The 532,964-nt window shown below is 45.9% G+C and overlaps 4 protein-coding genes and 6 long non-coding RNA genes across 17 annotated transcripts in view; 7 read left to right on the top strand and 3 right to left on the bottom strand.

Moving 5' to 3' along the window:
* MAST1 (microtubule associated serine/threonine kinase 1) overlaps positions 1-73,080 on the bottom strand; it is a 101,927-nt gene extending 28,847 nt beyond the window's left edge. The window contains exons 1-11 of the mRNA XM_083592797.1: positions 72,954-73,080; positions 46,506-46,537; positions 23,200-23,288; positions 22,064-22,139; positions 12,893-12,971; positions 11,421-11,581; positions 9,489-9,564; positions 8,255-8,464; positions 7,800-7,901; positions 3,128-3,260; positions 355-422 (exon numbers count right to left, since the gene is read on the bottom strand). Of these exons, the coding sequence (XP_083448923.1) occupies positions 355-422; positions 3,128-3,260; positions 7,800-7,901; positions 8,255-8,464; positions 9,489-9,564; positions 11,421-11,581; positions 12,893-12,971; positions 22,064-22,139; positions 23,200-23,288; positions 46,506-46,537; positions 72,954-72,992 (1,065 nt within the window). The 5' untranslated portion in view covers positions 72,993-73,080. The remainder of the gene's footprint in view (positions 1-354; positions 423-3,127; positions 3,261-7,799; positions 7,902-8,254; positions 8,465-9,488; positions 9,565-11,420; positions 11,582-12,892; positions 12,972-22,063; positions 22,140-23,199; positions 23,289-46,505; positions 46,538-72,953) is intronic.
* Positions 73,081-96,551: 23,471 nt separating this feature from the next.
* On the top strand, positions 96,552-106,128 carry SPC24 (SPC24 component of NDC80 kinetochore complex). The gene is made up of 6 exons (XM_083594229.1): positions 96,552-96,843; positions 97,971-98,163; positions 103,216-103,360; positions 104,711-104,803; positions 105,725-105,801; positions 105,886-106,128. The coding sequence occupies exons 1-6, from the start codon at positions 96,637-96,639 to the stop codon at positions 105,990-105,992; spliced, it is 822 nt and encodes a 273-aa protein (XP_083450355.1). The 5' UTR covers positions 96,552-96,636; the 3' UTR covers positions 105,993-106,128.
* Positions 106,117-127,075, bottom strand: KEAP1 (kelch like ECH associated protein 1). Of its 2 annotated transcripts, none has more exons than XM_083593460.1 (6): positions 126,954-127,075; positions 116,645-117,299; positions 112,517-113,202; positions 109,423-109,628; positions 108,043-108,219; positions 106,117-107,294 (listed from the first exon to the last, which is right to left on the bottom strand). In XM_083593460.1, exons 2-6 carry the CDS (start codon positions 117,185-117,187, stop codon positions 107,131-107,133), a joined length of 1,776 nt encoding a protein of 591 aa, XP_083449586.1. In that variant the 5' UTR covers positions 117,188-117,299; positions 126,954-127,075; the 3' UTR covers positions 106,117-107,130. The 2 variants fall into 2 exon arrangements, with proteins under 2 accessions (XP_083449586.1, XP_083449585.1); XM_083593459.1 differs by lacking the exon at positions 126,954-127,075 and adding an exon at positions 119,852-120,521 and having other exon boundaries at positions 116,645-117,719.
* Positions 127,076-133,723: 6,648 nt separating this feature from the next.
* On the top strand, positions 133,724-138,085 carry LOC310753162. Its single transcript, XR_014543245.1, has 2 exons — positions 133,724-134,352; positions 134,384-138,085. It is a non-coding gene; the product is annotated as an uncharacterized lncRNA (long non-coding RNA).
* Positions 135,287-513,431, bottom strand: PDE4A (phosphodiesterase 4A). 7 transcript variants are annotated; one of them, XM_083593229.1, is made up of 17 exons: positions 513,182-513,431; positions 482,638-482,819; positions 440,411-440,643; positions 198,601-198,786; positions 197,668-197,704; positions 196,502-196,575; positions 195,316-195,365; positions 193,232-193,344; positions 164,983-165,076; positions 157,776-157,954; positions 154,006-154,104; positions 152,659-152,823; positions 150,675-150,774; positions 145,752-145,906; positions 143,259-143,381; positions 141,211-141,393; positions 135,287-139,260 (listed from the first exon to the last, which is right to left on the bottom strand). In XM_083593229.1, exons 2-17 carry the CDS (start codon positions 482,677-482,679, stop codon positions 138,886-138,888), a joined length of 2,208 nt encoding a protein of 735 aa, XP_083449355.1. In that variant the 5' UTR covers positions 482,680-482,819; positions 513,182-513,431; the 3' UTR covers positions 135,287-138,885. The 7 variants fall into 7 exon arrangements, with proteins under 7 accessions (XP_083449355.1, XP_083449359.1, XP_083449356.1 ...); XM_083593233.1 differs by lacking the exons at positions 440,411-440,643; positions 482,638-482,819; positions 513,182-513,431 and adding exons at positions 248,664-249,703; positions 252,039-252,151; XM_083593230.1 differs by lacking the exons at positions 440,411-440,643; positions 482,638-482,819; positions 513,182-513,431 and adding exons at positions 248,839-249,703; positions 252,039-252,151.
* LOC310753021 lies at positions 161,251-165,481 on the top strand. The gene is made up of 3 exons (XR_014543068.1): positions 161,251-161,650; positions 164,949-165,043; positions 165,143-165,481. It is a non-coding gene; the product is annotated as an uncharacterized lncRNA (long non-coding RNA).
* On the top strand, positions 252,207-270,754 carry LOC310753130. The gene is made up of 3 exons (XR_014543213.1): positions 252,207-252,336; positions 256,053-256,090; positions 270,535-270,754. It is a non-coding gene; the product is annotated as an uncharacterized lncRNA (long non-coding RNA).
* LOC310753176 lies at positions 348,401-349,848 on the top strand. The gene is made up of 2 exons (XR_014543258.1): positions 348,401-349,411; positions 349,553-349,848. It is a non-coding gene; the product is annotated as an uncharacterized lncRNA (long non-coding RNA).
* Positions 427,537-431,777, top strand: LOC310753095. Its single transcript, XR_014543177.1, has 2 exons — positions 427,537-429,011; positions 430,198-431,777. It is a non-coding gene; the product is annotated as an uncharacterized lncRNA (long non-coding RNA).
* Positions 513,432-522,767: 9,336 nt separating the features above from the next.
* On the top strand, positions 522,768-524,302 carry LOC310752384. Its single transcript, XR_014542930.1, has 2 exons — positions 522,768-523,303; positions 523,905-524,302. It is a non-coding gene; the product is annotated as an uncharacterized lncRNA (long non-coding RNA).
* The last annotated feature ends 8,662 nt before the right edge of the window (positions 524,303-532,964 follow it).

The raw sequence follows: 532,964 nt of genomic DNA, 5'->3' as shown, positions 1-532,964 counted from the left end.
GCCTGATTTCCAGCTGCTGCCAGTAGAGACCGAACGCCCAATGATAAATGGAGGGCTTTAGTTGCATGAACCAGATTTCCTTTAGTTTGTTTTCCTGCACAACAGCCCACCAAATGGGGTGGCGGCCTGGAGTCAAGTAGGTGCAGGAGCTTTGCTTTTACCTCTTTCCCCAGGATCAAGCATGTGATGTGGATGTAGTGGCAGAAACATTGAGCAGCGGTATGAAGAGAGAGAGAGAGAGCGACAGAGAGAGAGAGAGAGAGACAGAGACAGAGAGAGAGTTGTGTCTATGTGTGAAGAGTTGGGACAGACAGCACAGAGCTGGGGTGCGGCTGGTGCCCCCTGTGTACTGACCTCTGTGAATTCCTCTGTCTCAGGTGTGTTCGATCCTCCGCTATCATGCTCCTCCACATACAGCACATCTGACGAGAACAGGGTTTGGAAAGAGCCAAAGGGAGAGCCAAGGGAACAAGGCTTTAGCAACCCCATTGTCATTCATGAAAGCACAGAAAGGGCGAAACCTAGACATGTGCATACAGCCATGCATATATGCCAATGCACATGCCTTGTGGTACGTACACGGCGGCATGCTAACGCGTGGGGGTATGTGTGTGATGGAAAGATACACGTGTCAAGGCGACAAATCAGGTGACGGAAGCATGCGCTCGCTAAGACAAATCACGGGGGGTATTTGCTTGCATGCACCTTAGCACACACCTTGGGAACAGATACACAAACACCTGCGGGTATGCGGGTTCGCATATACTTACATTCACACTGGAATACAATGTTAGCTGTGCTACCCTGCTCACACAAATGCATGCCCATGCCCATTTAACACACACGGATACAGATAGTTTATGCAATCCCTCCATCATCTGGTGCCTTGGAGATCACTCGACTCTCCAATGTCAGCACGTGAACTTGGTTTGGCTTACCTGGGTGTCAGCACTTTGACACCACATAGACTCACCTTGAGCAACTACCAACCCTGTCCCTGGGTCAAACAATTGACAACAGGTCTGTACAACTTCCCCCCATGGGGATAAAGCAGCTTAAGGTAAAGGTAAAGGGACCCCTGACCATTAGGTCCAGTCGTGACCGACTCTGGGGTTGCGGCGCTCATCTCGCTTTATTGGCCGAGGGAGCCGGCGTACAGCTTCCGGCTCATGTGGCCAGCATGACTAAGCCGCTTCTGGCAAACCAAAGCAGCGCACGGAAACGCCATTTACCTTCCCGCTGGAGTGGTACCTATTTATCTACTTGCACTTTGACGTGCTTTCGAACTGCTAGGTTGGCAGGAACAGGGACCGAGAAACAGGAGCTCACCCCGTTGCGGGGATTCGAACCGCCAGCCTTCTGATTGGTTTAACCCACAGTGCCACCCACGTCCCTTAAGAAGAGCCAAATGTGACTGGGAAACCTGCCTGTGAGGAAAGCATTAAACATGCCCTTGGCCTGCACTGCTCGGACAGCCAGTGTGGTGTAATGGCTACAGTGTTATACTAGAACATGGGAGACCAGGGTTCAAATCTCCACTCAGCCATGAAGCTCACTAGGTGACCTGGGTCCAGTCCCAGTCCCTCAGCCTAACCTACCCCACAGAGTTGTTGTGAAGATAAAATGGAATGGGGTGGGGAGAAGTGAAGTGTGTATACCACCTTCAGCTCCCTGGAGAAGAGGAGGGATATAAATATAACAGACAGAAAGACAGGCAGATAGATTTGGAGTCCTGGAGACTATAGCAAAAGTGTTAGGTTGGGGGGGGTGTTTGTTGGAAGAAATTCCACATGTATATAATGACATTTTGCCCCTGAGTTTACACAGATAAACCAAGAAGCACACCCTGAATGACCATTGAAATCTGCCATATAAGATTAAGGCATCAAACGTTAGCTGGTTCAGCCCAATTTAAGATTTCAAAAGGTAAAGGACCCCTGGACAGTTAAGTCCACTCAAAGGTTACTATGGGGTGTGGCATTGATCTTGCTTTTCAGGCCTAGGGAGCCTGTGTTTATCCACAGACAGCTTTCCGGGTCATGTGGCCAGCAGGACTAAACCGCTTCTGGCTCAATGGAACACTGTGACGGAAGCCAGAGCGCACAGGAACGCCCTTTACCTTCCCGCTGCAGCCGTACCTATTTATCTACTTGCACTGGCCTGCTTTCGAACTGCTAGGTTGGCAGGAGCTGGGGCAAAGCGGGGGCTCACCCCGTCGCATGGATTCAAACTGCTGACCTTCTGATCAGCAAGCCCAAGAGACTCAGTGGTTCAGACCACCTTGAGACCAAAGCAAACTTTCTAACCTGACAACTTAATAAATAAGATACCAGGGTGGTGAACAGTATTTCAAAAAATGTTCATACAAAGACATCCTTTCAGTCATAATGTAGATTCACACATATGTGGTCTTTCCCCCCAGCTGTCATGTATCTGTGATACACGATCATATGAACAAATAAATGGCTGCTAATGTGTGTGTGAACTAGGTCCAGATTTACACAGCAAGGGTCAATACTTGGGATCTCTTAGTGGCAAAGGCTTCACTGATCTGTATTAATAAGGGAACCAGAGAATGTATCTTATCATCATCCGAAGTACCTTTCTATATCAGACTGAAGTCCATCTAGTCCTGTGTTCTCCACAAAAATCCCAGCAGTAAGCTAAGGAATTGTCCAATGGGACGCGGTCTATCCATGATGTATCCTTTCTTAGGGGATGCTCTGTCCCCAAGGAATCCTGGATGAGTTTCACCTCTTTGTTAAGATACAAGTACCACTGTACTGGAAATATGTCAAGGCTAGAAGCTGCCCTGACACCCACTCCCATCAGTGACATCACACCCTCGGTGTGTTTTTCTGTCCTGCTTAACAAGTAGATCACCCTAAACAATAAACCTGCACATGAAGAGGGGAAGGGAGACGGAACAGCCTGTGCCTCTTGGAACCCATGTAAAGCCAAACTCCACAGCTAACAGGACGGGTCACTTGCCACATAGCACAGAGGTTACAAGATGAGCATGCTAGCACATGCATGAAATCACATACACATATGTTCACAAAACACAGTAGGTACTGCGGCCCAGGTACATACGTGCTTTCCTGCAGGTGATTTTTTGTTGAATTACCTGGGAAGGGATCTCGGGTAAGTCCCAGCTGGCTGATGATGTAGCGAGGGATATCGGTCTTCACCAGGTGTCCCTCTTTGGCATGGTCCTCAGCAGCTTCCAATAAGTGGTAAAACTCCTCGGGATTAAACTCCTAGGGAACAGTAGAACAGCTCAGAGTTAGGCCCTGCTTTGGATTGGATCAGGCCTCTTCTCCTAAGACTGCGGGAAGCTAGCAACAATGAGCTGCCCTTGCTTTTTCACAAAAGGGAGAGTTGGCGTGGTGTCATGGTCAGAGCGCTGGGAATGGGATCAGAGTATCCTGGGCAAGCCTCAACCAGCCACTCCTTCTTTCTCTTTGCCTAACCTACCTTGCAGGGCAATTGTTAGAGTAGAATGGCACAGTCCCCAAGCACACTGTCCTGAGCTTCTTGAAGGAAAAGTGGAATAATAAGTTTGGTGGTTGGATCAAATGGGTTCTTTGGGGGTCCCCTTCAATCCTGTGACTTCATTCATAGGACCAAATTCTGTAGAAACAGGAAGACTGCTGAAATGGTCAAACTAGTTTCTTTACTGAGTATATAACCCTAGCTGCATCTGTTAAGTATCTACTTTGTCATATAAGCTAGGGCAATGAGTTGCCGCCAAATCTGCCTGGCTGGAGGGATGTCACCAAGGGGAAAGAGAACAAAGAGACTGGAGTTCTTTGTGCAAAAATATGAAGTTATGGTTTTGGCTACTCTGCCACAGAAACTTAATGGGGGAGCAGGATCTGTTGGAAGTGTTAATGCTATGAGTTTTCTATCTTTTGCACAGACTATTTGTCTACGGAAGCAAGATCATACAGCACAGAAGCACTATCTGTCTCCATCAAGGGAACCAAACCTAAAGTATGTGCTAGCACCCTTGAAACTTCTCACCACTCAGGGACTCAGGTGTACAAAACATTATTTGATCCACAAAAAGCATAGGATTTTACCATAGTAAGCAGGCTAAAGATTCTCTTTGGGTTACTTGTTTAGAAACCAAGGTCTGCAAAAATGGGGTGCTGTGGGCCATAGAAAAAGGCTGGTGCAACATGGATTGGCCAGAGGCTACAAGATGGTTAGGCTTATGCTAAATGATGAACTGGGGTCCTCCCATTTCATTTATTTTATTCTATGATATCAAATATACCAACTGTGATGCAGACTGATTTATGTAGCTGAGCCAGGGATTTCTGTGTTTCTGCTGTGGGGATCCTACAGTGAGTGAGTAAAGGAATTATGTGACTGAGGTTTCGATCTGAACCATTATACTAATGTGTGGTAATTTTGCAGTTTGCTTAATATGACAAAGTAATTGTCATATAGGTCTGTGACCAGGGTTGCAACCTCTTTGTGAATCAGAAATTCAACTAAGTTTTACTCAGAGTAGCTCTACTGGCATTCAGAGACCAAACTTGGCCATGTTCATTAATTTCCATGGGGCTACCTAGTTGATCACACCACCCAAATTTAAAAAAATAACGTAGGCTACAGACCTAGCTGCAGCAATTTAGGTTGCTTCTAAGGAATGAAACAAGCTGACCAGGCTATGAAAGAGTAATAAAAAGACTGATTCTGACTGCAGTGTGTTTGGTTTTGTGGAGTTGGAAAGGATGGGGAGAGACAAAGCAGTAGACAGGGAATTAGAGAGATGAGACTGGGGAGTTATTATAGAAAAATAGGAATTTGAAGTGTTCCAACTTAACCTTGATGAAAGCTTTATGTGTGGGTGTTTTTGCTTTCCTTGAACTCCCAGGTCCAAAGGAAACAGTATCAGGGGAACCAGTCCCAGTTCCTGTGCTAGAATAAATAAAGGAGGAACAAAATCATTTGCGCAACACTGTTTCCTTCAGATCTGGCTGACAGAAAGATTCTTCATCAGTCAGTCACAAGCCAACAGCCGGTAGAGAAAAACACTTGAAAAAGGAATAAGGAAATCAAACAGCTTCCCATCAGCCAGCTTTTGGCAAAAACAAACTGACAACTAAGTATATACATATATGATAAAAAGAGGCGTAATCAGTTGCTTTCCTCTCTACTGCTACTCTCCTCCTTTTCAAACAAGGGATGCCCACACAAGCACAGCAACTGATACTGCATTGGCTTGGCACATCCTCCTGCTCTTCAAACCACCTGGCAACTAGCAAGGCTGAGGAAGCGCATCCTGTGATTGGATGGTATGTTGCCAGGGAAACCGGCAGGTGGATGAAAGCTGATGCCCTGTGGATGGCAGAGAGCAGAGCCAGGATTAAGAGGCAGAAGGAGAAGCAACTGGTGCCAAGGCTCAAGGGTGCCCGGCTTAGTGCTAATACTTAAGTCGTGGTACGAAGGACTCAACACTTTTCCTGGACTATGGCTCCTCCCCACATACAGGACTGATGAACAGGCACCAGGATGAACTCCTACCACGTGGGAACAAAGCTGACAAAAGTAACACAAGCCAGGATGTCCTTCGTAGGCAGTATTAAGGGCTGGTCCAAGATGTGCTGGGGCAACACCAAATCCAAATTGCTGCCTCACCTCTAATTAGAATGAAGAATGACTTGCTGAAGTCTTCGGTTAAAGCCCTGTTTAAACAAATGAGCACTGGGCCATGCTCAGGAGAACTTTCTGGGAGATTGAGTACTTACACAAGATCTGTTTCCCTCCCAGTTTGCCACCCTTAATTTCTTGACCAACGTGGGTGCCCTAAAGATGCCTCTTTCACTTTCTGCCTCATAGAAACAGATACAGAGCAAGGATAGTGAACATGTGGCTCTCCAGCAGTGTTTGGACTCCAACTCCCACAATAGTTCAATAGATTCCTCCCCCTTCCCAATGATTTTCACTACCCATATGATCAAAGTCTTCTTTGGCTGTGTGTGCCCTTTTCCTTAACCCAGTGGTTTTCAACCAGTGTGCCGTGGCACCCTCGGGTGCCTTGAATGATGGTCAGGGGTGCTGCAGGCAACACTGGCCTCTGACCCCCCTTTCTTTCCCTCCCTTCTCAGATTGCCTCCCAAAGGCTTGCATAGCTGTTTATTGCAGCAGCCCTGGCTATAAGCTTTGGGAGGCACCTCTCTCTGAAGCAGGGGGCACAGCTCAGAGACCAGGGATGGCGGCAGCAGCTAGAGGACTCCCAAAGAGAGGGGAGAGGAGAGGAGGCTGAGGGAACCCTCCACAAGGGAGGGTGTTCGAAAAAGGGTGAGAGGCTGCCAGCTCTGCAGGCAAGGGGTGACAGAACTGGGCTCCTGAGCCCCACAGGGATGCCACAGAAAAAATGTAGTTAGTTAAGGGAGCCGTGAACTCAAAAAGGTTGAAAACCTCTGCCTTAACCTTTTGTGTGCAGTCTGATAGTTACTGAGTAATACCCTGTATTTACATCACGCTTTTTCATTTTGACTGCATAACTGGTATTGAAAATACCAGTGGACTGTGGCTCATTTTAAGCTCTGATAGTGCATGGTTAGGATGGAGACAAGAACCCTTGAATTCGCTTCCCAGCTCTGGAAGAGGAAGTAGCCCTGGGAGAAGAGGTGGTATCCATTTGTGGTCGCCCCCCCCCCCCGGCTAGCTAGCAATGCTTCTTTTGTATTATTTATGGCATATATTTAAAAACCGTTGTCCCATCTCCTAACCCTGTAAGGCCCTCTCAACCTAGGCTACAATGCAATTATTAAAAACCTGATATACAGGCAACAGGATGCATGGCAGCACTCTTAAAATACACGTCCTCCTAAAATATCATGTTTTGGAGAGTGCACCCTCTAGAGACAAAGGGAATTGGAAACTTCTGGGGTCCATTGGTGGGAATAGCCAACGGGCCTTGAACAAAGGGAGAAGATTTCAGTAGGCCTTGTGTTGAGTTAGAGCAGCTATGTTCATGCATCCCATTCATTTTAAGGAACTTTGTGCGCACATATGATTTTTATGTTCTTCCTAAAACATGTACATTGCCTTCTCATTTGCTGTGCATACCCCACACGTTGTCCCTCAGGGATGTCATATGTTGTACTTGTAAGAGTTCCTTCAAATGGACCATTAATTGCTACTGTGTGTAAAACATGCCTCTAAAGAAGTGTTGTGGGCTCTAGCTGGGTACAGTACTTTGTGTGTGTGATGTTAGAACCCACAACATAGCTCCTATCTGCCAGCCACTTCATTGTGAATTTATGTTTTGAATGTTCTGGTGGCTCCCTGCTACTCCTATCACACGACTCCTTTGCAGCAACATGCATTAGCAAATGAAAAAGGAGGATGGTGGGAGAACGGCAGAACGGCACTCTTCTCCCCATCCTCAGAGCAATGCTACCTGTCACAATCCCAGAGTCAATGACCAAAATACCAAAGAGGCAACAGGGCTAGTGGCTGAGGTGGTGGACTAGGTTCCTGGCTTTGAGCATGATACTGAGCCCACTGAACCTGAGGCTGGCGGACAGGAAGCTCCAGGGCTGGATCCCACAGAACCAGAGCCCATAAACCCACAGCCTTGACCCTCACAGGTGCCTTCCCCTTGACCTGAGAAGCTGAGCCCCTCACCAGTCCAGAGAGTGCAACAGGCAGGAGATCATGGAGTGATCTTGATGTGAACATGTGGGAAGATATCAAGTGGCAACAGAGACATACAGCTTTGACTTCTGCCAATTCCTAGGGAAGCAGACAGACACGTATACCCCTCAGTGCCTCACCAGGCATTCCAGCAGCCGGGCTGGTCGGGAGATGATAATGAGCAGCTTCTTCACAAGCTGAGTGACAAAGGTCACCTCCTCACTCTCAGAGCGCTCATAGGCCTGTAAGCAATGGAAGAAGGGGCTTGTTAGCGAAGGGTTTCGGTTGCAGCCATCTCCATCTCATGCCACTGTGCCCACAAGGAAACCTCCTCATGTTATTGCTATCACCCCACTCAGAGTCCCTTCTCTCACATGGCTTGTTTTGTCCATCATGGTTGCTTCCATCATAACTTGCTGCCACTCACACCTAAACCTAAATTTCTCCAGAAATTACTCCAATCCAACCCAGCTCCCTCTCTTTGACCACTGTTGCCTCTCCTGACTGTATCTTTTTTATTCACTGCCGTGCAAAACTGACTTCTTCTGCACATCTTGCTGTGCACTGCACATTTACTGAGAGGCCCCGTGCTCACATCTTTCAGAAGTTTCTCCATGTTTTCCTGCAGCTCATAGAAGTAGACAGTGGTGATGAGGCCTTCCTGGGACTTGGCCAAACAGTCTCGTGCCAGCTCAATGACTTGGTGGTGGATGAAACTGAGAGCTCCATCAGCCAAGGGCAGCACACTGTCTGGCTCATAGCTCTTGATGAAGTCTTTCAGCTTCTCTTCCATCTGCGCCGTGGCCTGTGGGGGTAAGAAATTGGAGCTCTTGTGTCAGGAAAAAAGAGTCTAGTAAATAACCCAGAATAGGCAGTGCTCCTTTCTCAAAGCTTGGAAAAGTATAAGGGAATCCTGATTCCCAGGCTCTCAATCAACTACAACCCAGTTCACAGCACTCTCTGTGCTCTCCCTGTAAAAAACCAAAAATTCTGGGTCACGAGAGCCTTTCCTTTTTATCACCTTCCTCTAAAAGAATCACTTGCTGCACCACAGTAAGACACGACGTCTAACAAGGCACATTCAACCTCAGGGGCTCTCTTTCTTTCTCGGTCTTATAAGGCATAAGGTATTTCTCTTCTCCATCATACCTATTTATGTAAATAACAATTACACACCCTAGTCAGGTATCATTATACCTGTTTGCTTCCATTTCTGGGCCCAGTTCTTATTCTCTCTCTCTCCATTACCCTTTCTAAGTGTGTTTGTTTGGAATGTGGGCTATTGCAATAATCACGAGAGAATGAGACAAAGTAAAGCAATGAGACACTGCTCTGGGCAGGAGTATTAAAGTTTTAAAATGTAAATTAAGGGCTGATCCACACTTTTCCTAGACACGATCCACGGTGTAAAACTCTGTGTCAAGGTGCCCCTTTTTCTGCTGTGAAATCCCACTCTTTAAAGCTCAATCGGAGCAAAAGGCAATCCGCAGAAAAACCGAATGGACATTTGCTCCAATTGAGCACTAAAGAGTGGGTTTTTGCAAAGAAAGCTCCAGGACAAAACACACACATACACACACACTTGGACTCAGAGCTTTTAAGCATGGAGCTGTGTCCAGAAAGAGTGGGACCAAAAAAAGCCCTAAATTTACATGCTAAGTGTCAATACAGGTAGATTGTCTGTCTTTTGTCAATGGAAAGTGGCTAAATGAAACAGATCCCTTTGCCTCTAGCAGCCATTTTCCAGGATTCCGGGCAAAATGGTCCCTGTAGGATGTTATTTGATGGAAATGAAATCTTTAGATTCTGCCTCCGACTATAACCCTTACCTTGGGGAATCGTTCCTTGTACACATGATTCATCATTACTATCTCATTGTCATAGGAGGATGGGGACCGGCCCGGGCTGCAAAGGAATAAGAATGCATCAGCTCCTGGTATCTTCTATTTCCCTGCACTCCCCATCATCCTGAATTCTATTTGGGCATTTCTCACTTTTCTTTATTACTACTTAATCTTTATTCTTTCGTTGCTAATGATGTGAAATATACTGTATGGAAGAAGTGGGGAGAAGGTAGATCGGGATCTATGGCAAATCTCTGGGTACTTTGCAGGAGACTTGGAAAGGGTTTTTTACACACACACACACAAGACTTCCCTCTCACTTTCTGAATAAGGCTGTTGAAATAAAGAAAACATGGTGGTAGCAAAATGGATTTTTGTGTGAAAAGACTGTGAGATCAGTTGTACTACTGAAAACAAACTCATGGGCTGAGTGTGTGCTCAGAGGCACCACATTCTCCATTTCTGTCTTGTGCACTCGGCTTCCAGCAGTTCCAGTAAAATAGAAAACAGATTCCAAGACCCCAGCCCCTGCGTACAGGAAAGATCAGTGTGGTGTTCAGTATTACCCATATTGCTTCCCATACAGTCAAACCTTGGATCCCAAACACCTCCATTTTGGAGCGTTTCGCCTCCCGAACGCCAAAAAACCGGAAGTAAATGCTCCAGTTTTCAAACATTTTTTGGAAGCTGAACATCCGACACAGCTTCCACTTGAGTGCTGGAAGCTCCTGCAACCAATCGGAAGCTGCACCTTGGTTGTCAAACATTTCGGAAGCCGAACGGGCTTCTGGAACGGATTACGTTCTACAACTGAGGTTTGACAGTATTTCCTATTGCTTTCCTTAACTAAAGGCAACACTTTCAGAATGGCACACAAACCTGCTTTGCGAGGTGTACAGGGAACCATTAGCAGGAGCTATTTAATCACAGTTCTCTCCAATTAATTGCTTCCCAGCAGGTAGGACAGTAGAAGAGCCTTTTGTATTCAACCTGTTTAACCTTTCCTCCTGGCCTGGATCATATCAATGTGAGAAAGTAAAAGCACAATCCTCTAATGTCTACTCTTAGAAGTTCAACAGGGCTTACTCTTAGGTAAATATATATAGGATTGCAGCCTAATGGCAGAATTCAAATAACTACTCCCATCAGTCTTTATCACATTTGAAATGCAACAAAAGTCATATTTGCTGAGTTGCTAAGCTGTTTTGGGCTTATTTTCTTAGATGTTTAATGTATCATTATACCTTGATACGTTGGTAGTCAAACGGCTTGGCTCCTGGACAAATCGGCTCCTGAATGCCACAAATCCGGAAGTAAGTGTTCCGGTTTGCAAACATTTTTCGGAAGCTGAACGTCCGATGTGGCTTCCTGTGACTTCCAATTGAGTGCAAGAAGCTCCTGCAGCCTTGGTTTTCGAACCATTTCAGGAGTCAAACGGACTCCCGGAACAGATTAAATCCAAGAACCAAGGTACGCTGTGTTTCTTTTTGTCTACGTAAACCTCATTCATTCTTTAAGATTACTGGAGGCCTTTCAGTTGTTGCTGGACTATGACCTCTGATCACTTGGCATCCTGGCTGGAGCTGATGTCCAGCAGTATCGGGAGAACCAGAGATTCTCCACAGATCATTGTGCAGATCATTGCACTAAAATGCTTCTTAGCAAATACACTACATTGTATTTGGGGTTTTTTTTTGGGGGGGAGCTTAGGATCTACCCATGCCAGCCAGCGTTGACCCTGAATCAAACTGGAACAATGGCCTTTTATCCCATTCTATAGACCTTCAATAATTCCATTGCAAGTCTCTCATTTGCTTATATTCCTACAAAAGTTTCTGAGTGAAGGATGAATGCGCAATGAACATACGAGGGACCCAAGGGAGTTGCTCTGCAGGGTGCCGGCTGCTCCATCCTTACCTGAGGCTCCGGGACCGGGGCCGCACCGCAGGTGACCTCCGCCCCCCGTCATCATCAGTAATGCTCTCACTGCTGCCGAAATGCTTGGAAAGGAAATGCAGCTCATCCATGGTGGGCTGATAAGGCAGCTGGTGAAGGCGCTCTTGGGAGGAGCAGGACGACTGCAAGGAAAAAACAGAATTGGCCCTCAGTTGATGCCAAGTGTCAGCTATTTGCAAATGTCTTCCCAAATCTGCCACGGAAATGTATCCAGGTCTGGGAAATGGCCCAGCTCCTATACGTGGGCTGCATAGCCTTCTAAAACATGCAACAGTTTTATTGCAGGAACCAAAATATAATCCAATCGCCAATGCAACATGAGAATTGTTAATGCAGAATGGTTTTCGTATGTCGGCCGGGCATTAACCCACAGCATGTGACTGAACACAGGAAGCTGCTTAAACCATCTGGCCACTGGCCCATTTAGCTCGGCATAGACTACACCGGCCTTCTCTCTCCTGTTTGCCTCAGCCAGCACAGCAGAGGTGATATTGGGGTGTGCAGTTGTAGTCCAAAACATAACGGAGGGCACCAAGTTGGCAGGAGGTTGCTCTATGGTTTCAGGCACGCATATTTTCTGAGTCCTACCTGGAAATGCCAGGAATGGGTTTTGTGACCTTTCGTATGGAAAGAAAGCATTCTACCACTGACCTACAGCCCTTCAGGTTGACCTGAAGCTAAGAATTCCAGATGTTATTACAGTGAACCACAGATACACACACAAGGGTGTTAAAGATTGCACTGAGTTATGTGACAACATTTGCAATGGGTATGCAGTCTGCACCCTCAACCTCTGCTGAGTGCTCACATTATGTAGACGCCTCTTCTCCTAAGGGTGCCCCAAGGCAACCCAGACTGACAACACTGACTCCCCTCCCCTACCTCTGGCCTGTATGCTAGGGTTGCCATATCTTGAAGGGGGGGGGAGACAGCCAGAGCTGCTGCCTGCCCGAGCCAGGGAAAGAGGCGCAAGCGTGCGCAGGGCAGCTGCACCCATGTGCCGCTCTCCCTGGTTCATGCTGACAGCGGCCGCGGCGTGCAGAGCCACCCATGCCCACGCCAAACCCCACCCCAATTTCAAAAAACCCAAACCCCAGACATTTCCTTTAGAATGTAAAAATCCCCCCACCCCCAGGATGGGCCTGTTTACCCCACAAAAGAGGATGTGTCTGGGATTTCCTGGACATGGCAACCCTACAGTGGACATGCAGAGCTCTCTTGGGTGGGGGGGTCAATAGCTGCAAACTGGGAGCCAGTTGGCCTACACGTAGTTTTAGCAATTTCTACCACCGTATTTATGATTTAGACTTGCATGGCTGGCCTGTCCTCAAACACCCCAGCAGAGTCTTTGGGCCACTGTCCAATAAACAGCTCCCATAACCAGTCAAATCTTGCCTCCCTCCCAGATCTTCTTAACGGCAGGAAGGTCTTACCGATACAGTGGAGCTGGGAGTGTTGGTTCCATATCCAGATGATGGCAAGGAAGCCAAGGACCAGCGCCGGCCATCTGCCCTGAAATGATCAAAATGAACAGGAACTTTAAGATAGTCCATAGTTTAAAGATTCAGGCAGAACCAGTTCTGATGGGTGGAAAAAGAAAAAACCCATATTGTCACAAAGTCCATGTTTCAACCACTTGTGCTTTCTTTGCTAGTATCTCCAGTAAACCAGCTGGCTGGAAGTAATTGCCTGTTCAGACTTTCAGGACACAAGAAGAAGAAGAGTTTGGATTTGATATCCCACTTTATCACTACCTGAAGGAGTCTCAAAGCAGTTAACATTCTCCTTTCCCTTCCTCCCCCACAACAAACACTCTGTGAGGTGAGTGGGGCTGAGAGACTTCAAAGAAGTGTGACCAGCCCAGGGCCACCCAGCAGCTGCATGTGGAGGAGCGGGGAAGCGAACCCGGTTCACCAGATTATGAGTCTACCACTCTTAACCACTACACCACACTGACTTTCGCACAAAGGTGCTGTCAGGGAATCAGGAGCAGGAGCAATGGGGAGAGAGGAATTGGAGAGCGAAGGGGAAGAATCGGAGGGCAGCGTAGGGGAGTATGACAGTGGCCCGAGAGATTCCATGAGCTTCTCCAGCGAATCAGAAGATTCCCAGAAGGGGGCGCCGATGGTCAGGGCAAGGGGGGTCCCAGGGGAGACGCACCAGAGACAAGGAGCCAGAGGGGAACCCCAAAACAGCAGTGGAGGATCGGGACCAGTTTCCCCACCAGAGCGTAGTGGGGGGGAAGAGTCACATGTGTCAGGGCCAGCATCTCCTCCAGAGAAGGAGTCAGGGCTGACCACGCCTCCGTCGGAGAGTGGAGGAACGGAAGGGAGGTCAGTTGCAGCTAGCCCCCCCGAAGGGGGAAGCAGTGACAGCAGCAGTGAAACGGTCAGGAGGAAAGCTGCTGGCTGGGCGCGCGCGCCAAGTTCAAATGTGCAGGCGCGCGGGACAGCAGGAGACCCGGATGGGGAACCAGCTCCTAAAGCCCGCCGGAGGGAGGGAGAAGGCTCAGGGGAATCCACATCAGAGGAGGCTAGAAAGGGCGAGACCCCGGCGGGCAGGCGGACCCAGAGGAGGAAAGAGCAGCGGAAAAGGTGGAGCAAGGCTAGAATCTTAAATTGGTGTCAAGGGGGAGGAGACTCAGACGGAGCATCAGCGGTCTAACGGTTGAGACGTAGAGCTGCGCGCTGCGGCTTTGGAAGTGAAACTGAACTTCAATAAAGACTTTTGTACTTAACAACGAAGCAGCGTTGGTCCTTTGTGAGCTGGGACCTAGGGTAGCTCTGACAGTTGCGTACAAAGCATATGAGTTTGAATGCTACACTATGCCTCTCATATCGAACTCTATCTTGACATATATGTCAAACCATTTAGGTACAGCCTAGAAAACCTCTCTCTATTACTGTAGACACAGATCCATTTGTGGGCTTTAATGAGGCTTCATAGAATTACCAGAAACTTTGCTAAGGGTAACTGACAATGCAGTGAATGGAGGATGGGGCTGGGAGCTCTATGGGCTTGAACACTATGATTCCCATCAACAGAATCCCTTATTCTTCGTCCCCCAGTATATGGTGTCCAAAAACATTCTGCAGGGATTGGCAACGTGGTGCCCTTCTGACATTTTGGCTCCAGCTCCTATCAGCTCCAGCCAGCATGGTCAAAAGTCAGGGATGATGGGAGTTGTAGTCCAACAACATCTGGAGGGCAACACAGTGCCTCCCCCTGCAGTATGTTGCTTCTGAATGCAGAGGTTCTATTTACCTCTCATGACTAATAGGTGCTGAAGGCAACAAGTCATTTGATGTTTTAAAGAGAAGTACTTCCGGTAAGTACTTCAGTCGAGAGGCCCAGACTCAGTCCATCACTAGTAGCTGGATCATCTTAGGATCTAGATCAGGGGTCAGCAAACTTTTTCAGGAGGGGGCCGGTCCACTGTCCCTCAGACCTTGTGGGGGGCCGGATGCACCCTCTCTAGAAAGCACCCCCTCCCCTGAAAGGCCCCCCCTCCCGCCGCTTCCTCCCGCTCAGCTCTTGGCCATCGCTTTGGTCCATCACTTCAGATTGGCTGTAGGAGCTTCCTGTGGCCAATCTGAAGTTGCACCAGCATCGCTGCCCTCCCAAAGGCGTCCGCAGCTTCAGATTGGCTGCAGGAGCTTCTTGCAGCCAAACCAAAGCCGTGCCAGTGTCATGGAACTCAGTCCCTGTGTGGTGAGGACCGAGCGGGCAGCAGGGTCCGAAAGGCTGGCGGGCCGGATTAACGAGCCCGGTGGGCCACATTTGGCCCCTGGGCCTTAGTTTGCCGACCCCTGATCTAGATTCTAGAGGATCCTTGGCCAGTCCCGCTGCCCCCACTGCCCCAAACGCAGCCTCTTTTAGGGGTTTATGCAGGGGATACCACTGGCAGCAGCTCTCACCTGCCTTTATCGTTGACAGGTGCAGTGAGGACCTCCACAGCAGTGAGGGCTCCTGCCAACAGAACCTGGCTGCATTTGAGTGGAGGGAAATCTCTGCCACTTCTTAACTTCCTCCAGCACAGCAGATTGGGGGTTAAGCTTGTTCTGTTATTTTGCCCAACCTGAGCCTACTGTCAATCAATGTTATTGGGGCACCCTCAAATTCTGTTATCCTCAGGGAGAAAAATGTCTCCTTTCCCATATTGTTGATGATTTTATACCCCTCTGCCCTTGCTCCCTGTCTTTTTACATTAAAAAGCTCCAAGTGATTTGGATTTTTCTCATGGGGAATGCGCTCTTGAAGCATTTTCACATGTTAAGACGTGTGCAGGGGCAAGCCCTCTGCCCCCTCCAAAACCTGCATAAGCTCAATTCAGGTGCAATGTAGGTTCACAGATGTACAGTTTGAGCCTGGACCAGGAAAAAAGAGACTTGATTGTGTGAACTAGCTGCTATATCAATGAAAGCTATAAACACACTGACAAGTGGTGTTTGGCTGTTGCAATTAATCTTCTGGATCCAATGACAATTGATTAGCCTGGCCTTGAATAATTAATCAAACTTTCATGTTTGAAGTGTTTGTTAAGTAATCTGGCCAGGCAGTAGTGTAATTTAGGGCTCATCCACAATTCTGCTCATTCCACACCTAGACAGCATGGATCTGAGCAGTTTCCCCCTTGCCCCACACCTTTCCCAGGGAAAACCTGCTCTTTTTTTTAATAAAATAATATTTATTAAAGATTTTTTAAAATTATAAAAAAGAAAAAACAGGAAAAAAGACAAAACAAAAAAATAAAAAGAAAAAATACATCCATCATTCTCAAGTTTTTAACTTTCGTTACCTTCTTTCTTTGACCTCCTCCTCCTCCCCTTTCTTGTATCCTGGTTAATAATTATCACAGCAAATCCTATCCATAATTCATAATATTTTGTCCTTACATTATCTTAATCTATTTTCATCTTGTCTTATAGCAAACCTTGAAACTTAAAACTTAAATCTCATTTTTACCGACCTCTCATAACCATAGGTAAAGGTAAAGGTACCCCTGCCCGTACGGGCCAGTCTTGACAGACTCTAGGGTTGTGCGCTCATCTCACTCTATAGGCTGGGAGCCAGCGCTGTCCGGAGACATTTCCGGGTCACGTGGCCAGTGTGACAAGCTGCATCTGGCGAGCCAGCGCAGCACACGGAACGCTGTTTACCTTTCCGCTAGTAAGCGGTCCCTATTTATCTACTTGCACCCAAGGGTGCTTTCGAACTGCTAGGTTGGCAGGCGCTGGGACCGAGTGACGGGAGCGCACCCCGCCGCGGGGATTCGAACCGCCGACCTTTCGATCGGCAAGTCCTAGGCGCTGAGGCTTTAACCCACAGCACCACCCGCGTCCATAACCATACCATTAACCTAATTCTTTAAACATTTTTACTAGAACCAAGTAGTTCCATTTCAACATTTTTCTAGCATTCATCAATTATTTTAAAGCAGTCCTAATGATAAAAGAAAAACAAGTAAAACAATCCAATCTTCATCCAGCGTCCCTTCCTCCTGGTTCCGGATTTTGTCAGTCCTTTTTGTCCCATTTATCTAGCGCATTAACCTGGTGTCCTTATATCCGAGGCCCTCAAGTCTCTTCCATGTCCCTTCCGCGGCTCTTCTTCATATTTTCCTTCCACTCGTAGGAACTCCAGCTTAGTAATATTTTTGACCCTTTTCAACAGATCAGCCCCATTTCCATAGTCCAGACTAAACTCCATGTGATATTTAAACACCTGTTTCAGATTCCCTCCAAAATTAAAAGCCCCCACAGCTCCAAACATCTGACGGCCCATTATCAGACTCAGAAAGTCCAAACATCCCGGCATGGGAGGGTCATTCCAACCCCCCATTTCCAAACCAAACCTAACTTTATCTTTCCAAGCCTGGTTTTCCCCCAATTCATTTATCAAATCCAAAGGCTCATGATCCTGCAGGGCCGTAGCTCCCTCCATTTCTGACACCCAGGATTCAGCAGTATCCTCTTCTCTCATCTGTGCTGTCATAGCACACTCCTGTTTTAGTTCCTGGGTAGGCTCCATGTAGTTTCCTACTGCCTGTTCAAAATTTCTGGTCGCATTAGTCATCAAGTCCGTCTTCTGGCTTAGCTGATCCAATAGGGCATTTATTTTACAGAAAGCACCCAACAGAGCTTCTGAAAACATTGTCCTGCAAGGTCACAAGTCCTTTCCCACGATTGTAATCTGTAACAGCTGCAAGCTCCTGAAGTTGGTTACAATTTCACAGTCTCCCTCTAGGGGGACAACTTGTTTATTCCTTCTTTTAAGAACAATAGCAACAAAGTTTCTTTTTTAAAATATTCAGTCAATATTTGTTCCTTTGAAATGCGAAAGGAAACAATGGAGTCACTATGTTACTTTTCGTTTAACTATCTGTCAGAAACATTTGTCTCTGGTCAATGAGCTTCAAACGTCAGTCCTGACACTCCGCTCCAGGATCAGGACGGTGGAAAGTTACTTTACTTTAAACTCACTTCTGCAGGTTTAGACAATCCAAAAAAAGGTCCCCCTTCTTCTCCTGCTACCGAAGGGGGGTTCCACGATTTTAAATGATGAAAGCCAGTCCTTTAAAGGTGAATTTCTATGCTCTAGTTACGTTATCTTTGCTTTATTCTGACTACAAAGAAACGGAAGGCTGACTTCCTGTTTAGACCTTCCCGTTTCAGTACCAAATTGAAATAAATTTTAAGTCCAATTCCTCTCTACTGGCCAATCCTTATTTGAAGTCCAATTGCTCGAGTTTTAAGTACTCACGGGTGATTCTTTAGATGCCAAATTGTCCCAGGAAAAAGGCAGCGCTCTCCAGCAACGGCTATGCGGCTCCGCTCCACGGAAAAAGCAGTAGACTCACAGCACCGCGCCACACCCCCCTCTTCGCTTCGGAGCCCGTTTATGGGTTCCTTTGCGGGTTGGGGGGGCGCTAAAGGTGCCCGGCGAGTCCCATGGTCACAGGCTTCATCCGCCTGTGATTTTTTAAAGGGTCCCCGCATCGCCGTAGCGGAAAAGACCCGTTTCGCGCGGAGCTGGTCCCTCCGGTTCAGAGGGAGTCCGCCATTGCCGATGGCGCCACCCCGGAAGTCCCGGAAAACCTGCTCTTTAGTGCTAAATCAGAGCAAACACCAATTCAGAGAAAACCTGAACTGCCATTTGCTCTGATGGAGCTATAAAGAATGGTTTCCCCCGGGGCAAAGCTGCAGGACAAGAGAAAGTTTGGATAACCATCACCAGTGGTTAGGGATGATGGGAGTTGTAGTTCAACCGCGCCTGGAGAGATGCTGTCACACAGCTTAACCTGCCTGGCAGGGTTACTGAGAGGATAAAATGCAGTGATGATCTTCCCAGAGAAGTGCCCTTGGCGGATTCCCCTGCAATTCTCAGAAGACTCAACAGAACTTTGCTTTCGGAGAAGGTTCAAGTCTCTTTGGATTCATGACTATTTTGGTGTTTAACTTTGTTTCTTTGCTAAACTATTTTGTAGAGTTCATGTTTCCAGTTATTATTACCTTAGACCATCTCATTCAACTAAGCAGTTGCACTAGTGGGAGCCAGTGCAACAAGTTCTGCTATCTCTTCTTTCCTCCCCTTCCCTCCATGGCCCCATCAGTTTGGGGACAGGGATTGAGAGAAATTTAAGTTTGATTTAAATACTCCCATCTTTGCTTCCGTATAATTAAAAATAATCATGCCCAACACAGCTCCCCTTTCAGCCTCTTTCTTTGGTGAGGTTTTTAAAAATACCTCTCTTGTTAATAAAGCCAGGTCCACAGAATGCCTTATATCAAGTTGTACCTGATGAAGGTAGAAAAAGTGATTCAGTAGTTATGTGTGATGGTGGCATAGCTTTCAGGGGTGTAAACCGGATTACTGAAAGTGGAGCACCTGGGTGAAATGGGGAATGCCACAAACCCTTTAAGGAATCGCAACCCCAAACCACAACAGCAGTTCAGGCGCAAGGGTTGATTCTAATTAGAGTCCTTGCATTAGAATTCTCCTCCCAGTTCTATTTTCCCTTCAGAGGTTCAGAAAGAAAGGAAAGCACAAGAGAAAATGTCCTTGTCAACATAGGGCAGATTCACACCATTCATTTAAAGCACATTCAACACACCTTTAAAACGTATGGCTTTGCCCAAGGAATCCTAGGGACTGTTGGGTGCAGGGAATTGTAGCTCTGTGAAGGCGAACTACAGTTCCCATGATTCTTTGGGGGAAGTCACAAGTTCTAAATGTGTGTTGAATGTGCTTTATATGTGTGCTGTGGACCTATGCTGCATCTCAGACTTTTTAATGCATGGAGGGGTCCACCTACAGATGTCCTATTTGTTTGCCCTGACCCAAGCTAGCTATAAAACTTCAGTGTTGGGTCTGGGTCTTCATCTGGGCATGACAACAGCTAGTCTTGACCTTGTTGACTCTCTGGTTGTTATCTGTTAGATTATGGCATCTTGTTGGAAAGGTACCTTACCTTCGATCCCAGCTACTGTGTGACTCTGTTTTGGACTGTCCCTTTCTGCATGGTGCCCTGATCCTTTGGCCAACAATTTCCAAAGCTTTCTGGCAAAGTTTCCCCCACCCCTCAGTCTTGCTTCTGGAACAGCTTTGACGATTTACTGGCCCTCAACCCTGTGCTTTCTGCAAATAGCCAACATCCTCCTCCTTTTATTAGGCAGCCTCAGTGGGTTTGTTAGGGCTGCCATACGTCCGGATTTTCCCGCATGTTACTGGGATTTCGAAGGTGGAATTGATGTTGGGGTGAATTTCCGAAAGGTAGCATTTTGTCCTGGATCTTAGGCAAGTCAATTAAAAAAAACCACACATACATTTTTTGGCGTTTTTGTAAAGAAAAGCTCAACAACTTTCGGATTTTCCTTAAAAAAACCCCACAACTCAACAATTTCAGTGGTTTCCTTAAAAAAAGCTCTTTCGGGGTGTCCTGGTTTGTTCCAGTCTATACACTGTGCTTGATTTCTCTCTCATTCTTTCTCTCTCTCTCTGACACGAGTGACTTTGCAAGTTCCATGGAATAAGGTATTTTCGAATCATACTCCTGTGATAAAACCGTACGTGTGTTTTAGTCCAGTGTGAAAATTCACAGAACAGAGATCTGTAAACAGCTCAAGGCGGATTTTACTCAGCACTTTGTTGATGGCAAGATGGAACTTCACAGTCTGTTCCCTTGCTTTTGGGGGTGGGGATGGGGGTGGGAGGCAGAAGCTGCATGGGCATGACTATAAAAAGAGCAGAGAGCAGATGGGGAGTGGGGAGCAGCAGCTGTAGAGTCTTCAACCGCCTCAAATGTTCCTGTATGCCACATTCTGGCAGCATGGCCTGGTAGATCAAACACGAGAATGATAGCCAGGAACCTGCAGTTCTCCTCCGAAGCCTTAGAGAGGGATAGGGACTTCTTGGGATGGGCTGGTGGGGAACTGGGAGATTGGGCAGGGGCTGAAGCAAGAAAAAAATATGAGGAATGGATATGAGTTGGTTCTCCTTGTGGACAGAGCAACTGGTTTCTACCCCAAGTGGGCTTCCTTTCACTCAGTAGTCTATGGGAACTTTGTCCAGGAGACTCTGCCTCTGCAGCCAGATGTGGGAAGATGGTGGGACTTCATCAAATAAGGACTGCAAGTGGAGAGGCAGGTCTCCCATGAGGCAAATCTCTAGGGGGGCTTGCTGTACCATCAGTAGCTATTAGCGGCATGGCAAGACTTATTTTTGTTTGTGTTTACTCCCCTACCCCCAAATTCACAACCCTTCATTTTGCCCATTGCAAAATTTGCTGGTAAACCTTAGTTCTTGACTATTTTCTGCGGTTGTTTTTTTAAGGTGTGGTTATATGTGTAGGTAAAAAAGTAATGGTAAAGGACCCCTGGACAGTTAAGTCCAGTCAAAGGCGACTATGGGGCGGCAGTGCTCATCTTGCTTTCAGGCTGAGGGACCCGGCATTTGTCCACATACCGTTTTCAGGGTCATGTGGCCAGCGGGACTAAACTGTTTCTGGTGCAACGGGACACTGTAACGGAAACCAAAGCGCATGGAAATGCTGTTTATCTTCCCGCTGCAGCAGTACCTATTTATCTACTTGCACTTTGATGTGCTTTCGAACTGCTAGGTTGGCAGGAGCTGGGACAGAGCAACAGGAGCTCACTCCGTCGCAGGGATTCGAACCGCTGACCTTCTGATCAGCAAGCCCAAGAGGCTCAGTGGTTTACACCACAGTGCCACCTGCATCCCTGGTTATATCTATATCTATATCTATATCTATATCTATATCTATATCTATAACTATCTGTGCTCATGCCAACCTTAAGTAAATGTTAATGTAGGGTGTGTACATAATAACTGAGGGGAGTGGGCACCACAAGGATACACGCAACTAGTGCAGATGCAAAACACTGGTTTAGGACTCTGAGGCAGAAAATTTAAATGACATCTGTGGACACTGTTGCACCCAGGTGCATACGTAAAAAGTGGACTACTCATTGTGCAACACCCCTGTATGGACACAGCAGTGGTCAGTGAAGGAGTCCGGGTTTGCAGTGGTGATTCCCAAAAGCCATTGGACATCAGAGCCCCAAAGAATGAGGGACTGCTCTTACCTGCGGGAGGAAGCGAAGGAAAAGTGGGCTGGTGTATTGGGGGAAAAGTTCCGAGGGCTGTCCAGAGGGCTGCTACCTGTGGGCAGGGCAGGAAAAGAAGACACAAAAGGGAAATCAACACATTGCCTCGTGAGACTGCCAGAGGATCAAATCGAATTCTTAATCCTGTCTCACTCAAGGAGCCAGCATATTCATATTCATATTCATATTCAGAGCCTGCCATAATGAGAAAGGTTGCCATAGTGACTCCAGCCACAAGCCATGGGAGGTGATGCAGAGGAATATGAAAACAGAAGACAGAAAGAGGCCAAGAAATAGAATGCTGGATGGGTGAATAAACAAATAAGACAGGTGACTGACAGACAATGGGGGATTAATGATCAAGTGTCAAATGGCTGGGTAGATAGTCAGAGGAAAAGATTTTAAGTCAGACAGATGGACAGACAATGGCAGGGATAGTTAGTAAGATGGACAGACGAGAAGGTGCTGCTATATATGTGGCCAGAATAATAGACAGATGGCCTGGGATGCATGGAAAGATGAGCAAAGAAATCAGTGGGAAAATTACAGTTCAGATGCAAAGGCTGACTAGAAGTTGGATGAACCCACAAAGACAACATTGGTTCTAAATCAAAGTAATATGATTGCTTTGGAGTCAAGGTAATACTTATTGCTAAACGTATGGCAAGGCTGACAGGATGGAAACTGGGTGAGGTGGACATGGATTTTAGACGAAAATTCTCTCAATATTTCTGTAGGCATCCTGGCATGTTATGACAAACAGGTATAACACAAGACTATGTCCATCTAATCCTATCCAGCTGTAGCAATGCAAAGGAACCCCACATTTTAAAAAAACAAAACGAGGGTAGATTAAAAAATGAAGGACTTTACTGTGTCCTCAGAAGGAACCAAGGGCAACTTATTAGTCCTGGGTATGAGCAATTACTACTCGACTCCAAGGTGTGCTTTGTCAAAGCCAGTCTAGCTGGCCTTGTTTGAAGGCCACTGCCTGAGCAGGGGCAGCAAGACAAGGGGCCATACTCTGTTTGTGACCCACCGTGTAGTGTTGGATAAGGCACACCCAGGGTGGAACTCCTGAAAGAAGGATATGGCAGGTCAAGGGCTTAACTCACCAATATGACCTGGGAGTGGAGAGTGAGGCCGCGGCAGCGTCGGCGATGTACTTGTCAGGATCAGGCTCTTTCTGTTACTGGTTCGGCAACTGTACAAAGGGGAGGAAAGAAGGAGAGGGAAAGAAGACAGGCCTAGATCAGGGTGTGTGTGGATGAAAGATGCCAGACCAGGCTGCAGCACATGTCACTATGTGGTTTGCCTTGAAAGGCTGCAGTTAGAAAGCTTGGCCAATCAATTCTCTTTTCAGCTTGGTTGGCTACTCCAAAATGGTAGCAGGTTACCTTCTGTAGTCCTTTCCCAAAGAAGAGCTGGCCAGTAGCCAGGAAACCCCATTTCCCACTTAACCATTGGCCCACCTTGTGCCATGGAACTCCCCTATTACTGGGTCAAACCGCTGGTCTTCCTGGTCCAGTACTGCCTGTTGAGACTGGCAGCATCTCTCCCAAGATCTCAAGCAGACTGAGATCCATTTAGCTGAAGTCGCTCAGGCCAATGACAGAGGCATTCTGCATACAACTGTTATCTCTAATAAACAACTGAGCTACAGATCCCTTATGAGAAGGTGTGAAAAGCAGGAGTATTGGTTCAGTGTGGGAAAAGTGTCTACCTAGAGGCAACAGAACTCCACGACAAATGTGGGTGGGCTTATCTAGAGTGTGATCCAAAAGCAGAACTACCAAACTGAGCTCTTTTGCTACAAGACCTGCCTCCCAACTGAGGCCTTACTGTGCCTGCGTTCTCCGTCTTTCTCATAAACGTATACAAGCTTTAACTCAATATTGAAATTCAGAAATCCTGGATCCACTCTTGCTTGCTATGATCACATAATACTCAGCTCTTTTTTCCGGCGTACAGCTTCCGGGTCATGTGGCCAGCAAGACTAAGCCGCTTCTGGCGAACCAGAGCAGCGCACGGAAACGCCGTTTACCTTCCCCCCAGAGCAGTACCTATTTATCTACTTGCACTTTGACGTGCTTTCGAACTGCTAGGTTGGCAGGAGAAGGGACCAAGCAACGGGAGCTCACCCCGTTGCGGGGATTCGAACCGCCAACCTTCTGATCGGCAAGTCCTAGGCTCTGTGGTTTAACCCACAACACCACCCACGTCCCTAGAGGGCATTGGTGGTGTTAATTAACTGCTATTTGCATGGAACTACGAGTCATACTTAATAGAAGGGTGGAGCCAGATTTTTCCTAATCAACAATTAAGTAGCATTTCTAGGTGTGATTTACAGCCTTCTTTCTCCCCCAAGCCTTAACATTCTCACAAAGGGTTCATTGGCAGGGTATCCACACCTTTCCATGTTTATTAAGCCATAACTAGTCCTCAGATAAGTGAGGTGAACTCAGTGATGAGCTGAGGTAAGGCAAGTCATTCCACAACCTAAGCAGTTCAAGAAAAGAAACTCTGCCATAACGTTTAGGCATTATAAAGTAAATTGGAGTAGCCCCAACACCGTTCAGATGTGTGCCTTGACAAGGCTGTGTTGAAATGCCATGCAGCTCCCAGGTGCAGCTGGCTGGCTGTTAACCTTATTTTGCCAGCTAGTCTTCAGTGCTGTACAAACACTATGGTATAGGTTACTAACTGCACAGGGCTGGATGTTTGCCCAGGTTTATATCGCTGTCAGTTTCTCAGGCTGCACAGTAGCTTATGGGCTGCCAACAATGGCTTGCGTGTTGTGCAGTGCCCCTTCAGTCCATTGCATGCTAAGGCTCAGGGTTGCAACTGAACAAGTTTGAATTAGCAATCATCTGAGCCAGAAGAAATGCACCTCCAAGGCTCTTATCTTCTTGAAACATTCATACGGAAAGCCCAACATGCACAACTGAAAGAGAGCCAAGTGTCCCAACCCTCCATCACAAAAGCTATAGAAAGTTCCCAAGGTGGGCTCTGGAGAGACGCAAAACTCACATAGGATAAACAGCACTTCTAAACAAGAGTTAACTTTGATGGCGTGTCGTTCATTGTGTGCCAACAGGATACTAAAGTACGTACCACCATATACACGCTAGAGTGATCCATCATCCTAACGCCTCTCTGACACTCAGTTCTCAAAGAGGATACACAAACAAAAGAGTTGTGCGGCCTTTTAAAGACTAACACACTTATGCGGCACAAACATGTTAATTGAAGAAGGGATGAGCCTGTTCAGAGTATTCTGGAGGAGGAGAGCAAGGTCAGGGGAATTCACACCATACAGTGGCGTCACAAGAGGAGTCGGGGGGTGGTGTGCCCCAGGTGCCATGTCTGGGGGGTGACAAGAAGGCACCCCGCCATCCCTGGGCACAGCAGTGTGAGCAGCCATTGTGCTGCCACAGCCGCATGTGGAGGATCCTCCATTCGCAGCTGCAGCCGCGAGCAGAGGATCCTGCCACCGTCCGTACGCCGTCCGGGCGGCGCCGGCGGCAAACCGCTACGTACAATGCATGTGCAGTGTCACACGCATGCGCCGTATGTAGAAACACTGCACATGCGCCCTATGTAGCAACGCCGCACATATGCCATATGTAGCGACACCACGCATGCGTCGTATGTAGCAGCGCAACGCACGCGCAGCCTGCAGTTTGCCCCTCCGCGGGTGTTGGTTAGCCTTCGTTCACCCCTGACATTATATACCCCCATTCAGTGCTTTCCTTCTAGAAAAATAGGTGCTCGTTCTCACCATGATGTTGTTACAGTAAGTGCCACACTTTTGGATTGGAAATAAGTGGTATTAGCAACAAAGTTAATAAGAATATGCAAAAATGAATTGATAATGGATGAAAATATTGAGTTATAAAATGTTAAGTTATAGAGATAAGATAAATGAAAGAGGGTAAGGATTTGCTGATTTGATTATTTAAACGGGAATACAAGAAGGGGAGGTGTGAGGAAGTCAAAGAAACAAGCAAATGAGTTTTAAGTTATGAAAAAGAATTGTTTTTATTTTTTTTTTATTTTTTCTGTGTGTTTATCCTTATCTTTTTGTTTCCTTTATTATGTGTTTTTGTATACTTGTTTTTGTAAAATTTTAATAAATATTTCTTAAAAAAAAAAAGAAAAGGAGCAAGACGCCAGGAAAAAAAAAATACAGTAAGTGCCACACTTTTTAGCAACAACAAAAAGAGGTGCGGGTACTGCATACCTTTGAGTACCCCCTGAGAAAAGCACTAAAAAGTATAAAAACTCTGTTCTGCTTCATTCTGGAGGCCTATCTACCTCTCCTTTACTGTCAAGCATTCTGCTACTAGGGGAATAAGAATAATTAAAGGATGGCAAGCAAGGGCTTAGACCATCTGAAATAGCAAGTGAGATGCAAATTTCTCAGGCCAGAATAGTACCCCATGAGTCCGGTAAGTCTGAGCAAGTAGGGACATTATCAGTGGGGGGAGTCAAACTGCACAATCCATCCTAATCACCCCAGTTTTGATATAAAAATAAGAACTAAAGCCAGAACGTTGCAAACCAATGTTTATGAAAGGATCCTGACACATTCTGAGACTCAGGTTTTCCACTGGGGAATAAATTTCATTAAAAAAGATCAATCTTTCATCTGAGCAAGCAAATGTAGCAGGACCTTTTCATAAATATTGGACCTCACCTTTGTAGACCCCCTCTACAAATCCCCCCCAAAAAACTATTTGCAAAAATACAACACTTTTGCCAGTTGATGATGGTAAAAAGAATTTAGAAGGAATGCATACAGTGGAGGATGGAATTGGTGTGCAAAAGAAAAAGGGAATTCAGCTAAATGATGCCAAGAGAACGGGTACAGTGCATAACCCTCTTCTCTTTCAAGACCTATGGGAAAGAGGTCCACAGAAATATCTTCTGACACTTAATTCATATTTTTCTTACAACCATGAAACCTAGAGACATCCCTTTTATTTACGAAGTGAGATTTTTACAATCTGATTTCAAAACCAAACCAAACCCATGCACTTTTTAAAAAGTTTCTAGCCCTCATGACCGTGAAGTTACATGTGAAATAGTGCAAGCCTCACCTGATGAATAATAAACATCAGAGGGCTAACCTAATAATATTTCAGTTGATCAGCGAATGGGGCTTTTAATGTCTTGTCTTGCTTTCCGCATCCCTGATTAACAGGTGTAGAGTTATGCAAATTAATCAAATATAAGCAATGTTGCTTAATTTTCATATTCTTATTACAATTAATTTTTTTATTACATCCCTACCTTTCTGGGAGCAGAATTTGCATAACCCTGGCACAGAATTGTGTGTGTGTGCTTTGAAAAGGCATGGGGTGTTCACAACCCTGACCAGTTCATGTGTGGCAACTATAAACTCACTTTGCGCAGTTCTGTGGCCAAGCAACATTTCCACATCTTGAATTTTAACATCTTGAATTACATACCGTTCTATCTGATTCCCTCATTTGAGGCCCACCTACAACCCAAGCCAGGCCTGTCTCATTCATACACATCCTAGCATATGCTCCTCCATACCAGACCCAATCTGGTACAGTCACTGTCTTTAGGGCTGAGGCCTTTTCCAGGTGCCCCCTGACTGGGTTGACAAGAAGAGCCTTGTCACTTCTGATTATTATTGAAAGGACTGAGTCACCATCAGGGCTCTATAGATTTTGTCTTGACTTTCTAGCCAGCCATGGTTTCCACCAATCTCTCCAGCATGCACAGAGGGCGTGGGGAAGAGGCAGAGATTCTCTTAGCTACTGTTAATTTTTAATCTTTTCCTTTCATTTTTGGAATGTGTTTGTAACACCTACTAACTTCATTAGGGCCCTCATATTTACAGGACCGCCTCTCCTGGTATGCCCCGCAGAGGACGTTAAGGTCCACGAATAACCATAGTTTAGAGGTCCCGGGCCCTAAGGAAGTCAGACTACCCTCCACCAGGGCCAGGGCCTTTTCAGTGATGGCTCCAACCTGGTGGAATGCTCTGTCCCATGAGACTAGGGCCCTGCAGGATTTAACCTCCTTCTGTTGGGCCTGTAAGACAAAGCTATTCCGCCTGGCCTTTAATTTGAATTCAGCCTGATCTTTTATTTCCCTTTTCTTCCCTCCCTCTCCCCTTTTACGAAGATTACCCACTCTGAGACCCCACAGCTAATTCTCCCCTGGCCTCCTCGCTGGCCCAAGTAGGACTAATTCAGCTAGCTAGCCCTGGTGACTATCCAATGCTTATTAGATGGATTTTATTGTTATTCATGTTTTTATACTGTATTTTATGCTGCTTCTACAATTAAGTGTTTTGGATTTGTTGTTAGCCGCCCTGAGCCCGGTTTTCTGAACCAGGAAGGGCGGGGTATAAATAAAAAATTATTATAATTTATTATTTATTGTTATACTTTTTGTAAAGCACTCAGAGGTGTTTGGGTCTCTTGCTTTTCTTTTTCTTCACAATCAAGGGGTATATAAATTTTGTTTAAGTAGATCAAATCTGATCCATAAAAAGTGTTTTTTAAAAATGCATTCTTTCCCAACTTTTCTCCAGAAACGCTCCTCATAGGCAGTTTCCTTTCCTGCCTACCTTATGAAACCCTCCTTTGACCCCCTACCACACACCTCACTTTATTGAGCTGTTTTGGGTTTTTTTTTAAAAAAATAAAAGAATAATAATACCTGACCCCCTTTTTCCTCCTCCTCCTTCCCCCCTCCCTCCCCTTTTAATATCTTGTTTTTTAAATCTCTGTGGCATGGTTGATGGCATTTAGCTCCTGCATTTGATTGTGATTTCAGCTTTTCTGCTCCAGTATTGCACTTGTGTGTATCTGTGTGTCAGCCTTGTTTGTTCCTTGTATGCTTTTACGCTGGTTGGATTTTTAAGCTTGTTGTGGATTTTGAATGTACCATTGTATAATTGCTGTGTTTCATTTATCTGTATCAGGCCTAGATAATTTATTTTAGGGGGCACCATATAAATGGCAAACGATAAATAATTAAATATATAATATACACATAGCCCCCTCTCCCCGGGCAGAAAAGAGAGTAGGTCGCGCTGACATGACTCCTAACTGTGAGGCTCTGTTTACGGCTGGGACACACATACATGAATCATTGTTTGAGTTCTGTCACTCCATGACTCACAACTGTTTCCATTGAAACAAGGAGCATTGTGTGTGAGGCGATATGAAAGGCTCACCTTAGGTGTTTTGCTCATTCACAAAACACACGTCACAATCAGGTAACAAGCCTAAACCGAGAAGCCCTAAGTGAGGCTGTGCAAAAGGGAAAGAGGTCTCTAGGCTGGGCCCTCAAGACTCGGCTAGGACTCCTGATGCAGCAGAGAGCTTTCTGCAAGCAGCCCTGAGGACAACCTAGTACAACCAGGGCACAGGACTAAGCTGGCGATGGTTCCCTGTCCAGCTCACATTTGTGCGGTGACTCCTGAGCAGGGCATCTGTCTGTCTCGAGAGACAATGGAGTGCACCATCAGGGGTGAAGTCAAACAACCAGAGCAGGCTTCCTCAAACTCGGCCCTCCAGATGCTTTGAGACTACAACTCCCATCATCCCTGACCACTGGTCCTGCTAGCTAGGCATCATGGGAGTTGTAGGCCAAAAACATCCGGAGGGCCGAGTTTGAGGAAGCCTGCACTAGAGAATCACAGCACCTGCTGTGGCTGCAGAGACTGGTAACTTGTAACTGCTTCCTCCTGTGTTGCTTTTGCTGCGTTAACAGCACTGAAGTAACCTCTCCGGGGTGCAAGCTTAGGCAGTGTGTACAGAGGTCCTGGGCTGCCCAGATGACAAGAATCCCCTCTCGGCCTCACTGATATGATCCAAAGGAAAGCAAAGCAATATGTTTGGCACCAGCTTTGCTGCAGGAGCTGCTTGAAGGAGGCGTACAGGGCGCCATCCAACCACCTTAGGGACTCCACTCTGGATTTCTGTAGGGTTTACTCCGAAGCCTTTTCTTCTTCAAAAGATATCCCACAAGGCAGCAGAGGCATAGGCTCAGAGTTTTCCTTCTCCTAGAAGAGCTACCTTCTCAGGTTGATGAGCTCTGCCTGCCCCTCGCTTCCCTCAACAGCACATGCAGAAGCCATCTTATTGACCATTGGACGCACTACTGGTCTCATCCTCTCCTGTCTTTGCATGCAGGGGAAGTCCCTAACTCATCGAGGGTTTGAGACCCATTGGCAACTGGCTTAGCTGGCCAGTCGAAGATGTTCCCGGGATGTGACCACTGTCACATGCTGACAGGTAGAAGCCACAGGTGAGAGCTGAGTGCAGGGTGAGGACCAAAGGTGGACAAACAACCCAAAAGGAGGGCAATGTGTCCCCCACCAGAGATACTACCCCTCCCATAACACTCCATACACCCTAGTTCAATAGCAATAGAAATAACATTCCTACCTTTTGCATTAATCCATCCAGAATCAGTATCATTCCTCAGCTGAAAGCTCACAATTGCCAACACAAATGAAAATCTCTATTACACTTCAAGCATACTGTTACAGTGGTACCTCGCAAGACGAATGCCTCGTAAGACGAAAAACTCGCTAGACGAAAGAGTTTTTCGTTTTTTGAGGTGCTTCGCAAGACAAATTTCCCTATGGGCTTCCTTCACAAGACGAAAACGTCTTGCAAGTTTGTTTCCTTTTTCGTAAAACCGTTAATACCCAGGGTGCATTGCTTGAAGAGGTGCAGTTGCGACTTGACTTCGAGGAGCAACTCATAGCACGCGGTGTGGTAGCCTTTTTTGAGGTTTTTGAAGACTTTGGTGATTTTTGAAGCTTTTCCAAAACTTCTTTTGCAGCCATTTGGTAAGTTAAACTTTTAAAACTTTTTTGGGGGTTTTTGGATTTTGGGTTGGGGTGTTTGGAATTCAAGAACTTGGTGTTGGGGAGGGGTTTGCAAGAATCTGGAAGCTTGTGTGTTTTTTTTCTGCACTTTTATGATTTTTTGTGACCATTGGGCCACTCTGCTGTTTTTTTTTTAAAAAATTCTGGGTTTGAATTTCTGTGTGGTGGGTGGCTGGGGGAACAGTTGAGGAGGGGTTTGCAAGAATCTGGAAGCTTGTGTGGTTTTTTTCTGCATTTTTATGATTTTCTGTGACCATTGGGCCACTCTGCTGTTTTTTTAAAAAAAATTCTGGATTTGAATTTCTGTGTGGTGGGTGGCTGGGGGAACAGTTGGGGAGGGGTTTGCAAGAGTTGGGGAGGGGCTGGGGGAACAGTTGGGGAGGGGTTTGCAACAGTTGGGGAGGGGTTTGCAATTTCTGTGTGGTGGGTGGCTGGGGGAATAGTTGAGGTTTTTGAAGACTTTGGTGATTTTTGAAGCTTTTCCAAAACTTCTTTTGCAGCCATTTGGTAAGTTAAACTTTTAAAACTTTTTTGGGGGTTTTTGGATTTTGGGTTGGGGTGTTTGGAATTCAAGGACTTGGTTCTGGGTTTGAATTTCTGTGTGGTGGGTGGCTGGGTGCTTTTGAATTTTTTGGATGTGAAGCACTGATTTTTTTGGGGGGGGGGGGTTGCGAAGGTAGGAGCTGTGCTGCCATGGGACCCAAGAAGACTGCTGCTGCAGAGGCCGGCGAGAGGAAGAAGGATAGGGTTACGCTGGAAATGAAGAAGGAGATCATCCGGAAGCACGACGGTGGAATGCGTGTGACAGACCTCGCCAGGGAGTACAGGAGGAATCCATCGACCATCGGGAGCATCCTGAAGATGAGGGAGAAGATCCTTGCGACCGATGCAGCCAAGGGAGTCACCAGGATCGTGAAGAACCGCCCAGCTGTTCTGGAGGAGGTGGAGAAGTTGCTGCTCATCTGGTTAGAAGAGAAGCAGCGTGCAGGGGACACAGTGACTGAGGCCGTCATTTGTGAGAAGGCCAAGGCCTTGCATGCAGACCTCGTCCGGGAACAGCCAGGAACCTCAGGTGAGCCAGAAGTCTTCAAGGCAAGCAGAGGCTGGTTTGACCGGTTCAAGACAAGATCTGGAATCCACAGCATGGTCAGGCATGGAGAGGCTGCCAGTTCTGATGTTCCTGCGGCTGAAGACTTTGCAGCGGAGTTCCTGGAGGTTGTGAAGACGGAGGGCTACGTTGCACAGCAGGTCTTCAACTGCGACAAGACCGGGCTGTTTTGGAAGAGGATGCCCAAAAGGACTTTCATCACACAGGAGGAGGCCAAGTTGCCTGGCCACAAGCCCATGAAGGACCGTCTGACCCTGCTCTTCTGTGCCAACGCAAGCGGCGACCTGAAGATCAAGCCCCTGCTGGTGTACCACTCGGAGAACCCACGGGCCTTCAAGAAACACAAGGTCGACAAGGAGCAGCTGAGTGTCATGTGGCGATCCAACAGTAAGGCTTGGGTCACACGTGTGCTGTTTGTGGACTGGGTCAATCTTGCTTTTGGCCCTGCTGTCAAACAGTACCTGCTGGACAACGACCTGCCGCTGAAGGCTTTGCTTCTGATGGACAATGCTCCTGCTCATCCTAAAGGCCTTGAGGAGGACTTGTTGGAGGAGTTCAGCTTCATCAGCATCATGTTCCTGCCGCCTAACACCACGCCACTGCTCCAGCCGATGGATCAGCAGGTCATCGCCAATTTCAAAAAACTCTACACCAAGGAGCTTTTCAGGCGATGCTTCGAGGTGACTGACTGCACCACCATCACCCTGCGGGAATTCTGGAAGGACCACTTCGACATCGTCACCTGCTTGAAGATGATCACCACGGCCTGGAACGGGATCAGCCAGAGAAATTTGAATTGCACTTGGCGCAGCCTGTGGCCGGAGTGTGTGGCACCAAGTGACTCTGATGCACCAGAGTCAACAGTGGTGCAGGACATTGTTGCCTTGGGGAGGACCATGGGCCTGGAGGTCACAGAGGAGGACGTCAGCGAGCTGGTGGAGGAGCACGACCACGAGCTGACCACCCAGGAGCTGGTTGAACTGCAGGCAGAGGCTGCGCAGGAGCAGACCTCGCTGGAAGAGGAGGAAGCAACTGAGGAACGGCTGTCCTCCAAAGAACTGAGGGACATTTGCCTGAAGTGGAAGGATGTGCAGGCTTTTGCACAGCGGCACCACCCTGACAAGGACCTGGCACATGATCTTGTGAACACTTTTGATACGAGGGTCATGTCGCCTTTCAGGGAGGTGCTGAAAAGGCGGATGAAGCAGCAGACCATGGACAGGTTCTTCAGCAAGAAGCAAAGAGTGGAAGAGGAACCTTCTTCGAGTTGTCCCCCAGAGTCTTAGAAAATGTACTGTACACTTTGTTGATTTTTAAATGTTTTTCTGTCATGTTTAGAAACTTAATTTATTGTTCCTTCAGTTTTTGAAATGCTCTTTACAGTATGTGTAAAGAGCACTTAATAAACTCTTGTTGTACCAAATTTGGCTTTGTTTGGACTTTTTTTGACCATAGGAACGCATTAATTGAATTTCAATGCATTCCTATGGGATTTCGTGCTTCGCAAGACGAAAAATTCGCTAGATGAAAAAACTCGCAGAACGAATTAATTTCGTCGTGCGAGGCACCACTGTATGGTTTTTTTGGGGGGGAGGAAGTAGGCTATATGCGATATCCTTCTGATCCCTGGATTGAGCAAATATTAAGATAGGCTAGCTTCTTGTGTTGAGGTGATAGCCTGGGTAATGGGTCATTAAAGGAAGCAAATGAAAGAGGCTCTGTGTGAGACTGCAAATGGGTGGGGCCGCCCCCCCAGTTTGCGGTTAGTTAAAAGGACAAAGCCAGTGTTCAGAGCTGAGTTGCAGGGATGTGGACCAGAAGCAAAGCAGCAAGCAGAGAGAGACAGCCGTGCCGGATGTTGATGCTGCGAACCCCTCCATTGTAGGCTCAGGTAGTAAAGGTAAAGGTACCCCTGACCGTTAGGTCCAGTCGTGGACGACTCTCATCTCACTCTATAGGCTGAGGGAGCCGGCGTACAGCTTCCAGGTCATGTGGCCAGCATGAATAAGCCACTTCTGGCGAACCAGAGCAGTGCACAGAAATGCCGTTTAACTTCCCACCAGAGTGGTACCTATTTATCTACTTGCACTTTGACGTGCTTTCAAACTGCTAGGTGGACAGGAGCTCACTATGGGAGCTCACCCCGTCGCAGGGATTCGAACCGCCGACCTCCTGATCGGCAAGCCCTAGGCTCTGTGGTTTAGACCACAGCGCCACCCGCGACCCTATAGGCTCAGGTAGTACATGTGTAAATAAGCCATTTATCATAAAGACACCATAGTCTCTGCTGTGCCTCTTTCCAAAAGGAAACATGAACGCTGGGTAAACACCTGGAACATCTGGAATCTCACACCACTTGGGTTTCCCCAGCCACTCTGGACAGCTTCTCATTCCTGAAGCAGCCAACCTGGGGCTACTTTTACAAGCCTTACCCGTATTTAAAGGATCATATCTGCCTACATGAGCCTATGCAGGTTTTGAGCTTTTCATACCACACCCTGTTCTCTGGTCTCCTGTGGACCCGAACTAGTTTGGCAGGGCCTTTTCTGCACCAATGCAATGGAACACAGGCAAACCTCGCACCCAGGCCTCTCTAAGCATGCTTTGATAACATTTGCATTTAAGAAGGCCTTTATGATTAGCTTTAATCTGGATGTGCTGGCATTCAATTAAGTTTTACTTAGAGCAGGCCTATTGAAATTAATGGATCTAACTTAGTCATGTTCATTAATCTCAGTGCGCCTACTTTGAGTAAAATTTTGAGCATGAATTTTAAGAAGGCCTTTCAGCTGTGCTTTTAAATGTGATTTACCTGTGATACTTTATTGGTTTTACTGATTTATGTGAGGTTTTTCCTGCTTTTGAATTTTGTAAGCTGGTCTCGTAAGATGTTACTCCAGAAAGCAGTGCATATGTAAACAAATAAACAGCAGAACACCTAAGACAGAAGTGCAACAGAGCTGACAACTCCTCCTTTGGGGAAATCTTTCTCTTGCACATCTGGAACGGAAATTGTGAGATTGGGTAATGCTCTGGGTTTGCGACTCAGTTGCCAAAGACCAAACTACAACAGAGGTGGTACTTGACATCAGATCTCCACGATCCCAGTCCAACGCCACCTCATGAACTGCACAAGAACATTTCAGATGTGAAGGTTCATTTGCATGACAGCTTAGAACAAGAGTTACCACACAGAAAGGAGCAAAGCTCTCCCATATTAACAATGATATATAAGACAGTGATGGAGGACCTGTGGACATCCAGATGTCACTGACCTCCAACCCCATCAGCCTCAGCCTGCCTGGGTCAGGGGCAATGGAAGTTAAGAGTCCAGCAACTATCTGGAGGACCACAGGTCCCCCCCCCTTGAAATAAGCTTTTTAGCAAGGACTGGTGCGATGTTTAAGGTGAAAGATTTGACCCGCCTCCCAGAGGACTGTGGCAAGGAAGTGGAAAGAGCATAAAAGTCTATTCCTAATCCTAGAAGTCTTGAAAGCCATGTTAGATACAACAGGGGCAGCCATGTTTCTTTCTTCTTGTGTCACCCCATGCATGTACAAAGCGACTGCCGTTGGTGGGATCAGCTTCTGACATTAGAAGAGACAGACAAGGAAAGAGAGCGAAGCCCAACCGTTCCTTCCTAGCCTCCGTGCAAGCTGTGTTCGAAACTCCCATTGTTCTAGGCGCATTTTGCAACAGGGAATTTCATTAGCGCTAGCGATTTCTGAGCCCTGGGCGCACTCCTGCGCCCAAGATTTCGGATTAAAACTGCAGAGTGGAAGGAAAGGAGGACCCTTTTCTGCCTCCCCACTTCCAGCTACACTCTGAAGACTGGAGAAGAGACCCTCTTAAGAATATTAGTGGGGGTGGGCAGGGGAAGGATTAGACCATTTGAAAAATGAACATAATATTTTAGCTGCAGCTGATTCATTTTCAGTTTTGTATTCTTGTTATGAAAAAAAAGTGCCTAGACATTCCGTTGTTGCGCCCATTACCTAGGTTTAAGGTGCCATTTAGCTCCTAGGTTTCACAGCTCAGTTTCTAACACTGCCTGCAAGCCATCGCTCCATAGTCTGGGCTGAGGGGAAAGGGCCAGGGGAAATGAAGCACATTTAAGTTGAGGCTCAAAGGGCTCTTCTCTTCTCACCCAAGCATCCCTTTCCATGTTAGAAGACAAAACGCGTTTCAATTCCACAGCGTACAGGAACGAGGCAGACATATGAACAACAAACATGGCTACCCCTGGTCATGTCTAGGCTGTTCCTTAGTATGCACTCTCAGCTGCTCCCCTTTTCTCTACCCAAGGCAGCAGCAGATCTTTTCCAAAACCACATCTAGTATTTGGAAAGCATTTTCTGGAAATGCTTTGCAAAGACAAATCCTTAAAAAACAATAAAACACCCTGGGTGACCTTGAACCAGTCTATATCATCTATCTATCTATCTCTCAGTCTAACCCACATTTGCAGGGCTTTTTAAAGATAAAATGGGATTCTCCTTGTATATGCTGCCCAGAGCTCCTGAGACAAAGGGCAGGATAAAATGTGAGAAAGAAATATCTGTTTTACCTAATCCACAAGTATGGGATATAAGCTTATTCCTGATAGTTTGAAAATACATCTTTCCTATAGGTGGAGCAATAGGGCAGAGGACCTGTCACCATCTGCCTACTGTGAAGCTCAACAGACTCCCTTCTTTCATAGGGAATATTGTCCGAGTCTCCCGGGGATTCTGAGTTCTGGGAGAGAGCCCACTGCAAACTTGCAACACATCAAGGCATCTTCTAGCACTGCAATTTGGCGCAAGGAATTATAGTAAGCCACCTGGCTTCTGGTCTGAAGTTCCTACACCATTGTTCAACCACACAGAATGACAGAGTGACAGCACACACTCTGCTCTCTACGTCCTATGTAAACAAGTAAACACACACACACATCTGTGATTTCCCTGTATTTCTCTCTTTCCAACTCAGCTCTTTCACTGCAAACTCACTCTTCCAATTACTGATGTTCAAATGAACAGATGTAGACTGCACACATGCAGACTCAAACACCACAAACTGAGCTAGTCTTGTAGGAGAACCCACATCTGATAAGCTGAGACAGCAAGGAGGACTTAGCTTAACTGCCACAACCCCACCTGACTGACGCTGGACACGTCTTTAAGTCTCTCTGTTATATGCAGTTATAAAAGCATTGCCCTGCAGCTGAGCAGATCGCAAAGATAAATAACAGAGAAAGCAGTGGTGTATATTGAGGCATTATGGGAATGGAGGGCAATGGCAGGGAGAATTTAAGCAAAGGATGGGGGTGTTACTGCTATACATTCCGTACTCAACTGCTATGATGGATGGGTAAAGGGGGTGGGGAATTAATGTAATCTAGATCACTTTTCACACAATCGCTCCTAGGGCTAGAATGCATTTAAAATTCCTAGCTGCCAGAAGTGGCAGCTAGGCATGCAGGCACTTGAAAAATTTGCAGGCGTGAGCATCTTCGGGAAGAAGAACAGAATGCCAGAGCCCAGCCATAGATCCTTCCATTTATTCCCACTCACCCCCTTCCCACCTAACTTTCCTGCGGCAAATATATATAGACACCCACAACACCATCCTTCTGGAGTGCACTCAGACACGCCGATCTCTCGCCCTCTGCATCTTCCTTCCATCCACTAAGGCTCAGCCCCCTCCTATACATCTCCATTTGCTGGCTGCATCCGACAGTCCCCATCCCCATCCACCCACCCACATCCCCAGCCCCTCCATCTGCCCACCCAGCAGCCACAAGCTTGTCCAGGCTGAGTGACCCAGAAGAACCAAGGGGGCGGGATCCATGGAGCCAGAGGGAGACAGACAGCTAGAAAGACAGGCAGACCAACCATTTGTCATAGGCAGTTCTGCCAGTTCATATACAGCTCATGTCCTTGGCAGTTGCCATGGCATCCTAGTCTTTGTGAATCTTTCTTTCCCCTCCCCCAACTGCGCCACAACCCTGCCAGCCACTGCAACCCCCTCCCTCCCTCCCCAGGAGACACCTCCTTGGAGAGTCCTGGCTGCCTGGCCACAATGCGGGGGGGGGGGGGTGTTAGAGAGAAAGGAAGATGATAATACAAAAGCTCTTTTTTCCCCTTCTCCCTTGCAAACCAGCGAAGTGGGGGGGGGGAGTGGAGCAAGAGATACAGGAGACAGAAGAGAGAGGAAGAATGATAGGGGATGAAGGGATGGAGGAAGGAAGGATGGAGGAATGGGAGCAGAGGGGGACAGAATGCTGATGGGGAGGGGCTACGGAGAAGGGGGAGAAAAGATGGAGGGATGCAGACTAAATTAAGCTTCCTTTCTCTGTACCTTTTTGTACGGCGAAACATGCTGCTCTCAAGGAAATCGGGCATAGAGAAATTGGAGAGCGCTGTCCACAGGGACTCAGACATCATCCCCCAGGGGGGTCATGGTGGCGAGCCTGGGGGTGGTATATGCTGCAGAAGCACCTTCTGAGCCCCCACTGGAGCCAAGAGTGGAGGGGGGGAGGTCTGTGGTGAGCCTTCCCTTTTGAAGAAGAAAGGAGGACTGGAATGGAGGGGAAGACAGAGGGAGGGAGAGAATGCGGGGAAGGGCAGGGAGAGGAGGGGGAGGTGTGAGGGGGCGGCGCTGTATTAAGTGGCAGTGTGTGCATGAGCGCATGCTGCAAGTGCTGCTGATCTGCATATGGGTGTGGGTTGTGTGCACACATATTTGGCTGTGTGCAAATACCTGCCTATCGTAGGTGCTCTCACCATACGGGTGAACGATGTCTTGCACTGATGGACATATTTGTACACTTTGATGGTGTAAAAAGTATTTCTATTTCTTCTTCTTCTTCTTCTGCGATCACTCGTAGCCGAGTAAGATTGTCTTCCATAAAGTATATCTACTTACTAACTCTTCTGCAAATGGTGCCCACTGTCCCTGGCTGCATAAATGCCTAAGAGCATCCATAGGTACGCGGGCCTAGGATGAAGCTGATTTCACTAGCCATAAACAGCAGACTACATTAATGCCAAAATACGGGAAACTGTGAATGTGGCGTTTTTGCTCAAAACAAGCTGCTTTGCTCTGAAGAGTAGTAAGTATTCCCAGTACAACTTAGGGAAATATCTGGAAACATACATTAAGTCCATGCTCAGAAGTAGGACACCAGGTGGCCATGTTCATGCTGCATTATAGTGGCTAAAAAAAAGAGAGAGCTATGAATAATGACCCTGCAATCATCATCTGAAGCCCTTCTTTGTGTGCCTCCTACACAAGAACGGGCCTTTTCTGTGGTGGCTCCCCATTTGTGGCATGCTCTTCCCAGGGAGGCAAACCTGGCACCTTCACTCCATATCCTAAGGCACCAAGCAAATATATTTCTCTCTAACCAGGCCTTTGGGTGATTTTATATTCTACAACCTAATAAATGTCTTTGTGGGAGGGGGGTTATTAGTTTGGTTTTGTTTTTATTATGTATTTTGTGTTCTCATTTTTTAATTTTTATGTTGTGAACCACCCTATGATCTTTGGATGAAGGGTGGTATACAAATTTAACAAAGAATAAAAGAATAATAAGGAAGACCCTGTCTCTGGCATGAGCTCATTATGAGCAAATCTCTCTGGGCTTCAGGAGCCTCTACTCTGCAATAAGGGTCTTAACGATACTGACCCTAACCTTACAGGGTTATTGTACTTCTGAAGTGCTTTGAACCATCTAAAGCACTATGGAAATGTCAATTATAATAAGGGGAAATAGTCATACGACTCACCTAAAGCAGAACTGCAGTTCTCCCTGCCACTGCAACCTTCTAAATGCAGAATGAGCACTGACTGGCATGCAAAAACTGGAAAAATTAACCGTGGAAAGTAAGTCACCTGATTTGTTTGCCTGAGCAAGGAACACAATGAAGGGCATCAGCTTCCAGCCATAATGGTTGCTGCATAATGATGGCCAAGCTAGTTCATCTTTGTATCTGACTACACTGCCTGCTTCCACGCCAATTGGAGCAAAAGCTGATCAGGCAAGCTCCTTTTCAACCTGTTGGCTGGATTTTGTTTTGGGATTATTGTGTGACTTGCTTTATGCCAGTGGTTCCCAGGGGATCTGTGGCACATGTCAGTCAACTGTCTGGGACATCTTGTTTTTGGGGACCTTACTCTCGCAGGAGATCATGGTGTCCCAAAATGCACAAGATAATGCTGCCAAAAAACCACACATTTTGGGACGCTGTGCTCTTATGCGGGAATGCAGTTGGGAAGAATGTGCCGGGACATGTTGGAGGGTATGGTGGCACCATTCACATATCAAAAACTACCAGAGAGATATCAACATTTTCAAAAGCTTTTGGCTTTTGAAAAACAGGGGGTCTGCAGTACTTAGCTAATTGGGAACCACTGCTTTATGCAACTGTATGACTTGCATACAGTCAGTGGCGTAGCGTGGGGGTGCAGGGGGGGCGGGCCGCACCGGGCGCAACATCTGGGGTTAGGGCAAATCCATGGGTTAGGGGGCGCAAATCCACGGGTTAGGGGGCGCAAATCCACGGGTTTGGGGGCGCAAATTACTTGCCTTGCCCCGGGTGCTGACAACCCACGCTACGCCACTGCATACAGTTTAAAATAAAAATACTGTAAAAGAAAAGCAATCAGTAAGTTTAGGAGAGAAGAGCATGAAAATAAAAACAAGTCACTTTTTGGCATAGTAATAAAGTAGCTGTTGCAGACATTCAGGACTGAGGGGATGTGGTACAGTCCTCCACACAACGGTTGCATGAGTGTGTGGGCACTCTGTGCAGGAAAGAGCCCCCATGCCAAAACCTCCATAAAAATGGAAATTTTCCATGTTAGGATAAATACTGGACTTAATCTTTCCTCTCTTTAAGTTTTCAACATAGGGATTTTGATGGAGCAAGGATGCTCTCGAGCCAGCAATCCCTGAGGACACAGTATCATTGGCAGAAATTGCCACAGGCTCTCCACCACAAACACCGCAACACGTTCAAACACAGCACCTGGTAGCACTTTTTGAAGTAGGTGCTTTAGACATAAAGTCAGAACTAACCCTGTGAATCATGAAAATCTGCACTTCCTGGTTCCGATCCTTATTCAGTTTCCAGTAGTGTGCTCATATTCGAGCCCAATACCTCCAGGGGTGGAATATCTCCAGGTGGGGGGTGGGGGGGAAAAAGAAAATGAATCTATAGAAAAACCCTTCCTATCAGGTATATGTAGAAACACATGAATACTCATTTAAATGCAACAAATTATACACATGTGCAGCTTCAGTTGTGCTTCTTTAAGCACAACTATGTGACATACCATTAACGCTCTAATAAGTGTACACACACACAAACACACATGTAAAAGGTAGGATTCAGCTAAGTTGTTGCATGCATAGAATGTGCTCTGCTTGCACGATAGGACTTCCCCCTTCAGAGGCAGGTTTAGGGGAGTGCGTGGAACCACAACAGTCACCATAACTATGATGTACAGTGGTACCTTGGTTCCCAAACTTAATCTGTTCCTGAAGTCTGTTCCAAAACCAAAGCATTCTAAAACCAAGGCGTGCTTTCCCATAGAAAGTAATGCAAAATGGATTAATCCGTTCCAGACTTTTAAAAACAATCCCTAAAACAGCAATTTAACATGAATTTTACTATCTAATGAGACCATTGATAATCAATGTACTGTACTATAAAATAAGTAAGACAATATTGTAGATGATAAAAAAATTATTTTTTTTTCTTATGTGCACTGATATGCACTCATTGTTTGAATGGGGGCTTTTATCCATTTCTGCAGCCACACAATCAATCAATCAATCAATCAATCAATAGCTGAACTGGGTTCAAAAACGAAGTCACAAGCCACAGTCACAAAAACAAAGTCACAAGCCACAAGTCAGTCCCATAAAACGAAGAACAAGTTACAGTCAAAAAAACGAAAAAGCCACACAAACAAAAATGCCAAAAATAGCAAAAAATAAAAGCTCCAAATATCACCTCTGTGTTGCATGGGTGCTATAGCTGTCAACTTTTCCCTTTTCTTGCGAGGAATCCTATTCAGAATAAGGGAATTTCCCTTAAAAAAGGGAAACGTTGACAACTATGGTGGGTGCTCAGGATTCAACAGCCAACAGATTCAACAGGAAGCTTCTGATTAGCAGCTGGGGGCTCAATTTACAAACGGAACACATTCAACAGGAAGCGGAACATGTTCAGATTCCAAGGCAAAGTTCACAAACTGGAACAACAACTTTTGGGTTTGCAGCGTTATATTTCCAAGTTGTCCATAAACTAAGCTGTTCTAAAACCAAGGTGCCACTGTAGAATGGAAGGTGAGAGGCAGAGTCATTTTGGAGTCACATGTGGCACCGCTGGCGTTGGAGACCCCAAAGTCCGCCACTGCCCCTCCTCCCCTGTGCCCCCTGCATTCAGCTCTGGAGGGCTGAGGGAACTCTCAGAACAGGTTTAGGGGCTTCACGGGGGAGGGAGAAGCCCTGTTGCACGAGCTGACCTCATTCCCCATGCGCAAACCCCACTAAGTGCTATGTTGAATTCCACCCATCATCTCTTAGTAATTTAAATAGTCACACAGACACACGCCCAGCAATGAACGGAGATTTCCAAAAGTCATGGTCCTCAGCATAGACTTTGGCTTGACTTGAAGCCATCTTGCCATGTGTGGGCATTTTATGAGACACAGGAAGCAACTGCCACCTTTGTTTTAAAAAACATTGGTTTCTAGTCCTCATGGTTAGAGAAAAATACTTCAAAATGAATGCATATTATTATTATTACTTTGCTGCGTTCTCAGAAATGCAACTCCTCTCCTCTTGCTTTCCCTACACACACAGCCCATCTATCCCTAATATTCGTGCTCTTAAATCCTGCTGTGCTCAGCAGTTTCGTCTTTCTCGTCCGTGTCATGCTGGAAGTGCTTCAGGGAAATGAGCACTGGACTCGACACTGGAATCCAAGCAGAAACTGTAATGGAAAGTGATCATTCAGCGTATGTGAGGAGGGAAGCATCATTCTCTAGACCCCATTAGCCTTAGTCTGACCTAAGGCAAAGATGACATTCAAAGCTGGGACACAGTTCTGGGTCTAATAAGCACAAACTGATTTACGCAACATGAACACTGCCCAATAATATCCTGTGAGAGAATGGATTACAGTGCGAGACATGGAGATTCTGCCTGATGAAACTCAAGGCCAATGCATGGGCAATTGGCTAAAAGATGCTGATTCATCCTGGAAGTCCATATTTGTCTATGCTGATGATCTGGGGTCTTCCGTGCATGTAACATGCTTAAATGTGAAACTGATGTGTTCTGCTTTTCTTTAATATGACTAGACTATGTATCTCCAGTATACCTAAAGTGGCAGCTACTATGGTGTTGTAGTTTGGTTTTTATGTTGTTACTTGTTTTTGATTTTGTTAATGCTGGAAAAAATATTAAACATTTTTTTAGTTAAAAAAGCTTTGCTCTGGAGTATTATATAATAATGTCCTACACATTTGTGGGGACGTTACTTATCTCCTCCTCCTCTGATCATCCGTGCAAGAGAGGTGCCTCCAGAAAGCTGAGAGGACATTAAAGGTAGCAGAACATATTAGGGGAACTTACGATTTTCAATTTTTTTATTTATAGAGCCCACTTTAATACCCTTAGAACAGAACTTTCCAAACTGTGCATTGTGACACATTAGTACGTTGGCTGCAGTGTGTAGGTGTGTCGCACGAATGCTCCCCGTGCTCCTCCTGGGGCTGGAAAGGGTTAGTTTAACTTCCGGTTTGCTAGTAAAACTGAATTACTGTGTCACGAAATGATGTGAAACTGAATTGCTGTGTCGCGAAATGAGGCATGTCCAAAAAGTGTGTCACCAGTTTGAAAAGTTTGGAAGACCCGGAATCAGCGCGACGAACTGTTTCAAAAGGACTGGAGCAAATTTATATTATATATGAAAGAATATTGTAAACATCTGAAAACATTTGTAGCTTTGAGTTGAAATGTTTTGTAATGATAGTACAAGGAACTGATTTACATTGAATAAGGGGAAATATAAAAATAAGCAAGAAGGTAAAAAAGTGGTTACAGAAATGCTAAGAATAAAGTAAATATGTACGGAAGTCAGGGTGGGAGGAGGTCGATGCTCGGATAGAGCGATGTTTGAGCTTATTTATTTATGGATGGATATTGTGATTACAAAAAATTGAAAATGTAATAAAAATTATTTTTTAAAAAATATAAAAACATGAAAAGTTTGGAAAGCTCTGCCTTAGAAAATGAATAAAGAGAATACAGCTTGCTTGACTTAGTCTGTATCACTGCTTTGCCATACTTCAGGCAGCCAACAGTGACTTACTGCTACCAACAGCCATTACTTCAGTTCCCATCTTCATTTCAGACCTGTATGCACATACATACTCCCCAACATACTACACACCAATATGTGTTTGCTAAGTGTAAAAACACAAGGTCAAGAATTAATGTGGGTGCACAGAGATGAAGAGTCACCTGCACAGATACACCTTAGCCATACACACCATTCAAGGGGCATTTTGCTACTCAAATATAAGATCCATGGGAAGGTCCATCAGCAGGAACTGGCAGGAATCTAGTTTTCTGGGCAGATATTTCCTGGACCATTTATGTGAATTAGGAATTCCAGAAAAAATAATTCCCACATGTAATCCTCCTATACATTTCTCTATGGAGGCAAAATATTATGGCAACAATCTAAACAGTAAAATATGAAGCAAAAGAAACCAGACACACAGTCAGAGCTTATTTTGACATTTTATTCTGCAGCTGTTCCAACACCTAATGAGGCAAGTCATTTTTGAAACCAAACAGTGGCTTGCCTCTTCAGGGTAACAAATGCACTCCTCCTGACTATCTGCTTAGCCACATAAATAAAGGGGTATCTATTCCACAATTTCCACACCCCACCGTTTCCTTACTGCAGAATTAATTATGGCCTCAGTAAACTGATTTCTGCTTAAAATAGGATTGTAGAAATGTTGAGATTGCAGAGGACTATGAAGTACTGAATCATACACCTTGGGGAACTTTCCTGCCCAACTTTCAAATGCCGTGAGAACTCCAGGTACAAATATGCAGCTGCAAAGTCATGCAAGCTGAATATTCCATTTGAAAGACAACTCAGTTCTGTTTTGTGTATGTCAATATTTATGTGTGCAGAATGCTTTCATAGAACCAGCCAACGGGATAACCACGTATTCCAGTTCTATGTTATCACTTTGCAGACTACTACAAATACCCTAGCATCCTGGCATAAAGGTAAAGGTAAAGGGTCCAGTTGTGGCTGACTCTGGGGTTGCGATGCTCATCTCGCTTTATTGGCTGAGGGAGCTGGCATACAGCTTCTGGGTCAATGTGGCCAGCATGACTAAGCCGCTTCTGGTGAACCAGAGCAGCGCACAGAAATGCCTTTTACCTTCCCGCTGGAGCGGTACCTATTTATCTACTTGCACTTTGATGTGCTTTCGAACTGCTAGGTGGGCAGGAGCAGGGACAGAGCAACGGGAGCTCACCCCGTCACAGGGATTCGAGCCGCCGACCTTCTGATCGGCAAGCCCAAGAGGCTCTGTGGTTTAACCCACAGCGCCACCCACGTCCCTTAGCATCCTGGCATAGCAGTCAGTAATTCAGAGTCTCCTTGGACAAGCCTGCCCCTCCCTCGAGGGGTCCTTTCTTGCCCCACAGTTGCCAACCACGAGGCAACAAATCTCAGGCAACAAGATTTGTCAGCTGGTCACTCTGAAGGGCTGACGGTGGGAGCCTTTGCCTTCTAATCTCTTATTTTACTCATAGAGTGGATTTCTAGGAAAACTACCTGTTGGCCAGAACAAACATTGTCCACAATGCAGAATGAGTGTTCAAAATGGCCCAGTGGTGAGTTTATAATGTGAGGGTTATGGGCAGGCTAGGAGACAAAATAGCAAAAATTGCTAAACTTGGGAAGTAGCTTTGAAGAGCAGCTTAAAATATTACGACAGCCCCTGTGTGGAGGCTGCTGAAATTATCTTCCCTGTAGTGGTGCTCTGTTTGGTGGAAGCGAACACTTCAAAGCTCCATGCTGCGTGCATTGCTGGGACTGCGTACATTTCTCCTTCACCACCAAGGATATGCAATATGACAAGGCAATTCACATTATAAGGAGATGTTAAACAAAGCATCACCAGGCTGGAAACCTTCTCATTGGAGTAATGATATTTAAATCAGTCCACAAGGGGGGTAGTTAGTAATAATTAATAATAATAATAATAAATTACATATCCCATATAATACACACACACACAAGCAAAAAAAAAAGTGGCTACAAAGAAAAAGTTTTCCCCCCTCACATTGGCATTCTGCTATGTATCTATTATAAATACAGAAATCTTGTACTTACCTACTGCTTTTCCTGGGCAAAGGGAGGTCTTTCTGCAAATAATTAAAAAAATACATTAGCTACAGGTGTAAATTGAGGATAAGTAAAGGAAAGACTGGCCTTTTTTTCACATCCCACCCTCCATGAAGTAAAAATAATAGTAAGGACATTCATCCCTACTATTTATGTAACTCATTCTTCAGTACACATCATTTATATGGAATGTAGCTGTCCTGAGGGAAAGTGGAGCACAACAGGTAGCCAACAGTTCTTCATTCCCAATAAGCCATTGCATTCTCCTCAGAAAGTTTGATGAGGGAATGGGATACCCAGAGGTAACCTAGACGCTTCTACCATTTTCTCATGGTCGAAAAAATACTATTGGAGAGGTGGGGAAGACAGGGAGACTTGTGGTGGCAGATACTGCAGAGCACATAAATCTGTGGTAAGCCCCCACAGAAGGGCTTTGCAGAAGAGGTCAGTTAGGCCAAGAAGAACACATATTTGCCATGACTCCATGAAACACAAGAGGACAGGATGTATATGCTACATGCATAGAAACCAGCTTTCTGAAAAACTCAGCTTTCACATTAGGAAAGAGAGAGAACAACAATCTAGTTCATGGGTAGGCAAACTTAAGGCCCGGGGGCCGGATCCGGCCCAAACACCTTCTCAATCCGGCCCGCGGACGGTCCGGGAATCAGCGTGCTTTTACATGAGTAGAATACGTCCATTTATTTAAAATGCATCTCTGGGTTATTTGAGGGGCCTGCCTGGTGTTTTTACATGAGTAGAGTGTGTCCTTTTATTTAAAATGCATCTCTGGGTTATTTGTGGGGCATAGGAATTCGTTCATTATTTTTTCCCCAAAATATAGTCCAGCCCCCCACAAGAACAGTGGACCAGCCCCCTGCTGAAAAAGTCTGCTGACCCCTTAGTCCTTATATCTGTAATGACAATTGAAAGTGGGGTCACTGCATGCCTGCTAAAGACCCAAAGGAGTTGCCAACAGGATTTCCCAGTGGTCAGAGGCATCTATAGCTTCCTGCCCCTGACTAGCAAAACCAGAATAAATTATGCATAATAACAGTAATTGTCCAAAGTGCATCATAAATTATGTAAAACAAGGGAAATGGGGCAAATGTGCTCGATTTACAGCGTGTACCTAAATCACAAAGTTTTACCTTTTTTTGTTTGGACTGCCTGGCTGCATTGTTGCTCTTTTTTCATTTTAGCGCAGTGTAAATGTATCCCTGTTTATGAGGCAATCGGGTGATGGACAAAAGAAAGAGGGTCATACCAGAGACTGTCCTCACAAAAGGCTCAAAGGTGGAAATGACGAAAGAGGTAACAGGTCAGGTGAGCTAGGTGAGGGAACCAACGGGGTGCGGGGCTGGGCTGGCAGCATCAGAAATAAGAAAAGGGAATAAAGGAAGGATGGGCGAAGAAAATAAAGTATCAAGGCTACAACCATATGCCCACTCACTTGGAAGTGAGCACTATTGAACCCAGTGGGGCTTACTTCTGAGTAAGCATGTTTAGGATCACACTGAAAGACAAGCAGGCAGGCAGGCATTGAAGTTGCTTCCTGATATTAGGTTTCTTCAAGACAGGAAAGCACTTGATTCTCTCAATGTAACAGGTAGCATTAGATATATTTTCTGGTGAGTTATTTTGACAGACATATTGGATTTTCCAGATTGTCCAAGTGCCAGCAGAATTGCTAAATAGCATATTCATGCCAACCACTTTGCAGTACGGATTTCAATTTCTGCTTACCAACAGGGGACAATGTAAACAAAGTTATAGGTCCCTCTCTACCCAGTACCATTAAAATGTATTGTTGCATGCCAGCCTAATCTCTGAGTGGTGCAAGTTACAAGGAGTTCCAGAGACTCACCCAAGGTTTGTCTTTTCTTTTGGAAAGGAGGCACAGCAGAGACTGCAGTGTCTTTATGATATATGGTTTAGTTACACAAATATACAACCTGAACCTATGATGGAGGGATTCACAGCAACAGCACCTCAAAGGGGTCTTGATTCTTTCTGATACACAGGCATGACCATAAATGCTACCCCCACTTCATTCACAGTCACCAATGCATGTTCATGTGCCTTGATACATCTCCACAATGCTCTACATCACACACATCAAAAGAACCCCAAAGCCCCTCCTTAACCACTCAAATTCCCTCTCAATAAAGGGCTCGCACCCATAAGACATTAAAAAATTTAAAGGGACAACCTGCCCAAAGCTCCGCTGTCAAAGTTGTTGCACCACTAGCGACAGCTCAACACAACTAGCAGGCAATTCCGCTGTTCCTATGAATGGAACCCCCTCTGTGTCGATGGAGCAAGTCTCGTAGCAGGATATTGACACTTTCTATCAGAACCGGAAACAATTAATCAGACTTGTTTTCTAAGGAAAAATGTGCATCCAAATGAAACTATGTATAAAATGGTTTGTAAATACTTTGTCCTTTATAAGGGAGTTCTAGAATCACTCACACACTCATGCATTATGGGAAACCTTGTCTGCCATAATTCCCTAAGCAGGCAATAGCGTGTGCGGACGCTTATCAGAGGAAGCGTCCAGAAAGGTTTTCCTTACACAGTGGTTTCTGGTGGTAGTAATTGACAAAGTCCACTGCAATGTTCACCGAGACTGTCAGATTAATGAAGTGCATGGATCCTGTTGATTACGTGGATTGTCATTTGAATGTAACTTGTGATAACTGCTTAGAAAGTCCTGTATCCAGCCAGGCCTTTTTATTTTGGCTGCATCAAGTGCTGCTTATTATCTATAAAGCCCTAAAAGGCTTGAGATTAGGCTATTTAGAGGGCTGCCTCTTCCCCCATGAACCTGCCTGTCAACTGTGGTCATCTTCTGAGGTCTTGCTCTGCATTCTGCAAGTAAGGTATGTGCAATTAATGGAAATGTAAGACAGGGCCCTTTGGGTGGAAGCAGGTAAGGACATGTTTGTTCCACCAGGCTTTTAATACACCTTAATTTTATCTAGTTATGATTTTGTTCATCTGTTTTATTTTGGTTTTGAATACACCTTTTAATTGCATTGGTATTTTATTGCTGTGAAGCACTTTGGAGGCTCTTCTTAGAGCTAAGGCAGGATGGAAAAGTCCTATAAAGTCTAATTCTCAATTACCACCCTGCCCGTTCCATATCTTTTGCTAAAACCCAGACCATTTTTCCTCAGCCTGGTGCCTTCCAGATGTTGTTGGACTATAATTCCCATCATGACCAATGGTCAAAGAAGATGGGAATTGTAATCCAGTACTAGACTGGGGAAAGCTGACCTAGACTGATGCCCAAGCTATTTCCTGAATTGACTCCAACCTAACTTTCCCTTCAGTTATCTCTTTCATTTTAAGGGCTGGCTCACACATGCATGTTCATCACAATGACTGCAGCATCAGGTGGCACTTTGCAAATGAGTCACCATCACAGGTTTAACTCCGCAGAGAGAATGTCCTCCTCACCTCAGGCAAAGTGCTTTTTGAGGTCAGCTCACACATCCAAAGCCAGTCTTTGCCACGGGCGTCAGCAGCCCCACAAGAAGTTTTCCCACTGCCTTGCCGTATTTCCCCCCTACAATTCATCCCAAAGCAAGCTTGAGATCTGCCTCAAACAAATTCAACAGTGTGTGTATGTGATGCACTCGAAACACAATAGCCTCAGCTCCAGTGACGTGTGATATCCTTCTAAACCTGATGACCCAAGCAGCATTTCATGTTTAAACCAAGGCCTCATCTGCTACTTTTGCCGTGTAAACACACCAGGAGCTGGCTGCAGCAGTGCTGGCATGCTTATGTTACAGGGGTAACAGCTGAGGGCCCAAATGGCAAATGAAGCTGGTTGGGCAGAATAGAAAATCAATTTTAACCCACCCAGCATCAAGTTTAAATCAAGCTATGCACTAAACAAAATGGCAAATGCCACACATGTGACAGAACAAGGTGGCAAAACAGCAGGGGAATTCTGAGCAGGGTTTGGTGGCAGAAGTCCAGGGCTCCTATAATGCAGAATAAGCAGACGGACCCAGACGGGGCTGGCTTACCCATTTTTTTATTGATCTTTATTAGTTTCAATTAAAAAAAGAGAAGTCTATATATACAGCAATATTCAGTACCAAAGCTGGAACAAAGAAGAAAAAAGAAGATAAGGAAAAACAAGTACATAATTTTATACAATTCTTCTATATGAATATAATAACAAATTGTCCTTTATAGTGGTACCTCGGGTTACATACGCTTCAGGTTACATACGTTTCAGGTTACGGACTCCGCTAACCCAGAAATATTACCTCGGGTTAAGAACTTTGCTTCAGGATGAGAACAGAAATCGTACTCTGGCAGCGCAGCAGCAGCGGGAGGCCCATTAGCTAAAGTGGTGCTTCAGGTTAAGAACAGACCTCCAGAACAAATTAAGGACGTAACTAGAGGTACCACTGTATAGTTCATACAAATACAATTTCTTAGGTGGGGGGGGAGATTTCTATAAACTTTTAAAAGACTTCCAAAAAATTTTCGTTTGCTGTGTCTATTCTTTCCTTTATAATGAGCAGGGTTTACCACATTTTGAAATAAGTGAAGTACTGTAGTACACTTTACCATCCGAAGGCAGGAGGGGGCAGCAAAGGCCATTAAGTCCAGAGTCTAAAATTACCTAGCTGTGCCACTGTGGCTGAACCATTTTGCAATGGTAGGAGTGGACTCTCTTCACTTCTGCCTGTATGTGAGAAGGTGCCATTTGTGAATGGCAATCTGCCCCCTATAATTCCCTGTAAGGAAACAAATAGCACTCTCAGGGATGTTCTAAGCCCGGCCTGCCTCCCACATGCCATACCCTCCCACATTTCTCCGACGAAAATAGGGATGTCCTCTTCCATAATGATAATTTTTCTATTTATACTCCACATTTCTCACTGAGTTGCTCCAGCTACACTAGGCAACTTCCAACACATATAAAAACATAGCAGAACATGAAACATTAAAAAAACACTTTCCTATACAGGATTGCCTTCAGATGGCTCAGGGGTCGGATAACTCCAAACCCTCCAATATTTCTCCAATGAAAACAGGGACATCTTAAGGAAAAGTGGGACATTCAGGGATCAAATCAGAAACCGGGACAGCTTCTCTAAATCAGGGATGTCCCTGGAAAATAGGAACACTTGAAGGGTCTGATATGCTAGTTTACTACCTGCAAGGAACTCTGTGTGTGTGTGTGTGTGTGTGTTTTAACAACATGGACCATTAAAAAAACCCTGCAGTCTGAGGTAGTACATTCTAAAGGTAAAGGTAAAGGTACCCCTGCCCGTACGGGCCAGTCTTGCCAGACTCTAGGGTTGTGCGCTCATCTCACTCTATAGGCCGGGAGCCAGCGCTGTCCGGAGACACTTCCGGGTCACGTGGCCAGCGTGACAAGCTGCATCTGGCGAGCCAGCGCAGCACACGGAACGCCGTTTACCTTCCCGCTGGTAAGCGGTCCCTATTTATCTACTTGCACCCTGCGGTGCTTTCGAACTGCTAGGTTGGCAGGCGCTGGGACTGAACGACGGTAGTACATTCTACCACCACACAATTTCACCTTGTCATTCTGCTGCTTGTATAGACCTAGACTAGGCCTCAGACGCAAAATTATCAAATACTGAATAATCAGAGTGACCAGAAGTAAGGTAATGTCTAGGCACGTATGAATCAGCCTTAGGCCAGGTGGCAGAATGAATGGACAATATTATTCCATACTGAAGGCGGGGAAAACCATAGTTCAGTGTTCCCCTAGGCCAGGCTTCCTCAAACTCGGCCCTCCAGATGTTTTGAGACTACAATTCCCATCATCCCTGACCACTGGTCCTGCTAGCTAGGGATCATGGGAGTTGTAGGCCAAAAACATCTGGAGGGCCGAGTTTGAGGAAGCCTGGCCTAGGCAAACAATTAACTGCAAGTAGAAAGCCAGTGCAGCAGGTACAAACTCAGGCTAGGAATCTTTCTTCCTGTGATCCTACTCTTCTTCTTGCATAGATGTTATTCCAACACATCGTTTGTTGTTGTTTTTAAGGATGTGGTAAATTGTCTCTGGGCTCAGTGATTCCATGCTAACTTCCAACACATTTGCTTCCCCTTCCCAAGAGTCTTAGGTGTCTACAAGACTTTGCTGCAACAAACTAAGGTTATAGTGCGCATATAGCATTCAAAGCACATTATTTCCATCAAATAATTCTGGGTGCCATAGTTTACACCTCAGAGGGTTACATTTCATAGCAACCCTTAACAAACTATAATGTCCAGAAGTCTTTGAGGGGAAGAATATAACTTTACAGGGATAGTGTGTACAGCCTCCAACAAGGCTATGTCTCTGCATATGATTTGTCCCTTTGATGACAACAGCAGGCTGAGCTGAATGTGAAGCACATCCAAAATTCCTTTTTCTGGGAGGAGGCAAACAGAGCCTGGGGCAAGGGAATCCCCCTGTCCACCCTCATTTCAATGCGGGTTGTGCCAGAGATTGTCCCGGTGGACTGTGCCCCAGGTAAATGACCAAAGAGGACGTGTCATTTGGTGTATCTGCCCGAAGCGCCCATTTCCCCCTCAAATCAGCTCCATTCTGGGTGGGATATTCAGGGCCAATGCAAAATTTCGTTTTCATTTTTGTTTATTTGGAAACAAATGCCAGGTGGATTATGACCAGAATATTTATCTGCCATCCAAATTTCCAAGCAGAATACGCCAAGGTTAGGTGGGAGAGCGGGAGGTTCAGTGGGGAACAATAGCACAAGGGGCGGTCTTATTTTTCTAGAAAAAGAGGTGCCGGAACTCACCAGGAATGCCTCCCTTATTCTCTTATGATGGCAATTTCACCACCTGAGAGGTGGCAGAACAGAGTTCTGGCTGAATAAAAACCCTGACAAGGGGTTATGCTTCAACACCACATTACCGCACCAGTATGTTTCTTTCCACAGTTGCTCCAGGCAAAGAGATAGGTAAAGTCTAGAATGACAATTCTATTCTCTGGAGACAGAGCCTCCTGGTTCTTTTATATGCTGTTTTTCTCTCACACCCAGGGCTGAAGTGAGAGAAGCGATGGAAAACAATAAACGAGTGTAGCTATGATTTGACAGTCATAAGTCCATCCAGAAACAAGACCACAGCTAAGACAGAAATAATTAAAAGCGTGAAGTTTCATTTTAAAATACTTAAAATGATTTCCCTGCCAATGCCAATATACAACATTGTCCTCATAATGCTTTTTTTTGGGGGGGGAGGGAGGGGCACAGTGCTGTAGCTGAAAGAGAGTGGCTGACAAGAAGCCTGCAATACAGCCTACTATTAATATTTCACAGGGCTGCACCAAGATATTTTGCTGAGTGAGGAAGAGCAGCAAATGGTGCCCACCAGTCAGGTACAAGCTATTTTGCCACCTGACGTGGAAAATGCTACAAGTCTCTTTTCCTGGAAATTATATAGTTGTTGAGCTTTTGTTTAGGAAGACCCCCAAACTGCTGAGCTTTTTAAAGGAAAACCCTAGTTGTTCAGCTATTATTGTTATTTATTTTTTAACTGACTTGCCTAAGATCCGGGACAAAGCGCTGCCTTTCATAAATTCCCCCCGGACATCAATTCCATCTCTTAGCATCAATTCCAGCCATTGCTTGTTAACTTACCACAGTGATCATGTAACCACTTGGTAAGCTGGTCATGCATGCCAGCTTCCATGCCTCAACAGAAAGCTAGAGGAGGCTTCTCTTTTCTTGCAAGGTGTTGGGTTTTTGGTTTGTTTTTTTTTAAGTTCTGCTTGGCATGGAAACTGTTTATCATCGATACACACTACATAGATATAATTTCAGTATTCAGAAACACCAGTTCCTTATTCTCAGAGTCTAATGTGTCTATTAACCTCAGCATCTCAAAATACTGAAGGTGCAGTTCAAATTCCACTTGCCATTCTACTTAAATCAAGCTGGCTTCATTTGTTATCACTTGACCCATGGTTAGCCCCAGTAATGATCTTATCTGTCAAATCTTTACTAACTGCTGGTGTTAAATTCAAGGCAGCATTTCAGCAACAACTTGGAAGCATTCATTTAGGCACTAGATCCTGCAGCTACTTGCTGCATACATTTAATAATCTGGGGCAAGGGAAGTGAAGTGCTTATCTCCAATTATGGTACGTTAAAAGGTGCTCCTATCTATTTTGAGATCAAGAAGCAGACTATCAACAGCTGAACCCAGCCTCCCCCAAGCTGGTGCCTTCCAGATGTTTTAGACTCCTCCCCCCACTAGGCCCTGGCCAATGAGAGTTGCAGTCCAAAACATCTGGATGGCACAAGGATGGGAGAGGCTAGTATAACCTTAATACCCCACACAGTGTCTTCTATCCTTCTTTTGTAAAACCTTCCTCTATGTGTGTGTATCTTGGCATAATTTCATACATTTGTTCATTTTAAATCCATCACTATCTCCAAGCTCTCACAGCAGCAGCCAGCATTGAGGCCTCTACTCACGCAAACTACCTACCCAGGCCAAGCATGACAGTTCCCACATGCAGGCCTGCAGCATATACGGTTATATTTTGTAGTGACTTTTGGCATGTTGCTGAGAATACTCAGAAATATTCAGCACAGTCAACATGTGTTGAGCCCTGCTGATATCGCTGGTTTAACACGTGACTGTCTCAAAATGGGTGAGCTACAGGTTCTGAGAAACCAGAAAGAACTGCAGCTGCCACACTGGGCAAGACATATAGGTCATAATATTGAAATGGCTGCATGGGAGAAGCTGTGGAATGCAGATTTAAAATTTACAGCAGAAGGAAAACTACATGAAAATGATGTATAGATGGTATTTCTTTGGCAATCACTCGTAGCCGAGTAAGATTGTCTTCCATAAACATGGTTTTAACAGTGAGTCAGTAAGTGACTATGGGAGCCAATTCTGGATCCACACATCCTTCCACAGTAGGGACATTGGTTTCCAGGCGGGAGTTGATCACAGTGTGGATTTGCCAAGCGTTACTTCCTCTTAGCACATTTCTCCTTTTCGTCCTGAGTTTGAGCATCTTCAAAGCCCAGGACACCTTTGGTAAAGGCTGTTCTCCAACTGGAGTGCTCGCAGGCCAGTGTTTCCCAGTTGTCAGTGTTTATACTACATTTTTTAAGATTTGCCTTGAGAGAGTCTTTAAACCTCTTTTGTTGACCACCAGCATTACGCTTTCCAGTTTTAAGTTCGGAATAGAATACAGTGGTACCTCGGGATGCGAACGGGATCCATTCCGGAGGCCTGTTTGCATTCTGAAGTGAACGTAACAAGCAATGGCGCGTCTGTGGGTCGTATTTTGCTGCTTCCACACATACGCATGATGTCATTTTGAGCGTCTGCGCATGCGCGAGCGGCGAAACCCGGAAGTAACGCACTCCGTTACTTCTGGGTTGCCGCGGAGTGCAACTCGAACGCGCTCAACCTGAAGCACATTCAACCCGAGGTATGACTGTAGTTTCTTTGGAAGATGATCATCAGGCATCCGCACACAGTGGAGGAGCTTCATGCTCCAGCACCAGGGGGGTGGGCAGAGAGCAGGCTAGCGCATGTTCCGGGGCGGGGCACACCGCCCACAGGGGCGGGATGTGCATTCTGGGGGTGGGGTGCCCAGCGTGGGCAGGAGGCAGCCGCGATGGGACCCCACCGGGATCGCGTTGCCAGGGGCTGTGCACTCCCCCCACTCTCCTCTTCCTCTGCCAGTGTCCACACAACATGACCAGTCCAACAAAGTTGATGTTGAAGAATCATTGCTTCGACACTGGTGATCTTTGCTTCTTCCAGTACACTGATATTAGTTCGCTTGTCTTCCCAAATGATGTGTAACATTTTTCGGAGACACCGTTGATGGAATCTTTTGAGGAGTTGGAGATGGTGTCTATAAGTGCTCAATCTTTCACAAGAATATAGTAAGGTTGGTAGTACAATAGCTTTGTAAACAAGCATTTTGGTTTCCCTGTGAATGTCCCGGTCCTCAAACACTCTGCACTTCAATCGGGAGAAAGCCGCATTCGCAGAGTTCAGGCGATGCTGGATTTCGCCATCAATGTTGGCACTTGTGGAAAGATAACTGCCTAGGTAGGAGAAGTGATCAACATTTTCCAACGTTACACCATTGAGTTGGATTTGTGGCGCTGCAGAGGGGTTATTTTGTACTTGTTGGTGCAGCACTTTGGCTTTTGTGGGATGTTGAGTGATAGGCCAAGCTTTTCGTAAGCTTCTGCAAAGATATTTAGGATGGTTTGGAGATCATCCTCTGAGCATGCGCATACTACATTGTCATCAGCATACTGAAGCTCTATGACGGAAGTTACTGTAACATTACTCTTTGCTTTCAGCCTGCTCAGATTGAAGAGCTTTCCATCTGTTTGATATATGATTTCTACTCTGGCGGGGAGTTTCCCTTCAACAAAGTGTAGGATCATGGCAATGAAAATAATGAATAGAGTTGGAGCAATAACACAACCCTGTTTAATACCTGATCTCACTGTGAATGGTTCACTTTGAGAGCCATTGTTATTTGCGATTGTTGTTGTCATATTATCATGGAGGAGCCGAATGATGTTTACAAATTTATCTTGGCAGCCAATTTTCAGAAGGATAGTCCACAGGGTATTTAACCCCTAGTGGCTTAGCAAAAAGGTATAAATCAAAATCAAACACATGCTGGAAATGTAAAGAAAAAGAAGGTACTTTGTGGTGGTCTTGTAAGAGAGTAAAAGCTTTCTGGGAAATGATTTATAATGAATTGAAGAAAATGTTTAAGATAACCTTTAGCAAAAAAACCAGAGGGTTTTCTTCTAGGGATAGTAGGTACAGAGATACCAAAAGACCCCCCAAAATAAAATAAAAACTGTTTATGTATGCTACAACTGTTTTTTTGCCCAGAGGTGGAAAGAATATGCAGCACCAACCAACGAGGAGTGGCTGATTAAATTAATGGACTATGCCGAAAGGGCAAAACTAACAGGTGTCATAAGAAACCAAGAAGGAAAAAAATTCAATAAAGACTGGGGAAAATTTGTGGAATATCTGAAAAATTCTTGTATGCAAGTAAGTTCATTAGCAGGGTTAAAGTAAAACAAGCAGTTAAACATGTTATCCAGAGAAATTTAACCATAACTTAAAAATGGATTAATGTGGAAAATGCAATATAAAAAAACTAAAATAAAAAAGAAACCGCAAAAAGCGGGAGGAAAGTCAAATATGGATATGTATTGGAATTGTATGTGATCTGTGTATTTCTGATTTGTATGTCTGTAAATTTTGGAAAACTAGAAAAATAATAAAATAAAATCAAAATGAACTGCAGCTGCCATACTTTGCAAAACCAGTAACAAGAACCAGCCAATTTTGGATTTCTGACCCATAAAGTACATGATTGCTGTTCTCCCTTTGCCATTCATTCTGCCTCTTCCCTACAGCCTACCATGCTCAGAAAATGCATGTTCATTAGATGTGGGAGGCTAGAAGCATCCCACTCCAATAAGTGCAAAATTCTCAACAGCAGAATATGGGGGCAATACTTGAGAAGATGCAAGATATAGATCCCAGTACATAGAGCCAATAATAACATAAAGGTGGAAGAAGGAGATATAGTTTGACATGAATGTCTTCATAAAACACAGATTTCACAATGAATTCACATGCTAAAATTCAATTAAGCATTATTTTCTCCAGGGAAGGAAGATATCTTCAACCTATCTGGGTGACAAAGAGTAACATTACAAACATTCAGAGGGAAAATATTTAAGACACCTGCAAAATGGTGCTTGATGTATTTCTGGACAGCCAATGGCCAAGTATGTATACAGTGGTACCTTGGTTCTCGAACGGCTTAGTTGTCGAACAAATTGGGTCCCAAACGCCACAAACATGGAAGTGAGTGTTCCGGTGTTACGGAAATTACGGGGGGTAGGGACACGTCTTTAAAGTTGTTAAATGTTACAAATATTATGCATAAATGTATCCTTTCGACTTGACAGCTCAGGGAAGTTACCTAGCTTTAAAAATCATATAAAATCAACTCCTTTGCCAGTTTCCTTCATTCCACCGCCAATTTGCTTCATTGGCCAAGGACTTGGAAACCACTTGGTCCCCATCATAATCCCTCAAGCGGGAGGTCACATACTCACACGAAGGTACTCATAGGTGTCAATCGCTGGGCAAAGGCACTCCTCCGGACTTGCCCAGGGGGCAGACTATGCAAACCAAAGTTCTATTGTCCCTTTGTAGTAGGTGCTCAGAATGTACTTCCCAATACATATCCTGTATCCACCTGTTGCCCCAACACATTCCTCCTATGTTAATCAGGATTTAGCAATGATGTAGCAATGATGTAGTGATGATGCTTAATGAACTGTATGCTGGGATAAGATAGAAACTTTTAAAAGTCCTTGTCACCCCATCTTCGGGGTTCAAAATTCCTCTTTGAACCTGTTGGGCAATAAACTTTGGTCTACAGCTATTTGCTCCGGTTGGTGGCTAGACTCCTTCCTTTATTCCGCAGGGACCAGTGGGCTCTGCCCGATGAGCTGGGTGACTGAGCAGCCTCGCACCTAGATTTTTCCGTAACATCCGGTTTGCGAACATTTTTCAGAAGCTGAATGTCCGAAGCGGCTTTCGCAGCTTCCAGTTGAGTGCAGGAACCTCCTGCAGCCAATTGGAAGCCACACATTGGTTTTTGAATGGTTTCAGGAGTCGAACAGACTCCCGGAACGGATTAAGTTCGAGAACCAAGGTACCACTGTATTTTATTTATTAAATTTGTATCCTGCCCTTCTTCCCAAAGGAGCCCAAGGCACCAGGATGAGCAACCTTATACTCCTGAAGAGCCGGGCAAAAAATTCACTGTGAGGTCCCAAAGGGCCTAGAACTTCTACAATATTGTTGGGGTGCCAATAACTAATAAACACTATCCTCACTTCTCAAAATGTTCAGTACTTTGTTCATTTCCCCTTTATCTTACACTCTGGGTGAGTTTTGCAACCTGGGCAATGTGCCAACACCATTTGCACCATTCTGTTAAAGAGGCTACATTAGAAATGCACCATTTGCTGGGTACTTGAATTTTGGTATTTGATAGCAAGTTAAACTGGGATTCACCTATAGTGCTGCCTTATGTCCAGAATTTCCTTGACATAGTCGGGATTCAGCTGTCATAAACACCGTCCGGGCAGAAAATCACTTTTTGAAACAATGTCCGGGTAAATCCAGATGTATGGCAAATTTCCTTAAAAATAGCTCAAAATGTTTTTTTAAAAAGGAAAGGGAAAAAAACCTCAACAACTTCGGTCAGAATTAATAAAAGCTCAACAACCTTTGTGTTGGGATTTTCACTTTTTGAAATATGGCAACCCTACCTAACAAGGCACAAACAGCAAAATGTAAGCTATTGGTTTATGCACCAAAGCAGTGAAAGTGGAACTGTACAGAATGAATGCGGGTAATTTCAAGACCACTGTAGAGCACTGGCAAGGTTGGGGTTCTCTTAAACTATAGTTTATATAATATTAAGATAAAATACACTAGGCAAATACATAAATAAAACCTGACTAAGATAAGAAACTAAAACAACAATAAGAAGCAGGGCTTTGTAGATTAAAAAAAAAAACACCCTATGAAAATAAATAAAATTTATTTCTTTGACAGGTAAACTGGCCTGGCAAACTAAGGCAGAGAAATGAATAAAGCAGTTTTTGAGGAAGTAGCTAAGCAGGTCTCTGGAGGCAAACAAGATGAGTCTTGCAGTTCTTTAAAAATTAACAGATCAACAGTGGTATTAGCTTTCTCTGTTGGCTCTGTGTGTGTGTGTGTGTGTGTGTGTGTGTGTGTGTGTGTACAAACAAATCCAAATGACAAGAAATGGGATTCCACCAAAACATTAGGAAGAACTTTCTGGTGGTAAGAGCTGTTTGTCAGTGAAACAGACTCCCACAAGAGTTTCACTGGAGGTTTTTAAGCAGAGGTTGGATGGCCATCTGCCAAGGATGATTTGCAGGGGGTTGGACTAGATGACCCTCAGGGTCCCTTCCAGCTCTACAAGTGTATGATTCTATCATTTACGGAGGTAGAATTTGTGGGTCCAAAATGCCATCCACGTAAAGAGGCAGAAGCACATCCCTAACATTTCTATACAGAACGATTCTTCTTTTTTTTTTTTATAAAATTTTTATTGGTTTTTTAACACATAATAATAGACAATACAAAACAATACAAAAACAAACAAACATATAAACATGTATAATTTCTTCACATTTTTTCTTAAACCTTCTTTCATCGACTTCCTCATACCTCCCCTTTCTGCATCCCTGTTTTAAAGTTTTCTAGCAAGCCCCAATGTCAACTTATAACACTTTTCCCCCCTTTGAATCCTTTTTCTCATATCCAATTATTTGTCCCCGCAATTCTGTTTTACCTGACCCAAAACATTTTAGCATTCATTAACTTTGCAACAGTTCTTGAGATAAACTTTAAATTTCTTCCAATCTTCTTCCACCGTCTCTCTCCCTTGGTCACGGATTCTGCCAGTCATCTCCGCCAATCCCATGTAGTCAATCACCTTGGTCTGCCATTCTTCCAGTGTGGGTAGTTCTTGTGTCTTCCAGTACTTTGCTAGAAGTACTCTTGCTGCTGTTGTAGCATACATAAAAAACGTCCTATCTTTCCTTGATACCAATTGGCCCACCATGCCCAGGAGAAAGGCTTCTGGTTTCTTCACAAATGTGCATTTAAGCACCTTCTTCATTTCTATACAGAACGATTCTTCAATCAACAAGGGATTTGACACAATTTCTCTTGGCATTCTAAAAAAATTGCGAGGGTTTTTTGTTTTTATTTTTTTTAAAAAGCAGATTAGGAGGCATTTCCACCATGTGGGTACACACTTCATTGGAAACCTGTTTCAAAATCTGGTAACCGATGAATCACTGTCAAGCTCGGAGGAGGTGCGAAGTCAATTTCCACAGGTGCACCATCTTATATCACATGTTGTTTTAAAAATGACATTAATCATACATTGCCATTTTCAACAAGTTCTAGGTACTCTGGCAAACCCAAGTTCAACAAAATCATCATATCTGAATGATATGCATATGTGAGCCATTTCCTTTTAATCTTTCAAACACAAGAGTGGGTGGCCGACTGTCATTTTCTAAAAGCTACTTGTGTGTACGCATTTTTGAGAAACTGACAAGCAGCTAAATAAATGCCCTCGCACAGTTCAAATATGACATATCTATAGCATGGTAATCCTAATTAATTGGTTGGCATCCATCTGTCTCAGGAGACACTGGAAGAAGAGCGTGCCTTCAGGGATGAAGTCAACCAACTTGGGGAATCGCAGCACCTGCTGTGGCTGCACAGGCAGAAACAGGACCTCTTCAAAACCTAGTAAGTGACCAAGGAAAATGGATGCAGAAAGAGACAGGGCTCAGTTCCCCATAACAACATTGCCAGAGGGAACATAACAACATTGCCATTTCTTACAAAGATATATAACCACAAGATTGGGGGCGGGGTTAGCATAAGGAGCCCTTCAGCAAGTTAAGACAACACTCAGTCTTTGCAATATTTATTTTAGGGAACTACTCCCACATAGTCAGGCTCACTGCACCTGTCTTTCATTTTCTTTTTAACACAGCAACCTCTAAATGCATACAAATGAAACAAGTCTCAGATCCCAAACCATTCGTTCGCAAACCATGTGCCATTGTGCACCAATTGCGCCACTGAGGGAACTGCTTCGGGCTGTGAGAAAGAGCATTACGTAAGGCAGCTCTGGTGGTGAGCCCCACTCACCCACTCACCCAAGAGGCTGCCTGTTGTGTCTCGCCATGCTTTAGGGATATAATGGGAATGAATAATTTCACCATGCTGGGCCCACCTCTTCCTAATCAAGCTGCAGCTGGGAGCAGGTTATTCTGTTCTATCAAGTACAAATGGAATTATCTAGGCCAGGGCTGGCCCACCCAGAAAGCATGCTGAGGCAGCTGCCTCAGGGGGCAGGTCTACAGGGGCAGCAGATCCCAGTGTAGACCTTTATAGGCCAGCCTTTCTCTACCTGGTGCCCTCCAGCTATTATACTGAAGGGAGCTGCAGTCCAGAACAGCTGGAGGGCACCAGGTTGGAAGAGGCTGGACTCGTCACACAGGAAATCCCCTTACACCAGGTCAGACTATTGGTCCATCTAGCCAAGTGTTATTCCCACTCTGGCGAGCAGCAGCCGACATTCTTCCCATTAGTGTCATACCTCATGTTACATCCGCTTCATGTTACGTTCTTTCAGGTTACGTCCCATGGCAACCTGGAAGGGTTACTTCTGGGTTTCGCCGCATGTGCAGACGCGCAAAATGATGTCACACACATGCACAGAAGCGGCGAATTGCAACCCGAGCGTGCACAGATGCGCCACTGCGGGTTGCGTTCCTTTCATGTTGTGAACAGGCCTCTGGAACGGGTCCCGTTCATAACCAGAGGTACCACTGTACATCTATCTGATCATTTTAAGTGGAGGTGCCAGGGACTAAAACCTGGGCCTTTCTGCATCCAAAACATACGTCCAACCACTGTGCTTGCTGCCTTCCCCATTTGGTGCAGCAGAACTAGCTCACAGAGGCTGCCCCCTACCTCTCTGAAGGAGTGACTATGTTGGGCTTGCCCCACTCCAGCCAGGAGGTGTGTCCAGAACAGTGACTCATGCAGAAATATAGGGAGAAGCCTTCTTTGAAGGCAAGTCATTCTTATTCTCTCTTAAAGGAAACCCTTTCCCATTTACATTTAGAAGAATGCATAAGGAGCTGAGTGAGCAGGAGGGCCCCACAAGCACAGCACACGAGGACCCCAAACGCACCAGCAAGGGGCGCTTTCTAAGGAAGTCCCTCTCAGCAGTACAACACATGTTGTTTTAAGCTGTTGGGTCACCCATCTGCTAAGGAGCAATGAAAGAGAAAACCCTACCACCCCATCATGATCAGAACATTATCTGACTACCACAGCATCATGAAGAAGGGCAGTGGGGTGGAAAGCAGAGGGAGAAGGAGGAAGCACTGAAAACAAAGGCAGTCGTCAGGAGTGGGTGCCAGGAGCAGGTTAGTAATACTCACACAGCTTCAGTGAAGTTAACTTTTTATTCAAAGAAACTAGACAGCCCAGAAGGCCAGGCCTGCAGAGCGCAGCAACTCTTCCAGGTAGAACTTGCCCCTATGTGAGGACTAAAGGTCCTTGCCTTCTCATAGTTGCCTAAGCTTCCTCCTTCCCTGAGTCCTTCCCACGCAATCTGTGACTCTGTTGTATTACCTGTCTTTGCTCCACCCTCTTCATACCTCTTCTGGTTCTGGGAGACCAGGGGGGAGGGGAAGCCCCCCCAGACTTCTTCAGCAGCCTGCCTCATCTCTTCCTCTTAGCCCCTCTCCTCTACAGCCTCTGGTTCTGGGCTGCTCTCTGTCACAGCCTCTTCCTGCTCACTGAACCTTGTTGCCCCTTCAGTTTCTGACACCTCCTCCTCTGCCCCCTCTTTCCCCTCTGGCCACTCATCATCATCCAACCACCAATCCCCTGGGGTTTCATTGGGGGTTCCCCAGCTGGTGCCTCCCATCAACCCTCTGGATCCAGCCAGTTCATGAAAACAGTGACTAGCTAGGAGAAAAAGTCAGCAGTGACTCAGATATGGAGTAAGTGCCCCCTGCTAGGCAGGAAGAGGGGTGTTTATGTACCGAATGGTCTTTGAGAGAAGGCATGCTCACTGCCAGAGCCATGCTGAGGGACATCAGAGCAGCACAATCACTCTTGTGGTAAAAGCTGCACCTCTCACTGCTTTCACATGGCGATGCTCTCCGGAACCCAATTACACATGAGCGTTAGTAGCTTCTCTCTGCAGGCACCCTAATCTCACCCCACCTATAGCACACAAGGGAGGCTCTCTGAACACAGGGACACCACTGCTCCATTTCCGTGCTCCCTCTGCCAGTCCTAAACTACCCTCAGAACTGTGAACATGCAGAAGGTTACCTCTAAGATCAGTGAAAGAAAAGGCAGGCACACTTGAAATGTGTACGGTGGAACAGCAAGTGCAGGGTCTGAAGAACTGGGGATGCCGTTCTGTGGAGCTCAAAGCTCTTCTTAGCTACAGAGTTGTGGCAACATGATATGGCTAAAATTGGATGGAGTCAGGATTGGGGCATGTATATTTCATTAACCTCCCCCCCCTCCCCATCATAATGAAGACAGACCATACCTACTGTTTCAAACCAGAGGTGGGCAGCTGCAGGAGAAATATCTTTTTCAACAGTGGCCCAGTTATGAAATGCTTTCTCCAGAAGGGCCTGCCTGGCACAAACACTGTCATATTTTTGGTGCCAGGCTGGGACTCATATTTACTTCAATGCATTTGGCTGTGGAGATTTTCCTTTTCTGGAGGGGTGGGCTTTCTTGGGTTTGTTGTTTTAATGATGAGTGTTGTGTTGTGCAGCTGTTTTAGCTTTTAGCTATTTAGTATGACTGCCTTTAATGGTAAAGGTAAAGGACCCCTGACAATTAAGTCCAGTCGCGGACGACTCTGGGGTTGCGGCACTCATCTCGCGTTACTGGCCGAGGGAGCCAACGTTTGTCCGCAGACAGTTTTCTGGGTCATGTGGCCAGCATGACTAAGCTGCTTCTGGCAAAACCAAAGCAGTGCACAGAAACACCGTTTACCTTCCCGCTGGAGCAGTACCTATTTATCCACTTGCACTTTGACATGCTTTCAAACTGCTAGGTTGGCAGGAGCAGGGACTGAGCAACGGGAGCTCACCCCGTCGTGGGGATTCGAACCGCCGACCTTCCGATCGGCAAGCCCAAGAGGCTCAGTGGTTTACACTGCATGTATGACTGCCTTTACTTTATTTGAATTTTTACTGTATGCGTTCTGTATTATTTTTGCTGTATTAATAGAAGTTGCCTTGAGACCCTTGTGGTATAAAGCACTGTTGGCTTCCTTCTGTCTCAAGACAATGGAGTGCGCCTCCAGGGGTGAAGTCAAACCACTGTGTTAGGAAGCCAATGTGACCTTCCCGGGCACAAGTCTAGGCAGTATGTATGGAGGGTTCCCAAGAAGACAAGATGCCCCTCTCAGCCTCACTGATGTGGTCCAAAGGAAAGCAGAGCAATATGTTCAGCACCAGCTTGGCTGCAGCTGTTGCAGGAGGAGACATACAAGAGGCTACCCAACCATCTTAGGGACTCCACTCCGGATTTATATAAAGTTTACTCCTAAGTCTTTTTTTCTTCTGAAGGCAGCAAAGGTTTAGAACAGGGGTCAGCAAACTTTTTCAGCAGGGGGCTGGTCCACTGTCCCTCAGATCTTGTGGGGGGCCGGACTATATTTTTTTGGGGGAAATTATGAACAAATTCCTATGCCCCACAAATAACCCAGAGATGCATTTTAAATAAAAGGGCACAGTCTACTCATGTAAAAACATGCTGATTCCCGGACCATCCGTGGGCCAAATTTAGATGGCGATTGGGCCGGATCCGGTCCCTGGGCCTTAGTTTGCCTACCCATGATTTAGAATCAGAGTTTTCCTTCTCCTAGATGGGCTACCTGCATAGGCTGACGAGCCCCATCTGCCCCTCACTTCCCTCCACAGCAGGTGCAGAAACTGCCTTCTTGATCACTGCACCCACAGGCATCATGTGGGGGGGCCCAGGGGGCCCATGACCTTGGGTGCAGATTTTGGAAAGGGCGCAAGGGGGTGCAACCAGACACTCCCACAACACGCCCCCTCATTCGCCAAGCCACACGTGGGCTGGGCCTTCAGGGCTGGAGAAGCAGTGGCACTTCCTTCCCCTTGTGGCCAGTGAAGTGATGCCCGCACACCCCACCCCTGGGCAGGCCAAGAGGAAATGGGTGGGAGAACACTGCCGCCACCCACTAAGAAGAAGCAAGAGGCTCTTGCAACCTCCTCCTCCTTTGCAAAGGGGGACACCACAGGCTGTCGGGTGGGCACTCACACACCAGGTAGGCAGGGCATGAATGGCGCGTGACAGGGATTTCTGCATGGTGTGCTTGCTTTGCACACATACCCAAATTGTGCACCCAGGGCAATGGCCCCCCTAGCACCCCCACAATACGCCACTTTGATGCCACAGCCCTCAAGTCTGCCCTCGTCATGGGGTGCCTTCAAGCCTCTTTCTCCCTCCCCTCCCTCGCCACCAGCTCAGACTGCCACAGCTCGGTTAGAAGTGAGGGCTTGGGCTGGCGCGGGCACCCTCTGTGCCCCATCTCCCAGGCACACACACACGTGCACCCTGGGTGCCAAGAACCTGCACTACAGTGGTACCTCAGGTTAAGTACTTAATTCGTTCCAGAGGTCCGTTCTTAACCTGAAACTGTTCTTAACCTGAAGCACCACTTTAGCTAATGGGGCCTCCTGCTGCCGCTGCGCCGCCGCTGCACGATTTCTGTTCTCATCCTGGAGCAAAGTTCTTAACCCCAGGTAATATTTATGGGTTAGCAGAGTCTGTAACCTGAAGCGTATGTAACCTGAAGCGTATGTAACCCAAGGTACCACTGTATATGGTTTGTTGAACCAACTACAGTAGTACCCCGGGTTATGAACTTAATTCGTTCTGGAGGTCCGTTCTTAACCTGAAACTGTTCTTAACCTGAAGCACCACTTTAGCTAATGGGGCCTCATCCTGAAGCAAAGTTTTTAACACAAGGTACTATTTCTGGGTTAGCGGAGTCTGTAACCTGAAGCGTATGTAACCCGAGGTACCACTGTATTGGCCTCATCTGTTTAGTCTGCCTGAGCCCGTCTTCTCACGCTGGGGAAGTCCCTAACTTATCAAGGGTTTGAGACCCTTTGGCAACCTTCACCTGGCTTAGCCGGCCAGTTGAAGCCCTTTCCCAGGGTATGGCCACTGTCACATGCTGACAGCTCCTAGGAGCCACAGGTAAGGGCTGAGTGCAGGATGGGGACCAAAGGTGGACAAATTACCCAGGGAACACAATGCGTTCCCCACCAGAGGTACTACCTAACACTAAATAAATTACCTTAACACTAAATAAAAGAATAATAACAATCACCACAGGCCTTTCTCACCCAGTTCCCCACAGTGGCCAACCAGGCATGGAGAAGCATTGGCCTTTGGTCACTGGTCCGACTCTCCTACGAGTCAGTTTCGGGTGCTGCATTCTCCTTCTACATCCTTGTAGAGTGTCTTCCTGGAAGCGTGTCAGCTGTTGGCAACAGTCCCATAGGAGTCAGTCAGGGGTCTTTCTCCCACTCTGCTGCAACCCCCAGCCAGCCATGCTCCCAAATTTCCTCCTACCACAACACCAGATTTAGGGTGGTGCAGGCAGTTCCACTGCACAGGGTGCTGAGGTGAGGGGATCAAAAAATGAGAAGATCCAAAATGGAGAAGATCCATTTGGGGGGGTGCATCAAATTTTGGCATTACACAGGGTGCCATATTCCAAAACACTACTATAATCTGCCCCATCCATCGTGTGTGTGTGTGTGTGTGTGTCCCACCAACTGCGGACTTGGTCTGAAAGCAAAACGATAGTTTCTAGAGCAGAGAGGATGAGATACACGCTGCATTTGCAAGATATTAAAATCCCAGCCTACACTTACCTGTGTCAAATAGCCATCCTTGAAGGTGAGCCAATCAATGCAATGCTAGGGTGCTGTAGCTGTTACTCTCAAACTAGGACTGGGGGAGAGCTGGGTTCACATCCCCACTCAGCCATGGACCTTACTGGGTAGTCTTGGGAAGATCACTCCCTCTCCCTCTCCTAACTCAGAGGGCGATTGTGAGGGAAAAATAGGAAGAGCCACGACTACCACCTGGGCACCTTGGAAGATTGGCAAGATAAAAATGTTTTGCATGCATCAGCTTTGCATGTGCTCACCCCCACAACTTGAGTATTGTATTTGGACCATGGGCACCCTATCTGGCCTGGTCTGTCGCTCCAAGAGACTTAATGCAGCAAACCTAGCTATCAATAAGAAGTCCTGAGTTCAAATCTCACCTGTGCTATCAACACACTAGATGGCCTTCAGCAAGTCACACTAATATCATTTGTTTGTTTGTTTGTTTAGGAGAGGGCTGTTTAAAGCTAATAATATTGGGCCTACCTCAACCTCGTTATTGTAGGAGTTACTGTATACAAAGTGTCTAAAACGCTCCAACACTGACATATCACATTAAAATATTATGATAAAGGATTACTAGCTTTATAATTACTACATGAAAATGGTTGCAAGTCATGAAGACTGTTGCTAAATTCAAGTTACATTTAGAAGAATGTAAGGCATACTATTTATATCTGCAGCTCCACAAATAATATCGAAGCCACAGTATAATTAAGGCGTAGGGGTGATATTTTCTTTGTAGCATCGTGAAAACAGTAGGCAAAAAAACCCACGTCAGTCAATACACTTCATCCACATGTGATCAAATGGTACAGGAGTGCCTTTTCCCAGCTTCTGTCATTTCTGGACAGGAATAGCCTTATGCCTGTGACTCATGCACTGGCTACCTCAAAGTTGGATTGCTGCAATGTGCTCTATTGTGGGGCTGCCTTTGGGGCTGATCTGGAACCTGCAGTAGTGACAAATGTGATGTCTCGGCTACTCAATGGATTACATTATTGTACAGATATTATTACCCCACTCCTAAAGAGGCTGAATTGGCTGATCATTAGCTATCAGGCTAGGTTTAACTTCCTGGTTCTGGCTTATAAAGGTAAAGGTAAAGGACCCCTGACAGTTAAGTCCAGTTGCAAACGACTCTGGGGTTGTGGCGCTCATCTCGCTTTACTGGCCGAGAGAGCAGATGTTTGTCCACAGACAGTTTTGCCAGGTCATCTGGCCAGCATGACTAAGCCACTTCTGGTGAAACCAGAGCAGCGCATCGAAAAAAGCTGCTAGGTTGGCAAGAGCTGGGACCAAGCAACGGGAGCTCACCCTGTCGCAGGGATTCGAACCGCTGACCTTCCGATCGGTTTAGACCACAGCGCCACCCGTGTCCCTTTGGTTCTGGCTTACAAAGCTCCAAACAGCTTGGGACCAGATTGAAAAATTGACTCCTCCCATACTGCCCTGTCTGATCAGCTGTGGCCTCTTGGTTGTACAACATTGTGAAGAAGTGCATTTGTGGGTGATCAGGAATAGAGCCTTCTCTTGGTGGCTCTTGGTGGCATGTCCAGCTGGACACCAACACTGATGGTGTTTGGGTGCCTTCTGAAAACGCTTTTGTGACCCTAAGATCTTTGCTGCTGTCTAGTTCCAGAGGTAGTTTTGTGTTGATTTGCCCTGGATAACTGCTGTGTTTTATTTTTGAAGATTTTAACTGTTTAATGTTGTAACCTGTTTGATGAATCATTGTATTTTTCCTGCCGTGTAGCATATGAAAGGCAGTATACATACAAGACCAAAGTATTGTAAGGACCATTGGTAAAAGAAGGATGAGGAAATACTTAAACCTAACACCTAGACAAATAAATTAAACAATGGTTGGCTTACATGTGCAGAAACACAAACCATAGTCTGGATTTTGAACTCTGATTAGTGCAGAACATGGTTAGGCATGATGTCTGAAGAGATATAGCAAAAGATGTCTAGTGGACACCACTGAAAGATGGCATTTAGTTTCTAACAGTGCAAATTCCAGGACTGAGACTATCTGGAAACAACACTTTCAGACCCGGGAACCCTATGGCTTACTCCTGGGAATCTGTAGCTTTATGTCAGATGAAATTCTCTCTTCACATGGTCAGAAGCACTTTCATCACTTCTCACTTCATATGCTTCAGGACAGCCTGGGCATTGCATAAAGACACCGCAGATGGGCCTACATAAATTAATGAAACCCTACTCCAAGATTATATGAGTGATGGTGACTTTCTCTTCTCCATCAAGGAGACTGCAAAATGAGGTAGGGGAGGTTATGGATCACCGCATTATTAACTGAAAGTATTAATTGTCATCATCATAACTATTAGATTATCCACCCTTCACCGGAAACCCCCAGAATGGATTACAGCAAAATAAAATACAGAATAAAAACAATTGAAAACAAAATACAACCCCAAATAGAACTATGGAACTAGCTGTCCATATCCAGTCAACGTTTTGCTATTTCATATGTCTCTTAGCTTCCAATGTCTACCAATGTGAAATAAAGAGAAACAGATTTTCTCATTTATCACGTTTATATCCTCACTTTCCTCCAAGGAACCAAAGATCCATTTTATCCTCAAAAGAATCCTGTGAGTTGGATTACACCAATGATGGCTGGCCCAAGGTTACCCAGCTAAGAAAACATCTGATTTTGCCTGGGTCACCCCAGTCCCAGCACTCTAACTAGTACAGCAGCCTTTGCCAGCCTGGTGCCCTTCCAGATGTTTTGGATTACAACTCCCATCAGCCTTCAGCCAACATGCTGTGGTCCAAAACACCTGGAAAGCACAAAGTCGGAAAAGTCTGCACTACACTTTCTGCATCCTTCCAGGGACCCACTGCATATACAGCTCGGGAAATGGTAAATTTGGTTTCTTAGGAACAGATTGCTTACAAGAAATGATGGGCTTTGAAAAAGTTTTGTTTCCATTTTTAGAATGCCTCGCCTTCACTAAGCACGTGGTCCAGCCACGGGGACTTCTGCTGTTTCGCTTTCCCCTTCCACATGAGCTGAGTATCCCGTAGCTTTCTCTCTCTTGTATCCTTCCTTGCTGCCCGGGACAGTATGCAGATGAATGGACTATGCTACTCTCTGGGACCCTAGCATATGCATACATTCTCATGCCTCCATAATTCCAAACAATTTGTTTATATACCATAAACACCTTTCAAGCTCTGTGAAATAAGAGACCAAAGCTAAACAACTGTTAAAGCTAAGTATTTTTAAAACATATAACTAGAAGTGTCTGGACATGTGGAGAGGTTGTTTGTTACCTCCACAGCTCATACTGCCCGCAAGGAGCCAAGAGAACTGTCTATTGATTCAATTTCCAGGGGGGCTCACAAACAGATACCAGCCAGGCAGATCCTGCTTAGGCCCAGAGTCCATGGGACTCTGGGTGGGTGCCCCATTCTGTGTCTCTCATCATATCCATACTACTCCAGTTGTTAGATCTCATTCATGTCACAGTCCTAATTCTTCTGTGCACACAATGTGTGTTATCAGCACACATTGCTTCACAGAGCATTTGTGGAACTTCTGGAGCAGCCAAACAAAATCACTAATGTCAAAGGTGTGGTGGGTTGGCCTCCAGGGGCTTCCATTAAAAACCTTTAGCAACAGGATGTTTCCATTGCAGTCTTTTGCTGTTCAACATTTCCTAACAACCAAAGTGGGAAAGTGGGAATGAAATGTAGCAATGTAAAACACCTTGGCTTTGGAATGTGTTCACAGTCAAAAGCTCCCCCAGCACCCACTCCAACTCTTTCTCGCGGCTTTTTTTAATCCCCCGCCCCCTCACCCTTTTTAGTGTTTGTCAATTGCTCTATTCCATTTGGGTGCTGTCATGCTCAAGCTGTAGTTTACTCTACATATTAAGGTATATAAAATAATAATGTTTGTATAGCTGCCCTGATAATGTACTTAAAGCGTAGGGCAGAAATCTAAACAAGTTATTTAAGTAAATAAATGCAATAATTCTACCCCTTTTTATCCTTTTCTCCCTTGCCAGTGCCCTGTATTTAGAATGGAACTTCCTCGGGGCAGGGACTGCTGCTTGTCATTTTTCCATGCTGCCAAACACTACATAAACGGACTCTAGCCTGACCCCACTGGGAAATTCTTATATTCCTACGACTGAGGTACAGCCTCGGTCTCTTCAGTCTGGTTTTGCCCCAACGGATGGAGCAGGGAGAAAGGAGGCGGAAAAAGGAACCTTCTCCCAGATCTCATTTTCAGCAAAGCCAAATGATGATCCGCAAGCGCCGCTGATCTTTCCCTGGCGCTGCCCAGGGACTCGCGTGACCCCACAGCCCACCCGAGGCAGGCGGCCCTCGGCTTCCCCGCTGGTCTTCGGCCATTCCGTCCCCCTTCCCACTCCTCCCCCTGCGACACCAGAAGATTTGCTCGGGTCTGGCGTGCGGGGAGCGCGGCCACCTCCGGCGGCGCCCCCCTGGCACCAAAGGAAAGCGCCGCTCGGTTGGCACCGAGCACACCTGCGCCCTGCAGGAAGGAACAAGCCCGGACTGGGCTTCTGCCCGGAGGCTCCCCCGGGATGGAGGAGGAGAGAGCGGCGGCGGCTGCCGCCCTGTCTCTGCTGCCCGCCGGCCGGCCTGCCTGCCTCCCTGCGTCGGCGAAGAGGGCGCGCGGATTGCGCGCCGCATCCCCGGCACCGCGGCGGGCTTGGCCAGGGCGGCGCGGGCTTCGCTTTGGAGAGGAGGGAGAAGGGACCCGCCGCGCGCCCCGATTTACCTGGAGCCGCCTCCGGCGTATGATCCCGGAGTCGTCCATCGCTGGCCGGCCCGAAGAGCTCGCCCCATGGGCGCCGCGCGCCTAGTGCCAGCCGAGCAGAGCTAGCGCGCCTCCCGTGCCGCCTTCCAGGCCGCGGCTGCGCTGCGCTGGGCCGGCGCTCAGGGCGGGGCTGGCCAGGTGGGCTGCGCGGAGGGGGCGCCTCGCCCGCCCGCCCCCCGACTGCGGCACGGCCCCTCGCCTGGGACGCTTGGCCCGGGGCGCGCCGGGCGGATCCTCTCTCTGCGCCGGGGCAGCAACGCCGCGCCCCTGGGGCTCGCCGGCTGCATGCGCGCCCGAGGCTGGCGGAGCTGGAGCAGCGGCACCAGGAGGCGGCGAGGGCGGCGGCCGCCCCTCCCCGGCTCCCGCTCCTGCGCGCCGCGGGCGGGGCCGACGTGCGCTCCGGCTGCCACCAAGCCCGACCTGGCGGGGGCAGCGAGAGGATGCGGCGCCCCCTCGCCGGCCAAGTCCGGCCTCCTTAACCCTTTCCCCTCGGCCGCCTTGGCGATCACACGGCGCCGCGCCCGCTCCAGTGCTGAGGGTGGGGGCGCAGCTGCAGCGCGCCGGGCTTTGACGCACTCCCCCGCCCTCGGGCAAAAGACCCTCACTGAGAACTAGACTCTTGCCGTCTCACCTGCGAGGCAGCCCTTAAGAAAGAGCCACCCCACCCGCTATCTGCATTTCACGCGTCAGTGGCGCGTCTTGCCTCGGGCGCCAAAATGTCTTGGTCGGCCCGATAAGAGCCAACTCCTAGGGGCCGTGGGGGCTTCGACCCCCACAGTAACATATGTGAGGGGGCCGGACCCCCGCAGATTTGATGTCCATTCCCATTCAAATGCGATCAATTATGTGGGACAAAAAGATAAAAAAGGAAAAGGACCCCTGGATGGTTAATGGGGTGCAGTGCTCATCTCGCTTTCAGGCTGAGGGAGCCAGCCTTTGTCCGCAGACAGCTTTCCGGGTCATGTGGCCAGCATGACTAAATCACTTCTGGCGCAACAGAACACCCTGATGGAAACCAGAGTTCATGGAAACGCCCTTTACCTTCCCACCTCAGTGGTACCTATTTATCTACTTGCACTGGTGTGCATTCAAACTGCTGGTTGGCAGGAGCTGGGGCAGAGCAACAGGAGCTCATCTCATTGTGGGGATTCGAACCGCCAACCTTCCGATCAGCAAGCCCAAGAGGTTCAGTGGTTTAGACCACAGCAGCACCCGCTCCCTTACCTGCCCCCCATATCTTATTCAAGTTGGCCCACCTGGTCTACCCTGATTGAATATTATATAGAATCATGGAATTGTAATGTTGGAATTTACCCCAAGGGTTTTCTAGTCCGGCATCCATGACAGTTGACCATCCAACATCTGCTTTTAAACCTCCAAGGAAGGAGATTCTGCCACCTCCCAAGGGAGTCCGTTCCCCTGTCAAACAGCTCTTACTGTAAGAAGGTTCTTCCAGATGCTTAGTCAGAATCTCCTTCCTGGTAACTTGAAATGAAGATCTGCCTTTAAAAGGGTGGGGGAGTAATATCAGATTCTAGCACCCATAAGCCACACAGATAAAACATTCCAGTTGCCAGCTAAATCAAATCCAGCTCATCATCATCCAATGACAGTTGATAGTGTAGTAGTCTGACAAATGTGCTTTAGTAGGTTACACAGAAATATATTGCTCTTATAATATATTTTAAATTTACACAGGGCTGGCACAAGCAGAAAATCTGAAGTGGCTCACATTATCCCACGTGGGACACAATGCATTGGTAAATTCTCTTTACACAAGTTGCATTAAAATTGGTGGGAGCTGTGGAGGAGCTAATCCTTTGCAAAACTTCCCAGATGGTGTCTTGTGGGCCACTGCTGCCATAGGAGCATACGAAGCTGCCTTAATGCACATGGGTCCATGATGCAGCCTAGCATAGCCTCTTCCCTCCTGGCATTGGGTTTCCCATGGTCTCAGGACAGACAAGGCTCGTTGCTTCCGAAGTTAGCCCTCAACATCAGGGGGACACTGAAGTTGGCTCCTAGTTCCTTATTTGCACGAAAGTTCAAATGCAACACCATCAAGGAACTTTAAAAATGAACTAAGAGCTATGTGTTCCTGAACCCCAAACTAAACTTTGGTGCACCCCATATCTATATCTCCTTGACAAAGTCTCTGTTTCTTTGGAGATCAGTAATCAGTGCAGATTCCTTGGCGCCTGAAGCAACTACTTTGTTGCTTATGTCATTGAGTTGGTACAGGTGCTATTAGCAGCCACAGAACCCACACCATACACTACTCAGAAGTAACCCCCATTCCATTCAATAGGACTTACTTCAGGAAGGTTCACTGTGGTGGTCAAGGCTATGCTGTGTCAGTCTATAGGTGGTGGGGAGTTATGCTCCTCCATACAACTTTCCCCCTTCCTCTACATAGAAAACTAGGATGTCAATGAGATGGATTCTATCCCTGACATGCTAGTTTTCTATCTGCAGGGGATGAGGAGTGTTCCATTTTGCAAGTCCCCACTTACGCTCTGAAGTGGCGCAGCTCAGACACATTTACCACCTCAGTAAGAACTAGTCCTTTGTAAAGCAAGAGTTTCTCTGGGCACTAATGGCATTGGGATTAAGGGCAAGATCAATCATTGACCCTTTCACATATAGATCTCCCAACACTTTGCTTCTCTTTCTCTCTAGCTTCTCCCTCTCTCATCCCAAAGAGACATGTTATTATGTTATGGGTCATAGCATACAAGGGGAGGGGAGGAGAAATGGGATAATTTAGTCTGATGAGATAATGTGTCTGGGGAGAGTGACATTTAATAAAATGTTTTTTGGCTTTTTTCACAAGGCTCATCCATGTCCTGTCCCCCATCACAGTATCTTTGACATATGCTAAGAGCTTTGCTGTATTATTGATCAGTCTCTGGTTCCTAGTCCCAGGGGGAGTGGGGGCTGGGTGCGCCAAACTGCCAACACTCTTTCCTTATCTGTTAAGCAGCCCTAAAAGGGGTGTGAGTATTTGGTGATGGTGGCTGAGAGAAAAAGTATTGTTACACGCCACCCCAAATTCCACAAGTGGTGCAAGATTCCAGGCATTCCAGGAGCACTTTACCCAGGGACAGCAAGGCACCGCGGAGACTGTAGTGTTTTATGATATATGGTTTATTTACACATATACAGTGGTACCTCGGGTTAAGAACTGGCCCCCCGGCACCCCCACAATACGCCACTTTGGTGCCACAGCCCTCAGGTCTGCCCTCGTCATGGGGTGCCTTCAAGCCTCTTTCTCCCTCCCTCGCCACCAACTCAGACTGCCCCAGCTCGGATAGAAGTGAGGGCTTGGGCTGGCGCGGGCACCCTCCGTGCCCTATCTCCCAGGCACATACACACGTGCACCCTGGGTGCCAAGAACCTGCACTACAGTGGTACCTCAGGTTAAGTACTTAATTCGTTCCGGAGGTCCGTTCTTAACCTGAAACTGTTCTTAACCTGAAGCACCACTTTAGCTAATGGGGCCTCCTGCTGCCGCTGTGCCGCCGCTGCACGATTTCTGTTCTCATCTGGAGCAAAGTTCTTAACCCCAGGTAATATTTATGGGTTAGCAGAGTCTGTAACCTGAAGCGTATGTAACCCAAGGTACCATTGTATATAAAACCTGAGTCCAGATGCAGGGACTCAACACACTACACTCCAAGAAGGTCTCTTCTCCCATAGGCGCAGCAGGGTTGAAGCTCAGAGCAGAAAAATCAGCCATGCTCTCTGTCTCTTTGTTACAGCCTGTCTCAGTCAGTCAACATGGTGCTCTTCGACCCCCTTCTTGTTCCTTGTTGTTGTTGTTAGCCCAGTGAAACGATTCCCCTCCAACCCACATCATCCAAACTGAAACCCGAAACCCTTTTTGTCTCTGCCCACTAACACACAGCTGGAGGAGGGGCTTCACCCCCCTTGCTGTCCAGCACTGAATGTCCTGATGGATCAGCCATTATCAGGCGGTTACCTCATGAGGAAGCTGCCCTGTGTTATTTCCATTTTGAATCCCTGCTGGATCTGGGACGTCGGTGTTTACAGTTTTAACTTCCCAAACCTTGATTAAATTCTAACACTTACTAAATCTAGAAATTATGGGTGCCTTGCCCCCACAAACTCTGGCACCTCAAACTTATAACAGTATTATTTCATTCATCCCACAAATCCCTCCAAGGCTGCAATCTCTGCTTGATGTTTTCATGGTTTGGCAAAGGATGGGGTTGGAGACAACGTATTTATTTATTTCGTAAAATTTATATAGCACTTGATTGTAAAAACGAAACCTCAGAGGATGGAAGGGTTGGCTTTAAGGGCTAATCAATAAGAAGTGAACTAGGGCAAGGCGGAATTGTGATGAAGACCATGGCTGTGGTCCAAAGGATGACTTCAGAAGCTCCTAGGGGCTCAGGCATCTTCAGTGGGGTCTCTCGCTAGGGTTGCCAACTACCTAGAGGGAGGGGGTGGGAGGGTGGGTGGGAGCAGCCTGGCCTGCCGATGTCCCTTGCAGCAAAAGTTTGAAATGCAGAAATCGATATCTGGGGAAGCTTTTACATAGCATGGAGCTAAGCATTCTCTCTTGCTAATTGCTGCAGAACGAACTGCTGCCATGCAGGGCCTAAAAACAGGGCTTAAAAGTTGACAGCCGTTATGATACTGAGTCTGTAGAACTAGTCAAGTAGTTATTTGGATCCTGGCCAGAAAACAGGTGGAAATAGGAATCAAAAATATACAGTGACTGTGGGTGGGTAGGTGTGGCATGAATTGCCTTCCTGTTCTCTTGTGCACCATTTGTCTTGGGTCCTAAACCCTGTGCATCATGGTTACTATCTGCCCTGAATCCTTTAATGTAAGGTGCGCTATAAGATCTAATGAAATGGGTAGTAAACCCATACATTTCACAGGTATCATTGTGTGGTGTGCACTGTGGAGAAGTGAGGTCTTATGCCTAACCTGAGAGTGATGGAGCTGTTAGGTAAGGTAAGGTAAAGGACCCCTGGATGGTTAAGTCCAGTCAGAGGTGACTTTGGGGTGTACTGCTCATCTCGCTTTCAGACCGAGGGAGCCAGCGTTTGTCCGCAGACAGCTTTCTGGGTCATGTGGCCAGCATGACTAAACCGCTTCTGGCGCAACGGGACACCATGATGGAAACCAGAGTGCACGGAAATGTTGTTTACCTTCCTGATGAAGTGGTACCTATTTATCTACTTGCACTGGCATGCTTTCGAACACACAGGGCAAGCCAGAGGAGAATTTGCCAGGCATCCCATCTTGTAAACCACCCCTGTCCTGAATGGCACTTCAGCCAAAGCCCTGTGGGGAGAAAGGGGAGAAGCTCCTTTGGACAGGTCTCCCCAGTCAGGGATTCTTCGTGCCAATTCACACCACCATGTGCCTACTTGGTGGAATTGGCACTACTACAAGTGCCACATAATACCCATTCCACATTTGTAAGAGCTCAGTCATTTAGTGTGGCAGCATCTGCTCTCTTGCCTATTGAGATCAAATACCTTTACTGTACTCTGAACCTTCTCTACCTTCTAATAACACCTGTTAGAAACATTATTGTTTAGACAAGCCTACCCAGATGTTTACAGTGTTGAGGATCTGTTTTAGTATTTTTGTATTTTAACTTTTGTATTTAGAGTAGAATTGTAAATCTTTCTTGATTTGACTGTTTTATTTTTTGTAAACTACTTTGAAGGTTGGTTTGTTTTACAAATATGTATAAATTTTGTGAAACAAACAAACAAAAAACTAGTGTGCAGGATCCAATTTTTCAATCTTGGGTGACTTAAAAAACTTGTATTGTGTATGCTTTTTTCCAAGAGATGACAGACTAGCTGATACTGTTGGTGTCCATTGTATTTAAAATTATGTTTATTACATGTGGTTAATAAAATTATTTTAAAAAAACAAAACCCATGTATTGTGGCAGTGTGATAAACCAGGGACTGGAATCCTGGAGGTGTGTTCAAATAGCCACTTTGCTATATACATTACCTACCCAGGGAGACAAAGCAGAATCCACAAAAGTGAACCTACCCTTACTCTTTGAACAATTACTCCACAATTTTGGCTCTTGGAAAAGACACAGGAGAAAGGATAAGAGGTTACTCTGTTGTCTCTGTCTGCTCCACACATTGACCTAGTATTGCAGCACCTTCAGGAACAGTACTCTTCTATTAATAGTTTAAAATCAGATTAAATAAATACAAGCTAATGCAAGTGAGTACAGAGGACAATTTACCAAAAGGTTCTTGCATCTGATAGATACAAGACAGACAGACAGACAGACAGACAAGGCAGGGACCGCCTCTTCCATGAAAGGGGCCTTCTCATTGGTGGCTCCCTGTTTGAATAATGCACCACCCTAGGCACCAGGCAAGAACATTTTTATACATCCAGGCCTTTGCATCCTAATTTTCTGCTATCTTTTAGTGGGCTAGGCTTGAGTTGGATCTGCTCTTTTTTATATACTATTGGTGACCATTTTTGGTTGTTTTTATTGTGTTTTTAATGTTTGTTTTTGTAAGCTTATTTGAGTTCACCTTTCTGAAAAAAAAGCATTATTATCATTATTATTATCTAGTGAAGTCAGGGAGTGGTAGAGCTCTCACATCTTGGTTGTGAGCTTACCAACTGGTTGCCCTGTGGTGCATGATTATTAATGTGTGAATTGCCTTTCACATGTTTGAAGTCTATTTGAGTGGGTGTCAAATGGGTTTAGTAAAAAAAACCAACCAAAGGTAGGTTTCAAAACAATACAAATAAAAAAAAACTAGAATTTTTAAAAAACCAGCCCAAAGCCTTATCTTTCTTCAGCCAATTGATGGTTTAGAGATGATAATAATAAAAGCAAACAATAAGACTGCTCCTATAATCCAGGCCTCATGCACACAGCTGTCCATAACAAATTCACAATGAATGCAAATGTATATACATTATACATATCCAAGTATACTATGGAGGCATACTGGGGATGCGCTGTCACATATATGATGTGTTTGCATGAGGAGATGTTGGTGTTTCTGCTCTTCCAACATAAAGTGCTTGATAAGGAAAATTCTGGGTTGAGAGACTACTAAACAGCTCAGCTCATCAGGGTACAAGTCCCCAGCGGGTCCATGCAGTCAGTAAAAGAAGGAAATTCCAGCCAAGTAATTGGGAGCAAAACAGCAGGCTTAGATCCTTTATTGTTGCGCAATAGGTTCAAACAGCAGCGAGTGAACCTTGAGCATAGGGCGACATTGCCTTTTAAAACTTTCCCACCATATCCCAGAACACAGTTCGTACAGCATCATTGCTATAGCACTGAAACGTCAGAAAGGGGAGGGCTATACAAGATTAACATAGGCAAATTTGTCAGGGAAACGCCCAAGTATAAGATTAGCATAGTTAAGTACCCACCACAGAAGCACAATGGAACTTCCTTTGCATGTCTGGACCCCAAGGCAAGTCCAGTGATGAGATTTGGCTTCCCTTGGCCAACAATCAGCTCAGCAATTGTCACCCCTGTGTGTGTGTGTGTGTGTGTGTGTGTGTGTGTGTGTGTGTACATGTCCTCACACTTGAGGGATTATGGTGGGAGGTGGCAGGGAAAAGGGTCCTTTTTCCAAGGGCAAAATGGCGTTGGAATGGAGGAAATTGCCAAAGGAGTTGATTTTCTATGATTTATAAAGCTAGGTATCTTCCCTGAGCTGTCAAGTCGAAAGGATACATTCAGGTATAATATTTATAACATTTAACAACTTTAAAGATGTGCACCCCACCATGTGATTTTTGTAACATGCTACTCATCATTCAAAAAATCACAATTCATGCACAGAGTCTGGCACATCCTGAAACTATATAGTAAAATAATACCTCCCACTCATACAACATGTTTTGAGTCTTCAAAGCATGCAGTGGAGGCCAGTACAGTCATACCTCGGGTTGAAGTTGCCTCAGGTTGAGCATTTTCGGGTTGCGCTCTGGAACACATTATTTCCAGGTTTCGCTGCTTACACATGCGCAGACGCTCAAAATGACGTCACATGCATGCACAGAAGTGGCGAATTGCGACCCTCGCATGCGCAGACACGGGTTGCGTTCGCTTCAGGATGCGAACGGGGCTCCGGAACAGATCCCGTTCGTATCCAGAGGTACCACTGTATTATAATCCCTGTGTTGCAAATGGAGGGGTTGTTGTCCGTGTCCTGAGAAGGCCACCTATTGAGGTGAGATTTGCACCTGGAACAGCCTGACTCAGAGCTCACCCCCATGTCTACTATGCTAGAAATGATATCTTACATTCAGCTTCCTGCCTCCAGCAACACCTTCAAAATGAGAGAGTTCCGAGGCGGCAGCGGAAGGATGGACTGCTGCTTCTACGCCCAGCAGTTTTTCTGTGCCCCAGAAAAATCAAGACCCGCATGTCCCTAGCAAATGGAGTCAGAACAGCCCCAGCCATGTTTGCAAAATTAGCTTTGATGAAATATTCATGCAAGTGATATATTATTAAAGCCAGAAGAGCAGGCAGCGCAGTCTCCAGCATGGAAGAAAGTGCGCTTGGCCTATGACCCACCATTAAGCAACAGGGGAGGGAAGCAGACGAGGATGTAGCCAGCCTGCTACACTCAGAGCAGACGGCTGTGTATCATTCCTGGTTGATGGAGGCTGCAAAATCATTGCCGCAGCTGCTCCACTTTCCAGGGGCAGCTCTTGTTCAAAAGCCCGCAAGCACGTAGGTCAGACATTAATTTTTTAAGAAGGAAGAGTAAAAAATTGACTCCCTCTCCATTTTATTAAGAGGGCTGTTCAGATATGAAGATGTACAGTAAGCTCATGCGCCACAGTTCTGCAGGCATACGATACGATAATCTTTATTGTCATTGTCCCATACAGAACAACGAAATTGGAAGAAAAAAAATCTACATCAGACATTCAAAAATCAACAAGCCTGCTATCCCAGCCTGGTTAGCCTCCTAAAAACTCTGATACCCCATAATTAAATACAATATGCTCCCATAGAGACTACCTTACACTGCGTTTAAAACCAAAATCGCATTTGGATAGAAACTGTTTCTCAGGAATCCAAATTTATTTGGCAATAACCCCACTGCCTTAATCTGCAACCTTATGCACACATATTTAGAGTAAACCTGGTGGAACACAGGGGATAGGGCTGGATTAAGACCTTCAGAGGCCCTAAGCACTTACAATATTTGGGTGCCACCGTAAATATCTAATTCAAAATAGAAACAATAATAAACTATAAACAGAATAAAATTCTATTTTTTGAAATGAAACGAAACCTACAGTAAGATGGAAAATAATGTTTATTTTTGTATATTTCCACTTTCTTTATATTAGAATCTTTTTCTCCTACTTTTCCTAATTGCAAAGTCATTGATGAAATCCTCAAAGCTATTCTTACACAACACATCTGCTTCTATACTTGGTAGAGATAAGGCACCCAACCTGCCTTGTTGTATAGTTGTTGTGTTGGGATTTTTAATATACTTCAGCTGAGAGAATGAATGCTCGGCTGAGAAATTTGTGACCATTAGTGTTAAAAATCAGGAAATGGAAAATTTCTGTGGTGCCAACCTTCCCTAGATGCCCTAAGCATGTGCTTATTTTGCTTAATCTAGCCCTGACAGGGGAAGTTTGTTCTTGGGGGACAGCCTAGGGAGGACTGGATTGACCACTGCCCAGAAAATAAGTTCCGTTCTCCTGTGTCGTACTCCCTTTCCTAGCCAACGTCATTGTGTTTGGTTCAGCTGGAAGCCAGGGATTCCTGAGAAACAGTTTCTATCCAACATGTGTGCTGGATCCAAAGCCGTGACTCATGGAGAAGCAAGATCTGTTGGGGTGTTAATGCTGTGAGCCCCTCCACCCCTCCAGATCTTATGCTCAAGTTGTATATATGTGTAAATAAAACCATAAAGGCAGTGAGCAGTGAGAGAATTCAGGGGCTCCAGGGGCTTGCCCAGGTTTGGGTTCCTTTTTTTCCTCCAAATTTTTTTTTATTAGTTTTCCAAATTTATAGCAAACATATCCACAAACATAAAAAAAAATCAAAAAACAAACAAACGAACATGTATCCTAACTATAATATTTCCACTTTTGTTGTAATTGTTGGGTGACTTCTTCGAATCCCCCTGGCTGAGTTTTCATATAAGTCATTATAGCAGTATTTTCACATAAAATTTACGTGGTCCATTAACATCTTTCTTTCTTTTCATTTAGACTTTTATGGTTCGGGTTCCTTGGAATGAAGGTCTGCCCCATTCATATGTAAACAAGAGAAAAGGTGGGGCAAGGTCTAATTTTTAAACAAAAAAGGACGTGCTGCTGTGTTAAGCATAGCCCTTCTCCCTCTGCTGCCTCTCCTGGTTTTGCACCAGCGTTGTCCCCAGCCTGGATATCTGATATTGGAAAAACGAGCTTGGGCAGACAAACTGTGAGGGGGGTAGATCAGTTCCCCTTTTGCGCATGCACCTTTCGTTGGCAATAAGTATGCCACCTGCTGCCTTATACAAGAATGGGTGAATAAATGAACAAAGAATGCATCTGTCTCCATCACAAACACTTCGTCCCTTTGTAATGCTCACACGTTTCATATGAAACAGATCCTGTCTGGATAGCCTCACAGAACTGCAAATCATCTTCCGTAGTGGTACCAAGAAGATAGGTCTGATGCTGACACACATCAGTAAGTCATTATTTGAATTCCTTTCTGGAGGAAGATGGAGGCACCTTTTAAAAGCTTTGGATTCTAAGGGTACACACCAGGACTTGTAGTACTTTCTAATGCTCAGGCACGTGGTTTAAATTAGCATGCTGCAGATGTTTTTACATGTTCACTTTCAGACAGGTTCTAGTCTATCTCAGCATAAGCTGGTTGCCCCTGCTTTGGTCCCTCAAAGACAGCAGTCATTGCCCTTTAGTCGCTGACGTTCCATCTGCAGTGAAGCAAGTCAAAGACCAGGTCAGCATCAAAGGCAGGAGCCAAATATTTCTTTCTAAAATGCAACAAAGGCCTGGGTGACATCATTTCTAACCAATCCCAGATCTTCCTTCTCAGAGGCTCTGTGTATTACATTTCCGAAGCATAACATGTAAACCAATTTCCAGTTGAAACTCACACATGTAAGGTAGAAGCTACCTTGAAACTTTAGGCAGGTGGTTTAGCTAATGCTACTTGCGCAAAATAAAAACTCATCTGATGGAACACTGATTTGGGCAGAGGAGTTTACTGTTCTAAGGAGAAAAGGACAACATTCACATTTGACAGAGCCCACAGAAGAGTGTAAGTACTTCTGAATTTATTGTCTCCTGCAGTTGGTGCTTCCTGTGAGTAAATTAGAATACAGCTGCCATTTTGCTCTTAGTGTACAAAGACAATGAAATAATTTTTCAATTAGAGTATATACCTAGGATTTCTCTTCACATCACTGCCTGGATAAACCACGGGACAAATTGCATGTGACATTTTTCATGCCTTTACAGCAGCATGCTTCCTGGCCACTTTTATTTTGAAGGAAAAGCAGATGTGGGGACCTTACCGGAAAATGTGTTCCCAGTCCAGATCACAGCCCTGTGGCAGGATCCTGCTGAATATCATAGCCTGTATTTTGTCTCTGGTTCTTGCTGATAGCAAGGAGGTTATGTTCAGCAGGAAATTGCGGTGGAGCCCTATTTTGGATCTAGAACAAGTTCTGTAAATGACATTTTCCTCAAACTAAAAGTGGCACTTAGTCAATGCACAAACCCAGGATGGTTCATCAAATTATTGTCACTCTATTAATAAACAAAAAGATTCCATCATCTCAGCTCTAGTAGTAAACATATTTATGAACTCTTATGTTCAGAGAACATCTTCTGGTTAACTTTAATTTATTTGATTTCAGGTAACAAGAGCAATTAACAGAGCACATACCCAATACTTAACAATAACCAGCCCGGCAAGAGTTAAAATTACACCATACAGCCCTATATACCACAATGTGCAAACTGCAAATTGCCCCAGAACAACTTTCCAAAGCAAACTATATGATAATGATGGAAAACAATTGTTTTCCTTCTGTGAGCTACACACAATAAAACAGTACCATTGTTAATGAGATATACCTGGAGCTGTCCCCATATTTTTCCATGCTCTGACCTATCTCAATCAATGCTGCTGACCGTATTTATTTTATGTATAATTTTGTGTATTATTTATTAAATTTGTATTTGTCTATATCAATCCACTGAGTCATTGTCTATTAGTTAGCAACTGTTTTGGCGGTTGACACAAAAAAGACGACCAAAACTTCCTTGAGGTGTACAGTGGTACCTCGGGTTACAGATGCTTCAGGTTACGTGATTTCAGGTTGTGCACTGCGCCGATCCCAGAAGTACCAGAATGGGTTACTTCCGGGTTTCAGTGCTCGCGCATGCACAGACGCACCGAATCGCAACCTGTGCGTGCACAGACGTGGCGCTGCAGGTTGTGAACACTGTGGGTTGTGAACGTGCCTCTCGCACGGATCACATTCGCAACCCTAGGTTCCACTGCACAGCAGTCTTTTTGAAGACAGAAAACAGTGTCATAAGTAGGTTTGGTTGGAGGTGTCTGATCAGTAATTAAACCAATTTCATGAAAGACATGCCTCAAACACCTTAATCGCTACACGGAAAAATGTGCCTGGCTCTCCATGCCCACTCCAACACAGAAGGCTACAAGAACTTGCTATATATTCTGGATAACTCTGATAAGGTCCCTTGTCCCCCACAAGTCTGTTTTGTGTGCTTCATATCTGCTTGCAAGTACCAGGGACTACAAGCTAGAGGCTTAGTTAGCAAGCCGTACCCCAGTGGCTCACAGCCTCCCCTTTAAAGATACTGAAATTCGTTGGGGCTTATAGGCTATTCCCTTGATCACAACAGCACCAACTAAAGCAGCATAGAGACAGAGCAGCAGTGTGGAAGGTGTCTGGGGCCTCAAAGCACAGTGGCGTGGTTTCTATGTTACCGTGGTGCCGTCCTTCTCTAAGAGGAAGCACTCTAAGAGTAGGGAGTTTCTGGCTTGTTTTCTGAAAGCTACAGGGACACCATTGCACATGGCTACCACATAACCTCCCACATTTCTCCAATGAAAATAGGGATGCCCCTTACATAATGTAATTTTACTATTTATACCCCACACAACCTACTGGGTTACTCCAGCCACTTAAGGTAGCTTCCAACATATATAAAAATATGATAAAACATTGAACGTTTTTAAACTTCCCTATACAGGATTGGCTTTAAATGGCTCGGGGGTCGGATAACTTCATACCCTCTAACATTTCTCCAATGAAAATAGGAAGATCCTCGGGAAGTGATCGGGATGCGGGTGGCGCTGTGGGTTAAACCACAGAGCCTAGGACTTGCCGATCAGAAGGTCGGCAGTTCGAATCTCCGCAACGTGGTGAGCTCCCGTTGCTCGGTCCCTGCTCCTGCCCACCTAGCAGTTCGAAAGCATGTCAAAGTGCAAGTAGATAAATAGGTACCGCTCCAGCGGGAAGGTAAATGGCGTTTCCGTGCGCTGCTCTGGTTCGCATGACCCAGAAGCTGTACGCTGGCTCCCTCGGCCAATAAAGCGAGATGAGCGCCGCAACCCCAGAGTCAGCCACGACTGGACTTAATGGTCAGGGGTCCCTTTACCTTTACCTAAGGAAAAGTGGGACATTCCGGGATCAAATCAAATCAGAAACCAGGACAGCTTCTCTAAATCAAGAACGTCCCTGGAAAATAGGGAAACTTGGAGAGTCTGCTCCCAGCTCAATGGGGATAAAGCTAATACAAGGCGTTCTACCTACCTGCTGCATTGGCCACAGAATGAGCTTTCACTTGCCATGATTTGGTGCAGGAAGTGGGGGCTCGAGGGCCAAGGAAAGCTTCCAAAGAGGACAGGTGTGGCTTCTCCAAGTGCCAGAGATAAACTAAGATCACATTCACACCATACATTTGAAGCACTCTCATACTGCTTTTACAGTCATGGCTTCCTTCAGAGAATCCTGGGAACAGTAATTTGTTAAGTGTGCTGGGAATAGTAGCTCTGTGAAAGGACTCCTAACAACCTGGCATTCTTCAGCTATGGTTCCCAGGACTCTTTGCAGGCAGTCAAGACTGTTAGAGCACTTTAAATGTGTGGCAGGGACCCATGCATGATGTGCTGGTCCCATGGGTTACCCAAGAGGCGAGGTCCAAGTCCGGTCCGTGGTCAAGGTGCAACATGGAGGCAGTCTGTAGTAGCTGAAGCTGGGTGCAGGGCAGGGAGTCTGGTGAAGTCAGGAACAGGCTTGCAAGCAGGGAGCCAGGGCGGGTCAGGAGCTCTGGCAGAAAAGCAGGACAGGGTTTAGGCAGGAACTAGCAACCAACAATGTTGCTCCCACAACTTGGGACTGGGGCTGGCTGGCTTTTATCTCCCCCGAGGCATAGGGCGGCCCCGATCCTCTGGTGACTCGCCTCTCCTGGCCTGGAGGCGAGCACTCCTCCTGCGGGAACTAATTTCCCTCCACCTCTCTGCCCTGAGCCTCTGCAACTCAGGAGAGGCTGGAGGGTTACCGGACCCAGAGGCAACCTCAGCTTCCTCTGACGGGGCTGAGAGTGGAGCACCTGCAGGCAATGGGTCTTCCATCACCTCAGGAGCCAGAGCAGACTCAGCTGATGCCTGCACCTGAGGATCCAGCACAGGTGAGGACCCTTCAGGCTCATGCCTCAACCCCAACTCAGCTGGTTCTGGAAGCAGGGAATCCTTTGCAGGTTGGGATCCCTCAGGTTCAGCATCCGAGTCCGAATCCCAGGCCATCACACATGACCTAAACATGAGTCGTGGCCCGATGCCTGCTTGAGCCCAATATTGTACAGCTCTGAGCATTTTTGGCATGCTTCTGTCTCAAGAGACAATGGAGTGCGCCTCCAGGGGTGAAGTCAAACCGCTGTGTTAGCAGGCCAAAGTGACCTCCCTACTGCTCAAGCCTAGGCAGTGTGGAGGTCCTGGGATGCCCTGGAAAACAGGGACACATGGAAGGTCTGGTGTTCAAAGTGCTCAGGGTGGCCAAAGACTGAGCCAGGATGAATCTGGCTAAGAGCTTCTTTCAAGAGCCAAGCATTAGGGCCCTTCTGCTCCCTGCCACCCCTGCTCCCATCCTCCAACCACTGATCTACATATCTGAGGTGTGTGTTTATGAATTCTATTCAGAATGGTAGCTTGTGTGTGGCTGTAGGACTGACTGAAAATGCAGGGGAAGCAGGTGAGAACAGGGAGGCAGGCAAATTTAACAGGCCTAACACCTGCCTTGGGTCTCTTCAGGACTTGCCACACTTGTGTACAGAGACTTATTACCTCCCCCGCAGACGCAACAGTCTCCTGAGCTCCACAAGGCATCATTAAGTGAGTGTTGCAACACCAGAATCGTTGCTATGGAATCAAAAAAGCAACGCCAAAGCCTAAACTTTCTGCGGCCATCGCAGCATATTCCCCATACATCTCTTTAAGATTCAAGTATATGAGGCCTAGATATTGTGGAAATTTGAAACCATGGGTCTCTCACTGAAGAGTAGATTTGAGAACATGGGTCTTTCATTGCCAAGGAGACAAGGCTAGATGCGTATCTGTTTGCAGGCAGCCTCTCGTCCCCAGGGAAAATAAGAGTAATAGGCTTGCCAGGGAATCTGAGACCATAGATCTATTGTCACTGCAGAGTGTAAAGTTCCTTTTATATTTCATATACACTTCAGGCCCTCCAAGTGTCCCTATTTCCCCCCTCAGTGGCTCTTGAACCCTTGCATGAAGTCAAATAGGTACTTTCTTTGCAGGGTTTTTTTGGGGGGATGGAACTACAGTGGTACCTCTGGTTACGTCTTAATTCGTTCCGGAGGTCCGTTCTTAACCTTAAACTGTTCTTAACCTGAAGCACCACTTTAGTTAATGGGGCCTCCCGCTGCTGCTGTTGCGCCGCCGCCGCGCAATTTCTGTTCTCATCCTGAAGCAAAGTTCTTAATTCTTTGTGTCTTTATTGTTTGTGCCACAGGAGCTTGTGCTTGGCATCTGTCTGTCCCGAAAGACAATGGAGTGCACCTCCGGCATCGGGGATACATATGATGTAATCATTATGTGTGCTGTGTATGGGGCGGGTGAAGAAAGCAACTTGCAGGGCCTCCCCATCTCTGTAAGTGCATTGCTTCCTTCCTTGTCTATCTGATAGAATCATGGAAAGGATCCTGATGTCCAACCCCCTGCAGTGCAGGAATCTCAACTGAAGCATTCATGACAAATAATAATAATAATAATAATAATAATAATAATTATTATTATTTATTTATTTATTTATTTATTTATTTATTTATTTATACATACCCTGCCCTCCCTGGCCAGAGCCAGGCTCAGGGCAGCTAACACCAGTAAAATTACAATAAAAATATAATGGGGGGGGGAAGCCAACCAATTTAAAATACAGGTTAAAATACAATTTAAAATGCAGCCTCATTTTAAAAGTAGCCCATAGATCAAAACCATAAGGGGAGGGAAACAGAAGGGTCAGACTGAGTCCAAACCAAAGGCCAGGCGGAACAGCTCTGTCTTGCAGGCCCTGCAGAAAGATGTAAAGTCCCGCAGGGCCCTAGTCTCTTGTGACAGAGTGTTCCACCAAGTCAGGGCCAGTACTGAAAAGGCCCTGGCCCTAGTTGAGACCAGTCTAACCACCTTGAGACTTGGGACCTCAAAAGTGTTGTCATTTGTGGACCTTAAGGTCCTCTGCGGGGTATACCAGGAGAGGCGGTCCCGTAGGTACGAGGGTCAAAACCAGCACCTTAAACCTGAACTTGTACTCCACCAGGAGCCAGTGCAGTTGGTAAAGCACTGGATGAATGTGATCCCATGGCAAGGTCCCCATAAGGAGCCTTGCCGCGGCATTTTGCACACGCTGGAGTTTCTGGGTCAGCTTCAAGGGCAGCCCCGCGTAGAGCGAGTTACAATAATCAAGCCTGGAGGTGACCATTGCATGGATCACTGTGGCCAGATCAGGGCGAGAAAGGTAAGGGACCAACTTACTACAGCGAAGATGGAAAAATGCCACCAACCTCTGTCCTCCAAGGATGGAGAGGCCACCACCTTCCAAAGGGAGTCCGTTCCACTGTCAAAGAGCTCTTACTGTCAGAAAGTTGTTGCTGATGTTCAGTTGGAATCTCTTTTCTTATAACTTGAATCCATTGGTTCGAGTCCTACCCACCAGAGTTGCACCATGTAGGAGGAGGAAGATGATGATGATGATTAGTTGTATTTATATACCGCCCTACACCTGGAGGTCTCAGGGTGGTTCACAGAACAAAGATGTGGGGATTTGCCACGATGGTGGTTTGTGTGCAACAGGGGCTGGGCTGGGGGGTTGCCCCAAAGGAGGAGGGAAACATGGACATGGGTGTGAAGGTGGAAACGGGTGCAAAGTGGGTCTGCAGAAAAGGAGAGAGAAGTGCTTAAAAAATGGGATTGGGAAGGTGAAAAGTGAGCAAAGTAGTTGCATGGGGTTGAAAGAAGACGCTCAAGGAGGTTAATGTGGGGGGATGACCAGGAGTTGATGAGTGGAGCAAGTAAATACTCATAAAAGCCACAGGTTGCAATTGCTATCTGAGTAGAGGCATCCCTCTGAGTGGGGGAAAAAGAGGGATGCCTCTTTTAAGATTATGCCTGCTGTGACAAGTTTACATAATTAACATGGGCTGAGTCTCCAGGTGTTGTTGACTGACGCCTTTCACCCTTGAGCTCCTGCGCATGTTGGCTGAGACTGATGAGAAAGGGAGTCCAAGGACTTCAGGAGGATAGCTCAGTTGGCTAGAGCATGGTGCTGATAATGCCAAGGTTGCAGGTTCAATCCCTGTGTGGGACAACTGCGTGCTCCTGCATTGCAGGGGGTTGGGCTAGAGGATCCTCACAATTATACAATTCCAACTCTATGATTCTATGAAGGGACGCAGTTGGCGCTGTGGTCTAAACCTAAACTAAAAGTCTAGGGCTTGCCAATTGGAAGGTTGGCGGTTCGAATCCCTGCGACAGGGTGTGCTCCCGTTGCTTTGTCCCAGCTCCTGCCAACCTAGCAGTTCGAAAGCACGTCAAAGTGCAAGTAGATAAATAGGTACCGCTCTGGCGGGAAGGTAAACAGTGTTTCCGTGCGCTGCTCTGGTTCGCTAGAAGCGGCTTAGTCATGCTAGCCACATGACCCATAAAAACTCTCTGCGGAGAAACACCGGCTCCCTCAGCCAGTAAAGCGAGATGAGTGCCGCAACCCCAGAGTCGTTCGCGGCTTGACTTAACTGTCAGGGCTCCTTTACCTTTACCTTTTTTATGATTCTATGAGGGCCATATATTCCCCATTCCTGATCTAAAAATGGAGTTGGATTCAGACAGGTGTCATGGATCTACAGGTCTACTAAAATCATAAATAAGTCTGGATCCATCCCAAAGTATGCTTTCCCCCACTTTAAAGTTATTCGTGTGTCCCCCCCAATAATAGATTTATCCATCAATTAAAGGACTTATGATTATTTGACCACGATTTCCTTAATTGGGTGGCAGCCCTAGTGAAAAATAGATTTCTGTCAGATGTTAGTGTTATATTTTAAGGAGTAAACATAAGTGTGAATTTTCAGGGGAATGTGGCGCATTAATCTCCTTGGCAACCCTGCAGCCTCACTTTAAAAGTCCATATGTATCCCTGAGGCTCAGCAACCAGAAATATTTAAGAACAGGGGACTTGTGCCATCAGATTAAACGAGGAGGAGGAGGCAAAAGAACCATGGAGGCCACCTTGAGCTCCTTGAAGAAAAATGGGGGTGATATAAATGCAATAAACAACATAATAATCAGGGAAGTGGGAGCTATGGAAGTGGAGCACAGGAGTGGCTACAGTTACGTGCTCACAAAGGGCTTAGCACCCCCACAAAAAAACCATTTCAGCAGCCTTGACAAACAGAGCCAGAAGATGGCCAAGATCAATATATTGAATGGAAATTACAGAGGTGATAAGAGCAAGCCTAATGCAGGGCATTTAAGGAAATCAATTGGCATTGATGGGTCCAAGAAGCACAGCTAGCCCTAGCAAAGCTGCCTAGAGCAATTCTAGCCAGCAATATTGTCTCAGCATATATGCAGGGAATGAGCCAAATCTTTATGATGATATAGCATGCAGCTACAAGGTAAGCAGGCCCCTGTTGCACTGGGTGCTCTCGGTCCCTTAACTGTTTATGTAGGAGACGTGCAATCAATAGATACTAAGTATGTGGAAATGTTGTTGCCTGTGGCAGCAAGCTATCATGTGCTTTGTTTATATACGCTTAGAGTAGCGGTAGGCAGCCATTTTTTAACTTCCCTTGGCAAGTGGGCCGCAAATCAACTCTAAGGAGTAAAGAACTGTCCCTCTATCCCAGCCTTCCCAAAATGGATGCCCGCCATGTTTTCGACTGCAGCACCCTCTGCCTTCAGCCAGCAAAGCCATCCCGGCCAGGGCTGATGGGAATTATAGTCTAAAACTGCTGGAGGCCACCAAGCTGTTGAGGCCTGCCTCTATTCAATGGGGACTGTTTTATGCCCTGCCTTTTCGCAACAAATGCATTCAATGGGGCTCACAAAAACACGGAGCCAATGTGACAAAAGGAAATAAAATATAAACAGCAGCATTAAATTATACTTAAAAGACACTCAGATAAATAAAATGCTTGCTGAAAGGTGAGCAGCAGAGGGCCAAGTGAACTTCTCTTAAGCAGACTATTCCACACCTTGGGCACCACAACTGAGAAGGCTCTTTCTTATGGGCAGTTATGTCTCAAATCATGTGAGAACAGGTAGGGGGACTTCCACAGAGGAGCAGACTTCTCAGGTAATAAGGGAGGGGGCAATTCCAGAGATAGATTGGACATTTAGAGCTGTAACGATAAAAGCTAACACAGAAACAAATTTGCAGTGGGTGTAAAAAAACAAACAAAGGTAAAGGACCCCTGACAGTTAAGTCCAGTCGCAGACGACTCTGGGGTTGTGACGCTCATCTTGCTTTACAGGCCAAGGGAACCGGCGTTTGTCCACAGAGAATTTTTCCGGGTCATGTGGCCAGCATGACTAAACCGCTTCTGGTGAAACCAGAGCAGCACATGGAAACGCCGTTTACCTTCCCGGCGGAGCAGTACCTATTTATCTACTTGCATTTGACTTGCTTTCGAACTGCTATGTTGGCAGGAGCTGGGACCAAGCAACAGGAGTTCACCCTGTCATATGGATTCAACCTTCTGATTGGCAAGCCCAAGAGGCTTAGTGGTTTAGACCACAGCGCCACCCGCGTCCCCTTTTGCAGTGGGTGTAGCTGATACAAAATCCAGTAATATGCTCTGATCTCCTGGACCAGACAAAGGCTGCCTATGTTTTCATGAGAGATGCCTGATCTGATGTCCCCTTCCTGTTCCCTCTGCCATATATGTAAACCCCACACTGGCTAGAATGCACATTCAATGTGAACATGACTCCCTTCCACTTTCCATCTTGCACGAGCATCTTCAGTATCAATTGTGAAAATGCCCTGAGTTTATACATTGTGCCTGGGCTCGGTTTGATGAAAGCCAGACAGAGATATGCCCACTTGATTTGTTTCCAAAAACTCCTTTCTTGCAGAAGCAAACCCAACCCTGGGAGGCGATCCTTGCGCAGAGGAAGCGAGAGGGATGGAGAGCAAGGCTTTTCTCAGCAGCCCTTGGTCGCTGTCCATGGTAACTGAACTGCTTGGCTCTATCCCCCAAGGAGCTCTCCAGTGAGACTCCGGCTCTTCACTCACGTGCCTTTGCCTGCATCTCCCAGAAGCTGTGTGCACTGGAACATAGCTAGGCTTCTCCTGCTTCTACGTAAAGACATGTAAGGAGGGCGGGAAAGGATGCTTGCTGGGAATCTGCATGAAACCTAGCGTTAGCTGCCCAGCTCAGGGAAGATGTACACGTGCAAAAATAAGAGCACCTTGGTTTTCTTTGTATTTTCATTGTTTGGATTGCTGTTCCATAGTGATTTTTTTACTGAGAGGATTTTGTGGTGTACAAAATGCACTGTGGGTATGTCAGCTTCATGTGTGTGGAGAAAACTACAGGAGCTGGAATTTTTGCTAAGCCTATCTATTTTGAAAGTGTTGCCTAAAACTTAATATGCAGATGTCAGTCATACACAGATAGCAAACCAACAAACCTATCCAATGGTTTATTTCCATTTTCCTACTCCCCCAGCCCCAAATGAAATACAGTGGTACCTTGGTTTACGAACTTAATCCGTTCCAGAAGTCCATTCTTAAACCAAAGTGTTCTTATACCAAGGTGTGCTTTCCCATAGCCGTGGGGGCTCAATTTGCAAATAGAGCACACTCAACAGGAAGCAGAACATGTTCTGCTTCCAAGGCAAAGTTCACAAACCAAAACACCTAAATCCAGGTTTGCAGCATTCTTAATCCAAGTTGTTCATAAATGAAGCTGTTCTTAAACCAAGGAACCACTGTATGTGTATTTGGTTACCTCCTTTCATGGGCCTGTCAAGGTCATTCTTTCTCTCCATATGAATCCCCTTCTCCCCTTCTCACTACCTCTCTCTGCATGACTAGAAATTATTTCTCAACACCCCCCCCCACCAATCTTCTCTTATTCTCTCAGAATTTGAATCCCTAATTCCTACTCTAATTGTGGGTGATTTTGACATTCAGGTTAGAGTCCCCAGTTCCTCTTCTCTTGAATTCCTTCCCCATTTGCTAGACATATTCTTGGTTGACTGACCGAACCCAAAGAGTGCTCATGTTTGGTGCCTCATCATCCTGGAAATAAGAGACAAGGTGGGGTGCAGCAGGGTTCTGTCCTGGGCCTGGTGTTGTTCAACATGTTTATAAACAACTTGCATGAATGAATTGAAGGGCTGCTCATCAAATTTGCAGATGACACCAAACTGGAAGGGGTAGTTAACACCGCAGAAGACACAATTGGGACCTTAACAGGTTGGAGAACTGGACCCCAACTAATAAAATGAATGTCAATAGAGACAAATGTCAGGCTCTGCTCTTAGGCAGGAATATCCATCTTCACAAATATAAGATGGGGGACACTTGGCTTACCAGTAGCACATGTGAAAAGGATCTAGAGGTCTTAGTGGACCACAAGCTTCACATGAGTCAACAATGCCATGCAGCAGCAAAAAAAAAAAAAAAAAAAGCTATTATTCTAGGGTGCATCAACAGAGGTATAGTGTCCAGATCAAGGAAAGTCAGTACCGTTCTATTCTGCCTTGGTCAGACCAGACCTGGAATACTGTTTCTAGTTATATGCCCCACAATTTAAGAAGCATATTGACCATCTGGAATGTGTGCAGAGAAGGGCAACCAAGATGATCAAGGGTCTGGAAACCAAGCTATCTATCTATCTATCTATCTATCATCTATCTATCTATCATCTATCTATCTATCTATCTATCTATCTATCGCAATGGTTAAAGGAGCTGGGTATGTTTAGCCTGGGAAAGAGGAGACTGAGAGGAGAAGTGATAGCCATTTTCAGATATCTTAAGGGCTGTCAGATGGAAGATGAAGCAACCTCATTTTCTCCTGCTCTTAGGGGTAGGAATCAAGCCAATGGGTTCAAGTTACAAGAAAGGAGATTCTGAATCAGAAAGAACTGTCTGACAGGAAGGCCTGTTTGACAGTGGAACGGACTCCCTCGGAAAGTTGCGGGCTCTCCTTCCCTGGAAGTTTCTAAACGGAGGTTGGATTGCCATCTGTCAGGGGTGATGTAGCTGAGATCCCTGCATTGCAGGGGGTTGGACTAGATGACCCTCGGGGTCCCTTCCAACTCTAGAATTCCGTGATTGTATAATTCTATGAAATGTGTTAAAGTGCATGTAGGGGAGGGGTGCTGGACTGATTCTTTGTCTTCACAGGGCAGTCAGCTGCTCCTTGATCTGCTGGAGCGGCTTTTGACACTGAATCTTCAGGATAGGTTTTCATAGGCTCAGTCTTGCGCTGAGTTTTCTCTCTGGTGGTCTCCAGTAAAAAAGAAAAGAAAAAGAAGGATAAAATCTGCTCAGACTATTGCTGACCCATAATTGTTAAGCTATGCAAGCAAAACTGCGCGCCTTTGGAACCCTCTTCTCTATAAAGCTTTCGGTGCGGTCAGTTTGTGCAAATGCGGTTTACAAGAAAAGCGAGTCTCGCAGCTATTTTTTTTATATTAAATATTACGTTAAAAAAAATTAAAAATGTTCTGTATATGGAAAAGCAGCTTCGATCGCGGAACCGAGTCGGGGTAGAGCAGCGCCCCCTGGCGTCTCTTCGCGGCGAAGGCGTCGCCCGCGTGGAAGCTCGGCGCTATCGGGAGGGCGGGGCAGGAAAGGAGGACGAGGAGGAAAGGGGCGCATGCGCACGAGAGGAAAGGCGGGTGTGTGTATGTGCAAGCGGCAGGCAGAAAAACGTTCGGGCTTGGCAACGGTCGCGCGCGCATGCGCTTTGAGTAACGAAGCCGGCCGCTATTGAGGCGGGGGAAATCATAAAGTTAGGGAGGGAAAGTGTAGAGTGACACAACGACATGGACTTCCGGGGGAGGGAATCGAAAACGGCCATTGGCTATGATTCCTCTTTTGGGCGGAGTCCGCTGTATTTTCCCTATCATTAGGGTTTGGAGAGGAACGACGGAGCCGCGCGTGCGCGTGACGTCACTCCAGAAGCGGCCAGTGAGCGCTTCGCGAGTTTCGACGGCGCCCAATCAGGGCGGACTGTTCGCTGAGCGTTTCAGAGGCGCCGAGTTCGGAATCCGCGCGGGCGACGCCAGGAAGGCAAGCGAGGAGGGTCCTTCGCTTCTGAACCTCGCCGTTCGACGTGAGGCGTGTCCCCGTCCATGGGCGCAGCCAGGATTTACTTAGGGGGGGGGGCTAGGCCTAAAGTGTGGGGGGGCCGGGAGGGGGAACCAAGTTATCTGCCGTGCAGTTGGTCATTTAGTTAGGCATTTTTGTTTATTTACTTGTGCTTTTTTGGGGGGGGTAGCTACGCTCATGCCCCTGTCCGCCGGGCCTGCTCTGATTGCTCGAGGCTCAGCTCAGTCAAGGACGCCTTAGACCATGTGCAGAGTGCCGGCGACGAACCTGGGGTTTTGGTGGGGCAGGAAGGGAAAGGCCGGCGGGGGGGGGGCAATAGCCGGGCGCCCAGTGCCCCTCGAGCAGCCCCTTTGACGCTTCCTTCCGAGTATGGCGCCTTTCTTGCGCCAGGGAGGCAGCAAGAACTGACTGCTCCGAATACGGCATTGAACGGGCGGGTGGGGTGGGGTGGGGGGCAGGGCACACGGAGAAAAATATAGTTTTATTATTTGTCGAAACCCGCCCATCTGACTTGGTTGCCCAGAAAACTTCCCTACACAGGGCTGCCTTCATATGTCTTTCTAAAAGTTGTATATTTATCTTCTTGACATCTGATGGGAGGGCGTTCCATGGGGGGAAATCTGTGGTTGCAAGAAAACAGAAATATATTAATGAGAGGAAACAAAATCCCAGGGTGATGCATGCTCGGAAGCTTTTGTATGCTTCTGGTGGTAATCCATCTAATAATAATAATGATTTACAAGTGCACTTGGCTACATTGGTGTTGGGTAGCCAAATACTGTAAAAACTGGTAGAAAGCCTTTGTAGCAGATACGTCCTGAGGCTGAGACTTTTTAATAATAATAATGGGTTGGTCTTTTGTCTTTCCCTACTGGGAACAGTAGAAATGGTAAGGCACACTGCTGCTTCCACCCTGTTTTGCCCATATTGGATGACTCGTCCATAACTTGCTGCCACTTTTGGCATTTATGCAAAGGGACTTTGGGTGGGGGGGATCAAGCAGGAGATCACCCTTCCTCTGGAAATTGCTGGGAGATTGCATGCCTTAGAATCCCCCAAATGCTGACCCTCTTCCCCCTGCCCTTTAGCTTGGCATATTAATAGGTGCAATGGCTGCCCTCAGTGAAGAGTTACAACATCTAGACAGAAGGACCAAACAGCTGCTTGAAATGATGACAAGAGCCAATGGAGCAGAAATCCTGAAGGAGACTCTAGTGAAAGAGGAGCAGATGCTCAACAAGCTCTGGGATACTCAAAAGAGCACAGCCCAGCTGCTGAAAGGTACACCTTTCCCTCTAACTGCATGGCAGCAGTTATGATTATGTTACTGGGTGTGATATTATGTATCTCTTAATTTTGTTACAGGTGGCGACCATTTAAGAGGCTTTTTAGAGGGTGCTCCCCATTTATGTGATTTTATGCTTATGCACGTCGGGGCCTGGAACACCAGTATCTACCGTATTTTTCACCCTATAGGACGCACTTTTTCCCCTCCAAAAATGAAGGGGAAATCTGTGTGCGTCCTGTGGGGCGAATGCAGGCTTTCGCTGAAGCTTGGAGAGCGAGAGGGGTCGGTGCGCACGATCCCTCTCGCTCTCCAGGCTTCAGGAAGCTATCAGCAAGCCTGGGGAGCCCGCGGGAACTCCGCAGGGCTCCCTAGGCTGCGGATAGCAAGCAGCCTGCTGCCCGGTGTGCGGGGCGCGCTGAAGCCGCGGCTGGGGGGGGGATCAAAATTTTTTTCTTTATTTCCCCCCCAAAAAACTAGGTGCGTCCTATGGGCTGGTGCATCCTATAGGGCGAAAAATACGGTAAGTTGTATATAACAGATAGGGTGTTATTCAGATAAGTTTTACAGTGGTACCTCAGGTTAAGTACTTAATTTGTTCCAGAGCTCCGTACTTAACCTGAAACTGTTCTTAACCTGAAGCACCACTTTAGCTAATGGGGCCTCCTGCTGCTGCTGCGCTGCTGGAGCATGATTTCTGTTCTCATCCTAAAGCAAAGTTCTTAACCTGAAGCACTATTTCTGGGTTAGCAGAGTCTGTAACCTGAAGCGTATGTAACCTGAAGCATATGTAACCTGAGGTACTACTGTACTCTACAGTACACCCTTTGAAATTAATGAACATGACTAAGTTAGGCCCATTAATTTCAGTGGGTCTACCCTTAGCAAAACTTAGCTGAATACCAGCCCTCATGTATTGAAACCCTGTATAGACCAGGGTCTTTGCACTTGCTTGGGGTTGGATGAACATTATAGCACCACATGTTCCTAGTCCACTAGTGAAGTTTAACTATCAGGTGTTAGTCTGATCATTGCCTGCATAGGAACTCCATGGTTGGATTATATATCTTTTGGGTGACTTTCCATGCTCTGAAGTTCAGGGGGTGATGATCTAATCTCATACTGCTTTTCTTAATTAGTCCAAATAGTCCAAATAAAATGTTCCTGATGTTGATCCTTCATTTATTTTTTAGCACTCTGATTTAGTTTAGCAAGTGGGTTAGTGCATTGCAGTTCTCTGTGAATTCTTTATTTTCCTGTTGTAATCCAAAGTCCTCAGCAACTCACTTTCGGTTTCCCTTTTTTATACTATTCCATTGAAGATCGTTGCCAGAATCGTAATAAAAATTTCACACAGTCAATTTTGTGATTAAACCATAACGATGGCAATAACAAGATAGTCTTTCAATCCTGCTTGCATTTCAAACGCCAGTCTTTCGGGAAAGATTTGCTGAATTAAACAGCAAATATAACATATATCAAAAGAGGATAATGGAGGCTCACCTCCCCCAGCCTCTGAATTACCGGTAGTTTAGCAAGCGGGTTAGTACATTGTAGTTCTGTGTGAAATATTTTTAATTTTCTTCTCTTTATTTTCCTGTTTTAATCCAAAATCCTTAGCGAAGCTACTTTCGGTTTCTGCACACAAAGGTAAAACTCAATGTGTCACATCCAAGACAAAGGGAGATCTAGCCTTCCACCATTAGCGCCAGGCAGATATCCAAAATTCCCTTCTGTGATCTCATTCCGGCTGGTAACAAGCTGATGCCTCAGCGAAAACACTGTAACTCCCATCAAGAATTATTTTTATCATTCCATTGAGGATCGTTGTCAGAATCTTGTCAAAATTTCACACAGTCAATTTTGTAGTTAAACCATAACAATAACAACGATATTCTTTCAATCCCGCTTGCGTATTTCAAACAGTCAGTCTTTTGGGGGAGATTTGCCGAATAAAACAACAAATGCATAATATATCAAGAGAAAATAATGCAGGTTCATCTCCCCAAACATACCAATCCGATCACAATGAAAGCCCTTCTTCAGGTCGAAACCTTGGCACTCAGTGGTTGATTCAGTTAGCAGAATACTTTATTCCTCCTAGTTCAGAGCATGCCTGTTAATTAAGTCCAAATTTCATCTTAAGAACAGGTGCCCTCCGCTCATGGCAACAGCTTTGGAGAGTTGCCGAAACGCACAATGGATTGCACCCAGTGCCGCCGCCCCCCGCATTCCTTCAAGATGGAATGATCTGCGGGTGGAGCAGCCCCCCCTGGCCCTGGGGGTTTTTTTGGAGGATAATTACTCCCCTATTATCCTAAATTAGCCGCATGGAAAGGCTCTGTTCGAATGGGCACAGCCGTTCACCATGGTGGACAGACAGGCATTGAATATGTGGCTTTTTTGGTCCTGGTCCTGAATGGGGTAACTGTGCCCCTGAAGGACCAGGTGCGCAGCCTGGGAGTCATTTTGGACTCACAGCTGTCCATGGAGGCACAGGTCAAATCTGTGTCCAGGGCAGCTGTTTACCAGCTCCATCTGGTACGTAGGCTGAGACCCTATCTGCCTGCGGACTGTCTCGCCAGAGTGGTGCAAGCTCTGGTTATCTCCCGCTTGGACTACTGCAATGCACTCTACGTGGGGCTACCTTTGAAGGTGACTTGGAAACTACAACTAATCCAGAATGCGGCAGCTAGACTGGTGACTGGGGGCGGCCGCCGAGACCATATAACACCGGTCTTGAAAGACCTACATTGGCTCCCAGTACGTTTCCGAGCACAATTCAAAGTGTTGGTGCTGACCTTTAAAGCCGTAAACGGCCTCGGTCCAGTATACCTGAAGGAGCGTCTCCACCCCCATCATTCTGCCCGGACGCTGAGGTCCAGCGCCGAGGGCCTTCTGGCGGTTCCCTCATTGCGAGAAGCAAAGCTACAGGGAACCAGGCAGAGGGCCTTCTCGGTAGTGGCGCCTGCCCTGTGGAATGCCCTTCCAGCAGATGTCAAAGCGATAAACAACTACCTGACATTCAGAAGACATCTTAAGGCAGCCCTGTTCAGGGAAGTTTTTAACGTGTGATATTTTACTGTATTTTTGGTTTTTATGGAAGCCGCCCAGAGTGGCTGGGGAGGCCCAGCCAGATGGGCGGGGTATAAATAATAAATTATTATTATTGTTATTATTATTATTATTATTATTTGATTGTACTATAATTTGGAAGGTTTTAATGTGGTTTTTATTGGATTGTTAAAATGGAAAATATAGTAAATATTATATTTTTTTTAAAAAGGAACTCCGTGGTTGGAGATAGCTGAATTTTGTTGATTCACAAGTGCATCATGGGAAATGGGGAGAGGAGGGAAGAGAGAAGGGCTGTTTGGAATTTGGTGAAAGTGTGGAGCTATGTTCAAAACCTGAACTATTCTGAATCTATTTGCTAGATGGGTAGCTTCCTACCAGCTCTCTTTGGCACGTTGCAGTTTGGTTGCAGAGATGTACTTGTGAGGGGCCGGAGTGTGCGTGCAGTTCTCATCTAGACACTGATAGGGTTAACACGAATCTCATCCTTTTTCTCTCTCACTCTTGGGTGCTTTTTCTCTTAATGAAATTGGGGTTTATTATAAGGGAGACCTAATGTTGGTTTGGCATACTATCCAGTCAGTTCAAGTAGTTGTCACCAGCCTCATCTTCCCTTTAATTCTGTCTGTGTGCAAATCCTGCAGCTGAGAGATCAATTGGGTACCTGATTAACTTTATTTAGGGGCCAAGTCCTCCTATACTTCTGGGGGAAAAAATGGCTTGTTTTGCCTTAGAGTGGTAATTTTAAGGAGAAAGGTTTGAGGGGATGATAAGTAACATTATTCAGGGGAGCAAACTTTTATCTGACAGAATGCCTGGTTTTAGTAATTATTTTAGCTGTATAATGTACTTTGTTCTATGTAGCTTGCTTTTTGTAATGGCTTAGGCTACACAAATAAATAATATTCATAGCAAAATTAATATCTGCAGAATTTAGAAAGTTTTTCTCCACTGTACTCCTCCACCTCTCCCCTCTAAAAGAAATGAAGATTTTTTTTAGACACCTATACTAAAGGAGGATAGCAAATGTATGAAAAAGGAAGTATCAAAAGAGGAGATGAAGGAAGTAATTAAAAACTTGAAGGCAGGAAAATCTTTGGCCCTGATGGATTCTCCGCATCCTTTTGAACAAACAGTTCCACAGATGGCCACAATATTTTAGCTGGTAACTCGCTTCCCACAACTTGGAAACATTCAAGAATAGTAAAGGTAAAGGGACCCCTGACCGTTAGGTCCAGTCATGGCGCTCATCTCACTTTATTGGCCAAGGAAGCTGGCGTACAGCTTCCGGGTCATGTGGCCAGCATGACAAAGCCGCTTCTGGTGAACCAGAGCAGCACACGGAAATGCCATTTACCTTCCCACCGAAGCGGTACCTATTTATCTACTTGCACTTTGATGTGCTTTCGAACTGCTAGGTTGGCAGGAGCAGGGACAGAGCAACGGGAGCTCACCCTGTCACGGGGATTCGAACCGCCGACCTGATCGGCAAGTCCTAGGCTCTGTGGTTTAACCCACAGCGTAGTTATTCCCAAATCTCACCAACTGATCTTTTTGTTAAATCATAGAATTGTAGAGTTGGAAAGGATCCAGAGGGTCTTCTGTAAAAAAATATCCTCATGTTCATGGATTCTCAGTATGGCTGTGTTTGATTCCAGTGGGGCTTTGCCATTAGTAGTAATAATGTTTGTTTGCTGATAAACATTTATAGGCTGCATTTTGTTAAAAGGTAGCAAATATATGTGCAATTATATGTCTGTCTGTCTCACATACAATTTAATACAAAATCAAGTATCTGCAAAAGTAGTACATTTCTGACAGTAGAAATCTGTTAAAAGCAGCTGTCATAAAAGAACAGATGATCCCAAATGTTTTCTGGAAGAGGGTTGATTTGTACTGCTACCTAAATACCATCAGGAGAACTGAAGTGGGTGCTTTCATAAAGTTGGTATCCTATCCTTTCCTTGTGACAGATCTCATGACTGCAGAGGAGAAAGTGGCCCAAAAACTTTGCGACAGGGAACAGCAGCTGAATGCAAACCTCCAAAAGCTGCAGAAAATTGAAGATGAATTGCTCCAGGCAAATGAGAAGGCTGCTGAACTGAGGACCAACACCAAATATCCTTTCCCATTTGCATATGGTGCCAAATCGAAACATTCCTTGGTGGGAGGTCAATCCCTCAAACATTTCTCCCCTATAGAGCATGCTACAGATCAGCCAAGGTTTGGTAACTTTCCTAAGTGAAGGTGCATATCCCACCCTGGGTCAGCAAGGCAGGGTATGTCTACTCATGTTTAGCCACCTGAGTGGATTTAGCTTGATTTGTCTGGACTGGTATTCAGCTGTATTTTCAGTTGTTATGTCCTTGCTAATTTCTGGTGAGTTATTCACTGTCTCTCTCTCAGAATTGTTGATTTCAACAAGCAGGGATAACAGCTGTTGTTTTGACGAGGGCAAGACTTCACTTTACCTTTTCCCAACCCTTCTTATGGGAAGGGACACTGGTAAAGAACCTACTTTGAATATAGAAATTCTCAATCCCTGGTAGCCTCACAAAAAGGACCTTCAATACTGGGGCTTAGGAAGACTTGCCCATGAGATCTCAGGGAGACGCCGCTTCTCAAAGTAGACACCATTCGGCTTGATGAAGCAACTCTTATTTACTCAGGAGTCTCGCTTTTTGAAATCAGATTTCTTACGAGTGCATCTTAACTACCCTCAGCTTTCCCTTTCCTCTGTACATGCTTATATATTTTGGGATGAACAGAATCAAGTCAAGAGACACTTTGCTGAAGGCACCTCGGCCTTGGATTGGGAAACGTGAGGTGTTCCATATGTTACTGGACTCTAACTCCCATCATCCCCAGCCAGCACAACCAATGGTTAGGGTTGATGGGTGTTGTAGTCCAACAATATCTGAAGAACCATAGGTTTCCAATCACCGGTACAGTCATACCTCGGGTTACAGACGCTTCAGGTTGCATTTCTTCGGGTTACGGACCACCGAAACCCAGAAGTACCGGAACAGGTTACTTCCAGGTTTCGGCAGTCATGCATGCGCAGAAGCACTAAATTGCAATTTGCGCATGCACAGCAGCGCCAAATTGCAACATGCGCAGACGTGCTGCTGTGGGTTGCAAATGCATCCTGCACGGATCATGTTCGCAACCCGAGCGTTCACTGTAATCCTAATTTTTCCCACTTGTAAGTTGAGACGGAGGGAGACAGGCTTATCCAGCTCAGCTGTCCACCATGTGAAGACCCTTTTGCTTCATTGTATTGTGTTATATTTCTAGTCTGCTTTTTTGTACAGGCAGTCAAGTAGATCAGAAAGTTTCGTGGCACCTCGTTGCCCTTCTTCAGAGGACAAATAACTATTTCAGAGTAATTTGCCCTTGCTGAAACCAATAGCCCCTGTTGGGTTTGGGGAATGCATCATAGTTATTATTCCTTAACTCACATCATACCGTTTTAAGGAAAGAACTGGAGGCTTTGAAAGAAGAAATCAGGCAGAAAGAGAAGAATGCAGATAATGATGCCATTGTGTCCAAATCGGCTATGTAAGTAGAGACCTCCCTCTGCTCCTTTTATTTAAACCTAGTCTTGTGAATTGGTTAGGGAAAAGGTAGATTATTGTATCACTTACCCTTTATTAAATGTTTCTTAAAAGTTGCCCAAGCCAGTGACAAGAACCTCTGCTTCTTTTCCCACTGAGTTAGAGGCAGAATGCTGCTGGCTGCAGTTTCAAGAACATTTTTAAGTACAAGAAGATTCCTGCTTATATCCTGAGATGGAGTGATTGTGAGTGGTCTGTACAGAAGTGTTGGCCTAGCATCGTATCCCAGGTCCAGCTATAGATAGTGGCTCAATTCAGACATTTTGATCTCTAGTCTAATGCAACCATAGTTTATTGGACTGGGAATGAGGCATAATCCTGTGTCTATTCTCTTTGTCCCTTCGTGGCTTCTTCCTTGTCCAGTGACACTGAACTGGTTTAAGAGTTCCAAGTAAACTGGAACCCAGTTTTGTTACTTCTCCCTGAGGATTCTGGGTAATGAGCTCCGATAAAACTATCCACTTTTTAATGGCCAGTGGGTGCAATTGGGATATTTCCCCCTACCCACCCTTGAATAGCCAAGGGACTGAGCCATGAATCAAGAAGTCCTCACATTGCACTTATTTACTTCGCCAAACCTTTATTAGGCATTACAGCACACATTGTATCTTGGCCTCTGCCCCCTCCACTACTGGCAACTGAGGAGTAATTAGTGACTTACCTTACAGTGCTCTAAGGATGACAACCAGCTTGGGCTTATGAAGTGCTTTGAACAGTAGTATCGTGCATAAGTAGTATTGTGATCACACAGATAGGATTTTTATGTTCAGGGGGCTGTAGTATATATAATGGATCTCAGCCACAGGTGCCAGAGTAGGCAATGATCTGATCTGGGAAGCTTCATACGTTCAATTTTGTCTTACAGGTATATTGTGCACCTTTATTACCAGATCTGCCGCATCGACTGGGACTACTCCTGTGAGCCAACAATAGTCAAAGGAAGTATCCTTCCGCTGCAGGCAAATAGGGGTTCCTTGCAGGGAGGGGAGACATAATGTTTTCTTCCTTAACCCTTTTTGCCTTCAGTTCATTATGGGCCAGACATTGCTCAGCCTATCAATCTTGACAGCAGCCAACACTCCCGCAGCTTCATCTGCGACTACCTGTGGAACCTTGTGAGCACAGCCTGGTGAAGGAGATGACCCTTGACGTGAATGTACAGTGGCTGTACCTATTATAGGCGATCAGTGTTCCTTTCCCTGTTCTAATGTTTGTCAGAGCTGTAAATAGAGCGCAAGAAGAAATAAACTTTCGTACTAATCGCAAAAAGTTGCTTTATTTGTGTGAGAAGTGTAATTTAAAAACCAGTTCATTTCAAGCCAGTAAGTTTGATGGTAAAACCAAAACCAAAACCAATTGATGCAGGAAGCACCCTGGCCAAGCACTTCTCATGGGGTGGCAATAATGCAAAAGCAGCCAGGGCCCACCTGAAGTCTTTTTAAGTCCTGTTCTATGTTCACTTACCTTGCAGAACTATCAGCCACACAAGAGCAAACAGTCTGCCCAGTTTTCTTCCTTTTGCAGCATTCTGTCAAAATTTACCAGTTTGAATAGGCAGGGGGAACTTTAGAAAAATCCAGACTTGAATTTGATGTCAAACTGTCTGTTCAATAAACATTTCAAATAGGCAGGAATGCTCTATTTACAAGGTATTCCCAAGCGTTCCATGCAAAGGAGACCCCCACCCCCAATAATTAGACTATTCCTTGCCAGACATCTGGAAAGAAGGGCACTGTGAACATCAAGCTCTCTTCTGCAATTCTCATAGACAGGCAGGTTCCTTTTTTAGACGATTCCCAATACAGTCATACCTCATGTTACATTTGCTTCATGATACGTTTTTTCAGGTTGTGTCCTGGGGTGACCTGGAAGTACCGGAAAGGGTTACTTCTGGGTTTCGCCACTTGCACACAAGCGCCAAATTGCACCGCACACCTGCGCAGATACGGCACTTCAGGTTGCGGGCTTTTCATGTTGCGAACGGGCCTCCAGAACGGATCCCGTTCGCAACCAGAGGTACCACTGTACTAGAATGAGGCAGGGTCAATCGTAAATCGCCAGATACACTACCCTGATAAAAACTCAGAGCAGGGACAGTTCTTCAGAGTCACTGCCCCTCATAGGTAGTTCAAATTCAGTTTTGAAGTTTTGCTCATCCTTGGCACTTTTCCTTGGTCCTGGCAGAACAGAACTTAGCACTAGGCATGTCTTAATACTGAATCCTCTCCCATTTGTTTTCTTTCCTCCATTTGAAAGGAACTGTACTCTCTCTTAGCAATGGCAGTTCTCATCGCCCTGTTTGCGGCATGGCTCCATGGTGACGGCCACCCCCACCCCACTCCGGCCTGATGTCATGTGGGTCACCTCAGTCCAAGTATCGGTGGTGGGATCATAACATTCAACACTATCCAGGAAGGTGTGACCATCATAGCCACCTGCATGGGGAGAGAGCCAGCAATTAACACACACAAGAAAATCAAGCGACCATGTCCAACTAATCGCTCCCACCATGCCTGTGCATAGGTAAAAAAGTTAAAGGCCCCATGACAGTTAAGTCAAATATGACTATGGGGTTGTGGTGCTCATCTTGCTTTCAGGCCGAGGGAGCTGGCGTTTGTCCACAGACAGCTTTTCAGGTCATGTCACCAGCATGACTAAACCACTTCTGGCACAATGGGACACAGATGGAAGCCAGAGCGCACGGAAACACCGTTTACCTTCCCACCGCAGTGGTACCTATCTATCTGCTTGCACTGGCATGCTTTCAAATTGCTGGGTTGGCAGAAGCTGGGACAGAGCAACGGGAGCTCACCCCGTTGTGGGGATTTGAACTGCTAACCTTCCGATCGGCAAGCCCAAGAGGCTCAGTGGTTTAGAGCACAGCACCAGTAGACTTGTGTTAGCACAATAGCTGCGACACCCCTATATTGGCTTGGGAGAACCCTGGGAACAGCATAGGGGAGATGATTTCATCAGGCAAGCTGATGGAGCAATCTGTTTAGCCCCACACTGAATTCCTCTCAGTGTCTTTATCCACCATACATATGATCATATTCTCTTTTAAAAATATAGATATGCTAAGGGGGGTGGGGGCAAAAAAGAGCTATGCTAACCCTGCCCTCCGCAGCCATTTGTTCTTTTGCCACCTCCCTCCCAGCAGAGAGCTACCCTGGCCAAGCTTACCCAAGACGTAGATCTTGCCCTGGTGCACAGTGACCCCTAGCGCACTCCGGCGGTGGCTCATGGGTGCCGCAAAGGACCAGGTGCCCGCCTCCACATCGTAACGCTCCACGCTGTTGAGTTGTAGTGTGCCATCAAAGCCCCCCATGGCATAAATGCAGTTATTGAGTGCACAAACCCCTGTGGGAGGAAGCAGCCGTGTTAAGACAGACTAGCCTGACCCCGACTCATCCCACCGTATTCAGAGGCCCCACAGATATTTACGCAGTGTCTCGTTTCAAGCAGTACGTGTGAAGTCTTTTGGCTTACCTAATGAAGCATAAGGCATTGTTTCCCAGAGTAACCCCCCCCCCCAATTTTTGCATGACAATCAGCAATAAGGAGACTAAGACCTCGCTGACCTATCGCCAGTAGGAGACGGCTGCATTACTATTGCACAGGCCTCTGCACCAGGAGGGCCGGCCCATCAGCAAAACAAATGGGCCTGTGAGTGCCATGCGACTGACTCATCTGCGCTGCAGCTGCACTTCAGCCTCTAGCCTGGGGTGGGGCACCAGATGTTTTCAGACTACAAGGCCCATTGTCCTCAACCATTCACCGTGCTGGCTGGAATCTATGGGAGCTGGAGTCTGGCATCATCTGGCAGGCCACAGGTTTCTCCACCCGAGATTTAGGTTATCACTGGGAGCTGCTGCCAGGACCATATAACCTAAAGGACCTACATTGGCTCCCAGTACATTTCTGAGCACACAATTCAGAGTGTTGGTCCTGACCTTGAAAGCCCTAAATGGCCTCAGCCCTGTATACTGGATGGAGCGTCTCCACCTCCATCGCTCAGGTCAGAAACAGGTCCAGCGAGGGCCTTCTGGTGATCCCCTCGCTGTGAGGCTACAGGGAAGTAGGCACAGGGCCTTCTCCGTAATGGCACCCTCCCTGTGGAACTCCCTCCCATCAGATGTCAAGGAGATAAAGAACTAAACAACTTTTCAAAGACATCTGAAGGCAGCCCTGCAGAGGGAAGTTTTTGATGTTTGATTTTGTTTTTAATATTTTGTAGGGAGCTGCCCAGAGTGGCTGGGACAACTCAGTTAGATGGATGGCCTAATAATAGTAGTAGTTGTAGTAATAATAATAATAATAATAATAATAATACCACCATTACTACTAACACCATTGTCAATCTAGGATGCCCATTCAATATAAGAGCAGTTGGGAAATTCAGAGAGTAAAACCAAATCTGATCCCTCGACCCAGGCAGCACCCATGGCCAGATGAGAGCAAAAGGAGCGCACCTCCAATCTTGGCGCAACCAGCAGAGAAAAGACAGCCTTGGTGAAGGTTCTGGGATACAGGAACCCAATTCCTTTCCATCGCCCCACTTACCTGCTCCACTCCGGATGGTATTCATTGGGGCAATCATCTCCCACGTGTCCCGCTCAGGGTAATAGCACTCCACTGAACTGTGGCGGCAATTGCCATCGAAGCCCCCCACCGCGTACAAGAGACGGTTCAGCACAGCCACCCCGACACCAATGCGACGGGTGAGCATGGGCGCCACTAACTGCCACTCGTCCCGCTCTGGCTCGTACCTGGAGGAAGAGAGGGGAGGAGACGCCTCAGGGCATGTCGACAATGTGTGCGCATGAGCAAGGGGCTCAGGCTAGCACAGAGTTAAGCAACTGCAGGGAGGGGGGCACCAAATCTTGGCTCCTGTATCCAGAGGTGCTTGCGGGAGGGAGGGGCAGCTGCAAAAGACAGGACATGCTTGCAGTCCGTGTTGGGGCACGAGGTCTGGCCCCCCAGCACTTCCACAAAGCCATCACTCCATAAAACTAGCTGCTGGCCAGGAAAGGCTGCATTTCACACCTGTTCAGATTCAAATAAGCAGCTGCCACCACCACCTTGTTCCTAGGGCCTCCTCCAAAACGTCAGTCAAACAACAGCAGATGAGCAGAGCCCCTGTGTAGCCAAAAGGTCTCCCCAAAACTCAAGGGAAGATTGTTAACAGTCGGCACAGAACTAGATATCTGGCTTCCATCTGAAGAGAAGATCAAAACCCTTCTGGTTTCAAAGGAGCAAGGAAATAACTGAAAGGCAAATTTCTGTTCCTGGACAATTCACCAGAGGCCTCTCTGCTGACACCACCTGCTTTTTCAGGGGTGTCTGAACAGTATTAGTCTCTAGAAGCCTGCACTCCACACACCGCCACCCCTCCCTCTGGAAAGTTGCAAGGTCCTACTTTAAAAGTCATAGCCAAGGCTGGCTGTGTATCTGGCACCCATGCTCAAAACTTGGGTTTCAGAGCGAATTTTCTCTGTTTTTTCCTTTTTTTGAAAAAGCAAGGATCATTGGCCATGTGACCAACCTGGGTGAGGCAGGGTGTAGAAAGAGCGACAGGAAACAAGTGAATTTTGCTCCTGACTCAGAGGGGAACCACCTGCAGCCTGTTTACTGTCCTCTGACCTCCGTGCTGTCTGAAATAGGACAATCAAAATGGCCGCTATTTCCTCACTCTTGGGTATCTCATGCCGGTTCCCCAACACCTCAGATCGAGGGAAGCAGGTCTGCAGGTACCTTCTTCCAGGTCAGGGCAGAGTGTCAGGGCTTCCTTTGTGGTTCTTTCAGTTATCAGCAATTCTGAAGCCAAGCCACTTCCTGTCCCCGCCCTCAAAATAACCTTCCTGTTGACTTTTCTTCACTTGCAGGCACCTGGGAGAAAAAGGGCACCCAGGCAACCCTGTCCCTTTGCAATGAGGTCATCAGCTTTGAGTTGTGCATGCTGCCGGCACAGACAGCAGCCTCCTGAGAACCCACGGGCCCTTGCCACCCACCCAGTACCTGTGCAGGGGAGAGTCCCACAGGGTCATGCCAGATGGGCAGACGCCCCAGACTGGCGATGGGGGACCTTTGTACGTCCAGACACTGATGGACTGCAATCACCCTCATCCGTGACCCCTGGCCACTGCTGGCCAGGAGTTGGGAGTCCAGCAACGTATGAAGGACCACAGAGCTCCCCATCCCTCCCTAGACTCAGCCCCCTTTCCTGTCTGGGTCATATTCATGGGCGTAGCCAGGATTTTTGTTAGGGGGAGGCAGAACTTGGTTGGGGGACAGAGCCAGCGTGATTGGTCAGTTAAGCATTTCTCTTGTTTTACTTGATCTAGGGGGGAGAGCTGCCCTCCTCCGGCTGCGCCCATGGCTATATTTCCTTAAAGGAAAATCTGTAGGGAGCCACATGCCGGGGGTGTGTGGTGGGATCAAAACCAGGCGTAAGCAGGGCCTGCACAAAAGGTGGTGTCAGGGAACTGCCATCGGAGCCAGAGGCGGAGGGAAGGCTCCAGAGGGGTTCCGGAGAGCGTCCCGGGAGGGAGAGAAGCAGCCCATCTTCTGGGGAAGGAATTCAGCGTAGCACCAGTGGAGAAGGGGGGCAGATGGGGGAATCGGCGAGGTGGCTCCATGACTCCTCGCCGGAGACCAGCGGGGAGAGCACGGGTCCTCCGCTGCCCACACCCTCCCTGCGCAGAAGGCTTCCGCACAGGGAGAGTAGGCGGCGACTAGGCGTCAAAGAGCTTCTTTGCTGGAAGAAGTTCAAGAAACGCCCACTGACGGATTCTGCCAGCGATTGAGACAGCCACGGGTGAGTGGCTGTCCCAACAGAAAGGGTTCACCCAGGTAACCCAGCCAGGTGTGGCGTCGATTTACACACGAGCAACCCCTAGAACCATTACAGGTGGGTCCTTTCTTTTGAACATCACCTTCTCTTTCCCTCCCTCTCTCCACCAGGCTGCCCAAGGAGGGGCAGATCACTCTTGCTAGGGGTCTGAACTGACTGCCTTCCCATTCCTGCAATCTTCTCTCCCTTTCAGCTCCTCCCCATCCCTCCCAAGCGTATCTGTCCCTTTCCAAAAGTGCCGGGGGGAGAAGGTGCCCAATTTAAAAAGCACCAAAGGTAAAGCCACAGCGACAAAGGAAGAAGCAGGAACACACACAGCAAAGTACCGTATTTTTCGCTCTGTAAGACGCACCCGACCATAAGACGCACCTAGTCTTAGAGGAGGAGGACAAGAAAAAAAATTCTCTCCCTCTCTGCGCAGCGCCCCTTCAGTGAAGCGGGAGGAGAAACGGAGCCCCTTCCATTTCTCCTCCCGCTTTGCTGAAGGGGCGCTGCGCAGAGAGGGAAAGCTGTGCAGCGCCTCTCCAGTGAAGCAAAGCCAGGAGAGCAAGAGGGATTGGGGCGCACCGATCCCTCTTGCTCTCCTGGCTTCAGGGATAGCCGCCCGAAGCCTCCAGAGCGCAGCGGGAGCGCTCCCGCTGCGCTCCGGAGACTTCGTGTTGCTTTCGCTGAAGCCATGGAGCCTGCATTCACTCCATAAGACGCACACACATTCCCCCTTACATTTTAGGAGGGGAAAAGTGTGTCTTATAGAGCGAAAAATACGGTGCTCTTGCAGGGCCCTGTTTCTCATCCACCCCTTACCTCTCCACGCTGTTGTGATGGTTGCTCCCGAAAGAGCCGCCCACCGCGTAGATCATGCCATCAATCACCCCCACGCCAATCCGATTACGTGCCACGCTCATAGGAGTGCAAGGAGACCACTGGTTCGTCATGGGGTTATAGCAGTCAATGGCACTCGAGTCCATGTTGCCGTCGTGGGAGTTGTTCCTCCCGCCCACCGCGTAGAAGAGTCCGCTCACCACGCAGCTGGCCAGGCCGCTGCGGGGCACCTCCAGGTCAGCCAGTCGAATCCAGGAGCCGTCACAAGGGTTGTAGGCCTCCAGGTAACTGAGAGACCGGTGGTAGTAGCCACCCGCCGTGTAGATGAGCTGCCCCACTTTGGGCGCCCGGCAAGACACATCCTTGGTGGGCTTGTGCAGGGTGAGGTCCTGGAAGATCTTGGCCAGGTAGTCCTTGCAGCGCGAGTCCGACTTGAGGATCTCGCACTTCTGCAGCTGCATCTGGAGGAAGTGAGGGGTGAGCGAGTGGCAGCGCACGGCCTTGAGCAGCGCCTGGACGTAGAGCCGCCGGTTCTCGCAGTCATACTTCACCCAGTTGATGCAGGCGTGGAAGACTTCCGACTCACAGCGCACGTTCAGCTCGTCCCTGCTGATCAGCGTCACCAGCTGGCAATGCGAGAGGTTGAAGAATTCATCCTGCTTGGAAACCTGCAGTGGGGTGGGGAAGAGAGACCCAGGACATGACAGCAAAACTCTGCAGGAGACGTTTTGCAGATTCGCTAGAGCCCTTCAACACAAGACACTTTCCTTGACCGCTCTGCAAGGGGGAGCAAAGTGCCTTCTGGTGCTACGGTGAGACCACAATGAGTGGTGCAGGAGAAGACCAAGCTTAGAGCACCCTTCTCTCTCTCCTCTCCACCCCACCCTCCAGCCAAATAAAAGAGTCCTGGGGTGGGGTGGTGGGGTATGAGATTTCTGAGGCTCTCAGATGAGCAAGGGACTGCATGAGAGATTACCGTATTTTTTGCTCCATAAGACGCACTTTTTCCCTCCTAAAAAGTAAGGGGAAATATCTGTGCGCCTTATGGAGCAAATGCGTGGTCCCTGGAGCCGAATTGCCCAGGGGCGAAAAGCAGATAATGCTTTTTTTTTTTAAAGAAAGAGGGGAAGGGGTGTTGAAAGGAAGCTGCTGAGCAGCTGATCGGCTAGCGATCAGGAGGGAGATAAGGCTGCGGGTAAAGGAGGCTGCCGGGGGAGGTGAAGACAGCGAACTTACAAGGAGAGGAGACAGGAAGACTAAAGCAATGAGGAGAGAAATTAAAAGAAAAGGAGGAGCAAAAAACTGCTCCAGCTAAGGAAAAAACTCTAAGGCAAACAAAAGGGAAGGGGGTGTTGATCAGGAAGGAGATAAGGGATGCTAGCAATAAAGGAGGCTGCCTGGGAGGGGGGAGGTAAAAGCACATGGATCCTCAAGATTTTTGAATTGGGTCACCCCAAATTCATCATCGAATCACATAGCATGTCCATGACTATAGCCTGCACCAAAAAAAATCACACATCCACTGTTTTGTGGGGCCGTAATGGCGCAAAAACATGGATACAAAGCACAGATCCACATGGATTCTCAGGATTTTTGCACTGGGCTACCCCAAATTCCCCGTCAAATCACACATCATGTCTATGGCCACAGAATAAACCACAAAAATCACACATCCACTGTTTTGTTCAGAATATTTTTCTTGTTTTCCTCCTAGGTGCGTCTTATGGAGCGAAAAATATGGTATGTTACAAAGCTCCTTGGCTGCTGGCGGTGGTTTTATGGAACTAGCCTTTGTTCCAAGGCCTCTTGATATACTGGAGTTGCTAAAAGGACTGCAAGAGCATTCCTAGGAAGTGAAGGAGCAGATCCTACCATTACTGACCACTCTGCTGGGCCATCTGCCTAAGATAACTCTTGGAAGGCAATGGTGAAGCTGTTGCCGTCTTTGCTGTATCACTGCTTGAGCTGAGTCACCACGATGGCAATGGGCTCCTCAGCACATTTGCCAGCATCACTTACTGGGTTGGGTGGCTGCTCCCAAGCGCATCAGATGAATGCTGAGGAGTAAATTAGATTCAGCCTGCAAGGAGTAATACTCCCCCAACTTTTTTAATTTGGGGGCTTCAGCTTCCAAAACCAGGGACCAGGAGGACCAAAAGAAGAATCTGAAAAATGTACGGAGACTTTTAGCATATTTTCTTGGATTGTTTACATCTGAGAAACCAGCCCATCTCTGACATGGCTCTTCTTTTATTTGGATTTTAATCAAGTACTTCTTTCACCTTTCAGGTGTGAGAGAGATGGGAAGTTTCTTATATTTATCCCAGACATAAGAAACCAAGGACCCACATTTCCTGGGTGGCAGCTTAAGTCAGCAACAAAGATTTTGACTCCCCAGTCCTTGCGTCTGTTAGAAGGGTTACAAGTTGGGCTGTTGGAAGGTGGTTTCTATCAACTCAGGCCTCATAGTGGAAATGCATATGCTAGAAACAGTAGCATAAATGCTTACACCTTTCGGGTTATCCTAAGTACAGAGGTGTTCCATCTTCATCCCATCTACAAGACCAGTAGTACAGAAATGTTTCTGTACAGTCTTTATATTCTTTAAATGTTCTTAAATATTTAACATTTACTTCTTACTCAAAGAGAGCCTACCAAATTCTTACCCTCATGAGCTCTCCTGAGGCATTTGCCTGAACTTGTGAGAGTTAAGACTTATGCAGAGGGCCAGGAGCTCCTCTCAGACCTTTGTGTGTTGAGTCCAAAGGGGACCTCTAAGAACTTTCTGCTGAATATGTGCAGAAGTCTTGGCACAATGGGGAATCCTGATAAGGCAGGCTTCCAGATCCTGCAGAGGCTTCAAAATGCATTCACTGGAAGGCACATGGAAGCAGCCGCAAGACCTTCGTGCCCAACATGCAAAGGCCAGGAGGAGCCAGCATGTTGGGGGACCCCCACTGAGAGTGGAGCTTGACTGTGCTCCTAGGGAAAGAAGCACTAGGCTGCTTTGCGCCCAGAAGGTCCCTGGAATCTATGGGGAGAGACAGGAGAAGATCCTGTCTGAAACCCTGGAGAACTGTGGCCAGTCCATGCAGACAATGCTGAGCAAAATAAATGGATGGATGGAATCAGTACAAGGCATCTGTTGCTGTTCCTTTCCCCTCTATAAACTTTTTAAGCACTGCAGCTTTAGGCAAATCCTTGTAGAGCGTCAGTGTTCACAGAACTTCCCATAGGAGCCAATATCTTCTTGCAAAAAGAAGACAAATTTTAGAATCGGGGGAAGATCTACATATCTGGTTAAGAATAAAGGCTGTGTAAACAGCACTTGCATGTGGCAATGGCACCAGGTTCAGAAGCAATGGCGTTAGAAAGTCATTTAAGAAATGGCTTGCCTGCACACCCCAAGTTTTGGGGAGGGATAAGCTTGTTCCTGCCGCCACTAAGTGCTCTTAACCTACATAACTATTTCTCCTTACTTCCCTTTTCTGTTGAGCCAGGCTTTGGCCTCTCAGTTACGAGACCCTGTAGTCACAAACAAGAACATGTGCAGCCCCACATTTCCACACCAAGTTTGGAAAACGGGCAGAATCCAGGGGTGGCGACAGAAGTCAGCTTCTCACGAGTTTAAGGAGTCTGAGAAGGAGACTCCCTAGTGGCTGTAGAGCTGGAATATGACAGCGTGGAGGCACTGCTTGGTGAATTTCAAGGAGGTGGGGAGTGTTCCTCCATGAAGAGGAGTAGCAGACTACAGTGGTACCTTAGGTTAAGTACTTAATTTGTTCCGGAGGTCCGTTCTTAACCTGAGACTGTTCTTAACCTGAAGCACCACTTTAGCTAACGGGGCCTCCTGCTGTCGCCGGACTGCCAGAGCACAATTTCTGTTCTCATCCTGAAGCAAGGTTCTTAACCCAAGGTACTATTTCTGGGTTAGTGGTGTCTGTAAACTGAAGCATATGTAACCCAAGGTATCACTGTACATGACGAAAGGCAGCCCAATTCATATTCCTCCTGGAGCAGGAGCAGCAGCAGTTCTCTCGTGTGACCAGACATTCCCCCACACCCAGAGCATCCCACCCCATGCCCCCCCACCTTTGCATGGGCACTCACCTCCCCAAAATTCATGTAAATGTACTCCCGCGCCCGCTGGTGCAGCTCGGTACAGCCAATTTGCTCGGCGAAGTTGGCGATGCCAATGGCATTGCTGGGGTCCAGCTGCTGGGCCAGGAAGGTGCAGCAGGCTTTGACCACGCTGTCGATCTGGTACATGACGGCCCCGTTCATGACGTGCAGGACGCACTTCTCGCCCACCGAGATGGAGGCCGTGTAGGCAAACTCGATGAGCCTCTCCATCACTTTGGGGTGGACGCCCTCGATGGGCACAATCTCCATGCCCTGCTCCCGTAGTCCCATGGTGAACATGGCCTTGAAGACGGGGCTGGAGGAGGCCAGCACGACCTTGTGAGCCTGGAAGTCGGCCGGCGGCATGTTCTTGTACTTGACCCGCAAGGTGACGTCGCAGAGCTGCTGGCTCAAGCGCAGCTGATTCATGATGCTGAAGGCTTGCTTGGTGTGGTCCTCCAGCGTGTAGCTGAAGGTGTGGTTGCCATTGTGCGAGGGAGTCACCTCCGCCTTGCACTCTGGGGAGTACATCACAGTTGCAGCCGCACACTCATCGCACGAAGGAACAGAGGAAGAAGCAGCGGTGGCGCAAGCGGCCAGGCAGCTGTCTACAGGGCCCCTGCAAGCAGCCAGATCTCTGCACCTGCACAAAGGACAGAGAAGCCGAGAGGTCTGGTTAGGTGAGGTGTTGAGCCACGGGGAACATCTTCAGGTTTCCATCCACTTCTTCCTCAGCCCTTTTGGTTTCGGCAAAGGACAGTCCCAAGTATGAGGAAGCTTTTTCGTTTAGGAAAAATATAGTGAGTTAAAGAGAGAGTAGGATGATAGAGGAATTATGCATAGGGTGGCAAAAGTAGATAAAGAGTTTTTAGAATACTAAAACCCCCAAGAACACCCAATGCAGCTGAATAAAAGGAAAGGAAGCAATTCCTCCACACCTTCCTTTTACTTAATGTTTTAATGTGTTGCAAACCGCTTTGAGAATTTTTCTTTGAAATCTAAAGATGAAATCAAATCAAATGAATAATAATAAATCCACTCCAAAAAAAGGCACCTAGACATTCTGTTGTGGTGACCATAACCTAGATTTAAGGTGCCATTTGGCAATTAGCTTATATATCTGAGTTTCTAACACTGGATTTGAGCGATCGAAAAGCAGTTTCAAAACAAAGATCACAGGGCACAGGAGTATCTCTCACTCAGAGCTCCATATCCAAAGTCCTGCTTTGACAGAGGAGGACGTCCTATGCAGCTCTCATGCGATTCTCTCAGATTAGCAAGACATATGGACCCCCTTCCTTTCTCCAGGAGACCCATGCCAGAGGCTAACTGAGGACACCATTCTGAGTGTTTTTTCTCTGTTCCCTCATTCAGTGTTTAATCTCTTACAAATACTAATGTCATTACTACATGGATGAGAATGTGCTCGCGTTAAGAATTCGCTCAACGTTAAGGGTCCCTGAACAGCCAACTTCAAATTGTGAGTTACCCAGCAGTATAGATATAGCTTCCACACCAAGGCAAACTGTGCGCTGTGCTCCCCCCTGCCCCAAATCTTGTCATCTTCATCATCACTTCTTGCTACAGATATAGCTCCTCCCAGTTTCAAAGTGCTTTGCGCACAGCAAACTTACAACAGCCTTGTGAGGTGTGCCTTTCTTATTAGCTCAGGATTGCAGAGGGCCGGAGGAGGGGGCACAGAAACTAAGGCCAAGGGAGGGGGGTTTGGCTACAGCGCTCACATTCAGGTACCCTCAGGAATCTTCCATGGGTCCCTGTGCACCAGCAGGACTGGCTGCTGATGCTGGACCTGGGACCCCCATACAGGCGGCCAGGTGTGCAACAGACAACCAGTTCTATTATACGCTGTGCCCCCTGACCTCACACAGCTCTGGGGTGCTGTAGTGATATTGGGAAATCTTAGCAGGCTAAAACTTTGGCTAATGCAAGAGAAGAGCATTATGGGAGAGCCAAAGAAGCCATAGAATGCTGGGAAAGCATATCTAGGTCTAATCAGAGACTTTCTGTCTTTAAAAGTGTGAACTGGTCATCTCCTTCCTACAGGAAAGAGTTTTTCTAGCTGATTTGTGGTTCTTGACACCTTGCTGTCTGGGACTCAGATTCAGAGTGAGAGGGTTATCTGGCTAACTCAAAGAATTTGGTTTGTCTTTGAGAATGCTTTAATCTTCAAGGCCTTTTGATAAACAGGATTCAACTGTCAAGTCTCCTGACAAGCCTGAGTTATTGTTCCTCCATGTAATCATTGGCGAATTGTTAATTAATCTAAGGGACTGATTGGTTCCCAAGTTTTGAATCCACGTGGGTTCAAGAGGGATAAAAGCTTAGGAAACTAACTTGCAATTCGCAGACCCTTTGGCAGCCCACCTCGCCTGGCACACCACCTTGCCCTGCAGAGGGCCTGTCCTGATGCCCAGAGATGCAGAATCAGCCAAGAACTACTTTGAAACTATTATGCTTGCACTCCTGTTATTGTTGTGAGTATAGTCAGTCATATTAAACAATGTTTTTAATTTCTGTTTGGGATTTGTAAAAGATGTGCCAACTTTTATGTTCTGCATAACCTTTCTTTTTAATAAATTTGGAAAAAGGATTTTTTTCCTGCCTTTGCCTTTTGTGCCTTTCTGCCGGGGAAGCTGAACTAGTGCCTACTCCACTTAGTCGCCTACCAGAGCCTATTGGATTTTTGTCTGTGTCACTAAAGTGGCATAGAGTGGGGCAGTCCGGTAATAATAATAATAATAATAATAATAATAATAATAATAATAATAATAATAATAATTATTATTATTATTATTATTATTATTATTTATACCCCGCCCATCTGGCTGAGTTTCCCCAGCCACTCTGGGCGGCTCCCAATCGAGTCTTAAAAACAATACAGCATTAAATATTAAAAACTTCCCTAAACAGGGCTGCCTTCAGATGTCTTTTAAAGATAGGATAGCTGCTTATTTCCTTCACATCTGAAGGGAGGGTGTTCCACAGGGCGGGTGCCACTACTGAGAAGGCTCTCCGTCTGGTTCCCTGTAACCTCACCTCTCGCAATGAGGGAACCGCCAGAAGGCCCTCAGAGCTGGACCTCAGTGTCCGGGCTGAACGATGAAAAGTAAAGACTGGTAAAGGTAAAGGTAAAGACTGAAGAGTAATCTTTCTCCTTGGGTTACTTTTGGGGACTGTCCTGGAAACAGTGAGGTGGTGGCAGCAAACTACTGTTCTGTTTTATGTTTTGAAAAAGCTTTCACGTGCCTGTCTCTCTTCCTGCCGGGTCCTGCCGGATTTGGAGGACGTGTTGGAGAGGTGCAGAGCGCGCACCAATGCTACAGGTGCTGTCAGGAGTTAAGAAATTGAGATGCATCCATCCACCTCTTCCCCCCTCCAAACTGACTGATTCATTCATTTTTCCTGTGGGAAATTAACAGGGCGGGCAACTTGCAGTCCTGCTGCTCCCACTAGATGACGTCACCAGCAGGGCAAGCCCAACGGCAGGCGGGTGCTGCTGGATCTGGCCCCAAATGGCTCACCCAAGGTAGAGGAGTGAGATAACAGGAAGCCAGATTTCTGTCCCATATCTCGCTTTGAAAGAAACAAGCCCCCCTCTCATTGCCCAGGCCTGGTTATTTGTGGGGATTTTCTCCCTGCACATTCTGCAACCTCTGTAGGAAGGAGCCCACATACTCCATTGCCCCATGTGATTAGGAGCAGAATAGAAGGGCTTGGCATCGGTGCTGAAACACCTCAGAAGGGACGGATTTCCTACAAGAGAAAAGCAGCTCACTGGTGGAGGAAATTGTGCAAACCGTGTGTAACCCCCTCCCTGCTTCCTTAGCAGAGACAGCGCTGCGTGCAAAATAGATATGCACCAAGTGGCGATATGCTCCATTCGTGGCTGGCAACCAATTCTTCATATCTGTGGGGGAAGCAGTATTTTCTCCCTCTGCGAGTTCCCTCAAGCAAAACCAGAGGATCCACACTTCCATTAGGCATGCGTCCTCTTTCGTCCGGGACGCAGGTGGCACTGTGGGTTAAACCACAGAGCCTAGGATTTGCTGATCAGAAGGTCAGCAGTTCGAATCCCCGCAATGGGGTGAGCTCCCGCTGCTCAGTCCCTGCTCCTAACAACCTAGCAGTTCGAAAGCACGTCAAAGTGCAAGTAGATAAATAGGTACCGCTCCGGCGGGAAGGTAAACGGCGTTTCCGTGCGCTGCTCTGGTTCGCCAGAAGCGGCTTAGTCATACTGGCCACATGACCCGGAAGCTGTCTGCAGACAAACGCCAGCTCCCTCGGCCTATAGAGCTAGATGAGCGCGCAACCCCAAAGTCGGCCACGACTAATGGTCAGGGGTCCCTTTACCTTTACCTTTTTTGTCCCACTGTTTCCCCTAAGAAAACCCGCTGTTTACCGATGAATGGAACAAACGTCAATTGGGTTTTATGCCCACTGATGTTTGTTCCGATTCAGCAGCTAAACCATGGGTTTTCTGGGGAAAGCGGTGGGACCAAAAAAAAAACAAAAAACCGTCTTGGGCCTGTGTCTAGAAATCAAGGGAAAGTGTGGATGAACCCCAGAGAACAAGCAAAAGCTTTCCTTTAACCTGCTGGCCCCTATGCCCTTGATATACTGTCTCCATAATGCCCCTCAGCTGACTGTTTACTAGCCTTTGCCCTGTCTCACCTCCCAGGAGAGAAGAGCCAAGAGTTGCTGTTCTCACCAAGAAATGAATGTGGGTGGGGAAAGAGGCAGTTCAGAAGGAAGGGGTCAATGTGTGTTTTCTCCAGACGCAAGGCTGATTCACTGGCAGGAAATCATTCCCTGAACTTCCCTCAGCCACCCACACCTCACTCCAGGTCAGGGTGGTTCAACATGTGGCCCTCAATTCCCTTTTTGACTGCCCTCAGCAACATCTGACCGCCCCCCTCTCCCCTGCCCTCACACTGCCTTCCCAAAGCCTGGCACCCTGCTTAACTGGCAGCGCAAGAGTGGGCGTCAAATTTTGGCCTCGCTTCTCACCTACCCCTCTGCAACAAGGCAGCGTGCAGCCTTTGGGTTCCCTGTCAAAGTACTCTTGTGGCCCACATGGTACAAAAAGTTGGGCCGCCCTTCTCCAGGTTATCAAGAGGCCCCTCTTAAGCTGGGAAGGCAAAGACCACGAGACCAGCATCACCCAGGCTGAGAGGATCAGAAGCACTCTCTGTCCCAACTTAAGCAAACAAAGGGTTGGCCACTTGGGGCATTTTGCAAAGGTGGTGCCTGCAAATCACTCAATCTCTGTGCTGCCCTTCTTGAAAGGAAAGGGCCTATGAAGGGCCCTATGGAGTCGCAACCTTATCTTCTGCTTCCTCCTCCATCCACTACAGAGTCGCTTGAAGCAAGGGATACAGAATGCCTCAGAAGAGGGCATGAAAAACAGAAACAAGTCAGAAGGGTGGGGCGGGAACGTGCAAAAGGATCTTACTAAGTGCCAGAAAATCCAGCAGAAAGTATGTTGGAGAATAACAAGGCGAGAAGTCCAGGACCGGAAGACACCACCAAAATCCCAAACCGTACTGGGAACTGTGGGAGGAGTTCCTCCACAAGTGGGGCAGGAGAACTCCTGGCTCCTAAGGCCCATGAAGCAACCAGACTAAGCTCTTGCTACATTCAATGTAAAACGAGAGCTGTGAAAAAATTCAAAGGCCGCTGAGAAATCTAAAGTTCATGTGACTCCAAAATCCAAATTTTAAAATTTCCAAAAATAAACACCTGGTTTTGAGAGGAATGCCAGCAACCAACATTTTGGTAGGGTTGCCATAACTGGAAGAGGGAAAAAGAAGATGGCCCAAGCTGCTGCCAGCCTGAGCCAGGGAAAGAGGCGCACGGGGCTGCCACCATGCCCACAAGCCTCTTTCCCCGGCTCAGGCTGGCAGTGGCCGTGGCATGCAGAGGAGTCTGATCCCGAGCTGCATGAGCCAAAAAGATACCCACCCCCTGGAAACCTGGACATTTCCTTTAAAATGTAAAAATCCACCTGGATGAGCATGTTGGCCCCCAAAACATTTAGGTCCTAAAAATATACCCTTCAAATGTCAAAAGGCAGAATAAAGAGATGTGACTTCAGTATCCTCTGGAAGCTGTAGTGGAGCTACCAGACACACCTCTGTGGGGAATTCCAGAATCTCGGGGAAGTCACAGAGAATGGGGTTACTGGGCTGTTCTTGCTTTTATTTTTGTTATGTATTTTGTGTTTTTTATATTGTGATTTTGTGTTGTGAACTGCCCTGAGATCTGCAGGTATGCATACAGTTGTATACAGTGGTACCTCTGGTTATGTACTTAACCTGAAAACGTTCTTAACCTGAGGTACCACTTTAGCTAATGGGGCCTTCTGCTGCCGCCGTGCCGCCAGTGTGCGATTTTGGTTCTCATCCTGAGGTAAAGTTCTTAACCTGAGGTACTACTTCCGGGTTGGCAGAGTCTGTAACCAGAAGTGTTTGTAGGCCAAGGTGTTTGTATCCCAAGGTACCACTGTATAAATGATGATGATAATGATAATAATAATAGGAGGTCCTCTCCTGGGCCAGCAGCAACTGCAAACTTCCGAGGGCAGAGGAACTACCAAGAGGGACCCCTCTGCTGATATATATAAATAACATGAAACATTAGAAACAACAAATAATGGGCATTGGTCAAAATCCTCTGCTGACCTGAAGATCCAAGAGGGTCTGCAGGGAAGATCCTGGACTGTTTAAGGCATTAAACACCAACACAAGCACCGTGGATTGGGCCCAGAAGCAAATTGTCAACCTATGCAACTTTTTAAAAACAGGAGTTACAGTGGTACCTCGGGATGCAAACGGGATCCGTTCCGGAGTCCCGTTCGCATCCTGAAGCGAACGTAACAAGTGACGGCACGTCTGCACATGCGCTGGTCGCGTTTTGCCACTTCCGCGCATGCACGTGACGTCATTTTGAGCATCTGCGCATGCGGCGAAACCCGGAAGTAACATGCTCCGTTACTTCTGGGTTGCCGCGGAGCGCAACTCGAACATGCTCAACCCGAAGCACATATGTGATCTAACTGGAGCCCCCACCAATAACCAGACTGCTGCATTTTGGACTGACTGAAGTTTCCAAGTCATCTGAATCCAGTCTAGAGTAGATTCAAGTAATTCGCTTTCTCCTGAAGCTGAACTGCCACCACATTCTCAACCACCTTGCTCAAAAAGGGGGGTAATTGCCACTGGGCGATAGTTGTTTTAACCCTTCTGGGTCAAGGGGGGTCTGCTTAAGAAGGGGGTACACCAGCACTTCCTTTCTCTCTAGTGAAGCATCAACCACTCCCAGCCAACCCCCTGCAGCTAGTTTTAAGAAGCCAAGATGACCAAGGGTCAAGGCTGCTATAATCTAAACTGATCAAGTATAGATGAACACAGTGCTCTAGACACCTCCATGGGACTTGGCATCCAAGTCTGTCTGAAACTAAGCAATATTGTCCTTAAAGTGTATTGCAAGTTGTTACAGCAAACCTCTGAAGGTGTCAGAGGTACACTCTCTCGGCCAGGTGACAAAAGCCCATTCACCACTCAGGAAAGCTCTGCCAGAAAACTACCTGCGGGCACATCTCTCGCATCTTTTCAGCCCATCAAATGTGCTTGGAGGGCTCTAAGAAACTGCAGACTATCAAGGACTCTCAGCATCAGAGGTACAGACATCACACTGGGCAAGGAAGAGCAGCAGCTACGTAGAAGTAGGGACTCAAATGTTCTCCCAGCCTTACTCTCATTCTGATGGCTTTTGATTCTAGTAAAAGTAATGTCAGAGGGGTACTAACTTTTGCAGGCTTATTCACGAAGACACATCACAGCTTCAAACTTTGATTCAGTAATTAAGCAACTAAAGCTTTACTTACTCAGGGCTAGTTTGAATACAGTAAGGCTATGAGTTAAGACCACCTTTTTATGTTTGTTTCTCCTTCGAGGTTCTAACGTATTACCTTGATGAAAGAAGAAAATGGAAGTGTGACAGGTGTTCTTTGCTCTGCGAAAGGAGTGGTTTCTCTTGTTTATTCAGTAAAACAACAGTGCCCTCGGTATTTCACAAATGCAACAGTATGGAGGGCTTTGCCTATAAGCAAGTGAGAGACCCAAGGTTTCAGAGCTTTTGCTATTAGGAAGGAATGAAAGATGCTCCTATCACAGAGGCCTGAAAAGTCAGGAACTAAGCTGGGCAACTTGGAAGACCGTGGATACCAGTATCTCCCAATGGGGTCTTGCGTGTTCATTTATTTAGGATTTTACTCTCAGGGGTGGGGAACAATTCAAAGTGTTGGTGCTGACCTTTAAACCCCTAAATGGCCTCGGCCCAGTATACCTGAAGGAGCATCTCCACCCCAGTCGTTCACTGAAGTCCAGCTCTGAGGGTCTTCTGGCAGTTCCCTCACTGCGAGAAGCCAAGGCAGAGGGCATTCTCGGTGGTGGCGCCCACCCTGTGGAATGCCCTCCCACCAGATGTCAAGGAAATAAGCAACTATCCGACTTTTAGAAGACATCTGAAGGCAGCCCTGTTTAGGGAAGTTTTTAATGTTTGATGTTTTATTGTATTTTTTATATTTTGTTGGAAGCCGCCCAGAGTGGCTGGGGAAACCCAGCCAGATGGGTGGGGTATAAATAATAAAAATTAAAATAAAAATAAAAATATGTGTGGGGAAACAGCCTATAAGTGATTTAAGTAACTATCTTTAACTTTAAGTCAAGTAAAAGGCAGGTACAGTGGTACCCCGGGTTAAGAACTTAATTCGTTCTGGAGGTCCATTCTTAACCTGAAACTGTTCTTAACCTGAAGCACCACTTTAGCTAATGGGGCCTCCCGCTGCCGCATGATTTCTGTTCTCATCCTGAAGCGAAGTTCTTAACCCGAGGTACTATTTCTGGGTTAGCGGAGTCTGTAACCTGAAGCATCTGTAACCCGAGGTACCACCGTACAGTCATACCTCATGTTATGTTTGCTTCATGATACGTTTTTTCAGGTTGCGTCCCGCGGCGACCCGGAAGTACCGGAAAGGGTTACTTCCAGGTTTCGCCACTCGTGCATGCGCATAAGGCCAATTTGCGCCATGCACCTGCGCAGATACGGCGCTTCAGGTTGCGGGCTTTTCATGTTGCGAACGGGCCTCCGGAACGGATCCCGTTCACAACCAGAGGTACCACTGAACTTAGTTTACAAAAAAGTCTTATAAAATCCATTGACCACTTTTTCCTTTCAAGCCTCAGTGGGCAGCAAGTGTTGGGGGGGGCACTGCACGTAGGTGCAGGTTAGGAAGAGGGGGGTTTGTGTGCTGGCAAAGGCCTACCACCATCCTTCTGCCAGGGAACTGCAGCCCAGTTCTATGTACAAATCCAGCAGTTTCTTCCACATGCCACAAGCCTACTCGAGAGGAAAAACTTAGGCTCGAGTGCCCAGATTTCCCCAATTAATTTCTGAGACACACAAGGGGAGCCTATGCCCCTCCTCCCTGCCGGCCATGCTGTCTGGGGAGATGGAGTCTGTCGACAACATCTGGCGCTGACCCCTTACAACCTGAGGCGCGTATGCCCTGGATGCACCTCCAGGATCCTGCACCCCGAGCAAGATCTCTTGATGACATCACCAGGGATCCCGGGCCACGCCCATCGCACGAAACACCCTTCAAAATACTGCCATTTCAGGTGGCCCGCTTGAAATCGCTTCCGCAGCCAGTTGTGCCCGACAAGCCCGTCCTAACTTTCTCCCTTCCCTTCGCCGCCCCGCCCCTCCTCTTACAACCCCACGGTCCAAAGAGGCGCCTCCCCATAGCCAGCCACCCTCTCCAGCTCGCCTACCTGCCCCATAACAAAGGCACAAAACTCTGGCTGGGATGCATCTTCCCACCAGGTGCAAAGAGCTAAAACAAAACCACCTCTCAATTCGACAAAGGCGGAGCCCCCTCCCGCGCTTTCCTCCTCGGGGGCCTGGGAGCCCCCACCCCATATGCGCCCCCCCCCAGGCTCGCCGCTCACTTTCAGCTGATCAGGAGGATGACTCTGGTTGGTGGAAGTTAAGGATAGGGGCCTTCGTGAGCGGAGAGCAGGCGGAAGGCCTCCCCCGCCAGGACACAGCTATGGGGAACCCGCGGCTCGGGCCTGAGCCCAGCACCACCGGCGGCAGCAGCAGCAGCCGCCTGGCGGGCCCACGCAGGTCGGGGACGGGAAAGAAGAGTCGGAAGCAACAGGCCGCCCTCTGTGCATGTGCAGAAAGCGGCGCGGGGAGCGCGGCCACCACTCACCCGCCCGCGGCTGCCCTCCTCGCCGCCGCCGCCTCCCTCGCCGTCCGCCGCCGCCCGCGCGGGCGCTCCGCTCGCCCTCCATAGCGCACGCTGCCGCCACTGCCGCCGCCGCCGCCGCGGGAGGGAAGCAGGAGCGCGGAGCGGAGGGAGGAGGAGGAGGAGGAGGAGGAGCGCGGGGCTGTAAGTCAGCATGACTAAGCAAGAGAGGGAAGCGGCCGCCCCGCTTCACAATAAGAGTCCCCCTCCGGCCCGAGCCGCGCAGCTCGCCCGGGCGCGCCTGGATTGGCCGAGGGAGGCGCGGGGAGGGCGCAGGGAGGGCGGAGAATCGGGCCTGGGCAGAGGAGGGAGGGAGGGGACACTGGGAGGGGGGGGGAGGACACAGCAGCTGCTCCATAACTGCCAACTTTTCCCCTTTCTTGCGAGGAATCCTATTCGGAATAAGGGATTTTCCCTTAAAGAAAGGGGAACGTTGACAGATATGAGCTGCTCCCCACGCGCAGCCCTGAAAACATGCGCAAAAGTAGCAACACGTTCCGTTGTCGTCCGGAGGTCTTGCTCCCGGGAAATAGGCGTAGGATCGCAGCCTTCGGTGCAAGCAGCCTTCGACGCGCTCTGCCTTTGCTCCGAGCCGCGAGGTGTCATCCGGCGCGTGTCTTACTTTCCCTTTCTCTCCCCTGCTGCTCCGGATGGACCCCCCCCCCGCGCGCAAGCGGAACAGCTTTGGATAAGCGCCTTTGCAAATTTTATGTGCATTGCCCACGGGCGTAGCCAGGGTTTATGTTAGGACTTTTGCTAGTGCGGGCAGAACAGAGCTATCTGCGACTCAGTTGGTCCGTCAGTTAAGTATTTTTATTTATTTACTTGATTTAGGGGGGCGACTGCCCCCTGCATCTCCCTGGCCAGAGCCGTAGCTAGGTGATCATGCGCCCTCTAGCTACTGACAAATTAGCTCTTCTTTCCGCCTCTCCTCCAACCCCCCCATTCAATTCACCCTCTATTTAAAACCTTATCTTATGAGGCAATAATCAATATTTTTATTTATAGATATATTTATGGACATATTTTTCAGGGGGTTTTGCGCCCCTCCCCTCAATTGTACCCCTGGCGGGGCCCCACCTCACCACCCCATGGCTACAACGCTGCTCCTGGCTATTACTTTATTAAATTTTATTCAAGTTGGCACCCCTGCTTGCAGCATATGGGCAGGACTGACCTAAAGAGCACTGCAGGAGGTCACCCCCTCTCCTTTTGCTCCCCATGCCCAAATCATCTCGGAGGGTATACAGCAGGCAGGGGGAGGGGAGCGGAGTCGTTCCACCTGACAAGCACTGATGGGACATTAGATTTGGATTGATAACACATTGTGCATGCTGTTAGACAACAAAGGTCTCTGGACAGCTTACGATAATGAAAATGGTAGTCCCAACTATAAGCAATAAAATATCCTCATAACAGCAACGAATAATCTTGCAGAAGCACCAAGAAGTAAATAGGCTTTAAATTTTAAAAGAAAGTTTTTCACAAGGCCTGAGGAGATAAAAAGTTCTTTACCTGGGGTGGAGAGACATCAGAGAAGGCACCAGGTGAGCCTCTGTGGGGATGCCATTCCAGAAATTAGGAGGGCCCATAAAGATCCATTGCCTCAAGAGTCAGGGTTTTTTGCCACCTTAACAGGGCTTGAAAGCAACAGGTCTGTTATTTTCATGGTTTCAATCAATAGAGGCAGAAGCAATCTGTGATTTGATGGTGGTTTGAGGAGTGGAGGTGTCACTTTAAAAATTGTGCAGTTTCAAGAGCATCCTTACTTGGTTTGACACGCAAGTGGGTGTGCATTCACCTTTTCTCCTGACACCCCATTCACTCCCCCTCTCTTCCTCTTGAGCCGACTCTCTCTTTCCCGCCTTCCCCCAGATGGCCCATTTTCCTCCCTGCCCCTCTCAGTGTCCTGGGTTGCTCCCCTTCTTACTCTCAGTTGCTTCATTTTTTGCTCAGGTGCCAATCTGAGCCTTAAAAAGCACATCGAGCTGGAAAAGGAAGTGGGAAAGAGTGCTGCTCTTCCCACTTCCTCCTTCACCTCTATATGCTTTTCAGGAGGGGGAGCGGGAGAGAGAGAGTCGCCCATGTGCAGCAGGGAAGGGCTGACGGCCAGACCACAGAGGTACCAGGACAAGTTCTTCAAGCTGCCATGTGCCCACTTGCACCACAAAGGTGACCCCAGATTTCTGGAGTCAAAACTGGAACATTATGACTTCACCTGTGCACACCTCCTGATGCCAGGCACCCACACACCCAAGAGGAGTTAACCAAAATGTGGCCTTTCCCCCTTCCCTGCTCATTGCAGTGGTACCTCGGGTTAAGAACTTAATTCGTTCTGGAGGTCTGTTCTTAACCTGAAACTGTTCTTAACCTGAGGTACCACTTTAGCTAATGGGGCCTCCCACTGCTGCCGTGCCACCGCCGCACGATTTCTGTTCTCATCCTGAAGCAAAGTTCTTAATCTGAGGTACTATTTCTGGGTTAGCGGAGTCTGTAACCTGAAGCATCTGTAACCCAAGGTACCACTGTACACATCTTTGTTCATTTGGGACATTTCTTAGCTTGCTCTGCAGCCAAAGGGTCTCTTGGAGTAGCTAACAAAAGATTTAAAAGCAACAGGACTTCAATAAAACTGGTACAATTAAGAAGATGAAGTTAAATGAGTAATTCTCAGCATATTCACTCAGAATCAAGTTTCACTGTGTGCCATTAGGCTTCTAGGAAGGTGGGCAGCCTAAAAATCTGCACCTCTTTTTTTAAAAAAGGGGGGACTATTTAAACTTGGCGCCAAAAATAAATCAAATTCAGCAGTGGGCAAGCATCATTCCATAGCTGGGGTGTCACAGCTAAAAATGCCCTCCAAGTGACAATAGTTGGATCAAGCACTATCCTCAAATCACAAACCTGACCCTTCAGAGAGCAACACTGCTCTAACTACCTAGGTAGACAAATCTGCCTGCCGACAGCACTTCCATCTTATAGGGATTGGGCTTCTGTTTGTTGGCCCTCAGGCAACCTGTTACTGTCCCCACTGGTCCAGCACATTATCCAGATTAGCCAGGATTTGATGAAAAGGAGAAGCAGAGCCCTGACGACACGTTACCCCAAATACACAGATGGCCTAACTCAGTGGTTTCATGTAAATCTTAAAATAGCATGAGGGACAAAGCAGTCCTGCAGAGTGTATCAAAAACCTCTGAGAAGTCCAGAAGAAAAAGCATCTGAATCAGGTTAGACAGAGGCCTGGTAACCCTTGTCGCTGGAGTTGAAATGGAGTTGATATGATCAATTTTCTCATGTTCTAGCCCCGTCTTTCTCACACAAGGGCACATCAGGATTGCTTCAGTCAGCTAGAAGAAGAATTAAAATTGTGGTTCTTCATGAGACCCAAATCCTTTTATAGGGATGATACAGTAAGATGTTTGTCTGGCTGACTGAAGTCCTGGGGCAGGTTACAATGATAAAAATAGATGGTTATACATTAGGGAGAATGATTTACCAGGAACGTGGCACCGGAGAACAGAAACTGCCCGGTGTAATAATTACGAGATCATGTGCTACTGAGTCACAGAGAAGTCTTTGGTGTTCAGAGGAAAGAAGCAAGTCATCGGTGTTGCATTGCTCAGCTTCCCTTTGAAGAAGAAGAAGAAGAAGAGTTTGGATTTGATATCCCGCTTTATCACTACCCGAAGGAGTCTCAAAGCGGCTAACATTCCCTTCCTCCCCCACAACAAACACTCTGTGAGGTGAGTGGGGCTGAGAGACTTCAGAGAAGTGTGACTGGCCCAAGGTCACCCAGCAGCTGCATGTGGAGGAGTGGAGATGTGAACCTGGTTCACCAGATTACGAGTCTACCACTCTTAACCACTACATCACACTGGCTCTCCTTTGCCAAACCTCTGGCATCCTTCAGGACAAAGAAGTGAGAGTCCTCCACTGGCAAGGAAGGTTAAAGTCCTCTGCTCTGCTATATGGAAGTAGACCTGCCCAAAGCAAGGAGAGCATGTCTGTGTGCCTGGTGCAATATATGTGTCTCGTAAATGCCGCAGGGAGCATCAAATCTGGCAAATTAGTGGGCTGCTTGCCTGATCCTTATGTTTTTAATCATAAAAGCAGAGTCAGATTTGATTATCTAGGGTTGTATCTCACTATGTTCTTTTCAGAGCAACATAAATTAGTATTATTATTAATAATAATAATAATATTTATACCCCACCCATCTGGCTGGGTTTCCCCAGCCACTCTGGGCGGCTTACAGCACATAAAAAATTGCAAAACATTAGGCAAAAAAATTACCGATGCAGGGTTGCCTTCAGATGTCTTCTAAAACTCAGTTGTTTATTTCATTTACTTCTGATGGGAGAAGTGCCATGGGGTGTGTGTGTGTGTTGTGAACACTTTCAAAGCATACAGAGCACTTTGTGAAGAGGACCAAAAAGGCTTTATGTCCCAGGGCAGTGCTCTTAAGTTAGCTGAAGGAGTTGCGTGTGATACTGCTTACTCAGTGCAGTATGTGGCTGGTTTGATGGAAGTGTCCCTGAGAGAAAGAAACACAGAAATTGTAAGGTGTGCAAGTAATTAATGTGATTACTCTAAATAAGGGACAGTTCATATAACACCGGTCCTGAAAGTCCTACGTTGGCTCCCAGTACGTTTCCGAGCACAATTCAAAGTGTTGGTGCTGACCTTTAAAGCCCTAAACACCTCAGTCCAGTATACCTGAAGAGGCATCTCCACCCCCCATTGTTCAGCTCAGACACTGAGGTCCAATGCCGAGGGCCTTCTGGTGGTCCCCTTGCTGTGAGAAGTGAGGTTACAGGGAATAAGGCACTTCTTGGTAGTGGCACCCGCCCTGTGGAACGCCCTCCCATCAGATGTCAAGGAAATAAACAACTATCTGACTTTTAGAAGACATCTGAAGGCAGCCCTGCTTACAGAAGTTTTTAATGTTTGAAGTTTTATTCTGTTTTTAATGTTCTGTTGAAAGCCGCCCAGAGTGGCTGGGGAAACCCAGCCAGATGGGCAGGGTATAAATAATAAATTATTATTATTATTGATTCAGGTAGGTAGCCATATTGGTCTGACGCAGTCAAAATAAATTAAAAAAACATTTTAGCACCTTGGAGACCAACTAAGTTTGTTCTGGGTATAAGCTTTCCTGTGCATGCCTAGTTCTTTGTCTCTAAGGTCTCTAAGGTGCTACTGGACAATTTGTTTGTTTGTTGTTGTTGTTAGAGGAGTGATAGTTTGGCCAGTTTTCAGTGAATGTTTATAGTATGTGTAGGGCCTAGGAGGCATTTACACTGCAATTTATTAAACCGAGTTTTCACATTTATCTGAGAACGATTGTGTTACATCAGTTGGCTGTCTACGTTGCATTGAATGACTGAGGTTGCAAACTTATACCACTGGGCTCAGCGGAAATTTCTCCCAGGTAAACATACATAGAAAATATACATGCAGTTCAATCTGTCGTCCCAAGGCAGGCTCTTAGGACTCACTTTCACTCCCTTCCCTCTGGATTAACAGGAGAATCATTTGCATATCAACTGGGGCGGGGTAAGACCCCTTTACTAAAACGGGGGCTTACTCCCAGGCAAGTGAGTATAGCACTGCGGCAAATTTCCCACAATCCAGAATGCAGTGTTCTGCAAACACGAATGCTCTGCCTCCTGAATATGTTCTCTTGTTTTGGTTGTATGGCTGTATTAAATCCTTTAACACATTATCTTGGGTGATCTGTTTGATTGCTGTTTTATGCTAATTCTGTAAACTGTCCAACAGAGGGCAGGCTAGAGGCACAGACTGACTTCATGCCACTGTGTTCTAAAAGTGTGGAAGCGGCTGCATCCGTTTTCTACACACACCATGTATCATTTTATAATCTTGTATCGTGGCCCCACAGCTGACTCCCCTGGCCCTCTCTAGACTGAAACTTCCCAGTGCTAACCCCCCTTGTTGGGGAATATGCTTCAATCTCCTGAGCTGTAAAACTGTTTGAATATTGTATTTTTATATTGTTGCAACTGGGACTGACTGATGAAGAGCGAGTCAGAAATCAAACATATAAATAAAAAAAATACATCTTGGTTGATTTATATCAAGCCAATTATGACAGTGACACAGCTCTGAGGCAGCTATTTTCAATCCCTTACCAAACACTTAAGTTCATTCTGCCCCGATTCAACATTTTTGTTGAGTTACTTTACTGTAATAAATCGTATAAAACTGCAGGGTTCCTCTATAAACACGCTGCCTGAATGGCCCCAGAATCTGTTTGGGGCCCTGGAGATCAGAGGATGGGAGTGTTCATCCTTTCCTCCTCTAAACCTGGATCATTTCCCTGATCCAACCCACCTCATCCACTGCTATTTGTCCAGGCAGAGAGATCAGTTCTGGCCATCTATCATTTGAATGCTTTTGTTGAAATTCCTGCATCGCAGAGGGGTGGGCTGGATGACCCTCAGGGTCCCTTCCAACTCAACGGTTCTATGATTCCATGATTCACAGGACAACCGTTTAACATCCACCCCTCTCCTTTCATAAGCTGGAAGGTTGAGGGTGATTACAAATCTGCTAGTGATTCTAGGAGCCACGAGAAACTTCGTTGTTTTTGTTACAATGCAACCGTCTAAAAACAATTAGTCAGAAAGCAGCAAATAAAAGGGTCTTATTTAAAATGTTACAATTACAAAGACACTCCAGGAGGATGACAGGAGGAGCGTAACCCACTCAGCCTTCAGGAACCATGGCTGTTCAATAGCCCCATTGTTGCAGGAAGCATCCAGAAGATGGCAGCAGGCAGGTAAGACATTGCCCCTTTTCTGGAAAGAGATTTTACCTTATCTCTTCCTTGGTAGCCTCCAGAACAAATCACGGCAATGCACCACAGAGTGATGTTTTCGAAGACTCTGCAGAAACTGAATGTCTGCAGCTCACCACCTAATGGCACACAACTGTCCTGATTTGCAGCAGCACCACCAGTTGCCAATTAGCATCCAGACCCAATTCAAGATGCTGAACCATGAAGACCTTGCATTGCCCAAGACTGCCTCTCTTATTTCAAGAAGTGGCACTTAGCCTTTGCAGCGTGCTTTCACTCTGTGAAGGACAGTCATGTTACGGGTAGCTGAACCTGATATTACTATTGGTCCATGGCTGTGTGGCAACCTTCTGTTCTCTTTTCCTGCTGAAGGGGGCAAAAAGCCCATCTTTCTAAAGGCCTTTGACTGCTGGTTTTGTTAATTGCTGATTTCCTGCATGTTCTATTAATTGCAACAATTTTTTTTAAATGTTTTATATAGTTCTATTTTTGTTTTTACAATGTAGCTGTGTGTGTCTTGAGTGTCAAAATGTCTTGAGTGTCTTGAGTGTCAAAATAGATCATACTGTAGTGGCTTGTAATCACGATAGCCCGAGAGTGCCATGTTCAAGACAGACACAAAAAGGGGACAATTTTGTGAGAAGAGGGAAAACCCCACGGGACGAGGCACAGCATTAAAGTCAGAAGTCCCTGGAGCTGCGCCGAGTGTGTCGATATTGCAATCCAAGAGCCTTTGAAGATGGCACCACGTCTCGCCTGGGAAGAGTTGGCATTCCTTGGGATTGAATTAAAATAGTGCCTGCGGGGCTCCTTGGCTCCTGTCCAGGGCTAGCCCAAGACACTTTGCTGCCCAAGGCAAAGCAACAGATCCCTCCCATTATCCCCTGTCCCCACATCTCCAGGGCCACAGCATCCACAGCAATAGAACATTAGAGTTTGCTGCCCTCTTAAAGGTAAAGGGACCCCTGACCATTAGGTCCAGTCGTGGCCGACTCTGGGGTTGCAGCACTCATCTCGCTTTCTTGGCCGAGGGAGCCGGTGTACAACTTCCGGGTCATGTGGCCAGCATGACTAAGCCGCTTCTGGAGAACCAGAGCAGCGCACAGAAATGCCGTTTACCTTCCCGCCGCAGTGGTACCTATTTATCTACTTGCACTTCGTGCTTTCGAACTGCTAGGTTGGCAGGAGCTGGGACCGAGCAACGGGAGCTCACCCCGTCGCGGGGATTCGAACCGCCGACCTTCTGATCGGCAAGCCCTAGGCTCTGTGGTTTAACCCACAGCACCACCCGCATCCTTGCTGCCCTCTTACGACCCCCAAAATGAGATGCCTATAGCAGCTGCCTTAGACTGCTCAATGGTAGGCTGGACCTGGCTTTCTTCCCCTCTCCTTTTGGCCTCCGGGGGATTGAAAAAACACTCACACCTCTTGCAGCCTTGCAGAGAAGGCAGGTCAAGGTCACAGGCACAAAGACTCCCTTTCTCCTGGTTTATTGTGAGCTCGGCTGCTGAACGGTTTTGGTAACATTCGAGAGAGAACATTGCAACAGCTGATTAACGACACTGCAAGGAAAAATGACAATTCTACAATTTCCAATGTGTCTATATTACACCATAAATACACAGACAGGAGAAACGGGCAGGGTCAGGGCCTGCGTCCCAGAGCTCTCGAGGAGAGGCTGCAGCTGGAGAGTCTCTCAGAGACCTCATTGCTCTCCACAAATGCACTCCCAGCACAGGTCCTATGGCAGGAGTTTGGGGAGAGAAACCGAGGCAGGGCCGGGAGGGAAAGGAAAGGGGGGGTATTGTTTGTAAGGTTCTTTTACTCTTTTTAGAATAATTTACAATCTGCTTATTCACAACTATGTACAGTCCAAACCCGACCCAACAAACTCATGGAACAGAACTGCATACAAAAATAAAAGCTATACACAAATCAGAAAGAAAGAATTCCTCTCTCTTTCCCTTTTTGTTTTTTCTTCAGTTGAGGCTTCAAGAAAGAAAAGTGAAAAAATACAAAGAAAATGGCTACAGTACTGTGTTCAGAAATGGCCATGTTCTCCTTGGGTAGGGAAGGAGATGCCCTACACTGGCTTTCGAGCAGAGACCAGGGGCTGAAGCGGCTGGCAGGTGTTCTAGGGGCTGGCTGGCTGCCGTGCAAGAGCTAGCCCATCTCTCCACCCCAGTTGTCCCCCTGCCCACTACCGTGCTTGGGTTGGAACAGTTCTGGAAGGCTCCTTGCCGCCTGCCTGAACCTATGTACTAGGAGAACTGGCCAAACAGAAGTCAATGCAAAGTGGGTGGGATGGAGACTTTGCAAAAGAGGAGACATGGCTTTGGTTCGAAAGCTCAGCGTGGTGATGGGAATGGGACCTCACTTGTTATTGCTTCACCACTTTACATGGAGGGGAGAGATTAGGGTAGGCACATGCCAGCCCTGAATGGCCACGTAAGTCAGGCTAAAGGGGATCCCAGTCCTGGCCTCACCTCAAGTGGGAGAGGTGCTGGCTCAGGTCCACTCACTCAAGTCTCACATTGTCGAAAGGCCAATCCGCTCACAATTCACTTGTGCTGCCGCTCTCCCACTTTCCTCTCCCCCCGCCTCCAAAAAGAGGGGTTGGGTCCTCTAGACAGTGGGGGGGGAGTGACCCCCCAGAATCCAGCCAGCCAAGGACTAGGCTACAGCTTCCCCAAGTGGGCAGAGGCACAAGAAAAGAGGATCCAGGATGTCTGTTTCCTATGGTTCTTTGGACTGGATTCCCTAGCACTGCTTGTCCATGCAAATATCTGATGTCCCCAGAGCTAAGGAGAACGTCCATCCAGGGGTAGGGCAAGGCATTTTGTGGATGGAGAAAAGTTCACCCTCTTCATACCAGGACAATGATGCAGGATACTAGCAAATTATACTCCGCTGGCTGGTTAAGGCAAAGAATAAAAGCAGCCAAAAAGATCTCCTTTTGATATTCCACAGAGCAGATTCTTTTCTTTTCTCTCATGGTGATTTCTGGTGAAAGGGTGAGGCAGCAGGTCCTGCTTCTCTAGGAGAACTGTCAGGAGGCAGCTGGGGCTCCTTGTTCTGTGCCCAATAAGGGAGCGGGGGAAGAGATCGTCAGGAGAGCAGCATTTGGCATGGAGATCTGTGTAGCAAGATCAGCCCCGTGGAGGGAAAGAAAAGCACATTTCAGACCCCCTTTCTCTGGCTGCCTCTGTATTTCACTTCAAGGCAAGTGACCTTAAAGTAAGAAGCCTGCATACTGCTTAGACTCCTCTTTTGGCTGGATTTTCTGTCGATCTGATTGAGCTCTGAGAGATGGAGCTTCTCTGGAACCAGACCCAGGGTCTGAAAAAAGCTATTGGCTTATGTCACAGCAGTGTGAGAACGGTGTGGGGTTTCTGGGCACATGTAAACACATAATTTTCCTAGTGGTCTGAGGTGGATCCTCACCTCTGGAACCAAGAGTGTTAGAGCCTCTAGCCTTTGAACTTAATAAAGCCCGCCCCCCCCACCCCAGCATACAAACTTCACAAGTCAATCTATGTGATCCAGCCACATTACACTGCATTGCACAGAAATAAAGATTTGGGTTTCATTCATACAGACTGCTTGTATCAAGCCTCCTGTGAGAAAAGTATGTGCCTAGAGGCACATGCAAATTGTTTGTTTGTTTGTGGTCAGTACACTTGCATTTCCTAGTTGACAAACCTGTAAACAGGAAGAAGGGTACTGCAGTTTAGAGATTCATCAACTAACAAATCACAGGTTTTCAGACATAAAGATGGTGGTAACCTGCAAATTAGTCCTTAAATAATACTCACTGAAAAACATAAGTCTCTCCTCTTATTATTGGGTTAGGAAGGATGCAAACCAACCCCCCTCTCTCCATCCCATCCCCATTACTGGGAGAGGAATACTCACCCCTGAGGTCCCCTATGGAGCTGTCTGGGCAAGTTGGCCAGTTACAACCATTCAACCCTGGCCATATTGCCTTTTCTTTCTTTTTTTGTGCAAAATGATAAACGGAGGAAGACTTGGCTATTTGGAAACTCAGATAAAACGTTTTGCTTATTTGATTTCTTGTTCCCTTTTGTTTTCTTTAAAAGCAATGTCTTCTCCCATTTGCTTCTGAGAGAATGTTATGGCGTCACAGGCAAAAAAAAAAAAAAAAGGAACTCCCCACCTGCAAACCATTATTATTATTATTAATTTTTTTAAAAAAGTGCATCGGAAAGAAAGAAAGAAAGAAAGAAAGAAAGAAAGAAAGAAAGGAAGGAAGGAGGCAAAGTCCTTTCTTCTTACCAGTCCGATCAAATCAAAATAAACTCACAAAAATAAATTAGCAGTAGCTTAAAAAAATAAGTTACAAAAATCAAAGTTATTAGAACTCTCCCCCCCCCAAAAAAAATCCCCAATGTTTTGAACACCCTGTTTTCCAGCTAGGAGGGTTATGCTGCGATGGGCAAAGGAATAAAGGCACCAAACGACTCAGGAGGGCATGTCTGAAGCAAGGGAGCCAGATGAACAGAAGGGGCATGTGTGAAAATTATTACTGGTTTTTGGCATTGAAGCCCTGCAGCGTCTCTGCTTTGTTTTACTACAAATGGCTTAAAATACTATTATTATTATTATTATTATTATTATTATTATTATTATTCCTCCTGCTTGGCCTTTGCCACCACTTCATACATGCTTTTCATCACCATTGCCCTCCTTCTGTTCCTGATGGCACCAGTCTTTTTTTTTTTTTTTAAGCAGCAAAGGAAAATAATAAAAACCCACTCAGCAACAACGGAGAAGAAAGAAAGAAAAAGAAAGCAAAATTAAAGGTAAGATTAATTCTGGAGTGCTTGGGCCGCTCACTGAAGCAGCAGGGCTACTGCCCCTTGCTTGGGCCAACCTGGTTCTACAGTTGCTGTGTATATTTCCCTTTTTTTCTTGTTGATTTTCTTTTTATAAAAAATACAATAAAAATAAAAAATGAGTTTTTTCGTTGTTGTTTTTTTATCCCTGCCCCTCCCTCATGAAAACTTTCGTGTGTGTGTGTTTTTTGCTTTTTCAATTGTCCCTTCCCCAAAGTCATGATGTGCCGGGAGACATGTCGTTCACTGTGTCGTCCGTTAGTCTGTCCTGCCCTTCCTGGGACTCATGTTGCTGCTCCTCTGTGGCTGTGTAGTAGCTATTGTCCTCGTCGCCGGGGCTGCTGTGGTCCTTTTCAGACTGCTCTGAGTCCTCCCCCTCTTCCTCCAGAGTCAGCTCAAACTGGAACTTCTCTAGGCAGGCTTCATCGTCCTTCTCCGTGTCGTCCGGAGGGGGAGAGGGGCTCTGGGGGATCATGCTGTGGTACCAGTCCCTGTTGTCCTCGAGGGTGTCCAAAATGTCTTGTGCATCTGGGTGCACCAGGTCCGCCCACGTCTCCCACAGCGGGTGCACGATGTAGTCAATGAAGCCCACCTGAAACACAACCGAGGGGCAGGGAAAGAAGAGGGTTGGTAACAGAACAGTGAGCGGTATTGCTGTTATGTACTGAGTGGAATAGGATCCAAAATGCAGCAGTCTGATTGGTCCTAGAACAATAGGATTCAGAATGCAGCAGTCTGATTGGTCCTAGAACAACAGGATTCAGAATGCAGCAGTCTGATTAGTCCTAGAACAATAGGACCCAGAATGCAGCAGTCTGATTGGTCCACAGGAGCCACCCAATCCAGCTCCAGGTGGAAGTGAATCCGCAACCTGATTGGCCTACAGGAGAATCCTAGAATTAGCCAATCACGTGGGGCCCATTGTGTAAATAATGTATATAAAGCAGATATTTTGGGGGAACTCCCATTCTTCCTCCTTAACACTATGAGCTGAATAAAGAGCATGAAATCCACTTTCGACTCTGAGTATATTTCAGTTGCCAACTGCAGTCCCTTAAAGGACACCCATGAACTCATCCTGTGCTTCTTCAGGCCACAGAAAAAAGACCTGGATGCTTTTGTACCAGGTACATTGTGGGAAGGTGTGTGGTTGAGGGGTGGCTATTTTGGTGCTAGAATAATGCAGCGATAGGGCAGGGAACGTTTAACTTCTCTTAGCCCAGAGTCATCGCCCAGAACAGTGGAGGAATGGCCTGGAGAGCACCCAGACGGGTGAGCTCCTAGCCACTCCAAGCCACAGTGGACAGGCATGATTTTTGCACCCCTGGGCCTGTGCCCTTGATGGGGGACAGCCTGGCTAACTCATAGGTATGTCCTTGCACCCTCATCTCTGGGTTTTGAGCATAAGCCGTAGCTTTGTCCTTTCAAGATTCTCCTAAGTCATGAGGACTAGAAAAATAGTATTCTGCCGAAATTCTCAGAGGCTTTCTGTAAGACAACATGTTCCATTCCCTGTACCCGCTATTCCTGTTAGTGCTAAAACGAGTGTGGAAGTTAGCTAAACTGTAACTAACAACCCCCCTTTCCCTAACAGCTGTCCTCTCTAGCACTGAAAGGGTGAGGTACATTAAAGTGTTTCTAAAAGGCAATAGCACAGTCGGTTCAACAAACAGTGGGACAGTGCTATAGAGGAGTGTGGGGCTTGTTATAGCTGGCTAGGTTCTCTCTTACAAATATTTTAAAAGACTACAATCCACACTCCCACCAAAATGGTACAGCAGGGAGCTCTCTGTTAGCAAAATAAAGCATTCTTTAACAGTGGTGCAGACATGGGTGTGATGGCACAGTTTTTAGTCCAGAGGAGCACACAGTCATAAATGACCTGGTAACTGTGGGAAGAAGAGCACATTCCCAGTTCCCACAAGGAGGGAGCCAGGCAGAGGGGCTCCAGGTTCAATCCATGATATTCCCAGTCAAAAAGGGCGCCCAGGCAGCTAAGGGGGCATGAGCCAGTCTAATAGAGGAGGCCACACCGCATAAAGCAGCTTCTTTTTGCTTAAAACAGCAGTTTCTTACAGGGAAGAGGCAAGTTTCTGGCAATGGATCCTCTGTACCAACTCATGGCTGCCAATTCCTTGCACAAAAAAACACTTGCCTGTAAAAGACTCAGCTATGTATGCTGGAAGCCATAAGCTGCTGGCTCACAGCCACAGGAAAAAAGCTCGCTTGCATCCCAGTGCCAGATTCCTGCTTTCCTCCAATGGACATGGCAGCCCCTCCTTTCTCCTGTAATGGATCTAGGGTTTCCTTTCTCCTTCTGGGCTGGCTATGTTTACTCCCTACTTCCTCCCTGCCCCCAACTTTTGGTGAAGTTGTATTTTTGCTGAAACTCTGGGATGGGAGCACGATGATGCTCCAAAGATAAAGTGGGTTTTGACAGCAGCCATCCCATGTCTGGATTTTCCTAGCCTTGGTAGTAGCAGGAGGGGAAAGGGATCCCTCTCGCTCCCCTGGAACATTATCCCACTTGGCCATCACGCACCTGCGATTTCTCCACGGAGGCCGTGTGCTTGTCGCACATGGGGCTGATCTCCATGCCCCGCTCCCGCTCTTTGTCCCCCTGCCGGAAGAACTCTTCCATGATCCGGTCTGTCCATTGCCGATAGAGCTCCAGCGGCTTCGTGGGGTTGCTCAAATCCGCACAGTGAACCATGTTCCGCAGGACCTGGTTGGGATCAGGAAGCGCAAGGACAGTCAGAGAGAGGCAAGAATGCGGAAGCAGCTGCTTCCTGATTAATAATAATAATAATAATAATAATAATAATAATAATAATATTTTATTTATATCCCGCCCTCCCCAGCCGAAGCCGGGCTCAGAGCAGCTAACAACAATAAACACAGCTTTCTAAAATCAATTCATTCTAAAATCAGTTCAAAATCAAATCTATAGTATATTGTATTTTAAAATGGGTTTTCAGAGTTTTTGAATGTTTTATGTAAATTTTCAAATTTCATTTTCTATTGACAATGACAATAAAGATATTGTATATATCGTATATAATGGCAACCATTGCGCTAGAGTTCTGTGAGGATTACCAAAGGAGGGGGTCAGACTGTGCCTTGGCCAAAGGCCTGGTGGAACAGCTCTGTCTTGCAGGCCCTGCGGAAAGATGTCAAGTCCCGCAGGGCCCTAGTCTCTTGTGACAGAGCGTTGCACCAGATCGGGGCCACAGCCGAAAAAGCCCTGGCTCTGGTTGAGGCCAGCCTAACCTCCCTGTGGCCCAGGACCTCCAAGATGTTTTTGTTTGAAGACCGTAAGGTCCTCCGTGGGACATACCAGGAGAGGCGGTCCCGTAGGTACGAGGGTCCTAGGCAGCTGAGCGCCAAACCCTTGGGAAGCAAAACAGTGAGTTGTGTGTCTGCCTGTGTGCAGAGGGAGAAAAGACCTAGATGGAATTAGCCCCCCTCTGCTCTCAGAGCCTAAGGAGGTTGGTGGGTGGGAAACCTAGGAAAAGGACTGTGCAAATGAAGCAAAGGCTCTGGCTGTCCGACCCATGTGGCGAATTTCCTGCACCACCACAGTAGTAAGGCCCTCTTGGCCTGCTACTTGGCGTGGGCAACACCAGCGCAGAGGGCCCAAAGGAGGGTCTGCAGCTTATTCAGTTGTCAGGAGACAAAAGGAGCCAATGGGCTTTCTAAGGTCTGGGGAATGGGCAGTGAACGCCATCATTGTCGTCACTACTGCCAGGAAGATACAGGGAGTCACAGATTCTCCAGTCACCCGAAAGGAGGGGCTCCAGCCCCAGGGACACAATTATGCATGTGTTTGTATGCCCAGGCTGTTTTTCCCTGCAGGATCTTTAAGGCACATAAAAGGTAAAGGACCCCTGGGTGGTTAAGTCCAGTCAAAGGCGACTATGGGGTTGCGGCGCACGTCTCGCTTTCAGGCCAAGGGAGCTGGTGTTTGTCCACAGACAGCTTTCCAGGTCATGTGGCCAGCATGACTAAACCCCTTCTGGTGCATCGAAACACCGTGACAGAAACCATAGTGCACGGAAACACCGTTTACCTTCCCGCCGCAGCAGTACCTATTGATCTACTTGCGCTGACATGCTTTCTAACTTAAAGGAGCAGCAGCTGAACCACAGGACCTTTTCCCAGTCTTAACTGTGTTTTCAGTGTGTGTGTTTTTTAAAATTTTAATATTGTATATATTGTGTGTTTATATTTTCTTTTTTTGGAGGCTTCCTTGAAAGGCTGTTGTTAGGCAGCAGGCCAACAATTTAAACAATGTCATCCGTCCACCTCCCCGCCCAAGCCTCAGATGCTGGACTGGCTCAGCAGCTTGAGCAACACATCTGAGAGCAAGCTGCTGCCAGACGACCCTTGCAGCTGCTTCCCAGCTTCCTTGTTGCCACTTTATCTGAATGGCAGTTCTGGGACCAGCTGCACTTTGCCTCCCCAGCCTGCCACTGGGGTGGGGACTGACCTCCTTCCTGCTTGTCCTGGGAGGGCTGTGCCTCTGGACAAGAGGACCTGACCATCCTTTCCCAATCTGTAGCATGCAGGACTTCATCCAGCCTTGCCCACCTGTATTCTGTCAGTGTAGTTGTCCAGCAGAAGCACCCCTGAGCTGGTCACTTTCTTGGTCTCCACCATCGTCTTGAGGTCGGCCAAGAGGCTCATATGTTTGGACATGTCGGTAGCCAGGACCTGCAGAAGTATAAGCCATAATTTTTGATAATGGAAGGGGATCACTCTGCGTTTCAACTTTCATGGGCTCCATGCCTTCGTTCGTGCTCCATCCTTCCTCTCAGGGAATTTAGGCTCCTGTGCAGACAGACAGCAACCCAATGTAGTTTTCTTTCATCTGGCTCAGAGGTTTTCAACCTTTTTGAGTCCACGGCTCCCTTGACCAACTACATTCTTTCTGTGGCACCCCTGTGAGGCTCAGGAGCCCAGTTATGTCACCCTTTGCCTGCAGAGCTGGCAGCCTCTCACCCTTTTTCGAACACCCTCCATTGTGGAGGGTTCCCTCAGCCTCCTCTCCCCTCTCCTTGGGAGTCCTCAGGGCAGCCACTGCTGCTGCCCCTGGTCTCTGAGCTGCGCCCCCTGCCCCAAAGAGAGGTGCCTCCTCACACTGCCCCACAGGGGTCTAGGACTTCCCAACAGCAAGAGCTGAAGGACAGGCTGGCTGGACTCCTTCACCTGCTGGCTGCTTATTCTGAGGCCACCTCATCTCCTGGCAACCAGCACCCCCTGGCCAGCCCCAGAGGCACCATTCACCTGGGGAGCTTGTAGCCAGGGCTGCTGCAACAAACAGCCATGCAAACCTTTGGGAGGCAGAGACTCGAGAGGGCATCAGAGGAGGAATGGAAGGAAAGAGGGACAGAGGCCAGTGTTGTCCACAGCACCCCTGACCATCATTCAAGGCATGCCAGGGTGCCACAACACACTGGTTGAAAACCACTGGCCTAGCCCCTCCATGAAGCCTAGTACTTGTGGGACTGCCACTCTCTAGGGGGGCTTCCACAGTCCTCTCCTTAGTGCTCTTGAGGTTGTTCTACCATATCTGTTCTGAGGAGAGACAGGCTGAAGAAACACCAGGGCTGTCAGCTGATGAAACCATTTTTAGATTACTTAATCAGGGACCTTTTAACTGATTATTTTAATCAACTAAATTTACATGAGTTTGAACATTATCATAATGCCAATGAGCTAATCTCTCGCCTCTCCCCACCTTCAGGATTTTCTCTGAAACAACAGAAGCAACCTTAAAGCTCCTCCTAAACCAGGCTGGGGCTGCGGGGTTCTGCATATCCTGGCATTTGAGCAAATCTTGCAAAAAGTCTGCTTCGTCTGTCGTCACCCACCCGGAATAGTTGGCAAGAAAATGACACTTGCAAGCAACGCATCTTAGTCCACTTGGCTCTATCTCAAATATTATACAGAGCCAGTGTGCCTGTTTGGGGCTCATGGGAGACGGGACCAGGATGTTGGGCCTGCAGGGCATCAACACAGCAGTCAGCTGCCAAGGATGCCTGGCTTGAGAGCTCTGATAACACCATCCCTCCAACCCACAAACCGCTGACTGGCCAAGCCTTTTCCAACTGTGGTTGTCGCGCCCAGAGCAGTCTACAAAGTGGATGGCTGATCTAGAAAAAGGAAGGATGGATGAGGAGGGAAGGGGAACCCCCAGAGAGAGGGGACTTTGTTCTGCCTGGCAAGCTGCAATGCTTGGGCTAATGGGACATGTGCTGTCATCAACACGGAATTCCACCCACCCTATTTTTACTGCCAGGGAGCGGAGGCTGTTTGCTGGTTTTTCTGCCTCAGCCTTGGACGCTGCATATCTGAACTTTGGGCGTTGGTGCCATTTGGGGATGTGCCTTAGGCAGTGATGTGCCTTGTGCTACCGTGGTCAATATGTCAGAGTCACGGTATGCCACTGTTTCAAATTATACAGTCCTGCTTTTGGGGAACCAGAGCAGAGGGGACCAACACAGAAGCCAGCGAGACGGGAGGCAGTTTCTGCACTAAGACAGAGGATCAGCCTTGCCACCCACTCCTCAAATCCCAGGTCATATTTTCCTGCTTGAGGTGCAACTACAATTTCCTCCTGTGTTGGTCTTTGCATACAACTGCTGCCATGACATGTGTACAATGGGCAGCAAAGGAATGACAGGAGACAAATCAAAATTATTCTGCTCATTAGAAGGTCCACCAGCTTGGTACTTCAGACAGAAAGCCTGACAGGGATGATGTTCCTTCCTTGTGGGGTGTCATTGTGAGAAATATAACTCTGCTTGAAATGTTGCTGGTGTATCAATGTGCCCCGTGCATCAATGTGCCCCACCTCACCCTACAGATAATCCCTCAAGACTAATGCGCAGGGGGTGGCAGAAAGCCTCGTTCTTCCCCTGTCTTCCTTTGTACCATTTCTCTGCTTTTAAACAACTGAATTTCCCAAGGCAAAAAATGAGGAATGGAACCTCGAACTGGGAGACCAAGCCCAGGGATGGAGTAAGGGAAATGCAGGCTTGTTCTTGGAAGCAGTCAATGGCTCTCCTTTCTGAGGCTCACCATGTCGATGACCATCTTCCGCAAAGTCTGTCGCTGCCTCTTGCTCAGGTTCTGGAAAATGTCACAGTTCTCTTCCTGCAGCAGCTTGAAACCCACCGCCAGGTGATGGTTCTCCAGGACTGACTCGTCGTTGTACATCAGCGCCAGCTCCGAATCTGCCAAGAAGGATCACGTTAGTCGGTGTCATGGAGAACAGGAACATATATTTCATTTTAGTTGCTGACATCAGCATATGACTTGCAGGATAAAAAACAAATGAAATAATCAAACAATCTGAAATTGCTCGGAGCAGCAGAAAGGAATTATGAAACAAAACGCAGCAATAAACCACAACACTCTTCAAAACCAAGGTTTGTTGAATACATATAGTCTGGGAGGCATGTGGCTCTCTAGGGGTGAGGGGGCGAGTTCCACAACCTAGGCACCACAGCTCTGTCTGGTGTCACTAACAACTGTACTGCCACCACAAACAAGGCCTCTGCTGACTAAATCAACAGGCAGCTGGATTTGTAAATTCAATCCCTGAGGTCCCGGAACACGTTACTTCCGGGTTTCTCTGCTCGCGCATGCGCTCAAAATGACATCACACATATGCGCGGAAGCTGTGAAACGCGACCCATGCAGTCGCGCATTACGTTTGCTTCAGGATGCGAACGGGGCTCCAGTACGGATCCCGTTTGCATCCAGAGGTACCACTGTATATGCTATTTCAGAACAAAGAGGCCACTTAAGTCCTACAGAAGCAAAACATCTACAGAAGGAGGAAGAGCAGAACAACAACCCGCAAGAATATTCTGCCCTCGAATAACCCAAAGTACAGGAAGGCAGCACTTTTTAGATATGCACATCCCTGTAATTTTACAGCAGCTCCTTGCCCCCTATCCACAATGGATTTGAAGAGCAACTTATTTTCTGATGTTTGGAAACTACTGTCAAGGACCTTGTGATGCTCCCAGAAGTCCCTCATAAGCACCTGTCCCCAGGAAGTCCTGCAGCTACTCTGCCAAGCCCAGACTTTCCTTAAAATACCTGCCGCCACCTGTTATAGAAAACAGTAAGACTTTCTCTTTATATCATTACACAAGTATTTATTTTTATGTTGCAAAATTATAAACCGCTTCACAGGCTGAGGTTATCGAAGTAGCGCACAATGAGGTAAAGACCATTTCTACAAACTCTAAAAACAACAAAACCATTCCTAGAGATGTACAATTAATATTTCATAAATGATGGGGTCACTCTTCAGGAAAAGCCTTCTCAAACATGACAAAACAAAATTATCTACGCTAGACACGTGGGGTGAGATATATTTACCTGATAATCCATCCAGACAGGAACACAGACAGTTAAACGTGAACATATATTTGATTAAAGAGCAAAACAATCAGAACAAATAGTCCTTCTATACTGAAGTCTTACAGGTCTAGTTTTTTGATCTAACGCACCTGCCTATCTTTCCACAACAGCTATCTGAATTCCTTTAAATATATACTTTATTATCTCCCTCACCTCATTTCTTCCTCACAGCCACATTCTCCACCCTTCTGGTGTAATCCATTTTAAGTCAACCCACTGTCCTGTTTCACTCCCCTGCTGTCAGTCATTCCTCTACAAGCTCTTCTATCACAAACCCACCCCTAGCAACTTCTATTTGGGATAAGTACCGTATTTTTCACTCTATAACACGCACCCGACCATAACACGCACGTAGTTTTTAGAGGAGGAAAATCCGTAGGCATGCCACCCGTAGGCATTCCCTCCATAGCACGCACAGACATTTCCCCTTACTTTTTAGGAGGAAAAAAGTGAGTGTTATGGGGCAAAAAATACGGTAAGTCTTCTTCCTTCCTTCAGCTCAGGGATAGTAGACCTTGGGCCCTCTAGACCAGGCATCCCCAACCTGCGGCCCTCCAGATGTTTTGGCCTACAACACCCATGATCCCTAGCTAACAGGACCAGTGGTCAGGGATGATGGGAATTGTAGTCCAAAAACATCTGGAGGGCTGAAGGTTGGGGATGCCTGCTCTAGACATTGCTGAATTATCAGTCCCAGCAAGCAAGGCCAACAGCCTTGTGGGAGTTGTCATTCAGCAATATCTCGATGGTGGACCAAAGGTTCCTCACCCCTGATTTAGCTTGCCAGTGCTGAAAAGAGGCTCACAGTGAAACCAACATTTATTTATTTCTATATGGCATTTAGGGCAGGATTCACTTAACCAGCCCCATCCGTGGAAACCCCTGGAGAGGTACAGGGAGAGGAGAGCAGGGGTGGAAGGAAATAATTTCATCTGCTAAGCAGCAATGCATGTAAAAGCAGAATGATTGGAAGAGTGTGGAACTCAACCCCCCCCCCACAAAAAATTATCTGCTTAATAAAAAGTATCTACCTGGATTCCATTTAGCATGTTTACACTAATGAAGTTACATAATCCTCTTAAGTATGATAAAGATCTGCTTTTGTTCGGTATTAAGTTGTCTACTGCACCAGTTAAGGCCCCCTGACAATTTGGGGAATGTCTGGAGCATGGACAAAAATCTGGGACAGTGGGATTATGAAAGGCTTTTGGTGGCAAAATAAGGCAAGGCCCCAGTTTTATACCTATGACAATCCCTGTTTACTTCTTTCTGGTGGTGATCGCTATCAGGGAGTTCCACTTGCATGAGGCTACGGAGGGAAGGCAGTAAGTTTGAACTGGAAATTTGTTTACTATCAGTATTGAAAGAGATGAGCTAATTCCTCTTTAGAGTATCACCCTCCCTGGCTCCATGGCTGTGATTGAGTGGGAGAAATTGCTTCAGTCCCCAGGGCATCTTCCATATCTGATTTGCCTGGCTAGCTTTTGGAAACCCTGACATCTTTCCCCCTTTGCATCTATTCTAGTTTTCTATCATGTGTTTTGAGAAGGCTGCACCATATGAAGGCCACCGGGCAATTCAGCTGGACTAATTCCCTCCCCTCCTGAGCAGGGCTGGGAAAGGAGGGCGAGTGGCAGCCTGGAGAAGAAGGGCAACGCTGAAAATTACCGTATTTTTTGCTCTATAAGACTCACTTTTTCCCTCCTAAAAAGTAAGGGGAAATGTGTGTGCGTCTTATGGAGCGAATGCAGGCTGCGCAGCTATCCCAGAAGCCAGAACAGCAACAGGGATTGCTGATTTCACTGCGCAGCGATCCCTCTTGCTGTTCTGGCTTCTGAGATTCAGAATATTTTTTTTCTTGTTTTCCTCCTCCAAAAACTAGGTGCGTCCTGTGGTCTGGTGCGTCTTATAGAGCGAAAAATACGCTGCCTTATACAGAATCAGGGCCACGAGTCCATCTCTCTCAGCACCATCCACACTGGTTGAGGCTTTCAGTGTTTCCAGTGAGAGCCCATCCCTGCCCTGCCTGGGAATTCTGTGGATCGGGGCTACGGCCTTTCACAAGTGACTGCTCTCCCTCCCCCTCTGAAAGTTTAGCAGTGGGACTCCCAGAAGGAGGACATGAATGTGTAAATTGTGCACACACAGAAGCATACCTGAGAGGGCCTCACCTGTCCATCTTTGAGGGCTCTATGCCAGGTTCCCTCATTTCAGGAAGCAAGCAGTGGTGGTTGTTTTAAAACCATACAAAACAGACACTAGCTGCAAAAGCCCATCAGAACAAACACACCTTCACTGCCATGTGATGCTCAGGATGTATTCCTGACCCCCACAGAGCCAATTCCAGGGACCTTGTGCAGGACTTCCACTGATGGGGCTTCTTAGGTGCATCTCGAACACTCGTTGCCCTAATTTCACGAGGCAGCCTCTCTATGGATCTGCCTTTACTCCCCTCCTGAAAATTTGCAAATTTTCTTGGGTTTTGAGGAAGGGGTGTTTGCGACATTTTAAATCTAGAATAAAAATCGGCACAGCACCTTGGGCAAGTTTGCAAGCATGTGTGCAGGTGTCAGGTCTGAACTGGGCCTCCCTGTTGGGAAGATGGGGTGCTGTTGCTGCTGCCAGCCTCACTTTCTCCCCCAATCCGTTTCTTGTTCTCTCGCAAAGCATCAGAGTCCCCCCCCTCCCGTGCCTAATTTTACTTTGCCGGCACACGTCCTCTCAGGTTACCTAGACAACAGGGACACCCTCTCCCACCCGTTGGCTGATTCAAATGATTGGAGAAAGGACTGTGCTTGCGGCAGCACAAAGTAAGGTGGAGGAGGAGCTGGCGACTCGAAGGAAAGCGCATGTTCGTATATTAGCTGAGTGGAGACAGGCTGCATTATCCCACCATCTGGGTACAGTGAAGAGTGGAAACACTCTCAAGTGTCACATGCAGAGATCACAAGATGGTTACAGCCTGCATTGAGTAGCACACCCTACCCAAAGCACTGCAAGTTCCAGAGCTGACCTTAGCAAGGTGTGTCTGGATATGGCCCTATGGTATTCGTATGAACACCTTTGCACAAGAATGCAAGTTTGCAAGTATTTCTCTGAGCGAGGTGAAAATAACTAAACCAGAAGCAGACAGGGTTTGTGTGTCAAAACTGTCTGCTGCTGAATCCATATGGAGAAAAACAATGAAGCACGTGACAGAAAAACAGTACTTCTGTCAGGATTCAACCTCAATCTGTTAGCCACCATCCATCCTTCAACTACCTCCAGACACTCACACAGGACCTTCACTGACTTCACTGGTTCTGATTTGAAAGAGAGGTAGAGCTGGGTATCATCCGCATACATAAGTCTCTCTTTTCTTGCAACAACCCTATAGCAACCTTGTCAAAAGAAAAGCAGTTCAGCCGGAGGCATGATAAGGTGACATTACAAGGTGCAGGCAAAAGAGGCACATTCAAATCCTTTTCCTCCTCCATATATGACACACATGTGTACCCCTCCTCCTCTCCCCGGCCACTCATGTCCCCCCTGACACCCCTTTGCCCCCCATCTCCCTGTGCTACTCACTGGTATTGATCAAGAACTGGTTGGAGACACCAGGGTGGTCCACATCATGGATGGCAGCAGCAAATATTGCAGCCAGGATCTCAAGGTCAGTGAAGACAGCCTGCAAAGGACAGAGGGAAAAGCTGCTACAGGTATGGTGTTTCTGTCCTGCTTTGCTAACAAGGAGAGATGCATCGTTATGAAAGGGGCCCACTGCTAGCAGAGAGTGAGGCTAGATCCCAGAACCCAAAGATTTGTGTGTTGCCACCATGTGAGGTAACCCACTGAAGCTTACAGGCCAGAGCATTTCCTGGGCAGTAGTAAGGACATATCAGGCCCCCATTGCACATGCAACTCTAATGGGATGCCTACCTCCTCTCCCCATTCTACCTGGGGAAAAGACCCTGGCATCCAAAAATTCCTCATATCCCAGGCTGGCCCGCCATTGCGGTAGACTGGTACAGAGCAGAGGTAGCTAACCTTTGGTGATACAAATCTTGCTGAACTACAAATCCCATCAACCCTGACTATCGACAGTGCCGACTGGGGCTGATGGGAGATGGAATCCAACAACATCTGGAAAGCCATAGAGGTTTTAACTCATGGGTTAAATCATGGTTTCGGATGTTGAAATATATTCAGAGTCGCAAAGTGATTTCATGCTCTTTATTCAGCTCATAGTGGTGAGGAGGAATGAATGAAAGTCCCCTCAAAGTATCTGCTGTATATACATTATTTACACAATGGGCTGCCCATGATTGGCTAATTCCGGAATTCTACTGTAAGCCAATCAGGTTGTGGATTCACTTCTATCTGGAGCATGATTGGGTGGTTCCTGCCAACCAATCATACTGCTGCATTGTTCTAGGACCAATCAGACTGCTGCATTCTGAATCCTATTGTTCTAGGACCAATCAGACTGCTGCAGTTTGGATCCTATTCAACTCAGTACATAACAGATGTAAAAACAGAAATAACAACAACAACATCAATATCAATGGGGCTAATTTTTCTAGCCTCTCAAAAGGAAGCATTGCCTATTGCTTATTATCATCCTTACCATTTCTATTTCTATGGTGTTTTGCAACACACATGAGGTTGTAAGAATTGCCTGGCTAGATCAGAGCAGAGGTCCATCTGGGAAGCCCATAACAGGGACATGATTGGGAGAGTGTACCACCCCCTGTTACAGCCCCCCCAGGACCAGGAATCAGTGGTGCACTATACTGACTCTTCTGGGTGTTTAAACACTGTGCCCTCCGTAATGTTCCACAGCGACAAGAATTAGACAGGCAGCAGGTTTGGAAACATACTGTAATCTCTTGCATTTGCAAATAGTCTTGCAATACTTATTGGAGCTCTGTGGCCAATAATCTGTCTTGTCTGCTCCAAATCAATATGCGAATGTCTGCTGCCCTCCTTCCATTTGCAGCTCCTGGCCACGTGCAAGTTTCCTCTCTGCTTCCTTTCTGCCCTAGTTTTCCTTTCCGATTCCTGGCTCTTGCCTTCTCCTCTCCCTCTCATTCTGCTGCAGCTTGCTTCTCCCACACCCCCAGACTTAGGCCCCTACTTCAATTTATCCATCCTCTTCTAGGATCTTCTGCCAGTATCTAAAATCAGAGCAGTTCAGCCAATGGCAGCCAGAGCCTCTCCAGGCCACAGAGATCCACCCTGAGGCTGGCAGGAGTGGAGACAATCATCCAATGGATTCACCACTTAATACATTGGAATCCAGATGTTTTGAATCCTCGTAGCCCTGTGAAACATTAGGCTGGGAAATAGTGACTTGTTTAAAGGGTATTTGGGCCTAAGCACAGATTCCTCAAAGGCCAAGTCTGCCAAGTCCAAGTGAAGCACTACAGTCTCTGTGCTTATGACACAATCCTCGGCTGCAGGCACCCAGTGAGCAATCTCCCCCACCCCCAAATAGGCAGGCAGGTGGACTGCCCAACCACCGCACAAACACACTCACACAATTCACCGGCTATGGAAGACAAACCCTTACATCCAAGGCAGGTGTAGACAGAAGAACGTGAGTGGACTGCGTGACGTCAGCAGCATGGAGGCTGTTGTGATAAGCCACGTCGGCGTGATAGTGGTCTTCTAGCGTCATGATGTAGGTGACTAATGTGTCCACGGGGATCTTGAAAGTTTTCAGCAAGTCTCTTTCCTGGGTGGGGTGGAATAAGAGGAGTGAAGCGTTTGCTGGGAAAGTCAGGCATCAGCCCCCACCTAAAAAAGGTTGCTCAAATGAGTGCCGTTATCTTTCTCTTTCCCGTAGTGGAAAAGATAAAAGCGAGGGACAGAAACTTGTGGAACCTTGAGCAGCCATTACAATACACCAAGAGAGGATGAGCGAAAGGCTTCTGCCCATGCACCGAGCCAGAGATCTCTCTTCCGTCTGCCAGAGCCCCCTCCCAGATATCACCATTCAACACAGATTAAAGAATATTAGGTACTCTGCAGAAAGAAAGAAAAAGGAGAAAAGGGGACCTCCCTCTGACTGACAATCTCATGGGAACATTAATCAGACATAGATCTGCCTTTTCTCATCTTAGACAGTCTATTTGATCCAGTCCCACGGGGGGGGGGGGGCCCTAGCCTAGGACCCATTGGATCACGAGTTGGCACTGCTACCATCAAGTTGTGGCAACGGGCTCCAATCCTGGCCTCTTTGCTGTGCCAGCTGCCCGCTTCTGCCCTGGCCAGAGCAAGCGGTTGGGCTGTGGATCAAGCCCCACTGCTGCTGGCCAGATGTAGGATTGTAGGCTAGCGATCTTATTTATTGTTGCAAAAGCATTTGTGGGATGGAGCTACTCTGTCAATGCAACGGACCCAGGTAGGCTCAAGTCCATAGAAGTTTATAGTAAATGTATTTACTAATGTTTGATGGCGCCACCAGGAGCACCAACCTGCAACTCAACCAGATCTCTCCTTAAATGTCCCCTCTGAGGACAGGGAGAGGACTTGGAAGTGTCATCTACCAGGAGACAAAACAATTTGACTCAGAAACAGCCATGTCTCAAACAAGCTGCAAAAAGGGCACCTCGGTGCTCAGGGAGATGAAATCATGAAACACAAGAACTCTCCCAAAATTGACACACTCCCTGCAAAAAGTGCTCACCCCTTCAATTTTTGTGGAATCCTCCTTGTTTTTTTTGACTTGCTTCTTGTATACAACTCCATATGTATTGAAGGGATACAGAATAATGAATCCAAAACTGACCTAGAAAGGCACATCTCAAGCTTCAGCTCCATATACAAGTCTTTGTATATCGAGGCAATATTGCAGCCCAAGCCAGTAGGAGGGTGTGAGCATGGGACGAGGACACGGCAGTGCGAGCACACGTACCTGGAATATTGTATACATGATGCAGCTGAGCGACCGATTGTTGGTGTACTCGGCAACCCGGAAGATGTTAAGGCCCCACTTGTTTAGGTGTTCCAGTTCCTGTAAGACCGTAGTGGGAGGAAAGTTGGTACTCTTTTGCCACAATGGGTTTCAAGGGGGAAGGAGGTCACCAGAGCAGAGATGTGGAACAAGTGAAGAGAGCAAACCCCACGGTGTGTTCTCCCTGGCAGTCCAGCTGAAGCCTGAGCCGCCATTCCACACCGGGGACATCACCAAAGGCAGGACTGAAAAACCATGTCACCAAGGAGACAGTTGCCCTTGCAACTGCTCCAGAACACCCAACATGGCTCCAATCTAAGAGGCCATTTAGGGGCCTGGAAGCCAGGGGGTCCTGCCCAACCTACCCAACCTGGTGCCCTCCAGGCATTGCTCAACTGCAACACCCATTCATCCCAGACACCGGCCAGGATGGCTGGGGCTCCAAAACATCTGGAGCTCACTAGGGTGGGAAGCCTGGTTTAGCTCATCTGTTTTGAGTACAGTCACCAGTAACACTAAAATTTAGAGACACAGAAGCAGCAAGGTTTTGCCAATAAGGTTTTTTTTTTTTTAAATTACCGCATGCAGCTGGCTTAGAAATCAAACCTGTGAGCAGCTGAGCTTCTTCTAAAGCTTCATAGCTCACAATAATTTAAAAATGGAACCAAAAATTCATAGGTTCAATATGATCCTTTCTTCTCATTCTGTCAATTTGAAGACAGCTCCTTAGTACTCCATGATTATGTATGCTGTGATTATGCAAATTATGCAAACTACTTAAACAGGAATTTTCTGCTAAGGCAGTGGTTTGCAAATCCCTCCCTGCTGTGTGGACCACCTGAATGTTGCTGAGGGCCTTAGCTGACCCATTGATACTTTTTCTGCCTGTTGCAGTAATTGCAATGCACTTGAGCTAGATGCCGAATGATTTTAAGTTCCATTTTAATCACTTCTTTTATTGCTTACATTGTACTTTATCGTATGAAAATCTGAATCCCATAAAATTCACATTGTAATACAATAAAATACAATATAAAATAAAATAAAAGAAGTAATAAAAATATAATTTTAAATCAAGATGAATATTTAGTGCAGGCATGCTGCAGACCACTTGGATGAAGCTCACCGACCAGAGTCTGAGAACCACCTGCACCAAGAGAAACATTTCCTCTTTTTACATTTCAGTAAATATTCCCTGCTGCTATAAAAGGACATTATTGGATCACTTCCTTCGGCCAACAGCACTGTATTTGTGTTAAGGGTGTTGTAGAGCTGCACACTCTGGAGCTTGACTTTTAAAGATGCCAAATCCAACTTTTTGTCTTGGTTACTGATAGGGTGTGGCTACTGGTTTAACACCACCCTTCCAAAAAGCGAACACTTATTTGCAAATATAGCAGATGCGCTGAGTTGCCCCCAAGAATGGTGTGTGTGTGTGACGTGGCCAGGCCGACTTGTCCGCCAGCCAGCCAGCCAGCCACCAGCCAGCCACCTTACGTTCATGAAAGTGACACACCAGGGTGAAGACACTTCGCCCTGGTGTGTCCTTTTGAGGATCGCTGTGGAATTTGGGGGGCAGCCCCCTCCTTGAAAATATTGGCAGACCTCACCGCCCCCTGATGGTGCCCCTGAAATATAGGCATGGTGATTTCAGAAACAGTGGCTTCTGTTGCCTTTGCCATATTGAGATAGCACTAAGAGTATTTTGATACCATGGGGTAGATTGTAATTTGTACAACCCTGTTTTAACTTTTTAAGTGCATAAAGAGTGTTTTCTGTGGTGCTCTCCATATTTTGTGAGACTGCAACTCCTATCATCCCTGATCTTTGGCTATGCTGGCTTCTGTGGCATCTGGGAGTCCAACCACACTGCCTATCCCTTTGAAGGTTTATGACTACACTTATATTTGTACTTACTGCTTCTGACTGTACTGTTATGGCCTCCAGCCAAGACAAAATAATAAACCTGAATTAGTCCATGAGACGTGCCTAAGCACTGGGTGCACACCGCCACACAATGAGGTGGCCATCCTAGTGTAAGTTAAGGACATATTTGGTGGAACTGTCCTAAGATTGTGAATTCCTGGCAACAGGTATTGACTGAGTCTGGACATGACATTCCCGGCTTCCAAGCGCTGAGGCTGCCTGCTTCCGCCTTGTGCCCTTTCCTTGTGCTGCAGCTTCAGCAGTTCAACCCAGGTCATTTTAAACCACTGTTACTCATTACATCAAAAACAGACCACACCTCCCAGTTTTGGATGTAGCAGGCAACTGAGGTTGAAGAGACCGAGATTGAAAGAAGGAAACCAGCACATGAATGGGAAGCGGCGAGTGAAATGCTTGCAACTGGCTTTATGAATTATGGCTGATTTAGCCAAGAATGTTACTTCCAAGCAGGTCCTTTACATCATTTATAAAGGTAAAGAGCTGCGTCGTCTTGGGCTGATGAAATAGAAAGCAAGTCCCAGCTGACACCAACTGGCTAGGAATGTGCAAACTCATTGGTGGTAAACCTCTCTGGTCAAGTGTGCCACAAGTCAAGCCCAAAGTATGAGGAAATACGAGGCCTCGATAGAAAGTGCTGCACATGCAGATCTGCGTGCTTTGATGACCCTGTCCTTTTTGCCTCTAGCCCAGGGATCGACAAGGTTTACCTCGCCTGGGCCGGTTCACTCCAGCGGAGATCCCTCTGTGGGCCGGATTGCACATGCGCCCATGATTTCTGGCATCTGTGCAGATGTGATTTCCAGCGTCTGCATCTCCGCAGACGTGATTTCCGGCGCCATGGAAGCAAGTCCCCGCACTGCGCCGGTTTAGCGCAGCGCGGGGACTCGCCTAGCGGGCAGCTCGGTTTGGGGGCGGTTTGGGGGCCAGTTAAACAACCCCCATGGGGTGCTTGTGGCCCATGGGCCTTAGGTTGCTGACCTCTGCTCTAGCCCATTGAGCCTGGGAGTAAGATGCAGGACAGTGCTGGAGAGGCAAGGAAGAATACAGGCCTGACTCTGCATTACCCACTCTTGTCCAGGCATATTGCAACCACTCACTTCCGGCACCTGTTCTGCCGTGACCATCTATTGTCTAGTTGCTAAGCTGCCACTAAACTGGCTGTTTGGGGGGGGGAGGGAATGGAGCACTCAAAAACTGGGCAGTAGATTATCAAGGGGGGTAGTTGGAATGTCACGTCCATTAACAAATTAACTACGTACAGTAGGCATGCAGGTGATGGAGCAATATTGGCTCAAAGACAAAGCAATTAGTTTTATTCTGGGTCAATGGAGAGAGCTCTCATGTCTTCTCTATACTACAAAAGGCAAGAAAGTACTGTTGCCATATGCCTGGAATTTCCCAGACATATCTGGCATACTGCAGCCGGAAGCAGTGCTCGGGAGGAAATCACTAAAAATGTCCGGGAAAATGTGGACGTATGGCAACCCATGTCGGCAGTGTTGGTTTTGGCGATTTCCCTTAAAAACAGTTCAATAACTTCTTCTTTGCTAATTTGCCAAAAAACGCTCAACAACTTTGCCAAAAACAAAGCTCTGGATTTTCACTGTTTGAAATATGGCAGCCCTAGTACTGTTGGTTCTGGAACCAGAACAGAGCAAAACTGGATTCAAAGAAAGTCCTGCCAGAGTCTGTGATCTGTGACCCAGAATCCCCTTCAAAGCTAGATATACCCTTTGACTTTCCACACTAGCCGATTCCCAGCTTCCTGCCGCCACAAATCTCACCTTACTGAGCGGCTCTTCCTGGTCAGTTTTGACCCCAAAGCGGGGAATACTGGAATTCGTCAGGCTGGAACTGTGCATGAGTTTCTTGACTCCGCTGATCTGGCACATGGGTTGCTGCTTCTTCTTCTTCTCCCGCTCTTTCTGTGTTGGGGATGGAATCTCCACATCGTTCTGCTTGTCTGAGGATGAAAAAAGACTGCATCTGAGAGAGAGAAAGAGGACAAGGGCAAAAGACTGAAGGTGCCACTGTTTGACCTGCTCAAGAATCTCTCTGGGCAAATGTGCACCAAGGGGTTACATGACGTGGGCGCAGTTCTGCTCCATCTCTCCAAAACAACAACAGTGCCTACATCAGGCAGAGATTCATCGCTAGCTCACATATTCCAGCCTGAGCTCCTGGAGGCAAAAAGGCTAGTAGTCCCAGTCTCCAGTGCCCTGCACAGAAGCTAGGATAGTTCAAGAAAGGATGGGTGGTCTATGGATGCTGGGTTAAAGACTGTACATGGGCAATAATTTCTCAAGGGACTTGGGAGGAGGTATTGTAGAGCCTTCAGTTACAGAATCATAGAATTGTAGAGTTGGAAGGGACCCTGGCAATCATCTAGTCCAACTGCTTGCAGTGCAGGAATCTCAACTGAAGTGTCCATGGCAGATACTTAAAAACCTCCATGGAAGGAGAGTCAATCACCTTCCAAGGAAGATTCTTCCACTGCTGAACAACTCTTACTGTCAGAAAGATCTTCCTGAGTTTTAATTGGAATTTCCTTTCTTGTACCTTGAAGCCATTGTGGTGCACACAGTTAGTCCTGCCCCACCGTGGTCTCCAGTCATACCAATTTAGCAGCTTTTTCAGGGCTTTGAGTTGTGCTCAGGAAAAGCATAAACAATTCCCAAGAAGTGTAACCAGTGGTGCTGCAATAAAAGTGTGCATGCTTTGGATAGTATCAATGTCGGAAGCAGCATGGAAACTATTTTTATGAGAGTGTTTAAAACAACTATTGGCATTATGAAGGTGCTGAACTTAAGGAGAACATTGTGGTTCAGGCAAATCCTGTTCACCAATTATAGCACCCCCAAGGTGTGTGTGCGGGCAATGCCATTGGAGGTCCATGCAGCCTCCGTAGTGAAGACTGCCTGTGCCTGGCTTTGACTGGTTTGCCAGCAACAGCAGTTCCTGAACCGTGCTCCGATTATTTCATGGTTGGATTATTGCACAGTGCCCCATGAAAAGCTTCCCTCAAAGATGGTTTGGAAACTGCAGCTGGTTCAGAACGCTGCTGCAAGGTGGGATCATATTATACTGATCCTGAGAGCACTTTAATTTGCTGCCGGTGTGCTACCTAGTGCAATTCAAGTTGTTGGTATAAATGCACAAAACCCTGAATAGGTTAGAACTCAAGTGCTTGAAGGAACGCCTTCCCCCTTACCAACCAACCAGTACTGTAAGATCTGTAGGCCATGACAGAGCAGGGCTTTCTCAGTGGTGGCACCCTGCCTATGGGAGTCTTTCCCTGTACGGATCTGGTGGTCCACCACACTATTTAAATTCAGGCAACAGCTATTTATTTATGCTGTCCATCATGGAAGTGACCCTTCTGTCCATCATGGAAGATACAGCTGCATCACTAGTTGCTATATGGCATTGATCACTATACTGTGTTGTAGATTATGGTTTTAACTTTGCTTTTAATGCTGTACTTTGTGGAATCTGATAAGCCCCCTGGGCTCCATGTGAGGAAGGGCAGAATGCAATAAACAGGTAATGCTGATGTCCCCTCTTTCCCTCGCTCCTGAAGGCAGCTCAGGGACTGGGGAGAAAGGGGAGGGCAATGTATTTCCAGTGCTCTTCTACACCCCCTGCAACAGGCAGGGCAATGGTCAGAAGCTGGCCTGCTTTTCCAGACCTGACCTAGCCTCCTGTACTCTCAAACTGACCATGGACTTCAGGCCCCCATGAGGCGGGGTGAAATGCAAACCCAGGAGCTGGCTTCAGGAAGCATCTATTTCCCACCACGAATGCAGGTTCCTGACAAACTTCACAGAAAGGTGATTTGGGGCAGCCGGAGGCCATGGTTAGATTGAGGGTGTAATGAGCAGGGAGGAACAGGTTTGGAAGACCTGGCCTCATCCTGCCACCTGCTCTGCTCAAGGCAATGGAACCCAGGACAGATTGGAGAGGAGTTGCAGTGGGCAGGGAGGGTTGCGAAAGGGGCGGCGCCACTGGATGCCCACTTGTCAAAAATGACTAAATTAGTGAAAGATAAGCAGCACAACTCTCCACTCTAGCCTCACCCATACAAAAATGTGTCACCACACATTGATTCAATTCTCCAAATGCTCCCTATCCATCTCTCTCTCTGTAGCAAATCTAGCCTATTTTAAAAAAAAATAATAAAAATAATTTTTAATAATACCCTGCCCTCCCCAGCCAGAGCCGGGCTCAGGGCGGCTAACACCAAATCACAGTAAAAAACATGATAGGGGGGAAAGGAAAAAAACCCACCAATTTAAAATACAGGTTAAAATGCAATTTAAAATGCAGCCTCATTTTAAAAGTAGCCAAGACCATAAGGGGAGGGAAACATAAGGGTCAGACTGAGTCCAAACCAAAGGCCAGGCGGAACAGCTCTGTCTTGCAGGCTCTGCGGAAAGATATCAAGTCCTGCAGGGCCCTAGTCTCTTGTGACAGAGCGTTCCACCAAGTCGGGGTCAGTACTGAAAAGGCCCTGGCCCTAGTTGAGACCAATCTAACCACCTTGCGGCCTGGGACCTCCAAAAATGTTATCATTTGTGGACCTTAAGGTCCTCCGCAGGGCATACCAGGAGAGGCGGTCCTGTAGGTACGTGGGTCCTAGGCCGCAAGGCAGTAACTCCCCATCCAACCCGCCCCCAACCCCCCAATTCCATCCATTCCTTTAAATCTATTACCTGTGGACGAGGTATCATGCAATTGCATTCAGCCAGGACTAGAGGGCTCCACTGATCTTTTCAGGAAATGTGCACACTGGAGCTTCACGGGACAGGGGCAAAGATGTAGTGATTCAGGGGCTGTAGGCTAGAGGCCTCTAAGAAGGTTGCGGGGCAGTTTTGTGGAGAGACTCACCCTCAGGAGTGCAGGGCCTCGTTCCCCCACCTTCTTCAAGGACCGTCTCCAGGGGCAAGAAGTCACGGGTGGGGGGCACCCACTGGGAGAAGAGAGGAGGTGGTGGGGACAGCCTGCCCAGGGGTAGGTGGCGAGCTGTGGGTGAGCCCAGCGGGGGCAGGAAGTGGGGAGGGCGCAAGGTGAGGGGGAAGTGAGAGCGGGTCACATCATGGCAGGGCAGAGCTATGCCCCAATTATACCTGCGGGAGAAGCAGCGGCAGGGGGGCCTCATGGTCGAGTGGGGAGGGGGGCAAGAGGCCCTGGGGCAAGCAGTGCACAAGCCATCGCTGCATTCTAGAGTCGGTTGCTAAGAAGCAGGATTGTGACGCCTCAGAGCACCCAGCCAACCAGCAGGCAGTGGGGCTTTCTCGCGAGGGCAAAGCAGAACCCTTTGTGGAGCCACCTCCGTTGCTCTCCAGGGCCCTTCTTCATCCCAAACACTTCCAAAAGATGCAGAGTTCCCAGATCCCCTCAAGCTCAGTTGAGCACAAAATCAGAAGTGGCTTTTTACCAAGACTGGCAGAATGTGAGGACATCCCTCACGGAAAGAGAGACAGTGGCCCAGAACCTCCCATAGCTGATTTGCTAATGGAGCCACCTTTTATGCAGACAGGGCAAGAGGCCAGATTCAACTCCATCTTCCACATCAGGACAGCTTCCTGGGTGACCAAGAGCACCCTGGGATTTGCTTGTGAGCTGGACATAATAGACTCCATGGGCTGCCTCCAGTATGGTGAGTGATCCTTGACTTGCTTGAATGGTACAATCAGCTCAGGAACAGAAGAGGTTCCTCTCTTTTCCTCACCCCAACTACAGTCATACCTCAGGTTAAATATGCTTCAGGTTGAGCGTTTTCAGGTTACGCTCCATGGCGACCCGGAAGTAACGGAGTGTGTTACTTCCGGGTTTTGCTGCTTGCACATGACAGACACTGCAAATCGCGACCTGCACACACACAGACGCGGGTTACGTTCGCTTCAGGATGTGAAGGGGGCTCCGAAATGGATCTCGTTTGCATCCAGAGGTACCACTGTAGTAGATCCCTCTCCCAACTCTGAGCCAGGAAGAACTCAGAAGTCCTGGCTATTTCCTACAACATAATCCCATGCCTGTTTCCACATAGCCAAGCATGGGATCCAAATATCCCAGCGGTTCCCAGACGCAGTCCTATTTTGTTCTGCTAGACGCAACTTCCTCTGCCAATATCGGAAACCACCCAGGTTTTCTCCTGCTCTGTAGGGTAGGACTCGAACCAATGGCTTCAAGTTGCAAGAAAGGAGATTCCGACTAAACATCAGGAAGAACTTTCTGACGGTAAGAGCTGTTCAGCAGTGGAACAAACTCCCTCGAGTGGTGGTGGGCACTGCTTCCTTGAAGGTTTTTAAGCAGAGCTGGATGGCCATCTGTTACAGATGCTTTAGCTGATATTCCTGCACTGCATGGGGTTGAACTAGATGATCCTTGGTGTCCCTTCCAACTCTATGATTCTGTGATTCTCCTTGCAGCAGCTCTATGCCAGCAAAAATAGTCTGGGCTCTGGGCCAACCAGCTAAATACCAATAGCCTAGATTTGATCTCTCTTTCTTTGATCTCCCTCACCTTTTGCACCTCAGCAGCCTTTACTGCCCCACCACCTGACCTGGGCAGGACATGCTGCAGTTGCTTATGCGGAGGAAGAGAGAGTGTGAATTCTGGCCCCAACACAACTTGCCGTTGGCCTCAGCCCTCAGCCTAAGTTCCGGCTCCCTCACAAGGCTCCCATTGAAGGGGCCGTTTGCATCAACATTTGCTTAAGGCTGGGTATTTGCATCTGCTGACGTCAATGGAGGCCTGGCTTCTTGGGAACTCAGTTAATGGAGGCACCCGGGAGTTTGCCTTGAATGTCCTCAGCTACTGACTGCCTTTTTCTGGCTCAGGGGAGCGTGTGGGTCTGTCGAAGAGAGATACAGGGAGGAATCTCCAACTCAGCAAGTGCCCGAATGACCACATATACTTGAATGCGTTGTCTAGACACTGTTTTTCTTATGTCAACAGTGTACACACCACAGAATGTGAGGTGCGCAGCATGGATTTGTGTCCATGACAGTGTCTGGAGGGGGAAGTGTTTACAAATCATCGTATGTGTGCCTGAAGTGTCTGAAATGCCTCACGGTCCAATCCTATGCTCCTTATCCACGGTGTTTTAATCAGAGTAAATGGTTTAGGCTCCAATCCTACACTCGCTTGCCAGTGAGTTAAGTCCCACTGAACCCAAAGGGCCTTACTTCTGAGTGGAAATATCTAAACTTCCACTGTTAATTTGCAACTGGAAAGAGCGCAGCATTAGCTTGTCCAGCCTCACGTGGCATGGCCCAGCCCTCAAACGCAAGAATCTGGATCCTGTGGCAAAGAATTTGGATCCTGTGCAAAAGAGGAGGCACAGCCCCCAAGGGTCCTGGTTCCAGCTCTTGCACCCAGAGTTGTCCAAATGGACATGTAACCTTGGCGTAAGGTGGGGTTATGCACTGCCTACAGAACGCTAAGCTTACTAGCAAAGGTCAGCCACACCTAACCGTGAAACAAAAAAACACTGAAGCAAAACATTTAAACAAGATAATGCAAAAGAAACAAACACAAATGGGATGGAAGTGATATTGAATAGGGAGGGGAAAAAGAGGTGCGCCAAAGTTTCACTCTCACATATTTAAGGTGAGAAGGGGTCTTTTGGAGATCCTGCAATTTCCAGCAGTACTTTTCTCAAGGTGGTGAACATGGTTCTCCTCCTCCCCATTTCATTCTCACAACTATCCTGTGAGGTAGGTTAGGCTAAGTGATGGTGACTGGCCCAAGGTCACCCAGCGGGCTTCATGCCTGCGCGGGGATTCGAACCCTGCTCTCCCAGGTCCTAGTCTGACACTCTTAACACTCCAACCACTACGCCACACTGGCTCTGAGCTGCTGAACTGTAACTCAGGACAGCATAGTAGTAAGTCTCTTGGAGGCAAATTTGAACGTGGATGTCCTCTGGCCCCTTTACATTACTTTCAACTGTGTGTGTGCTTGAATACGCAATTCCAGCCACATTCTCACCGTAGTCTTGGGGAACTATGTGAAAATGGAACTAAAAGTATCTTCATCCCACCCCCTATCCATTCAGTGCCTCACCGATCATCAAAAAGGGGGCGCTTGGGGGGTTATGTATGTGAACAGACAGTGGACCCTTGGGTTACGTTACCTTCGGGTAATGTAACTTTTGGGTTGCAAATGTGGCAAACCCGGAAGTACACTTCCTGGTTTCGCCGCGTGCGCATGTGCGGAAGCACTCCTCACACTTTGCGCATGTGCAGAAGCGCTCTATCACGCTGTTTGTGTGTGCAGAAGCGGCGCCTCTAGATGCGGACTTTTCGGGGTACAGATGGACCCCCGGAACGAATTAAGTTCATATCCGGAGGGTCCGCTGCATTCATAAAACTTCACCTCTGCATTTGAGCTCAACTCTAAGGAAAATAACATAATATTAAGAGATATCCCTGAAGAGATGCCTGACAAATTTTGGGTTAGTTCATTGTTAGACTCCGACAGGTAATATGAGAGCCATTTTTAGATTACAGCTAAGCTATGCAGACAGACCTAAATACATTTTAATCAGAGCCTATGACAATGGACTGGAGAGATTAAAAATCCTTCAGGCTTTATGGCAAAGCTCTGAACTTTCCATTTCAGATTCAATTCCTCTTTTATCAGAAACCTTAAAGAAATGTACAACTTTAATGTTTGCCATGGGATTTTAGATTTAAATTAATTATTTTTCCATGCAGGCCAGACAATATATGTTTATATCTCAGAACAATCCCCCGCATGTCATGCACACACTTTTTAAACAGTTTAAAGAACTCTAATAATCCTGAGAGCCAAATTGTGTAATGGTGATGTATGAGCAACGAGGAAAGTTGATGCTAGTTATTATTATTATTTGCCTATCCTGTGCTGCAAAAGAAAATTATGCTAGGTATTAATATATTATTATTATTATTAGGGTTTTTTCCTTTCAGGGCCTCAACAGTCAAAAGGCACCTTTACACTCACCTAAGAAGGTGTTGGAAATATATTCAGAGACCTGGTTTCCAGAGCGGCTCATTTCAGAGAGGTGGGTTAGTTCACGGTTCAGCATTCTTTTGAACTGTCAGACAGAGGGGGAAAGAGAGAAGAGGAAGGAGTTAACATGGGTTTTCTGTCACATACACAGGTATGAACAGGTCATGCAATTGTGTGTCACTGTATACGACTTACAGGACAGTCTGAATTTGAACATGTATGCATACACAGGCACTGAGAAAGAGAACAACAACTAAAGAAGACGTTATTGGATCAGAACAAAGGGCCCATCTAGGTCAACATTTGGTTGTCACAGAGGCCAACAAGATTCACATGGGAAGTCCAGAAGCAAGACATGAATGCAATTGCCTCTGACTCTGGAGGCAAACATCATGGCCAGATGATGGCAGCCACATGGTCCCTGAATACCTGTGAGCCACTACTTGTGAGTAAATACGTGAGAGAATAAACATGTGTGCCACATCTTGAATCATGTGTGTTCTTCTAGTCCAGGGGTGGGTAACCTGTGGTCCAGTTGCTGTTAGGGCGCCAGTTCCCAACATTTCTGGCCATCCTGGGTGGGGCTGATGGGAGATGGAGTCCACCAACATCGGGGGGGGGGGTGGGTGGGTGTATGTTAATAATAGGTTCCTCACCACAGTGCAATGGATTTCAAACTGTCTTCCTAGGGATCACAGCATTTCTAAGGGGGCTTCCTACTGAGAAAACTGCAAATAAGCTTGTTTTCCACTTCCAATCATCTCCTGCTCACTGATCATGCTAGACTTCAGCTAGGCTCAACTGGCCTGGCCAGTTCTCTTGTCTGAATAGGGTGTGTGCACCCAATAACATGAACTGGAACCCTTTGTAACACATGTGGGGATTCACTGGCAGAAAAACCAACATTAGGGTAAGAAGCTTGACAACTGACACTCTTAGTAACGCACATTACCATTGCCCATGCATATATTTTTGTGTGAGTACACAAGCATGCATTCAGACTTTTCCCGTGTGTGGAGATGCTATTGTGTGGATATGGAGGTACAGTGTCTCAGCTGCACAAGAACGCTTGTGCAAGCATGTGATGCATTGATACACAGTCATGGGAACTCACAGACTTTTATTAATAATGTTGCAAAAGTTGGGCGCCACTCCCAATCTCTGCCAAGCCATGGCAAAATTCCAAGGAGGTTCCAGGGTCTGTGCTTGTTTGAGATGCAAGACACAGCAGAGGCTGTCATAGCCTTAAGATATATGGTTTATTCACATATATATACTTTTAATCTGCGTGGAGTTCAGGAACTCAGCTACATTAGTAAAGAAACAGTGATTTGAATGCGCTATAAATATGTAACACCAGATGGCACCAGAGAACAGGAAATTTTAAAACACAGTTTTCCATAGAGATTTTTTCCCTTTCGTTATAGTGATCTAATTTTTGACTTATTTATAGCGGGGGGTTTTCCTGTGTCTAGATCCACCCCAGATCTTACAGCATGGCCATTTCAAGAGGGGCTTGTTCCCCACAGCAGTACAGCAGCTGATTCCAGGGCATTTCTCTCTACTTGCCTTCATCCAGCCAGCCCGTCCAAGATATTCTGGCCTTTTTCCCAGCTATTGTGCCAAAGGCTCCAGACTCTTCCTGTGACATCATGCCCAGTTACCCTGGCAACCTTCCGAATCCCCAGTCTCTGTTCACACCTCTTCTCTTGCCTTGCCAGTGGCCCTGCATTGTTTCTTAAAGGCCCTAGCTTGGCCATGTTGTTCTGCATAGGCTAGTTCAGGAATTCCTCCACAACTTGTATTTTCCCTTCATATCCCAAATAATCAAAATCCTACCATTTATTAATTTCTACTATTCACTGTTACCTCATATCTGTAACAATACAAGACAAATACAATAAAAATACAAAGGACCTGCCATACCTATGGACCCATGTTGCTTTAGCCCAAATGCAACCCAGAGAATGGAAAATCGACTTGCAAATGTGTGCGGACTCTCAAAACAGCTCAGGTTCAAGAGTGAAACCCCAATCTATTGTGGCACAGGGACATCATTTACACAGAGAGGACAGGGAGGTCATCTCATCCACCGACCCATCCACGCCACACCCACCAGCTGGCATTTCAACCCATATGCAATCATTGCACATGAATAATTCTTTAGGGTCATCCGCATGTTTGACCAGCCTCATAAACTGAGTAGCTGTAAGGGAAATGGCTCCTGATATTGAGAATGCACACCAAAAGCACAAATTCCCTAGTTTCAATAAAATAAATTCAATTGTTTTTAATCCATGCTGTTAACAGCTGTCTCTTTATTATGATATTTTTTAAAAAACAACAACAACCCAACATCAAATGTTCTAAAAATACAGGTTTTCCGTGTGATCTCATTGGGACAGGCGGTGGCGGGGGATTCTAAGCTGGTCCATGGTCTAGTTCAGGGGTCAGCAAACTTTTTCAGCAGGGGGCTGGTCCACTGTCCTTCAGACCTTGTGGGGGGCTGGACTATATTGGGGGGGGAATGAACGAATTCCTATGCCCCATAAATAACCCAGAGATGCATTTTAAATAAAAGGACACATTCTACTAATGTAAAAACACGCTGATTCCCAGACCGTCCGAGGGCCAGATTTAGAAGGCAATTGGGCCAGATCCAGCCCCCGGGCCTTAGTTTGCCTACCCATGGTTTAGATCAGTGGTGGGGAACCTGTGGCCAGTCCAGCAACATCTGGAAGGCCTCAAGTTCTCCACATTTGGTCCAGATGGATACACCAAATGTCAGATGATGTGGTAGCAGGTTTTCATAACTAACATTGAAAAAAAGTGTGGTGAGCTCATTGAACATCAAAATCTTTGAAGTGTTGTTGTTGTTTTTGGTGGGGGGGTGGGGGGCAGACAGACACATTGTCTGGTAATCCTGCATCAGACCTACTTCATTTCATCTTACCATTTCTACAGCCTTGGTACCCCTTGGTAGTCTGAAGCTTAATCCCTTCCTGCAACCAGCACTACAAAACTCAGCACCAAGGATTTGGGGCAAAGGGACTGGCTTTCCCAGTTCGGTGCCTGACATTGCTGTCATTTCAAAACCCACTTTGTCCTTGAAAAAGCTCCCGGATGCTGCTCCCTGGCAGAAGGGTTGAGGTGACTCATCAGCTCATCAGCCAAGACATGGGTAATGCTACAGACCGCCCAGCTGCAGCAGCCTCAGGAAGAAACCAAAGGGAAAAACCACCTTCCAGGAGGACTTCCACAGTGCTGCTTCAGCTGTTCTTGATTAGGGGTCAGGATGCTATTATGTGGAAGTGCAATCCAAGGCCTGCACTTCTCTGATACAGGACAAAAAAACAAACCCCTTCTTCCTTTGCTTGGACTCACCCAGGCATGCAAAAGCTCTGCAGACAGATGCTCTTGCGCTGTCCCTGCCAATCCCCCAAACAGGGCTTTTTTTCAGCTGCAAATCACCAGAACTCAGTTCCGGCACCTCTCATGATCAGAGAACAAGGGAGGCATTGATGGTGAGTTCTGGCACCTCTTTTTCTAGAAAAACAGCACTGCCCACACATACCCAGTTAGAGCCTACATGGAAATTCTGTCCTTCATTGCTCTGTCTCTTATACCCTGCCCCTCTACCTGATTCAAACTTGCCCTTTCCTTGGTACAGGGTGCTTGAGAGGTCAACGTGCTTCTCTGTGGCTCCTGGGAAAAGGGCAGAATACAAACTCAGATAAATGATCCAAATCGCTGCTTCTTACTTGTGTGAAGATGCAGTACAGTAGATGCTCAGGTTGCGAACATGATCCATGCAGGAAGCACGTTCGCAATCCGCAGCGGTCACAACCCGCAGCGCTGTGTCTGCGCACACGCGGGTTGCGATTCAGCACTTCTGCGTATGTGCAAAGCACGATTTAGGGCTTCTGTGCATGCGCTAAAACCTGGAAGTAACCTGTCCCGGTACTTCCAGGTTCGGCGCAGTGCGCAACCCGAAATCACGCAACCCGAAGCGTCTGTAACCCGAGTTATGACTGTAGTGGCATGTTTGAGCATTGCCAACATGGCTCTTAAGGAGCAAGCCAAGAACATTGGGTTAGTGTATTTCAGGCACATCCAACTCCCAAGAGACTGTGATCTACTCACATTATAAAAATACTGGCTGTGATCTACCCATTGTTATTGACAAGCAAAGTTTTTTTTTGGGGGGGGAGGGGAGGAATCTACTGCAATCTACCACAGATGTCTAGTGATCTACCGGTAGATCACGATCTACCTGTTGGACATGCCTGGTGTATTTGATTCCTGAAGAGCACCTGCTTCAAGTTAGGCTGATCTCCCCAAAGCCCTGTGGCTGATAAGGACAACTTGCCTATGCAACTTGCCAAGCTAGCTTCCCAAGAGCAGTATGTGGTGGAAGGAGGTTGCGTGTGTGTGTGTGTCTGTGTGTGGGTGTGTTGATTTCCTGCCTTCTTCCAAAACACTTTTCACACCGCTAGTTGTCTGCTACCACAGCCAAGTAGAAAAATGAGTAGCTACCACCTAGATACGTCCTTAGCCTGAGAGTACCGAGAGTTAAACCAGCCAGGGACCATCACAAGTACAATCTTCTCCCTCCTCCCACATCTTTCTCAAGTGTTTAGCCAGACTTTCTCCCCTTGCATAAGAGAAGCTTGCCAGCAACAATACATCAAGTCTGGAGTGGAGTCAGCTGAATGTAGCTTCAACCAGATCCATGGGCGTAGCCAGGATATTTGTTGAGGGGGGTGGGGGAGTTGAGCTTTTGGGGGAAAATCGCCCCCCAAAGTTGTCAAGCTGTTTTTGAGAGATTGCCTCAAAAGTTGTTGAGCTTCTGTTGGGCAGGGTGGAGGTGGAGAACCTTAGTTTCTTAAGCATTATTAATGCTTTTTGAGGATTTGCCCCCCCCCCGACTACACCCATGACCAGACCCTGCCTTGAAGCAGGTACATAAAAGAGCTGCCAGTGTTTAGAACCAGAAAGTGTTCTGGGAGGCAGACGTCCTTGCCACAAGACCCAGCTGCAATCCAGCTTCTGCTCTTGGCCCGATTCCTCTGCTCAACTCCCTTTTATCATTTGCTAGCAAAGCACCTATCGTTACGACAGACAAGGCGGATGAGGGCAGAGGGGTTGATGTAGGTTTCTGCATGTTCTGTGCACAAGCACACGCTGAAACCTCTGTGGGAGCCCTGCGCACGAAGGCCATGTCACCCTACAGTGAGGTAGAAGGCAGATTTTGCTTTTGCACACAGCACTTGTCTCCCATAGGTGTGAACAGCGTTCATACACTTATATGAGAGAAAGAAGGGAATGAACTTTAGGAGTTGGAGTTAAATTACCTCTCCGAAACTGGAACTCTATTCACTACATTTCCTTACCCCCCCCCAAAAAAACCCACCCCTCTTCTATAAGTCATTAAGATTTCTTTCCGGGTATCCCATCAGGGCTGGGAGAGGCAGACTTGCCAGACTGCTCAGCACATGGAAGGCTGGACTAAACTTGAACTACAAAACATCAGTGTAAAGCCAGAAAGTAATTCCCGCCCCCCTCTTACATGCTCACTCCCACCAAATGAAGATATGAAGGTGATTGCATTAACTTGCTTTCACCCACACCACTTAAGGCACTTACAAGCCTCTTTCCTGAGCCTGGTGTGCTTGTGTAAAAGACAGAAATGCAGTTTTAAATATGTGAGTGTATTAAGCCTTTAAAAATCAATTGATGACCATCTGAGAAGGTGGATTAAAAACCCTCATTTTAGCCTGTGCATCACCTGTGAACAGAAGCGTTCCATCTGGAGGGTATTTTTAGTTCTCTGCTTGCGTGTCAACATTTAAAGCAGGAAAAGCATTAGCTTGCAAACAGTGGTAGTGAATTAACTGAAGCAAGGATAGATTCCCAAGTGATAATTAAAGTACTTTAAAATACGCGTGCCATTTTGGCTTTAGACTCCCTCGTGGTATGATTATTCTCCAGCATGAAACAAAGGTCAAAATTGCACCGCCATTGCCAAATGCCCACTGCTCTCAAAATCTATTAGGGCGCCGGCCATCATGACAACATGGGCATAGCCGGGGGGGGGGGGAGCGGCAGCTGCCCCCCGCAAATAAATCAATAAAAATACTTAACTAATGGAAGTTCTGCCCCCTAACCTGAAGTCTGCCCCTCCCCAACATAAATGCTGGCTACGCCCATGCATGACAATGTACCATATACAAAGTAGGACCCTCGTACCTATGGGACTGCCCCACGGAGGACCTTAAGGTCCATAAATAGCAACACCCTAGAGGTCCCGGGCCCTAAGGAAGTCAGATTAGCCTCAACCAGAGCCAGGGCCTTTTCAACACTGGCTCCGGCCTGGTGGAACGCTCTGTCTCATGAGACCAGGGCCCTGCGGGATCTGATTTCTTCCACAGGGCCTGTAAGACAGAGTTGTTCCACCTGGCCTTTGGCTTAGAATCAGTTTGATTCCCTCCCCCTCTTTCTTTTTTCCTTTCTCCTCCTGTGAAGAGGCTGCATTTTAATGTTTTAATGTTGTATTTTAATTCTTGTTTAAGTTGTATTTTAATCAACTTGTTTTATTATTGGTTGTTAGCCGCCCTAAGCCTGGTCTTGGCTGGGTAGGGCGGGGTATAAATAAAATATATTATTATTATTAGGGCAGGGGGCTTGGGGTGGGGAGTCCCAGATCTGCTGTGGATCCTCCAACCATGTCTTTTGCTGCCCAGCCTGAGGACCAACTAAATGTAGAGCCAGCATTTCCAAACTTTCACTCACTTAGCTCCACCCTTGTTTTGAAGCTGGGCATCACCTGTAAGAGTAGGCTTTCAGCTATTTCCTAGCCCGCCCTCCTTTCACACAGGGTCCCCTGTCTCTCTGGTACAACAACTATTATGGGTGGCTATAAATGACATTTCCTTAAGTACTTAATGCCCAAGACATGCCTCTCGCCACTGGGTTGTTTGTACTGTCCCAGTACAGAGGTTTTAAGGAGATATTTCTATTCCATAACGGTGGCCGTGTTCTCCCCTCCACACACACTGGACCAGGCACCCTAGAAAAATGGCATCCTGTTTCATGGAATAAAACCATGATAGGTTAAAAGGTAAAGGGACCCCTGACTATTAGGTCCAGTCGTGACCGACTCTGGGGTTGTGGCGCTCATCTCGCTTTACTGGCCGAGGGAGCTGGAGTACAGCTTCCGGGTCATGTGGCCAGCATGATTAAGCGGCTTCTGGCGAACCAGAGCAGCACACAGAAACGCCATTTACCTTCCCGCCAGAGCGGTCCCTATTTATCTACTTGCACTTTGATGTGCTTTCGAACTGCTAGGTTGGCAGGAGCAGGGACCGAGCAACGGGAGCTCACCCCATCACGGGGATTCGAACTGCCGACTTTCTGATCGGCAAGTCCTAGGCTCTGTGGTTTAACCCACAGCGCCACCCGCATACAACCATGATAGGTTATCGCTTGCTAAATTGTGGCCTAGTGCTTCCAAATAGCAGGTGATATAGTCAAATTATGCCTGGCCTGTATCATGTCAGATGAAAGGCAATGGAACAGCAAGAGATACATATGCAATAGATAAAATTCCCAGGAAACAGCAAATTAGCATGCCAGGAATCAGGATCCTAGCTCACCTTTCCCTCTGACTTGCTAATTTTATATGTGCAGGAATTTCCGCCCCCGTGGGGAACTTTTCTGTTGTGTGAAACGTCCACCTGCAGTCTAAAGTGGTATGGTCCACAGCACAGGTTTACCGGCTCAATTGCTCTTCATGAGAACTTGGGCCTGTGCTTCAGTCTCTTACCAGAGGCTGCTAATAGCTCAGTCCACCTTCAAGAATGAATGTTTGTGGCTGTGCTCAGAGACGGAAGTGGGGGCAGTGTTTGTGGGCAGTCCCAAGTTTTCACAAGATGGAGTTCTTCCATGTGTGAGAACTTACACCACAGTGTCAAGAAGCTCCTTCCCCACTTTTCTTGGCTGCAAGGTCGGCCTGACACATTTTAATCACCTAGGGGTGTCCCATTTTCCCTTGCCATGCTAGTGCATGCTGAGGCCCAGTTTCTCTGGCTTCTTCCATTCCAAGCCTACAAGCTCATTCTCTCTCCACCCCCTGCCCCAGGATCACGTGTCCCAAACACCTTCCTCAATTGCTTTGATTTCATCTTTTTCTCCCCTCAGCAAAGCTACCAAACTCTCCCCTCCTGCTTCCCATCACACATTTCCTCAAAGCTGCACATAGCGGAACCACAAAAGGGGGTGGGTGGGAAGAGAAGAGACATGAAAAGGGGAACAGAAGTGGCATCCTCGTCATCTCTGGCAGCCAATCCACTGCGCCTCAGAGCTATCTCCATAGCAACAAGAGTCTCCTTAGCAACTGCCCCCATTTTCAGACCAGAGGACCGGGTCTGTGGGAAATCCTCCAAACGCAAGACAAAGTGGAGGACAGAATCCCTTGGATTTAACCCATTATCTTTATATTATGTTAAACACATATGCCCCTACTGAACTTTGGGGGAAACAGTCTCTTCAGATGCCCAAAATTCAGGCAGGCCGCGGCAAATGCCCTCGCAATCTGAGACAGAGGAAGAAAAGCTTCCATTTCCCCTCTCTGCCCCCAAGCTGAAGGCTCTTTCCACCTAGGTAGGATTAACAACAACCTCTATTTTTCCTTCTGTGCTGCTCCCACATCTGCCTCATTCATATGCAGTCAGGCAGGTTTGTGGTATGGCGAGAAGGCCAGATGGCTGCTGTTGTGTCTCCCACCCAGTTCTGGGCACCACAGTTTAAGAAGGGCATTGACAAGCTGGAATGTGTGCAGAGAAAGGTGACCAAGATGATCAAGGGTCTGGAAGCCAAGCCTTCTGAGGAATGGTTGAAAGAGCCGGGGATGCTTAGCCTGGAAAAGGGGAGACTGAGACGATATATCTTCAAATATCTAAAGGGCTGTCATGTGGAGCTTGTTTCCTCCTGCTCTGGAGGATAGGATCTGAACCAATAGCTTCAAGTTACAAGAAAGGAGATTCCAACTAAACACCAGGAAGAACTTTCTGACAGTAAGGGCTGTTCAGCAGCCCAACAGACTCCTACGAGAGGTGGTGGACTCTCCTTCCTTGCAGGTTTCTAAGCAGAGGTTGGATAGCCACTTGTCATGTACGATCTAGTAGAGATTCCTGCATTGCAGGGGGTTGGAATGGTTCAAATCATCTGGCCCTTCCTTCCACCCCATTATTTGTTTTCCTAAGTGGGTTAGACCCCAGCAATACCATGACTGCACTTTCATAAATTGTGGGTTAACAACACACTGGGCTGTAGAGTTGCTCCAGGGCAGTGTGGGGAAATTTAAAATGGCAGGTTGTAGCTGAGCACCAAGGGGACTCAGATTAAGCGTTGGGGCCCCTGACTGGGTCCTGCATAAGGGGGTCAGTTGCTGACCCTGGGCCTGAACCTGGTAGTACAAATTTCTGAAGTATCTGAAGACTGGCCACGCTTGAATATACCAAGAGTACGAGACTTAGTTAGGCATGTGCATGAGGGTGAGAGGGGTGATATTATCCCACCCTACTTTTTTTGTGTAGAAATGACAACACTGGTTTTTAGAACTTGCTCAACTTAGAAGAGAGGCATGTGCAGGTCAAGGTAAATGAGAAACTCAACTGAAGCAGAAACATGACTCCTAGCTTTGAGGATACCACTGGTTTGGATGTGAAGTTTGTTTTGCTCCTAATCAACCATGATTTGTAGCTAAGGTTTGCTCCTGGCCTGCTGACAGTGGTTTGTTGAGAGTGAAAAAAACCATGATGTTTTGTGTTCAAACATAAACCAGGAATTATGGTTTTTCCTTTTATGGGCCAGTGGGGAGGAGACTCTCCAATCTGGTTTTTACCAAGAGTACACCTTTTACTGGGATGCAGGTGGCGCTGTGGGTTAAACCACAGAGCCTAGGACTTGCCGATCAGAAGGTTGGCAGTTCAAATCCCCACGACGGGGAGAGCTCCTGTTGCTCGGTCCCTGCTCCTGCCAACCTAGCAGTTCGAAAGCACATCAAAGTGCAAGTAGATAAATAGGTACCACTCCGGCGGGAAGGTAAGCGGCATTTCCGTGCGCTGCTCTGGTTCGCCAGAAGTGGCTTAGTTATGCTGGCCACATGACCCGGAAGCTGTACGCCGGCTCCCTCAGCCAATAAAGCAAGATGAGCCAGTGGCGTAGCGTGGGTTGTCAGCACCCGGGGCAAGGCAAGTAATTTGCGCCCCCTAACCCGTGGATTTGCACCCCCTAACCCGTGGATTTGCGCCCCCTAACCCTAACCCCCAGATGTTGCGCCCGGTGCGGCCAGCCCCCCCTGCACCCCCCACGCTACGCCACTGAGATGAGCACCACAACCCCAGAGTCAGCCACGACTGGACCTAATGGTCAGGGGTCCCTTTACCTTTACCTTTACATTGAAACCATGCTGTTGGAAATGGGCTGTTGACTGAAGCCTGAAAGCTTTCTGTCTTGATGAAGAAGGAAAGCAGCAACACTTCACAGATAAAGACAAAAAGTCAGTGAAATAAAGAATCACCTAGACAATCTGAATTATTTTAACTCAGCAGAGTTAAGACAGCATTTTATCCAAGGAATTCCAGAGGCAGAGGATTCTACACCCATTGAGGGTTGCAGACTGATCTCTGTTATAAGGAGCAACCTATGGGGAAGATCTCCTTTACAAGCCCCACTGAAATGAACAGGAAGAACTGCACAGTAATGCTCTTGCACACTTCCCATTCATGCCAATGCAAACATCCTGACAGATTGCGTCCCATATTAATTAGAGAAGGGAGTGTGGGTGGAGGTAACTAACAGCTGAGTTTTCTACCTCAGGCATCAAAACGAATTAGAAACTTAGTAGGCAAATCTCAGAAATAATAGCTGCCATACTTGAAAATTCATGGGAAACTTATCTGGCCCTTCAGGTTGGAAGAGAAGTACAACAACATGTATCTTTTAAAAGGGGGAAGAGAGAACAACTTTTGGAATTATGCACCTGCAAGCATCAATGCTGGGAAAGATATTACAATAAGTAAGTTCATAAACGTTTTTAAGAAAATGGGGTGTGAACAACCAGCTTACAACCTTTTCTTGTTGTTAAAGTACAGATCCTACACCGTCCTAACTTCCTGCTTTGAAAAATAAATGATTTAGCAGGCAAGGAACACCTGGCAGGTACATATTGGCGCAAGGCTTTGGAGGCCTTAGTCCTTCATGAGAGCCATGCATGGAAGTCTGGAAGATATGAACTAGAAGAAACTATCTTAAAATGAATATGCAAATTGCTGGAGAAATCACACATGGCTCAAGATCAGGTTGGAATGAGGCTTGATAGGAGTACAGCTATCAGTTCTGTAAATGACACAAATTTGTGGCGAAGGACAGTCTAGAGTGGGGATGGAGGACGTGTGGCCCTTCAGCTGTTGCTAGAATCCAGTTCCCATCAGTCCCAGACAGCACAGCCAAGGGTCAGGGCTTGGCTCCACTGCCGCAGCCTAGAGGATAAGTTAAAAATTGAAAGTTCTCAAAAACTGAAGAGCTGGGCACACAGACATGAAATGAAGCTTTTTCAAGGACAAATGCAAAGTGTTCCATATAGGTACGAAAAACAAAATGCACCATTGTAAGAGAGGAATCTGACTAGGAAGCAACGCTTCTGATAAGGTTGTAAGAGTCACATTTGATAACAAAATGAGTCAGCTGAGGCCAGTAAACCTTCATCAGAATCAAGTGGTCAGGCTTACAAACTACCAAGAGAGGGAGAAGCGCTCAGCATGGCTTTCTCATCAACATCTTTATTTTGTAGAAGTGTATTCAAAAACACAACCACTCACTCTGGCGCTGCCTGAAGTAATCTAGTCCAGAAAAAAACCTCTACAATTTGATGCTGCTGAAAGTATAAACCAAAGTGGAGTTTTGTGAAATACAAAGTGCCAATGCCCTCCTTATAGGCTCTGTTCATAACAGCACTATTTCCAAGACTAGGGAAGCTCTAATACTGGTATTTTCAATGCTGGTATGATTTTATTTGAAGGTCTCTGCTCCGGGCATGACTCAAGAAGGTTACTGATGAGCCGGAAAGGTAAGTCTTGCAAGAAAAGGCTGAAAGAACTAGGTATGAAAGAACTAGAGAAAATCAAATCAAATACAATTAAAATATTAGTAATTGTCTCCCAATACTAGAAAGGAAGGTTGGGGATTGATTCTGCATTCTTTTCTAGTAAGTCAATGAGGTTTACTTCTAAGTGAACAGGTTCAGGATTGTATTATTATTATGGCATTAAGCAGGCAATCTATTCAAATCCCACTCCTGCCACATTTAAGCTGTTTGGGGGAGGAAGGAAACCCCTGACTCAGAGGCAACAACCATTAAAAAGTAATTGGTGAGGGTGAAGTGTGGAATACATATGTGGGAGATGTACTGCTATTTCCAACATCCTTGTTTTTTAAAAAACTTGGGCACAAAAAATGGAAGTGCTCAGTCTATACAAAGGGATTTCCAAAGATGCTCAAACTGGCAAGCATCAACAGCCAAGTCTGGGAGAAGCTCTTTTCTTTTTCATCTCTGTGGGGATATCCCTGGAAGTCTTAAAGTCAAGTGGGAAAGCTGATTGCCTCTATGTATTGTGGGGGGACTGATCTAGAGTCTTCTCTTGAGCATTACTTTCCAATGCAATTCTCTTTTGCAGGTTGAGTACCACTTAAGACGGCAACATGTGCCTGAGAAGGGCAGTTATGTCATTAGTGACATCACCAGCACTATGCAGTATGAAAGATTTCATCAACGGTGTCTCCGGAAGATTTTATACATCACTTGGGAAGACAGGCGAACTAATGCCAGCATACTGGAAGAAGCAAAGATCACCAGTGTTGAAGCAATGATTCTTCAACATCAACTTTGTTGGACTGGTCATGTTGTGCGGATGCCGGATTATCGTCTTCCAAAGGAACTACTCTATTCCGAACTTAAAAATGGAAAGCGTTACGCTGGTGATCAACAAAAGAGGTTTAAAGACTGTCTCAAGGCAAATCTAAAAAAATGTAGTATAAGCACCACCAACTGAGAAACACTGGCCCGCGAGCGCTCCAGTTGATGAACAGTCTTCACAAAGGTGTCATGGACTTTGAAGACACTCAAACTCAGAACGCAAGGGAGAAATGTCCTAAGAGGAAGGCACACTTGGCAAATCCACACCGTGATCAACTCCCACCTGGAAACCTATGTCCCCACTGTGGAAGGACGTGTGGATCCAGAATTGGCCTCCACAGTCACTTACAGACTCATTGTTAAAACTGTGTTTATGGAAGACAATCTTACTCAGCTACGAGTGATAGCAAAAGAAGAAAGTATGCAGTATGTACCCCCTTCCCCTGCTGCTGCCCCTGATGCTTATGCAGCCACATCCTAGAGAACACTCCAAAACACAACAAAATCTGGAAAGATAATCTCAATTTCCCAATATACCACACTTTCCCAATATATTGCGGATCTAGGGATAGGCAAATTGCGGTTCCTCTGAAACAGAAGCTCTTCCTTAAGAGTCAATATCTGGGTCCCATGTACCAAATGGGCAAAGCTGTGCTTCTGCTGCCCTATAAAATGATCATTTAGAAAGCTTCTTAAGCAAAACACTATGGAATACAGCTTACTCATTGTCTTCTCTGGAGAAAAAAATGCTATGACTTATTAAGAGAGGAAAGGCATGTGTAGCCAATTTCTGAAATCACCCAACCTTGGAATGCCAGAAGTGTCCAGGGCAGCCTCCTTCAACCTGGTGCTTTTCCAGATGTTGCTGGACTAGAACTCCCATTATCCCTGACCACTGGTCATGCTGGCTAGTGGGAGTCCAACACATACCAGATTTGTGTAAGCTGGAGAGAAGATGGGCAGACTATTCTCTTTCTTTTTAACAAGATCCCCCAACTGAAGCCAAATATCTGCAAAGCGGTTCAGCGGGGCAAACGTAAAGTTAAGAATTAAAGAAGGGTAAAAGGATGCCTCTGAGCACATGCTCGTCCCAGGAATTTGCTTTTGTCTCAGTCTTCTCACACAAAAACCCACTCCAAGTGTTCTTCATTTCAGCAGCCAAAGAGAGAGGCTTATAGTTGTTGCTACTGTTGAACAGAAACCTTCACTGATTTACAAGTTACCCAGAGATCAAGTCACCTCTTGTCCATCCCTGGTGTAGAGCCCAGTATCTCAGAGTAGATCAGAGCAGGCTGAAATACCTGGCACATCTGGTTTGCATGGGTAGCAAGTGCCGAAGGTGCATTCCTGGCCCCAGCAATCAGAGAATAGCGTCCAGGTTAGGGACAGTCAGCCCAAGACATCTTGCTGCCCAAACAGCTATGCCAACACCATGACTTCCAAACGTTGCCCTCTGTCTCTTGGGAATATTTCAGAGTGCAACATCCTGTCCGAGGGCAAAGGGGTTGGATAAGGGGCACGCAACGTCCCAGTTCCATATAAACTACCCATAGTGGGCCATCTTGTAATCAGGGGTGCTGGGTATATGGGGCGCAAGGGGCTCCAGCCATCCAATATTTGGGGGCAGGTGTCTATGCCACCCCCAATATTGAGGGGGCCGCCAGGTGGGGGCTGGGAAGAGGGAGGGCAATCATTGCCTTCACGCGTCCCAGCTTCCGCCTGGCAGCCCAAGAACCCAGGAGCCGGGCAGCAGCTGGGGTGAGCAAGTGTAAAGAATGCCTTCCGCACATGTGTCGGGCGGTATCACATGACATGTCACGTGGCCGCACCCCCTCAGTGTGGAGGAGCAAGTCGGTGCCCCTACTTGCAGTTATTAATTTATTAAATAGCTCTCATGGGAGAGTGTTGTTTGTGAATAGAAGGCAAAGGAACACTAGTCCCCAAACATCGATGGTGTGTAAAGAGAGACGGGTGCCAACACCAACAAGCCTATATCACATCCCAAATCTCTGGCTTGGCAGATGAGGGAAAATGCTCTGCGCCAATCCAAGCCTTTGGCATGGTTCCTCTCTTACTACCGTTACTATCGCCCACCATCAGAACAGGTGGTGATCTGAGCTCAGTTTTAGCCTATCCTCTATCAAGCTGGCCCTGCAGTGGGAGCAGACAGCCTTAAATGAAGTGCGCATGTGTGTGCATGCAGGTACACACTCTCTCTCCAAGAGCCCAAACCACAGAGTGGTCGGTTGGCATCCACCTGTCTTAGGAGACCATGTAAGGGTAACGCCTCGGGATGAAGAGATACCAGGCCTGCTGTAGCTGCTGTCTCCCGCGTTGTTTTTGCTGCATTAGCAGCACTGAAGTGACCTCCCAGGGCGCAAGCCTGGGCAGTGTGTAGGAAGGTCCCAGGCTGCCCAGATAACAAGACTCTCAGCCTTACTGGTGTGGCCCAAAGGAAAGCAGAGCAATATGTTGGGCACCAGCTTAGCTGCAGGAGCTGCACACAAGGCACCATCCAACTGCCTTAGGGACTCCACTCCGGACTGGTGTAGGGTTTACTCCTTGGCCCCTTTTTCTCCCAAAGATGTCCCAGGAGACAGCAAGTATAGGTTTTTCCTCATGGTTTACTTCTGAAGCCTTTCTCACAAATGAGGATAGCCACAAGGCCATGGAGGTTTAGGATCAGAGTTTTCCTTCTCCTAGAAGACCTACTGAGGCTCCAATATTCTGGCCACTTCATGAGAAGAGAAGACTCCCTGGAAAAGACCCTGATGTTGGGAAAGATGGAGGGCACAAGGAGAAGGGGACGACAGAGGACGAGATGGGTGGACAGTGTTCTTGAAGCTACGAACATGAGTTTGACCAAACTGTGGGAGGCAGTGGAAGACAGGAGTGCCTGGCGTGCTCTGGTCCAAGGGGTCACGAAGAGTTGGACACGACCAAACGATAAGAAGACCTACCTTCCCAGGATGATGTGCCCCAACTGCCCCATCTGCCCCTCATTTCTCTCTTTGGCACATGCAGAAACCGCCTTCCTGACCATTAGACCCATTATGGGTCTCATCAGCTCAACGCACCGGAGCCTGTCTTTGCATGCAGGGGATAGACAAGTCCCTAACTCACCTAACTCACTGAGGGTTTAACACCCATGGCTATGGTCACCTGGTTTGGCTGGCCAGTTGAAGCCATTTCCTGGGGAAGGGCGCTGTCAGTTTCTAGGAGGCACAGCTGAGAGCTGAATACAGGGTGGGGACCAAGGGTGGACAAACTACTCCAGAAGGAGCATGATGTGTCCTCCACCAGAGATACTGCCGCTCCCCTAACACCCCACTGCATAGAGTGGGATGCTAGGAACTGGGAGTCAGGAGCAGTTAATTATGGTTATCAGATTTTTTTCAATGAATCCAGGAACACTTTTTTTTTTTTTTGAAGCAACAGGGAGTCAGTAGTGGGGATGGTGAGGCAAAAGACCCTGGGCCCAAGCACGCATGCATATTGTATAAAGGTGCAAAGCCCTTCTTTCGCACCCTGTGAAACATAAATGTGCGGAGATTTTTTAAAAACTGGGCAATGGCTGCCCACCCGCAGCTCCTGAGCCTCCCCCAATCTGTCAGAACAAAGGGGGAAGGGGGCAGGAGATCGGGGGAGGCTTGGGAGTCATGGGCGGGTGGGCGGGCGGCCGTTGCCCAGTTTTTAAAAAACTCTGCACATTTATGTTTCACAGGGTGCAAAATAAGGGCTTTGCACCTTGCCCGGCAGAGAAACCATGTGCCTTGCACCCCTCCTGGGCAATGGCCACCCGCCCGCAACTCCCGAGCCTCCCCCATCACTCAAAACAAAGGGGGAAGGGGGCAGGAGATCTGTACCACTGGACGTCCCGGGTTCCCCTTCGGCAGTCAGCAGCCAGGAGCCAGCCAGAGCCAACTGCGCTACCAGGCTGGCTCCGGGCTGCTGAGGCTGCTGCTGCTGCCACGTTTCCCGGGGACAGATTTGCAAACCTGGGGACATTCCAGGGATGTAATTTGTCCGGGGACAGATTTGCAAATCCGGGGACTGTCCCCAGGAACAGGGGACGTCTGGTAACCCTAAGTTAAGTCAGCTGGGCATCCAAAGTTTAGTTACAGTGGTACCTCTGGCTGCGAACGGGATCCGTTCCGGGGCCCCGTTTGCAACATGAGCAGAACGCAACCCACGTTTGCACATGCGCGGATCACGATTTGCCGCTTCTGCGCATGTGTGTGACGTCATTTTGAGCATCCGCGCATGCGTGAACTGCGAAACCCGGAAGTAACCCTTTCCGGTACTTCTGGGTCGCCACGGGACGCAACTTGAAAAGATTTAACCTGAAGCAAACGTAACAAGAGGTATGACTGTATTTGAAGGTTGTGTGCTGCCACACCAGAACACCGCAAGTCTTTAATTTTATAAGAAGCCAGCAACGGCTCAGCAGTTCCCCCTGAAACAATGCTATTCTTCTCTCCCCCCCCCCACATTCTGGTTATCATGCTGCAACTTGACTTGGGCCCTGAGTGACTAAACTGCAAAAACTAAGCAGTGCTCTGGTCAAGTTTTGACGGATCATTTGGAAAAACCTGCAGCATCTCCCTTTGTGAACACAGCAGTTCTATTTCTCCTTCTCTCATCACCACATATACAACCATCCCCTCCCCTTCCCTCTGAACCCCCCCCCCAAACTGAGGAACGTTGAAAAAAACAAAAAGGAAACAAGGCTGCATTCTGCAAAGACTTCCAAACCACATGGAATCCAATGAACATGCAGAAGGCATAAAATAACGGAGACACATAGCATACTGTATGCCTTTTCCACATGACTGCATGCCTTGACCCTCAGACAGGTATATACAGGGAGGTAGGAGCAGGGAGGGAAAACTCCCAGACAGAATAAGAGAGCACACAGCTTATTTTGGGTTCTGCAGTCTGGTGGTGGTCATAGCAAGCTAGGTCAAAATGTACAGTAGAAAAACACAGTCCACTGTGTTAGAGGAAGAGAGGGATCTGGGTTGGAGTAGGGATAAACCTTGGTGTACACACTACCTGCAGATCAGCAAGTAGAAGCAGACTTGAGAAGCCAATCTGATAAAAAGGAGTTGACACACACATAGAAGGGGACCTAGAGGTCAAAAGCAAACAGGAGTTCCAAGAGGTTATTGATAAGTATGTTGGCAGTGACACTTCTCCCTGTCCCCCTATTTCTGGGGTGGGAAGAGATTTTGCTATAAACCAAGGAACTAGCGTGGTATATTGTGTTGGCCTCCAACCTCATGGAGGTCAAATCCAGCGGCACCGCTGCAACTTTTCTGTTTTGGTATAAAGGGGCAGGGTTTCCAAAGAAAGGAGAGAAGGAAGGAAGGAGAAGAAGCAGTGGGAGAATTGAGAGAAAGACGGATATATACTGTTAAAAATTAAAAGCAAGTCCACGTCCCATATTACTACTTCATAGTAAAAGACAGGTACCAGCTATGGGATGCTGTAGACCAGAGGTGAAGTAGATGAAATGTTGAAAGAGCAGAGGATACTACAGGAGCTCACAACAAGCCGTAGCCGTTGGTGGGTGGGGGTCCTCACTTGACCCCCCCCCTCCACTGCCTGTGCCACTGCTGCTTAGAGGGTGGAAGTAGAGGGGGAGAAGCAAGGTGGCAATGGGGTCAGTGAGGGGCAAATGTGTCGGCAAAGCCAACCTGGTCTCCTGTTAGCGTGTCGCTACCAGAGGTCACCACCCACTCCCACGAGGAACTGGATGCATAGACCCTGTTCTGAAACAGGCAAGTGGCTTTTTGTGATAAAAGGGGCTCTTTTAAAGATTTTTAGACCTCTTCACTTAAACCTTGAAATTGGAAGCAGAAGGCTTGGCATGTAACCAGAAGTGTTGCTCTTAACAGAGTGCAGAATATAAAGAATTCAGGATTTCCAGCTCTGCTACAGACTCAGTGGCTAGAGCGTCTGCTTTGCATGTAGAAGATCTCAGGTTCTACCCTCGTCATCTCTGGATTGGGTTGGGAAAGATTCCCTATCTAAAATGCTGTTGCCCTAAAATGATGGAGCAATGGTCTGGTTTGAGTGTAAGTTGTGGTTGTGAGCTTGTGAAATGTTCCGAGAACTAGGGAGAGACGGACAGAACTATTTCTTTCAGTCTGTTGTTGAACGTTTCAGTTACCACAGAATGGCAGTGGGCACCTTCACACTTGCCGTCTTAAAAAACCACTGTTTTTAATTTCTTGTAAGAGCTGAGCACTGCTGAAACCAGGCCAGGCCACAAAACATGCCATGCTCTATTGGATTCTGACTTTGGTGTCAAAATCAGCACCAGATCTAAGGGGAGGTTTTGGTTTTCCTTCCTGAGAGTCTGAACCCCTAATCATTGTGACTCAAGAGGAGTGGGAGTCTTTGTTGGGGGGTGGGATATTCGCCCTTAGCAATTCATCTGAAGCAGACAAGAACTGATGCCCAATTAGGCAGGGATGGGGAACCTGTGGCCAGTAGCAGTGTTAGAAATTAGCCAGGCACATTTTGCGACTGTCACAGGTTCAATTGTGACCACATAGAAATCTCTGGTTGCCAGATTGGCAACTGACAACTCCATCCGACTGCCTCCTCCAGCTTTCTTAAGCAGGTAAGCAGAAGGGCATATTTATTGCATTTATATCCCACCTTTTTCTTCAAGGAGTACATAGTTCCCCCTCTTCTTCAATTAATCCCTACAATGACCCTGTGAGGGAGGTTAAGAGGCTGGGACTGGTCCATGGACACCCAGTGAGTTTCATGACTGAGTGGGGATTCGAACCCTGATCTCTCAGTTAATAGTCCGACACTCTAACCACTAGACCACACTGGCTTCCTAGAGTTCTGCTATGGGGCAGCTATATGAATTCAGTAGGTAAATAAATATGGGGAAATAAAAATGTCACTTAGAGAAGAATCTGAAATATTTTCTTTGAAGCTTGAATTTGTTTTATTCTGGATTGTTTTACTTAATGTTTGAATGTATTGTAAACCATTTTTGAGATTTTTTTCTTCGAAATATGAAGTGGTATAGAAATGAAATGAACAACAACAACAACAACAACAACAAATCCACTCCAAAAAAAGGCACCTAGACATTCTGTTGTGGTGACCGTAACCTAGGTTTAAGGTGCCATTTGGCAATTAGTTTATATACCTGAGTTCCTAACATTGGCCAGGAGTCAGTGACATTGTGGTCCAACAACACCAGGAGGGCTATGGGCTCTTTATCTGTGTATTGGGATCTGCCCACTCTTAACAACATGCCCTACCACACTGGCTTCATAGAACTGTAAAGTTGGAAGGGACCCTGAGGGTCATCTAGTCCAACTCCGTGCAACGCAAGGGTCTTTTTGCCTAACCCACAACTGTAAGATCAAGAGTCTCATGCTCTACCAACTGAGATATCCCAGCAGGCTTGTTTACATCAAAGCCCTGTTTGCTCTCCACTATCTTACCTCCTTTCTGCAGCAGCTGCCATGTAAAGACAGTGTGTCGAGAGCAAGGGAAATCAGGAATTAAAAAGGCCCCAGCGAGGGCCAGTGTTGGCTCCTGGGTTGTCTGGAGGGCTAGCATTCAAACTGAGGCTTAGCCATGGACTTGAGCAAGTCCCCCTTTTAGCTTCAGGGGCCCAATGGCCAACCAATAAGAAGTTGACCTACATCAGGTGACGTGTTACAAGGAGGAACAAAGGGGTGTCTTCTGCCATCACCCATAAAATGGTACACATGTGAAATGCAGTTTAGCAAACACTTCTACCCAAGTCTACACATGTGCACACGAATACAGACTTCTGGCATGGTGCATTCTCATGCAAACCCACCATCCCAGCAAGGCTTATAGTCACATCCCATGAAAGCACACAATTCCACTGGCAACCTTTGGTTCCCCTGAGGTACATGTGCAGGTACTCAAAGCCACATAGCCTCCTTCCTAGACTCAAACACCATTCTTAGGGTGACCTCTACAAAAGCACAATGACATTCAACCCCCAAAGACCAACAGCTTTCGTCACGTAAGTGGCTACCTCTCGGAACCTACGCACAAGTCCCTGTGCAAAGTGCACACACTCTATTTCCAAGGCACAAATGCAAGAAAAGACACTGTCTGAAATTCACATCCAGTGAAACTGAGTAAGTTAATCAAGCCAGGGGAAATGAACAGCTTCCATGCACACCAACATTCCTTGTGACCTCTACAAGCACACTTGACACGCAGTCCTGAAAATCCACAATTCTGCAGGGCAAGGCAGTATTTCTAAAAAGCTGCATAACCTGAAATAAACAAAACTGATACAGAGTCCCGTAAGCATCTGCAGTTCCACAGACCCACACACACACAAGGAGGCACCACCCAAAACCCCATGTTCCAGAAGCAGGGATGTTCTTCAGGTAGCTGACCATGCCCTGCTCCATTGAGCTGGTCCATGCGACACATATAGACACAGGGCAGGAGACACATGATGTCAGGTCTCTCTTCCAAGGCTGACAAAATCAGAGCATCAGAGTCTACCAAGGCTGCACATCTCTCTAGCCACGGGGAGAACGGACAGTGCAGAAGTAGCGACAGCCCTAATCTTGACATTGTAGGCAGGCAGGAAGGACACAGGCCTCCTCCAGTATCTCTTGGCAGACACAGTACTCCACGCTCCCGGGACTGGGCTGTTGCAAGCAGCACTCCCAACTAGTCATGCCCATTTCTGACCTTGTCAGGATGCACACTGCATTAGGACCCTTCCAGCATCCAGGCATTTCTCCTGCTACTCTTAGCAACATTATGCAGGCAACAAAGCTTTGGCTACCAGACGTCTCCCTTAAACCTGCCTCAGCAAGCCACCCCAGTTGCCCGTGTGGTGGTGGGGTATCAGATATTGTCCATCGCAAAGTTCTCTCCCCCACCCCACCCCCACAAAAACACATACTTCCCCCAATTTCATCCCTCCACACCCACCCACCCCAGGTATATCCAGATTACCTGGTCCCACCAGCCAACCAGCCATGGTTTCGCACAGGTCTCACAGAAAAAATCCACTAAGGGCATCTTCCGTTCTCCGCCAGTGGGCGGCAGAGGCTCTCTGGGTTACCCACCGACGTGGTCTTCCCTCTTTCCAGGTGAGCGGCCGATCTGTGGTGCCCCCTTTCCTTGGTGTTGGTAGGAAAGGAAGGGGTTAATCCCACAGAGCTGTTCCTTCCATGAGCGGGTTGGGGCCTGGCATGGCTCTTGCTGGCCAACCCGCCCTGCACAAGGACCCTCACATCTCTGCTGCTCCTCACTGATGCCCCCACAAGGGGACCGTGGACCGGGGAGATGGACAAGGCAGGCCAAAGCCTGAGAAAACCCCACCGTCTCTGGCTGTACTGCAGATGAGGAGGGAAATACCCACAGTGCAATGCTGCTGCTCCGGCTACGAGCAAAACACACAGCCCCTCTCTTCGGTGCACGGGAGGGAGAGGCAAAAAAAAAGTCCAGCCGCTGGTGAAGAAGAGAGAGGCTGAAGACGGCAGCAGGAGGAGTCACTGCAAAGAGGAACGGTCTCTTCCAGGTGGAGCCGGCTGGAGATTCCCAGCCACTTCTGGGTACCACATGGCAGCCACCCAGTTAACAAGGCAGGAGCTGCATTGGCAGGAGGCACGTCCTCAACATCTCCTCCCGGGTGCGAGGGCAGCGGTCACCACGGAGACGGTACCTCCTTGCACGGCTCAGCCTCAGCTGCACTCCCAGCTTGGCGTTTGTGTGCAAGTGTGTGCGCGCTCTTCTCTCACTGCAGCACTGGGTAGATGGGAAATGATGTCAGGTGGCAATGAGAGAGAGGCGGCGGCTGGGGGGGTGGGAGGGAGTGGAAGTGAAATGAGGGAAGAGGCGGGGAAGGGGGGAGGTGGTTACCGAAGGAGCACCTCAGAAAGAGCTGGCTAAACAAACCGGGCAAACGAGGGACCGGCAAGGGGGAAGGGAGAGGAAGCTCCGGAGCTCTGGGCCTCGAAGGAGAAAAGCTTCTGCGGCTCTAGCCTCCCCTCCTTTGCAGCAGCAACAGAGAACGCCTGGCGGGCTTGGCGGAAGACTTCACGGAAGGTGACCGGGTAACCCAGCTCTGCTGGTGGAGGAAACGAGGCAGAAAGGAACACACATGGACTCTAGGAGAGCTGCCTGGCTGCAGTTCCCAGACAGGGGCTGCAAACTGAACAGCAAGATGCTCCAGCTTGCAGTGGGATGGGCAGCAGGACTCTGCCCCCTCCCTGCCCAACTTCAGCAGGGGGCAAGGGGCCAGCCAGCTGCCGCCCGTGACCCACCGTTCTGCTTTTTCATCCTGATCCGTAGCCACCTCAGTCTGACATTCATGGCTCGCAGCAGTTTTATCTCAAGCTTTGAGAAAGGTGAGGGACTTAAGAAAACTGCCCTGGTGGGGATGGGAGGGGGGAGGAGGGAGGAGGGAGGGGAAACTAAGAGTACCGGGTCCAGTCGCAGCAACAGCCTGTTTTATCAGCTTCTCCACTCTGTCATGTTTGCATTCGCACAACCGTCTAGATCTATTCTGGTTAAGTGTGTCAAAACCTCCTGACAACCAGACTTCTAGCCTTCAATCGTCGCTGGCTTGGTTTTGCTTCCTATATATCTAGGCAGCTGTCCCGGCATTTTTGTGTGTTTGGGAGGGAAGAAATTGCCACGGTATCCCAAGTGCATGAAACACTGTCCCTCCCTTGCAAACACACCTGGGAAAGTGAAGCTGCTGCAGGACCAGGAGACTGCCTGAAGGGCTATTATGGGATAGAAGAAATACCTGCAGGGGCGAATGTGTTATTGCTCCCCGCTTGCACCCCCCCACCCCCAATACTAGCGGTGGGCATTCTAATTTTTCTGTTCATACACCTGAGCTATGTTTGAGTGCCTTTGCTTTCAGCGTTAGGCCTCCTGCTACCCACAACTCGAGGGCACCCTGCCCTTGGGGCTCCACGTTCCAGACGTGGCAACATAAAAAAACCACAGAGGCAGGACAAGAGGCCCTTCAGAGGGACGCTCTGCTCTTCCTTCTCGCTGCCGGAGCAGGACAATCTGAGCACAAGGATGGGAAGACCCCAACTCAGCCTACACAGAGCCGCTGCCATGCGCCACGAATACAAAACACGATTGCATACACCCACTGCCATACAGTGGGCAGAAGGTACACTTTAACTAGGAGCGGCAAACCTGCTCCCCTTTCAGAAAAGGCTGGTTGAAACATTACCCAGTCCTCAACACCCTCTTTGCTAGCTCTCTCCCTTGCTCTTTTCAGGGCAAAACAACCTCTTATAAGGTATCCAGAGCTTTAGGTGAGCAGGCTGTGACCCATTTTCAACATAAACCTACCAGCTAGAATAAATGCTGGTTCACTTAAGCACAGGCATGCATCTCCCTGCGGAATGAGGACGCGGAACCTACAGAGGTTTACTTCCTCTGTGGCCATTCCAAACATTTTTCCTGCCCCAAGCAATTGCACCGTGGTCTACACGAGGGGCACCTAGAATTCACTGCAATTTCACAAAAAGAATGCTGGGAAATAACTCTCAGATCAGGGGGGTTGTGAATTGGCACCGCCTGTGCAACACTCTGAGGGATTCTTGGAGCTCACACCTGAAACACTCCTCGCACAAGCTGCACTGAAACAAATGGGAGCTGTGATGGGGAACTTTCCAAAGAGTTGTTACCCGTGCCTAGATGGACATAAGGAGGAGCATTGCCTGAGCAAAGATGACACTTCAAATGTCAGGCTGGGATGATTACTTGCAAGTAATAATAATACTTCGTATTTATAGTGCATTTTTGAAATGTTCGAAGGTTTTGCCATGCATCGTCTCTCAGTTCTTGCAACAGTCATATTAAGTTAGGTTACCATTATTATCAACAAACTGGAGCCTTAGGCTGAGAAATAGTGGCTCACAGCGCGGTACCCTAACTTGCCATATTAAGCAGTAAGATTGCCAGAGTCCTCTTAATCAGAGAATCCTATAAGACAGGCCCGTCCAACTCCCAAGAGACTGCGATCTGCTCCCAGTGTACAAAAACTGGCCGTGATCTACCAATTGTCATTGAGGATTGACCAGAGTTGTTGAGCTTTTTGGAGGGAGATCAAAGTTTTTTGAACTTTTTGGGGGAGAGCAAAGTTGTTGTGCTTTTCTTAAGGGAGAATGACATGCTTCGCTCATCTCACATTCGGCAAATAACAAATGCACCCAGTGCTAAAGCCGATCAATATATTCCACATCGCAATGAGAAAACAGCAAACTCCAGCCACTAGACACGACGGAGGGACAGAGCGAGGAGGCGGAAAAAAATAATTCAGAAGTTATTCTAAGCCCACGATCGATAAGGATCCCATGATCTACCAGGATCACCAGGGGATCTACCTGTCAATGGCGGTCGACCAATTGAACATGTCTGCTATAAGATGAGCCCTGCTGGATCAAGCCAAATACCCATCTAGTCTAGCCTACAAACAGGACATGAGTGCACTGCCACTCTCTCGTTAAGAATACCTGAAGCTGCTGGATCTAGTTCAGCATCCTCTCTCACAGTAGCTGCCTAGATGCCTATCGGAAGCCTGCAGGCAGGACTTCCACTCTTCCCACTTGTGATAGCCAGCAACTGGTATTCAGAGTCAGCGGAGGGAGCTCCAGTCTGCAGTTCTGAGCATAGCTGTCAAGTGTCCCTTATTTGAAGGGACAGTCCCTTATTCCAGCACCATGTCCCGCTGCTGTCCCTTATTGATGGATGTCCCTTAAATGTCCCTTAAATGATGTCCCTTAAATTTCAAAGGAAGCAGCTCCTCTCCCTCCCTCCCTGCTGACCAGGGAGGAAGGAGGCTCCAACTGTGTTGCTTGGCTGTGTTGCTCACCCAATAAGAAGTCCAAGAACGACTGGGGGGTGGAGCTTGCATGCCTTGAGTGTGGCTAGTTAATGCAAGCTGAGGGGGTTTTTGAATGCTGGACGCCATTTTGTTGCACGTGCTGCTGCAAACTTTGCAGTGCAAAGCCAGGCCAGGGAGCCATCTTAAGTTGAGGCTGCATAGGCCTTGTGGTGCATGTGATTCAGATTCTATTCAGTTGAACCTCTGGTTACAAAGTTGGTTGGACAGTGTTCTCGAAGCTACCAGCATGAGTTTGACCAGACTGCAGGAGGACAGGAAGACTGGAGTGCCTGGAACAGGTGAGGCTGCAGGTCCCTTATTTTCAAGGCTGCTGGTCCCTTATTTTCAAATCTGTAAGTTGACAGCTATGGTTCTGAGACTGGAACTTTTCCTCCCAAGAAGATTCCAGCAGGCACCTTCTGTGTCAACCTATTTAACTTCTAACTTTAAAACAAAACAAAGCAGCAACAACAACACCACAAATGCTCCTCTAGCTCCTTCTCTTACGAAAGCAGCAACATTGCTGGAAAGCTGAAATTCTGTGTCAGGCAGCCAGCTGGAGACCCTCCTCCCTTAGTCTGGCCAGTGGCAACTCTTCAGAAGTCCATGCTGAAGCCTGCTGCACAATAGAGTAAACTGTGGACTCTTGGGCCAAACCAGACCTGACTCAAGTGATCTGCTACTAGGATCACATAAGGTTTTCATTTTGATAATTACTGCATGACTGCACACTTCAGTCCCAGGGCAACAGTCTGAAGGCACATGAGATCACCAACTTGAAGAACCTCAGCAGGCCTTGGTCCAGTCACTGCTTGGATGAAGGGCTCCATGAGGGAAGAAGGTATGTATGAATGAGACTGCTCTGAAGATGGGAAAGTGGTGATACAGGAGAGGGGTTTAACGCTAATCCCCAATGCTATAACACACACCCCACACACACATTAAGGAGCTAGCAGATCCAGTGGGGTTGCGGAGCGAAACACAGATATATGCTGTTCTTGTGTTCCCCATCTCTCACACCCCACATGCGTTCGGCATCCGGTTCGATCCTTTTCACAATTAATTCCCGATTGCAAGCACAAACTTCTTAAGACAGGAAGTGGCAAAGAGAAAGGGAGTGGGGCCTTGGGGAGAACAGACCTTTGGGAATATATAAAAGGCGCATGACATAGTGGATTTGCTGTAGCTAAACAGGTGGGTTTGGTCAATGCTTGGATGAGAGATTCCCTGGGAATTCTGTGTACATAATCCGGAGTTTCACAAAAGACAATACGAGATATAGATAAAAGGGAGAGTACACCAACTGCAGTGGAGATTCTCAGGCCAATTATCTCAAAACATAAAGCAAACACACAACTAAACACACACACACCAGACTATGAGCTCATTCATCTGGATTAATCCATTTGTATCTAGGAACGGCCACGTTTCTCCTGTAGGATGTATCCTGCAAAGCAGCAGCTGTCCATTTCTCAGCGAAGCAGCTCTCCACTTTGCATTTCCCTGCCCTGCAAGTCCCCTTAGCTCTCCCCCAAGTGAGAGTCTCCCGGCCATGAGACACTTCGCAACCCACTTTGATGTAGCACTTTGCAACAGTCTTTAAAACCACATCTGCCCTCACTCAGCGAAGACTCAAACAGCAGGAGCAGCATAATAGTTCTTGTGGCCCAGAAAACAAAGAACTAAGCCATGCACAAACAAGAGGCAGAAACCTTTTTGCATGTCAACAGTTGCTAATGTATGATTCCATCTCTCTCCATCCATAGCTATAGCTTTATCATTTGTACACTGCCCTGTACAGTACAGATATGAACATCTTAATAAATAAGACTGAAACGTATTGCATTGCAATTTAAGGACCAAGACAGGTAGGGGTATTTGTGTTTGTGTGTTTGCTATGTATGTCTGATTTGGCCTACAGAATACAATAATTCCAGTGTAATTTTTTTTTTAAAAAAAATATCTCATAGTCCTCAGAGAAATTTCTAGAGGGGGCTTTGCTGGGACGGACCTGCTCTTAATCTGCCCCCAGGCAGTATGAATTGTGCTCAACTAGATCAACTGCGGCTGCCAATTTGACCCAAGAGTTTTGCCCTTTTCGTTCCCAAATGCAATCCCATAAAGATGCAGGGCTGAGAGCATGCAGATCCTGGCCCCCATGCCAGCCAGGCCCCTAAAGCGTTGCAGCAACCAAAAGCAACAGGGAAAAAAGGCATCACTTGCACCACTATTGTGCAAGTGGGCATGGCTGACCGATGGAAACACAGAACAAGGGCACTCCACACTGTAGCAAAGGGAGGTGCTGGCACCATTCTGGAAACCAGGGTGACAGCCATAGAACAGGCCAAGCAAGCTCTGAGCCCTACCTTGTTGGATGCCATCTCACTAACAGAGCGATATGTCTGAATGGTCTCCAGCTGGTCAAGGCACCAGTCTAGCTCTTCCAAGGTCTCTTTGGCCATCTGCTGGTATGTTTCTTCTGCAAGAGAGGTGGGGTAAGAAAACAGCCAGTCAGGTTTAAGTGATGGAGAAGCATGAAGTTCACCCTTGGCCAGTTCTGTTCCTCTTGCCTCACCTGCAGACAGCTTAGGAAACACGTCGCCAAGGGATATCGAGGGCAGGCATAGGATATTGGGATATTCAAGGAAAGCAGCACAGTCCCAGAGAGGTTTTCTTCTTTCTTATTATATTCTTTTAAATAACTGAGGGGCCCAAAGGTCTGAAAACCTATGACCTGCCAGTCATCTATCGGAGCTCACCAGGGGCCTGATAGATTTCCTGTTTTCACTGCCTGCCTGGGACTGCAGAAAATGGGGCTGGGGTGGGGTTGTGAAGCACGAAGCAGGCAGCAGCAGTGGGTCACAACTGGCCTGGTTTAAAGAAAAGGGGACCTGTGGAACTCAAGTCGTGTGGCACTGCAGCCAAGTCTGGTTGTGATGGAAGAAAGAAGTGACAAAGGAACCATTTCAAGAAAACCACGCTTCCCATTCCACCCACTTCACCATGCTCCCAAAGAGATGTGAAGCTTAGCGGAAGTATAAGTATGCACAAGACCACCTAACTGATGTTATGAATGAGCTAATTTACCTAGAAACCAGGGCTGAAGGAAAGGGGGGAACAGGTAGATGAGCCACATACATACAAGGCAGGAACGTAAAGCTGGGCATATGGTTTTGGACATCTAGGAGGGAATCAAGCGAGGCTGTGAAGTTCAAGAGGCTGACTGCAGTTCCTTCTGCTACCGGGTAGCAGAAGTGGAACCTCCAGAAACTTGAGGGAAACACCCCAAATGCACAGTCAATTATAAATGAAACCCTGGATGGTGTTAAAAACCCATCTGATATTGGCCAAATGGTGGCACACAGATTGCAAGATGAATTTCTGGCCAAAAGCACAGAGAACCAGACAATTATCCTGATAACATTGATGGGGCAGCTGAGAGCAGGACTCACCTAAAGCCACCAACCAACAAGTTCATGGCCAAGCTAATGCAGTCTTGGCCATTAGATGCTACATTCGTTCTTTTGCAGTCAGCTTTTCTTGCCCTTCCAAGCTCTAAGTATCCTGCTGTTTAGCCCACACCACAGCTGGAGAAATTAGGGGGATAAGTGCTGGGGTAATGGGTTATTGTCGCTTTAGATAACATGGCTTTGCCAAGAATATGCTCTTTGATTTAGCAATGTAGGAGTGCTGGGGTCCTCTTACAGTTCAGAACCCAAGCAGCAATGTCAGGTGTTGCAACTTTTTATAGAGGAAGACAAGTCAGGCTGATCATTCCCTTTGGGGCCAAGGAGGAAGCTGATGCTCAAGAGGTCAGGGGTGACTGAGGGATTTGAAGCATCAGGAACAAGCACCTGAGGGTGGCAGCTTTTGCAGCCATGTGGGACGGGGCTGCTTTTCCTTTTCCTTTCAAGGGTTGCATTGCACTCAGGGAGATTCTGGCCAACCCAAGATATTCTGGCACTTGTGGCAGAAATTCCAAAGTGTTCCCTCCTTTCCAACTAATTAACACAGGACACAGGTACTTTGGGAGCTCTCCTGAACAAGCGCCACTGAGTTATGAGGAGCTGTGCTCCTGTGAATGTCAAAGCCATGCAGAGAAGATTCCTGGTGGGAAATGCTCCATGGCTCCCATCTGCACAGAGATAGATGCATGAGTTGGCCACCTCATTGTGCCTCATAGTAAAGGCCACATCTGCACAGAGTGGCTCCAATTACCTGTTTCCGCCCGGAGACAAAGCCCCCTTTACTGAATGTGGACCTTTGAGGGGCAATTTATATGATACATCGTGCACGCTGCAGATCTTGGAGAGGGAGCAGGAATCCACTGAACTTTTCATGGATCCCAAAACTTGATGCCAGGCCTATGATGCTGACTCTGTGTATGTTCCCTTGTTTGCTCCTCCAGAACCAGAACCCTCTTGGTACTAAACACTAGGCATCCCATTACCTGAGAGCGTGGCTCTGCAAACAGTTGGCTGGCTGCCCATGGGAGACCTCCTAAGGGGGACAGAAGAGAGAAAAGATAGATGATCAGGCTCAGGCACCACTCTTTCTGGCATGTGTCCCTCCACCCCACCCCCCTGGCTACTTGAGACGTCACCTCTGCAAGTTTGCAGGCAGCAAATGAACTTGGGAGATACTGTAGGACCCAAAATCCATTCCATCCCACTGAGATGGAAATGTGAGTGGTTTTAAGTGGGGATGTGAAGGGAGCAGCAACCTGATCTCAGTTGATCTCTGAGGGACAAGGCCTCCTACCTCTTTAGTATGCCTGCTAGGAGGAAGATACAGCTTAGCCTGCTGTACCAGGAGAATAACTGAAGAATCAATTGCCATAAAAGTGACTACAAATACATTGGTAACGCTGGTGTTCCCTTAGTAGCTGGGCAGATGGTTATGTGCTTAGTGTTATTGGTTTGCATGCACTGTGCATGTCTGAATGAGGCTGACTTTCATTCTTGCTTTACACTCTGTGACTCTGGACTTTGCCTCTGGCATTAATTAAACCCCTACAGTAGTTCTGGGAGGAAGGGAGGAGAGGCAGGCAAGGGAAAAGAAATACAGAGACTTATGTGGAATTACAGCATCTGCTCAGGCTCCAGCTCTTAAGGAACACAAGGGCATCAACTACAAGGGCTGGACTGGGGCACCAAGAAGGTATACCCCACCGCAAAATAAAAGTTGAATTCCTGGGGGTTCAGGCAATTCAGAGTTAAAAATTCCAGGAAAATCCAGAAGCTGATTTAACACCAAACCAGACTTGGTGGGAAGTAGTTCTCATCTCCTCCCAAACTTTGCTGTCCCAGCTCTTCCAGGGGAACACAGCCTCTGAACCTGGAGATTTCATTTAAAGTATTTTAACTTGCCCTTTATCAATGCATAATCTCAGTGCAGGGTACAGTCAGCTGTAATGTTTGGATGCAACACAGCGTTTCCCACTTTTTCTGTAGTCCCTCCACAAGGGGACTGAGCAAACCAGGCGCAGTCTTTGGAAGTAGGTTGGTGGTGGAAGAGAAAAGATCCAGCTGAGCACAGGAAGTGCCATCTGGCCTGGTGCACCAAACGAGAACTAAAATTGCAAACGAGTCACATTTAGGTGTTTCTTGAACACCCCAGAACTGGCACACACTTACTTGTTGGATGTTGGCGTAGGAACATTTGCCAGGATGGAGAAATTATTACGTACGCTCCTCAAGCTTGCCAGGACCTATAGGAAGCCAAAGGGCAGAGAACGTTAGGGCTATGAAGCTGCTCTGTGCAGCCAGCAGAAGACCCCAGAACAACGAGGAGGTGGAATGAACGACAAAACTGAGGCTGACTCTCACCAGGAAGTACCAGAGGTTAAAAATGTGGGCTGGTAGGGAAGTGCTTTCTGTACCCAAACAGAAAGGTGCATGTCTCCTCGTACCGAGAAGTGTGGCAAAAGGATTTCTTCAAATTATGAAGAACTCTTTTAAACTGTTTGCATCGCAGATAAGAAAATATGACAAGGAGCAAAGAAAACTTGGTCTTGCTGCTTTATTTCCTATTCATCATCTCCATAGGTGGACCAGAGAGAGATACAAAATTGAGAGAGTAGCATCTGCTACCCCAGCCCCAGTGTCTGGTTTGATTTGGTCTCTGTTGAAGAGATGAGGGCTTAAACATCTGCATGCAGCAGGTGGGGCACACAATATTAGGCTGCGTATTTGCAACTCAGTATTTTGGCATGTTTTAAAGCTTTCAGAAGTAGGTAAAATAAAATTTACATCCTGCCCCACTTACACCACGAAGTGTGGGAAAGAAAATATGTGCTAATCTCAGTGCCTTTTTTTCCTGGGGGTACTCAACGGTATGCAGTACCGGCATCCTTCCCCCACCAAATGTTTAAAGTGTGACACTTACTGTAAAAACTTCATGGTGAGTACCAGCACCTTTTTTTCTTAAAAAAGAAGCACTGCTAATCATTGTAACAATAAAGTATTGGATGTTCTTACACTTTAAGAAAAATAACAAAGCTCAATGAAATACAAAGTACGAATCGGCATGCAAGAATCTGAATTCACTGAATTCAGCTGAATGTTAAACAAACAAGAAAGAAAGGGGGGCGAAAAAGATATTGTTGAGCATCACCCCTCCCTGCTTTATTTTTGTTTTGTTTTTGCTTAACCTTCAGCCTGAAAAAATAAAGCTTCAAAGCTTAAGCTCCTTTTTGATTTGGGGAGCCTAAAGAAGGTACTGTGGCAGGAATTTCTCAAAGCACACAACTGTGACAAGCCGACTTTTCTCACCTAAGCACGCACAGGGACCTGGGACATACCTGGGCAAATGGTGTCACTATCAGGTCTTCAGTATGTCTGTGAAGGATAAAAAACAACACGAGTACAGATGACTTGTGGGGAAGGGATGACAGAGCACAGCAAAACTCAAACTCTACACTCCAAAACTCTCCCTGGCAGAAGGCTTAGGTAATGTATAGTAAATGAAATTTCAAGCCTGAGGGATCTTTTTGCTGAGTAGAGGAAGCCATGCACTTTTAATGAAGATGGAGCAAAAGGCTTATTAATGAGATTCCAATCTATATTCTGGACATTACTACCAGCCCATCACCATTTTAGAAAACTGGGTAGTTTAAAACTTGGCTGCTCTTCTTTCTTTTATCCTACCTGTCACAAATTCTGCACAGGCATGCAGATAGGATTTGGTTGCACTATCTTCAGCTCAGCAGTTAAGTCATTACCCTGGAGGTGAAGGACAGGAGAACCCTGCGCTGCAACAGGCAAATCTTCCATCTAACAAAGGGCCCTTTACTGTTCAACATGTCTGGGAGCTTTCAGGCCTTCTGCTGCAAAGGTACCCGCTTGCGCTCAGGCCTGTGACAACTTGGAACCTAGTCTTGTACAGGGTCAGGCTTCTGGGCTACCTAGATCAGCAAGACAAGGGACACCCCCAGGCCTGCCTGGAGACCCTGCTGCTAACTGTGCTGCTGCCACACAGGGTTACGAGCAGGAAGATAAGAAGCTGCCTTCGATCTATCCGTTCAGTACAGTCTACACTGACCGGCAGTGGCTCTCCAAGGTTTCCGATTAGGTAAACCCTACCAGAAGATGCCAAGAGACTGAGCCTGGGTCTGTCTGCATGCAAAGCACGGGCTCTGTCACTAAGCCACAACCCCTCTTCAGTTTGTCTCTTTAGGGTGAGAATATGCTTGCTCTTGGGCGCGCAGCCCTTCCAAGAACCGAGGAGAACTCACGCTTCACTGGCGATGGACGAGTTGCGTGACATGGTCTTTGGAGACATGTCATAGTCGCTGTCCGAGCGGTACAGGAAGGACTCACGCCTCTGGCTCTGCGGAAAGCTGGGGTGAAGCACCAGACCTGGGCTGGCCTGGGGATCCAGCGGGCTGCGCCCAGGTGACGGGCCATTCTCCACCTCGAAACTGCAGGAGGAGAAAAGGAAATATGTCAAGGAAGAACAGAAAATGGCCTGCTTGATACACAAATATGCAAAAGACACACAATCTCCCACAGCTGCCAAAGGGAGATCTCTGCTATTGTAAGGTGGAAAAAATTTCCAGACTTGTTTAGAATTTTTAATTAAATTTTCTGTTTTACAATTTTAAATACTCATTTTTACATCCTTAAAATACCAATGACTTCCCTTCTTCTATTTTCATGGTTCATTTTACATATCACAAATCCCTGCATATTTTACAGAAACTATACCATTCATTATTCCATTATTCCATCCATCATAACTTATTTACACTGTTGAATTTATCTTACTGCTGCCAGTGCTTTCAGCCGTACACATATATTCAATAAATGTTTTCCAATCTTCTCTAAACGTATGTTCTTCTTGCTCTCTTATTCTATATGCTAAGTCTGCAAGCTGCGCATATTCTGTCAACTTAAGTTGCCACTCTTCTTTGGCTGGGACCTCGCTCGTTTTCCATTTTTGGGCTATGGAATTTCCAGACTTGGCTGCGCCCAGATACTCTGCTCAGTCTTCCTTCTGTCCATAGAGCAAGATCAGCCTGAGCCTTTTGGGCAGTGGTGTCTGTTTCAAAGAACTGCCTCACCATGGAAGCCCACCAAGCAACTTCACAGCAAGGCTGCAAGTAGGGCTGGGTGATTCAGTGGGCATTTAAAGAGGAGTCTATCAAACTCTCACTTCTGAAACAAAATGTGAACCAAAACACAGCTACCCTTCGAAAGTCGCACTTATCCAAATTTTGCAATGCAACTCCAACAAAAGTGCAAAAATCAGGAGAAGTTCATACAAAAATGCTAAAGAATTTTAATGAGGTTTTTTTAAAAAAAATAATAGCAAATTTCTGCAGAAATGTGGAGAATTGAATTTAAGATTCGAAAAATGAGACTGACACGTCCTTCCATCTGTAGCTGCAAGACTATGCAACGCTCAGGATGGGCTGATGCATAGCATCTGACTGTTAACACTTTTAAGACTGGTTTCATTTGGACATGGCTGTTTTGCCATTTATATGGCAATTGTACACATTGTTTCATATCTATAAATATAAATGTTTCATTTGGACATGGCTGTTTTGCCATTTATATGGCAATTGTACAAATTGTTTCATATCTATAAATACGCTTTTTTTTATACCTTGTAAGCCACCTTGGGTAAATTCCACTGGAAGAGCAGTCCATGCCCAAATGCTATATGTAAGCAAGTCAGATACAAGCTTGACAGCCTTCTAGAGTACTGTGCAAGCCAAACTTGCAGTGAGTTCGCTACAAAGGTGAAAACAATTGCATTCCTCATTTCCCTCTCTGGGCAACTTTGTTCATGTAATGGAGTGACAGGGGTGTAGCCTGGATTTTTTTGGGGGGGGGACAGGACTTCTTTTGGGAGGGGGGAAGAACCTAACTATCTGTGATGCGATTTGTCAGTTAGTTAAGTATTTTTATTTATTTACTTGATGGGGGGGAATTGCCCCCCCCAGCTATACCCATGTGGAATGAGTAAGCAATTGACTGTCACAGACTGTGGCACAATGTCAGCCTAGTTTTAGATCCTTAGAATCTTTACTTACTTACTTACTTTTTAATAAAAATTAAAAAGCAAGCTGCTAGCCCTCAGTGGAAATATACTTTTCAAAGCAAGCAGGCCATTGCTTCTGAGTCACATATACAATGGCTTCCATTTCCCATATGGCCACCTCCTTCCCATGTCACCTCTATTTGCACTGTGCCTCTCTCACTATCACATAAAGCTTAGTTTTGCCCCAAACCTTACTCTGCGAAACCTCAAATACCGCGTTTGAAACAGAAGCCGAGCATGCCTCTACAAGAGTAAGACCTGCACCAGTTTTATTGACTCGCTTTCCTTGCTTTGAGGCTACTGAATTTTAGACTTCTCAGTAAAGGACTCTGAGTTCCTTGATGAAAAACTGGGCCTTTCAGCCAACACACAGCATAAACAAGTACAGCTTTGAGGGATTGTCTCTCTTCCTTCCTCATTTCTTAATCACTGCTTGTATCTCCCCCTAGTGGTCAGTATACCACTGTTTTCTACATGTACTTGAGCTATTAAATCTACTACAATTCAGTTTAGACCAGGGTTTCCCAAACTTGGGTCTCCAGCTGATTTTGGACTACAACTCCCATCATCCCCAGCTAGCAGGACCAGTGGTAAGGGATGATGGGAACTGTAGTCCAAAAACAGCTGGGTACCCAAGTTTGGGAAACTCTGGTTTGGACTGTCTCCCCTTAAGTGACTGGAGATGTTTGCATTAGCAAGTAACTGTGCAGAGGTTAAACAGTACCCTCATCCTGCCCAGTGCAAGAATCCCATGTGGCTTGAAAGCTGTTGTGGAATGACCATGGCAAAATGGAATGACCATGGCCAGGACACAATGCAAAAATGCCACCTGCAGCCACAGCGGGAACCTTTGGCCCTCCAGATGTTGCTGAGCCACAACTCCCATCATTCCTGATGTCTGGCCATGCTTGCTGGGGCTGATGGGAGTTGCAGTCCAGCAACATCTGGAGGGCCAAACAAGTTTGCTAATGCCTCCTGATCCCAACCTGTAGCCCTCTCAAAAACTAAGAACTTCCTCTCATCAATTCTGATCCACCAATTCCTTGATATCCAAGCTTTCCAAGGTCCTTCAATCACTGTTGCTCCTTCTGGCATACCATTACACAGGTCTATTGCCCTTCCTGCCCTCCCAGTCCGAGTTGGTCAACCCACCAACAGACATGAGGTACTGGCCTGGCTCACATGTCACACGAAACCAAACCATGGCTTAACTCAGCGCAGTGCAGCAGCAGAATGGCCAGAGAGGAAGGCACAAAACAACCATAACACACATAACGAACAAGTGCAAAATCATTGCCCAGTGGAGTTCCCCCTGCCAACTGTAGCACAGATAACTCACAGCCCAACTAACCTTCGGATGGATACATGGAGGCTGGGCAGAGCCATGATGTGGTGGTTACGCAGTTTATGGTGCATGCCATGTGGACGCAGGTCGCCCTCCCTGTTGCTGGGGAGGAGGAGGTCTGGGTTTCCTGCTGTCCCGACCCAGATACCTGCAGGAGTCAAGCAGCCTCTTTGCCTCGTCCCGCCCAGAGTCGTTTCAGAGGATGTTGGTGCAATCAAGTTGAGAAATGCAGCACAGAGTAGTAAGGGGCTGACTCACCACTCTGCAACCAAGACGGGGGCATGAGGAGGCAGGGCTGGCAGGGTCTCCCCCAGCACAACCAAAGAGAAGCTAGAAGTTCAAGAGAGTACAGAGCAGGTCCACCAGACCCTCCCAGAAGGAAAGGGGTTGGAGTTCCTCTTTATTGTGCTCCCAGCCTGTTTTGGTTTTGGTTAAAGATGAGAGAACAGCTCTTCCGGTACGCACGCACACACACACACACACACACACACACACACAGAGTGAGAGAGAGAGGTCTCTGCAACTGGATATCCATTACCGAGGCAAAGAAAATGTGAACTCCCCCTGAAATTCACTGCTTGCTTGACCGCAGTGCCTTATTTCAATACATGCAAATTCAGAAGGGTCCTAGGAAATGGAAGAAAACAAAGAAAGCCAAAAAAATCAAGAGCCCGGTCAGGCTGCAGCGGGTGGGGGAGGGTGTTTCAGATCCATCAAGGGGTAAGCTTACTTTCAAATAGTTCCTCCTTCTGCTATGGACAGTGCACAAGACAAATTTGATAGGTGCATGTCAGTAACAGAAGAACTCACATCCAAAGGAAAGGGAGAATGAACAGCAGCAACATGCCCAATCCTTGCGGGGTTTACCACTGCATTATTCTTACACGGTGAATCTATTCAGCTTGTTCATGGTCAGAATTCGCTGTCCCACATTTGAGACCGTGGCTCAGCCAATCTCAGCTTTGCCTATCTTTGATACAGATCTTTATTATGAGGATAAAAAAAGAAAAGGAGGCGCGCATTCTGCGCTGTGGTCACTGAAGGAAGGTAAGAACACAAGAATTATATCTTATGAATTGTCTTATGAACTTATTTAACAGGATGTTATAGCCAATGTTCATCTCTTATTGTTAACTCTTCTTTGCTTTTTTATTTTCTTTATCTTTTTCCTTTTATATTTTTGTGTTTAATTTTGCTGTAATTATTTGTAATGTATATGTAAGATGATATTTTGAATCAATAAAGACGAATTAAAAAATCTGGAGGGGGGGAAGAATTCGTTTGCTGCATATTGTATTGTCGCAACATTTTAATTTTTAAGCCACATTGTGAAGGTGGACCTTAAAAGGTGGGGTGGGGGAATAGCCCAAATATAATTATTATAATAAAAATAATAGCATATGGTACCAACATCTGAACATAGAATCGTTGGACTCCAAGTCCCATCAGCCCCAGCCACATGGCCAATGGTTTGGTATCATGAAATCTGTAGTACAGCAACATCTGGCAGGCCCCATGTTAGCTGCTCCAGTCTTAATACATCCCTCGGCATGGACATGCCATGCGGAAGTAAGCAAGCACGGCAAATGTGTGCATGCGTGAAGTGTTATTTCACAGGCAAGATCATGGCAGAATTAGACATGTGGTGTAAACCATTGAGCCTTGGGCTTACTGATCAGAAGGTCGGCGGTTCGAATCCCCGCAATGGGATGAGGTCCCGTTGTTCAGTCCCAGCTCCTGCCAACCTAACAATTCGAAATCATGTCAAAGTGCAAGTAGATAAATAGGTACCGCTTCGGTGGGAAAGTAAATGGTGTTTATGTGCGCTGCTCTGGTTTCGCCAGAAGCGGCTTAGTCATGCTGGCCACATGACCCAGAAAAACTGTCTGCGGACAAACGTCAGCTCCCTCAGCCAGTAAAGCGAGATGAGAGCCACAACCCCGGAGTTGTTCGCGACTGGACTTAACTGTCAGGGGTCCTTTACCTTTACCTTTTCGTATATAATGCATATTCAGTTGCATAGAGAGATCTTATTCAGATGTTGTTTTTCTTTTTGTACTGTGGATTGACTTCTGCGGTCGCTGTATAGTCGGGTCTCCTTTTAACTACTAGGACACCTGTACAGATGCAACAGAAATATGCAACAAGCCTGACAGTTGCCAAGTGTTTGTCTATAGTACCAAAGCACACTGACCATTAGGTCATCAGGTCTTTTTCACACACGTGGAGAGAGAGAGAGAATGGTGTAAGGGCAAACTTTGAACCCAGCCGCAGTACAAAAACAATCACAAAGCTCATCTGCTTTAAAGTGCTATGGAAAGAGCTCCCGGCTGCCTCTTCTGCTAGCAGGTCTGAGCAGCAGCTTCCTCCCCAGCTCACAGGGATATTTCGGTGCCTGTGGTCAGTGGGAAATCCAAAACAACAGGCAGAAGCTCCCAGAGCATTGTGTCCCATTAGTGACACCTGCCTGTCTTACTTTCATCATGGATAATGATTGGTAAATTCTGCTGTGATACCCTGTGGCTAAAACCATGAAACTGGCAGCCCCCAAGTTCAAAATAGGGGGGGACCCCTTCTACTTGTGACACTAACTCACAGACTCCTATAATTCACTACGCGGAATGAACAGGGCAGGACTTTGGGCAGAGGTCCCAGCGCCCAATCAGCAAAATGAGGAGAATTCCCAAACACGGCAAATCCAGGTTACTCTATGTTTGAGTAAGTAAAGTAGAATTACTATCTTTCACCCTCCCAAAATAAGACCATTAAGTCCAGAGTTTAAAGTCTCCTATCTGGACCACTGAATCCACTAACATTTACTCGGAGCAGAGCTTTATTAAAGACAAGCTTCCACATAATTCCCCCTGTTAATGTTCATGTCAGAAATAGGACAGAAAGGGTTAACTTTCTTCTGTGAGAACTGTGGGATAACCAGCCTCATATAACCAACATGCTTAAGTCTCATTAATGCATAAAGGAGTTAAGACCCAGGCTTAGCTCACCTTGGGACTAGGTAATCAAGACTTTGTCCCCCCACTGTCTACCACAGAAGTTCAAGCACTCTTAAGTTCTTCTATCAATAATTTTGGAACTTTCATCACTTTGTAACTAAGCCAAGTTATACTGCCCGTGCAACTTTTCTGACTAATGCATGGAAAAGCACATGACTCTGACCTTTGGAGAGTTTGTAAGTAAACCATTTTTAACTTACCAAATGTGTGGTCTTTTTCTATTCTAGAGGAAGAGGGAAACTTTGGAAGGAACTTAGTAGGGCATTTTTTAAAGGTCCAATAGGATATATTTCCATGCTTTACTTTGCTGCATATTTTGTAATTTTAAATCTCTGCTTGGGTTCTCTCACCAAAGAGTTCTTGTCCCAAACTTGAATCGTGGCACCCAGGGATCCCTATTCTGGCATATCCAGGCCATGTTTTCTAGCTGCTGGAATTTCTATCTTTCTGCTCAGTCCTCACTGCAACCTGCTAATTTCAATTTGCTTTTCCTTTGTAAAGTGTTTGCAGTATTCTCTACCTCTACCAAGGGCTTCCTATTTTGAGGACGATCAGCCAGGTTCAGTCCTTGGGAATTTTGCCAGCGTAATGCAAATTCACCATAAAACCCGCTGCTCTGGATCCCATGCAATATCTCAGAAGCTGCTAGGGAGACTGGAACCCAGATTATATGCACCCCAGTAACCTCTTCAGGCCTTTAGACAAAAATATTGTTGTGGGGATCTAAAGGTGTTCTGAACCAGGGGCTATGTATGCCAGTGGAAACCAGCAAATTCCTAAATATAAAATACTGGAAAAGACTGTAATGGATATGTGTGTGTCTTGACTTCTAAAAACAAAGGGTGCTTAAAAACGTAAGGAACATGCAGCTGTGGTGATATCAACTTGATGCTAAAGTCCTATTGGATTCACTTCTGACATATATTCATTGCTCCAACAAAAACCATGCTAAGAAATCATAGAAAGAACCACAAAACTAACCTAGAATCACAGCAGCTTTAAACATGTCCCTCAGTTCAATGCTTGGAATCAAATAGGCCTGGGTCATCATGTGCTCTCCTCCAGCTGAGCTTTTTCGGTGGAGTGGATCAGTTGTAAGCAGCTAGGCAGCCACTAGGAGGCCTCTATTCTCTTACAGAGAGAGCACCTCTGAAGGTTGATATGTTGGCTTCCTCAGGATTGCTATGCAACCCTAGAGAGGGAGGAACCCCCATGCCTTCCACATTGGGCAAAGGTATTGATTCAAGCTAACAGTCAACAATCCAAGCATAAAGCCTCCAATATAGTTTCCTTCAAATTCAAACAGTGGAGGGCAAGCACATTTCAAAGAACCAACTAGCGTTTCATGAAATTAATGAGTGGTTTAAAATTGAAAATGCCCCCCCCCCATCCATCTTAGTATAATCCACTGTGAGCATCTCTAGCATGCCCTGCCTCTGCTCAACGGAGGTGGGGCTGTGGGTGGCCGAGGTGACCTGCAAGACCAAAACACATTATGCAACAATCTGCATAAGCGGATTTGGGTCTCTCCCTGGGCTGAGAGATGATCAAGCCAAAGAAGGTGGAGTGTACACATTTAAAGCAATCGGCTGCAGGAGTGGGACACTAACGGGTGGAGTTCCCTGCTTCCCATTGCAGTCACGCTGATAAGAAATTTAACCCTCATTGCACAAACAAAGGAACCGAAGTGCAGGAAGAAGAGGTGCACAGATGTGAACTGAGCCTGGGGATTTTAGATTGTCTTCAAAGGGTAAGGAGTTCTAGGAATGCAGTCTGACGCTTTAAACGTCTGTCTGACTCATGGGCAGATAAGAGGTTCCTAATTGAAGCAAGCCTTTTGTACGACTTGCCTGGAAAAGGATCAAACTGTAGCTCGTGCTTTCCATTCATTCTGTTTGGATTTTCCTTGGAGAACGGAAGAGTTTTGCACAGAGTGTGACAAACTGGCACAGTGCAAGCAGAAGGGTGAGAAAGAATGTGTGCCTCATTCCAGTGATAGCTCCAGGGGTTGGGTTTTATTTTTGGCGGCGGGGGGGGGGGGGGGGAGCGTCTTGGGCAAGGTGCCCTCAGTAGAAACCCTCCCTACAGGGGCTCACCTCTTTCATGCTGCTGTTGCCAGTGCCCATTTCTCTCTTCCTTTGGACTAAGTTTGCACTGGTGCCCAGAGGAATGGGGCAACAGAAGCAGAGGCTGTTGCTCAGCCCCCCGGTGGAGTGGGCACCTTTGCAAGTGCCCAGCAATGGCAACCTCTGGTACTAGCCCAACTTCATTCCACCCAAGAACAGAACTGTTTTTGTGTTTTTTAAATTTAAATTAAAAATTCCACAGGTACTCTTATTTCAGGCCAATCTCCATTTAACTATAGAGCACTTTTCTTCTGTTTCGAACTGTTTGCTTTAACCTTTTGGCAGCAAATGGAGGAGACCCAACTTGGCTACTTCTGTACACACTGCGCAAGGGATTTCTGCAGAAACACACACACAGCTGTTGTGAGTATGTGCTTTTGTTGCCGACTTAAGTCAGAAATTCCTCTCGGAGAGTGCTAAGGCGCAGATGCCAAGAGCTGCCTACGTCATTCCCACAGGGGAGGAAATGGAAGCAGATAAGACTAAGGAGACACCATGTCAACGTAAGAGCAAAGAAGGTGATGGGGGCCTTATCAGTGCACAGACAGATGAGGGGAAAAGGGCAATAACTTACACTGGCAAGCAAGTGACACACCAATGACAACAGGTTATCAGGTAGATGATACTGAGGAAGCATTTTCTGACACTACACTGTACAGAAGTGTGAAAGGCACACATCACACCCAGGAGACATTGCATTTTTCTCTTCTGGTGCTGAGGACATGTGGGTTTCACACCTCAGCCACGGTCAACACTGACTTGGGAAAGAATTTTTTCATTCTTTTGTGTCTGAATTTTTTTTTTTAAAAAAAACTCTATTCACCTCCTGCCTTGATTACTGCAATGCACTCAATGTGGGCTACCCTTGACGATGATCTAGGGAAAGATGCTGCTACCAGATTGCCTGCTGCTTCAGTGTGATGACATGTAACACCTATTTTGCAGGATCTAAACTGGCTAAAGGTAAAGGTACCCCTGACCTTTAGGTCCAGTCGCGGATGACTCTGGGGTTGTGGCGCTCATCTCGCTTTATTGGTCGAGGGAGCCGGTGTACAGCTTCTGGGTCATGTGGCCAGCAAGACTAAGCCGCTTCTGGCAAACCAGAGCAGATCACACAAACACCGTTTACCTTCCCGCTGGAGCGGGACCTATTTATCTACTTGCACTTTGACGTGCTTTCGAACTGCTAGGTGGGCAGGAGCAGGGACTGAGCAACGGGAGCTCACCCTGTTGCAGGGATTCGAACCGCCAACCTTCTGATCGGCAAGCCCTAGGCTCAGTGGTTTAACCCACAGCGCCACCTGCGTCCCTTTCTAAACTATAGGTCTGTTAATAACAACCCCCTGAACAAGGTGCAAACTTGGTACTTGATGGACTGTCAGCCCCAACAGTCGGATTAGCTGAGGGGGCTCTTCTTTTTCCACCACTGGGAAATGTCACTTGATGCACATGGCGACACTGGACTGGAGAGGGCTTTCTCAAGTCATAGTTGTGCCAACTGTGGCACTCCTTCCCCCTGGAAACACTCATGTCAAAGACATCACTGATGGGCTTAATCAGATCACAATGTTTCTCCAATGCTCTGAGTGGCTTGATTCATTTTTCTTTGGGGTTTTAGGTCTCTCTGCACTACTGCTGCTATTTTGACCTATTTTTGATTTCATTGTTATTTTTGTGTTGGACACTACTCTGGGATCACATTGAGGTGAAAAGCAGTTTATAAATTTTATAAATCAAATAATCGGCAAACATTCTTAAATTTAAAATGATTGTTTGGACAAGCTTGCTTGGCAATCAGAGAAGGAGAAAAGGGGAATTGGGGAAGAGTGCTGTGCCCAGGTGAAAAATGTTAGGGATTAGGAAGAAAGTATCCGCTTGTGTTTTGCTTCAACATTCCCTACTTTCCCCAGTCTCTCATTTATGTTTCCAGCTGTTTACCCTCTTCCATATTTCAAGATCGTATTCTGCTGATAATAAACAACAGAAATGTGAATCCTGAAGAATGTCCACAGGGAACTGTATGTGTATGGTGTATGCTTCACTATCTTGTTCGCCTCTGTAGATAAACAGGGGCCTAGGACCCACGTACCTACGGGACCGCCTCTCCTGCTATGCCCTGCGGAGGACCTTAAGGTCCACAAATGACAACAAGTTGGAGGTCCCAGGTCACAAGGTGGTTAGATTGGTCTCAACTAGGGCCAGGGCCTTTTCAGTACTGGCCCCGACTTGGTGGAACGCTCTTTCCCAAGAGACTAGGGTCCTGCGGGACTTGACATCTTTCCGCAGGGTCTGCAAGACAGAGCTGTTCCGCCTGGCCTTCGGTTTGGACTCAGTCTGCCGCTTATATTTCCCTCCCCATATGGTCTTGATTTATTGGCTACTTTTAAAATGAGGCTGCATTTTAAATTGCATTTTAACCTGTATTTTATATCGGCCCCCCCCATTATGTTTTTACTGTGCTTTTATTGGTGTTAGCCGCCCTGAGCCCAGCTCTGGCCAGGGAGGGCGGGGTATAAATAAAATTTGTTGTTGTTGTTGTTAGAAATCAACAGTGCAGTCCTATGCATTTTTACTCTGGAGTAAATCATACTGTGTCCTATGGAAATTATTTCCAGCATGGATAAAACTGAAGCTGAAACCTGCAACTCAAACCACAGATTAATAAAGCATACATCCAAGCAGATGTGTTTTAGAGTTGGACTTTTAAAAAGTTACAGTACAGTACAGGAAAGAAAACCCCTTCCTTTGCCCTAACGTCTGATGATAAAAAATACTTCAGTTGTGTCCATGTGAGAGGGGAGGCCGTGGCTCATTGGCAGAGCCCATGCATAAGATCCCAGCTTCAACTCATGGCATCTCCAGGTAACAGAACCTCAGGTAGCAGAGTTGAAGGAAATCCCAAGACCCTGAGAGATCTGCGGGCCCTCAAAGTAAATGGGCTGGATGGACCAGTGGTTATCCTCGATGTAAGATGTGCTTCATATGTTCATGTGTGCTTGGGAGAAGGGAAGCCAGAGGCACTCCAGCTTAAGGTATAAAGAGTGCTTTGCAAGCAGAAGGATCCCCAGCTTCTCCACTTAACAGGATCTCAAGTAGGAAGACTAAGAAAGATCCTCTTAAGATCCTGAAGCTCTGTCATTTTGCAGACAGTACAGTGGTACTTTGGTTCTCAAACACCTTGGTACTCAAATAACTTGGAACCCAAACACTGCAAACCTGGAAGTAAGCGTTCTGGTTCGCAAACGTTTTTCAGAAGCTGAACGTGCTCTGTTTTGAGTGTTACGCTTGCGTTTTGAGCGTCACACTTCTGTTTTGTGTCACATTTTTGTTTTTGCAGCTTTTTTGTTTTGTTTTTGTGACTGTGTGGAACTCAGTTCAGCTCCTGATTGATTGATGTGTGACTGAAGTACATTCTTTATTGCTTTCATTTTATGGATCAATGGCCTTGCTAGATAGTAAAATTCATGTTAAATTGTTGTTTTAGGTTTTTTTTTTAAAAAAAGTCTGGAACGGATTAATCCATTTTGCATTACTTTCTATGGGAAAGCGCACCTTGGTTTTGGAACGCTTTGGTTTAGGAACGGACTTCCGGAACGGATTAAGTTTGAGAACCAAGGTACCACTGTAATGGCATATATGGGCCAACAGCTGGACTTGGTAGAGGAACTATTTAAATATTACCTTGGCCATGTGCAGGGTAGCATTTTAAAATGGCTTACCATGTATGCAGCCTCCAGCTTATGCTAGCAATGTGTGGTGTTTGCAGATGGAAGCTACCCATGTAATGTAGGGGCTGCAACCACAGCTGCAAGAATGCTATTTGCCAAAAAATGGGAGGAAGAAGAAGTTCTGATGAGAGAAGAATGGATATAGAAGTTAATGGGCTACAGGTCCAGCCCTGAGGGCATTCTGGCGGTTCCCTCACTGTGATAAGTGAGGTTACAAGGAGCCAGGCAGAGGGCCTTCTCGGTGGTGGCGCCTGCCCTGTGGAACGCCCTCCCATCAGATGTCAAGGAAATAAACAACTATCTGACTTTTAGAAGACATCTGAAGGCAATCCTGTTTAGGGAAGTTTTTAATATATACGGGATATATATGGGAATGGATATATAAAAGAATATGTTGCGATCATTTGGAGTATGCAGGAAGGTGAAAAGAAATGTAAAGAACCACAGAAAGGGAGGGAGGGATGTCGGAGTTTGGAATATTAAAATTATGATTGAATAATTGTTGTAATATATATAAATGAAAATTATATTAAAAAAATTAAATAAAACCACACATGTAACGTAGGGGCATTACACAATCCCCCGCATGCCCCTTCGGGATCACTGTGGGCTTTTTGTTGTTGCCTGTGTTATCGGCTAAATAGCATTCCCACTTGGTTTTATACGGTCATTATACTCAAGGGCAGCATCCTGGCGTCATCAGGCTGGTTTGCTTGGGATGCACACACCTTTATAAAAAAACCGCCGTGAGGCAGCTTGTGAGATGTTCCCCTAAGAAGTTTGTAGCCATGTGAGGATGTAGCGCAAGGATCGCAATGTTGCATCTGTGGGCACCCACATGACCCTATCCGCCTCCCAAAATTAGGATGCAGCAGCCAGCAGAATAGGTTGCTGCATGTGCTTGGCTGTGGCGTATGTGCAATGCCCACAACAGTTCCTCCAGTTTGCAAATATTCCCCACAGACCCCCCAAAATTGTCAGCAACCCCAGTATAGTGTATATATATTATTATGGAGGGCACATGCTGGAAACACTAAGCTGAGTGAAGCAGAGACTCATGCTGGCAAAATCTGCAGTTGCCTCTGTTTCCAATTAGTATTGGGTGTGGTTATTCCTTTGGAAGGTTTGTGGTGTGCAGAAGCTCTTTACCCAGAGAGTTCATTTAAGGCTAGGGCACCAAGTTGGACGTTACCTTGGTACAGCTGGCCAGGCAAGAAGGGTGGGTTTGGAGGAGCCTCCTTGTGATCAAGAAAAGGAGGGGGGACAGCTGGTGGAAACATATTCTCAAAGTGTCACAAACTCTCCTAAATCCAGTTTCCCCAACCTGGTCCCCTTCAGATGTTTTGGACTATAACTTCCATCAAGACAAGTCAGCACGGTCATAATGAACAGGGATGAAGGAAGGTACATTTCATAATCATCTGGAAAGCCTAAGGGAGAGCACCCACACATTCTTAATCTCTTCCGGTTGTTCAGAGACCAAGCTACAAATCAGTCAAGTTTCCATTTCAAATCTCTCCTCTGGCCTGAACTCACTAAGCATCCTTCTGCAAGCCCACTACACTCCAAACCTCAGGGCTCTCATCTGCTATATGGTGAAGAAGAAGAAGAAGAAGAACAAAAACAACAACAACTTTGTTAGCCTACTCATCATGCCTACCTTATAGGGTTATTGTAATGAGTCAACAGTGTGTTGCAGCAGCAAAAACAGCTAATGCTATTCTAGACTGCATTAACAGGAGCCCAGAGTCCAGATCAAAAGAAGTAATAGTACCACTGGGTCGGACCACTGGGAGTTCTGTGTCCAGTTCTGGCCGTTGCAATTTAAGAAAGATATTGACAAGCTGGAATGTGTACAGAGGAGGGCAACCAAGCTGATCAAGGGTCTGGAAACCAAGCCTTATGAGGAACTGTTGAAGGAGTAGAGTATGTTTAGCCTGGAAAAGAGGGGACTGAGAGGGGGTATGATAGCCATCAAATACTGTCACACAGAAGATGGAGCAAGCTTCTTTTTTCCTGCTCCAGAGGGTAGGACCTGAATCCATGACCAAGTTACAAGAAAAGTGATCTCAACTAAGCATCCTTTGTTGCAGGTTTTAAAGCAGAGTTTGGATGGCCATCTGTCATGGATGCTTTAGCTGAGATTCCTGCATTGCAGGGGGTTGGACTAGACGACCCTTGGGGTCCCTTCCAACTCTACAATTCTATGATTCTATGATTTACGACAATATAAGAGCACACAAAGTATTTTGGATATGCAGAAGTGTGATAGCAATGCTAAGCATTCTTTCATTTTACTCGCTGAGAATGTGGGCAACTCTCCTTGACTTTTCTGTTGCGGCTCAATGTGACAATATTTGCAGAATGCTTTGGAGCTGGAGCCACAAGTAGATGAATGTAGAGGCAGAGTAAACAGGTTCTCTGATGCCCTGCTTCTCCCTTAGAGAGCAATCAAGGAACCAAGTCCCTCCACTGTTGTGCCATTCCTGGCTCCCATGGGACCTCCCTTGTGATGCAAACTGGGTTCTGCTTTCTCACTCAGTCCAGAGATTCAGAATGTGCTAATGAGAGCTGGTAGTTCAGCAGGCAGCTCTCCTATGAAAATCAGACAGAAGAATAACAGCTTCCGTTATGAACAACTCCCTAGCATCGAAGCCACTGCAATTCAGAGAGAAAGTTACCTGTAGAGAACATAAAGGTAAAGGTAAAGGGACCCCTGACCATTAGGTCCAGTCGTGGCCGACTCTGGGGTTGCGGTGCTCATCTTGCTTTATTGGCTGAGGGAGCCGGTGTACAGCATGACTAAGCCGCTTCTGGCAAACCAGGGCAGCGCACGGAAACGCCGTTTACCTTCCCGCCGGAGTGGTACCTATTTATCTACTTGCACTTTGACGTGCTTTCGAACTGCTAGGTTGGCAGGAGCAGTGACCGAGCAATGGGAGCTCACCCCGTTGCAGGGATTTGAACCGCCAACCTTCTGATCGGCAAGCCCAAGAGGCTCAGTGGTTTAACCCCAATGCCACCTGTATCCCTTAGAGAACATCCCCAACAGCAAACCATCAATTATTATTATTATTTTTTTAATAATTTTTATTAACTGGCCAATCACATCAAATTAAATCACATCACATAAATTCCAAATTACAAAGCCAAATTTTTAAATTTTGTTGGGGGAACCCATACTTCAAGATCCAAAGGGGGATTCAGATCATCTTCTTATTACTGCGTTAATGTCCAAATCAGTCCCAATCAGTCCAAACAAAATTCATAATTCTATCCAGTCTTATCTTGGTGTTTCCACATCATATCTTGTTCATATAATTTCTATTTTTCCTTTACGATCTCTTCTGTTAGTCTCCTTAAGCCGATAAGCAAAATAATAATCCTGTGTGGATTTCCCGTTCCTCCACTAAGTCCAGATGGTTTCCATATATCTTCTTCGTAGATAGCAACGCTCTTTCCATCATAAATTTGGCATTTGTCGCTCTTAAGTCCCACCGAGAAGTTGATCCACAATATGTAAACAACTCTATTTCTCTCTTTCTCCTCCCAGACCCAAGAGCTCCAACAATGCCTCCCAAAATGGCGACGGCATTTTTAACTGTGTCATTCCAAAACTCTTAGCTTTCCAGCTTCATCTTGAAACATTGCTTTGGTTCGAAAGTTTATCTCCACACAGCCTTAAATCCACAGCTTAAGTCCTTAGTTTCTGACTCATTAGGGGAGGGGATTCTTGTTAAATCACATAAGAAAAAGGAAGGCAGGTTTTTTCCCCCCTCCCCCCTCAGTCATTTGTCATACCATATCTTGACGTATCTTCTCATATTTTATTCTTGTCTTGTTATCAGAGATCTCTTCTGTCAGCAGTCTTTACTCCCCTTTTTCCTTGAAGCATGTGTAATTTATCTCGTCCAAATTGTTTCTTTTGAAGATGCTTGCAACTAGCGGCGCGAATCAGGGACGGCGTCCAGGAGTGCCGGAATCCCACAGGAGGGCTTTGTGCCTAGTGCCCCCACCCCCACAAATTCGGGGGTGGTATAGGGCACAGCAGGCAAGGGCCGTCCCCCCCACAATCCTGGGGGGTTAAGGAGGCTAATTACCCCCATCATAGCCTCCAAATTACCTCGTGTGGGTCGGAGAGATGTTATTGTCAGCCATCTTCCGATGCGCCACCTATTGGCCCCCTAGCAAACCATCAATTAAGTCAGGTAAATGTATACAGACAAAGCAAAGGCAATATTCTGGCCTTTGAAGGCTTGGGTAGAATAATATGTTTCTTGCTGTCAGTGTGAATGAGTGTGCATTTAAGACTAGAATAATGCTTGTGTCAAGAATACGTGCCGATGCATGAGATGGGTCAATAGGTGCTGGATTTGTGGAACATATACTTGGCTGAACAGAAGCCCATATATCCAGGAGCATGGACAAAACTGGACACTTGTTGTTACATATGGCCCAGCCGGGTGCTCAAATGCCAGCTAATGAGCACTATGCAATGCATGTGCTGGACATCCTTTGCAACTAAACAATCTCTCACCAAGGGATGGCTAGAAAGCTACTCCCAAATGGACTGCAACCATACTCCTGGACAGATTTCTGCCCAGCTTCCAGTTTAAGACAGATTAACACCCCTGGGGTTAATTAAAGGGAAGAACAAACGTCCTGTTTTAAGAGACCTTGCAGGACTGGAGATGAGGCTGAGAGTGCTCCAAGTGGAGAACAGCCTTGACCAAAGGTGTCATGGACTTTGAAGAAGCCCGAACTCAGGACGAAAGGGAGAAACATGCTAAGAGGAAGGCACATTTGGCAAATCCTCAGCATGATCAACTCCCGCTCAGACACTAATGTCCCCACTGTGGAAGGACATGTGGATCCAGAACTGGCCTCCAAAGCCACTTACGGACTCACTGCTAAGACCGTGTTCATGGAAGACAATTTTACTCGGCCACAAGTGATCACCAAAGAAGCAGCAGCCCCAGGACAAATCTCCATTGAAACTGTGTGGCAAACAGGTCAGGAGACGGGTCTGTTCAAACTCAAATAAAGGACTCTAGAGTCAAAGGACTCTAGTGCAACCAAGTCACTGCAATGTAGAAAGGGGGAAAGTTCACACATAACAAGGAACTAATGCTGGAGCAAAACCACCCAAAGAGAGATAGAATATTGGCTCCTTTTCAGCCTTTGTGTTTGATCAGTAAGCTTGAAGCAATCCTGTCTGTTGAAAGAAGACAGGCTGAAAGAAAAACCCTAAGTGGAGCTGAAAGAAGAAAGAAATGAGATTCCTTGGTCAAAGGGCCCTACATTCTTCTCCCTGTGACCCAAAACAGACCATTGGTGTTTGCAAGACAAGTATCTTAGGGCTAATCCAAACTTCTTTTTCAAAGCACAGGTTGGGGCTTTAAAGCTCCATGTCAGAGGGCAGGGTGTGTGTGTGTGTGTGTGTGTTGTCCCAGCACTTTCCCCTAGAAAACATGCATTCTACTGCTGAATTGGAACAAATTGCAATTGGGTTTTCTGCAGATTGCTGTTTGCTCCAATCTAACAGTAAAATGTAGATTTTCCTGGGGAAAGTGCCAGGACACCCCCCCCAATATAACCCACAACTGCTAGGACATGGAGCTTTAAAGCCTGGAAAGTGTGGTGCAAAAGGAAGTCTGGATGAGCCCTTACAAGGTCTAACTTCCACAGCTAGCTTGCTATGGGTCAGCTGCAGCACCGGCCACCAGATAACAGGTCTCTATCTCATCATTAAGAATGGAGAAGTCAAGATGCTTCAGATTTTAAGCTGCAATGTGGAGGACAAGCTGCATACGTCCCCGCTGCCACTCACTTTCGAAAACTGTCTTATTCTGAGTTAAACTACCGTATTTTTCGCCCTATAGGACGCACTTTTTCCCCTCCAAAAATGAAGGGGAAATGTGTGTGCGTCCTATGGGGCGAATGCAGGCTTTCGCTGAAGCCTGGAGAGCGAGAGGGGTCGGTGGGCACCGACCCCTCTCGCTCTCCAGGCTTCGCGGACCTCTCCGCAAGCAGCGGGAGCGCTCCCGCTGCTTGCGGAGAGTTGCCTGCATGCCGAAGCCTGCGCGCGCTGAGCTCAGCGCGCCCAGGCTTCGCGGACCTCTCCGCAAGCAGCGGGAGCGCTCCCGCTGCTTGCGGAGAGTTGCTAGCATGCCAAAGCCTGCGCGTGCTGAGATCAGCGCGTCCAGGCTTCGCGGACCTCTCAGCAAGCAGCGGGAGCCAGCGCTGGGCTCCCACGGCTTGCAGAGAGCTGCCTGTTTGGGGGCTGGGGTCAGGGGAAGCTTGGGCCTCCCCCGCCCCAGCCCCACGCCTGGGGGAAAAATAATTCCCCCCCTTTATTTCCCCCCAAAAAACTAGGTGCGCCTTATGGGACGGTGCGTCCTATAGGGCGAAAAATACGGTACTTGTCTTCAACTGGGGGTCTAGTGGACCCATTACAGCTAGGCTAGTGTGGGGAAAACTCTGGCCTGGAAGCTGAATACCCACCCACCCGCCGGACCCTCTGTCCTTTGTGACTCTACCCAGGGAACACCTCTCACCTGCCCTGTTTCGCATTCTTCTTGAGTACTTTTGCCTGGCTGAATATGTCACTGAACTCCAATAATGCCGTTTGCTTGTCTAGCTGGAGGACAGTGTTGAGAGCATGCGTATAAACTAGCCTATCATGCAAAGATGAATTTTACCTTCACTGCTCTGTTGTCTAATTCAGGGATGGGCAACCTGTAGCACTCCGGGTATTGTTGGAGTCCACCTCCTATCAGCCCCAGTGCAAAAGTAAAAGTCTCTAACTTTGTTGCTTATGGAGACAGAAGGAAATGACATCCTATAGGTAGAATTCTCCCCAACTGCTCAGTGAGTTGCCTCCCACTTTCCAGTGTTCTGTCTGCTCAGTTTAATAACTTAAGGATGGAGATTGTAGCTGTTTCAACATAGCTGAGGCTGGCTTGAAAGATGAATTGCTGCTCATGGCAAGAATACTTATCACTGTGGTGTAGTGGTTAAGAGTCCTAGACTCGTAATCTGGTGAACCAGGTTCGTGTCTCCGCTCCTCCACACACAGCTGCTGAGTGACCTTGGGTCAGTCACACTTCTCTGAAGTCTCTCAGCCCCACTCACCTCACAGAGTGTTTGTTGTGGGGGAGGAAGGGAAACGAGAATGTTAGCCGCTTTGAGACTCCTTCGGGTAGTGATAAAGCGGGATATCAAATCCAAACTCTTCTACTTCTTCTTATCTGACTTTTGACACAGTAAACAGGCTTACTACTTGATCAGAGACAACAGTGGGACCACAGAGGCTGGTGCATGTTGACTACAAGAGGTGATACCTCTCTCACACTACGGTGGTACCTTGGGTTACACACGCTTCAAGTTACATACACTTCAGGTTACAGACGCCGCTAACCCAGAAATAGTACCTCGGGTTAAGAACTTTGCTTCAGGATGAGAACACAAATCGTGCTCCAGCGGCAGCAAAAGGCCCCATTAGCTAAAGTGGTGCTTCAGGTTAAGAACAGTTTCAGGTTAAGAACGGACCTCCAGAACGAATTAAGTACTTAACCCGAGGTACCACTGTACTTGCAACTCCCATAAAAGTTACTGCTTATCCTTTTGCTAACTCTAATTGTTCTTAGGTTTTGCACTGACTTACGATGTCTGTCCACACCGCACCACTTGCAATGTACCCTGAGGCCCGTCCATCACCAGATTTCTAGCTACAGGCCTGCCTGTTAATGGGATACCACAGGCAATTGAGCAGCCACAGCTGAGTGCGTCATAAGTACTCTTGGGCACAATCCAAGTGGGATCTTGGCTCCATCTCAGCTGGCTTGGATGTCAAGACCCACACTCTCGCCTACACCAGAGGTCAGGCAGGAGTCAGTGGGGGCAGCAACCCAAAAGCCTTTCCCCACATCTGCAGCAAGGCATCAAACAAGCCTTTCACACGCGCTCCAACCTAACAGGAATCCTAGGCAAGGTCTCTCTCAGTCTGCTCGGAGCAGAACATGGAGGAACAAACACCAGCAGAGATTACTTGGCTCTCAAGAGCATGATCCTGACCCAGCCGCTGGAGAAACTGAGAAGCCCTGAGGATTGGGATGCAGCAGTACCAAACCAGGTCGCTTCCCCAGAGCTTAAATATAGCCACTCTTCTCCGGTTTCCCATTTGACATTTCTGTCCTGGCAAGAGTGAGCCTGCAATGTAGTAATGACAGCTCCCCTCCACACTGGTTATGTGGCTGCCAAGAAAAGCTGCCAGTTAAGGAAAGGGACAAGAGACTCCAGCAACTTGATCCAGATTCAGAGGCATATTTCAGAAACTTTCTTTGGAGGAGACCCAATTCCATTACAGCTCCCTATGCAGAACAGTCTTGGGGAGAATCCAGTCCCACGCAGGAGTTCAATGGGACTTGTTCCCTACAGAATGTGAATCTGAGAACTGTGGCTTTATAGAATTTATTTTACCGTCACATGGGGGGCAATAATATGCTTCGCAATGCAAAAAGAAACCCAAGCCTTTGCGGGGGGGGGCGCGCGTTTAACAGCATGGAGGTTACAGGCAATCCTTTGCTGGAAAGAAAGACAGTCTTGGTTACAATGGGAGCACCCAGAATACCTCTCTCGAGACGAAGTTCTAGTGATTAGTCAACCTCTACACAGTGACCAATACAATACTGTTCTTTCCAAAGGACAAGGGGCATGGTCTCCCTGGAAGTTACTGGGCATAAGATGCACCAATGGGCTTATTGATGCATCCTATGTGCTCTGGCTCAGCTCGCATTCACTTCAATGGGCCTTGCACATGCAAACTTGCCAGCAGATTGTGCTCAAGAGCAAGATTGAGTTAATATCCCTCAGACTCTCATGTGATGCACACCTAGTGCAGTACCTTTTAAAGGATCTAAGGCCCACCGGTCAATTTAATCCGGCCCCTGTGGCAGTTGACTTCAACAACTTCAATCCGACCAAAGTGGTCGGCCCTCACTTTGTCAAATCTGGCCCTCTTTGAAAAAAGGACACCCCTGACCTATGGCATTACTTTTCTCTTGCTGCCTTGAAAAGTTCGTCATCATAAAGCCCTGCACTCCCTATCTCTACCTGAAAAATAGAAACTGACCACCACCAGATACTTGGAAGGTACACCTGCTTGCTGAGAATCTCCTTGTTACTGCTGCATCAAACAAAGTGAGTTCTTTAACATACCCGCAATATACTGATTAGCCTGTCAGATGCCGCAGAACACTTTCCATTGGAACATATTTCTACCATACAAATTGAAAGTGCACCAAATAATAATAAAATTAAGAAGAAGAAGAAGATTGGGACTTGCTGAGGTTGGGGGTTTGATTCCCCAAGCTTCTCCCATGACTCTAATAGCAGTCTGTGGTGTTGTGGTGGTGGCGATAGCAGCAGCAGCAGCACAGCAGCAATAATGAAGCCTACAGAGACCCCATCATCAGATACCATGCTAGGCAGGCACTGAGAGAGCCCAAAGCAGTCTAATAGGAGTCTCTAATAGTCAGCAAACCAGGACAGCCAATCATAGAGGCAAACTAGGCATCCACTTCAGGTATCAAAACGTCAAAGGTGTCCCCGTCCCAGGATATAATTATATTGCTGAAAGAGCCACTAACCGCACTCCTGAAAGAAAGAAGACAGAAGAAACTAGCAGGTTCTCCTGTAGGGTGACTCTCCCTGCATTCCAGAGGCACCCCTGAGAATCTTTGGATATCTATTGGCTCATGAAGATAGTTGCAAAGAGGAAGAATAAAAGAAGCGAGCCTCAGTTAAGCATCAAGATAAGAAAACAGTATCCTAGTGAGCCCTATGAGGAAAGCCACCGGAATTTCCCTTTTGCAGATGGGGAACTGAGGCTAGGAGATGACGACTTGACTAAGGCCACCCAGGGTGCCCAAGGTTGTGGTGGGGTTTGAATCCTGCTCTTTCATCCACTGGACCACAATTGGAACCTGCTGCTGCCACCGCCTTCCTGGCCGTTTAACTTTCAGCCTGTTCCGCAGAGCTGCAGACGCAGCTACAATAATTCTGATCCCTTCCTTTGCCCTCACATGACCCCTGAAACAAGGGCTGTTTTATCATGATGTTCTGTATCATGATGCAAAAGTTGCACCAGACACTTAATGCCAACGGTGACGCACTATCTGGAGTCCCAAACTAACTTTTACGCAAGGCAGCAGCACTGTCTGAAAAGGAGACCCGAAGGAAAAACAAGGCTCTTTGTACACACATTCCCAAAAGCCTCAAAGAGAGACAGGGAGGGGTCGTGCAGCGTCTGGGTGGCTGGAGAGGGGAGGGTGTAAGCCGGGCTGCTGCCCACTGGCCTGTGGCAGATGTGACTTGAATCTGCCTTATGTCAGCCACTGCCAGACAGACCTTCGCCTTTGCACTTGGCCTGGAGATTTCCTGCCTAGCATGCGTGCAGGAAAAGGGTGGCACCTCTCAGAGAAAGATCAAAACCAGAAGCAGACACAAGCGCAGACAGATGTGTCCGTCCCCAAATCCCTTCCTTCTAATGGGCACAAGGAAACTGATCGAGGCTCTTGCAGGGAGACACTTGGTAAGGATCCCAAAAGGGCTTCATTTCCAATGCATGTGGGTAGCAGCAAGATCTGCATGGGATGGCAGCTCCAAAACAGAGGGCACTACAATGAATGCAGCCCCTCTGACCATGGGCATAGCCAGGATTTTTGTTAGGGGGGCAGGACTTTCATTGTGGAGGCAGAACCAATGTGACTGGTCAGCTAGTTAAGCATTTCTATTGTTTTAGTTGATGTGGGGGCAGCTCCCCCCCCCCCCCCCGGCTATGCCCATGCCTCTGACCTGGCCAAAAAAGATACTCCTTTTATTTCATACACTTTGCTCCACACTTATCACACTGCGTTTCCAGGACGGCTATCCACATCATTGGAAATAATGTGCCACAAACAATACCGTCAACCCACAGATAAGGCACCCAGGGCAAGGAGTGCAACTCCTGAATCACACGAACAATGCAAGAGCGTCACGATCCGGAGAGGCGATATTGTCCAGAGCGTCAGAGAAGCTGATAGGTAGGTACCCTCGGGCCAATGTTGCAGAGCCTGCGGGGTTGCAACTGCCCTTGGGAATGTCCATGGGTGCCAGCCCAAAAGATGCGCCTCCGCCGTCCGCAGCAACGCCACAGTGGAGGCGAGTCACACCCCTCCAGGAAACTTTCCCTTTGCTACAGAGGTGCCAAGAAACAGCACGCGATCCCACGCGTGTGCTCAGGGGAGGTTGCCACTCCACGCTAAGCGGTCCCAACTCTTGGACACTTCTAGGATCCCCCACCCCGAGGGAGGGCCAGGAAATGTCCCCTGTCCCCGACTAGAGGATCCCGGGCTTGCCATCGCTCGGGAGCCGGAGCAAGTCTCTGGAGTGAGCGCCACTCGCGGGGAAAACTTTAGTCGCCCCCTCCCCGCGCTCGGGGCCAAGCCCCCGCCGAGCCGAGCCCGAGCAAGGCACCCACCTCACCGACTTGGGCAGCAGCCGGTGCCGCTTAATGTCCTCTTCGCTGAAGGAGAAATGCATGTCCGCCTCGGCGGCGCGCAGGCGACCCGGCGGCAGCGCGAGGAAGCGAGGCGCCCCGAAGGCCGGGGCCGGCATGAAAGATCCGGGGTGGGGGGAAGCGCGCACCGAGGAGGAAAAGCGCCCTCGAAGTCTCTCCCGAGTGGCCCGGAGTGTGCCGGGGAGGCCCGCCGCGCTCCGGATCTTCCCGCGAATCCGCACAAAGCGGAGCGGCTCCGGAGGGGCGGGGCGGGGCGGAGCTGGCGACTGCAAACCCCGGCGCCGGATTCTCCAAGGGCGGCGCGGGGCGGAGAGCGAGCCACGCGCAACCCGGGCAGTCCCGCGGACGCCACTCTCCTCGCCGGCGCCAGGCTCTGCGCGGATCCTCGGAGGGGAAGGGCCCTCGCCCCGGAGCTCCGCGCGCAAAAGCCCCCGGATTCAGTCTCCGGAATTTCCAGGTAGACCCCGCCCGCCCCCCGAGCACCCGTGGCCAACCGGGGTGGGGACCCCGCGAGCAGGCCCTCCGCACCAGAAGCCCCCCGTGGCTTCCAGCAACGGGTATTCGGAAGCATCGCTGCCTCCAGCTGCGGACGACGAGGAACGGCTCCGGGCTGAACCCCGGGGGAGCCACGGCCGGACAGGACGCACGCATTACGCATGGCAATGGTCAGCTGGAGGGAACCACTGGCTGACCTGTTGCAAGGCGGCCTTCCTCCTGCGTTCCTTCCTTCGGGCTCCTAGGTGGTCACCTCGCCAAGCACATCCAACTGCTAAGGTCAGGATTCAGATTGTCCTGACCTCCACCCCAGAATTTCCTTCTCAGGACTGAGCTGAGCTCTGGGGCATGTGAAGGAAAGTAAGTGTTACTGAGCATGTCCAGAGTGCTCCTTGCTCTGAGCAGTCACAAACAGCTTTCCACAATCCTACTCCCTGAGCTGGAATCAAAAAGTTTTCTGAATGCTTTCGCACAGTGTTGTCTCTTAACATCCGCTTGCTGCAAGACACAAATCACCTTCGGTACCCCTACAGCCTACTAGATCAGGGATCATCTAGTCCAACCCCCTGCAATGCAGGAATATGCGGCTGACCCACGCAGGGATCAAACCTGCAACCTTGGCATTATCAGCACCACTCTCTAGCCAACTGAGCTATCCAGGCATGTTGCAGCCAGCCCAAGGACCTCCCCTTCCAGGCCTTCTACAAGCCAGGGTTGGGAGCTGCTGACCCATCAGTTTGGCTTAGCTACATTTGCTGCAGTTAAGAATCAAAATCAAAATCCCAGAGCACACTGGATTGGTCCACTGGAATACCTACTGTCAACCAGGAAGGCTCATCCAGTATTCCTTTTGTGCTGTGTTTCTAGGCGCAAAGTCCAGGCTTTAAAGCCCTGTCTACGAGCAGTTTTGTTATTTGTTTTGGTCCCGGCGTTTTTCCCGGGAAAGCCCGCATTTTACCGGTGAATTTGTGCAAACAGCAGTTGGGTTTTCCATGCATTGCTGTTTGCTCCAATTCAATGGTAAAATGTGGGTTTTCCCAAGGGAAAAGGACCAGGTCAGATTTTAAAAAAAGCTCAGACAGGGAGCTTTAAAGTGCAGACTTGTGCCTGAAAAGCATTATGTGAAAAGAAGTCTGGATGAGCCCACAGTTCAAACACTCAAACATTTTACTGATGGTGAGCATTCATACCATTGTTCTCCATTAAATGTCATCAGCTGTCATACACCGCTGTATGCTTGTGAAACATGGACCACATATAACCATCATCTCTAACTCCTCAAAAGATTCCATCAATGGTGTCTCCGAAAAATTTTACACATCACTTGGGAAGACAGGCGAACTAATGCCAGCATACTGGAAGAAGCAAAGATCACCAGTGTGGAAGCAATGATTCTTCAACATCAACTTCATTGGACTGGTTATGTGCGGATGCCTGGTTATTGTCTTCCAAAGCAACTACTCTATTCCGAACTTAAAAATGGAAAGCATAATGCTGGTGGTCAACAAAAGACATTCAAAGACTCCCTCAAGGCAAATCTAAAAAAAAAAAAAAGTAATATAAACACCGACAACTGGGAAACACTGGCCTGCGAGTGCTCCAATTGGATAACAGCCTATACCAAAGGTGTCATGGGCTTTGAAGACACTCAAACTCAGGACGCAAGGGAGAAACGTGCTAAGAGGAAGGCACGCTTGGCAAATCCACACCGTGATCAACTCCCACCTGGAAACCTATGTCCCCACTGTGTAAGGACATGTGGATCCAGAATTGGCCTCCACAGTCACTTACAAACTCACTGTTAAAACTGTGTTCATGGAAGACAATCTTACGAGTGATCGCCAAAGAAGAAGACACCCTAAGGGAGTATTTCAAAGAAAGGCAAAGATTTGGATTTTACCTTGGATTTCCCCCTACAATGTCTGTGGGCACAGTGAGGATTAAGCATGTAATAAATGTTCTTGTCTCACTGAGAGCAAGGTGTGTCTAGTCCCACAATCTGTTCGCGGCAGTAGCCAGGCCTCTGTGCTCTGGCAAGGAGTGAGTGTTGGAAGGCACTGGCCAACCCCTCTTGTTCGTCCCCAGCATCTGGCATTCAAAGGTATACTGCCTCCAAATAACCTATGTTCTGTGGGCAACTCACAGAAAATTATCAATTTTTTTCAAAAATATATATATTAAAATACAGTTATCAGAACAGTAGAAAACAGCATAAAATGTTCTACCCCCACCTAGCAATGGAAGAAATAAACCAGTTAGTCAAAATGGGTATACAATAAAATAAAAATAATAGATTGAGATGCTCCGACTATTGGAAATGTAAGGAGGTTGAAGGTACATTCTTTCACCTTTGGTGGACATGCCCAAAGATTAAGGCTTTCTGGGAAATGATTTATAATGAAATGGAAAAAGGTATTTAAGTATACCTTCTTGAAAAAACCAGAGGCTTTTCTCTTGGGCATAGTCGGCCATTTGGTGTCAAAGAAGGACAGAACTTTTTTTATGTATGCTACAATGGCAGCAAGAATACTTATAGCAAAGCACTGGAAGACTCAAGATCTACCCACTCTGGAAGAATGGCAGATGAAGTTGATTGACTGTATGGGACTGGCAGAAATGACCGGCAGAATCCGCGACCAGGGAGAAGAGTTGGCAGAAGAAGATTGGAAGAAATTTAAGGACTATTTACAGAAATACTACAAAATTAATGAACTCTGAAAAGATGTTGGATTGAACTTTTGTGGTCTCTAGCTGTTATGATAAAGATAATAGGGATTAAAATTGTTTAAGTCATCAAATTTAAAAAGTTGAGTGGAAAATAAGGTGTTATTTTAATAAGGAATGTTAAGAGATTAGGATTTGCTGGATTAACAAGTTGAACTAGAAAACAAGAAGGGGAGGTATGAGGAAGTCAAAGAAACATGTTATTGAAAAATTGTTACTGAAATTGACTTGTTTTTAATATTTTTCTTTTTCTTTTTCTTTTTGTGTTTGTGTAAAATTGGAAAATCTAATAAATATTCATATAAAAAAAAGAGATGCTCCGACTATTAAAATGTGAGCTGCTTATGTTCCATTTCCTATCTTCGGAACAATGTTGTCATGCTGCTTCTTAGCCAGCAAGCTAAAATGACCTTTCAAATAAGCATATGGTCATTACCCATACATATAAAAACCAACAAAAAAACCCAGGGGTCATGGCATATCTGTAACTATTCCCTCTGATTTCTACACTTAATTCTTTCTACCACTTCAGAAAGGCACGAAAGATAAAGAAGCAAATAAGGAGAGAATATGAAGAAAGTGGTTGTGGGAATGAAAAAAAAGAGAAAAGGAAAGAATTAACTTGGTGCCCAAATCCAGATTCTCCAGTTTGGGTTTTCGTGGATGCTCCACCCATTTATTTACTAAAGGTAGAGAAGGCTAAGGGCTTTCCCATGTGAGGCTGTTAAAAATAGTATTGCCCCTTGCATGCCTACTGTACATAGAACTTCTTTAGGAAACATACACCAGACTCTTAGCACACACACGAGTATAAAGGCAAAAAGCTTCTTCATATATTGCCGGAACATAGATGTTACGACCCCAAGAGAGCCCACTAAGGATAGCTCTTGATTTTTGGTGGGAACCAAAGAGAAAAAGCAAAAAACTGCTGTTAGCCACGGGCAGGGGGAGCATCTCTGAATACCAGACGCTAGAAGCAAACAATAATGAGTGACAGCCTTTATATCCTGCTTCCCAGAGGCATCAGGGGGACTGACCGCCTGTGGGATGCAGCGCTTGCCATGCAACCTGTCTGATCCACATGGAAAGCCAATCTCATGTCATGGCACGGCTATGTTTCAGTTGCTACCATGAGTGTCTCTCCTTTCCTTCTCCTCCTGCGATGAGGCTACATTTTAATATTTTAATGTTTCAATTTTTTAATGTTGTATTTTAATTTTGTTTTTAAGTTGTAATCATTCAACTTGTTTTTATTATTGCTTGTAAGCCGCTCTGAGCCCGGCCTTGGCTGGGGAGGGCGGGGTATAAATAAAAATTATTATTTTTATTATATAATATATAAAAATATATTATTATTATTATTATTATTATTATTATTATTATTATTATTATTATAGAACAGGCAGCCTGAGAGCCTGGCCTTCCCGCTCTGCTGTTTGGCTTCTGGTGGTGGTGCTGAGAGAGAGGCAAGCAGGCAGGCTGGTTCTCTCGTTGTGGTTTGTGCTCACTCTCTAGCTTTCCTGGGCTGAATTGGCACCTGCGAGTTATGCTTCTCCACCAGCAGGAAGTGCCTTAGGCTTGGCTCGGCAGTTCTCGGAAGTCGCTGACAAGAGTGTGCGATTGATTAGCCTCCTGTGGCTTCAGTTTGTACGTTATGGTGTTGAAGCCATGTCTTCCAACCCAGTCCTGCTCTGCGCTATTGGGCTGCAGTAACTGAGAGAAGAAGGCACTCTGTGTATGTTGAGAGGCACTCCGGGTTTACCTAGGTCTGCCATATGCCTGGATTTTCCTGGGATTTCAAAGGCGGAATTGATGTGGGGTTGTTTTTTTTGGTGTTTTTGTAAAAATAAAGCTCAACTTTGGGGTTTGTCTAAAAAAAATATCTCAACAACTTTTGGGGTGTCCTAGCTTTTACTTTTTGAAATCCGGCAACTCTAGGTTTTTCACTGCCCATCACTGAAACTTGGCATAAAAGGAAATAAAATTTGAGGTCCAAGGTAGTTTGTCCAACTTATCTTGAGAAGCAGGAGATCTGAGGGTGGGGGCCACGAGAGTTTTAATAGCACAAGGATGGAAGACTGAAGAAACCCCAACTAAAGAATCATGGCAAGAAAAATTGATGGACTATGCAGAACTGGCAAAACTGACATACAAGCAACGGGACAAGGATAACTGTGACTTTAAAGATGAATGGGAACCCTTTACAAAGTATTTGAAGATGCAACAAACAAACTGGACTCCTTGGCTAGTGGTTTTGAATAAACATTCAAAAACTTTTTATTGATAATAATCAGCTAAATAGTTTGAGGATCTATACAACTGTGTAACATGCAGAAAACAGCATTTTTAGAGAAATCAAAGACTGGAACTGAGGGAAGTCGGGGGGGGTCTGTGGGGGGAGGGAGGAAAAATGGGGGGGAATAAGGATGATATGTTTCTGGATAATATGTTTTCTTTTAATTTTGAATAAAAAGTTATTTAAAAAAAAAGGCGATTTGAGGGTGGGGGCAGGGGAAAAACCATCCCAGAATGTGTTCACGGTGGACATATAATGAGCACCTGTGGGTTTCAAAGTTTATTGATTGGATCTCAAAATCAGGTAATAAGGGTGGTTGGGTTATTTCCTGGTTCTGAGAACAAAAGTGAAAAAGGAGGGAGCTTGGAGCCTCCCCCCTGTGCCAATTTCCTGGCTTTGCCACTGAGTCACTGTGAGCCTTGGAGAGTCACTTCCTTTCATTGTGCATCATAGTTTTTGCTTTAAAAGCAAACAAAACCCATCCCCTCGGTCTCCTTATCCCGCCCCCACCCAGGCTTCCTGTGCTGTTATAAATTATTCTCCACATCCCACAGCCCGTAGCCCCGGAGACAGAGAGAAAAAAGGAGGCGTAGAGGGAAAACACCAAGTTCCTTTCCCAAAACACTTCAAATCCCTCTGTTTACCAGGGTCTTTAACAAGACAGATAAGCGAGGACTGTAATTTCTCTAGAATTGCTCAGCCAACTGCTCAGAAGGAGAAGGAATCCTTTTCCTGGATCAGCATTGCCAGTGATGTGGTGTTGATGTGGTGTTTGGCCTTGGATGAACTAGGTTTAAAGACACACTACAAGTATCTGTGGGAAATGCTGGCATCATAGATAAGCTATATCAGAGATAAGCTATATCAGACAAACGACTCGCTTCGGGTTTTGACGTTTTCATCACAGTCTATGGCTACTTAAATGTGCTTGTGGGAGGAGGGTTATTGGTTCGTTTTATCATGTACTTGGTGTCCTCATTTTGTATTTTTCTGTTGTGAACAACTCTGGGATCTTCAGATGAAGGGCGGTATACAAGTTTTAAGAACAACAACAACAACACCCAGGGCAAAATGGGGCTAGGTCACAGCATATCATATAGTAAAGGTAAAGGTAAAGGGACCTCTGACCATTAGGTCCAGTCGTGAACGACTCTGGGGTTGCAGTGCTCATTTCACTTTATTGGCCAAGGGAGCCGGCGTACAGCTTCCGGGTCATGTGGCCAGCATGACTGAGCCGCTTCTGGCGAACCAGAGCAGCGCACGGAAATGCCGTTTACCTTCCCCCCCGGAGTGGTACCTATTGATCTACTTGCACTGCGTGCTTTCGAACTGCTAGGTTGGCAGGAGCTGGGACTGAGCAATGGGAGCTCACCCTGTCATGGGGATTCGAACTGCTGACCTTCTGATCGGCAAGTCCTAGGTTCTGTGGTTTAACCTACAGCGCCACCCACGTCCCATATCATATACTGTGTCTCATATACTGTGCTGTAAAAGCAGTGTATACTCTTGCCCATTTCCAGATTGTCTCTCAGCAGGCTTCTAAAAAGAAGCTCTTTCATCTCAGGGACAGTATAATACTGTATACAGTCTGCAAGATTATGACAGAAATGTAGAGGGGTGTGTAAATCTCCTCTAGAGGGTTGAGGAAACCCCCACAACAGGTTTGAAGGGAGGGGGCGCCGAAAGTCCCATTGTGCATGCAGACCTCGTACCTAGCACACCTTCCCCACCTAGTGCTTCCTTTAATTCTACCCTGTGTTTTCAGAGGTACACTGGGGGGGGATTAGGATAAAACTTTTTTAAAAGGTAATATGTGAATCCACCCTCTAATATTCAGATTACTGGGAAAGTCTCTGTCTCTGGGCCTCAAATGGTCTGGTATAAGGTTAAACTGTGAGAAAGCACTATAGCAATCCATGTTGAGCCCCTGGGGATATGGCAGGGAAGAAATCCAGCAACAAGGTCAAAGGGCGAGTCATTACGTTTCTTAAAAATAAATTACTGAAGAACGAAACAAAAGTCCCAAGGGTGCTTCAGAAAGATTTTACACAGAAAATCATGCAAATTTCAACGGATTTCCAGTTATGCTGGATTATCCTTGAGGATAGGAATATACACAAATTAGGGGATAGTTCTGGAGAGGAGCAGTTGAGCTGAGTGCTATTCATATTTTGCCTGCGCACACATAAACAATTCTGTCGTGTTATAGAAAAATTTTCACAGCTGAAAATAAGGACACTCCTGTATACTTGGAACAGCACAAGCAAACCCTTTCCTTCCTCCTGCCCCAAAGCTCTTTATTTACACCTGATGGGTATGGCATCTATTTCTTTACTGCATATAAGAAATGCCCCATGAAATGAATTCTCTAGGCATTATGCAAAGATGAAAAAGAATGAAAACAGAACAAAACCATATTACAGTAAAAACCCACATTGAGCTTAAGAGACAATAAAGCACAAAACCCAATGCAAAGTCAATGTAACAAAATATGACACACAACACAGGACTAAAATAGCCATGCATTTGCTAAATGAAAACCATCAACCATACGCAGAGACTGAAAACCAGAACTCAAAACGCCCAGGAGATCAGGAAAGTCTTAACTTGATGCTGAAAAGACAACAAAATGCCAATTCCAGGTGAGTTTCACTAGGTAGAATATTGCATAGCCAGGGGACCCTCCACCGAAAATGTCTGGGAAAAGCAGTGGGAGGCAGGCATAGTCCAAAGCCACACATGGCCCAGTAACACCAAACCCACCAATATAGCAGCACCTAGCGGGAAACGTGCTGGCAATGTTTTCAAATGTTCTACAGCCACCAGAAATGTGCTCTGTGTTCAAGATAAAAGCTGAGCTTCCAAGAAAGCCAATTTTTCAGCCAGACACGGCACAGGTCCCTGAGATATCCTGGCCCACCCTTGCATTTATACACTAGCCTGGTAGCCGTAAAACAAGTGAGCATACTGGTGGAAAAGGCAGGGCAGAGTGTTTCACCCCTCACCTGTACACAGAATAATAATAATAATAATAATAATAATAATAATAATAATAATAATTTTTTATTTATAACCCGCCCTTCTGGGTTCAGAAAACCAGGCTCAGGGCGGCTAACAACAAATTTAAAACACTTAATTGATGCAACAAAAACAGCATAAAATACAGCATAAAATAAAACGTGAATAACAATAAATTCAGAATTCAAAAATCAGTTTAGGGCTGTGTAAGTGTAAGTGGGCTGTTTTAAACACAGAAATGCCGTGGGCTGCTACGAAGAAGTACATAACTCTCCCTCCCTCCTCTGCCAGCCCCCAGAAGGTTAGGAAGCATTTCTGCAGGCCAGAGTAACTTTTGTGGGCCTCTTTAATAATAGTAATAAAAATTTATACCCCGCCCACCTGGCTTGGTTGCCCTGGGTTGTGGCTGCTGCTACTCTGTACAATGCTGCCTTAAGCAGAGCTGAAACTGGGTCATTATTTGTGCAGGGCAGAACCTGAATTGAACTTGCAGAGCCAGTGAGTGCCACAGCTTCAATGGGAGCCCCTACATTTGCAAAGCATTTCCTTCAGCCTCTTAACTGTCCGAATTCAGCTGCACAGTTGTGGGAAGGGGCATAAGATCCTTTCCCACAGACAGAAAGTTCATCCCAGTTGACTGGAACATGGGTGGGCTGCTGAGGGTGTATGTGTGTGTGTGTGAGAGAGAGAGTGAGTGAGTGAAGTCGCACCCTTCTTACTCTGACGACTGTTTGTGCTTTTACTCTGAGCCTGGACAGCATCCCCTCCAGGATACCCAGGCCATAGCTGTCAACTTTTCCCTTTTCTTGCGAGGAATCCTATTCGGAATAAGGGAATTTCCCTTTAAACAAGGGAAACGTTGACAGCTATGGCCCAGGCCTCTGGGCTAAATCTAGAGAACACACACACACACTCACTCCTTGCCTCTCCCTGCTGCCCTTTCCCCCAAAACACACCAGAGGGAGAGGCTCCCTGGCTTGGCGGGGAAACTTTGGGACGGATCTGGAAGTAGGCGATTTCCATGCTTGGCCCTCTTTTCAAACATCAATCATCATGGGCTGGAGGGCAGGACAGAAAGAAAACTCTCACCGTTACCACCTCAGTTTAGCAGGTGGTTTAAGCCAAAGAGATGGAAACCGTCACACAAATCTAAGCCTCTCACGTCATGAAACCCCAAATCCATCATATATGTATAATCTTCGCTCTTTATTTCTTGCTCCAAAAGCCCCCTCCCACTTTTTTAGCATGATAAGAGGGGTAGGCTGAGAACTGTTTTGCTGATTCTTTTCACTACTGTATTGCATTTTAGAATCTTTAGTTTATGGCTTTAATTGAGCTTTTAATCTGGTGTTTCAGATGTTCTTAGAAACCCTAGGCTCTGTATCAGGGTGCAAGAAAATAATCGCCCATCAGGGATGACAGTCTAAGGCAAATGTCTCCTTAAGAGCTATCATCATCCAGGAAGCTAATTTAAGCATTCACAGCCCAAATCTACAAGTTAAAAAGAAGAACATCAAGCAGCTGCAAGCTACATGCTTGTGGGATCTGCTTTGGGTTTTATTTTTACTGGAACCCCAAGACCCACCAAGTGGAGCCAGATCTGAAATGGTGGCTGAGAGGTGGAGACAAACACCTGCCACACACCATGAGTCACACAGCGGAACAAACTGCATATATAAATACTAGTCAACCTGCCAGTTACAGCTGATTCGGGATCCTTACAGAATTAATAGTTTTTTGCGGGCCTTTTTCCTGTTGCCATTATCCAGCGAGTGGCGGTCATAATCCCTCGATGATCTGTTACAAATCACCCAGTAATCTAATAGTAGGTTCCAATCTACCTTTTGCCCAAATCCGCAATATGGGACTTCACATGTAGTTCAACAAATTATATTGCAATGCCCTCTTGTGGACAGCTCTTGCTAATGTGCATTATTATTCCAGGACTGAAAAGCCATGTTAACTGTGTTCCCGAGAATCCTGGAGAAGTTGGAAGCTTACTGGGGTTCCTGAATGAGATCTGCAGCAGTGGGCAAACTTCCCAGGAAGACTGCTGGTCAACACTATCAATCACCGCCAGAAATGTGATTTAAATGGCAGTCTCTGTTCACACATGCAAATGAGACCTGGCCAAGCGTGAATCCTTTGCAACTTGCAGACGTGTTGACACCTCTCTCCAAGCACTCAAGACTCAAGCCAATGAGGAGAAGATTGAGGGTTTCACTACCTTCCACTTGTTGGGGAGTTCTGCAGTGTAGAGTCTTCTCTGCTCATTGAGGCTAACCCAAACCCTGGAAGATCAGGGCTCCAAATTGCACAGGGAGTCCTCATGAGCAGGGAAGTAGACATTCAGCCCTCTAACTCGTGGGGGACAATGAGACCCGTGATAAACGAAGCAGGTGGGGCTTGCATGCTCACCCCTGCAGTGTTGAATAGTGTAGGATCTGAATGCATTACAGGGGAAACAATCCGCTTATCACAGAAGAAACCAAATGCGCCCATGATGCACCTATGTAAAAATCTGTTTCATGTTTTACCGTGTTTATTGTTTTAAAATCTTTTCACTTGTTTTTTTTTTAATGTTTTAAATACATTTCTATTTTTTAAAAACACACAAAAAACTCCTATTCTTTTATCACAGATATATTTGCCACTGTTGGGAGGGAGGACGAGATATAAATAAAATAAAATATTGGCCTACAGCAGGGGTCAGCAAACTTTTTCAGCAGGGGGCCGGTCCACTGTCCCTTGTGGGGGGCCGGACTATATTTTGGGGGAAAAATAATGAATGAATTCCTATGCCCCACAAATAACCCAGAGATGCATTTTAAATAAAAGGACACATTCTACTCATGTAAAAACACGCTGATTCCTGGACCGTCCGTGGGCCGGATTGAGAAGGCGATTGGGCTGGATCCGGCCCCTGGGCCTTAGTCTGCCTACCCATGGCCTACAGATTTCATCCCCACACCTGATTTATTGAGGACCAATATCCTGGTTTGCTGAATACTTACATAAGACTGCATTCTTTTAAACATAAGGTAAAGGTAAAGGGACCCCTGACCATTAGGTCCAGTCGTGACCGACTCTGGGGTTGTGGCGCTCATCTCGCTTTACTGGCCGAGGGAGCCGGTGTACAGCTTCCGGGTCATGTGGCCAGCATGACTAAGCCGCTTCTGGTGAACCAGAGCAGCCACGGAAATGCCGTTTACCTTCCCGCCGGAGTGGTACCTATTTATCTACTTGCACTTTGACGTGCTTTCAAACTGCTAGGTGGGCAGGAGTAGTGACCGAGCAATGGAAGCTCACCCCATCGTGGGGATTCGAACCGCCGACCTTCTGATCGGCAAGTCCTAGGCTCTGTTTTTTTAAACCTACCCTGGGGGTAAGTGGCACTAAGCATACTAGGCTTTACTTTTGAGCAGACATGCACAGTAGGCTCTCTGATGATGTGTTATTCTTATTTCAGGAACTGTCAATACTAGTGGAATGGTAACCCCCTTCTTTGTTCCTTTTCTCTTCTCTCTCTCTCTCTCTCTCTCTCTCTCTCTCGTATCTTTGCTTTATCTTGGAAAACACAAGTAATAGACATGGCTCAAAGTGCAGAAATGTCAATAACTTTTAAGTTATTGGAAAATATAAAAATCAGAATTATATACCTAGTCCAACCTGTCTAGCCTATTATTTTGTATTGATAAAACATATTATTTGTACGCTACCTTTTTAAAAGGGACGTGGGTGGCGCCGTAGGTTAAACCACAGAGCCTAGGACTTGCCCCAGAGTCGGCCATGACTGGACCTAATGGTCAGGGGTCCCTTTACCTTTTTAAAACCTAGCATTTTGTTTAAAGACAACAACACGTTTTGTAAATGACACTGTAACAGAAAAACAATAAAATTTGAATAAAAATATATATTATTGGAATGGGAGATTTGAAGTGGAGAAGTGCTGGCAGGGGAAGGAGTTACACATTTTCTGGATTTTCTTCACTCTAAAATGTGCTCTCTGCAAAGTATGGTAGCTTTTCCTCTAGTAACAGTTTGGCCCATTCATGTCATCACACAAAGTACTGAAGCTACAAAAAAGGGGGACATTGCCACCTAGTGGGCATCAAGAGAAATTGATTGACATTGTATGAATCACTGTAGAGATTTGCACATCAGGTGTGCTGTAGGAAGACATTTGACCTTAATATTTCAGAAGTCTACAGAAAACTATTACTGCATCTGCCGAACCTTTGGGTACCCAAGCAGGAGCTGTTGCCTAACAAGGACACTCTGCCAGGAGGATGCACATGCAATATCCACAGATACTTTTGGAACGCCCTAACGGATTCCAGTTTGACGTCTTTCTGTCACCATCAGAATGATGGGAATGCTCTTGGCTTCAGTATCCCATGGTCCAGGAAAGATACTGTCCTCAGGCTGCCAGGAAAGGTCAAAAGACAACCAACCCTCTTGCAAATACCGTATTTTTCTGTGTATAAGACTAGGTTTCCCTACCTAAAAATAATGTCAAAAATTAGGGGGCAGCTTATACACGGGGGCGTCTTATAGATAGAAAAATACGGTAAGTCCTAGGAAAATTGGAGCTAGATGTTTCTTCCATCTTTCCCCCCAGACCCCCTGCACCTCCATCTTCCCAGTCTGCAAGGGGGAAATAATCCATCGTGCCTCCTGCCCCTCCTCAAGTAAATTCTGCAGCAAAGATTGCAGCCATAGATCTGTTTTTTAAAAGCAAAATCTGCCCATGTAAGGCAACAGGGGTTTTGAGGCTGGGATTCTGCCAGTGCAGTATTTTCCACTATGGCTGCTAGCCAAGGCAGGAAGCTTCTCAGCCAACTTGCTCCTGCGCTTCAGCACCACGGCTGCAGACGGCAGAGAGTGCAGGGAAGGAATTCAAGGGACCAACAGGATTCCAGACCTATACAGTTTCTTTAGCCTGAGCCACTGTTTTAACAGGCACAGACTGTGAGCCAAACTGGACGCGATGATGCTCTTGTTATTTGTGCAAATTCGCAGGTTTCTTTTCTTTTTGTAATTAGCAGTCTCCAGTTAGAAATGCCAAAGGGAGAAACCAACGAGGAAGTATGTGTGAGGTAATGGCAAAGAGATGTGGGGGAATAGAATTGGAAACACAACGCAAGGAACAGAACTGCAAACAGGCAAACTCTCAGGCAGGTTCATGCAGAGAACTAATGCTTGCTCCTCAGGTCAGGAGAAAGTTGTGGCCGGGGGCTTACCAAGGGGTGCTTTGTAATGGGGGGGGGGGTCACCTGAAACTTGGAGCTAGCCCAGACTGCAAGCACTGCATAAGGAACAGAGCCTCCAACTTTGAGTGGTTCTCTGCAGGTAGCAGTGCACCTGAGCCCTCTGTGCAGCTCCCCTTTATTTCACTTGGCTTGTTAAGGAGAAATTCCTTCTGGATTTGCACTGCTTCTTGGTGGTGGTGGGTTTTTAGTAACAAACTGGGTGCTGTTAAGGGTTCCCACTGTACATGTGCATGTGCCGAGTTTGCATCTATGGCCAGCAAAATAAAAAGAAAATAAAAGCCAACTTTCTAAGATCAATGCTACAATCCTATACATACTTACTTGGGAGTAGGCCCTATTGAACTCAGTGGGACTTACTTCTGAGTAAACATGCATAGGATCAGGCTGCAAAAGAAGGAAAACAATTTACAGAAACCTGTATTAAAAAAATTTACAACTACATACTGATCAAAAAATATTCCTCATTTTAGATGGAGAAGCTAATATTAGAAATCACTTTAAGAGGACTATTTATGTTGTGACTTAAGTTTAGTACACTACTACTGTTGTCAATTTTAGGAGTTTTTTTTTAAAAGACTGTTTACGGGACAAAAAGGCTTAGAGTGTTTGATACCAGTACAAACAAATTCAACAGCAGATTTCCATAGATGTCTATTCCAAAGTAAGTTCCGCTTTGTTAAATGGGGCTTACTACAAGTAAAGGGGATACAGGATTTTGTTTATACAGTGGTACCTCGGGCTAAGTACTTAATTCGTTCCGGAGATCCGTTCTTAACCTGAAACTGTTCTTAACCTGAAGTACCACTTTAGCTAATGGGGCATCCCACTGCTGCCACGCCGCCGGAGCACGATTTCTGTTCTCAGCATGAAGCAAAGTTCTTAACCCGAGGTACTATTTGTGGGTTAGCAGAGTCTGTAACCTGAGGTATATGTAACTTGAAGCTTATGTAACCAGAGGTACCACTGTATATGTATACTGTACATGTATGTATTGTTATATTTCCATACCCTCCAACATTTCTCCAATGAAAATACAGACATCCTATTCAATAATAATAATAATAATAATAATAATAATAATAATATTTATACGCTGCCCTACTGACTGAGTTGCCCCAGTCCCTCTGGGCAGCTTCCAACATACATAAAAACATAACACAACATTAAAAAACAGGGCTGCCTTCAGATGTCTTTTAAAGGTTGTATAGTTACTTATCCCCTTGGGTTGGGGGTCACAAAACTCCATACCCTCCAACATTTTTCCAATGAAAATACGGACGTCCTAAGGAAAAGCGGAACGTTCTGGGATCAAATCAGAAACCGGGACAGCTTCAGTAAATCCAGGACCGTCCATGAGAAATAGGGACACTTGGAGTGTCTGCATTTTTATCCCTCCTTTCCTGCAGGGAGGTCATACATAATTGTATCATCAACCTAACCCTGTTAGCATGGAAAACTATGACTGACCCAGTGGCACCCAGTGAACTTTATTGCTGATGTAGAATCCTGGTCTTTCAGGTCCCAGGCTAGCACTCTAACCACTGCATTATACTAGTGAAAAGGTAGGTATTTTGAATGCTGAAAGGAAATACACAATAGGAAAGGCCAGTAAAACACAATGATTGTTTAATGGCCAACCTTCAACACACTTCAGCTGTCTTCATCAGGGGAATTTACAGAGCAGGTGCGCGGACACACTCAGGGCTGGCTTCAGGTTGGCAGTCTTTTGGAGAGCCCTGGGAGAGTGGCCTCAAAAAACCTGGGCATTGTAGTTTACCCCTCACAGAGTTACAGCTCCCAGCAACCCTTAACCAGCTCTGGTGACCACAATTCTCTGAGCAGGGGCAGAATGTGCTTGAAACGCTGTCACAGCCCTGGTTAAAAACAAATCACTACTAGCAACTCACTGAGCTCCCATCAGGCTTGCCGACTGGGGTAGGAGATTGGGGGGCTGACGTTGTGTGTGATGTCATGATGCCATGACGTCACATCCGGGTGTCACGTGGTAGCTCAGTTTCCATTGCCAGCGGTGCCGGTGGCTCCTCCTGCCCCTGCCACAGGCCGGGGGCTGCTTCCCCTCCATGGTAGAAGGAGGAGGAGCCATGGAAGCTGCCCTTCCACATTGGCGCATGTGTCCTAACAGGCCTGCTGAGGAATTCAGGGGAATCAGAGAAAGTGCTGCTCCAGTGTACCCAATCCCAGGGGTCTGCACAAAGAGCACAGGGCTGCAGCCCAAGCAAACCCCTTGCCAGTCCATATAGATGACACAGTAGCCACCACAGGCCAGAGACTGGGCATGGCTGGCTCTTTACCAAGGGAAGAAGAGATGTGGGTGGTGCTGTGGTCTAAACTACAAGAGCCTAGGGTTTGCCGATCAGAAGGTCAGCGGTTTGAATCCCCATGATGGGGTGAGCTCCCATTGCTCGGTCCCAGCTCCTGCCCACCTAGCAGTTCGAAAGCACATCAAAGTGCAAGTAGATAAATAGGTACCACTCCGGCAGGAAGGTGTTTCCGTGCGCTGCTCTGGTTCGCAAGAAGCGGCTTAGTCATGCTGGCCACATGACCTGGAAGCTGCACACTGGCTCCCTCGGCCAGTAAAGCGAGATGAGCGCTGCAACCCCAGAGTCATTTGCGGCTGGACCTAACAGTCCCTTTACCTTTTTACCAGGGGAAGAACAACAAAGGCTGTTCTATCTTAGGCCACTGTCTCACACTTACACATTTGGTTGAAAAATGTAGACTATAGTCTTACTATATATAAATCTGTATTCTGCTGAATTGTAAATGCAACCTCTACACCACCAAGCTTCCCATTTTCTGCCTGGGTGTGTTGCATGAGAATTGCTTCTGTTTAAATCCACAGACTGCCAAAGGCCTTTGACGTGACTCCCAGATATTCCCAATATCTCCAAAACAGCAGCTGTGCGGCAGAATCAGTCCCAATGGTCCCTGTTCTCCTGCCCTGCTCTCTGTCATAGGAGCCAACTCCTAAGGGCCAAGGGGTCCCTTGGGGTCCCCCCCCCAATATTTTATTAACGTTAGCACCCCTGCTCTCTGTTTTTCCCTTGTGAGGAGAATGTGGCTTTTGAGTAAAAGCATTAGTATGCAGACATCCGAATCAGACTTGCCAGGCTTCAGACTCTTCCATGGGGTATCTAGAAGTTAAATCTCTGTCTGGACACACATGAAAGCCTACCATTTTTACATGCTGCAGCATAAGATTTATTTTGAATAGCAAAGTATGGCTTATAGAAGCGCAGGGATAGCACAACTGCACAAAAGTGACTTTGTTTTTATCTGCAAACTACTAGAACCAGTGTGGGGATAGGGACCTTCTCGTTTTCTTACCTGATCTTTAAAATCAGTAAGAGTACCCTTAAGCCTGCGTAAGCAGGAATAAAAAACTTAGTTCCTTCCTCATCTCATAGCACAGGCAAACATCTGACCTTCTGAAACGGCAGGAAACTCTCCCCCCCTCCCCCCGCTCCAAGGAGTTGAAGGCAGTTTAAAAAGAGTAGTCACTGTTTATGGTGTGTACACAAGCTGCACATCTTTTCGCCTTTAGCAAACAGGTTTAACTTGCTTTGTGCATTGTTTCTAAAGTCTGCAAAACCTTTTTCACTGAAGATGACAGCAAGGCAAAAGATATACGAGCGTACTTCAAAGTGCTGCTTCTTCCAAACTAAAGTTTTCCAAAGCTAAGTGTGTGAGCACCAGAAGCAGTATGCCAAAGCTCCATAGTGGGGACTAAATTGTGGATAAAGCACAAGGTAAAGCACGGGACATGAGTTGCACCTCAGTGCATTTTAGAAAGATATGTCTTAAAAAATCTGTTAAAAAAATAACCACCAGCCCCCCCCCCCAAAAATCCTAGTGATAAACATGAACACCTGCATTTATGGACTCTGCCTCACCCTCATTGCTCCAGCTGGGGAACCGCTATAAAGCCAGCTGGCCTTGGAGGTCATCGTCCCTTTGGGGGAAGCATTTCAAGGGTGGAATGAGGGTGTGGGGCCAGGCCCCTTATGGTAAGATTTTTGTTTTAACGGGGGTGGGTTTTTAAACTTGCATTGTTTTAAATTCAGGGTTGGTGTTGTTTTACTTGAAAAATATGCCTGGGAAGAGAGGAGCTGGGGGCGGGGATTGCAATACTTCAGGGCAGGGGGAGGTATGGTGTGGGAGCCGGGGCAGGCTGGGTAAGGGGCACACAGCACAGGCAGTTGGTGACTGTGCCATGTGCCAGCCCCTCCTCCAACCTGGGCAACGTGATTGTCCTATCAGCCAGCCCTCATATTTGTAGATGCTCAGACCTCCCTCTCATCCATTATCTGATTGCGGATGAGGAGGTCGATTCGGTTTGTATTGCCAAGACCTGGGTGGGTGAGCAGGGTGGAGTTGGTCTCACCTAGCTGTGTCCACCAGGGTGCTCACTGGGCAATCAGGACAGATTAGGGATTCTGCTGGTTTACCACTCACCTCGCTGCCCTGCCCTGCCCGAGTTGACAGAGATGGTTTCAGAGGCGGTGTTGAGGAATCCCAAGACTAATTTATACTGGTGAGTTAAAATGTCATAAATGTGTTATAATATGTGACACCAGGGGTGACACTCAAGGGGTGTCCAGAGCACTGTCTAGTCCTGTTGTGTTGGATGAGTTTCAGTTGGTAAGGCTCAAGGATGCGGGCAAGGTGTTTGAATCGGCCAGGGTGACTGCTTGAACCCTGGACCCTTTCCCTTTTTGGCTGATAAAAAACTAGCAGGGAGGGGACAGCTGGCTGGGCCTGGGAGGTGATTAATGCCTCTTTATGAGAGGGGGTGGTCCCTGCCTTCTTGAAGGAGGCAGTGGTAAAATCTCTCCTTAAGAAACCTTCACTGGATTCGGAAAACCTAACTACTGGCCAGTTGCTAATCTTCCCTTCTTGAGCAGGTGCTCATTGGCCAGATCCAGGTGTTCTTGGAGGAAACTGATATTCTAGCTCCATTTCCATCAGATTTAGACCCAGTTTTGGCACAGAAACTGCTCCAGTTGCTCTGTATGATGACCTTTGTCAGGAGAGAGAAAAGGGAAATATGTCCTTGTTAATTTTCCTGAACCTCTCAGTGGCTTTTGATACCATTGACCATTGCATCCTTCTGAAGAGGTTGTCTTGTGTTGGTAGTGGTTCTAGTCCTACTTGGATGGTTGTTCCCAGAGAGTGATGGTTGGGGAGTGCCTTTTGGCTCCAGGGATCCTTGAGTGTTGGGTTCCTCAGGTTTCAAGTTGATCCCCCCTGATGTTTAACATCTACATGAAACCACTGAGTTGGGTCATCCAGAGTTTTGGAGTACGTTGTCAGCAAAGTGTTGATGACACACAGCTCTGCTTCTCCTTCACATCTGCAGTGGATGTGCTGGACCGCTGTCTTGCCTTGGTAATGGACTGGATGAGAACCAGTGAACTGAAGTGCAATCCATATAAGACTGAGGCACTGTTAGTGGGTGGTTCCTTAGGCCGGATGGATGGGAGGTGGCCTGCTTGTGATGGAGTTCCACTGCCTCTGAAGGAGCGAATACGTAGCTAGGGGTTACACCTGGATCCTCTGCTGTCACTTAAGGCTCAGGTGGCTTTGGTGGCACAGAGTGCCTTCCATCGGCTTTGGCTGGTGACCTCGGTGCACCCCATCAGAACAGGGATAGCTGAATTTCTATTGTCTATGCTCTGGTAACCTCTAGGCCGGATTACTGAAATGCAATCTATACACAGGGCTGCCTCTGAAAACGGTTCATAAACTTCAGAATGTGCATACTGTGGCAGCCAAGTTGCCTACTGAGGCAAGATGGTTTGAACATATTACCCTGATCCTGACCCAACTGCACTGGCTGCCGATTAGCTTCCAGGCCCAATTCAAAGTGCTGGTTTTCACTTATGAAGCCTTAAATGGTTCTGGACCGCAGTACCTCAAGGTATAACCAACCTGGACCCTGCGATCATCATCAGAGGTCCTTCTTCATGTGCCTCCTCCATGAGAGGTTCAGAGGGTGACAACATGAGAGCGGATGTTTTCTGCAGTGGCTCCCAATTTGTGGAATGCTTTCCCCAGGAAAGTTCATTTGGTGCCTTCATTATACAGTGGTACCTTGGGTTAAGTACTTAATTCATTCCGGAGGTCCGTTCTTAACCTGAAACTGTTCTTAACCTGAAGCACCACTTTAGCTAATAGGGCCTGCTGCTGCCGCCACACCGCTGCCACACGATTTCTGTTCTCATCCTGAAGCAAGGTTCTTAACCAGAGGTAATAGTTCTGGGTTAGCGGAGTCTATAACCTGAAGCGTATGTAACCTGAGGTGCCACTGTATACCTTTAGAAGCCAGGCAAAAACATTTCTCTTCAACTAGGCCTTGGGCTGATTAATATTCTATAGTCTTTTTAATGTGCTTGTGGGTGGGGTGGGGATTATTGTTTTGTTTTGGTTCTATTTATTTGTGCTTTTATCCTGTATTTTTATCTTGTGATCTGCCCTGAGATCTTTGGATAAAGGGTGGTATATAAATTTAATAAATAATAATAATAATAAATAATACCCAGCTGTAGCCATCTTGGACCCCAAGGATAAGATAAAGAAAATTAGCCTGCGTTTTATAAATTAGACCAGTATCTTCTGGTTAAAGAACTTTTGAGCAGCACAGAAATTCTTGAAACATATCAGGTTTTTGGAAACAAACCCTGCGTCTTCTCCAGCAGCCCGATACACAGAAACTTAGCACATGAAGTTTCCCTGTCTCACTCGCTGCCTGCCTGCTTGGAGGCCACGTCACTTTAATCTTCATTCCAGGAAAAGCCCGGGGCTGCTGTTAAAGAGACCAGGCCTGGCTGGGCCGGAAATGAGCAGCAGCAGGAGGAAGAAGCAGCAGCCACCCTTCCGCTGATGCCTCTACTTTGGCCACAGCTTTCGGTTCCTTTTGCTTAGCCCTTTTGAACAAAACACGGCGCAGGCTCTGGGAACTATTTTTAGACCTGTGACGTTACAGAGAAAGAGCAGCTTTCCCCAACCAATTTGTCTCCTTGGGAAAAATACACAGAATAGCCTCTTCCATCTATCTCCCCTCCCGCCAACCCACCAAATCTGGCTCATGTACCTCGCTGCCCAGTCCTTCCTTTCAGAAATTTAAAAGGAAGGACTGGGTTCCATTCATTATACAGTGGTACCTTCGGGTTACGGACGCTTCAGGTTACAGACTCTGCTAAACCGGAAGTAGTACCTCGGGTTGAGAACTTTACCTCAGGATGAGAGCAGAAATGGCGCGGCAGTGGCGTGGCAGCAGCGGGAGGCCTCATTAGCTAAAGTGGTACCTCAGGTTAAGAACAGTTTCAGGTTAAGAACAGACTTCCAGAACGCATTAAGTTATTAACCTGAGGTACCACTGTACAGTGGGCCCTCCGGATACGAACTTAATTTGTTCTGGGGGTCTGTACATACCCCGAAAAGTCTGCATCTATAGGTGCTGCTTCTGCGCACATGCGTGGTGCGCAGAGCACTTCTGCGCATGCGACGAAACCCAGAAGTACACACTTCCGGGTTTGCCACGTTCGCAACCTGAAAGTTACGTTACCCGAAGGTAACGTAACCTGAGGGTCCACTGTATTTTGTTGCTTTGGGTTCTAGAGTAAGCTACACCAATCCAGCAGTGGGGGTGGGAAGGGAATTTGATTTGCTCTGGATTTTTAAGTGAACAGACCTAAACTCACCTCTCTCGGGCTAATAATACATGGGTTGGAATGCAATTAACCTTTGGGTTTTGCAGTTCTCCAAATTTATTGGCATGCAGTACTTGGATTCTTTTTAAAGTACAAGCTGAGATGAAACACTGTTTCAAGTATCTATCAAACTAATGTGGAAATGGAACAGAATAGACCAGATGTGAAACTGACACAAGCCAGACTGATCTGCCCATCCCTACACAAGGGTTGTCAAATCTTCTAAGGCTCAGGCTATGAGACTCAGAGGTGAATCTAGGTCCATATTGCAGATGGCATCCCATCTGGCAGGTCACAGGTAGAGCCTGGTGGATATGGGAGTTGAGCGAACAGAATAAACTCTAATTAAGCTGAGGAGAAAATGCTCTTCCGTACGGACTCTGGATTGTGGTCTCCCAGCATGAGATTTACTCTTTCTGGCAGCTGTATTAGCTCTCCTCTCTGCAGGAGACACCCAGATGTTCTGCCCCTTTCCAGCTCTTTCCACCAGTGACTCTCAAGGAGGAGACTGAACTCTTGAACCAGCGCCTGGGAAACAGTTTGGGGCTGGATTAGAGTGAAGGAGCTAAACTGTAATCCAGGCTTGATACAGTAGTACCTTGGTTCTCAAACGCCTTGGTTCTCAAACTCCAAAAACCTGGAAGTAAGTGTTCTGGTTTTCAAACTTTTTCAGAAGCTGAACATCCGATGCGGCTGTCGGCTATTGTTTCCGGGGCACCTGCACCAATCAGAAGCTGTGCCTTGGTTTTTGAACATTTTGGAAGTCAAATGGACTTCCGGAACTGTTTAAGTTTGGCGCTTTAGTTTTTGCTATTTATTTTGTGTTTTTGTTCTTGAGGCTTTTTCGATTAATTTGTTTTTGTGACTGTGTGAAACCCAGTTCAGCTACTGATTGATTGATTGTGTGACTGTAAAAATGGATAAAAGCTCCCCATCCAAACAATGACTCATCAGTGCGGGTAAGAAAAAAAGTTAATTTAATTTTTTTTCATCTACAATACTGCCTTATTTATTTTATAGTACAGTACATTGATTATTGCTTTCAATTTATGGATCAATGGTCTCATCAGATAGTAAAATTCATGTTAAATTGCTGCTTTAGGGGTTGTTTTTAAAAGTCTGGAACACATTAATTTGTTTTGGATTACTTTCTATGGGTTCTGGAACACTTTGGTTTTGGAATGGACTTCCAGAACGGATTAAGTTTGAGAACCAAGGTACCACTGTATAGGCAATGTCGATGGGTGTTTGCAAGTGGGTTTTGGACAGGACTGCACACCCCCTGAAGGAACAAGTTCGCAGTTGGGCAGCAGTGCTGGACTTGGTGCTTAAATGGCCAGGTGGAAGACCAGTGGCCAAGAGTACTTTTCAATGGCTGGCATTCTAGCTTATCTTGAAAGAGCAGACTTTGAATCCATCATCCATGTGCTAGGGACATTGAGACTGAACTACTCTACATAAAACTGCCTTTCGAAAAACACTTCAGGAACAGCAACAGATGCAAACTGATGCACTTACCATTATTATTATTAAAGATTTTCTTGATTTACAAAAGTGTGTGCAATGTCTCTCTCTCGTATTTTTTTCCCATGTAACACTTTTACAAATCAGTTTCATTTGTTGAGGCATTAGGAAGAAAAGGGGGGAAGAGGTGGAGGGGGGGAAGATGGGTGGGGTGGCGATGTTTCTATTTTACTTACATGGGGACAAATAGAAGAAGACGCCTTCACCCCGGTATGGCTCCCCTTTATCACATACACAGCTCAACAAGACAATGACAAAAATCCACCAACAGCATACAAATCAATATGGCTAACCTGAGCCAAAACACCCACCCACCCCACTCACACATGGAAACAAAGACCACCACAGCCAACCACAAATGAATAACCACACCCTGGGCCAACCCCAACCTCTCTCACCACCAAAGGAACACAAGTGAACAGCACAAGCAATGTTGACACCAAACCCTACATATAGTAAGTAAAATGCACTTAACTTTTGCCCCATGCTTTCTAGGCACAAGACTGCACTGTCCAGTTCTTTTCTTTTTACCCCACCGCTTTTCTCAGGGAAACCCAATCTATACTGCTGAACTGAAGCAAAGGACAAGTCGGGTTTTCTGTGGATTGCCATTTGCTCTGATTCAACAGTAAAGAGTGAGGTTTAGTGGGGAAAGCAGTGAAGGGGAAAAGAGTGCTTGGCCCCAGACTAGGAAAGCCCAGACCCGTGCCTAGATAAGGGAGCAAGGAAGGGTAAGTTTGGAGTGTGGAAGATGTTCAGATCATGTTACTTGCATAGGAGCCAACTCCTAGGGGTTGAGGGGCCTTTGCACCCCCAATAAAATATTTGGGGGTGCTGGACCCCCGCAAAGTTGATGGGCATTGCCATCCCAATGGTGTGTTTCTTGTGATCAATAATGTGGGGTGGGGTTTACCTGCCCCCCTCAATATTTTATTCAAGTTGGTAAAAAAAGGTAAATGTAAAGGACCCCTGGATGGTTATGTCCAGTCAAAGGTGACTATGGGGTGTGGCGCTCATCTCGTTTTCAGGCCGAAGGAGTCACCGTTTGTCCACAGACAGCTTTCCGGGTCATGTGGCCAGCAGGACTAAACCGCTTCTAGCGCAATGGAGCACCGTGACGGAAACCAGAGTGCACAGAAACGCTGTTTACCTTCCCGCCAGAGCGGTACCTATTTCTCTACTTGCACTGGTGTGCTTTTGAACTGCTAGGTTGGCAGGAGCTGGGACAGAGCAACAGGAGCTCACTCCGTCACACAGATTTGAACAGCCAATCTTCTGATTGGCAAGCCCAAGAGGCTCAGGGGTTTAGACCACAGAACCACCTTCACCCCCCGCTTATATGTATGTTGTATCAGTGGCAATGGCTGCCACTGCACTTGCAAATCTGATGGACATGACTGTCCACCTCACCCTTTTGAAGCCCAGGATCGGCAAGAAAGTTACAGATGAGAGAACAGAGAGCACTATAATTGTTAGCAAAGCTGGTTTTTCATTAGGAAAGGTGCTAAACTGGATCTTGCAGGACAAGCCACCGCAGACATGATGACCCAATGCTAGAAGTGGCAACCCTAGTCACCAGCCTATCATAAAAATATACTGTCAGTCAAATTGTACAACTTCAATCAATCAATCAATCAATCAATCAATAGGAAGCTGTCATTTGCTCCCTATTGACTCTTCTCCTTGTACCCAGGCCCCACCCTCCAAGAGTATGCTATATTAGGCTAGGATATCTTGCAAGGATAACATGCAAGTCTTCCTGGCCACAGAGAGAGAGAGAAATATCCCTGGCTTCACTGATATCTGGCTCTCCTTTGAAAGGAGCCCTCATGAACTTCAGCTCAAAACCATTTAGTGTGGCATTTGTCTCAAAGTGACCCTCCATGTGGTTCCAATGTCCTACACACAGGAATAGGGCTTTTTGAAGAAAGCAGTGCCTTGTGCAAAAATAAAACTGCTGTCTCTGTCCTGGGACGGGACTGGATTGGACTAAGCATGCACAGCCTTCTCTGTAAATCTCAATTTTCCTCCTATTTTAGAGAGTCTTTCAGGACTGAGAGTACATTCCACAAGTCTACCACATGACAGTACAAATGCAATATCTGGTATCCTGTGTGTAAGGTGGCATTTTTGAGAATCCTATTTCCGCTTTCATCTCCTGGAAAGAAAACATATCTCATTCCTGGAAATTCAAACAGGGCTGGGTTTACTGGAACCCTTGGCTGGTCAGGGAAGGGTGTTTCAGAAGCCTGAACAGGCTCCTGCTTCTCTGACACCACTGCATGTCTCTTCCCTACCCCAACTCCATTGGCCACCCATCCCTAATATCTAGGCACTTTCCTATTCCAGAGGCAGCAATTTTAAGCATTTTTCTCTTGGTGTTATGGACTGGTTGGACACAGAGCAAGGGTGGGAGAAACCAGCTGGGGAACGCCCGGGGAAAGAAGACACAGAGCCTGGGAAATGGGGTTGGGACAACGCTGAGTGGTTGGAGGGAGAAGACAGGGGAAAGGAGTGTCAGAAGCTGAAGAAGTAACAAGGCTTAGTGAGCGTGGGGAGTCTGTGGCAGAGAACAGTCCAGACTCGGAGGCTGAAGCTGAAGCAGGAGAGGAGGGATGGTAAGAGGCAGAGATGAGTCAGGCTGGTGTTTCCCTTCTGCTGTGATAAGCTCCCCTCCCCTCTGGTCTCCCAAAACCAGGAGAGGCATGAAGAAAGTGGAGGAGAAGTTACTTGACATAGACCCAGTCTCAGATTGTTCGGGGGGGGGGGACCCTGAAGAGGAGGGGACAGGCAGCTATGGGGAAGTGGGGACCTTCAGTCTCTGCAACTGCCTCAAGGGGGCAAGACCTGCTGGAGCAGAGTTGCTGCGCTCATTAGGCCTGACACTCCTGTGCAAATCCTTTTTTTGAGGGGGCTAATAAAGAGTTAAATCCAGCTTGCTCTGTGTGGTTTCCTGCTGTCATTTTGACTCTTTGCTGCAGGGCTAAAGGCAGAACTGGACTGCTAAGAGAGTGTGCAATCCAGGAATGAGAGGAGTCGCCTTGCTAAAGGAGGCTGGAGTGCACCTTACATTGGAGCAGCTCCCAAGCGCATCTCACTATAGCCCTCATGAAACAGCAAAACAGCTATAACACACAAACCCAGTGCTTTATTCCCCACAACACACACCTAATTAGATCATGTCACTCAGACCACAATGAGCCAAAAGAAGAGGCAACAGCACCCTCTCTCACAGCCTCCATGTTTACCTACCAAACATCTTTGTTGGCCCCCCCCAGACCACTGTATAACATTTAAAAAATCTAATTCCGCAAAAGCTAAAGTACCCTCTCACACTACCTAATAAAAGACATACAAACCCAGCAAAACTGTGCAATAGTTTTCCTATATATCATTCCAAGGCCAAAACCAACCTTTCAGAATGTGGGCTTCTTTAATCAGGCCTCAAGGATGCTGCTGTCGATCTTTTTGTGTGTTCTGGCCTCAGGTAGCCTCCTAAATTGCTTCCTGTGGATGTTGGAACACAGTCCCTAACCCCACACCCCACCCTGTCACCAGCAGCTCTGGGGGGTTAAAGCAAGTTCTTACCCCACTGTTTTCATTTTCCGACCAAAGTCGTACACGCTCCTGGTGACCTTCAGTTTCATGAGGTAGCTGGGCGAATGGGCAGCAAACAAGACCGGAGAGCTGGGTGCCCTGCTAAGGGTCACCTGTTTGGCTAAGGCCTGTGAGTCACTGGACTCACTGGGGAGGAAGGCCTCGTCATCGTCCGTGTTACTGGAGGTGTCTTCAGGAATGCTGGGCAGGTTGGAGGGTCTTTCGGAAGCCATGGCACAGCTCAGTCTTTGGCCAAGGCTTCTGCTGGTCTCGGGGACAGCTCTTCAGGCAGGCCAAAGGCAAGGGCTCCACAGGTGTGTCATAATGCATCCAGTCTGGAGGGAGATGCAATGGATGCACTGCTGGATCTTTAGGTACCCAGCTGAAGCATCAGCACTGGCATAACAGTGTGTCCCCACCTCCCTTGCTCCGCTTGGCTGTCCTGGAGGCAAGGGGAGAAGTCAGGCTGCTCCCCAATTCTTCCGAGAGCTGGAGTGAGTCGGAGGTGCAGTAGGAGGAAGCGGCATTTCTAGCCACTGCGATGCATCCAGAGGGCTCTTTGTTTTGTTTTAATGGGGGGGGGGGAGTTGGAAGAAGACGAGGAAGGAGAGTAAGCCGCTGTAAGACTTTCAAAGGAAAAGGGCTCTGGAGGTCACAGGTGCCAAGCACAGCGCGGAATTCCTTCTGCCCATAAAGTTCTCTTCTTTATCGTGCTCTCGATCCAGGCCGCCAGGAGCCAGCAATATCCTCCTTCCTGCTCAAGTCTCTACAAGCCAGATTTGTTCCGCCCGCATCCCTGGCTATCAGCAAAGCAGACCCACCATGTTCCTTCTCTTCCCAAGCGAGCAGAAGGTCCCTGAAAGCAGAAAGACCATCCACACTTGCACACACGAAAAGGCTGAACTGGCTTACAAGTGTCCCAGCGGCGGCAGCTGCCTTAGAAGAGTCATGGGCAGAGAGAGCCAGCTGTGTGGGTTTCGTGCCAGACTTCCCTTCTCTGCTGTGTTGCTTAATGCTAATCACAAATACTTATCTCAATCTCTCGGCCCTCCCAGCGCAATCAGGCAGTTGCAGGCAGCAACAGGCAGGGAGAAACACTTCAGAGCCCTGCAAGCTTGAATCCCCTCACCGGGGGTACCAAATAAACATGCAGCTTTGACCCAGAGCTGGCAGGAGTTTTATTTCTCCTTTTCAAATTAAAACAGCACATGGTTTTGTGGTCAAAGGCACCATGTGGGGGAAGGAGAAAAGTTTAGAACTCAGTTCCACTGCAGATACCATGTGAATAGAGGCGCGCAAGTCCTTTTCTGATATTGCAGTTATTTATTTCACGCATGTGACTCCTGGGATGAAAACTGTAACAGAGGAAGGAATTTTTATTTGCTGATGGACCCAACAGAGCTTTGTTGGCTTTCGGGATTCTTAACTTTTCTGCATCTCACTCACAAGCAAGGGCAAATCCTTCTGGCACCACCGTTTTCATCCCAGGAGTGACTGGAAGGAAGGTCCTTTTCCTTCACATAGACTGAGGCCAGAAGCCTTTTCACAGCTTGCAACGTCTTTGCGGGCACAGATTGTATCTCTGAGGCACCGCATTACTTGCCTCCATCCGCCAGGCTATCTCTCTGCTGGATCTTCACATTTTCAGCTTGATCACCCTAAGCTGAGAAAGCCACGTAAACTACTTCAGCCTTAGCCAGCTTATGACAAAGATAAAAAACGTCCTCAGCTTGGGGGCAAGTCGTTAGGGTTGCCAGATAGCAAGTCAAAAGATTAAAACACACACACACACTTTAGCATTTATATAGCCCTTTTAGAATGCTCAAAGCACTACATAGGCATCATTTCATAGCAAGCCTTGTAACAGACCTGTAAGGCAGGAGAGTTTGACGAGATGCATTCTATCCAGATGCAGATGCAGGTTGTGCTGCTCAGTACCAGTATTTGAGGAACAATAATGGGACAGGACTATTTTGCCTTCATATCCTATCATGGGCTTCCCAAAGGAAGGTTCCTTACTTATACCAAGCCCATCTCATTCAGTATTGTCAAGCTGACTAGCAGTTCTTAGCTTCCTGTTGTAGAGCTCCAAGTCTTGAAGCTAAGAGAGAGAGAGTGAGTGACTTCATGGTGCATTTGAACATGCATTTGAAATCAAGTGGGAAGAAATGCTATGGGGCGGGGGTGGAGGCGCAAAATGGAGTGGGAAAACAGTCAGTGGGAAGGGAGACCCCTTACTCCATTAGAAGAGCTGAGTCTTGAGTAGACAGACAAGGATAGGGCTTTTATTACCCCCAGTTCTAGTACCGGTAATTTGGTAAGGTTTTTTTCAATGCAGAAAAAAACCCCACCTTCGCCAAAAGTGCACTAGGTGGCTTTTTAAAAGGTAAAGGACCTCTGACAGTTAAGTCCAGTCGCAGGCGACTCTGGGGTTGCGGCGCTCATCTCACTTTATAGGCCAAGGGAGCCAACGTTTGTCTGCAGATAGTTTTTCCAGGTCATGTGGCCAGAATGACTAAGTTGCTTCTGGCACAATGGAACACCAAAACCAGAGCAGTGCACAGAAACGCCGTTTACCTTCCCGCTGGAACGGTACCTATTTATCTACTTGCACTTTGATGTGCTTTCGAACTGCTAGGTTGGCAGGAGCAGGGACCGAGCAATGGGAGCTCACCCTGTTGCGGGGTTTTGAACCGCCAACCTTCTGATCAGCAAGCCCAAGAGGCTCAGTGGTTTAGATCACAGCGCCACCCACGTCCTCGGTGGCTTTAAGGTAAGCCCATTTTTCTTAGCCTCAGTACCCACCTTCCCAGCTAACGAGAACGAGATAATAATACTGTCCTAACATACAGGTCTTTTGTTAAGGATAATGCTTACGCAAAGCATTTTGAGCACTCAACACTACATAAATGCTAAATGTTTCTGAAGTGTTTTCAGCACTAAGCACTATATAAACGCTAAACAACAACAACACAATTCTCCAGAAGTTAGGGGTTCAATTGGAATATGATTATAGATGCAATCCTGTGAAATACAGCACACACTTTCAAATTAGTGCTTTATGTGTGTGCTTAGGTCCCAGTGATGGAAATGAGACTTTGAGCGTTGACCACCAATTCCAGATTCTACTCATCTGAGCTCCTCCCTCCCCACGGCACAAGTTTTAAATAATCTCAGCGACAGTTTCTTACCTGATTGCTAAAATCCACCATCACTTGCAGTATGGAACATGTAATATTTATGCTAGGACATTGGACCGGCCCTCGCATTTCCTGCTCCAGCTGCACGCCTGCCTTGTGACATCACACTTTGCTATTGTGAGTCCATGGGGCTGTCACCCACATCTACAGAAGCAGCCAAGTTGGGAGGCAAGCAGCTCTTCAAACCACCTTGGTATCAGAAGCAGCTTGGGAATCGGGAGGCAGGAAGAGGGCTCAGTTGCATGTCCAGTAGATATATGCTAGGATAAAGCTCTCTCCTGCTCTTTAGGTTTGTATTTATATACAATTATGAGCAAATGCACACTGAAACTGGAAACTGGGTGACTGTCAGGTAAAATTACTGAAGGGGCAGCCAAGAGCAAACAACAACAGAAAAAACTCTACTGAGTTGTCTTGGCATTTCGAATTTACATGAAGGCTTTTAGTTGCATAGAAATATTCACCGGTGTACTTGTAAAAAGGGTTTTGTGCAGCAACAAACCCTTTTTTTCACCTCATACATCAAACAGTCGGTTAGCATTTTAGCAATTTGATAACTCTTGATTTGTGGGGGGGGGGAGACTAACCTAGCAACACGGGACGCAGGTGGCACTGTGGTCTAAACCACAGAGCCTAGGGCTTGCTGATCAGAAGGTCGGCGGTTCGAATCCCCGCGAACCTAGCAGTTCGAAAGCACGTCAAAGTGCAAGTAGATAAATAGGTACCGCTCCGGCGGGAAGGTAAACGGCGTTTCCGTGCGCTGCTCTGGTTTCACCAGAAGCAGCTTAGTCATGCTGGCCACATGACCCAGAAGCTGTCTGCGGACAAACACTGGCTCTCTCGGCCTGTAAGGCGAGATGAGTGCCGCAACCCCAGAGTCGTTCGCGACTGGACTTAACTGTTTGGGGTCCCTTTACCTTTACCTTTAACCTAACAACAACTGTGTACTTCTGGGCTGCAAAGCTTGCTTGATGCCCATGCCCTGGTCACATGCCTGAAGTACAACACTACAAAGATAATAAGGAAGTGACTGGGCCTATCTGCTCTCATTTTGCTTCTATAAAAAGTTTTTTAGAAATAATTTCTACTTTTTGTTCCTCCTGATGTCCCAAAACAAAATATTTATTTCTATACCGAGCTATTCAGAAAAAAAATGAATGAAAAACTCGCCTTGGTCTAGATTGGTAAACAACAAATGCAAAGTGAGTGAGGAATTTAATAGCAAACAAGGCCCATACAAGCCATAGTATGGGAGAGGGCAAGAAGCTCATAACTAGAATTTCTGTATTCACCTGCAGCCTGAGCTTGCTAATTGTTTTTACAGGGAAGGCTCCTGCGCCTTTAACTGCTGCTTGACAAGCAGAAATTCAGCAGGTGAGGCTTTAATCATCACTGCATCTGTATGTCCAAAATGTTTCATTTGCAAATTTTTTGGCTACATTTTAACAACTCTATCCAGGGGTTAGTAGGCTAATGTTTGGGAGACAGGACTCTTACTTTCGACGTGGCTATTGAGCAGAAAGTAAAAGCGCAGTGGAGCACACCGCGTTCAATTAAAGAAACAGAAAGAGAGATTTTCATACGCAATCAAAAAATATTTCAGCACAGCTGACAAAGTGCCATAGAATGTGACTTTGCGTTGAGACTGTGCTGCCACCTGCTGGAGCAAATAAATCACTACACCAACAGGCGCCTGCTGAAATTAAGAAAAGGCAGAGCCAAAAGTGATGTCTGAGCAACAGGCTCTGAAATTACACCCATTTCGTAAACAGTGGAAGAAATGTGTCAGCTTTGCCTTGACTGGTGCATTTTGACTGGTGAACCTGAATGCGTCCGGTTGAGCAGACGGGGATTGGTTCTCTCCTGATCTGACCAGCTCAGAGTAGTGGGCTCACAGGACGTGTGAGGGGATCCATGTGCGAGACAACCTACACATCTAACTGTACATGGAGCTCTCTGACGAATGCCTCGAGCGCAGTCTGAGGAGCTACCCAGAGGGATTTTTGCTCACGAGATTCTAAAAAGCTGTGCATTGTGGTGGGGGGAGATTGGAGACTGAAGAAAGGGAGGAGTGGGAAGGACACACAGGCTTGCTCTCCTAACCACTGAGATCCAAACAGGTCAGATCCCCAGTGAGGGAAAATCTTAACATGGAGGGTTTCCAGATGTTACAAGAAGCTAAGGTGGGGACAGAGTTTCTCACACCTGCCCTGGTAAACCAGCTGGGTGCCATATTGGGGGAGGGAAATTCAAAATCGGGGGGGGGAAAGTAATGAAATTTAAAAATCGAGAGCCAGTGTGGTGTAGTGGTTAAGAGCAGTAGTCTTGTAATCTGGGGAACCGGGTTCGTGTCTCCGCTCCTCCACATGCAGCTGCTGGGTGACCTTGGGCCAGTCACACTTCTTTGAAGTCTCTCAGCCCCACTTACCTCACAGAGTGTTTGTTGTGGGGAAGGAAGGGAAAGGAGAATGTTAGCCGCTTTGAGACTCCTTAAAGGGAGTGAAAGGCGGGATATCAAATCCAAACTCTTCTTCTTCTTCTAAACTGACTGTTTAATCAAGAGCCTCACCCAAACATATAGAGCAGTCTGAAACAGGGTATCCAAGTGCAAATGTAATCCCACGTGCCCTACCGGCAGCCCTTGTCACTGGTGCCCACTCCAGGGGCAAATTTTTGTTGTGGGTGCCCGGCCCCCAGCTCCACCACCTGCTGCTGCCACACACCACTGCCACCTGGCAGTTGCCCCCTGCCTCTGAGCACCACTGCCGCACGACCTTTGCCCCCTACCACCGCCTTACCCCTTGTGCTCAGGCAGAGGCTCAGACCCTGATCCAGACGCTGCGGCAGAGCTGGAGCATGGCACGACGCGGCACCCACGCATTGGGCACCCACAGTGTGGGGCCCAAGTGGGCACGACTGGCCGTTGTTGTGGGGGGAATTATGGCACCTGGGGTGGAATGGTTGTGAGGTAGGGGAGGAACACACCAGCTTCCCTAAACCAGTGTGCAGTTGCCTCTGGCCCACATACTTCCTTAAAAGAGGCAGGCAAAACACCTGAAACTGGTTCACAGTTTCTCTCTAGCTACACAGTTTGAGGATGCAGGCCTCCAGCTCTGTCACAGCCCTGGCAATGGGCTTGGCTGTTGGATATGTGCAGTTGTGTGGGTGAAGGCAGCCACTACTCCCCCCCCCACCTCCAGACTTCTCACTTTCCTCCTCTCCATACTGCCCTCAGTCTCTCTGTTTTCTGTACAGTCTTCAATTCCTCCAGAATCTCCTGAACCAAGAAGGGTGGTATTTCAGGCAGCCCACAGGGCACCACATCCCACAGGATTGCATGCACATAGAAGCCTCTCTCATGCTCCCCAAACGCATAGCCTGCCAAGGGGTGGGAGGCAGGCTGACAGATGTGACTCCTCTCCTCATTGTGCATGGTGTGCTTGTGTGAACACCCTTTTCTATGAGCCTGATCCAAGTCCTATCTCCTTAGGCAAGCCACTGTTTCCCAACCTCAGTCTGGAGACAGTACCACACTCTGCCTTGGTCAGACCACACTTGGAATCACCGAGTCCAGTCCTGGGCCCCACAATTTAAGAAGTGTATTTGCAAGCTGTGTGCAGAAGAGGGCAAGCAAGATGATCAAGGGTCTGTCTTATGAGAAACAGTTAAGGGGGCTGGGTATGTTTAGCCTGGAGAAGAGAATATTGAGAGGAGATATGACAGTCCTCTTCGAATATCTAAAGGGCACCCGCAGGTTAGGGCGCCAGGGACTCATTTTATCGTCTATCGTGAAATGTGGGGATTGCACTGCCAAATGTTGTAGGGTCCAATTTGCAGGTGTTTGGCACCCTTTTTGAGTGAATCAGACGTTGCGTATTTGGCGAAACCATGACCCCGCGGGTTAGTGCGCCTACAGTTTCAAACAACAAGCGTTAATTCCAGAAGTAAGCTCATCACTCCTGTCTGCATTGTCAACTCACAAACCTGAACTTTCATTTACTCCAGATGGTGAGGAACAGGGGTCCCTCAGGCATTGATCCTTGGTAGGTATAGCAAGTATTGTTTCATTTCTTTTTAATATATATTTCCTAATTTCAGCAGAACTCATCTCAGGGTGGGATACAACATCATTACAAATCCCAAAAACTCATCGATCACATTCAAACCACCACAAACCAGACTTCTGTTAACTGGAAGAACAACCATAATTTAAACTACATATACTTAAAAATAACTGATGTTTAACAGGCACAAAGCAGACCACTATTAGTCTAATTAATGCCTGGGCAAAATGAGAGGTTTTTAACTTGGTGCCAAAATGAAAGTCACGGTGAAGCGTACCAAGAGTGTCCCTTTTCTCATTTCTAAATACAGAAAAGTATGCACTGGAACAGCCTTTGACATCCTGGTACCAGCTGTGCTGGATGGAGCGAGTGGCAGCCCAAAACACATGGAGGGCACCAGATTGGCAGAGGTTGTGTTAGGAGGTGACTGTATTTATTTCCATGAAGAACTTGGGACCTGCATCAAGCTTTTGCTAAAGGCACAAATCAGACCAGGCTGTCTTTATGTGGTCAGTTGGCCTGCCACCGTCCACCACTTCGCTCCAGTATCTCCTGGAGCATCTCTCCTTTTTAACACTGAAAACTGGTATGTAATTCTTAATGAGCACTTAAGAGAGCAGGACTCCTCAAGTGATAATGGCTGTTTGAGGGCAAATAAAGATACAACTGCCCACATCACTATTATAACATGCTCCCAGGAGGTCCAGAAGTAATTCATCTGTCAAGGAAAGGGCTTTTAAAGGAGAGAAGAAATCAATGACCTAAGAGCCTTGTATGTAGTCAAATCATCTGTGACTAATCTTGTTCATTACGATTGTCTCTATGAGTTACTGTCATAGCAGGAAACTGCAGGGGGGTGGGCAGGGCGGGAGGAATGTGTAAAGGCTGGCTAATATCCAGCAATTTAATGTTCCTGGGAACTTGAAGCAAGTCTCAAAATAAGCAACCAGTAAGACCTGCAGACAGAAAATTTGTTGAATGCCCAGCAGTCTTTGGGGCTAGTGGGGTGTGGGTTGTGGTGATGGCAGCACTGTGATGCAAAATGGCAAACAACAATAGAGCTAGAGACAATCTTGTATATTTAAAAGTGATATATGTTATTAAATAACTCTTAACAAAACCACTTTTAATTTTAGTAAAAAATTAGTGCCAATGCACATCTGCCAAATTTGTGGGAGGAAAATACGAATCCCTGTGATCCACATGTGTGGGGTAAATAACAACCGCCCAAAAATGGCTGGGTGCCTCGATTCAAAACACACACTTCAGCAGGGGAGAGTCCCCAGTAGCAGAGTTTTAACTCACAAAGGTCAAGCAGCAGCATACTGTGGGAATGTTGGTTATTAAACCCTTTTCATATCCCCCTTGGTTGTGTATAGCACCCCTGTTTCTACCCCTCTTGCAATGAACAGACCACACACTGTTAAGTAAGTTTAAAACACTTTACTTACAAAAGTCCCAAAGGTCAGGTTCATGCATTTATCCAAGCAGCAGCAAGGAGAACCCAGGAAGAATACTCTTGGGTAGAAAATACAAAAAGATTGCTTCAAACACATGCTCTAAGCTTGGAGATCACTTAGGCACATCTTCCTTGGTCAGTTACATTGCACGAAGAAAGAGGGAACAGGAAGAGAAGGCTTTGCTTCCTCCCTCATCAGAAAAAAGGGGGCATGACCTGAGCCTAGGAATTTAACTCTATGGTCTTAACCCATTCATAAACTAACTAGTACTCATGCATAGTTATGTTTGACTGCAATTTCCCACAAAATCACCCTGATGCCTTTGGAAGCACTGACCAAAACATTTATTTCTTAGTGAACAACTGAGTAGCTATACCACCTGAAGATGTCCCTTATATCCCTATAAATGAAAGGGTTGGCCCATCACTGTTGAACTTCCTGGATGCTTATACCAGCTGCCTAGGACGCCAATGCCTCATTAAGCGTGGCTTGGAAGGTCAGGTCCTTCTTTGCGAAAAGGCGCTGTTGCAGTTCCTTGTCGCATAAGCCACACACAAACCAGCCATGGAGCATAGTCTCTAGATCAAGGAAACGGCAATGGCAAAAGCCACAATGAAAGCCGCCACTGATTTGGTTGGAGCTTGGTCCATTTGCTGGTGGGCTATTTCTGATGCTTGTAGTGGAAAGTGTTCTTGTAGTTTCTCCATTATGTCCTTGAATGAACCCCAGGTTGGTGACCTTACTGGCTGCGAGGTAGAACTCAAGCTTGGAAGCATGTAAGTCCCATTTTCCCAGGACCGCTCTGTCAAATTCATCAATGTGGCCCTGTGTGGCCATAATGTTCTGCTCCGAGCACACCTTGGCAGCGGCCAGAATTGAACCAAGGCAGTGGTCTCACCCTCAATAGTGGTTTCAGCTCCGTCTAGCCTACCCATCCTGATGTCCCACCTTCATTGCCAGTAAAGTGTACGTGGGTTTCTATGAGGCAAGACATTGTGATTACAGCAAGAGACTTTATTGAGCTAACAGAACAGAGCAGTCAAACAGGGCAAAGCAACTGCTTATATGTATTTCTGAAGGCCTGAGCCACTCCCACTCTCAACATGACTGGCCGTCTAAACCTCCAAGAGCTTAAGAGGCAATGCCAGTAGCCCAAACACTGGAAATAATACATGATTGGATATCATGTATTGAATCAGAACACAGGACTCAGAATCCTAGTCCAGACTCAAGTGCAGATGAACACAGACCATCGCATACATAACAGTTGGCTCTGCAAATCTGCTCTCACCTGAATACAAGTTGATGCTGAGGCATACAAGACACATCTGTTGTCTAGATTCTCTAGCTACTTACTGTATTTACTCAAATGTAATACGTACCTTTTTCGGCCAAATTACGTCGTGAAAATTAGGGTGCACATTAGATTTGATGGCGCATTTACATTCACCAGCAAATACTTTTTTTGGTTCAAGGTTTTGCAAACTGAGGTGTGCATTAGATTCAGTGTTGCATTAGATTCGCATATATACAGTAAGTTCTGACTTGATGGTTCTACCATCTTTAGTTCTGTTGACAAAGCTAAGTATGGAAGATGAGCAGTGTCTGAAAGCTGGGAAATCACTTGGAAGAAAACAGACAACCACCATGTTGAGAGAAGATAAAGCCAGGGCCAGCCCTACCACTAGGCAGAGTGAAGCAGCTGCCTCAGGTGGCAGATGCTGGGCAGGGGTGGTGCAGGAAGTGGCTATCTTTCCTCTGGAGGGCAATGTACCGTATTTTTCGCTCTATAAGACGCACCAGACCACAAGACGCACCTAGCTTTTGGAGGAGGAAAACAAGAAAAAAAATATTCTGAATCTCAGAAGCCAGAACAGCAAGAGGGATCGCTGCGCAGTGAAAGCAGCAATCCCTCTTGCTGTTCTGGCTTCTGGGATAGCTGTGCAGCCTGAATTCGCTCCATAAGACGCACACACATTTCCCCTTACTTTTTAGAAGGGAAAAAGTGAGTCTTATAGAGCAAAAAATACGGTATTTCCACCAGCATCAAAATATGATTATATTGCCTATCTATTCAACTTTTTAAAATGAAATGGGGGAGCTATCCTGTCCCTTCACCTCCATCAGCAAAATGTCTTGGGCTGATTCTGGAAACAACCACCAAACACTACCAGCAGGATAAAAATGATTATGACCTACTCAAATTCCTAGCTGCTGTGCTCACAAATGACACCCCCTCCCCTCCCTCTTGACTCCTCTCCTAGTATGAAACAATCTCTGCTTGCAATTTTGCAGTGAAGTGTTTGTTTCAACCTCTTTTGTAATCTACTGTCATGATATAACCTCTCCCCTTGGGTTTGGACTGTGTGCATTTTTCAGATTTCTGTTTTCCTTTGTGGTGCCTGACCATATCATGCACAGGGAGGGTCTTCTTTGAATCCACAACTCCCCCCCCCCCCCCCCGCGCGCAAAGTGCTACTAAAATAATTCTGCATGCTGCCAAAGTGTTTGGCCCCAAGACAGCACCTGAGATGAGGCAGAGGTAAACAAATGGAGATTACTTCAGCCAGGAACAAAGAAGGCCCCTGTCAAAATCCAGCAGAGGGATTTGATTTTGGGTGTTGCAACAAAGCGAGGGGAAGGTTTCCTGCCAAGCTAACAATGCACTGTACTCTGCAATTAATACTCTTGGCTCTCTCCAATTACCATCTTCACAGACGCTTATGAGAAACAGGTGTCTCCTTTGTTTCCCTTTATTCCGCCTTTCTGGCGACACAATTAGGAGCAGGCCTCCTGACAACGAGGGCAGAGTCCCCTTTGTTGAAACTCCTCAACAGTGGTGAAGGTGGCAGCCAGCACATGGACCCAAGAGTTGAGTCACTGCGCTCACAACAGCCTCAAAGTGCGTCACTGGAACAGAACAAAGCTGCCACCACTTAAGAACCACAGTTCTGGGGACAGAAGGGGAAGGGACTTGTCTAAGGGTGCTCTTTAAATCTGCTTCCAGAGACAGCTCTTGAGGACTCTATTCAACCACCCTTTCTGCATTGTGAACCCAGGCCCTGCTCTCCCCATGAACACTGAGGCCAATCAGTGCTTTTCACTCCACTCTAAACCTCAGTTCACCCTTCTTTTACTTCTAACCAGGGGCACTACTTCCTTTCCCTAGTGAGGCTCCTGTGCTGGTTAACAGTTAGAATAACAGCTGCTGCAGCAGCAGCTCAGATATAAGCCATGCCAGAAACTAGGGGTGGTCTGGGACCTGAAAGGAAACCCTTGCTAAAAAGTCTTATGTCAACCAGGAGGCAGTACTTCCTGACCACAGCTGTCAACTTTCCCCTTTTCTTGCGAGGAATCCTATTCAGAATAAGGGAATTTCCCTTTAAAAAAGGGAAAAGTTGACAGCTATGTTCCTGACTGCCTTACCCTGGAACCACTGGGGAAAGTGCTTTTAGTGATAATGCATGAAGATCTATCAATTGGGATCTCTTATTTCAGGGGTGAGGAACGCGGGTGGCGCTGTGGTCTAAACCACTGAGCCTCTTGGGCTTGCCGATCAGAAGGTCAGCGGTTCGAATCCCCGCAACGGGGTGAGCTCCCATTGCTCTGTCCCAGCTCCTGCCAACCTAGCAGTTCAAAAGCACGTCAGAGTGCAAGTAGATAAATAGGTACCACTCCGGTGGGAAGGTAAACGCCGTTTCCGTGCGCTGCTCTAGTTTGACAGAAGCGGCTGAGTCATGCTGGCCACATGACCTGTACGCCTGCTCCCTCGGCCAATAAAGCAAGATGAGTGCCGCAACCCCAGAGTTGTCCGCGACTGGACCTAAAGGTCAAGGGTACCTTTACCTTTACCTTTACCTATATCAGGGGTGAGCAGTTGCGACTGCTCCCATTTACCTCTCTTGCACTATTGGTTTACAGACATGAGCGCCTCAGTGGATTTCCCTCTCTCCACTCGCCAGCACAGAGCACAGCCAGAAAGGGACCACCACTCAGTGACTGAGGTGGTATGCCTAGCATTGCGAAAGGTCCCAGGTTTAATCTAAGCGTCTCCAGTTTAAGAAGATCTGGAAGCAGGATGATGAGGAAAGTCCTTTTTATGAGACTCTGGAGAGCCCCTGCCAGTTCTGAGACAGTCTAAGCTGGGGCAACGCAGCTTCCTATACAGTGGTACCTCAGGTTAAGTACTTACTTCGTTCTGGAGGTCCGTACTTAACCTGAAACTGTTCTTAACCTGAAGCACCACTTTAGCTAATGGGGCCTCCTGCTGCTGCAGCGCTGCCGGAGCACAATTTCTGTTCTCATCCTGAAGCAAAGTTCTTAACCTGAAGCAATATTTCTGGGTTAACAGAGTCTGTAACCTGAAGCGTATGTAACCTGAAGCGTATGTAACCCGAGGTACCACTGTATTGCTATGAAATCATTCAGCCATGCTGTGTTTCCAGCCCCAGAAATGTGACGGGGTCCCTGGACTGCCTCCTCCCTTTCAAGTAAATAAATAAAAATACTTAACTAACTGACTAATTGGGTCACAGATAACTCGGTTCTGCCCCCCCCACCTGACACCCCCTCCAAAAAAAAGATCCTGGCTATGCCCATGACAGGCTCATGTAAGAGATGCCACCATGTGTTGCTGATTTATGCACATATAGGCTTTAAGAATGCCACTGTCACAGACATTCCCACTGCCAGGCTATGGGCACTGAGCACAGGCTGAGCTGTTTTCCAGTTGAAGTTAACTGAGACTTGCCGTGAGGGGGGGAGTCCTACGTCTGAGCCCAGAGTGAGGTTTCAAAATGTACAAGATGGCTGTTTTTAATTCAGTCAAGAGCCCTGCAGTATTTATAAGCTGTATTTCAATCCTGAAGCACTTCTGGTATCATTCACAAATGGATGTACTCTATCTGAAGTAGCTCATTGATCCTCTGCATCCAATATTATCATCGTGGATTTGTATCCATTTGTAACTTGGCGAAGTGCAAGAGTCCAGTCCTATGCTTAGTCACTGGGAGCATGGAGACTTTTCGAGCGTGTGAAACCTTCACTTTGTGAAAGTTTTGGTAGCTGGGATGTGTCCTAAAGTGATTTTCAAGGCATAAATGGGAGCTCAGTCTAACAGTTAGTCAACACTAGGTCATGCTACCTCTTCATATTTCTTTAATAAATGCCAATAGAACAATTCTCTAGCCTTCCAGCTCCAACCAATTAAAAAAACAACAGAACTTCCCCTGCAGTGAGGCTCAGAGAACTCGAAAATCTTGCCTCTCCGCCCATCTTTCTCTAACCACTGCACAAGCTTTCCTTCCCATGTGGCTCATCATCCAAAGTGATTTAGGGACAAAGGAAGAACCTTGCATGACTTGTTTTGTGGTATCGTCTTCTCTTCCCTTCACAACCAAAGATGATAAGGCCCCCTCCATATCCCCAAATCTGCAGGACTTAAGACACTGAAATGTTTGTTCTAGTTATTTCAGTAACTTTGACTAACTTCTCTTAAAAGCTTCTCAACCCCGTTAGGATCCAAGAACGCAACGTTATCTTTGATCGATACGAGTGTAAGCAGTTGTACCAAATCTATTGATCAGTCAGACATATGAAAGGATATCCTGCCTTTTGGTCACAAGAATCCCCAAGGAGACAACAGAATAAAGCATATCTATGGGCTACTTTTAAAATGAGGCTGCATTTTAACCTGTATTTTAAATTGGGTTCCCCCCCCCCATTATGTTTTTACTGTAATTTTTCTGGTGTTAGCCGCCCTGAGCCAGGCTCTGGCTGGGGAGGATGGGGTATAAATAAAATTTATTATTATTATTATTATTATTATTATTATTATTATTATTATTATATGCAAAGCACACAAGAAAAGAAAATGCAGAGAAGCGGGGAGCTAGGAACCAGAGCTATTTTAAAGAAACCTTCTGTAACAGCAAGAAGAAAATGAATGGAACCCAAACACATGGTGAAGTGACAGCAACTATTCCTAAGGGCTGAGAGAAGGGGGATTAGTTGGGGCCCCCCACCCACTGCCACAACCTTTGGGAAATGCCCCTCCACTCTTTGGGGGAAAGAATTCTACATCAAGTTTGGAAACCATGGTTAATGACTCCCTAGAAGTAACAACATCTGCCAGTAGAGGGTACTCTTGTCTTCTATTCAACATCACAGTGAACACATAAGCTTCTGTTTCTGTCTCTCAGTCCAGGCAGCGGCTTCTTCCTTCCAATGTTATGATACAGGCCCCAAAGGTGCCCATTCAAATTACGAATCTTGAAGTGTCCTGTTTTCTTCTTGAAGGCCAGATAAAGCCACTGTGTAAAGGTACAGGTAAAGGTAAAGGTAAAGGTAAAAGTAAAGGTAAAGGGACCCCTGACCATTAGGTCCAGTTGTGGCCGACTCTGGGGTTGCAGTGCTCATCTCGCTTTATTGGCTGAAGGAGCCGGTGTACAGCTTCCGGGTCATGTGGCCAGCATGACTAAGCCACTTCTGGTGAACCAGAGCAGTGTACGGAAACGCCGTTTACCTTCCTGCCGGAGCGGTACCTATTTATCTACTTGCACTTTGACGTGCTTTGGAACTGCTAGGTTGGCAGGAGCAGGGACCGAGCAACGGGAGCTCACCCCATGGCGGGGATTCAAACCGCCGACCTTCTGATCAGCAAGTCGTAGGCTCTGTGGTTTAACCCACAGTGCCACCCTCGTCTACTGTGTAAATAACATCAAACCACTGAAGAGGTGGGGTGCTCTGAGAAGCTCATGTGTGGGGGGCGGGGGAAGCTGCTGGCACGTTCTACTGCCTGAGAACCTGCAGCTTCTTGCTTGTATTTTATTTTTTCCACTGCAAGGCTTCGAAACATCTGCTCAATTCCAAAAGAATGCACATTGTTTTCCAGCCACTAATCTAAGGGTAATAAGAAGCAGTTGAAAGGATTAACAAAGTGCCGATTAAATTAACTCTTCCCCCCGCCCCCACTGCTCCAACCCATGACTGGGCAGGGTTCCATGAAGTCCATGTGTTTTGTTTCAGCTGAGGCTCCTTGATGAGAAAGCACAAGCAAGGCAGCTTTGTCCCCCTGCAGAATCCTGACAATACAAAGCTGTTCAAGAGAAGGCGCAGAGTTCGCTGTTGTGCATGGCAGAATCATAGCCTTAGAAAGTTTCTCAGTAGTCAATTCCCAATGTCCTTTCTCAACGGCATATAAGAATGTATTCTTCTGGTTTCTTCTATCATGTCGATTAGATGGCACAATGGCAGAGGACCCGGCATTAGCAGACGGCCTCTCATATATTAAAGAAGCAATGGATGCTCTTCAAAAATGCTTTGCCCTGAATATGCTGATAAAGCGGGCATCAAGTCTGAAGATGCTACAAAACTGAGAGGAACACAACGGAGGAAAGGGATTCAAAATAAGAATGGTCCACAATCTGGGCTCCAGATAATGTAAACATTTTACACATTGCCGGAGGGAGGGAGTGTGGGAAAACCCTAATTTCACATGGACATTGATGGGGTCTGACTGGAAGTTTCCCCTATAGAAGTTAGTTCCATTAAGACAGTGGCTCCTAACCATTTTTTGACCATGCCCCACCTAAGCATCTCTAAAATCCTGATGCCCCTCCCGACATATAATTCTTATTATTCAAAAAGTGAACTATTCACGTGGAAGAAGCCTAAAAGGTCATTAACTTGGTCTAACTCATTCTCGAACTGCCCCCCTTAAATATCAAATGGCCCCCCTATGGGGCGGGTGCCCCACGTTGGGAACCACAACATTAAGATGAACAGGAGCTGTGTATGTAGTATTCTTGCACAGCTCTTATTCATTTCTCTGGGGATTGTCCAGGCCAGTATTTTGGTGGGTTGTGCCCCATGGGCCCAAAACATGCCTCCCTTACTCTGTGGCCCTGAATAAAAGCTAACACAAATGAGCCAGCTTCATGGGAAGGTTGCTTCTGCAGGAAAATCAGTTTCTATTATTCTTTGACAATTTGAAGGCTGTGCTTTGCTGCCAGAGCATCACTGATCTGAACTGAATGGCAAAGTCACCAACTGAAGAAGCTTAAATTGTGCATTCAGTCTCATAGGCCATCTACATAAAACCCCCCACTTAAGACCTTCACAAACTTGTGCAGCTTGAATTCTGCTTTTCAAGAGAAATAAATATTGCAGCTTGTTTTGTGAATAGGTTTTTTCTTTGTTTTCTTCTTTTTTTAGAAAAAGGGTCTCTCTCTGTTTCAGCACCAAACAAAATGCATGCATTTCTGTACAACAAACCAATTCATCCTCTTCTTATTTGTATCATGTCCATTGTGGCATTTGTAATCAGTTTTGCTCTTTAAAGAATTGGCCGCCTGGTGAGGGAGCTTATGTAATACAACAGCTTCCTCTCTGCCTATTCCGAAAACAGCTAGACTGATCAAAGATATCAACAGTGCTAAGAGCAGTCCCTGCTGGACTGGACCAAAGCCTTAGCTAGTTCAGTGACAACCATATGTCCCAGGAAGCTTACAAGCAAGACCTTAGCATCTGGCTATCCAGAGGTATCTTGCCTCTGTAGTAATGCAGCTTTCATTTAGGCTTCGTGGCTAATACCCGTTGATAGACCTAACCATCAGCAAATCTCACTAATCCTGTATAAAAGCTGTCAAGACAGCTTGTGGCAGCAAATTCTTTAAGTCAGGTGAAGTTGTGTTGCTGGGAACTGCCAACAGCCCCAGTCAGCCTGGCCAATGGCCAGCAGTTATGGGAGCTGTATTCCACAACGCCTGTAGGGGCAACGGTATCCCACCCCATTCCAATATAGTTCTGTTTTGGGAGAACGTAAGCATGATATACACTGCCCAGAGTAATGCTGACAATATCATGGGAGATGTGAGTCAAAAGAAGAGGCAGCAAACCAGCAGCTCCAGAACAGTGTGTCAGAACTGACATGGCACTCTGTTTCTGCTCATGCTAAAAATACAAGACACATGATCATACCAGCTCCCCAACCTCCCAGTGCTGCTAGTGGGCTATTCCAGTCCCCAAGTCACTGGGAGCCAGTCTCATAGGAACCAGACAGAGCCACGAACCAGGGAAGACTTGCTTCGTATCTCACCTCAATATAATGAACTCACTATGTGCTGTAAGCCGCCCAGAGTGGCTGGGGAAACCCATCCAGTTGGGCGGGGGTATAAATAATAATAATAATAATAATAATAATAATAATAATAATAATAATATAGAGCTAAGGCATGCTGCAGTTCTCAGACCCATATCTGCAACAGGGCTTTTATAAGCATTAAGTTTGTGGCCTGGATTCAGCTAAGTACAGTGGTATCTCGGGTTACATACGCTTCAGGTTACAGACTCCGCTAACCCAGAAATAGTGCTTCAGGTTAAGAACTTTGCTTCAGGATGAGAACAAAAATTGTGCTCCAGCGGCACGGCAGAATCAGGAGGCCCCATTAGCTAAAGTGGTGCTTCAAGGTTACAAACAGTTTCAGGTTAAGAACGGACCTCTGGAACGAATTAAGTACTTAACCTGAGGTACCACTGTAGTTTTGCAAGTGGCAGCCTGCACTAGGGCTTCTGCTAGTGCAACAAGCCTTTCCCTCTTTCTTTTCTCCCCCCAATTGGCCCAATGCCCCAGGTGGTGGTGGGGAGGGCTCCCAGAACAGTGCACAGGGTAAGAGCAGGGCAGATCACTCCATCAAAGAAATACAGAAAAGCTTGGGCTGACAGAGCAATCTGCTTAGCGCTACGTTGAATTCCTCCCTATGTCTGTATTTACTACTACTACTACTAAAACATTGTAGTATGGCATGCTCTTGTTCAGAGTTCCCATCAGCCAGGCAGGTTTCCTCCTCATCCCCCCACCCACCCTCAAGAAACCTTCATTCCTTTCCACTCATCTTCAGTCCCCTGCCCAGCACTGAGCTGTCAGTCAAATTTCTATGCCAACTGAGCATGCTCAGTCCTCAATGGGCTATTTGGGGGCTTCCCCTCCCTTAACGACCCCCTGTAAATATTTGTGCCTCTGTGTGTGTGTGTGTGTGTGTGTGTGTGTGTTTCTGTAAACTTTGAGGTTTCTCCAAGCCTGTGGATGATATACAGATGGTGACATTTTGGCTCCATAAGGATCCTACTGTAGGATTATTATATGGGATGGTAAAATTGTTATTAAACATTGAGCTATATGCATCTCATTCTGCTTAAGCACCACGTGCCTAATCCAGACATAAGGTGGGAGAGAGAATTCCTCCATGATTTCTGGGCGAGCATGTTTTTATATGCTGTGTTTTTCCAAGTAGCAACCCAAGCAGCCCAAGAGAGAAGCATCAGATAGAAGGCATTTTATGTCATGCTTCACTGGGTGATAAAGGCACTTTGCATTCCCAAATGATAATTCCAATGTGGATGGCTCCTGACCCGCAAATGCCATGCCTTGCTTGCACCTAGGAAGGCTGCCACTTGCTGTTGAATGGCAAAATGCTGTTACTTGACAGCCCGACCAGGAACTGCCCGATATCTCCGAGAGCCGATCAAAATCACATCAAACAATTTCAAGCACCTCTTAATATAGGGATGGAACTGGTAGTGACTGCCAGCTCAGTGAGTCACAGAATAATAGAATCACAGAATTGTAGAATTGGAAGGGACCCCAATGATCATCTATTCCAACCCCCTGCAGTGCAGGAATCCCAACTAAAGGCATCCATGGCAGATAACCATCCAACATCTGCTTAAAAACCTCCAAGGAAGGAACGTCTGCCACTCTGTTCCACTGTCAAACAGCTTTTACTGTCAGAAAGTTCTTCCTGATGTTGAGCTGGGATCTCCTTTCTTGCAAGTTGAAGTCATTGGTTTGGGTCCTACCCTCTAGAGCAGGAGAAAACAAGCTTGCTCCATCTTGCATGTGACAGTCCTTGAGATATCTGAAGATCTATATCTCCTTTGAGTCTCTTTTTCTCCAGGCTACACATACCCAACTCCCCCCTCCTCTGCACACATTCCCGCTTGTCAATGAGGACATCTTAAATAGTGGTGCCAAGAACTGGACACAGGACTTAGGTGTAGTCTGAGCAAGGCAGAATAGAGTGGGACTATTAACCTTTCTTGATCGGGACACTAGACTTACTTCAGTACTCAGAACACCTACAAGTCCCTCCCAAAAGTCCTTCACTCTGTCGCTCTCCCCTCATGCATCTTCTTCCCCTTCTGGGAAGCTGTTTTATAATAAATCATATTATTGGTCTGTCTAGCTAACAGATCTAGACAGGGCACTTTCTCAGTCCCACCTCAAAAGGCTGGTCACTGACCTTGGGACCATTTGCATGCATAGCATGGGCTCCAACACTGAACTAAGGCCCTTCCCAAAATTCATGCCCCATGTTTTGCTAAGACTCAAATCATTTTTCTTCCAGTTACTTGACAAAAAAAAGTAAACACAGCACTGAAAAGGCGTACCGGAAATGCTATCATTCTGAAGGCAAAGTCTCCAAGAAACACACACATTGTGCAACTGTGTACACTTTTCATAGCATACAAATTAAATAACAGAATTTTCCAAATGTACACCAGCTGCAGAACTTGATTCTAGGCCTGGCTCTTGCATAATCTGGGAATTTTTTTAAGTTAAAAAACAGGGTCGCTGGGTCTGTATGTGTGTGTCGGGGTAGGCCGTGCGGTGCCCTGTAGATTCTGTGGACTCCCAATTACCAGGGATGATGACACCTAGAGTCCAACAACATATGGAAGGCATCACATTGTGTATCCCACACAGTGTGGCACACAGGGATGTGGTAGTGCAGCTGCCCCCACAATAAACCCCATCCCTTCATACAGCTCTTATCTAGGTCCCATATTTCTTCTGCAGTTTGTTACAGCTGTGTCTATTATCCTACGTGGGTCTCAAACAAACAAGCAAAAAACAACCTAGTCTTTGAACCAGTGGCGTAGCGTGGGTTGTCAGAACCCGGGGCAAGGCAAGTAATTTGCACCCCTAACCCGTGGATTTGCGCCCCCTAACCCGTGGATTTGCGCCCCCTAACCCTAACCCCCAGATGTTGCGCCCGGTGCGGCCGGCCCCCCCTGCACCCCCCACGCTACGCCACTGCTTTGAACATTAATACTGCCACCATTGGTTTAAAAAAACAAAAACCCTCCGGTGACCACTAAGTGTCTCTTAGCACAATACAGGGTGTCTTTCCCATTAGCCTGAGGATGGGAAGCCCTTTTTGGCCTGAGGGCCACATTCCCTCTTAGTCAACCCGCCAAGGGCCACATATGCTTGTGGTGCTCAGGGCACAATCAAAAGTGCAGCCAACCAAAGTGGGCAGGGCCTCCATTTCGTGCACACCTAAGTATGGTAAATTACACAAATTCATGCACAACACACATGTACAAAGCACACCACACGAGGCTTTTTTAGGGAGACAGCATGTCTCGAAGCATATACAGAGCGTCTTCCCCCATGACAGGAAACATCTTTCTTTAAAAAACACACCAAACCCTCCCCCCAAATAGCCCTGTCTTATAACAACACCAGGTGCAGAACTGTTGCTTTTTTGGCTTTCCATCCTTCTGTGCTCTAGTGACTGACCAGGAGGAAGGAACTGTGGCCCTTTGTGACCACGATGCCAAGAGAGGTCAGTGCCCTTGGCAGCGGAAAACCCTCTTTCTGAGAACCAAGCATGCCGTCCCCTTGAGGTGGATGCGGCCTGACAGGTAAAGCCAGAGCTGCTGTTTGTCTTGTCACCACAAAGGTCATGCCATCGCCTTCCAAGGGTACATCTTGCTGCCATGATTTATTGAACAGGCCCTGCGGCTCTTGCTAAGCTCCCAGCAGTCAGCGGCTGACTCACTCTCTCCTCTCCCCTCCCCCTGCTCTTTCCCAGCCAGCTAAATTCCCACCGACTCACTTGGCAAAGAATGGTAGCTGATCCTAAAGCGCAGGGTCCTCCCTCCCTCTCCTTTTACCAGCAGGACCACTGCGAGGAATTCCTGGGTCTGGATAGCTGGGTTAGTGTCAAGAGGGCTTCGTGGATTCTGCACACAAGCGAGACAAAATCGTCCCAGCATTGAGCTGGCACTTGGACTCAGGAATTCTGGTGTGGCCCTTCAGCCTGCTCTACTTGGCCCCCGGGGTGCTCCCCAGGCCAGCAGCCCTCTTCAGGTTGTGCTTTGCATCTCCTGGAGTTCTTTTGCTCGGCTGGAACATGTCCTTGAAACGAAACTGCAATCAAGCCTCTTATTTTCTCGCAGCGGCTACAGAGTGTTGTGTGAAATGTGTGTGTTCCGGTGCTTGGTGTTGCCACTCATCTTCCTAGCCCCTGGGGCAGAGAAGACAAGCAGCATGGCCTCGTGGAATGCCCCACTCTCGCTAAGTTTCAGCAAGAGGTGGGGTGGAAGGGAGGAAGGAAGGGGCAGGAGGTGGCACAATGGGATGGGCCGCTCCTGCTAGTATGTGCAGCGCTGGAGAATATGGCAGAAATTGAGGCAGAGACTGAGAAATCCTAGGTCCTAATATACAGTACAGTAGTACCTCGGGTTAAGAACTTAATTCATTCCGGAGGTCCGTTCTTAACCTGAAACTGTTCTTAACCTGAAGCACCATAGCTAATGGGGCCTCCTGCTGCTGCCGTGCTGCTGCTGCGCGATTTCTGTTCTCATCCTGAAGCAAAGTTCTTAACCTGAGGTACTATTTCTGGGTTAGCGGAGTCTGTAACCTGAAGTGTCTGTAACCTGAGGCACCACTGTATTGCATAGGAGTGGGATCTAACACAGTGATGGGTAATCTCCGGTTCACCAAGTGTTTTGGGACTCCAGTTCCCATCGCCCCAGCCACTTCAACAACACCTGGAGGGCCACAGTCCCCCCCCCCAGCCACAAGGGCCAGGATGCATGTTTTGTGCCAGGAGGCTGATACCAGCCAGGAAGGGGAGAAACATCTCCATTGCCAAGGCAACCAATCCAACAGTCTGTCATGCTCTGAAGTACATCTGCATGTTGATGTACTGCCTCGTTTTCAGTGGGATGTGCATTTGGATGTAAATCCCAGTACAAGAGGGTATGTTGTCCCCTTGATTCGGTGACGGGAAGGTACCCTGTTCCTCTCTTGACTCTCCCTCTCCCCCAGACAGTATCAGACCAGGGAAACAACGGCTCTGATCTGGGATGGGAAAATGCACAAAAGAGAGCAGGGGGGAAGGAGGGGCTCTTGCTATTTTGACAAATGCTTTTGCATTTTCCTAACGCAACAACTGTCACAGAGAAAAGTGAATCTCACCAACGTCTGGAGCATTGCTAATGCTGGATTTTTTGTTGTTGCAGAACTGGTGATCATGAGGAGGAAGGGAAGGAATGGGCCAGAAGTCACCCATCTCCTTCCCTCAGCTAAGTTGCTCCCTGGCTGTGGCACAGGCTCACAACTCACAGAAACCCACAGGTTTGAGAGACAGTCCAAATAAACTACTTTGCATTATGCAAATGCCAACCTGCAGCTGTAGCTGGCAGCTAGGTGACAGGACAGAGCAGGGAAAGGCGTGGGCTGACAGGTTATTAATACAGCTCATCTGCCATCATGAATCACTGACAGGATGAGGGAGGCTGATCAAAGGAAGGGACCAACAATAGGTACTAACAACCACCATGGCTTATTTGTGGAACTACTTATAGAATTGCACTTTTTCTGGTTCCATTGGGCAGTTGCTGGCTTCATCAGAAGGGTGAAAAGTACAAGGTTAAGCATGATTAGAGGGCCACGCCATAACCGTACCACTTAACTGGTTTTTTACCAGTCTGACCTTTTGTTTATTAAAGGTAAAGGAAAAGGGACCCCTGACCATTGCGGCCCTCATCTCGCTTTATTGGCTGAGGGAGCCGGCATACAGCTTCTGGGTCATGTGGCCAGCATGACTAAGCTGCTTCTCGCGAACCAGAGCAGCGCACAGAAATGCCGTTTACCTTCTTGCCAGAGCGGTACCTATTTATCTACTTGAACTTTGACATGCTTTCGAACTGCTAGGTTGGAAGGAGCAGGGACCGAGCAACGAGAGCTCACCCCGTCGCGGGGATTCGAATTGCCGGCCCTACTGATCGGCAAGTCCTAGGCTCTGTGGTTTAACCTACAGCACCACCTGCGTCCCTTTTGTTTATTAGGTTGTTCTAAATGCCCAGCCCCAATGTAACAACAAATAAAGTGACCCCCCCAAAAAAACCCCCACCCCATACCCTTCCTTAGGGTGCTTTCCTGCAGGAAATCTCTTCTATTTCTCAGTGCTGTCATAGACAAAGGGCAGGATCCAACAAACCCAGTGTGCTAGCAGAAGACAGCCGAAGGGCTCCAGCTAGTGCAAGGGGCTTCCCCGCCTCCTCCCTCCGTGTCCTCCTCCCCAAAATCTGTCCTGGGGGGGGGGGTCAGGAGAACCTGTAGAACAGAGCATGGGGGGGGGGACGAGGACTGGCAAACAGAAATGCCTGCACCGAATTCCTCCTCTGCTATTCAGAGTAGACCTACTCTGCTCTGAACTGAACGTGACTAAGTTAGGGCCATTAATTTCAGTAGGTCTACTCTGTGTAAAATTTAGTTAACTAACACCCAAAGAAAAAGAGAGAGCAGAAATCCAATGCCAATCACTCTTCCTCAAAGGTCTGGATGAACAGATACGCTTTTAGCTGGTGATGAAATGATAGCTATGGGGGGGGGGGGGTCAAATGCCGCTCTGACAGGTGAAAACCCTGCCCTGCAACACCACCAGATGAGCCATAATAACCAATGATGGGTTGCAAGGTGGGCTCCCACTGCAGTTCCTCAGGCATAAGCCAGGCAGTATTGGAAAAGGCACCCTGTAAGTATCTAGATTCCAAGCTGTTCAAAGACCCCCCACCCTAATGCCTGTTGAAGTGCCTTGAAGTGCCTGTTACATTCAAATTCTAAACTGCAGTTAATCTTACGCATAGTTTGTAAACCATAGTTTCAAGTTGGCTTGTTTCCAGGAATCATAGCTAAGATGAACCTCAGTTGTTTCAGCTCATGGCAAACTGCAGTTGATATAAAATAGAAGCAGGGACTTCTGGCTGCAAGTACAAGAATCATGTTAGCCGCAAGAATAGCACAAAATTGGAAAACGGAGGCTATACGTAATATAAGTGACTGGCAGGTTAAACTGACAAATTATGCTGAACTCGCTAGAATAACGGGAAGAATAAGAGATTTCATGACAATTGGGTTAAATATTGGATGTATATTGGAACCAAATTATAAAAGACACTGGCAGGACTGGAATAACTCTAACAGTAACGGGTTATTATCTAGAAGAGATAAAATATGTGCCTACAGAGTTTATCTGATACTTACTAAAGGAGTGGAGGGAAGTCCAAGGCTCGGCAGAGCCTAAAACTGTACTTATGATTTATGGAGTGGATATATTATGTGTAATCTATATATTGGATTTTGTATACGTCTATATGTATATATGTATAATATCAATAAAAATTTAACATGCAAAAAAAAAAAATAGAAGCAGGGACTTCTGATCTCTTTGCAGCGAAGCTGGAGGAAGAAGGGGGAACATGAAAACTAAGGGGGAGGATGGGCTCGTTCTTGGAAAGCTCAACATAGGTTGCTCCATCCAAAACCTCCAATACTCTGTAAGATTACACACATGCAACCCAATTGCATCAAATCTCAAGAAACTGTGGATGTCTATCTGCCATGGATGATTCCTTCATTGCAGGGGGTTGGACGAGAAGACCCTTGAGGTCCCTTCTGATTACAATTATAGCATTGCAGTCCTAGTTTTTACAAAGCAGCATCTCCCTTTGCCAGTGAAGCTCCCCACTTTAGAGCTTTCCTCCCACCCTCTTGCAATCTTCCATAGCCCAAGTAACCTCTAGGGACAGAAACTCCTTACCTCAGACTTCTCATTCCTGGTGCATTCCAGATGTTTTGGACAGTAATTCCTAGCAGCCCAATGTTGACTGGGAGATAGCGAGTGCTGTCTTAACTGTTAGAATATTTTATATTATCTGCCCTGAGTTAGAAAAAGCTCTGTATCTAAATTAGTAAAACAGTGTTGATTTCATGCAGGTTATGGGCACAGGGCAATTTTTTGTGTGTACCCAAGTTATGCTCTAAAAATAGTCTCTTTCTGAATCAAGAAAACAGTAAACAGAAAGTGGTAAGAGCATTACATCCTCAACAAAAAAATATGATTATGATGACAAGGTTGCCTCAAATAATGAGGCTTGCTATTTAAATAGAGTCATTTTATTCTTTTAAAGTAACTTTGTAACCTTCAAGTTTTCAGGGGATGTGGGGAACGTATGACTGATCTGTGTGATCCTCGCCTGATTTCATTTAGGGACCATCCCTAAATATAAAGTGGAATGCCAAAATATTGGAGACCCAGAACAGAAAACAGATGCTCCTTTTCTACCTAAATAGCTCCTTTTCTACCTAAATAGAACACTGCTTCTTTAAGAAGGGGGTTGGACTAGATGACTCTTGGGTCCCTTCCAACTCTACAATTCTATGAACCACCACAACAGAAAGCCATGGGTTTCAGTTAAAGTGCTTAGGACAGGGACAATAGCTCAGTTTTATAGCTTCAAATTGTTTCCAGGTGTTGTAAGTGCACCAATAGAACCCTAAAGAACTGAGTGAAGAGCTGGACTGGGGAGTTCTGGATGTGAACCCCTGCTTAGTTCTGATGCTTTCTCTCCCCCGATTGCCTCTCTCTATATTTTTCAGCTCAAACTCCCTTGCAAGGTTGTTGTGACATTAAAGTGGGGCGCCTCCTGCTCTCAATGCTGTCTTCTATTCCCTGGAAGGAAGGGCTGGATAAAAGGGGGCGAGAGGGAGGGAGAGATCAATCATACAGGGCAGTCCTCTCCTGCTGGCTTTAAGTTGAACCCCCATCCCCTGTTTAAGCTGTGGGCTGCCATTCTGAACTGCTGCTGCTGCTTTTACCTGAGTGCTCACACAGTGCTCTGCACTTCAACAAACCAGCTCTCTACATGCCTGCAAATGGCTCCTTAAACCAACTGGCATATAGGGAACAGGTTAGAGGGATGCACTCTTGTGATTCAGTTAAGGCAGGCAGTTGCACGTGTGAGGGACGTCTACGAGGCACTTGCACGAACATCCCCGAGTGAACACCTTACAAGCCTCTGCAAGGAGGCTCACCTGTGTTTTTAGAAACCTGGGATGCTTTCAAATCAAACCATTTAGCAATTTCTCACTAAGTTTGTGGAGCAGAAGTTTTCCAGCAGCCTGAACGCTTTCTTGTCTTCCTCCTCGGTCTCTGGAGGTGATGGAGGTGCCAGGATCGCAGGCATTTCATTACAGTATATGGCTGCAAGGTGGGGGACTGCGTGGGCTGATTGGGCATGCACAGTGATTAAAAGCAGCCATCTCCCCAAGGCTCCATCTGTACCAGAAAATGTGGCTTTGTGCTGGTATATAAGAACAGGCAATCAATATGCTTTACTGATGCCTGAGTTGCTGAGAAAGATCTCAAGACCAGAGCTGTGCCCATAGATCACAGGGCCTGCAGGGACTTGAGTCGGTGTACTGAGTCCAGAGAAGCGGCTCTCAGGTCTCACTTTTTTGTGTGCTTTGCGTGGGAAGAGGTGAATTTGCAGCATTTGAAAACAGCTGATTGAATTGCTCCTTTAGTTTGTATGCTGTAAGGTGATCACTTTTTAAACAGTACAGTGGTACCTCGGTTTTCAAACAGCTTAGTTCACGAATAACTTGGAACCCGAACGCTGCAAAACTGGAAGCAGATGTTCCGGTTTTCGAACTTTTTTTCAGAAGCCAAACATGCTCGGTTTGTTTTTTTTAATGTATTTGTATTAAAGATTTTCTTGATTTATGTCTCCCTCATATTTTTCCCATGTGACTTTTTTTTTTTACAAATCAGTTTCATTTGTTGAGACATTAGGAAGAAAAGGGGGAAAGAGGTGGAGGGGGGGGAAAGATGAGTGGGGGTGGGGTCGGGTGGCAATGTTTCTATTTTACTTAACATATGTGGGGTTTTGTGTCAGTGTTGCATGTGCAGGTTCTCTGATGTTCACTTGTGTTCCTTTGGTGGTGAGAGAGGTTGGGGTTGGCCTAGGGTATGGCTGTTCATTTGTGGTTGGCTGTGGTGGTCTTTGATTTCATGTGTGAGTGGGGTGGGTGGGTGTTTTGGATCAGGTTAGCCATACTGATTTGTATGCTGTTGGTGGATTTTTGTCATTGTCTTGTTGGGCTGTGTATGTGATAAAGGGGAGCCATACTGGGGTGAAGGCGTCTTTTTCTATTTGTCCCCGTGTCAGTTTCAGTTTATTGGTTAATTTTTCTAGTAAGGCCGGTTCCCATACTATTTGGTACCATTGGTCCATGCTTACTCCTGACAGGTCTCTCCAGTGTCTGGTTATGGTGTTTCTGGTTGCTGAGAGTAGGTGGGTTATGAGTTCTTTGTGGTGTAAGTGGGCATTGTTGTCTTGGAAGATGTTTAGTAGAGCCAATTCTGGGGTGATTTCTAATACTTGCTTGGTTATTTTACATATTTCTCGTTTGGCTGTTGTCCAGAATAGTTGGATTTTGGAACACTCCTACCACATGTGGAGGTATGTGCCTGTGGAGGTGCACCCTCTCCAGCATTTTGGTGAGGTTCCTGGGCATATTAGCGCTAGTTTTCTTGGTGTTGGGTACCACCTGTAGGTGATTTTCAGAGTGAGTTCTTTTCTTTTTGTTGATATGGATTTAAGGGGGGGTTTAGACCACATTCTGATCCATTGAGTGGGGTTAATCTCATAGCCTATGTCTTCCTCCCATTGTTTTTTGATTGTATCTAGGGAGTTTGTGGGATTTTGGAGTAGTATTTTGTATATTGCGGATACCATCCCTTTATCGTGTCCCTTTGTTGTTAGGAGGAGGTTTTCAAAGGTTGTCAGGGGCCTAGTTGCTGCTGATTTTACTACTGGATTGTTTAAGAGGGCATGTAATTGGTGATGTATTAACCAGGACATTTGGGCAAACATGCTCTGTTTTGAGTCCCCCTGTGTTTCCTGTTGTGCTGCTAATTTGCGCCCCCCCCCCCATTGTAATTCAAGCCTTCCGTTTCCGATTGCAGTGTTCTGAGGTGATATTTGGAGCTTATATCTGGTGCTTTTGTTTTTGCTGTTTATTTTGTGTTTTTGTTTTGAGGCCTTTTCAGTTAATTTGTTTTTGTGACTGTGTGGATCCCATTTCAGCTACTGATTGATTGATTGACTGACTGACTGACTGACTGTGTGACTGTGAAAATGGATAAAAGCCCTGGAAAAGACCCTGATGTTGGGAAAGATGGAGGGCACAAGGAGAAGGGAACGACAGAGGACGAGATGGTGGGACAGTGTTCTTGAAGCTACCAGCATGAGTTTGACCAAACTGCGGGAGGCAGTGGAAGACAGGAGTGTCTGGCGTGCTCTGGTCCAGGGGGTCACGAAGAGTCGGACACGGCTAAACGACTAAACAACAACAACAACATGTACCGAAGCTATTAAATGTGCACACAAGAAAAACCAGGCATATCATTACGTGCCATACAATGCTTGTTATGGAGAGAAGAAATGTGCTTCCAAAACTAGAAACTAGATTGCGTTCCAGTTCTGATGCACTGACCTGGAAGCCCTGACACAAAACTGTTTGGGGGTGGGGGCGAGTGTGCATGCTCAGGTGCATTTTCCTTTTCCATCCCAAGATAAGGGCTGAAAACGAGGTTCAGATCTCAGCATTTTTTTTAGCTCCTAGCCAGATTTAAGCGCTATGTGTATCTCCTGCAGGTCAACAAAAATGACCTGTTATTTGCTCATTGCAATCTAAAAGAAAATAGAACTTGAAGAACCCATCAAAATGTATCCTCAGATCTTCTTGAGCCACACACGGTAGATATTTTCCAATGTGCAGAATGACAGCTGTCAAACTGGAAAGCTCACTTAAAAAGAGGGCTGGGATGAGTTAATAAGGACCTTCTTGGACAAAACAAGAAAAGCACCTGCTTGAGGCATTTGGGAGGCACTATTTTTAAACAAAGGATACTCCAAAATCTTTTTTAAAAAAGCTTATGGGAGGCAACAATTCACTCGGCACAGATCTTTGTCAGACTCCCCACTTGTAAGCAGAAGTAGAGTGATTATGAAGGAACTAGGTAAATAGCAAAAGGTGGATGGAGGCAAGGCTGTTTTCCATCAGCTGCTTCCTGACTCGTTTCTCCATCTCCCATGCATTAAAAAAGAAGAGGAGAAAATTGCTGCCTTGCAGAACTAATGAGCTATTAAACAGCATGAAACCTACAAGAGGTTGCCCATCCCAGCGCCAAGTGCCCTATTTGCTGGTGCAATGGATCCCTTCAGCCCATTACAGAGCTACAAACAGCATCCAAGAGGATGCTATTAAAATAGAAAGAATGATGCTGGGGAGTCTTTGAAGTAAATTATTAATACACCAAGCCTGAATTGGCCCCGTAAGACCATTGCCTGCAGTCTCTCTCCTAACAATGTGGTATTATGCAGGAGAGGGGCAGAGATTGGGCACCAAGGAGGTTCACTCACAGTTTAATCTTAACCAGAGTTGAGTACAATAATCTGTATACATATATATATATATATATATATATATATATATATATATATATATTCTGGCGTCCACATGGCGTCCACTCAGGCAAGTGGCGGTCCTCACTCCCCCCGCCCCCCCAAATTAAATTCAGATTATCCTAATCTAATAAGAGAAGACAATCCAATAAAAAGTCACATGTTGGGTGTGGCAGCCTCAGGCACATTGTGTGGACAGGTTTGTTGACATGCATGGCAATGTTTTTGTGAGTGCTGCCTAGGGCCCCACTTCCATTTGGCTTCCATTGACCAAAGCATCCTGCCCTTTGCTACCCATCATGGGATTAAAAAACATGTTATTAATTCTTTAAAAAAAGATTTGTCTTTGCAAGTACAGGAGGTGGGAAAGAAAGGAAAGAGCAGACTCTCATGAATGCAACTCCATTTTACAATTTTCCAGTTCTTCCACCCTTTCACCAGTACTTCCTTTGACCTGAGCCCTCTTGCTGGTTTGTGGGGCAGGGGAATACATTCTCCAGAGCCTTCTTCTCAATGCCAACAGGTGTTTCAACTGCCAGTGTTGTTGTTGTTAAAATTTATTAGTTGCTTTATCTTGCTCAAGGCCACCTGAAGCGACTTGCAACCAGTACTGCTCTGAGCATCACAGGCATTCTGGTGTAATGGGGTTAAAGGCTGTTGAGAGCAGAATCATCCCTCTGTTCATAGCTGGTATTTCTAAAATGCTATCTACATAAAGTAAGAGATGAGGTACTTCTCTTGTGAACTGTAGCCTGTAAAGTACATGACAGCACACACACCCTGCCTGTTTTGGCAGTCCCAGACAGGCAGCAAAAACAGATTTATCATGTTCCTGGTGAGTCGCAAATATAGCTGGTGGGCTGCATTTACCTTGGTGGATTACAAGGGACCACACGCTTTATTATTTATCTTGCACCATCAACAATTAATGTGCTTTGCAGAATAACAGCACAAGGGTCCCTTCTGCCTTTTCACATTTGAGCCCCCCAAATCATATTTTTTTTGTGTTGTTGTTCAGGGTTAGGTCAGCAAGTGCCAGAAAATGTTCCCAAGTTACTTCCCCACCTCCATAAATATAAGTATACATATTCAGAATGCATCTTACATGGAGAAACATTTGTGAAGCAGGCAGCCAGCACATGGATATGGCTACAGTGACTCCCCTGATCATACTAACATTTCTCAACACAACCACAGGCATGCAGCTTGGCTCTGCTCACGCATAAAGGAAATGGTGAGAAACAGACCTAAGAAATCAGGACAGCTGTTTCCAGGTCTCAACAGCACTTTAGCACAGAGCCCAAATGCCTGCAACACAGCAGCCATCTTGGGCCGAATCTTCACATCCACCTACCTCCGAATCCACCAGGGAGCATGAACCACAACTACCAGTTGGGATACATCACTAAGTCATGTGCCCCGTGGTTTGTTTTCCCATGGAGAGGTAAACAGGGAGTGCTTGCACTTCCTGTACAAGCTAATCTACTAAACTATGGTTTGTGGCCTCATGTTCCATGCAAGGGTAGCCAACTTGGTGTCCTCCAGATGTTGTTAGCATCCCTCTCCACTGGACAGGCTGGCTGGGGCTGAGAGACGTTGAAGTCAAACAACATCTGGAGGATACCACATGGGCTACTCCTGGTCAACAACGTAAACCAGGACAATATTCTGCCCTGCACTAAAGTTTAAGGGCTACAGCTTGAGGCAGCATCCAGAATCTCCCAAGAGGCCTTTGAAACTCTGTCCGTGAGGAATCACTTTGTTTTCCTTTTCTGTTACAGCTGAATGTAACATGCTCTTTAGACAAGAGCATCTCTTCATGCTCCATCGGTCCTCTTGAAAGAAATGTCAATAGAGCCAATAAGATACTGTTCTAGGCAAGAGAAGAGAATAAAAATAGCACACATGGAGAGGCGACCTAGGCCTACCTGTTTTGATAGGTATCAAACAATTATCAGAAGTTCAGTCAGCAAGAGCTCCAAACTAGCCAAATGAATTTGGTAAATCCTTCCCCACAACTTTCTGTGTTCCATATATATTTACGTTATCTCAAAAGAAAATTCAAGTATCATATCCAAACATTGTATGTTCCCCCCAGTCCCCATCATTTTGTTCTTATACTAGGGACTGGAAATGCTATGGTTTTCAATGAGTGAGAGATAGTCCATAGGCAGTCCTCTGTCACAAAGGGCACACCTAGTTTCTTGACTTGCCACGAAGCTATGAATACATGGGGGGGAAGTGCAGTTGCTGAAGAAAAGCACTTTTGTAATGGTCCGTGTTGCTGTGTGGAACCAGCTATGGAAATACAGTGGTACCTCGGGTTAAGAACTTAATTCGTTCCGGAGGTCCGCTCTTAACCTGAAACTGTTCTTAACCTGAGGTACCACTTTAGCTAATGGGGCCTCCTGCTGCCATCACACCGCTGGCGCGCAATTTCTGTTCTCATCCTGAAGCAAAGTTCTTAACCTGAGGTACTATTTCTGGGTTAGCAGAGTCTTTAACCTGAAGCGTCTTTAACCTGAAGCGTCTGTAACCCGAGGTACCACTGATGTCCATCCGCTTGCTCCAGCATCGGGCATATGCCTGAAGCTGTTTTTGCTGTAAATAAAAATATTTTACTTGCATTTGTTTTTTATGGCTGTTGCTGCTGAGGACAAAGGCTTGACTGTAAGTAAACTGTAAGTTTTAAACTTACTTTTCAGTCTGTAGCCTGCTTCCTCGAAAAATGGAGAAACAAAGGGGAAGATCAGCCTAACAGCTAATTCCTATGCCTTCAATTAAACAGTGTAAAATGGGATTAAAACTCTGCTCAGCCCTGTGCTTTTAAACACAAGCAGTAAGCTGATCCTTCTGTCTGTTAAGCCACACACTGGACCCTGTAAGGGGATGAAATAATAGTCCCTTGCCCTCACCTTGGGACAGCCCCTGCCACTCAGGCCTAGCCTACTTCACAGGGTTGTCATGGGGATGAAATGAGGAAGAAGAGGAAAGCCACAGAGAGCCACTTTTAGCTCCTTGGAGAAAGTGGTGGGATGTGAACATAATTAATAAATAAATAAAATGAGGCCTCCTAGCCCCAACAGTCTGTGGGTATGAAGTGTTAGAATTCCTGATCTATGATTGCAGTCATGGGATTTTTGTTTATCACATGATGGTATATGTTTTGACTTCACAGAGTGGGAAGTGACGGAGACAGGATGTTTGTGCTACTGTGTTCCATGAAGTGGGACTATTGTCCTTTGTTCTTTTCTCTCTCTTTGCTGTCTGATGCTAGAGAGAGGGGGGGGAGGGAGCCATGTTGCAGTGCTCTGTGTGTGTTTATATGTAAATAAAGTAGATTAGCTAAAATGCTGAGTTGCTGAGGTCTGTCACGCGCATGATGCGCAAACTTTGCAGATCCTTAAGTGTGCCGGTGTTTGTAGGCACCGGTCACTGTGATGTTCGGGCTGAAGAAAGCTTATGAAGCTCCCGAACGATCCAGCAGGAGGGAGGGAACATGCCAGTCGGGCATGTGTCTCTGCCAGGGTCCTACTCGAGTGCAGACTGAATTCCTGACGTGAAGGAAGCCTCTCTGAATATGCTGAGGGGAAGGACTGGTTTCTCCCCTCCACATCAGGGCAGTTTGCTGCTTGGGGGTGGCAGGGGACAAAAGGAGTACATCACATTTTCCAGAGTCTTCGTAGCACAGAGCTGCCAGTTTATCTATAGAGAACCTGTGGCCCACTGGGGTGTTAATGGACATCAACCCATCAGCAAGGAAAACAGTCAGGAGTGGATGAGAGTCATAGCCCAACAACAGCAGGAAGAGCAAAGGTTTTTCACTCCTGCTACAGAGGATGCTGAGGTCTTGGTAATTCTTCTCAGTGTGCAAACGTAGTTGTCTGCATCTCTCATGCTTCAGCTTCACCCCTGCTCTTAAAACAGGCTCTTAGAGGGACAGTGTTTGGTCAGGTGGTGCATCTACCACAGTCACAAAAACGTGGAGGCTTGATCCATGCCATCTGGTTTCTAAATTCTTCAGCACAGCACTGAGACATTCAAGTTGGCTTAGCCATCACACTATTGCATTAAGAGCCCTGGGGTGTGTGCGGGCTGGGGAGAACGTGTGTGGCACAGGAAGCGGGACGCTAAGCTTTAAATGCAGCCATCTGCCCGAATGAAAACAACAAAGCATCAAGCAGAGGAAGTGGAAAGATGGATTGGAGGCCTGGCTTGATTTAATCCATCAGCCAGAGTGGCTCTAACATTGGCCTGGGACTTATCCAAAGCGAATGGTGCACAATGGATTATTACAGAAATTAAGGGCACAAATTGCTCGGGTTGCTCACCACTGCAGCGCATTCAAATGAGGATAAAATCCTGGCTTTGAACACTTTCGCTTTGCTCCAAATGAACCAAGTCAGGGAGATCAACGCTTCGCAGTTTTGCAAAGTCCTTATTTGAGGAGCAGGGAGTAAGGTTAGTGGTCATGCCTTCAAAAATGCTTAAGAACGCCGCATGCCCACTTGTCAGGGCTTTGGGTACCACAAAAAATGCAATATATATGCGTCAAGGTTTTAACTGTACATATGATACTACAGATTATTATGGGTGCAACCTCGTTTTCTGGTACCTGTGGGTAAGTACCAATGACTTCAGGAAGACTTATGCATGAATAGCTAGAGAAAGGATTATAAACCACATTAATCACTGGTGCCGTTATCAGTACAGTGGTACCTTGGGTTACATACGCTTCAGGTTACAGACTCTGCTAACCCAGAAATAGTGCATCAGGTTAAGAACTTTGCTTCAGGATGAGAACAGAAATTGTGTTCTGGCGGCGCGGCAGCAGCAGGAGGCCCCATTAGCTAAAGTGGTGCTTCAGGTTAAGAACAGTTTCAGGTTAAGAACAGACCTCCGGAACGAATTAAGTACTTAACCCGAGGTACCACTGTATGTCAGGAAAGTCACACAAGCCAAATGAAAAGATTGCTCAATGTCCCCATCGTGGCAGAAAATACCAGGATTTTACCATGCGGCCTTGTGCGTGTGAAAAACATGGTCTTCCACTGAGCCATGGCTCCTTCCCATAACACATATAAAGCCCTCTGAACGACTTCATAGGCACAGTAGACATGCTTGCTATTTATCTACTCCAATTCTCCACCTAAAGGGGAATGTCATAGGACAAGCTGGAAAGACGCATCTGCCTGAGACACTGGAGAGCAGCTGCCAATCAAAATGGACAACATTTCTCTTTTTTGGAGCCAGCTGGGATATTCCTTTCATAGCCATAGAAGAGTTCCATGAGGCAGAGCAATATTGTTACAGACTGAGTATGTGTGTGTTAAGGCTGAGATGGACAATGGCTTGCTTAAGACAGGTGAGGAGTTCCTGGCTGAGCCAAAATCCGGCTGCTTTTTACTCTGGGCCTCTATGCTGCCCTTGCACTTTTACCCACTATTATGAATGGTGCTGCTGCCTTGATTCTGTAACTAAGCACTCTGGCATGGCATCAGAACATAGGAAGCTGCCTCATACCAAGCCAGGCCACTGGTCCACCAAGCTCAGTATTGTCTGCACTGAGAGGCAGTGGCTCTCTAGGGTTTCAAACAGGGGACACGCTGGAGATGGAACCCAAGACCTTCTGCATGGAAGGAAAGTGCTCCCTCCATTTATGGCGCAGGCTGTGATCTGGCTTCATCAATCAGGGCCAGCCCACCTGCGCAAGCCACCTTTTGAAGTTGGTAGAAAACGCAAATGAAGCAGGACAGGATCTGAGTGGTTTGCCCCTCAGGATGCCTTGAATTCTTTTACCAACAGTGGTGGGACACCACTCTCAAAACATACACTGCCATAGGAGAGCAGAGAGTTGTACCCCAGCACCCTCCATAACAAGGAGGGGGGAGGGGTACCGAGGCGCCAACTTCCATGGCACGTGGTACAGCTGCTCAAGGCAGCAAAATGCCTTTAGGGTGGATGGCCCCAAGGCTGATACATGGACAACTCGGCTGAGCCCAGCCCACAAAGTGCCTCCCATCCACATGCAAAGACCAGCACAAGTCCTTCTGCATCATTCAGACCCCTCCTCTATCCTGCTCCATGGTGCAGCCTGAATCCAGCTTGCTTCACCCAGCTCCATGGCAGGGCTGTGCTAGGGCCAATTGTTTGAATTTGAGCCTCTTCTGTTCCTTGAAAGTGTTATGGCTCTTTGTGTTATAGCTGGGAAATGTCAACTGAAGTCTACTTTCCGGACATTGCTTCTTGCTCCACCATGAGGGCTAGAGTCTTGTTTTATGCAACCAAGTACCACGGTTCCTGCAAAAAGAACCCTGCATGCAGCAAAATGAATGAGGGAGTGCTGCTAACATCTTGTTGAATGCAATAATATGTGCAGGTGGAATGTGCATTTAATTCCAGACACTAAAGCCTAATTTCCCCCCCAAGCTGATAAATCTACTTGAAGGCTGTACCACTTAAGCCTGCAGGTGAAAGTACATTTAATGGAATGCTCTTCCATACAAAAGCATTACCTGCCCATAGAAAATAGGTAAAAAAACCGCTGCTTACCTTCCCACCACAGCAGTACCTATTTATCTACTTGCACTGGCATGCTTTCGAACTGCTGGGTTGGCAGGAGCTGGGACAAAGCAACGGGAGCTCACCCCGTCACGGGGATTCGAACCACAGACCTTCTGATCGTCAAGTCCTAGGCTCTGTGGTTTAAACCATAGCGCCACCCACACCTGTGCCCCGCATGCCAAGGAAAAGGCTATGCTATAACCTTTCTCCTTGACATGCTAGTTTTCTATGTGGAGGGAAGCTTTGACTCTATGAAGGAGCATTAAATCAACTAAGCCTTCATCTGCAGTCTGAAGTGGCACAGCTCAAACACACATTTACCCACCATTGTGAGAACCATTCCCAGCCTTTTGTGCTGGGAAGAAGATGCAAACTCCAGGGACAAGAAAAATGGAGTGCTAAGCGTGATCAGAAACTGCTTCTGTGAACGTGAAGACTATCCTGCAACTTCTGAGTTCCCCCTCTCCTTCCCCATGAATTCATCATCATAGCTCCATAGCACCTTGGTTTAATTAAATATTAGGCAGGTGACCAGTGCAGAGATATTTTGTGGATGGTTTTATTTCTAATTCCTGTGATCTCCTTGGAGGAATATGGCAGACAAGAGATTTAAGCTTGCATTTGTGCCTGTCTGTGCAGGATCAAATCTTAAGTCCCAGAAGGAGCAGTCTGAGGCTCCTCGCTCTTGCAGACAGACCTGAGAAGTGCTAAGAGCAGCTCCTTAAACATCTTTCAATTGAATTACTTACAAGCACTCTTCATCACTTTACACATCTCCCTGGTTTGTGGGGAGCTCATAGTGGGATATATTTAATCTGCCACATTTGCAGGGGCATCAGCAATGTTGACTGCTTTATCAAGACACTTACTGTTAATAGTTAAACAGTGTTCTACTACAAACGTCACCCTTCAGAAGGTGAAAAGAGAGTTTTAGCAGGAGGCTGGGCTGGTAGCTAAGATGCATAAGAAGTCCCCAGAAGGGCTGAGAAGATGCAACATCTTAACCAGAGGGTGAGGATTCTCAACAGTTTATTGGGCCAGGAGAGGCATTGCTCCTATGCTATATCATAGGCTTTGGGCCTTTTGTTCTCCAGAGACATGAATCTTTTCCCAAACATTCAGGCACAGGATGTCCTATTCATTCTCATCCACCATAACCTTCCCTCAGCTGTTTCTGGAAAAGGACTCCAAGTCAAGGGAGAGTGCTTGGTGAGTAGAGGAGAAGGCGTGTGTGTGTGTGTGTGTGTGTGTGTGTGTGTGTGTGTGAGAGAGAGAGAGAGAGAGAGAGAGAGAGAGAGAGAGAGAGAGAAAAATGTCACCAAGAGGAGGGCATCCAGGTGAGGTAGGCTTGGAGGGAGAGCTGGATTTGGGAAATTTCTGAGCAGGGGTGCCATTTGGCCATTTTGGATGCAGAACCTTTGCCTATGATCTTTGAGAATTCTTAGAGAACAGATGAGGTCCCTGCAGACTCCATGTATCTTTTGGGACATAAAGCAGCCAGAGCAGCACATAGAAGCAGTGTCTTCAGCTCATTCTTCCACAGGTTCTTCCTCCCACTCCCTGAAGGGCTGGTCATGCGCATGCCTTTATTTATTCATATCCCACCTTTCCTCCAAGGAGCTTAAGATGTGGAAACACAGCTCTCCCCCTCTCTCCATTTTAATCCTCGCAACCAACCCTGTGAGGGAGGTTAGGCTGAGTGGCTGTGACTGGCCTAAGGCCACCCAGTGAGTTTCATGTCCCCAGAAGCAAGTGGGACAAGTGAAACAAAAGTGCACACCCCAGATGGCTGGCACCAAAAATGTATTTTATGTATTTATCAAACTTGTATCCAACACCAGCAGGCCAAGTGCCCTTAGCATGGAGTTTGTTAGTGCTTCTTTTGATTTTTCCATTTGGATTTCAGTGCTCTGGAAGCTTGCAACCTGCTTGCTTATGTTTACACAGCCTTAGGGTAGGGGCACCCTCCTTCGTGGCACCCTGGCAGGTATTGCCAGTGTCACCAGTATATCAGAGTCTGTTTCTCCTCGCTAGGACGGAATGAGGGAATTTCTGCCCTCCCTCTTAGGCACCGTGGAGTGCCTGTCTCTGCTTGTTTGTTTGGGGGGGCATGCTGTGAGACATCAGAGCATGTCCACATACATTTTTAATTCTGCTGCTTGAGCAGCACTGAGTTTTGCAAACAGCAGCAGAACAGGATATATGGGAAATGGCTCCTACCTAGGAGAGTGAGACCATCAGGACAGGAGAGGAGATGGGAGGGAGGGAGGGAGGGAGGGAGAGAGGGCGCCTGCAGTAGGATGCTGCATGGCAGCTGCATGTCATGAACACAGCAGCAAATTTAACTACTATTAATAAAATTTGAGTTCACTTTTCGAACTTGCTCCCAAGGCCTCTTCAAATAACATGTGTGGTTCACCTAAACCAAGTATTTGAAACAATGGGTCACCTTGCAGGCTCTTGCTGACCAATATGGTCACAACCTTGATCCCGACTATGCTTTTCTGGAGTTCTCAGCTAGCAATGCCAGTGTGGTATAGTGGTTAGAGGGTTGATTTGGGACTGAAGAGATACACACCCCTTCCCTGCTTTGACCCTGCTTTGCAGGTGACCTTGGACAAGTCCTTGTTTTTCAGCCTAGCCTACCACACAGGGTTGTTGTGAGTCGGGGAAGAACCATGTGTGCTACCTTGAGCTCCCTGGCGGAAAGGTGGGATATAAACGCAGTAGCAGCAGTAAAGCCATTTCCAAGGATTTCAGAAACCATGGTGCCATCAGGGCAAGCCTTTGGGCAGAAGTCCAAGGCCCCATTCAGCAGAATTAACCGCAGCAAGACTGGGTTAACCACATTTTCACAGAATCAGAGTTGGAAAGGACCCCAATGAAACCTCTCCAATGAAGGAGAGACTACCATTTTCTGACAGAATCCATTCCACTGTCAAACAACTCTTAATGTCAGAAAGTTATTCCTGATGTTGAGTCAGAACCTCCTTTCTTATCTACAGGTTCAGGTCCGACCCTCCAGAGCAAGAGAAAACAAGCTTGTTCCCTCTTCCCTCCCAGGATTGTATCCAGGTTGGGGGAGAACATGCCCACCCCACACTTTCCATGTGAGTGGATCAGACAAGTGAACAGGGCTGCCCCATCACATCTTGGTTGGCCACAAAGCAGACAGAACAGAAGGAAGGTAGCATATGTTTTCATATCTGTTCTGTCTGCCTTGTGGCCAACCTAGATGTGATGTGGCAGCCCTGTTCACTTGTCTGATCCACTCACATGGAAAGTGTGGGGTGGGCATGTTCAAAGTTTTACAACAAAGAGTGCCCATAGGTCAACGGAACTGAACCTCCTCTTCTCTTGCCTTAGCCACCTGTTCCGCAACAGACAGCTCATGGCCATAGGCACTTCTCTCCCAAACTGGATACAATGCTGGGAGTGAGCTGAGCTAAGGAGAAAAAATGAGGCATGGAATGGACTGTGGATCAAAGCCCATTATAAATCTATTTCAGATATGACAAGAGAAAGAGCCCTCAAAATTGCACATGGCTGGTATTTAACACCTAGGTGTCTAGCTTATACAAAACCCAACAGCTCTCCTATGTGTTGGAGAGAGTGTCCCATTATTGGGACATACAGACATATGTGGTGGGAGTGTTCAAAAATAGAAAAAATCTGGGAAAATGTCTTTGCAGATATATCTTTGATTACAAGGCAGACAGTACCTACGTCCCCAGGACTGGCATTGCTTAATTTGTACAGTCAGGACTCACCAAGAATTAGAAATAAAGATCTTACAACCCATTTATTGACCACAGCAAGAACGACCATAGCCAGAACATTGAAAACACTGCAGCTGTTGACCATGGATAAATGGTATGAAGTGGTCTGGCAGACAGCTTTGTTGGAAAAGCTAACATAGAAACTCTGGGTAGCAAGAGGCCAAAAGAAAAACAATAATTTCTACGCAGTCTGGGGTGATTTTATTGAACAATACACATCATGTATTGTTTTATTGATTTTAAGATTATGAGAATGTTTGAAATATATGCTGTGGCAAATAAATTATTTTTAAATGGGAAAAAAGCCTGAATTGCTGGAGCACTGCACTGTTGAAGGCTTCAGTTCTCATGGTCCTTGGGCAGTCAGATCCACCCCACCACCCACTGCTTTATACATGACAAGGGCAGGCTGATGAACAAACCAACATGGGCAGATTTGGCACATCTAGTTTGGCATGTTTTCAAACAACCGACCCACCCTGGATATTTCTCTCTGCACAGTTGCCCTGGCCAGGCTTTTTGCCTCCGTCATTCCAGAGTATCCGTTCCAGACAAACAATTTGTGCTGCCAATCCATTATTAATGGCGCCGTCTGGCAGCTCCTGACGGATGGCTTTAATACTTCAGTGAAGAGGGAGGATGTAGTAAGCACTGTGGGGAGCCACAGTTTAATAGTTGTGGCGACCCTTCATGAACTACAACTTGGACACAAATTTACAGAATGTTTTAACCTCAAACTAAGTGGGCATTGCCTACACCCACAGGGAGTGATGATGCTACATTTAGGGCCAGCCCAAGACATTTTGCTGCCAGAGGCAAAGGGCAAAGCAACTTAATTCTCATTCTTGCCACTTTAATTCACTATGATCCTATTTGACTTCCAAATGCAGGAAGTTCAGGAACTGGGACTTCTAATTTTCTGACCTTCCTTCACATAACCAACTATATCACACTCATTGTGGAGAAACATCTAGCAACCGTCCTGGATTCCACAAGCCCTTTCTCCAAACCAGAAACTGGAACTTAGCCACTCAAGACTCTGTGGGTTGTTTTTGCAGGACCATTATTGAAGCAACGAAGGGTCGCTGCCAAATTCTGAGGAAATCTGGAAGCAGGTTTGAGATTCTGGTTAGGGAGACTCCACCACAGAATGTTGATGGAGGTGTACTCACTGAATCTGTGAGACTCGATCCAGGGAATTTTCAGTTTCATTGTCCTGCATGGGACAATGACAATAAAGATATATCGTATCGGAATACCCTACCTGCCTTTCACCACACCTTTCCTTCACATTTATGTAATCCAGAGGAGGATGTTCTTGCCCCACTTGGTTGACCAAAGATTGGAGAGGACCATACAGGCTGCAGCAGTTAAAGAGGGTCTGGGGAGAGCCAGGAGAGAGTCAGGAATCTCAACTAGATTCATTAATGGATACATGATGGGTAGTTAATCAGGTGGGGACTGAAGTGAATAAATAGCACTGAGGTAGTTAGCCAAGTGAGGAAGGAAGTATACAAATGAGTCAGAAAGGTTAAGTTGGAAAGGGTCCAATTTCTGCATTCTGTCCCCCAATTCTCTGGGTTGCAGGAATCACATTGCAGGGGGCTGGACTGGATGGCCCTTGGGATCCCTTCCAACTCTACAGTTCTATAATTCTGGGAGCTGCATGAATTCTCTCCAAATCTCCTGGAAGCTTATGTCGTTATTAAAGAGGATTTTATCATGGGTTGCCAGCTGCAGAAGATCTTGCATAACTGTGCCCAGCATAATTTAGGATTTCCAGAGTTGGGATGATTATTCATCTTGCTGCTAACGTTACCTGATGAACCAATTTCCCCCCCTGTCCTGACAACTCCCATTTGACAGGTATGCCACTGGTTATAGAACTGATGCTTCCCAATTCCCAAGGAGTCGCTGTCCCAGACCAATTTGAGTCTGGTATGTACTGCTTTCCAAAACAACTCTATACAACTGGGCATTTCCACAGGAAGTTATCAGGTCTGCCCGTGGCTGCTCACATTGCCAGTGCTCATCTGTGGGCACAATGCCCACCCACTTAATGCATGCTGGTGTCCAATAGTCCAATAGGCTCAGTGCAATGCTTTCTGTTGGATGAACCTTAGCCTAACGTTACAGGTTTACAGGCTGGCTTAATGTTGCATTAGCACCATTTGCCACTGTGCTGGTGTTCGTTTGGTTTTAAGTTTGTTACCCTATTTGTTTCTGATAGGGTCTACACATTATTGTGTTGCATACTGAAAAATATAGGCGCTCAGTTAAGGTTTATGGAGAACAACACTACAGAGCATTCAGTTTCCATCAGATCTGTGGTGTCTGCTGCAGCACTTAGCACATCTGGTCTTAATTTTTCCACTAAGCTGCATTTCAGCTGCAGGAATTACCAAGTTGCTGCAAGGTCTAATTCTTCCTGGAGAGTGTCAAAGGTTTTTAATCTTGTTGTGTTAGGATCTGTGGGAGGTGCAAGATTCCCCAAAGGGCAGCAATTTGTTATTCAGCTCATTGTTTTTGTAGTATTTTGGGGAGACAGGTGCCTGTGGGACTTTCTGCTTCCAGTGCCAAAATAATGTTATAGGTTTGTGGGAAGACACCCCCCCAACAAAACCACCCCATAAATTAATAAATGGTAGGGTTTTGATCGCATTGAATATGAAGGGAAAATACAAGCTGCAGAGGAATTCCTGGGTTAGCCTATGCAGAACAACCTGGCCAAGCTAGGGCCATTAAGAAACAATACAGGGCCACTGAGAGCCAATGGCAAAAGGAAGAGAATTGTTCTCCCCATTGCCCTGAAGTGTGAAGAGAGATTTGGAAAGTTGCCACACAGGAAGAGCTTGAGGCCTTTGGCAGGAGGCTTGGAATAGCTAAGAAAAGGGCAGAAAGATCTTGGCTGGCTGAAGGCAGGCAGGGAGAGATGCCTTAGACTCCAGTGCTGCACTACCATGGGGAACAAGCCCTTCTTGAGATGTAGGATCTGGACTCCCTCCATCTAAATTCAAGTGCAAATATGTGAATTAATAATATTTCTTAGAGCTATAACAGTCTCTGCAGCGTCTTCAATTCTCCAAAGGAGCACAGACCCTGGTTGAGGGCCAAGACCCCTGGAATCCTGTGCATGGCTCGGCAGGGACTGGAATGGCCTGTAACAATAATTTGGCTGTGGTCAAGCTTGACTAACAGTTAAGTTGGGATTGTGTTGCTCCAGCAGCAACATAGATTGAGCTGGCCCATCAGTAGCCACGGTAGATACCACACTGAGAGGAGATGAGCAGATCAGAACCAAGAACCAGAATTCCTATGATTGGTGTTCTTATATTTAAATTTGCCAGGTATTCTGGGTTTTAATTTGACCCATAACTGTATATTACTACCAATGCAACTATCATGGCATCCCCATAAAACAAAACAACAAACACAGGAAACTGTAGTTTGTTGAGGCTCTAGTAGAATCAGTAGACACCCTTACAGCACTACAATTTCTAGGCTTCCCTGTTTAAATTCTTGATGTAGATGCACCTCAAGATTCATCTTCTTCCCCTATGTGTGTAGAACAGATTCTGTACTTACTCTGATCTTAGCTCCATTTAGGGCTGTTTTATACTTAAAAAACAACAACGCATGCCCACAACCCCCTTCCAATCATTTCACATCAGAAGCCACGCAGGAGGAATCTAACACGTTCCCAGAAAAACAGGTTGGTGCAGCAGGCTGGGTCTTTTGTTTGTTTACTTCTGCATATATTTATCCTGCATCCTCAAAAAGAAACAGATTGAAAAGAACAAAAATGATGAAGCTTATAACAACAGTGTGCGCTCTTTCTCTCTCACACGCACACGCATGCACACTGGGCACACTCATTAATGATTCCGCGCCAGCTCTGTCACCGATTTCAAAATTGCCTGGTAATCGCTCCTTCCAAACTCCTTCCAACCATCTGCTCTGAAGAGCTGCCAAGCACAAAGCAGCAGCAAAGGCAGTATGCGCTTCCTTTCTAGCTGCACACTTGGTACCCTGACACACACCCATTTTCTGGTGCACAGCTGAGGATTCTAGTTGAGGATTATTACTGAGAATAAGTGACACGTATGCACAAGGCAGACCACACCAAGAAAGGGCACTTGTTTTCAGGGTACAGCTAGATGATGGAATCAGATATGGGGACAGAAAACACTATTCAGTGGTACCTCGGGTTATGTACTTAATTCGTTCCGAAGGTCCGTTCTTAACCTGAAACTGTTCTTCACCCGAAACACCACTTTAGCTAATGGGGCCTCCTGCTGCCACCGCTGCAGGATTTCTGTTCTCATCCTGAAGCAAAGTTCTTAACCTGAAGCACTATTTATGGGTTAGTGGAGTCTGTAACCTGAAGCGTATGTAACCTGAAGCGTATGTAACCCAAGGTACCACTGTATGAGAACCTCAGGATTGCTGCCCAGCACTAGTTGTATGGGAGCAGCAGGAGCAATCAGCTAGGAATTACCTCCTGAGGGTACCAACAAGGACCTGGCACTAGCTTGGGAGTCTGAAACTACAGTCACGGTTTGGTGTGACAGCTACTTTCCCACCTGTCCTAGAACACCATCAGGTTGAACAGCAACCAGCATGGAAATCTGCACAGTCCTGATGTTGATTCTCTTTGTTTGGCATGCTGATTCAGCAGGCTGGTCATCTGCAGAGCTGTTCATCTTGGAAGCACATTTTAAAATGAATGCAGCAGATCCATGAGCACCAAAAGCTGTGCCAGTGGAAGCACTCACACATGCACACTGAAATCCCAAATACATAAGCAAGGGTAACTGCTGATGTCACATTTGCACAACTCTTCATACTAATCTACCAGGCATGCCTTTCTACCAACACCCAGCTTCTTCTCCTATGTAGGCTAACCAGCTGTCTTTTTAATTTACCAGTCAAACATCCCATCAACCTTCCCCTCCCTGGTTTTTCCTCCTCTCTGTCCCCCCTGCCCGCTGCAAGGCTGGGTTCCATAGTCTCTCTCTGTAAATACAAAATAAAAAAGTATGGTAAGAAACCTTCCCTTGTCTTTATACTTTCCTGGGCAACCAGCCGGGAGCTGCTGACAGCATCCTGACCCAGCAGTAGAACAATGAGCTCTATTCTCTTCCCATCACTTTTTTTAGGTTCCCCCCTGCCCCATTCCAGGTAAGTCACACAGAACAGGCACCAAAGTACTTTATGCAACTCTCTCTCCATCTGTAACTTCAAAAAGAGGAGTGAAGAAAGCTCTGTCATGTGCAGTTCTGCTTGTCCCGCTCCTCTCAACCTCATGCACTTTGAACCCTCACCAATGGTTTAACAGAGCATCGATCAGGGTTATACACACCACTCTGTCCCCTTCCCTCTCCACAGAACAAAGGAAAGGGTGCTTAGGAACTGGGTGAGCTTTTGGAGCACCAGTGTTCAAATGCTTGGGAGCAGAATCAAGGCAATCAGAGCCCACTTTGCTGAGTATGTGCCGTTTCCTTCTGGGTTAGTAAGGGAATACTAACTTATTTGTAAACAGATCCAGAAGGAACACAAACATCACCAGTTGTCTGTGATTTGGAGGAAACAAGCGGTGGAAGGGAAGCGGTCAAGCAGCCCTCTTCCCTCCCCACCAAAGTGTTCCCCCCTTTTTTTCTTTTTTAAAGCAGATATCACAATTAAAACACACACACTTGCAAATGTCTCCTTTCCAGCTACCTATCCATTCTGACATTTCGAGGCAGTTTTCCTTTTTATATACAAGAAAGCAAATAAAGTGCACAGAAAAAAGTGTTATTTGCTCCGTTCTCGCCGTGCATCAAGTGAATGAACTAAAGGCTAGCGGGGTGGGAAGAAATGTCATAAAGATGATAGCCCCTCATCAGACACACATTTGCCCTGATGTGCACTGTGCATTGCATCCCACTTTGCTCTCTGAGGCATCATCTTAACCTTTAAGTGGGATGCTATAAAAAGGCAACTGTCGGTCAGCAGTGAGGAAGAGGTGGGGGTCCTCTTGAAATGTCAGAGACTCTACACAATTTGCATAGAGGAGCCATTAGCCGGCTGTGTTGCAAACAAGCAACTATTCATGTCCAATGACCTTTACTGTCAAGAGGAAACAACTGCACTCCATCCTTGCCTCATTTTCAGCGCCAAGGAGTGGCTGGAAGTCCACTTGGACCTTTGGTGTTATATACTTCAAAAGAAGCAGTTCTATCGCCCCACTCTTCTCTGTCCTCCAGGCCTGCGGCATCTTCATATGCTGCAGGGCCTTATGGGAACATTTCGCACACAGCAGCTTAGAAGTGCAAACCTCTGGGTGTAAGGATAGGCAGAACTGTAGCTAAAAACATTTGTCAAAGTGCAGAAAGCTGCCTTATACCAAAACATAAGAGCCCTCCTGGACCAGACCAAAAAGCCCATCTTGTCCAGTGCTCACAGCGGCCAGTCAGATGCCCTGTCTGGAAAAGAAGTGTGACAGTGTTCTCTCTGCCCGTGATTCTCAGCAAATAATATTCAATGCCTCTGACACTGGAGGTAGGACATAGCTATCATGTCTAGGAGCTGGTTTATTTGCCTACAGCAGCCAACCCATAGTCCATAGTAGCCAGGCTATTTGCCTAACCAGGCCAACCTATTTTTGTCTATCCAGCCAAGTATGATCTACTCCGAATCTCCAGAGTCCAAGTCTTTTACATCACCACCCTGATTTCATGCATTAACTTCTCCATTAGCGCCAAGTCTTGATAACTCATATGTTCCACTATTACATCCTTCAGTCTTGTTCTCTTGTATCTGAGAGCCCTTAATGTTGTTCATTTGTCCCAGAGGTTCCTAAACTTATTTGGCCTACTGCCCCCTTTTCAGAAAATAATAATAACTGCTCAGCACCCCCTGGAAATCTACTAGGCCCCGGGATTAAAAACCCATGGGGTGGACCAGAGTGAAGCCTTCCGACTCAGTCTGATCCATCCCAGGGACCCACAGACTGCCTACAGCTGGCCACTTCCCAGGCCCAGGTGAAGCTGAAAAGGGTTCACCCAAACCCAGGAAAACCCCTCGCCTCCAGCACGGCAGCCAGATCCAGAGGAGGAATTGTCGCTGTTTCACAACAGCACCCGACCTGATGGTAAGTGTCATCGCACAACAGATGAAACATGTATGGACAGTTTTTTAAAAAATTCTTCTCTTCTCTTCTTTATGCTTCCAGCTCCCTCTTGTTTTTATTCAATGCCCCTCCAATTGCACCCAAGGCTACTACCGCCCCATGGATTGTTCCAGCGCCCCCAGGGGGCAGCATCACCCCCTTTGGGAAACAATTATTTACCCCATAACTCAACCTAAGGAATTCAGCATTTGTGGATTCTGGATTCAGAATGACATGCAGAAACTGTGTCAGATTATGCTTAATCTGTCAAATCACCTTTTTGTTTTGAGCAGAATTTGCCTAGTATTGCATTTTAGAGTTTCTCCATCCAGCAACCATATGTCTGCTCTATCTGTGATCCAGCCTAGAAGTATTTGCACTGCCAGACCAATGATACTGTTAACATAAAGCTGCAGAGCTCCTAGCTGCCCACATTGCTTTTTTAGAAACTTTCATGCTCCTCAAAATGTTTATGCTTTCATAAGGAACACAGAGTCCCTACCCAATGATGGAAGCTTTTGTTTAGATATTGCAAGCCTTGTTTTCTTGTTTCTCTCCAGAAAATCAGTCCAGATTTCTCTCCAGCTACACATAAACACTGTGTTCCCAAAATGGGGGTGGGGGAGGATTTCCAAGCTCAATAGAACTGTTGCTGGGCAAGTGAAAATGTCACTTATTAAAAGACCACAAAACATATTCGGCATACTTCAACTGTATGACCAGCCCTGGGGGAGATGTATGCCCCAAACAGCAGAGCATCTAATAGCACAAGATGTAAGAAAATCAGAGAAAATTGAAATTATTGCAAAGAACAACAACTAGCAGGGCCAAATCGGAACTTGAGAAAGAAAGGCTAAACATGAGTCTAATTCTTACTCAGGTGGCAAATGCAAAGCGCAGGTGGAGATTCACACACGTACAGCCAAACAAAAATCCCCCTGCATATTGAAAATATGTTTGGAAGAAGCCTACCTTTCTCTCAGACAACCTATATATATGGAAAATTGTTCCATCATCAAACTGCCACCCACACACACACCTCCTTGCAGTCTAAAGCGGCACAGTCTAGACACAGATTTACCACCTCAGTGAGAATACACTTGTTTTCCACACTGAGCCACAAGGGACATAGACTGGAGTTGATGCAATGTTCATTAAGAGACCCTTATTCAGAAGGGCAGGTGGGATTAGGAGAGTTCATGTGAGCCCAGCAAGACCATATAACTTGCCTAGATAAAATTCATTTCTCAGGATTTTCACGGAATTCTAAATCTTTAACTACAACTCACTGCTGCATTCAGTAACCAAAACAACAACAACCACAACCACAACAACAAATCCATCACCACCACCACCCCAGCAAAACATCCTGGCCTACCACAAATATTTTGCACAGCAGAACCAGAGGAAAATGTAAATTGCAACTCAGCAATTCTAATGTGAGCCATTCCAGGCTTTGGGAGAGCATAGGAGGTCACTGCAGTCACGAAATTAAAAGATGTCTGCTTCTTCGAAGAAAAGCAATGACAAACCTAGACAGCATCTTAAAAAGCAAAGACATCACCTTGCCAACAAAGGTCCGTATAGTTAAAGCTATGGTTTTCCCAGTAGTGATGTATGGAAGTGAGAGCCAGACCATAAAGAAGGCTGATCGCCAAAGAATTGATGCTTTTGAATTATGGTGCTGGAGGAGACTCTTGAGAGTCCCATGGACTGCAAGAAGATCAAACCTCTCCATTCTTAAGGAAATCAGCCCTGAGTGCTCCCTGGAAGGACAGATCCTGAAGCTGAGGCTCCAATACTTTGGCCACCTCATGAGAAGAGAAGACTCCCTGGAAAAAACCCTGATGTTGGGAAAGATGGAGGGCACAAGGAGAAGAGGGCGACAGAGGACGAGATGGTTGGACAGTGTTCTCGAAGCTATAAACATGAGTTTGACCAAACTGTGGGAGGCAGTGGAAGACAGGAGTGCCTGGCGTGCTCTGGTCCATGGGGTCACAAAGAGTCGGACACGACTAAATGACTAAACAACAACAACAACAACAACAACAACAGGAGATAGGAAAGGTGGTAATGGGGTTTATAGTTGTGGGAAGTTTTTATGCTGACTGTGGGCTGAGTAAGTCTTTTTTTTTTAGCGTAGTCATTTTTCCTCAGCTTGGCAAAAGATATGAAATTCTTGCTCCACGTTCCACTTTCAATGAGCACGAACCAGTTATAACGTAATGGACCATGAGAAGCAAGAAACAAAACCAGACAAAAAACAGTTCTTTTGAATTCAGCACGAAATGCTTCTAGGAATAGGATTATTTCACATCTCTTCACACACACACCCCCACACACAATGGGAGAGGGCTGTTCTGTCTGAATCTCCTTTGGGGTGGCTGCCCTTCAGGCTATTCTAGGGTTACCTGTGTGGCCGTATCAGGTGGGCAGGACACACGACGCAGCCCCACCACAAAGTATGATGCAGCAACTACAACTGCATGCACACTTTAGGTACCATTAAGGATGGTGGGGAGGTAGGCAGAAATCTGTACACATGGGGCACATGCTGTCGTTCATTTCAGAAAGGTTGCTAATTGGTGGGGCTTGACATTTGGATTTTCCACCTCAGCTACCCCAAAGTATTTGGGGCAGCCCTGCTGTCTCTACTGCTGATGTTACTGAGGTGTCTGAGATGGCTGTGGCTTCACAGTATTATCATATGCAAAGTTACAACACAGATGTTCAAGTAGTACATTGTTTTAATTGCAGTTTCATAACCGCAGCTGGAGCCAAGACAACACGTGCACTTAAATCATCACCATGTTTGATAACTTCAAATGAAAATGTACCAACACCGTTTTAAAAATGTAATTTGCATTTAGCAGCTACATATCACTATACAATATTGCAATATTTATCTAACAGGCTTTTCCACCAAAACCCAAATATTTACCACTCAAATTGCTCTTTGTACTTTGCAAAACATGCTAAATATTTTTGCACTTGTCTTCATAACAACTTAGTTAGAACAGTTGCTGCTGTTTCCATTTTACACATGGAAAACCGAGGCTGAGAGATAATCAACCAATGCCATCTAGCTTTTGGAACACACTGGCTCCACTGGCAATCTAGTCCATGCTACTGACATATCTGTACACTCCAACCACTGGGTCGCTGACACCAAACTTTGGGTACGGCCAAGCTGTCACTCTTATCATTGCCATTCCTTTATAATGAGGTGCCCAGGAAACTTGGGGTATACACAGGAGTATCCTACATGAGATAAAGATGGAAGATTTTAAGCACCATGATGGGTGACATAGTAAGAGACATCTATCCAGCATATTGTGAAGTCCACCAAAAAAGACATTTACAGCATGAGAGGAAGCAATCCATGCCTAAGCCACCTACAGGAATTCAGCCTTTGGAATTCACTCACAGATAGCTAGCAAAACGTTCCTTCCTGCACAGCTACACCCCCTGCACATCCATTTCAACCTAGGACACTTGCAAGGACTGCAGGAGGGCAGAATTCAGATGCATATTAAATTCACAACACACAAACACACAGTAAGCCACTGCTGCAAACAAAGCCTAAGATTTCAAGGAGTGCAAGTCTGTGTCCCTGCTCTGACAATTACCAAGCAAATAAGCTCTCTGTTATCTTTACAGTTGCAACTACCTGTAGGTGCACAAATACTGCACTTGTACACAATTAGCACGTCATCTTGCTCTGCTTTAGGTGGCAACATTAGGGGGAAATGGTGTGTGGGTGTGCATGCACAAGCATGGCTGGTGTTTCCTGACTGAGTCACATTAGGGCATCAATTACCCTGTGATGATAATTTCAGAGTTCTGCACCTCAAACAGCAATGCAAGAGCCTGCCCTTTAACTCCCTAGCCTCAAGCAGCTAGATAAGAGGCCATACCAATGTTGATCCAAAAGCACCACATGCTGCCAAGTCCAGCCAAGCCCACCCTGAGGCTGCAGACTCCATGAATGACCCCATCTCTGAGACCAGTCGTTCAAATCAGCCCATTGGTCAAGCCTCAATCCCACAGTGAGTGACTAGGGCACTGAATAAGCTTTCTCCACTGTGAACTTCAGCATGAGAACTTCAGCGGCACAGGAATGCACTGATTGGCAGGACAAGTTACCAAGGCTACCTAGATGCGTGGTGCATGGCAGGGTGGGAAACCTTTGCAGCCCAAGACCCACATTCCCTTGTGCGCAACCTTCCAGCACCTGCACACCAGTGGCTGATGCAGCAACGATGGCGTTGGCAGACATGCGCTTGCTCCGTCCTCCATCCAGTTCAGGGACACATAAGTAAAATAACTGGAGGGTGCAGAGCAGGAACACAGGGCATGTGGCCTAAGCAGAGTGTTGAGGGCCAGGCAGAGGTTTGGAGGGCCACATTTGGCCCTGAGGTTCTCCACTCCTGGCCAAGAACTACTGGAGATTTGCACGTGCTTTATCCAAGCCTCTCTAGGAATGGGTTTAGCATTAACGTATAACATTCTTAACCTGTTCAGTTTATTTTATTTCAAAGCCTCACTGTTCATCCTTCTTTCTTTTAGCTTAAAGTTTGGATGCCCACGGATTGGAATTTATAAAGATATGTCATCCATCAATACTCTCTCTTCCTGTATTTCCAGACCCTTAAGGTCGTTTTTACTGTTGTATCCTATGTTTCTCAAGCTCGGCAGACCTCCATTTTTATGAATGGGGTTATCTGAGGGTTTGCCTGCTGAAATAAATTTGTTTGATTTACACCCACTGCATGTCCCGTGAGCCATTCATAAAATAAAAATGCCTTATTTGGTAGGCTTCACAGTATGATTTCAACAAGGGGACTCCTCATCTCTCTCCACTCATTTTTCAGTACCTCAGGGTTTTGGATGTATGTTACCGTTCACTTTTAAATATGAAGGATTCTAATATTTGCTGCCAAGTTTTAAAACACTGTACTGGAACCTCTTGTGTCATCATTTTCACTGCTGCAAGCCTACTGGAGAGCAACTGATTCATCTTATTCCACCTCATTAAATTGCTTGAAGTACATTTTCATACTGGGCCATAATTAGCTGGAAATGATCTGTTGGGCTTTCTGGTTACCCACAGTCCCAAGTACTGAAAAGCAGGGCGGACTACAGGGACTCTTAACAGTTGTGAGAACTAGAAGTGTGTTTTGGGATTCACATTATTAACAGAGCAAATCTGATTTGTCAAAGTTTACTCAGAGCCCTGATAAAAAGATTGAAATTCCTGTTTTAAATCTCTCCTTGCTTCCTCAGGGGAGTCATCAACATACATACTCAACAGGTGAGATCAGAAGTGTATTTTAATATGCTTGATGCATTCATTTTTCCTAAATTTAGCTGCTAAAAACAAAGTTATTTATGTGAATAAAAGTGGGGAGAGGGGACAGCCCTGTTTAGTCCCAGCCAGGTCACATTTAAAAGGCCATATAAAGTTAATCTCCTGCCAACCTAGCAGTTCAAAAGCACGTCAGAGTGCAAGTAGATAAATAGGTACCGCTCCGGCGGGAAGGTAAACGGCGTTTCTGTGCGCTGCTCTGGTTCGCCAGAAGCGGCTTAGTCATGCTGGCCACATGACTCGGAAGCTGTACACCAGCTCCCTCAGCCAATAAAGCGAGATGAGCACCGCAACCCCAGAATCGGCCACAACTGGACCTAATGGTCAGGGGTCCCTTTACCTTTACCTATAATGTTAATCAGCCAAAGGTCTGGGGGAAGAGTAACGTTTTTACCTAAAGCTAAAAACTTCCTTACATAGCCTAAAGCTATGTAATGAAGGCGCCAGCCAAGAACAGGGCCAGATGATGATCTCAGGGTCCAGGTAGGTTCATATGGGAAGAGGTAGTCCTTGAGGAAATGTGGTCCCAAGTCATTTAAGGCTTTATCGGTCCAAACCAGCACTCTGAATTGGGCCCAGAAACTAAATGGAAGCCAGTGCACTCAGGCCAGGATCGGTGTAATTTGCTCAAACTGTCTTGACCTGGTCAATTACCTGGACACTAAATTGTTTATTTTCTGGAATGATGGCATATGTTATGAAATTAAACCATACCGGGACAAAGCCATCTTTCTCGATCTGTGCACATGTCAACTGCAGTTTATTTGTTAATCTCTCAAGCAGAGCTATTTCCCAAACTCTTCTGTACCAATTGTCTATCGTCATGCCAGAAAGGTCTTTCTAGAGTCTGGTTATGTTGCATCTTGTTGCTTGTAATAAATGGCTTATTAATTCTGTATTGTGTAAATCCAGATTGTTGTTTTGAAATGTATTTAATAAATTTAATTCTGGTTTGACTTCCCATTGTCGTTTTGTTATTTTATTAATTTCGTGGAACCACCTATGCACCGAGTAGAATTGTATAGATTTTGAATGTTATACTTGGGCCTTGTTCCCTCTGTGGATAAAACAAGTCTTTCAAATGTAGCTAGTGGCTTTGAGGCTGCCTTACTGGTCATCCAATAAAAACAACTGACACTAGATTCAGAGTAAACAAAAGAAAGTACTTCTTCGTGCATGTACATCATGCACAGTTATATGCTCCCATAAAATACTGTTAATGACCACTGGCTTAGATGCTTTTGGAGGCAGACAAATTCATGGAGAAGGGGTCAATAGAGTACAAATTTATGGCTTGAGTCATAACAGCTTATGTTCAAGCAGTAAACAACAAAATCACAGACTAAATTTCAATCAAAAAGGTACAGAATCAGGCTCACATCAACAGAACATCTTATTAATTTAGGAGGCTACCCAGAACATATTTATTCACAAACAATTATTCAGCTTTAAGAAGGGCCAGCCTGAGAGTAAAGGGCTGCCTTTTAAACAAACTTCGGGTGATTATTAACAAGCAAAAGATATTTGCGCATATTTGCGCAAATCAGACCAGGACTCTTGCCTTCAAAATAACGCAAGATGGAAGGAAAATAAATAATGAGATAAATCTCCAGTGTCATATTTGAAGTGCATAAGCTGTTTCTTTAAAAAAAACAAACTGCCATCTAAGGTTGCAAATGCATTAGCAATGATAGGTTCTGATCCGAAGGCACTCAGATATTAATTTTAAAAGCCAGTTGTTTGAGGGAAGAGGCATCAGGGAGAGTACTGATGCCTTCCACTGTCCTGTTTGTGAGCTTCCTAAAAACATCTGATTGGCCGCTATTGCAGACATCTTAAATGAGTCAGACCTTTAGTTTCATGCAGCAGAGTGGCACATGTTTTCAGCATTTAATACGAATGTTAGTCCAGCCCTACACCACAGAGGGAAATACAGTGCTCTAAATATGGTTTTGCTTCTATATTGCTTTATATTTTATGGTTGTAAGCTCTTTTAAAACATTTTTTTGAAATAGGCAGGATATAATTTTTTAAAATAATTAATAAACAAGTGAAGGCATCCGATTCTTACACTTTGTACCAGACAAGCCCTGCATGCTTCCTACTGTTTTGACGTGTGTGCATAATGAGATTCAGATAAGATCCACACTTAGAATAGGCTTTGGTTTCTGTCGGGATTGTGGCTGGAGAGGGAAGAGTTAAACCTTCACTTTCGAGATGAAAATTAGGAACTATGCATTTAGGATTATTAATAATTTTAAAACCCTATTGTGGCAGTTAGCCACACAATGAACTAGCCTGGCCTACTCTTTAGATCAGAGTGGTCCAACATGTGGCCAGGACAAAAGCAGCATGTGGGCGTTTTTTGGTGGCTCCATGCGGGACAGGCCCTAGTCTTCCTGCCTCTTCCCCATGCTTAGTGCTTTCCCAGGTTTGGAAAAGAGATAGGAAGTCTCTAGGATGCTGCCGGAGCCTTCACCTCTCCTACCCCCTTGGTTTAGTACCCAATGCAGGGGAATCTCTCTCTCTCTTCTCTCTCTCTCTCTCTCTCTCTCACACACACACACACACACACCAAGAAGGAAAGGGGACCTCAGACTTGTGACATGCTCAGATCTTCCCCTGGCAGGATTTCAGGGGTCAGATTCTACCTCACACACCCCAATCCTGGGTTCTCCCACATTTCCGTGCTGTGAATATATCTGTTAGTAACTCACCCTAATATTGTGTATTAAATTTGTTTAATAAATAAATGCACACAAACTAATTTGGTATGTCAAATAATATTAATTATATTGCAAACACTTTAATTGCTGGTAATAACATGTAACTTTAATTAAGTGTGTGGCCCATAAACGTGGCATCCTCAACCACACTGAACCATACAAACAAGTTGCATTACTGCAGACACTCCCAAAAGGTGATTTCAGGAGGCAAGCCAAGGCAGACTGCATGCAGATTTCATATACCATGAGAATGACATCTCCTAACCCCACCAATCGTGTAACTAAGCCCAGAAAATGCGCAAGTCTTTAGCAAAAGTATTTTCAGAGGGGCCCATTTTGTCCTAAGCCACTGGGTGCTATTTAGCTAACCATGATAAACAAAAAGCTGTTCCCCCGCCCCACCGCCCAGCCTGGCGCAGAATGAGTCATCCATTGCCATTTAAGTCTCTGAGAGTTTGCTATCTCTCCCCCCTCACTTTTCCTCAGGTTCGACTCCTCTGACAAATCTTTTTTTAGCAGCATCTCAGGCTCCCTGTGATCTAGTTAAAATTTGGCTTTAAACAGACTGGAGCTACATCTATTCTTTCATTCAAAATTTCATGCTTTCCGCGACTGGACCTAATGGTCAGGGGTGCCTTTACCTTTTTTTTTTTTTTTTACTAGTGCAGGCTGGTGTGCAGAAATTATATCCAGAGAACACTGCAGGTGTGGAAGGAGCCACCCTAGGAAAGTGACAACAGCCTATAGCTCTACATCTGATCAATGTTACAGGGATAGCAAGCGGTCGCATTAAGCTGACAAAGGGAAGACTGCATAATGGTGCAAATTCTCTCCTCTGAGAGACAGCAAGCAGCAGCTGACATTTCAGGGGTGCTTATGAGAATGAACCCTTCCATTTCAGAAATGCCTTTCATTTGAAGAAAAGCTCTACAGGTGGTGATCCTGTCGTTGCTTGAAGAGAAGCAAATGGCAGGATGAAGAAATGGATAAAAAACAAGGGTTGTACGGCAATGTTTCTTTCAGTTTTGAGGTTTCCAATTGTCTCCCTAACAATATATGCAATTTTCCACTTTTTTAAATAAAAAAAATGTTAATCACTGAATTGTTTCTTCTCTGTATATTGCTGCTTTGAAACTTTGCTTTCTCCCTTGAGTGAACATAGCCCATGGGTAGGCAACCTGAGGCCCGGGGGCCGGATGTGGCCCAATCGCCTTCTCCTTCCGGACCATCCAATCAGCGTGTTTTTACATGAGTAGAATGTGTCCTTTTATTTAAAATGCATCTCTGGGTTATTTGTGGGGCATAGGAATTTGTTCATTCCCTCCAAAAAATATAGTCCGCCCCCCCACAAGGTCTGAGGGACAGTGGACCGGCCCCCTGCTGAAAAAATTTGCTGACCCCTGACATAGCCAGTCAAGGATCACATAATGAACACAGTGAACATCACAATGCTACATAGCTAGGTTTGGACCCAACATTACTGAAAGCAAAATAGATAGATAGATAGATAGATAGATAGATAGATAGATAGATAGATAGACAGACAGACAGACAGACAGACAGACAGACAGACAGTTCAGAGTTGGGCAATGCTTTCTGGACTACTTACATGGGTATCCCTGCCAAGAAAACTCCATGGACAAAGACAACAGCGGAACGTCTTTAGGAGAAGAAAAGGCTCAGGGGTAAACCTGACACAAATTTGGAGTGGAGACCTTAGGCGGTTGGATGGCGCCTTGTACAAGTGAAACTTGGAAAATTAGAATATCGTGGAAAAGTTCATTTATTTCAGTAATTCAACTGAAAAGGTGAAACTAATATATGAGATAGACTCATGACATGCAAAGCGAGATATGTCAAGCCTTTATTTGTTATAATTGTGATGATCATGGCGTACAGCTGATGAAAACCCCAAATTAACAATCTCAGAAAATTAGCATATTAAATGAAATCAGCAAAACAAGGACTGCAAATAGAGCAATACTGGACCTCTGAGAAGTAGAAGCATGCATATGTACTCAGTACTTCGTTTGGGCCCCTTTTGCATCAATTACTGCCTCAATGCGGCGTGGCATGGATGCTATCAGAGTGTGGCGCTGCTGAGGTGTTATGGAAGACCAGGATGCTTCAATAGCAGCCTTCAGCTCTTCTGCATTGCTCAGTCTCATGTCTCTCATCTTTCTCTTGGCAATGCCCCATAGATTCTCTATGGGGTTCGGGTCAGGCGGGTTTGCTGGCCAATCAAGCACAGTAATCCCATGGGCATTGAACCAGGTTTTGGTACTTTTGGCAGTGTGGACAGGTGCCAAAGTCCTGCTGGAAAATGAAGTCAGCATCTTCATAAAGCTCATTTGCGGAAGGAAGCAGGAAGGGCTCCAAAATCTCCTGGTAGACGGCTGCGTTGACCCTGGACTTAATGAAGCACAGTGGACCAACATCAGCTGATGACATGGCTCCCCAAATCAACACAGACTGTGAAAACTTCACACTGCACTTCAAGCATCTGGCATTGTGTGCCTCCCCATTCTTCCTCCAGACTCTGGGTCCTTGGTTTCCAAATGAGATGCAAAAGCTGCTCTCATCAGAAAAGAGATTTGGGGAGCCATGTCATCAGCTATACGCCATGATCATCACAATTATAACAAATAAAGGCTTGACATATCTCGCTTTGCATGTCATGAGTCTATCTCATATCTTAGTTTCACCTTTTCAGTTGAATTACTGAAATAAATGAACTTTTCCACGATATTCTAATTTTCCGAGTTTTACCTGTATGCCTCCTTCTGGCAACTCCTGCAGCCAGGCTAGTGCCCAACATATTGCTCTGTTTTCCTTTGGGCCACATCAGTGAGGCTGAGAGGGGGTGGGTCTTGTCATCTGGGCAGCACAAGGCCACCATACACCCTGCCCAGTCTTGCGCCCCGGAGAGGTCCCTTCAGCGCTGTTAACACAGCAGTTTGACTTCATCCCTGGAGACGCACTCCGTTGTCTCTTGAAAAAGATGGATGCCAACAACGACAATAAAGTCCCAATCAGAATTGGAACACACACACACACACACACAAAATTAATTAATTAAGCAAAGAAAAGGCTGTAGCTGCGCATTACACATTTAGCATAGCATATAGTTATGACTAAGTCTGTAACTATACATATAGTCTATACACAATGTGAAGTAAAAAACTTCAAAGCAGAGGTTTTTTTGGGGGAAACAGGAGGGATTTGAGAATTTCATTCCAGTCCCGGAGTTTAGAGGGTTTTCCCTTTAACAGAGACACATATTCAGCATGGCTTTTCTCCCCAAGGCCTCCTGGCAGGGTGCAGCATTTGTGGGGCTTAACTATTGTTTCAAAATAAACAGCTGACAATTCTCAGTGGAAAGTTCCCAAAATGCTCTGAGTCAGCCAGCCAGCATGAGGGCCAGAATTGAGCTTATCGTGACAATGAGGCTTCTTTTATTCTGCATTTCCTTGAAGCACAGTTGAGCGAAGAAGGCATTACTTATGGAAGAAACGAGGCCTATGCAAGCTGCTCACCTAAATCAGGATATTGTACAAGGAAATCCTGTCACTATCCTTCTTTTACTCACTTCCTACTAACATCCTCTTAATAACATCCTTAGAAAATCAGGGTGGGCGGTTATTTCTCCTCTCATAATGCTAGAACTCAGGACCATTCAATGAAGCTGAATGTTGGAAGATTGAGGAGAAGCAAAAGGAAGTCCTCATTCTTTCACTCAGTGCATAGTTAAACTGATGGTCACCAACTTGAAGGCTTGAAAAAGGGCTTAGACAAATTCAGGAAGGATAACAGATGTCAGCGGCAAGATGCCTCTTAATAGCAGCTGCCTCCTGTTCAACAAATGGGGAGGAATAGCTGCAGTTGCACTCAGGTCCTGCTTGCGGGCTTGTCTCAGGAAATCTTTGCGGACCACCGTGAGAGTAAGATGCTGGACTATGATGGGCCTTTGGTTTGATCCAGCAGCGCATTCTTGTGGAAATGACTGATCAATATGCTGTGAAATTAATGAAGCAAAGAAAAGGCTGCAGCTGCGCATTACACATTTAGCATAGCATATAGTTATGACTAAATCTATAAATCTATAGACTACACATAGTCTATACACAATGTGAAGCAAAAACTTCAAAGCAGAGGTTTTTTTGGGGGAAACTATGGACTATGCTGTGAAATGAGGTGGTAGCATCCTGCAAACATTTATTTATATTATTCTATTATTTATTAAATTGGTATTTCATCCTTCATCCGAAGATCACAGGGTGGTTCACAACATAAAAAGGCAAAATGAGAACACAAAATGCACAATGAAACAAGCACAAACCAGTAACGCTGTGCCACAAACACACATTATTTATTAAATTTGAGTAGAATCAACAGTATCTCTTCAGACTCAAGTTGTGGAAGGATAACCATTTTTTAAACTCCTGGCTATTTATAAAGGCCAAATAAATCAGTAAAACAAACCTTCTGATAAGTTGAAATCTAGCAAAGAGTAGACTGCACTAGAACTCTCCCCCCCCATACATATTCGGTGTGCTTGTTTTATTATGTGATGTTTGTTTTTATGTGGAGAGCATTCCAAAAACTGCATCTTTCCTCTATAGGCTGCCTGAAGTGTCTGTGTCTGCTTTACCATCACTTCAGGATTCTGCCACATGTGTAGATCTGGCATGCATGACACCTTGCACTTAACTGCAGCTGCCAGGTTTGTCAAAAAAGCCCCTCCCTGCATGCTAAAGGCCAACCAGTTTGGCTGTTCTTGAGGGACGATTCCAACAGATTCCATACGAACAACGCTTATGTCCCTGTGGAGATGGCATCACCCTCCTGGCACGCACTCTTTACAAAGACCTGAGGAATGAGATTATCACCCCTCTTTCGTTGCCCATTCCGGGTCGCCCAACCACTGCCACAGTGTCTTTTCTCATGGCGGATCAGGAGGAGCAGACGACAGCAAGGGTTGTGAGGTTTTTAGCTGGGGCAATCAGAATAAGACCCACTGTTTGACTATTGATTCAGGACCCTAAACTGTGTTTTATTATAATCGACTTTTATTGTGTTTTGTGTACATCATAATGCTTTCTTTATTGCTATTGCCGATGGTAATGCAAATAGTTTCATTCTATAAATGTCAACCAGTTTGGATCAATGTCCCCAAAAATCCATCTTGATAAATAAGGATAACCATTCTTACTCAAAGTTTAAGCAAGTGTTGCTCTGGAGACAAGTATGTTTTCAAGATAGCATGTTTAAGTGGGGTTTTTTGTGTGTGCTGAAAATTAAATTCTTACAAGAAAATACAAAGCGATGGTAAAAGTGTTCAGCAGAATAGAGTGAATGCAATTCTTAAGAAAGTGTTTCTACAACTGGAAACCAACTGATTTGACATTTCCATATTATAGTAGACTTGTGGCAGTGAAGCCTCTGTTCAGAAATATTTCAGGAAATAAAAGGTGTCAGGACACTTGCAATTCACTTTCTATGAGGGAAAGGATGATTGCCAGCTGTGACTGTCAAGCCACATGGTTGCTTGAATTCCACAGAGTGCTCATGACATGGGATCACGTTAGAGGGAAGGCGTTCCCATCCTGCTGCAGGGGTGGAAAAGGTGGGAGCTTTGTTCTCCAAGTAGATAGGAAATTACTTCAGAGAGACCCCAAACTTATTTTGTGGAGCTGAAGTGTGCAAATATCAGTTCCTTATTCAGTCTGTTTCTGAACCTTTTTGTTGAATGAGAAATTGGGGTCTAGAAATCAACTTCAGTATCATTCTGAAGAAGGGAGGGAGGAAGCAGATTCCCACCTTCTACAGACAAGGAAATCCCACTTGCTGTTAGTCCTTCAACATGCTTATCCAGTTATTAAAACGAAAAAAGGAAGTGCCTTCATAGCCGAGGCTTGAGGAAGAAAACAGTTTGCGATTGATTTGAGGGCTAAAAAGGTTTTTCAGGCCGTGGGTGGTGGGGCTGTTGCCTTGGACTCCTGGTAATTTATCTTGAGGGAGGTCTGCAAGGCAAGCAGTCTCCCAGAACTGCGGCCGATTGATCAGGGTGATGGATGGCAAATGCACAGCTCTGCTCTGCTGAGAAATCAATCAAGTGCAAGGAAACTCCTTAAACTTACTCAAAGGCTTGTTCTTGCTCCTCCCACCTTCCTCCTCCTGTGACATTTATCATTAAGAATCTCCTGCGGCCACTGACAGGCAAGAAGCACATGGCTGCCATGTATACTTTTGCCGCGTGTGTATGTGACTATCCACATTTACATATCAAGGGTACAACTCAGATCAGAGGTGCAGTAAGCAAGGGATTACACCATGGGTAGGCAAACTAAGGCCCGGGGGCCAGATCTGGCCCAATCGCCTTCTCAATCTGGCCCGCGGACAGTCTGGGAATCCGCGTGTTTTTACATGAGTAGAATGTGTCCTTTTATTTAAAATGCATCTCTGGGTTATTTGTGCGGCATGGGAATTCCTCCTCCTCCTCCTTCCTCCTCCTCCTCCTCCCCCCCTCCTCCTCCTCTTCTTCTTCTTCTTCTTCTTCTTCTTTTCAAAATATAGTCCAGCCCCCCACAAGGTCTGAGGGACAGTGGACTGGCCCCCTGCCAAAAAAGTTTGCTGACCCCTGGATTACACACTTACACACACACATTGTGGTCCAATCCTATTTGCTCCCATTATTTGGAGCTTCTTCTTCTAAAAATCTTGCCTCTGCTGCTCCCACCAGTCAGAACTCATGGGAATTCACTTCAAAGGCAGGTGAAAAGCCTGCCATGCATACGGTTGCGGTATTTCGTAATTTCTGCCCGGATGCTGTTTACGAGGGCCAAATACTGGCTATGTCCGGGAAATTCCGGACGTGTGGCAACCCTAGGCAGAACCTGGATCCAAGCAGAAGGGATTTGTTGCTTGTTCTCCTAAAGTCAAGCTGCTGCTTCAGAGGATGCTAAAGCCCCTGCCACAAAAATCATTTTCTCACGACCTTTGGAGACTAACCTCTCCTTCTAAACTTGGTCTAACTCTGGCCCCCAATCTGGACCAACCATCTGTTCCTTGGCAGAGAAATTCAGAAAAGTGCTGAGTACAGTAATGTGCACAGATCAGTGGATAAGGGCTCGAAAACAGTACTGGCTTTAAAAGGAGGAGCAGGCAAGACATTTCTGACTCTATGCATGAGGAAACACCACTAGACAAAGCAAAGAGGCATCTCCCTTCCCATATCATGTCAGGAGTCACATTCAAGATGAAACATTGAGGAGGATCCCCACCTCAGGATGGTCTCAATCCTTGGAACTCTGCACTGTCTTTTCACACCCCAAGCAGGGCCAACCCAATATATTTTGGCACCAGAGGCAAAGCAAAAAATGTCACCCCATGGGAAGAAGGGATGAGTGAAGATCAACATCAGGAACAAGGGTGGGAGGAGACCAGCAGTGCCACTGTAGAGGTGGCATCAGGGAGCAGCTGCTGAGGAGGGCAGTAGCAGCAGAGGACAATTCACTCAATAGAGGCCAGATCTCCTACCACCTGAGGTCCTCACCTCTCTGTGCCTCAAGGGTGGGCTGGCCCCACCCCCAAGAGCAGCCAACCCAAAGTTTGAGAACCACCACTATCCTAGAGGCTGATATTCTGTTACTATGCAAAAATGAAAAATGATTTATTTAATTTGTATCCCACCTTTCTTGCACCATGCCTGCCAGGCCTTCTGAGCTTCAGCAAGGTGATAGTCTCATATGCCTTCACTAGGTAACCGGAGCTCAACTGTACCTTCAATGAATCCTGAAGCAAAGTTCTGCCTGCATTCAGATTTTCTGGGCACCACAATTTAAGAAGGGCATTGACGATTTGGGACGTGTTTGAACATCCAGAACAATTCCCCACACAGGCAAAAGTTTCTGCACAGCAACAAGCTATTTGGAAGTGACACAGTGCTGGCCTGGAATGTGCAAGTTTATTGGGTGGACTGGAGAGGGATGTTCAAGACATTCCTGCCTTGAAGCGGTATGCTAAGTGAGATGGGCCTTTTCTGTCTTACTATTTCCCTTCCCATCCACGGTCATTTTCCTCTCCTCTCCTCTGCTTTTCCTGTAAATTCCTTGTAATCAGAGGTTGTCTCAATATGATTCTATGCTGCAAAATTAGGTCTTTTTGAGTGCTGTCATAACCCGACTGCACTACTAGACAGTCAAAGCAGGTATGTCTTTGATAAATGGCTGAGTGGAAGACACTACAGACAACCGAACAGCCTTTTTGGAGGGTTAATTTGCTCTACTCTGTGTTGAGCGGTAAAGCTAAAAAGCAAAATGGATTTGATGATATACAATATAAATAGAAAGCCAGCACAATGCACAGCACAAATTGCCTGGGCAGGGCTGCACAGCAAATTGCTAACCTCTCCAGTGCTGCCCAGGCTGCAGCACAGACAGTAATTTTTCCCCGCTTTCCCGAGGCTTTATTACAGCTCACGCCTTTCAATGCTGCTTCCGTAGCATCTGCCCAAGTGGGGGAGGGGAAGCTGGATTTATAGGTCAGATTTTACATGTTAAACTAAGTTTTGTTTCTAAAGGGGGATCTTGTTATTTGCCCTCTCCATCGTTTCATACTGAGTGCCAAATAGCAGACTTTTGGCTGCTCTCCATGCAATTAATGCAACCTGTAGGTTGACTTGTAGTTTACTCTCAGTATCTCAGAACATAGCAAGGAATGCAGCATGGAAGCCTCATCAATGGGGCTCCTATTTACTATTTAGCGCCATCAGTGCACACAGTACAGGTCCTTGCCCCGAGGAACTTGCAATCTATAATCTGACACATGGGAAACAACAGCAAAGAAGTGAAGGCAGGACTGAACAAGGAAGGAATACAGTCGTATCTCGTGTTATGTTTGCTTCATGTTGCAGCTTTTCAGGTTACAAATGCCGCACATGCATGCACAGAAGCAATCTGCGCGTTTCATGCATGCGCAGAAGCAATCTGCGTGCTTCGCGCATGCGCAGAAGCGCTGTATTGCGCTTTGTGCATGCATGGCACTCTACTTCCCGACTTTTGGGGGTGCGAACGGCACCCCAAAATGGATCGCGTCCGTAAGTACAGGTACCACTGTATGCAATTGTTTTAATTATGCATACTCTGGCCTGGTTACAATTCAGTTACAGAAAGGCAGAGGAATTAGGGAGCAGAGTCAAAGGGTGAGACTTTGGTAACAACAAAGAAAGTTTGAAGGTTGAAACGGTACAAGGTCAGCAGTAATATATATATAGCGCACCAACCACAAGGTTGAAACCCCCTTGAGCGGAGCAGACCTGACATGAGAAAGAGGGCAAAAAAGGGGAGACACAGCAGAACTGGATTCCACGATACCTTCAGCAAGACTGAATGCCTGCCAATGCCCATCACAGCCAGAGCTCTTCCGATCTCCATCACAGATGGCAAAGTCGTGCATGAAGAAAATGCATAATCAATAAAGAGACCACAATGCATGTCTGGCTGTCACAATCAATCCATCATAGCTAGGGGGGAAAGGTACACTCCATCTGCAGCCCTCTGCAAAAGAATGGCAGAGCCTATGGCGAATCCTGCTCCCTCTTAGAGTTGAAGAGCTCCCACACATCTTTCTGCAACACTACTGCACTCAGGCACCCTTTATCGCTTAGGTCAGGGGTCAGCAAACTTTTTCAGCAGGGGGCAGGTCCACTGTCCCTCAGACCTTATGGGGGGCCGACTATATTTTGAAAAGAAAAAAAAGAATGAATTCCTATGCCCCACAAATAACCCACATTCTACTCATGTAAAAACACCAGGCAGGCCCCACAAATAACCCAGAGATGCATTTTAAATAAAAGCACACATTCTGCTCATGTAAAAACACCAGGCAGGCCCCACAAATAACCCAGAGATGCATTTTAAATAAAAGCACACATTCTGCTCATGTAAAAACACCAGGCAGACCCAATGTAAAAACTCATGTAAAAACAAGCTGATTCCTGGACCGTCCGTGGGCCAGATTTAGAAGGCAGTTGGGCAGGATCCAACCCCTGGGCCTTAGTTTGCCTATCCATGGCTTAGGTGAATGCTGCCAAATGCTGTTGGACTCCAATTCCCATCATACCCAGTCAACATGCCCAGTGCTCAAGGATGAAGGGAGCGAAGTCCATCGTCATCTGGAGAGCAACATGTTAGCAACACCTGGTTCAGGGGCCAACAAAGCAATACCATCACCGACTGCCCCATTCTCCTGTAAGATGCAATGATGCTCCCTCAAAGAATGCTCTGTCTGAACAAGTGTGGGATATGTTGGCTGCAATTACGTTTCAGACTATTCAATGAGTTAGGACGTCAGTTGATCTTTTCTTGTAAGTGATTGGCTTTTACTTGAGTAAATGAAATGCAACAGATTGCCTGACAGTTTCTGCCACATTATATGGGAACTATGCTGTGCAAGGATTCCATATGCTTTTAACAGGTTAATCCAGCAATGTGGTAGGTTATGTATTGTATTGTATTGTATTGTATTGTATTGTATTGTATTGTATTGTATTAAATTAAATTTGTATACTGCCCAACATCCATAGATCTCAGGGCAGTTCACAACATAAAATTACAGTATGAAACACAGAAAATATATAATAAAAATAGTAACAAAATGTATAACTGCTCACATGACATGGCTCACACACACCATTTGAATGTGAATTCCCTTCAACTTTAGGGGGGCCTGACCCCCTCAAATATTTTATGCCAGGTGGGGGGCAAAGGGACCTTGGCCCATAGGAACTGGCTGCTATGGTTTACTGAATCTTCAGTAACCAGGGAGTTGGAGGGGTGCATTTATTAACATTTGGAGAGAGCAAGCTGATGAGCTTTGTAGCAACCTGTTTTGAACACTGACCTGGTTTGGACAATCAAATTCTGGTTTAAGGTGCACCCAAGTTCCTTGGCTTGTTGCGAAGCTATTCACCACAGTTTCCCAGTTTGCGCATAAATGAGAAGCTACAATTAACTGTGTCTTCCTGGTTTGTTTTCCCTACCTGTGCCAAGGGAGGAACAGACACAGAGCTTGTGTGTATCTTGGCTAATTTAGCCAGGATTTGATCATCCAAATGATGAAATATTTCACTCCTTCTAACAGTCAACACCAGGTCTTATTAATTCCTTCAAAGACTTAAAGAACTAGGCCATCATTTTTAAAAAAGAAATGTGAAGACCATGTGCAGAATCTCTTTGCTAAGAAAAAAGGTGACATCCATATGTTGAAGGTCATGTGGCTAGATTTCTAGATGGGTTTGGAAAGCATTTAATATGGGAACTTAAGCGAAGTACACTTGAGTGACTGGGGGCAATCACACAAGGCACTGTATATTGGTGAACTCCCGTCCTTCAGAAGGCACTGGAGTGGGTTGCCTAACCTTAATGAAGAGAATATTATTTACTTGAGGGTCACACACAACTGTGGTGATTTCATGCTTGTCGTTTTATTAGTCTAGTTCAGTTGTTGCCAAGACACAGCTGAAGTCCACAGTGCATGCAAAAGGATTCACTGATTGAAAACTTGCAATGGCTGAACTTTCCTCAGCTTGAATCAGAGTTGGCTCAGTAATTATGATTTATCTCAGCAAATGTTTATTCAGCAGGCTGATAAAATTCACCCAAATACATACTCACCCATAAAAGGCTGCTTGGTCAGATGGCTTGATCATGCTTTTTCTTTTTTTAAGAGCTCGTGAAGAGAGATTCACCTAGGGCAGGCTTGGAGAATATGCCGCCTTCCAGATGCTGCTGAACTACAACTCCCAGCATCCCTGGCTATTGGCCACACAAGATGGGGCTGATGGGAGCCGGAGTCCAAGAATATGTAGAGGACCACAGACGACCACATAAATTATTATTATTAGAAAAATAACTACCAAACTTTTAGAAGACATCTGAAGGCAGCCCTGTTTAGGGAAGCTTTTAATGTTTAATAGGTTATTGTATTTTAGTGTTCTGTTGGATGCCGCCCGCCCAGAGTTGTTATTGTTGTTGTTGTTGTTGTTGTTGTTGTTGTTGTTGTTGTTGTTGTCGTCGTCATGTTTCCCACCCCTGATCTAAGATAAGACATTAATGTCAAAGAACTTGTGTGCATTTACCTACAAAGTAGCTGCTGAAATCTGACCTAACATGCTCAGAGGCTTGTTTAACATGCAGTTTTGCCGAAAAGTACAAATACAGCCAAGTGTTACAAGCTGGGTATATCCCTTTGCCAAACTAGGTAATTAGAAACTTCACTACTGAAAAACATTTTCTTTGGCTAGCGAGAAGCATTTTTGTGAGGGATGCAAACTTTCCTTCATGAGCTTTTTACAACCTTGTGTTTCAGACAATGCAGGCTGTGAGGAGCATTAGGAATGTGTGTGCAGTGGGCACCACCGAGGGATCTAATTACTGCTTGCTTCATCATCACAATAACTTTGTCAGAAAAGGTCAACTGATGTCAATATAAAGAAGGTTTTGAGCTAGCCCATCCAGCATACAATTGCCTCTTCATTAAATAACAGATAAAAACAGATAAACTTAGGCGGCTGCCGTATTTGCGGTAGCTGCTGCCAATTTAGGTATGACTTTGTATACAGATACTATCATTTGCCAAAGGGATTGTTCAGCCTCCTTTTTTATGTGTGGCTTGCTGAGATAGTGATCTCTGAATTGCTATACAGGCAACTCCCCTTTTGTGCAGGGGTTGCGTTCTGGGCATTTGTGCACATCAGCAGAGTGTGCATAAGCCAAGTTGGTCCACCCCATGCACCCTCTTCCAGGTCCAAAATGACCCATGCGTCAGTGGCCGCGCATCAACTGAACATGCACAAAGTGGTCATCACCTGCACATGGACTTCATTTTGTTTTCAGTGTTTGGGGGAGCGGGGTTGTTAGAGATACTAAAACAAGCAACACGCCACCATTGCATCCACAAAATCTAGCAGCTTAGCCCCCAGGCTGAGGAATTCTATATTGATATTTTTGAAACAGAAAACAACATATCCATACCAATATACACAGCTGCCCCTATGTTGCCTTATTCAGTGTTATTGTCTGCTCAGACTGATAGCAGCTATCACGTCTTTTCTAAGCCTCTGCTACCAACATGAGATCCTTTTATCTAGAGATACTTCTTCCCAGTTATTCAGTTTCTTGCAACTGATCGGGCTTCTTTTGTTTGCATATATTTTATTAACTTGTAATGCTATTATGCGAAATAAGATTTCTGCAATTTTGTAAATTTATTTTTAATTAAAGTTATATACTGTTATAGGGTGGCAATGTGATTTTGGTATACTTTTGTCATTTCTATAGGTTGTAAAAGGTAAAGGTAAAGGACCCCTGACAGTTAAATCCAGTTGCAAATGATTCTGGGGTTGCGGCGCTCATCTCGCTTTACAGGCCGAGGGAGCCGACGTTTGTCCGCAAACCGTTTTCCCGGGTCATGTGGCCAGCATGACTAAGCCGCTTCTGGCAAACCAGAGCAGCGCACAGAAACGCTGTTTACCTTCCCGCCGGAGCGGTACCTATTTATCTACTTGCACTTTGATGTGCTTTCGAACTGCTAGGTTGGCAGGAGCAGGGACCGAGCAATGGGAGCTCACCCCGTTGCGGGGATTTGAACCGCCGACCTTCCGATCGGCAAGCCCTAGGCTCAGTGGTTTAGACCACAGCGCCACCTGCGTCCCTCTATAGGTTGTAGGCCACCTTAAATACAGTAATGTGGTATATGAAAGGGTGGAATACAAACTAAAAATGAAATTACTGGGGTTGGGGCCTTCTGCACGCAGCTGCACACTCTTCTGCTAAGCTCCTGCTGCTCCCCAAATGGAAATTTCCTAGCCCTCATGGTTCCAGACAACTCTGCAACAGTAGACAGCACCACCTGCTGAGTCTTGACTGCCCCATAAGGCACATTCCAAGCTCAGAGTTAAAAACCAAGTTTTATTCTTTAAGCAAGGCAAAAAGTACCGTGTAAGTGGATAAATGTGTGCAGCGATTTAAAAACTGCTATTTTTAAGTAACTTGTTTGAAACATGAAGGGAGGCTATAAGCTGATGCAATATTTGATTTTCTGTCTGCCTACCTGCAACACAAACAGTGAAGATGGGCAGAAGCCAGACTCACAGCACAGGTGAGAAAGCCAGTGTGACTTATCATTAATTATCTTAATCAATCTTCACCCTTCACTGCCATCTACATAGGGCTGGAGCCAAAACTCTTGAGGTTGGCTCATAGAAACCTGATGCAGTCCAAAATGTGAAATAATTTTTCAACTTCCAACTGAGTGATATCTGACTACAGCCTGGGAAAGTCATCCATTAGTGCCTTCTATGCTAAGTTGACCCTGGAGGCTAATGAGGCCAAGAATCAATTAGCATAACTGAATAGATGCTATGCTGGAGGGTAATTTGTCTTCATTACAGAGCCACACAATAAGGTCTCCGAGGACCACCGCTGCAACAGGAAGGTGTGATCTACCCATCACCGATCAAACCAAATACCATAGCTGGAGCTTTCATAACCCCCCATGACACATCATACTCAGCAGTTTCCAAGCAACATGATACACCACCACTATCGGCTGTGAGCAAACTGAGGAGATATTCACAGGGTCAATGACAGGCGCAAGCCAGCAGTAAATCACACCAAGCAAGTTGGTGTTAACTCTTTATTAGCAAAAACAGGAGCTGCAGAGGAGTGGCAGGCCTAATGAGCACAGCAACTCGTCTCCTGCAGGTCTTGCCCTCGTGAAGCAGTTGTGGAGCCTGAAGGTCCCTGCTTCCCCACAGCTGCCTAAGGGTTTTCCCCAAGCAATTGGAGACTGTCCCTCTGTGTCGCCAATCTCTCCTCTGCCCTTTTCATACCACTTCTGGTTCTGGGAGACAAGGGAGCAAGGGAGCTTCCGGACTCATCTGTGTCTCTTGGCTTGACTCCTCTCCTGCTTCCACTTCTGCCCCAGCTCACTAAGCCCTCTTACCTCTTCAGATTCTGACATCTCCTGTTCCCAATCTTCTCCCTCTGACCACTCATCTTTGTCTCACTACTGATCCCCAGGCTCTGAGCCTTTTTCCCAGGTGGGAGGAGGGTTTCCCAGCTGGTTCCTCCCACCATTCTTCTGTGTCCAACCAGTCTGTGACAGGTAAGGAGGAAAAGAAAAATGCTTTACAGCATTGAAAGAAGCTCTCAGACAAGGTGGGGGAACCGGGAGCCCTCCAGATAAAGTTGTACCACTACAGATACCATCACCCCTGACCATTCGTCATGCTGATGGGAGTTGGAGTCCAACCAATATCTAGAGGACTACAGGCCCCCTTGCCCCAACCTAGAACATGTACAGTTCTCAACGGGGGGCTGCACAGGGGACAGGAAGAACAACCAACCACAGGTTTCTTTCTCTTTTATATTCTTTATTGAAAGATAAAAAGTACATAATTACAAGTGCACTGAGTAAGATAAGATGTGAAGAAGAAGAAGAAGAAGAAGAAGAAGAAGAAGAAGAAGAAGAAGAAGAAGAAGAAGAAGAAGAAATAGCACCCATGTAGAAAACAGAACCAAAAAAATGTTTTCAGGTTTTCTAAGAAACCGTAGTGATTTCTTTGAAAGAAAATAAAGTTCCTTGCATTCCTACTGGAGTTGGAATCAAAATCCAATCCATGTTCATTTTATTTAACATATGTATACCCAGGAGCATAGTGCACCCCCCAAGCACCGAGGGCGGGTGTGTGTGTGCCCCCCTCCGCGGGAACAGAGCACCCTCCACACCCTGTCCCAGCCCAGCATGCAAGAACCTGCCTGTCAGTGGCAGAGACTGGGCAAACACAGAGCGCTCCCTCCATGCTCACCCAGCCCCCACCGTTGATGGGCTCCCTTGATGCTCACACACCAGGCAGGGGGCACAGGGTGTTCTCTCTACTCCTCACCCTTGCCCAGTGCACAGGGCCGCCCATCAGCTGGTGGGTGGGAGCAGGGGAGGCGCCTGAAGGAGTCATGACCCCCCATTCTGCACCTGGGACCATGGACCCCTGGCCCCCCTACTACACCACAGTGTATACCTCTATTTTCTTCCACAAGCATCCAAGGCAGAAAATTAAATGCAACTTACAATACTGCAAAATACCGAAGACCCAATATCCCCCACCCATGAGAGCCTTTCTATAGATGTTTAGCTGCATGCTTAGAGGGAGAAGGGAGCCATTAACACTGATTAACGTTGGATTTTGCTCTGTATGGCCCCCAGTTGTTTAACGGATACATATGATGGCATGCACAGAGTAATGCGCCATTAGCCTAGGCCACTAGAGTTAAGTCACATGCCCTGCGGAAGGGAACAGCGGCAGCTTGTGGGTTGCTAGTAGTGACAGCTGATTCCAGAAACATCCATGCATGAATAATATGCTCTGTGTGGCTTTTTAGTACCCTTTTCCGTTTACACAAGTCACTGTGACCTAAAGGAAGGTTGATTTAGATGAAACTGTTGGAAGGGCTTAACTGCATTTGCTCCTGTTTATCTTTTGCCACCTGCATCACTGCCTTTCTCCCATCTCCCTTTTATCTCCCTCCTGGTTGAAATTTAGACTGTAAGCTTCTAGGGGCAGGTTTTTGTTGTGGATCGGGATGTAGCATGGGAGGGACTGTGGCGCTGAGCATGGATTTTTGAGGAAGCACGAAGCAGGCGCCCCCAGCAGGTGCTCCCAGGGCACCCTGGCCCAGCATTCCTCTCCAGAGCCAGCGTGGTGTAGTGGTTAAGAGCAGTGGACTCATAATCTGGTGAACTGGGTTCGCTTCCCCACTCCTCCATATGCAACTGCTGGGTGACCTTGGGGTAGTCACACTTCTTTGAAGTCTCTCAGCCTCACTCACCTCACAGAGTGTTTGTTGTGGGGGAGGAAGGGAAAGGAGATTGTTAGCCGCTTTGAGACTCCTTCGGGTAGTGATAAAGCGGGGTATCAAATCCAAACTCTTCTTCTTCTTCTCCTCCCAGGAAGAAGCAACGCTTATGGCGAGGAGTGCTGGGCCAGGCCACGCTGGGGGGTAGAGCAGCGCATGTGACACCTTATATATAGCGGTGTCTCTCTTTTGCTCTCCATTGTTGGGGACCTGTGTGTGTGTTCTCAACTGATTGATTGGGCTTGTTCATATGTAGCTCAGGTTGTAATTAGCAGCTGATGAGAGGGACGGAAGTTGTCTGCAGAGAGAACACTCAGAGCCTGCAGAAGAAAATCTATCTGGCCACCATGCAATCAATCAATCAATCAATCAATCATTAGAATCACCACTCTTTCTGACACACCCTTCAGTTTTGCAAGTTCCAAAAAAAAACAAAGAAAAGAAAGAAAAGAAAAGCTTCAGGATGCAGCACCTTCTCCTTCCGGCATTTTCAACACGCAGGGAGGAAAGCCGGGGGCTTGGGGGGAAATAACAGCGCCTTGCCTCCTCCTCAACCAGTATTTTTGGAATGCAGAGTGTGCATCATGCCGGCTGGCGTGGGATTTTCTAGTAAACGGGATATTATCCGGGCGTTTTTAAAACAAATGTGAATCACTTTTAAATGGAAGCAGGTGACTCATCCAAAACTTGGAAGAAAAAGGAGGAGAGAGGAAAAGAGGGGAGATTAACCAACTTTATCACTGCGCCAAAATTATCTCCTGTACATCCATCAAAAGCAGGGGGAGACAGTTAATCTTTACAGAGCTCCATATGTGGCAATGACTCCTTCAAATCTCTGCATGGTTACATCAGAATACAAGAAGGAGTGCAAGTTTTGTTAAATATGAGGGGAAATAATCAGACATGAAAATCTATCACAGCTAATGATTTTTTAATGTAACGTGGGCCACAGAAGAACTGATTATCCAAAGAAAAAATTACCAAGGGGGAGGGGAGGCAAATAGCAAAAAGAAGCAGAGGAGGGAGGGGCAGGACTGTGGAAAGACTCCTCCTTTTCCACCATCAACACCTTATATATGGTTTGGTGTGACCCGGTCCTTCATAACAGGGACTGCTGTTACCAAATTTCCATTTGCAAACCTTCTCCAACTGAGCTTCATTCCTGCACTACCTCTCCTCCAAAGAGCTCAAGTCGGTGTTGGTGTACATGGTCCTCAAATACCCAACATTTTATGCTCCCAACAACCCTGTGAGAAAGGGAGATACCAACTAGTGCACGGTTACTGAGTGAGCTTTGTGATTAAATGATGATTTGAACCCTGCTCACCCAGATCCTAGTCTGACTCTCGCAACTGCTGCATCACATTGACTCTGGCTTGCAAGCCAAGGGAGCGACAGCTTGCTCTCTATTTTAATTACCTGCTATATTTATATATCCCACCTTTCCCCAAAGAGCTCAAGGCAGTATAGATAGTCCCTGCCCATCCACTTTGTCTTCACCACAACCCTGTAATCTAAATTAGACTGAGAGATGGTGGCTGGCCCAAGGTCACCCATTGAGCTTTGTGGCTGAGAAGGGTTTGAACCCTAGACTCTTAGGTGCTCTCTAGGTTGGTACTGCAGTTTTCTGCACAGCAGGTGACACAAGGAGGTAGTAGGGCTTTATCTAGTCCCATGAAGAGAGGTATATAAATTTAATTAATTAATTAATTAATTAATTAATTAATTAATTAATTAATTAACAAACAACAGCAACAACTCTGGAGCCCAGCTCCTCAAACCTGAGCCATTTGTTACTTAGGTGCAGGCAGAGCTGCTTGCAAACTGGGCTCATCAACCCCCAACAAATACACATTTTAATTTGTTGGGGAGAGATCTATATTAAAAATAGTTCTTAAGAAATATCTTGAAATATTATGTTTCAAAATGAATTTTTAAAGAGATGAACAGAACACGATTAACTAAAACTTGTATCTGATGAAATATGAAAATGTACAAGAACATGAAAGCAGTGGCATGGATAGGGAATCAGTCTCTCAAATGTATAATCTTTTTGGAAATAAAAATATATACACTTTCAGTAATGATTCTGGCACATTTTATATATATATATATATATATATATATATAAACCAAGACATTAAGCTTTGGAACAATGTGTAATATAATGTTTACAAAGATGTCTGCACACGTGACGTGAAGACTGGCAACATCAACCCTGCCTGGTGGGAATCTCTTGCAGACGACCGCAGTGTCTGGAGACAGGCAGTCAACTTGTGTATCTATAGAGGAGAAATGATGCCTGGGAGGAACAAAGAGAGAAGAAACTCCCTGGTGCATCTGCAACAGCACAACTGGATGACTTTACCTGCCCCAGCTGCAACAAAACCTGTCCATCCCCTATCAGTCTCTACAGCCACAGCAGGCGCTGCAACCTGACAACACCTTGACCTCACCTGCAAAGATGCACTCCTCCATTGTCCCCCGAGGCAGTTCAAGTAATTGAACTGTTACGACAAATGTTAGAAACTGGATTTCATATTGTGTAAAAATGGTTCTGTGTATTCTCATCATGCCTTCAAGAAAGGCCTTTGGAGCTCAAAATACACTGGATTTCTGTGGATATTTAACAGTAGTGATTCCTTCTGGAACACTGCCTTGTGCACCACTGATCCTGAGCTCTGTTCTCATTGGGGCTTCAGACTTGTGGTACCTGTGTTTAGAATGCCTGCTCAAGAATGAAAGCGAGGGCTCACAAGGTGAAATTGCTCCTCCATAGCACATCAGGGAGGAAGGCTAGGCTCTGGCTCTCTCGCCAACATGCTAGTGGTTTTTGTGCAATAGACTTAGAAGCAAACATGGTGTCACATAAGGCTCCACCTGCAGTCGCATAACCCAGACACAGCCTTACCAACTCAGTGAGAACTAGGCAAGGCCTCCCTTCCCTGCTCCTGCTAGGGTTGGCATGCACCTGGGCTCACCGACCAGGTATAGTTTGGGCAAATGCTGTCCAACCTTCTCCATTATCCCTAGTTTACAACATGAGGCCAGTCGTCTATTTTTTTGGGGTGGGGTTATCTTACATGTCTGTCTGTGTTTGGACTCACAGCTGTCCATGGAGGTGCAGGTCAATTCTGTGTCCAGGGCAGCTGTCTACCAGCTCCATCTGGTACACCGGATGGGCAGGGTATAAATAATAAAATTTTTATTATTATTATTGTCTGTCTCAGACATATGCAAGGGTTGGTGAAAAACCTGCTGCTAGTTCCATACCAGTGGCAGCATTCCATTTTTTGATACTAATTCAGCACTATACAGGTTATCAGGTGTGCAGGGGAAAAAGACAACTTGGCCATGGAAAGATCACATGGGGGTCCTGGCCCATCTCCTTCTGGGGATCTGAGGGGTTCAAGAGACCCTACCCCTCCGAGGGCAGCACACTACGAGTCCTTTTTCTACGAGATTCTACGAGTCCTTTTTCAATTTACAAAGCAGCCAACATAGAAAGATGCATGTCTCTACATGTGGCAAGTCCATTTTGGAAGGGTCATGTTTTACAAATTACATAACATTGTGTCAGGGAACTGCCATCAGTGCCGGAGGGAGAGAGCAAGCTCCAGAGGGATTCCAGAGAGCGTCCCGGGATGGGGAGAGGCAGCTCATCTTCTGGGGAAGAGAATCAGCGTAGCACCAGTGGAGAAGGGGGGCAGATGGGGGAATCGGCGAGGCAGTCCCATGACTCCTTGCCGGGGACCAGCGGGGAGAGTAAGGGTCCTCCGCTGCCTACGCCCTCCTTGCGCAGAAGGCTTCCGCGCAGGGAGAGTAGGAGGAGACTAGGCGTCAAAGAGCTTCTTTGCTGGAAGAAGTTTAAGAAACGCCCACTGACGGATTCTACCAGCGATTGAGACAGCCACGGGTGAGTGGCTGTCAGGACAGAAAAGGTTCACTCAGGCAACCCAGCCAGGTGTTGGCACCGGCTTACGCACGAGCAACCCCTAGAACCATTACACATTGCTTTTTAAAAAATGCTTTGAATGAAGATGATTTGGGGGGCGGTGTTCGTGAAGAAAAGCTTACTTCTTATTGGTTGTGTACAATCTGTTCCATCAAGTTTCACTATCTAGGGAACAGCTGCTCCTCATTTCAGAGTCCAGGTTTGGAGGACATGGTTTCAGGGCTCAGAAGCAGCATCTCTGAGGACTGCCACAGTTTTAGATGTCTGGTTATTCATATATTTGCATGGATTACTTCTCCCTTTGCTAGGAGCACTGTAAACATGATTTTTGGTGGAGACAGAACTGTGTGTCCAGTTTTCCTTTTCTCAGCTTTCAGTTTCAGAAACAAAAGTTTTTTTGGGGGGCTAGGGTCAGGGCTGTTTGCCAGAGACAGCAAAGAGCAACAGCAAATATACTTTGAAGGCAACCAAATGAATGCCGTGGCAAAGGATGTACTTTGTAGGGAGAAGGTCTTGGGATTAAGCTCAGACAACTAAATAATAATAACAATAAAAGAATTTTATTTACCAGTATATCCTGCCCTCCCCAGCCGAAGCTGGGCTCAGAGCAGCTAACAACAGTAAGAGTAACACAGTTTACATAAAATCACAATCAATTAATTGAAATACATTCTAAAATCAATTCATTCTAAAGGCTTCCAGTCTTGGAGATCAGTAGGTAGGAGCGAAACTAGGCTTTATTTCACCCAGGTCAAAGACCCAATTTGGCACCCTCCACCCCCGTGCATTTGCGCATGTACACACACACACACACACACACACACACACACAGGTTGGGAGCCTCAATGGTGCCCCTCTGAAGCCTTCACCTGGGCAAATACCTAGCTATCTCCCCCATAGCAACAGCACTAACAAAGGTATATCTCTGTTGGGTCCAAAAGAAGCAGAGCCTCCTCTTTCTCAGAAGGCAATGGCACAACAGGAGCAGGGCTTAAGGAGGGGGTGGGGGACCTGTGGCCTTCCTGTTGTTGTTGTTGGACACCGACTCCTGGTCACTGGTCAGCGATGACAGGAGCTGGAGTCTATGGACATCAGGAGCAGCACAGGCTCCCTTCCCTGGAAAGGAGAACTATGTCCTGGAAGTGCCCTGCCAAAAGAGGACGGTATGGCTAGCAATCAGAGACCTGATTAATAGCTGCCAAACTGCTGCGGCAGAAAAAGGAAGAAGATTAGCTTGCGGGGAAACTAATAAATCTAATTATATTTCTGCCTGCTTAAAGTGTCTATTTATATAAGCTTCCACAGGAGGCAAGAAAGGGAGGGCAGCGAATGTGGGTGAAGTGGACGCCCTCTCAATCCAGGGAGAAACAGGAGGCCAGCCAAAACAATCTGCAAAATTTATACAGCTCACAGATTTTAACTTGGTACAAAATTTTGATTCTTTTATTCTCTCTCCTTAAGCATCAATTACACACAGTTCTGGGCATATGATGAGAGCGAAAAAGCACTTGAACTTTTTTAAATCGCAAAGGTTAACACTTGCCACTCCTTCGCTCCATCTGGGTGCAGTCTGGAGCTGGTGAGACATAGTGACTAGTTCTCATCTAAAATCTGAAGGCTCAAGATATATGCTCATGGTGACCTGGTTGTGTCACTCTTGGGCCACAAGCACAGCTTCGCCATTAGAAAGGTGTGCAAAACTGCAGTTCATGCTGATGACTCCCACAAGCTATTTCTCTACGAGTCCAGTTTGAACGGCCCTAAAACACTGGAGTCTGGATGAACCAACTCTATTCCAGTGCCTTACATAAAAACTGTCATAGTTCTGTTTACAGGGTAGAGGAAATGGCAGAGCACGTTTGCATGCAAAAGGTCCCAGGTTAAATCCCTAGCATCTCTAGGTAAAGCTAGAACAGACTCCTTTCTGAAACAATGGAGAGCTGCTACCTGTCAATGTAGAGGATATCAACTTAAATGCACCAGTGGTCTGACTGGTGACATAAGAGGCGGCTGCTGGGCCGATCTAGTGCAGCATCCTCTTCTCACTGTGGCCAACCAGATGTGCTTGTGGGAAACCCTTCAGCAGGACCCAAACACAAGAGACCTCTCCTCTCCTGCAATGGTATTCAGAAGCTGGTATTCAAAAGCGTTGCTGCCTCCAACTATGGAGGCAATATTCTTAGCACAGTATTTCCTAGCAGCTGCCTGCACATTTAAAATTGAATAGACCTCTTGCACTCACCTCCACAGCTAGAGAGATGCATGGCATGTTATGAACAATGAAATATGACTCCTCGGTGCATCAATTCTGTAGCCATCTTAGCTGTAAATAAGCCATGGGAAAATACCCAGCATCAAAGAGTCCGTATTCCAAAGATCACTGTCCTTTGGGCTGAAATGTACAGTGGTACCTTGGTTCTCGAACTTAATCCGTTCCAGAAACCAGTTCGACTTCCGGAACCGTTCGAAAACCACAGCGCAGTTTCCGATTTGCTGCAGGAGCTTCCTGCACTCAAGCGGAAGCCGTGTCGGGTGTTTGGCTTCCGAAAAACGTTCACAAACCGGAACACTTACTTCTGGGTTTGCGGCTTTCGGGAGCCGATTTGTTCGGCAACTAAGCCATTCGGGAACCTGGGTACCACTGTATATTGAAATCTCCACCCCTATTCTGTTGCTTCCCTTTGAACTCTCACTTCTCCTGAAAGATGCCCATTTGGAGACACTGTCAATGTTAACGAGGCTTCTAGAATGTAATTTCCTTTCCCTGACTCGGGCTCAGTATTTAATAAGTTCTTTATTACTTCAGATGTCAAATGATTAGAGATAGCACATCAGCCCCAAACAGGGCTGTCATGTCACACCACATGCAATAACCATTTCCTTCAATTAACAGGTAGGATCTTCCAAAAAATGATCAAATAATGGTTGCATGTTTGAGCAAATTTCCGTGGAACCAGGTTGCATTTACTCTTTGTCAGTTGCGCTTTCTAAAGCTCTTTAGATAAGTATTTGGACATGAAAATGTGGGTCCTCACCAACAACATTTAAATGCCCAAGCTAAATCAGTGTATTAGAATGCATCTGCTGTGATTTTAAAAATTGATTACCGTATTTTTTGCTCTATAAGACTCACTTTTTCCCTCCTAAAAAGTAAGGGGAAATGTGTGTGCGTCCTATGGAGCGAATGTAGGCTGCGCAGCTATCACAGAAGCTGGAACAGCAATAGGGATTGCTGCTTTCACTGCGCAGTGATCCCTCTTGCTGTTTTGGCTTCTGAAATTCAGAATTTTTTTTTTTTCTTGTTTTCCTCCTCCAAAAACTAGGTGCGTCTTGTGGTCTGGTGCGTCTTATAGAGCGAAAAATACGGTAACTTGGTGTTGCTAAATGCTTCTACGATAAACAGAGTTGCTAGGGAGCAAGTGCCATTAGGTGTAGTGGGACTTACTACCGAAGAAATCTGCAAAGAATCATTTCCCCTAGACTTGTGGAATGGACACACATTCCAACATTCACCACTGCTGGAACAGAGGCAGATTTAGGGCTGTGCACACAGGGTGCTGAGGGGTGCTAGGCTCAAAGCCCGGTAAGCAAGACGCTGAGCTTTGGCAAGGAGGCACAAGGCTCTGGCAAAATCCTAGTGTCCTCCCACCTCCTTCCCAAAGCCTAAGTTAGCACTTATCCAGTTTTGGGAGGGGAGGTGGTTAAGACCCTGCCAGAGCCCTCGTGCTTCCTTGCCAAAGCCAGGCGTCTCCTTACTCACGTTTAGGAACTAGTGCAAGGGCTGGCATGGGGAGTTGTGCCAAATTTTGACCTCACAAAGAGCACCCAAGTCCACTACTGGCTTGAAACATGGTCACTCTCAACACAAATTATCAACATTACTGGGGGCTTCTTTCTAGCAGCCACTTGGCTATGGAATCCCCTCCTGAAAGAAGTTAGTCTAGATCAGGCTTCCTCAACCTCAGCCCTCCAGATGTTTTGAGACTACAATTCCCATCATCCCTGACCACTGGTGCTGCTAGCTAGGGATCATGGGAGTTGTAGGCCAAAAACATCTGGAGGGCCGAGGTTCAGGAAGCCTGGTCTAGATCCATCCTTGATGGCTTTTTAGTCGAGAAGTAAAAAAGATATTGTTGTTTTGCCTGACTTTTAATTGTGTTTGATTAGAATACTAAAGTTTTGATTTCTCAGATTTCTTTGTGCTCTATCTCTGGTTTAAATCTTGTTCATAATGGTTTAAATTGTTCAAAGCCTGTCAGGTCTGTTCTGCTTCATGCTTTGAAGAGGAACATGGGAAACCTTCCTAATCCAGGCGGCTTGAGGAGGGAGCAGCAATTGGTTTTTATTATCTTGCTGTTGTAGCTGATCATCTATAATACCTTTATTGGTTTTTAAGCTGCTCTTGAGTATTCCTCATGTTTTATTTAGGTACATATTTAATTGCTGGTGCTGGGTTTTCTGAATCATTAGAATCGTCACTGCAAGCCACCTTGATGGCTTGAACGAACTATGCAGCATGAAATCTATTTCATATTAAATAGAAGACAGGTCAATAATATACTGGGTGGAGGGTGGAGGGAATCACATCAATTGCACTGTAAATATGTACAACAGATTTATGACTGAATAAGTTAGGGAAGGGAAAAGTGACCAAAGTGAAAGGAAATAAAGGCAGACAAAAGACTACACATTGTGGTAGCAAAGTAAGTAGTGATGACTTTCCTTACTCAAATATTGACAGGATGCATGAGGTGTCAGTTGTTGACTTATGAGAGGATCAGTTATACATTCACTAAACATCTGATAATAACTACCATAAAACAACACATGCGTGAATACTTCCCGTCTGCCTCAGTGAGACTACAGGGGGAACCATCTATCTTTAAAAATGAAAACCTGCCACCTCAAAGCTTCAAAGGTAACACATTAAAATGGGACAACAAAACAGCTTTCCTGTACTGAGGTGTTGGTGAAAATAAATAAACAAAGCATATAATTATTAAAGGCAATCCCTGTCTCCACAGAGAGGCATACAGATCACAGGCTGACGCATGTAGCTCTTGCAGATCCACGGGTTGTATACAATATTAGCCCTACTCAGAGTAGACCCTTTAATTAATGAGGTTCATCCATTTTAATGGGCCTACTCTGAGTAATGGCCACTGGTCCCATCACCTCCTGGAAAATAGAAGGGGACGAAATGGAGGCAGTGAGAGATTTTACTTTCTTGGGCTACATGATCACTGCAGATGGTGACAGCAGTCACGAAATTAAAAGACACCTGCTTCTTGGGAGAAAAGCAATGACAAACCTAGACAGCATCTTAAAAAGCAGAGACATCACCTTGCCAACAAAGGTCCGTATAGTTAAAGCTATGGTTTCCCCAGTAGTGATGTATGGACCACTGTGAGAGCTGGGCCATAAAGAAGGCTGATCACCAAAGAATTGATGCTTTTGCGTTATGGTGCTGGAGGAGACTCTTGAGAGTTCCATGGACTGCAAGAAGATCAAACCTATCCATTCTGAAGGAAATCAGCCCTGAGTGCTCACTGGAAGGACAGATCCTGAAGCTGAGGCTCCAATACTTTGGCCACCTCATGAGAAGAGAAGACTCCCTGGAAAAGACCCTGATGTTGGGAAAGATGGAGGGCACAAGGAGAAGGGGACAGCAGAGGACGAGATGCTTGGACAGTGTTCTTGAAGCTACTGACAAGAGTTTGACCAAACTGTGGGAGGCAGTGGAAGACAGGAGTGCCTGGCGTGCTCTGGTCCACGGGGTCACGAAGAGTCGGACACGACTAAACGACTAAACAACAATAACAACACTGAGTAAACGTAGTTGGGTACAACCCAGTATATTTCATTCTCTATTTAACTATAAATTTAGCTTGCTCTAATAAATCCAGTGAGAGGTGCCAGCATGCAAATTCATCATACTGCAAAATCACAACGTTTAGTCAAATATTTGCCAAGAAATGTGACTCCTCACCAGGACCACTTGGATGCTATTAAAATAATAATAATAATATTGAGGGTATCTGCCACGACCCCAGAGCACTCTAAATTACCAGTCACAACTGCAACCAGAGGTGTCTTGCTTTTTGCATCTTCAGCCTCAGTCAGAATGGCCAGTTGATCAGGCATGATGGGAGTTCCAGTCCAGCAACTTCTAGAGGGCCCACAGTTCCCCATGCCTGGTTTAACGCATGTTCATGTTCATGGTAGTATTCATTCCCTGACCATTGTAAAGCATACAATTACTCATTTGCTGCATAAGATCTAGTTAGTGTCTGTCCCCCCTCAAAGTTTCTCTTTGTTTGCAGTGATAATGCATTTTCTAAGCATTCAACACATCACATTTTGTAGCTAGGAAAAACTGTCTGATTGCTCAGCCATGGCTTTTGCCGTTTTGTGAGTGAGAGAGACACCCACGGAATGCGTGCCTGTGTGACACAAAGGGTGATGAGCAACATCGCCCTCTTCCTCTCCCTGCCCCCAGCCAATGCCATAGTTACTTTTTAACCATACCTACGCTGGATATTCACCAGTTTTGATTTTCAAAACTAGCCATTTACCGGTAGGTGGGAAGCGATTCACCTAACGCAACCAGGAATCGCATAGCAAATGGAATGACATCCATGCTTCATGAACAACCAGGTTTGGCTAAGCGGTGCCCTGGTTGTGGACAATTTAACAACACCTTGATTACATTTTCACAAAGAACAATCAAAAATAGCCAAAAAAAAAGGTGAGGGAGGTACTGCCTAGGACAGTATTTCTGAGCAATACAAATGTTGGGGGCCGGGGGTGGGGGGAGAAAAGAGATGCTGCCTGCATTATTCATTTTTTTAAGAAGACGCATAAAGACAGTTCTTCTTCAGGTATCCTCCCATCACCATGTTCCAATTTAGGCACCTTCCAATTTCAGTTGCAGTAACTTGTTTGTTAGCTATTTGATATTGTTGTTGTGAATCACCATGTTGTGAATCAGTGCTCCCAACCATATGGTCTCAGTGCCGCAGCACTTGCCTACATGAGGTTGAGAGTGCGGAACACCCAGGGCCAGATTTGGGTTTGATGAGGCCCTAAGCTACTGAAGGTAATGGGGCCCTTTATACGTCCAGCTGTCCTTGTCAACAACAAATTGTCACCTTTTTTGTGTTGAATATATGCTATATAGTAATTTATGGACCTAGGTAAAGGTAAAGGACCCCTGACAGTAAAGTCCAATCGCAAACGACTCTGGGGTTGCGGCACTCATCTCACTTTACTAGCAGAGGGAACCGGTGTTTGTCCGTAGACAGTTTTTCTGGGTCATGTGGCCAGCATGACTAAGCCGCTTCTGGTGAAACCAGAGGAGCGCACGGAAACACCGTTTACCTTCCTGCCGGAGCGGTACCTATTTATCTACTTGCACTTTGACGTGCTTTCAAACTGCTAGGTCGGCAGGAGCTGGGACAGAGCAACAGGAGCTCACTTCGTCGCAGGGATGCGAACTGCCGACCTTCCGATCGGCAAGCCCAAGGATCAGTGGTATAGACCACAGCGCCACTTGTGTCCCATTTATGGACCTAATAGGTATCTAAAGCCATATGCTGTATGTAGGTTTGATTTTATTTGTTTTTTTATCTTATATTTTGGAAATGTACATCCAGTTTTCTTTTTCTTTAAATTTTTTTGGGGCCCCCAAGAGAGTGGATCCCTAAGCTATAGCTTGTTTAGATTATACATAAATCCAGCACTGGGAACACCAACAAGTTAGCAATCTTGCCCTCCTAACATTTCTTATCTCTTTCTCTTCCGTTCTAAGGGCACAAACCACCACTTACCAATGATGGAGCATACATATCGCTGGATTCTTACAATTTTAGAATAACAGCAAACAGCAATATGGCTACACTGCGTAACTCCCACTCATCTGTCATTTGTAGGCTGCATTTCATTACGGCCATGCACAGACCCTTCGAACCCAATCCAATGTGTGGCCTTGATTTGCAAATCTAGGTCAGATCTGGTCTGGTCCAGACTGATCTGGACCCATTCTGACCTGTCCCAGATTGTGAACCGGACATAACACTTTGAAAATTACATTAATTTTTACTGCAATACCAAAATGCCCATAATTTTGTTATTTTACCTAAGGGCATGGAATTTGGATACATAGGAGCCCCTAAGGAGGGGACTGACCCTGCCAAATTTCAGATGGATAGCTCAAGGTGGTTTTGTGCTTGCCACAATTAAAATGTGTTTCTCCCCCCCCCTAAAAAAAAAAGGACTGGAAAAAAGAAAGAAAAAGACTGAGTTTGAAATTAGAAGACTATAGTTCATAAAGTCTGGGCATGTATTCACTAATAGTCTGTATAAAAGAGAGAGAGAGAGAGAGAATGCGCACACACGCAAGTCTCTAGGTTTGAGGGTAACTCAATTATTTAATCATAATTGCGGCAGCCCTTGAGTGCTGTTTTTCTATTGTGTTTGGGAATTTAATATATAATATGCCAGTGTGCTGTATGGTCAAGGTCTGGATGTCTGCCACATTGCAACATCTGCTATAAAAGCCATTCATAGCTGCAGTTCAGATGAGTCAGTATTCAAAAGACTTTGCATCTTGGAGAGGTGAGCCAGCACTGAACAGTCGCAGAGAACAACCTGTCCTATTCTCCACCACACAACACAGCAGGCATCTCACGAAATCCAGAACAAGGATCAGGGTCACAAAAACTCCATATTTTGGTGTAGTTAGAGGCAACAGCTTCATCCCCTGCCCCATCCTTTCCTACCTATCAGACATGATGTTAACTAGGAACATCAAGCTATTCCAAAATATCGTCTTCTGAGAAAATGTAATTTAAATTCCTGCTCACTCCACCCCACTGATATATCTCAGGATGTAACACTCATTTACAAGTCTGTTTCTTAGGCAAGGCATGGACCGGGAGGATTTTTTGACAAGCAAAAGCAAAATGGCCTGATGTGCAAATGTGTTATCACTGTCGTTATAATAAGCAAGGCTCAAAAAACTCCATCAATATTACAATGTCATATTATTCCTCCATTATGATTTTTGCATTCAGCCAGCAATCAATGGATCCACAGATATGCAGGAGAAACCATAACTTCTGATTTTGGCTTGTTATGTTTCGGCAGATATAATTGCAAAAGAATAAATGCTGGACTTATGGGTGCTAAAAGAAACCACCTTTGATGTGAAGAAAGCATTTACATATGCCAGAGTACTATTGGATAAACTTTTAAACCCCACTGAGCAGAATATAAATTTTGTGAAACAAAACAAAACAAAACAAAACAATAAGCCTGTAAGTGTTCCAGCAGCTGCAGTTCCTGCGATGATGGACAGATAGGTCTTATCACACCATTGAAAAGTGATTCCTCAAATCTAATATGATATGCTAAGTTTAATGTTGGTGTTATTACTTAGCATTATTGAAACAAAGTAATATGAAATTACGACTTAAGGTTTTGACTCTTGAATATTTGACAGTTATGCTTTATAGCTTTGAGGCTCTGGAACATTGGCTTGATATAAAATGTTGATGTGAGGTCTCTGAGAACTGGAGGTGATCAAGAGAAGTAATAAAGGTAAAGGTAAAGGTAAAGGGACCCCTGACCATTAGGTCCAGTCGTGACTGACTCTGGGGTTGCGGCGCTCATCTTGCTTTATTGGCCGAGGGAGCCGGCGTACAGCATGACTAAGCCGCTTCTGGCGAACCAGAGCAGCGCACGGAAACGCCGTTTACCTTCCCCCCGGAGCGGTACCTATTTATCTACTTGAACTTTGACATGCTTTCGAACTGCTAGGTGGGCAGGAGCAGGGACCGAGCAATGGGAGCTCACCCCATCACGGGGAATCCGAACCGCCGACCTTCTGATCAGCAAGTCCTAGGCTCTGTGGTTTAGTCCGCAGCGCCACCCGCATCCCAGAGAAGTAATAGTACCACTCTGTTCTGCCTTGGTCAGACCATGGTTGGAATAGTGTGCCCTATTCTGGGCACCACAATTTAAGGATATTGACAAGCTGGAACATATGTAGAGGAGGGCGACCAAGATGATCAAGGGTCTGGAAACTAAGCCTTATGAGGAACATTTGAAGGAGCTGGGCATGTTTAGCCTGGAAAAGGGGAGACTGAGAGGAGTTATGCTAGCTATCTTCAAATATCTAAAGGGCTTTATGCAAGCAGGGCTCACATACGAAAGTTTGGTTGTGTCTAGACTAACCTTGTGAAGAATATAGAGAACATAAAGATTTGATTGATTATGAAAGAATCTAAGGAAGGGAAATGATTGAAGAACAGATGTAAAAGCGAGCAAGACAACTAAGAGATGTGTGGTGAATGCGGTGGAAGTCTTTTATAATATTTTAACTAAGATTTATATATTGCAGTATTTGAAGCAAGAATTTGGTAATATTCCAGGTTATGAAAAGTATTTTTTTTCTTTTGTCTTTTGTCTTTATATCTTTTATTTTTCCTTTTTTATTAGTTTTCATTTTGGAAAATATGTATATAAGTGTGTTTACAGTGTTATGTATTGTTCTTTGTTTTTCTTTGTTTAATTTCTGTTTCTTGAAAAATTTAATAAAAATTAGGAAAAAAACCCAAAAACAAATATCTGAAAGGCTGTCACATGAAAGAGGGAGCAAGCTTGTTTTCTCCTGCTCTGGAGGGTATTTCAAGGATATTTCAACTTAACATCAGGAAGAACTTTCTGGCAATAAGAGCTGTTTGACAGTATAGCAGTCTCCCTCAGGAGGTGGTGGGCTCTCCCTTTCGTTCAGGTTTTTAAGCAGAGGTTGGATGGCCATCTGTTATGGATGCTTTAGTTGAGATTCCTGCATTGCTGGGGGTTGGACTAGATGGCCTTTGGAACCCCTTCCAACTCTAAAATTCTATGATTCTAAGTAACACCTTTCCTTACAAAGGGTAGCATACTTGTTTAGGAGGGAGCCTCCCACTCTCCACTTAAATCCTGATACAAAGGGTAGTTCAAAAGGTGATGTATTCAATTTTCAATTTCTTTTCCCTTTCAGAGCTTGTTATGAATATATAGGGTGACTGCCCTAGCAGGACTTACTACACAAGTGAGGTCAGGTTTTAAGCAATGGTCCTGCTGTAAGAAAAGAAAGAAAGCAGCATGCAGAGGTTAATCGCAAAGCTGAAGAGCAACTTGCTAGGAAGATTAGGAGAAACTGATCCTCCTGTAAAACAGTTTCAAAGAACACCAAATTTGTAATTAACAAAAAGAAAATACACGGAACACCACTTCTTATGAAACCTGCAGAGCAAATACTATTATATTTGTGAATAAATTAGTCTGATGCATCTTATCAATGTTCACAAGAACAATGGTGAGTATAAATAGATCCCATTTTTCTCTTTTACCCCATTATTAAGTAATACAACAATTGCCTTGGTTGATTAATGTAATTGCTTAAAAATGTACCTATGTAAACAAAGTGCAAAGTGTCGTTTCCTAGACACAGTGAATGCATGGAAATTAATGCCTTATACATAGAGGCTTCCTAGCTCCATGCCAGCACAATCTGGCGACATCATAAAAGCAAGCATTCTTTCACTGTCAGAAGTCAGTTTACTTTGTCATGAATCACAAAAGCAGCTTCAGCCTAACAGATTTCAAGGCATCTGGCTGCACTAGCCAAACTACTGTTGTCTGTAGCTACCAAATACTCATATCCTTCATTGCTTGTCTGATAAAAACAGTCAATCTTGTTGCAAATGACAGGAATGAATAGCTCTTCATTGTGAGATACGGACATTCACGGCACCAATGGGCCGCCTCTCTGCAGTCTTCTGCTCAAGCTCAGTATTGTCTCTGCTCCAATTGGCAGTGGCCTTCTGGGGTCTCGGTCAAAAGTGTTTCCCATCATGTTACCAGACGTGGGCATAGCCAAGGAGGGACAGGGGGCAGCTATCCCCCCCAATCAATACAAATCCATACAAATCTGAGGTTCTCCATCCCCTAACAAAAGCCTGCCCCCCCCAAACAAAAATCACGGCTATACCCATTTTACCAGATACTTCTAACTGGAATTGCCAGGGATCTGGAATTCCAGAGCCAGGGAACTGGAATTCTCCAGGCACATGTGTTCTACCTATTATTTATGCCCTTTTCCTGCTTTTGAAGGAGCTCCCATTTCATTAGCTAGCTGGTATCTGCTTGCTTTTCAAAGGCTGCTGGCCCAGGATGGCTAAACTGAATCAGCCAATTAAATAATTAGGTAACAAAGACTCAGAGTGTATTTTATATCTGTCTACAGTTCAGCCTACTTATGCAAACCTAGCTATCAAGGTGTGCTACTTTCCAAACTTCAAAACGCAGCATACAGGTTGCCCAGGCTGGGGGGGGGAAAAGCAAAACGAAATAAAGTCAACACCGGGTGTCAGTGAAGCACATCTGTTTGAGCTGTGCTAATGTGATGGCTAAGAGCACTAGAGGAAAAGCCTATGGTTCAAATCATACCACAGCCACAACCTCACTTGGGGATTTTAGGAAAGCCCCTGTCCTTGGCTTGGCCTCAGTGCACATCCAATTTGCAAGTGGAGGATAATAGTGTCCTACCTTAAAGGGTTGTTTTAAAGGTTACTGATATGGCTATTATGTGAAATTCTTTTAAAATATTTTATTCGCATTTTCCATAGAATACAAAACAAGATACGGTAACCTTGCAAACAGCAGTAGCAGCAGCAACAACAAAAGGGTCAGATCTCAGTTCTATTATGTTAAATACTTGAACTTCATTATAGAAATGTTATTGTTACAGATTTTGGACGTTTTCCAGGAGAGATTGCAATACCTGAGATAGCCATTTCTTTTGGTGCTTGAGATAGTTATCACCCCACTTTTTTGGACAAGGATGCATGAGGCATATTTGTAGGAAACAATAAATAGCTACACGGTTTGCCCTCAAGGAACCAATAAATGCAAAGATATTCACAGCGGTTGGCAGACAGGCCAAGGGAACTGTTCTTGAACTGCTTGGTGAATTTCAGTGGTTGACAAGGCTACCGCTAAGCTGCACATTAACTCCACAGTGATGCTTTGACCTGATAAAGATGCTGCTTTGCACTTCCATTATTCACTGCTAGTTCATTGCCAACAGTGAGTGCTCCGTATTATCTTCCAGTGTTCTGGAAGATCAAAATTAATTAAGCTTCACAGCCTGTTTCTGTGTAAGTGTTTGCGCTGGGGGAAGGGGAGAGACAAGAAGAGGTGTCCGTTCCTACATGGTAAAGCCCAAGTGTTGCACGGCAGGAAGTGTCTTTCATCCCCTAGGATCTCCTAGCACTTTACAAAACACAAAACTAATTAGCTATTGTTTGCTCAGCAGTTACATGGTGCAAATGTATGTGCCTGAAAGCTAAGTATACATTCATTAGCCTTCAAACACTGCAGAGCAAGAAAGCAAGAAGGAGCTGGAGCAAGGGAAAAGGACGCCTACCAGAGTCTACACTGGTATATGACAACAATAACAGAGAAAGAGAGAACACACGACAAAGTTGTTCAACTACGGCCTCTAAGATGTGCAGTAATAATAATGATTAAGGGTTGTATCCAACATAGCTCCAAGTTAGTCACTTAGCATATACGTGTTCCTCTGGCAAGATGTTTTGCACCAACAGAACGTTGTTGCACAAGTTAATGCATAAGCAGGTTGCTGGTAACTTTGCTACACAACCGCAGACCCTCCAAGTGTCCCTATTCTCCAGGGACAGTCCTGGATTTACAGAAGCTGTCCCAGTTTCTGATCCCGGAATGTTCTGCTTTTCCTCAGAACGTCCCTATATTCATCAGAGAAATGTTGGAGGGTTTGGAGTTATTTGATCCCTGGACCAAGGAGATAGGTAACTCTACAACCTTTAGAAGACATCTGAAGACAGCCCTGTACAGTGGTACCTCAGGTTAAGTACTTAATTCATTCCAGACGTCTGTACTTAACCTGAAACTGTTCTTAACCTGAAGCACCACTTTAGCTAATGGGGCCTCTTGCTGCTGCCGCGCCGCCGGAGCCCGATTTCTGTTCTTATCCTGAAGCAAAGTTCTTAACTGAAGCAGTATTTCTGGGTTAGCGGAGTGTGTAACCTGAAGCGTATGTAACCCGAGGTACCACTGTATAGGGAAGTGCTTTTTTATAATGTTTACTGCTTTATTATGTTCTTATATATGCTGGAAGGGACACGGGTGGCGCTGTGGGTTAAACCACAGAACCTAGGACTTACAGTTCAGAAGGTCGGCGGTTCGAATCCCCGCGACGGGGTGTGCTCCCGTTGCTCGGTCCCTGCTCCTGCCAACCTAGCAGTTCAAAAGCACGTCAAAGTGCAAATAGGTACCGCTCCGGCGGGAAGGTAAACGGCGTTTCCGTGCGCTGCTCTGGTTTGCCAGAAGCTACTTAGTCATGCTGGCCACATGACCCGGAAAAACTGTACGCCAGCCCCCTCAGCTAATAAAGCGAGATGAGCGCCGCAACCCCAGAGTCGGCCACGGCTGGACTAATGGCCAGCGATCCCTTTACCTTTACCTATATATGCTGGAAGCCACCCAGAGTGGCTGGGGCAACCCAGTCAAGATAGGTGGGGTATAAATAATAAAATTCTTATTCTTATTCTTATGGAATAGGGCATCCCCATTTTCATTGGAGAAATGTTGGAGGGTATGCAACCAATTGCACAATCTGTTGTGCAACATGTTTCTGAAAGCACAACTGCATAACCAGGGGAGATGCACTCTGCTTTGAAGAAAAGTTATCAAACCAACTCTGACCTTTAAAACTGTGACTTCTGCATAGGTTTCGTGGGACTCCATCTCCCCAGGCAGTCCACACAGCCCTGCTAGAATGCTCCTTCAGGGTATTCCTGTAGTGGCTGCAGATACTAAGACTGCTTTCCTGGTAAAAGTCATGATGCCTCCTTTTAAACTGGGCAACCGTCCTTCAGTGCTCTTGTGTCCCTGGAACTCACCCTTGAAAACTGACTGTGGGTTGCTGTGTTGTTGGGTTCCCCCCTCCGATTGTTTTGGTGGCAGTTATTTTAAATTATGTATTATGCTTACTTTTATTTAAAAAAAAGTTTTTTGTTTTTAAATACCCAGACAGAACTTTCAAAGATGCAGTGGGTTAAAAGTCTATTTCTCTACAAATTCAGTTTTAAATGTGGTATATTTTATGAAGTCCCATGTAACCACCAGAATGGTTACAGTACCCAAATTGTAAGGAATGGAATAAAACGAAACACTTTGTGTGCATTATCTTCTGGAAATCTGTACAACAACCTTCTAACGAAAACAATTAAAATAAATCCCCTACTGCAGGCGGGATCTGTAAAATAGCATCTTGCCTAAGGCCACCTAGAGAGCCCATGGAAGAAGACATGAGTCCATCCTAGGAAATTCCTGACCCATAACCATGAATAAAGTAAAGTGTCAGTGCTGGCTGAAGCATTTCAGCATTCAAGGCAGAAAATTCAAATTGTACCCACAGCAAGCAACAAGTGGCGTGATCCACTGGCATGAGTTCCTCTGTGCAAGTGTCATTTCCAAAGGGTAAAGCACAAGAGAACTTCCTGGCGGACCATGCTCCTAGGTCAGATATGGACACCCCCCATTCTGCTGCACCCTGAAGGGTACCCAGACAAATTAGAGGCCCCTGGCAGCAGCCGCAACCTTGTCTCACAGTAGGACAGCTTCTACAAAAGATGCAGGGAAGAGAGAAGCAGAGGACAATGAACAAGAACGCAGAGCTCTTGCTCAACACAGAAGGACTAAGAAACTCTCCTCTCTCAGCCTGGGTTTGATCCTTGCTATATTTAGATTTTACTCTGGAGGCTCAAAAGCTGCAGCTAAAGTCTGTGGGAGGCAAGGCTGGCAAAGCCTTACAAATGCTTCCTCTTTAATCTCCCAATGAATTGCCTGCACAATGACAGAAAGACTTCTTGTCATGTTTTTTTTTTTGCGGGGCAAAGGATTGGTGGCAATTCTTGGAACCAGTAAAGCATTACCCACTGTCTTGCTCATTTTAATTCTAAGAAGGCTGTGTCCTATTTTACAAATGGTACAAAAAGCTTTCCCTTCTCTGTGGGGAAAGGTGCTTGTTTTGAGCAGAGCTGGAGTTTAATTTGGGGCAGACATATGCCACCATTAGGCTGATGTAGTTGTCGCACTTCTGTCAATCCCTTCACCTTTGCAAACTTTATTTCCAACAAGCTGCTCAGCAATCAAGAACGATGTGTCACGTTGAATTCTTAAATGAGTGGTCCCTTGACGAACTGGGCCTATATAAAACAGCTGAGGTCTTCAAGATAGCCTCACCCATTCAGAGAAATCTGTTTTTCTTTGCATAGAAATCATAAATGCTTGCTTCGAATTATTCATTGCAGCAGTTGACACAAGAGAGAAGACCACACATGCCAAATTTAACTATATTAAAAGTTAAAATAAATATTTACCCTTGATTAAACCACTTTCTGTTATAATAATGGAAACCCATCCCACCAGCTAAGGATAGCGCTGCATCACCACCCCAGTGTTAGAAACTCAGATATAAACGCTAATCGTCAAATGGCACCTTAAGCCTGGAATGTCTAGGTGACATCCCGCCCCCCAGTTAGATTTATTATTTTTCATTTCATTTCTATATTGCTTTATATTTTAAAGAAAAGCAGTTTATAACACATTAAAACATAAAATAAAGCAATACAGAATCAAACAAATTCAAGCTTCAAGGAAAATATTTCAGATCCTTCTCTATGTGACATTTTGCTTTCCCCTTTGTTTGTTTATTTTTTATAGCTGTCCCATTGCAGAAGAACTCTAGGAAACCAGTGTGGTGTAGTGGTTAGAGTGTCGGGCTAGGTCCTCGGAGATCAAGATTTAAATCTCCACTCAGTCATGAAACTCACTGGGTGACCTTGGGCCAGGCACAGTCTCTTAACCCCCCTCACATGGTCATTGTAGGAATTAACTGAGGAGGGGAGTGAACCATGTACTCCTTGGAGGAAAAGGTGGGATAAAAATGCAGCAAATAAGTGCTTCAGCTTACCTTCTTAAGAAAGCTGGAGGGGGCAACTAGATGGAGATGTCAGTGGCCAACCTGGCATCCAAAGATCCCCATGTGGTCACAATTGGACCCACGCCAGTCACAAAATGCACCCGGGGAATTTCTAACACTGCACCACCCACAACAGTGAGAAAAAGTTAGCAGTTTGTAAGTCCTTTCTATGTTCAGGGCAGGTTTCCAATGTTTACTCATTATCACTGTCCAGATACTAATTCCACCAACATAGGCAAGCGTCTTTATCAATCCAAAGACTTCTTAAACATTTCAACAGATAAAGCACACAATTGTAAATGCATCACCTACATTATCATCTTAAAATTATTGATGGAACAAATGATTTATTATCTTCTACACAGCTTATACAAGACCAAAGGCCTTGGGCCCTAGGCTGAGATTGGAAAGTATAATTCTGAAACAAAACAAAAGCTATTGATGAAAGGGCAGCAATAAGAGCTGAGCTTTCAGCTTAATAAGACCCAGCATTTGAATTAACAACATCATTTGTCAACAAGAAATCTGAACACTAGAGGCTTTCTCACCATAGAAAAGACAGAGGAGGTTCAGATGAACCTCCCCTGATCTCACATATTATAGCTTAAAATAATAAATGAGAAGCAACATTCAGGTCTGCACAATTGTTCTGCAAAAGGCAGAGTAGAGAAGGAGATCCCTGGTGCTGCTTTAAGCACTATCATAATGGAGAGAATGATTACTGTAATTGTAACTCATGCAGTGAAGCCTACACTTCAGCTAATGAGGCACCAATGGATTCACAATGCAAGCCACCCAAAGTCTGCCCAGAGCTATGCAACAGCCTGGACGGCGCATCACTCACACATGCAGAGCAGTGTTAGAAACTCAGATATATTAGCTGGGCATCAAATGGCCCCTTAAACCAGGGTCACAGTCACCAAAACAACATGTCTAGTTGCCATTTGGGGGTTAGATGGCTCGAAACATGACTTTTTGGTTCCTGAAATTCATTTTGATTGTGCAGATAAAATACCATGGACAGAATTCTAAAGATCCAAGGATTCCCAGGCATGCACCTCCAGATGGTAGAGACATCAGTCACTATCCTGGCACCTGAGCTTCTTCACTTGGTTGCAAGTGGCCAAAAGCCAGGTGCAAAATGTGCCTAGTGATCTTTGAATGCTGATGCAGAATATGCAGGGTAGCGAAGTCAGCCAACAGAACATCTGACAACCTTTAGTATTGACCTTTAGGGAGACACAATGCTGACATCTGCAGAGAACCTTTAGGGAGACACAATGCTGACATCTGCAGAGAAGCATGAAATGAAAATAAGAGATTGCTACCTAACTAGTTACTTACCACCTGATCAGCAGTGGGACACTAATATTATCACACAGTTCAAAGGGAGGAGGTAAACACTCAGTAGTAGAGCCCCAGAAGGTCTGGGGTACAATCCCTAGAATCTTCTGGTAGGACTGGGGAAGACCTTTGGGGAGATGTTGCTTGTTGGTTGTTGCTTTGGGGAGATGCTGTTGTTCTGGCTGGGGCTAATGGGACTTGGAGTTCAATAGCAGCTGGCCAGCCACAGGTTCCCATCCCTGTATTAAAGGATAAAACAGTGCTTGCCTCTATCTAACAGATAGGATACAAAAGGAACAAGGAATAAGAAGGGAAGAGAAACCAAGCTCTGGAATAGCTGCTGCTCTGTTGGTCTATGGATGGAACCAGACAGGCCTCCCTCTTGTTGTTTAGTCGTGTCCGCCTCTTTGTGACCCCATGGACCAGAGCACGCCAGGCCCTCCTGTCTTCCACTGCCTCCCGCAGCTTGGTCAAACTCATACTGGTAGCTTCGAGAACACTATCCAACCATCTCGTCCTCTGTCGTCCCCTTCTCCTTGCGCCCTCCATCTTTCCCAACATCAGGGTCTTTTCCAGGGAGTCTTCTCTTCTCATGAGGTGGCCAAAGTATTGGAGCCTCAGCTTCAGGATCTGTCCTTCCAGTGAGCACTCAGGGCTGATTTCCTTAAGAATGGATAGGTATGATCTTCTTGCCGTCCATGGGACTCTCAAGAGTCTCCTCCAGCACCATAATTCAAAAGCATCCATTCTTTGGCGATCAGCCTTCTTTATGGTCCAGCTCTCACTTCCATACATCACTACTGGGAAAACCATAGCTTTAACTATACCATGTTGTTATTCCTGGGGTGTCGGGGTACAGCCTCCTTGTGCTCCTTGAGGCCCTGGCCAATGGCATAGGCCAGAGCTTGCTTCCCTTTGATCCTGCAGTTCTAGGGTAACTTTGTCCCCCAAAGGCTCAAACACAATCCAATCTCACAATCCTGTTACAAGCAGCATCTACCTATCTTCCCTGCAGCCAAGCAATCGTGAGCCACCATGATGATATCAGTTAATCAGCAGGCGCTGTTTATGTCTTGTTTATTTTCCTGCCAGTGTTATAAACGGGAAGCTGGAAGGGAGCCTTTATTTCGCTGTTAAAATAAACTAATCTTGGGGCTTCTTAACGTGTGCCTTTCGTCAAATCCTCCAATTAGAGAGTAATCAGGTATTTAATATGTATCAAGCTGCTTGGCGAGACATGATGCTGCCACAGTGGGGGTATGAAATTACAGGCAGAAATAATGCTACGAGTCTTCACCATTACAGCACAACAAGAGCATAAAACTGTACAACCTTTCAGCTCAAGAATGTTTGCATTGTCATCCACTGCCAAGACTGAACTGTACTGTGGTTGTTTTCTTAATGTTGGAAATGAGGACATCAGGAAGAACTTTCTGACGGTGAGAACCGTTCGATAGTGCAACGGACTCCATCGGGAACTGATGGACTCTCCTTCCTCGGAGGTTTTTAAGCAGCTTGGAAGGCCATCTGTCATGGATGCTTTAGCTGAGATTCCTGCATTGCAGGGGGCGGGACTATGAAACAATAAACTCTTGGGGTTCTTTCCAACTCTATGATTCTATGAATGCAACTAGAGATCTGCTCAAAGTGCCTGTCAAGTTTAACCAAAAGACAAAAATGATGCAGTTTTAGACAAAAGGAAGCAACTGACAGCACAGGTCTCCAAACCATCATAAAAATGGATTGCTGATACCCTCTTGAAGCCCTTGGGAGCCTATACTATTCCTAGAAACACATGCTGCCCAAACCTAAGGAAAAGCCAGATTTCCTGGCTCCCAACTGCCCTCACACTTCATGTACTAGGCCCCTCCTAGGACAATAACAGAAACTGGTTGAGATGCTCACTGAACATCTTCCATCAGCAACGGCAAAGCAAGGAATCTACAGCACTGAGTCCATGTTGATTCCGACACAGACTTATGCTAATCCATGACACAAGAATGAAAAGGCTCAGTTGCATATTGGGATACTTCTGATGAACCTAATCACTGCCAAAACCAACAAACAAACCCCAAAAAACCAAGATTAGTGATTCACAGACCAGGATTTCATTAACATTTTGCACAAGTTTTCAACCGGGAAGTCAAACGAAGACATGATAGGGGAGAAGAAGCATGCCTTGATAAATAAGCCCCTATACTGAATTCACTCACAAACTCATGCGCACCAGAGCTCATCTGGGCAGCAGCACCATCTCAAGGGCAGTGTTCGAAACTCCCATTGTTCTAGGCGCATTTTGCGACAGTGAAATTCATTAGCATGAGCAGTTTCTGAGCCCTGGGTGCAGTACTACGCCTAAGATTTCAGATTAAAACTGCAGAGTGGAAGGAAAGGAGGAACTTTTTCTGGCTCCCCATTTCTAGCCACTCTCTGAAGACTAGAGAAAAGACTCTCTTAAGAATATTGGGGGGTAGGTGGGCAGGGGAAGGACTAGACCATGTGAAAAATGAACATAATATTTTAGCTGCAGTTCATTCATTTTCAGCTGTGTATTCTTGTTATAAAAAAGCACATCTAGACTTTCCATTGTTACGCCAATAACATAGGTTTAAGGTGTCATTCAGCTCCTAGCTTTCCTATCTCAGTTTCTAACACGGCTCAAGGGTGAATCCTGAGTCCCAGGTGCAACCTTTGTTATGGCTATCAGGCATCAAGGAATCATAGAATTGCACAGTTGGAAGGGATCCTATAGGTCATCTAGTTCCACCCCTTGCAATGCAGGAATCTCAACTAGATCATACAAGACAGATGGCCATCTAACTTCTGCTTTAAAACCTGCAGGGAAGGAGAGTCCACCACCTCTCAGGGGTAGAAGCCAAGACAAACACCTCATCTCTGACCCCTGACTAGCCGGGCAAAGGGGACAGCAGGATGCTGAGAATAAATATAAACTGAGCTCCTTCTGCAGTTGTAGGGAGCATGCCTGCCCATTGATCTGGAAGCTGGCTGAGAAATCAATGTGCACTTTAAAAAAAAAAAGTGCAGGACTTAAACATTCTTCCAATTTTAGTCGGGGGTGGGGTCAGATATCAAAAGATGTAGGAAACACTGTAATTGTCATTTCTACCTCAAAAACCAGCACTGTGTGTCTCCATGCCTTCTCAAATACCCATCTTTCAGTTATGCTCAGCAATAGCACACATCCCTGGGTGAGCTTTCTCCTCCAGTCTAACTACAGTGGTACCTCAGGTTAAGAACTCAATTCGTTCCGGAGGTCCGTTCTTAACCTAAAACTGTTCTTAACCTGAAGCACCACTTTAGCTAATGGGGCCTCCTGCTGCTGCTGCGCCGCTGCCCGATTTCTGTTCTCATCCTGAAGCAAAGTTCTTAACCCGAGGTACTATTTCTGGGTTAGCGGAGTCTGTAACCTGAAGCGTATGTAACCTGAAGCGTATGTAACCCGAGGTACCACTGTTCACTAAGGTTACCAGACATCCCCATTTCCCGGGGACAGTCCCCAGATTTAAACATCAGTCCCCATACAAAATCCATTGAAGTTGAAAAGTGTCCCCGGATTCACTGAAAAAAATCTGGTAACCTTAAACTACACTTCCCATTCAGTTGTGTAAGTACTACTGATTTGACACAGTTGTGTAACTGGACCTTTTCACTTATAAAGGTAGAACCCTTGTTGGCACTCCGCAACATCAGAGCACCTTAGCCAGTAACTGGAGGCAGAGAAGGGGAGGTGATGGGAGGAAGAGGAGCTTGCAGGCAACAAGTTGGCAATTTTCAGTTTTGCATGCTCTACTCAAAGCTCAGGAGCATGACCGTCTTCCATTTAGCCCCATTCTGGCTGTTCTAAGCCCCACCTGGATCCCACCACCCCTCAATGTTAGAGTTTGAAACTTACAATATTTTTCTCTCGCGGAAAGGCTATTTCAGTCATTGCAAACCTTCATTCAACCCAGACAGAAAACTGTGAGAATCACATTCTTTTACTGCTAGCTTGGCCTGGATGACTCACTCACACTGCAACAGATCATCCCTAATAGACAGAGAAGCAAGGCTTGCTTATTATACCTGAATGCTACCCCGAAATAGGTTTTGACTTTGCCTCTTAAAAATTATGCATTTTCTCTTCCACTTGCTTATTGTTTCGCCAAAGGAACTGCCTATACTCAGCAGTTAAGAGTTAGATAGATTCAATTAAATGGATAAGAAATAAATCATACCCCTCAAAACCCAAAAAACCCATTCATTAACAAGAAGAATGCACACTAAAAATGCAGTTCCCTACAAAGATTGAATCCCCCCCTTTTCTTTCCTTTTTTGCTTCTTCTTCTTCTTCATCTTCTTTTTCTTCTTTGCTTGGGGCCTTTATTAAGGTCCAGGCACTGTATACTCATGGGGGTGGCAGATGGTTGATGGAAGACCCTGGGCGGGAGGCAGGGAATTGTCAGCCTCCCAGGGTAAGAGGCTGGGAGGAGAAAGGAAAGATCCCAAGTGAGATCTGGGAGGAGCTACTACCTCTTGTGGGAGGTAAGGTCTAAGACAGGGGTCCGCAACCTTTTTCAGCCATGGGCCGGTCCACCGTCCCTCAGACCATGCGGTGGGCTGGACTATATTGGGGGGGGGGGCAATGAACGAATTCCTATGCCCCACAAATAACCCAGAGATGCATTTTAAATAAAAGCACACATTCTACTCATGTAAAAAACATGCTGATTCCTGGGCCATCCTTGGGCTGGAATTAGAAGTCAATTGGGTCGGATCCGGGCCCCGGGCCTTAGTTTGCCTACCCATGACATAAATGATAGAATATGCTCCTCCACACAAAAAACATTCTCTGCACAATTCAAAACCTGCAAAATTAAGCTGTCAGGTTTCTCACTGGGGCAAGATGGTTTGAGCATATAATACCAATCCTGGCCCAATTGCACTGGATGCCAATTACAGTGGTGCCCCGCAAGACGAATGCCTCGCAAGACGGAAAACTCGCTAGACGAAAGGGTTTTCCGTTTTTTGAGCTGCTTCGCAAGACGAATTTCCCTATGGGCTTGCTTCACAAGACGAAAACGTCTTGCAAGTTTGTTTCCTTTTTCTTAACACCGTTAATACAGTTGCGACTTGACTTCGAGGAGCAACTCATAGAACGCAGTGTACATCGTAGCCTTTTTTGAGGTTTTTAAAGACTTTGGTGATTTTTGAAGCTTTTCCAAAACTTCTTTTGCAGCCATTTGGTAAGTTAAGCTTTTAAAACTTTTTTTGGGGGGGGTTGGATTTTGGGTTGGGGTGTTTGGAATTCAAGGACTTGGTGTTGGGGAGGGGTTTGCAAGAATCTGGAAGCTTGTGTGTTTTTTTTCTGCATTTTTATGATTTTTTGTGACCATTGGGGCACTCTGCTGTTTTTTAAAAAAATTCTGGGTTTGAATTTCTGTGTGCTGGGTGGCTGGGGGAACAGTTGGGGAGGGGTTTGCAAGAATCTGGAAGCTTGTTTTTTTCCCCTGCATTTTTATGATTTTCTGTGACCATTGGGCCACTCTGCTGTTTTTTAAAAAAAATTCTGGATTTGAATTTCTGTGTGCTGGGTGGCTGGGGGAACAGTTGGGGAGGGGTTTGCAAGAATCTGGAAGCTTGTGGGGTTTTTTTCTGCATTTTTATGATTTTCTATGACCATTGGGCCACTCTGCTGTTTTTTTAAAAAAAAATCTGGGTTTGAATTTTGAAATGCTCTTTACAGTATGTGTGACTTTAAAGAGCACTTAATAAACTCTTGTTGTACCAAATTTGGCTTTGTTTGGACTTTTTTCGACCATAGGAACGCATTAATTGATTTTCAATGCATTCCTATGGGATTTCGTGCTTGGCAAGACGAAAAATTCGCTAGACGAAAAAATTCGCGGAACGAATTAATTTCGTCTTGCGAGGCACCACTGTAGCTTCTGGGCCAAACTCAAAGGGCTGGTTCTGACTTATAAAGGCTTAAAAGCCTCAACACTGTAATACCTCAAGGACCACCTCTCTCTATACAAACCAACCCAAACCCCACAATTGCCCTTTCACAAGAGCATCTTCACCACATACCTTTAGGTGCCAGGCAAAAACATTCCTCTTCTCCCAGGCCTTTGGCTAATTAAACCACCTACGACATTTTAAACTGAAGGGGGGGTATTGTTTTGTTTGTTATTATGTTATGTATTTTTGTGTTTTATACTGTAAACTGCCCAGGAGGTATAGAAATTTAATAAACAATTATTATTATTTAAAAACTAGCATCTTTGCCCTGGACATACTGGTAGTTTTCTGTGTGAAAAGAATTATTCCTGAGTACTCCTCCCTAATCTAACCCCCCCACAACCCTCCTCCTTTCACATAGGGAATTTGCATGTTAACCTCACAATGGTGTTTGCAGACCATGTAGCTATTATTTAATATATTAAAATATTAAGCCACCCTATCTCAGAGGCTGAAAGCAGCTTACAAAAAGAGAACAAAACCCCAAGAGAAAAAGATCACACTATATTTCCATTGTGTTGCAGTTTGTTTTTGTGAAGAAACAAGGCAAGAATAATCCAGCGCTGGTCTTCCCTCTGCAACTCCTCCCCAAGCCCTCCAATCCTTACATCACAGCAGATGCTATTTGCATCCTAGTCTTCCCATATGGCATTTATGTCATAATAAACAAGACATTCTTCTCCTTTGCCCCTCTTCCATCTTTCCAATAAATAAAACCTCTCCCCTTTTCCATAGGACAGAACATCCAGCATTATTTAGCACCAACAGTGCATTAGGTGTTTACAAAATACCGTACACTGTGGGGTGTCAGAGTCCAAACAGATTTACAGATATGGCAATGGTTGAGGGCAGTGTTGAACAAAGAAAGGAGTTGTGCAACTGTGCATGAAGGGAGGTTATGGGTGGCAGAATACTAGGAGTGGTCCAGGAAAGGCTGTTATAAAGTTATGAAAAGAAAATGGGTTTTGGGAGGATTTCAATCAGAGGAGGGAGTGGGTTTAACAGTGAGTGAGCAAAAGTTCAGCCCAGGGGAGAGCATGGCAGAAAATACAAAGCCCCAAAGAGGAGGAAACAGGGGCCCAAGAACAAATGAGCCTGAACTGTGCAAATAAAAGAAATAAGGGAAGGGAGGGAGGTGCTGAAGAGTTACAGAAAATGCTTTTACAGAATTGAGTATGGAGCCCTCTTGTTGCCCAGACCCTACTTTCTGACAGCTACATTCCTTGCACAACTGGTCCTTGTGATAATAAATATTATTATTATTGTTGTTGTTGTTGTTGTTGTTGTTGTTACAAGAAAGGCTTCCAGAGAAAAAGCCCCAGATAGGTAGAGTAAGAGAAACTTGGGGCCAACTTCTACCTTGCCCTTTTGCAAGTCCCATGGCACTACTAGTTTTGCTCCACTCAGTCTTATCTCAACCTATCTGACCAGAAATCAGCAGTGGTGGCTCAGTCATACCATACTTAACAGTCCTCCACCTCCTCCTCTTCCTCCTTCTGAAAAGGAGCCAATATTCTATCTCTCTTTGGGTGGTTTTGCTCCAGCATTAGTTCCTTGTTATGTGTGAACTTTCCCCCTTTCTACATTGCAGTGACTTGGTTGCACTAGAGTCCTTTATTTGAGTTCCAACAGACCCCTCTCCTGACCTGTTTGCCACACAGTTTCAATGGAGATTTGTCCTGGGGCTGCTGCTTCTTTGGTGATCACTTGCGGCCGAGTAAGATTGTCTTCCATGAACATGGTCTTAGCGGTGAGTCCATAAGTGACTGTGGAGGCCAGTTCTGCATCCACACATCCTTCCACAGCGGGCACATGGGTTTCCGGGCGAGAGTTGATCATGGTCAGGGTTTGCCAAGCGTGCCTTCCTCTTAACACATTTCTCCCTTTCATCCTGAGTTTGAACCTTTAGATGTGAAGGAGACTCTTCATGCACCTGACCACGCCAGGCAATCAAGGCAATGGTGTGAGTGTATTTGTGTCCCGGTGTGGGTGGGGGGATGATGGGGGGCTGCAGGAGTAGCATCACTTTGGATGAAGAGCAAAATGCTGGACCCACAAGTCTCCTTCCATCATGCTCCCCCAGCCAAAACGTGAGTAACACATGAAGACGGCTACTGTGAAAAGGCTATTGTCATTGACCAGATTTGCAAGTGCTGCTGTTTGGTTTCTGTTTCCAGAATAAATACCAGGAGTTGCCAGAGCAAGAAACACTGTTTGTTCCAGAGAGGAAGCTGTTGCTGAAGGTGGGAAGAGAGGGGAGAGATGCTTATTTGAGTGCCTCAATGCTTCTGCTCGCCTGTAGGGGAGAAAAAGATTTATCATCTGATTTAGTAGATGTGAATGCCAAGCAGTTTACGCACGGGTACAAAGCATGTCCAAGTGTGCTATGGCAAAGAGCCTGGACACCTGCGAGAGTTTACATGATTGCGCTTGTGGATCCAAGGATACATTTTGTTTGCATGCACAAGGAAGGAAGTATGCAAATACGCCAAAGCATATGTGAGCGAGACAAGACTGCACAGGCAAATTTAGACACCTTCAGCAGAACCCAGAAGCCACAATTTCCCCATTCCCAGCATGTCATTAGGGGACAAGTAGCTCTGGACAGAGTTAAGCCTCTGATGTCTATAAAGTGCTGCAGCAACTGTTAATTTGAATGATGGAGACAGCGATAGAGATACAGGAACAGCACACTCTTCCTTCTCCCTATCTCTCTATTCCCCCACCCCCCAGGTTACAGATTAATTCAATTCCAGCCGGTGCTCTCAGAAGTTAGATAATTTCATGGTGGCTGTCACCACCCACAGATCAGATACAGTAAAGCAAAGCTGTTAAGTTAGAGAAGTGTTTCGGAAGTGTGATCAGAATGGGAAACCTGGAGTGTGTGAAGGGAAGCCTTCAGAAGTGGGAAAGAGAGAGGCAGCAAGAGCGAGAGGAATTAATTCACTGAACAATAACTCCCTGAGGAAGAAACTTCCAACTACCACACACCATGCTCAGAGCCAGGGATGGAGCCCAATATAGCGGGCAACCCAAGTGGGCTAATATCTGCTGCCTTTGGCTAGGAATGGCAGAGCAGGGCTTTGTGGGGTGTGGCCTGGAGCAGTGGCGGAGGAACGCTCTCCAGCACCCGGGGCGGCACAGCCCACACGGGCTGCGCATGTGCGGTATCCCATTTCAATCTAAGCCCTGATGTTCCATCTATAGTTTCTTTTAAAGTCGCCCTGTGTTGTGCACCTTCAAACAGCATTCTTATACATTCATTTTTCTCTCTCTGTTTTTCTGCATTCAAACTGTGAATGCAAGTGTATTGTGCCCGGGAACAATTCAAAGTGTTGGTGCTGACCTTTAAAGCCCTAAACGGCCTTGGTCCTGTATACATGAAGGAGCATCTCTACCCCAATCATTCTGCCCGGACACTAAGGTCCAGCGCTAAGGGCCTTCTGGCGGTTCCCTCGCTGCAAGAAGCCAAGTTACAGGGAATGAGGGCCTTCTCGGTAGTGGCACCCGCCTTGTGAAACGCCCTCCCACCAGATGTCAAAGAGAAAAACAACTACCAGACTTTTAGAAGACATCTGAAGGCAGCCCTGTTTAGGGAAGCTTGTAATGTTTGACGGACTATTGTATTTTAATATTTTGTTGGAAGCCGCACAGAGTGGCTGGAGAAACCCAGCCAGATGGGCGGGGTATAAATAATAAATTAGTAGTAGTAGTAGTAGTAGTAGTAGTAGTAGTAGTAGTAGTATTTTATTATTATAATTATTATTTTTATTGACACAGCTAACAACATTGGGGGGGTGTATATTCTACGCAAAATGGCCAATCAAGTCACATTATACTTATGATTCCCAATGTGGCACCATGGCAATCTCACACAGCTCCTTGGTGCATGCCCAGACCCTTTTTAAATGATTTTTTGAGGGTTTATCTTTTTAACCGAGGATGCTGCTGAAGTGACTGGAAAGTGGAACGCAGGCATCTTATGACACCTTGACTTTTCCCCAGAATGTCTCTGGATCCTACCTGGAGCCCATAGGGAAGGAAGAGGGGACAAACAAGCTAGAGGACACCAGCAACCCTCTCCTGTCCTGAACTTGTTTTAATGCTCCTGCCTTTGCTGCAGGGGCCCTGCCTGAGAACTGCTTACAGCTGGATCCTTGCAAGAAAGAGCACGTCCTCATGTGCCACGGCAGCAGCTGCAGCCCTGGCTTGCCTTGGTTCACCCTCATCCAGTCTATCACTGATTCATAACAGAGACAGCTTCCTTGGATTTAGATGGAAAGGAAAAATGGTTGGGAGTTCAGGAGTGCCTTGTGTGTTTGTATTTATCCTTCTCTCCACCCTCTGAATCTGCATTTTCATGGTTTAAGACTACACATGGTTGGCAAAAAATAGCTTAAACTCCACATTTTCAGCATTAACCCCCACCCTGTCTTTCTCTCCGCAGATCAGGAGCTATGAATGCTCCCTTGCTCCATTCCTATATATCAAGCCCACATGTCTATTCTTTCTGGAAGGTCAAGCATAACTTTCAAAGGTTCTAGGCTAGATGTTTTGATCTTATTAGGCAATGCACCTGCTCCAGCTCGATGTATTTTTATGTTTGAAAGAACAAAACTGTCCACGGGATATGAAAGTAATGGAGATCAAGCTTGATTTCCTTTTCTGTTTCAGTGAGCAGTTGTGCATGCAAGCAGCACCCTCCCAGCGCCACCATCAGTGTGAAACCATTAACTCCTTATGCAAGTCGCCTCCCAAGTCCTCTAATGGTGCAGTTTATCTTACCACTTTTTAAAACACCATAGCATTTGCAAGGTCACTTGTGTACCTGGACTTACCAACACTCCTGGGGAAGGGGAGAATATAGGTTTGTTCGCCTGTTTACACAGATTTGCTTCCCGTATGAAAGCTTAACATTGCTTGTTGCTTAGCATTAAGTTTCAGCACAACACAAAAGGTGGTCAGAGGGTGAGAGGACTGTGCTCTCCACTCCCAGTTGAAAGCAGGAAGGCCCCACACCAGTGCACATTTCTACTGTTCATTTGAGTGTTTCCATTGTACATTGTCATACCTTGACAGATCTGAATGCCAAAGCTAAGGAACATTTGGCCGCTGCTTGGTAAAGCCATGCACTTTCTGTACCTGCACATCTTTGGATATTTAAGGCAACACCCAGCCCCAAAGGGGGCTCTGCAAAGTCAGTGGCTCCCAAGCAGCAGGTAATGGCCCAAAAGTTACTCAAAGATGACTCATTTAAAGTAACAGATAGGTAGCCGTGTTGGTCTGCCATAGTCAAAACAAAAAAAAAAAATTTTTTTCCTTCCAGTAGCACCTTAAAGACCAACTAAGTTAGTTCTTGGTATGAGCTTTCGTGTGCATGCACACTTCTTCAGATACACTGAAACAGAAGTTGCCAGATCCTTCTATATAGTGAGAAGGTGGGGAGGGGTATTACTCAGAAGGGTGGTAGGAATGGGTGATTGGCAGATAGCTGTGATGAGCCTGTTGACGACTCTTAACGACTGCAATAGGCCTTACAGGAAAAAGCAAGGGGTGAGAAGGTGAAAAATGGCTTTGTCATGTATAATGAGATAAGAATCCAATGTCTTTGTTCAGACCAGGTCTCTCCATTGTTTTAAGTTTGGTAATGAGTTGCAATTCAGCAGCTTCTCTTTCCAGTCTATTTCTGAAATTCCTTTGTAGTAATACAGCTACTTTGAGATCTTGTATAGAATGTCCTGGGAGATTGAAGTGTTCTCCTACTGGTTTCTCTGTCTTGTGATTCTTGATGTCCGATTTATGTCCGTTTACTCTTTGGCGTAAGGTTTGGCCTGTTTGTCCAATATAGAGAGCTGAAGGACAGTGTTGGCATTTGATGGCATGTACAATGTTAGACGATGAGCAATTAAATAGTCCCGAGATGGTATGTGTGATGTTGTTGGGGCCAGTAATGGTGTTGTCCGGGTGTATGTGGCAGCAAAGTTGGCATCTGGGTTTATTGCAGGCTCTGGTGCCAGTGTCCGTGTTACGTCTGGTTGTAGTATTATTGTGGGTTAGGAGTTGTTTAAGATTGGGTGGCTGTCTGTAGGCAATGAAAGGTCTTCCTCCCAGAGCTTGAGAAAGAGAACTGTCATTGTCCAGGAGAGGTTGTAGATCTCTGATGATGCGTTGTACTGTTTTAACTTGGGAGCTGTATGTGATGACTAGAGGTGTTCTGTTATTTTCTTTTTTGGGTCTGTCTTGCAGCAAGTTCTCTCTGGGTATCTGTCTGGCTCTGTTGATCTGTTGTCTAACTTCATCTGCTGGGTATTTTAGTTCTAAAAAGGTTTGCTGTAGATCTCTTAGGTGAGAGTCTCTGTCTGTAGAATTGGAACAGATACGGCTGTAACGTAGTGCCTGGCTATATACAATGGACTGTTTGGTATGTTTGGGATGGTAGCTAGAGGCATGTAGATATGTTTGTCGGTCAGTTGGTTTACGGTATAAGGTGGTGTCTATGCGTCCATCCTGTATTTTTATAGTAGTGTCCAAAAAATGTATTTCTTGCATAGATTGATTCATTGTTAGGTTGATTGTGGGGTGAAAATCATTGAATTTCTGGTGGAAGGTGTCCAGGGTCTGTTGACCATGTGTCCAGATGATAAAAATATCGTCAATGTATCGCAGGTACAAGAGAGGTTTGAGTGGGTAGGAGTTTAGGAAACGTTGTTCTAAATCTGCCATGAAGATGTTGGCATACTGTGGGGCCATGCGGGTGCCCATTGCTGTGCTGCATTTAAAGTAGTCCTCAATTATGTTTTGTAATAATTTCATTAACAGAATAATGGGAAATCATTGTCACCAAAATGGCTACTCTGCATTATTGCTTATCTCCAAGGTTTTGCAAAATTGCCTTAAAATTACAATTTTTTAAGAACACGAAACAGTGTCTCTTGAGCTTTCATGCAAAGATTATGTTTTGCCACCACCACCCTTCTTGCTGCCTCATGTTCTTCAATCCTGTTGGCAACAACATTATTTATTTTTTTAGAAATGCCGCTGGGGAGGTAGAAGAAATAGGAGGAAGAGAAAAGAGCAGCTCTGGGCAGAGATTGTGTACAAAGAAGATAGGCAATGAAAACCTATGAACACACCAGTGGTTTCATTCAGCACTCAATATTCCCCTCATTGTTTTAGCCTCAGGTATCATATTATGAGCTGGAAACCTCATAGTGGTGCTCTAGACCAGCAACTTTATACCCTATGCCATCCCAAACCCACCTGAACACTACCAATTCCTCCCAAGACATCCCTTTGTTGCATTTCTTAAATCAGCCATAATGTCTTTTTTTTTAAAGTCTTCGGTTGCAAGTCAACTCATACATCTACTACTCCATGTTGAATCCAGCCCCAGGCTCCCTTCCACGTTCCTGACTCTTGTACAGTCCCTCAGTTGCAATACTGAAAATATCTACTGCGATCTTAGAACACTTCGTACCAAATGCTTACCTCAGTGTACCTGCTCATCATTGTTCTTGGACCCAGACCTCTCCAAGCTGAGGCCATCGCCTCCTCTTTTCCCCACAGCAGAAAAAAAGTAAGTTTTGCTTTCTCTGTCCTAATATTAGAACCTGGGAGCATCCAATGTGGAATATGGGAATATTCAGGATAGACAAAAGGAAGTCTAGGCAACACTCCCCCCACCCCACCAATGTCACCACTGTGGAAGGATGTGTGAATCCAGAATTGGCCTTCACAGTCACTTACGGACTCATTGTTAAAACTGTGTTGATGGAAGACAATCTTACTCGGCTACGAGTGATAGCCAAAGAAGAAGAACAAGAAGAGGGTAATTTGACGAAGGATGACCGTATAAATATTGATATCATGGTTTCATAAAAATATGGAATTCACTTCCTCATAATGTGGTGATGGCCACCAATCCCAATAGCTTGAAAAGGGGAGTAGACAAGTTCATGGAGGAAAAGGCCAACAAGGACTATAAGTCATGACAACTATGAAAGAAGTCTGAAACCAGAGGCACCATGCCTTTGAATACCAGCTGCTGGAGAATGTGGTTGCACTCCTGTCTTGCTTGTGGGCTCCCCATAGGCATCTGGTGTGGAAACAAGATACGGGATACTTTTCATCTGATGAAGCAGGGCTCTTCTCAGAGGAACATAAGAGCCCTACTGGATCAAGCCAAAGCCCCATCTAGGCCAGCATGCTGTTCTCATAGCGACCAGTCACATGCCTCTGCAGAGCCCACAAACAGCACTTGCTCCATATGCTATTCTATATAAAGGGCTTGGAACCATCCAAGTTGTAATAACCTGTGAAACTGGGGGGGGGGGGGTTGGGGGGGACATTAAAGCTGCATTGGAGAAGCCCTGTAAAGGCAAGGGAGGAACATGTCATGGTTGGACGCAGAAGAATGGCGGGAGGAACCAGATGGGGAACCCCCAAAGGAAGGCAGCTCAGAGCCTAGAGAGTCGTGGTGGGATGATGATGAGTGACCAGAGGGAGAACAGTGGGAAGAGGAAGTGTCAAAAGCTGAAGAGGTAGCAGGGTTTGGTGAGCTGGGAGAGTCTGTGGCAGAGAGAAGGCAAGAATCAGAGTCGGAAGCTGAAGCAAGGGAGGAGAGAGGCCAAGAGGCAGAGATTAGTCAGTCAGGCTGGTGAAGAGGCATGGGAAACTCCCCCTCCTGCTGCAACAAGCTCCCCTCCCTACTTGTCTCCAAGAACCAGAAGTGGCATAAAAAATGATGGAGAGGATGGCTGCAAGCCATCCAATTGCTTGGGAAAAGCCCTGGAGAGGAGGGGACTTAAGATGGCTGTGAGGTGGTGGGGACTTTCCGTCTCGGCAACTGATTTTCATGGAGTAAGACCACTGAGAATGAATTGCTCTGCTTATTAGGCCTGACGCTCAACCGAGTCTGTAGAGATTGTGTTTTTGCTAATAAAGAGTTAACTCTAGCTTTTTGATTACTGACCAGGACACTCCTGTGGCAGAGTGGAAAGGTTATCCTTATATTCCAAGATTTCACTCCCTTGTCAAGTGCTTGATTTCCCAGGATGATGACATATAATCCTGGAAAAGCAGTATTTAGATTACTACTATCTGCACCTTCCAGAAAGAGTTGGAGACATTTTTTGCTCCAACAGGCTTTCCCAGCTGGACAAATGGATCTTCACCACAAGTGTCCATTTGTTAGTTTTGTTTTAAATGTATTTGCTTTTATGTTTTTAACTGTTTTGAATGATTTTATGTGTAAATCACCTAAACTGCTGGTTTAGAAGGTGACTAATAAATAATAATAATCCCACACACTGAGGCTGAACCTACTTAAATTCACCTATTAAATGCTACTGCAATTTGCTCTCCCAGGAGAAAAAGCAGAGAGTTGCTCAGATGAAGCTTAATGGCTTGATACAGAACTCCAATAATACACTATTGGAATTCTATATCCAGGCTTAAATATAGGCTTAAAGTTACACAATGCTGAGATTAGATGATGATACAACTATTGATGTTCTGTGGTACATGTCCAACGTGATTAATTACTCAACCAGTGATTTACAATATGCACATCACATTGTGTTTACCCGTTTTGCTGTATGAAGGTGAGACTGAGACCTGAATTCTCTCTTTTGTCAAGCTTAGATCCTAGGATTACATGCTTATATACCAGAGACGGTAATACAGTGGTACCTTGGGTTAAGTACTTAATTCGTTCCGGAGGTCCGTTCTTAACCTGAAACTGTTCTTAACCTGAAGCACCACTTTAACTAATGGGGTCTCCTGCTGTTGCCGCGCCGCCGGAGCCCAATTTCTGTTCTTATCCTGAAGCAAAGTTCTTAACCTGAAGTACTATTTCTGGGTTAGCGGAGTCTGTAACCTGAAGCGTATGTAACCCGAAGCGTACGTAACTCGAGGTACCACGGTACGCAACACATTAGATAAGCAAAAAAATGTATTGTTAAAAAGAAACTAAGTGCATAACACAAAACACAAACTATAGCAAAATGTGTGTTGGTGGAGGCTAAAATATACGTCATGTCAATTTAGTCAAGTTATCTTAGGTGCTAAAACGAAGGGCAGAACTTTCTTGCCTTATGTCATATTTAGCCCCACATTCTGAGCAGGAGAAGCGTGAATTAATTGCAATCTCTGTCTCAAGAGTAGCACTGACAGCATCTGACAGCCAAGCAAGAGATTTGCTCAACGCATGTCTTTCATAAGGACGCCAAATGAAACATATGAGTGATTTGTGGCCCATTCATTTCTAGCGGGTCAAGCTCCACCACCCCCGGCTCAATTATCTGAATGATTCCAATGATTGTGAGGTCACGGAGCTTGATTTTTGCTAGTATACATTCAGTTACACATGTTGCTAGCTTTAACAATGGGAAGTATCTAAGGCATCTGAATATGCAATGTCTATGAAAAGGATATAGCTGTCAGAATCCACAGAACAAAGGAATGGCTTTGATGGCTCCGTTTTTCGTGGCATAAGCATGCAATCAGAGTCAGGCAGAATCACCGAGGTGTGTAGAACATCTTATCTTGGAGAACCTTTGAAGTCCCAGTGATCTGCATGCAACAGGCTAGGCTAAGACAAAGACCTCACTAGAACCTAATGCTAGACTCCCAACACAGAACTTTTGGGATGCGTCTAGTATGAAGGTTATAGAAAGAAGAGCAGTTTCCATTTCATTGTTGTTTTTCTAATGTAAGTTTCTCTTAATCTCACAATTCTAAAGGAAGTGTTGTATATTAAAACAGAATTATTATTATTATTATTATTAATAGTGTACTATCCTTCGTCCAAAGATCCCGGGGCAGTTCACAGAAAAATACAAAATAAGAACACAAAATAATAAAACAAAAAACAAACCAATAATCCCGCTCCCACAAACACATTCAAAAAGGCATAGAATGTTAAATCAGCCAAACACCTGGCTGAAATGTTTTTGCCTGCCGCCTAAAGGTATGTAACGAAGGCGCCAGGCGAAGCTCCCTGGGGAGAGCATCCCACAAACAGGGAGCCACTGCAGAAAAGGTCTGCTATCCTGTTTCCACCTCCAGACCTCTCCTGGGGGAGGCACACAAAGAAGGGCCTCAGATGAAGATCACAGGGCCCTGGTCGATTCACATTATTATTGAAATCAAAATAGTGACAAAAGTGTATCTTCTTCTTTTTGAAATGGTTCTACTAGTGCAGGTCCGCAGCAAAAGAGACAGCCTGGTTAGGTGTCTGGTTCACGAAAAATGCTAAGCCACAGTTGAGGGTCCCCAATATGGAGTCAGAAGCGTTCTTCCAAGCGAAGGAAAGAGGCCAGTATCTGGCCTTCCAGCTATCTGCTAGAAAACTCTTTGGAGAAGAAAAATACAAACGCTGTTGATGAACCGTTCATTTGGGGGAAGCAAGAGAGAGCCAGGGTGCACATTTTCCTGGAAATTTTGTTTTGAGGAAGTGTATAAGTGTTACCTGCCTTGAAATTGTTGGGTGCATTTTTGTTGTTGGCTGCTTGGGTATGGAGTGCTTTTGGTTGTATGTGTTTTCTGTTCGGTGGGGAACAGTGACTGCTATTTTGTGGGGGCATGTTTTATGCCGTGTGTGCAGTGCCTGTTTTGTTTTGTTTTTTTAATTGCCTGTGTTTTGAGGGGGGTGTTGCTTGTTTGTTTTGCTTGTGTCTGTGATGACACAGATATTTTGTGGCAACAATGACAATTTATTATTTTTCCAAATGTGTCCCTGGACCCCAAAAGGGAGGGAAACCCTTGTTTAAATCATGGTTTGCTCAACGAGCCATTGCAGTTAGCCACAGGTTGTCCCACAAACCAAACAAACTATGCCTTGCTTCTCCAAAGCTTATTTCATCTTTCAGCTACTCTCACCTCATGACTTTGGTGTTGGGTGGGGTGGCAAAACAAACAATGGGTAAGGAAGGGTGCTGGGTTGACATTTTAACACAAAGCTATTGTTAAAACACAGTAAGGAGAGACATTCAATTTTGCACCAAGGTGATATTTCCATCATGGCCAGCAGTTTGGCTTGAAGCCCCAACTCTTCCTCTGTGAGCTGTTCTGGAGTTTCTCCCAACCTCTTCCTCCACAAGCCAATTTCAGAGGGTGCACAGTGGGGGGGGGGCTGTTGCACAAGCACAAGTCGTTGCCAAGAGCTTCCACTAACAGGACTCATTAGATGAATCCAATGGCAACAAAGCTCAAGGTCATGGTTTGTTGGCAGGTAAAAAAACGCAGTTAAACCAGTAGACAGGGCTCAGACAAACCTAATGGTTTAATAAACAATGGCATAGCAGAATGTGCTGGTCTCTGTGATGCACAGATTTAGGAAGTTGCTACCACTTTTAAAGCCTGCATGAATCTTTAAGCAAACAACTGCTTTTGTAAGCAGATTGACCTTTTAAAAATGGTTCACAGCCTGTTTTTGCAAAGTCTCCATGGGGAAAAACCGTTCCTGGCAAGACTGAACTCCTTGCACCCATCAACAATCCCAGAACACCAGCCAGCTTCAGCCCTGGATTGGGAGTGCTGTGGGTTAAACCACAGAGCCTAGGGCTTGCCGATCAGAAGGTCGGCGGTTTGAATCCCCGCGACGGGGTGAGCTCCCGTTGTTTGGTCCCTGCTCCTGCCAACCTAGCAGTTCGAAAGCACATCAAAGTGCAAGTAGATAAATAGGTACCGCTCCGGCGGGAAGGTAAACGGCGTTTCCATGCACTGCTCTGGTTTGCCAGAAAGTGGCTTAGTCATGATGGCCACATGACCCGGAAGCTGTACGCCAGCTCCCTGGGCCAGTAAAGTGAGATGGGCGCCACAACCTCAGAGTCATCCACGACTGGACCTAATGGTCATGGGTCCTTTTACCTTTACCTGCAGACAACGGGGTGATGCTGCACATCTGTGAAATGGAAGCAGCCTCACAATCTTTCTATGGCCCCTGGCATTATTATTATGCATTATGTGTATTATATACCACCCTTCATCTGAAAATCAAAGGGTGGTTTACAACATAACACAGGTAATAAAAACACAAATACTTTACAAACAAAAAGAGGGAGAACAAGCAGAGGAAGAGAACAGCCAGAGACTAATCTGAGAGCAAGAATGGAGAACTTTCTGGGTTCACAATTAAGGTTTAGCTACTATGCTACACTATGAAAGTTCTCAAAAGTTTTGCCTCTGGGTGAAGTGAAGGGTGTAATTTTTGTAGAGCAGTGAGTTTGGTTTGGAAGCTTCCTCACCATATTCAGTACAGACAAGGTCCCTCCCTCTTTCTAGAGTATTGTGCCTAGCGGCGATGATCAGGAACACTGTTCTAAGACGCCCTACCAAAAGCCAGCTCTGGGTGGTACCAACTGGCTGCCACACACAACTTTGCCCAAACACCTCTCTAGATCCCTGGAGCTGATCTGCAACTTTTAAAAGAGCTACCTTAAAAAAAAAAAATAGTAATAGGTGAAGCATTAATGCATTAATAGCTAGCATGCATGCAACATTTTCAAAGGGGGTATGTCATCTAGAATACATGTATAGGGAGAAGCAAACATTCTTCATTGCTATGTATGTCTGCCATTCAAACAGTGAAAGTACAAAGGAGCCAAGCTTGCAATACGGATGCAGAGCCCACAGTGACCTCTCTCATGCTATTGAGTCTTCCACAACTCCCAAACCGTGCTCTCAGAGCTGTGTTACTGTTTGTTTGCCAGGTTGCTTGGTACTAAATTTGACATCAATACAAATTTTCATGGTTCAGGGCTGATGAAATGCATTCAGCCATTGATGTGAAATAGCACATGCCATCTCTCACCAAGTTTAAAAGAGAGAGAGAGAGAGAGAGAGAGAGAGAGAGAGAGAGAGAGAGAGAATGAATCAATTAATGGTGGCTTGAGATAAGTGGAATTCTCAAGGCAAAATATTTTTTCAAGTTCAAAGCACTAGAGGCACTTTCCTTTGTCATGCCACCCACTTCAGTACGCATACCGTAATTCCATTTCCATATCCACTTCTTCAACTTGCTTGGGATTTTATACTTATTTATATCATATCTGTCCTAGTCTCTCTTTGCTACGCTAAGTATTCTAAGATTATTTTTTTTAGCTTATGGAAGAAGTTTCATGCTTCACTTCTTTTAATCATTTGTGTTGCCCTTTTCTAAACATTTGCTTCTTCTTGTATTATTTTTAAGACTGGTGACCAGAAATCCAGATGTCACCCTAATGACACACCACTGACTGATATTATCTGGATGTCTATGGCTATTTTCTATCAAGCCGTGCACCTGATTATTTTACATTTCAGCAAATCATGGAGAAATTCACATTCCTTGCTACCTGTTTTCATTATCCAGCAACTTTAAATGCATATAGCTCTTTCTAAAAGTTGCACCCCAAAATTATAGTCTGAGAGCAAAGGGGAAAGTGAGCAGTTCATGCTAATAACTTTAGATGCTGGAAGCTGAGGTTTGGCAGAATCAGTCTATTATACTCCAAGCCTACTGAGCAACAGGGTCTAAAATAGATTCCTTCCCAAACTAATAATATGGCAAAACAGAATTCTAACAGCCACACAATTCTTCTGGGGAACCTGAACTTCCCATGGGAGATAGGACAGAACACTTCGTGCTCCTGAAAGAAATACACATTGCCCCCCAAAAGTTAATCTCCTTCTTCCCAAGAAGCAAAGATGTAACATATTCCGGATTTCATTTCACACGATGATTTTGCCACTGGAAATTGAAGATTAAATTAGTCAGGACGTAAAATTGCTTATACTGAATACTGGAAGGGGGAAAGAAAGCTAAAGCAGCAGGTGAGACAATCTGAAATGGCTTACACCTCTGGATGCGTTAATTAAATCCAGCCCAAGTCAATGAAAGAAATAATGAAAAGAACATGGAAACCTCTCCTTCGATTTATGATTTCAATCCATTACTGTAGATTCTCCTTCCCCAAGTCCAAGAGGACTGTTGCATCAGTAAGAACGAGTCTTCGTCTGTATCAGAAGAGGGCCACAGCAGATGCCACAAGGTGGAGCTGTCTTATAATTAGTCTTATTTATAATTGGTCTTATAATTGGCCCTTCAATTATTTTAAGACAAGGAAGGTGATTTTTTTAAAAAAAACAACCCATCTCTTGCTCACTCAGAATTTTCCACAATTAATAAGAGGTTTCCATATATGCTTTAACCAGCTTTAAACATTTGCTTCCAGCTTAAAACTAAAGCATTGTTGCTTGCCTTCTAGAAGCCTGAGGGAGTTTCTCTCTTCGCTGGCAAATAGCCACACACGATTCCCACAATGAGTTCTGTATCGTGGTCCCTCAAACCTTGCTCAATAGCCAGCTGCAGAGACGAGGCTAGGCACTTTGCTGAATATTTTTGAGGGGGAGGGATTCCTTCGAATCTTATCAAGATAGATATTCCTTCAACATGAACAACAGCAACACACTGGCAAAGAGTTTTCCCAGCGTCATGTTATAGGGGGGAAATGAGGTTTGGCTTTTACAGCCCAACTCCCCATCAAGGGACCCGGCATCTCATAAATCCATTATCGGTCGGTTAAGAATGAGTGGAAGCAGGAACCAGTTGAGGAAAGCAAGGGAGATCTTTATTTTCTGTTGCAACAGAGTTCACTGCCCCCCTTGCAAGGAGGTGAGGGGATACAGAACAAAGGTGTGAAACAACTTTTAAAGACATTAGAAATTGCCCCAAGCCTTAGTGAAAGACCACCTAAAAGCACATGGATGTAGCGGGGGTGGGGAGGAGTTGCCCCACCTAAATCAAGTAAATAAATAAAAATACTTAACTAACTGATCAATTGCACAGCAATTAACTCTGTTCTGCCCCCACCCCAAAATAAAGCTTCTCCCCACTTAAAATCAGCCCTGGTTATGCCCATGCAAAAGCATCATACAAGTGTTATAGAAAGAAGCAGTCTACAATGTAAATTTGAGACTATGGACTCAGTTAAAGGTAAAGGGACCCCTGACTGTTAGGTTCAGTAGCGGACAGCTCTGGGGACAACTCGCTTTATTGGCTGAGGGAGCTGGCGTACAGCTTCCGGGACATGTGGCCAGCATGACTAAGCCGCTTCTGGCGAACCGGAGCAGCACACGGAAACGCCGTTTACCTTCCCTCCGGAGTGGTACCTATTTATCTACTTGCACTTTGATGTGCTTTCGAACTGCAAGGTTGGCAGGAGCACGGACCGAGCAACAGGAGCTCACCCCGTTGCGGGGATTCAAACCGCCAACCTTCTGATCAACAAGCCCTAGGCTCTGTGGTTTAGACCAGAGCGCCACCCATGTCCCTCACGGACTCAGTTACACAGCTGCAAATAAAACATTTTAAATGTATTGTAAAGTGCAATACACAAATGTGACACTAGATGAGCTATGCCAAATTCAATGTATTTTTCAAAACATTTTTTTAAAAAGCATTTTCACAGAGTTTTTTTATGTTTGTATATTTCACTTATGACTTGTCTCCTGTCTGTATTCTTGCTGATTCCTGGCCAGTCTAAACCATTTTTTAGGAATGGTGAATACCTTGACTACAGAATCCATTGTCACTGAAATATACTCGGAGACCTGTAGTGATTTCATGCTCTTTATTGCAGCTTGTAAAACAGTGATTGATTTGCCCCCCAAAACTCAGGCTTTTATATACATTATTTACACGATGAGTCCCTTCTGATTGGCTGATTCTGCTTCCCTCCTGGAGCCTGATTGGTATTTTCCTGCAGGCCAATCAGTTGTTGCATTCTATGATCCTACCAGCCTAATAGGCTGATTAACTTCTTCCTGGAGCCTGAGTGGTCTTCTCCTGCAAGCCAATCAGTTGTTGCATTCTAGGATCCTATTTGCCTATTGTTCTAGGATCCAAGGTTAGTACATAACAGTCAAAGACCTGTTTCATTCATGCATATATATCCTCTCTTTTGACAAATCTACTTGGAAAGTTATCAAACCAGTTTCACAGAGGGGAGGCTAAGGAAGAATGTTCTCCTATGTGGCTGGAGGAGTCAAGGGTTCAGATGTGGCTGCTGCATGGCTCTCTGTACTATTTCAGGTACAGGTGGATTCATCGGGGAAACAGGGCTAAGTGAAAGCATCCACTGTAAATACAAATCTATATGCTTTTGTTACCATTTTAACTGAGTTATGTTGCACAGGCCATTTGCAGAAGGGCTCCTATTGCATTACCTGGTGTTACATGCAAGGGATTTGGTGTTTCGTGGACATGTGTGAATGCAGTTATCCCTGTGAATTTATACTGACAGGTCATTAATTTTTCCACAACCACCACTACCCTTTCCCTACAACAGTTAAGACCAATGAGCCATTTCTCTGTGTCCCACAGAGCAGAGACGGGCAGACTTCAGACTTGTGGGGTCCACTTTGTTTTTTATTAGACCCCCAAGGTCCACCCACCAGAGCCAGGTGTAAAATGGCATCTCAGGGAGTGGCGGAAGATAAAATTTTTTTAAAAAAAATAAAGCAACTAAAGGCAGAGCCAGTGACTTCCTGCGCCTCCAGACCCATATGCTAGTAATACCTGTATATACAAGGGGAATTAAGTTACGGCAGATCACTGATTGTAAAACCAGACAGGAGACTTGCACAAAGTCTGGGTCAAAGGCAGCCACTTAATACTCCTATTTTACAAGTGAGGAGTGCAGAGACCAAGGGAGAAACAATTAGCAAAAGGTCAGCTAAGCCAAAGATATTTTTTTTGGTCAGGTGCAGCTGCTATTGTGCAAGCATTGGAAGTCAGAGACCCCTGCAAATTTACAGCAAATCACCCAGAGAACTACCAGTAGGTCTACCTTCTGCTTGCCTTTACCATTAAATTGCCCCCAGAATCCTTAGCAGTGCAAAAAGGCTCCTTGGCAGAAGAAAGATTGCAAAATATCACTGCATATTTTAAAGAAGTGATTGCGACAAGCGAGTAAGTAGTTGGTTCACTTCATCCGGGGCGGGGGGGAATCACCGTCCGGTCTGTCTTCTTTCCCTGCACCCCCACTCATAGCCCACTCATGGAAGCAGAAGCAGAAAAGGCTACATTGCAGCGTCCATCACAACATTCCCACCCCACCTTTCACACCTTGTCTGGCTGTGCAGGGGAAAACAACCTGTTCATCTGCTTCCAGGCTGTTCCTGGCTATATAGATGTCAGTCTTGAAGAAACAGGACTTGCAGCTAAAAATAAAGGTAAGGCAAGAATGTCGTTCTTTCCCAGCCATTCTTCAAGGTTGAGAAGAACCCTCCAAAAATGACTGTTTCTGCGTCTAGCTCTTGAATCACACACACCCATTGCTCGGTATAGATTCGTCATGGCTACATAATAGCAGGAAGCTAATCGCCTTGGCATTTAGGAGAGCAGGAGGCTGTGCTGGGAGAGGTGCGTGGGCTCAGCATCGCAGCTAGCATTCCCCATACTCTCTCTTCTGAAAGTTACAAACACTGAGGGACTCCTAAATGCTTGGATGGTGGGGAAAAACCACACAGCCTTGCGCTGGTTGGGTTAAGGTCAGGTATGTCAAGGCTTTGCCTTAATCACTCAAAGGTCCCATCTGCACAACTGCATTTAAAGCAGCACCATCCCATTTTAGAAGAGTCATGGCTTCCCCCAAAGCATCTTGGGAACTGTAGTCTGTAAAGCATGCTGAGAATTATTCAGATATTCCAGTTCCCCTCACAATTCTCAGAATGGTTTTACCATCAATTGCTTTTCCCAGTGAGCTCCGGGAACCGAAGCTCTCTTAGGGGAATAAGGGTCTCTTAACAACTCTCAGCACCCTTAATAAACTACAGTTCCCAGGATGCTTTGGGGGAAGCCATTGTTAAAATGGTATTATACTGCTCTGGATCCATATTGCAGATGGGGCCTAAGGGTGTGGAGAAGGGGGATAGCCCTTATTGAAGCTCTGAATACTTGACTGTGGCTCAGGGCTAATAAAGATGCTCTGGTGCCCAAGGCAGAAAATCTGGACAAGGAATTCCCCATGCCCACCCACTGGCAGGTGCACACATCAACACACACAGGGGACAATCTGTTAAGTTGTGGGTGAACATATCAGACAACACAGCGATTCTTTAAACAGCTCTTGTTTATTCACAGGCCAGAACAGAACTGAACTAAAGGGTTCAGCCAGCCTGCTTATATAGAGCTCCACTAGAACGCAACAGTAACCATTTTCTGTAACTAGCCAATCACTGAATGTCACTTTCGATCCCTTATTTGCATATGTGGACCTGAACTATGTACAGTATCCCCCTGCTGGCCCACGGTGAGAACTTCAGTACATAACACAATCTTCTCCAGTATGTTGCATGCTCTTGTGTGGCTCCTGTTCATTTTTGTGGGGCTTCCACTGCAGAACCTCTGGGTGGACTCTCTGCCCCATTGTTCAGATATGCTTGCCTACCATTCGTTACACTTAACGGTACTCAGTCTGGCCCCAGAGATGCTTCCTCCCAGTGAGACACTTCTGTGTCAGTTGCAGCTGCAGTTGTGTAGATATGCATCCATAAGAACATAACAGAAGAATACAACTGGATCAGGCCAAAGGCCCACATAATCCAGGATCCTGTTCTCACAGTGGAGAATCAGATGCCCATGGAAAGCTCACAAGCAGGACAGAAGCGCCGCAGCCCTTCTGGTGTTCAGAAGCATGAAATGAACCAGCCTGAAACACTGTGCAGGAACAGCAGGATTAGAACAATGTCATAACCTCCAACATTTCTCCCATGAAATTAGGGATATCCTATTACACCACCACAACAACAACAACTCTGGACGGCTTCCAACATATATAAAATCGGTTTAATTTTTTACTTGTACTTTGTAACTTCTGAACAGTCCTCAGATCTTTTGATGAAGGGTGGTATATAAATTTAATAAATAAATAAAACTTCCTTAGACAGAGCTACCTTCAGATGGCTCAGGGGTCAGATAGCTCCATACCCTCCAACATTTCTCCCATGAAAATGGGGGTGTCCTAAGGAAAAGCAGGGCATTCCAGGATCAAATCAGAAACTGGGACGGTGTCTGTAAATCTGGGACTGGAAATCCCTAGAAAATAAGGACACTTGAAGGGTCTGCAAAAACCCAGGATGAATACTGACCAAGGCAGCAACACAGATCGTGCCAGCACTCCCACCTGCATCCAGGGCAGCGGTTTGATTGCCTGACTCATGAAAAGCCAGCTCATGCTGTAATGCCGGAATGGGGATCCTGGCATCCAACGTCTGGAGGGCTGCAGATTTCCCCGCAATTCGTTTTGTGCAGGTGAGTTGCCAATTGAAAACTGTAATCCTCAGGGGCTTATGCTACTGCTGGTCAGCATTTAAGGTAAGCCACATGACTTAGCTGGAAATAAGTACTCTAGATAAAGGAGGAGGGATATAAACCCACAACAGGATTGTAGGTACCTTCAACATCAAGGCTCCCACCAAGGCCATCAAATTAGGTTTCAGTTCTTCAGCTCTAAGCCCAATAAAGCACTGGAAAATATAACCAAGAACACCTTGCTTGGACTCCAGGCTGAGTTCTATAAATTAGAGCCTCTTTCCTATGTGTTACAGAAACTGTAAGGATAAAAGAACCCTAATAGATCACTTACGGTGGGCTTGTACTACGGCAGACACTTACTGGGCATTCATTTTTACCAGTACTGTATTAGTCAATCGTACAGCAACTTCACTCCTGAACCTCTGCTTGCTCTCCCATCTATCTTGAGAAAAGGGGTTAAGGCAGAGCTTTCCAAACTGTGCGTCGTGACACATTAGTGTGTCGTCTGCAGTGTGTAGGTCTGTTACATGAATGCTCTCTGCACTCCTCCTGGGACTGGAAAGGGGTTAGTTTAACCTCCGGTTTGTAGTAAAACTGAATTACTGTGTTGCGAAATGATGCATGTCTAAAAGGGTTAATAAGCCTCTGGTCCACAGATATCTGGTACTGAAGCAACTGGCAGCTGCTAGATTAGAAACTGCATGCCACTGGAGGGAATTTGGAATTTAGAATCACATAATCACAGGACTGTAGAATTGGAAGGGACCCTGTAGGTCATCTAGTCTAACCCCCTTGGCAAGGCAGGAATCTCAACTAAAGCATCCACAACAATGGTCATCCAACCTCTGCTTAAAAATCTCCAAAGAAGGAGAATCCACCACCTCCCAAGGGAGCCTGTTCTATGGTCAAACACCTCTTACCATCAGAAAGTTCTTCCTGATGTTTATTTATAATCTCCTTTCTTGTCACTTGAAGCCATTTGTATTTTTGTTATAAACAAGCGCACCTAGACATTTCGTTGTTGCGCCCATAACCTAGGTTTAAGGTGTCATTTAGCTCCTAGCTTTCATATCTCAGTTTTTAACACTGCTGGCCATTGGCTCTAAATGAGAAATTAACACAGAGTTGCCAGAAAGCAAGGGGAGGAATAAGCAAAGACAAGTTCTCCAAGACATGGCTTCAATTTATAAGGTATTTAATAACAAAGATAAAGCATTCTGAATTCCATCATCATATCTTTCACTTCAGCTTCACTCAGTAGGCCTAACTAGGCCTGCAATTTCGGAATACAATTTTTCTCACTATGGTGGTTTTGTGAAAAAATTCAATAGCAACTTATTTATTTTTCTAAAAAGAAAGAACATGTTGCTGAAACAGACCAAAGGCCATTCAGCTTGCCATGCCTTCTGTACGCCAGCAAGCAGGAGACAGCCAAACCCCTGCTGGAACAAATGAACCAGGGACAAATGACAAATTCTAAGTTATACAGCCAATTAATTCAGCTATATCAAATACCATAGAAGTCCATTTTTATTTTTCAGACGTCATCTCTCAGCTGCATTCCTGAAATACAGGAGTATATCTGTTTCAACCCAAAAATAAATGCAGGCATCTGGGCAACAAACCAATCCATCCTCTTATTTGTATCACGTCCTTCATTGTATTTGTAATCAATTTTGCTCTTTATACTGCTGAGAATTGGCCACTTGATGAGGAGTTATATGTAATTCAACAGCTTCCTTCCATATTCTGGCTATTCCGGAAAACAGAAAGCAAGTCTGAGCAAAAATATACAGAATGCAAAAACAGTTCTACTGGATTTTGACCCAAATCCCCAGCTAGTTTGGTGTTCTGCTCCCAAAAGTGGCCAACCAGATGTTCCTAGAAGTTCACAAGACCACAGCATCTGGACATTCAATGCATACTGTTTCTGTAGATGAGTTTTCAATTCAGCCTTCATGACTAACAGCTGCTGATAAGCCCAGCCATCCATAAATATTGTCAATTCAGAGGTGGAAAACCTTTCCACCCAAGGACCACATTCTCTTCTGGGCAAATGTCAGAGGGGCCACATGGTAGTTCTGAGTGGGGGCCAGAGGCAGAAGTGGGAGGGGCAATGAATGCAAATTGTACCTGCTGTACTCTTGGCTAATTTTGGCACATACCCTTCTCTAGCAGACATCCAAGAAAGCAACAGGCCCTACTAGACTTCAAGAACATATATTTCAGTTGGGGAGGGGCAGGCAGGTACATGCCAAGGGCAGGTCCAGTAGGAGATGTGGCTGGGAGGGGCCCAAGGGCCAGAAGGGAGGCTTGGAGTGCTGCGTTCGGGTCCATCCCATCCATTTTAAATGAGTGGCCCACACATATTTTTTTTAGTATTGAATTTTCTAACTTAACTGCCTACTTGAGTCAGAGATGGCAAGCATGACTTACAACAGGGGTCAGCAACCTTATTCAGCCATGGGCTGGTCCACTGTCCCTCAGACCTCGTGGGAGGCCAGACTATATTTTGGGAAAAAAATAAATGAATGAATTCCTATGCCCCACAAATAACCCAGAGATGCATTTTAAATAAAAGCACACATTCTACTCATGTAAAAACACCAGGCAGGCCCCACAAATAACCCAGAGATGCATTTTAAATAAAAGCACACATTCTATTCATGTAAAAACACGCTGATTCCCAGACCGTCCATGGGCTGGACTGAGAAGGTGATTGGGCCGCATCTGGCCCATGGGCCTTAGGTTGCCCACCCCTGACTTACAACTTCAACAGGAATTTTAATGTGTATATTTATTACATTCATATCCCACTTCCCACCACGGAGCTCTAGATGGCATACATGGTTCTCCCCTTCCCTGTGGTGGAGGTTAGGCAGTGGCTGGCCCAGGGTCACCCAGGGAGCTTCATGACTGAGTGGGGATTCGAACCCTGCTCTTCTGGCTCCTAGCCCAACTATACTGGCTCTCCCACTCACGCGCCACCTCAATATAGTACCCCATGGCTAGCTCTCTACTCCCTCACCTACAGCCCCTACCATAAAATTTAGAATAGCTTACCATGTAGATGTCTCTCTGAATCTGTAGTCAATGTGGGTAAGAAATGCTACTACATCAGACACCCCCCCCCCAAAAAAACGGGACCCCTTTTGTGCAATTTTGGAATACATACAGGCCAAGTGATTTAGTAAATATAGAAGTCTTGACAATTTGATGTAAAGATTGGAGTTGGTGGACTACAACAGGCTTTAATTATGGGTTTTGTATTTCCCATTTATTTATTTTACATCACATTTATAGGATTGTGTAGTATTATTTAAAACAAGTAAAAATGAAAAGGAAGAAGTGACCTAGACACAGATCCTGTAGCTTTAAAGACTTAACGCTACAGTGAAGTCAGTTACCTTTCCCAGCTCCTACTCCTCATATTAGAAAATTCTGCACGTCACATATCAGGGATGGGAAACTTAATTGCCAGCAAAGCATTTTGTGACCTTTGCAAGAAAAGCACCTAGAGAAGCACTAACACTATTAGTGAAAGAAAATGAGAAACGAGGCCAGAACTTGAAACAATTACCAAGGCTTTCCCTGGAACCAGGAAGCAAGGGCCAATTCATTCTTGGAATCTGACGATTAAAAAAACACCACCTCGTTCTCATTCTATAGCCCATTGTTCACCAAACCATCTATAAAAGGTCTGGGAGATGTGAAAGACTTCAACTTGCAGTGTTAACCTGCCAAAAGCCTGGAGGAGTTCTACAGAGCTACTGGGACAAATACAGCCTATATTCAATTTACAAAAAGAAAACCTTTCAGTTTGACATGTTGTATTAAGGGCTTTCCATGTTCACTCAGGCTCCAAAATACTAGGAAATTATAGCTGTTAAAAGACCACAACAACCGTAGAATATCAATATTGGCTAAATGATTCTTCTATATTTTTAGGACCTACCTTATTCTTACGACTATTTGTTTTTAAGCATTTTTAATGTTGTAACCTACCCTGAGACCTTATGGTGAAGGGTGGGTAACTAAATTAATAATAATAATAATAATAATAATAATAATAATAATAATAATAATACTATAGAAGGAGGAAGAGGAGCATGGACTTTAACAGGTAATTTTCCAGCATTTTGGTGTTTGAGCAAACATGAAAAGCACTCAAACATTCTTTTGTTTGTTTGTTTAATATGTTGTACAGTATTAACTGAATTTGATTACATTTTGAGAAGCCCATGCCCACAATCTCTCTCATCAGGCAAAGCAAGCTTGACATTAAAAATGATAAACTAATTGGACAAAAAAGAAGAAAAAGGGACCTCATTAATAAGATATCACACATCATTTAGAAGAGCAAGAATTCACATGCAACCTTACATATGCCTCTTAAATATATAATCTATTAAGCGAATTAAGGTTAGAAATAAAGGTCGCCCATCCTTTTCTCCTAACCACACTCTTGCCTCTTTATTGGAATTGCCAACTTTGGGCGGCTGCCACTGCTTTTTTGCCTGCGACAATTGGTTTGTTGGGTAGCATTAGCAGGAGATCATGTTGGTTTCCATGCCATCCAGTCATCCCAATTTATTTCTGCAGATTGTATGGTTGTTAAAGGCACAAGAGCAGGGGGTTCTCAAGTCAACTGACAAGACTTGCTGTTAAAAGTTGCAGTGAATAAAAAGGAAAATAATCAGATAAAGCGCAAACAGCCAATACAGTGGTACCTCAGGTTAAGAACGTAATTCATTCTGGAGGTCCGTTCTTAACCTGAAACTGTTCTTAACCTGAAGCACCACTTTAGCTAATGGGGCCTCCTGCTGCCGCTGCGCCGTGGCGGCGCGATTTCTGTTCTCATCCTGAAGCAAAGTTCTCAACCCGAGGTACTATTTCTGGGTTAGCGGAGTCTGTAACCTGAAGCGTCTGTAACCTGAGGTACCACTGTAGTTGCTCCCTCTAGCTCCCTTTCCCCCCCAAGGTTCTCCTGTGCCTTCAAATGTTGACCATCAGAAATCCAACCACTGTACACCTCAGAGTATTGTCCTTATGAGATGTTCACCATAGTGTTAACACTGAATTCTATCTACAACCTGGTCTCTGAACTGCGTTCTGAGAATCCCTGGAGTTCCTCAGAAGCTTAGTGGAGGTTTCCCAATGAGAAAGGCATCAATGACAGAGAAACTTCCCAGAAATACAGCCACAACACCTTTCCCACTGAATGTGTGTTTATCCACAAGGAGGTATTGTGAGGTGCTGTTGGTTTTTTTCCAATTTCCATGGGGTAAGGTCAACATTCTGTGTGACTACTACACCTGGAACACGTCACGTGAAGAAATGTTTCCATGATCAAATAGGATCAGTGAGATGGCCACAATGAGCCACACCTCAGATCCTTGGCATTTGCTATCCAACATCCCCTTCAGTCCCTTTTCAATTGATAGCAGTGGTCAATGATTTGGACTAAAACAAAAAGTTGCGAATTGGTATTTGTTTATTTATTAATTAAATTTGTATACCACCCTTCATCTGTAGATCTCGGGGGGTTCACGACGTAAAAATACAATGCAAAAACACAAAATACATAATAAAAACAAGAACAAAAAAGAACACACTAAAAAAACAACCCTGACCAAAAAAAAACCTTACCTACTGTCACAGGGTAATTGATTATCCAATGATGTAATTAGATCCACATAAATTAGTACATGATTAAATAACAGTTCTGAAGGAAAAGACATGCTTTATATCTACAGTATTTGTATTAAATAATTACTTCTCTATTTCCTGCTCTCAATGATACATTTAGGAATTTGTCAAGGATTAGAAATACAGATTTGGATTAACTCAAGAACTGACTCTGAAGTAACAAGAGTGCAGAATAAGGGTTAATCCAAAATCACTTGTGGTCACCTTGTGGACAGATTTCAACACATTTTCGACCATGATTTTGCCGATATCAAAAGGTCTTTCATGAAATGCCCTGAAGAGCAATTTTCCCATCTGTTGCAGTGGAACGTGCTACTCTTGTGCCCTTCCTAACTCCAGCAAGGTAAAGGTAAAGGACCCCTGGACGGTTAAGTCCAGTCAAAGACAACTATGGGCCATCTCACTTCAGGCCAAGGGAGCCTGCGTTTGTCCACAAACAGTTTTTCCGGGTCATATGGCCAGCATGACAAAGCCGCTTCTGGCAAAACCAGAGCAGCGCACGGAAATGCCGTTTACCTTCCCACCAGAGTGGTACCTATTTATCTACTTGCACTTTGACGTGCTTTCGAACTGCTAGGTTGGCAGGAGCTGGGACCGAACAACGGGAGCTCACCCCATCATTGGGATTCAAACCGCCGACCTTCCGATTGGCAAGCCCTAGGCTCAGTGGTTTAGACCACAGCGCCACCCGCGTCCCACATGTTGCTTAGCATGGTTTAAACCAGGTTTCCTCAACCTCGGCCCTCCAGATATTTGTGGCCTACAACTCCCATGATCCCTAGCTAGCAGGACCAGTGGTCAGGGATGATGGGAATTGTAGTCTCAAAACTTCAGGAGGGCCGAGGTTGAGGAAGCCTGCTGTATGATCGCAACATCTGAAGTGGGACCCACACCTTCCAACATTTTACAGATAACAGGGACGCTCTTGTCAAAGGCATCAGCAGCTGACAGGAAGCCACTGCATCTTGTTTTGCAAACACAGTGAATCCACACATTTATCAAAATGTACAAAAAGACACGTAGGACGTTGTTGATAATGGAGAGGTGACCCTGTCCAAGATTTCTCCACATGAATTGCGGAGCCTGTTGATTTGTCTCTCTGTGAGTCCTCATTTATGTCAGTTAAAGTGGAAAGTGTGGCTCGTGTAGGTGAAAGAATGAAGAGAGGGAAGTTAATTCCAGAAGTGTTGGAGAAAGACTCACGCCTTTATGATTTCCCTCCCTGTTTTCCCGCTGTGGGGGCAACTTTGTCCCAACCCTTGAGATACTGCAACATAAGGATGGGATCAAGGCATCTCCACATTCCTATGTGAAATTATGGGGGGAGGAGCAGATTGGGAGTCCATAATTAAGCAGCATTTCCTACACCCTGCTTATTTACTTATTACATTTATATCCCACCTTCAAGGTGGTAGGGTCGTTCCCCCCCCCCCCCCGCTCTACTTTATGGTCACAGCCACTCTGTGAGGGATGTTAGGCTGAGGGACTATTTAAACTGCCCCAAGGTGAACCTCCTGGATGAGTGTCTCCCAGGTCCTAGTCCATGGGTAGGCAAACTAAGGCCCAGGGGCCGGATCTGGCCCAATCACCTTCTGTGTGGATGGAAACCAGGGAATTCTTGCACTCATCCCCCATCCCATTCTGATGCTGGGATGCTGAAGTATGTCACGTTCCTGTACGGCCTTTCTTGGATTACTATGCATTAAGAGGGCATCATTATAAAACAGACTGTTAAAATGCCTAGGTAAGCCACAAAAACCTAAGATCTGGCTGGTTGATACCAGCAGCCACAGATGCATCAGGGAAAATATTTTTAAAAACACACATTTTGGTGGATAGAGGGAAATTAGGGAGAAATAAACCCACATTCTAGTCATGTAAACTCTGGATATTTACTAATTAGAAGCCCTAAAAAAGTCACATCCTCTAATCACCTTGGCAGACAAAGAGGTCACTGATCCTTTCTATCCTTTCCTCCTTTTGTTTTTGCTAAAATCACTTAATCCTCAAATGACAATCTGAACCAAACCAATTTATCTAGCAGAAGATGGACAACGTGGTGACTGGCACTCACAAATATTTTGGTTTTGTGGACAGGAGAAGAGTACCAGCAAAGAGACCATAGAGAATTCGAACAGCACACAAAACCCTGAACATGGCACCAGCTGATCTTTAGGATTCTGCCACAGGTAACTAGCAGTTTTTTCCACCTCATTGGGGCAAAATGCAGTTACCTCACAAGAGACAACTGGTCCTCGCAAAGTCAACAAACTTCCAGTTTATTGATAAATCATTACTTACGTAATGGCTAGGCAGCCAGCTAACACCAGCTGTTCCCCAACACTAAAGACTGGCAGTGGGTTATCCAATATAAACATGAAATGTACATGTCTTTTTAATTAGAGTTCACTGATTCAGTCTGGAGATAACTCATAACTGCAAGATGGGAATCCTTGCTGAATGACAGCAATCAATAAACCATTAAATTGACTCATTGAGTTAGGACCACAAGATTTTTCAAACCTGGAATGGCAACCATGATGGGTCAAGTCACCATGTAATGTGATTTGGGGTTGGGTGGCGGAATAGCATGTGAAATTTACCCCTTAAAAAGGAAAGTTTTCAGATTGCTGCCATTCACTAACACTATTCCTATTCAACATAGCTGAGACATTGATGAAGAGAACAAGAACCCGCCCAACACCATTAAAAGCCCACAAACTCCCACTGGGCCCTCAGTGTTCACATATGGCATAGTCTCAATTTCATGCAGTACAAGCGAGTTACAATTTTCCTACGATGGAGTTCAAATGTGTACATGGCAAGCATATGAGACATTCACACGCTGTTGGACAGTGCACCAGAAATTGTAATTCCAGAATTTCACCAAAGGTATTTCACTTCTTTTTTCACTGAACCACTTCCACTTTCTTAACTGAACCATTTGCACTTTCCAAAAGCCTACATCAATAATATGCAAAACCAAACAGCTCTGAGTACACAAACTCAGAGCAGTTAAGACATTTATTTCCAGGCGTACTAAGCTGCAACTCCCTATCTGTAGAGGATATCAGGAATCGTTCAAAAATACCAGCACATGTTTTCCCCCACAAGAGAATGAACGATCTGCAGGCACAGGGAGCTTTGGCGTCTCCGTCAACAGGATGGCTGTGTTTACCTCATTCAGTTCAGTTCCAGTGTTCTTCTCTGCCAGCGGACTTCAAGATTTTCCAGATAGCAGCCATGTCAGCCAGAAGCCAGCCCTCATGCTCAGCCAAGTATAGCTTACATGCCCCAAGTAGAATGTTCAAGGGTCAGCAACCCTGATCTACCACGCCAACCAGGCCATGACTCAGTTCACATGTCACGGTAAACCACAGTTAATGGCTTGCCACGAATGTCCCCCGGAAGGCTCTTTCACTCTTCCCTCCTAACACCACAATCTCTGGCTTCTTCTAACATCCAAACAGCAAGCCACAATCTGTAGCCTATGCATGTTTTTTGGCTTACTGATCAGTCTCGTAAAACCAGGGAATGTGACTTGTTACCTCTGTGCATGGGCAGAGGGAAGCCAAAAAACTCTCTTGACCACAATCAGAATAAACTACAGTTTACTGTGACATGCAGGTGGGGTCAGTGCAGTCTTGACCACAGTAGAATCAGGCTCAGAGTCATCCCAAGCACTGTTTTTACAGTGCAATGGCAGGAAAAATTACCTTAAACAAAAACAAGTAGACAGCAGGGGGTTGAGGAAGCTTTAAAATAAAACATTTCTTTTTATCTGTTTAGTTGTCTAGGTGTCCTACATTACGATGGAAGAAGGAATTATATTCATGAATCTTTGATTTCGCCCAACACTTATGTGTTTGAATTGCACCTCCCAGTTGCTCAGTACAGATAACTGCAAAGAGGCTGTATTACCCAAAACCAGATTTCCTCCTCTTTCCCTTGAAAAGCTAATTTAAGTTTTCATACCAACTGTTCCAGATGTCAACTTAACTGTATTACAAATGCAGTCACTGTTACACCAACTCTCATCTTGGAAGAAGCATTACTCAGGGTTGACCCCAGACATTTCTGCTCCTGAGGCAGTTAATAGAAGAGCACCCCACTAATTTATTACGGGGTGCAACTCACTGCCGAAGTCCCAGTGAAATCAACACAAGACCAGGCTCTTATGCAGCTCCTGTTAATCCCAGTCACATTTGTGCAGGCACCCTGGTGAATTCTGCCCCATGGGTCAGATCTTTCTACCACATTTTTACTACATTTCATGATGCCCAAGGTTTGCTGGGAGGCTCCTCCTCCTGAAGAGGAGCATCATGGCAAGGGGGAGACCATCCTGGCCCCATGGACAGGGGCTGCAGAAGCAAGGGGAAAGGGACTAACTGGGGTGGCTGTCTTGACCCATGGTTAGCTCTCTGGGTCCCACATCTGATGCAATAAAGTGGGCATGGCCATGTGAAAACAGGTTCAGGGCTGCTTTCCAAAGGCTTTCCCTCAAGCAAATCTACAATATTTTAAATCATAATATGTAATATATTATTCAGTTATTCAATTCAGGAAAACAAACGAAACAAATGGACTCACCTTTTGGCAACATGGACTCACAGAAGGGGAACCACAAGAGCCGTCAATCATTTAAGAACATTAAAAAAAGGAATTTTAAAAATTGAGGGGGGGGCTTTGGGAGGTCACATAAAACCTTTTGGGGAACATATATGGCCCATGGACTGTGGATTAGCCATCCCTATCCACTGAGTGGAAGAACCTACTGCTATTAAAGCAAGAACATGCCCAGGAAAGGAAAATTATGCCCCTATGATAGCTTACCACTTTTTTCTGGTCTTCAAGTAAAAGCCTCCCTCCTCTACCCTTTTCCTCCATTTCCCTTTTCTTGTCTTTTTTCTTTTTAGTTTTCTTTAAGCTGATGACAGAAACACCCCCCCCCCCCCCGATTGATTGAGTTTACTTATATGCTGCTTCCCACAATGAGCTATGGTCAAAGTGGCTTACAGCAAACATTCCAAAACCTAGAAATACAGAACAAAGAATTACAAATATACAAAATACAGAACTTGTCGGTAAATTTAAAAAATGACAAATATCAGCAAACACGGAATAAATTCAATAATTACCAGGGGGTGCGAACACCCACGATCTAGGCTGAAGTACATAATATACCTGAAGGAGCATCTCTACCCCCATCCTTCAGCCCAGACACACTGAGGTCTACCTCTGAGGACCTTCTGGTGGTTTCCTCATGGCAGAAAGCGAAGGTATAGGGAACCAGGCAGAGGGCCCTCTTGGTAGTGGCACCCTCCCTGTGGAACACCCTCCCTGCAGATGTCAAGGAAGTAAAGAACTATGCAACTTTTAGAAGGCATCTGAAGGCAGCCCTCTATCAGGAAGTTTTTAATTTTTGACTTTTTACTATGTTTTTATGTTTTGCTGGAAGCTGCCCAGAGTGGCTGGGCAAACACAGACAAATGGGTGGGATATAAATTAAAAAATTGTTGTTGTTGTTAAGCAGAACAAGAGTCAACTGAAAACATTCTGGTACTGGACTTGCTGGACTCCAAGGAGCCTAGCTTACATACAGTTAAGAGTAAATGACATACAGCTGGCATATAGACTAGATAATGTACAGAGGAGGCTAACAGTAGCAAGAGGCAAACACTGGGGAGGGCAGTCTTCTGGAAGTACCTATACCTGCTACAGGTATTATTGCTCTTCTTTGAGAGAGAATAATTGTCTGAAATGTTCGATTTCAGAATGGCAGAGCAGGATAGGCTCTTTTGGGCACAATCCATGGGGAAATTCTCTGGAAGTGAACTGAATCTGTAAAATAGCCTGGAGAATTATTCCCTGTGTGAATCAACCTGAGGGGGTCTATTTGGATTTTCCAACTCGAGACCACCAAAATTTATTCAGCCAGTGCCCTTATCATAGATATTTCATGTTGCAATCAAGTCACCTCTGCCAAGGCCCCTTCAAGCCACAAAGTGCAATATTAATGACTAGTCAATGGGGTAACTAATCCCATGTCCCCCCAAGCAAAATTGCAGGCTGTGCAAAGTCCTCAAAGTGTCATAGAGAATGCTGCACCACAGGCAATATCAGCTAGGCCTACAAGATAGCTGATATTCTTTCTTTCCCCATAGGCCAACTGTATTAAAATAGCCTTCACCCATGCATGAATCATACTTTACATAACAATGCAATAAAAAGCATTGAAAAAAATCTTTCAACTGATCCTCACCAGAACAACTGCAATGCATTCAAGTCTTTCAGGACCTGAGTTTTCAAATATGATTGCTGAGGGGTCCTTTACCACAATCCAGTTCAAACCAACCTGCAGCCATGAATTCACCAAGTGGCCTTAGGCAAGCCACGGTTGATGATTGGCCCCTCATCTGCAAATGTAGAGGACAACACTGGCCTACCTTACAAGGTTGTTGCAATTATTGGTGAGGTAATTACACAATTTTGAACGCTTCAAGTGTGCTATACAAATGCTGCCAACTGCCCTTCCCTTCAGTGCTAGAACATCTGATTTGTGGGCAAGAAGGTTCCAGTTTCCATTCTTAACATCTCTAAGTAGGTCTGGGAAAGTCTCCTGGCCTGATCCACCGGACAGCTGCTACCAGCCAATGTGGACAGTGCTAAGCTGATTGTCTGACTTCATCTCAGGCAGACTCCTCTGTTCCCCCATCATTTCCCTCATATATCTTTGGATTCCAAGGGTGCTAATTGTCCTGTGATCGTCCGGTCATTTAATATTTCCCTTGTGTGCCAGTTTAACTCTCCGTTAGGTTGCATGGCTTGGAAGACTCTATATTACGCCCCAACAGCTGGGTACATTTGCACATGCAACAACTTAAGGTTTTTGTTGTTTTTTAAAAGAAAATGAATTAGGACACCATGAACTAAAGTTGTGTTGTGTAATTCAATCAATTGCAGAAATCACTTTAAAATGCCACACAGTAAGAGGGATGGCAGTTTGAGGGACACAACCAGCATTTTAACACTCAGGGGTTGTTGTTGGGGATGCCTTTTACACAAAGCCTGTTACACATCTGTTTCAATCAGTGTGTCCCGTTAGCAATGTTCACAGCTCAAGCTGTTAAGGAGAAGATTGCCACAAAGTGCCCAATTTGGGAATTCTGTCCTCTGAACTTTTAATGTATGAAGAAAGGACAGATTGAACACCATTCAGGGGCATAATGCTCTTCCAAAATTGTCTTTAAGGTGTTGGAGGTAGTTAAGGTGGGGGGGGGGGAGAGACATTAATCATAGGAAGAATTATTAATAAAGGGGAACTGGAGGTAATGTTCTCATTCCCACATACCCTACTATGCTTTGATTTGCTGCTGAAATCTCAGATGAATTTTACTTGAAAAGAAACTTTTGAGGCTTTTTAATTTTCTTTTACTCTCTCACAGCCATACATTTTAAAATGCCAGTGCTGCTCTATTACAACTAATGACTATCTGTGGGCAGTAGATGTCTGCTCTCAGCCAGCCCAAAGGCAGCCTATTTCAAAAGAATTTTTATTTCATTGTTTAAAATATATTGGATTACAAGAGCAAGCTGTCTCTGTTCCCTCAGATAGACAAGGGAAGCAGTAGCAGAATTGGACAACTCTACAAGATGCTAGAAGGAGAAGGCCTGAAGAGATACCAAGATGAATTGAAATGAGGAGACAATAGGGAAATTGTGTTTTAAAATTTTAATATCTTCAAACTTGCAAGATGTCAGTTCTAAGCAACGGTGGCCCAAATGCTATATTGTTCTACCTGTATGTACACATGCCTTAAAAGAAATTAAATTTGCCCAAGCAACCTAAATTCAACATCAAAAAAGCTGAATTTTGTGGTCTGTGTGAAAATTTGAATGACTTTTTATTTTGTATAGTGTAATCTAGTTTTGCTAATCATGGAGAAGAGCAAAGAGCTGTACTTAAACTCATCTGCCTAACCACTAGAAAATACCATATATTCAGCTTATCACCTACATAGTTAATGTTTCAAGGCATCGCCAACATGCTTTTAAACATCAGTTTGCAACCACAAGGACTACAAACTGATATGTGAAATGTAAGATTCTGTGTACAATAATCACACTCTGAAATTCTTTGTCTCTCTTTCTTTCTTTCCTTCCTTCCTTCCTTCCTTCCTTCCTTCCTTCCTTCCTTCCTCCTTCCTTCCTTCCTTCCTTTCGCACTCCTGCAAGTTAGACTATTCCCAGCTTCTCTAGTTATCCAATAATGGGAAATGAACTGGGTAACTTTAAGGGGACACAATTATTCATATCCACCTACTGGTTAGAAGACCATATTTGGTCTTCAATGGTTCCTCTATGAGTATACTGTATAGACCAAGTCTCCACCTTTAGAATACAGTACCTGCCTCATGCCACAGTAGTTGGCTAACAGGCCAATATATATCCGTGCTGTGCACCAGCTGGACAACAACCCCACTGTCCTTAGCTTATAGAAAGCAAAAAGCTACATATGACTAGTATTATTAATCAGAGACCATAATTCCCTGCTCCAAAGAGCTTAAATAATTTTTCAGCCCTGATGCAAGACATATCCACAACTGTTTGCACCACCTACCCAAGCATATGACTGGCATGAGCTTTGTACATTTTGCTAACTTATAAGCAGAAGGCAGCTCTCTGCAATGTGTCAAGGATAAGGAGGCTGAAGGACACCCCCCTCCCCATAAGTCAACCAGAACTCATGTTTGGATGCGATCTCCTGTGGCCATATGGCAGTGCTCTTACTTCATCAGCTCCCTCCCTCATCTTCTTCCAATTCTTCTCTCAGCTACATCTAGACATATGTCAGTGTCTTGTGCCAGCTGGAGCTCCCATGTTGGAGCTGCCCATCAGACAAAAGTGGAAGGCAAGGAAGCTTCACAACAAGAATTAGCACACAGGGGTTATACAGGCAGCCACCTCCTTCAAAGAAAGGCAAAGGTGCTTTCACTGCACACTTAAAAAGCTACTGGTAATGGCTGATGGGGAAGGACTGGCTGGAAAGCCAAGCAGGAGGAGGTGAGGACTCACGCTCTGGAAAGAGGCTGTTAGCAAATTACATAGGATTCCTTCCACACAGAAAACACAACTGATACCACGACTGAAGTTATTCTAGAGAGTGTCATTGGCCAATGAGGCAAGACAACAGACTAGAAGGTAGACTGCAATCATGTTAACATTCAACATCAGAGGGAGTCTGCAAGAACAGCTAAGCAATCTGCCTAGTGAGAAAATCATGCAATCCCTTTAAAGGCATGCTCAGCAGCATCTCTCAGAAAGAGTTTAGGACGAGTGACTCCTGCTGCAGTGGATGGGGCTGGAACTGATGAGCCTTGAGGTCCCATTACAGTTCTTGCTAATGTTACACGAGAGTGGGCCTTTTCTGTGGTGGCTCCCCGTTTGTGGAATGCTCTCCCCAGGGAGACTCACCTGGCACCTTCATTACATATCTTTAGGCGCCAGGCAAAAACGTTCTTCACCCATTCCGTTGGTTGATTAAACAATCTATGGCCTTCTAAATGTGTGGGTGGTGCGGTTTGTTATTATGTTCCGTAATTTGTGTTTTTACACTGTAAACTACTCTGTGATCTTCGGATAAAGGGTGATACAGTGGTACCTCTGGTTACTAACTTAATTTGTTCTGGAGGTCTGTTCTTAACCTGAAACCGTTCTTAACCTGAGGTACCACTTTAGCTAATGGGGCTTCCTGCTGCCACATGCTTTCTGTTCTCATCCTGAGGTAAAGTTCTTAACCTGGGGTACTACTTCTGGGTTAGCGGAGTCTGTAACCTGAAGTGTTTGTAACCCGAGGTACCACCTGTATATAAATTTAATAATAATTACTAAGAGTGAGCTGTGCAGAGGGTATGGATGACGGAAACCAGCTAACACTGAGCAGTTGAAGAGATGTGGACCCCTTCTCCTTCATCATTGAGTAGCACTCATCAGAAAACCTGCAGACCTTGAAGGAACAGACTAAGTGGCAGCAGCAGCCCATCTACTAATAGCAGTTTTCTCCCACCCAAGCTTGTGGTGAGCTACCAGGGGGCACCAGATCCCAATATAGATGTTTATTCAACCATCTTGTCCCTGATGTACATTTTCACTCACCCTTTCTTCCCTGGTGGGGAAGGGGGCACCATTTTGTGGTACACCTCCGGTGTCAAAATATCTTGCGTGGCCTTGACAACAGACTCCAGTTCCATCAGCTTACAGCTAATATGAATCACGCCAAGACTAGCACAGAGTTCCTCAAGCCTTTCCACACAGTTCCACCCGCTGAAGAACTCTTTAAAATGTCTGCCACAGGAACTAACATTTCTCAGAGGGGTCCAAGGCATATTTTGAAGCACCCAAACTAGGCATAGCTCCCGGAGCCTAACCTATAGGGGATGACCAGTGGGCTTAACTGGTTTGGTTTAGGGTTGCTGACTTTTCAAACAGCTACAGCAACTTGAGGGCAGGCAATTAGCAGACAATCGTGTTCACCTCCCTGATGAGTAAAGCTTTGCAGACTGAGTTGTGTAGACGAACATTACAAAACAGTGAAATTTGTGAGAGTAAGCTATGCTTCTCCGCTCCTGATCCACAGCCCTAATTTCAGTAGAGCCTGACATTTAACTTACTGTGGAGTAAGACTTGCGTGAATTTGGAAGAGCTCACATTTTACCACAAAATAAATAAAGACAACTTGTTCCATCAGATTTCAATTTCCTGAGAGCCTTCTCTCCCCACCCTCCTGTTCAGCCTGTTACAAAATGTTAATTGGATTTTAAAGGAAGCCACACATTGTGGGAGAAGGGCAGTTGCTGAACCAAAGAGGCCACAGACAACAATAATAGCAAAAAGCACGATTCAACGCTTTCTCTTCTAAAAACAGGAAGTTCGGAGGAAGGGACTAGGAGGGTCACAGATTGGTGCCCATTTGAACTTCCCCTATCAAGCCCAAAACAAAAACCTTCCACTACGTTCGGAAAGCAAGGAACTCAGCTGCCCATATGTTTACTGACAATTGGTGATTGTGGGGTGATGCCTTCAATGTCCCCCATCATCCCTAGCTCTTCCTAAAGAAGGGGTAAGGAGCCAGTGGGGTTCTGCGGGTGTTGTGGCGGCTCCAGCCAGCCCAGCAACAACCAGAGGACGAAAAGTCCTTTTCCCCCACTGTTGTTCTCAAGAGTGAGGCTGTAGGGTTTGCTCTTTTCTGCACATTGAGCCTCTCCCTTTACATACCTCTCTTACGCACGATACATGAACCGGGCGTGGAATTATTATTATTATTAATCAAAATAAAGAACAGGGTTATTTGGAAATGCCGGTTTCATGCCACAGAAACCAGTACTTGACTTGTATGAGACAGAAGGGAGCTGCTACTAATTCTCTTGAAGACAAGACACTATGAGGCATTATTTTTATTCTCATGAACTGTATGGATGAGAGCAAGAAAGTAGCTAAGGCTGTTGAGATTGCCAAAGGATAAACACAATTTTATACCTGCCTAGAGTTCAGGCCGTGTGCCAACTGCACAAACACAAGAAGTTTCTCTGTACTGAGCCAGCCCATTCCTGCGTTTGGATCAGTATTACCTATACTGACAGGCAGCAGCCCCTCAGGGTTTCAGGCAGGGATCTTTCCCCAAATCTACCCGCAGGTGCTGGGGTCTGAAGCTGAGACCTTCACTGAGATAAAGCCCATCCTTACTGGCGCTCTGTGCTGGGCAGGTTATAACTTTAGAAGACACTACTAAAGCAGAGCTCAGGTGGAGTTCAGTTTGCACCCGGGGAAGCTGTTAAATAAGGAGCGCGCCTCTAGGCATGTGCAAAGGGCCTCCTACCCACTTCTCTAACGAGCAGCTATCGTTTGCCCAGATGCAAACTGCTCCAGGCGATGGGCAACGCTAAGCCCCACGGATGGGCAAGATTGTTGAAATCAAGCACAAGCCTCAGGGCAACCAAAAGATCTGCGGAGCGGGTCAAGGGGGCGACGCCGTCAAAGCACGAAGGGGGCAAGAACCCGGAGCTGCGTAGAAAGCAGCAATCGGATGCGTTTCCCTCCGGTTGCAACAGTCCCCGGTTCCCCGCGCCAGGCGGCACTTGCCCCGCCGACCCCCGGACGCGCCCCCCACGCCCCCCTTCGGAGCCTACCGCTTGCCGGCGTGGCCGCCTCCGCCGCCGCTGGTGCTGGTGGTCCCGTGGAAAGACGACGGCCAGGACATGCGGCATTTCTTCAGCCCCGGCCGGTCGCTGGTGTCCATGGCGTCCGCCCTCTCGATCTGCCGGTGCGGGTGCCTCTCCGTGTCCGAGTAGCCGCGGTGCTTGATCTTGATGGGGGTCCGGGGCTGCCGCCAAAGGTGCTGCGGGGGCTTGAGGGTGGCCTGACCCTCCCGCGGCACGGGCAGCGACAGCGACAGGCTCTTCTTCGAGCAGGGCGGCGGCGGCTCCATCCTGCTGCTCCTCGCCGGCTTCGGACGGAGCTGCCCAGGCACACGAGCGGGCGGGCGGGTCGCGGGGTGGCCGCGGCTGAGGAGTTTGCGCGCCCGGGTCTCGGTCTCCGGCCAGCAACCCCAGTCGCCGCCCCTCGAGCGGGGAAGCGTCTCACAAACTCCGCCAAGAAGCCGCCGCGGCCATCCCAAGCGAGGCTTAGCGCGGAGGCAGCCGCCCAGGGCCCTTCGCGCCGGCTCCGGACGCCCCCTCCATGCTCCGCGGCTGCCGGAGGAGACTGGCGGCGCCTGCTGCCCGAACACGCACCGAGCTCAGCCCGCGCCGGGAGCCGACGGAGCGTCCCCGCTGCGCGCGTCTGAGGCGCCGCCGCCGCCGCCGCCGAGCGCCTCCGGAGGGAAGGAGGGAGTGCGCCGCCGGCGGGGCTGCGGGGAGGGAGGAACCAGCGGAGGCGGAGGGGACGCGCCGAGGGTCGCCGCCTTCACGGCATCCCCCGCTTGGCGAGGCGGCGGCGGCGCCACGAGACGGGCGTGGGCGGGCGTCTCCTTAGGCTCCCGCGGTTCCCCGAGGAAGGCTCCGCCTGCGCGGCAGCCGGCTCGCGCGCGGACTAAGTCGAAGCACGGAGCCCGAGCGGCGGCGGCGGAAGAGCCCCGCCTGCGGCTGCCCGCGCCCAAGACGCGCCAGTCTTCGCTGCTTTCTCCCGTCCAATGTAGAGCCGGCTGCCTTTCTCCTTACAGGTCCATCCCCCTCGACGTGCTTGAACAAGAGTGCCTCTGAGCGTGTACAGAAAGCCTTTTCCGTCAGCAAAGGCCTAAGGACAGTTAGCCTTACCGCGTCAAATCGGTAGTGGCAGTGTCGGATTTACCTATAAGCTAAACAAGCCATAGCTTAGGGCCTCACCATAGCTGTCAACCTTTTCCTTTTTTTAAGGGAAATTCCCTTATTCCGAATAGGATTCCTCGCAAGAAAGGGGAAAAGTTGACAGCTATGGGCCCCACTCTGTTGGCCCCCCCCCCCCAAATTCACTATTAATATACTTCTTGTGTTTCACTTCTACAATGACTGATAAAATACATATTTTGTTATGTGCAAATGGCTTTAGATACCTATTAGGTCCATAAAGCATATATTCAACACAAAAAAAGCCACAATTTGTTGTTAACAAAGGACAGCTGGGGGGGGGGGGGAGCTGGGCACCACTTGGTCTTCCTCTTCCATTCTGCAACACACACACACCCAAAAGCGTAGCCACCAACAAAAGCCCGTTGGGACTGAAAGAGTTGGTTAACTAAGTGGAACCTCCATGTTCAGGAGTAGTATACCTTTGAATCTAGCATGCTTGGGACAAACAGTGGAGGAATACTGGTGCCCTCATGCTTAGGTATTATCATATATTGGGTGCTCCGCAGGCACCTGTTGGATCTAATCCCGAATTGTTGTCTCCATCAAGGCAATTAGGCCTCCCTTCCTTTTGGGTCCACATTTGACCTGGAGCTTCCTTCGCATGGCTGTCTCTCTGTCAGTCTTAACCCTCAGAAATGAGGGGTAAGGATTTCAACAGAACTCCCAGACCTCCTTCACCTCCAAGTCTCAGTGAGACGCAAAAAGATTTCCTGCTTTGGGGTAAAGCAGGCGGAGCATAAAGGTGTTCTCCTGCGTAGGGGGCGACAGAGGGTGAGAGGCCACCCTGGGAGAAGTAAATAACAAAACTCTTCCTAGCGTGAGGGGTGGCCCACAAAAAACATATTCTTTTAAAGTGTGGGGTGTGGGGGTAGCTCCCAACACATAGAAAAAGGGCATATGGAATAAAGGCCTTCTTGGTGGCTGCCCCCAAGATTCTGGAGCTCACTCCTTCCTTGCTGTCCTTCTTGCCCCAACAGGGTTTGGAACTGACTGCTTTTAAAACTTGACATGCTGTTTTTATTGTACTCATCTGTATGTTTTTTAATAGATATATAGTTTTGATCATATTAATGTTTAATTATTTTCCCCACCCATGTTTTCAGCTGTTCTTATTTTATCTGTAAGTCACCTTGAGTTTCTGTCAGGGAAAAATGCAGAGTATAAATAATAATAATAATAATAATAATAATAATAATAATAATAATAATAATAATGAGAAAGAAGGTAGGCTGAGCCATTTGCTCTATTTTTCTGTGTGTGTGGAGCTGTTGTTTCAAGTACAGGAATATTCAACTGACTCCCTTGTTACACATGTGCAGCAGTCCAGGAAAAACAAAAAGCTTTATCACTTGATTCTGTTGATGTTATGAAGTGGTCCTCAACACATGCAGGAATTAATTGATCTTAGCAGCCTATAAACCAGAGCAGGGCCTTCCCAAGACATTTTAGCATCTGAGGCAAAGCACAAAATGGCACACATACCCTCCCTGCCAGGGAGGAAGGGGTGAGTGAAGAAGTACCATCAGGAACAAGCAGGGAATAAATACTGACATTGGGATCTTCTGCCTCTCAGGATCCTGCCACCTGAGGTGGTCACCTGACCTTGCCTCATGGGTGGGCCCTGAACCAGGAGCATTTGGGTCCAAATGTGTCCTTCCAGCTTTTGTTGCTGTGACCCAGTTGCTGGGATTCAGTGCTGCTTTTGCTGTGCCACCTTCAGTGCTCTGGTGTGCAAGCAGAGAAAAGGTTCAGGGATACTGCCAAAATAGTACCAGTCTATAAGGCAGGGCAGCTGCGAGTGGCCAGAGACAGCCTTTGGCACAGAAGCTGCGTGGTGATCAAATAATGTCATTATTGAGCAATAAAGTGGCTATTAATAGCACGGTGGCATCGCCCCCTCCTTCCTTGTAAATAGTTTATATTGGCAGTGGTGATCCGTGTCTCTTGCAGGATCAGATAGGAGAAAAGGAAAGGTTAATGGCGACCTGTGTACACCAGCATAACTGGGGTGGCATTCTCCAGCCAGAGATATTTCAGTGGAAAATCCAAAATGGGAGCCCTCCTCTTCTTAGCATACTGGAAAGCTCTCCTTCACAACCCTCATTGAAACATATGAGAGCTATCTGTGAACAATATTGTGTTCCTTCTAAACCATGGGTAGACAAACTAAGGCCCGGAGGCCAGATGCAGCCCAATCGCCTTCTCAATCCAGCCCACGGACAGTCCAGGAGTCAGTATGTTTTTAAATGAGTAGAATGTGTCCTTTTATTTAAAATGCACCTCTGGGTTATTTGTGGGGCATAGGAATTTGTTCATTCCCCCCCCCCCAAAAAAAAAATATAGTCCGGCCTCCCACAAGGTCTGAGGGACAGTGGACCAGCCCCCTGCTGAAAAAGTTTGCTGACCCCTGTAATCTAAACTCTTTCCATGGTTCAGCTCGGTCAGTCTCCCACATAAGGATTGTCCTTCTTATTCATATCAGAATCTATCTAATCTAGCATTTGGTTTCCAACAATGGTCCAACAGACTTCTGCTGCAGGAAGCCCACAGAGTAGGAGAGCAAGAGTCCTCCCCGGTTGTTTGTCCTCAGCGCTTGGTGTTCAGAGGTACACTACTTCTGAACATGGAGGTTCCATTTAACTATAATTAATCCTCTTCCACTCTTGAAAATGAGTAAAATGGGCCACCTGCTTTGGGCCACCACAGCTACAGTAAGGCCACGTATGAGCTATCCTGGCTGCACATTTAATCCAAGCGAGAAACAGGGTATGGCCCTCCTGAATTCTGCAGGGGAGAGGTCAAATCCAGAGGTCTTGCCCTGTCTATTCCCATGAGACCAGGGCCCTACAGGATTTAACTTCCTTCCGCAGGGCCTGTAAGACAGAGCTATTCCACCTGGCTATCAATTTGAACTTCAGGCTAAGTTCAATTTGAACTTCTTTCCCCTTCCTTCCCTCCCCTTCCCCGTTTTATGAAGATTACCCACTCTGGGATCCCACAGCTAATTCTCGCTTGGCCTCGTTGCTGGCCCAAATAGGACTAATTTAGCCAACTAGCCCTGGTGATCATCTAATGTTTATTGGATGGATTTTCCCCCTAAATTGATTTCTGAATTCTTAATTTATTGTTATTCATGTTCTATACTGTATTTTCAGCTGTTTTTTGTTGCATCAATTAAGTGTTTTAAATTTGTTGTTAGCTGCCCTGAGCCCTGTTTTCTGAACCGGGAAGGGCGGGGTATAAATAAAAAATAATAATAATAATTATTATTATTATTATTATTATTAGTATTATTAGTATTATTAGTATTATTATTAGTATTAGTATTATTATTCCTTCATAGACTTGGGAGCAAATTATTCCTGCATTGCAGAGGTTTGGACTAGATGACCCTTGGTGTCCCTTCCAATGCTACAATTCTATGATACAGTCTCATCAAAACAGGTTTATTGCCCACTCTCCCAAGACAACTTCACTCCCAAGACAACTTCACATACACACATGGCTTCACTTTAAATCAATTTTTGCTCAAGAGGATCCCACGCAGGGAATCAAGCATTACATGGTAAGGTGACAGCAGAAATTGTTCCAGGATGTGATTTAGCTATTTCTGTCCCTCCAGATAAAAATAGACGTCTAGAGGATACTTTTGTTCAACATATTTCATGTGCCTTGAGAATCTACATGTTTAAAGCCTCCAGAATAAGAGGAAACAAGCTCAAAGTAGACTCAGAAGGAGGGATAAAGAAGAGGAAGAGAAGGAGACAGAAGAAGGATGTGGTTCACAAGTCCAAAACATTTCCCTGCATGAAGTGCTTGTAGGATGGGAGAGGTACAGAGCCTAAAGTGCTTCTGAGCTTGTGCGGAGTACTGCCCTCTCTTTCTTGCTTTCCTCAAGACCTGTTACCTTTGAAACTGGGAGTGGGGGCTTTAGGCCCTCTCCCCTACTCCCGTTGAGTAGTTAAGATGAAGTCACAATTGAGAGGGCATCTTCATCTCTTTTGAAGTCCATTTTGATACTGTCCATCTGCCTAGAAACTCCTTTCTTTTCTTTTTACACGCCTTGAATGTTTTGTGGTTTGGGGTGGACCCACCCCTAGATTGAATGATTTTTGTTGACAATGATGCATTTTAGGTTAATGGGCAAAAAAGGCCACAACTTTATTGGTTAAAGAATGTGAGTTGTATTGGCTTAGGCATTGGAAACCACACGACTATATCTGACTGCTGCCCGTCTGCAGGAGTCTTGGAAATGTTAACCACCAGTAGGGGGAGCCCTGCTGATGCACATCAACTAGGGACTCCCCCAGGGTCACCGCTAGGGGTCGTGCCATGGCCCTAGCCCCCTGTCTGGGGCTTCAGACAGAGAACCCCTCCTGAAGAACCTTAGCCCTCGTTTCTGCCCCTTCCTCAGCTACTTGCCCAATTCTCCAGTGCCAACCTCAGAGCCTTCTTGGATATTTCTCAGAACCCAGTGAAAAGCCAAATGGGGCTTCCTTCGTGCACCCAGAATGGCTCCCAGAGAGGGAGGTTGGAGACAGGAAAAGGCAGCCCACTTGGAACCTGGTGCCAGTTTCATACAGATGGACCATTGCTCCATTTACCTCCTGTGGCTAATAGGTGACGCTCCACATGCTGTCGGACTACAACACCCACCAGCTCTGGCAGCACAGCCAAAGGTCAGGGATGATGGGACTTGTAGTCCAGCCACATCTGGAGGGCACAGCACTGGCTACCCCGGTCTATGCTGACTAGCCAGTTGCTCTGCAGGGTTTCAGGTAGGGGGCTTCCCCCAGCCCTACATGAAGACACCAGGGACTGACCCTGGGACCTTTCGTATGCTATGAATGTACACAACAACATGGCCACAACTTTTGTTGTTGTTGTTGTTTAGTCATGTCTGACTCTTCGTGACCCCATGGACCACAGCACGCCAGGCACTCCTGTCTTCCACTGCCTCCTGCAGTTTGGTCAGACTCATGCTGGTAGCTTTGAGAACACTGTCCAACCATCTCGTCCTCTGTTGTCCCCTTCTCCTTGTGCCGTCCATCTTTCCCAACATCAGGGTCTTTTCCAGGGAGTCTTCTCTTCCCCTGAGGTGGCCAAAGTATTGGAGACTCAGCTTCTGGATCTGTCCTTCCAGTGAGCACTCAGGGCTGATTTCCTTCAGAATGGAGAGGTTTGATCTTCTTGCAGTCCAGGGGACTCTCAAGAGTCTCCTCCAGCACCATAATTCAAAAGCATCAATTCTTTGGCAATCAGCCTTCTTTATGGTCCAGCTCTCACTTCTTCAAAAGCCCCAAACACCCAGTAACTTCTGTCATTGATAGGCAGGTATTTCAGATGAGGGCAGCACACTGACGCACACAACCACACACACACACCCCTGACAAGTGTACTCTTCTGACTAGAGTTGCTTGCACTTTTCTTCATTCCTTCAGTGGAATATAACACGGGCTGCACCCTGAGTCATCTGGCTGCCTGTCCTGCGTAAGGGATGGCCAGCCTTACTAACAGGATCTGATGCCAGCATTTTGAATTTCTGAGCAAAAGAAAGGCAAACACCTCAAGGCTGAAACGAGATGCCACCGGTGTCTCGACTTTGCTAGTCAAAGGGTCTGAAGCTTCAGGCTGCAACCTGTTAATAAAAACGTATTTGCAAGGAAGCGGCGAGCAGCACGCAGGCTGCTTGCCAGCTACAGAAGCATCTGCACATTGACTGCTCTGCAGGAGCCTAATTTTAAACTGGGCGATTTCTTCTCAATGAAGCAAAACAGAATGCCCACCCTTTGATCATGTGCCTTGGCAAAGAGTTGCCAAATCCCATTCTGCTCAAAAGCAATTTTGCTTCCCATATGCTCCCCCTCGCAGTACTGTACGTATCTGCTGTCGTCAGAGAAGGTGCCTAGAGAGGGAAAGAAGCACTGGCAGCGGTGCTTGGAAACTCAGAGAAACCTACAGCCCATCCAGAAAACCATGTGCTGTACAAAGCCAGAAAGGCAGGGCGGGGGGGAAACCCTCAAGTCAATTGAGCAGGTGCAGTCAAAAGGGGCGGAGGCAGCCAGTTACAGACCTCTCTCTTCTCTGACTGCAGGTCATGTCTGAGAGTTTTAAGAACGTGCTTGATTCAGTTCAGGTTTTGCTCTCTCAGATTTTTACATGATCAAATTGTATTTGACTTCTTCATTATTTATGTATTTCCACTTTACTGTTTATATATTTGGAAATTTTTGGAGTGCTTTAAAAGTTGTCAGAAGGGACGCGGGTGGCGCTGTGGTCTAAACCACAGAGCTTAAGGCTTGCCGATCAGAAGGTCGGCGGTTCGAATCCCCGCAACAGGGTGAGCTCCCATTGCTCGGTCCCTGCTCCTGCCAACCTAGCAGTTCGAAAGCACGTCAAGTACAAGTAGATAAATAGGTACCGCTCCAGCAGTAAGGTAAACAGATTTCTGTGCACTGCTCTGGTTCACCAGAAGCGCCTTAGTCATGCTGGCCACATGACCCGGAAGCTGTCTGTGGACAAACGGCGGCTCCCTCTTCCAGTAAAGCGAGATGAGCACCGAAACCCCAGAGTCGTCCGCAACTGGACCTAATGGTCAGGGGTTCCTTTACCTTTAAAAGGTGTCAGAGGTCTGTGGCTAGTAAATCTGCTGATGACTGAAGCTCAGCGTATAGTTTGCTGAGGATTTTAAATCCCAAGCAAACAACTTTTTTCTTTTCTTTTTTTAAATAATATTATTGAAGTTTCAAAAAATTACAAAAATAAAAGAAAATAAAACAAAAAAATACAAAATACAGAAAACTAAAAACAATTAAAGACAGATCAATTTTTCCATGTCTTATCTTTCATTTGCTTGTTTCCTTGACCTCCTCACACCTCCCTTTTTTGTGTTCTAGTTCAGTTAGTTAATTCAGCAAATCCTTTCCATCTTTGTTTTTATCTTAATAATTTATCTTAATATATTGTAACTTTACATTCTCACCTGTTAACAATCCATTGTTACATACTCCTCTGTAACATTACTGCTAAAACCACATAACTTCATTCCAGCATCCTTCTAACATTCCTTAATTTTACAATGTTTCTGTAGATAGTCTTTAAATTTCTGCCAACCTTCTTCTACCGACTCTTCTCCCTGGTCTCGGATTCTGCCAGTCATTTCCGCCAGTTCCATGTAATCCATCACCTTCATCTGCCATTCTTCCTGGGTGGGTAAATCTTGTGTCTTCCAATACTTTGCGATGAGTATTCTTACTGCTGCTGTAGCATACATAAAGAAAATTCTATCCTTCTTTAACACCGATTGGCCGACCATGCCCAGGAGAAAGGCCTCTGGTTTCTTCAAAAAGGTATATTTAAATACCTTTTTCATTTCGTTATAGATCATCTCCCAGAAAGCCTTAATCCTTGGGCACGTCCACCAAAGGTGAAAGAATGTACCTTCAGTCTCTTTACATTTCCAGCATTTATTATCAGGCAAATGATATATTTTTGCAAGCTTGACTGGTGTGATGTACCACCTGTATATCATTTTCATAATATTCTCTCTTAAGGCATTACATGCCGTAAACTTCATACCTGTGGTCCATAACTGTTCCCAGTCAGCCAACATAATGTTGTGTCCAACATCTTGTGCCCATTTGATCATAGCAGATTTCACCGTTTCATCCTGAGTATTCCATTTCAGCAGCAGATTATACATCCTTGACAGGGTCTTAGTTTTGGGATCTAACAGTTCTGTTTCCAATTTTGATTTTTCCACCTTGGAAAAACCAAGCAAACAACTTTTCTCTTTCCCAATGCCAGCAGTCTTCCTTCATCTGATAATGCCATTTGTCACTTATTCACAATTTTTTATGGGGTGTACAGGACAAAGCTGATGCATTTCTACTTCCTGTTCAGTTCAATGGGCCTTATTCCCAAGTGACTGCATCTTGGACTACAGTATCAGCATGAAAGGGCTTTCACAGTAGGCATGTTGTTGTTTAGTCGTGTCCTACTCTTTGTGACCCCATGGACCAGAGCACGCCAGGCACTCCTGTCTTCCACTGCCTCCCACAGTTTGGTCAAACTCATGCTGGTAGCTTTGAGAACACTATCCAACCATCTCGTCCTCTGTCGTTCCCCTTCTCCTTGTGCCCTCCATCTTTCCCAACATCAGGGTCTTTTCCAGGGAGTCTTCTCTTCTCACAAGGTGGCCAAAGTATTGGAGCGTCATCTTCAGGATCTGTCCTTCCAGGGAGCACTCAGGGCTGATTTTCTTAAGAATGGATAGGTTTGATCTTCTTTCCGTCCATAGGACTCTCAAGAGTCTCCTCCAGCACCATAATTCAAAAGCATCAATTCTTTGGCGATCAGCCTTCTTTATGGTCCAGCTCTCACTTCCATGTATCACTACTGGGAAACCCATAGCTTTTACTATACGGACCTTTGTTGGCAAGGTGATTCTCTACTTTTTAAGATGCTGTAGGGCTAGGGAGGCATATGAATCATTAAAGGAGCCCCATGAGGAGACTGGTCATTGGTATTCCCACTGGAATGACTTAATCAAAGGATACGCCAAATATTCAGAACTAATTCCAGATTTGAACCCAGATCCAAATCCTACACTACAGTGGTACCTCGGGTTAAGAACTTAATTCGTTCTGGAGGTCCGTTCTTAACCTGAAACTGTTCTTAACCTGAAGCACCACTTTAGCTAATGGGGCCTCCCGCTGCTGCTGCCACTGCACAATTTCTGTTCTCATCCTGAAGCAAAGTTCTTAACCCGAGGTACTATTTCTGGGTTAGCAGAGTCTGTAACCTGAAGCATATGTAACCTGAAGCGTCTGCAATCCGAGGTACCACTGTAGATGGTCTTGCAAAGAAGGAAACGCTATCTAATGCTTAATGCAAGGTTCCCTGAACCCACCTGCCTGCTCACCAGCTGCAAGTATCTTTTCACCTTCTGACAAGGACCATATTGCCTGTCAGTAAAAGCCATTTTGGGGGATTGGGAGATAAGCCTTCTTTCTTTTCCTGTGTTCCCCATGGAGGAAAATATGGGTGGTTGATTTAACTCATTGCCTAAAACACTGAAAGTTCAAGGTGAATTCATTTGCAGAAATCGCTTAGAATTTTGCCTGAACATTTTGCCTCACATTTCCTTCCAGGAAGCCTAGAAACTTACTTTAAAAATATTTTTAAAGTAAGCTCAGACTCCAGGCCCCCCATTGGTTGTAGACCGGGTACAACAGTGTTTTCTGTAATCACTTCACAGTTCTGTTGGCAGTGACCACAAATAATGGCTAGTAAGTCAAGCCCAAAATTTTCAGTCTCTGCGCTTAATGTTTCACCATTTATACTGGAAACCTGTTACCCAAGAGACAGCTTTATATGGTAGTCTTACCCAGGACACTGTATATATTAGAAAAATAAAATTCTACATTACACTAAGGGGGGAAAATGGAACTCTGCAAACTGTATAAATTATACAAAGTTAAGTGAGCAGGTATTCTAATTTTCTCTTTGCACAATTCTAGATGTGCTAGGAGGAGGAACTCTGCAAGGTACTGTAGGCCAGCCTCCAAAGCTGGAGCTCTTGTTCAGCCTCCTCTTTAGCACTTCAGCTAGTAACACAATCACACTTCCACACACACATATTCCCTGCTTGAAACATGCTTTTAACAAAACAATGAAATTCAAGGTTATCAGAAACCTGAATCTTGCACCCCACACTTCTGCTACACCTGTGCAGAATGACAACACTTGCACACACAAACATCTGAAACTTGAAACTTCTTTAAAAGGTAAAGGTAAAGGGACCCCTGACAATTAAGTCCAGTCACAAACGACTCTGGGGTTGCAGCGCTCATCTCGCTTTACAGGCCGAGGGAGCCGGCGTTTGTCCACTTCTGCAGAGTTTTCCAGGTCATGTGGCCAGCATGACTAAGCCGCTTCTGGTGAAACCAGAGCAGCGCACGGAAACGCCGTTTACCTTCCCGCCGGAGTGGTATCTATTTATCTACTCACACTTTGACGTGCTTTTGAATGCTAGGTTGGCAGGAGCTGGGACCGAACAACGGGAGCTCACCCCATCGCAGGGATTCGAACCGCTGACCTTTTGATCGGCAAGCCCAAGCGGCACAGTGGTTTAACCCACAGCGCCACCCGCTAAACTTCTTTAGGTGGTCCCAATTTCCAAAAACTTTCCAGAGAGTTCCATTTCTCAGGTAATCACTGGCTTAAGTCTAAGGCATTGGGTACCTCACTGCCTCTTAACTTTTGTCTTCCATGGTAAAATACAACTCTTAGCTGTTAAGCAACACCAGAACCAATGGAATATGTCAACTGTCAATAGTCCCCATGAATTATTTTGATAAACAGGCAATGTAATGGAGAAGAGGTTAGAACAGAAAACAGCTGGAATAGATGCAGAGAAGCTTTAGGCAGGTGGCTTGAGCAGAGACTAAATAACTTTCCTGGAAAAAAAAGCAGAGGGAGGTCTCTTTGATGCATCACAGATGATGGAATAAATTTCAGCTGCTGAGGACCAAAGCCAAGTAAGAGTGGAAAGGCAGCACAAATAGCTCGAAAAATATGTTTTATTGTATTATTTTTTAAGGTGGGGATTAGTCATCGAGGCAACTCTCCAAAAGGAAAATGCACATTCACCAGCCTTTGACATATTCTGCAAACAGTGTGGAGTTGAATATCTGTTTTGAAGAACAGAATCTCTCTGTGTGAGGTGTGCCCGGCGCCAGCACCACTCCTCCTCCTAACAAAACACAGGGATTGACACTGGTATATACAAGATCCACTCAGAAAAGCACAGATTATAACTGAACAAAAACTAGGCTGTACATACAGACATCAGAAGAATAATAGAACTGGAGAATTTGTAGGGACCACCAGGGTCATCGAGTCCTGCAATGAAGGAATCTCAGCTAAAGCATCCACAACAGATGCTCATCCAACCTCTGCTTCAAAACCTCCAAGGAAGGAGAGTCCACTGCCTCTTGTGGGAGTCTGTTCCACTGCCAAACAGCTCTTACTCTCAGACAGTTCTTCCTGATATTTAGCTGGAATCTCTTATTGTAGCTTGAATCCATTGGTTCGGGTCTTATGCTCAGGAGCAAGAGAGAAAAAGCTTGCTCCATCCTCCATATGACAGCCTTTTAGATAGTTGGAGAGGATGACCATATCTCTTCTCAGCCTCCCTTTTCCAGGCTAAACATATCCAGCTCCTTCAACCTTTCCTAATAAGGCTTGGTTTCCACACCCTTGATCATCTTGGTTGCCCTCCTCTGCACACCTTCCAGCTTGTCAACATCCTTCTTAAATTGTGGTGCCCAGAACTGGACATGGTATTCCAGGTGTGGTTTGACCAAGGCAGAAAAGAGTGGGTACTATTACTTCCCTTGATCTGAACAGTATATAGTATGTAGGTGCAGGGCTGGTTCATTAATGAGAGATTTCAGGATGGAGATGGCAAAAATGAAAATCTACTTGGATTGCTTTTAAAAGGAAAGAGTCTGGCAGAACAGTGGTGTTATTACTTCCCTTGAAGTAATAGATTTCTAGAATAGCATTAGCTTTTTTTGCTGCTACATTGCACTGTTGACTCTCGTTAAGCTTGTTGTCCACTAAGACCCCAAGATCTTTTTCACATGTTCTACTAGTATGCCAGATGTCCCCCATCTTATATTTGTGCAGCTGGTTCTTCCTGAAGAAGTGCAGAACATTGCATTTGCTCCTATTGAAATTCATTTTGTTAATTTGGGCCCAGTTCTCCTATCTGTGAGGGTCATCTTGAATCTCAAATCTGTCTTCTGCAGCATTAGCTACTCCTCCCAGTTTGGAGTCATCTGTAAATTTGATCAGCATCCCCTCATTCCTTCATCCAAGTCATTTATAAAGACACTGAACAACAACGGGCACAGGACGAAACCCTGTAGCATCCCACTTGTCCCTTTTTCCAGGATGATGAAGAACTATTAATTAGCACTCTTTGGGCTCTGTCAGTCAACCAGCTACTAATCCTCCTAACAGTAACCTCATTTAGCCCAAATTTTGCCAGCATATCACAGGCATATCACGGGGGACTTTGTCCAAAGCCTTTTTGAAATCAAGATACACTAGTATGTCCGTAGCATTCCCCTGATCCACGAAGCTTGTAACTCCATCAAAAAAAAGAAATGAGATTTGTCTGACATGACTTGCTTTTGAAAAAAAAATCATACTGTGTAATCACAGCATATTTTCTAAGTGCTCACAGACCAGCTGTTGGATTATCTATTCTAGGACCTTTCCTGGTAACAAGCTCACTGGTCGGTAGTTGCCTAGGCCTCCTTTTTTCTCCTTTTTTAAGATGGGTTCTCCAGGCTGCAGGAATGTCACTTGTTCTCCAGGAATTTTCAAAGATTATAGTAATGGTAAAGGATCCCGGACAATTAAGTCCAGTCGAATTTGACTATGGGGTGTGGTGTTCATCTCCGCTTTCAGGCTGAGGGAGCTGGTGTTTGTCTGTAAACAGCTTTTCTGGAGTCATGTGGCCAGCATGACTAAACCGCTACTGGCACAATGGAACACCATGACGGAAGCCAGAGCGCACAGAAACACTGTTTACCTGGCACAATTGTACGTAGTGAGAAGGGGAAATAATTTGACTTGCTATAAGGGAGCTTCCTGTGTCCCCAGAAATAAGGAAAATGTTTTTTTTTCTGGATTCCCATTGGTTATAGATGGTGTATCACTGTACAGCCTGGGCAATGAGAGCCAGAAGATTTAAAAATTGGGTCATGGGCATGGGAGAAAACAAAGAACACTTCCTTATATAGGCCCAGGACTCCATTGAGATGGATATTCATTAATTTGTTAATCCTCTTTTTAGAAAGAGAACACCATCTTTCTAAAAGCGCAAGTACACAATGCACGGCTCTTAATATAGCACTGGCAGCCCTGACGCACACATGTCACAGCCCCAAGGCAGCTTGCTTATGCGCTCACTTCCCTCTCCAATCCTCGTCCAATCTGGGCTTCATGCATGGCCTCTAAGCCCAGTGGCAGGAGGGTTATCTGAAGCCACTTGTGCCATTTGGTACAGGTAACACAATCCTGGCAAAGCAAGGATCAGGGCAGAGAGGCCATACAGCTTCAGGCATAAATGCCATCAGTTTCAATATCTAGAAAAGAGGTAACTGCTGACTATATCCAATATTTGCACGGTCTAATAGAACTTCCCTGCTTATAAATGAGTTCCTCTGGCAGCTGCCATTCAGAAATCACCTCCCAGTGAATAAATAAATAACAGGACTTATAATAATAATAATAATAATAAATTTTATTTATATCCCGCCCTCCCCAGCCGAAGCTGGGCTCAGGGCGGCTAACAACAATAAAACAATACAAAAGTACAACACAAACAACGCTCTAAAATCATTCATTATAAAAATCATTAATTATAAAATTAATTAAGTTCAAGCCACTGGCCACTATTGGGCCAGAGCTCCGCGAAGATTGCCGAGGGAGGGAGTCAGGCTGTGCCCTGGCCAAAGGCCTGGCGGAACAGCTCTGTCTTGCAGGCCCTGCGGAAAGATGTCAAGTCCTGCAGGGCCCTAGTCTCTTGTGACAGAGTGTTCCACCAGGTCGGAGCCACAGCCGAAAAAGCCCTGGCTCTAGTTGAGGCCAGCCTAACTTCTCTGTGGCCTGGGACCTTCAAGATATTTTTATTTGAAGACCGTAAGTTTCTCTGTGGGGCATACCAGGAGAGGCGGTCCCGTAGTGTCTGTCAGGGAAGAGGGCAGGGATCCTGGAATGGATTTTGACGACTAGCTGCATTCCAGCAATGCTGAGCCCCAGCACCTGTTTTTCAGTGCCAGCCTTGAAAGAGGTGGAAATAATTGTGAGAACTCTCCAATTATGTGGTAAAATGCAGATTTTTTCAGGGAAAGCACCAGGACAAAAACCGCTCAGAAACAGAGCTTTAAAGCCCAGTCCTAAGCCTAGAAACATTGTACAAAAGGAAGTGTGGCTAAGCCATTACAGAAGTCTAAGGTGAAATGTGCAGGCCACATGCAACCCATCTGCCCAATGAGCAAAGCTGCTTCTGTCTTCCATTGGAGCCGAAGACCGTAAAAGTACTGGGACGATTGAGAAGCACTTAGCCTGTGTGAAAATATCACCTTTTCCCAACATTATTCACCACCACTGTCTCCCCTGAGGGCTTCCTTTTATTTCTGCCTGAATTCGACACATGAGTGAATCTACCTAGTTAATAATCACATTATGTGTGAGATAATATCAGAAAGAAAGGGAAAAACCCCACAAACCAATCAGATTTGGCCAGCGGCGTAGCGTGGGTTGTCAGCACCCGGGGCAAGGCAAGTAATTTGCGCCCCCTAACCCGCCGCCGCTGCCAGCTGCTTCTTACTGCTGCCTGGTCTGGTCTGGTGTGGTTCTCTCCCGCGCTCAGCGCTGCGCTGGGCGGCCGCTGCACTGTCCCTCCCCCAGATAGTCCCTCGCTCTCTCTCCGCACCGCACGCCTGGCACCCACCCCCTCCACAGTGGGCAGCAACCCGGCAGCTCGGATCGGATTTGCACAGCCAGCACTGCAGTGAGAGAGAGTGAGTGAGCCAGGTAGGGGCAGAGAGCTGCGAGTGCGAGCGCCCCCCCCCAGATGTTGCGCCCGGGCCCCCCTGCACCCCCCACGCTACGCCACTGGATTTGGCTACATAGGAGAAATTAGGGCTATTGAGAATGAGGGCAAGTGAGGGCAACTTAAAGATATAAGCAATGAGTTATAAGTGGGGGGGGGGGGTTGAGAGCAAGCGTAGTTATCATTGCTGAAAATGTTTACCTTTTGGTGGTTGTTGTTGTTGTTGTTGTTGTTGTTAAGGACATGGCCACACAAGATCTTTCTGTGTATGTTCCTGGTTCACTGCTATAGTACAAAACTGGACTTGTGGTAAACAGTAGCTGAGAAAAGAATTTTGTTATGCTACATTGAATTTTGAGCAACATAATTGTTCCTATAAATGTGCCACTATTCCCTACATTCCCTACAGTTGAACTATCAGCAGGTGTGACCTGCCTTGTGAAGGTCAGGAAGAGAGTATTAGATGTTGGAATCAGCTCAGAAAAACATTGTAGAAATAAAATAGGAAAAGTTAGGTTTCCATGCCAGAGCCTTGGACAATTCCACTTGAGAGTGGCAGCTGGACAAAATACAGCTAATTCAAGAAGAAGCAGGATCCAAGAGAAACAATGGGGCCGAACAATATTGAGAAGGGTTTTTGGACCATCCCAAGTGTTTTTCAGGAAAATTCCTACCCTGCCAAATTTGCTAGGCTTGGGATATGAAAAAGCCAGTTCTCATGTTATCACTTCAGCTGCAGCTGGAATACAATAGCCCAATGGGCAGTTTGTTAGTTGCATTTTCCTATATGGATATAACTCCACATAGGAAATAATGTTAATGTCTGAAATGCATCAAGAAAGAGGCTGGTCCACAGATCACACAGTGCCCTGCTTCCTGTAAAAATATGAATCTGCATGCAAAACTGTAGGTAATGTATGAGGTGGGCCTACATCTGCCAAACACCAGATTACCTCTGGACCACCAGCAATATTCTGCAGGAAGACAATTTATGGTCCAAATACCACAGACGAGCATTGATCTCCAAACCTTGTCTTCTGCAAAGCCTTTCCTCCCAAACCCCTGCTTCTGCAGGCATGTTGCCAAGCAAAATAATATTCAGGAAAACCAAGGATTCACTAAAGCCTTAGAAGCTGCTCCCAAATTCAGCTGGGGTCAACTTCTCATTAAGGGAAGACTTTCCTCCTGAGCCAGGTATGAGCCCTTGTGAATTGCTTAAATCCTCTTTTTCTCTAAATGCACCACCTGGCAGACAAAGGAGCCAGTAAACGATAGGAATGAAATCAATACCCACTCTGCAGTGTAATGGTTTTGTGAGGATGCTAAGCTGGTGGAAGAGGCTACAGATCTATTTATCCATCTCCTGCAGGGAGCGAATAAAAGATTGCTATTCAGACTCAGCGACTGTAGAGAGAATCACTCCTTGATTCTCTCTAGCTTGCGCCACCATTCTGGATGATCTGAGAGGCTCTGACCTTGGGAGGTGCTTCTTGGGCTCTCAGAGATGGAGGCTGGCAATGAATGGCAACTTATGAGGTTTGGCAAATGACAGAGGGGACAACATTGCTCATTCCCACTGCTGGGGAAGGAAAAGAACAGAAGAGAGAAATGGAGGATTTTTCTACCCTTGCTACCACCTTCAGCTCAAGAAGTTATTGGAGAATACTGCGGACTCAGAAAAAAAATTGTAGTATAAACACTGAGAATTGGGAAAGTGGAGTGGGGGACTGAAACAACTCAAAAAACCCATGACTGCTTTTGCAACTGCCGTGTGTGGGTGGCGTACTGTTTATGGCTCTGTGCACGTCACAATCTCAATCCAAACAAAAGGCCCGTCTAAGGGCCAAATCTCATGAGGTGTTTTATTCATGCTTTTAAGCAAGCAAGCTTGCACCTGGCAGATTTGCTCTGGAGAAAAAGCAGCTGCAGGGTCGTGATGAGCTGCCAGTCTGAATTGGGGCCCTGCACCGGGCTGTAAATCACCTCTCTTGCTGCTATTTGCGCACGAAGGTGCTGTTTGCAATAAATCAGCCTTGGGGGCGGGGGCAACAAGCGGGCAGGAGGGAGTGATTTTCAGGAAGAAACTGACAAAGGGCCTCTGGTTTGGGACCACGTTCCAGGTTGGGAAGCTTTTAATGTTTGATGTATTACGGTATTTTAATATTTTGTTGGAAGCCGCCCAGAGTGGCTGGGGTAGCCCAGCCAGATGGGTGAGGTATAAGTAAATTGTTGTTGTTGTTGTTGTTGTTAGCTTGGGATTGTTCGTACTTCTAAATAAAAGTGGGCAAGTTAAGCATGTTCGTTTAAACACGTGAGCAATGTTCTTGTGACGCAGGTGGCGCTGTGGGTTAAACCACAGACCCTAGGGCTAGCCGATCAGAAGGTCAGCGGTTCGAATCCCCGCGACGGGGTGAGCTCTCGCTGCTCAATCCTTGCTCCTGCCAACCTAGCAGTTCGAAAGCACGAAGTGCAAGCAGATAAATCAGTACCGCTCCGGCGGGAAGGTAAACGGCGTTTCCGTGCGCTGTTCTGGTTCACCAGAAGCGGCTTAGTCATGCTGGCCACGTGACCCGGAAGCTGTACGCCGGCTCCCTCGGCCAGTAAAGCGAGGTGAGCGCCGCAACCCCAGAGTCATCTGTGACTGGACCTAACGGTCAGGGGTCCCTTAACTAAATGTTCTTGTATGAGGGGTGGGTGGGCTGTATGAACAACACCTCTGTTCAGGCTCCACTTTTGAAAAACCTCTACTAAAAAAAGAGTTCCATAGCTGTGGATCAGTCACTCACAACAGCTTGCTCTTGGTGCACTTGTTGTCTTACACTGCACAGATCACCTGCAAACTGAAGCACATGAAATATATGCAAGGAATTCTGGACTATGGAATTCTTGGAAGCCCTCCAAGATGCTGATCACGCTGGGCAAACAGAACACCTGCAAAACTTGTACCCCTCCTCTATTTTGACATTCTTATCCTATTGTGGCCAACAAAACTTTAGAGGACATCTAGATTTCATTTTAGCAGCCCAGCTGTTAGAACATTTGTTTCCATCAAAGACACGGATGCCATTTCAGGTTTGTGAAGAAGCAAGATTCACAGAAAGCCTTTTTTGTGGTATTTTGAAGGTTACATTACAAGCAGTACTGATCTGTTGATCTATCTATATTTGCACAGTTTCTTTACTGCATTTTTTATTCTGATCAAGTTATTCTTCACAGTTACCCATTTTATTCTTACAACAACCTTAGCCGAAAGTGAGTCACTAGTCGATGGCCACCCAGCAACCTTTGGGACTGATTACAATTCAGAAGGGATTTGAACCCCAGTCTCAATACAGCTGACAACTTGTATGATGGAATGGTCCTCAGTACAAAAACCAAAATCCCTGCATATAGAAAACTAGTAAGTCAGAGGCAATGCACCTCACACCAGCTTGCAGCATGGGCAACCAACCAAAGTAGGATTGTTACATGCCTGTTCAAATGAAGGATCATGATGTCCTCATGAAGGCTTCAAAACACTTTGCGATAATACAGTGGATTCTGTGGCCCTGGCAGATCAAAAAGACCCATGATAGGGTGTGCTCTGCATGCTGCTGCTCCTTTGAACCTCAGTCTAAAGACAGATTGTAGCCCCCCAGATATTACTGGACTTCAGCTCCCATCAGCCCCAACCAGCATAGCCAACCATAAGGGATGATGGGAACTGGAGTCCAACAATATCTGGAGGGCACTGGGTTTCCTGCCCGGGCTGTACAGCAGGGTTTCCCAAACTTGGGTCTCCAGCTGTTGCTGGACTACAACTCCCATCATCCCCAGCTAGCAGGACCAGTGGCCAGTGATGATGGGAATTGTAGACCCTGCAGTCTCCAGCATCCAATTTCCAACGACAGTGAAACCAGAAATCTAATTTAATTTCTTTAGTTGTTTGAAAGAATACTAGCTGTACCCGCTTTGACTGGCAATCCCCATGCTTTATGGACATTCTGCTGCCTCCCTTCCCACCCCCCACCCCATTTCTCTCCACAAACAGCCAATTCTTTTTTAATTGAGCAGAAAAGACCATTTTCCAATCAACCTTCCCTGGGAGCGCAAGCTTCCGCTGTGTAATTATTCAATAAGTCCTAGCACAAGAACAACAGTCGTTCTCTCCAGTGGAAGGAAGACATAATGCTGCCTGAGAACACCAACCAAGGATGAGACCCACAGCATACAGGAAGGAAAAGTTACTGCACACAGGAGAGAAACGGCATGTAGTTTGTGTTGGGATGGCTGCACCTCCTAATTCTCCTAGGGCTGGGAACCAAGTGATCCCAGAAAGTTAGATCCTGCAACACAAGGCTCTCTTCCATATGCCCTCTGCTCTGCTTCCTTGATATGGGCAACCACCAGACTGGCAGGCAGGCTGCTCTCTAGGTATTTGCCAGCAGCACCTGACAAGTCACCATACATGACTTGAGAAAGCCTGGAAAGCCAAAAGAAAGAGAAGCATGTGTGCATGGAAGACAGGTTGACAGAAGTGCAGGGCAATCTGACAGAAGGCCACAAAGCAGGGGCACAGAAATCCCATGCCCTGAACATTTTTGAGCCACTTACTACTGTCCTGTGTGTTTAAACACAATTCTATGTCCATGAGGTCTAGAAATGTTTTTGTGAAACAAAACCAAGGGTCCCTAGAGAGCAGTTTCTGCACCTGATTCTGGGCCAGTGCAGAACTGCAGAAGGTGAGCAATTCTACTCAAGTGTGCCTGCCTCTGTAAATATAATCCACTAACTCTTTCTTTTCACTAGATGAGCTGCTAGTGTTGTTTTGCCCAAGCTCACTGGCAGGGTGCAAAGGGTGCAAGCTTCACCTGCATAACAGTGCCAGGCTAAGTCCTTAAGCTCTGGGCACGCAATAGATTTAAAGTGCATTCAAAGCACATGCACTGTAACTCTGTGATGGGGGAAACTAGTGACTGGGATTCTAGGAGGGGCAAAATATGCTTTAAAGGTACAGCGTGAAGGCAGCCACGAAGATCAGGCAGAAAGACTGGGAAGGACTTTTGCCTGAGATAATGTAGAACTGCTGCCAGTCAGTAGATTATATCAGGCTAGATGATCTAACAGTCTGACTCAGAATAAGAAAAAACAAGGTCCACCCCCAGAAAGAATGTAAAAAAGCTGAGAAGCAAAAGAAAAATTACACTCGCAAAGAATATATTCAAACAATAGTAATGTATTGGCACAATGATAAAAGTAATGCATGGCAATAATGCGATGAAATATATAAAATACATATGTTACACAAAACAGAACACGCTAAGTACAAAAATAGGTTTAAAAAGAATGCCAAGGTGTTCAAAAGACAGAAAGCAAGCTAGTCCATTTGTTGCGTTTACATAATGTTTATGCATGGGAAATTGATCAAAATAAGAAAACATCTTCCACATTGTTGAATTATAATGGATAAAATGTAAACAATATGTTCCATGTGTACTGGAACCTTGCTGATAAATAAATAGCTTCTTGAAAGCTACCCAAAAACAAAACAAAACAAAATTACACTCATGCAATTTCTCTGCAATCACTGAGAAAAAGTTAATTCTACAAGGTTTGCAGCCAAAATCACAAATGCATGTTTGCTAGTCAAGCATGAGGCTAATACACAGAGCTTCCCAGAGAGGATCCTCTGCATATGGTACAAATTAGACCATCTTTTATGTTATGTACTGAAGTTCTCACCCTGGGCCAGCAGGGGGATACTGTATATACCGGTAGTTCAGGTCCACATATGCAAATAAGGGATCGAAAGTGACGTTCAGTGATTGGATAGTTACAGAAAATGGTTACTGTTGCGTTCTAGTGGAGCTTTATATAAGCAGGCTGGCTGAACCCTTCAGTTCAGTTCTGTTCTGACCGGTGAATAAACAAGAGCTGTTTGGAGAATCGCTGTGTCATCTGATATGTTCACCCACAACTTAACACTTTATATTTCCATCTCCCTTTAAAAAGACTCTTTTCTCACCATGCCTTCAAGCTGTCCTGACATGCTTTCAGCCATCTTAGCTAAGACTACCAACTTTAATTTTACTGTAACTTAGAAGTATCTTTTGCACACTATTTTGCTGTATATGCTGCCTGCATTGAAATGTAAATAAATCCTTTTCCCGTTTATCTTACAAAAACATGTGGTTCATTCTCTGCAACGGGAGTGAAGAGGTGGAGTTCAACGGACCGCAAATAAAAGGGCATAACAAGGTGTAACTGCCTAATTCCTAAGCTTTAATAAGCTGCAAAATTTGTAAGTACATTTATTTTGCTAAAAAGGCTTCGCGGCCAGATTACTTCTGTATTTCTCCCACACACACGGGATAGGAGGTTTAGATCTAAATCAACAGGTTCAATCCTCAATCCACTTCCCACAAATTAGAACTCTGTGAGGCCTGCAATACTGTGGCCACTTTCCTAAGGACCAGCCCCACTGAACTCTGTTGGACTTGCTTGGTATGTACACAGTATTACACCGTTACTGAGTTAAAACAATGTTCCTTGATCCCATTAGAGTTGGTCAAACCAAATGACCAACTTCTATATCTTTATTCAGGCTTTCAAGGCAAGTGTGTGGAGTGCTTTGTGTGTGTCAATGTGCATGGGAGCACAGAAGCATGTCCAACAGCCTTCATTTATTTGATTTTTCAACTTATAATTTTACAGAGATATATCAAACATAAACAATAAAAACAAGATTCCAATGAATCTCCTGGACTTCCATCCTCCCCTATGTGGGTCCTATTATTAATCAGTTCCTCCCACATCTTTTATGATAATCCAAACCATTCACTTCTTCCGTTATGTCCAGAATTCACCCTTAAACTACAAGTGATATTCCAATCCTACTAACAATTTTAACTGTTTACAGTGGTCTTTAAGATAAGTTATAAATTTTCCCCATTCCTTATTAAATTTTTGGTTTTCCTGATTTCTGACTCTTCTGGTCATTCTAGCCATTTCCGCATAATCCATCATCTTCATCTGCTATTCTTCTCTGGTAGGAACTTTATCTTCTTTCCATCCATAGCTGTCAACGTTTCCCTTTTTTAAAGGGAAATTCCCTTATTCTGAATAGGATTCCTCGCAAGAAAAGGGAAAAGTTGACAGCTATGTTTCCATCTCCGGCTCAGCCCTTGACATTGTCATCCCATGTATATTTCACACCTCAAAATTCCCACTCGGGAAGGTTTGAAGAGAGCTTCTAAGATCAACCCGGTGAACACATTCAGAATGTCTCCTCTAAACGAAATACTGATAATGCGGATTCCTGATCACATGGATACTTCTAACTACATTCAGCTGAAAGCTGTTTGTTGGCTCTTGGAATCAAAGAGCTGAAAGGGACCCCAAGGATCATCAAGTCCAACCTCCTGCAATGCAGGAATCTCAACTAAGGCATCCATAACAGATGGCCACCTATCCTATCAGAAGTCCCCTTCAGACTTCTAGACTCACACATGCGGGTCTCCTTTGGGGATGGGGACAGCAGGGATGGCTTCATCTGTGTGCAAACCTATTTGTCCTGTTCACACATTCTCTTTTAATTCCTGCAAAACTGTGATCACATTGGTTCACGCAATCACCCTTGTTTGGGTCCACGGCTGATAGCCGGCTAGATTGGGGTGTGGGTGTGTCATATGGGAAGAATTCTAAATGGAAAGAAGGCTACAATAGACAACAGAAAGATTTAGCAAGATTCAGATCCTGACTTAGCTGTTTACCTCTTGACCTTGTCAACATTCTTGAGTTTAGACCTCATCTGGCTCAGACTGATTATCTGTTCCTGAATCCATTGCAGCCTCTCCCCGGGAGAGGGAGAGAGGCAAAAACAGCCACCCAGAAGCAAACACACCAACCTTCCCAGTTCTCTGCAAAGATTTTAACGCAATGTCCATAGCAAAGCTGCCGCATGTCTCATACTTCATTATGCATTCTATAAAATAATGAAAATTTCACATTAGGAAGAACTATTATTATCATCAGAAATTAAAACTTCCCTTTAAATTGCCCAGACAAGATGAGTCAGAGCATATATTTGGTAGACACAGAGCATTATCCCTGCTCCAACGTGAATGTTGTTTTATTGCTGCAGATCCAGCATGGTACCGAACACTCTCAGCAAGCCAATGATGGCTTATTGTTGGCACCGTAGGGCTTGAATGGTAAAAGCATAAGCATTCAGAAATAGGGAGGAATTACCTGCCTGAACAACTGGATTATATTTGAGAGGATCAAGCTGATTACAAATCGTTCAGAATTACTAATGCACAAGAACAATGGAAATTAAAGAAAACAGGATAAAAAAAAATAGGTGATGAAACAGAGAACTAGTCTTCTGTAGTGGTTAGCAGGGCTGGCCCAAGACATTCTCGCACCTGAGGCAAACCACAACATGGCACTCCGTCCCCACCCAGGGAAGAAAGGGTGAGTGAAGATGTATATCAGGAACAAGGGGGGAATGCATTATTTCCTAATGATCCCTAGGATGGAATTTGCCTTTTTCACGACTGCCAAACACTAGATCAGGGGTCAGCAAACTTTTTCAGCAGGGGGCCGGTCCACTGTCCCTCAGACTTTGTGGGGGGGCCGAACTATTTTTTTTCGGGGGGGGGGATGAAAAAATTCCCCAGAAATACAAATAACAAATAACCCAGAAGTACATTTTAAATAAAAGCACACATTCTACTTATGTAAAAACACCAGGCAGGCCCCACAAATAACCCAGAGATGCATTTTAAATAAAAGCACACATTCTACTCATGTAAAAACACACGGATTCCCGGACCGTCTGCGGGCCGGATTTAGAAGGCAATTGGGCTGGAACTGGCCCCCAGGCCTTAGTTTGCCTACCCATGCACTAGATCGACATCTTCTTGGCAGGGCCTTCTTGGTAGTTGCACTCGCCTTGCAGAACGCCCTCCTGTCAGATGTCAAGGACATAAACAACTATCTGACTTTTAGAAGACATCTGAAGGCGCTCTGTATAGGGAAGTTTCAAAAGTTTGATGTTTTACTGTAGTTGATGTTTTAATTTGCTGGAAGTCACCCAGAGTGGCTGGGGGAACCCAGTCAGATGGGCAGCAAGCAAGCAAGCAAATAAAACAACAACAACAACAACTCAAGCGAATAAAACAACAACAACAACTCCAAGGTCTTGTTCCTAGCTCTGCTTTAGCAAGGCTTGTTTATGCTTGTTTACTTTATCTTTAACAATACTTTCCACTAGTTTTCCCAGAATGAGAGACCACTGTGATGGCAGATTGAGTAAATAAATACATACTGCACAACTATCTCAATCTTCTTGTTGCTCAGACCACCACACAATGTAGAACGTGAAGCTTTTATAGGCCTGAGGCCTTGCACATAACCCGCTCTAGACTCAATATATGTCAACCATTTGAAAATTTTCACACTTGCACACAGTCTGTACAAACTCCCATCATCCCTGACCCCCTAGCTATGCTGGCTGAAGCTGAGGGGGATCCAACAACATCTGAAGGGCCATAGATTCCCCATTCCCCAGGAAATGGGGTTTGGGGCTTTCATTAAAACTATGTTACCTTTCCTCTCATAATTTGTACTCAGGTGAGGATTCCAATTTGACAATCCGGCAATGCTGGCTAGCTGACCTGCTGCTATTAAGAACTGCCCTTGCAGATCTGAGTGGAGTTCGTTTTTTTCTCTTTTTTTGCCAAACCTTGGTATAGCTGCACAACCTAGAATGCCAGACCCTCCACGTGATTTTCCAGGCACAGTCCTGGAATTACAAAAGCAGTCCTGGTTTCTGATTTGATCCCAGAATGTCCTGGTTTTCCTTCTTTCTTTCCCCACCACGTCTCGGAGGACAATATAACGTGGTGTGTGTAGGTGCAAAAACAGAATCCTGTTCATACTGAAAACAAAATCCCTGCACCAAATGAAGGACACTGGCATATGAAGCCTTTCCTGTAATTTTGAAGGAAAAGGTCACCAATCCACTTTAAATTCTTTAATTGCAATGCTTCAGCAGCCGGCCATTTCTTAGGAAACACATGGGGTGTTTATTCCTTTATTGTAAATAGGAGACCTACTCATAAATAAACCCCACTGTATTCAGTGGAGCTTACTCCCAGGTAAGGTGTAAGGTACACTGAGAACTAAGTCCCACTGAGTTTCTGAGAGTCCCACTGATCATTCTCAGAGTTTCTACCACCACTATCATCATCATCATCATCATCATCATTACAGTGGTACCTCTGGTTGCGAATGGGATCCGTTCCGGAGGCCTGTTCGCAACATGAAAAGAGCGCAACCCACAGCAATGCGTCTGCGCACGCGCAGGTTGCGATTTGCCGCTTCTGCACATGCGTGTGACGTCATTTTGCGCTTCTGCGCATGCGCGAGCGGCAAAACAAGGAAGTAACCCTTTCCGGTACTTCCGGGTCGCCGTGGGACGTAACCTGAAAGAACATAACATGAAGTGGACATAACATGAGGTATGACTGTATTATTATTTGTACTTCCTTTTTCCCTGACAGAAACCCAAGGCAGTTTACCGCTAGCAGTTTATTTCATTCCATTTATCTGTGGAAGGTGTTGCACACGATCCTTTCCCTTGCACATTTTTTTCTTTACAACAATCTTATGAGGTAGGTTCGGTGGAGAGGTTGTAACTGGCTCAAGGTGCCAGGTGTATATGTGCCGATGAAGTATAGGTTTGCGGCGAGATCAAATGCAGGAGAAACTTCCTGATGTAGAATTAGAAGGTCTCTATTTCCATCTGAGAAGTGTTGGAGGGTATGGAATGCCCAGCTGAGAATCCCCAATTCCCGCAATCAGGACCTGCTTGGTCCAGCACCCTGTTCTCGCAGCGGCCAGCCAGATATTCATGGGAAGCCTGCAAGGAGTACCTATTATACGAGGTGCAGGGGGCATTTCTTCTCTCTCTCTCCCTTTCCCATGCCCTGAGCCAATCTGCTCCCCCAGGCCATCAGGCATGAATGGAGATTGCAGAAAGGTCCCCACATCCTCCTTCAGCCCCACTGATCATGCTTCTGCTATCCTCACTCAATCCCCAGATGGAGCGATTATTACGGCAGATGGAAGCCACTCCTTCCTTATCCTCTTCCTTGTGCATGGAAGAAAGACAACAATATCATATGGCTGCACATACTAAGCAGACAAACTAAGATGAAGCAAGCCCTGTAGAATATAGCAAGACTTTGTCATCAATAAATACGCTTAGGATAGTGCTGCAAGCTAGCAAAGTTGACTCAAGATCTTCCAACGCTGCCTCCTCCTCCTCCTCCTCCCTTCATCCCACCCAGCCACCCAAAAAGGCACAAGTGACTATGTGCAATACTAAGAGGATGGAAATGTCAAAGAAAAGTGAATGCCTGGCAAGAGGCAAGCATCTTTCCAGATGAAAAAGACTGAAAGGTCTCAGGAAGAGCCTTGGCTGTATTCAGGTGGAACACACACCAAAAATATAATGAGGTCCTGCTTTGGCTTGATGCTTCATTTTGAATTATAAATGTAGCCTCTGAAAAGATCTGGGGTCCCCCTATCCAGTCCCTGTGGGCAATGCAGGGTTTGGGGGAAGTAGGTGGGTATTGTGCATAGCTTTGAAAGGCAGGATTGCTAATGTTTCACATTCAATGAAAGAAATTTTGCGATTGATTCAGGTAAATAAATTGGGCGATATGGCTTGACTGCATCTGATCAGCTGGTTCAAGACTCCCTTGAGTAATTTTGGCAGATATACCAAGTTTGAAACCCTAGATGTATCCTCAATTGCCCAGAAAATCACAAGGGACCCATAATAATAACAACCCACCCTACAAATGCTTACATGTGTAACAGATCCTCACTCTCACTCTACACACATTTCTGCAAACAATGTGTATTATTATGTCTCCTTGGGAGTCAGGCAAACAACCCAGCAGGCTGACTTCGAAAAACACACACACTGAACCACTCTGCAGGTGGGAGGCAACAATGGGGACCTCGGGGACACTGATCTGCTGCCCCTTCTCAGCACACCAGGGCTCACTTTCCTTAACAGGTGGGTCAGCTTCGGGTTTAGTGGTCCAGTTTTTCTTGACAAGACCCTCAAACTAGTTTTCTAGAAACTAGCTTCTCCCGAACAAGAACCTTCCGGCAAGAGGTTTCCAGGATGCTCTACACATGGAAGTTTATGGAGGCTTATCAAGGCAAGGGGGGAAATTGCAGCCATGGCTCCAGTTGCCTGGAGATGAAATAGCACAGTTCCTAAGAGGTTTGCATCTGTGGTTCAGCAAAACGCCATTCATCACGTTCAGTGAGCCTTGTCACATTTATGCAAGAAGGGCAAGAAGTAAAGAGCTTGTTATCAGTGCTCTCTGAGCCAACTTCTGAGGAGAACAGGGGAAGGTTGCCCTTTATTCCTCGTATGTGTGAGTGGTTCTAAAACTTGTACCTCAAACACCAGGGCTGGAAATGTTAACAGGCACAAGGCTGTCCAAATGCATGTATCTCCCAAGGTTTGTGTGTGCTTGTTTCAGATCAATATAGAGCTAGAAGCTAAAATGTGACGCAAGCTGTTGAGAGAGTCAGAACTTACAGGGTTAAGAAGTTCTGAGTGACGCCTCACATTCTTCAGAGGCGTGTTTAGAACACTGGGAGTGGTCAGTATCTCTGAGAGAGAGAGAGAAAGACACACGCAGTGTGAGTCTAGCCGCACACAAGATGAGTGCGCTGTCACCGGGAGAGTAACGATCTGTTGATCTGTACGAGATTAAAGCTACTTGTAAGATAAGGAAGAAACCGAGCGTCTGCCTGAGTTATTGCTGCACACAAGGCTGCTTGCTTCTGACGCTGTGTTAATCTCTGCTAACTGGAGCTGGTGCCCGGAGGGTTCAACAGAGTCACGCCACGGAAGCGTGTGGACTCCATGGGGCAAGGAAGCTGCCAGAAAAAGGTCCCCAAACAAGCTCCTAAGAAGAAAGAAAGTGGGGGGGAGCCCCATGGCCATCTACAGTTTTAAATCTTCCCCTTGCCCTTCCCTGCCATGAAATCCCACAACTGTCACATGTTAAGAGAGGCCAAGGTTGTGCAACACTTCATTGGGTTTTGAGGGGCTCTTGAGCTAGATGTTCTCCATGCCCTCTCTTCCTGAGTGGGACCAATTCCTCACCACTGTCACCCCTGCCCGCTTGCTTGTCCTCTCCCTCTGGACTCCATTTACAGCAGGGGTAGGCAACCTAAGGCCCGGGGGCCAAATGCAGCCTATTTACCTTCTCAATCCGGCCTGCAGGCGGTCCAGGAATCAGCATGTTTTTACATGAGTAGAATGTGTCCTTTTATTTAAAATGCATCTCTGGGTTATTTGTGGGGCATAGGAATTCGTTCATTTCCCCTCCCAAAAACAATATAGTCCAGCCCACCACATGGTCTGAGGGACGGTGGACTGGCCCACGGCTGAAAAAGGTTGCTGACCCCTGAGCTACAGCAATCCTGCTCAGAAGGAAAGGCTTCATTGTCTCATCTTCCTTCTCCAAGCTTTCATCTCTGCTTGCCATTTTGGAGAAAGAAATGGAATTGCAACTGTCATTCTACATTGTTGTTGTTTAGTCCTTTAGTCGTGTCCGACTCTTCGTGACCCCATGGACCAGAGCACGCCAGGCACTCCTGTCTTCCACTGCCTCCCGCAGTTTGGTCAAACTCATGTTCATAGCTTTGAGAACACTGTCCCACCATCTCGTCCTCTGCTGTCCCCTTCTCCTTGCGCCCTCCATCTTTCCCAACATCAGGGTCTTTTCCAGGGAGTCTTCTCTTCTCATGAGGTAGCCAAAGTATTGGAGCCTCAGCTTCATGATCTGTCCTTCCAGTGAGCACTCAGGGCTGATTTCCTTCATAATGGATACGTTTGATCTTCTTGCAGTCCATGGGACTCTCAAGAGTCTCCTCCAGCACCATAGTTCAAAAGCATAAATTCTTCAGCGATCAGCCTTCTTTATGGTCCAGCTCTCACTTCCATACATCACTACTGGGAAACGCATGGCTTTAACTATACGGACCTTTGTTGGCAAGGTGATGTCTCTGCTTTTCTACATAGCACTGAATATAGCACTATATTTCCCTTTAAAATCCTTCAGTGTCCTTGGGAAATATGTCCCTAAGTTGTTTCCCCAAAAAAATACATGTTAAATGGTCTAGTTATTAAAACACATGCAAGTAATAGAAGCAGAACAGGGGAAATAGTGGAAAAGGCATAGACTCAGATTTATATACAACTTGGCTGGAGACTGAATTAGACTGAATTAGACTGAATTAGTTTGATAGGGGAAGATGATCTTGAAAACAATATAGAGGACCCCACATGGAGTAATTTATGGTTAAACAAACCATTTAAATCAATATCAGCTAACACCAGAGAAATACTTCTCAAAATTTTACACTGGTGGTATCGTATGCCGAACCAACTGGCACATATTATTGTTAGGATATTTCCGTTCCACCTTAAAAGGGAGCAGGCTTTGTGAGTCACAGAGTCTGCGTATTTCCTGTTCACAGGATGTTTATGTTTTCTATTGCTTTCGTTTCTCTCTGTGCTTGAACACGCAAGCAGGCAGTCATGTTTTTCTTTGTTCTGACCAACGCTGAATAAACTTGGAAAAATGCTCTCCTGCTGTGCATCTTTCGCTGTGTGAATTCTGCTGATAGAGCGTGCATCAGCCCAGGAATGTGGGAAGCTATTTTCTGGAGCTCATGTCGCTAATTGCTGATACTGTATCTACGGGAGATCGGTGGACGTCCGGAGTCGACGTGGAGGCAGTGATGGCCTTTGTCTCCCTGGCAGTATCCCAACAATTATGCCTTCCGTTGATTCCAAGCACTGGCAAGGCTACCACAAGAAAAGGGTATATTTACGTTTGTGGAGGTCATGTGCATATGTTGAAAGGTTTTAGGCCTTATTTCATGTTGAAATGAAAAAATTGCAAACACACTGATAGATGTCACTCCATAATTGTTTATTTTATCAATATTTACAGGATCTAATAAGATGATAAGTTCTAAGGATTTGATAGCACATTTATTGGTGGAAGCTAGAAAAACAATAGTACAGAGCTGGAGAAACCTCAACAATGTGTCTTCGAAGACTTGCTACAGAAACATATGATATACAGTGGTACCTTGGTTCTCAAACTTAATCCATTCTGGAAGTCCGTTCTAAAACCAAAGCGTTCCAAAACCAAGGCATACTTTCCCATAGTAATGCAAAATGGATTAATCTGTTCCAGTTTTTTTAAAACAACCCATAAAACAGCACTTTAACATGAATTTTATAAACGAGACCATTGATCCATAAAATGAAAGCAATAAACAATGTACTGCAGTCACACAATCAATCAATCAGTAGCAGAAATGGGTTCCAAACAGTCACAAAAACAAAACAAAAAAGAGCCACAAAAACAAAAATGGAAAATAAATAGGAAAAACAGACAGACCTCAGCGTAACACTCAAAATGGAAGTGTGGCAGTCAAAACAGAAGTGTGGCACTCAAATCGGAAGCATAACACTCAAAACAGAAGTGTGGCACTCAAAGTGGAGCATGTTCGACTTCTGAAAAAGTTTGCAAACCTTCACACTTACCAGTACTTCCGGGTTTGCAGTGTCTGGGTTCCAATTTTGAGTACCAAGGCATTTGAGAACCAAGGTACCACTGTATAGTAATATCAGGTGGAAATTCCTTTATCCACATGTAAGTACAAGGAAAAGCAAAGCCACATAATTTTAGCTCTGTGTGGCAGGATTTTATTCAATATGCAAAGGTCACTGGAGAATACAGGGCATTACCTGAAGGGGGGCGAGAAGGGTGTGTTGGGTTGGTATCTTCATCAACTATGGACAACTGATTAGAATACACTTAGAACCATGATTTCGATAAGATATATATGTGACAGATACTTTATCATTTCAATCGCCTCCATAATGGTTTTGTGGTTATAGATTGCATTTTGTATTTCATTTGTAGACTTTGAGATTTTTGTTTCTGTATACTGTCCTTGCTATCAATGTCTATCCAGTGGCAAAGGCGAAAGAAGGAAGGAAGGAAAAGAAAGCAAAACCTGGATCTGTAGTGAGGCATGGAACTACATTCTTTTTTAAAAAAATATTAAGCTTTATAGAGAAAAACTTACTATCTTTTCCTTTTTTTAAACCAAACCAACTTTTATATGGATACAATAAAAACACAAAAAGGTGACGGGGAGAGAAAGAGAGAAACAGAAAGAAAGAAAGAAAGAAAGAAAGAAAGAAAGAAAGAAAGAAAGAAAGAAAGAAAGAAAGAAAACAGAAAAGAGGTTAAAATAGTAAGATAGAAAAATAAGATTCAGAAAATACAGAACTTCCAATTCTTCATCTGTCTGCTATATAAAAACAATATTCACTTCATCCAATCCAACACCCCACAAAACCACTTTCTATAAAGAAATATTATCTACAATCCTCAAATCCAGATGTCTGTATTTCTTTTTGTTTTTCACAAAAAAGTCCATGAGAGTTTTCCAATATTTAACAAACGTTAACAATGACTTTTCTCTGATTAAACATGTCAGTTTTGCCATATCAACTAAGTCTGCCAGTTTCAGCAGCCATTCTTCCATTGTTGGTAATGGTGTGTCCTCCCATTTTTGTGCATACAAAAGTCTTGCAGCCGTAATCATATATTGTAACAAATTTATATAGCTCTTTTCTAACTGTATATCCTTAAGTCCCAGCAGGAAGAGTTCTGTTTTCACTTGAAAATCAGTGAAGCTACTCTCAGAGTAGTGTGCTTTACTTTTTAGGAACGCATCAATGCTGCCTCAGGATTGGGTCTCCCATGCTACATTTGTGGGGTTACACTTCCTAAATTCCAGCTAAAAACTCCAATTGGAACTGCTGACACAAATGTATGTATACTTTTGAGACAGCAGTGGGAAAAATGCACCTAATTAATTCTTATTAAAGGCTCATTGCCATTAACCGGCCTGTTCTCCGTGATTTTTCCCCCCTAGTGTTTCTTCAGCTTCCAGATCCAGCTCTCATTTTGCTTCTGTTTTTCATGTGATAACTTTATAAGCTTTTATTAAATGAGCTTTTTTGCTACATTAGATGCATAGGTGTACCTGGGAAGTTTAGGCTGCTATTATAAAGGCTTGCAATTAGGTGCGGAAGCAAGAGGTTTCATCTTTAAGTCAGATTTAAGGTGCTGCTTTTGACCTTTAAAGCCCTTCACGGCCTAGGACCCTCGTACCTACGGGACCGCCTCTCCCGGTATGCCCCATGGATGACCTTAAGGTCCATATATAGCAACACCCTAGAGGTCCCGGGCCGTAAGGAAGTCAGATTAGCCTCAACCAGAGGCAGGGCCTTTTCAACACTGGCTCCGGCCTGGTGGAACGCTCTGTCTCATGAGACCAGGGCCCTGCAGGATCTGATTTCTTTCCGCAGGGCCTGTAAGACAGAGTTGTTCCGCCTGGCCTTTGGCTTGGAGCCAATTTGATTCCCTCCCTCCCCCTCTTTCTTTTTTCTTTTCCTTCTCCTCCTGCGATGAGGCTACATTTTAATATTTTAATGTTCCATTATTTTAATGTTGTATTTTATTTTTGTTTTTAAGTTGCAATCATTCATCTTGTTTTTATTATTGCTTGTAAGCCGCTCTGAGCCCGGCCTTGGCTGGGGAGGGCGGGGTATAAATAAAAAAATATTATTATTATTATTATTATTATTATTATTATTATTATTATTATCTGCTTCTGAAAGTCTTGGTTGTATTCTCTGACAATTTAAACAATCTGCTTCTTGGAGTAAGTGCTGACAAGATGCAAGTATCACAAATGACTTGTGACATTTTGCTGCCTGCTTCTATTTCCTGAGCAGCACTTTGGGCCTCGTTACCACAGTCATAATTAGCATAATGTTAACTTTGCTTAATGAGCTGGAAGCTTAAGCAAAAAAAAGTGAACGGAGCTTGGTCACGGAAGGTGCACTGAATTGACAATCCAGCAAATCAGAATCAGAAAGTTTTGTTAGAAGAAGGTTTACATAACACGGTTTGTGTTCACCGTGGCTTGACATAATGCCTGAACAATAATTGCAGTTCTTGCTCCACCTCTGGAGACTACCACTCTCGAGAAAGAAGTGCTAAGCAGACAGAAAATGAAAACCAACAAGAAGCTCTTAACGCTTGTCTAATTATTTGAAAGGTCAACCATTTGTTTCACTTCCTAGCTATAGTTAACATAGTGGTGATGTCTGAATTGGGCTATTGGCTTGTGAACAACTTCATGGCACAATCTTAGGCATGTCTGTGCAAAAGTAAGTCCCACTGTGTTAACACAGTGCACACTCATTAATTTAATTTAATTAGAGGGAGGGATTAAAACACCAAGTGCTTCTGATCATTCCATCAGCAAAAGCATTTCCGCTTGCCAGATGGAACAATCACTCTCCCTGCCTCATTCTGTTCCAGGGGTTCTCCTGGCTCCCCAGAGCAGATCTGAGGGAGCAACAGGGAGGAAAGCCCCTTGCCCTAGTGAGATCCATTGCACTGAGTTCTGCTATAGCACTGAGATCACTGAATCCAGCCCTTAGCTATTTCTAACATTATTTATATGTCTACCTATGTTTTAAGGATGCGGGTGGCGTTGTGGTCTAAACCACAGAGCCTAGGGCTTGCCGATTGGAAGGTCGGCGGTTCGAATCCCCACAACGGAGTGAGCTCCCGTTGCTCGGTCCCTGCTCCTGCCAACCTAGCAGTTCGAAAGCACGTCAAAGTACAAGTAGATAAATAAGTAACACTCTGGTGGGAAGGTAAATGGCATTTCCGTGCACTGCTCTGGTTTGCCAGAAGCGGCTTAGTCATGCTGGCCACATGACCTGGAAGCTGTACGCCGGCTCCCTCGGCCAATAAAGCGAGATGAGCGCCGCAACCCCAGAGTTGGCCATGACTGGACCTAATGGTCCCATTACTTTTACCTATGTTTTATTGCCCCCCGGGCCGGATCTAGTCCCTGCTGAGGCTATTGTTGCGCAACCGAGGTGGTGGGCTGAAATTCTGGCCAAAGTCTTTGATGCAATTAATTCTACGGGGCTTATCCCTAGGTCATGGAAGGAGGCCGTGATCGTGCCAGTCCATAAAAAGGGTCCCCCTGCTGACCCGGAGAACTATCGGAACATCAGCCTTTTGTCTATCATCGGGAAAATCTATGCAAAATTTTTGCTGTCCAAGCTGTCCCATTGGGCAAACGACTCAAATTTGATTGGCCATGAGCAAGCGGGCTTTAGGAACAATTATTCGACCTCTGACCATATGGTAATCATGTATCATCTTGCCAGAAAATATTCTGCCCCGAGTCGGGGGCGCCTATGTGTCGCTTTTATAGACCTAAAGGCTGCCTTCGACAGTATCCCAAGAAATTGCCTATGGAAGAAATTAGAGAGATGGGGCATAGATAGAAGGCTGTTATGGCTTATAACCCAATTACACCATGGGTCGTCGGCTAGAGTGAGACTCACACCGGCGGGAAACCTATCCAACGAGGTCCCAATAAATAGAGGTGTGCGCCAAGGCTGCATTTTGGCCCCACTCCTCTTCAACCTGTTTATTAGCGATATGAAACTCTTTCTGAACGAGTCTCAAGCCAACATTCATGCCCCCCGCCTAGCTGATTTTCGCTGCCCTTTGCTCCTATATGCCGACGATGCAGCGATCCTTTCCTACTCTAGAGTTGGTTTATGCAGAGCTCTAAAGATTTTTGCGGCTTATTGCAAACTTAACCATCTGACAATTAATCATGGGAAATCTAAAGTCCTGGTCTTTACCAGGTCTCGGAAAACTTACAGCTGGAAGTTAGATGGAGTCCAATTAGAACAGGTTTTCAAATTTAAATACCTGGGAGTCTTTTTTCATTACAATCTAAGCTGGAAGCCACAGATACAGTATTTACTAAACAAAGGGAAAACAATACTTTATACTCTACTCCAATTTCTTGCGGCCGACGGAGCCTCTCACATCCCTTCTGCATTGAAGGTATACCACGCAAAAGTGGTTTCCACCCTCTGTTATGCTGCCCCGCTCTGGGCCCCAGGGTCCAATTTAACATCACTGGGGACATTGCAGAATCAGTTTCTCCGTCGCCTTCTGAAACTCCCCATGTGTGTGAGCAACGCAGCCATACGTCTGGAGTTAAGGATTGCATCATTGGAGACTGTCATCTGGAAGCGAGTCTTTGGCTATTGGCTGTCCAGCTGGCATAGGCTTCCCAACCATTACCTTTTTCAGTGCCTCTGGCGGGACGTCTTTGTCAATCCGTGGGTAGGGAAAATCCATGCCAAACTTCTGAGCATCGGAATTTCCCCAGCGGACTCCTTAAAGATGAACTTACGCTCAGCCAAAAGCCTTATTGAGCAAAGATTAGCGGACATTGAAAATCAACACAACCTCGCCAGGGGTGGGGGTTTCTGCTCCCCCAGGTATCACAGAATAACCCCACCACTTGGCCTTCCATCATACATGTCATCTCTTTCATCAGTACCACACCGACGTGCATTTATTCGTGCAAGGTTCAATGTCTTCCCATCGAACCTGCTGAACCACAGATTTTCCAAGGGTTTGGTGTCTCCGCTATGTGTGTGTGACGGGGAAACTGTTGAATCTCTTTCACATATAATGTTCAACTGTCCCCTACATAGCATAGCCAGGGCTAAATTCCTGGGTCCTGCTTTACTGCGCTTGGTTGGCAGGCCTGTTGAGTCACACACCGCACTGCTTTTGCAGGATACAGATCCTTCTGTAACTCTGCAGGTGGCGAGATTTCTGAATGCGGTTATCTCACACTCAAAAACCACCAAAAACCAACAACAACATCAAAACTAATCGAACTGTTATGATGAGAGTGCATGTCGGAGTTTGTCTTCAGTTTTCCTTTTCTGTGATCTGTCCCTTGGAGCTCTCCTGGCCCCAAGCTGTCACTTGGCTCTGCTCAATGACCCACCCTTGCATCGTGGTGTTCACCTTCTGTTGTCGGATATATCTGTTTTTATGTCCCTGTGTTTTTATGTTTGTACATATTTTATGGGCTAATAGCCGTAAATAAATAAATTGTAATTGTAATTGTTTTATTGTGCTTTTAATTCTGTTAGGAGCCACCCAGAGTGGCTGCGGAAACCCAGCCAGATGGGCTGGGTATAAATATTATTATTATTATTATTATTATTATTATTTCTCAGGGTGTCTCACAGCAAGAAATAAAATCATAGGTGAATAGGATCTCAACCTGAGAGTTTTGATTAGTAGATCAGGTTCGAGACATTGTTACTCTTCATAACATCCTTTTGAGGAGGGCAGTTCAGAATACTGATGGAATATAAATGAAGCACCAGAGAAATTCTGAATCTGCAGATGTATCTGTTATGGACAAAAGTCCAATACTGGGATGATGAGTCAAGAATCACACCAGGGTGGAAAAAGAAAAAAAATATTCAGACTGCAGTAAGATGGTACAACGGAATCAAGTTCCAAAACCTGCCTGTCTTCACGGCATGGCTCGCACATCTTATACCGTTTAATTCCATACATTAATAATACTATGATTCTATTGGCTATTAGCATTCAGCGTAAGCAATCACTATGGCAACCTAGTATTTCTTTTTTTGTCTTATCTCATCTTGCAAAGTCAGCAGTTTACAGCTTCTCGGTTAAGCAGGTTAGGGGGTGATGGAACGTCTGGCAGTTTTAGCTAAGTTTGCTGGTCGGTACATTTTGGGGGGAAGTGGGAGAGGTGAAAATGGCAAAATCTAAATGTGAGGTGGGGTGTCAGACTATTGCAATGGCAGATGTCAATGTCAAGGAAATAAACAACTATCTGGCTTTTAGAAGACGTCTGAAGGCAACTCTGTATTGGGAAATTTTTAATGTCTAATGTTTTACAATTTTTAATGTGCTGTAAGCCACCGAGAGTGGCTGGGGAAACCCAGCCAGATAGGTGGGGTATAAATGATAAAAATGTTGTTGTTGTTGTTGTTGTTGTTAGTATTGAGGTAGGTGGGGTGTGTTAGAAAAGCCAGCAAGTTGCAGAGAAGGCTAAATTATGTCTGCCTTGATTTGAGCGAATGCCTATTATCTGAAGCAAAATGGAGTCTCTTTGGTTTTCCTCTTCTCAGATTCCCATCATACATTTTCTGTCACAACTATGCGCTTGTCATGCAGGCAGATTAGATAATTAAGTGTTGCTGGTGTACACACACACACACACACACACACACACACGTTATAGCTAGCTAGAAGATGGCTAAAATTAACACCGTTTATAGATAGACAGAACTGGAGTTCCCGAATATTGCTGATATTTCTGTCATACACGCCTATGATTTTTACAGTTGTAAAGAACTGAATGTGGGTCACAATCCAAGAAGGTCCTTTGCGCGCGTGTTGTGGGGATTTCACACCTTTTGTTTTTCTGCCCCCTTTCCTTCTGAAAACTGCACATCTGGGTTGAAAGTCAGGTGAAGACACAGCAAATTGTAGGTGGGTGGGTATACACAGGGCAGGTTTAGGTTTGATGAGGCCCTAAGCCGCTGAAGGTAATGGGGCCCTTTATTTGTCCAGCTGTCCTTTGTCAACAACAAATTGTCGCTGTTTTTTGTGTTGAATATATGCTATATGGTAATTTATGGACCTAACAGATATCTCATTTGCACATAACATAATATGTATCCTATCAAAGTAATTGATATCAAAGTAATTGATATAGAAATGAGCGAACCAGTGATATTTTAGGGAGCAGGCTAGCAGGCGGGGCCCATTATGTACATCATAGGAGCCTACACAACACAAAACACTGTTGCTATATGTAGGTTTTATTTTATTTGTTTTTTATCTTATATTTGTCATGGGCATAGCCAGGACTTATGGGGGGGGGGAGCTTTATGCTGCGGGGGCAGAACTGAGTTATCTGCGACACAATTGGACAGTTAGTTAAGTATTTTTATTTATTTACTGGATTTAGGGGGACAGCTGCCGCCCAGCACCATGGGCATAGCCAAGGTGAGGACAGCTGTCTCCTCTAGATCAAGTAAAACAATAAAAAATATACTTAACTAACTGACCAATCACATTGGTTCTGCTCCCCCCCCCCATCCAAAGGCCTTCCCCCCAACAAAAAGCATGGCTATGCCCATGCCCTGCACCCCATGGCTAAGAGTGGTGGACTCGTAATCTGGTGAACCGGGTTCGCTTGCCCTGCTCCTCCACACGCAGCTGCTGGGTGACCCTGGGCCAGTCACACTTCTCTGAAGTCTCTCAGCTCCACTCACCTCACAGAGTGTTCATTGTGGGGGAGGAAGGGAAAGGAGAATGTTAGCCGCTTTGAGACTCCTTCGGGTAGTGATAAAGCGGGATATCAAATCCAAAACTTCTTCTTCCTAACCACCGCTTGAAGAAAACAGCCCTTGAGAGCGAGGGAATGACACAAAACCCGCTTGCAGCTTCATTTCTTCTGCTGCTGCTAAACTGAGCACTTTGTCATTTTTGGTAGCAGGGTATTTTAGCCTGGGGCCTTGTGGCTCTAAGGGGAGGGTGGAAAGCTGAGCTTGTGACAAAATATTCAGAACAAAGGAGTCTGGGGCTTAAACGGCAGCACTGAAAGGGGCAGGTAATTTGAGGCCATTTCTTTGCGGAGGGAGACGTTAACATTTAGAATACTGTGTGCTCTTTTAGTCGCCTAGTCTCAAAACGGGTATCATAAAGCTGGGGAAGGTACAGAAATGGGCAGCAGCAATGACCCAAGAGCTGTAGCATCTCCCTTAACAGGAAAGGTCAAAACAATGAAATTGATTTAGCAGTATACTGAGGGCTTACAGCTCTCTAGAATGAGGGACAGTTCATTTATATCCCATGTTCCCAAAACTACCAGTAATAAGAAAGTGCTCCTTCACACAGGGTGTGTCTGCCACTTCCCATTCAGGCGTTCAAATTGGGAATGCTGGATATTTTCAGTCCCACATTTTATAAGGGAAGGAATCCCCACGGGCATGTGCAGGAAAAGTATCTGCAGAAGACTTATAAATCTACAAAAAAAATAAAAATGAGTCCATAGCACATGAAGATCAGTGAATCTCAAAAGAGTTATCTACCTGGGGACCAACACAGTGAATGTAGGGAGAATTGATATTTGGGTGACCAGGAAAACAACCAATGGGCTGGGAAACCTCTGAGTCAAAGATCCCCCTCATCATGAATTTACAAAGTGGACCGAACTTAAGCAATAAATTATTTCACAGTACCAGTCGTCTCCACACCTCTGCCAGACTGTAATATGGAGATAATACTTGCCTGTCCCCATAGAGTTTTTATAAAGCTTTTCATTTTTAGAAAAGGGATACTGGACTAGTCAGATCCACCAGTACTACTGAATAAAGTTGCTGTAATTCAAAGTGGTGTTCAAACCCAATGGAAACAACTAAATATTTGTTTATTTGTCTATTTGTTTATTTCAAATCTTGCTCACTCATTCCTTTGGAACTGACAGCTGGGGTGTTTATTTCCACATTTTGTATCCAATCTTTGCATACGCTTCCATCTAACAAAAACGTGTCTTTTAAAAGTTGCAGAATCATACTGGTATTCAAATGCATACTGCCTCCAAGCAGTTGCCAAATGTTCTAAACAACCAGTACTCTGGAGTTATGATTTCTGTTGTTCTGAGAGTTCAAAGCAAGCTGCATTCCAACTGCCTCAGAACTCCAAGGAGCGGTTGCTACCGTGCTCAGACCAGCTTCACTTTTCTCAGGTCTTCTCTGAGGTCAGACAAACGAAGAGAAAGCCCTGGAAAAAGCCCTTGCATACCAGAGACTAGTTGAAGAACTGATTTCGTGTAGGTGCATATATGCAGCACTCCTCAGTTCCCCACCAACATAGCAGTGTTTTCTCAGATAAGAACAAACTGACATTTATTTCCTTTTGCCCTGTCTGAGAGCCACTTGGTAGGCTTTTCACATTGTGTGTGTGTGTGTGAGAGAGAGGGGGGGGACTAAAGTCAGAAAGGATTATTTACTGAACAGTAGCAGGTGGCGCTGTGGGTTAAACCCCAGAGCCTAGGACTTGCCGATCAGAAGGTCGGCAGTTTGAATCCCCGCGACGGGGTGAGCTCCCGTTGCTCAGTCCCTGCTCCTGCCAACCTAGCAGTTCGAAAGCACGTCAAAGTGCAGGTAGATAAATAGGTACTGCTCCAGCTGGAAGGTAAACGGCGTTTCCGTGCGCTGCTCTGGTTCGCCAGAAGCGGCTTGGTCATGCTGGCCACATGACCCGGAAGCTGTACGCCGGCTCCCTCGGCCAGTAAAGCGAGATGAGCGCCGCAACCCCAGAGTCAGTCACGACTGGACCTAATGGTCAGGGGTCCCTTTACCTTTACCTTTACTAGCTGTATTAATCTGTTGCACCAAACTTTCTTTCAAGGGTAGAATGTGTAACTTTAGTTGGATCATGCCTGACATTTTAACAATGGAGAGGGAAGGGAGGGGAGCAGAGGAGGAGTAGACAAGAGCCCAATCATCTGCATTGAGGGGGTCCAATAGAACAAAAGGGGTTGTGCAATTTCTTCACCCCTGGGGAAGTCTGATTCCTGGCACTTATGATTGCAGGTACAGCAGACTTTTCCATTCCAACGTCTCAAGGTGGGAAATGCAGAATTTGCCCTAGAATGATGGCATTGTTTTAGCTGCACATCACTATTTGCTCAAACTTTAGGAGATTTATTTATTTATTTTTTAATTTCTATACCGCTTTATATTTCTAATAAAAATCTCAAAGCGGTTTACAGCATATTAAATCAATAAATCAAGAAAACATTAGCCGGGTGATGTTCCACTTAGGCCAGGTGGAAAGGGCCTTGCAGGGAGCGACCTCCATGCCTCACACCCGGGCGATGTTCCTCCGGCCTCATGAGGAGCCTCTTCAGTAGGGCTGGTGAGTGTGGGCCTCGCCCCCTAGGCCAGGTGGATGTCCATATGATACTGTGCCTAAGTATCTAACGGTTATCTTTTGTCTGTGTTTTTCTCCAGCATGCCTTCTATCGCCAGTCTTCCCAGTACCAAAGCTAAAGTTCCAGCCCCGACACATCATGGCTCCTTTCCAGTACGGCTGTTGTGCAGGGTATTCTGTTTGCAACTGGATGCCTTTGTCCTGGCTCTTATTGGCTGCTTTATGAACATCTGCTCCACATCTGCCAATCTTGAATGGAGAGTGAGTAACAATAATAATTTGTTATTGAGAATGCCTGCCGGAAGGAGAAAACGAGGTGCAAAAAGCCAGAAGAGCATAACTGGGACTCACAATTCCTCTAAAACAAAGAATCGGCAGAGAGCCAACGCCATCTTCCCTGGCTCAGAAACAGAGCGGGTTGAGGAAGCCGAGAAAACGGAGCAAATATAACAAACAGTGAGTAACAACGTTGGGGGAACCTCACCCCCCCTTAAGGAGGGTGACAATGACCCGACCCCTCTCCTCCCAGAAAAAGGTAATCCGTCCAAGAGGGCAAAAGCAGGTGCAGGAGGGATTCCTCCGACTCCTAACGCTGACCCACCCATGCCTCTAGAACAAGATATCAGAGGAGCCTGCTTTCAACCGATTCCGGATACCCCTACCAAGAGATTTGCATGTTGTCTGCAGAAACTATGGTTCTGCTTCTCCAAAGAGTGTGGCAGATTGAGAACATTATGGGCAGCAACAAACCTGGCATTGTGGGCACTGGGATCTGGGGCGCCTGTTCCATGTGCAGAATTACAATGAAGAAGATCAACATCATATGCATACCGTTAAATGATGAGGAGTCCTACCCTCTGAAATCATCCTTGCCCAGGACTTGATGCCATTGGCCTCAATTGCCAATGCGCTGACCGTTTTTTGTATGGCCTTTGCGCTTTACAACATATTTAAGCCGGGAAAACACGATGATTTCATCGTCACCTTCTTTTCCATCGGAGCAATTGTGGACTTCGCAGCAGGTACATTTGTACTTATTTCCATTTCGTGGAATCTGCATTCTATATTAACAAACGAAGGAATTAAGCTTCCCATTGAAGCAGAACAGCGTGCTGGAATTTCTATCTATACTTGGTTTAATGCAGCAGCTTCACAGATCTTAAGTGGAACGCTGGTTCTGGGTGAAAAATATTTTTGGAAAATGAGTGAAATAATCACTTCCAAGCAAAAATTTGTAGACAACCCAGAAAGTGTTACAGGCACTGAAAGCCCAACGCTTTCAGTGTGGGCATTACTGTATTACTCTTCTGTGACACTTGAGTGTGAAGAAAAACACACTATTTGGTGGAGATATCAAAGGAATATTAAAACGGAAACGATGCCAGACTCATTAGGAGTGTGGCTAAGGAATGGCTCCAGTCCTGTGACTGGCTTCTTTTAAATCTTAGCAAGGAAGGTTGTGTATATTTATTATCAAATTTGTTCGTTTTTATCTTTCCTTATGCATATTATGTTTAATTATTTTGTTTTTAACTGAATGCTCCTGGGATGATTACAACATAGGGTGAAATATAAATGGGGGGGGATGAAAAGAATGAAATTGTTATATCTAGATATTGATTTTGATCTCTTTTAGCAATAAAAAGAATGTTATCTCATTGCACACTTATGCTGGAGTGCTTATTTTGCTGCAGACTCTACTGTCTATTGTGCTTTTCAAGTTTTCTGCATTTCAGAAACACTGCAATTCGCAAAAGGTTCTGGGACATGCTTGGGATGTGGGTGTGTGCAGTCCGTTTTACAGAGTATACTGGCCAAGCCTTTGAGTGCCTGTGTGCTGCTCCCAGCCCTGGCCAGCAAGAACAGTGATCAGGGACACTCGGTTTCCGTAGTCCAGAGAGACCTAGGCCACTTCCAGCTTTAGGTAGAATTAAAACAAAAAATGATGGAACACAAAACAAAATAACAAAACCTAAGAAGTGAGACGTAATTAAATATGATGAAATATCTGTGAACAAAAAAGAACCATGTCTTTTACCAAATCATATCTCTCATTTCAGCTCTAAACTGCAGGTAGAAACAAGTTGAGAGAAGAATCAAATACAAAAGAATTACGAAGTGACTAAATCTGAGGCCCACTTTGTTATGTACTGATGTTCTCACCCTGGGCCAACAGGGGTATACTGTAGATAGTTATGCAAATGAAGGATCAAAAGTAACGTTCTGTGATTGGATAGTTTGTATGCAAATGAAGGATCGAAAAGTGACGTTCTGTGATTGGATAGTTTTAGAAAGTTACAACAGTTACAATTGTTCTGGAGCTCTATATAAACAGGCTGACTGAGCTCCTCAGCTTAGTTCTGTTCCAGCTTACAAATAAAGAGCTGCTTTGGAAGAATCGCTGTGTCGTCTGCTATGTCTACCCACAACTTAACACACTTAATTATACATACTTTAATTTTGAACAGATCCATGATTTTATTCGAGTCCTGTAAACTTTTCAGTTTTTAGGCTTCCAGAAGGTTGGGTTTTCTGCCACATTTCACCAGATCTTATTTTATTTTATTGCTGCCATAAATACAGTTCCGCCCCTTACAGCTTTCCCACAGTGATTTGCAGCCGGGAATGACTTTGACAGAAGACCACAGGTATTTAGGAACAAATTTCCCTGTACAACACAGTAAAATTGTTATCTATACAGACTGTGCTCTCTGTGTCTATAATCCATCTATAAAAGGAAAAATACATTACACATTTGTAAAAGTCAACAGTTTCATAACAAAACCTTGGATGTAGCACATCACATGGAGGGGATGGGGGAGGCAACTTACATTTAATCAAATGTGCTTTACATTTAAGATGGAGAAGATTAAAATACATTCACTGGTCTCTAGGAAAGACGCACATATTTCCTGCAGAGTTTGTGTCAGTGCTGCCTTGGAATCGGCTCCTTGATTATAAAGCTATCAATGCTGCCTGCTGTTAATGTTCCTGAGAGATGGCTTTGCTTGCATGGAACAATTTTGTCTTCTTAGAATTGGCTCAGGCTGCAAGAATGCTCCACCAAATGGTTGCAGTCTGAGTGACAAACAGTGTATTACAGAGCAAGATCCACCCGGTAACATAGACAGGTGACCACCACACATCCTAGAACATCAGTACAGGAGAAACAAAAGACTGCCTGCAGCTCACTCTCTGAGCACATGAATGCTTGCAAAATCCCACTATGGACTTTGGATTCCCTCCCCCCTTATAGACTAACACAGGATTATTAGTTGTTCTTGTTTTTTTATGAGAATTGCAAATTGAGCCCTTCAAGAACAGGATAATGAAACTGGAGAGAAATGAATTCCTGTCACCTGCATCTGGCTGAGGGTTACATTTCCTCCAACCACTAGGTGATGCTATGCAATTTAACTTCTATTGATTATTTTCTTTTACCTGGTATACCACCTATAGCTTTGCTATTAAGAAGACCAGTTGAGGCTAGTCCAGGAGGGAAAGTAGGGTACTGCTCCACCAGAACTCGCCAAATCTTTTGGCTGGGGGAGAACCCTGGTAGAAACCTCTCACTTCCACTTGGCTGGTATGTTGCCTATGGAGAAAGTTAAGAGTCATGCATGTCTCTGGCCCCATCCAGAAAAGCAGAGGAGCCAATTCCTAGGGGCTCAAGTCCCTTCACTCCCAATAAAATATTCGGGGGGCAAAGCCTCCCAAATTGATAGGCATTGCCATTCAAATGAGGTGTGTATGTGTGCCACATCTTGTGACTGATTATCTGGGCCCCTCCTAAAGGCTTTCTGGGAAATGATAAATAACGAGTTAAAGAAAATGTTTAAAAACACTTTTGTTAAAAAACCAGAAGCCTTTTTACTGGGTATAGTAGGTGAAGAGATACCAAAAAAAAGATAAAAGACTGTTCATGTATGCAACAGCAGCGGCAAGAACCCTTTTAGCCCAAAAATGGAAACAGCAAGAAGTACTAATGAAAGAAGAGTGGCAGATGAAAATGATGGACTTGGCAGAACTGGCAAAGCTGACGGGGGAAATCCCAAAACAGCATGATCACGTTTTCCAAAAAGACTGGAGTAAATTTATACAATATTTGAAAGATCATTGTAAACCATCAACAACACTAGTAGGGGTATCTGAAGACTTGTAATGAGAATTTTTTTACCTTTCTACATTTATTTAAATGTTGAGGTATTTTATGATGAGTCTTATTAGAATTGGAAAATATATAAAATGCTGTGATATAAAGGTTAATTTTGAAAGCCAAGAGGTGGGCGGGAAGGAAGTCGATAGGCTCTAAAGAGCCAAAGAGGTAAAGCGGATAATAATGATGTGATTATATATGTTTAAATGGAAAATTAATAATATTTTTTTAAAAGAAGATTATCTGGGCCCCTCCAATATTTTATTCAAGTTGCACCATAGTCATCCAACCCTGAAAGGTTCATGAGGGAATGCCACCCTCAGAATGAAAAACACTTCTTGTCCCTTATCACAGGTGTGCCTCCAAACATACAATGTGTGAAGAGGTCCTTAAAACAGTAGCCTATGATAGTGCAGTGACACGCAGCCTGAGACCCTGTCAAGGTTTTCCTTTCGGCTTACTCCCAGGGAAATGTGCATAGGACTGCAGCTTTAGAGAAGTCAATGCTGAGCATATATTCCTCTAGTGTTAAAAAGACAATTCCCAGATTAGTTTATAAAGTGGGCTGCACATTAATACTAATCTCAGGGCACATCATGCTGCTTCAACTAATAGGGCTCTTGGGGACTAAAGGACTATTTATGGGTGTTTTCTTTCAAAAAAGAAACATTTAAAGGACCTTCTAAAAATAAGCATGCTTTTAGCTAATACCCCCTTCTCCAGCACACCAGGGAGTGCTAATGATGGCATATGCTGCTCGCTATAATTGCATAGCATTAAGACACAAGATCTGTTGCGTGGCAGTTAGTTGGGAATCCAAAATGCACCCCATTATTGATAATCACCATCTTAACTCTGATGCCTTTGTGCCTCACAATGGTAAAAGAATAGCAAGCAATCCAGCAGATTTGCAGACCGCCAGAGTTCTTTTGTGGCTAAGCCAGAACGTTATCTTTCTGACAAGTTCTTGCCAAAACTGGAGGGGGCAAAGCCAGGAACGGAGCGTAGTGCAGATGCAGGCATGAGGAATGCAAATGCGCGTGGGCTGTGCTGCCACATGGAACTTGGCCCTTAATGAGAGGGTGATGGAGGTGGCTGCCACAACATTGTAAGGTACACTTAGCAAATACACGGGAGTATACTGCGTGTTTGTAGCCGTTTGTGGTCCCATTTGATTTGTGTAGTCCAAATGATGCTAGCCTTCAAACAACACCAGTCTCAATGCTTCTCCCCTGTAAATTCAGGGAAATGCAGCTCCAAACATCTCCACTTGGGGCTGTAGACGATTTGTTTCAGTGTTTGGGGGTGGGCGGTGGATCAATTGTCATTTTCTGTTACTCCGCTTTCCATGTCCACTACTTCCTCAATGCTTTAATTTCCTTCCTGGCCCTCCACATAACTATAAACAATGTACAGTGGACACTCGGGTTGCAAACGTGATCCATACGGGATGCATGTTTGCAATCTGCGTCTGTGCGTCTGCGCATGCGCGGGTTGCAATTTAGTGCTTCTGCGCATGCACAACTGCCAAAGCCCAGAAGTAACCTGTTCCTGTTCCGGTACTTTTAGGTTTTGGCAGTCCGCAACCCAAAAAAAACACACGACCTGAAGCGGATGCAACATGAGGTATGACTGTATACACACCAGACACTGCATAGCAATCCAAAAAGTATATGATTCTTATTTCTTTCCCAACCATGCTAGTAACTATTTCTGGTGTATTCCTAAACTAAAAGGTTAAAGGTAAAGGTAAAGGACCCCTGGATGGTTAAGGCCAGTCAAAGGTGACTATGGGGTTGCGGCACGCTGTGGTCTAAACAGGGGCGTCTTACCCATAGAGGCTAGTGGTGTGGGGCGCCAAGTTCTGGAAGGTGCCAGGGAAGAGGTGGAGGCTGGACGCGGCACCTCTCGGCATCAGCTCGGCGCCCTTGCCCGTCTCCGCCATGCCATGCCAAAGGAGTGCCACGCCCGGAGCCTCCGTCTGCCGTAGCCACTGCAGCACGAAGCAGCCAGCTGAGCCGGGAGGTGACACGTCCAGCCTCTACGTCTTCCCCACCAGAGGAGCCACCCTCCAGCCGCCGCCCTCCTCCTCCAGCCCTGCCAGCAGCGCCGTCCTCCCTAAAAAACTCTGGGAAACGGGGTGGGGCCGCCGGAGGGAGCTTTGCACCATGGTGCCGGATATGCTTAAGACGGCCCTGGGTCTAAACCACTGAGCCTCTTGGGCTTGCTGATCGGAAGGTTGGCGGCTCGAATCCCCGTGACAGGGTGAGCTCCTGTTGCTCTGTCCCAGCTCCTGCCAGCCTAGCAGTTTGAATTCCTAAATTAACCACACACACACACACACACACACACACACACAGGAACCAGGGGGGAATAAAGATCTACACTGGGATCTGCTGCTGTTGCTGTGAATCCTGCTGTGTGAGACAGTCGCTCCACCTTGTCTCATGGGCGGGCCGGCCCTGTGTGGATGTCTATGATGCAATTAATATTGCCTTTCCCATGAAAGTAGCTAATGCAGCAGAAGACAGAATCAGGATTCAAGATGACCTTAAACGATTGGAGAACTAACAAAATGAATTTCAATAGGGATAAATGTCAGGTTCTACACTTAGGCAGAAATGCACAAATATAAGGTCGGGGCACCTGGCTTGCCAATAGTACTAAACTAATCATGATCCTTTGGCTGAGATGTTTTCAGCAATGGCTTTGGGCTCAGAGCTCCCTCAGAGCACAGCAAACAGGAGATTATCAAAGAGGAGATCATCACTCAGAGGATTATGCAGGCCCCCTCTGGAATGGTGGCTTGAGAGGGAGGGAAGTTAAGGAGATGAAGGAGGTTTTAAAGGGAATTTCTGTCACAGGGAAATGTATATCTCTGATCTGAATAAGCCACTTAATACAGATGGTGTGGTTGGGAAGTTCAGAGGCAGATTTAATCGTAAATCTCTCTGGATTAACCCTAATGGTCTGATGTGTGTAGTGAGCATACAAAGAGGAGGAGGGAGAAAACACTCTTTTTTCTGCTGAGATTCCTGCATTGCAGGGGGTTGGACTAGATGATCCTTGGAATCCCTTCCAACTCTACAATTCTATGAATCTACCACCTCTCTTTGAAATAAAAGAGAGAACAAAAACAATTCTTAATGGCTGCCTTGCAGGGGCCACAACTGAGTTACCCACAAAATTCCATTCCAAGTCTCCCCCACCCCAGTCATCCAGTATTGGCCTCAATCCATCCAGATATGCTGCTGTTCAAAGCAGCAACTAACTTCTCATTCAAGGAATCCTATTCTGAACTGCACTATCAACACTCTATTTTACCATAGCCCCACTCTGCTCACCTGGGCAAAGGTTAGGCTGACACCACCAGTGCCTGCAGTTACCAACAACTCCTGGCATCAAAAGTTCTGGCACCTGAAAATGGCCTGGGACTTGAACTCTTTGAATCACTCCAGAGGCAGAATACTTAAAAATAAATAAATATAATTTTTAACAACGGGTTCAACCAAAAATAAACTCCATCCAAGTTGCTTTTTTCTGCTTGGATGGCAAACTTGTCAAAGTCTTCCTTTTACATCTAATTGAGGTATAGTGTTAATAATGTTGCACGTCTCCCTAGTCTCCAAGCAGGTCAAGATAGCATGATGCCCAGGGTTGAGTTTCCTTGAAATGAGGTACAGCAGAGACTGTGGTGTCTTTATGATATATGGTTTATTTACACACATATACAACCTGACCCTATGATGGAGGGATTCACAGCATCAACACCCCAAGAGGTCTTGCTTCTCCTATAGTCATAGCCTTGGATTCCAGCAGAAATCAAGCATGACTCTCGCCCTCTGGCTTCTGCCTGCTTCTTGCCCAGTTCTTTCATACATTGTTCCGGCTGTCGTCCTTCTCTCTATCAGCCAGGTGAGGGAGGGGCCCCACCTCTTTGCTCTCTGCCACAGAGCCATTTGCTTTCTTATACCAGCAACCATGCTTAGTTAGGCCCATTAACACATCAAGAAGCTAACTGGCTAGTTCAACAATGGGATCCTCCATTACATTTTAAGCCTTACTGGATCCAGGACCCCAAGAATCATAAGGGACCTGAGAATCATGCAGGCTACACCCCCACCCCTGCAACTCACTACAATATGTACTAGCTAAGGTGTTTAGAAACCATATGAAGAGAAGTGGGTGCAGTTTCTTAAATGCCAGAGCGAAACACAGGTAAACAAACTTGGACTCAATGAAATGGGAATTGCAAAGAAAAGAGATTTAGCATTATTAAGAACTTACATTCCAACAGGAGCAGCTCAAAAAGCATCCTAGTATATATTTATCATTTGATAATAATAAACAAATGGATATAATGGGTGTATCACAGCCTAGAAGAGGAGGAAGAGGTCTGAGCTCTTGGGGCCAGGGCTAGCTGAGTCAGCTTCATTAGCCATAGCTAATGGGTTAACCATTCATGCGTCAGTCTTCCTTGCTTGGCTTCTTCCTGCTGGGAAACAAACCACCATCCCTGGCTGTGTTACATCTGAACCAGAGGTTGCTGTTTGCTTCACTGAAACAAACCACAACCTCGGTTCAGATATAATGCAAAACCTTCTTCCTGGGGAGAAGCAAAGCTGGTTCATTCACAGTAAATCAGTGGTGTCCAAACATTTTTCAAAGAGGGCCAGATTTGATGAAGTGAAGGGCCGTGAGGGCCGACCAAAGGGCCAACCAGTTGTTGACCTATTTTTGGGTTGAAGTTGTTGAGGTTTTGTTAGGATTTTACCCAAGGAAACAAACTGGCACAGGGGCCGGATTAAATCGACCGGCGGGCCGGATTAGATCCCCAAAACAGACTTGGGACATGCCTGAAGTAAACCATTAACTACAGTTTACTGTGATGTGTGAACTAGGCCAACACAAGAGAATCCAACTCTGTACTCTTCCCTGATTATTTATCTGAACTACCATCTAAGCATCTCTCCACAACTTTGACAGCCTGGCTGAAGAAGAGGAAGCAAGTCCCAGAACTTCTCCTCAGCAAACATGAACAGAAGCTGATGCTGATAGTGGAATCAGAGGCCAGGATTGCTGCATCAATTCTGCTCTTTCTTAACTGCAACCAGACACTCTTTATTGACATCGTATACAGTGGACTGTTTGGGCTTAGTAAGGTTTTGGGCCATGTTGCTTCTGTTCTGTTCACTATGACCACCACCAATCTTGCCACTAGCAAGCAAACTTATAAAATGAAATTTCTCCTGTAATGTGCAATTGAATTTCTTTCTTTTTTAATGATTTTTTAATTTTGCCAAAGTAATAAGAATAAATAAATAAGAATAAAAATGTGCACCCCACCCCAGATACCATTCCATTGTAACTATCCAACCTCCCAAAATTTCAACACTTCTTGCGATGGTTTGACCTCTTTCCATTTTAACAGTACAAATTCTACAAACACCCTCCATATCTCCTTGAAATAAGTTATCCTGCATATTCCCCATCTTACCTTAATGGCACATGTTAATTTATCAGTAATAGGTATATCCCACACCTCTTTATACTATTCTTCCATTTTATATTCTGCTTGCCCTTCCACTTCCTAGCTATAACAACTTGTGCAGCTGCCAATAAATTTGTGAGCAAGTCCTTCATAGCCTGTGAACCTTCCACCCCATCATAAATTGATAATAATGCAACTTCTGAACTTTCGGTCAGCTTTAAACCAGTGATTTCTGTTATCTCCTTAAACATCCTTTGGCAAAAAATTATACATTTTTACACCCCCACCAGATGTGAACATAAGTGTGCAATTGAATTTCTAACCCACCTTTGTTGGCCATTTGTAGATCCAGAGATTTCTTGTAAATTATATGCTGATTACATGGTAGCAAAGTTTTTACATACGAACAAGACACAGGTGTGCTGGGGAAACCATTTCCACAACTCTTTTGCTGGATGCCTGCCCTCACATTATTACAGAGGTCACTCCCAACCCTCCTCTTCCCAGGAGCTCCAAATGCAACACAGCAAATAACCATCCCTTATATTCTCTATGTGCTGGCATCTCAGATCTGTAGGATATCCACCAGCACACTTGCTCTCTCAGTAACACAGCTCCCCTGCTTCACTATCTCCCTTTGCCTTACCTGTCCGGGTCAGCATGGGTGATAGAAATGCGTGGAGGGATTCGTAGTGGGAGAGTAGTTGGCCGCTGGACATTGTCGGGCTCTGGTGAGCGCGCTCTGTCTATGGGCTTCCAGGGTGGGACTTGCAGGCTGGAGGAGAGGCGTCTACGTCCCCGACGCAGGTCGGCACCCAGCATGTTGGAGGAAGTGTAGGAGCGGCTGCACCAGCTGGGGTCCAATGTGTCCTTGGGCTTCTGCAGAGGAGAAGAGGGAGAGGGGTGGGAATTGGGTTACTCCATTCAACAGGGTTTCAGAAACTTAAGAGCTATATAGTGCAGGCTCAGCTTGCCAGGTATGGACACAAGCAGGCAAGATAAAGCTGAATTTAGGAATAGAAAGATCTGTCAGTTTGGGTTCTCTCACTTTCCCCTAATATAATGCATTTTTGTATGCTGTTGTAATGTTTTGTAAAACATTGGTTGGTTGCATAACTTTACTGCAAATTTTGAATAAGTGTGAATATGGGTGAATTTTAAGGATGCCTTTGTTTCAAATGAGAATTTGGTAGCTCCCCTTTAAAGGTAAAGGTAAAGGGACCCCTGACAATTAAGTCCAGTCACGAACGACTCTGGGGTTGTGGCGCTCATCTCACTTTACAGGCCGAGGGAGCCGGCGTTTGTCTGCTTCCGTAGACAGTTTTTCCAGGTCATGTGGCCAGCATGACTAAGCTGCTTCTGGTGAAACCAGAGCAGCACACAGAAACTCCATTTACCTTACCGCAGTACCTATTTATCTACTTGCACTGGTGTGCTTTCGAACTGCTAGGTTGTCAGGAGCTGGGACTGAACAACGGGAGCTCACCCCGTTGCGGGGATTCGAACCGCCAACTTTTCGATCAGCAAGCCCAAGCGGCACAGTGGTTTAACCCACAGCGCCACCTGCATCCCAGTTCCCCTTTAATTTGTATCAAATTTCTCCCCTCTACCAAGCTGAGATATGAATTGGGTTTGGAAATGTGATTCCTAAGCCCACCTCTGTTCATTCCTCATTTGGCAAGCAGCACTGCGGCCTGACCATGATGGGACAACAGGGTGCCGTTAAATGCTGCAAAATGCCAGTGAGAGAACCCATTGTGTTATTTGCTTCTTTCACTTTTGCCTTTTGTCCAAGGAACTCAAGGCAATGTACATCGTTCATGCAAGCACTTCAAATGTACCTCTCGAATTAGCTGGATGTCTTAGATAGGTGGATTCTAAAGTATATATTAAGGCAATACCTCTATCAGGCCAAATATAACAAAATAGTGTGCAAGCTTTTTTATTTATTTCTCCAGCACTTTTTCATCAAGCTAGATGGTAAACAAAGCAATGACAGGTGGGGAAAGAGAAAAGTTGGCCAGTGTTGAAGCCATGGAGTCTATATGAAGTTAGAAGTCTTCAGCAGGGGCAAAACTAGGCTTTATTTCACCCAGGACAAAGACCCAGTTTGGCGCGCGCGCACACACACACACACACACACACACACATGCATTTGCACACACACCCAGGGCAAAAATGTGGGTTGCAATCCACTGGGAGCAATCAAATACAACGTTCCTTGTTTTCCTAGAGTGGACATGTAAGGGGATATTGGTCCAGCTAGTCGAAACTTCCTGTTACTTCCTGGGCTGGAGCATCCTTCCTTGCATGTGACTAGAGGTGAGCGTGACCTTACCTGTCCAGGTAACAAAAAGGAAAAGTCACACAGCAATCTCTCTCTTCTTTGACTTCCTTATTCGTTGGAACAGCTTTTTAGCTAGGGACTGCTATGCTAGCTTTCAGCTAGCATAAGCACTGGAACTATTCCCCCATATGGGGTAGATCCACATGTACATATTTGTAACTAAGTATGCCTTCAGGAATCCAACTGTGAACTGATGTGAGTAAACTTCTTTTATTGACTTTAAATAAGATTGTTGTGTCTTTATTCTTTTAAGAGGGATTAAAGGGAATTTACCAGGAACTATACAATTCAATCTGAGACAGACTGAATTGTATAATAGTGAGAGGCTTACACAAGCCTGCAACCAGCTATCTGCTGTGTGTGAAAAGGGGAATGCAAACTCTGCTAAGTAAAGGAACTTGCTAGCGCAAGTTAGGAAGGATATTAATAAACAATATATCATCTCCTGCCACCCTGAACATTCCCACAAAAAACCTGGCTAACCCCTCCCCCCGCCCAACCACTACAGCTCTGTCTTTAGATATATAGATTCATATGGGGCTGTTTAGATGCTATTCAGGCATCAGGTTACCCCAAAGTCTGAGGGAACAAGAGCCATCTCTGGAACCAGAATACAGCTGAGAAACTGGCCCAAACAAGTGTTATGTCAACATCTGCTGCCTCTAAGGCAGCGGTCACATCAGTGGCAGATTCATATGTATGCCCAGAATTAGGGATCCCTTTGGCTGAGGAGCATCCAAGTTATTGGTATACATTGTTAACTGAGAGGATACCTTTGAAATGCGACTACAAAGAAGGAATTGCCATTGTTGAATTCTAGTGTTTTAGTTTGTTGCACTGTTTCCATTCTTCATTTTCCTTACACCTCAACTAAAGTCAATGGAGGTAGATTCATTAGGGTGGGGGTCACCGCTCCAGGCCCCACGAAGGCCTTCACTGGGCAACCCTGAACAGAGGTGTCAGACTCTGAACTATCTTATAAATAAATAAATAAATAAATAAATAAATAAATAAATAAATAAATAAGCAAGCAAGCAAGCAAGCAAATCTCTGGCCCTCCTAGAAAGTTATGAAGCATAATCTGCAGGTACCCCTCTAAGCAATTTCTCTTAAATGAGTCAATCTGACTGCTCCCACTTGTCAGTGCTTTTAACCAATAAGTCAAGTGATCTCATGCAGCCCTAATTTTGACACAGGAATATTTATTTCGAGGAACAAATAGGGCCCCCCAAAAGGGCTAAGCTGAAGGCCCCCCACACCACTGGGTCACCAGCCCTTTTGGAGAGACAGCCACCCCTATACAAGCTTATGCATACGATAGGAAGATGTTTATGTCCTGCTGGTCCTGATCTTGGAGATCACACAAAGCCACTTCCGCCTTAGGGAGGAGGTGGGGTTGCGGGCCACCCTCCCGCCCTTTAAGGTTTGCTTCCTCTGACCTTGCTATGGACCTTGGTTGGTCACCGTAGAGGGGCCTGGTAGGAATCTTTCCACTTGGCAAATTGGCACCAGCCACTTGGTTTTCGCCTACCTCATAGCAAATCGTCACAACTTTCTGGGTATTGGCGGTTAGGCATTGGAATAGTTCTGTAGATGGGAAAAGGGGAGGTAGCGCATTCACCTGCCCCGCATTTTGAAGGGTAGTCCATTAAAGGATTCTGGGGGGCATGGCCGTGTCCAAAGCCCAGGGAGGTTAAGACCTAAGGCACGCCTCCTATCTGTGACCCCAGGGGAGCTCCTAGTTGATGTGCATCAGCAGGACTCCTCCTACCGGTGGTTAACCCTTCCCGGACTTCAAGCAGATGGGCTGGAGTCAGATATAGTCGGGTAGGTCCAATCCTAAGCTAATACTGCTCATCACCTGTAACCAATAAAGATGTGGTTACAGATAGGTAGCCGTGTTGGTCTGCCATAGTCAAAACAAAACAAAAAATTTTTTTCCTTCCAGTAGCACCTTAAAGACCAACTAAGTTAGTTCTTGGTATGAGCTTTCGTGTGCATGCACACTTCTTCAGATACACTGAAACAGAAGTTGCCAGATCCTTCTATATAGTGAGAAGGTGGGGAGGGGTATTACTCAGAAGGGTGGTGGGAATGGGTGATTGGCAGATAGCTGTGATGAGCCTGTTGACGACTCTTAACGACTGCAATAGGTCTTACAGGAAAAAGCAAGGGGTGAGAAGGTGAAAAATGGCTTTGTCATGTATAATGAGATAAGAATCCAATGTCTTTGTTCAGACCAGGCCTCTCCATGGTTTTAAGTTTGGTAATGAGTTGCAATTCAGCAGCTTCTCTTTCCAGTCTATTTCTGAAATTCCTTTGTAGTAATACAGCTACAGTATTATTAGTAATACTGTAGTAATACAGCTATATAGAAGGATCTGGCAACTTCTGTTTCAGTGTATCTGAAGAAGTGTGCATGCACACGAAAGCTCATACCAAGAACTAACTTAGTTGGTCTTTAAGGTGCTACTGGAAGGAAAAAAAATTTTTTTTTGTTTTGACAATAAAGATGTGGCCTTTTTTATCCCATTAACCTTAATAATTGTGTCATGTGTCATTATTTCTACCTGGGGTGAGTGGGAACTCGCCACACAATATGGATGTTACACACAAGCACGTGTACACATCAATGTTGTTGCTGTCTAATAACAACAGGGAGCATTCCTCAATAGCAGGGGAAACTATACAAGATGGTCACAGCACACTTATTCTCCTTTCACAGAATTTCCTTAGAAGGTACCTGCACACGTTTCCCTACAAGATTTCTTCTGGGAGGGTTAGATGCTTACTGTTTTATTAAAATGGCGGCTCGGACTCTGGGTCACCAATAAAACCTGACAACCCCTGCTCTAAGATCATCTGGGTGAGCTTATTTGTTTACCGTTAGCCAGAAAAGGGAATGGGGAGAGAAAGGGCTGACTCCTTGCCACAGCCTTGCTCAGCCCTTCCCTCACTTTTTTGCAAGTTTTCAATCATAGAATAACATCAGCAGACGCAACGGGCCTCTCTTCTCTTGAGCTAGGAAATCACTCTTGTAAAAAAACTGAGAGGAGAATAAACAGGCTTGTTCCCTGCTTTCCTTTCTCATTTTGCTCTTCCCCCTCCCTCCAGCTTAATGGAGAGCAGCTTGTCGGTTCTCTATTTTTTTCCCCTAGCACAGCATGAGACAGAGTAGACTCTGAGATTTAGAAACAGGTTCAGAAGATGTCTGCAAAGTTCTTTGCTTATGATTTAGTTCTATGAATGCATTGGCAATAGTCCCGATTGGTATAAAAATCAAGGATTTCCTTTGCACCTCAACCCTGCTCAAGGGACTTGTGTTCCCTTAATGTTCACTCAGTGGTCTTAGTAAAATCGGAGACGGAAACCAGGTTAAGTAAAAGCAGTGCTTTTTTCCCTGGAGGTGCTCAAGGGTCCGCAATACTGGCACCCTTTTTCCTAGAAGAAAAGCACTGAGTAAAAGCAGAGTGGCTGGTAAGTCTGATCCTTTATTTGGTCTGCTGCAACACGGTTCACTTCCAGTGACAAGAGGAAGGGAGACTCCAATCTTTGTGCGCAGCATCTTTTTAAAGTTAAGATTTTGCCCAACCCGTTACAAAAAAACCCCCACCCACAAAACATAACAGAAACATAACAAAAAAAGGAGGTACATTATTTGCAACCTGTCTATTGAGATATTTTGAATTAGAAGTCTCTGGGTGTCTCTTGCATTTTGATACCTATTTGCATTTCCTCTTGAAATTTTAACTAGTGCATGTGGAGTTTGGAACTGACAGGGTCAGTACTCCGGTGTGTCCTGTGTCTGAGAAGAAAAGGAGGGGGAGCAGAAGGAGGGGCTTGTCGCAGAGAAGTGACGCACAAAGTCCTCTGTTTCCTCAGTCAGTTTCACTTCTCACTGAGCAGCAGCTTAGCACAGAAGCTGCGAGTGTGTGCTCTTGGAAGCACGGCTGAGAATGCCTCCAAGTTCCGACGGAGGAGACTGATTTATGGCTTGTAAATAAACGCTTCTAGAGATAAGAACTGAGCTGTCTTTGGACTTGATTTATCCCTCATCTCACACGGACGGGACCGCTGCAGCTCTGCTCCCCTGCCGCGTCAACTTCCAGCAGAGCGACGCAGGGAAGTGTGACTGGACGCAGGGGTTTGATTTATACAAGAGGTTATGGACGTGTCGTGTTTCCTGACAAGTGTGAGAAGGGAGGAAATTACCAGCGTCGGTTTGCTGTAAATCTCCTGCCAGGAAAGGGCAGGAGGGAGATGCCGGAGAGAGGAACCAAGAGCCAGGAGGAACGGCTGCTTCGGAGGTCCGGCTTGCTGGCAAACTAGTGAGTACGCTGAAGCCCCCGGGGAGGGAGGAAGATGGCTGCCGCACAGCAGGGCCATGAGAGCTTCAATATCCCCTTTGAAAGACTGAATGGGGCCAATTGGGAGGACTGGAGCAAGCGCATGTATTATTGGCTGGAGGGAAAGCAGCTGTGGGAATGCACGCAGGCCGATCCAGCCCAGGCCCCACCCAATCCATCAGCCGCAGAGGCAGAGAGGGCCGCAGCGGCGGCAAAGAAAGACAAGAAAGCAATGTCTCATGTGGTGATGGCGATCGAAGCATCACAGCTCCCTCATATTGATGGCTTGCATACCTGTCATCAGATTTGGTCTGCTCTGACTAGGATTCATCAGAGGACCACAGCTGGGGCAAAGATCCATGTGATACGCTCTCTGTTTGAGAAGAGGCTATCCCCAGGGGAATCGATAAGGGATCACATTGCTCAGGTGCTGACTATCTTCAGTAAGCTGCGTCAGCTCAATGTGCCCTTCCCAGATGAACTTAAGGCTTACACGCTTTTAAGCTCTTTGGACAGGAGTTATGAGAACTTGGTTCTCACGATGGAAACGATGCCCCCGCAGGATCTTACGATCGAATATATTAGCGGACGCTTGATTGACGAAGAATCAAAGAGGCAGAGGGCTGGGAAAGAGCCCGCAGGCTGCACCCCAAGAAGGAGTGGGGGGGCAGCAGCCAGGAGTGGCGAGGACTGTGTAAGAGCTTTTGTTTCCAAAAGCTGCTATCGGTGTGGAAGCAATACACATCTGGTCCGCAATTGTCCGCTAGAGGCGCAGGGTGGCAGCAGGGAGGCTGGCCGGCGTGGAATGTCAACAAAGCAGGTTCCCAGGGCAGGTTCCCAGCAACGACGTGGGAAAGCTGCAGGCGGGGAGAAAAACAAAGACAAAGCGTCTTATCACCACCTCACAGCTGCGCTAGCGTCTCTGAGAAAAGACAAGAGCCTTAGCCCGGGAGAGGCTGTCGCCATGGCAACCGATGGGAGTGCTAGCAACGCCTTGGCATCTGTGGAAAACAACCAGAGACACTCTTTATCTCTCGTCATCGATTCAGGCGCGTCGCATTGTTTAGTGACATCGTCTGGGCATTTGAGGAACTGCAAGACAGTTAAAACTGGACGTTATGTTACTTTAGCTGATGGGTCTCAAAGACCATTGACTGAAACTGGTCTTCTTTATTGCTCTTTCATAGACCATTGGATAGAAGCTTTTGTGGTACCAGAGCTTGCCCACTCTCTTCTAAGTGTGCCAGCCCTTATGGCTGCTGGTTTTGATGTTTTGTTTTCTAACAATGTGTGTTCCTTTTTCAGGAATGGGAAGAAGATTCACAGTGTCCAGAGAAGAGGCACGCTCTTTCTGATCGAGATGCCCATTGAAGATGGGGCTGGTGGGAAAATGGGGCTGGTGGAAAATGGGGCTAGTGGAGAGTCCATTGAAGATGCCCAAGGGCAGTGTGCCAATGTCCCACCACACCATGATTGCTTACACCTATGGCATCGCAGGTTTGGACACGCAGGGTGGTCATATGTGAGGAAGGCCACAGACAACACCATTGGGTGCAGGTTCAAGGCATGTGACAAATACCTAGATTGTCAAGCCTGTAAGCAATCAAAGGTTGTAACATGCTCATATCCCAGGTCTGAGAGGAAAACCAGTAAACCCTTTGAACTTGTGCATTCAGATTTGTCGGGACCCATGCCGACACCTTCGTTAGCTGGTTCTAAGTGGGTTTTGCTTTTGGTTGATGATTTTACAAAACATGCCTGGCTGTTTGCACTGAAACAGAAGTCAGAGGCAGCTGCACTGATCAGGGATTGGATCACAGCGGTAGAACTACGGTTCTCTACCAAAGTAGTGTCCTTTCAATCCGATCGGGGGGGGGAGTTTACAGGTTCTGCGCTGCAATCGTTCTTCAGGCAGAAGGGTATCAGTCATCGACTGACGGCCCCCCACTCTCCGCAACAAAATGGGGTTGCAGAGAGGAAGTTTCGCACGCTGCAGGAGTCAGCGAATGCTATGATGGCAGACTCAGGTCTGCCACAGCGCTTTTGGGCCGAAAGTTTCCGAACGGCTTGTTTCCTGCAGAACAGAGTGTTCAATTCCAGTGTAGGGGACACACCGTACTTTCTGCTTCATCGGAAAAAGCCGAAGGTCCATTTTCTGCGCACTTTTGGATCTACAGCTTGGGTTCTGATTCCAAAGGCCATGCGCAGAAAAGGTGAGCCAAGATCCAGGAAGATGATCTTTGTAGGCTATGAGCCGGGTTCAAAGGCATGGCGCTTCGCATACCCTGCTGGCAACCAGTCCAGGCTGCTTATTAGCGGCAGTGCTGAGTTTTGCGAGCAGAGTGGGTGGAAGCGGCTTCACGGAAATCCGGAAATCCTGGTAGAATCAGATGAGGAAGAGGAAGAGGGTGAGGCTGAACCTGTTGCTGATGAGCACAGTCCACAGCCACAGAGTCCAGAGCAGGGATCTCCAAGGGAGATGCTCCGTGTCTCTCCAAAAGGGAGTCCCAGGACTCCTCCACAGGTCTCTGTCAAGTCTGAGCCAAGAAGGGAACCATCCTCGCCAGCAGAACCAGCTGTTCGCCCTAAACGGCGCAGCAGGTCAGAGGGGGATGATTCTGACATAGAAGAAAGGAGGGTTGATCCAGGTGAATCAGGCGCAGTTCCAGAATTCACGCTGAGGAGGTCAGCAAGATCAACCAAAGGGAAGCCACCTGAAAGGTATGAAGCCACAAGTGTCTGGGTTGGTGTGGCTAGATGTGAACCTGAATCCTTTGAGGATGTTCAGAAGTTGCCTCGGGAAGAAGCCAGCAAATGGCATGAGGCGATGCAAAAGGAGATGAACTCTATGGAGTCTCTAGGAGTGTTCTCACTCACACAGCTGCCGGCTAACCAGCAAGCTGTTGGCTGCAGATGGGTTTACCGTCTTAAACCCACAGAAGCAGGAGAGCCACAGTACAAAGCGAGATTAGTGGCGCGTGGATTTACGCAGAAACGCGGAGTCCATTTCACAGAGGTCTATTCGCCAACTTCTAGGGCGGAGACTTTGAGAATGCTTTTGGCAATAGCAGCACAGAGAGGTTGGAAGGTGAACCATTTTGATGTAGATGTCGCCTACCTGAACTCAGATCTCCAGGAGGAGTTGTACATGCGTCCTCCTCCAGGGTTCGAAGTCAGTGAACCAGGCGTTGTGTGGCGGTTGCACAAATCCATCTATGGGTTACGCCAATCTGCCAGGAATTGGAATATGTGTCTACATGAAGCTTTAGAAAAGCTAGGTTTTAAGAGATCTCTTGCAGACAGTTGTCTTTACATTAGAGATTCAGGCTTGCAACAGCAAGTGGCACAGGTGTTTGTTGATGACATCTTGTTGGTGACAAGGACAAGTGAACAGGTGGAGAAGTTTGCTAAGGAGCTTGGTAAGCGGTTCAAGCTGAAGCAACTTGGAGATGTCAAGTCCTACCTAGGCGTAGAGATCGCAAGAGCAAGTGATGGAAGTTTTTTGCTTCGCCAGAAAGGTAAGATTGAGCAGTTGCTTGAGAAGTTCAGGATGTCTGATTGTGCAGGTGCCAGATCACCCATGGAGACAGGGTACGTGAAGGAGTGTCAGCAAGTAGAACGCGTGGTGTTCGAAAACACTGAACTCTTTCAGTCAGCTCTGGGTAGTTTGTTGTATCTGTCACAGTGGAGCAGACCAGACATAGCGTTTGCTGTCAATCTGCTCAGTAGAGAAGCTTCAAGTCCTAGTGTGCAGGCCTGGAATGGTGTTAAGCGGGTGCTACGTTACCTGCAAGATACCAAAGACTTTTGCCTCAAGATGTCAGCTGAGGGTGATGTCAAGCTGACCGCCTGGGTGGATTCGGATTGGGCTAACCTTGAGGACCGCAAGTCAGTGTCAGGCCTAGTGGTGAAATTTGGGGACTCAGTGATTGGGTGGAGGTCCCGGAAGCAAAGTCTCATAGCGCTTTCATCTACTGAAGCTGAGTTCAGTGCGCTATCAGAGGTTTGCAGAGAACTGGAGTTCTATGTGTGTTTGGTCGAGGAAATCTGTGAGGAGGATTGTCAGCCTGTTGTGGTGCATGAGGACAATCAACCATGCCTTAAATTAGCTGAGACAGGGCAATTCAAGGCAAGGACCAAACATTTAGATATACGCTTCCGAAATGTGTGTCAGAGCGTTCATGAGGGGCTAGTTGCTCTGAAATACTGTCCCTCAACAAAGAACCTCGCTGATGGTTTCACAAAACCATTAACCTTCCAGAAGCATGAGGAGTTCTGTGAGAGTCTGTGTATGGGGAAAGCTTTGATGGCTACTGTCCCCAGACGCAGGACAAGAGGGGGTGTGGAGTTTGGAACTGACAGGGTCAGTACTCCGGTGTGTCCTGTGTCTGAGAAGAAAAGGAGGGGGAGCAGAAGGAGGGGCTTGTCGCAGAGAAGTGACGCACAAAGTCCTCTGTTTCCTCAGTCAGTTTCACTTCTCACTGAGCAGCAGCTTAGCACAGAAGCTGCGAGTGTGTGCTCTTGGAAGCACGGCTGAGAATGCCTCCAAGTTCCGACGGAGGAGACTGATTTATGGCTTGTAAATAAACGCTTCTAGAGATAAGAACTGAGCTGTCTTTGGACTTGATTTATCCCTCATCTCACACGGACGGGACCGCTGCAGCTCTGCTCCCCTGCCGCGTCAACTTCCAGCAGAGCGACGCAGGGAAGTGTGACTGGACGCAGGGGTTTGATTTATACAAGAGTGCAAGCCTTATTTCATTTCTTGCAGTCTTACTTAATCACCACCCCCCCTTTGCAGGCACAGATCACTACCCTTCCCTTTGTCGAGTCCCCGGCCAGCTGGTATTGCTCATTTGACAGTTCCTTAAGAAAGTTCCTGGCTACATATTGGCAGGTCAGGAACATGGTGGTGGGGCAAGGACAGGTGAAACACAGCTGCCTAAGCCACCCTGGTTCATTATTGAGACTTCTAGTTTGAGTTCTATTCATAAATAAACTATTTCATTCATGATTCTTGTGTTCCCATTCATAAAATATGGAGATACTTATTACTTCTGGAAGACACACATTTCTGAATATTAATAGATACTATCAGTTTAGGGCCAACTGCTATAGCACTCCTAGTGGCCAGTGTGCTTGATAGCTTCCCTTTTTGACAGCTAGGTAAATTAGAGGGTGTGCTGATTTAAAGAACTGCATTTAAAGTGTAGGTTTGTGAATTTGTGTATGGGTTTGTTTTCTGTTTTCTGTGTTTGTAGACATGTATTGAATGCACATGACTTTAGACCCAGCGCACTGAGGGACATAAACTTATTTCATGGAGCTTCAATTTTCTTATATCAATATTTCTCTGTGGGTGGTTTTTGTGTGCCTGTGCTTGTCAATCAAATGAATCCTACTGGTAGTCTAAAACAAAATCAAAGCCATTTTAACCTTTCTCATTGCACTATCCTATGCATGTCTACGCAGAAGCAACTCCTATTGAGTTCAATTGGTCTTACAGTAAATATGTAAAGGATTACAGCCTCAGACAGAGTCCTTGAGGCACATCTCTGTTCTTTGATAGGCACTGCCACTAAATAGAAGTACAATGTACAGAAATGTGGTTTAATATATACTATTATGCTTGTACTCTGGAATATTGTATATCGCTGTGCAGTGGCGTAGCGTGGGTTGTCAGCACCCAGGGCAAGGCAAGTAATTTGCGCCCCCTAACCCGTGGAGCCAGGTAGGGGCAGAGAGCTCCGAGTGCGAGCGCCCCCCCCCAGATGTTGCGCCCGGTGCGGCCGGCCCCCCCTGCACCCCCCATGCTACGCCACTGTCGCTGTGTGAGTGTCATTGCTGTGTGCTGTACCCTGAAGGGTGATTTAGAAAGCTTTGAATTAATAATTTGGAATTCCTATTGCTATGCAGGAGACATGATCATAGATCTTGATCACTGCATCTAGCTGGTCCCTGGTCGGTTACAGTCTTTGATAAAAGAGTGCAACAAAAGAATCCATTCTGCCTGCTGTTGGAATGCATGCTTGCTTTCACTTATCCTCCGAGGGTATATTTTAAGTACAACAAGTAGTACAAATACACCAGTAGTGTCTCATCTAAAGAACTAAAACCCTAAACCTTCCCAATAGTCAGGAAAATTTGGACTGTGTTAATAACAGGTACAGCATTTAACTGGCTTAGGGCAAGTCTGATGGACCAGGAGACAAGAATTCAATATAAGTCTTTTCAAAACTTTTCCCAAGTGCAAGTTGGTGGGTCTGGCTAGAGGAAGTCATTTTAAGTGGTTGTCAAGCCAAACATTAAGTGAGGCTACCATTTTAGTGCCCACCTCAGTAGGCCCACAGTCCAAATGCCTTCAAATAGTTTTGCTTATAGTCCCTGGGGCCAGGAACTGGATCCAGCCAGCGGACTGGACCCAAGCATCCCCTAACCCCAGCAGGCCCTTTGGACAGGTGAGTTTTCCTTTTCTTGCATAGTTTGAAGTCAAACCACGCTTGCAAATGCAGTTTTGCAAACACTACAGATGACAGGCACTTGGAAATGCACAGTGCTTTGCTGACGCTGCAGATCAGCTGATATATGCTGCTTGCAGACCTCCCGCAGCTTTTGGCAGGGAGCCCTGCCCCACACCTTGAATCCCTTGCACAAAATAATGAGGGTCTGGGGACAGAGCATGCTTCTTGTGAGAGCCAATGGAGAGAGCTCTGGTCATGACGAAGTAGACAGGGAGGGTATCCACATGAGTGTGTCTGTGTGGAATTAGCCTCACTGTTAATTTAAATTTTGCTTCCAGATCAGTTGGCAAAAAGGGCAAGGATAAGGCCATCACACCCTTTCCTCTTCTGTAAATCCAATGTAGTATATTGTTCATTTTTTTAAAAAAGAATTGCATTTGAGCTACACTAATTTTCATTTTTGTTGATCTCTTTTACATTTGATCTCTATTTTTGTACAGTGGTACCTCGGGTTAAGAACTTAATTTGTTCTGGAGGTCTGTTGTTAACCTGAAACTGTTCTTACCTGAGGTACCACTTTAGCTAATGGGGCCTCCCGCTGCCACCATGAGATTTCTGTTCTCATCCTGACGTAAATTTCTTAACCCAAGGTACTATTTCTGGGTTAGCAGAGTCTGTAACCTGAAGCGTCTGTAACCTGAAGCATCTGTAACCCGAGGTACCACTGTACATGGCTTTTACATTATTTTGTATGGTACTGGACCTCTACTTTGTATAGTATTCTGAAACAGTTGTATTGCATTTCATTACTACTGTGTTTTGATTTACTTTTTGTGTACATCACTCTGAAATTCTTTTGAACATAAGGATTTTCTTACTTACTTATTCAAACCTTTATTAGGCATTATACAAACAAAACGATAAAAGAAAAAGTAACATATAAAAGCCTTGAGATATATACAGAAAGGCAGCAGTTGGCTACATACATATATATTTATATACATATAAAATCAGTGGTTTTCCTTGTTAACCTGCTCCTTGGAGGACTGCTACCAAAAACTCGGCTACCCCCGCCGTTACCCTTTGGTCAACGTCGGATAGGCAGAATCCCACACATTCACCTTGTTGGGGCTCCAGACCACCCAAAAGAGGGGACAGCACGCGTTGACGGAGCGTACTGTACAATGGGCACTGAAAGAGAATGTGCTCTACCGTGTCCGGGACATTCATAAAACATCTGCAGAATCTCTTGTTTCTAGGGATGTTTTGATATCTTCCCCTGACAAATGCTGAGGGAAAAACATTCAAACGGGCCAGCATAAAAGCCCTACGTTGGGCTGGAATTATTAATTTGGTGACGTAATTGGCTCTGCTATCTAAGATATTTAAATCATAGAATATGGGCGAACAAATTTTGTTTACAGCTGCCATAATATTTTGCCTCTCGACATCCTTTAGTCTAGTTAGGATTTTATGGAAAATGTATTGCTCATTAGAATTGTACAGGGGCTCCAGCTCGATGCCTAAAGATTCAATCTTTTTTTCGAGGTACTGATACCATCTTGATTTGTAGGAGTCTTTGAGCAAATCAGCGAGCAGACTTGATGGAGGGCAGCGAAAATGGCAGCGTAACCAGTACTTTATTGAGGTGGACCAGGCCCAATATTCCATTGTGTGTATGCCTATTTCTGCACACATTGTTTCATATTTGGTCACAGCTGGGAGTCCAAGAATACGTCTCAGAAAGCTGGAGTGAATCTTTTTTAAATCACTATTATATGCTTGGACCCATAGCGGTATTCCATAGAATATCTGGGATTGCACTTTTGTTTGGAATATCTGATTGGCCGCAGGAATAAATTGATTGCCTTTCTGATAATAAAAACGGGTAACTGCTGATGAGGTGCACTTTGCCTGTTTTATGGCATTTGTGCGATGATTTGCCCACCCTAAATTGCTCTGGAATAAGATTCCCAGATGCCTATAGATTTTCACTTGTTGGATTTCCTGCCCTCTTATTTTCCATTTCTCTAATTTCCAACCATTCGAGAAGACCAAAATTTTTGTCTTCTCGTAATTTATAGAGAGCTTGTTACATTCGCAGTAAAGGATCAGAGAAGATATAAGACGTTTCAGACCCAAGCTCGTTAATGATAGTAGAACAGCATCGTCTGCGTATAATAACAGAGAAACTGGTTTCTGATTAAGTTTAGGGGCATGTGATTCTATTTTTTGAAGGTGATCTGGCAAGTCTGATAAAAATAAATTAAATAGGAAGGGGGCAAGAATACACCCTTGTTTTACCCCTTTCGAGTTTGGGATGTCTGATGAAAGGTGACCTTTGGTGTTAAGTTTGACTTGACAGATATTGGAAGAGTATAAATTTTTTATTAGGATCAATAAGCGCTGATCAATTTTTAATTCTGCGAGTTTCCTCCACAGCTTTGGGCGGTCAATTGAGTCAAATGCACCACGAAAATCTACAAAAGCAGCAAATATCTTAGATTGCCTTTGAGATCTGTATTTTTCAACCAAATGCATAAGTATAAGGCAGTGGTCTAACGTAGAGCAACCTTTGGAGAAACCTATTTGTTCTTTCCCTGGTAAATTTAGATTTTTCATCCAGGTAAGGAGTTTAGATAAAAGGTGCTTAGCGTAGATTTTCCCTATCACTGATAATAGGCTTATCGGTCTATAATTCCTTGGTTCTTTTGGGTCGCCATTTTTAAAGATTGGGATAATTATTGATCTTAACCATATCTCAGGTATGATCCCATATTTATCTATGAGAGTAAACAATTGAGCTAAGGGTTCTGCCCACCAATCTATATAGGTCTTAAATAATTCTATTGGTAGACCGTCTGGCCCAGGAGATTTCCCCGATTTGAAATTTTTAACTATCTCTCTAATTTCCTCTTCTTCTACCCTTGGCCACTCCTGGAGTTTATTGATTTTATTTTTAGTGGTTTCATTTCCTTTAAGTTCACTGTGTAGATTGTTAAATACAGATGTAAAATATTGGGACCATTTGGATTCTGCAATTGGTGGTAGAGTTAGTTGATTTTCGGCTTTCAATCCTCCGTACACTAGGTTCCAGAACGCTTTGTTATTTTTGCTCTGAATTGAGTCAAGTAATTGTAGCCATTTTTGGGTTGCATATTTCTGTTTCTTTTCGGCCAGAATGTAATGATATTTTCTTTTTTCATCAAGATAAGAGGGCTCTAGTTTAGTGCGATTATTTTTAAATGTTTGGCGCAGTTTTCTTTTTAGCTGGAAGCATTCATCATCAAACCAAGGGCTAGCGCTATGTTTAAGTACCCAAACTTTAGGTGGAGTACTAAGTTCTACGAACATTTGGAAGATTTCATTATAAATTTTCGGAATATCGCTGTAGGAATTAGTGGTCTTTAAGTTGGATAATACTTGTTTTCTCAGGTTGGCTGTAAGTTTTTGCCCCACTACTGCACTCATTTCCTGGGACCATTTTAATTGGGTCATTTGTTTGTATTGAGAGGGTTCTATAATATTGTGCTTGGTTATTTTGGTTTCATCCTTTAAGTTAATAGACAACAATAATGGCTGATGGTCGCTTTCAGTACGCGTTCCGATTTTGAGGTCCATGATCGAATTTATAATATTATAAGGGACAAGAATATAGTCGATGACACTGCATCCTCGGGGGGAGAAGTATGTAAACTCCCCGCTTCTATCGCCTTTTGTTGAACCGTTCACAATCTGTAAATTAAAGTTGTTACATAATTCAAGTAGGCGTAAGCCTTCGTTGTTTACAACCCTATCTCTGGAGAATCGTCCTATTTTCAGGGCATGTGCGATATCATTGTCAGTATTCCAATTTAGTTTGCTACATAGTTGTTCATTGTTGGTTCCCACTCTGGCATTAAAATCACCTGCTATTATCAATGAGGCATTTGGGTATTTAGCGGTCAAATTTTCTATATAAAAGGTTAGTTGTGACCAATTTTCACTGTTGCTGTTGTTTTTGGATGGGGGGATATAGACATTTACAAGTAGCAAAGTATCTTCTTTTTGGGTTAAAAGTAGGGCTTGTGCAAGTGGCAAGCATTTTTCTAGCTGCTTGATTTCAAACCCTAAGTTGTCTTTGATCATACAACAGAACCCTGCTTTCGGCCGGCCCTTCGTGTTTGTTTTCAATGCGGGTTTCGTATAGGAGGAGAATCCATTGATTTTAATATCTCTAGTTGACCATGTTTCTTGTAGAAGTATTAATTCAAAATCTTTAAAGAAGTTCATTAGGTCTGGGTCTCCGTCTTTGTTTCCCCACCCTGCAATATTCCAGGACAGCAAGCGTAGAATCCGTTTTTGAGTTGGTGGCTGGTTGACAGCATTTAGTCATTCTAATTCTGTTATTGAGTCCAGCGAGGAATTTTGTCTTGTGCCGATACAGCCATTTGTCACTACTTTCGGTGGGGAACATAATGGTGGATCTTTTAGATTCTTTTTTAAAGTGCGGGAAATTAGAATTTCCTCCCTTTCTTGATTTTCTTCCTTAGCTGTTCCTTGTTCCTGAGAGATTTCTGTGGTTGGTGGACTATTATGGACCGTAGGATTGTTTTCGGTCTCTACTTCCATTTCTTTGGTCTCGTTTGATGTTGAGTTCAATGTGTCAGGTCTGTTGGAGGTCATCTTTTGTTCGGGAATGTTAGAATCCTTTGTAGTACTTAAATAAGGAGTACCTATTTCGTTTGGGGCTAGTATTTGATATCTCAGCCAGGAATTTGTGGTCTCATTACTGGAGTTTTTCCTTATCATTTCATATTTTAAGGGAGGCTGGATTTGAAGCTCTGCATCTATACATTTAAAAGTTCCATTAGTAGCTCTCTTTTTGACTATGCATTTTGGGGAGAGGGCTGATAGGTGTGAGGTTTGATTGTGTATTGTTTCTACTGCATTTTGTTGACCTTGTTGGTGAATTTCGATCAATTTGGCCTGTAGTTTCGTCAGTTTACTGAGTATGCTTATTTGTTCTTTATCTGGTAGGTTGGTAAAGTTACTCAGCAGATCTTCTTCTTCTGGGACTGTCCAGTCTGTTGTGTCAAGGGCGAGGCTGTTAATTGATGCTACAATCGCATGGTTTGGGAGCTTGGATTTTTCTTGCGTGATTTCCCGGGTAGCTGGCAGCGGTTTCTCCCATCTACTGGGTTCTTCCACGGGAGTAGGGCAGATATCGGCTTCTGTTGGAATGGCCTTGTTCATCTTGTTCTGTCTTTTAGATGCAATCAATGGTCTGAGTGATATATCTTCAAAGTGTCGACGTGGAATAATTCCTTTCTGGGCTAAATGAGCCTTTTCCCTTAAGATTTCGGTTGGGATTCTATGACTACCAAATCTTAGTAGTACTTTTTTGGAATATCCATCGTTAGTGAGCCTCTTGACTGCTTTTAAGTCAATCCTTCCCCCCTCAAGGCCTAGGAGCAGATTTAGATGATGTCTGGCCCAGAAGGATGACTCCCAGTAAGGTAGGGGCCCTCTGTATGGAAAAATGTGGAGAACAATCTCACATGGCCTCAGTATCAAGTTGACTGAGTGAGGGGGGCTTCCTCTGATTTTTGGCTGGTTTAGAGGTATGAATTTGTATTTGTTCTGTTTATCTCCAGGGCTTGTTAAGGATGGCAAAAAGGGAGTGAGTTGCCTCCTTTCATCTGGGTTATCCAGCTTCTTGAAGATGTTTTGTAATTGTTCAAAGATTTTTTGAACTGTTTGAGCAGTCAGTAGGCAGCATTCCTCCAGCAGCTCCACCTTTCTATCAATTAGTACTTGTGCCTCGGTTGTGGGAGTAGTAGCCTTGTCCTCATTTATTCCTAGGGATATCTCTTCAACTGTCTTTCCATGTAAAGAGTTGAGGGAGTTTTTGGGAGGAGATATGTGCTGTTTTTGAGGTAGCAGATACTTATCTAGATTACTCTGTTTAAAACCAGAGGGCTCTGCGTCAGTTTCTGTGTCAAGACACCTGAGTCTTTTGGTTCTTCTCATTGCAGATTCTTCTTAAATCAGTGAGATCAGAGTTCTAAATAGAGTGATAAAGTATTAAAGTTCTCAGGTCGCAATCTCGTTCAATTTTCATTCCGTCCTAGGTGGGCTGCTGCGAGGAGTTTAAAAACTGGGTCCAATTAGAGCACTCCTTTGCAGTATCCCCCCCCCTTCTTCTCAGTTTGTTAAAACCACTGAGATATTTGGGGGTCCACGAAATTGAAGGTGTTTTAGGGTTAAAAGCCCATTAGAAGTCCTTCAAAATCCTTGGAGTAAGTTTGTCACGCGGAGTCAAAGAGAGACTGGGAGGGAGTGCCTTGAAGCCCAGAAGGGAATGTCTGAGAGCCTTTGTTAAAACTTCACTAACTTCATTAAGTCCCGGCACCGAGGAAGATGAGATATGAAGTAGTGAAAGGAGATAAAATCCAAAAGAAGGAGAAGAGCCAGCAACAAAGGCATTTAGCTAAAAGATTTCTTTGAGCTCCGATAAGAGCGTCTTACCTCGGCGCCATCTTGAATAAGGATTTTCATGAATGTCATACACCATGTCAGATATAGGTGGGCATGGCTTGGTGCAAAGGTTCACCATGGCTACTCTGGCCTATTGAACAAAGAAAAGGGAAGACACTGAGGCAAAGGTCTGGCAATCCTCTTCCAGGGTACCTTGGTGCAGAAGAAAGATGCCCATTATTTTTGTATTGTGTATCGTATTGTGTTTTTACTATTTTTTGTTGGGAGCCGCCCAGAGTGGCTGGGGTAACCCAGTCAGACGGGCAGCATATACATAATAAATTATTATTATTATTATTATTATTATTATTATTAGGGAGAAAGGCACTGGCCAGCTCAGAAGTGGCGCACTGAGCATTGCTCAGTGTTTCTGCGAAGGGTTGACAGCTGCATGCAAGGCACCATTTCTGAGACTGCTGCCTCCCTGCCCACAATCCCCCCCTGGACCTCCTCAATTGCTCATTGGAGCTTGGAAGGGTGCCTCCCCGGCTGAGTCATGTGCTCCAGGAACTTGTTTCCAAACAATAAACTGTGCTAAATAGTAAAGTGAAAATGTTAACTTCATTAAATGTCTAATTTATTACTGTACAATTTTAATTGGCCAATTAAAACTGATCAAAGCAAGACGGCTAATCCAACATAAAAGCTTTTTGTAATTGGCAAGCACGCTGCTCTGGATTTTCGCCCAGTTCCTAATGGAACAGGAATACCACCATAGAATAACATTCCCCACCCCCGTCCCAAGATAATGACAATTTTAATTTTGAATATTCTGTCTCACTGTTCTCGCTGAAGACAGACAATCATACATGGTAAAAAGTTAATAGTGGGTCCCATATTGCAAGCTGCAATTAAAGGCCAATCCTGGGTCTGAAAAGTTTGTTTTCTGTTATTTACAATCCTCATGAGACACTCTCATAACAATGGTCTGTCGAAATCCCTACTTTGTTCATTTTACAGATGGGGAAACTGAGCCAGGCGAGCACGGCTTGCTCCAAACCACCAAATACCTTATGGTGAAAAAGGGTCTCATGTATGCTCTGTCCTCCAGACTGAGAGCTGAAACAGTTCAGTCACCTTGCAGAGGGTCAAGCTCCACAATAAAATTGTTGCTAGCTAACTATGACAGGTGTTGCAGGAGTGGAGCATAGGCACTCTGAGAGGGTGAGATCACTGACGGCAGGAAGCTGAGAAACTTAAGCATGAGCTTAAAAGAAGCCCTCAGTAGTCCTCCAATTGTCCAGTGTGTGCCTAAGGCAAAGGTCTGTATCAGACATAGGCAAACTTGGCCCTCCAGATGTTTTGGGACTACAACATCCATCATCCCTAGCTAACAGGACCGGTGGTCAGGGTTGATGGGAATTGTAGTCTCAAAACATCTGGAGGGCCGAGGTTGAGGAAACCTGCATTATATGAACCACTTATATGAGAGTCAGTCTGGTGCAAAAGTGAAAGTGTCAGACTAGGACTGGAGAGATGCAGGTTCAAATCTTCACTCAGCCATGAGGAGTCTAACTCTGGCAAGGTAACCTCTCAGGGCTGTTGTAATGATAAAATGGGTAGGAGGAGAACAATGCCCTGAGCTCCTTGGAGGACGGCTGGGGTATAATTATAACAAAGAAATCCATTAACGAAATCCATGTGAGGACTCATTGCTATTTTTACTTACTAGTGTAACTATGTGCAATTGAACCCCTCACCCTCAAACACATTTGTTTGGTGAGGTAAACAAAGCCCCTAGGAAATTGCTTTGGGTGATCACATCTGTCTGATAGACCCCACATTTTGTTAACTCTCTGCACACTGGCTTCCATTTCTTCCAAGATGTCTCGCTGAAGGCATTTCTTACTAACTGGGAGGGATAGCTAATGCCACAGAAGGCAATAGGACCTTAACAGATTGGAGAACTGGGCCCAAGCTAACAAAATGAATTTCAGTATGGAGAAATGTCAGGTTGTCACTTAGGCAGGAAGAATTGGCTGCACAATATATGATGGGGGACACTTGGCTAGTGTCCAGTCTAGTGTCCAGCTCAAGGTACCACTCTATTCTGCCTTGGCCATACCACACCTGGAATACTGTCTCCAGCATATTGACAAGTTGGAATGTGCAAAGGAGGGCGACCAAGGTGATCAAGGGTCTGGAAACCAAGCCTTATGAGGAATGGTTGAAGGAGCTGGAAATGTTTAGCGTGGGGAAAAGCTGGCTGAGAGGAGATATAATAACCATCTTCAAAGATAAATATAGGCAATGAATAAAGGACAATAAATGTAATAAATAAGAATAGCAGTTTTGGGGTTACAGTTGCAAGTCTATATACACTTACATAGTAAAGGTAAAGGGGCCCCTGACCATTAGGTCCAGTCGTGGCCGACTCTGGGGTTGCGGCACTCATCACGTTTTATTGGCCGAGGTAGCCGGCGTACAGCTTCCGGGTCATGTGGCCAGCATGACTAAGCCGCTTCTGGCGAACCAGAGCAGCGCATGGAAATGCCGTTTACCTTCCCGCCGGAGTGGTACCTATTTATCTACTTGCACTTTGACGTGCTTTCGAACTGCTAGGTTGGCAGGAGCAGGGACCGAGCAACGGGAGCTCACCCCATTGCGGGGATTCGAACCGCTGACCTTCTGATAGGCAAGCCCTAGGCTCTGTGGTTTAACCCACAGCGCCACCCACGTCCCTGTACACTTACTTTGCTGTAAACATGCACAGGTTTTGCCTGCAAGGCTGCAATCCTAAACATATTTTCCAAGACATACATTTCACTAAACTCTGAAATACAAACATCTAAGTAAAGTTATCTAGGACTAGGCTGTTGGTTATGTTAATTTCACTCAATTGGTGAAACCTCTAAGGTTTGTTTCCCCCTAAAACTGAGCAGACATCAAAAGAGTGAAAAGAATGGACACAATCAGTAGAAATCTCATTTGCAGACCCATCAGCAAACATGATGCATATGCCATAATGTACAGTCATAGTCAATATTCCCATTGCAAACCAAGAAAAATAAATGCCCATAAAACTGTCATTTTTAAAACCCCAATAATTACACTTCACTGAACACACCTACTGTGAATGTTTTGCTGTTCTATCAGTTCAGATTTATCCAGCTTAGAATCTCTGGAAAAATACTGAGGACTCCCATTAGAGAATACATTGCTGTTGTTGACCAATACCGAAACAAGATAAAACTTGTCTAAATTAACTGAGGGTGTTTTGGGGAAGAGACTGGAACAATACTTCTGTTCAGCAGACTGCAGTAGCACCCACTATAGAACCTGCACAGCCCTTGCAGCATATATTCAGGAGAAGAAAAGGCTGAGGAGTAAACCCTATACAAATCTGGAGAAGAGTCCCTAAGACAGTTGGATGGTGTCTTGTTTGCCTCCTTGCTGCAACTTCAGTGCTCTGCTTTCCTTTGGACCGTGTCAGCCAGGCCAAGAGTGGGGTATTGTCATCTGGGCAGCCCAGAACCTCCACAAACTTTCCCCAGCCTTGCACCCCAGGGAGCTCACTTCAGTGCCACTAACACACCCATTTGACTTCACCCCCAAATAATACATGAGAACCTTCCAGCCAGCTTTGCTCAAGGGAAACCTATCTCTGCAAAAGGCCCTCTGTTGACTGCAGCTGTTGCCTAGCATGGGAATAGCCTAGGTATTCATTCCTGATTTCAGGGACCAAGAGAGCGGTCATATTTATGCTCCATCAGTTCAGAAGAACTGTAGTTCTCCTAACATCTTCCCTCACTCCCAGTACATATGACAAGAACAAGAAAAAGTAATAGAAAACAGGATTAGACAATGGTAAGATAAAAGGCCATTTTTTAAGTAAATAAATTGAGAGGGTCCTAACAACATACCACCTTCCTTACTTGAAATCCAGCCTCTGTTGAGTCCCTTAATTCAACCTCTCAGTCCTGGCCTTTCAATCATTCCCCTCGAGAATGCCAATCAAGACTAATGAGGGCATGGTAGACGGTGAATCCCTCAAGTCAAGCAGAAACAAACCCTCAGGCCTATCACTCACAGACCTGTTGCTATGCTTTCCCCTGGCATGACATCTTCACATATCTAGGTGGAGAAAGCAGGATCTTGACAGGCAGCTGCATAATTTGCTGGGGCTTTTGCCGGGGCTGGCTCACCCATGAGGCAAGGTGAAGCGAGTGCCTCGGGCAGCAGCATCCACAGGGGCACCAGGCCGCCAAGGAATGCATTGTCTGCTGCTGGCAACAACTGCAGGGCACTCCTTGGAGGCTGACTCTACCACCTCCTTGGCACCGTCCCTCAATACCTCTTCATGAATGGGAGGCACTGCTGGTCTCCTCCCATCCCTAGGTTGGAAATGGCAGGGGCTGCCATCGGGGGTCTCCTGGGCTCTACCTGGTGTGATTCAGAGCAAGTCCCTTTCCCCTGCAAAGGCCTTTGATTCCCACTTCAACCATCAGGTAAGGTTGACTTGATTCCCCTGCTTGTTCCCAATGTACATCTTTTTTTTTTATAAATATTTATTAAGTTTTCCAATTTTATGCAAACACAAAAAGAAAAAGAAAAAGAAAAATATTAAAAACAAATCAATTTCAATAACAATTTTTCAGTAACATGTTTCTTTGACTTCCTCATACCTCCCCTTCTTGTTTTCTAATTCAAATTGTTAATCCAGCAAATCCTAATCTCTTAACATTCCTTTTAACTAACACCTTATTTTCCAATCAGCTTTTTAAATTTTATGACTTAAACAATTTTAATCCCAGTTATCTTTATCATAACAGCTAGAGACCACATAAGTTCAATCCAGCATCTTTTCAAAGTTCATTATTTTTATAGTATTTCTGTAAATAGTCCTTGAATTTCTTCCAATCTTCTTCTGCCGACTCTTCTCCCTGGTCGCGGATTCTGCCGGTCATTTCTGCCAGTCCCATACAGTCAATCAACTTCATCTGCCATTCTTCCAGAGTGGGTAGATCTTGCGTCTTCCAGTGCTTTGCTATAAGTATTCTTGCTGCCGTTGTAGCATACATAAAAAAAGTTCTGTCCTTCTTTGGCACCAAATGGCCGACTATGCCCAAGAGAAAAGCCTCTGGTTTCTTCAAGAAGGTATACTTAAATACCTTTTTCATTTCATTATAAATCATTTCCCAGAAAGCCTTAATCTTTGGGCACATCCACCAAAGGTGAAAGAATGTACCTTCAACCTCCTTACATTTCCAACATTTATTATTGGGCAAATGATATATTTTTGCAAGCTTGACTGGGGTCATGTACCACCTGTATATCATTTTCATAATATTCTCTCTTAAGGCATTACATGCCGTAAATTTCATACCGGTGGTCCATAACTGTTCCCAGTCAGCAAACATAATGTTATGTCCAACATCTTGTGCCCATTTAATCATAGCTGACTTAACCGTTTCATCCTGTGTATTCCATTTCAGCAGCAAGTTATACATTTTTGACATAATCTTAGTTTTAGGTTCTAGCACTTCTGTTTCTAATTTAGATTTTTCCACCTGGAAGCCAATTTTCTTGTCCAAATTATAAGCCTCCATTATCTGAAAATAATGAAGCCAGTCTCGCACTTTATTTTTTAGTTTCTCAAAGCTCTGCAATTTCAATCTGTCTCCTTCTTGTTCCAAAATTTCCCAATATTTTGGCTATTTGGCCTCCATATTGAGCTTTTTCTGGGCTTTCGCTTCCATTGGTGACAACCACCTTGGGGTCTTATTTTCCAGTAAAGTTCCCAATGTACATCTTCACTCCCCACTTGTTCCTGATATAGATCTTCACTCACCCCTTAGTCCCTGGCCAACACCCAAGCAGCTCCAGCATGGATCTTGCCAATACAGAAGAAGAAGCAATTAAGGACCAACACTGAGAACAGGAAATACAAATAGATTATATGTGTAATGTCCAAATAGAAGCCTTTGTGTTCCACTTCCTACACAGGGCTGCCTTCAGATGTTTTCTAAAGGCTGTATATTACTTATCTCCTTGGCTCAGCGGTCGCATAACTCCATACCCTCCAACATTTCTCTGATTAAAATAGGGGCACCCTAAGGAAAAGCGGCACATTCCAGGATCAAATCAGAAACCAGGACAGCTTCTGTAAATCTGGGACTCTCCCTGGAAAATAGGGGCACTTGGAGGGTCTGGAATATAATGTGTACATAACTTAAGAGTATGTTCCAAAAGGTTACTTAATTTTAATTTTGATAGATGTGATTATATTTCCCTTGCAGAATTATATCAATGGACAGTCCTGAGTAACTCATTATGCATAAGGTGCAAATATTGTAACGAAGAGCCAAGTATCTCTGTTGGCTAAGCAGCTTACAGCCGCCTGACAGTGAAAATAGTAATGTCTCATTGCTACTCAGTGTTGTCCCTTTACGTAAGGATTAGTTAGTAATCTGATCATAAACCGATTAACTTCCAACCAACAGCCCTGGCTTCCAAACACTTCATTTAAGAAGTGGGGTTTCCAGGCAATTCTGCTTTGTGACCTGCTATGCAGCAACCGTGGGGGGTGGAACCACTCGGGGGGGGGCGTAGCAGGAAGAAGTTGGGTGTCCCTGGGAAAAATGACCTGGCAGGACAGATTAAGCAGCCTTTGCATTTCTGTCCTTTCTCATCACCTTAGGCAGCTAGTGCTTGGGGGCATAGGAGCCAACTTCGCCGCCCCCCAATATTTGAGGGGGCTACCGCCCCCAAGTTGATAGGCATTGCCATTCAAATAGTGTAGGTGCGCTCCATCATGAGATGGATTATGTGGGATGTGGTTTACTCCCCCCCCCCATTTTTTTATTAAAGATGGCACCCCTGCTTGGGGGGCACATGAGAATTAGGGGTTAAGGTGGGGCAGAGGCCTGTTTGCCCCATGCAGCTTGCTCTGCCCTGCCTGGCATCTGCACATGGAATGGGGCGGATGGCGCGAACTTGGTGCCAACTTTGCTCAGGCAGCAAAATGTTTTGGGCTGGCGCCAGTCTCCTCCCAAGGGTGCCTTGCAAGCCAGAATCCATGAATTATGGCAACACTCGTTAGCCAAAATTCAAGCTATTATTTTGTATTTGCTCCCATCCCTTCCCCTTCTCTGATTCCTCTGTGTGTGTGTGTGTGTGTGTGTGTGTGTGTGTGTGTGTGTGTGGAGGGAGGGAGAGAGAGAGAGAGAGAGAGAGAGAGAAAGAAAGAATAGTATGAACCCAAGGCAGTCTTTGTGATGTGTCTTTCAACTCCTCTCGGCCCCAGTAGTCAAGGATGATGATGATGATCATCATCATCACTTTTAATTTGTATACTGTCTTTCTATCTTACGATACTCAAGGCGGTTCACAAACTGAAGAAACAAAGAATGTACACCTTATAACAATCTAATGCAATACAAAAATGTCATAATAAAGCGTAGCTTTAAAACAAACAACCTACATCAAATAAAGTAACATTCAACAATCATTAGAATGGTACAGAATAATAATATCAGCATATAAAAATTAAACAGAAACCCTCTCTTAACAATTACAATAAATAATTTCTGAGCTATAATCAATAAAAAAGACGGCAAGTAACAGTGCATAAAATAATACAATACAAATTGAGAAGCAGGGAATGGAGGATGGGGCAAGGCAGGTGGAAGAAGGCCTTGCCTGATGGAGTCTCTCCCCGCTCAGTTCTTCCTCCAGGACCAGCTCCCTTATGAGGACTCCTAGGGCCAGGAATTGTAGTCCAGTAACTCCCCTGGGAATTGTAGTCCAGTAACATGGAGGTCATCATGCTGGCTACCATTGTAATTAACCTGCCATTCAGAGTTGATATGAATGCAACTGCAGTGATATATGCACTCTGAACACTTTAGCTTATCGATCTTAATTTGCTCTTCTCCCTGCTGCTTTTTTCACACATGAATTTGAAACAGTTTCGTTGTGTGAGGGGTTTAGGTTTTCAAGGAGTTGGAAAGCAGAGAATGTTCCTTAACAGTCAGCCGACCAAGTTGCCAGGATCGCCTTTTCCTTAGGGAAATGCCAGGTAAACGGCTCACAAAGTTGTAATCTACTTTGAAGGGCTTAGAAGGATGTTGCAAATTTTACATTAAAAAGCAATTGAGAGGTGGCCAGTGAGCCTGCCTCACAGGAAGGCTAGGAAACTGTTCTTCATCCCTCCCTTTCACTCTGCAAATGAGCTCTAATCTCTTTATTAAAAGGCTCAGACAGGCGCAAAATCCTGCTTGCAGAAATCATGTGTGCGACAGATGTTCAGGGCAGTATTCTCTTACACCCTGTTGACATCATCTTCTGCACCATAGTAACAGCAACCCACCTCCTGCATCCTTCAGGGCATCTGTTCTGTGAGAGGCACAGTTTTCTTTTGCCTCTTGTCCACCTTGTGGGAAGGCTGGTTGCTTAGCAGAGCTCCTTGGTGATGACAAGCTTGCTTTCAGGGGGCCTCTAAGGGCAAAACCTCCCTTTGCATCTTGGCTGGGAGTCCTGCAATACTTGCTCCCTTCCTGGCAGGCTTTTCCCACCTGGCCTGAGAGGGCGGAAACCTGACTGACTCCAGCTACAAAAGCTGAGGCTGATGAACAGACTCTTGGGCTGGGGTGTTATTTGGGGTTTTTTGTTGCTGTTATTTATATTAATTTTTTGTATCTTTATTTTTAGATCTTACTATAGTGTACGTCAGTGTGGTGTAGTGGTTAAGAGTGGTAGACTCGTAATCTGGTGAACCGGGTTTGCTTCCCCACTCTTCCATTCAGCTGCTGGGTGACCTTGGGCCAGTCACACTTCTCTGAAGTCTCTCAGCCCCACTCAGCTCACAGAGTGTTTGTTATGGGGAAGGAAGGGAAAGGAGAATGTTAGCCGCTTTGAGACTCCTCAGGGTAGTGATAAAGCGGGATATCAAATCCAAACTCTTCTTCTTGTTCGGTTTTGTTGGGTATTTTTGATGTGTTTTATTTATTGTTATTTTTCATGTTGTATGCTGCCTTGAGCATAGTTTTAGCTATGGAAAGGCAGCATCTCAGCAAAAACTGTGTGCTGTGTAAAACCTCAATAATGGGCAGGTATTCAAATTCAAGACACCTGCAACAGCTTCAATATTTGACAGTCCTTCCCAAAGCAAGCAGAAACTCATGGCGGTGTGGTGTGCCGGAGGGAGAGACGGGCAATTGGCTCTTCCACATTAAAATGTTTACCATGCAAAAGTTCACAACAGGCTCTGGTTGGCATTTCCCAATCGGCTCCATCCCACTATGGTCTTGGCATGTGTGAACTGCGTCATCACTTAAAACAGGAGGGGGAAAATATTTTTCAGATGATGACTCACATCACTCTGGTGGAAAGCTCTCAGTGCCTGCATCCCAGTAGTGGACAGGGCCATATCAAAAAGTGAGCGGCTTCGGAATCATATGCATAAAGCTGCTTCTCGGGGAAACAAGTGACGTACATTTACTATTTTGTAACTCCAATAGTTTCATTTCCATTTCTTCATAGGCTTTTCTTCTTTTTGTACAGTCTTTTGCTTGTTCATTTTTAAAAGCTCTCCAATGCTCTTGTCTTGGTTGTGCAAAAGGTGCTCAGTAATCCTGGTAGAATGTAAATGAAGTCAACGCACTATTGAGCAGCAAGCCCTGCTTTAGCTCTATGTAAAGTCTCAAGCTTCAAAATGCACTTACGTTCTGAAAATTGCAAGCAAACAGCTGCAAAATGCATGGATGGCAGTTTGTGTATTTTCATTTTCTTTTTTTTTCTTTTGCCATCCAGCCATCTTCACTCTAGATTTGTGTAGGGTCCACTCCTTAGCCTTTTCTTCTCCCAATGATGTCCCGCAAGGCAGCAGGTACTGATTTTTCCTTGGCGCTTATTCCCAAAGGCTTTCTCTTGAATGAATATGGCTGCAAGGCAGCAGAGATTTAGGATCAGAGTCTTCCTTCTCCTAGAGGGGCTACCTTTCCAAGTTGAGAAGCCACATCTGCCTCTCACTTTCCTCTACAGGATATGCCTTTTTGGCTATTGGACCCACTATTGGTCTCGTCCACTCAGCCCATTGGAGGCTGTCTTTGCATTCAAGGACTTCCTTAGCTCACCGAGGGTTTGAGGCGAAGCCATTTCTGGGGTGTGGTCACTGTCAGGGGCGTCTTACCCATAGAGGCTAGTGGCGCAGGGTGCCAGGGCGCCAAGTTCTGGAGGGCTCCAGGGAAGAGGCGGAGGCTGGACGCGGTGCCTCCCAGAATCAGCTCGCCGCCCTCGCCCGCCTCTGCCATGCTGCGCCCAGAGCCTCCGTCTGCCGTGGCCACCATGGCACAAAGCGTCCAGCTGAGCCGGGAGGTGCTGCATCCAGCCTCTGCCTCTTCCCCGCTGGAGGAGCTGCCCTCTAGCCGCTGCCCACCTCCTCCAGCCCCGCTGGCAGCGCCGTCCTCCCTAAAAAACTCTGGGAAATGGGGGGGCAGGCGGGGGGAGCTTTGCCCCATGGTGCTGGATATGCTTAAGATGGCCCCGGTCACCGTCACATGCCAGCAGCTTCTGGGAGCTACAAGTGAGAGCTGAATGCAGGGTGGGGACCAAAGGTGGACAAACGACCCCAAAAGGAGCACGTCATGTTCACAAGCAGAGTTCTACCTCTCCCCTAACTTCCCATACATACGCAACCATTAGCCATAGCCTAATCCCTAGATCAAAGAGCAGCACTTGGAAGAGATAACTGCTCAGTCCCCTCTCCTCCTTGGCAACTACTATAAAAGTATAAAGCGCAGCCCCAAGAATGTTAGTTACCGTATTTTTCGCTCTATAAGACGCACCAGACCACAATACGCACCTAGTTTTTAGAGGAGGAAAACAAGAAAAAAAATATCCTGAATCTCCACTACACAGTGAAAGCAGCAATCCCTCTTGCTGTTCTGGCTTCTGGGATAGCTGTGCAGCCTGCATTCACTCCATAAAATGCACACACATTTCCCCTTACTTTTTAGGAAGGAAAAAGTGAGTCTTATAGAGCAAAAAATATGGTATTTCCCCAACACCACCACCTTTCAATGTGAAAAAGTTGAATAAAGGCACCACATAAAATCCTGGCTGTGTGACTCATGCCATGAAGCTGGGACTCCCTCATCCCTTGCTGATTTGCAAGTGTGATCTCATGTGTGTTGAGATTCCTGCATTGCAAGGGGTTGGACTAGATGACCCTCGGAGTCCCTTGCAACTCTCCAATTCTGTGATTCTATGTCTACAACTAAGTCAAGTCCTTAAGGATCTTTAGGGGCTCATGAGAGTAAACAGTCTCCTCCTCTCTTCGGACTTTTTCTTTCTTTTTTAGCATGCCTGCTGTACACAGAAACAGTAACTGATTTAACAATGTATGAGAGAATGTAGGAGTGTCTAAATTTGAGTTACAGAGTCAACAAAATCTGTCCTATTGTTCGTTTTCAATAGAGGTGGTTCTGAATTGTGCCCAAGGGACAGATCTGTGTCTCTCCCTCTCCAATGCTCTTAAGAGTGCCCCAAAGCTCCCAGCAGACTTGCCACATACATTGCAAAGATGCCCCCACCAGCCTGGAGCCCACTGGGCAGCTGAGACTGGAACCAGAACAATTCCCCGCTGGCAGTGACTGCAGAGGCTCAGCTGCCCCTGTTTCCCCAGGCGTGCCCCAAGGAGCGCCGAGGCAACTTAGAACAATTATCACAGCACTCCCAGTTCTGACTTGGAGTCAAGCTTGACCCTTTTAATTAGAAAATGTAATTAAATGGCAAGGGAACCCAGCCAGGCAAATTAAAGGAAAAGTTAAGTCAATATGAAGGATTACAGCGAGAAGGCGAGAGGATGAAGGTGTGGAGCACTGCCCTCTGCTGCACCAAAGCAAAACCACCAAAACCCGGGGAATTTCCACGGTGCCAGGGACAAGAGAAAGAAAAAGAAAAAAGCGGAACAGGAAAAAGAGAATGGTGATCTGTCAGCAAAGTGAGAGGCAATGCTCAAACACAGAGGGCCACCAAAAGGCAAAAACTTTAAGAGCAAGCATACAAAACCAACAACCCTTTGGACCGGTTTTTGGGATGCTGTCAAAAGAAGCTGGGGCAGGGTAAGGGAAGCAAGAAAGCAGTGATTTCCATCCCGTCACGTGTTACAATTATAGAATCATAGAATTGTAGCGTTGGAAGGGACCCTGAGGGTCATCTAGTCCAACCCCCTGCAATGCAGGAATCTCAACTAGATCATACATGACAGGTGGCCATCCAACCTCTGCTTTTAAACTTCCAATGAAGGAGACTCCACCACATCTTGTGGGAGTCTGTTCCACTGTCAAACAACTCTTAGTGTCTGAAAGTAATTCCTGGTGATTAATCAGAAGCTCTTTTCTCATAACCTTGGTGAAGACTTGAGGTTTTCACCCCCCAAAAAAATTTTGATTGTGTTTTGATTGAAATGAGACTGCATTTTAATGTTTTAATGTTGTATTTTAATCTTGTTTTTTAAGCTGCATTTCAATCAGTTGTTTTTATATTTGGTGTTAGCCACCCTGAGCCCGGTCTTGGCTGGGGGGGCGGAGTATAAATAAAAATTATTATTATTATTACTACTACTACTACTACGACTACTACTACCTGACTTGTTTTTGAGAAACCCATGCTGGGTCTTCGTAATCACAGAATCCTTTTCAAAGTGTTTACAAACCAACCGCTTGAACCCTTATATTCCAGCTTGATCACTGTGATCATCTTCTAGAGGATCGCTGGTCATTCCCCATGTTGGGAAGGCTCATTTGACAAGGAACTGAGTCTTTAGTGTCATCATAAAATCACAGAATTGTGGCGTTGGTATTGGCCCCCAAGGGGGTCATCTAGTCCAACTGACTGCAATGCAGATACCATGGCTAAAGAATCCCTCACAGATTAACACCCAACCCCTGCCCAAAAACGTCCAATGAAAGGAAAGCCCACCACCTTCCAAGATTACTTATTCCACCACTGAACAGCTCCTACCCCCAGAAAGTTCCCCCTAATGTTCAGTTGGAATCTCATTTCTTGTAATTTTTCTACCACTTGAGCTTCATATACGAGTCTGAGACTCCTTTTATCCCCTCGCAAATTCCACTCTTTTGGAGAGACTGTCAGGTGGTGACCTCCCTTAACCCCATGCCTTAAACTTTTACTTCTGCCCCCACCATAACCTGGGGAAGCCTTAATTAAGCCAAAGCAGTACCCCCACCCCAATGGCCTCCACCCCATGATCTGATCTGGTTGGGCTGTTCTTTGGATGGGGCGGGTAGGACCTCTCTGTTTCCTTATTCAACTCTTGAAAACAAGTCTCTTCTCTTTGCAAGTGGCACAGTCTTCACAATATCAAAATATCAACCGCGCCTTAAGAGATTGGATAGGGTTGCTGGGTGGAGGGGGCAGATCAATTGACTTCTGGGCCTGGGCCCCCACAGCCCAGCCCACTGTCTATCCCTGGTACAGGAACTAGACATCCCTGATGCCCTGGTAAATGGCATGCCCAAAGGAATCTCCTGTTGGCCTCTGGAGTTTGTATGCAACAGCAGAAGTAAACTTTGGTGAAATGGATCTTTGGAGCACATCTTTAATTCGAAGATTGAGACTTAGTACAGTGGTACCTCGGGTTACAGACGCTTCAGGTTACAGACTCCGCTAACCCAGAAATAGTACCTCGGGTTAAGAACTTTGCTTCAGGATGAGAACAGAAATCGTGCGGTGGCGGCACAGCGGCAGTGGGAGGCCCCATTAGCTAAAGTGGTGCTTCAGGTTAAGAACAGTTTCAGGTTAAGAACGGACCTCCGGAACGAATTAAGTTCTTAACCCGAGGTAAAAGGTAAAGGTAAAGGGACCCCTGACCATTAGGTCCAGTCGTGGCCGACTCTGGGGTTGCAGCGCTCATCTCGCTTTACTGACTGAGGGAGCCGGCGTTTGTCCGCAGACAGCTTCCAGGTCATGTGGCCAGCATGACTAAGCCATTTCTGGCGAACCAGAGCAGCGCACAGAAACGCCGTTTACTTTCCCGCCATAGCGATACCTATTTATCTACTTGCGCTTTGACGTGCTTTCGAACTGCTAGGGTGGCAGGAGCTGGGACCGAGCAATGGGAGCTCACCCCATCGCGGGGATTCGAACCACTGACCTTCTGATGGCAAGTCCTAGGCTCTGTGGTTTAACCCACAGTGCCACCCACGTCCCTTAACCCAAGGTACCACTGTATAAAATAATGAAACTGGTGTTTATACAGGAAAGTGCATTCTTCATAGGAAAGGGTTCTGGATAACTAACCAGCTGGAGGGACAAAGAAGCCAGGTTGCCTTCTTTTCTCTCAAAAGGCATCCACAAAGACCTCAGAAGTGCGAGGAGAGAGGCGAAAGCGAACCGGGATGCATGCAGCCAACATGCATCCTTTGGACTTCAAAGGACAGGTCAGCACAGAGATCAAAGGAAAAGAGGCAGAACAGGAATCTGGAGGTCTCCCACTCGATCTGTGATCTGCCTTAACTGCACAGAGACCCTTCTAAGCAGCATCTCAGCATCCCAACATCTCATGCAAGAGGACCTGGAAAGAATCTGAGGACCAGAGTGCTAAGCAGCATCTACAGTTTGGCTCACCAACTTGTGTCAGCTGCAATTGCACTTTCATTTTATCCGTTTCAGCTTTCTGCTTCGGATATGCTTGTAATATGGGTTATGTCAGGTGACCACCTATATTTGTGGACCTGAAATCACACAGGTGACTTATAACAGCATGCAATTACACCTAAGGAGTTTTTGCCCCTCAGCCCAACCATTTGGCTCTCTCAAGACTTTGTATTATAAATGGGCATGGCTTAAGGCAGGCTTCCACAACCTTGGCCCTCCAGATGTTTTTGGGCTACAACTCCCATGATCCCTAGCTAGCAGGACCAGTGGTCAGGGATGATGGGAACTGTAGTCTCAAAACATCTAGAGGCCCGAGGTTGAGGAAGCCTGGCTTAAGGTAGTATTAGTAGATCTGCACTGGTAGCCTGTTTGCTGCCAAGCTATGTTCCAAGTATATATAACTCTTAACAGCTTGGAACCAGTTTACTTAGGGATCACTTTATGGAACTGGCACTCTTTTTAAAAAATATAAGAAACGTTTTTATTTATTTTTCATGGTACAGAAGATTTTGAGAAAATAATTGTTACAACAGTAAACAAAACAAAACAAAAAAACTTTCCCCAATATAATTACAGACTTTTGTCATGCTATGTAAGGACGTTTCATTTGATTTTCCCACAAGTGTTGGGTGGATTGCTCCCAGAGTCTGAACAATTTATGCATACAATAAACATATGTCAGATATTATAAAAGGAATAGGGATTGTGTATGCCCTTTGCTACTCTGACCTGACATGATAGTTTCTCAGTCAATGCTATTGACAATATCCTAGTGTATCAAGAATTGATGTTAAGTCCAATGCTGGTTTTCCATATGGGCAGCTGTCAATGGAAAGGATAAGTCAGGGGTGGGCAACCTAAGGCCCGGGGGCTGGATGCGGCCCAATCGCCTTCTCAATCCGGCCCACGGACGGTCCAGGAATCAGCATGTTTTTACATGAGTAGAATGTGTCCTTTTATTTAAAATGCATCTCTGGGTTATTTGTGGAGCCTGCCTGGTGTTTTTACATGAGTAAAATGTGTGCTTTTATTTAAAATGCACCTCTGGCTTATTTGTGGGGCATAGGAATTCGTTCGTTTCCCTCCAAAAAAATATAGTCCGGCCCCCCACAAGGTCTGAGGGACAGTGGACTGGCCCCCTACTGAAAAAGGTTGCTGAACTCTGGGCTAAGTGGTCATCATTAGTGTAACCTGGAAAGGATGGGGCTGTAAACCAAGTAGTGCTAGTGCAAGAGAAATTTCAATTGTTCTGTTATATATCAAGCTTATTTCTTTGAAGACAGCACTCCAGAAAGGTTTGTTGACGTCGCAAAACCACCACATATGGAAACACTGCTTTTCTTCTTGAAAAGTGTGCTGCACTTGTTACAGTAAGTACAGTGGTACCTCAGGTTACAGACGCTTCAGGTTACAGACTCCGCTAACCCAGAAACAGTACCTCGGGTTAAGAACTTTGCTTCAGGATGAGAACAGAAATCGTACAACAGCACGCGGCAGCAGCAGGAGGCCCCATTAGCTAAAGTGGTGCTTCAGGTTAAGAACAGTTTCAGGTTAAGTACGGACCTCCAGAACGAATTAAGTACTTAACCCGAGGTACCACTGTACCACACTTTTAACTAGTGCATTTGACCATGATAAATGTAGGTCTTTCTAAGATCTAAGCCCCATTGTCCCAGTAAAAGTAATGGTGTAAAGTTTGCTTTCTTTAGAGCCGACAGGCTTTTCATACAGGCTTTTTAAAAAACCATCATCATCACAATATGTGCAGAAATGGGATGAACTGAGTTTAGGAATGGAAAAAATATGAAACCTGATCGATATCAGAACAGTCCATCCAGAGGCGCTTGCACAGTCAGCCCAGCCTTGGCTCCCAAGCAGCCGTGTTTTATTGATTTAAAGGATTGATTTAGGTACCCTTTCAGTCAAAAGTTTCCTTAGTCGCTCACCCTCCTCCCCACCCCCAAAATTAAACAAGTTACACAAACTGAACAACAGCCAAAATCAATAACTACTAACAGAGCAAAAAGAGGCAAACAAAAGAAGCCATATAAAGGCAGCAGTAGAGGGGGGAAATCAAAGCAGCATCATGGAGAATAAAAATATCTATTAAAAATCCACAAGAATCTAGGAGAAAAGAAATGTGTTCATCTGGAGCCCAAAGGATAACAGAGTCGGTGCCAGCTGAGCATCCCTGAGAAGAGGACTCCATAACTAGGGCGCCATTCCTTGAAATCTTTATGACTGCTCCCTTTAGCTTGAATAAAACTCATCAAATATAATGGGTGTGCTTTAAAAAGATCCCTTTCTTTGAATTTGGCTCCTTAATTCCCATAGTTTAAGGTGCAATCCTATGCACATTTATTACGTTTATATCCCCCCTTTCCTCCTCAGGTTGTCTACATAGTCTCCCTTGCCACCATTTTCTCACAACATCCCTTTGAAGATAGGTTAGGCTGAGATTCAGTCACCTAGCGAGCTCCATGACTGGGTTTGGGCTTGCATCTCACCTCCCTAGTCCTTGTCTAATACTCCATCCCATCCTTGGGTCCCCAGATGCTGTTGGACAATTCCCATGATCCCTGACCTAGCCAGGGATGATGGGAGTTGTAGTCCAACAACTTCTGGGGACCCACGGTTGAGGAAGTCTGCTCTAACGACTGCACCTCATTGGCTCACTCAGAAGCAAATCACAGTCTGTTCAATGGGGCTTGTTGTTCCTGGATAAGCATCCACAGGATTGCAGCCTTAACCACTAAGTGCTAATCCAGTTCTCTCCATGATCATTTACAGTATAGTTCAAACTTGGGGTTGGGGAAACAGCTGGATGTTGACAAGTGTGCACATGCACAAAGCTTGCCAGCCGTAATAGCCTGATACGATCTACTGCCTTCCTGCAGTAATGACAGCAGAGGGCACTCCTGTACCATCTCCCTCTTTGCTAATGTTACCTGCTGTGGATGGATGTGGGCACTTGCCACAAACCTGGCATTCAACTTGTGAAGTTCAGGTTGCAGTCATTCTTCCCACCATGAAGATCCCTGCCAGAGATCACCATCTTTTCTATATTGCCAGACCCAAGGCAGTTTACAAGCTGAAGAAACAACAAAGATCGCACGTCTTATAACAATTTGGTTTTTTAAAAATCCTAACAAAAAGATGACTTAAAATGACAACTGATATAAAAATAATTTTCAGTAAGGCATTAGAATACGTTGGGCAAAAATTAACTCTCAAATATCAACAAACAGAAATACAGTCTCAACAATTACAATAAATTGTAATCAATAAAAATAACAGCAAAGTTACAATACATTTTAAAAGCCATGCAAAAAGATGAAATTGAGCAACAAGGTCACATAACTTATGAAAGTATTGAAGGTATTTTATTCTGAGCTTCTCTTCTCCATTCCCAGCTGCTTTTCCTGTTCTTGAAGTCGTTGTGTGGGAGAGGCTGTTGCTCAACTGGACTTGACGGAGGGTGGAGGAGCCAGGACGATGAGGCAGTTGTAGTTGTTAAAGTGAGATGGATCAGCAAGTCTTTATGGCCACTCACGAGGGCCGGCCCACTCATGAGGCAAGATGAGGTGACTGCCTCAGGCAGCAGGATCCACCAGGGCAGCAGATCTGGCCTCCAAGGAAAGTTCATCTGCTGCCAATGCTGTCGCTGCCACAGAGGCAGCAACAGTTGTGCATGCTCCTTGCAGGACGGGTTTGCCACCTCCTCAGCAGCATCCCCCGCAATTTTGCCTCTTGGCAAATAGGAGGTGCTGCTGGCTTCCTCCCACCCCTAGGAAGGAAATGGTGGGGGCTGCCTTCTGGGGGCTCTGCAATCAGGGGCAGAGGTAGGGGGGCGGTGGGGGAGGACCACCCTGGGTGTCTTTGCTGAGGGGGGTGACATTTGGTACACCACCCGCCTGCAACTCCCAAGCCTACCCCAAGCCATTGGGGGGCATTCCCCCCTTCACCCTTCGTTTTGACAGCTTGGGGGAGGCTTGGGAGTCGCAAGCAGGCGGCACGTCAAATGTCCACCATCCCCGGCTGCAGGGCATGCGCGGCACTCCATGCACCCAAGCGGCTATCCCACTCCTGGGAGGGCACCCTCCACGCCACGCCCCCCCCCCCGGGCAGTGTGGGCAAATGCTCCACCGCTATCTGCACCCACCGAGCTTGATTCAGAGCAAGCCTCTTGTGTCCCGCCCCAGTGATGGCTTTTGATTCTCACTTCAAGACTCAGGTAAGGTTTCTGCTATTACCGTAACTCCTCTGTGTCTATCTAAATGGGAGTGCTCTTGAAATACTCCTGGCAATAGCACATGCAGACAATTGGACAGCTGTCGAAAGAGCTGCAATGAAACTTCACGTGGTTCCATTTGTAATGCAACTGGCGGAAGCACAAAGTTTGCCTCAGAAAATATGCCACCTCTTGTTTTGAGGCACATTGCTTTTTGTGCTCCACGGTGCTGGGTGCTACTACTCTCCCTTAGCAAGTGCTTTGCCAAGAGGAGGGATTGGATCACTCAACAGATCCCCTTCCTTGAAATGAGATCATGTCATGGATCAGGCTGGAGGTGGGCAAATGTTGTCCCCATCTTCAAAAGGGGGGGGGGAGAAGACCCAGATAACTAGTGACTGGTCCGCTTGACATCGATAGATACCAGGAAAGGTTCTAGAACAGATAATTAAATGGTTGGTCTGCGAGCACTTAGAAGAGGATGCAAGTGTTTCTCAAAAACAAGTCACACAAGACAAATCTCTCTTCTTTTTTTATAGAGTTACAAGCTTGATGGATCAGGGGTATGCTGTGGATATAGTGTATCTTGACTTCAGTAAGTCTTTGGGCAAAGTCCCCTATGATATTTTTGTGGAGAAGCTGGTAAAATGTGGGGTGGACAAGGTAACTGTTAGTTGGATTTGTAGCTGGTGACTGACTGAATCCAAAGAGTGCTCACAAATGGCTCCACATCACGCTGGGAAAATGTGATAAATAAGGTGCTGCAGGATTCTGTCCTAGGCCGTTGTTGTTCAAAATCTTTATAAACGACTTGGGTGAAGGAATTGAGGGGGCGCTCATCTAATTTGCAGATGACACTAAACTGGGAGGGGTAGCTAATGCTGGAGAAGGAAGAATCAGGAATGAAGATGTCCTTAATAGATTGGAAAACTGGGCCCAAACTAACAAAATGAATTCCAATAAGGACAAATGTTAGGTTCTACACTTAGGCAGGAATAGGCAGCTGTACAATTATGAAATGGGGGACACCTGGCTTGCCAATAGTACATGTCAAAAGGATCTATGGTTTTTAGTAGACCACAAGCTGAACTTGAGTCAACAGTGTGATACAGCAGCAAAACAAGCTATTGCTATTCTAGGCTGTATCAACAGAAGTTAGTGTTCTGCTCAAAGGAAGTAATAGTACTGTTCTATTCTGCCTTGGTCAGACCACACCTGGGAGTACTGTGTCTAGTTCTGGGTGCCACAGTTTAGGAAGGATATTGACAAGTTGGAACATGTGCAGAAGAAGGTGACCAAGGGTCTGGAAACCAAGTGTTATGAGGAACAGTTGAGAGAGTTGGGTATGTTTAGCCTGGGAAAGAGGAGTCTGGGAGGAGATTTTCATAGAATTTTATAGAATTGTAGAGTTGGAAAGGACCACAAGGGTTAAGATAAGATACTATATTCAAATATCTAAAGGACTGTCACATGGAGGATGGAACAAGCTTGTTTTCTCCTGCTCTGGAAGGTTGCACCCAAATGAACGGCTTCAAGTTGCAAGAAAGGATATTTCAACTAAACATCAGGAAGAACTTTCTGACAGTAAGAGCAGTTTGATGGAAGAAAGGTCTCCCTGGGGATGTTGTTAACTCTCCTTCCTTGTAGGTGTTTATGCAGAGGCTGGATGGCCATCTGTCATGGATTCTTTAGTTGAGATTTGGACTTGTTTATATAAGTTGTTTTATTGTGGTTTAAATTGTATGTTTTAATGCTTGGTTTTTTAAAAAAAAACTGAATTTCTTTATTTACTGTAGACCACTCTGGGAAAGTATTCTGTCCCTGTTTGACCTTTAAAGCCAGGAGGGGGTGGATCTGCATCCCTCCAGCTCTCAACAGCAGGGTTCAAAATTAGCAGGGCGCCAGGAGCATTTTGTGCCTAAAGATTTTCCATTTGCGAACACCTCGAAAGGTCTGGGGCCATTTTTTTGCATTCAAGGATTACTGAAATATGTGCTTTGAAGCCTCAAAGTAAGGATAGACAATATGTTAAGGAGTTTAACCATAGAGAGTAGAGCGTTTTGAAAATTGAAGTACGGTACCAATATTTTTATTGTAAACACCAAATTAAACATGTATTAAGTTTCTGCTAAAAATCTGAGATTTAACAATGTGTCACTTGTGTGAATAGCGTATTAGTTCATGCTTATCAAAATAATAAATTAAAAGTGTTTAGCCCACCCGCCGATGGCGACTAGACGTTCTGTTTCGGTGCCCACAACCCAGGTCCCAGGAGCCATTTGGCTCCTAGATTTTCTATCCCAGTTTCTAACCCTGCTCATCAGCCCAGCCTGTGTAGCCAATGGTTGAGGATTATGACAACTGTTCTTCAGCTAAGTCACATGTTAGCCCCCCTGCTTCAAATTTCCATGTCCTGTTGTTCAGATGCTAGCCCGAACATTTCCTCCTCCCCAACAGCAGAAACATTCAAAAAACAAAAAATTGCCTTCAATGCATATTCACATAAACCAATACCCTGCGCCCCTGCCTGTAACAGTTCCTGCTCCCCACTAGGGACGCTGAAAAAACACCACACATTTAGTCCTCAGTGGGTCAGTTTCGAAGTTCAATTTCACCACTTTGTGCATACCTGAAAGGTGAAGAAAGACATAACCATTCTATTTTTCAAATTAATCTTTATTAAATTTTAAAACGCATAAAGGGGGGGGGGAATTACAGCTGTTGAAACAATATTATACACTTCAAAGAAACAAAGCGGCACAACTTATGACTGGCAGCCAATAAAGTACTTTAAAAAGAAAGAAAAATATGCATATAAAACAAAAGTTGGAAATAAATAGCTCTGAGCATATACCATATCCAAAACATATCCACTGGGACAGGTAAATCTGCTACTTGTTTCTCTCATTACAAAGTTTACATGTAAAAAATTCAAGTATTTTTTGGTATTTTAGATACATCGTGTGATACGGAAAGGAAAGCCTACATAAACCAAACCTTATTAGAACTATAGAGTCATAAAATTGTAGAGGTGGAAGGGACCACAGGGGTCATCTATCCCAAACCCCTGCAGGAATCTTTTGCCCATTATTTGTTCAAACCCACAACCCTGAGATTAAGAGTCTCATTCTCTACCAACTGAGCTAAAGGTATTTTTAGGGCAGTGCAGCCACTCTGGAACAGCCCTCACACCCTGCATCCCAAGCATGATTTTACCTCTTTGGGATCTAGGGGTGGGGCAGAAGGTTGTTCTGCATGTTCACAGCAGAAACTAGCTGCAAACATCACTGACAGACTGTCCCCTATGATGGCACCAAGAAATTTCCCCATTCAAATCCACCGAACAGCAAAAATGTGATATGTCCAAGAAATACCTACAAAAATATAACAACGACATAACATCTATGGCAGCGTTTGAATGACCCTTTCGTAAATTAAATACCATTAAATAAGGAAAAATGGTCCAATATGTTATAAGAAAGTACTAGAAATTATAGTAAGGTAAGAAGTATAAGTACATTCAATGTCGTAAATGTAACTTACATCGTGAAATGATGGGAAGTCTGTTTTGATGAAATTTAGTTTATTGGATTTTTACTTTGGTTTATTTTTGTTTAGCTAGAAAGTATAAGAAAAGAGCATGTACAAGTATAAGTTCAAATCAATATTTAACAGTATAATTATTTAAGTTTGTTATTACTATCATTATCAGTTTTACCTTCCCTTTGTACATGTACTTAAGATTGTGTATGGATGTCAATTAATAATAATAAAATTATAAAACAAAAACAAATCCACCGACCCGCTTTCTCTTAAAAAAGATATAAGTAATGTACAGATGATGCTTTACAATGCTTTTTTTAAAAAAGCCTGCCTGAAGCCTGGATCTAGTGGGGTTGTAGACAATCAATGACATCAGTCAGTCCAACTGCTAAGCTTGGGATGACACTGGGCTTACCTTCACCAGAGGGAAACACTGTGAGAATCTGAGATGTAACTGAGCTGTGGCCCTGCATCAAGCAGGGACCAATGCAGCCCAGTCAGACCTGCAGATCTAATTTGTGCATTTTGTACTGCACTCCCTCAACCACCCACCCTCCATCACCTGCTTCCTCAGAGACCAACAGAACCAGAAATCTGGCTCTCTCTTTGTGGCATTTGGGTTGACCCTAACAAAGGCCAACTGTGGATTTTGGAGCATTTCTCTATGAATCAACTTGGCAACTGTCTTTGCTTTTTATAAATTATATCTTCACTCCACCCCGAGTTTCATGGGGGGGAAAGCAACATCTCAGGCAGGTGACCCAACTCAATTTGCGGCAAGGCAACCGTGACAGCCCTGCTCACCTCGTCTGGAGTCACAGCAAGGACGCTGCAGCTCTTCTTCATGTCCTCCTCCAGCTTGCTGGCCTTTGGATTCCGTCTCTGCTGAAGCTTTTTCAATTCACCAGACTTCAGCCATTGGGGCTGAAGGGACTCTAGGCAGGGCCAGGCGACTGAGCGATGGATGTGCTACCACCTCCTGGGGCCTGAAAGGCAGAACAGCAATTGGACAGTCAGTGAGGGAAATTTAGCCATAAGGTCCCCCACCCCCTACTGATGGCTGTTGGTTCACACATGCAAGTGTATCTGTCACTTGATCGTTTATTTTTGATATGCAGTGGCTCATTCAAATATATGACATATGAACTCAGTAGCATGAAACTGGCACTCGTGGCTGTTTCATTCCCTTTCTCTGTATTCAGAGATCTAAAAACAGCTAACCATGGTTAATTACTTATGTATTTAACCAGAATAGCTGCTGAAGCAACTCTTTGGGGCACCAGTACATGCCGGCTTTAAAAGTATGTAAGCAAACCACCTCATTAACCACTCAAGAAAGGGGAAGATTGGATTGTAGAAGCAGGGTTGACCAATGGTTTGGCTTTCTTCAGTGCATCAAATTGCCCTTTAGGGCTTCCTGTACCTTACTTTAAGGATGATGATAGTAACAATAATATTTCTTTACTGACCTTCTTCCAAGGATACAATACCTCTCTATGTGCTGCCTTCTAGGTATTGTTGTGTTCCCAAATCCCATCAGCCCCTGTTATTATGCCCAACAATCATGGATGATGAGAGCTGCAGTCGGACAACATCTAGAGAGTACCACATTGGTTACTCTGTGCTAGACTCAGGGCTGGATTTAGGTTTGATGAGGCTCTAAGCTACTGAAGGTAATGGGCCCTTTATATGTCCAGTTGTCCTTTGTCAACAACAAATTCTCACTGTTTTTTGTCTTGAATATATGCTGTATGGTAATTTATGGACCTAATAAGTATCTAACGTCATTTGCACAGAACAAAGTATGTATTTTATCAAAGTAATTGTTGAACTGAAATACAATTAAGAAGAAGTTTTTAATAGTGAAATAATTATTAAGCTTTAACCGTATGTAGGTTTTAATTTATTTCTTTATCTTATATTTTGGAAATGTACATCCAGGTGTTTTTTCCTTTTAAAATTTTTTGGGACCCCCAAGAGAGTGGGGCCCTAAGCTATAGCTTTTTTAGCTTATACGTAAATCCAGCACTGGTGAGACTTCAAAAGGGCCTAGGGTCTGTTCTGTGAGGATATACTGGGCAAGCTCTCATTGTAGGACAACCAGGTCTGCTCCACTCACCAACCCTTTTGCCAAGCCCCCTTCCTCCATGCCTCCTTCCCTTTACCCACCCCCTCGCCCCCACCCCACAGCTCGCCCCAAACCCCTCCAAGCCCCTTTCAAAGTAGGTGGGAGGTGCTTCACAGAGAAGCTTGCTGAAATACTGTACGAAGCACTTCCCTCCATTAAATTTTGCTGCCAGATTAATCTGCCATTAAATCTCATTTAAAAGAAGCGGGGAGGTGCTCCACATTGCCCACCGCTCAGTTAAGCAGCTCGCCAGGGCCGGCCAGCCACTCCTCATGGTGCAGTTGGCATAGCCGCTTATTGGCAGCCACACAAACTGCAGCGTGTGATGACACCTTACATTTTTATGCATATAGGAAGATATGAAAACTGCCTCACACCATGTCACACCATGGATCCCTTTGCATTGTCTCTTCAGGGTTTCTGGCAGAGATCTTCCTCTGCTACCTTTTTTTTATTTTTTAAACTAACTAGAGAAGCCTTGCTTAAGCTTGGGAGCTTCTGCATGCAGCAGGTATCTCTACCGTGGCCTCACATTCTATCTAAATGAAATGAATGACAGCTTCAGACACAGAGCACATGCGAACATGACAGGATCTTGAAAGGAGCATAGACAAGCTGTTACAGTAGGAAATGCACAGTCTTAACAAACAGGCTCCAGACAGTTCTTTGCATGGTTGATGGGAAGAGAGGATGAAGTGCCAGCCTGCCTTCTGATTAATTCAGTGTTTGCATTGAGATATTTAAGATTTATTCATAGCAAGTTGCATTATACCATTGTAAAGGTTCTGAATATGGCAGTGTGGGAAGGCCCTCACAGATCATAAAAACTGGAGGATAAAACAGATCCAGTGGAAGGAGACAAATCACACAAACATTGCTAAATAAAGTAGACCAGAACAAGCCTAAGAGATCTAAAGCAGTGCAAACAAAAAGGATGCCAAGGAGACAACAAAAATAGCTGTTTAAGGTGTGGAGGCTTATGAAGTAACCACATGCCTACAAAGCACTTAAGGGATGGGGAACTTGCGGCCCTCCAGATGTTGCTAGCAGTCCAATTCCCATCAACTCAGCCAGCATGGCCAAGAGTCAGGGACATGGGTGTAGCCAGGATTTATGTTAGGGGGGCAGAACCAAGTTGTTAAGTATTTCTATTTATTTATTTACTTGATTTGGGGGGGCAGTTGCCCCCCTGCCGTCCCTTGGTTATGTCATGGTTCGGGATGATAGGAGTTGGAATCAAACAGCAAAGTCTGGGGGGGGGGTCACAGATCCCCCACCCCCACACATTACAGCAGAACAGAAGACTCAACTAAGGGCAGGGGTGGAAGCTGCAGCCACAAGTGTGTAAGAACGTGGAGAGAGCCTCACTGCAGCTGACCCAAATCCAGAACTCTCTTTCCATCAGGAGCCTCCAAGAGGGGGGGTAGGCAGGAAAGAACAGCCCATTCCTAGTTTTGTTTTTCCCCTCCCCTCTTCCAGCACACTGCTTCTGAGCATCAGGGTTCTATTTAGCTAACTTTTTGCAATTTAATTTGTTTTTGAACATTAATATTGTTGTTGTTCTTTAGTCATTTAGTTGTGTCCGACTCTTCGTGACCCCATGGACCAGAGCATGCCAGGCACTCCTGTCTTCCACTGCCTCCCGCAGTTTGGTCAAACTCATGCTGGTAGCTTCGAGAACACTATCCAACCATCTCGTCCTCTGTCGTCCCCTTCTCCTTGTGCCCTCCATCTTTCCCAACATCAGGGTCTTTTCCAGGGAGTCTTCTCTTCTCATGAGGTGGCCAACCTATTGGAGCCTCAGCTTCACGATCTGTCCTTCCAGTGAGCACTCAGGGCTGATTTCCTTAAGAATGGATAGGTTGGATCTTCTTGGAGTCCATGGGACTCTCAAGAGTCTCCTCCAGCACCATAATTCAAAAGCATCAATTCTTCGGCGATCAGCCTTCTTTATGGTCCAGCTCTCACTTCCATACATCACTACTGGGGTGGTTTTTGCAATCTCAAAAGAAAACCTAACAGTGTCACAATGCTAAGGCCTCAACATCCAAAGAGAGTAACGCAGGGAAGGGGTTGCTGCTCAACAGGAAGAAATGCCCCCCCAACCATATGGATGGTGTTGCCTAAGACCTCTTAGGGTCATGCGAATTAGAAAACAATAATCTCAGAGGTGGGGCACAGATCGGACTGTCCCAACTTTACACCAAAATGACAATGACTGCAAAAGCGTGGAAAAGTTTCCTTTTAAAAGCATCCTTTTAATCGCACACGAAGAAAATGAGTCATTGGTCCGAGCTGTTTCTGAGGAAACCAACGGAATAATAAAAAGGTGAAGGTAAAGGACCCCTGACAGTTAAGTCCAGTCGCGAACGACTCTGGGGTTGTGGCGCTTATCTCGCTTTACTGGCTGAGGGAGCCGGCGTTTGTCCGCAGACAGTTTTTCCGGGTCATGTGGCCAGCACGACTAAGCCGCTTCTGGTGAAACCAGAGCAGCGCACGGAAATGCCGTTTACCTTCCTGCCAGAATGATACCTATTTATCTACTTGCACTTTGATGTGCTTTCGAACTGCTAGGTTGGCAGGAGCTGAGACCGAGCAATGGGAGCTCACCCCGTCGCGGGGATTCGAACCGCTGACTTTCCAATAGCAAAGTGTAGTTCATTTCAAAGGGTGTCTGTTTGCTGAGGGGCAAGTCAGTTGCACTACCGAGCGACAGTTCCCAGGTGTATTTCAAGACACAGGGAAGCACTCACCTGAATGTGAGGCTTCAGCCTTGCTGAACGAAACTTCCCTCTGAGAAACAGCCTTCTTGCATTAAGGCAGAAACTGAAAGAAGACTCAGCTGACTGTAAGAGACAGGTCAGTGTAGGCAAAACAGAAAGGGCATGCAAATCGCTATTTGCATTAGCAGGCAAGCCTTCATTGGCACAGGATGAGGGCTGGCATGAATTACAACTTCTGTCTGCAGAGTGACTCAACAGTTTATCCCTGAGTGAGGTCACAATATTCTGGTAGATCTCTGGGGGATTTGCAATAGATTGCCAAGGGTTTATGTCCTCCTTCCTGAGCTGCTATTTTGTGCTTTGCACTGGCTGATGGGCATCAGGCTCTAGTAAAACAAACAAAGCAGATCTCCACAAGACTCCTCAACCCTGGTTTACTTAGCATTCTCAAACCTTCTTCAGCTCTAGCAGGTCTGTGTGATTTTAGGGCATATCTGTAGCCTAGCCATAATCATTCACAACTGATTGGTGGAATGGCTAGCAGACACATGTGACAGATTAGAAATACGACTTGTTTGTTTATTTAATTTATATCCTCCCTTTTCCTCTAAGGTGCCCAAGGCGATGTTTCACCTGCAATTGCTAATATTACCAAACCACAGAATAAAAACTTGGGGAAAATATGCTGAGCACCAATGCATTACCCATAGCTTTTTTAACATGAAGTAAGTGGGTCAAAATATGGGGGTCAGAAACTGTCTTAAGCCAATCCAATCATAGCCTGAAATCCTGGAGAGCAACTGTCAGTCCATGTTGTCAATACTGAGATAGGTGCACCAATGGCGTAATAAATCTTCCTATATTCCTAGGTAAGGTTGGTCAAACGGATGAAGGCTGAGGATACCCAAAACGCTGGAAAAAAAACCATAAAAGTACTGCAAAATGCTTTTTTATGCTCTAGTAACCTCTAGGCTAGATCACTGCAGCTTGGTATACATGGGGCTGCCTCTGAGGGTGGTTTGGAAACTTCAGCTGGTGCAGAATTCTGCACCCACGTTGCTCATTGTGGCAAGATATTATTGAGCATATCAGGATTGTAATGCTAATCCTGACTGCACTGGTTGCCAATTATTTAAATTTATCTACTACCCTTCACCTGAGGATCACAGGGCTGCTTACAAACACAGAATACATCCTTGCCTAGTACCTTTGGATAATGCGAAAGGTGCAGACATTATGCCGTCTGGAGGGCACAACACAAGAATGAACCTTTTCTGCTGTGGCTCCCCAGTTTGTGGGACGCTCTCCCCAGGCTGGCTCCTTCATTATACATATTTAGGCACCAGGCGAAAATGTGCCTCTTCAAGCAGGTCTTGGGCTGATTAACATCCTATACCCTTTTACAAGTCTTTGTGGGAGCGGGTTATTGGTTTGCTGTTGTTGTTTTGTGTTCTCATGTTGCATTTTTATATTGCCCTGTGATCTTTGGATGGAGGGTGGCAGAATAAGCAAGTAAGTGACCCCAAGCAGCTCACAGATCCTATGAAGTAATTACTTGGAAGAGGCCTGGTGTTTAATAGAGAAGATGAGTACAACTTCTCAAGAAAAGAGAAGCAGAATCACCATCACACTTTACAGAGCAGACAGATATAACACCTACACAGCAAGGATGGAGGAAAACATAAGATTGAAACAGAAAACCAGGACTGGAACCAACTATGAGAGACCATTGGAAGCAGGGTACGGATGGATATACACAGATCTCATGAAAGATGACTAAGGGAGCATTCCTGTGCAACGCTTGAGTTCTACCAGCTAAGAGGCTGTCGGATTTGGCAGAAGTCCCTTAGCACTGCCGAAACTCAAGATGCAGCACCCACATAAAAGATGCGCCAGTGGAACACAACAAATACACCTGTGGAGCCTTCTGCCAGTGAAGATGTACAAGTGAAACAGCTAAAATAGGGTGGAACCCTGGGTAGAACAGGAGTGGCCTGGGAGAGGTGCAAACCTACATGGTAGGTTTATCTTCTTCTTACTTCTTCTTCTTCTTCTTCTTTTTTTAATAATTTTTATTAACTGGCCAATCACATCAAATTAAATCACATCACATAAATTCCAAATTACAAAGCCAAATTTTTAAATTTTGTTGGGGGAACCCATACTTCAAGATCCAAAGGGGGATTCAGATCATCTTCTTATTACTGCGTTAATGTCCAAATCAGTCCCAATCAGTCCAAACAAAATTCATAATTCTATCCAGTCTTATCTTGGTGTTTCCACATCATATCTTGTTCATATAATTTCTATTTTTCCTTTACGATCTCTTCTGTTAGTCTCCTTAAGCCGATAAGCAAAATAATAATCCTGTGTGGATTTCCTGTTCCTCCACTAAGTCCAGATGGTTTCCATATATCTCCTTCATAGATAACATCGCTCTTTCCATCATAAATTTGGCATTTGTCGCTCTTAAGTCCCACCGAGACGTATGTAAACAACTCTATTTCTCTCTTTCTCCTCCCAGACCCAAGAGCTCCAACAATGCCTCCCAAAATGGCGACGGCATTTTTAACTGCGTCATTCCAAAACTCTTAGCTTTCCAGCTTCATCTTGAAACATTGCTTTGGTTCGAAAGTTTATCTCCACACAGCCTTCTTACTTCTTCTTCTTTCTTCTTTGGCGATCACTCATAGCCGAGTAAGATTGTCTTCCATAAACACGGTTTTAGCAATGAGTCCGTAAGTGACTGTGGAGGCCAATTCCGGACCCACGCGTCCTTCGTTGGACTGGTCATATTGTGTGGATACCTGGTTATCGTCTTCCAAAGCAACTACTCTATTCTGAACTTAAAAATGGAAAGTGTAATGGTATCTTATATACTTGTCCCAACAACAGAACTTTCTACCAATCCTGGACTTGGTGCAAAGAATGTCCTCCTGTGAAGAGGTAAGGGGTGCCCATCTCCTGTGGCAATGCCTGTGCCTAGGACATGGTGCAACTAACCATGTAATCACAGGATGATACCAAGACCCAAATGCTGGTGCCTTCAAAATCCTTGCCTTGGCCTCTTCTAATCCACTTTTAAGAATAAAGGCGGGGGGGGGGGGGGCTAAATTGATCTGCGAATCAAATTTTGTACCAAATACCAAGTTCCACCCAAAAATATCCTTTCTTAACAATTACTTTTTAAGAAGGACTAGTTCCAAAACAAGATACCCAGTATTTGCTGCTGAACCATAATATTATTTCCAGCAGAACCAGATTATCTCCTGCTCCTACATTTTTTCCCCTCCACCTTCCAGGAACTGTAAATCCCACACAAAGCTTTTCGCTTCGCTTGAATTCCTCTTTTACGTCTTATGCAAGCACTTTTCAAAATTTCATCTGTGGGTGTTGAATGGAGAGTGAGGGAGATTTGCGTTGGCCGGCTGTTCCCTGGGTAAGCTTTTTAGGTGCAACTTGGCACATCCTTAGGCATCATCGTTTAGCTTCTTATCCCTGTGACCAACATTACCCAGAGGATCTGCCAGGGTGCAGCCCTGCCGAGACCTCAGACATGAGCTCTACTCAGATGGAAAGCAAGAAGGCAGGACCCTCCAGTAGATCTCCGCATTGATAATGACCCTGGAAAAACATTGGATCTGGGCCCCAAAGCTGGAGGCGCCCACACCAGCTGCCAGAGTTTTTGGCTTTCAGCTGAGTTTCCCTCCCCTCCATTTCCCTCAGGGCGATGGGTGTCCCCCACCCCTACCCCGAATTTCTCCCAGACAGAGCGACTGTCAAAGTGCTCACCTCAGGGGTCAGCAAACTTTTACAGCAGGGGGCCGGTCCACTGTCCCTCAGACCTTGTGGGGGGCCAGACTATATTTGGGGGGGGGATGAACGAATTCCTATGCCCCACAAATTGAAATTGAAATACTTTATTGTCACTTGTACAACTGGTATACAGTGAGATCACATGAGCACTCAGCTCTTAGTCTTAATTCTCCTCGTTTACTGACGCACACCCACCAAACCCAGAATTCCGTTGCCCTGTTGTTATCTTTTCATTCAGCAGCCCACGGATAGAAGCTGTTTTTTACCCTGTTGGTGTGACTAATCATGCATCTATATCTTCTGCCTGGGGGCAGGAAATCAAGAAAGTGCCGGCCAGGGTGTGAATCATCCCTGGGAATTTTCCTCACTCTCCTGAGGCAACGTTCTTCCGCTATTTCATCCAGCGGATTCACGGGACAGTCCATAATATCTTGTGCTGTATTCATCACCCTCTGTAGGCACTTCCTATCATATTATGTCAAACCAGCGTACCACACCGTGATGCAGTATGAAAGGACACTTTCTATTGTTGACCAGTAGAAGGAGATCATCAAATAACCCAGAGATGCATTTTAAATAAAAGCACACATTCTGCTCATGTAAAAACACGCTGATTCCCGGACCATCCGTGTGCCGGATTGAGAAGGTGATTGGGCCGCATCCGGCCCCTTGGCCTTACTTTGCCTACCTATAACTTAGCTGCACTTTGAGACGCTTAAGAAGAGGAGGAAGTGTTTGGACCACATGTCAGATCAGGCCTGGCTGGGACCCAGGAAGGGGTGGCACTCGACTGAGCATTCTTGAACTTCATTTTACCCAGTAGTTTTCAACCAGTGTGTCGTGGTACCCTAGGGTGCCTTGCATGATGGTCAGGGGTGCCGCAGGCAACATCCGGCCTCTGTCCCTTTCCTTCCCTCCCTCCTCTGATGTTCAAAAGGCTCGCGCAGCTGCTTGCTGCAGCAGCCCTGGCTACAAGCTCCCCAGGCAAATGAATGGTGCCTCTGGGGCTGGCCAGGGGAGGGAAAAGGAGAGGAGAAGAGGGTGAGGGAACACTCTACAAGGGAGGGTGTTTGAAAAGCGTGAATGGCTGCCGGCTCTGCAGGAAAGGGTTGACATAACTGGGCTTCTGTGGCTGGGTGCATGTTTACTCACAGGGGTGCTGCAGAAAAAATGTACTTGGTAAAGGGAGCCGTGCACTTAAAAAGGTTGAAAACCTCTGTATTAAGAAATAAAATAGAAAAGGAGGAGGGAGGGAGAGAGTGCACAAGCACAAGGCCAACACAACCAGCTCCTTTAGGGACCTCTCAGAATAGTACAGCTATTAACAGAAGTAACAAGCTACAGCCTTGAAAGCTGGCTGCCAGGAGACACACAGTCCGCTCACGTCAGAGTAGCTAAGCAGTGACTTTCTCACCCATAAGAACACGTTGTCCTAAGCAGCCTATAAAGCGAATAGGGGCTGGGGAAAGTAATCATAAGTGGGACGCAATGGTGGTGCTAAGAGAACAGGTGGCTGCCTTCTACTGCAAAGTCAGCAAAGGATTCAGTCCGCACACAAGCGGACTGAGATGCTCAGTGCTTGGGTCAGTTCAATATATTGTTACAAAAGTTGGGCGCCACCCCCAATCTATACCAAGCCGTGGCAAGATTCCAGGGGGTTCCAGGCACTCACCCAGGGTCTGTGCTTGTTTGAGATGCAAGACACAGCAGAGGCCGTCGTAGCTTTAAGATATATGGTTTATTCACATATATACACCTTTAGTATGCATGGTTTTCCCAGTAGTGATGTATGGAAGTGAGAGCTGGACCATAAAGAAGGCTGATCGCCGAAGAATGGATGCTTTTGAATTATGGTGCTGGAGGAGACTCTTGAGAGTCCCATGGACTGCAAGAAGATCAAACCTCTCCATTCTGAAGGAAATCAGCCCTGAGTGCTTACTGGAAGGACAGATCCTGAAGCTGAGGCTCCAATACTTTGGCCACCTCATGAGAAGAGAAGACTCCCTGGAAAAGACCCTAATGTTGGGAAAGATGGAGGGCACAAGGAGAAGGGGACGACAGAGGATAAGATGGTTGGACAGTGTTCTCGAAGCTACCAGCATGAGTCTGACCAAACTGCGGGAGGCCGTGGAAGACAAGAGTGCCTGGCGTGCTCTGGTCCATGGAGTCATGAAGAGTCGGACACGACTAAACAACTAAACGACAACAAAGTATGCATGGAGTCCAGATCTTGCAGCATGGTCATTTCAAGAGGGGCTTGTTCTTCACAGCGGTACAAGCTATTGTGTCCAGGGCATTTCTCCCAACTTGCCTTCAGCCAGCCAGCCAGCCAGCCAGTCGTTCTGGCCTTTTTTCAGCTGTTCCAAGCCTTGTGCCAAAGGCTCCAGACTCTTCCTGTGACATGCCAGGTTACCCTGGCAACCTTCCAAATCCCCAGTCTCTGCTCACACCTCAGGGCTGAGCGGCGGGACAGTTCCCTTGCCTTGCCATTAGCCCTGCATTGTATCTTAATGGCCCCAGCTCGGCCAGGTTGTTCTGCAAAGGCTAGCCTAGGAATTCCTCTGCAACTTGCATTTCTCCCTTCACATCCCAAATAATCAAAATTCTACTGTTTATTCATGTTTAGGGGGTTCCTCCCCCAAACCTTTGACAATATTTTGACACCTGAGGCAGAACACTCAGCCGTAGCTAGGGGGTAGTGAGATGGGGCCCCTCCAGGGGTGCAGACGGCTTAAAAATATGTCCATAAATATGTCTATAAATAAAAATATCAATTATTGCTTCATAAGGAAAGGTTTTAAATAGAGGGTCAATTGAATTGGGGGTTGGGGTTGGAGGAGAGGCAGAAAGAAGAGCTAATTTGTCCGTGGCTAGGGGGCAAAATCTGGACTGTTCTGCCAGGGGCGCAAGATCACCTAGCTATGGCTCTGCCAAAGGGTGCTTGCTACGCAGTCGCTTATAGAGCTAGCTTAACCATGTCTATTTAGCAGCAAGTCCTACTGAATTCACTGGGGGTTACCTGCAGATAAGGACTGCAGCCTTAGAGTCAAACTGTATACTATGCAATTCACACAATTAGTGAATGGTGTTTTAAAGTACAGTAAATTGGAGGCACAGCGGTCTTTATCAGGTTCAGACTGCTGGGGCAAATGATGATGATATAAATTTATCGCCTCCCAAAGGAGCCCAGAGGGATGTGCACCTAGAAAGGTTAAAGCTCCTTAACCCACTCCATACCCAGGTCCTAGACTCAACTCTGACCCTGAAAACAGGACCTGTGCTATTTCAGAAAAGACATGCCGCTGGGTCTCACACTTACATTGAGTTTTGGCATCTTTTAAAGTCAGCCTGGTGATGTCAGGCTTTGGCACAGGGCTCTTGCCACACTCCGTGTCATCTCCCTCGCCCTCAACAAGCCTGTCTCAATGTCATGTGTACCATTACAGCAGAATGACAGCAGGTGTGCGAAGCCAGTCTTGGCTGGAAAACTCACAAAAATGCCCCTTTGGGACGCACCAAACCAGCAAGAGTATCCCACTACAAGGGGCTGCAATGGGGTGGCAACCATGGGATGTGAATCAGCACATTGAATGTTCAATTCAAAACCCACTTTGGCTGTGGACCAGCTTAGCTAAGAGCTCAACAAGCAGCTGTGGCTGAAAGTCTTTGCCTTTGAAGGGATGTTCCTCCTTTGAAACAATGCTGAGGATGAACAGCCAACCTCAGAAATGGGAGGATGAAGGTAGGATATGCTCTCACTGAGCCATAGAGACAGGCAGGATAGAGCCCTCAAGCAAGGAATCCTGCCCACAGCCTTTCTCCACGCACAACTCAGAGGGGGCATTTGAACAGGGGAGAGAAAAGAAATCACAGCACGAGCTTCACAGCACGAAGCAGGAATTGCTAACGCTTCTGACAAAGCTTGCTGTCTTGGAAGGCAGCCAAGCACGGGGACTCCCTAAATGACGCACAAAGGCTGGGCAGGGCTGGGTGTGGGAGAAGGAGAGTCCTCCAGCCGCTTCCAGGGAACTCGGCACAGCAAGGATGAGAGCAGCTACCAGCAGCTGCAAACACTCCCTGCCAGATTAGCTAATGTAAGATGCTTCGAGCGTTGCCTGAGGAGCAAGGAACTGGCATTTTGAGAGCTGGTGTAGCACAGCAGCTATTACAGGACAGAGCTTGAAAATCAGAAAACCCCTGATTTAAATCTCCCCTCTGCTATGTACTTGCTAGATGAGCCTCTTGCTCTCACCCACAATACTGAAATATTACTAACCTACCTTATACTGTAAAAGGGATGCGGGTGGCGCTGTGGGTTAAACCACAGAGCCTAGGACTTGCTGATCAGAAGGTCAGCGGTTCGAATCCGTGACGGGGTGAGTTCCCATTGTTTGGTCCCAGCTCCTGCCAACCTAGCAGTTCGACAGCACGTCAAAGTGCAAGTAGATAAATAGGTACCACTCCGGCGGGAAGGTAAACGGCGTTTCCGTGCGCTGCTCTGGTTCGCCAGAAGCGGCTTAGTCATGCTGGCCACATGACCCGGAAGCTGTACACCGGCTCCCTCGGCCAGTAAAGCGAGATGAGCGCGCAACCCCAGAGTCGTCTGTGACTGGACCTAATGGTCAGGGGTCACTTTACCTTTATCTTTACCTTATACTGTATGCTTGTAAAAAGAAACATTGTGCTTCTTGCAACTGATACATTATGAGAACTGTAGGGGAGGGGTGCTAAACTCCTTTCTTGTTTCCCAAATTGAAATCGTACTGACACATGATTTTCTCCAATAATAATTTGCTTCAATGTGACATTGCTTCAGAGACATATTTACAGGTATCCAAACTTTTCCAGCTGTCCTGCTGGTAACCCAACTGTTCAATGCCAAATACCATTATTCACTCTACCATCTTGCTTGCTTCTGTTTTATCATTACCTTCTCCTTTACATTTTATCTTAGTTTCCGGTTTCAGCTGTCCATAGCGATTTATGCTCCCCTTCTATATTTTTCTTTTTCAAATCCTTAGGGAGTCTGCCTCCAGCAATTGTGGGGCAAAACAGGAAGCAAGGGTGGTTTATCAGGAAGTAAGCTAAAGTTTCACTCTTCCGAAATATTTGAGGCTAGAAGGAACAAACCTGCCATTCATCTCTCTCTCCCCCACCCTCCATTAGTATGTCATAAATATTGCACGACAAAAACACTGTTACAGGGTTGTTGGTTTTTAAGTATAAAAGTCCTCAAAAACCCCAACCCCAACAACTGCAGATAGCTTGTAACTTGGGAAGGAGATGACAGAGCCCTCTTCCTCTAAATCAATTTCTGTTGCATTATGTAGAAGATCAAGGAGATATTCTGTGAATAATTGATTGCTTAAGCTACAGGGGGAAGGCAAGACCAAAATGTTTTCGCAACTGTGCTCAGCAGAGCAAGCTTGTTTTCCAAAACACAGAGGCAAGCAGGCAAACAGAGCAGTGTCAGGTGAGAGATCATCCCTGTGTCTATCCATTTTTCAGGCCAATTCTATGCATGTTTACTCAGAAAATTCAATGGTGCCTCCTGTACAGATCCATAGGGCTGCAGCCTTTACAACATATACAAAATGGTCAAGGTGGTTCCTCGCCATTTCTCTGCTGAAATACTTCCCTGTCTCCTGATGGCCATTCCACTTCTTTCTTCAGCCTCACTTTCTTTTAAGTCCTTTTCTCTTATCCATTCTTTCCATCCACCAATTCAAAACTTGGAAGTTATTTGTATATTCACTGTATTTGATCAAGCCTCAGTTGAGCCACCGTGCCAAACTTTATCCTCCAAACCAAACTTCCCTTTTAAAACCCAAGTTAGCTCTCTCTCCTATTAATTTATCCTTTGATTTATCCATACAAAGCCAGGATGACTGGGAAAGGACTTTCTTCCTAATATTTTTTCATGTGAAGAATTAAAAATAAATAAATAAATAGAGGAACATTTAGTATTGCAAATTTCCACCATCAGTCTGAAGTGTTACAGCTGAGATGCAGGCTTATCAGCTCAGTGAGAAATAAACTCTCAATCATACACCAGACTAGTAGTACTTGTTGAAGAAAAGCAAATACATTTCTTTTTCTTGAGTTCATAGTTAATGCATGTGTTACTTTAAACACCAGAGGACACTGTTTGTATAGAAATTTAGCCAGCCATTTTTGTAGCTCTCTGTCTAAGTTAATTCTACTCCTAAAGGATGAGCAATTTTTGTTTGTTCTTCTCTCCAGAGAAGATATCTGCTACTTTCTCTCTCTCTCTCAGCTCCACTCACTTTGTAACTAGTTCCTGCATGAATAAAGCCTTTGAATTCCAGGAACTGTAAGTGATTATTCCAATATAATTCACCCAAGCTACAAGGTCTGCTAGTACTACTATGCCAAAATCTGTTCATTTTCCTGAAAGTTTCCTTCCTCTGAGAAAGAGGCTTCATTCTTCTATCTCAGGAGCCCTTTAGAAACTCAGGGGCTGTGTTGTTCTAACCCTACCTTGTAACAATTCTCCAACATTCTGCAGCCTCCCTGGGTGCTTACACTCCTGCTCTGAAAGAACCCCATGGGAGGAGTAATTTGCAGAATGAAAGACACTCACAAACAACCCTTGAGTATGGCAAATGTATCAAAACCCCTGTCCTCATGAGAATTTCACATGCACACACACAAATTATCCCCTTTATAATTTTCAATTTTCTTTTATCCTTAATTGAAGGAGAATGGTCGGGGGGAAATGCAGAAGCGCTAATTTTCAGCAAAGCACTAATTATTATAATACTGACCAAGATAACAATATTGTTCCTAGAGTTACAGAAATCATAAAATACCGTATTTTTCGCTCTATAACACGCACCCGACCATAACACGCACATAGTTTTTAGAGGAGGAAAACAAGAAAAAAAATATTCTAAACGAAACAGCGGATGTATGATTTTTGTGGTTCATGCTGTGGCCACAGACATGTGATCTGACGGTGAGTTTGGGGTAGCCCAATGCAAAAATCCTGAGGATCCTTGTGGATCCATGCTTTGTAACCATGTTTTAAGTGGGGAGGGAAGGAAAAGCACTCAAGGGACAAGGAACACGCGTGGGGTAGGTGGAGAAGGATGCTGTTAATAATGCAGAAGAGGGGTATAAGAGGAGAAGGCTCCTCTCCTCTCCCGCTTTGCTCCTTTAAAGCAAGCAGGCTCTCTGTCCCTCTCTCCTCCCCACTCAGTGGCTCTTCTCCCGCTTTGCTGTTTCAAAGCAAGCCACAGAGGAGGGAAGGAAGGGGAACCATGGATCCTCTGCTCACGACTGCAGCAGATCCCCCCGCCATCCATAGGCATTCGCTCCATAACACGCACAGACATTTCCCCTTACTTTCTAGGAGGAAAAAAGTGAGTGTTATGGTGCAACAAATATGGTATTTTATATTCTGACTTCTTAGCACACCTATCTATTATTATTACAGTAGTATCTTGGTTTAAGAACAGCTGAGTTTATGAACAACTTGGGTTAAGAATGCTGCAAACCCGGAAGTAGGTGTTTTGGTTTGTGAACTTTGCCTTGGAATGAGAACATGTCTCACTTCCTTTTGAGTGTGTTCCATTTGTAAATTGAGTCCCCCACTGCTATGGGAAAGCACACCTTGGTTTAAGAACACTTTGGTTTAAGAACGGACTTCTGGAACGGATTAAGTTTGTAAACCAAGGTACCACTGTATTTATAAATCATCTATATGTAGTTTTTTAATAGCACAGTGTCCTACATTACAATAGACATGGTAGAAAAGGAAAGGGGGTCTGAAGGAACAGGAAAATAAACAAATTCAGGCAACATTACACATTAGATATTCAAGGTAGCAGCGGATACATAAAAATAAATAATGTAAAAATAGAATTTTGATTAAGGTCTAAAAACTATCCATTTCAGAACAAAAGCAAAAATATTAAAAGCAAGAAATAAGTCTTGCTAAAACCAGTAGCATCCAGAAGTTTGACACTAGCACTGAATATTGTGAGAGCACAATATAAATGGTACCTCGGGTTAAGAACTTAATTCGTTCCCGAGGTCCGTTCTTAACCTGAAACTGTTCTTAACCTGAAGCACCACTTTAGCTAATGGAGCCTCCTGCTGCCACTGTGCCACCTGAGCACGATTTCTGTTCTCATCCTGAAGCAAAGTTCTTAACCCAAGGTAATATTTCTGGGTTAGCGGAGTCTGTAACCTGAAGTGTATGCAACCCGAGGTACCACTGTATATCATTATTATAGGGTTTTAATATGGCCAAGAAAGTTTAAGGCAACTTGCAATACAGTATAGCAAATGGAAACAACTATCACCGCCTTTTTTTTTTTAAGGAAATGTTGTCTTTTGCATTCCCTATTACAGGGACACAGAACCAAAACCAGCCCAAGCAAGACCTCAAGTCCTCGCCAATTCAGTAAAGCTTTGATGAATTCATCTACTGATGAAAGCTTTCAGCACCACTCTACATTTATTATTAGCAGTAATCAACTGGATTCTCTAAGCAGACATGCCACTGTTTGGGGACTGCTACACACACACACTGGTCGAAATTCTTTTGTTCACACACACACATCCCGCTCTTTTACAGTACAGGAGGGTTGGGGAACCTGTGGCCCTCCAGATGTTGCTCATCATCATCCCTGACCACTGGCCATGCTGTACGTAAGTTGGAGTCCAGCAAGATCTGAAGAAGAGGAGTTTGGATTTGATACCCCGCTTTATCACTACCCGAAGGAGTCTCAAAGTGGCTAACATTCTCCTTTCCCTTCCTCCCCCACAACAAACACTCTGTGAGGTGAGTGGGGCTGAGAGACTTCAGAGAAGTGTGACTAGCCCAAGGTCACCCAGAAGCTGCGTGTGGAGGAGCGGGGAAGCGAACCCGGTTCACCAGATTACGAGTCCATTGCTCCTAACCACTACACCACATTAGGGGCCACAGATTCCCCCCATCCCCACAATATGGGCTCCCAAGTTTGGAAGACATACTCCAACAGCACAATCCTACACACATCTATTGAAAATAAAGTCCCATTGAGTACAGCAGTGTTTACTCCCAGGAAACTGGGTACTGGACTGTAGCTAAGTCCCCACCTGCAATATACATTTGAAGTGGTATTCCCCGTGGCTTCCCCCATAGAATCCTGGAAACTGAAGTTTGTTCAGGGTCCTCTGTGAAGAGGGGTTGACCGTTAAACCGATCTGAGCACTGTAGCTCTGTGAAAGGAAGTCTCCTAACAACTCTCAACGAAGTAAAGTTCCCAGGATTCTCTGGGGGAAGTCATGACTGATTAAAGTAGCAGGATAGGGCTTAAAATGCATACTGAATATTGGGGCCCAAGTGAGCTTTTGGAGGTGACTTCATCAGAATAAGACAATGCAAAGCATTTGTTGGTACTAACAAAACTCTAGATTAGATCCATACTAAGGCTGCAATCCTATATTCACTTACTGGGCAGCAAGCCTTACTAAACTCAGTGCAACTTACTTCTGAGTGAACATGTAAAGGATGAACTCCAAGTTAGTTGCCTTTAGTGTCCACTGAGATCTATGAGGCTTCAGTTAACGTCATGGATAACACTGATTTCAGTGGGACCAGAGTGCAACTAACTTGGCTCGGTTCAAACACACCGGACACATTATCTGCATCTGTATATACTGTATATTAGTGCGAGAGTCATACTGTGGTCCATCAGCGGCCCCACCAGCTGCAGCATGATGACAGAACAGCAAGCAGGTGAGCGAGCAAGTGGCCAGGGGTATTGAGCAGCCATGGAGGAAGGAGAGGCATTTAAAGAAAGGTGGGAAGTGCTTCAGAGAGCAGTTGGGCAAACAGCACCCATATAAGACTCAATTAAGGGAAGAGCTGTTTGGAAAGCCTGCAAGGGAAGGGATGGCAAAGGGGTGAGGCTTCAATTAGGTAAAGGTAAAGGGACCCCTGACCATTAGGTCCAGTCGTGACCAACTCTGGGGTTGTGGCGCTCATCTCGCTTTACAGGCCGAGGGAGCCGGCGTACAGCTTCCGGGTCATGTGGCCAGCATGACTAAGCCGCTTCTGGCGAACCAGAGCAGTGCACGGAAACACTGTTTACCTTCCCGCCGGAGCGGTACCTATTTATCTACTTGCACCAGTGTGCTTTCAAACTGCTAGGTTGGCAGGAGCAGGGACCGAGCAACAGGCGCTCACCCCGTTGCAGGGATTCGAACTGCCGACCTTCTGATCGGCAAGTCCTAGGCTCTGTGGTTTAACCCACAGCGCCACCCACGTCCCTTGAGGCTTCAATTAAATTCTGCTTAATGATGGGATTTAAACTCTGCCTTTATGTTTTTTAAAAACAGGCACAAGCCATTTTTCTTTGTGTTAGCCCACACACGTGGCTCTGTAGAGGATTAAATGTAATTGATATATCAACTTACTAATACCTTTCAGTGTGCCGTCCTTCCCATAGCTCAGTGGCAGAGCGCCTGCCTCACATGTGAAAGCTCCCAGGTTCAATCCCCAGCATCTCTGGTTGCTGTTTTGTTTTTTAAAGGAGCAGGTAGCCCCAGAAGCCACTGCCAGCCAGAGCAATAGATAATTCTGAGCTAGAGGGACCTCATACAAAGAAGTTTTCTAGGTTCTTCTTCTAATGCTAGCATTGCCGCTCCAGACCTCTGACCCTGATATGCAGCAGCTGACTGCATGCCCATGTCTGAGTGCAAGACTCTCTGCTAACTTACCTAGGAAACAGATACTTGATTTTGGTTTAGAGAGAAGAGGTAGTTCAATAAAGCGAAGGGAAAAAGACTAGTCTCATTCATGGCTGGCTGCCAGCCCAGCCAGCAATAAACAGCATGGCATGTGATTTGCAGTAGACTGCAGGCAAAAACAGAATTAAATATCTGCACATGATCTAGAGAGCTTGCTGTATTTCCAATGCTCCCCTGACTGCCAGGTCAGAAGGAAACCTATCTGATACCTCTGGGGAATTTCTGAGAAGTGTGATATGCTGGCATAGCAGACTTTATCTGAATCCCAAACAGATGCTACGTATTTCCCTATTTCCTTATGTGGCTTTGCGCAGCTGGAGCAAACACCCGGCCCATGCAGGAATTAGAGTGAATAATGCAGCAGAAGACAAAAGCTACAACTGTTTCCTTGACACTTTGGTCTAATGTATTTCTCTCCCAAACAGAATCAGCATTCCAACTCTGGTTTTAAAAAGAGAGAGAAGAAGAAGAAACACGCATCTTGTTCTCATAGTTGTGATAAAGTTTTGTAAGAATGCACATTCCATTTGCTAAAGCAGTGATGGGGAACCTGGGTTGCTGGGACTCCAGATCCCATCAGCCGCAGCCAGCATGATCAACAGTCAGGAATGATGGGAGATGTAATCCAGCCACTTCCCAAGGGCCACAGTGGACAAGGGCAGTGTTAGAAACTGAGATATGAAAGCTAGGAGCTAAACGGCACATTAAACTTTCTAGGTTATGGGCACAACAATGGAATGTCTAGGTGTGCCTTTTTAATAACAAGAATACGAAGCTGAAAATGAATGAACTGCAGCTAAAGTGTTATGTTCATTTTTCACAAGGTCTAGTCCTTTCCCTGCCCCCCCTAATATTCCTAAGAGAGTCTCTTCTCTGGTCTTCAGAGAGTAGCTGGAAGTGGGGAGGCAAAAAAGAGTCCTTCTCTCTTTCCACTCTGCAGTTTTAATCTGAAATCTTAGGCGTAGTACTGCACCCAGAGCTCAGAAACTGCTCGCGCTAATGAAATTCCCTGTCGCAAAATGTGCCTAGAACAGTGGAATTTTTGAACATTGGGCAGGGGTGGGGCAGGGAATCTCTACATTAAATTCACAAGTCCCAACTCCTGTTTCCTCTCCATTTTAGTCAAACCACGCCCCACCCTTGGACTTCTAAAAATAGTTCTCAAGGGGGAATTACACAAAAGGCTAGCCATTATGTTTTTGCACCTGTAACCCAGGTTCCAAGAGCCATGTGGCGAATAGTCTTTCTATCCCAGTTTCCAACACTGCTCCAAAACTAAGATCATGGTTTTTGGAAAACATAGCCACAGAGTTACAAATGTTGGACCATCATGAACAAGAGCAAACTCGATCTTTTTGATATCTCAGAATCCGGCTTAGCAAATCCCTTTCCTGGATATTGAAATGACGAGGGGCAAAGCACAAAAGGTAACAGGGGCACTGATGTAGTTTTATTTCAATGAGGGTGGCCAGTTGTTTGATCCTGCATTGACAATTTCCAGTAGCAAAGTGATCCCCCAAATGTTATATAGACCAGAAATTTGAGGAGATGACTTGAACACAAAGGGTTAGAAACAGCAAAGAATCAATTTCTTAGATTCTCTTCACCCAATGGAACATCAGTGGCTCTTCTACAAACAGAACAGGTTGGACAAAGGCAAGAGTGGACTGTGCACGGTTTAATTACCTGAAAAGAGTTATTACATCTCTACTCAATGAGCACTTTCCATCCATATGCTACATGGACCTGGAGAACACACATTGGTGGAATCCTGGGTATTATCATTTGCAGGAGCTGAATGAGGTTCTGAGGATGGAGAAGCATCAACTAAGGGATTGGCTTTATTTGATAGAATCCAGAAGGGACTTACAAGCAATTAAAACATCTAACTGTTCCCTGTGTCTCCCTCTATTGAAAGCATAGCATTTTAGAGCCAGTTAAACTTCTGCCTGTACCATTAAGATCTGCCTTTACTGTGTTGTGATTTCAAGCAATGCCCTCAGCTGTGCTGGATGGTCCTTACAAGAAGATTCCATGTGCAGATAGACTATGCATATGCAGGCACTTGCAGACAGAAGGTAGTATCCATTATTTGTTATTTTGCCCCTTATACACAGACCCAAGGAGTCGCTTTCTAAAACCCTTGTTTGTTCAAGGAAGCAGTCAACCCCCAATGGAGTGGGTTCTGCGATTACCTAGTGACTCCAATGTGTTAGTGACTCACAAAGTGGCCCTGTCTGCATTGGCAGCAAGGAGGAACTGGACAAAATAGCCGTGGACTGGAGATTCGGAGGTCTAAATCTGAAAGACACTTTGCATCACAGCGAAGGCCTCCTGGTTATAGTCTCATTAGAAATAGATGGTTCTGTCTGTTTTAGTCGATACCTTAATCTATATTTTGTATTGAAACTATGTTTTCATGCCTTTGGCTAGCACAATAAATTTATCGGTGATGGTAATGATTTTTAAACATATAGACTTGCTTGTATGAACGGGTTTCCTCCCATCTCTGTGCACAGGGTATGACCAGCATACATGGCTTGGAAGAGGAGAAAAATCCCTCTGCCATTCCCTGCTCAACCATTTTGGCCAGGATAACTATGGCTGGTATTCAGCAGTTAGCCAGCCACTTAGCTTTGACCTTCGAACTGGCTCCAGATCCCTGGTTCTGGCCCACTCCACTAAGTCTCCACTGAGCCGCCTCAGAGCCCTAAAATGACACAGTTGTGCCTCTTGCCATCTCCTCCAATGGAGAGCAGAAAGCTATATCTGCCTCTCTGTAAATCCTGAAGACCTCTAAATATTTATGCTACAAGAAAAGTAAATGACTGCTGGATTGGACAGTGCAGTAAATCTTTATTATAGCACAGGAGTGGGAAGAGAACAAAGACGCCTATTTTTCCACAGGCCTTTTGGTATGTGTGGTCGTTATCCTTGAGATAGACCTAAAACATTAGCCCAGTGCAGATACTACAATCAAAGCATCAGGCGCGTGGGGGTTGTTACTGCACCTGCCAACTCTAACCCCCTCAGAGCCCCGATACTATGTTTTGCACGGAGTCTGTGCATGTATACCCCTGTGAAGTTACACACAGCTCTGTGAAGGTCTAACTATTTGCTATTCAAATGTAATTTGCAAACCAAACTCTGGCAGCCGTTTTTTACTTGCAGGAAAAGCCACTTTTTGTTTTCGGGGGGGCAAGTTGATACAGGCAAGTGGTGGAGAGGGTAGGTGCATGTAATCTTCTGGTCATTTCTTCACTACTCGCCCACCCACAGCTATGTATGTGTGTGTGTGTGTTTGTTTGGGGGTGGGGGTGGGGGAAGCCTGACAAGAATTGATCAGTAGGTGCTGGCATTCTCAGACATCCACAAATTCTGCTAAGCCTCTATCACCAGTCAAGATCTGGTTGTTGCCACCAGCCCTATCCCAAAAAGTCTACATACCCCAACTTTAACAACAACAACAATTTATTATTTATACCCCACCCATCTGGCCGGACCTCCCCAGCCACTCTGGGCGGCTCTCAACAGAATATCAAAAAACGATAAAACATCAAACATTAAAAACTTCCCTAAACAGGGCTGCCTTTAGATGTTTTCTAAAAGTCAGATAGTTGTTTATTTCCTTGACATCTGGTGGGAGGGCATTCCACAGGGCGGGCGCCACCACCGAGAAGACCCTCTGCCTAGTTCCCTGCAACCTCACTTCTCGCAGTGAGGGAACCGCCAAAAGGCCCTTGGAGCTGGACCTCAGTGTCTGGGCTGAAAGATGTGGGTGGAGATGCTTCTTCAGGTATACTGGGCCGAGGCCGTTTAGGGAGATGGGCAGGGTATAAATTATTATTATTATTATTATTATTATTATTATTATTATTATTATTATTATCTCATCCCTGGCATTGCACTGGGATCTGGAGGCACTCGGAAGCAGTCTCCTTCCGGCTTTCTGAGCACCTCCAAATCTTTTGCTGAGGGCCTCCGCCCTTCTCTTGAGCTTCGAAAGATGGGTGTGGGCTCTTCCTGACCTTGTGCTGGGGTTCAGAGGGGCTCGGTTTCCAAAGATTGAGGTTAGGGACAGCCAACACCCTTCTCTCAGCAGACTGGAAAGATGCGCTTGCCAGATCGCTGAGCACTCTTTTCCTTTCCTCTCCCCTCACCGCAAGAATGAAAGAAAGCAGCTCGTTGTTGCCAAGCAACACACACACAGAACCAACTCTCCCCAGCACCACTTTCCTAAAGAAGCCCAAGTCTATTGTCCTGTTCTTCAAAACCAGTGATGAAGCCAAGCATAGGATATGGAGAGGCCGTTTAGGACTAGGCTTTCCTGTCAGGGAACTTCTGAGCTGGGGAAGCTGCATGGCAGGCAGAAAACACTAAGTGACGCTTCTTCTCTCTGGAGAAAAGCTGCACATCTTGAACTCTTGCCACCTGACATGCAACTGCTCATGGCCCAAGTCTCTTGGATCTGCCTGTCTGGTCACTTGCCATCGCTTCCGCCAGGTTGTCTGGCTGGAGGCAGCCAAAGGGAGAAGAACGAGACGAGAACAGGCACAGAGATTGCAGCAACACCCACCGCTGTCCTGCTGGCGGCACATATCTTTTGTTCTTCACTTAAAACATAACACAGACCTCTAGGGATCTGCAGCCTGCAAAGGCATCATCTACAGTATGTGGCAAGGTTTCTCAGATGAAGATCATTTCCATTTAAAATCCGTAAGTCAGGCCTCCGTGGTCGAGCATGCCATTTACTCTGCAAACATTTAATGAAACCAGTTCTGTCATCTTATGCTACAACCACTATTGCAAGCCCCCTTAACACCCTCCAGCAGACACTAGGAAACAGTAACTGCCATAAAAAGACTTTTGGGGCTACTTGCAAGGAGCTTGGCTGGCTGACAGACTGCTGATCTGGAGCCTTGGTTCTTGGCTGCAGAGCTGAAAGAATGCATTTTGAAAACAAATCTCATGCCTGATCTTGCTTCAGTCAAATGGAACAAGAGGACAAGGGGAAAAGGTGTCCTATCCTGTGCTTGAAGGGGAGAGAAGTGCCTTTCTCTGACCATTTGAGCTACTTGCTGTCACACATTCCTTTTATTGATCCAGAGGCGCTGGTAGTTAACTACAACAAGGTGCCATCTGCTGTGTTAAGATCTCTCTTTTTCTGTAGCCATACTGTTACCCATTTTGAAAAACAAACAAACACATTTATTGCCTTTTCCATTAGCACTGTTGCTTAACCACTTTCCATTGTAAGGATATAAAACAGGGGGAAATAATCAATGATAGAAGTAGTATGCAATCAAAGTAAAGTTACCAATTATTTGTCATTTTGAGTCCTACCACCTCCTGAAACCACAGAATAGACATATTATGGCACCACAGAAATCCAGCCACTCTACTCAATAAAACCTCATCTGAATGTAACTTTCGAAACTCCCAAGGTAAGCTCTTATATCTCTATGGACTTGTTGATTCAGCAGCCCCACGGAATTCAACAGAAATTACTTTCAAATAACTGTATTACTAAAGCTGCAGTTCTAATTATCTGTACAGCATCATCATCTGGACAAAGTTGCATAAGCAAAGGGAGAGACAGATCTCTGCCCCAAGACACTTAAAATGTAAATGTAAGTAGAAGACAACAAAGCAGAGAGAGAGGAAAGGGACAGCAAGGAGGACATAGAATGAAATGCGGAGATTCAGTCTTTGTTTTGTTTCAGCTGAGGGAAAGGACAAGGATTAAGTAAAAACAACAACCATCTAGCTGAAATTTCCAAAAGGGTAACCATGTTTGTCCTTCTTGCTGCAACAAATAGTCTTTAAGACAAACACATTTGTTACGGTATAAGCGTTAATTGACCACAGTTCACTTCATCAGCTTAATTACATAATTAACAAAACAGTTGTTGGTACCACAGACATCCTGATAGTGGTAAGCCAATTAACACATTTAAAGAACTAAAAATCCTTCATTTCTGTTCATTCCATCACTGAACCTCTTGATGTAATTCAATGGTTTCACACTTCAGTCTCTGTATGAAGTTCCTTGGTTCAAGATGCCCACTCTAAGGACATTTACTGAGTATCCTAGGATTTTTGAGTCCACAGCTCCCTTGACCAACTACATCCTTTCTGTGGCATCCCTGTGAGGCTCATGAGCCCAGTTCTGTCACCCTTTGTCTGCAGAGCTGGCAGCCTCTCACCCTTTTTTGAACACCCTCCCTTGTGGAGGGTTCCCTCAGCCTCCTCTCCTCTCCCCTCTCTTTGGGAGTCCTCAGGGCAGCCGCTGCTGCCACTCATGGTCCCTGAGCTGCGCCCCCTGCCCCAAAGAGAGGTGCCTCCTCACACTGCCCCACAGGAGCCTAGGACTTCCCAACAGCAAGAGCTGAAGGACAGGCTGGCTGGACTCCCTCACCTGCTGGCTTGCTTACTCTGAGGCCACCTCAGCACCTGGCAACCAGCACCCCCTGGCCAGCCCCAGAGGCACCATTCGCCTGGGGAGCTTGTAGCCAGGGCTGCTGCAACAAACAGCCATACAAGCCTTTGGGAGGCAGAGACTCGAGAGGGCATCAAAAGAGGGAGGGAAGGAAAGAGGGACAGAAGCCAGTGTTGCCCACGGCACCCCTGACCATCATTCAAGGCACCCCAGGGTGCCACGGCATACAGGTTGAAAACCACTCTCCTAGGAGACTGAAATGCCCGCCACCCCTGCTAGCTTTGAATGCTGTTGTTTCTGATGTCAGATTTGTGAACATTTATTCTTTAGCATAGCAACCGGCCTGTTTGTTTTATGTAGACTGCAGAAGGACAATGTTGGGAGATGATGTCATACGTCACACTGGAAGATGAGCAGCCAAAAGAACTTCTGGTGTTGTGGATGACAGTATTTGTTCCTGCATAAGTGTTGCGGGAAAAGATTTGGGGACAGAATTGGCCTCTAGGTCTGCAACAAGGGCCAGTTCCTCTGCCTGTATTAGGGCTGTGCAATGTTAGGTTTTCAACATTGTGATATATCACCAGCATTGGCGATACATCAGGATGTTGAAAGGGAGGAACAAGCTGCCTGGTCCCTGGTCCCTGGGCCCATGAAGTTTAAAGGAGCCCCCACCCCAGCCAATGTAGCTTGTTCATCCCTCAGTTGTATGATGGCCAGAGAGCGATGGAGGTTTCGCCTGGCAATATATTGCGACTGAAACCACAAGTTGGAGATCATTGGAGTGGTTTCAGCTGGAAACTGTAAGTGACAACAAGTGCTTTTCTGTAATTTTCTCTTCTGGGTCAGTCCTGTAGTAGATTATTCCCAAATTCCCATCTGGCCTTGTTGACCTGTTCCCCACCCCCAACTTCATTGTGTGGGTACTATAGGCTGAGAAATGAGACTGCAACACAAAAATGCCAAATTACAACACTCTCATTTGTGGATTGAACGGAGACAAATATTTTCAGTGCACTATATGTGTTAATTGCCAGGACAACAACTATATAGTGAATTGCCACCAATAATTGCACAATTACAACTTGCTGTACTTTTCTGCATTTCATTTTTTTCTGACCTCACTGTTTACAATTCCTCCACCCCCTCCCCTGACCTGTAACTCAGAATAATCCTTCATGAATCTAACGAAGTAGACTGAAGTTCATAAAAGCCCACACCATTTGCTAAGACTTTAAGATGCCAAAAGACTTTTTCTGGAAAGGAATGTTAACAACCAGGGTGAATTATCCTTATTTCATTCACAAATAGCTCTTTACCACTAGTAATTTACAGAACGTACCAACATCACTGAGTAGAGTTTGCACTTCCCTAGTGAAAGCACAGTGGAAAGTAAGGTTTACTGCTTTAAGGATCAGTAGCAGATTTAAGCATCCCCAGGGAACCAGTGCTAAAAGCACACAGATGGCTCTGGACTATTGAATAACTATTCCTGTTCTTCATCCTGTTCATCCACTATGTCCACAGCATTCCCTTGATCCACCCATCTTGTAATTCTATCAAAAAAAGAAATGACATTCATCTCCCATGACTTGTTTTTGAGAAGCCAATGCTGGGTCTTAGTAATCACAGCATTCTTTTCTAAGTGCACACAGACGGACTGTTTAATTATCTGTTCTAGGATCTTTCCAGGTATTGATGTCAAGCTCAATGGTCAATAGTTACCTGGGTCTTCTTTTCCCCTCTTTTTGAAGATGGGGGCAACATTTGCCCACCTCCAGTCTGCAGGGACGTCACCTGTTCTCCAAGGATTTTCAAACATTATAGACAGAGGCTCTGTGATTACATCTGCAAGCTCCTTTAGTACTCTGGAGGGCAACTCATCAGGCCCTGGAGAGTTGAATTCATTTAAAGTGGCTAGGTGTTCCCTTACTACATCTTTTCCCATTTTGGGTTGCAGCTCCCTCCTTGCATCATTTTTTCTGTTACCACCAGGTTGGGCACTGTTTTCCTTTTGGGTGAAGACAGAGGCAAAGTCAACCAAGAGCATTTCTTTGTCTCCTCCATACAAGGGACCTACTACTTGCTTGAACTTTTTCTTGCTTCGAACCTAGTCAAAGAAACCTTTTACTATTATTTCTAAACTCTCTTGCAAGCCTGAGCTCATTCTGAGCTTTGCCCACCTAACCTGCCCGATGTGAACGTTAGCTACGCATGCACACTCTTCATGATTTCTCCTTTCTTCCATTTCTTATACATTAATTATGGAGCCACAAAGATTTCTTCGGGTGTGCTGGAGCACTTTGTTAATCAGAAATACCTCTTAGTAAATGCATTCTCTGTTTGATACGGAGTTAAGGGCCATTTCACTTATAGCTGTATATTCTGTTTCCCCACCCCTCCCTTCCAAAGGCAGTATTCAGAAAACAGACGTGCATTTTCACCCCAGAGAGTGGACAGCCCCAAAGAGCCATGCTTAAGCCATGCATATTTTGATTATATTTCCTCTTGCCATAAGAAACCAGACTTCAAAACAACATGTTTACCATAAGGAAAACTGAGGAACAGCAGAGGCAACAGTTGAGCTTGCACTGATGGATAGGTTGGGATAACTGAGTTGGAATTGATGCATCGATTCAAACAAATGACATTTTGTACATAGACAAATCCTTGTATTGTATGTTCATGAGAGGCAGTTGACCTTCCCCTCCCTTAGTTCAAAAAGACTAATATTTTGCCCTGAGTAATTCCAATTTGGGAAAGATGGAGGGCACAAGGAGAAGGGGACGACAGAGGACGAGATGGTTGGATAGTGTTCTCGAAGCTACCAGCATGAGTTTGACCAAACTGCTGGAGGCAGTGGAAGACAGAAGTGCCTGGCATCCTCTGCTCCATGGGGTCACAAAGAGTCGGACACAACTAAACGACTAAACAACAACAATTCCAATTTCCACAGAATACAGAGCATAACACAGGACAGGTAGCAATATAATGCCATTTGAACTGTGCTGAGGCAGATTTCTGGCAGCATTTAAAGTAGAGAGTGAGCCCCCTTTGGCCTTTAGATAATAGCAGGGACCTCTGACCAGAGGGTAGGATGGAGAAGAGAGAGAGAGAGAGAGAATGAACAGATTGGATGGGCTGTGATTACACCTTTGAGCCATACCAGCACAGATCCTGCTTCACCACCAGTGGCGTAGCGTGGGGGGTGCAGGGGGGGCCGGCCGCACCGGGCGCAACATCTGGGGTTAGGGCAAATCCATGGGTTAGGGGGCGCAAATCCACGGGTTAGGGGGCGCAAATTACTTGCCTTGCCCCGGGTGCTGACAACCCACGCTACGCCACTGTTCACCACCGCAACATGTGCACTTTCTCTGTGTACTTTCTGCAATGTAATGAGGGAATCCCAAGCCAGCTGTCGAAAACAGCAGCACAGTCAGTGCTGGCTCAGTGCCCCCTGTCCCCTGCTGGAAAGCTTCAAGAGAAATATATCCTGTATTTGCACCACTGCAACTGAAAGTGTGCCTCTGCTTGCAGGCTGGAGGGGATCTCAATGAAGCCTGCTAGAGCTGGTGCCTTGTTGAGTTTGTTGTGCAAGAGACTCTGCTTGGCTCCCACTGTTTGCAATGCAGCACACGCTCCCTTCTGGCATTCTGGGAAAGCAGGGTAGCCCTGCTTTGCAGATAATGTTCCTCCCATCTTCTGCTGCCTTCTATCAACAGCTAGGGAGAAAAACAAGTGGATTTCCTTCTGCCTCAACCAGCCCAGGAAGCCATGCTAACAGCACCGGGCAAGTGGGAAGCAGAGCTGGCCTAAGATGTTTGCCCCAGTAAAAAAATCAAAAGCCACAAACACCTCCCAACCCACTCCTTAATATGGGGCACCATCCACCAGGAAGTAGACATGAATGGGAGGTGTGCTCTCCATTCACTTCCATGGCATTTATACTGGGAAAATTCCCCATGGGATTCTGCCTGAGCCATATCTGACCCTATCCCAACAATGCCCTCAAAAGGTGCCACCTGCAGGCAGCCACCTCACCTTGCCGCTGGCAAAGCTGTCTCTACTGAGGAATGCCAAGCAGCATGTCTGAAGTTCACGAAGCAAAGCCAACTCTCAATGCAGAAACATTCCCAAGAGCAGGGATGCACATGGAGTGAAACAGGTCCAGTAAGAATTGCCCCTTTGAACTGAACTTTCTGAGGATCACAGCATGGCAGACTGGCTTGGAATAAATGGGCTGGATCTGATCTGTCACAACCCAATTTTGTCATATTACTGGGGATTCAAACTAATGGGGAGCTACCAAGTCAACTGGCTGAAAGCCAAGACTTTTGACTTTATAGTCCTCTGCTGAAAAGGGGGCACAGCAGTGTGGCAAAAGTGGGAAAAGGTAGAAGCCCAGACCTCCAGGGACACATCAGTCAAACTTGGTTGTGCCTAGGGAGGGGCCCTATAACTGCCTGGACAGTGCAGAACACAGATGGGGAAGTGGGGGCTTTTGCACAACCTGCTTGCTGAGAGCAACCTTTGGAATTTGGCATTGGCAGAATCCTCGACCTGTTAGAAATTGTACGTGGGGTGAACCAGGAGTGCTCGGGAGCACATGCAAACACAGAGACACATGAGAGCATACATGAAAGTGCACCATTACATCTGCCTCTAGAGCTGTGGGGCTTGCCCCATTTTAGCAGCAGGAGCCTCATTAGGACAGGCTAAAGTAGACCACACATGGCAGGGAGGGCCTGTGTTCAAATAAGCGCAGTCCCCGACTATGTGCACAGAAATGTAGTTACACCAATGCGGGGAGGGATTTCCACGGAAAACCCACTTGAGATGGCGTAAAATACTCGGAGGGCACCCTACCGGGGAAGAAATTCCTTGAGCTTTCCGAAACTATTTCTGAGTGAGGACGCCCGCCCCCCCCCCTTGCAAGGAATCAGAATCAACGACAAGCATTAGACTCCACGGGCACCCATGCCAACGCCAAACACGCGTGACAGCTTTTAACACATCTACACGTGTATGCCCGGGCAGACACGAACGAAGCCGCAGCTCCGCAGCCCAACACCGCCAGAGCCCGAGGGCTGCGGTGCAGAACATCAACTCACACCAGAAACCCACCGTCTGTCCCGCGGGAGGGGGAAAAATGTATGTTTTTAACGCCAACAGAAGGCTTCCCGCGGGACTGAATTCGGACGCGGCATAAGCCAACAGAAGACCCCGCGCGCGGTAACCCGGCCCCCCTCCAGGGCACCCACGTGGGCCCACGAGCGGGGGCAGGAGTCCCTTGCCAGCCCCCCCCCCCAGGCCGGGCCCCGCAGCCAAGCCCCGCCGGCTGGGAGCCAGCGGGCAGCTTGGCGCAGCCACACGGCGGCGGGTCGGGCAGCAGCTCAGCGCTCCGCCGCGCTCTGGCCCATTCCCGCGCAGCGCGCCCGGAGCAGGCGCGGAGGCGCCGCTGCTCTGCCGCAAGGCTCTTACCTTTGCAGTGCAGCCGAAGATCCCGCGCGGCGCCCGCGGCTCCCTCTCCGCTTCCCGCCCATTCGCCGGCGGGGCGGGCGGGCGGGCGGGCGCCGTTTGTTTCCCGCCGGCGCTGAGAGGCAGCGCGCCGAGGAGAGGGCGGCGTCGGAGGAGCCCGCGGCCGCCTCGGGAGCCCCGCCCTGCCCAGCGCCCCGCTGCCCAAGTCCGCGGACGGGGCGGCGAGCGGCGGCGGCGGCGGCGGCTAGTAGCAGGGAGCGCCTCGTGCACGCGAGCGCGTGGATGTGCGCGCGCGGGTGCGCGGCGGTGGCGGCGGCGGCTCCCGCTGCAGGCGAAGCTCGACGGGGGCAGAGCGGGGCCCGGGGTCGAAAGGGAGCAGGTCAGCCGGCGCATCGCACGGCCGCGCGGGGTCCCGAGACGAGCGGCGACACGGGGAGGAAGAATCAGTGGGCTTTTTTCCTCTGTGAGCAAGGCAGAATTCCTGGATCTCCCTATGGCTGATCGATTTTCTTTTTTGCGGGGAAGAAGCCAGACGTTCAGGTGCCCCGGGCGCGTGAAAAGCGCATTATCCTAATAGGAGGATTCCGTCTCCTAACAGCGCCGGTGCACCGTGCTCTGCTCCGCCCAGGGGGACGAGAGGGAAGCCCTCCGGCGGAGTCGCCTGAAAGCCGCAGCCGGGAGTCAAAAAAGGACCTGGCAAATGCTGCGCAGCTCAGCGCGGACCAGGTTCCTTGTTCCCTTTGGGGCCAAACTGCAGCCTCTACCCTGGCGCACCAGAAGCGGCTGCGTGAAGTGGCCCAGGAGCTGCCCAAGTCATTTTGCTGCATGAGGCGAAGGACAGGACGGTGCATCCCCCCATTCTGCGCACAAACTCTGACCGAACTTGGTAGCTGGATTTTGTGACACGTTTCTAGCCATTTCCCGCCCCTCAGAATTTGCCACCAGAGGCAGTGGAAGGGCCGACCCTGACAACAGGCCACTGGCCTGGGTCAACAGGGGATGGAAATAAAGTTTGTGGCTAACCAGAAGTTTAACCCTGCAAGACTGACGTCTCACGTTATTAGCATGTTCTAAATGAATAATGGGGTTGTGTGCGTTTAACCTGGCACATATAACGTTCTCTAGAGCAGAAAACATGACAAAGCTGTAGTAGGGGGGAGGGGGCTCTCAACAAGACTCGCTTACATGTTGTTATAAGAGTCTCAACCATTTACTTCTAATGATATAAGGGAAGGTATTCGTGTTAAATTCTACCCAATAGCTCAGGTCTAAACTAACATGTCACAAACTGACTAAGATGTCATCTTTCAGTTAGCCCTTGCATGCTAGTTTTCACTTAATAAATGGCAGGTGGGGTGTTGGCCAGGATCAGGACTGCAGGAGGAAAATTAAGCTTTTTCCCCACACAGTGGATCAACAGATTATTTTGCTTGGGAAGAAAGCCACTCTTGGCAAGTGAAAAGCAAAGCTGTTCCTACCTCCTGGTTTTCTGGTGAATTGCATTAGGTACTTATATACGCTTTTAATGCCATTTAAAAACTTTAAACGTATTGGGCTACTTGTGTTTAGGTTCCGGTTGCTCTGTATTAATCTCTCTCCCTATCCTCACCCCAGTGTACCTTTCACCCCTTACACCATTTCTGGCTACGGGCCTGAGAAGGGGCTTCTAGGCACCACCTACTGCTAACTTACCTTGGGGGGGGGGAATTCTCACTTGACACCAATTGTGTTTTCATAACTCTGAGCACTTTGGAGCCAGGGTGACTTGAGGCTGGCCACTTTGATTTTAATGGGCTTTTGCCTCCAGCACATTTTCAGGGTCAGGGTCAGGGGCGGTGCCCTACCAAGTACAACGCTGAGGTCTGGGCACTAATGGAATATAAACAATGCACTTATAATAATGCAATAAAGGCTGCATTTAAAAAAGCATGATGGTAAAATAGCATGCCCAATTGCAGAGTGGCCTGTGGGTTAGAACTAAGGGGTACTAAGATCTTTGGCTACCCCACGGCTCTTTGAAATGGTGAAAGCAGGCCCCACGTGCAAACAGATGGATTTCACACTTGGCAGAATCAAGCTTTAAATCGTTAACTCAGAGACAGTCCACACCATTTTGCTTCCTGAAGTGAAGGACAAGATGCCTTCTGTACCAAAGCTGACTGAACTATGGGAAAGTATCATCTAGCAACCAGACAGAGGGCCTTCTCAGTAGTGGCGCCCACCCTGTGGAACACCCTCCCTTCAGATGTGAAGGAAATAAGCAGCTATCCTATCTTTAAAAGACAGCTGAAGGCAGCCCTGTTCAGGGAAGTTTTTAATATTTAACGCTGTACTGTTTTTAACACTTGATTGGGAGCCGCCCAGAGTGGCTGGGGAAACTCAGCCAGATGGGTGGGGTATAAATAATAAATTATTATTATTATATTATTATAGCACACTTTTGAGAAGCTAGCTTGGGGGCCCAGGGCAGGCTGAATGGCACACACATCTCTGCCCACCCCCCAGTGCCTCAGTGGCACTCCACACATCTCTGTGCTTGCCACCTATAGTCGTCGCCTCACACTATCTAAGCAGTGGTGGCCAAACTTGACCCTCCAGCTGTTTTTGGACTACAACTCCCATCATCCCTAGCTAACAGGACCAGTGGTCAGGGATGATGGGAAACTAGCTGGAGGGCCACGTTTGGCCACCACTGGCCTAATGCATGGGTGGGCAACATTTGGCCCACACCATGCTTCCCAATTTGGCCCACAAAGCTGTGTTGCCCAGACCACACCCTCCTGCTACCCCCTTGACATGTGACATCAGGCATGGAACAAGTCAAGCCACAGCTGCAAAAGTACAAGCAGGAGCCTTAGAGTATATCCCAAAATGTAGCTTTGCAGGTGTGGCTTACCACTGTTAACATCTAGTGCTGAATGCAAGATGTTTTTACATTTAACTGAGGTCAGAGCTCCTAAGTATTCTGATGCCTGCTGCAAGCACAGCTTGCCTTTGGTGTGCCAAGTATAAACACTGTAAGGCACACAATAGTTCCTTTGCAAGCACAGATTGCCACTGTTTGAAGTGGGTGTAGAATGAAAGCCACATTGGGGTCAGGTCCACCTGCTGTAATATGACATCAGGGGATTGACAGGCTCCAGCCACCTGTCAGATGGGGCCCATGGAGGGTTGGCCACAATTTGATCCAGTCCTCCAACCAAAAGTACAGTGGTCCCCTGGCCTAATGGATACACATGGAATATTCCCTTACAGGGTATGGGGTGCACAGAAAATGAGAGCGTTGTGGAGAAGGGTTCAGTTGTGGCCTTCTCTCTGATGTGCATCTTTCTTACTTATTTTTATTTTATTTGTTAGATGTATATACTGCACTTCATCAAAAGGTCTCAGGGCAGTTCTTTCTGCATATGTTTGAGCAAATCCACCCCTTTCTCTCTGTCCCCTCAGTTAATACACTGGTCATCTTTCCTGATGCAACCTTTCCTCTGGCCTACTCTTGCAGCTAGGTCTTCTCACCTCAGTCCAGAACTCATTCCTCTTTTCCATTGTGCAGGATGTGTGAAGCTCTTCCTCAAATCCCTTCCATATTCAGCACAAACTCCTACCTTTGGAGCTCTTCACACCTTTAATAGCTTCCCTTCTGAGATGAAGGGTGCAGCAGGAAATAATGAGTCAGGGTGGGTGGCTGGATGGTTTTTGCCAGGACTGCAGCACAGGGAGAAAGGGTTAAAGAAACCCCCTTGTATATCTCAGTCTTAATCCTGACTCAGACAATTGCTCTTTTTAAAGGAAAAACAAGACATGTCAAATGCATGCACACATTTAACATATTGTTGCATGCTGCCCGAATCTCTGAGTGGTGCAAGACTCCAGGAGTTCCAGGCATGTACCCAGGCTTCTGTTTCCTTGGAATGAGGGACGGTGGTGTCTTTAGGATATATAGTTTATTTGCTCATGTATACAGCCAGAGCTTTTGGTGGAATGGCTCACCGTGAGCCGCAAGAAGGTCTTGCTTCTCCCATAGCCACAGCCTTGGATTCCAGGCAAAATCAAGCATGTCTCTACCTCACAGGCTTTCACCTGCTGCCTTCTTCTAGCTTCTAGCTCTCACACACATCAAGTCTGGCCTTTGTCCTTCTAACTAACAACCAGTTAAGGGAGAGGGGAACCCATTTGCCCTCTGGCACAGAGCCACTTCCTTTGTTACCTTAAGGACTAATACTTTGGGGGCCATTACCAAGAAGCTGGCCTTACTATTTCAGCAATTGAATCCTTGCTGGATCCAATAATTAGAAGGGACCTGGGCATACAGCCAAACACACACACACACACACCCCGAAGAAAAAACTTACAGCAATACCTTAATTTGGCACTTACTTAAATGTAAAGCAACTTTTTGTGGCCCATTTACCTTCTTGGAACTCTTCAGAGTCCAGCTGAAGTTTTCATTATTTGTTTGCTTAAAACATTTTAGGCTGCTTTTCTGAGCAAATGCTCACTGACACTGAAAGTAACTGAAGTTTTGTTGTGTTTTTTAAATATTCTTTATTTCTTAAAGATTGAATATTTACAGAACTTCCCAAGTACAATAAGAAAAAGAACCCCCTTCCTCCTTCCCCCATAATGGAGCAGGCAACACGATGCCAGAAAAATACATTACATTTAAAAACAATAAAAGATTTTTAGAAATACAGAATTATAGAACTTGAAACTGCAACTGATCAACACTCCACATAATATTTTTTTAACAGAACCAAAATTCACTCAGTCTTCCACCCAGTCAATAAACCTAATGCCTGAAAGCCAAAGTGGGAAGGAGGACGTTTTGAGGTCCTTTCGAAAAGCCTGAAACATAGAAACTTGACACAAGTCCAGTTACATGGAATTCCATAGCTGTGGGGCCACCACAGAGAAGAACCTTCTACTTTATGACCATCCACCTCACCAACCTGAACCAATTCTGAACAATTGGTTGTCATCAACAAACTTGCCAACTTCATCCCTGAGTCCAGAAAAGGATCCAAAGGGGACTTCTCTGCTCACTTCCATTATGAAAATATGACCTCTCTTTGCTCCTTCCCTCCTTTTGTCAGCAGATGGGTTTGTTCCTGGCTTGCCACTCATGGTTTGTTCAGGAAAGAAGAAACCAAGACTCCTCGTTCGCATGTGATGTGAAGCCAGCATAGGAGCCAACTCCAGGGGCCCCTGGGTGCTTGGGCACCCACAATAATATCATTGCGGGGGATGGGCACCCACAAAGTCAATGAGCAAAGCCAGAGAGAGGCAGCCAACCAGCCTCTGCAGTGCTGCCTCCGAGAGAGAGAGAGAGAGAGACAGAGAGACAGAGAGAGAGAGAAGCAGTTCAGCTCCATCCTCTGCAGCCAGCCTTTTCGGGGAGGGGGTGGGCTTGGAGGCAGAGTCTCTCTATCTCTGAGTCCAAGCCCCCCCCCCCGCAGAAAAGGGTGCCTCGCTGGCTGCAGAGAGGAGAAGAGGAGCCACCACCACAGGCTACAGCAACACCCTCCCAAAACATGACGTGATGTTGCGCATCGTACATATGATGTCACACGTTCACGTTACAGCAGCGGGCACCCACAATCCTGAGGGGAAGATGGCGCCGCTAGAAGCCAGGACTCTGGTTTGTTTGCTCCCCACTGCACTGAAGAAAGGAGAAGGGAAGGGGCACAGCCTGGTCTTTTCAGCAGCGTGTACCAGCACATTCCTCAATCACATGATTAAACCATAGTTCAAAACAGCCTATGGGTTAATGTGATATGAGATCAAGGTTGGCGGAGTGGCATGGTTCTGTTCTAGTAGTGGGTGGGTGAGGCTGGCACGGAGAGTAACCTTCCCACATAATCTCCCCTGTTCAAACATTTTCAAAGCTGCGTGGGAAACCACTACAGTACTCGGGATTAGCAACTAGCTGCTCAGCTAACATGCTTGCAGTCATCTTAAAGCAACACCCACAACCCTACAGATAGCTGTAATCAGGATGTGGGTTGCATCTTACACTTTCAACCTATTTAATTTGGTTTTCAGCCCATAGGAATTTAACTCAAGCACATCCATACTCTAAATCTGAGGAGGTAGTAGATGGCAAATTTTGCCTACGAAGGCTTCCGCCACAATAAGTCATATTGTCTCTAAATCGCCAGGGGACTCACTAGACTTACTTTGTATCATTAACATTTGTAGGAGCCTTGGTGTTTGAAACAGCTGAGAATAAAGCACATTTCCACTTTGCCATGTAAGATGTAGTTTTAGCAATAAATGTAGAACGGTAAAACTATCTCTTTGGAATAGACGTAGAAGCAAAAAGCAGTTCATCTCAATTTTTAGTCTGTTCAGTCCCACAAACTCTGAATGAGTTACAAAGATGATGCACTCCAGAAACCAAAGTAAGAGAATACAGAATATTAACCCGTTTGCCTCGTCTGCTTTGGGGGCAGTGACATAATTTGAACGAGCGAAAGAGCTGGCTGTCGAACCAGTTTGCATGACCAGGAAAAGGCCACACCAGCCAGGAGCATCATCATGGTGCCAAAGTTTAAGAAGGATATTGATATGCTGGAATGTGTGCATGAGAAGGGCAACCAAGATGATCAAAGGACTGGAAACCAAGCCTTACGGGAAACTATTGAAGGAGCTGGGTATGCTTAGCCTGGAAAAGAGATGAAATAGAGTGGTACTATTACTTCCCTTGATCTGGGCACCATATTTCCATTGATGCAGTCTATAATAACATTAGCTTGTTTTGCTGCTGCATCACACTGTTGGCTCATGTTAAGCTTATGGGCTCCTAAGATCCCTAAGAGAATCACTATTTGTATATACTATGGGGGTGGGGGCAGAGATGGCAATGGGGAGGGAAGAGGAAAGCAAATTCAATTTGGGTACTTATTCTTAAAGCTAAATCATTTGAAGGCAGCCCTGTACTGGGATGTTTTTAATGTCTGACGTTTTATTATGTTTTTATATGCGCTCTAAGGTGCCCAGAGGGTTGGGGAAACCCAGCCAGATGGGTATGGTACAGTGGTTCCTCGGTTTACGAACTTAATCCGTTCCGGAAGTCCGTTCTTAAACCAAAACCGTTCTTAAACCGAGGCATGCTTTCCCTAATGAGGCCTCCCACCACCGGTGTCCTTCCACTGTTCGGCTTCTGTTCTTAGACCAAGGTAAAGTTCACAAACCGGGACACTACTTCCGGTTTTGCAGAGTTCATAAACCAAATAGTTTGTAAACAGGGCTGTTCTTAAACCAAGGTACCACTGTATAAGTAAGAAAATTATTATTATTATTATTATTATTATTATTATCCCTAAAAGTGTACATTCCCAAATGCAGACCTGAGGCTTATGTCTCTCAAATAAATCCTGAATGCATATCACGTTGGTTTGTGGGGGGGATTAGGTCTATAGAAATGAGAATTCATCAGTAACAAGATCAGAGTTTGAAGCACATACTCTTCAGTGAGTGCATCATGTCCCTGAGAGCAGTCACAAAGGCACGTTCAGCTCAAATGGCATATGACTCCTGGTCTGTCTCTGACTACATCTGCTTCTCTGGCCTTTGTGACTGCTGTGTGGCGCATGCTGCTTAAAGGGCCGTACTACTCCCTCTGGATCCTGACTATCAGCCTGCCTTGGTCCCCATCATCTGGCTGACTGTGACAGAACCAGGCTTTGCCTCAGTTTCACCCTGAAATATACTTGGAATGTGAATTTCATGCTCTTTATTCAGCTTGTAGTAGCAATGAATGAAACTTTCCCCAAAACATCTAGCTATACAGTGGTACCTCAGGTTAAGAACTTAATTCGTTCTGGAGGTCCGTTCGTAACCTGAAACTGTTCTTACCTGAAGCACCACTTTAGCTAATGGGGCCTCCCACTGCTGCTGCGGCGCTGCCACCCAATTTCTGTTCTCATCCTGAAGCAAAGTTCTTAACCGGAGGTACTATTTCTGGGTTAGTGGAGTCTGTAACCTGAAGCGTCTGTAACCTGAAGCGTCTGTAACCCGAGGTACCACTGTATATACATTATTTACACAATGGACCCTGCGTGATTGGCTAATTCTGGGCTGCTCTTGTAGGCCAATCAGGTTGCAGATTTACTTCCTCCAGAAGCCTGATTGGCTGCTCTGGCAGGCCAATCAGGTTGCTGATTCACTTCATCCAGGAACCTGATTGGCTGCTTCTGCAGGCCAATCAGGTCACTGATTCACTTCCACCTGGAGCTGGATTGGGTGGCTCCTGTGGACGAATCAGACTGCTGCATTCTGGATCCTATTGTTCTAGGATTCAGCTCAGTACATAACACACCCTATCCCAGTACAAAACCAAACCTGCCACAGAAGCTGCCTAGTGTGCAGCACTGATAGCATGTATGTATACCCTCCAAATCCAGTGTGTGGAGGAGCCTTAACAAGTACCGGCAAGAGCTGCCTAAAAGTATACGCTTAAGTTTTGATACCAGAAATCAAGAGACCCACGTTGTGTCAGGGTTGGGGAACCTGTGGCCCTCCAGAGGCTGTTGGACTCCAACTCCAGTCAGGCCCAGCCAGCATGGAGAATGGTCAGGGATGGTGGGAGTTGTGATCCAGCAACCAGTCCTGGTCTATGTGCTGGGTGCCGACTTGTTTGCTAGGACACTGGTGATCAGGAAAGTCCTGTTGCAAGAAGATGATGGGACAAATAGAAAAAGCTCCCAGTTCAGCACTGAAGAAACATTCTCCATGGGATTTCCTTCTGCAAATCTCTTTCTCTGCTCTCCCTTTAAAGCCAAATAATCTGATGCCCAGCAGGCAGAACTCACAGTAATTGCATTTCTACTAAATGATGAACAAACTCATAAACTGTTTCCTGAAGGCAGGAAGGCAAAACTAGAGCCATTTAACAGCCAAGGAAACAACCAATGAGTCAAGGGAAATTAAATGTAGGAGGATAACTTGCTCCTGTTGCAAATGCTGCAAAGATTAGGTGGTGCTGTTGATGAGCTGCCTGCAAGGAGAAACTGAAGAATCTCCCTTAAGGGTGGTGGTGGTTGTTAAAATTTCTATACTGCTCTTCATCCAAAGATCACAGGGTGGTTATATAAAAACACACAAAATGCATAACTTAGCAATTAACAGAAACAATAACCCCACCTCACCAAAGGCCTTTATAAGGTTCCAGGACTCTATGGTGGAAAATAATATTTATTTATTTTCCACATTTACATTTGTTTTGGATATTGGTTCCACACCGCAACAGGGTCTGTCGGATATTCTGATGCACGCGCCACAGAGACTTCATGGCCTGCAATGCAGAGGATGGAGAGGAGGTGGCGGTCCTTGTTCCAGGAATACCACTTCTAGGTTGCCAGTGACAACTCAGGCACAGTGCTGGGCTTTGTAAAGCGGAGTGGCCAGCACCCTGGTCTGAGCACTGGGAAACATCAGCTCATCCAGGCTGAGGTGGGAGGTACTTGGAACAAAAGGGGCAGCAAACAGGCTTTCAGGCTATGTAGGATTTGATGTAATGTTTGATGTTTTATTGTGCTTAAATATGTTGGAAGCAAATCAGCGGCAACTAGGCCCCTGACAACCTTTGAAAACCTCCTCCTAACAAGAAAGGGACACGGGAAAGGGATGGTATCCGCAATATACAAAATGCTACTCCAAAATCCCACAAACCCCCTAGACACAATCAAAAAACAATGGGAGAATGACATAGGCTATGAGATTAACCCCACTCAATGGACCAGAATGTGGTCTAAACCCCCCTTTAAATCCATATCAACAAAAAGAAAAGAACTCACTCTGAAACTCACCTACAGGTGATACCTAACACCAAGAAAACTAGTGCTAATACGCCCAGGAACCTCACCAAAATGCTGGAGAGGGTGCACCTCCACAGGCACATACCTCCACATGTGATGGGAGTGCCCAAAAATCCAACTATTCTGGACAACAGCCATACGAGAAATATGTAAAATAACTAAGCAAGTATTAGACATCACCCCAGAATTGGCCCTACTAAACATCTTCCAAGACAACAATGCCCATTTACACCACAAAGCACTCATAACCCACCTACTTTCAGCAGCCAGAAACACCATAACCAGACACTGGAGAGACCTGTCAGGAGTAATGTGCTGGTCCCGGGGGGGGGGGGTTACCATGCGGTGTGGTCTGAGTCTGGTCCTAGGTCGAGGATATGGGGGCTCTCCGTCAAGGGCGAAGCAGGGTCCAAGGCAAGAAGCCGGGCATGGTCAGGAACTTTGGAAGAGCAGGACAGGGTGCTGGCAGGAACAGGTTACCAACGATGTTGCTCCCGCAACCTGGGCCTGGGCTGACTGGCCTTTATCTCCTCTGAGGCATAGGGCGGTCCCGGCCCACAGGTGACTTGCCTCTCCTGGCCTTAAGGCGAGCACTCCTCCTGTGAGAACTTAGTTCCCTCCGCCTCTCTGCCCTGAGCCTCTGCAGCTCAGGAGAGGCTGGAGGGTTACTGGGCCCAGAGGCAACCTCACCTTCCCCTGACAGGGCTGGGAAAGGAGCACCTGCAGGCAATGGGTCCTCGATCACCTCCAGAGCCAGAGCGGATTCAGCTAGTGTCTGTTCCTGAGGATCTGGCACAGGTGAGGGCCCTTCAGGTTCAAGCCCCTGCCCCAGCTCAGCCGGCCCTGGAGGCAGGGACTCCTGTGCAGGCTCGGATTCCTCATGTTCAGCCTCTGAAACAGATTCCCAGGTAAGCATGGACCAATGGTACCAAATAGTATGGGAAACAGCCCTACTAGAAAAATTAACCAATAAACTGAAACTGACACGGGGACAAATAGAAGAAGATGCCTTCACCCCGATATGGTTACCCTTTATCATATACACAGCCTAACAAGACAATGACAATAATCCACCAACAGCATACAAATCAATATGGCTAACCTGATCCAAAACACCCACCCACCCCACTCTCACACACAAAAAAAGATCACCACAGCCAATCACAAACAAACAACCACACCCTAGGCCAACCCCAACCTCTCTCACCACCAAAGGAACACAAGTGAACAGCACAAGCAACGCTGACACCAAACCCTACATACATTAAGCATAATAGAAACATCGCCACCCGACCCCAACCCCACCCATCTTCCCCCCCTCCACCCCTTTTTTCTCTCCCCCTAATGTCTCAACAAATGAAATGGATTTGTAAAAATGTTACATGGAAAAAATACGAGAGACATTAAACACACTTCTGTAAAACAAGAAAACCTTTAATAATAATTAAAAAAAAATATGTTGGAAGCTACCCAGAGTGGCTGGGGCATCCCAGTCAGATGGGTAGCATAAAAACAGATTGTTATTGTTATTGTTATTAAGCTGCTGACCCTGGAGAGAAGCTCCTGACCATGGAGAACTGGATTCAAGTATGGTGGCTCATGGCCCTGATGGGATCCAAGAGCCCAGAAACGCACTGAGTATAATTAGCCCATACAATCCTGATTTCAGGATCGTCCACACTTCCCTTTGTCCTGTGATTACTTCCGTGACTTCTAGGCATGGGTCTGAGAGGTTTTCCTGTTGTCCCACTGCTTTCCCCAGGAAAACCTGCAGCTTACTGCTGAACTGGAGCAAACGTCATCAATCTGCAGAAAACCTGATTGGAGTTTGCTCTGATTCGGAAGTAAACGGCTGGTTTTCCCTGGGAAAGCAGAGGAACAGAAGAAAAACCTGCTTGGGTGAGCCCTATATTGCATGTCACAGTAGTGATCAAGAAGAAACAAGGTCTTTTACACATTCTGTGGAACTATACAGCATTATGTGCACAAGATCAATCCAAATCTGGAGAGTATTCTGATTAGGGCACTGTGTGACTGCTTTTGCTCCAAAATAAAAGTATCTGGGGTTTTTTTGCATATCTGACTACCACCACATGGTACAGGTATGGGAGAAGTTCCAGAGTACCATCTGGTCCAGTTACAGTACAGTGGTACCTCAGGTTACAGACGCTTCAGGTTACAGACTCCGCTAACCCAGAAATAGTACCTCGGGTTAAGAACTTTGCTTCAGGATGAGAACAGAAATCGTGCGGCGGTGGCGTGGTGGCAGCAGCAGGCCCCATTAGCTAAAGTGGTGCTTCAGGTTAAGAACAGTTTCAGGTTACGAATGGACCTCTGGAACGAATTAAGTACTTAACCCGAGGCACCACTGCATTTGGGATCAGTTTCAATTATTGTGGCCTGAAGACATGGACAAGCAGCTTGAGGGAGTCCAGCCTGCTACCTTGTTCCCTTGACCCTTGCCCATCTCAGCTATTAAAAGACAGCTGGAGGGGACTGATTGGGTGGTGAATGCCTCCTTTTGGTATGAGATGGTGCCAACCACCTAAAAGGGGGGATAATGAAGAAGATTTGTATTGATGATTTGTTATGTTGAAATTGTTAATAATTTTTTTTTTAAAAAAGGAAACACAGGGGGATTCAAAATGGAGCATGTTCAGCTTCTGAAAAAAAGTTCGAAAATCGGAACACCTACTTCCGGTTTTGCAGCATTCGGGTTCCAAGTTGTTCGTGAACTAAGCTGGTCAAAAACCGAGGTACCACTGTAAATAAAAATAATCCTTTTATCTGACTCCACTATTCTTTCTGACTGCCAGTCTGAAATTTAACTGTAATTTTCTTGTCTGTCAGTTATGTATACCCATATAATATGTTGTGGTGAATTTCATTTATTCATCTGTATACCTACTTTTGAGCCACCCCCTACCCCCACCTTGCCTCATTCAGCCTGAATAAGAGTTCTGGAGAACTCAAAAGCTTCCCCGCTACTTTGTAATATTTTTGTTTGGTATTGTCCAGTTGTGCATGTTGAAATATTGCCACTGCTGTTCACAGAACTACCACATGGAGCTGTCCAAAGTGCTGGAAAACTTTGCTGCAGATCCGCGTGCGCTATTTTCTCTGAATACCAGCAGAGAGATAGCCCTGCTGGGCCAATACTAAGTGTGAAGTCTCTGTCTCGAATATGAATATTGCTGGGGAGAGTGGGCTGTTAGCCAATACAAAAGTTGTTCCTTCCCCTGAGGATCAGCTAAGTATTTGACTATAGTCAATTATAACATTATAACTTAAAGAACCAGAGTTGATTTCTCCCAGTTTTAAATAACTACCGTATTTTTTGCACCATAACGCTCACTTTTTTCCTCCTAGAAAGTAAGGGGAAATGTCTGTGCGTGTTATGGAGGGAATGCCTACGGGTGGCATGCCTACGGATTTTCCTCCTCTAAAAACTACGTGCATGTTATGGTCGGGTGTGTGTTATAGAGCGAAAAATACGGTAATTAAATATGCATATGGGTGAAAAGTAGACAACATTCTGCAAAGGATACAGTATTTGAAATTCACCCCAAACAGACCCTTGGTTGCCTAAATGTCTCATTATCCTGGCCTAGCAGGAAACATTTCAGGCGTAACTTTTTTTTATTTGTGGAAACAATCCCTTTAAAGAAAGGCAATTGGTCTCACATTTAGAATCATAGAATCGGAAGGGACCATGAGCATCATTTAGTCCAACCTCCTGCAATGCAAGAATCTCAACTAATGCATCCACCTGCATCCAGGGCAGCGGTTTGATTGCCTGACTCATGAAAAGCCAGCTCATGCTGTAATGCCGAAATGGGGATCCTGGCATCCAACGTCTGGAGGACTGCAGATTTCCCCGTAATTCGTTTTGTGCAGGTGAGTTGCCAGTTGAAAACTGTAACCCTCAGGGGCTTATGCTACTGCTGGTCAGCCTTTAAGGTAAGCCATATGACTTAGCTGGAAATAAGTACAGTGGACACTCGGGTTGCGAATGTGATCCGTGAGGGAGGCACGTTTGCAACCTGCAGCGCTGCGTCTGCGCACGCGCGGGTCGCAATTCAGCGCTTCTGAGCATGCACAAGCGCCGAAACCCAGAAGTAACCAGTTACGGTACTTCCAGGTTCGGCGCGGTGCGCAACCCGAAATCGTGCAACCTGAAGCATCTGTAACCTGAGGTATGACTGTACTCTAGATAATGGAGGAGGGATATAAACCCACAACAGGATTGTAGGTACCTTCAACATCAAGGCTCCCACCAAAGCCATCAAATTAGGTTTCAGTTCTTCAGCTCTAAGCCCAATAAAGCACTGGAAAATATAACCAATAACACCTTGCTTGGACTCCAGTTCAGCTGAGTTCTATAAATCAGAGCCTCTTTCCTATGTGTTACAGAAGCTGTAAAGATAAAATAACCCTCTATCACTTATGGTGGGCTTCTACTAAGGTGGACACACTTAGTGGGCATTCATTTTTACCTGTATTAGTCAATTGTACAGCAACTTCACTCCTGAACCTCTGCTTGCTCTCCTATCTATCTTGAGAAAAGGGGTTAAGGCAGAGTTTTCCAAACTGTGAATGTCTATTGCATGAACGCTCCCTGTGCTCCTCCTGGGACTGGAAAGGGATTAGTTTAACCTCCAGTTTGCTAATAAAACTGAATTACTGTGTCGCAAAATGATGCATGTCTAAAAAGTGTGCCACCAACATGAAAAGTTTGGGAAGCTCTGGGTTAAGGGGTTAATAAGCCTCTGGTCCACAGATATCTGGTACTGAACCAACTGGCAGCTGCTAGATTAGAAACTGCATGCCACTGGAGGGAATTTGGAATTTAGAATCACATAATCACAGGTCTGTAGAATTGGAAGGGACCCTGTAGGTCATCTAGTCGAACCCCCTTGGCAAGGCAGGAATATCAGCTAAAGCATCCACAACAATGGTCATCCAACCTCTGCTTAAAAACCTCCAAGGAATAAGAGTCCACCAAACATCTTCCTGATGTTTAGTCAAAAGCTCCTTTCTTGTAACTTGAAGCCATCGGTTTGTGTCCTACCCTCCAGAGCAGGAGAAAACAAGCCTGCTCCATCTTCCATGTGACAACCCTTCAGATATTTGAAGATGGCTATCGTATCTCCTCTCCGTCTCTTTTCCAGGCTAAACATACCCAGCTCCTTCAAGCGCTCCTCATAAGGCTTAGATTCCAGACCCTTGATCTTCTTGGTTGCCATCCTCTGCACACTTTCCAGCTTGTCAACATCCTTCTTAAATTGTGGTGCCCATAACTGGACGCAGTATTCCAAGTGTGGTCTGAGTAAGGCAGAACAGAGTGGGACCATTACTTCCCTTGATCTGGACACTATACTTCTGTTGATGCAGCCTAGAATAGCATTAGCTTTTTTTGCTGCTGCATCACACATAATGCATCATGCATAAACAATAACCATCAAACACTTGTCCAGCAGTACGTCTAAGGGTGCTTGTTTATCCACTGTCTGTTGACATACATCTACACGTTCAACATTCAAACATATTACTTAGCGTAATCTCTCCATTGAGAATATTGAACAGTTGTTATAACAAGGTCTTGATTTTGGTCATTAACAGAGTTAAAGAAAGGGGCCTATGTGTCTTGGAAGGTGTCTCTATTCAGTATGCCTTTAACTGCCCTCCTGTGTCTGGTGAGACGCTCAGACATTGCTGTATCCATATATTATTTTCCCATGTAGTCCAGGATATTTCACTCTGGTTCTTCCATTGGTGAGCTATCGCTAATCGTGCTGCGGTCAGTAAGAAGTCTACTAGTTCTCTATGCTGCAGGGTGAAGCCTAAGTCAATATCTGAGGAAAGTAGGACTAAGCCAAGATTTGGAGAATGGGGTTGGCCTGTAATTGGGGAATACTCTATTCCAGGCATAGGCAAACTCAGCCCTCCAGATGTTTTGGGACTACAACTCCCATCATCCCTGGCCACTGGTCCTGTTTGCTAGGGATGATGGGAGCTGTAGTCCAAAAACGTATGGAGGGCCGAGTTTGCCTATGCTTGCTCCATTCTAAAGGTTTTTAACATTGGGGCATTCCCACCAAACATTAATTAATGAACCAAGCTTTCTGCGCCCCTTCCAACATAAAGGTGAAAGGGAGGGTTCACACTGTTGACTTATGTTCAGCTTGTGGTCTGCTAAGACCCCTAGATCCTTTTCACATGTAATACTGGCAAGCCAGGTGTTCCCCATCTCATATTTGTGCAGCTGGTTCTTCTTGCCTAAGTGTAGGATCTTACCTATTAAATTTCAGTTCGTTAGTTTGGGCCCGATACACACTCACTCTCTCTCTCTCTATATATATATACATATCTCCCCCACCTCTTTATCTATGGTCTTAAATCATTCCTTTGTTGTCTTGTCACTGCATCCAGCCATTTATTAAATAAATACAATATAACACTATTGTCAAAAGGCCAGGTCTTCTGAGAAGGAGACGTGCTCTGTGCTAGGCAGACCTGCTTATTACTCAGCATCTGAATTATGAGTAAAGCTAGAAAACGACACATGAAAAATTGAAATTGTAAAAAAAGAGCCATGAAAGCATCTCCCATGCCCACCTGGTAATACAATAGCCAGGTGGCAAAATACCATAGGCAAGATCTAGTGAACAAACAAGCTTTGATAACCAGGTATGACTGTCGGATCATTATGACAAGTGTGGCTACAAAACCTGCCACAGAAGACAGGTCTGTTTCTTCCGAGCAAAGTTCACTGATGCTGCTTTGACAGCTGGGGGACTGGCCTACTTATTCAAAGGTTTCTCTCATAAAAAAAATAGTGACAGATTTGACTTAAGTTGTTTTGGTCGGTGCCAAACATATGTGGGTGACTCACCTCTGTTGCTGCCACCGCTGCCATGGCACTTGACACTGATGAGTGGGAAAAATGAACCATAGATGCCAAAGCTTCTGTTGCAAGTTTGAATTCAAAGTCTTCTTCAAGTCTTCACACTCTTCCTGAGAGTTTGCCCCTGCTCCACAGACCATAGCCAATTGCAGCTTGCCTCTGCCCATATAGGGGCTGCTGCCCTCTCTTCATGTCCCTTGATTGGCACCTTGCATAAACCAATTAAGAGACAGGGTTTCCTTCACAGCACCAGTCCCAGGTAGCAGCCCTAGTTTGGGTTTTTGTTTTAAAACAACTCCCCTCCACGCACACCTTTGCGCAAGCCAAGCTACCTTTCTGTGCACCCTATAGCCATTGAAGAGGCTTTTGGCCTTTGTGGGGAGGGACCCGTCCAATTTAGAGAACCGGTCTAGTGTAATGGTTAGAGTGTTGGACTAGGACCTGGGAAACTGGAGTTTAAATAGCTGCTCAGTCATGAAGCCCACTGTGTAACCTTGGGCCAGTCACTGTCTCTCTGTCTGACCTACCTCAGTGGGTCATTGTAAAGATAAAAAGGGGACATGGAGTGGGAGTGCGTAAACCGCCTTAAACTCCTTGGAGAAAATGTTGAGATATAAATGTAATAATAAAACAACAACAATAATAATAATAATAAATTAGCATGGAGTACCAGAGTCAAATTTGCACTGTCAGACTTACGCTTATATCATGAAGCTGCATGTCTATGTTAGTTGAAGGAGTGGATACGGTTGAAGAACACTCAGCTGTTAGATTTAGAGGGCTATGATATTAAATTTGGTTGGCATGCATGTCTATTGTGTAAGAGTAATGCTCCATAATGCAAAGGCAAACCTCGCACAAAACATGCCACAGCATGTCTGGGAGCATCATGCTTGCTTTCTCTGACCTTTTGCCTTCTTGGCTGAAAAATAGGGTTTCCCCCTTGACCTTTTGTCCTTTCGCAAACTGTTTGCTTAATGTTTCACTTGGCTGGAGCGTGATGGGTGGATCAGACTTTGTCTAATGTCAGGGTAAGCACCTGTTTGACACATGTATCACTCACACTAGAAATGTGCCCTTGCTGGAAATATGTTAAGTTCAGGGTGGTTTACACTACTGTTTCCAATTGTTGACTTCTGCTAATAAAAAGAGGCTCTGCAAAGCTAGTCGGCAGCTTGCTTCTGCATGGCTCACTTGCATCCCAACTCCTGTGTCGTCTCCTTATATTGTATGGTAAAGCCAACATATATAACAGCTTCTTGAATCATGTAGTTAGAAAGAATCTACAGAGTATGGGAGAAATAAAAAAACCTGCTTGAAACCAAGAGGGGGAATGGAGGGAAATGGATTTATGGTTTAATTTGGCTATTATGTTTTTTTTTTCCTTTTTTTGTTATTTTTGGGAAATCAATAAATTGTTATCATAAAATTAATAATAATAATCATAATCACAAGAACAACAACAACAATACTGTAATGTAAGAAATACGGCAACCCTACAACTGGGCCATAGCTGTCAACTTACAGATTTGAAAATAAGGGACCAGCAGCCAGAATAAGGGACCTGCAGCCTCACCTGTAGCCACCACTGAACTAGATGGACCAATGATCTGGCTCCATAGAGGGCAGCACCTTATAATCTTACGGTCCACTCTACCTGGTCAGAGTTGGGCTGTAGCACCTGGTGAAAGGAGATAGAATACCCCCCCCCCCAAGTGTTCAATTATTAGTTGTTAACACAAATATTCACTGTTAGGCCTATCCTCCTCCATTCATTTAACTGTTCTTAAAAAAGATGGAACTTGTACCCAACTACGCATGCCCCATACGTCTAGGAGTTCCATAGATCGCAGGTGGCTGCATTTGGAAACGCAGGACCTTAGGTGGCAATTCTGGCAACCTCTGCTCTTTGGTTGCTGCGTTCCACCGAGCCACATTCCCTCGCTAGACGTGGCAGCATCTGGAATTCCGGGTGGCCTTTTCTGCAGAACATTTTGCTGCCACAGACTCTGCTTGAACATGAACAAGCCAGTGCCCAGCAGAAGGCCAGAGAAGATACACCTCCTGCCTTCAGAGATGCAGAGCCACCAGAACTGAGCATGTATATGACCCCTTCATTCAACTACCCCTTCTTTAATATATTTGGCATCAAAGGTTTTCTAATAAAGAGGAGAAAAAGAGGTCTGGTGTTTGCTTGCTGGACTTCCATTCCATCCCACCTTAGGATCGTCTCCTTCTACCAATCCCCCCCTCCATTCCCACGTTCCTCCAAGACGCGTGAACCCCCTTCCACCAGCAGCCAGGTCGCTGTGGAAATCGGTGGGGTGCCTGCATGCCACTTAGCCCCTTCATACAAGCCGCGAAGGAGAGAGCAGGCAGCACGGGGTCCCGCCTGTGTGTCACGCGGGAACGTGAATTGCAGTTCCTGGGATTATTCAGGGGAGTCTGTGTGTTTTAAGTGCACTCTGTGTCTTACGCAGCCCTGAAGCTGCAGTTACAGAGCCTTCCTTGCCACGTACTCATTTGATAGCTTGGGATTTGCCAGCCCTTTTATCTTAAAGGAGCAGAGATGGGCCAAAAATAACAAATGAGCGAACAAGTGAGGCCTTTAGGAAGGATGGGCCACCCTTTCGAGGGGAGCCAGTAGAATAGCTGTCAACTTACAGATTTGAAAATAAGGGACCAGCAGCCCAAATAAGGGACCTGCAGCCTCACCTGTTCCAGGCACTCCAGTCTTCCTGTCCTCCTGCAATCTGGTCAAACTCATGCTGGTAGCTTCGAGAACACGGTCCAACCAACTTTGTAACCAGAGGTTCAACTGAAGAGAATCTGAATCACATGCACCACAAAGCCTATGCAGCCTCAACTTAAGATGGCTCCCCAGCCTGGCTTTGCACTGCAAAGTTTGCAGCAGCACGTGCAACAAAATGGCGTCCAGCATTCAAAAAAACCCTCAGCTTGCATTAACTAGCCACACACACACAGCATACCCCCCTTGCCACGAGATCGCCAGTCACCCACCATTTTAATCAACCAGCTCCTTTCTTTTCCCCCATAAGTC

This window comes from Podarcis filfolensis (assembly GCF_964270895.1).
Source record: "Podarcis filfolensis genome assembly, chromosome: 17".
NCBI lineage: Eukaryota > Metazoa > Chordata > Lepidosauria > Squamata > Lacertidae > Podarcis > Podarcis filfolensis.
This window is presented reverse-complemented; position numbering and strand designations above follow the sequence as displayed.

Coding starts and splice junctions, on each gene's coding strand:
- SPC24 (XM_083594229.1), top strand. CDS start 96,637: ATGATTCCTCTTTTGGGCGGAGTCCGCTGTATTTTCCCTATCATTAGG. Junction 98,164..103,215: donor CACAGCCCAGCTGCTGAAAG/GTACACCTTTCC, acceptor TCCTTGTGACAG/ATCTCATGACTGCAGAGGAG. Junction 105,802..105,885: donor GCCAACAATAGTCAAAGGAA/GTATCCTTCCGC, acceptor TTTTGCCTTCAG/TTCATTATGGGCCAGACATT.
- KEAP1 (XM_083593460.1), bottom strand. CDS start 117,187: ATGTACTCCCCAGAGTGCAAGGCGGAGGTGACTCCCTCGCACAATGGC. Junction 113,203..116,644: donor TTTACATGAATTTTGGGGAG/GTGAGTGCCCAT, acceptor ACCCCACTGCAG/GTTTCCAAGCAGGATGAATT. Junction 108,220..109,422: donor TACCATCCGGAGTGGAGCAG/GTAAGTGGGGCG, acceptor TTCCTCCCACAG/GGGTTTGTGCACTCAATAAC.
- PDE4A (XM_083593228.1), bottom strand. CDS start 388,569: ATGGAGCCGCCGCCGCCCTGCTCGAAGAAGAGCCTGTCGCTGTCGCTG. Junction 196,576..197,667: donor TAGTGACACCATTTGCCCAG/GTATGTCCCAGG, acceptor GGCTTCCTATAG/GTCCTGGCAAGCTTGAGGAG. Junction 139,261..141,210: donor CCTCCGTGGAGAAATCGCAG/GTGCGTGATGGC, acceptor GTTGTGTTTCAG/GTGGGCTTCATTGACTACAT.